Source organism: Callithrix jacchus, chromosome 12, assembly GCF_049354715.1.
Source record: "Callithrix jacchus isolate 240 chromosome 12, calJac240_pri, whole genome shotgun sequence".
NCBI lineage: Eukaryota > Metazoa > Chordata > Mammalia > Primates > Cebidae > Callithrix > Callithrix jacchus.
Window position 1 is genome coordinate 111,197,314 of NC_133513.1, and position 576,716 is coordinate 111,774,029.

Consider the following 576,716-nt stretch of genomic DNA (forward strand, 5'->3'; position numbering starts at 1 on the left):
TTATCTCCTCATGAAGCCCTGATCAGCTTTGCTTTTGGTTGACTGCTAAGTAATTTCCTGTCCCTTCCAGCCTCTGGGCCCCCCCAGCTTCCACTCTGCCAAGTAGCCGATAAAGAAAGGTTTCAGGTGATAACCTCCTCAAGCATGTTCTTTTCTCATAGAGTGATGAGAATACCTTCAAATCTCCATAAAGTGCATCTCTAAAGGTGGAATTTTAGTAGATGCTACTTATATGTTTTTATATACAAGTGTTAATTGTATACATTTATGACCCATTTTCTTTCCAAAGACTGAAAGAGGCTTACAATAGGACATATTCAATAGAACTTTAAAGGTTAAAGAGAAAATCTTGAGATTGTATTGTGATCGGGTGGGGAGCGGGGGGCAACACTTCATGGTTGGTGAAGCTAAGTATTCCATTGAACCCAGATCTGCCTGGTAAATGGGGCAAATTATCTGGGAAGGAGACCCATCCCCCAACTCCTGAGCACGTAGTCATTGCCACCTGGAAGAGATGGCTCTGAGAGTTTTAATTAGGCACGAGGTAGAGCAAGATCAACAGCTTGTATCTTCTCTTGGAGGATGATGCCAGGGAAACAAGACTCTGCAATAACTAGTGAGTTTCCAGAGAATTTCTCAGTGCCATGAGGACAGATGTGGAAGCACTGATGTGATATAGTTCTGCAGACATAGAGAGCGGCTTAGATGGATGAGGAGAGGCCTTACCTGAAAGAGACTGAGAGCAGTCAATTCCTTCATGGGGAGTGTGTGTGTGTGTGTGTGTGTGTGTGTGTGTGTGTGTGTGCTGACTCACATCCAAGGCGTTCTTTCTGCTATTAAAGCAAGAAGTGATTTCCATTCGAAAGGTGACCCTCGCCCTCACTTGGAGCCTGGCCCTGGCCCTGGGTGCAACGCACAGTCGCCACAGCCATGCTGTCCTCTCCCTTGCAGACATCCAAGACAAAGAAGACACACAGCTGAGGAAGGTGAGATGCCTTTTAAAAATTAGACAACATCTTAGAGGGTTTATTTCCTTTACCTCTAGACCTACATCCATTAACCCACGCTCGGAGACAATCGCTGCCACTGTTCAGGAAGCCAGCTCAAATGGGTCGAAACTGCCATTGTATATCCAGGAAAGATAGAAACACGACAGAGATTTTTTTTTTATGCCAGTTTCCAGGGAACCAGCTTCTGCTAAATGCAGCCTGATAGAAATTCAAGATAAAACTCTCATGGATTCTCCCCATCCATAAAGTGCCACTTAACAGACAATTTGCACCGTCTGTGAACGGCTCCCATCCACTAAGCTTCTTTTTTAGCTGTTGTAAACTCTATCTCATCAAACTCTTATCTTTTACCTATACAGAGCCACATTTTAAATGATAAATTTCAGGGGAAATGGAGGAGGGACGGTGTTTCAGGAATAACTGGGACCAGGGAGATGAGTGTCGTAGGAAGATGAAGGTCTGAATCCTGAGCCGTGACTCACCAGGGCCTGGCTGATCTTCACTCTCACAGGACTTCTCACTGCTATGACACATTTGCACGGTGACTCCTGGTTCTTTCCCAGGCATCCATGTGAATGTCTGTTTTCTTTCTGTAATGGCTGTCTCTTTAAACTGTTACAATACACATGGGTTTTCTTTTCAGGCTTTTCTTTAAGTTGCTGCCTATCAAAAAAGAGGGAGGAGAAGGAGGGGGTGGGTGGCGGGAGAGAAAGAGAGAGAATCTTCCAAAGGTTGTTTTCTTACCCTCTGTTGCTTAAACAATCATCTTCTGTGTTATTGAGGAAAACCCAAAGCTGTCAGCTTCCCTGGACTTCAGGTCTCCAGCAAACTCACCTCCCCGCTCCCTTGGTTTTACCCCCATCTGCTTATAATTTAATGTTCCGTGTGTTTTAATCATTTCATTAGGCATGTCCTTATTTTGAAATGCAACTAATTCTTCAGTTCAAACAAACAGCTAGTAATTCTAAAAATGAGACCATTCTGTTCTTTCAGTTAGAGATTGGCTTAGAAGAAATATCACACCTATTTTGAGACGGGTGAAAGAACTCAAATGCCACTATTTTTTTTTTAAACCGCTGACTTTTAAAAGTGGAAATGATCTTAGAGATTGCTTTATTTTCTCATGGATGTGGAGCTAACTTTTGGGGACATTTTTTCATGTCTTTCTGAACACTTTGTAACAAAGTCATTATTATTCAGGTGTATCTTAATATGGATTTGTAAAAATTATGTCATAAAATAACTCATTTCTATACTTGGTGACAATGGACACAAAAAAGAAATTGACACCACTGTAGGCCTTGTATGTTTTATTAATTTATTTTCTTTATAGGAATTTACATTTATTAAGGCAAGGAGAATCAGATTTTGCTATAAGGGGAAAGATCACTTGCAAGGTGCTTCATGTGATCTTTCCCCTTGACATTCAGATTTATTCTATATCAAGAAATGAAGCTACTGAAATTCCAGGAGCATACAACTGCCCCTCATCTGTGGGGGAATACATTCTTCCAAGAGCCCCACTGGATGCCTGAAGCTGCAGTAGTACCAAACCCTACATATACTAGGCATGAATTTCTTTTTTCCTTACCATTCATGGATAGGCTGGTCTGAGTGCAGTGGTGCTCACAGCTAATTGGCCACAATTCATGGGTAGAAGATTCATTCTTACTGTAGATCTTAGCAATGTCAGCATGCAATTTTTTTTCTTTCCTTAAGTTGATAACTTTCACCTTTTCACTTAAAGGAAGCATTTTATGGCTTCTTTTTGGCATATGCAAATTGCCAGCATCATCACTCTCATGCTTTGAGGCCATTATATAACAAAATAAGGGTTACTTCAACACAGGCACTGGGAAACGGTGGTGACAGTCTATGTGATAACTGAGATAACTACCGTGTGACTGACCGGAAGGTAGCTTAGACAGTGTGGATATTCTGGACAAAGAGAAGACTTACCTCCTAGGTGTGACAGAGCAGGTGGGACAGATGGCAAGAGATTTCAGCATGCAATTTAAAACTTATGAATTACTTCTGAAATTTTCCATTTAAATTTTTGGGGCCACAACTGACTGCAGGTAAGTGAAACCACAGAAAACAAAACCTTAGATAAGGAGGAGCTAATGTATTTAGCTTTAACATTATATCAATGACCAACGGTGCAACATAAAATGATGTCTTTATTTTCTGATATTTGTATTACTTTCTGGTAATAAAATGTCCTTCCAACATTTTAGAAGAATGAGTCCCATTTTGCACATGGTAGTAGACACTTAACAGATGTTTGACGAAACAATGGTAAGTAAGCGGGTAGATACACACTGACATTTAACCACGTGCCTTAATTCAGCTTTAAGTGCCAATGCTTATTAACGGTGATGCGTAAACACAACAGCACACATTCTGATACAGGCTCTTCCACTGAAAATTTCACCCTACTTCCAAAGCGTAAATCCAGACCATTTAAGTTTCCATGTGAAGACGGAAATGATAACATAATAGTGAAGTTGTCTTGGAGGAATTGCTGGAGGACGCGACTGGTACCTTCATGGAGAATGGGGAAGCCTTCGCGTGTGGCTGATACAAATGGTTGTCACACGCCATCTAGTGGCCATCTGTGAAACTGTGCTTATGCTGTGGGAAAGGCTTTTGGAACATGCTTGATTGCTTAGTGCCTATCGGGCAGCCAGTGAACATTTGTCCATCTTTAAGGCACTAAACTGAGAGGAACCACTGAAGAAAGCATGCCACAGTCTTTTCCAAAATTCCTGTGTCTTAAGGAACAACCAAGAAGTAACCGGTCAGGGAAAACATTTCTTTTGGGAAGCAGGTAAGTAACCAAGACGCCGTGGGAGTCATCCTTGCCTGCAACAGTAGAGGTATAAAGCAAGGTAAGTAGCACGATATTCACTGCTTTTTGTCCCGCAGAAACCATCGCTGTGTGTAGAAATCCATGACCTCACCGTGACTTCTACAACCCCGAGGACTTGCCTGCCATTACTGAAATGCACAGAGGAAAGATTCTGTGGCAGGTGCCGCATTTTATCCAGCTCACTCTGTGCTAGCTCCTAAGACATCTTAATTGTTACACATATGTATAATCGTAATATTTTGCCATGAATTACATATCATATTTCACAATTATCAACCATTTTGATTTTTAGCTTTCTAACCTGGGGCTACTATAATAAAAAGAATTAATACATCCAAAAGTAGTAGTGGAAAAAATAAATATCTCCAAGTTTATTCTTGTAAGTTTAGTTCTTAATAGAATGAGGACTCTAAGAGGTTTTTTTTTGCATTAAGTATCTTCCAGACAATTCAAAGAGAGATAATAAGTCACTTGGTTGTAAATTTCCAGAAATCATTAAATATACAATGTGGGACTACGCAGAACAGCAGGAAGAACATTCAGTATTTGAGAGTTAACAGCTCAAATTAAGATAAATTGTTTAGGAGTCTCACAGACAGGAGCATTTTCCCTTTCTGGTTTACCATGGTGGCATGTATACAGTACTTGAAAAATGTTGCTTTCAAGTCATGTTAACTGCTTCTTAAGACCATCAAATAAGAAATGATATTGCTTATTAGTTCCAAAATAGAAAATCCTATAAGATCATTTCCTCTTCGTGTTAAAGTTAATTTCCATTATAAATATATGCTTTCAGTATGAAATGCTCAACCTCAAAAGGCATCAGTTTTTGCCTTTTGAACTATAATCCTGATTCCTAAATTGTGATAGAGCTTCAGCTACATCTCAAACATTTATTTTCCACTCTCTTTATCAAAGAGTGATTTATTTTAAGAGAAGCATTTGTCAATGTTTCTGAAATGTTCATTCTTATAAAAGGCTATGAACAAGTCGCAGGATGAAGACTTCGGTTTTCTATGGGTTAAGTGACATATCAAACAATCCTAAAATTTCTCATCATTTGGTGCACTATTCTCAAATTTTAAAAACCCATTGTCTGAAAGCAAGATGGGCTTTTCTTTAATGCTCATATGTAAAAATAAACCAGACTTACGGGCTCAGGTCTCTGTCGTTGCCTACAGTTAATGTCTATACAAAAAGAATATTCCAAATCTTTCTGCTTTCCTTAATCTCAAATGTTCAAAATGACTACATTTTTTAGAATATTTACCTATTAGCTAACGTTATAGTTAAAAAGGAAATCAGACTAATTTTGGCAGCATTGTGCCTTACTACGAATCCTGTTTGTACTATGTGAGTGGAGAAAATAAAATTTGCAAAGTCCCAGTCTCTAGCCATCCGCATTGTCCTGGCTTTCTTGTTTTCTGCGTATAGAGTTCCCTGCGCATATGGGAAGCTCGGCTGAGGACCAGTGCAAACTATTTTCCCCACAAGCCAACATGCCGCCACTAAAAATAGACCTAAAAATAAAAATAAATAACATGTAAAGTGTTCTGTCCTCAACAAAGCCGGAGTGTGAGATTTTGATAAAGCCATCTGTGGTTGCCGTGACATTCTGACCAGTCCAGTAGAAATCGCATGATTCTTTAGACCATCTAACTCTCTCCTCTGTCCGCTTTGTAGCGATGTTGCTGGGATAACCTGAGACAATTTCAGAGAGGCTTGGGGCTCAGGAAGACATAAATATAAGGCATTGTTTCGCACGATCTGGCTAGAAGGGTGTAGTGCGGAACAGAATTAAGACCTCCTCCTGTATTGTGAGGCACAGTGGGCTGTTTGATCTCTAAGTCCTCGGGTAATTGGAGTCTACACAGCCTGTGGAACTGGGGCCTGAGCAGCTCACCGCATGCCCAAAGCCCACTGCCGACCTGCCTGGGGCACTATGTATCCTCCCCCTGCCCCCACCAAACACACACACTCACACACCAGATTCAGCTTGTAGTCAAGGTTCTGCCTTGCACTCAGCATTATTTCCAAGCGGAGAAAATGATGATGTGGAAATTCTAATGGAAGACATACTGTTTGTTATCAGGTACATGAAAGTAAACAGAAACTGTCCTGGGGTCTAAGCAGCCCCCTGCATTCAGGGGATTCCCCTCATCACATTCCACAACCCTACTTTCAATAAGGGCCGTTTTGTGATCCAATCTCACCATCACAGGCTTATTTTTTCATGCGGAATTTCCATGAAATCTACCCGTTCACCTTAGATCACTGTGCACTCATCCTCCTCTAAGCCCGTGAGGTACCAATGGTTGGTTTACACTCCATTCATTCAACAAATATTTACTGGGCACCTACCACATGCTAAGCACTCGACTAGCTGGGAGCCCTGTGGTGAGTAGCACTGACATGCTTCTCAACAAGGAAGGTGATAAACTGACCCAGCTTGCCCAGAACAGAAGAGATTTTCGAGACATGGTGCTTTCAGCTTTTAAACTAGTATAGTCCCAGACAAACGGGGATAAGTTGGTCACCCTATAATAAGTCTAGCAAATACTGTCTTCTACGGCTTCTCGTCTTCTTAGAAGTTTGTGCCCCCATTCACAAAGCAGAGTCCTTCACACGTGTTTTCAGATCTACTATCTACAAGTTCTGTGTGTTTGAGCTAGGCAGAGCTATAGCGATTTAGCCCAGCCACGTGCTTCCTTGCCTTAATCCCCATGGGGTAGGCCCAGGTTTGAGGAGCCTGAAGCTTATACAATCCTAGGGGTGGTGGGCGCAGGGGTGGGGGGACAGTGCTCTCTTTAAGAAAAAGAAGACAGGGCTGGGTGCAGTGGCTACACCTGTAATCCCAGCACTTTTGAAGGACAAGGCAGGTGGATCACAAGGTCAAGAGATGGAGACCATCCTGGCCAACTGGTGAAACCTCGTCTCTACTAAAAATTAAAAAATTAGCTGGAAATGGTGGCCTGCACCTGTAATCCCAGCTACTTGGGAGGCTGAGGCAGGAGAATCGTTTGAACCTGGGAGGTGGAGGTTGCAGTGAGCCGAGATCAGGCCACTGCACTCCAGCCTGATTACAGAGTGAGACTTTGTTCCAAAAAAAAAGACAAAATTATCGATACAGAATACAGAGTCTTGAGGGAGGGAACTTGCAAGACAGGGCCCTGAAGTTTAAGCTTCCTTAGCTTCCCAGACACTCCTCCTTTGTTTAAAATAATAATAATTAGCAGTTAACATTTATTAACTCGTTTAATCCTCACAGGTGGGGTCCATTTTACAGATGAGAAACTCAAGGTCCCAGGAGGTGGGTAACTTGTCTTCAGTCATCCAGCAGAGTTGGAAATGTTGACTGGATGGTGGAATTAAAAACTCCGCCTGCTGGAGGAAGCGTAACTTGCAAAACACAATCACCTGGCTAGCAATTCAACCAACTCTATTGGTTTAAAAACCAAATCCTTCAGGAACCAGTCGATGTGTGTGGGCCGGGAGAGGTTTTAGATGGAAGGAAGCTTAGAAGAAACGTGTGTGTGTGTGTGTGTGTGTGTGTGTGTGTGTGTGTGTGTGTGTCTCAGCACGTGGATTTACCCCGTCCATGTCATGCATTTCTCCAGAGAATCATGGGAGCTGTGATCCATACGTCTGTATGCAGAACCGTTGTACCTGGATCTCTGCCTGTCCCTGCTCCAGGAAGGTGTTGGATCCTCCCAAGTCCAAGGGTAAGCCTTGAGAGACTGCCTTCTGGCCTTGTTTTTAGCACAACCCTTTTTCTACCTCTTTACCTCCCTCCTTGTTGCTCAGCCTGTTCCAGCCACACTGTCAACATGCCTTGGTCCCCAGTTCTGGATGGCACCCACCAAGCAGGGGCAGTGAACAGAAGATGAGGGGGTACAATTTGACACCAAATTGCCTGGGTTGGAAACCTGGCTCTGTGACGTAAGACCAGTCACTTAACTTCAGTGCCTCGGTTTCCCCATCTGTTGACTGGGGATGATGACAGTATCTATCTCACTGGGTTGTTGTGAGGAATGAATGAGGAAGTACAAATGCCGCGTTTAAAGCAGGGCCTGGTGCACAGTGATGCGATGTGTGCTAACTATTACTATCATCATCAAATTACCATGATTTCTGGCAAGTGGGCACTTCAGAAATCTCAAGGAGAAGACAGGGCTGTCTACCGTACAAGAATGCAGGCTGAGCGTCTGAATGGCCATTTGTATTGAGAATCAACTCTGAGTTATTTTGCAAGTCCCCATCTCCTCAATTGTCTCACATCGAAGTGGGCTCATGGCTTGATCTGTCTGTCCGTGGGCCCCAGGCTTAGTCTAGAAATAGCACATAAAGTAGCACCTCTTAGGCTCACATAAATTGCTAATTAAAATGGCATTACCCATAATGGATTGCAAAGCAGGACTCTCATTTCCCCAGTGTGCATTTCCGCAGGCTGAACTCGGGCATCGACCCACCTGGGGTGACTGGGGCTCTCGGGAGAGGGAAGCTGGACGTAGGACAGTAAGTTAGGCAACTTCAGAATCTGCACATTGTTCCTGACAAATGACAATATACTAAAGCCAGAAACGTGCTTGTACCCATCAGTCACAGGTGCTGATAATAGTTCACCTAATTACTTCATTATTTTTTGCCACTCCATAGAGCAGTTTGTATTTACCATTCTGTATATGCTTCTACTACTGCCACTTATTGTGACGACTCCAGCAATTCCGGGGAGTCTCGGAGGGCCTGGACAAGTAGAATCTTGTTTTTCTTGATTTCCCCAGAGGGGTGGGAGGTGGGAGGAGGTAAAGAAAGGAGGGGTTTGGAGGAAAAGCATCCAGCCAGCATCGACCCACAATTGCTCATCTCAGATGAGTGATAAATGATGGGTGATTTTTGAAACGCTAGAATTTTCAAACAAAACAAACATATCCTATCCTATTAGTTACGAGGCCAGCCTATAACACGGTGAGAAAGGGAGAAAGGCAGGGTTGGGCTGCCCTGGGCCCGCACCCGTTCTGGAGAAGTGATCGGGTCCCTAGCTTGGCGTCATTACATTGGAAGCGGAGAGGGAAACCAACCCCAGGGGACTTGTCCTAATGAACATGGGCCACAAATTAACAAAGTTGGCTGGGAAAAACATTGTGAATTTTAGTCACTCGAGCATCAGTAAATCTGCTAGAAGTCAGGGCTGATTGCTTATAGCTTGTTAAGATGTTGATTGTTTACAAATTACATTTTCCCTTTAAAAAGCAGGCACCTCTCAGGGGCTCCCTGCCACCAGTCCCTTGCTGGGTGCTTCCCACCAGGGACAAAGGCTGCCTGCTGTTCGCTGATCTAACTGATCAGCTCTGCACTTTGCGGCCCCCTTGCCTCACACAGCTCCTTCTCTCCCTTCTCCTATATTTTGAAATCTTCCTTAAACCCACTCCTCCTAGGAGCAGGGTTGTCAGACAGGCACTGGACTGTGCACACACTTATACTTTCTCATGATTTGTAGCTACCTGGAGGAGTGAAGGCTGAGTGCACAATTGCCTCGTGAGAGCTACTTTCTGGTTTAAATCACTTCCAGTTTAAATTCATTCATTCCTTCATGCATTCGACCTGTAACTTGAATGAATGAATGAAATAGCACTTGTCTGATTGTCCCTGCCAGACAGCTGCTGGAGCTGCAGAGACAGATTTCAGAGTCAGAGGATCACAAGCGCAGGCTTGCTTGCAGGCACGTCACTCCAGTCTCTGCCTTCATGGTCACACGGTGCTGTGGGCTGACTGTGTCCTAGTCCCCAGTTCATGTGTTGAAGTCCTAAACCCTAATACCTCAGAATGTGACTGCATTTGGAGATAGGGCCTTTAAAGAGGTAATTAGGGTTGTTAGGGTGAACCCTAATGCAGTATGACTGGTGTCCTTGTAGGAAGTGATTAGGACACAGACAACAGACAGAAAGTGACCACAGGAGGACACAGTGAGAAGCCGGCCATCTGAAGCCAAGGAGAGAGGCCTCGGGAGAAAGCAAACCTGCCCACACCTTGATTTTAGACTTCTAGCCCTCAGAACGGTGAGGAAATATATCTCTGTTTCTCAAGACACCCAGTGTGTGGTGTTTTGTTGCAGTCACTCTAGCAGACTAATACACATGGTGTTGTCCCTGTGTGTCTGTGTAACTCTTCTTATAAGACCCACCCTTGGCCGGGCATGGTGGCTCACACCTGTAATCCCAGCACTTTGGGAGGCTCAGGTGGGCAGATCACTTGTGATCAGGAGTTCGAGACCAGCCTGGCCAACATTGTGAAACATCATCTCTACTAAAAATATAAAAATTAGCCAGATGTGGTGGCATGCACCTGTAATCTCGGCTACTTGGGAGGCTGAGGCAGGAGAATTGCTTGAACCTGGGAGGCAGAGGTGAGCCAAGATCATGCTACTATATTCCAGCCTGGGCAACAGAGCAAGACTCCATCTAAAAAAAAAAAAAAAAAAAAAAAAAAAAAAAAAAAAGACCCACCCAACTCCAGTATAAGTTGACTTTAACTAATTACCTCTGCAATGACCCTATTTCCAAATAAGATCACATTCTGGGATTTTGGGAAAGACATGAATTTGGGGGAGGACACTCTTCAAGCCACTGCTGTTTTCTAGAAGAGCTCCCCTTAATCCACTTTTCACACTGACCATTTTTTTATGGGTCTCAGTTTTCTCCCCTATCCCTATCCCCTGGAGAGAGCTCCAGGGCCAATGTACACTATGATAGTTGCTTTGCAGAGGGTACGTGGTTGATAGCACTGCTTGTTCCTCAGTGTAGGCTGGGAGCACCAAAGAAGCAATCAGCTCTAGGTGCTCCACAATGACCCATGCCTTACACACCAGCTTGAGAGGACCCCACGCAGCTTTCTCCAGGTCTGTCCACCAGCAAGCTGGGAGGGGTGGGGGCAGCTGCTGGTGGGGTGATGTCATCGTCTCTACTTGTTACCCATCACTGATTTAAATGTGTCCTGAGCTGTTTGCCAGGAAATGGAATGTGAGATTGAGCAACACCTTTGATCCCTTCCCATCTTCTCAAGGATGGCAGGGAAATGTGTAGGTGGCCCTGGTTCCTATTTATGAGGGAGAACAAGAGCTTGGTGATCCTCGATCTTGGCAATATTGGGATCACCCTCAGGGATCTTGACTGGATTGGTCCAGACACAACCTAGGCATTGGGGAATCTAAAAGGTCCCTAGGTGATTCTAATGTGCAGTCGTGGCTGTGAAGCAGCTGCTTAAGGTGTCTTCAGTGCTGAGTTGTCAAGTACTAAATGGAACTGTGGTAAATTTAGGTCATGCACTCCAACTCCCTCATGAAAGAGACAAGGAAATTGGCACCCAGAACACCCAAGATCACCCAAGGTCACCAAGCAGAGACCCCAGGGCTGGCGCTTCCATTGGCCACAGGCTTCTCCCAAAGTTTTAATTTCCTTCTGCAAATTAAAACATTTCATGGTGTTGGTCCATCCCGCTGATCTGCCTTTTAATGATGTCTGCAGGCTTTTATTGACCTAGTATTTCCTGACCTAGGTACCTATTTCATCTACACTTGAAAATGTGCTGCAACCTCCTTTTCATTTTGATGTCTAATCTAATTGGCCTCACATGGAGAAAAATTCTGTCCCACAACCACACAAACCAAGCCCCAGTCAGCCTTCAGCACGTGCCATCTCTCATCACCAGGAGGCCCAGGGGAGAACACGGACAAGTTCTCAGCAAGTTCTTCCACTCCATAAACCTGACTGTGAAAAGCAAAGCCTACGTTCTCCCCAGGACCTCCAGGGGCAATCTATTTACAAGTTAAGGACTCTGCTTGCTCACATTTACAGCCATAAGCTGTCTCATTTCCCCACCAGCCTTTTCCACTCATCTGCGTCACCTTTGCAGACTGAATAGTTCGGTTTGCAATCATAAAGATTACAGCCTGTGGCTTTATGTCCTTTGTGTTGGTTTCATCTTGGAAATGGAGGAAATGGGAAGAATAATTAGATGGGTCGATGTTCAGTTCACTGAGGATGAGAGAGTAAAGGGCCAGAGGTTTTGAAATTTAGAAATAAAAGCCGCCTTTGTGTCCCTTCAAAATATCAGCTCAAGAAATGTCTTTATAATGAGACAATTCCACAAAGTGTATTTTTTTCTTACATTTATTGTGACTTCTTTGTTTTTTGGGTCTTTCAGACCGTCCTCTTGTTGTTGTTGCTCCTTTTAAATCAGATCCCGTCTCCTTTCTGCTCACCCGTGACTCTGCGCAACCCTCTCTCTCTCCCCTCTCTCCAGGAAGCACATGTATTCCTTGAAGGATATTGACTCTTACAAGTTGTATTTTCCTATAAGGGAATTTTATGTAATTTATTGCTTGTCTTTAAGGGTGATTTTAAAAGTCGTGCTTTTGCTTTAATGGCCAAAGGAGCTTCATGGAGATGTTTTGCTGCAAATCACTCATGTAAAGTAATAAAGCACGATCTAGGGGTGCAACCGTCCTCTTCTTTAGAAGGCCCGGGGCACCCAGGGTCTGGGACCTGCCCATTGGGATAGGAGAGGTTAATTAAATTACCTTATATTTAGGGTTAATTTGGTCCTAGTCTTGCCGGGTAATAGACAACAAGCCCGGACTTGACCAGGAACACCAGCTTGGGCATGAGCAGCTTCTCCTGGGTATTTCTATTGTCAGATTAATTGAGTTGACATCTTGGTTGCAATTAGTTACAAACGTGGGTCCAATATTATTTCAACAGGTGTCAACTTAGGGGCTGTGGTTGGAATCACATGACCTGTTAAATGAAGATGGGAGGGCTCAATTCAGGTCAACCGCTCAGGTGCCGATGTGCCTGTGTCTTGTCAAGTTCTAGGAAGGGAATGGAGGTTTGGAGATGTTTCTAAAGAACCATCACTTGCAAGAGAATTCAAGACTCAACTATGTTTAGATGCCAATTTGGCATGCACTTTCACTGGGTCAAGCCTGGTGTAGAAAGTATTTTGTTGATATACAAGTAATGGGAAATTCTTCCTGTATTGGTAGCGACCACTTTTGATTATGGATTACAATTTGCAACACTAATGCAAATCTGAACCTTTCAGAAAGTAAATGGTGAGAAGTCCTAAACAGTGTGAAATTATATTTCCCAGAAATATTATAGCCCCAATCCATACAGATGTTTAGGATGGTAATTCCCTAGGTGAGGAAAGTGTTCAGATGGCCCAGGTGCTGTGATTGCATGGACTTGGACTCAATATTATTTCCCACCTTCATTCCCAAGCCCTGAAAAGCACTTCCACATCGTTACTCAGATGAGAAACACATTCAAGGCTTTTCTCCACTTGTTTTAGATAAGAGCTCTACAGAAGGCACTACCTAAGGAAAATCGTTTATCAAGCCACTTCCTTGTGGACCTGGTACTCTGTCTACACTCTTTTGCCCACAGAAAAGGATCTTTAGTGGATCTTTAACAGTTGCTAAGCTTCAGCCACTCCAGAGGATCACCCAGTGCTCTGGAAGAATGTCTGTCATTTAAAGATATCACTGAACCAAGCAGCACAACTTCTTGATCTGTCAGAAAACCAACAGGTAGGCTCTGCCCTTTGGAAATTCAATGTGATTTTATTATTATCACGTACTCTTTGGTATGGTTTCCCCATATTAATTGTCTAACGAGTAAGTGCCTGAACAAAGAACCTATTTCCTCCCAATCATCCAAAACTGGTGCTGATTTTCTGAATATGTACAAATAAAAACATGTTGTCTATTACCTAATAACACTAGGACAGACTAAGAATAAAGTACAATGAGGTTGTTTAACTCTTTCTATATCACAGGTCAAGCAAATCTATGATGCCAGTGGTTGAAAGCCTTAGTAGGAAAAAAAAAATCTTGAATAATCAACCAGAGGTCCAGGAGACAGCTGGGTATTTGAGAGCCTATGAGTCACACAAACAACCTCAGAGCCAAGTCGCATTCTCTGTTTGGCCTCAGAGCCAAAGGCTCGAGCACATGCAGCCAGCCTGCCGGCAGAAAAGACGTGAAACTGGCATTCTGTCTTAGGCCTGAGCAAGGTCTTGGAAGCCCCAGGTCCCTGAACATGGGCTGCACAGAGCCACGCTTCAGCCCTGGGTCTCAGCAGGCAGCCAGGGGACGCTGTGGTAAGTAAATTACTGTCCAGCACCCCCACCCCCACCCCCGGCTCCCCATGGATGTGTCAGTCATCAAATCCACCAATGAGCCAACAATTAAGGTGGAACACCTGGTTTCACTATAATGTTACATACCTGCCACAGGCACTTTGGACACATAAAATCACATATTGGGTGGAGGATGGAAAACCAGCTGATGTATCTATTCATCATAGCAAGATAGGGAGGAGTCAGGACACAGACCCTAACATTTGGAAGAGCTAAACTCAGGCCCAGGTTTTCAGAAACAAAATGCCATTAAACACCAAAGACTGAAGGGTGATGCAGGCCCCATTAGGGAAAATTCACAAAGCTTCATTTCTGACAATTACTTGGAGACTGAAATATAATGATCCCATTTATTCCATCAGCAAGAGTTGTCACGGTCTTGCTACGAGAAAAATGATGAGCCTCCAGACCCTTTGGAAATTCAACGTGAACTTACCATTTTCACATTCTGTTTGGTATAGTTTCCACATGTTAATTGTCCAATAAGTAACTTCCTGAACAAAGATTCTTTCCCTCCCAAGCATTGAAGTTGGCGTCAGGCCTCTGAATATGTGCAAATCAAACAAGACACAGGCTTGTTGTCTGTTACCTGATAAACCGAGGATGAAATTAATGTAAAAAATAGTGAGGCTCTTCTCTTTTATCTCCTAGATCAAATAACTCTATGATGGAAATAGGATCATCACAGAGTGCATTGGTAGTGAAAAATCTTGAAGTAATAATGTACGTCTTCCTATAGGGTAGTAGCGGCTAATATCTTTGGAATTAAGATCATCTCAGATGTAACATGCATATTATTTGTATATAATTAACACATTTATATTATCAAAATTGTATCTATGTGTATACTGCATACAGAGATAATGAAATATTAATATTGTGTTCTGAAATATTCTGAAGTCAGATCTTTATAACTAAATTTTTCTGGCTTTTTGTTATTTACCAAATGTATTTGTTTGGGTAAGATTTTAATTCCTTTTAATTTAATATTCCATTGTACACCACAGACTCCCTAGCCCGTTTGGAATTAACAAGAAAACAAATGAGTGAGTGGGTGAGTGAATGAATGAACTGTTGGTTTCTCTCCTTAGAGTGCCAAGTCTCAATCTTAAGGAGCCTTTTATAGCTCAGCCCACACCCCACGCAGGCCTCCTTCCACCTCCACTTTCTAAGTGGGTCTGTAGACATTTTCTAGGAGCAGAACATGGCTTAAAAAAAGCACTATTTGAAAAGTATTTAATGATATTCCCTGAAGTTACTTGGCCAAATACGACTGAATCTTTATAACACAGAGAAAACAAAATTATTTACTCATTCAGTATTTATTAGTTTGGAAATGGGGACACAGCACCTCGCACACAAAGAGCTGCTGTTTGCTTTACCCCGGTACCTGCCTTGCGTGCCTTCAGAAGACTTGAGGAAGAGACTTACAGTTCCCGAGCTAATGTTGACTCTTTGTAGCACAATTCTTTACATTTTAAGGAGCAATTAATTCTGATAATTGATGTTAGTACAACATGGACCTTAAATGATTTATGAAAGAGTTTTCTGCCTCAAGACAGGCGTCTCTGAAAGTAACCTCGCCCGTTTATGCCATGCCCTGAGCAATGCCAGGAATGAAGGAGACCAGAAGGCTGGTGAAGATGGGACAGCACATGCTAACCCCCAGCCAACCGGGCCTGGCTCATCATCTGGAGCTGGAAGCGCAGATGCTAGGCAGGCTCGAGATGGAGTTTCAGGTGCCAGGATGAGAGTGAGACCATGGAGCCTGAAAGGGGGGCTTCTGGCTGAGAGAGTCCGCAGTCATGTGGTTCTGTGGCTGCCCATGCCAAGAGGATGTCTGCATATGCCAAATACTGACCCCACTGGCCATCACCGCACTGCTCCTTGGGATTTTCAGTGCTTTAGGATTTGCCTTGAAAAGGCAAAAAGCCCTAGTACAGGTAAGCATTGAGGAGTTCCAAGTTCATTGAACACTCCTGAGGATTAAGAATGGCATGGTGGGGAGGGGAGGGGAGGCAGCAATGAAAGGGAAACTGGTAGGGAAGGACAAGGGGCCTAGAATTGATTGAACACCTACTATTTGATAGGCATTGTGCTAGTCCCTTTATATATTTGTGTTCCTAAGTTCCCATAAGAACATGGAAAGATGGATGTAATTATCCCCATCTATAGAAGAAGAAACTGAGGCTAAAGAGGTTGAGTAACTTGCTGTTGGTCACATTTCTAGGTAGTGGCAGTGCTAGCATTTCCACGTAGCATTGCCTGGCCCCATGTGCACCCCTTCCATGATACCACAAGGGCACTCCAAAGACAGACACACCTCGTGTCCCTGCCTGTGGTCTAGCCTCTCGCTTGGGGGAGCCAAGACTGGGATTGTGGGGACCATTGACTGGCTCCAGTGGAGTGTCCAGAGAGGGGCGGAGTGTTTCATTTGCTCTCTCAGGTCCCCATTCACCTCTCCAAAGCAACACCCTGTAGTTTCAACATCAGGAAGAATAGCTTAAGTTTGCCAAGCAAGCACAGCCTCCAAGCTCTAAACTCGCCTTCTAACTAGACTGCCAACTCTCAGACCCTCCTCAATGGAAAACTTGGAGCCTCCTTCAATTTACAGAGTTTTATGTTAATGTCTCTTAGAGTGAATGCTCCCTGAATGTAGGAATTGTGTCTGCTCAACTTTGAGCTACATCTGGTTGACTGCATATGGTATATGACCTATAATAAGTTCTCAATAAATATTAGTGAAATGAATGAATGAAGATAAATCTGTGTCTTCTTCAGTTTCCAATGGAAGAAGCCTGAATTAGTACTCGGGAGGCTTCTGGGGTCCTCCCCTCAAAAATCCCTTTCTCCTAAGAGAGAAATGTCTTTACATCCTCGGTAGCTTCTAGGGCATCTGTACATGCCTGAGCCAAGCAAGGCTTCTGAAATCTTCAGGACACCAGTGAACTGCCACTGCATGCCAAATTTAGTGCTTCGCCAGCACAGAGAGAGAGAGAGAGAGAGAGAAGGCCAAAGAGAGATAATGGCAAATGTATTTGTAAAAAACAGAATTGGTATGTTCTGGGAGCATGGTGAGAGAGTGTCTTTCATTTTCAAGAAAGGGCTGGGTAAAAGAACTCAGAGGATCCCCAAAGGCCTAGGACTGAAGGAGGGGCTGTCCATAATTTATCGCTTATCTGACTAAGAGCTGTCTTGGACAGATTGAAGTCATTAGCCGGGCAGGCTTAGGTGGGAGGAACCTCTAAGGTACCTGGCACAGCGAGCCCGGAAGGAGCAAGCACCAGCATGGCCAGATCCTAAATCTCTGAAATAAAATCACCAGGGCAGAAAAATTCAGCACATCCAGTGCCGTCTTTCCCTCCCACCTCCTTGGAGCAACATGTGCCCTTTTAAAAAAATGGCACTGATAAAAATCACATCCATTTACTGCAATGTCTTTTCCAGAGTCGCAAAAGAAAGGCCTTTATCATCCCCTGAATTAGATCTGTGATTTTTTTGAATGACATGTATAATAATTAGACTGTAAAGATGTGCAGTTAATCCATTTAAAGGTGTAAAGAAGTCCATTTAATGAACATTATAGTCACATTAGACTTGGAAACATCCAACTCTTTTGTTGAATAAAAAGAAGTTCAATGAGATTAACTTCTCTTAGTTGGTTTTAAAGAATAATCAAACATGTCTTCTTCTGATAGTGTACTGCGCCTTCTCGCATGGATTCTGCATACCAATGTCTTCCAGCCCAGAAGGGTAAGAATAAGGCCGCCGGACCTCACATTGCAGTTAAATAATTACAAATTAAAGAGGATCACTCCTACTTTCCATGCTCACCATAAAGTGATAAGAGGCTGAACTCCTTGAACTTGTAATTATATAACAGAAATGTTAATCTTCTGGTTGGGTGTTCTCTCCTGCGGCATTGAATGTATTCTTACAATTATCAAGTTTACTACTTGACACATAGATATCTCCACTGGGATTCCTATCAGATTTTGACCACAAATGGGGTCATGGAGTCTGTTTTGAAATCTCGCGCTCTTTCGTGTCTCCGTGTGAGGCTTCCCATCAAGGCTGCTGAATTAGAACAAGTGCGCAGGATAAACGCTATCTGCTCTGACTTAGGATGGGTTAGAATCCAGGTGTCCTGGCTAGCTCCTGGTGCTACTTAAAACAACCAGAGTTTAAGGCAGACATGGACAGATAGGGAGTAATCCCACATATGATGGAGAAGAAAATGCTAAATACAAGTTGCTGGACTGGCTGTACCTTGCCGCTGAGAATTCCCATCGTGTGTATGGAGTTGACCCAGGTCAGCCCCGGGAGATAGAAATGGTCAGATTCAATGCCCTAGCCAGATCTCTGACCTTATGAACATCATTTTAGCTCGGGAACACATATCTTTTCACGTTCCTATGCATTTACTCCCTCTCCTCTCTGTAGTTACAAAGAATTTAAGACCAAGCAAGCAAACAACTTACTGGCATCTATTTTCTTTTCCGAAAATAAGCAAGAGAAAGGAAGCATCCATAGTAAGCAAGGACAAGCCTAGGAAGAGCTGGCGTAAATGTGGAATTAGCGCGTTTGCCTGGGAAGAGAGTGTCAGCTCTGCGTCCTGTCTCTTAGCTTTGTGCCTAATGCCTCCCGCTAACTGGTGACAGTGATGGATGGCGATAGAGATTGTCTAAGCCAAACTGCTAACCAGTACTGTGTTAGATCTTTTTGTAATTTAGGAAACAAAGCTGATAAGATCAAGAGGCAACATAATCCCGGCTAATGTAGTGTGATCTGTCTTGTATAGCATAATTGGGCATTATGCAGACATCAAACCTTAAACCAGCCATGATAGTTGTAGGAGTGGAAAGGAAACCTTACTTCAGCTTAAAAGAAGTTTGATTTTTAAAATAATAACAATCATAACAATGTGATATGCCTTCTAGAGGGAAGAGGCTGAACGTGGTCTAACCCTGGTCAGTTTAGCCCAGGGACCCATTTCATGTTTTCCTTCTGTTTCTTTCTGGCTCATTAAAATCCTCAGAGATGAATGTCCGAGCAGGATGAAACAGGGAGAACTTGTTCCAAAATTTAACAATTAGATCACCGCCTTTTGAAACTCACAAACGCCAGCCCTCAAAAAGGACCAGGGGGACTAATGCCTTGGGCCTTCAGATGCCCTCGGAAAAGGGGTAGAGGAACATTATGTTTTGTTATTTGTGGTAACTTTTCTTTTTCCTGAGGTTATTTTCATTATGTGTTTATAGCACATAGACCCCTACTAGGTAAGACCAGGAAGCAATATGTTCAGTGTACAAATGAGCTAAAAGGGCCAAAGTGGAGAAAACCTTCCCTGCGATTCTGGAACCAGTGTTTGAGTGCAAAAGACAACATGTTCTTTCTGATACCTGTCTGGGTTTGTGTGTGTGTGTGTAGAAACTGATTTAGAGGTCAGGGTAGTTCCAGGCTATTCATCCTGGATAAAATTTGCTAATATCACCAAGCTTGAAGCTATTTGGTAACTGCTTTTAATCAACTTGAAATTTAAAATTACAGGTCAGTAAGGAATATCTGTAAGATCCTTTTAAAATGCATACACAGTAGAATCTATTCATATGCAGAAAATGTGTCAAATGGTTTTATCTCAGACAGCTACTAAGCAACAAGTCTTTTTCCTCCTTCACTGAAAGGATCATTTAAATGTGAATACATTTTTGGGTTACATTATTAAATTTTGTTCAGATTGCACAAATAATTACAATACTTGGTTCAGATTGGAAACCGCTCTAGATGTTCCTCTATGGGATAAAAATCTTATGAAAATTAAACAAACGCAGAGGAAAGTAAAAATAGTTTGTCAATATGCTGTCCCTAACTTGCCCAAAGATAATTATCATTGCCTATAAATACATGTTTGAGGTTTGCTTGAATACGTTTTTGTCAAAAAGAGAAAAGTTATTATCTTGAAAGGAAATAAGTAGCGCCTAGAAATCACTATCATGGTCTGGAGTGAACTAATCACTTTATCCTCATCCCTGAACACATTTATCCACCTCCTAATTCTTCACCTAATTAGAGGGAAATGCAGAGCTGTCCTGGTCAGGGAGGTAGGGATTAAGGTTAAGAAAACACTTGTATTTGGAACCCCCCCGCCTCCCCTGGTCAGTGTGAAAGATTCTCAAAGAATCTCCCAGCCTAGCTAATCCATGACCCTCAGCGGGGAGGAAGTGTTAACAATTTAGTTTAAAACTCACACTCTCAGACAAATGCATCAAAAACGGCTTTTCTCCTTTGATTTGTAGGTATTAGTTGTTTTTCCAGGCCCCATTAAGGACTCTTCATCCTGTACTGCAAGGGGCATTAAGCCCTAGCAAGTTAAAGTTGTTCCCAGCTCTGTGTTATTCAAAGGCAATTTACACTAATTATTCGAGTCCACAGCGTTACCCATATTAGTGGAATGAACCATCGCAGCAGGTAAAAGTACTTTTGAAATGTTAATTTATTACTAAGGTATTAAAATGTCCTTAAATTAAAATACAGTTTAAAAAATTAACAGCAATCTTAAAGGATGGGACTGAGACATTCCATACTCCTTTTTATTTGTACCAGTGCTTTCATAACTACAGTCAAATAGCGGTGCATTCTCCCTTCTCTGACACTGTGGTTAATACAAAGATCTCGCCTAGTTTGGTACATTCTTCTGCCCAGCTTGCCAATGGAATGCTCAGCTGCATTCAGGAGCAATGTGGTTTTATGTCCCTCGAAATCTGCTCATAGCTGCTTGTTGCAGTTTCTCAGCCACTGACATTTTCAAAAGCCTCTTTATATATTGTTGCTTATTCCAGAATAGCCTCTCTGGTCTGGAAGAAACAGCAAGGTAGCATCAGCAATTTCTCCAGCAGCATTTGTGAGTCCATCCAGCAACATGTTCATCCAGGGGGCTCTTGAGGTACCCCTGGCACACAAAGTCAGGGGCAACCCAAGGGCCTCTGACTTCATAAAGTCAGAGGCTCTGTCCTGCCTTCTAGGCTCAGCCTCTGTCCCCTTTTCAAGGGAGTGGATGGAGAAAGGGTGAGGGAAGAAGGCAACAAATTAGACTCTGCTATATTAGGAGAGAACCCACTGCGCAGAAAAGAGCCACCAGCCAGGCACTGGCCATTACAAGAAGTGCTAACAGCGACCCCTCCTGGTGACCCAAACAAGTCTCAGGATGCAAATCCTACAGCTAGTCCTCTATGAAGGCTAGATTTGTTAACTTCATTCTTTTGTTCATTCTACTAACATTTATACACAAATGTATAAGAACAAGCTCTATCCTTCAGCTGATCAAAAGATAAAAGGATGACAAACTTGTAAAACAATAACAGAGCTATGAGAAGAGGGTAATACGGCCGACAGAGAGAGATCCATATTGCCCAGCAAGTACAGGAAGCTGTTTACAAAAGTGAATAAAGGTTCACTAAGCAAAGGGAAGAGAATGCAAAGTTGAAAAATGGCAGGTGCAAAGGCCTCGGGGCACACAACAGCAGAGCACATTCAGAGACCTGGGGGCTGTTTGGAATATCCAGACTGTGCAGCAATACAGGAAAATGGGTGTGAAGGAGCCAAGGCAGTACTGGAGGGTGGACAAGGGCTACTCAGCTTTCCTAGAAAACACTGTGCATCTTCCCATAGACTAGAGGTTATCAAACTTTTTTGATCATGTATCCCCATCCCTAAATAAATTGATCATCCCTGGTATATGGATAGTTATGATTAAATTGTTATCACGTATTCAATTTCAAGCTATATATATTAAGTACTAGTCATGCTTCTTTTAATTTCTTACCTTTTGGACCAAAATATACTCTGAAAAGTTCTAGTATCTTCTTTTCTCATCCCAGTGGATTATTGACAGTGCAAATACCCCAAAGTTGATGGGCCCACAAAAGCCCAAGTTCTGCCACAAGGATTCTTCCTGTCTATCTCCGGAAGGCATCTGTGTTTGCACTCCCGCATGCAAGAAAAAGCTTGCTCACATTCCAAGAGTTCAGACCTAATTAGGTCAGAAACAAGTGAAGGGCAATTTCAGCAAAAGCCGAAGCAGTCCCAGCTGGTGGGTCAGCAGCCGTGCCCTCCACATGGGTCCTTCGTCCTCTAACATCTTCCCCTCCTGTATTGAAGTGACCCAAAAGTCAACACCCCGAGAGTACATACAATCGCTTCTAGAGCCTGGAACACGGCCATAAATGAAATAAAATACCAACACCCACAGGACACATTAACACAGTTTATAGATCAATTAATATAAAATGAGAAGAATGAAAACATACAGGTCACAATGGAACCAGAAGCTATTTGTACTTGCCAATTGTCTACTAAATGCAGTTTTCCATAGGTTCTTTATGAATGTTCCCAGTACACACACACCCTTAACTTTACTACCCAAGGTATACTAACAATTCTAGAGTGATAAGGAACCCATATTGGATGCCCACAAGATAAGTCTGCCCACAATACAAGTCTGGCTGCATCAGTGGGCAGAGGAAGAAAGACTAGAAATGACGGAAAATGAGGCGTTAGCACGAATGCCTATCACATTGTGAATATCTATTCATCTGCATAATATTAATGATAGCAAATATGCAAACAGATGTTTCGCTCATTAAACTGTATATGTAAATACTACTGGTAGGAGTGGTAATGTTGTCTCAGGGTTGAGAGATCGCTGAGGGTAATACAGGATAGATCCGCTACTGCTAGAAGCCATGGGTTATAGTGACACTTCTCTTTGCAAACTTTGCCCTTGAACTAGAATCTATACTTAGGTCATTGGCAACAGCGCATTTCTTGAGATTTTAGATTTTAGATTTTAGAAATGGCTAATAGAATCAGGATGCCTCACACTGCCACAATCCACCATCCATCCATCTGCCCGTCTATCCGCTCATCCATCCATCCAACAAATGGTTCTGTTATTGAATGAATGCCTCCTGTTTGTCAGGCATTCATATACAGTATTTGTAGCCACAGTGGGATGGGACACATTTTCATTTGGTATTAAAATGTGACTTGCATGTTGGTAGCAGGAGATGGAATTGAAAGTGATTGCACAAATTAAGTGGACTTCAGATAGGAGCCTAATCCTTGACCAGTGCTCTTTTTACAACGGGTGTTCAAAATGTCTTTTTGAATCAAATGTCATATTACATTCCTTTCTATTTGGATAAGATGGTTAAAATCTTACTTATTTGGAAATGATCATAACCTAGATGCTATGTGAGCTAGCTTCCTCCTTTTTTAAAAAAAAAAAGACATGCTTTTTATTTTATAGATCATGTAAATGAATAATGTATAAATTAGGTGATGTTGAAAATACTCAGAGAACAAATTGCTTCCAATAGTTTCATAAAACACCTTTGCCTACAAATAATGGATATGAAATCACAAACCAATTGATTTAATCATGTATCCTAAAGACTTTTAGAGTCATGGCCCAGCTTTAATTACAGAACATCCATGGACATAAGAATAGTACATTCCCATAAAAAATTTCTATGGTTCAAAGTATTCGCTAGTTAATCTGGCTGCCCCTTCACCACTACCACCATTTAGTTTGAATTAATGAGGATAAATTCACTAATGAAAGCCAAGAATTTTCTTCATTCTGATTAGACAATACAGTCATGGGGAGTAGCTCCATAAAATAATTTCCATGGCATATGCTGAGAAGCTGGAAGTGCTAAAAATGGTGATGCCTGGCTCAAGGCTTGTGATCAGAAGGGGGTGAAATTAAGTTAGAACTGAGATTTTTTTACTGTAAAAAGCACAAAGAAGCAGCCCTCTTTTTTCATATTGAAAGAAGTATTGAAAAATGTACCATGAAATTAAAGCCCTGAAAATCTCTAAGGAATCTGTCATTATCTTTGAACCAATGCAAACGTGAAAACTTGGCATATGCAGGAATCAAAACACACGTACAAAACATATAATGTTTGGTGATAAATATTGTATCTATAGTATGCATCTTGTATGTGCAATCCATATGTGTATACCTTTAAAATGGTGGCTTTAACTGGCAACCACATAGATTTCCTATGAAACTGTATAAAATCGGTTTACTTGCTGATGTAAATGTCATAGAGAGAAGCAGCACAGCTCGGTCAAAGGAGCACTAGTCTCGGAGTCCAGACGCTCAGACCCAGACCCAACTCCACCACTAACCACTAAGGCAAATGCAGGCAATTTGTTTAACCCAGTCAGGATTCAGTGAGGAAAATAAAGGGTCAGTTGGCTTGACTCTCAAGGGTTGTGACAGCTCCGAAATTGTCAAACTCTGTGTAGGAAGCATATGATGAAGCCATCAGGGGAAAGCTATGTGAAAGCAAGTGTTCCCAAAAATAGACATATGAAGGATTGTTTTAAAAATCTGAAGTGAAGAGTGGAAAACATAGTTTTCGTTAAAGAGTGCACAGGCACATAGGCACATGCCCGTGACCACATGCATGTGCACACACTGCACACAAGCCTATGCAGAGTACATTTTATAAGAACCAACAGTTGTACCTTCTCCCCATTTGAAAAAAAGTGGCTTTGCAGGCATGCAGGTCACATTGCATTGGTATATTCTGCACAAGGCTGTTGGTTCTAGACAGTCTTAATTCTAATTAATACAGGTCTGGCTGCATCAGTGGGCAGAGGAAGAAAGACTAGAAATGAAGGAAGAAAATGAGATGTTAGCACGAATGCCTATCACATTGTGAATATCTATTCATCTGCATAATATTAATGATAGCAAATATGCAAACAGATGTTTCTCTCATTAAACTGTATATGCAAATACTACTAGTAGGAGTGGTAATGTTGTCTCAGGGTTGAGAGATCGCTGAGGGTAATTAAAGGTTAATCCAGTTTTCAGTTCACAGCCTATGTGACAAGAGTGGTTGTAAAGAAAAATTGTCACTTAACCTTAATTCGTTATCAATGGCACATGGATTTTCTGCTACAATCACAAAAACATATATGTGCTAATCACTCCCCCAGCCCTACAGTAGCTGATCACTAGCAACCATCAACAAAGACTTACTGTAAGTTGAGCAAAGTTGAGTGTTGCTATGCAAAGCATTGATAAGAAAAAAATCTATTTCCTCAAAAAGTGTGTAGAACCCATCTAGAGTCATAATCTCTAAATTCTAATAGAAAAAAATCTGAAGTACCTACATCACTACTCCCTGAATACAATTAAAAGCATTGTGTTGTTAGATGATGAATGTGAGCTACTGGAGGCTGCAATGACTTGACCCAGATTGCATTGTTTTTCTTATTGGGTGAATTGAAAATAGTGAATGGTTTGGAATTTTTTTTTTACTAAAATGTTTAACTCACCAGCTGGGGTATTTCCCCTAGCCTTTTTTTTTTTTTTTTTTTTTTTTTTTTTTTTTTTTTTTTTTGGTGGGGATAGAATTAAACAATTAAGGTCATAAATGTTCAGAGTTAGCGGTTCTGTAAGAAGAAATGCAAGGTCAGTATAAGTTTGTATTTGTAGAAAGAGTTGGGAAATAGCAGAAGGAGAAAGGGTTTTCCAGCATCTGTGGAATAATAAAAGAGGATTTATTTCCTGATCAATAGTTACAAAGAGCTTACCTTTGGTTTAGTGGGAATCGGGGTTCTGAAAGGGTAATCTCCTCTCCCCTTCACTTCTTTAGTCCTTGATTCTACAACAAATGCACAGCTATTCACTCAGTGTAGAGACCCACGCAAAGCTAGCAAGCGGAATACCTGAAGCCTCCGTGCTCCTGTAAATGTAAAGCAAGCCTTCTGCTCCGACCATTCAGAGATGCTAAGCAGAACGAAATCAGAAGTTTCATGGGCAGACTGGTCCCTAACATTAATCCTCATTATACACTGAGTTTGTTTTTTAGTTCTTTTTTTACTTTTAGCTAAACCCAAATTTAATTTTAGTTCTCATGCTGCCAGAAAAACCAAAGCTTCTTTCAAAATTGCAATTCTACATTACATTTAATGAAATCTTGGAAACAAACCTAAAGGTCTCTTTTTGCTCCTACTTTCTCATAGGAAACACTGCTGGTTTAAGATGCTAAAAAATTGCCTTGGGAAAGAATGTATTTGTCAAGAAAATGGACTATGTTTAACTTGTTCCCAACATCTTTTTCATCTGATTTTAACAATACTGATTATGGGAAACTCCCACATAGAAGATAGACACTACAGTTCCATAGGGAGTAGGGAGACGGCTTACAAGCCAGGGTGATGGGTTTTGTCTGCACAATACCAAACCATATAACTTGTTTTATTCCCCACTACTTCAGTTACTGTGTTTTTTTTTTTCCCCTCGGTTTTTAAAAATCTCTTCCGAACTGCTACTTGATCTCCAGCCAAGAAGTGGGTCTGCAAAGTTTGAGAGGAAGACAGCCCATCTATCCCCACTGCTTGTAACAGAAGGGACCTGATTGAATCCTCTTCCTACTTGACTTGCTATCTCTTAGAAGGAAGAGAAGGAGCGGGGTGTTTTCCAGGTCTGTGCTTAAAGTGAGAGCTAAGGTGCTGCCTGAGTTATTAGTACCTAATAGATGCATTTTCCCCTGGGTAGATATTAAAAGATCTGATCACCTGCCCTCTCCTCGCTAATTCTGGTTAACATTTGGAGATCTCCAGCCCTACTCTCAGGAGGCTCTTTCAAAATAGCATGGCCCTGTGCTTCTCTATTTGTTCAGTAATTGAGAAGTAGTAGTGATTATTCCATATTAAGAAGCCACATTCCCCTAGCAGCAAGCAGCCCCCATTAGCGAGGTACTGCTCACACTAGCAGATAGGTGGTGTTAAAGCTGAATCCGGGGAGCTAGACATTGGTTAAAACTGCAGACAGGATCTACTCATTTTGCAAAATGCAACAGAAACACACATCCCGCAGAGTGGAAGCCCTTGATGTTGAGTGATTTCTGGCTCCTTTCCCCACTGTCCTAAAATACAAGGGCTGTTTGTGGTTGATTTAGGCCATGTCAGTGACCTGAACCTCCTTCTGACTCATTCTTGCTGGCCATCTCGGGTAAGCTTTGGTCCTGGCTTGCTAGGGTCTGATGAATCTGATACATCTGGGGCTCACCTGACTGTGCAAGATCATGAAGACAAGCAATAAAGCTTGAACGACCCAAAGGAGAGGCCCAGCTGAGACATCTCAGGCAAAGAGCCCCAGGAGACTGTGTGAGGAGCAGCAGCTCTGACTTCAGGAAAGCCACTCGACTGCACTGAGCTACCCTATCTTCTGCTGCAAGACAGGAAAATAAGAGTACTGTCCTCATATGACGGTTGAGATGATTCGATGTTTGAAATACACATTTAAAGTATTTTAATGAAATATTTGAATTGAAGTGCTAAGCATCCAACATTAAGTAAGCTGAAATGATGGTGATAATTAAGATTAGTAACATTTGCTTGAAACAAGTTTGCTAGGGCCCTGTGGACAGTTTCTCTTAGAGGATGGATCTCTGGATGTTCCCAACATGGCGGCTGCGTTATCCCTGCACAATTAAGTTGGGTTTCCATCCATTCAAAGACAGCAGCTGGGCACCTCATCAGATTTTAGGGGCAGCTCCAACACATCTCTCTTAACAACATCCTGGGATCCCTGAGTTGCATGAAGAGATTGTCTTTGCAGCTAAGTCAGAGCTCTATGTGGCACCATGGTAGATCACCTTCAAGCCAGTAGTGAGGTGGGCCCCAGGCAGTTTATATTAGAAATTCAGAAAGTATTGTGTATGCCCAAAACCAAGCCAAGTGCCATCTGCAAAACAGGTGTTCTCTAGGGTAATGTGGGGACTCTGGGGTTTCAAAACTCACATGCAATATCCCTTACTAGCTCTGAGTTGGCACACCACTTCATATCTCTAAGCTGCTGAGTGTCCTCATCTGTAAAATGGCAAAGGATTGACATATGAATCACACAGCAGTGCAGGGGAAACACTTTGCCAAGTGGCCAGTAGCATTAGAAATAGAGAGATTGGTGGTGTTGCATTCACTGTTGCATCCTGGTGTCCAGCATCAGTCATTGAAACACTGTATCTATGGTGACACCACTATTCTTAAGCCTAATGGTTTGTTAATTTAACTCATTAGGGGCTTTAACACTTGAAAGGGTGTTTAAAAACACAAACCAACAATTAGCCTTTGAGGACCAAAGAATAAATGCAAGCATAATGTATCACTTTTCCAGACCCAACAAGCACCATTTTGATGTGCTAATGGACCCTGATAAAGGCAGTAATTTTCATTTAACAAAGCAATCCACCAATCCAAATGCAAACTCCTCTACCCAGCCACAACCTCTCCTTCCCTGTGAGTTAGCTAGGAAGAAACATAACATAGAAATGGGGTAGAGACCGGGCACAATGGCTCACGCCTGTAACCCCAGCACTTTGGGAGGCTAAGGTGCACAGATCACGAGGTCAGGAGTTCAAGACTAGCCTGGCCAATATGGGGAACCCCCATCTCTACTAAAAATATAAAAAATTAGCCAAGCGCGGTGGTGCATGGCTGTTATCCCAGTTACTCTGAGGCAGAGTATTGCTTGAATCTGGAAAGCAGAGGTTGCTGTAAGCCAAGATCACACCACTGCACTCCAGTCTGGGTGACAGAGCAAGACTCCCATCTCAAAAAATAATAATAAAAGGAAAAGAAAGAAATAGGGTAATATATGTAATATAAAATGCACTGTAAAGAAATCTGTGTCATGTAAAATGAAGTTAAAAACATTGATCCAGGCTGGGTGCAATGGCTCACACCTGTAATCCCAGCACTTTGGGAGACCAAGATGAGTGCATTGCTTGAATCCAGGAGTTTGAGACCAGCCTGGCCAAGGTGGTGAAACCCCCGTCTCGACTGAAAATACAAAAATTAGCCAAGTGTGGTGACACGCACCTGTAAGCCCCCTACTCGGGAGGCTGAGGCAGGAGAATCACTTGAACCCAGGAGGCAGAGGTTGCAGTGAGCTGAGATAGCACCACTGCACTCCAGCCTGGGTGACAGACTCTGTCTCAAAAAAAAAGCATTTCTAACAACCAGAACTGATCCTATCTTCTCTACACCTGAAGGTTCTCGTCTACAAAATAGGCGCAATGTCACTTGCTACCCACCTCACAGGATGGTGAGGAATATGGTTTCATGTGGGTATAAAGGGAAAAGCCCTTTTCAAAATTCAAAATGTTTCTATTTTGATACATTAACTTTTGAGTAAGTGATACAGACATTTATCCTGCCTCTGTGAATTCAAGGAAAATATGTGATCTCAAAGAGAAGAGGGAACCAGAGAAATATACCTATGAAGTGGGTCTGCTTTGCACAAGTTTCGAAAATTGTGGCAAAATACACATAACGTAAAATTCACTTTATTCTATTTAACAGCATTTAATACATTCATAGTGTCGTGCAACCGTCACCTCTAGCTCATTTCAGAAATTTTCTTCACTCCCCAGAAGGAAATCCTATACAAATTAAGCAGTCATTCCTCATTCTCCCCTCCCCCAGCCCCTGGAGACCTTTAATCTGCTTTCTGTCTCTATGGATTTGCCTACACTGGACATTTCATAGTACTGGAAGCACATAATAGGCGGTCTTTTGTGTTTGACTTGTTTTACTTAATAGTCTAACGTTCCCAAGGTTTGCCGTGTTGTAGCATGTACATTTTACTCAATTTTAAACCTAATATTCTTTAAGCCACATATTCAAAATACACAGCTTGCAAAAATGATAACCTAGCATTTATTCAGCATTTATTCTGTGCCAGGCACTGAGTACTTTATATAGGTGATCTCACACAATCCTCATCAAATAAGTAGTCTTATCTCCATTTTATGGATGAGAATGGTAAAATTCAGAAACATTAAATGACTTGTCCAAGATCACATGGCAATTAAGTGGCTAAGAATCAAAGCTGGTTTCCCAGAATCCAGAGCTGTTGCTGTTAATCATCACATTTGGTATCTGCACAGCCCAAGAGGACCAAGCCGCAAAATGCTGGAGTGTGGCCAGGTAGCCAATTCTGGAGACCCCAGGAAGCTCTGAGAAGGTTTACAGTGGAGGGCATCATACAGAAACCTGGATCACCTCAAATCTTCCAAGTTGTATCCTGACTGGCAATCAACTGGGAGCTGGACTGGGGCGCAGATGCCCCAAGCATGGACGCTGGGACTGCCAGGTGATGCCTCACATTCCCACATGTCACTGTCCTCTGATTGAACAAGGCAGGATAGAGTGCAACCACTGGACAGCGTAAATGCTCTAGTCCCATTTCCAGTGATCCTCAGATGTCTAGGCTTGGCTGAGCATATAAAAACTTGGTCCTGGAAAAGTGTCCTGTCTTTGGCTAAGTACCCTGGCAGCTTCCTGTGTGTTGCACAAACACAGACACTAAAAAGTGGAAGACTAGAGCAATAGACCTAACAATGTGACATAAAGAAATGTATAAAGCCCTAATAGTTGTGAGAATTTTAGGGGCTTCAAGTGGGGACTCAGCCAGTGTTCAACAGGACTGTTGGGAACAACAAAGGGGATTGATGTTTTGATACATGAGAAATTGACACTAAATGTTCAGTGGTAAGTGAAGATCTGCAAACATCCCTTTTCTCTGCTGGTGCTGGATTCATAGGAGAGATAACCCATAATCTTGTTATTCTTTAATCCACCTGACTCTAATGAATTCAAATGATATTGACAGAAACACGGTACAGATTGAGGATCCCTTAACTGAAATGCTTGGGACCGAAAGTGTTTCAGATGTTGGACTTTTTTGAATTTTAGAACATTTGTATATACATAATGAGATATCTTGAGAATGGGACCCAAGGCTAAACACGAAATTCATTTATATTTCATTTTATCTTATACACATAGCTCAAAAGTAATCTTATAAATTATATTAAATAATTTTGTATATGAAACAAAGTTTTGACATGACCTGTCACATGAGGTCAGATGTGAAATTTTCCACTTGTGTCAGGGCTCAGAAACTTTTGAAGTTTGGAGCATTTTGGACTTTGGATTCTTAAATCAGAGGTGCTCAATCTGTATTATGTGTAAAGCACATGGAAAGAAAGAAAAGGGATCACTGTGTGAATTCTGCCTCCTCTTCTAAGTAAATGTCGAGAGATCTTGGGTATATCACTCACCTTTTTGCTGATTTCCACCCACAGAACAGGCGTGAGGAAGGGATTAGTGACTGCTCACAGTGCCTGTCTTCCAAGATTGTAGCAATCAAGCTTCTCTCGAGAACATGTTGTTCAAGCATCTCATTGCATGCACTTTTTGATTTGCTGGTAGGGCGGCTGTGTGGAAGGCTGCAAGGGCATGGCAGTCCTGCGTTCATTCACTCTGTGCCCTCAGCACATTCATTTCTTAACTTCCTGGAGACCAGATTTGTACATCCATGAAATAGAAATCACGATTCCTCCTACCCAGCACTGTTGGGAAAATTGAGCACCGTAACTCAATACACAGAGCCTGATGTGGAGGAGGCCTGAGAAATGTCACAAGAGAAAAACACATCTTGATGTGATTTGATGCAGTCTGGCCAAAGTATGATGTAAAGAACTGGTGCAAAAACAAAACAAATTATACACCATGGGCACCAGTTTCTGAACTAGTAGCAGAAAGGTTGGGGAGGAGAGGTTGGCACAATGTGAAGTGGGAAGAAAAACAGAAATATGTTGGTTTCAATGGCATTGCCCTGAGTAAGTTGCTTTCTTTAAGTGGGAAAAAAAGACTTCAGTGGCTAGCATGTTTAGCTCACCTGATTATGGCTTACCCCCAGCATTTATTTCTAAAAGCATAATTGATTGAAGGGCATTGATTTGTGAGAAACTAATGTCCTAATTCTGTGAGCATCAAGCAAAAATGAAGTATTTCACTTAAAGCATGACCTGTAATTATCTTCCATTTTGTATATTGATCTTTGAGTGGCAAAATCCAACTTTCATTCTCATTTCCATGACATCTGCTGAAGCCAGGAGAAAATGATGGAAAGAAGTTGGGATTTGGATTGAAACCATCTGGGTTTGAATTCAGGCTCCAGCATTTACTCTGTGTGACTTGAATAAACCACTTAAATGCCATAATGGCTTACTCTGAGCCACAGTTTCTTCATCTGTGAAATGGGGACAATAGTATGCCTCTCAGGGTTATTTTAGGGCTCAAATGAGGAAAGGGATGCTCAAGTTCAGTCTTTAAAGCAGCGTTCACCCTGAGGAGTCCCTGAGCCCATCACTCAATTTGAGGCCCAGCAGCCAGGGCAGCTAGGGGTGGTGGACAGGAGGGAGTAATGGGGGGCATGGCAAGAAGCAGAACTTGGTACAGTAGTTTTTCAGTTGTCCAAAAATATATTCTTTTCAGAATTGTTCCCCGGCACTGTGTGTGTGTATGTGTGTGCAAATGTGTGTGTATGTTCTGAAGTGGATGAAATTTGTCAACAAAATCTTTACTAAAAATGAAACTTCTGCACATCTAACTGCAGGATTTTGCAAAATAAAACCGAAGATATGTTGCCTGTCTCCAGGCATATCCTAGGGGATTAATTTGTCACTCTTCAAAAACAATTCTTTGGAGGAATATCTGCTTTGATTCTCTATTCTCACATTAATTAGTAGTAGAAGAAACATCGCACACACTTGGTAGAGGAGGAATTAGGAGAAACAAATTTGCCACCCCTCTCAAAGGGGAGAAGCAACAAGGAGAGGGCAGCCGGGCACAACCTTCAGCACCATCTGGAGGGGAGGGGAGCACAGCACTGGCTGAAGTCACCAGCACTCTCACTGGCTGCACAAGGATGATCAGGCGTCGTTATTAGCTAGAGAAGCTCTGTAGGCTGAGTTCAGCAAAAAATACGTTTTTTTTAAGCCTAAGTTCCAAGGGCAAATGCTTCTGAGAATAAAATGAAGACATAGTTGATTGATTTTTTTTTAGCAACTATGGGGGAAGTTGATATTGGAACCAAATTCCAAATCAGAATTGGAGATTATTGTTGAGGTCAAACATTGAATCCTACCTCTACTTTTGATAATTGTCTGATTGATTTTTTTCTGATCAAAATATTTATCTGAATATATTTTTGATTCAGATTTGTGTTTGCTGTGATGAATGTGTAATAGAATTTTTTTTGGAAAATTTAGAGTTGCCCCTATCATTTTGTGTTGGTCAAATGCAAATTATTTTCTTTTCAAACATTTAGACATTTCCTTTTTTTTTTTTTCTTTTCTTTTTGAGACAGGGCTTCACTCTTCCACCCAGCCTGAAGTGGCAAAATCATAGCTCACTGCAACTTAGAACTCCTGAGCTGGGACTCCAGGCATGGGCCACCATGCCTAGCTAATTTTTTAAATTTTGTAGAAATGAGGTTCTTGCTATATTGCCCAGGCTGGTCTGGAACTCCTGGCCTCAAGTGATCCTTCCTTCTCGGCTTCCCAAAGTGCTGGGATCTTATTTCATCTTTAAAAATAATCTAAGTAACACCCAATTAACAGGATGTGTTTTACCGGTTGGAGAAAGTGTTTCTGTCACTGAATTGGGCAAAGGCCACCTCTGCAAGGCAGTCCCTCCTTCATTGTCCACGTGAGCAGAGATACAGAAGGCGGGGTATGGACCCAACAGCCCGGTGTCCCCCACCTCCTCTGGGGCCCCCACCACGCAGTTCCAGAAGCCGTCTCCATGGCCTGCTTGTTTAAGGTAATTACAACATGTACTTCCTCCCTGCTGCTTCTGCTGAGGCAGAAAATACTTCATCATTTACTTCAGTCATGAGAATAAAGCCAAAATATCTGGAACATAAACACCATTTTTTCTTTGCATTCAAAGGCCAAGCTCAGGGTGCGTTTGTGAATAATAAACGCAAGTTGGCAATCAAGCTAATAAGTATGAAATTGCTGGGGAGAGAAGTCCTTCTCGAGCTGGGAGCTGAGGGGGTACCCAGGGCTTTTTGTTCCCCTGTTGGTAAATAACAGCCCTTTATTTACACACAGTTGTTTCGGCTTCAAAAGATATTCAAAGCCCGGCTAGTTTCTGCGGTTGCTTTACATGGAAAGGAATATATATGTGAATTTTTAAAGAGATTGAGCCCCAATTAAATCTATGCTGCCCGGAGAGAGTTGCCGGCCAGTCAGCCTGAGATCCAAGGGGGAAAAGAGGCGCATGTGATTAGCAGGCAAGCCAGGGCTGTAAACATAGGCGCTTTCTTTCTGAAATGGGAATTGACCGCAAGAAAGTATTCATCTGCAGCCTCGAGCTTAGAGAAATTCCAGGGCCAGGCGCCTTTTGGTTTAAGAACAGAGCTTTGAACTCTCCATTTCAAAAACTGAATTTCTCCTCCCCCTGGTTAGGAAAAGCATCCGATGCCGAGCGTCTCCATTCAAGCTCTCCAAACTTTCAGCGTTTTTTCATTTTAAGCTTGTAGCCATACAAACCTCTGGTAATGAGCTCCCTGCCCGAGACAAGTTCTGCATCCAATTTGTGTGCCGGCCCGGTGCAACGGTTTACAAGTCTGAGAGTCCGAGGGAGGGGAACCCAAAGGAAATCTCCAGAAAGGAATGAAGAGCTATCATGGAAATCTTTATTTATGTGAAGAGAAAGAGCTAAAACATTACCTCAGAATGCAAGATTACAGCATCAGTCGGATAGAAAGTAAATCTATTCCAGTGGAGAGACATCAGCAACCCATAATCCCTCCTCAAAGCCCTTTTGTTATTTTAATGTCTGACAAATTATGCTTTTTTTTTTAAAGAAGAAAAACACTTAGATTTGAGAGGTTTCCTTTGCTCCCGTAAAAGTAATTTCACTGCCTAAAAGTTTTAATTTTCTGTAACTCAGTCCTTACTGTGCTGGCCGAGCATACGCACAGGACCAAGGTAATTTTCAGCTTCAATAGAATTGGGCACAAAGTGACCACCAGGCTAGGCCTCAAGTTGCTATGGCAACAGTATTTCTAAAAAGTACTTAAGTTACATGGGGCATTTTTGTTTGCTAATTTAAAATTTTGCCTTTATAGTTTTTTTAAACAGATGCATATGGATGAGTACATTGCAATATTGTTTTCTTCCTCTTTATTTCAGGCATATCATAGGGATCCTGACGACGTATCTTATAAATGACTTTGTAGAGAATTCACTAAGAAATACAAAAAGAGTCAAAGAAATTTGAACAAATGACAAAAAAATGAAAACCAAATTCAACGTGTTTCTTTCTAGAAGCTTTTCAGTGGGAAATTCTCTCGGGAGATTCATGAACAGGGGCCAGGCCTGGAAGAGCTGGGGCTTCCGTGTGCCAGACCCTGGCTTGTGCAGAGATGTAAAGATGAGAGTTCACATCATGCTCAGGCCACGGGCTCTGTCAGGTAAAAAGCAAACAAACATCCTTGCCCTCATGGAGCAAAAATGTGAGGGAGTCACACGAAAGCCACAGTAAATTATCAGATAGATAGATCCATGGATGGATGAATGGCTAGATAGATGAATAAATAGACAGATAGATGAGAAAGAGAGAGAGATGATAGAGACAGATACATAGATAGACACATAGATGGGTGGATGGATGGCTAGATTGATTGATAGATGATAGATGGATGATAGATAGGCAGACAGACAGACAGATGGTAGAGAGATAGAGCTGGATTGATGAATGATGATGATAGATAGATACATAGATAGATAACAATAGTGTGTCAGAAGATGACAAGTGCTATGGGGGAAAAAAACAACCAGAGGAGGTGCTCCGAGAGCCAGGGTGGGGTGTACTATAGAACAGGGTGGTCAGAGGGGGCCTCAGAGATTGCAGTCACTTGAGTTCAGGCCCGAAGCAGGGACAAAGTCAGGCTAACAGAGAGAAAACCAAGTGCAAAGCCCTTGATTCAGGAGATCGTGATGAATATTCGTTGTTACCATAATCTGAAAAGCCACAAACCTCAGGGCCTATGAAGTTTGCAAGTTTCTGTGCAGGTTTTGTGGCCTTACACTAAATGGCCTGGACTTCAACGCACAAAGTCTCTGGACTTTGTTTACTTATCTTTCCTCCGAGTCAGCCATCCTCTTTAGTGGGGCAGTTTTCCTTGCCCCAGTAACAGCCCCTTCCTCCTCCTCATGTGTTAGCTGTGAAGTCATGTGATTTAGAAAAACAGATGACCAAAACCTGTTAGATCTGGGTCTGATGAGGGTCTACCATGCAGAAGCACGTCATGTTTATACGCTGCATTTGTGTTTTGCACGTTGTGAAACTCTCCAAGTGGGAGCTCACAGGGGATCCTAGTTGCATTCCTTACACCCAGCCAGCACCTGGCCCACAACGTGGCAGGATAAGACGGCCCACGAATGCATGGGTCAACTTGGAGTACTGGTTTGTCTGTCCAAACGCCTTTTCCCTTCCTTCATGGGTCTCATCACTTGTGGATGCCAGAGAAGTGAGTGTCAGGGTGAATACAGACTTACATTCTTAGGGAGTGTTTATTACCCGAGCATTTTCAAATCTATTACCCCATCTAGATTCTAATACCAACCCTCAGCAGTACACAGGACAAGTGCTATCAGCCTCAATTTATAGCTGGGTTGGCAGATTGGAAGAAGCTAATTGCCTCAGGCCACAGTGAGAGGCAGCCTCTGCAGAGTGGAGAGGTCCTCATTCCAAGTTTGGTGCCCCACTCTCATCACACGTGACCAGGAGCTATCTGCAGAATGGGTAGTGATTAATCAATACTATTAATTCATATTAATTCTAATAATCTGGAAACATGGGATCCCCAGGACAAGCTGAGGTGGCAGAGCCAGAGTCAAGATGTAAGTGACAAGAGTTAACCATACAAAGAGTTAATCTTGTAGGTGAGGCCTGTGTGAAAATGTCTAGAAATGGGTGTTGGGGGCAATACGACTTAGGAGTCGGGGCTCTGAGTGCTGTCTTGGCTTGGCCACCAGCATCCTCTTGGGCGTAGCAGTTCCCCTCTCTGAGCCTGTTTCTTGGTGATGAGAAGAGAGCACTGTCCTCACCTGGTGTCCTCACAGTGTCAGAGGCAAGCAAGGGAATTGCAAAGTCCCAGAGAAAACCCAGAACACAGTGGAATCGCGTCTGCAGTGCGACGCCCTTTCTGTTCTCTTTTATCCCTCATCCCAGGAGCCCAGAGCTTTGGGACATGGACGAGCAGCAGGATCTAGAAAAGTTTAATGGCATTATTCTCACTGAATTTGTTTTGACTTTTTCTTTCTATTTATGGCAAATGCTGATTTTTCATTTCTAGCAGGAATATCAAGACTCTTTTTGAAAATAAATGAATTCAAGTAAACATAGTGAATTACTAAAAGAAAAATTTAAGTGAATAACATTAGCGGTGGAAGTACAGATATTGCAGATTATGAAGGTGGTGTAGAAGTGAGTGGCCTTGGCAAAGCCCTGAGTGAGATGACCTTGAGGGTCCTGCCCCGCTTAGCGTTGGAGAGTGTGATTATGAGCATGAACTATAGAGCTACATTCCAGGCTCCTCCCCTTACATAGATGGATAACTGAATCTCTCTGTGCCTCCGTTTCCTTAACAGTAAAATGGAAATAATAGCACATTTTCCTTAAAAGATTGCTGTGTGTTGCCCTTAGAAGAGCACCTGGCTCAGAGAAAATGTATGAGAGTGTTATCTGTTACTATGACCTTTAAAGAATCCTTAATCAGACCAAGAGCTTTTGGAAGAGAGTGGCAGTTGGGAGCAGTAACCATGTCCACACTCATTGGCTTACCAGAACCCTCGTGCTCGTACACACAGTTTTCTGTCCCTGAACACATAATCCCAGCTTTTCCTGCTTCTTCCTGTTGGAAAATAAGTGAAGCTTTCCATAAATAATGGGGGTGGAGGAGAGAGGCCATCTGGCCCCAGCCTCTATCCACACAGAATGGTAAAAAGGTGCCCAGGTGTTACCTGTCTTCTCATCATTTTTCTGAGATGCTGCAAGAGTCAGCTGTGAGCCATATGTGCAATCATCTCCTAAGCCAAAAGGAGAGAAAGCAAAGCAGGGTTCGGAAGCCAGAGCAGTCCAAATGGCAGTTCGCCCACTCACTGTCCTCCCCAGGCCCTTCCCTCCACACTTGCTCCCTGCTCTGAGTCACACTTTATATTTCCTTTGTGACAAGCCCATTTGGTTTTCTTCTTAAAGGTTGGCAGTGCAGCATCTTCTGAGACACCAAAACCTGAGTAAGGCCCCAGGAAGAGGCGGCCTCACCTTGTAGGTGACCTCCTGCAAGACTTCAAGTGTGTGTGTGTGTGTGTGTGTGTGTGTGTGTGTGTGTGAATCTACAACTGGTCTACCCCAGCCCAGCTCTCTACTTGCCTGCACTCTCTGGGGCAGACAGCAGATAACCGTTTAATAAATTGGCTTGAAAAGTTTATTTAAAGGGAAAACTTAATTGTATTCTATTTCAGGGAGGTGTGAAGATGTTCCAGCGGCTTGGTTGTGGCATATGCACACTGTCAGAAGCCATCCTAAGGATGTTCCTGCACTTTGATGGGAGCCAGGGAGCCAGCTGTCATTGGAGGGATGTGTGGCAGGAGTCACTGTGTAGATCATAATCTTACTGGTAGAGCAGGAGCTTCTGGACTCTCACATGTGCCATTCTTAGCACAGTTGCAAACAAGACCTTGGCTTTCTTCTATCCTTGATATTTCCTTTCCCGCCTCCACAAAAAAATTGCAAACCAAGCCATGGTGGCCAAGTTAATATGGCTAAAAGGCAGGAAATACAGTGCCTACAAATGTGGCTTCCAAGGTCAGTATACCTGAGTTTCAATCCTGGGTTTTCTATATACTAAGCATATTATGTTAGGCAAATTACTTAAACTCTTGGTACCTCAGTTTCCTCATCTATAAAACGAGTATAATAGAACATACCTCATAGGGTTGTTGGAAAGATTGAATGGATTAGCACATGTGAGCACTTTCAACAGTGCCTATTGCATAGCAAATACAGAATACATGTTAGCAACTATTGTTTACTCAAAAAATTATTACCCTAGCCAAGTATCTCATACCCTAAGTGTATTAGGCCATTCTTGCATTGCTATAAAGAAAAACCTGAAACTGAATAATTTATAAAGCAAAAATGTTTATTTGGATTCACATTCTGCAGTCTGCACAGAAAGCATCGTGCTAACATCTGCTTGGCTTATGGGGAGGCCTCAGGAAGCTTACAATCATGGTGAAACGTGAAGGGGAGCAGACACATCACATAATGAAAGCAGAGCGAGAGAGAGAGAGAGAGAGAGAGAGAGAGAGAGAGCGAGAGAGAGAGAGCGAGAGAGAGAGAGCGAGAGAGAGAGAGCGAGAGAGAGAGCGAGAGAGAGAGAGCGAGAGAGAGAGAGCGAGAGAGAGAGAGCGAGAGAGAGAGAGCGAGAGAGAGAGAGAGAGAGAGAGAGCGAGAGAGAGAGAGAGAGGAGGTGCCACACCCTCTTAAACGACTAGATCTCATGAGAACTCACTATCGTAAAGACAGCACCAAGCCATGCATGTTCACCCCATGATCTAGACACCTCCCACCAGGCCCCACGTGCAGCACTGGGCATTACAATTCAACCTGAAATTTAACCAGGGACAGATATCCAAACCATATCACTAAGTATGGTAGCCAGCCTCCAGTATGTCCCCCAGTGTTTCTCATCTCCTGTCATTCATGCTCTTGACCCTCAAGAGCTTCTGGACTCTCACATGTGCTCTCTTGCTCATACAAGACCTTGACTCTCTTCTATCCTTGATGTTTCCATTCCCACCCCCACAAAACAATTGTAAAACAAGCCATGGTGGCAGAGCTTAATATAACCAAAAGGCAGGAAATAGTTCCTTCCACATTGAATAGTGCTACTACGCAACCAATAGCACACTGAAGAAATGGTGGAGTGTGACTTCTGAGGGTCGGTTGCAGAGTCACTGCAGCTTCCACCTTGTGCTCTCTGGGATCACTTACTTTGGTTCACTTGCCGGCTGCTATGGTGTGAGGAGACTCAAGCAGCACTGTGGAGTGGCTCATGTAGGGAGGAACTGAAACCACCTGCAAACAGTCAAATTAACTCTGGTAACGACCAGAATGACTTAGCCACCCTCCATGTGACTAAGCCACCTTGAAAGTGGATCCTCCAGCCCCAGTCCAGCCTTCAGATGACTCCAGCCTCAGCTAACACTTTGATTGCAACATGGTGAGAGACCCTGAGCCAGAACCATCAAGCTAATAGCAATAGATACATTGGGCTTTGCACATTTAGAGGTGGAGGGGCAGGGCCAGAATCAGCAGGGCTGACTTTATAAACCAGACACCCATGTGTTCACTTCCACCCACAGGTATGCAGAGAGTGGGCATTTCAGTGGGGTTCTGAGGTGCCCCAGTGGGCTGTGGGAGACAGAAAGAAATTCAAGGAAAATTCATGCCAGAGGCTTTCTGTGGTTTTGCACCTCGCCCTTCCCATACCTTTCCTCCTCATCTCCCAGGCATTCACTGTAAACAGACATTAGGAGGGTCAAGTGGGGAAGATGTGTATGGCATCAAAGCCAGCACTGTGTCCTAGTGGGCATGGCCTCGTCCAGGCTTAGATGAGTTCTTAGGGGGACCACAAGAGAGAGACCTGCTGAGGTTGCAAAGGCATCTTCTGGGTGATAGCATAATCAGGGATGAGGGTGGAGGGATGGGATTGATCATGGGAAAGGCGTCTTAGCCTGATCACATTCTCCAAAAGTGGCACCTTTTCAACAATTGTTCACCGTATGTTTACTTACTAGTGCTTACAGCCATGCAGGAGGATGTGAAAACAAGTGCCTCATTAATGTGCAATTGAAACATCAGCAGCCAGACCGGGAGACCCATTAAGAAGGTAAGCAAATGCTGGCTGCTTTTCTTGTGCCTCCCTCCTTCCCCTGTTCCTGATTTTGGAACATGGTTCTTTCTGCCGCTGGGACCCCCTGGCACATCCTCCTGCTGAATCCTACAGCCATTTTGCAGGCACTCTGAAAGCTTCATCTAAACACCTATGGGGAGAAACCAGCCATGGTGAGGACTCCCCAAGGCCACCCAGGGAAACTTCATTCAGAGAAAACAGGAGACATTCCGAGTGTTGGACTGGAACAATAAACTTCTCAACGTCAAAGAAGCCCTGCTTCTCTTTGTACTCACCATGGGCTTGGGAGAGCCCTCCATCCCTCACCCGGGAGGGGAGTGTGGCAGATTGTTGGGTAGGTGATGACGGATAGCACCAAGACAGGAATCACTGCCTTGCGCCTGTGGCCAGGTGCTCTTGTCTCTGGCTTACCAGCTCTCAACAACATCACTTACAACAGAGCAAAGACCAAAGCTGGGCTGCATCCCCATCTCCACTCTACATTTTCTCAATGCTAGTGACAGGAGCATCCTGTTTCTGGATGTCACTTTAGTACTAAAAGGGGGCTTTTAGTGTGTTTCTGCTGCACCCAGTCTCTCTTGTCATGGCAGAACAGAGGAGGAATTTCACTAGGTATAGGCCTTCTTCAAAGAGGTCATAACACCCCAGGAACTCACCCACCATAACAGAACACAGCAGGTACTACTTGACCGACTTGAGCAGGGGGAGCAAGGTGCTTTGGGGGTAGATGGACAGGAGTGATCGATTCTGCTTGGGGATAAGAGAGAAAGGGAAGTGTTTTCAAAACGTAATCTGGATCATACTGTGAATACTGTTGTTTTATCTTACACTGAACTTAATTTTGTAAGTCCATATTCTCTTAAGTTTTATTGAAAGTATCAAGCAGAAGCTATCCAAAAACTTTTGTTTCCTTAGATAAATGTTTTTCAAAATATTGATTTTTTTCCCCCTGCATCTTCAGTTATGTTCTTCTCTTAAGCTACAGGCCCATCTTTTCTTCTTTATACTCAATCAATTGCTCCATATTCTTTCTTGCCCTCTCTTTCACTTCCTTCCCCTCCTTTCCTCTTTTCTTCTCCCCTCCACCTCCTCCTCCTTCTTTATCTGTGAACAAAGAAGGACTCTATCTATGTCTAGTGTTTGCCTCTAAACACCACTGGTAGACTTTCCCTGGCCCCTTCATGTAATGGTTATCTTGCTTTGTGATAAACCATTTTTTCCAGAGCTTGTGGGAGATTGGTTATCAGCTAGCTTTGCTGTGTAACAAATCACCCAGATCCCGGTGGCTTAAGATATCCATGGTTAATTGTTGCTCATGTCTTGGGTCTACTGAGATTTGGCTGAGGTAGGCTGGGCTCAGCTGACGCTCTGCTTCAGGCATCGTGGCAGTTGTTTCCCATTGCAGCTCTGAGGGTTGGTTGGGGCAACCCTACATCACACAGGTTTCATTCTTTGACCAGCACACTGAACTGGGCATGCTTATCATAGTCTAGTGACAACAGAGGTATCAAATAACAAGTTAAAACATGAGTCTAGGGTGAGAGTGGCACACTGTCACTTTCACCTCTATATAATTATCCAAAACAAGTGACATGGCCAAGCCCAAATTCAAGAAGCATGAAACTCCATTCTGCCATTCTGCCCACGGAGATACTGGGAGAGCTATAGAGCCTCTAGGAAAGGATGCATACAGAATGGGGTAAGGAATTAAGGACAATAATGCAATCACCCACAGTGGTTCCAAGAGAAATAAGAGATCTAGTGACTTGGAGTCTGCCTTCAATGGGTCAAGAAAAAAGACTGAGAAGGGATTCTTCAAGAGAAGGAAATGTCCAAGACTGGAATGAAATGCAGTCCAGCCTAGCATTGCTTGTCTACTTGCTCCAGGCTTCACTGATTCTCCCAGGAGCTGCTCAGAGCCTGCTCCAATCAGAATCTCCTGGTGTAAGCCCATTGCCAATCTACTAATTCTTTCTTTCTTCTGGAGTCTTGCCGAGAAAACCCATACAGAATGGTTGATTTCCAAGCTAGCCACACAAGCCAAGTAGAACCCTCAGTTTGCATGTGGATCAGCTCTTATATGACTAAGTGCATTTGCAAACTGCAAGGATATGCTAACCAACCGGTTCTCATGAACAACTCCCTAATGAGTTCATCATGGCAATGAGCAGAACCTTTGTACAAAATAAAAAATAGTCTCCTCAAAGGACAGAGGCCAGCCTCCATTCTGTATTCAAGGGCTTGGTCTCAAGTCCCCATTGTCTCTGAAAATGGCATTCATTATTTGCTTGGGACTCAAAGACTTTCTTTAAAGAAAACCACATTTAATGCAAATAGTGTGTTCTACCTACTTAGGAAGTCATGGAGGTATTGTGATAAAAGGAAAAGTAGAGATTTGCTAGTCCAAAGGTTGGCAAACCTCTCTGGAAAGGGCCAGAGAGTAAGAATTTTAGGATTTATGTACCATGCGATCTTTGCTGCAGGGACTCAGCTCTTGCCATTATAGCATAAAAACTGCTGTAGACAACATTTAAACAAATGAGCGTGGCTATGCTCAATAAAACTTTGTTTACAAAAATAACTGGCAGGTCAAATTTGATCCACTGGCAGAGCTATCATTGACTAAACTCTGCTGTGATCTAACCTCCCATTTACAGATTCGTCAGCTGAGAACATTTAGGCACCTCGTCCTGCCATCACTGAATCTGGCACACACCTGCACGGTGGCAATGGTCTTTTGGTACTGTGCTTCTTTGCAAGGCTCTGCCAGCCTGTGAGGCCCCAGGATGAGTGTACTGAGGGGTTGGTTCCCAGGCTTTGATGGTTGTGAAACAATTAAAATACCACCCTTACTTGTTTATATTCAAGGCATCCTACAAGACAAATATTCTTGGCATTGGAGACCTTGAGTCATCCATCTTGTAACCCCAGTGACTTCCCAGCTTAGCCTCTGGTACATAGCAAGGGCACAGAATGAATGAATGAGGCCCAGAGAGCAAGAGTGACTTGACCAAGGTGCCAGTGTCTGATTAGCAGCAGCACAGGGACCAGAATCCAGGAGATGACATGACAGGGTAATCTGTCCTCATGCAGAGCAGTCTGCTATTGGTTGGATAAGGGGTTGAATAATTGCAAGAATATGAGTTAATTCATCAACACCTACCAAAAGCACCTGCAAGTTGGGAGTCCTAAGCTAAATGCTGCCAGCAGGGAAGGGCTAACCTGCAAGGAGGCTGCAGTACTGGAGGAGACACACATGCAAATAGCTCTAAGTCTAGTGCTCATTTCTAGCTATAGAATAGATTCTGGAAGAATACCATTTACTTTCTACTTCTCTCTGCCTTGTTCTCCACTATATGTACACAGTAAGTCCTTGCTTCACATTGTCAACAGGTTGTTGGAAACTGCAACTTTAAGCAAAACTATGCACAGTGGATCTTCAAATAACATTGTTTCTTCTTTTCGTTGTAATGTTGAGGAAAAAACTGGCTTTGTTGTTTCACTTGAAGTTTGCATTTTCAAGAATCTACTGATGATGTTAAATGAGTATTTACTGTAATTACATACACACTGCACACACACCACACACTGAACACACACCACACACACACCACACACACACCGCACATACCGCAAACACACACCACACACTGCACACACACCACACACACCACACACTGAACACACACCACACACACACCACACATACCGCAAACACACACCACACACTGCACACACACCACACACACCACACACTGAACACACACCACATGCATGCACTGTACACACACACCACACACTGCACACATACCACACACACACCACACATACCACAAACACACACCACACACTGCACACACACCACACACACCACACACTGAACACACACCACATGCATGCACTGTACACACACACCACACACTGCACACATACCACACACACACCACACATACCACAAACACACACCACACACTGCACACACACCACACACATGCACTGTACTCACACACCACACACCGCACATATACCACACATATCACAAACACACACCACACACACCATACACACACCACACACTGCACACATACCACACATACTGCAAACACACACCACACACACACCACACATACCACAAACACACACCACACACTGCAGACACACCACACACACGCACTGTACATACACACACCACACACTGCACACACACCACACACTGCACACACACCACACACATGCACTGTACTCACACACCACACACATGCACTGTACTCACACACCACACACTGCACATATACCACACATACCACAAACATACACCACACACACCATACACACACCACACACTGCACACATACCACACATACTGCAAACACACACCACACACTGCACACACACCACACATACCGCAAACACACACCAAACATTGCACACACACACCACATACCAAACACACACCATGCACTACACACACCACACACTGCAAACACACACCACACACACCATGCACCACACACACCATGCACCACACACACCACACAAACATTGCACACACACCACACACAAAACACACACTGCACACACACACCACACACACTGTGCACCACACACCCCACACACACGCCACACATCATATACACCACACACCACAACAGACTGTACACCACACACAATCACACCACCACACACCACACATGCACTGCACATCATACACAATCACACCACACACCACATACACACTGTACACCACACACAATCACACCACACACCACATACACTGTACACCACACATACAACCACACCACACACATGCTGTACACCACACATACACACCACGTACTACATACACCACACACACACCACATACACACTATACACCACACATACAACCACACCACACACACCACAAACCACATACACTGTACACACACCACACACCAAATACACCACGCACACACACACACACACACACACACAGACGAACTGCTGTACCCCACACACCTCATACCACACTGTACACCACACACACCACACACAAACACACCACACACACCACACCACACACACACACACACACACATGCACAGAGGAAGATTGTCATTGAAGAGTATAGTGTCCAGCTCAGGTTCTTGACCTAGAGTTTTGGGAATAACCCCTCCCCAAACTCCAAGGCTTTCTGGTCTTCCTTAACTTGTATGTAAGTTTCTGTGAATTTTTTTTTAAAGAAGAACCATACCTTTTTTTTTTCAGATTGTTAAAGGAATCCCTGATTCCCAAAAACCTGACCATATGTAGTGGGTGACTTGGGACCCACGTTCTTGATCTGTGGTATTCATAGCTAGGGGCTGTTTTAACCCCAATGTGACAGGCAACAAAACTCACATAAATCATACACAGCGGGCAGCAGGAGGAAAGCCCTTTCTTTGCAGTATTTTCTGACCACCAATCAAGCTTGCTTGTTTTACATCAAATCTTGGTTGTTCAAACTCAATTTGCAGACCTCTAGTCAGCTTCAGTCATCAGGGTTGAAAATTTCTGCAATGTGATGGAGAAAGCATGACCTTGGAATCTGAAGAGTCTGCGATCTAATCCTAGCACCTCATTCCCCAACCATGTGCTATTCTGTAATTTAACCTCTGTTGGTCCCCTTCTCCCTGACATCTCAGTATCTCAGCTCACCTATCTGTAAAACAGGATAAAAATATCTGCTTCACAGACTTATTGAGAACACTAAAGAAATGAGATATTTTAAATGTCTAGGCCAGGCACAGTGGCTCACACCTGTAATCCCAGCACTTTGGGGGGCTGAGACAGGTGGATCGCCTGAGTTGAGGAGTTTGAGACCAGTCTGGCCAAAATTGGTGAAACCTCATCTCTATTAAAAATACAAAATTAGCTGGGCATGGTAGCACACCTGTAGTCCCAGCTACTCTGGAGGCTGAGGCAGGAGAATCACCTCAACTAGGATGCAGAGGTTGCAGTGAGCCGAGATCGTGCCATTGCACTGCAGGCTGGGTGACACAGTGAGACTCTGTCTCAGAAAAAAAAAAAAAATCTAGAACAGCAAATGGTAGATGCTTAGACTGCCTTGCACACAGTAGGCATTCAGCAGACATTTGTTCAGGTTTCTCTATCCCTACCCAGACCCCTTTGTTTTTTCATATATGTGGCACCAGAATGAATACTTTGTAATTCATTCCCAAGGTTGTTTTCCTTCCCTTTCTTTTCTGAAAAAAATAAAAATAAAAACCTCAGGATTGATAAAAGCAAAGAGTTGCTCTACAGCAAATCTGTCACATACCTCTTTATCTCTCTGGCTTTTGGATAAAGCAAGAAGAGGCAACTACAGGAAAAAAATGCAGAATAAAACTGCAGGGAAGAAAACCACCCCAGTGTTTCATCAGTTGTTGTTGTGTGAGGGTTGATTAATTCAACAAGACCCCTTGTTTTTGTTTTAAAACTATTGTATTAAAGCGTATGTTTTCAAAGGAGCACAATCCCACTCAAAGACCAATTAGCTTGGGAGGTTTATTCAATTTGTTTCACAACCGCCTTACAAGTTTCTCTTTTAGAAATGGCTTTGAAGCCAGCCTGTGAGTTAGGGACCACCGTTCGCAGTCACACTTCAAACTCACCTGTGTGCAGACTTGGATGGTGTAATAATTCCTTCAGTTACACTTTGGACACACATTTACAGAGCACACTGCCTTGGCACCCTGCCTCCAACCAGGTGCTGGAGACATAGCCATGAACAAAACAGAGATGCAGTCCTGCCCTCATGGAGCTTGCAGCCCAGTGGAGGAGACACAGTGTAAGGACTCACAGCAGAATATGCTAAGGTTTGTCATAGAGGAGGTACAGGCCCACATGGTGCATGGCAGAGGGGCACCCCATCAGGATAGAGAGAGTCAGGGAAGGCTTCCTGGGGGAAGGGACACCTAATGTGAGGCCTAGAGCTTGTGTAGAAGTTAGCTAAATCTTGTGATTCCTGGATCTCTCGTTAAGAAGGAGGGCAAAGAGATGTTCAGCAGGTAATTGGATAACAGGGTCTGAGCTCAGAAGAGTGAAATCTGGGCTGAAGGCAGTGAGTTGGGCATTGTATTAGTCTGTTTTCACACTGCTATAAAGAACTTCCCAAGACTGAGTAATTTATAAAGGAAAGAGGTTTAATTGACTCACAGTTCCACATGGCTTGGGAGGCCTCAGGAAACTTACAATCATGGCAGAAGGCAAAGGGGAAGCAAGAACCTTCTTCATATGGCAGCAGGAGAGGGAATAGTGAGTGAAGGAGGAACTTGCCAAATACTTGTAAAGCCATCAGATCTCATAAGAACTCACTCATTATCATGAGAACAGCATGGGGGAAACCACCCCCATGATCCAATCACCTCTCACTAGCATTTTCTCTCAATACCTGGATATAACAATTTGAGATGAGATTTGGGTGGAGACACAAAGCCCAACCATATCAGACATCCAAGCATAGAATAGGTAAACTAGGAAAACCTCTCTGGGAAAGAATCCTTTTCCAAGGGAGACTCATGCCTTGGATCTCCCTAACCCACTACTGAGGCAGTCTGCCATTACCGAGGCAGTCCACCATTACCGAGGCAGTCCGCCATTACTGAGGCAGTCTGCCATTACAGAAGCAGTCCACCATTCCTGAGACAGACCGCCATTACTGAGACTGTTCTAGCTATACCTCTATAAACAAAACTGCAAGGAAGTTCACACAGCAGCTGGGCAGAGCCCACAGCAGCTCAGCAACACCTCTGCAAGCAGACTGTGACTAGGCTACCTCCTTACTGGGCAGGGCAGCTCTGATGTCAGGAACTTATAAATAAAGCCCCACCTTCTCAGGACAGAGCATCTGGGAAAAAATGTGGTTATGAGTTCCGCTGAAGCAGACTTAAACATACCTGCCTAGCAGCTCTGAACAGAACAACGAAGGTCACAGCTCAGCACTTGAGCTCCAATAAGGGACAGACTGTCTCCTCAAGCAGCTCCGTGACCTCTGTATATCCAAAGAGTCACCTCATAAAGGAGAGCTCAGGCTGACATCTGGCAGGTATTCTTCTGGGACAAAGATAACAGAAGAAGAAACTGGCAGCAGCCCTTACTGTTCTGCAGCCACTGCATGTGATCCCCAGGCAAGCAGGGTCTGGAGTGGCCCTCCAGCAGTCCTACAGCAGAGGGGCCTGACTGTTAGAAGGAAAACTAAAAAACAGAAAGAAATAACTTCATCATCAACAAAAAGGATGTCCACACAGAGACCCTATCCGAAAATCACCAACTACAAAGATCACAGGTAGATAAATCCACAAAGATGGGAAGACACCACTGCAAAAAGGACAAAAACACCCAAAACCAGAATGCCTCTCCTCCTCCAAGGGATCACAACTCATCACCAGCAAAGGAACAAAACTGATGGAGAAAGAGTCTAATGAACTGCCAGAAACAGGCTTCAGAAGGTGAATAATAACAAATTTCTCAGAGCTAAAAGAACATGTTCTAACCCAATGCAAAGAAACTAAGAACCTTGAAAAAGCTGTGACAAAATGCTAATGAGAATAAACAGCTTAGAGAAGAATATAAACGAATTGCTGGAGCTGAAAAACACAACACGAGAACTTTGTGAAGCATACACAAGTTTCAATAGCCCAATCAACCAAGCAGAAGAAAGGATATCAGAGATTGATGATCAACTCAATGAAATAAAATGAGAAGGCAAGATCAGAGGAGAAAGAACATAAATAAATGAACAAAGCCTCCAAGAAACATGAGATTATGTGAAAAGACCTAATCTAAGTTTGATAGGTGTACCTGAATGTGACAGAGAGAATGAATCCAAGCTGGAAAACACTCTTTAGGATATTATCCAGGAGAACATTCCCAACCTAGCAAGGGAGGCCAACATTCAAGTCCAGGAAATACAGAGAACACCACAAAGATATTCCTCAAGAAGAGCAACCCCAAGGCACACAGTCTTCAGATTCACTAGGGTTGAAATGAAGGAAAAATGCTAAGGTCAGTCAAAAAAGGTCGGGTTACCAAAAAGAGAAGCCCATCAGACTCACAACGGATCTCTCGGCAGAAACCCTACAAGCCAGAAGAGAGTGGGGGCCAATATTCAACATCCTTAAAGAAAAGAACTTTCAACCTAGAATTTCATATCCCGCCAAACTAAGCTTCAAAAGTGAAGGAGAAATAAATTCCTTTATGAACAAGCAATTGCTGAGAGATTTCATCACCACCACACCTGCCTTACAAGAGCTCCTGAAAGAAGCACTAAACATAGAAAGGAACAACCAGTACCAGTCACTCCAAAAATGTACCAAATGGTAACACAATGAAGAAACTGCATCAACTAATGGACAAAACAACCAGCTAGCATCAAAATGGCAGGATCAAATTCACACATAACAATATTAACCTTAAATGTAAATGGGCTAAATGCCCCAATCAAAAGACACAACCTGGCAAATTGGATAAAAAGTCAAAAACCAGCAGTGTGCTATATCCAGGAAACCCATCTCACATGCAAGGACACACATAGGCTCAAAATAAAGGGATGAAGAAAGATTTACCAAGCAAATGGAGAGCAAAAAAAAAAAAAAGGAGGAGTTGCAATTCTAGTTTCTGATAAAACAGACGTTAAACCAACAATGATCAAAAGAGACAAAGAAGGACATTACATAATGGTAAAAGGATCAATACAACAAGAAGAGCTAACGATCCTAAATGTATATGCACCCAATACAGGAGCTCCCAGACATATAAAGCAAGTTCTTAATGACCTACAAAGAGACTTAGAATCCCAGACAATAATAGCGGGAGACTTTAACACTCCACTGTCAATATTAGACAGATCAATGAGACAGAAAATTAACAAAGGATATCCAGGACCTGAGCTCAGATCTGGACCAAGCAAACCTAATAGACATTTACAGAACTCTCCACCCCAAATCCACAGAATATTCATTCTTCTCAGCACCTCATCACACCTACTCTAAAATTGACCACATAATTGGAAGTAAAGCACTGCTCAGCAAATGCAAAAGAATGGAAATAATAACAAACAGTCTCTCAGACCACAGTGCAATCAAATTAGAATTCAGGATTAAGAAACTAACTCAGAATTGCACAACTTCATGTAAACTGAACAACTGGCTCTTGAATGTTGATAGGATAAACAATGAAATGAAGGCAGAAATAAAGATGTTCTTTGAAACCAACGAGAATGAAGACACAACATACCAGAATCTCTGGGACACATTTAAAGCAGTGTCTAGAGGAAAATTTATAGCAATAAATGCCCACATGAGAAGCAAGGAAAAATCTAAAATTCTCACCCTATCATCAAAATTGAAAGAGCTAGAGGAGCAAGATCAAAAAAACTCAAAAGCTAGCAGAAGACAAGAAATAAGATTAGAGCAGAACTGAAGGAGATAGAGACACAAAAAACCCTTCAATAAATCCAGGAGATGATTATTCAAAAAGATCAACAAAATAGACAGACCACTAACCAGATTAATAAAAAGAAAAGAGAATCATCAAATAGATGCAATAATAAACAATAAATGGGATATCAGCACTGATTCCACAGAAATACAAACTACTATCAGAGATTACTACAAACAACTCTATGCACACAAACCAGTAAACCTGGAAGAAATGGATAAATTCCTGGACACTTGCACCCTCCCAAGCCTAAACCAGGAAGAAGTTGAAACCCCGACTAGACCAGTAACAAGGGCTGAGGTTGAGGCAGCAACTACTAGCCTATCAACCAAAAAAAGCCCAGGTCCAGTTGGGTTTACAGCTGAATTCTACCAGACATACAAAGAGGAGCTGGTACCATTCCTTCTGAAACTATTCCAAACAATACAAAAAGAGGGAAACCTTCCCAAATCATTTTATGAGACCAACATCATCCTGATACCAAAACCCGGCAGAGACTCAACAAGAAAAGAAAGCTTCAGGCCAATATCTATGATGAACATTGATGCAAAAATCTTCAATAAAATACTGGCAAACCAATTGCAAAAGCACATCAAAAAGCTTATCCATCACCATCAAGTAGGCTTCATCCCGGGGATGCAAGGCTGATTTAACATACGTAAGTCTATAAACATAATCCACCACATAAACAGAACCAAAGACTAAAAACCACATGATTATCTCAATACTTGTAGAGAAGGCCTTTGACAAAATTCAACAGTCCTTTATGTTAAACACTCTCAATAAACTAGGCATCAATGGAACATATCTCAAAATAATAAAAGCTATTTGCAACAAGTCCACAGCCAACATCATACTGAATGGGCATAAACTGGAAGTATTCCCTTTGAAATCTGGCACCAGACAAGGATGCCCTCTCTCACTACTCCTATTCAATACAGTATTAGAAGTTCTAACCAGAGCAATCAGGCAAGAAAAAGAAATAAAAGGTAATCAATTAGGAAAGGAGGAAGTCAAATTGTCTCTATTTGCAGATGACATGATTCTGTATTTAGAAGACCCCCTCATCTCAGCCCAAAATCTCCTGAAACTGATAAGCAACTTCAGCAAAGTCTCAGGATACAAAATCAATGTGCAGAAATTACAAGTGTACCTACACACCAATAACAGACTTAAAGAGAGCCAAATCAAGAATGAACTGCCATTCACAATTGCTACAAAGAGAATAAAATACCTAGGAATAAAACTAACAAAGGATGTAAAGGGTCTCTTCAAGGAGAACTACAAACCACTGCTCAAGGAAATAAGAGAGGACACAAATAGATGGAAAAACATTCCATACTCATGGTTAGGAAGAATCAATATTGTGAAATGGCCATACTGCCCAAAGTAATTTACAGATTCAGTGCTATTCCCGTCAAGCTACCAATGACCCTCTTCATATAACTGGAAAAAAAATCACCTTAAACTTCATATGGAACCAAAAGAGAGCCCACATAGCCAAGACAATTCTAAGCAAAAAGAACAGAACTGGAGGCATCATGCTACCTGACTTCAAACTATACTACAAGGCTACAGTAATCAAAACAGCATGGTACTGGTACCAAAACAGAGATATAGACCAATGGAGCAAACAGAGGCCTCAGAGGCTATGCCACACATTGCAACCATCTGATCTTTGACAAACCTGACAAAAACAAGCAATGGGGAAAGGATTTCCTGTTTAATAAATGGTGTTGGGAAAACTGGCTAGCAGTGTGCAGAAAGCAGAAACTGGACCCCTCTCTGACACCTTACACTAAAATTAACTCCAGATGGATTAAAGACTTAAACATAAGACCCAACACCATAAAAACCCTAGAAGAAAATCTAGGCAAAACCATTCAGGACTTAGGCATAGGCAAGGACTTCATGACTGAAACACCAAAAGCATGGGCAACAAAAGCCAAAATAGACAAATGAGATCTAATCAAACTCCAGAGCTTCTGTACAGCAAAATAAACAATCATTAGAGTGAACCAGCAACCAAATTTTTGCAATCTACCCATCTGACAAAGGGCTAATATCCAGAATCTACAAAGAACTAAAACACATTTACAAGAAAAAAAACAAACAAACCCATTCAAAAGTGGGCCTAGGACATGAACAGACACTTTTCAAAAGAAGATATATATGAGGCCAACAAACATGAAAAAATGCTCATCATCACTGGTCATTAGAGAAATGCAAATCAAAACTACATTGAGATACCATCTCACGCCAGTTAGAATGGCGATCATTAAAAAATCTGGAAACAGATGCTGGAGAAGATGTGGAGAAATAGGAACACTTTTATACTGTTGATGGGCGTGTAAATTAGTTCAACCATTTTGGGAGACAGTGTGGCAATTCTTCAAGGACCTAAAAATAGAAATTCCATTTGACCCAGCAATCCCATTACTGGGTATATATCCAAAGGATTATAAATCATTCTATTATAAAGACACATGCATGCATATGTTCATTGTGGCACTGTTTACAATAGCAAAGACCTTGAACCAAGCCAAATGCCCATCCATGATCAACTGGACAAGAAAAATGTGGCACATATACACCATGGAACACTATGCAGCCATAAAAAATGATGAGTTCATGTCCTTTGTAGGGACATGGATGAATCTGGAAACCATCATTCTCAGCAAACTGTCACAAGAACAGAAAAACAAATACCACATGTTCTTATTTATAGGCAGTGTTGAACAATGACAACACATGGACACAGGGAGGGGAGCATCACACACTGGGTTCTGTTGTGGGGGACTAGGAGAGGGATAGCATGGGGTAGGGAGGTTGGGGAGGGATAACAGAGGGATAAATGCCAGATATAGGTGACGGGGGCATGGAGGCAGCAAACCACACTGCCGTCTGTGTAACTATGCAACAATCCTGCATGTTCTGTACATCTACCCCAGAACCTAAAGTGCAATTAAAAAAGAGAGAAATAAAGCCAAGTGCTTCAGCTCCCCTTCTGTTCCTAGAGCTCTATGTTAACATTTCATCCCTCCACTCTTAAATATGAGACAACCAAGCATTATAATGCAAAACATAGAAAACAAAACAAATGATCATTAAAAAGCAATCTGGTGGAAACATATAATATGGTAATTAGAAATAAACCTCTAAGAGAGAAGATATTACAATCATGAAACAAGAACAGATTACTATAAAACAGGAATATTTTGATTAATATAAGAGCATGAAGAATTTAAAATACAGCAGAAATGCAACCCTCAATTGAAAACTTGGAACATGAATTAAGAATATTCCCAAAGAAATAGAGCAAAAACATTCAAGCAGTTCTAGAAAGAGAGGAGAATTTTTTTAAAGGGGGGATACAGCAATGAAATATTTAAAGAAAGCTTCCCATAATTGAAAGACATTAGATGATAAATTGAAAGGGCCCACTAAGTACCAAAGACAAGAAATGAAAAAGATCTTGTAAAAGTGCATCAACACAAGCTTTCAGAACACAGGAGGCAAAGAGAAGAAATTACAAGCTTCCAGAGGAAAAACAGAAAAAAAACAAGAACACGTCACACATAGAGAATCAGGAGTCACAACGTCTTCAGATTTCTCATAAGTAATATGGAAGCTAGAAAGTAGCAGAGTAACACTTTCAAAATTTAGAAGGAAAATTAATTTCAACCTAGAACTCTAAACTCAGACTGTCAAACAATTACAGGGTGGATTAAGGCATTTTCAGATGAGATTGGGCATGTTCAGGGTGATATGACCATAGATGAATAGGGCATTTTCAATCATATAAGTGCTCAGAAAAATTTCTCCTCTGTATTCTTTCTTGGGAAGCTCTGGAAGAAGGGTCTCACCCAAACAAGAGATTAAGAAAGTGGAAGGTGTGGGGCACAGGTGATAAGAGCTCAACATGAGAAGTGGGGAAAGGAAATTCCTAGAAGATGATATAGGGAGACCCCAGAATGGTAGTTTTGGTCTGCAATTAAGGGTTGTTTTTCCTTCTAGGAACTTGTGGCCACACAGCATCTCTTGTTCATTAAAAGACTTTTTTAAAAGTATAAAATCAACCTTAACCATCAAGATAGTTTTAAACATTATTTTGTGCAAAAGAATTACCCATAGGCTTACTAAAATTATAGATTCCGTTTCTTCCCATTCCAAGAGATTCTGTTTCAGGAGGTCTAGGTGGGGCCCCAGGAAAATGCATTTTGATCAGTTATTTGGGTGATCCAGTACAGGTGTGTCACACACCATGTCTGCAAAACATTAGTCTAAACAACTGTATCAATAGCTGAGTAAATGTAAGCTCAGCTATTTTTATGATCTGCCAATATTTACATTTTTAAATTGAGATACAATTCACATACCATAAAATTCATCACCTTAAGAGGATGCAGTTCAGGATTCTTAGTATATTCACGAGTTGTCCAACCATCACCATTGTCTCATTCCACAAGATTTCCATCCCCTCCACCAAAAAAAAAAAAAAAGCCCCGTACTCATTAGTGATTAACTCCCCATCCCTGCACCTCTTCCTCTGGACATTACTAATTTGCTTTCTGTCTCTATGCAATTGCTTACTCCGGATGTTTTGCATAAATGGAATTATTGCAACATGCGGCCTTTTGTATCAAGCTTTTAACTTAGCCTCATGTTTTCAAGGTTCATCAATGTTGTCACATACATAAGCACTTAGTTCATTTTTATATCTGAATAGTATTCCAGTCTATGAATATACTGCACTTTATCCATTTATCAGTTGACAGATCTTTAAGTTGTTTCCATCTTTTGCCTTTTGTAAATAATGCTACAATGCATATTGACGCACAAGCTTTTGTGTGAACACCTGTTTTCAGTTCTTTTGGTATCTACCCAGGAGTGGAATTACTGGGTCATATGGACCAAACTGTTTTCCACAGTGGCTGCACCATTTTATGGTCCCACTAGCAATGTACGAGGGTTCTAATATCTTCACATCTTTACCAACACCTGTTATTTTCCTTCATTATTCTTATTACTATCATTATTAATCATAGTCACCAAAGTGAGTGTGACCTGATATCTCATTGTGAAATAAATTTACATTTTCCTAATGACTTGCCAGGATTTATTCCTCATTTCCCCCCCCCCAACACCTACTTTTGGTCTGTGCCATATATATATATGTATGTATGTATGTATATGGTCAGATCATAAAGTTAGTACATATTATAAATGTCCTTTGCTCTTTTTTTTAAATTTTTTATTGCATTTTAGGTTTTGGGGTACATGTGCAGAACATGCAAGACAGGTGCATAGGTACACACATGGCACTGTGTTTTGCTTCCTTTCTCCCCTTCACCCACATTTGGCATTTCTCCCCAGGCTATCCCTCCCCACTGGCCCTCCCCTTTTCCCCCCAATAGACCCCAGTGTTTAGTACTCCCCTTTCTGTGTCCATGTGTTCTCATTTTTCATCACCTGCCTATGAGTGAGAATATGCGGTGTTTCATTTTCTGTTCTTGTGTCAGTTTGCTGAGAATGATGTTCTCCAGATTCATCCATGTCCCTACAAACGACACAAACTCATCATTTCTGATTGCTGCATAATATTCCATGGTGTATATGTGCCACACTTCGCTCTTTATTCTCAATTCCACACGTCTCCACGTATAGAATGCTCACTACCAGTCATGCCCATGTCTGATATGGTCTCCACGGAAATGGAGAGATCACATCAATGTCTCTCCAGTCTGAAGTTCATTCTTTGATCCCTTAGGAAGGTTCATGGAATCATTTTCCCGGAATATTTCCATGATAATCATAGTTCATAGATGACCTTTGTACCCCAAAGATCAGTTTTGATAAATTAAAATCCTTGGCTCACATTTTCATGAGTATCTTAAATATGCCACTCTGTTACTCTACCTTCTTATGACCCAAAGCATTGCCTTGAAAAGTCTGATGATAACTAATTTTCTTTCCCCTTTAAGTTACAGGCTCTTTTGCTAGAGATTCCTGTTTTCTTTACCAGCAATTTTACTAGTTTGTTACAGTTTGTCTTGGTGTTGGTCAAGACGCAGTAATTACAGTACGGTTTCGTGTTGCTTATTCTGGGGAACATCCTCAGGTACTTTCCTGCCTTTTCAACATGTGTTTTCAAATCATTTTCTTTCTAATTTTTGAAAACATTGAAGTAGAGTTTTTAATAGTCGTTCTATTTCCTTGCATTAGATTTTCTCTTCAGTACTTCTGTTATCTGTATTTTTTCTTCTTTGCCTAATTTCCAATTCTTGTCACATTTTCTTTCCCTCAAATATTTTTGATCCTTCTATATTTCCTTTTCATTTTTGAAACTTTTCTCCTTTTCCTTTCCTATTTCTCTTAAAATATTATTTGCCATTTATTTCCTCTCTGTGTCTTCTGTATTACTCTTCTTCTAAAATTATTTTTCTTTGATTTTGAATTTTTTCTTGCATTCTGTCAACTCATTCCTGAGTTTTTCTAATTCTGATGTATGTTGTTCTTTTACATCCCATGTCATTTTCTAATGTCTTTTAGCCTATTTTGAAATAGCGCATTACAATTTCTGTGAGCTTTAACTTTTTTTCACTGTCTGTAGGAATATCATTCTGCTCCTTATTCCCTTTGAATTTTATATGGTGTGTTTTTGTTATTGACTCGTGACTTTACTTTTCTTAAACTTTTAGAGGGAAGATTGGTTCAATGAGCTTTTCTAACTTTACAGAGTTCTGAATATCCTCTTTCTCTTCCTGTGTGTGTGTGCGTGTGAGTGAATAAACACTGGCTTGCTTTCTGAGAACGTCTGGCTCTGCTGTCCTCTGTAACCGAACCCTGGACCTTCCCTTTCCTTCTTCATCTCTGTTCTCCCTATTCTACTCATTTTGATTTCGTTGTCAGTTTTCCTCTGCTGTGCTCTGTCCTGAAGGGGAGCTCTGTGGACTCCATTTTGAGATTTCAGAGGGGCCAGGCTGCTCCAGCCCCTACAGGTTTTATTGCAGGTGTCTTGCGCCTACCCTTTCAGCTTTACCTGTTCTCTTCTCTAATTGTGTTGCTCTGCTTCCCCGTGCATACCTAGTGTCTATTCTGAAGTTATCCTGCTCTCCAGCACATAACTGGTGGCTATTTGGAAGTTTTCTGTGATCTCTCAGATGCCCTGTTGCTTACCTCTGCTTTCTCCTGCAGAGATGCCAATTATAGGCAGATCTCGAAGTTGTTAGAGGGTTTTTCCCAACCACTTGAATGCTGAATTTCATGGTTTGGGTGTCTAGTTGCTATGACTTTTTTTTTCTTTAATGTGGAGATTTGGAGAAATCTAAGAAATTTGTTGCCATCATCATCACAATCTTGTCAAGTTCACTAGTTTAACGGGTGAGCAAAGAGCCCAGGGGGAGAAGTTGACAAAGGGTGGAATAGGACAGGCACAATTACCAGATTTGTGGATTGTTTATATACACCAGCAAATTTAAAACAACAGTCCTCTTGCAAAAATTTTGAAGTTAGGAATTAGTGAGGTTTCATACAAATCTGTGTATTTGGTTTCTCCTTAATGGAGTCTTCAGGATGCCCTCAGCCTGCGTCATCATGACCCGTGGGCTCTGCCTGGGCAGTGGCAGCACTACTGCCCTGTAATGAGGACATGGAACATGTGTGAGCCTGTGGTGTGGGTGGCTGTGACTCTCATGGCAAATGGCACATAAGTTGGAGGCTCTCTGTGAAGCACTGACAGCTCTGGTCACTTCCCATCTAGCAGGAACCCCTAAATATTGATTTATTTGAAAATCACAACTATAATTATCCCAAAACTCTCCAGATCAAAATCACTTTGTCCTTTCCTAACAAAATAGAACCATTTGAATGAGATTATTACAACAACGCACCAATTTCAACATTCTTATAAGCCAAAAAATTAAGGGAATTTGTGTTTAGATGTTTTTCATAGCAATGAATTTTTAATTAAAAATTGAAAGTGGAGGAAAAGCTCAGCTCTAATGGAAGAACTCTATATCCATTCTCTGAGTAGTTTACTACAGGAACCAAATTGATGCAGTTTTTATATTTGCTAACTAGTATCACATTATTCAAAAATAATTTTGCTGATGGAACTTCAACTGAATCATGCTTATAAAATAGTTACTCAGGAATTTTCCAGCATACGTCCTTTTAGCTAGTTGATGATAATAAAAACATAATGATAATAATAGAAGTGATTTTTCACTACGCTGTATCCATGTCCTCCTAAAGTATCGCATGTCCGCATGGCACCAAAGGCCAATGAACCCTCACCCTTCTACAGAATGCAGCAGCAGGGGTGTGAGGCCAGGAGAGCCTGGTCATTCTGGGCATGAACAGGAAGCACCCTTGCATGGTCAGTGGTGGAACTGATGCATTCCTAGGGATGGTTTTCCTACCTGGTGAAGGCTTTTTCAGAACCATGGTCCCCTTTAGAGCAGCAGGGGATCAGAGCAGACATAAAAGCTCTAAGTAGAAGCTCTTCAACAATAGAAGGAAACGAAGGCTGTGACTCAATGCTGCTAAGAGTGGGTGACAGTGTGTAGACAGGCTGAGGGCACAGGCAATGCTCCCAAAGGAGCTGGTTGCTGTGGGGATCTGGGATGGGATCTGGGCCTACATTCCGGCCCTGCTCCCACTAGCAGCCCTGGGATCCCCAAGTCTGGACGCTGTGTGGACTTGACAAATTCTACTGATTGTGCAAGTGCTTTGGTCAAGCCTCTATGTGTATCCTGCCTCCTTCTTCTCCCTAGAGGACCTTTGCAGAAGCTGTTCCCTCTTCCACACTCTCTTGTTCAGTCACTCTTTCTCCCTTTCTAGAGCTGAACTTCATTCTCCTTTCCTCAAGGAAGTCCCCTGTCAGGTCACATTCTCCACCCTATGTCCCCCTGAAACAACAAACTCTGTGACAGCATTTATCCCAGGTAGACTTTTTATTTATCTGGGTGATTCTTTGATGATGTCTTTCTTTAGCACTAGACTGTAAGCTACAAGAGCGAAGTGACTGCACAAGAAAAGACTAATTCTTCTTCTTCTTTTTCTTTTTTTTTTTTTGGCTCACCATTCTAGCCCCATGACCATAGAACAGTGCCTGGCATATACTGGCATACAATACCAAGTGTGTCTTAAATGAATAAATAACTGAATACATTTCTTCTCATTTTGTTGAGTCTAGACAAGCAAATTCCTCTGGTTCAAACTTTCCTCCTTCTAATTCATTCATCGACCTATTCTCTATCCCTGCCAACCACAGAGCCCAAATGTACGTCTCATGTAAATGTCTCCCATCCCTGTTGGCTGCACCAGAAAGCCCATTGGTTGTGGGTGAGTTCATGTCCTAAGTATGATGCCACTGTCAGCTGCCATTCTTTGTGCTGGGTGAGCTCTCCATAATCCTACACCTCACTGACCTCTCAGAAGATGGGGACTTTAACTTCCTTGCAGATGTGTGGCTTGCCCAGGCCTTCTTTTCTCTCAATATCAGAAGACCCACTTGACATGCTGGGGGCCATTGTGTTAATAATGGATTAGCAGATCTTCAGGCCTTGGCTTTGCATTAACCATGGGGTTGGTCTTGGGAAAGTTGTATAACTTCTCTGCATGTATGCTTCCTTGTGTGCAGGATAAGGATATGAGTATATACTTCACAGAGTTGTAAAATTAAATAAGATAATGCATAAGAAGTACTTTACATGGTGCTGGGCACATAGGAGAAAATGGCGGTTCTATCTCAGTGTATGTGAGGATCTGCAGAGACTGAAGCTGACACCTGTCACACCGGGCCTCACACCCTGGTAGGCATCATGAGGTTGGTCCACCCTTGCCTGTAGGGTGTCAATTACTCCACGAGCCAGGTATCTGGTGGGTACAGCTGTGCCCAGAGTCCTTTCCTATTAAGGGGTCCTGAACAACCTATATCATACTCTTCTTATCCAGATAAAATTGCACTTAGAGCACCAAAGGCAGCTTGAAAGAACACAAATATGAAAGGGGCAACCGAAAGCAGTGTTTCTCTAGCTGTACAGGCACCGTATTAGAGGTGGAGGTGGTGGTAACAGCGACAGTAAAGTAATAATAACAGTAATTATTCTACTTAGCTGCAATTGACCATGTTTTATTGCTGAGCTGTCACAACAGCTCTGACCAAGTAGTTATTATGGCCCTCACTTTTAGAAAAACCCAAAAAAGTTACCCAAGATCAGACTAGTGAGTAGAACCAGTATAGAAACCTAGTTGTCTGCGTAGTCCATCCTCCAGGCTGCACACCACTGCCATCTCCTTTATCTTAAATATGTGTGGGAGTGAGAGGGCTAACGTTATGTGTGGCTTTAAGTTTTTGAGTCCCAGTCCATGGACCCAATGTATCTTTTCTTGAATTTTTTCCTAGACAGGCCCCCTGAGCCAGACAGAAAATCTACTGGTATTTAAAAAGATAGGCTATGTTCATGGTGCCATGGCAGGCTACCAGAAACTCTCTTCATCCTGATTTCCCACTCTCTCATTGGGTACCTCAATGTTCTTCTATTGTCAAAGTCACTAGGTATGTTTACAATTTGAATGCAGTGTATATCTGAAAAAGATGTTTATTCGCTCCTACCAGGTATTCTTCATTTTTATGTGTCAGAAAGTGTTCTTTGCATAAACAGGTGTTATTTCCATGTACTTACGCCCAGGTTCTTTGAATACCATGATTTTAGCTATCTGCAAAGCTGACCAGGGCTAGAACTCCATTTTACTACCTCTGACAACCATTCGTTGCCCGTGGAGAAACTTGCTTCAGGACAAATTCTAGCTTGGGGCAGGTCATAGCAGAGGACGGAGATTACCCAAACTGGATCACTGTGAAGATCCTGGACCCTACGTTTTAAAATGTTCAGAGATTATTCTTATGTCCACAGGGTGTTATTATTTTTGGCACTAGGAAACATGAGGACTAGTGATGAAATATTTGGGGAAGAGGTTTCAGTCAACTGTCACTATCTTCAGTATCTACCCAAGAGTGGTCTAACCTTTGTAAAGCCTTCACTGATCTGGGAACCTCAAATGCATTTTCATGGTTAGGTTGCATCGTTAATTCTCTGTTGCATTACCTTTCCTGTTTAAAAAATAAATTAAAACAATCTAAGAAGGCAGATAATGTTTAATGGAAAAGGGCAGCGATGGGCTAATGGTTGCCTAGCAACCACTAGACATTGTTTTGCTGCTTCATTCTAGAGAAGCCAAAATGGCGGCTGTAATCCTTCTCCAGCCCCGTGGACAGTGTACATGTGAGTGACAGTTCCCTCTGGGTCCACATCATTTTCTTGTCTTGGGCAGCTGATCATTCCTTTTTCAGCTTCCAAATGGGGAAAACTCTCGCCTGATTCTTGAGTATGCTAATGCCTACACTTTCATCTTCTCAGGAAATCTATGGCTGAAATTTTCAGGTTCTTCCTTTGGGCAGTACTACTTAAGTGTTTTCATACCATTCTCCATTTCCCACTTTGAGTTGTCCTTCCTGTCAATCAATTACCAATCCTGCTTCTGTATTTTTTTTAGATCAAGCTAGATACTTGATATGATTTGGTTTTGGAAAACCTCCTCCTTTCTGCTTTCAGAGGGTCTTTGAGACAGGGTCAGGCCGGACTGGAGTTGTGCGATCATAGCTCACTGCAACCTCTATCTCTCAGGCTTAAGTCATCCTCCCACCTTAGTCTCCTGAGTAGCTGGGGACTATAGGAGTGTACCACCACATCTGGCTAATTTTTTATTTTTTGTAGAGATGGAGTCCTGCTATGTTGCACAGGCTGGTTTTAAACTCCTAGCTCAACCAAACCTCCCTCCTCGGCCTCCCAAAGTGCTAGGATTACAGGAGTCAGCGACCACACTTGCCCCAGAACGGTCTTGAGTGCTCATTCCCTAAGGCCAAGGGAAGCTTGACAATTCTTGGACAACTGGGTTTTCTCACAACTAGAGAATGGAATAGAAGAGAAATACGGTTACAAAAAGTACATGTGGAATCTTCAGAATTACAAGCATGATCAATAAAACTGAATGAACCTACTTTTACTATCATTTTTTCCATTAACTTGTCTTGAAAACCACAAGTCTGCTATAAATAGGAATTTAAAATACTAGATTTGCTGTAATCGTTTGCTATCCCTAAATCACAAGTAGATTGAAAGTGGGTCTTGTGTGGACTTGACGAGAACAAAGTAGCAACTGTGTTGAGGATTGTCCATGGCGGCCTGCTGATTTGGGGAGTAAGTGGGATGTGATTGCTTGGCCATCTTACTGGGCTGCACACCCTAGAATGGAAGTATTTAAGCAGGGTCCTCTAGAGGGAAAAGTTCTGGCGGCCTCTGAACCACGGAAATTGTGTGCAAAATGCAGTGCTTATGTTCACATGTCCATCTTTCTAGAGAGAGGGTCTGTAGCCCCCAGAAGCAGAAAAAACAGTGGTAGAGAGGGAGCTGAGGAAATGGGGAGCTCTGGGAAAAATTTGGCTTTCAAAAAAGTATACTGAGGATGATTTAGTGCATAAATATCTTGAAAGAAAAGATGAAAGGATTTATTCTTTTGTTCATTCAAACCAATTAAATCAATAAATATTTACTGAACACCTACCATGTATGAGTCATTGAGAAATATCCTATGAATACAGTCATGAAAATCTAACGGCCTATTAAATCATGGTGTTGTAGCCTAGGGCAGTGATTAACATTGGCTGAACACATATTGTGTGCTAGGACTATTATGTACATTAATAAAATCATCAAAAACAGCCACATAAACTTCAAAGCATTACATTATCGTATTAAATCTCGACGTATATATGCACTGAAAGTTGTCTGACTCCGAAGCCAGTCCTTTAGCCACCCACCTATAGGAGCTTAGCCTTGGGGAATTCTTTGGGCAGAATCCAGGAACATACTGAGTTGGGGTTTGGTGGTTCCAAGGAAAGCAGCTTCCACCTGGAAGAAAGTACAGTACGGGGGCCTCACATCCCTAAAGACCCAGGGAGGGGAGAGAAAGTGCTCTGCTTGTTTCCTAAGCACAGAAGGAATACAGGAACACTAGTAATGGCAACTGAGTGCTTACTGCATGCCAGGCCTGTGCTAAACTCTGTGCAATAGCTTCATGTTCACAACCTCACAAAGTAAGCATTATTAGCAATAGCACTTTACAAATAGAAATTGAGGCTTAGAGAGTTGCCATAGCTAGCAAACATCCACAACCTACATTCAAACCCAAGTGTTATTCCAAAGCCTGCGCTTTCCTGCTACTGTATGTCTTTCGTGTCATCTTTGCATAGATATTTAACCTCCTTGGCTCACTTGGGAATTCTTTGAAGGCTGGGGCCATCAGTTACATTTTTGTTTATTCCAGAAAATTGGCATGTAGTGTGGAGTAATAATGACGGCAATACTAACAAACACTTACACACTTTCACAGAATTGTCGACAACTATGAAGGGTCTGAGATTTCACCCTGCTTGCAAGTTAGCAAGTCAGTCTGCCAGTTTTACGAATGTTAGAAGACACTAGACTCCCAGTTCAGACATTTACTCACAGCAATAGAAATAGCCATCAGCATTTTTGCATTGATTCCTATAATGTGACAGTAAGAGGGCCAAAAGATACCTGTACAGTACATGGCTTCCGTTCAGGAACAGACACTCTGAGCTTAGGAAACCGAGTATTTTGTAATGGGAATAAGCATGTCTGTTCTTTGCTCTAGAGTAAGACGTTATCTCAATCTTTTCGGGGATGTTATATACAAACATCCTTGCAAAGATAGTTTGGAACAAAAGGGTACTTCGTGCCTTGATTGTAAGATGTGCAGAAATGCAGGAATTGTCCAGAGAATTGTCTTCCAACAAGTATATTGTTTGCTATGTGTGAGAATCTATTCTAAGCACTTTCATATTCATTAGTTCCTTTAATCCTCACATCCCGATCAGATAGCTACTATTATTATCTCCATTTCTCAGAAAGAGAACCCAAGGTACAGAGAGATTAAGTAGCCTGCCTGAGGTTACACATCCTGTAAGTGGCAGAGCTGGGATTAAAATCTGGCTTGCTTCATAGTCCAGGGTATAATAGCTTCACTATTCTAACATCTGCTGGCATCAGCAACACACCTGCCTGGGCCCTCTCTTTTTCTCCATAGTTTATCACCATGTGAGAGCCCAGTGGTTCTCACATTTGAATGTCCGTCAGAAGACACAAGGTCTTGCTGCCACAGTTTAGCTCACGTCTGGCCTGGTGCCCCAGCACTTGCATTTCTACATTTCCCAGGTGATGCTGCTGACCAGGACCTCCCTTGAAAGGTCATGTGGTATTGCAGAGTCTGCTTATTATGTCTTTCCCTCTAGGATGTGAGCTTCATGAAGATCCAACTGCTTTTTTCAGCTTGTCATCCTCAGTGCCTGCTAGAGTGCCAGACACATCCCAAGCCTCGATCCCTATTGTTGAAATAATGAGAAAAGGAAATGTAGGAAGAGAGATCCATTTGTTCCAGATTCTGTTATCTGACCTTAACCTTGGAAAATCCTCTAGTGCCATCTTGGCAGTTGAAGGCCCTTGAGCCGCCCTCATTGCCACAGGCTACAGAGGTAAAGGAAGCAGGTCATCGAATCTTGAAAAAGGCAGCTTACTCCTAACAAAGCTGCATGAGTTACAAAGTTTTTAACTGCAGGAATTGTTGGAGCCAATTCTAGTAATTCATGAATTTCATAAAAATGCTTTCCAAGGTGCATAGAAACATCTGAGGACTTTAATTAAGCCCTCCACCATTGGGAATGGAACTTTTATGTACATGGATTTTGGATTTTCTTTTTCTTTTTGAGCACTGTTGGCAAGGAAGCAAGTACCAAGCAAGGATTCCAATTGAGTTCTTTGACACGGAATCTTGGCCTTTTCTTTTGGAAAATGGAGGTGGTGTACTAGTACAGGCAGCCTGTTTGGGAATATGAGCATTTATGTTAATGGCATTAGACTCAGTATTTATACCCATTGGCACACCTCCCTCCCTATGGTTTGTGATAAGACATGTGCAAGTTGTACTGGCTTGCTTTCCTCTTCCCCATCCCAGACTCCCCGTGTAAGAAGTGGGTGTTGCTCCAAGACAATGAGTCTTCTCTGTACGCACTAATCACAGAGGAGCATTTTAAAGTGTGGAATCCCAGGCTCTGGCCCCAGAGAGGAACCCTGGAGTTTACATTTTTAACAAGTGATTCTGCTTGCAGGTGGGCATGGATTACACTTCAAGAACCACTGGAATTGGGGGAAGAAGCCAAGGACTGGCCAGGGTTCTAATGTCAGCCCTTTTATGCTAGATGAATGGCTGGAGAGATCTCTTAAACTTCCCAGCACCTTGATTTCCTCATCTATAAAACAAGTATAATGTGTGTTTGGCTTTCTTAGAGGAAAGTGCAAGAGCACTGTATGGAAAGAGTAATGAAATAATTTTAGATTTTCAATCTGCTAGACATTTATATGTATGTAGAACCAAGATGTCCATTTAAGGCAAGGAGCATATATAACAGTGAATCCTCAAAGTGTTATAAAAAATTTACACAACTGTAACAGTAGTTCCAAGGCTTATGTTCTCAGTCATGACTATTTATTAAATAGTTTAACTGGAAGGACCAGGTATGTATCCTCCACCCCTTCCTTCCTTCCTTCCTTCCTTCCTTCCTTCCTTCCTTCCTTCCTTCCTTCCTTTCCTTCCTTCCTTCCTTCCTTCCTTCCATCCCATGTAAAATGCTGGTCTGCACTGACTGACTGACTAATACAGGGTTTAAAAGCCAGCTCTGGCCAGGCACGGTGGCTCATGCCTGTAATTCCAGCACTTTGGGAGGCCGAGGCAGGAGGATAACAAGGTCAAGAGATGGAGACCATCCTGGCCAACACGGTGAAACCCCGTCTCTACTAAACATACAAAAATTAGCTGGGTGTGGTGACATGCACCTGTAATCCCAGCTACTTGAGAGGCTGAGGCAGATGAATCACTTGAACCCGGGAGGTGGAGGTTGCAGTGAGCCGAGATCGCACCACTGCACTCCAGCCTGGTGACAGAGTGAGACTCCGTTTCCAAAAAAAGAAAAAAAAGACAACCAGCTCTTTTGCCAGAGTTCACAGCACAAGGCCCCCCAGCACAAGGCCAAGGCTTTACCCCATTCAGCTACTCCCCTTCCTCATCAGCTTTGCTCCCTCCCTTACCAATGCTTCCTGAAGTGCATACTTTTATAAATCACCTCCACAAGAGATCTGAGGCACCGTTTCTAAGAAATTTTACCTAAGATGCAATTGCATCATCTACTGCAATTCTGGTCTGCATGTCTGATTTGGCCAAGATCACCAGTGCCATCTGATGCTAATTCCAACAGCCGCTTTTCCACCATAATCTTCCCTGATAGCTCAGTGGCATTTATTCCTAATGACATGCTACCTTTAAGACCTCTTTCCTGACCTGTCTCTGCAACCTCCCTCTCTTCTGACCTTCAGATTGCTACATACAATTGCCCATTTGATATTTCCATGACATTCCACAGGTATTATGACACACAAGTATAAATGACTTACTTTACTAAATACTAAATGTATAACTCAATATTACCAAAATACTAAGATAATATTACTCTTTAAAACCTGCCAACTACCTTCCTCATCCCACATCACCATCCATAGACACCCAACTCTCCCCAGACAAGTCCAACCTCCCTGGCATCTCTCAAAGTTGTGAGTTGGTTCTGGACAGCTCTTTTCAGCGCCACCTCTTTCTGCTGCTCCACTTCCCTGCTCTCATTCTGTCCCCCAGCCCCTGCTAAGTCCTTGCTATGCCTCAAATGTGTCATGTTGTTCCTTCTACCTAGGATGCATTTGCTTCTATTTGCCTACCTGGTAAAGGCCCAACAGTGCTTTATGACATCCTTGCACTGCCTTTGCCTCACTGACTGAGCGTGCAATGCTCTTTCAGCAGGTATCACACTGTGACACCACACCCACTACATGGTAGTATGAGCGGCTCCTTTGACTCAGCTCTGTCAACACACCCAAGTAAAAATGACTCTATCAAACCACAAACAGTGGTTTGTGCTACTCAACATCAGCAAAATGTAAAGTTACTACTTTATCGTATGTGACTGAGGCAATGCGGCAGTTACTGTGAGCTATTTACTAAGATTTATTTTCTCTTCTCTCAGTTTACATTCTCCAGCCTCCCTTGTGGTTAGGTGTGATGAAGGAAGTCTGAGCCAGTGCAAAGTGAGAACTAATGTATTCCACTTCCAGGCCAGGCCCATAACTTCTCACCAGTGCTCTTCCATGCTCTTTTCCCTTCCAGCTGACTGGCATGGGGACACCCAGGATTACTAGGGAAAGAAGGTGGTGAGTCGCTGTCAGACTGGGTCTCTTAATGACAGCCCAGGGCAGGGCCCCTGTTGATAGCAAGCAGCACCCTCTTTGTCCCATGAACAAGAAACGTAATGTGCTTGAGTCACTGTATTTGGAGGGGCATATCTACAGTAGTAGCAAGCATTACCTTAACACGGGCAGGCACTGTGACCCCGCCAAGCTAAAATCAAGGACATGTTGATGCAGTCTAAGAAAACTCTAAGCTTAAAATCACTGAGTGCAGTGCGCAGAACAAGTAAGTGCACTCATTCCTGAGTCAAACCCCACCAATGCTCACCACCTCCAGGAGAGAGTCAGGGCGACAATCCCACCCAATCTGATGTGAGCATGTACGGAACAGTCACTAAGTGGTGAGCAACTGTAGCTGACTGCCTAGCTAGGAAACTCAGCAACCTGTACAATAAGTATATACTCAGATAACTAAAATTTTTAAGTCTAAGGTTACTTCTTATATGTAAATATTTCTTTGTATTTGGCAAAGAAAAACTCACTGATTTTCTAATAGCCCACCTGAAAATCGAGTTAAAACATGGTTTACATACATTTCCTATTAGATTGAGCTTATTCATCTTTGCATCTGCAAGAGTTAGTTTATCTGACATATAGTAGGCATTCAGCAAATGTTCCTCAGGCATTATGTAAAGAGAAATTCAAAGAAATGCAAAGCTTCATTGTTTCGCTATTCCTTGTGACATTCATAATTACTTCTAGTATCACCCATCTTACAAATGAAAACACTTTTTATTGTGGGCAGTCATAATTGTATGCTATCCATCAAACAATAAAACCTTTATGGCTGAGACACATTCAGCCTGAAGATGAAGTGATATATTAACTTCTTGATCAAATGCCAGAACTTACAGATGAATATGAAACAGACATCAATAATTACAGCTTGTACTGTAGCTGTTGGTTTCTAAGGCTTTAAGTTCAATGAACAAGTAAAAACTGGAAAGACACACCCTTCAGAAATTAGAGGTGGAAAAAGATGACCTCATTCCATTCCCGTCACATAGCAGGCCCCCTGCAGCTGTTCAGCAAGAGGCAGCCCAGGGCCCAGCAGGCGGTGTGGGCTGGAGCTGCCAGGACAGTGCCAGTGGGTAGGCACAGGGGAAACCTGGCAGGGGAGCACTTAGGATCCGAGGCGTCTCTTGGGTACTACCCTCCCTTCCCCTTTCATTCCCTTGTATTCTGTTTCCTTGAGAAACCTGGTCTGGATATAAAAGCACATACTTAAATTCAATTTCTTAAAAATGTCATCTCGCTTGGAAAACAAACTTCACTTGAATCTAAAAATAAGTTACTACTACTAATAATAAAAAGATAATTATTCCTCAGCTAATTCTTAATTTTACATGCATATCTAAAAACATAGCACACTGCATGGCATTTAATGACCTATCCCCCAGAAGCCTATAGCTGTGTTCCAGGGATTAAGATCAAGAAAACTGATGTGGCAGGAAGCTACTCTGAAGCATTGCTGTATTTGAAGAAATTCTGGCAAAGTGAACAGACACCTCCAGAATACTCACAATGGAGGAGGTGGAGATACTGAAGAGACAACATACTTCACTTTAACATGAGCACAAAGTGGTTCAACACCTTTCCAAGTTTCCTCATGGCAATCTCCATCGGCCACATGCTGCCATGTCCTTTACTGAAGGCAAGAATCACTTCCCAGGAAGTCTGTGCTCATTACAGCAATAACACTAGGAAATGTGTATAGGTTTTTTTTTTCTTTTAAGGCAAGCAGTGTGGAGGGAGGATGAAATAATAAAGAATGCAGTTCCGCACAGGTTATCAAAATCTACAGAGTACCCCAACCTCAAAAATGAAAATTATTGTCTCAGTATCCTCCTCCTACAAAGGCCAAGAACAAATATATATTGGTAAACTTATTATTGTAACACATATTCTACTTTCTAGCATAAAGTCACCCACTAATTTAAATTTGGAAACCCAGATCCCTGATTACCTCATAATAAAAATCACTTGAGATGTACTGCAGTGGGTTTACACAGCCTTTCACTTTTCAGATCCGTCACCATGCTAGAAGCCACTGATGTCACAAATACCAATCTACATTTGGTCCTGGAAAAAAGATTTTCATGTACATATTTTGTCCAAATATTACTATTTGTTTCATGAAAGTCAGAGCTAAGACTTTAGTAGAGTGTAAATTTTAAGCCAATGAATAAACAGTTGGCAGGAAAAAATATTAAATTGACATGCAAAGCATTTGTTGCTCTGCCAGATACTAAAAATAAAAGCAACTTCTGCCAAAATGGAAAACTTGGATTCAGTTGGTTCTGGATTAGACTAGGTTTCACTAACTTCAAAATGAGATCTGACATAACATCGGTTTGCCTCCTCAAACTCTGTCATCTCTTAAAAAACAATGTACAACTCTCACTTTGTTTAAACAACAACCTCATACAATATGTTTTATATTTACCAAGACATGCATTGCTTAAAAAGTAATGTCTTACCAAAAATTTGGACATTTTATAAATTGTACCTTCATTTTCTGAGAATTCAAACTTGCCTTATTTATTAATAAGCCAATAGTTAAAAGATACTACTTTAGACAAAAGGTATAAAGAGAATCAGAAGACTTTAATGTGAGTTCTAAGTTCAGATAACATTTTATTCCTATCGTTAGCCTGATGCTCCCTTATCTGTCAGCCTAAAAAAATAAGTGTGTTTAAAATATGGAGTTTGAGATTTATGATCAGTTGCAGAAACCTGTTTATGTACTGATTTACAGTCTTGGCTGCGGTATTTAATTCTGTCATCGGAACTAATTATAGCAAACCTAAGATTATATATTCAAACTCTCCTTTTGGTGAAAGACAGAGAATGCTCTGCTGAAAATCAGAAACATCCTGAGGGCACCCAAATAAGAATGCACTGCCAACTTCACTTCTCAGAACTGGGACTGTAAGCTCAAAATTACCATTCTTTAGTAAGTTGTTTTAGCCTAAAGTACTTAAACAGTAAATCATAGTTACATTAATGCCATACCAATGGCCTGAAACATGTTAATCTCAGATAACAATAACTGACGTTTACATTGCTGATCTAACTCAGGGATTCTGGTGGTAGAAAACACACATGCTGAAGCTTTAGGAACCAAAGTTATTACGGATGGATCCAAAAAGAATCCTTATTTTGCTGCGACTAGAATGGAGTGGACAAGTAACTACATCCTTTGAGCAGCATGTGTACTCTAGGAACAATGTTCCTATGAGTAAAATGCCTAATTCCTATTAGAAAGGATCAAATAAAACTGCTCTCAAATGACATGTCAGCAGGGCCAACCCATGACAACCTGTCCTCACACATCCTTCCCTCCAACCCCCTCTCCTGCTATACATCCTGTTTTAGAGCTTTCCACAACCCATGCCCCGAAGAGCGATGATTGATGAGAGATGTGGCTTCCCTTATTAAATGAGCCCCCACTACACTTAATTTTGCAGCAATACCTGCCTTCCACTGAGTTAAGATGTTCCCATCTACATGAGAAACCCGAGGGGGCGCTGAGGGGCCAACTGTGGGCACTGAAGCAAGCTGAAGAAGGGCTTCGGTGGCTGGAGACTTAGACCCTACAGGAGGCCATTCTGGCAAGGCCTCAGTATGGGAAGTGCAGTATGCCTGCAGGGGTCACTAAATGCTCTATGGCATAGAAAGAGAGAGAGGAAAAAAAGAGACAAGTGAAAGGGAAATGCCTGTATTGGGGCCCCATGTGTGGGAATATCTATACCACTCACCTGCTCAAAAATATTTTTAGGATTTCAGACAAAACCACTGGATTGCATAGTGAATATTTCCCCCATAATAGATTTTTAGAGGAAAGGTTTCTATACTAAAAGTCTGTATTTACCTATTAGCAGTTTGAAATGAATACTGTAGGTGAGTTTTACATGATCGTATCTGTAAAATGGAACAAGGGATATTAAATCATAAAATAAGAGTTTCCAACATTTGGTCTGGATACCGAATTAGTATGACACATAATCTTTTATAACGTTGCTTTCTCTATGCTGGCTTTTCTCAACTAAATGAAAATAAGATACGATTTATTGATGCTTAAATATGAGCTAGGTATTCTTTTATTCCAGAACATAGGAAAAAAAACTTCAAATGTGCCACCATAAATTAAAAAAATTGTGTTACTATTTTAAGTCTAAAAATAACAGTTTATAATTAAAATCATGATCCATTTTATATGTTTCTGAATTTATATTATCAACTGAGTGAAAGTTTATAGCAGACAGCCAGGAACCCTCTGACAAAGACCTAAGAGGAAAAAACCACATTGAGTGGTTCTTTACCTCTGCTGGGCACTGAGCAGGGAGGTGCCAATACACCCTATCCTGGTCTTATTCACCCACTTGTTTTATGATTTCCCTGAGCCCCTTTTCTCTTAGAATCAGGAAATGCACATCTAATGAAAACAACTTCCCATGTTACCAATCCTTTCTTTCTGCTCATTAATTCATTCAATCTTCTAAGGAGGAAATGGGGAATGGGTGGAAAACCAAACAAACCAGTTCTTAGAACATTCAAAGTTATATTATCTGGAGTTATAACTGTCTGTTTAATACACTTACACCATTATCTCTTCTAAGAACCATTTCATAATTTAAAGAAAGACATGGCTAAGAAAGATACTTAGGAAGACATTTTTAGGCATTGCTGAATTTAAATCATCTTCCAAATATTGCATTTGGCCCTTCCTTTATTGCAAGTTTATCTGAAAGTACACCAAAATTAATAAATTGCTTTTACTATACAATTCTGAAATATCAAGTCTGCCTCCAGTAAAAAATCAGTAACTACTTTTATAACATTAAGGTCAAGTCATTTGTAAAGATAGTATCAACTGAGACTTTTTGGCATTTAGACTAATCCATTATAAACAATTGTCAATCTTAAAAACACAGTTCCAGTAAACATATAGTTACACTGGGTACAGATAAGAAAATACAAGGCCGGCATGGTTGCTCATGCCTATAATCCCAGCACTTTGGGAGACTGAGGGAGGTGGATCATATGAGGTCAGCCAGGAGATGAAGACCAGCCTAACCAACATGGCAAAACACCATCTCTACTAAAAATAAAAAAAAAAATTAGTCGAGTGTGGTGGCGTTCACTCGTAATCCCAGCTACTCAGGAGGCTGAGGCATGAGAATCACTTGAACCCGGAGGCAGTGGTTGCAGTGAGCCAAGATCATGCTACTGCACTCCAGCCTAGGTGACAGAGCGTGTGAGACTCTGTCTCAAAATAAGAAGAAAGTACAAGAAGCACACTGACTATACTAAACCAAAAGCAGCAAAACTGATTTTATACTGTGGGTCCATACAAACAGATAAACAAAATCCTATCCTCTCCTTTCTAGATATTTTCTTACATTCTTATACAGAATGCTTCATTTTATTCACTGCAATAGGACAAAGTCCTTAGAGAAAGATTGAGAAGAGCTGATAATCAAAATCCTGAATTTTATGCTTATTTGTGTTCTAGCTCTATAAATTTTCAGACATATTTAACATAGGCAGGAAAACGTTCTCAGGAAATTGAGCATTTGAGTACAAATGTCTTGAAGCACTCTGGCAAGTTACATATATCCCATGTTGCTTTTGGTTTCCCATCTCTTCTTTGCTTCAAACCTAAAATGAAGAACATAAAAATCTCAATTTACTTCTTAAAAAAAAATACTTTGCTGAACATGTTTACTTAGAGACCAAAGCAAAACAAATAAAAATTTTTCACATACTCCAATGATTACAAAATAAACATTAAAGAGGATGAAGAAATGCCTCCATATTTATAATCTGATATTCAACAAAGACAAAAAAAGTAAAATGAGTAACAGTTATACACAAACTAGATCACAAAATATATTAGCAGAATTTCTACAATTTCTATGAAGTCAGAAGAACTACTACTAAAAATGTTAAGTAAACTCACCCCCATGCGAGTTTCTTCTTTTTTCGGGCAGCCTGTGAATTTTCAACCTCCTTTTTGGCTTTTACAAAGTTGTGGCAGGCAACTGCTTTGGCAATTTTGACACCAAGCTAAGAATTACAAAGGAGAAAAAAAAAGTGAAAATAAATATTCCAGCTAATACAATAATTTTATTTATACAAATAATTGAGAACTTGTGGATAAGAAAGCCATGTCTAGAAATCAGAAATTCTACATTCAGTCGCCTTCAAACAAAGTATAATGAATACATAGATATGACCCATATCTCCCTTGACTACCAACAGACCCTTTACCCTAGTTATACCAGTCTCCTGGATGGAAATCCTTCTCAAACTGAGGCCCCTCGAGGGTCCACAAAGGTAGTAATGAGGATCTTCAAGCTATTTCAGCATTGCAGCAGGCCGAACAGGAATTTACCCCTGATAAGGCTGCAGACACTGACAGAGACATCAAATTTCTTTGCTCAGGGCTAGAATTACAGCAACTCAGTATGGTCACACCAGTTATCTCATCCTGATCAGAAGCTCTGATTGGCAGTCACAGATGTGATTAATAAAACATGGGAAAGCTAATTACTACTTCATAAATGCATTGGTATGATGGGCAACAGCTTTCAATTCACTGATAGAAGAAAGAATATTAGGGGTGCTAAGGTGAAAAGGCTGGGCACCAGGACCACAGTACTTAAGTGTCCACTGTGCAGGGCCCTCTATGTGTGCCCCTTACAAACATCTGCCAGTCCTATAAGGTCCATTCACAGTGAAATCCCCTCATCCCAGATGTCTTCTTTCACTCAACCTAAAACAGTCCTTGTTTCTGTATTTCTCCAGCCATTCAGCATAGTTATAAACTCTGCTCTGCAAAGCTCTCTGACTGCAGAGCTGTTCCCCAGCAAGTATCTCTAGGATAAGCATGATGATATCTTCTACTTTTAGTGTGCTCTTATTTTTAAAATGTCCACCAATGCAGATGGCTCAAGAGTATCCATTAAGAACCCAGGTTACGGGGTCCAAAGTGGCTCCCGCCAGAGGTCGTGGCGCTTGCGAAGGCGAGGTCATGAGTTCAAGGCTAACCTGAGCAACCTTATAAGCTCAAACTGATTGGCAAAAAAAAAAGAACCCAGGTTAAACAACAAAAACTAAGTACCTCTTTTGGTGTTTCTTGCCTTTTTCATCCCTTGTACTCAATCTGATGTGAAAAAGAAGAAATGACCTAGAAGCCACTCTAAAGTCAACAGATTAAAGCCTAAGTCCTAGGGACCTGCTTGCCAATAGTAAGGCATGGCAGGGGGTTAAGCGCACGTGTAAAGAAAGAAGCAAACTTAGGAGAGCAAAGTGTGGCATGCTTGACATGTCTTCCAGCTTAATCTTGGAGAACAGTTTCCTTTAGGATGAAATCAACAAGTAGTAGTCAAGTACTGTCTGGAGTTTATAAAAGAAAGCAAAAATAGATTTGATTTTTCAGTAAAGAATATATATAAAGAACATAAACAAATGGACGAAAGCTAATAATTGAACTACGGTGCCAAATTGTTCAACATCAACAGGAAAGGTGATGAAGAAAGGATGATTCATTGTAAGGCAGACCAGTCTCAGTGTCTTCTCAAAACTCAAACGCATATCTAGCAGCACTACCATCATGCTCCTCTTTTTAAAAGGGTAATGTGCATTCAACAAATTTTATGAAGGCATACATGCATAATTTTCCAGGCACTGTTCTAGGTGCTGGAGATACAGCATTAAACAAAAAAGGCTGTTTTCAAACCATGGGGATGGGGAAAAGGAGTTGGCAGTTACATCTCACTGTTCAGTGCTAGCTTTGTTCTTTTGGTTCTTTTTTCATTTGCAGTTCTTTATTGTTGAAAAGTTCATGTAAGTCAACCAAATAAAAAAGGTTAAGAATCAAAAGGCTGTATCATCATCATCCCAGGAGAAAAGGAAACTCTGGAAGGAGGCTCTGGCATAATTTTTCATCAAGATGAAATTTCTATCCACTGAAAAACTATCCACTTGTCATACATGTAAAAAAAAATTCAAGTTAACACCTGTCAACTAGTAAGGCTAGTCAATCTTACAGTTTCCAACAAATCCCCAAATATCACTAACTAACTTTTATTTCTTGTTTCACCTTAAGTCCCTGTGGATGGGCAGGGCTTTCCTCTCACTTATGATGCCAGTATCTCAACATGTGGCTTTCAGGATTATTATGGTGGAACAAGAGCTGGAGGATCTCACAATGGCTCTTTGATGCTTTAGTTCAGTAGTGACACAAATCATTTCTGCTCACAGCCCACTGGTCAGAACTACTCACATGGCTCCAACTAAATACAAGGGGGCTGGGAAATGTGAGGAGGTACAGCAGGCTACAGAGGGAGCAGTAAATATATCTAATAAACTATCATCTGCTGGAAGTCATAGCTGACTACTTGTGTTTAAGATACATATAAGTCTCTCCACATTCAAGTGGACAATTTAGTCTCTTTCCTGTTCCCCACTGCCAAAAGGTAAAACAGAAAAATCCACATTTCTCCATTAACTCCATTCCTATGTGTTCTATCAAATGCAAATTCAGTTTTTCCAAAACCGCCCACCAAAAATGGCCCACTCAGCTAGGTTACCTTAATTTAAACTGAGACTATACTGTGAGTAAGAAACAAAAATGATCAGATCCATATTTGCCATGTACTAGTAACAATGTGAGAAAATTATTTTCTAAAACTGTTGTCAATTAAGACATAGCTTACATTTTTCTCACTGGAATTTCCCAACATGGCTGTCCTAACCAAGCCAAAGAGCAGCTCCCTATGACTGGGCATGCAGTCATCTGACTTCAATAGACTCTTCACCTTGACATGGTCATGTACTCTAAAGAATGTAAAAGCTTTTAGTGCTCTAGCAATGCTAAGGCCAAATCCAGCACAACCAGCATCACAGTAAAGATTTAGAGTACATGTTCCTTAATACAGTATATGCTTGTTAAAAACAATTCATTAGAACATATTAAACAGCTATTTACATGAGAGGGCTCCATCATTTTGTGAACTTAATAACTACTAGGTACATAGGCCAACAGTTTCAAACAGACCTGATCCTATAAAAGGTATATTTTCTAACTGTATTTTACCTTGGCTTAGGTTAAATAAAATGTTCTTCAGCTGATAAAACACTAAACAAACCTGGTCTGCGTATTTTCTACAGAAAGAAATCTTTTAGCTTGTAATGACGATGAAAACTCATAGTCTTTTTGTGTCCTTTGTATAATTAAAATGAATGTGTCTCACTTATTTCTGTGGAGAAAGAAAAAATACCTGAAAATATAAAAGGATAATAAGACCTTCTATGAAAGAGGCAGTTGAGAGGAAACGCAGTTTCCCAGTCAAGATGACTAACCTTGACTGGTTCCAGAATAAAAAAGAATATCGTGCTGAGTTGCAGTATTACAAACAAATAAAAAGGCCGACAAGAATCTCCCTTTCCCTTCTATAAAAAGAAAAATGCATCTTCATGCCCAACGTAAACATCACAGAAGCTTGGTCAATGTTTTATATTAAAAAAATTGTTTTGGGTCATCAGATAACTATAGCAACACAATGTGGAAATAAATATTTTTAAATGAATAAAAATTAATACAAAATTTCTTCTATGTGTAACCAAAGTATCAGCATTTTCCATATAGAACATCCAATATTTTGCTGCATTTTAATTAAGGTGTCTAAACATTATCACAAAGAACTGCAAATTGGTCAGAGCATGCAGTAAGGAAAATTAAGCTCTAAAGGCTTTTTATCACCATATTTCAGGAACCAAGGGTGTAAAATGTTCTAATTTGGGATATATTAAAAGCCATAAAAGGTCTTTCAAAAAGATTAATGGTACTTTGCTTGGATTTAAGATAAGGGCTTTAGCTGGTTGGAAAAGCAGGGCCCTGGCTGGACCCTTGAGGCATTCATCTTTACAGCCACTTGGAAGATTTGTAAAAGCGTCTGCATAACCTCAAGCAAATGCACGGCGACATTTTTTTAACTCCTTTCAATTTTACAGGTTTAGTGTGTGTAAATCATATTGGGTTGTAAAATAGATATAATGGCACATCTTTGTAACAGTACAGATTTTTAAAAGACAAAAACTTCAAAATAAAGTTGTTTTCTGGCAAAATCTTGTCATTGCAAAGTTTGCTGATAATCATTTGAAGCATCTGATTCAAACAGCTTACTCTAGCATAACTGTAAATTTCTTATCCATTTCAGAATATATTTTACTCTCTCAAAATTACTAGCTTGTTACAGATTTATAAAGTTTTCCTCCCTTTTGGACACTTTCAAGGCACTTATTTAAAAATACCAATTATCATACTTTAACATTTTATGGAATAATAGGTCTCTGAAAAATATTTATGCCATTCTCTTTTGTTCTTTAATTAAATGAAAACAGATGTTTTCTGAAGTAAAGCGGAACCATTACTGGAGTACTTAAAGTGTTAAGGTCTTTAATTTTTATATCAGTTTGGTCGACAATTCTTGATTGTCTTTACTCAAGCTCAACATTAATGTCAAGCAAGTTACCTAGGAGACGAAAGAGATCAAAGAGACAAAAACCCCTCCAATGTCTGATTAATCAAGCCTGCAAACAGCTTATTTCTTTTAGCCTGCATGCAAGTATGAAAATGAGATTCTGGGAGCCGAACATTGTGCAGATTTGTTCATTCTTATCAGAACAAAGCCAGCGGCAGCTTATTTCATGGATCATTGGCACTGTCATCAGTGCTACACAGAACGGGTGACAGCTCCTCATTTTGAGGCTTGAACAAAATTAGCAAAAAGTTGGCACAAATTAGCCTCTCATCTTTTTAGTAATATGACATTATTCATTTACTTTTTATCCAATTTTTAATTTTTTCCTTGTCAGCTATCCCTTTCTAGTGTCTCTTGCAAGGCATCATAAAATGCCTTCCAAAAAACAAGCAAAGAAATAGCCAAAGTTGAAATAACATACAAAGTTCAAGAAGCAAATAAGAAAAAGCACTTCCAATGACTGATAATACTGTGTTTTTAAAAAATAACTTTTGAAACTCTGTACTAATATTGATTTTAAAGAAACAGCTCAGAATGCCATGCAGTGAAGGAGTTTTAAGAAACTGGTGGTATATTTCAACAAAGAATATAATGTGACTAATGTGTTTCACTCAAACCACAATTTAATATGGTATATGCTATAGTAAATTCAAGATATCTACATCTGAACCGGTACCTTTCCCTCCAAGGTCACACCTGAGATGCCAAAGCTCTGGTGACAGCAAATAAGCTAGGCCACATCCAGTCACTGAACTCCTACTTGAAATCAAATCATTTTCTCTGTTCTAAGAAAAAACTTAATTTCACTGTCACCTTAAAATGTGCATGCACAGTTTGTATACGTTTGCACGTTTGTGTACTACATATAGCTATACGTATGTACAACTGTATACACACCCATCATTTACTTTTATACCTACAACTTCTTATCACTTTATTTCAAAGCATAACTCAATAAATTCTGTTTTTAAAACACAAATATATAAATATCTTTTATCATATATGCATGTATGCACATATATCATTCATATACCTGTGTATATGTGCACATATGATTCATATACTCAACTTTGATTTCACAGTGAAATTATTTACATAACACCTGTTTTAATAATGACTATTAAGGCTTCAAATTATATGCAGATTACATTATTCCAAAGGAGGGAGAAAAAGATGTTCTACTGTTGAAATTACTCCTGAATACAGACATGTATATTCAAGCAACTTATGCCATTCATAAAGGAAAAAAGCATTAAAAAAATTAACCATAAGCTGTTAGATGCTTTACACAGCCCCCATAAGAAAGACAGTTTTTTTTAAGAACTGTAGTACTGTTTTCAGCAATTTCTTTATCTCTGTTCTTCTAAGTAAGAAAGCCTATTAACAAGCTTTGAACTTAAAATCACATTTACAATAATGTGCCATCAACAGTTTTATAAGCTAATTAGAAAAAGATTAATTAATGACTGGCTGCTAATAAAATGGCAATCATGAAGAAAGAAACCAAGGGTGCTAAGCTTCAACTACCACCAATTAAGAGCTAATTACAAACAAATTATATATGTGTTTTGCTGTGGGCTTTAATTTACTAAAATGGTTTTAATTAAAAGAGAAAACATGCTGATTAATTGAACTGCAGAAAAAATCTACAGTATAAACTGTGCTTTGTCTGTCTCTTTAATTAGACTTGTAACATCTGAAATCTTTTTTAAGGTTAGTTAAAAGCACAGATAAACATAATTAAAAGAGAGCATAAGGAAAGGCATTTGAGGTGATCACCAATCATACCCCAAAGGTTAAAAGAAAACATCCTCAATGTAATGAGATCTGAATAAGCACACCTAAAAACCTGAGAGAAAAAAACAATCACTGAACACCCGACTTATTTTTCTGATGTTAAAATGATGCAACGTCATGGCTGTGCACAATTTTGTATGGGAACAAACATATCTTTAAACTAGGTGTGAAGAAATTCATCCAGGCCCTCCCTTACTTGGGAAGACACAGTTCATTTTCCATACATTGTGCTAACTGTTGATCCACATGTAATAACTGAATTACTTGTAAGAACTAAGGAGAAGAAGGCTTCAAAGAATTAAAATAGCCCTTTAAAAGCCCCCTCAGATAATGTGCATAATACAAAATGATACATGGAGGAACTTTTAAATTAAAAAGCACTGAAAGATGACCAAAGTTAATGAAACAGTCAGTTCAAGATGATCCTCAACAGACACACATACCTTTTCCAAACACAGAGTTCCCACCTTCCCTAGGTGGTGAATTAGCTGCTGACCAACACAAGCCTTTTTGGTGAGAGGCTTTTTCCCTCCCCAGTCTCCTATATTCTTTCTCATTGCTAATTAGTGAAATATGCCAAAATGAAAATGGTCTCTTAAACTCTACCATTTTACTGGAAAGAGTAATAATAAACAAACAAGCCAACAAGAAAAAGTAAGGGGCAGAAGGCACAGTAGTAAAATCTGAGAGACATAAAATATATTTTGAAAGTGTGCAGACATTAGATGACTCTATGAAACAAACATTTAAACAAAAAACAACCATTTGCTTTTACAGCAAAACCTAGATTATATTCGTCACACACATCTCTAATAGCAATGAAATAACCTCCTTTCCATAAAAATAATAGAGATACTAAATTTAAACCCTTAAAATACATATAAATAATACTTAATGCATTTTTTACTATGTTTACTCAGACTTCAGTGGCGAGAAATCACAATTAAGACAATAGAAAAGACCTGCAATCTTTCAGCAGGGTCACAGGTTCCAGTGATGCATTTTTATAACAGCTAATTGGAATATACTGTTCAGCTTTCTATCTGAGCAAACGGTTTTACCTTAGAAAGATGGCTGTCAAGACATTTCTACACAAAGAACAGTATTCAGAAAAATAGAAAACAATTTTGTTTTCTGGATTGCAGAATTAAGATCTGCTTCACTATATAATATTGTCTTTCAATTCAGTTTTTGATGCAAACATAATGGCGCTGACTAGAAGTAAATTTAAACTTCAGTTTGAGAGCATCTCTAGTTCAAAATTCAAACAAATGTTTTGAACTTCAGCTATGATAACACTCCAGGTACTCTGATCAGAACTGCATTATTTGGGAAAGGTTTTTTTTTTTTTTTTTTTTCCAGGGGGAGGGGACTTCAAGCTCCTTTTCCATCAAGACAATAGCACTTACATCTATATAAAACTAGTAACTGAAATGAAAAGGAAGAATTGTAGTGGAACCCTCTTAAGGAAACCAAAAGCTAACAATAAACTGGAAAAGTCCTGAATACTTGAGCAAGTGCTACAGCATCCACAGCGCTTTTGAGAAAGGACTACTTCGCAGATGTTAACATCAAAAGAAATATCTGTCTCCTCAAATGTACATACAGAGTCCTCTTCAAGGAGATGCCTTCGGACGTTCTAGGCAACTGCTCTACAGAGTTTAGGCTATAAATTACCCAAATTTGCAAAGTATTTAATTCACTTAGTTATAAAATACAATTCAATTCAAACTTTTTTTTAATAGCCATTCCTACTTCTTGAAGTATTGACAAACTACTACCTCAACATTATTAACTTTACCTGTATTTTGAAATCCAAAAATGTAAGCAGTCTACTTCATTTATAATAAAAATTAAATTTCTAGTACAATTCATTCTGCCAATATAACAATTATATCTCTATAAGAGGGTGCCATTAAAATGAGATTTCCATACATATATATGTGTGTGTGTATATATATATTTTTTAAACTGAGCTTTAAAATATGAAAAATTTTATCATATCATTAAATCAAAGGGTTTTGGATTCAGCAAAGATGGCAGTGCATTATAACCAAAGGATCTCAGATATAAATATTAAATATTAAATGCCTTGCAAATCATCAAAAACTAATATGATTATTCTTTGTAGCTTGTACAAAACTGTTATAATGTTACAACATGAAGTTCTGGTATTTTCAAGGAGTCAGGTTTACTCTGCTGTCAAAGACACTGTTTCAGCCACTTACAGAAAAAGCTTTATCTTTACGGGCATAAGAAAGCTCAAATGAAATTCATAGGCAACCTTTTTTTCCCCATTCATTGCTGCCATCACACTATACAGGTATAACCAAAATCAACCTGAGAAATAGGCATGATGCTTTGGATGGCAGAAATTCACTGTTCTGCTGCCAAACCAAGTTAGTTTTCATCTATAGCAGACTAACATAAAGATGCCTAGAAAGAAATCCCCTTTGCAAAATATGAGGTTCAATCTAAGTAATCAGTAGTAAGCAGTTACTACTTCAACATTATTAACTTTACCTGTATTTTAAAATCCAAATACTTAAGCACTCGATTTAATTTATAATAACTTTTATTAAAATAAAATTTAGTGAATTTTATTAGTAAAATTTTTGGTTAAATCTGCTTCCTTAGTTAAATCTAGGATTTAGCATTTAATATTAAAATGTTTGTCTCTACTGTTTTCTATAAATTGGTATGATTTAGATTTTAACAAACAATGTACAAAAAAAGAATGTACAAAAGTGTGGCATTTTCAAGGATCACTATCAATGAATGGAATGTACATCCAACCAAGTCTGAGTTTAACAAGTCACAAATATGCTTAAATACTTGAATATGTATTTTATTCGCACACGCGCGCACACACACACACTTCAAATTAGAACAATTTCATCAGTATGACACAAACCCAAGTATACGTTTCTACTTCAACTCTCCTCCAAGACTGTTAACAAAGTATTTAACCAACAGGAGGGACAGTCTCCAAACAACCACATTACATGGCAAACCAAAGATGACGGCAAAATCTAGGCTTCAAACGTGAACGTGACTGAGTCATTCCCCCTAAACCAGAATCTATACATCTTAATGTCATCATTAATTTAAGGGAACGTGATTCTGGAAAATTATGTTCTTGCTGTATCACAACGGGAACACACTAACAGTCTTATTTTGGCACACCTTTTTTTTTCTTTTTTCAAAAGAACTGTTTTCAAGGCCTATTCTCAGACATGGTTCTACTTTTGGCTGCATTTTTCTCAATACTGATGTTGCCCCATTGGTTTCATAGGCTTATAAATGTTAAACATCAAAAATTAGTTTCACTTATTATGGCTGAAAAAGGCTTTAAGAACTCTGGGATCTGTGCCTCTGAGCAAAGGCTTTATCAGCAGGTCCCAGTCACTGCCGCTTGAAAAAAGAAAACAGTACTGATGAAAAACCAATATACCTGATTTCCAAAAGGACACCTACCACGCACGTATACATTTAATTCATAAAGGGCTTCTGCCCCCAAACTCACACTTAGTTCTCAAAATCCCATCTCTCATATCCACAGTGATTGGTACCAAGGAGATAAATATGTAAAATTAAATCTTAAACTAAACTATTTATTCAAAAATTCCATCTTGATTATTCTTCACGGGTGCTTAATGAAAGTAACATCAGTATCTTTCCAATGCCTGTGCCTGAACAGCAAACATTTTCCAGATGTTCTCCCACTTATACAGGGCAAAGAACAGGGCCCAAATTATTTTTCTTTTAATCAGAATGCTATAATCCCACGTCAAATAAATTTATTTTACCAGAACAAAGCATTGTATTTGTATGAACATAAAAAGAACACTGAGAAAAACATTTACTATCCTCACAAGTGCTGAAAATCTCATGTATTTCTGAACCAATCTCATTTGTCATAAAGTGTGACAGGAAATAGCCCTTAAGAAATGGAAAACATCTAGTCAGTATCATACAATTCCCATTTCTGAAATTGCAGTATGACAAAGCAAAAGAAAAAAACTAGAATCTTAATATCCTCAAAGGAAACTCACATTTCTGAAACCTCTAAGGCATTAGTTCTGTATGTTTTGACAAACAGCTTCAAACTGCACATAGAAAGGAAAGCTTGTAGTGAATACTAGCAAAGTAGACAAGAACAGAGTCCATATGCAACCACTGGTGGGCACAATGTCACATGGTGACCCCACACCAGCCTAGTGCATCATTTAGGAAAACTTTATCCAAGTCAGATTGACTGAGAGATTTAACAAAGACACATAAAAGATTCTATAATCCAATAGCTCACGTAAGCCAAGTTTTAGATTTAGTTTGCCAGGTGAAGATTAAAAGTACAATGAGATCATATTTTAAAGATCAAAAGTCATTTGGCATAATAAAAATTGTCACAGGCAAAACAATCAGCAGTGGATGCTAAAACAAGTGGAAGAAAACATTATGAGAAAGAGAACATTTACACAGTCTCAGATATCTCCTAACTCCCCAAAAGGCACTTATTTATTTCAAAGGAAGAAACAATCATGTCACAGTGGAGAAATCTGGAGACACTACCTGAAGTAGTTAGTCGAAGTAACAACATCAGTAAAGGGACAAATAGACAGCATGAGTCTCTGGATAGCTTACACTGAGAAACACACAACATTACTCCTGTGATTTTCCTGTTAAAAATGCATAACCTAAAATTAATCATTAGGAAACAGCAGACAAATCAAAATTTTAAGGAACATGCTACAAGGCAACTGGCCTCTTATGAAATATTAAGGTCCTGAGAAACAAAGACTGAAGGACCATCTCAAATTAAAGAAAACTAAAGAAACATGATGACAAAATGCAAAGTCATTGACCAGGAGAAAGAAGTTTCTTTTGCTCTAAAGGGAATTAGTGAGACAACTGGCAAATTTAAATAAAGTATGCCAAATTAGAAAACATGAAGGCAAATGTTATAAAATATTAGCATTTCCGGTATCTCACTAAAACGTAAGTAGGAACTCTTTTAACAATTTCTCAACTTTTTGAAAGTCTGAAATAATTTCAAAATACAAAGGGTATTTTTTTTTTTGTTTTAAGTAAAATGTGTTCAACTCAAAACTTCAGTTAGTAAAAACTTTTACTAACTCTACTAAAAGTAACATAGAACCTGTAGTAAAATAAATGCTTCTCTGTGAATTCCTCTTGTTTCAGATGGGGGTACTAATAAGCAGAAAAAGACAAAAAGATGGACAGTTGTGCATGGATCACATGGAGTTCACATTTTAACCCTGAAGACTAGGCTTTGCCTTCCCTTTTATTCCTTTACAAGGCAAAATCTGAGGAAACTGACTGACCTGGGGATTCTGCTGGTCAGTCACTTGCTATTCGGAAGAGATCATATAATACACAACTCTGGGATGTTCCAAAAGGAAGACTGGACAAGCAACGGCAATAGGACACCAGCTTGTTGAGTCCTATGATCCTGAAGAGACCAGTGAAGCGACAAAAATCCATACCATTTCTAAGAATAGGGCAGCCATACTCTACAACCCTGCTGGTTTTTCTTGTGTGCCTGTCTTAAACTTTATTCAGAACTATCTCACAGACACCAGAGTGGTCAGCATCTGAAAGCAACTGGTAACACATTTCCAGAATTGTTAAAGGAATTCTAGAGAGACTTGTTCAACATGTGGCAGAACATGGACTACTTTGTCACTACCAGTAATGCCTAAATATCAGTTCTCTAGAAGGTTTTGATCCAAATGAAGTAGCTATTCACACCAGACTGCCACCAGCTTCTGCATCCCAAGGGACTGGTTACTGCTGCCTTGTGTGCCTTTCAGTTCCTGAAAGCTCCCTTAAATCTTGAGCCACTCCTCACTATACTCCATCCTTAGAGTCTTGAAAGGTATCTAAGCATTGGAGTCTCTTCCAACCCCATAGGCACCATCTGTCCCTCCCCACCATTCCCTGATGTCTTCACGGTCAACTCTCCAAAATTTGGAGATTAGATATACTACTGGTAGAATTTTGCTATGCTTTCAAGTATAATTACTTGAAAGTATACACTATACTTGAAAATAACTATACTTCAAAGCTGGCCAAGAAATGAAGCCACTATTTCTAAAAGCCTTCCTATGGAAATAAAAATTCCAAGTGCCAAAAGAGTCTACTTACTAACAAACAAAAGACATTATGTTTGTTGAATAAAATTTTAAAGATGATTTTCAGCACAGAGCTTATCACAGGGAGAAGGACTCCTACTTTATTCATATTGAAGAAGCCACTGTAATAACAATACTGAAACCCTACTGAGATTGTGGCACTATTCAACACACTTTATTAAAATGAGATATCTGAACATTTCTATTCTAAAATAGATTAATAAAATGCTGTGATACACAATGAAAGCTACACTCAATGAATCAAAATATGGCTACTTTAGAGACGAAACAGAGCAATGGTCCAACTCCAAGCACAAGAACTTACAAGATGGGAAGGGAGAATTGTATCTCATAAGAAAAAAATAAACATTAAAAATACTTTATTATCTAGCAATTTCACTTGTGGGTGCATACCCAAAAGAACCAAAAGCAGGCATTCAAACAGATATTTGTATACCAATATTTGTAACAGCATTACTCATAATGGTCAAAGGTAGAAGTAACCCAAGCGCCCACTGAAAGATGAATACATAAGCAAAATACAATACAAACCCAGAATGTAACAAGGACATACAAAAGAGTATTATTCAGCCTTATGAAGGAAAGCAATTCTGACATGCTGCAACGTGGAGTAAATTTTAGGACACTATAAGTGAAATATGCCAAACACAAATGCACAAATATTAAATAATTCCACTTATAGGAGATACCCCTAGCATTCAAATTCATGTAGACAGAAGAGTAGCTGTTAAAGGCTGGGTGGAGGGGAGAATGGGTATAGAGTTTAATGGGTACAGAGTTTCAGGTCTACAAGACAAAAAGTTTTGGAGAAGGAGGGTGGTGATGGTCGCACAATGTGAATGTACTTAAATGCAACTGAACTGCACAGTTAAAAATAATTAAGATGGTAAATTTTATGTTATGTAAATTTTACAATTAAAAAATACCTTATATAAAATGTCAGCTTATTTTTTTGAAAGGCCATATAACTTCCATTTATGTTAATTCTTGCCTATTTCCCTAACTGAAGTCCATGGCTGTATAATTTCCTTTATATTAGTCATTAATATATATTCTTTCTCTCTCTCTCTCTCTCTCTCTCTCTCTCTCTCACACACACACACACACACACACACACACACACACACACACTACACAGAAGTATTTAATGTGACAAATGTTTTAAAAGGTTTAAAGAAAAAGAGATAATTTCTGAATCCCCTTTCTGAACTTGTTTTTTCCCTAGGCCAAAATAAAAAACTCGCAACATACCTAAGGCCTGCAGCCAAAAAGAAAAAGACAAAATGAAAAATGCAAAAATCACAACATCCATCCACAGTAGATATTTTTACATGAGATCTAATATTAAAACAGTACAACAGTATTTCCATAGAATAATTTGCTGAAATCACAAATTCATCTCTGGTCTCAGTTTAGGATAAAAAGTCCACATACAAGTCAGAACAGTGAGTGTGGCCAGTAATTTACCTAGATAACCCATGATGCTCTCTATGTAACTAAACACTATGGAGTAAAGTCTGAGGTGAAGGAGGGAAGGATCAAGGCACTAAAAAAGGCTATGATAGAGATTTTTTCCTAGAAAAGAAAAAAAGGAATTACAAAACACCACCACCAACAAAACACATGCCAATTTAAACTCTTTAATCTATACTGACATTAATTCTCAGCTAGGAGAATTTGCCCGCACCCACCTCCAGGAGTGTAAGTCAGAATCTTCTTGTGGCCTTCTGTACTTGGAAAAAGAATATCCAATGTATCTATTAGTTTTATACTATAGAAAACAAAAAGACTCAAAATTCTTTAGCGCTGAGGGGAAAGTGCTGAACGAACAGTAAGAAAGCGTTTTACCAAGGGTTAAGAAAATGTTAAGGGGTGTGACCTTAGAATATACAGTCGCCCTCAGAGTTCAAATGAGTTAAAGATGCAAATGGAAAAGCAAGCTAGCCTTTTAATCATACCTGAAACAAACCTCTCTGATCTAGGTAAAATCTAAGGTTCAATATCACTCATGGATTATTTCTAGCAAGAGTTTTAGGTTAGAATAATTTTAAAACATTAAAGACAAAATAAAACCTAGCATTTCAAAATAAATGACAGAATGAGAGAGAAAAAAATGGACAAAAAGGAAAATCTTAGATGAAATAGTTTAATCCTCATTAATGATCATAAAAAGAATACACATTCATTTTAGACAATTTGAAAATACAGAAAATGTGTAACCAATTTCACTCACCTCTCGAGTAGCTAGGTGGTTGCTGAGTTCCTCAGCCTTCTCAATATTCCACTCATCCACAGCCTGGTCTATCCTCTTTTCAAGGCCTGACTAGAAAGAAACGAAACCTAAAAATTAAGGGCAGAAAGGAAAGGCAAACATTTGCTAGCCAAGATTATACCACAGAACTACACTGAATGTGTTACATATGTAGACTATTTAATTCTCACAATAACACCAGAAGGTAGCTGTTACCATTCCCATTGGTACCAGAAGGCTGAGACAATAAATGGCTTACCTGAGGTCATATAACTTCTTGAATTAATAAAAATAAGTGGCAAATCCAGATTTTTGTAAATCTAAAGCCTACATTTTCCCTTAATAACAACAATAATGTTAATAATAACAATAGCTAAAAATTACAGAGTGTTATGTGGCACTCTGGCACATGGCAGATTCTGGGCTTAGTACTGTAAGAAAGCTCATTTAGGCTGGGTGCAGTGGCTCATACTTGTAATCCCAGCACTTTGGGAGGCCAAGTCAGGCGGATCATGAGGTCAGAGATTGAGACCATCCTGGCCAACATGGTGAAACCCCATCTCTACTAAAAATACAAAAATTAGCTGGGTGTGGTGGCATGCAGCTGTAATCCCAGCTACTTGGGAGGCTGAGGCAGAAGAATTGTTTGAACCCATGAGGCAGAGATCAGTGGGGCAAGATCAGGCCACTGCACTGCAGCCTGGCAATAGAGCAAGACTCCATCTCAAAAAACAAAAAAGAAAAGAAAAGGCTTATTTAATTCCTGTAACATTTCCATGAATAATACTGCTATCCTGTTTTAAAGATGAGGAAATAAGAGCCTGAGACTCCTGAATTTGGCCAAAGCCAGAGTCTGTAAGTGGTAAAGCCATCACATGAATTCGGGTTTGCTCAGAGCCTACATTCTCAACCAAAAGTTTCTTCTGTCTCTTTCCTTATTGCCCATTCCTATAGCTCAAGACTTTCAATCAATAGCCCTCCATAGTCTTTGACTATGACCATTAGGCTGAATATTAAACAGCAGAGGAAAATTACACATAAGAATGATTTTATTTTCTTATGGATGTATTTTTATTTACTAAAGATACTTCAGGAAATCTTAATTTTCATAAGATTACCAAACAGACTAGGATAGAACGCATCACACATTTATAAAAAGATGCTTGGACTTAAATAACTGGAGCTCTGGCTTGTGAAAATAGTTACTATAGATAATAAAAAACTTAAAATATGGTCTAATATATGCTTCCTAGAAGCAAATTTTATCCCAACAATGGCTTATCTAGTATATCCTTTAACCTTCACATTCACAGTTAATACTCTACCTCTTACAGACTTCTCCCTCCTTATTTAATAACAGAATGTCTCCTCCATCAGCATATTGCTTGATTACGCCAGTCAACTGAGAGAAATTTTGTTCCTGTGTAGTCTTTGCTAAGATGTAAAAAATAACCACAACATAATTTGCCTAAAAAGATTACAGAAACAAAGACCAGTGAGGTTGTCACTGATGTCTATTGCTAAGAGAAGACTATTCCTTCTCACAGTCCCCTCTCACAGACTCCACCTAAGCAGTCCATACCTGCAAGGCCAATAGGCTTTTCTGCTTGCTTTCCTGTGTAGCTGGAGCCCATTCAACAGCACTCCATGGTCTTTGACCTGAAACCATATGGATTTAATGCCCACCTCCCATTCTTGTCTTGTGATCATCTACCAGTCTCCAGAAACATCCCTTTCTTCCATTTCTGCAGAACTCTTCTCCTGATGGTCCAAATAACACCCTGGGACTTCTAACTTCATGCACTTCACAAATCGATACTCTAGGCCGATGCTGCTTCAGCCACGGTCTGTGTACCAGGTCTGGTCTGTGCACAGTGCCAATCTATGAATTGTTTATTTTGGTCTATGTAAACATAAGCAGCTTGTGCCAGAATATAAATCAGCTTCATGACTAAATACAGTTTTGTACTGGCTGGGCATGCTGACACACACCTGTAGTCCCAGAGCTACTAGGGAGGCTGAGACAAGAGAATCATTTGAGCCTAGGAGTCTGAGGCTGCAGTAGGCTCAAATCAATCCAATGCAGTTTTACTTGGGTGACAGAGCAAGATCCCATCTCTTAAAAACAACAAGAAAAGAGTTCTGTCTAGATGAGTTTTGCTGGGGCTGGTGGGGAACAAGAATTTCTCCATGAGGAAAGTAGTACACTGAGTTACACTCAGGCACACACTCCTTATCTCTCTGAACATCAGTACACTTTGGTAAAGTTGCTATATATCATGTTACAGACATCACCTGCAAGTCCCACCAAAACTTTGTAATCTAGCATTCTACTCCCTGAATATAATCCTTCCACTCATCCTGTCTTTCTACCCAATCAATCTGCTTTGTCTTCACTGGAACCTCATTCTCTGGCACAGTGCTTCAGTCCCTTCCCGGATCCTCTTCTCCCTCCCTAACTTGCAACCCACAATTACCCTAAACTCTAAGCCAGTGGTTCTCAAAGTTTAAGTAGTAGACTAGCAGTATCAACATTTCCTGGAAACTTGTTAGAAATGCAAATTCTGTGAAAAATGCAGGGCTGGGGGCCCAGCAATCCATATGATTCTAATGTATGCTAAAATATATGTCAACTGTGTCCTCATTCTTAAAACTACCCACTATCTCCTCTAGTTGTCCCTTAATCACAGTGTTCCTGAAGTTTCTGATTAGCATATTTTTCTTCTTACTTTTCACCCTCCCCAGTAATCTACTCTGTCCTGGAGCTTCGATTACTTTTTATGAGCTGATTTCTCTCTCTACATAATTCAAAACATCTGACTTCTCCCCATACCAGTAACCACATCTCCGGCTACTTGCTAATCATCTTCATACTGAAAACCTGCAAAGGCAAGGTGTTCAATTTCATGATGTCTATAACAAGCTCTTGCTGCCCTGCTTCTCCTCCTCCTTAGTCACCCTTGACAGAATCCTCAGTTATCTTCAATGCTTCCAACCCTTTGCTCCTATCTGAATCTGTTTTGGCAAAAAGTCTCTCATTTCTTCCTTCTGTGTTTCTTCAGGGGCATGTGATCCCTTATTTGGAATATTATAACCATCTCCAAACTAGCCTCCTCTTTCTGAAACAGGTGTCATGTCATTACCCAGCTTAAAGCACTTACTTCATATCTCCCTTTAAATAACATCCCACTCCCTTCACAGTGGGGTCCGCAAATGCTTTCTCAGCCCCATCTTCAGCAATGCTATGCTTTTTCATCTGTGATCACGTTTACCATTTTCTTAATGTTCCCTGTGCCTCTGACATGCTTCTCTTTGAAAATTATTAATCATCCCTTTAGGCTCACATTGAAGTCACCTTCTTTATCTATGCAGAGTCCCTCAGCCCTACATACCTATGACCCCATCACCCTTCCCAAACCCCACACCAGGCTCTCCACTCTGCACTGTTGCTGTATCTGTGTCCTTTAAGCACTTACTTGTCTGACACACTACAGTGAGTTGTGTATTCTCCCCTCTTGGGTCCTATTCTCAGTGGGAGCAGACTGTGTGTCACTGGCTTGGTGTGTCCCAGGATCCAGCCCAGTTCCTTCTACATAGAAGACACTCATTCATTCTTTGCTACTGAGCTGATATTCACATTGCGGCCATCCATGTTTGCATTCACACTGAAAGGACCCCTCAAACTGGGGACATTTACTATATATCAACTACTCTGAGAAGCTTCCAAGAGAATTCACAACAGTAATATCGAAGTAATAATGTCCCTATGGTTAAAAAGGAGTTATATGTATTATATTCATTTATATAAAAATCTATCCTGGTACTAGAATATATATTCCTCAAGGGCATGGAGAGTATCTTCTCCATCTCAGGCTTCCAGAGCTTAAACTAGTACCTGCGCCTACAGCTTTATTATTTAATTTATATTGAAAATAGTTATTTTCTTTAAAAAATGTAAATACAATAGCCTGACTTTCCTGTGCAGAATATTAGGCATTGCCTCAAATGCCACTGACACATATTTGTATGTGACAAAATGTATTTGTATAAAACATTAATATCAAACTACAATTTTCCTTGCACTACAAATTCTTGCATAGCCTCATACCACAACTCAGACCTTATCCAATCTCATGCAAGGAAGAGGTCAACCTAGACCTGCTCCAACCTTTCATCTCAGCCACCTGGTCACTAACAGCATCCATTCTTAAGCCTGTCCATTCCCCCAGCCATTCAGAGCAGCATCTAAAGGTGACAGCATATTACAGTGGAAAGAGCACAGGACTAGAAGACAGGAAATGTGATCAAAGCTCTGGGTAAATGACATACTTGACTCATAAGCCTCATTTTCCTCAAAGCTAATGAGAAAAGTGGCTTCAATGAGTAACCCTCCTAGAAACAAAAATTCTAGGTTTCTATCACATTTTCAACTTTGTTTTTAGCCCTTTTCTCTCTCTCTCTTCCTGGCAATTGATTTAAATAAAATGTGATAGCTTCTTTTAGCTCTAAAATACTCCTGGTTCCATGTACACTCAAACTTTGTTTCCATAAAAACATATTAATATTCCAAATATACTCAAAACACTTAGTAAAACATTTCCATCTCCTTAAAGACTGTAAGTTCCCAGCAGCTAACAAAGAGCACAGCTGGCAGGGTCAGACCTAGGATCAAAGACTAGCTCCGCTACTTATGAACTAAGCAACCCTGAGTGAGTTTCTAAACCTCTGTGGGTTGCTGTTATCTCACATGTAATAAAATGAGAATAAAACCACATTCTCTGCAAGATTATGATGAGTCAAAGAAATGTATATAAAATACCTAGCCACGTTTTTAGAATATAGTAGTCATTCAATAAATAATAAGCTGCTCCTATTATTAAACCTAAATATCAGGATACCATTAGTGCAAAAGAGAAGGCTTATCTCTAGAAGGCTACAGACTTTATCATACTTCTTCAAGAGCTCAGATCCAAGCACAAGAGCCAAGCATTCAACTTTGTCAGTAGTCTCATGAAATAGAGTCTGAGTATTAAGGCTTTTTGAAAAGTTTTAAGCTGGACTCAAGAGTAGCCTTTATTTGACTTTATCTAGGATACCTTCCATACCATAGGAGTGGCAGGAGGCACAAAGGAGCTCTTGACAGCCTGCAGTGCCTTGGTATGCTTCTAAGTTGCCTTTTGACTAAAATCAAAACATAATTTAAGATATATCTCAACACAGACAAACCTAGGAATGACAATTTGGCCACAGGTAAAAAAAAAAATCATCTAAAGGAAGTATCTAACTCATAAGGCAGAAATTGCCAATTATTAAAGTTTTACTATAGAAGCCAAGATAGGACTACAAATATCTAAGAAATGTATGGGTACTCGGTTTAATGTTATGGGCTAACATCTACATGTGCATATGTAGAATAACTTTTATACGTGATTAAAGCTTTTAAAGTCAAACTATACCACAATATATTTCTATGAAAATTCTGCTAATAAATATTTATTCATTTTTTAAAGCTTAATACAAATGAATTATCCACTAACGTTTTCTTTACTGAACTTAAATATCTAGAAAAAAACGAGGCAATCTCTTCATAAAGAAGGGCAGTATGTGTGGGGGAGAAGAGGTACCTTCATATATAAATGTAAATCATGTATTTATTTATTTATGATTTTGTTAACTTTATATATATAAATCATACCCACTTAAAATCACTTGAGTCAGCTGGGTGTGGTTGCTCATGCCTGTAATCCGAGTACTTTGGTAGGCCAAGGTGGGAGGATCATGAGGTCAGGAGCTTGAGACCAGCCTAGCCAATACCGTAAAACCCCATCTCTACTAACAGTACAAAAATTAGCCGGGCCTGGTAGCGTGTACCTGTAGTCCCAGCTACTTGGGAGGCTGAGGCAGGAGAATCGTTTGAACTGGGGAGCCAGAGGCAGCAGAGCCAAGACTGTACCAGTGCACTCCAGCCTGGGCGACAGAGCAAGACTCTGTCTCAAAAAAAAAAAACCAAAACGAAATCAAATGAGTCAAGTAAAAAAAAAAAAAAAAAAACCAGGTTCAGAAAAATCTAGATTTGGGACCAAATGACTTGGGTTTAAAGTCTCACTTCACTTCTCACCTGGTCTCTTTTCTTAGGCAAATTGTGCTGAGCATCAGTTTCTTCATCTGTATTATGAGAATAACACTGGACCTATCAACCCACCCCACAGGAATCACATGGGAAGGAAGAGGGAATGCTTTATAACTGATACCAGGGGACAACACTCCCCATACCTCTCCCACCACACCCCTAAACCTCCCTCTCCTATACCTCCTCCCTCCACCCAATCAAGGAAGCCAGCCTTTTAACTGGTCTATGTAGTAAAGAACCATGGAAGAGTCTGTTTGGAAAAAGCACTCTGCTAAAAAAAAAAAAAAAAAAAAATTTCAAAAAAGCTACACTACACAAATACCAGTTTCCTCTCATAAACAACTTGAAAAATTCATCAAAGACACTGTACAATTACTCTAACATTTAATAAAGTACCTCTGGTTTTTCATGCCAAAAAGTATCCATTAGGCATACATAAAATTATTTCAATAATGAATGCTGACTAATCAAACTGATTCAACTAAAGAATACTTGAGACATTTATAGTGAAATTAACGAGTGAAATTTATTCTAAAGAAATTCCCACAGATTCAGAATAATTATGTTATGATTACAGAATTACTAGTAAGTCCCAGAACTGCTGCCAGAAACACAATTATAGCTGTATTTAATACAAAGAACACTTTAAAACAGCTTTGGATATTAGGAAGATTATGTTTAAAAAATACGAGCCTCTGCATTGTCTGAGAGGCAGGTGACAGCACTTGACAGCAGTGCTGTAAACAGACATTCTTGGTTGAGCAACAGTTTCAGCTTGGCAGTGTTCCAAAAAACAAAAAAGAAAAGAAAAAAAAAAAGACTGCATGATAGATGCAAGATTAATAAGTTTGTTTTACTATTTTAGAGGGCTGAGTGAATACAAAATAAGAAGGTTCTCTGAGATATTTTAATAGATCAGCTTCTGCTGCAGAAACAAAACAGTGGATGGAAATTCATGCTAGTTTTGTTCTAACTGCATCACAGATTTGCATGACCATCTCTAAATTTCATGAGCAGTTGTCACTATGTGCTGGACTTAAATTTAGTCTTAGTTTTTATCTCAGCATCTCCAGTGTGGACATTTTTTCAAGTTTATTTACTCTGTTGGATTCACAGTAGAAACTTCAGCAGACAGCCAAAGGAGTGCCGTGTAAACCAATGATCCCAAACCAAAGAATGAGAGGGAACCTGGGGACATGCAATGATACCAAACTACCAAGAGAACACAAAAGAATCTGGCTGCACTAAGTACTTCCTTTCCTCTTATGCTTGTGTTTATTTGTGAAATATTAAATGTGGGAAAATTCCTGGACAGATACAAGCCTAGCCAGCTCAGTCTCTCTGTTTAGAAAACTGCCATAACTTCCTTAGCCAGATGTCATTTATATGGATGAATAACCACCATTAGGAAAACCCACTTATAAAACAGATCAATGGGCAATTACAAAAGGACTTACAGCAGACTCCCTTAAACAGAGACCTCATTTTCAAAACAGTGTTTGGGTTATAATATTCTTCTAGAACACATTTAATGCATAATGTGAAATAGAACACTGGTTCCTAAAATTGAGTTGTTTAATTTTGTGCAAAGAATCCTAGTAACCCATATGAAAGTAACTTCATACAAATTCCAAATTTTAGACAATGAGTAAGAGTAAGCCTGGTGACTAGCAGGTATCAAGAAGGTACAATTTATATGTAGGATAATAAAATTTTAATAAAGATAGACTGTAAAAACAAATCTCTAAGTTTGTACTTTTTAGAGTTGCTAGGAAGTTCATTTCGTGGCTTTAACTTCACTAAGAAATAATTTAAACATTGTAATGCCAATATAGTTATGAGAAAGCATAACAAATACTGTAAACAGGTGAAAATAAAAGACCATCTAATTCACAAGTAAAATTTAAAAAATATTTCCTAATAGAACCAGTCTTTGACCATTCTTTCCCTCAAAAGAACAATCCATCCAGCAGCTGGAACTCTATGACAGGTCTGCCAGAGATAATACACAAACCCGAGCTGCCAGCATGGTCCTCCTCCATAATGCCTTAGAACACATTTGGTACAGTCAAAAGCATCCCCCACCACATAGCCACTGCTCTCAGCCCATCGGCATCACAAGAGAATGGCAATTACACTTGCAAACAGTTACCACCCCTTCTGCACTGAGCCTAGGAAACTGAGACTGGTGTCATGAAACCTGGTTTCTAGTTTCAACTGTACCAGTGATTTTTCTTTGCAAGAAATTTAGCATTTCTGCATCTGCTTGAACACTTGTAAAAAGGAGATTGCTCAGCAGCAATAATTAGTTGAGGCAGAAAGAGATTCTGGTTCCAATTCCCCAGTGTTCCAGGGACTGTTTTTGGATGATAAGGAACTCTGGCAAAGTTGGAATAAAAAAATTCTGTTTTGCCCGTTCCGAAATGTGTGTACCCTGAATGACACAGTACCATGCAATGATGGATTTAAAATCAGAGGTACTTTGGAAGAAATACTGATGGATCAGAAAATGACAAAGGTCTCTAGGTACACACAATAGTCTACAGCAATGATCCATGGAAGAGGCATCTGTCTACCACACACAGGACACAATATACTTGGGCTTCAACCAGCCCCCTGTGCCTCCAGCTCTACCACTGAGCACTTGATTTTCATGCTCCAACATTTCCTTGTGTGAATATGTGAGTTACTCATTCACACCAGCCTTTACTAAGTATTAGTATGTCTAGAGACTGACAACTCCAAATGTGCGTCTCAACGTCAGACTCTCCCCTGAACCCCTACCTCATTATACTAACCATCTACTTTGTTCCTGCTTTCCAGTAACACTCAAGTCCCAAACTGCACTTTGCTAGGACCCACTCTCAATCCTTTCCCCTCCCCAAATGTCTCTTTGTAACATCACTATTCACACCACTGCTTAAGCCAAAGCTTTGAATGGGTCTCTCTCCTTCCATACGCCCCAAACCCTCCCTAGCACCTCTCAAGCAATCCAGAGGCAAATATCATCAATTTTACTTCTACAATATGCCTCAAATCCAACCACTTTTTTCCTTCTTCAGCAGAATCATTCTGGTTCAGTCCATCATCTTATGCCTAGAAGTCTCTTAGCTGTTCTGTTCCAATCTATTTTTGCCATCTCACAATCAATTCACCAAGTAACAGCCACACAAACCTTTTTAACATAGATCATGTCATTCTCTTGACTTAAAAGCCTTTATGACTCTCAATTGCATTGTGAATAAAACCCATTTCCTTACCATGCCCTTTGAGGTCCTACACAATTTGATCACTGCCTGCCTGCCTCTCTAACAATATCATGGGCTGCCCTACTCCTTGCTGACCCCATTCCAGCCAAGCTGGCCTTCCAACAGTTACTGGAATGTCCCAGGATGACTCTTCCCTAGGATCTTTACTGATGCCTCTGTGCTAGCATTCTTTATATAGACAGTTTTTTCCATCCTTCAGGTCTCAGTGACATGGCACCTTCTGTGAAAGGCTTTCCTTGACCATCCATGCTAAAGCGAAGCCCCATTTTAATGTTTTCACAATGACCTGTTCTGTTAACAGTTTTTAACTATTTATAACTATATATTTACTTATTTAGCAGCTTTTTTGGTACATAGTAGGCATCTTAACTTTTTAACTGAATGAATTAATGAGGACAAGTACTCCAGGCAAGGCTAATCACAGATGTATCCTTCTAGCTGGTATAAATAAGATGCAATAACAAAAATCTTACCTTCTCAACTTTTTTCCTTTTAACAGGAGGGTCAAATCTATCATTGACTCCAAAATACTGAGTAAGCTCCTTCCACTGGGTTTCATTTGAGGACTCTTCACTAAAAGAAGATAGTAAGTTTTGTTTTATACAATATAAACTATCTTTTATTTTTATTGTTTTTAATTGGTTACTACAATTACTAGTTCATACGTTCAATTACTATCAGAGACAATTAGTTCAACAATTTCTACAATGGCCTAAAATAGATAACTATTTTAAATTCTACCTACCTATGAGATTCTTTCTCATTCTTCAATTTATCTGAAAAGAATTCACAGTGTAAATACCTAACTTCAGTAATTTCAAAATCATATTTTTAAAAAATTGTGGAACTCAGTCACAACTTAGCATTAGCATGACTAACAACCTGAATTAAAACAAAACACCTTTTCTGGAGCGTTTTCTTTTTTTCTCTCTGAATCTTGAGGTTGTGTTTTTCTGTTCAGAATGTTTTTTATGCAATTCTTGAAATTTCTATGTAAAAGAAAAATATTGAGAAGCAAATAAACTTTCTAGGAAAACATGCATTTAAAAAGTAACACACTAAGTAATGAAACAATTATATTCCGGCAAGACACCAATTTAATGATGGTAGTCAGTTCTTGAGATGCTCTGTTCTCTGAGATTCACAACCTGAGTTTTGATACTCACTTGTTTTGAAATAAGTCATTTGATAATTTGAGAGTGAAACTCACGTACATAACAAAAAAGATAAATAAAACATAAAGACAGAAACTCCTCATGTTCCATGCTAGGCAAACAGCTAATCCTACTTGGTGGTTTGAGTTTTTTTTTCCCCTTTGTCTTGCTATGAAAAACAAAATAAAAGAAAGTATCTAAGTGGCTAATACCTAAGAGAATAGTAAAAGCATTCTGAGTCCATCTCCCTCCCTATTAAGTCCCAAGAACACACACACATTCTGACCAGGGCAGAGATCCACACAGGGCTGTGTACACACACAGGCTTTAGCAAGAGCATTTCAGAGAAAACATACATTCCACATATCTATGGGAATTCCAGAAGGACACTCCTCATAGGCATTTACATTTGACTCCATTTCAGTTTTTGGTTCATCTGTTGAGAAATCTGTGATTTCTGTTTTACTGATGCTCCCATCCTCTTTATCTTCCTGTAAGTTCAGTCCAGAGTTCTCCAACGTAGCTTCATCTTCAGAGTTTGACTCAACATCACTTTCATTTAGGCCAGGAGGTAGCAGCCCACTCCACATCTTTTATTCTATGAGGAAAAAGATTAATTTACACATATAGAATAACCATGTTAATAATTTTAAGACCATTACAAGACATTCTAGGAGGCTAATAATTACAACAATGGCTTGGGAACAGTCCATCAAAACTTTTTTTTTAAATCTAAAATGTCATAGGATGGACCTGTTACATTAAAATGATTCAAATCTTCACTTGTGTAAGTAAAAAAAAAGTTTAGAAGTTTAAAAGCTGTTTAAACAAGTTTGTTACAACATACGCCTACAGGTAAAGAAAATAGAACCCTGATTCTCTAATATGAGTAGTTCCGTCTAAAAAAAACCATAAAATTCAGTAAAGCATTGCTCAATAATGTTAGAAGCCTAACACCATACTTTGCAAGTAATTTAAGATTAAAATACCATATTTCAAGCCATTCCAATTAGAGAATAAAGTTGCATGTTTGACCTATATTTAATGCACAAAGCTTCCAGAGGGCGTATTATGTAAGAAGCAGGAAAATAACTAAAGGAAAAATTTTAAGCTATGTAAGTAGTTTGAGGCAGGTATGGTAGTAAAAAGGATAACCTAACTTTCAGCTTAATACTGTTTGCTAAAATAATATTAAATGAAATATAATCCTAACATTTTAACAAAAATATATAGCTTTTTAAAACAACAATACTATATTTGGGAAGCTAATAGTAAAGTTCAAGGTAAAATTTAGCAATAGCTACACAGTCCATTGGTAGAGAGAACCATTACGTTTAATGACTTAAAATAGCAGAATTGTAATCATTTACTAAAATTATAATACTTGAGTACATATTCACTACTGATCTCTATGGCACAGTCCATTTTAGCACATACACTGAGCCTAAACCAGTTCCTTCAAAAGATGCCTAAAATAGAGAAGTTGGTTGTACTGCTCATGATTTACTATCAATCTGAAGGAACAAAATGGAAGGATAGAAATTTGTTTTGCAGTTTTCTGTCCCATATTGTGATTAACCTGGTTAAAAAAAAATTACCATTCTCTCTGAAACAAAAGCACTGGGGATTTTGCAATTACAGATTTCTGTTATCTTTTAAAGACCTCCTCCCAGGTCCAAAGAATCAGATCTTACTTTTTGTGGTTTTGCTCCAGCTCATCACTTGGGGGCTCTCTGAAATATCCTCACCAAATATTCTGTTGGCTTTTTATGAGGAAGGACTCTGGCATCTAACTGCTCCAGCTAGAATCTTGACTCTGCCACTACTAGTGGTATGAGGAAATCATTTAACATCTCTGAACCTCAATTTCTTTATCTGTAACACAAGGATAATTATACTGCTTATAGGGTTATTCTGAGGATTAAATGAGATAAGCCCTTCAACACAGTGTTTAGGAGGTCCTAGGGGCTCAATAAATGTTAAGTTTTCTTTGCTATTATTTCTGTGCCCATGTATTACATTTTTATCATTTCTATTATGGGTGACAGGGTTCATAAGATAGTTTTGAAGTTTCTAAAACTTGTGGTGCACTCACTTAGCAGCTGATGCAATCATTTGCTTCCTTGATATTCATAGTCTGATGTGAAGTATCTGTAACAAATGTTAGTGTTTTGTTTTCTGAATGGAGCAATAAAATGAGAGGCAAATTACCAGGAAGATAATGGTAACCTTAAGCTCCAAGGTTCTTCATTTGCACAGGTCCTTCCAAAGCACTGTACCTAGTTTTCTATTCAGAAATTGCATTTCTTTTTTAAAAGAAGAGACACGAAGTTACAAAGCTCCAGGCCCCATAAAACCCAGATCTAGCCCTAAACCTGTCTGTGGTTTAAAGTTGGGGCAGAAGTACTCTTGAGATATTCTGATACCACAAAAGACATCATGTAAAATATGCCAATATTGAAAAACAGATGTCATGCTATTAATAAAAAAAGATTTCTCCTGTTCTGAGAGCAAGGGGAAGAAAGCAGTAATAAGTTCCAGTATGACTTGGTCATGGGCATATAATATACCTTTAGGCTCATTATCATTTAAGAACTTAGTAAGCAATTTCAAGTTTGGATTTCTTAGCATCACTGGGGTCTATATTAGAAATAACTGTTTCCCTTCCTGTCCATAAAATCTTTTACATGCCCAACTGTGTGCCAGACACGCTTCAAGACCATGGGGAAAGAAGTATGTAAAACAGGCAAAAATCTCTAGCCTCATGAAATGACATCTGCATGCATGGCAACATTCTGTTGAATTTTTGAGTCAAGTATTCCTTGACCTGGACTTCAGATGTGACTGCTCATGAAAAGCATATGCCTCTCCAATGGGCAGTGCACAGGTCTCCCACTAAACCACTGTTTTAGCATCTCTGCAGGGTGACAGTCTATGCTCTGGACACCCAAACATGCTTCCCCCGGGGAGCAGTCTCAGTTGCCCTGAAGAAGCCATGCTTTTTGCTGTTGTTGTTGCTCATCAGTCTTCAAGTAGTTATGCATTTTTATAGCTTTTAAAATTTTCTCAAAATTATATATTTTTAGCTCCTGCTGATGTGGTATTAAAATCTGTCCTCAATGTGGCATCTGCCTGGTATGATAATTTCTTGAGTATACCCAAAGGAAACAAATTAAAATAACTTAAAAAAAATGGAATCCACCACTAAATCCAGGCAAAATTCAAAGCAGGTATGTTTCTGAACTCCACTCTTAAAAATCTTTAAAGTCACTTGCCATTTTCCCACAACTCTCAAAAAAAAAAAAAAAAACAAATACAAGGGAGACTGCAAAACAGAGTTGCCTGTGTAAACAGCAGCCCAATTACAGATCAGCCAATATGGAATGGCTGCTTAGTGACTTTTGCTTTGGACTCATGTTTGAAAACAGTCTTTCTATTCATAGCATATACTTGTCACTCACAAAGTTTCCAACTGGCACCATGTTAGGCCTCCTGTTATTCCTGTTTTGGCTGCTGTGGAGGATGATTCTCTATTTCTTTGAAGTGTCTCTTATTCATGCCTTTCAGATTACAGTTCTTTATTTTAAGGCAGATAATCCCAAATTACCCTTTAACTGTGAAAATTCACTCAGCCAGTCTCAGGAGACATGGAATACCAGAGAACCAGAAACTTAATTTTTTTAGTATAGATTATAGTCAAGTCCATATAACAGCCAATGTATTAATTCATAAGCTTTTTTCTTTTTACCCTGCAACCAAATAATTTTCAATGTAATTATTTTAGCCCTAAGGAAAATGTAAATGACTCAGGATCCTTTGTCTTTCTATGGTTCTGTATATCACCTTCTTCATTTTATACACCCTCCACCTCTAGAGTTAAGATTTATTCCATCCCACAAGTATTCTCAAAGACATTCTATGTGTACCATGCAGAACATATCTTAAGTCTTGGGCTGACACAATTTGACATGAACTGAAAATATTTATATACTGTCCTAGTGTGAAAAACTAGGGGGTTTTTTTTTCCCTTGAAAACCACCCATCGTCATTATTTAGCAGAGTTGGTCAGGTAACAATGAATCAAAAACAGGGTACAGTTCAGTAGGTCCTAATCTAAGTAAGAATATAGTAACAGCGGTCTCCAAGCTAATTTCAAAAAGCTCAAACTATTTTATTTTTTCCCTTAGTGACATAGTACCATTTGCCTTTATGGGAAAAGACAAATTCGGTGAAGCATTATTCTTCACCACATGTTAATCAGAGGTTCACTGGTAGTTACAGGCCAGATTTTTATCAGAAAAACCATTCATAAATATGGTTTAGTAGACACAATCTTTCAAAATACAGCATCCAGGGAGAAATCAAATTATAATAAAAACTGTTCTGGATTGTGCACTGGTTATAGGGGAAAACATTCTTCAATGTCGGAAGATGGTTTCCAGTCCTGAGCAACGTAATTAGGAGAAAGCCACTGCATTTGTCTGGGCCTCCATTCTTAAGCTATAAAATGAAGGTTTGCTCAAATGATCTCTCAGATGTCTTACAACTGTAAAAATGTCTCTCTATGATTTTGATGTTATAAGTGCCCTAAATACCCAGAGTCACCTCATTCCTGGATGTCACATTCCATTCTCTCCGGGAGTGCACTCCTGATTAGAGCCCAGTATCCCAGTAGGTAAGGTTTGTCTCCTTTACCTAGCAACTCAGGCAAGAGGATGTTTTCAGAGAGACACTACACTTCAGGACACTAAGAAGGTGAAGAAACCCTAGTTACAAATGGGAACACAAGAATCAGAAAGGAGAAACAAAGCAGGTCACTGTTACACATGGCATACAAACACTGTGGCAGGCCTTGGTTTACCATTAGTCTTCACAACAACCCTTCCACTGGGAATTCCTATCTATATCCACCCCTCCCCTATCTGCCCCGCCCCCATCTTACAGATGGAATAATTCACCTGCCTAATACATTCTGATCCACTTGTTTTACAAAAATAGAGCCCCAAGGCTTTAGATTATGAACTTTTACAGGGCAGAGTTGTGAGTGGGGGCAAGAATTTGAGACTGGGTCTGAGAATGGTTTTAGCCTACATTTAAAGACTTGTTAAATTTGGTTAAGAAGAATTTTTTTCTGTTTGAGTACAGAAAGCTATGTAAGATGCTATACTAAATTGCATACATCAAAGTCACAGTCAGAGGTTTGAGTAATAATGTCATATTTTCTGGACAACCAGGCAGTTGCTTTTAACCAAAATCCACAAGATATATTTGAGCAGATCAATGAGTAAATGTTTTCTGGCTCCTTTCCAGAATTTAAATTCCATTTTCATCATATAAGGCTGTCTTATTTACCATATTTTGTATTTGATTAGCAATAATCCCAGAAACCTGAACTTGGTCTGATCTAAAATTAATTTCACTTGTATACTAATCATAAGCCACCACAATTATTTAGAATGTTAAATAATTTACATCATAATCAAGTTTCTGTGACTTAAAAATAGTTACTATTTTCAAGTATGCTAACATCAACATTAATGTAAATATCCTATTTACTTTTATGAAATGAATGTTCTCCTTTTCTCAAAAAGGGTACAGAAAGGACAACTGAATCACAGGCCTGAGAGCGAATTTAAGTTGACAATCGGCCTATCCAGAAAAACTACTTATTTAGCAAGATTCTGCATGTATGCAACTGTTTTAATTAAAGAGAGTGGTCGTTTACTTGAGGCCTGGAAAACATTTCCCCAGACCCAAGATCCTGCATGGAAAGACAATAAACCAAGTTAACAGTTCAAAGCTCATTTTAAGTCGATTCCACCGTTAAAATACTTACAAGGTCCAAGAGTGCAAAAGGATGTGTCTAGAAGGTACAACTGTTCCTGCTTGGCTGCACAATCCGGAACTCTGCGGGCTTTCTGACGGCAATGCCACACTCCAATCCCAAAACAGGCAGAATCCCCTCCCGGGCACAGAACTAAGCACTGCAGATTCCGAAGGATGTCTAGCCTGCTGGCATTCTCATTAACTGGAGCTGTTTTCCGGGATACAGCAATTGTAAACACGAGCCAGTTTCCCCAATCGAAAGCCTCCTCACTCTTCTCTCACTTTGACCGGGGTGGGATGGAGAAACTCCCTCCCGTTAACAGGCCGGGGAGGACGCTGCGACTCCCCTTCCGAGGAAAGCGGAGGGCTGCCCCGCCGTCGCTTCCGCAGGCCCGGACCGGGGGCTTTTCTAGCCTGCTCCAGGAGGCTTGGCCAAGGAACTATGAGGCCGCCCATGCCTGCTCCCTCGGCTGCCCGCAAGACGCTCTCCCGAATTCATCACGCCTGAGCCCGAGCCGGCGGGTAACCAGCCTCCATAAGCCGTACTCACCTGTCAGGAAGCGGCAGCCCAGCAGCCATCTTAAGACCCCCGTCAACATCGCGCCTTCTCATTGGCTGCTGTGTCTCAGCCAATGGGCTGGGACCATTCTGGCCCTAAGGTCGCCAGGGCAACCGGCCTCGCGGGGTTTCCGTTTTTAGTACGCCCGAAGGAGGTAATTCCTTTCTTTCTTCTTTTTTCTCTTTTCCTTCTTCCGAACGTTATTTTAAAGACTTTGTTCTTTCTTGATTCCCTGCTGTATGCCACTGCGTCTGGGCGAGGAAAGGGCTGACACAGACATTGAACTGAGAGTTGATGTGACAGGGAGGGAGACTCTTGGAGAGTGCTTTCTTTCTCGGCCCTTCTGTAAACGTTTTCATTCATTCATCCTTTCCCCTCCCTCTCTTCCGTTTTATATATATTTTCTTTCTTTCTTCGCCTACTTATTGGGCGCCCACTTTGTGCCAGGCATCGTGCCAATCCGTGGTTAGCGGAAAACGGGCAGACTCCTGCTCTCGTGGCGCTTACCATCTGGTGATGGAGTCCAGGGTGCTTGACCGAACTTTCTTCTTTTTTGTGGCAGACACTGTGTTATGCCCTGAAGTGGGTGCTTGGGGAGAATAGAAAATAAGGAAGAAAAAAAAAAACGAGAAAAGTACTGTGAAGAAAATAAAATATCCCGTGTGATAGGGATGGGAATAGGGCTATTTTAGAAATATTTTCATTTTCCGAAATAGTGTTTTATAATAAGAATAAGATTAAGTGTGCCTATTTGCTAATTTTGTGATGATTATATAATAAGAGCCTGGGCAACAGAGCCAGGCCCTGTGTCAAAAGCAAAAAAAAAAAAAAAAAAAAAAAAGAAAGAAAGAAAGAAAATACTGTAGCCTTCCCTCATCTGTGGCTTCTCTTAGCATAATTTCAATTGCCTGGGGTCAACCCAGGTCCAAACACATTATGTGAAAAATTCCAGAAATAAACGATTCAAATGTTTAATTGCAAGCCCATTCTGGGTGTCCTGATGAAACTCTTGCAGTGTGAATCTTTGTCCCGCATGTGTATGTTGTTATGCTACCAGGTTCTTAGTCACTTAGTAGCCAACTTGGTTATCAGATTGAAAATTATATATGGTGTTCACCATTATTCCAGGATTCAGGCAGCTATTGGAAGGTATTTCCTGTGGGTAAGCAAGGCTACCGTACACATAAAGCCTTTAACATGTTACCTGGCCCACACTAATTTTCAATCTGTGTGTTTTTTGCTGTTGACATTACCAATAATGTCTTTCTTCAAAGCCAGCTAAACATGTATAAAATTTTGCATTGCACTCAGAAATAGATCTCAGTTTCGCATCAACAGATGGCTAATCCTATTACTTAACTATCCACTACACCATCTCACCTCCAACATCTTCCAGAAGTTGCACCAAGTTTAGACAGCAGTTTTCTGTAACCCCAGAATCATAGTAAAACCTAAATCAACAAGTTTGGATCGATGAGGTCCCTTTTCCTGTTCACAGTCTGTGAGTGTAAAGTAGAAGCAAGGCTGAATGAGTTAAGGATCTGCATAAAACTCTTGGCCAAATCTGTTCAGCTTCTCAATAGGATTTTCCTTGTATCCAAATCTTTAAAAAGTTAAACGGTTAACAGAAAGGTGTGCCTGGGAGTGAGTGCTGTTGTAACCGTGTTAGGCTTCTTAATTGCTCTTCGTCTACTCAGGCTGTTATAGCAAAATACTACAGACAGGGTAGCTTAAGCAACAGAAGTTTATTTCTCACAATTCTAGATGCTGGAAAGTCTAAGATCAAGATGGCAGCAAAGTCGGTTTCATTTTGAGGCCTCTTTTGCCTGGTAGGCAGCCACCCTCGCCTTACTGTGCTCCCATCACCTCTTTGTGTGTACAGTTGGGGGAGCTCTCCCTTGTCACTTCTCTGTATTTAAAAGGACACCAATCCTGTTGGATCAGGGTTCTACCGTTCTGACCTTATTTAACCTTAATTACAGCCTTAGAGGCCACATCTCCAAATACAGCCACTCTGTGGGTTATGGCGTCAAGTAGGAATTTTAGGGGTGTACAAACATTCAGTTCATAACAACTGCTGATGATGGAAATGTGACCAGAATGGGGAAAGAGATAGCAGAGGGGGAAGAACTGAGGCATGGGGTAGGAAGGAATTAAATTTTGCATGTTTATGATGATCTGGGGCCAGGCACAGTGGCTCACACATGTAATCCCAGCAGTTTGGGAGGCCGAGGCGGGTGGATCACTTGAGATCAAGAGTTCAAGACCAGCATGGCCAACATGGTGAAACACCATCTCTAGTAAAAATACAAAACTTACATTATGTATAAATATAAGTTTTTGGGCATGGTGGCACACGCCTGTAATCCCAGCTACCCAGTTGGCTGAGACACGAGAAAGCTTGAACCTGGGAGGCAGAGGTTGCAGTGAGCTGAGATCGTGCCACTGCATTCCAACCTAGACGGCAGGAGCAAAACTCCATCTCAAAAAAAAAAAATATCTGGATTATTTCTATATATAACCTATTAAAGGATGCTCACTATTTAGTGCATATATTAATAACTGTAAAGTATAGAAGTGGCATATAATTATAACTACTACAAAGATTTACAAACACCAGATTTCATAGCAAAGGTTTTTGGAAAATCCTACTTCAAAAATATCTAACATTTTAAAATTAAGTTTCTCAATGCTGATTTGAGAATTCTTAACTACCTAATCATTTATCACATTACTGGATGCCCATAATCTATAAATGTAAATAATAGCTCAGACTTTTCTTCTCTGGTTGTAAGACCTTCAGTTTCTGATTATTGTTTTGCCAGTTTTCTAGGGAAAATGTCAGTCCTTTGATTTATGTTAATCAATAAATTTACCTTCCTTCCAGCAAATTCCTGCCCTGGAAGTCTGCCAAGCCATGCATTTTGTGAATGAAATACTTGTATTTGTGAGATTTCTATGAAACATAGAATTGTTGGATACCTTTTACTAAATCATAGTGAAATATCTGATGCAGCTAGCAAATTGTGCTTGAATTGTGTTGCATCTGGCACTAATTTCAAGCATGTAGCTTTCATTTAAATTCTCAACCATATCTTTAAAAACACAAAGCAGTTTTTCTTTGCCAAGAAATATTATGGTCTATGAACAATTTTCCCTTACATTTAATAATTTTTTAGTGTAGAGATTATAAGTCACACCCATGTTATAAAAGATTAATTGTGGAGTTCTTTTTGGTGGCTGCTAAATCTCTGATTGATGAATAATTTCTCAAAATATGATGAAATCCCTTAAACGTTTTTCAGTTGGAAAAGTGAATACAACTTTGTTGAACGTATAATAAATGTACTTCTTGGTGAAACTGAGAAAGAGAATATTAATTTCCTTCTATACAAACACTTCTTTTTTGGCATTGAGGGGGAAAAGGTGATTTAGTGATTTAAGCAAAAGAACTGAAACCAGGGAGCTCTGAATTTCAGGACTTATGTTGATGTCCTTCATGATTAAGGAATGACAATTTCTCTCTCTGGATTTTTTTTTTAGGTATGCAAACAAGCATCTATAAACAATGTTAGTCCTCGAAGAATATGTCGAATAACTGACACTACAATATCAACAGGACTTGACATTTGAAAAAACAAAATTTTTGCAATATAGGATATTACCAAAGAAAAGCACTTCTTATTTATTGGTCATGTCTAGTACTTTCAAATTTTTCAGGTCCAATAGGTTGTACATAGGGAGAAAGAAGAATAAGGAAGGGAGGCTTATTGAGCATTTCTGTATGCTTGGCAATTTATATCTAATATCTTATGACGTAGCTAGTATTGTATCTATTTTATAGCTAAGGAAATTTAAAACTTCAAGAGCTTAAGAAACTTACCTAGGCCAGGCGCAGTGGCTCACGCCTATAATCCCAGCACTTTGGGAGGCCAAGGTGGGTGGATCACAAGGTCAGGAGATCCTGGCCAACATGGTGAAACCCCATCTCTACTAAAAATACAAAAATTAGTTGGGCTCAGTGGCAGGTAATCCTAGCTACTTGGGAGGCTGAGTCAGGAGAATAGCTTGAATCAGGGAGTCAGAGGTTGTGGTGAGCCAGGATCCTACCACTACACTCCAGCCTGGCGACAGAGTGTGACTCCATCTCAAAAAAAAAAAAAAAAACAGAAAAAAGAGAAAAGAAACTTGCCTAATATCACATGCTTAGTAACATACAGAATCAGGGTGGAGAAGTTTCACTGGACTCAAAAGATCCTACTCTCTCCACTGTCACTGCCTCTTTTAAGAAGAGTTTCCTTGTAAATGCCAACACAATGCAATCAATAAAGCATGGGCATCATTACTAGCCAGTGGCATGATGTACCCACTGGGTACTCATAAAAAGAGAGGTTTCAAGCGCGAAATGTCTTCTGTCTCTCCTTCCCCCTCACAACCTAGTGAGTGATCAGATTCCATCTGAGGCATCCTCTTCAATCTTTCCTGATTCATTATATTGAAGTCTATGTTAATCTCCTTTTCCTAATACCTTCATCTTCTAAAAACATCACACTGTCTGATAAATTTCTCTGAATGAAGAAATACATGTAAAGATTTAATGTAGAGCCTGTTATGTAGTCAGAGGCCAAGAAGTATTAGCTTCTTTCCTTCACGTGTAAAAACTAAGAAACCCATAAATGTTCATAGAGTATTAGATTCATCTGTCAGTATCTTCATGGTCCTCACTGTGTGCCCAGTGCTCAGCACTATGCTAGGGGTTGAAGATTTAAAAGAAGAACTGTATAGAGACTGGCCTTAAGAAGTTTATAGTCTGAGACATAATGTTTAAATCGTAAGTATTAAAATTGTGAGGTTCATAATGTAAGTATGAACTATGGAAGTCCTAAGAATGGAGAAGTAAGCTAAGTGGAGTTTAGTATATACTATTTCCTTTGCCTTAAATACCTTTCTCTTTTATACCTGTTAAGTATCTTTTCATCCTTCGAAACCCAGAGCAAATATTACCTCCCAGGTTAGGCCTTTCCTGGGTCTTACAGTTCACACGTTTCTTCTCCATGCTTTCATGACAGTCAGTATGTAGCACATGAGGGCCTTCTCAGATTGGTTGTCATGGGTTCATATCCTCTGAGGTTGTGAGCTCCTGCATGATGAAGCTTGTCATGTAGTAGGTGCTCAGTAGATGTTTGTGGAGAGGATGGATGGATGGCAGAAGTGAAGATGCCAATGCATGTGACAAAGAGGAATATAGGGAAGGTGGTTTAGGAGCATCATGTGAACAAATGAAGAGGGACAGGAATGTTGTGATTTAAGAAGATATAAGAAACTAGCTTGTGTCAGACTGTGGAGCCTGCACTAAGGGGAACAGACAAGTTCTAACTTGATACAGTAGAAGGGACAGCAGGATTCTATCAAGGGAGTGACATAGTGAAGCAGGTGCTCCAGGGAGATTAATGTTACAGTCTTATGAATATAAAAGATGAATTTGGAGGGAGTTTAGCCAACATGAAGGGCCTCTGGCTAGAAGGTCATTATGGAAATGATGATTAGCATGTGGGCAAAGACAATGGGAATAGAGGACAAGGGACAATTCTCCACATCAAATCTAATGTTTTCCCCATTCATTCATTCATTCCCTCTCATTCTTACTTTTATATCTTTGCTCTTCTTATTGTTGTTCATGCTTTCCATCCATTCATATTCGGTCTTTAGTTTTATGAATTCAATCCATCCCTTGTGGATACCTTCTTTACTAGAATTTTCATAATACATTAACCTTGCTTACTTGCATTTTGAGACAGAGTCTCTGTTGCCCAGGCTGGAGTACAGTGGTGGGTTATCAGTTCACTGCAGCCTCCACCTCCTGGGTTCAAGCAATTCTCCCGACTCAGCCTCCCAAGTAGCTAGGATTACAGGCATGTGCCACCACGCCTGACTAATTTTCGTATTTTTAGTAGAGATGGGGTTTAGCCATGTTGGCCAGGCTGGTCTCATACTCCTGACCTCAGGTGATCCACCTGTCTAGGCCTCTCAAAGTGCTAGGATTACAGGCATGAGCCACTGCGCCTGGCCTGATTAATCTTTCAAACATCCCCCACAACAAACTATTATACATCACTTCTCACCCTCTCTACCTTTACCACCACATTCTCAACTTATTCTAAACAACAAAGCCGTTCCAGGTGAGTCCTCTTGGGGGCTAACCCAATCCATTTCCCTCTCAGGACAGAGTGAATCTAAAAAGTGCTTTCTGCCTCCTTTGATTCCTACACATCAGGGTATGAAAATTCCAGGCCAGCTAATCTCCTCCACACAAATACAGGTAGAGGTACACCATCTGGAAACCTCTTTCCAATTTTAGCTCAGTAACTTTAGAATCTTATTCTCCATCTTTTTTTTTTTTTTTTTTTTTTGGCCCACAAAACACCACTACCTATCACACTAATCATAACTGCTAGCACTAGATCCTGACGTGCTTGTGAAGGAAAAGCTATAAGCTTAAAGTGAAAAAGAAAATGAATTAAAGACTTCACATCTCACTTTGAATGTGGCCAGAAGAGCCCTTCAGAATCTCCCAGGGTTTCCACCATCTGAAGTAAAGGGCAATCAATTCTTATTCAGTGTTATTATTTAACTATTTTGTGTGGTATGTGTTGCAATGTGGCATTATCCTCTGTGGCCAGGGAATCTAATCACCACTCAGAACACTCTCTAATGAGATAACTGTTCTGAATTTCAGATAACTATTTAAAATAAACACCTGAAACCATGCATTTACAATTTGAGGACATCCTGAATGATCTGCCTTACTTTCCTGTACTATGTTCTGTCTTTGAAATGTCTTCAAATTGCTTTCTACATTTTTTTTTTTTTTGAGATGTGGAGTCTTGCTCTGCTGCCCAGGTTGGAGTGTAGTGGCATAATCTTGGCTCACTGCAACCTCCACCTCCTGGATTCAAGCAATTCTCCTGTGTCAGCCTCCTGAATACCTGGCATTACAGGCACATGCTAGAATGCCCAGCTAATTTTTTTGTATTTTTAGTAGAGATGGGTTCCGCCATGTTGGCCGTGGCTGGTTTTGATCTCTTGACCTCAAGTGATCCACCCACCCCAGCCTCCCAAAGTGCTGGGATTACAGATATGAGCCACCATGCCCAGCAAATTGCTTTCTATCTTTTAAGGTTTGGATACATTTACATCATTTAATTTCAGTTAAGAAAAGCACACTCCATTCTATGGTCTTGAATTACAGACATGTTTTCAGCCTACCTAACCAAGTCAGATACTGAGCCATGGGGCCTTGCCATCATCTCCTCCCATCTCTGAGCCTTTGACCATCCCCAGGGCAAGGTCTTCCTTCTTCCCAAATTCACTTCTAGGTCCTTTTTAGAATTCCATTCTAATTCATACATTGGCTTTTTTGTAGTCTGAGATATAATATTTAAGCCATAAGTACTGAAATTGTGAGGTTCATGATGTAAGTATGAATAGAAAAGTAAGCTGAATGGAATTTAGTATATACTATTTCCTTTGCCTAAAATAACTTTCTCTTTTATACCTGTTACATATATTTTCATCCTTCAAAACCAGATCAAATATATACCTGGGCTTTTTATCTATATCTTATTGTCTTATTTTTTTAATGGTCACTCTGGGGGTTACAGTACTCATCCTTAACTCTTACAGGCTGTTTAAAGTTAATATTTTAATAGGCTGTGTGAAATGTAGAAACATCGGAACTGCACAGGTCCATTTAAAGCTCTTGGCCCACTCTTGATGTTCTCATATGTACTGCATTTACACACATTGTAAATCTCACATTAAGACATTTTTATTTCCTTGAAACTATGTTTGTATTTTAAAGGCATACAGAGGAAAAAATAGTCTTTTACAGTTACCCACATATTTACTATTTCTGATGCTCTTCATTCCGTCCTGTAAATCTGAATTTACATCTGCTTTCATTTACTTTCATTCTAAAGAATTTCTTTTAACATGGCTTGTACTATAGATTTACCAGCAATGGATTTTCTTGGTTTTCTATTATCTGAAGATATCTTTATTTTACCCTCAGTCTTTTTTAAAGTGAGGTTTACTAAGGTATAATTTATGTACAATACAATTTACATGCAATATAAATTCACACCTTATGTGTACCCTGTGAGATTTGTCAAATGCGTATAGTCATGTAAACACTACTATAATCAGTATACAGAATATACCCAAATTGCCATCATGACCATATGAAGTCAACTACTTCTCCCTCCCCAGCTCCTGTAAGCTGCTGAGATGTTCTCTGTCCTCATAATTTGGCCATTTCCAGAATGGAGTTATATAAATGAAATCAAATAGTCTGTAGCCTTTGAGTCTGGCCTAGTTCAAAGAGCTTAATACATATGAGGATCATACATGTTGTTGTGTTTATCAGCAGGTTGTTCCTTTTTATTGCTAAGTAGTATTCCATTGTGTAGCTATAACATAGTTTGCTGGCTGGGTGTGGTGGCTCACGCCTGTAATCCCATCATTTTGGGAGACTGAGTTGGGTTAATATATATTAACATAAAAAACACTATTATTTATTTTTTTTTATTGCATTTTAGGTTTTGGGGTACATGTGCAGAGCATGCAATACAGTTGCATAGGTACACACAGGGCAGTTTTGTTTGCTTTCTCCCCTTCACCCACATTTGGTATTTCTCCCCTGGCAATCCCTCCCCACCTCCCCCTCCCACTGGCCCTCCCCTTTTCCCCCCTGTAGACCCCAGTGTTTAGTACTCCCCTCTCTGTGTCCATGTGTTCTCATTTTTCATCACCCGCCTATGAGTGAGAATATGCGGTGTTTCATTTTCTGTTCTTGTGTCAGTTTGCTGAGAATGATGTTCTCCAGATTCATCCATGTCGCTATAAACGACACGAACTCATCATTTCTGATTGCTGCATGATATTCCATGGTGTATATGTGCCACATTTTCCCAATCCAGTCTATCATCGATGGGCATTTGGGTTGATTCCAGGTCTTTGCTATTGTAAACAGTGCTGCAATGAACATTCGTGTGCATGTGTCCTTGTAGTAGAATGATTTATAGTCCTTTGGATATATACCCAGTAATGGGATTGCTGGGTCAAATGGGATTTCTATTTCTAAGGCCTTGAGGAATCGCCACACCGTCTTCCACAATGGTTGGACTAATTTACACTCCCACCAACAGTGTAAAAGTGTTCCTTTTTCTCCACATCCTCTCCAGCATCTGTTGTCTCCAGATTTTTTAATGATCGCCATTCTAACTGGCGTGAGATGGTATCTCAATGTGGTTTTGATTTGCATCTCTCTGGTGACCAGTGACAATGAGCATTTTTTCATATGATTGTTGGCCTCATATATGTCTTCTTTCGTAAAGTGTCTGTTCATATCCTTTGCCCACTTTTGAATGGGCTTGTCTGTTTTTTTCCTGTAAATCTGTTTGAGTTCTTTGTAAATTCTGGATATCAGCCCTTTGTCAGATGGGTAAACTGCAAAAATGTTTTCCCATTCTGTTGGTTGCCGATTCACACTAGAGACTGTTTCTTTTGCTGTGCAGAAGCTGTGGAGTTTCATTAGGTCCCATTTGTCTATTTTGGCTTTTGTTGCCAATGCTTTTGGTGTTTTGTTCATGAAGTCCTTGCCTACTCCTATGTCCTGGATGGTTTTGCCTAGATTTCCTTCTAGGGTTTTTATGGTGCCGGGTCTTATGTTTAAGTCTTTAATCCATCTGGAGTTAATTTTGGTGTAAGGTGTCAGGAAGGGGTCCAGTTTTTGCTTTCTACACATGGCTAGCCAGTAAAAAACACTATTATTTTAACAGATAAAAGGGCAAGGTCACAGACAACTTTTAAAAATAATCAAAATATAGATTGGGTGTGGTAGCTCATGCATTTAATTCCAGCACTTTGAGAGGCCAAGATGGTTGGATTACTTGAGGTCAATAGTTTGAGACCAGCCTGGCCAACAAGGTGAAACCCCGTCTCTACTAAAAATATAAAAATTAGCAAAGACCTGGAGCCAGCTCAGATGCCCATCAATGATAGACTGGACAAGGAAAATGTGGCATATATACACCATGGAATACTATGCAGCCATGAAAAGCAGTGAGTTTGTGTCCTTTGTAGGGACATGGATGAATCTGGAAACCATTATTCTCAGCAAACTGACACAAGGACAGAAAATCAAACACCACATGTTCTCACTCACAGGTGGGTGTTGAACATTGAGAACACATGGACACAGGGAAGGGAGCATCACACACTGAAATCCATTGGGGGCGCTAGGGGAGGGACAGCAGCAGGTGGGGAGGTTGGGGAGAAATGCCACATATAGGTGATGGGAGGATGGAGGCAACAAACCACCTTGCCATGTATGTACCTATGCAACAATCCTGCATGATCTGCACATGTACCCCAGAACCTATAGTACAATAAAAAAAATACAAAAATTAACTGGGTGTGGTGGTGGGCACCTGTAATCTCAGCTACTTGGGGGGCTGAGGCAAGAGAATTTGCTGGAACCCAGGAGGCAGAGGTTACGGTGAGCCTAGATCCTGCCATGCACTCCAGCCCATGCCAACAACAGCAAGTCTCCATCTCAAAAACGAAAAAAAAAACATAGTTTGTCTATTTACCAGTTAAAGGATTTTTTAATTGTTTTCAGTTGTTAGCAATTATTAATTATACATAAAGATGCTAAAATGCTCACATAAAGGTTTTTGTGTAAAAAAAGTTTTCATTTCTCTTAGGTGAATACGAGGCATGGGATTGCTGGATTGTATGATAAGTGTATATTAAACTATGTAAGAAACTACCGAAGTGTTTTCAAAAGTGGCTGTACCATTATGCATTTTCATCAGTAATGTATGAAAATTCCTGTTGCTCCCCATTCTTCAGTATGGACATAAAAGATAAGTGGGTTTAAATATGTAGTGGTATCTCAATGTCTATCAATTATAATTTATCTAATAACTTATGATGTCTCTGTATTGTCTTGACTTTTTTAACTGTTTCAAAGAGCAAAAGTTTTCCATTTTGATAAAGTTTAACATCAATTTTTTTCTGTCATAGTTCATGCTTCATGTGTTATGTCTAGGAAATCCTAAGAAATCCTTGCCTTGTCCAAAGTCACAAAGACAGACTTTTTTCCTTTTTTTAGCACTTTTTTTGTTTTGTAAGAGACAGGATCTTATTTTGTCATCCAGGCTGGAGTGTAGTGACATAACCACAACTCAAGGCCACCACCGCTCACTGCAAACCTCAAACTCATGGGCTCACACTGTCCTCCTGCCTGAGCCTCCTGAGCCTTCATTAACCTTGTCTGGCTAATGGTCACAAAGATTATTTTCAGTTTTATTCTACACATTTTTATAGTTTTAGCTTTTTGGTTTATGATCCATTTTGCATCAACTATATATAAGATATAAAGTATGTGTCAAGGCTTATTTTTTAGTACGTGGATGTCCAGTTGTTCTAGCACGATTTATTGAAACTCCTTCTTCCAGTGAATTGCCTTTGCACCTATGCTGAAAATCAAATTGACCATGTATGTTCTAGACTCAATTCTGTTCCATTGGTCTATGCATGTATTCTGCCTCCAATACTATACTCTCCTAATTATTGTGGCTTTATGATGACTTTTGAAATCAAGTAATGTCTGCCTTGCAGCCACATTCTTTTTTTAAAATTGTTTTTTGTGATACTAGCTTGTCTCCTTATTCGTATAAATTTTAGAATTATTTTGTCAGTTTCTACAAAAATATACTGCTAATATTTTGATTGGGACTGCATTAAACCTACAGATCAATTTGGAGAGAACTGATACCTTAACATTATTGAATCTTCTAATCAATGAAAAGTTTACCTCTAGATTTATTTAGGTCTTCTTTAATTTCTCTGAGGAATATTTTGGGGTTTCAAGCACATAGATCATGTACATATTTTATATTTAAAACTATTTCATGACTTTTATGCTATAAATTGTTATTGTAAACTATATTGGAACTGTTTTTAACTTCAGTTTCTAACTTTTCCTTGCTATTAAATACAAATAATTTTAAAATTTTTATCACGAATTTTGTTGTTGTGTGGATTGTTCTGCAGACATCAGTTAGCTCAAGTTGCTGGTGCTGTTCAGGTTTTGTATTTCCTTATTGATTTTCTGCCAACTTGTTCAGTTGATTACTGAGACAGAAATATTGAATTCTCGAAGTGTTATTATGGATATGTCTATTTCTTCTCTCATTTGTATCAGGTTTGCTTCTGGTATTTGAAGCTATGTTTTTAGGTACACAGCTATATAAGGGTTTTATGACGTCTGTGTGAATTGACCTTTTAGTTATTATGTAATAGTCATCTTTATCCTTGGTAATATTCCTTATTCTGAAGTCTATTTTGTTTGGTATCTAGACAGCCACTCTAGGTTTTAAAAACTTTGTATTTGCATGGCATATCTTTATCCATTGTTTTATTCTTAACATATATATAATTTACATTTAAAGTATATTTCTTGGCCAGGCATGGTGGCTCATGCCTGTAATCCCAGCACTTTGGGAGGCTGAGACAGGTGTAATACTTGAGCTTAGCAGTTCAAGACCAGCCTGGGCAACATGGTAAGACCTGTTCATTTAAAAACAAAAAAAAGTGCAAAAATTAGCCAGGTGTGATGCACACCTGTAGGCCCAGCTACTTGGGAGACTGAGGTGGAAGAATCACTTGACCCTGGGAGGTTGAGGCTGCAGTGAGCCAAGACTCACACTCAAGTCTGGGCAACAGATCAACACCCTATTTGAAAAAAATTTGTATTTCTTGTGGATGATACATACTTGGGGCTTGCTTTTTTGTCCTGTCAATGTCTTTTAATTGTTGTAGCTGGAGCATTTATAGTTGATGTAATTATTTGTGTATTCATTTAAATCTACCACCTTTCTAGATATTTTCTGTTTATTCCATTTCTTCTTTGTTCCTTCTTCCTGTGCTTTTCCCAGATGAGTCAGTGCTCTCATATCATTGCTCCCTGAAGGAGCTTGTCATTTCTTGGATTTATGGTTATTTGTTTGCCCTGTGAACTTAGTGTTCTCGGTTGAAGGAAAGTTATACTTTTGTCATTTATAAGACACTTTCTTATTTTTAGAATAGGATTAATGCTCTTTGTAGCTTTCTATGCCCTAGGTAGAAGTGGAACTCATCTTCATTCTTGAAGGCTGTTTTTCTGGATATAGAATTCTTGGTAGATAGCTTTTTCTTTTATTATTTTAAAACTGTTGTTCCATTGTCTTTTAGCCTCTCTTATTTCTGATGTAATCTTTGAGGTCCTTCAAATTATTACTCCCCCATATGAATGTGTCATTCTTCTCTGGCTGCTTGGAAAACTGTCTCTTTATCTTTGATTTTTAACAGTTTGACTGTAGTGTTTCTAAATATGCTGTTTATTTTTGTATATTTTGCTTGAAGTTCACTGAACTTCTTGAAATAAAAATTTGTATCTTTAGCTAAAATTGCGGAATTTTCAGCCATTATTTCTTCAAATAACCTCTCTAGACCATTATCTCATTACTCCAATATTAGATATTTTAATATTTGTTTACATGACTCTGAGGCTATGATCATATTTTAAAATAGGCCTGGCATGGTAGCTCATACCTGTAATCTCAGCACTTTGAGAGGCCAAGGCAGGAGGATCACTTGAGCCCAGGAGTTCACAACCAGCCAGGGCAACATAATAAGACTCCATCTCTATTTAGAAAAAACTATATATTAAAAATATATAAAATAGGCCAGGCACCGGGCGTGGTGTCTCACACCTGTAATCCCAGAACTTTGGGAGGCTGAGGCAGGTGGATCATGAGGTCAAGAGATTGAGACCATCCTGGCCAACATGGGGAAATCCCATCTCTACTAAAAACACAAAAATTAGCTGGGCATGGTGGTGCACACCTGTAGTCCCAGCTACTTGGGAGTCTGAGGCAGGAGAATTGCTTGAACCCAGGAGGTGGAGGTGGCAGTAAGCCAAGATTGCGCCACTGCATTCCAGCCTGGTGCCTGGTGACAGAGTGAGACTCTGTCTCAAAAAAAAAAAAAAAAAAAAAATAGACCAGGCATGGTGGTTCACACCTGTAATCACAGCACTTTAGGAGGCCGATGCAGGTTAATCATGAGGTCAGGAGTTCAAGACCAGCCTGGCCAAGATGGTGAAACCCTGCCTCTACTAAAAATAAAAAATTAGCTGGGCATGGTGGTGGGTGCCTGTAAACTCAGCTACTTGGGAGGCTGAGGCAGAGAATTGCTTGAACTTGGGAGGCAGAGAGCCACCAAGATTCTGCCACTGTACTCCAGCCTGGGTGACAGAGTGAAACTCCGTCTCAAAAGAATAAAATGTTTTCCTCTATTCTTCAGAGCATATTATTTTTATTGGTCTGTCTTCAAGTTCTCTCATTCTTTCTTCTAGTATATTCATTCTTCATCTAAGCCATCCAGTAAATTTTTTATTTTACATATTTTTTTGTTTTAGAATTTCTATTAATTTCCTTTTTATAGTTTATATCTCCCAACTAAGACTTTCTATCTTTTCATTGTTACAATATATTTTCATTTCAGTCCTGAAGCATAATTATTTTTTAAATTCTTGTCTTTTGATTTCAACCTTGGTGTCATCTCAGAATTAGTCTCTATTGATTTTATTTTCTCTTAAAACTGTTTCATGTGGTTTTTTTTTGTATCTTTACATGACAAGTAATTCTGAACTTTATGCTAGAAATCGTGATGGATATGTTGTAGAAACTCTGGATTCTATAATGCTTTTCCAAAGGAATATACATTATATATAAATATACTATATATATATATACACACACACACACACATATGTATATATTTATCTTTAAGCAGACAGCTAACTAGGTTAAGCCCATAGTGCAAGCTCTGTCTCCCTTGTAATAGGTGGCCGCTCAAATCTAAGTTTAGTTATTTTAGCTTTAAGCAGACTCCTTAAAGTTTGCCCTTCACTTGCATAATTCAACAGTCATCCAGAGATTATATGCATAGATTATATGCATAGCTTATATGTAGAATTTGGGCTCACCCCCTCTGCCTCACTTCTTTTCAAGATTCCGCTTCACTTTCTAGCAGCTGTTATTGACCCAAAGTCTTTCCCAAAGTAAGATTTCTATTCAATTTCTAGCCTTCCTACCCTATCCTGAGACCTAGTCTCAGGATAAAAGCTTGAAATAATAAAAAAGGTAAACTAATCCCTTGCCTTCCTCTTCTTCTGAGTAACCTCTTCAGTATCTGCCTGCTCTTGTTTCTTCTCCAATGCCTTCAAACAGTTATTTTGCTTCTTTCCTGAGTCCACAGATATTATGTGTGGAAAGGCTGGTAAGATAGAAGCTTACTTGGGAATTATGTTTGTAATTCAGACAGGCACATAACTTTTTAAACATGCCTCGTGTTTTTCATGGAGTCTTTTCACTGTCATTATTGTTATTGTTAGAGTTTATTCATTTTAGTTTATATTATTTAAGATCAAAGACTGTTACTTTTTATGTTCAATACTACTTTGACAATTGTATTATGTATCTATAGTGCTAGATGTTGGGAACTTGGTAAATATTTAAATGACAAATAACAAATAAACTTGGCATACATTTTTCTTAGCTATACAGAATATATCCTTGTTGAGAAAAGTTATTCTATGTAAGAACACTTAATGAATAATTGCTACTTTTCCATTAAAAATTGCCATTAGAAAAGAAAAAACACAGATTTCTCAAAAAACAGAACACCACTTCTCTTTTAAAATAAAATTTTAATTCGATTTAACATTGACTTAAAATCTGTTAGTGTTAAAGTACTTTGGAGGACACTGTTTCTGTATGAAAGGGGAGGATAATTTAAATAAGACAGACAATTCTAAGAACGCTTGTCTGAAAACAGATTTTTTTAAAAAAAACAGATAACTCATGCTCCCTGCCATCCAAGAATCTAAAATCTAATTGGGGATACAGACCGATATAAATAACTTCAATATAAAGCAAACAATGTTAAGTGCTATACTGAAATTAGAACAAACTGTTATGTGAGAACACATGGACACAGAGAGGGGAACAACGCACACTGGGGCCTATCAGAGGGTGGAAGGTAGGAGGAGGGAGAGGTTCAGGAAAAATGACTAATAGATACTAGGCTTAATACCTGAGTGATGAAATAACGTGTATAACAAACACTCATGACTCAAGTTTTTTTGTGTAACAAACCTGCTCATGTACCCTGAACTTAAAATTAATATTAAAATAAAACTATCAAGATCACAGTAAATAGAAAGCAATGCAATCAGCTCAGGATTTCAAGAGAATTTTTTGGTAAAGGTAGGATATATACTGGCCTTAGAAGGAAGTAAAGAGCTTAATAGGTATATATGATAGGAAAATCATAGAAAAATTTGGAAAATTTTAGGCCATGTTTAGGAAAGAGTAGCATGGTTTAATGATAAGACCTAGAACTTTGAAAGCACAAAGATGTGTATGACAGTGTTTAACAAGCTAAACCTCCCTCAGCCTTCATTTCATAATCAGAAAAATGGGAAAGTTGAATAGAGTTCAAATTGTGGAGACTCTTAGGAGACAGGTTAATAGAGGCCTATAGATTGTAGTTAGGAAAGCCTGGTAGTTGGCTGTAGTAATACTAAAGTAAAAAGTGTTGGCAATAGGACTGAACCCAAAAGCAAAAGACTGTGTTTTCTGTTCCAAGCATAGACTGGAAAAAGATGAAAAAGAGGAAACAAATATAAAGGATTTGGCCACTGATTCTATGGAGGAAGGAAAAAATTAAATTCAGGAAGTTTAATGGAAACAGCTAGAACCAATTTAATGAAACAACTCTAAAACTATTGTAAAGTAGATTACATAGTATTATTTTATATGGTATATACACAGTATTTATTTTTCTGATATAAAGAGAATTATTTAAAATATATTTTAAAACAACCATAAACTAACTGGTAGTAGAACTTGAAAGATGCTACAAAAAGAATTTTCAAAGTTTGCTAATTTTTTCAGTTAAAGCTCAAAGACCTTTCTCTGTAATTTTGCTTAAAAGAATTTTTATATTTTCCTTTTATTGTTTATTACGGTCTTATTAACATATACTTCATGTTTTCCCATATATTACATCTTTTTTTATCTCACCAATCCACTCATTAACACCTCCTTAATACTTCATTAAAATGTTTTATCCAAATAATACTATTAAGTTTTCTAATCTGTTTGTTTGTTTTGGGTAGTGGGGAAATACAGAAAGGAAACAATACCTAGGGTTCATAAGCCTAGAAACTCTTACTAAATGCAAACAAGGTGACATTCATAGTTACACTTAACTATGTAACTATGACTACAAGAGCCAATAACTTAAAAATTGTGTTTTGAACTTAATATAATTATGCCTTTTGCATTTATTAGCATTAATAATAATAATTCACTAATGTGTGTTTGCTAGGTACAAAACACCTTGCTAAGCATTACATATACATTATCTCACTTAATTTTCATGCAACCATATGCGATACTCTATCCCTAGATTAAAGGAATTAAAGTTCAGAAAAGTTTATGTGCTTGTGATTGCATAACTAGTGAATGGCAGGGTCTAGATCTGAGCCTAGAATCACCTGACTCCCAAGCCCATGTGCTTTCTGCTATACCACATTGCCTCTCCTAGGAAAAAGAAGGGCAAGGAGGAAAGAATATCTAAAAATGAACCGAGTCCTTCCTAACTGCCAAACTATTCCAAGTGCTTTTACACACACTAACTAATTGAATTCTCCCAACAGTCATAGGAAGGAGGTTTCTTGTTATCCCCATCTAGTATATGAGTAAACCAGAAAAGGTACCCAAATCTTCCACATGGCATTCAACAATTCTACAACCCAAATGACGTGCATAGCAATTGAGAACTTTGAGCCAAATCACATAATTTGATGGTCACTGGGAACATCTTCCTGGTCCCTAAATTTCTTTGCTAAGGATTTCCCCTGTCAAAACAAAAAAAATCATTCTGGGGGTGAGAACACAATAAACTTCATTATCCAACCTCACTACAGTGAAACTGAATGACCATTTGGGTTCCGGGGGGTGGTTTTAATAAGAAGAGAACTAGTAAGCCAAAGGCATCCAAGAAGAAGGGGCCACAGCACACTGGGAGGAAGAAGAAAGGAGTTACTCCTGAGGATGGTTGAGGTGCAGAAAGCCACCCTTGCCTACTTCATGATTTTCTGGGCTTGGTCTTGCTGCAACCAAACTCACATTTTGCAGTTCACATATGGAGATAAGACAATTAGGTGAATACACCCTGTTCCAGAGAAGATGATGAATTAAAGTATATTTGTTTTTATTATTCTTTATGAAGAACATGAAGCACTTTGGTGAGATTAGATGTTAAGAGCTGTCCATCTGGCTCTGCCAAATATTAATTCAGGTTAATTGTAGATTGCTCAATCTATCATCCATGTGATGGCTTCACATTTTCAAACAATGTACTAAATGGTTCCTCTAAGTTGATGTTATTCCCATGCTATATATCACATGGGATTTGCCATCTTAACTGCGTGGGTGCGTAATGCTGTAAGTGACCCTGTGGCAAAAAGAGAAGCACAGAGTGGGAAGGGCTCAGGTTGGGTCCTGATGATACTGCAACCAGGTGTGATAAGGAATTAAGTTAATCTCTGGGCATTTTCTTAACCATAGACTGGAAAACTCTTATTCCCAAGAAGTTGTTTTGACTTTTAAGAGGGAATCCTATAAAAGGTAGACTATTATAAACTCTCCTAAAGCAAAATATTTGCTTTATGTAAATAGCCTTCTCAGGGTAATAAATAATTAAGGAACCTCAAAATAAAATAATGTATGAAGCTCTGAATCCCTAACCAAAAAGGTTTCCAAAGATTTACCTTAGAAAATAATCCATCTTTGACCGGGCACGGTGGCTCAAGCCTGTAATCCCAGCACTTTGGGAGGCCGAGGCGGGTGGATCACGAGGTCAAGAGATCGATACCATCCTGGTCAACATGGTGAAACCCCATCTCTACTAAAAATATTTTAAAAAATTAGCTGGGCATGGTGGCGTGTGCCTGTAATCCCAGCTACTCCGGAGGCAGAGGCAGAAGAATTGCCTGAACCCAGGAGGCGGAGGTTGTGGTGAGCCGAGATAGCGCCATTGCACTCCAGCCTAGGTAACAAGAGCGAAACTCCGTCTCAAAAAAAAAAAAAGGAAAGAAAGAAAATAATCCATCTCATCTCTGATGAGAGACAATAAGGAGAAATACTGAAAACATGCTAACCGCCCTAAGTTCCAAAATCATAAGCAACAATTAAGGGCAAGAATTAAAATGGAGAGTCCTGTGTTCAGGAGTTGCAAAGACCTGGATATCATTCTTTTCTCCCAGGCAAGTTGCTTAACCTCCCAGACATTTTTTTTTTTTTTTTTTGAGATGGAATTTTGCTGTTGTTACCCAGACTGGAGTGCAATGGCACGATCTCGGCTCACCGCAACCTCCGCCTTCTGGGTTCAAGCAATTCTCCTGCCTCAGCCTCCCGAGTAGCTGGGATTACAGGCGCGCACCACCATGCCCAGCTAATTTTTGTATTTTTAGTAGAGATGGGGTTTCACCATGTTGACCAGGATGGTCTCGATCTCTTGACCTCGTAATCCACCCGCCTCGGCCTCCCAAAGTGCTGGAACCTCCCAGGCTTTATATGTTCATCTGCAAAACAGGAATAACAGCACCTGCTCTGCCAGTTTGCACAGCAGTTGTGAGGATCAAATGCAGAGGGGGCAATGAAAGGGCAGCACTGCCTGTACCACTGAGACAATCCAGGTGTGCAAGGTACAATGAGGACTGGCCCAAGGGCTAACCTCAGACTGTGCCTTACACTCTGTGTCTTACTACCTCATTTCTGAAAGGTTATTTTAGAAGGTGTTAATTACAGAAAGTAAATTAGGGCTAAAGCAGGATGAGAACTTGCTTGAATGTTCTGTTGAAGAAAGAGAGACGGAAGGAACAAAGGGCTCAGCATCCAAAACTCTGGGAATCACTCAACTTTAGAGGAAGAATGCAGACAGCATTCTTAAAATGGGTTAAGTGGAAGATGTAGGGGCAAATGAGTTAGGCACCCTGATCTAGAACCTCTGGCTGGAGTGGGTTGAAGAAGTACTTGATAATTAGTGATTTTGTTGTCATCTTATGAGAGTATCTAAGTAGAAAACTGGTCTGTAAAAATAGATGCCAGAAACCAGTTGTGCCTATCACTGGGTAGTGGGAACATTGGTGGGAATGTGTGTGATTTTTATTCTTTTTGTTTAATCTATATTTTCTAAGTTTTCCATGATGAGAATGTATTATTTCCATAATGAAAATGCTAATTCTGCAAAAAGTTTAAATTTTAGATTATATAGTATATGTAAAAAGGAACTAGATTTTTTTTTTTAGTTACTGGGCACTTTATTTTACAGGTAATTTCAACAATGGAGGCTGCTTCTGGCTCCTCAGCATCGTTGATGGTAACCAGTCCTACAATTCTCATTAGGTGGTTCTGTTACCCCACTATTTCCCTTGGGGTCTGTTGTGCCAAGGACAGGATTGGTTGGGTAAAGGGGTGTGGCACAAATAACCCTCAGGAACACAGGCCACAGAGCTAATGAGGGGCCCCAAGGAAAGAAAGACCTGCCCACCAGCAATGAATTCTCTCCCCCCATGCCACAGACCTGAGGGCATGTGACCCAGGAATGTGCATCCAAAGATAATACTACCTTCAGAGAACTCTACTTATAGGTAAGTAACTCTCCTTTATAGGAGGTATCTTTGTGTGGCAGACTGTTTATGCGAGCAATTTGAATTGAACTTTAAATGAAAAAGGCATATCTCTGTAAGTGGTAATAATTTTAGTCATCTCACTGTGGCTAGGGGTTGTGGAATTCATTAGCACAGATTAACATATAAAGTGGGTGAGATATCTAATAGCAAACGGAGAGGTTTAGGGGCCTTAATTCATCACTGAATGAACAGCGTGTACAGTATTAGGGACTATGAAATTTTTAATTTACACAAAGTGTCCAAGAATATAGAGAATAAATTTAAACCCAAAACAGATAATGGAGCTATGCCCTACCTGGCTGGCAAGTTGAATTGTTTTTACACTGAGTGAAGAAAGCTAATTATCCCAAGCACAAGGAGACTGCTAAAAATAATAAGATTATAAGGAATAATTTGCTGATATAATTACAACAAAATTGGGTACACACAATCGTCAGATACATGTATTGCTTGACCTGGGTGAGAAAGTGAAATAAATCCTTCTTCTATAGCCTTCGTAAATTTGTTTTTATCATCTCCAAGTGGTGTTTGCACAGGCAGCACAATTTGCATGTGTAATGTGGCTGTACAAATTGACAACAAGTAAATTATTCAAGGAAATAGGCTGGTCGCGGGTCTGAACTATCTCGCAAAGCCTATTCATTTTGAAGAATCACTGAGACGTGAAGCTCATACATCAACCGTTTTCTGACAATCCTCAGACTTATTGTCTCCTAAAATGTCATTATGGCTATTATTTATGAAGCTAATTCATTTATTAATATATATTTAACTCTGACTTGTCATGCACCTTAGCAGACATTCTGTGCACTGCATATTTTTGAATAGATGAAAGGCTTTTGCATGCTTTAATGATTACTGTAAGCTGCTATAGATTTATAGAATTCAGCTTTATTATCTACTTGCATTAATACCTTTTTATAAGTTTTTTTCTTAAGGCCATCAAATATAAATGGCAAATGACATATTCAAAAGATTGTGTGGAATAAGATTTTCTGAGAGTTTGTTGAATTTTAGAACAAAGTGGGTTATCTGTCAGTTAAGGCCTAATTCACCTAAAAAGATGGGTATATACCAATTACGTTGAATTTTCGAGCAAAATACAGGCTGTGGTTTTTCAAGAAAAAGGAAAAGATTCATGATTCATTGGCTCTTTCCTTGTGAGAAGAAAGGCCACTCTTTTATGTGCTGAAGTTGGGCAACAGTTCCTGGGGAAGCTGAATTCTAGCTGTTTATTGTTTATTGTTATTGGGTCTTGCACGATGCCCTTTATATTGTCATTAATCAATAAATATGTGTGGAGCAAATGATTAACATGAATGATCTCCAGGTTTTTTGATAATACCATGAATAAAATAGGTAGAATCAAACATCTACCTAGAATACTATTTGATATAGTTTTGCTTTCTGCTTTAACGCTTCTAACCTCTAGAGAATGTTCTGTAACTCCCACTAATTTAAAAATAAGCCATATATATATGCAATCAAAATACACAACACATGTTATTTTTACAGTCTGCATAATAATATATCAATACTAGACATATATTGCTACTTCTTACTGTCCCTGGATAAATTCTGCTCAGTAAGTGTGACCTTGACTACTATGTGTATGTGTGTGTGTGTGTGCATGCACGCATGTGTGTGAATGTGAGTGTGTGTCTGTTTGTATGTTTATGTGTTGAGAGGGAAGGAGAAGAAACTGAAGAATAAAAAGGAAAGACAATACAGTGCCTCAGACATTCTGCTGTGAGTATGTTTCATGCTAACCATTCAAATATTCACCATATTTCTAACTTAAACATTTCTGCATTGGTGTAGGTGCAAATGTAAACCTCTTAACCAAGAAGAAGGGCAGCACAGGCAAACCTAACACTCCTGCCATTTAACTGTGGATTTGAAATTGTGACAAACCAAATGCTTCATTTTAAAGATAAAAATTGTAAAAGATGAAAAATGCCATTATATACCTGAATATTATATTGAATATATTAGTTTTAATAAGGTCATGAAATCATCAAAACTTTGAGGAAATTAAGATGTGTTGTTAAAATGCTGCTTTATGTATGAAGATAGAAAGTAGAATTAGCTGGGCATGGTGGTGTACACCTGTAGTCCCAGCTACTAGGGAGGCTGAGGCAGGAGGATAGCTTGAACCCAGGAGGCAGAGGTTGCAGTGTGCTGAGACCATTCCACCCTACTCCAGTCTGGGCAACAGAGAAAGACCCTGTGTCAAAAAATAAAAAAAGTAGATTAGTGGTTGCCTAGGGCTGATGGGAAGTGACTGCTAATGGGCCATGGGAGTTCTTTTGGGGGATGACAAAAATGTTTTAAAACTAGATGTTTGTGATGATTATACAACTCTGTGAATAGATTAAAAACCACTGAATTGTGCACATTAAATGTATGAACTGGCCGGGCGTGGTGGCTCAAGCCTATAATCCCAGCACTTTGGGAGGCCGAGGCAGGTGGATCACGAGGTCAAGAGATCCATACCATCCTGGTCAACATGGTGAAACCCCGTCTCTACTAAAAATACAAAAAATTAGCTGGGCATGGTGGCGCGTGCCTGTAATCCCAGCTACTCAGGAGGCTGAGGCAGGAGAATTGCCTGAACCCAGGAGGCGAAGATTGCAGTGAGCCGAGATCACGTGCCATTGCACTCCAGCCTGGGTAACAGGAGCAAAACTCCGTCTCAAAAAAAAAAAAAAAAAAAATGTATGAACTATAATGGTTTACCAATTATATCTCAATATGGCTATATTAAAAAAGTATTACTTGATCTAAGCCAAAATAAGTTTACTATATATAACCAATGCCATGTACTATGAATAGTAACATAAGAAATAATTTAAGAAACTAGCTTATGAATAAAACCAAGTTTAACTATAAGATAAATGATCTATCCACAAAAGCATAGAAATGAGGCCTGCTTCCCAGAAATTCAATCTTCAACAAGAATGGTATTCATGTTGCATGATCTGATGAGAGACAAAATTCTTATTTCTCAAACACTGATATAAACCACCCAATGGAGTCAAGCAAAATCTTAAGTAAATGTACAGGAAGATACAATTTTTCCTTTAGAATTACTGCATAAGAACAACAAAGCATCAAGAATCTATTTTTAAAAGTAATTTTCTTACATTAAGTTGTCTCTCAAAATGTCATATTAGATATGGAAAGCAAACTACACACGTACACACAAAATGTCTTTCTAACTGCATCACCGTGGCAGGGAAGGCTGATGACATTTTTATTAGTAATATTAATCACATGCTCAAAGGGGAAAATGTGGTACTTTTTCAGGAACCATAATATTTACCTATTTACACCTTTTAAAATTTCAATAAGTCCAACTTAGAACCCTTAACCCCCATAACCTTCAAAAAACAAGTAAAATGAAAATTAATAAATGTTCCCTAGTGTGCTATGAACCATTAATTGTACAGACTGAACAGCTTTACCCTAATAAGAAACATGCCTTCAGCAGAAATGTGAAAGTCACCTGATGCTTGTGATTTAATGATAAAAATGTGCAGTCAATTTTCAATGACGTTAAGACCTACAACCCTGGAATATTTTAACTACAAATTCTTGCAGATAACCTGAGGAACTTTGAAAGGTGAACAACCCGGAGTACTGAAACGTTCTCAGCATGAATAAAGTAATTCATCTCTAAAGTGGTCTGAAGATAGAGGCAGTAAACTTTCCAGTAATAGCAAATAATCAGAGATGGATTTGGCCTGACACTCCAAGAAAGCACACGCGTTGCATTAATCTGGCAACAAAATAATTATATCAGTAATTTTTTAGAGAAGAGGTATTAAAATATTAGAAGTAAAGATATGTTAATAGCATCATTAATCATAAACCTCACATAAATTTTTAAAATCAGCTCTAGGTTTAGCAATGAAAGCCCTAAGTATAATCCATTTATTCAAATAAATAAATACTTGCCTAATTCTCACTATGAACGAAGACTGGAGTAGACATTCTGGCAGTAAAGTGAGCAGATTCCAGGGGATATCAAGATGAATTAAACACAGTCTTGTCTTTGAGGAACTTAAAATGAGAGGAGTGTGATGTTTTTACCAAAATTTCACCATTATTGTTTGAGTCATTTACATTGATCAGCGTTTTACTTTTATAATCAGAACCAAGAGTGTTAAGATGATTTTTTTTAAAGGGATTTAAGTGCCACTGAGTGAAATGCCAAGTTTTATAAGTGTTCAGAAGAGAGATCCCTGTCAAGGAAAATTTTCGAGGAAGAATGAGTGTGTGAGCTGGGCATAGAAAGATGGCTGGCTTAATGACAGTCTGAGGCAATCCAGGTGGAAGATATCATGTCAACTAAAGCTGGAATGTGAAATTAATGGAAAGAAATGTGGTATGGCTGCAGGTTAGGAGGGTGCATATAGAGCAGAAAAAGCTAGCATGTAATGTTGGGGCTCAATCATAGGAGGCCTACACTGTCACACTCAGGAATTCAGATTTGGTTTGCCGGGTCATGTATGTAAGGTACTTAGCAAACAGTGCCGCATGCATCAGGATACACTAGCCATTATCATTAGTGTTCAATGTCTCAGAAGAGGATGGAGGAGAAGAAAGTCTATAGATCTCCTGGGCAGCCAGTTCAGTGCCGTTCCATCTATCCCATGGGAAGGCTCCAGATGAGTTCGCCCCAACAGTTAGATCTGTACTGCGGTGTGACTCACTTTTAGATTGTCCCTGACTCATCGTCTCCACCCAGCACTCATCATATCACTCAGCGGCATGCAGTGACACTCAAAGTTCCTTCAATGCAAAGACCATGTTCTCTTCTGTATCTTTGTTCCCAAGGCCTTAGCACATATTAGGTGTTCAAGAAATGCTTTTTGAACCAACTCCCCATTTGATATGAATATCCCCAGGCAAATAAATAAATTGGTACTCCGGCCTGTATGTCAGAACAGATGGCCTGTTCACTTGATAATCGAATTTGTCATCACTAATACTAATGATAGCTAGTTTCTGGATATGCCAGGTTCCAAAATGAGGCATTGTCCTGAGAGACCCTTACTTGCAATCCTCTGGATATTGACATCCTCTCAGTTCTCCTCCTTTATCCCTAAACTACCACACCTACCCCCATAGGGATATTGTGGGTAAAATTAAGGTTTTCACATGGCTAGCATGGGACCTATGCATACTAAAAATCACTAAGCATGCTCTTTTCCTTAAACAGAATTTCTGGCTTGTTCACCCATTGGCTATGACATGGTAGACCACTCAGTGTACTGTTTTGGAGACAAAGAAGTAAGAGAAGGGTCTTTCACAATTTTCATCTGAATGTTTCCTTTAGACAGACTGAGCCACCCTTATGGATATTGACATACTCTTTCCTTTCCTACAATGGCACACAACTCCTTGTGGCTGAGCTCAATTCTTGAACATCCAGAATTATAAAGTTCAGACCTGCAGTATAGGTCAAGTTCCTGTTCCCACCGAGACCTAAGGGATTGAAGTTCACAGTGAAGGACTAAAGGAGGGACCGAGGCCCTGAGTGGTCTTGCCTCTGCTGAGCACTGTTATGAAGTGAGAGAGAAGAGTGTTCAGTTTTAATCAGAATCTTTGCCATTATGGAGACAGTGAAGCCTAGTTGTTAAGAAGCAGGGGCAGTCAAATTGACACACGCACAAAATCCCAGCCCCCCCACCTATTTTTACAAATAAAGTTTTATCAGAACAGATTTACGCATCATCTATGGCTGCTTTCACACTACAGCAGCAGCAGAGATGTGTGGGTGCAACATAAGTCCTACGAGGCCTAAAATATTTACTTTCTGGCCTTTTGCAAAAAAAAATGCTGACCTTCCATTAAGAATAGTGGCTTTGTCAAGCAGAACTGAGTTTAAATCCTAGTTCCAGCTTCGGTGAGTTAACCTCTTTACACCTCAGTTTCTTCATCTGTAAAGTGAGAGTAATAAGAGCACTTACTTTGAGGGGTTTTCATGAGGATTAAATACCCCAAAGTACCTAGTACGATGCTTGGACTGTAGTAAATTTATTGAATGTGAGCAGTGATGCACATATATGTAAAATTGTCCTACTGAGAACACTATACCTCAAAAAAGCTTTAACAATATGTTTTTAGATGTACCTGGGATTTGCTTTCATCAAGTATGCTGGGATATGTGGACACAAGAATAACTGTCTTGAAGGAGGAATTTATATATTCATGGATCCCTAGAAGCAGGAGGCAGGGTATACCATACAGGGCCACATGGAAGAAGCACCAAGACTGGGCAGAAGGCAGAGGGAGTGAGGGGGAAATGTGGGCAGGAGCCTTTATTGAAGTTTCTGTGGGAAAGACAAGCAGGGTAGGCAGTTAGGATGGGCTAGTTTGGATAATTTGCACCAGCTCTGTGGCACAGGAACCATCTGATATCTCCTGATACCTGGCCCTAGTGTAAGTAGGGCAGGGAAATAGTGTCCCTGAGAGAATAAAGAAGGTGAGGAGGTGGTTGAGGCATGGTGTCTGGATTGGTTGGTTTGTATACAGAAGGTTCACTCCTGGGGAGGTGTTTACTATCTCTAGGTATTGGCTAACCCTGGAAGGGGCAGTCTCTCCATGATCAGCAAGATCTTAAAATGTTAAAGCATCAGAAAATAAGAAAATAATTAACACAGAATGACTTGTTGAAGGCCTATAGTATGATAGATACAACCATACATACATATACACATGTAATACATGAAAAAGATATATGTATTGATGTAAGTAAAATACATACACATACACATATATATTATACATATATGAAAAAATACAAGGATTAAGGCAAATAGAACACATACATACACACACACACACACAAATAATCTGTGCCAAAAAAAAAATAAGTTTCTCAGTTTCTGGAAACAGTACCACCAGAGTGATAAAATACTCTACCTGATTGTATTATCCATCCACTAAAAGTAGAATAGAGGTCACATGGCGAGTGGAGAGTAGATTGCATTTAGGAATACATGAACTGTAGTTTTTCATTTGTCCTTTGTCCCTTTAGGATTCCTCTTTAGCTCCTTCCACTTTTTTTCCCACCCAAAGGTGAAATTGAGTCACTGCAGCAACTGAGGCCAAGTGCTTTTCCTTCAGGATTCATGGCCTATTTCTTAGTTCTGGGAAAACAACTCTTACAAGTCAACAAAGTGAAGAGAGACAAGGTTGTTGGGAATGACTGATTGCAAACAATCAAAACTGCTTTGGGGATAAGGATGAAGGTGGTAGATTACCACCTTATATACTACATACTATAATATTTATTATGTCTATTGTTTATTATGTGTGTTCTTCTTTAGAATTTTAACTCCGAGGGGCAAAGACACCTGACTGTTTTGTTTATCAGTGTATCCAAAAGGCCTGAAACAGAGCCTTGTACATTATACACACTCTGCAAATATTTGCTGAATTGAATAAATGGCTGCTGATCTATAAACTATGCTGCTTTCAAAGAAAACAAAGACAAGGACATTGATGGCATATCCTCATCCCCTGGCTGGCCTCTTGGACTTGATTTGAGCCTCTGTGATTCGAATGATGAAGGCTGTTGGGACTGTTTTCAGGAGCGGCCATGAGACTCTGGGCACCAGAAGAGCTGCCCTGGGGCGCAGAGAGGAAAAAGTAATAAATAATGAAGAAGAAAGAAAAGAAGTCATGGGAAACCAACAAACTCGAACTAGAAACAAAATAAGCTATGGCTTCTGTAATCCTCCTGCACATAACAACTATGGGTTTTGGACAAAATATAAAAAGCAGCTATCCAGAGTCACTGAAGAACAGCCAAGCAGACAGACAATGGAGGACAATCTGCATTTGGAAAAAGAAAATTCCCATATTACAGCTCTGTGCTGGAAAGCCAATCCCAATTGTTACTAAATAAAGGTTACTAAAACATGAATAGAAAATCTGTAGTCTTACCAGCATGAAGAATCAGGAGATAGGGTTCATGGTGATTATAGTAACTAGAAAGTGAGGAGTAACCGGAAAGTGAGGGGGGTGGGGGAAATTTTGAAAAAATGAATACCAAAGAAGGGAAGTAACTTGTTCTGTGTGTAAACTCTGCATAAGTCATTGGATGACTCATGAACCATGTGTACAAATAGCCAAGTTAAGACTAGAACTGAACGAAGATTTCTGTTGCTTTGCACTGGAGATAGTTTAGAGTTTGAAGTAGTTAAGTTAGCTACATGCTTAAAACAAATCAGCACTGTTCAGAGGAATATAACAGAACCTAGAGGCTCTGCAACGTATCACTCAAGTTTTCTGGATATATCTAAAATGTAGGCATATGAAGAAAAAAAGAAAATGTAAGCCAGAAACAGTGCAAACTGACAGTCAGATAAATAATCAACAGACAAAAATTTTAAATCAACTATTATAACTATGCTCATGAATGTAGAGGTAAATAATTTTGTAAAGAATTAACAAATATGAAATCTCAGAGAACTAGAAACTATTAAAATGATCAAATAAAAATTCTAAAACCAAAAAATATAATACAATATTTTAAATAAATGTTGCTATAGGGGCCTCACAGTAAATGAAAGTGGCTGAAGAAAAATTCAGAGAATTTGAAGACAGATCAATATAAATAATTCTATCTAAAGAACATAAAGGAAAAAATACTGGGAAAAATTAGCAGAGCCTCAGGGCCTTATGGGACAATACTGAAAGATCTAGCATACATATAATTAAGTTTCAGAAAGAAAAGAGACAGATAATAGAATAGAAAAAAAGATTGAGGAAGATGTAATATGTATGATAAATGTATATTAGCAGAAGTGTGTCCATTTTAAAATGTAATTTTATATTTTGTATATATGTGGTAGATTTAAATTTCATAAATTGCTTATATATGTGGTAGATTTAGATTTCATATATTACTTATATACGTGGTAGAAATAAAAAATTCAAAAAAAGACAACTGATATAGAAGATAATAACAAGGATATCCAAATTGTGTGAAAAATGTTCTGGAGATGGAACAAATAGAAAAAGTACAGAAAGATCAATTCATACCAGGGTAACACTGAAAAAAAGTAATATCATAAACCAAGAAATATTCATAGTCATTTATAACTAGGACATGAGATTTTTCAACTTTCAAAGAGAAAAATGTTTAGATTCCTTTTTAAATTTTATATTTGAATCATTTTAAGTTTATTTCTAAATATTGCATATATCATGAACAATCTAAAAATAATATGTCAAACATTTGTGTATGCTTCACCTAGTTTAAGAAATAAAACAAGCTGGATATGGTGGCACACACCTGTAATCCCAGTGACTTGGGAGGCTGAGGCGGGAAGATTGCTTGAGCTCAGGAGTTTGAGGCTGCAGTGAGCTATGATTGAGGCTGAGAATAGCCACTAACCTCCAGCCTGGGCATCATAGTGAGACCATGCCAAGAAAGAAAGAAAAGAGGGAAGGGAGGTAAGTGGTAGGGAGGAGGAGGAGGAAGAGGAAGAGGAGGAGGAATAGGAGGAAGAAGGAAGGAAGGGAGGGAGGAAGGAAGGAAACATTACCAAATACTGTTGGACACTACACCATTTACACTCCTCTGATTTTTACCTTTCTTTACACATCTTCACAGTGTAAACACTATATTGAGTTTTATCATTATCTTAACTTTTTAACATAAGTGCATTTATTCTTAAACAATATGTAGTTTAAGTTTTGATGGTTTTGAACTTCAAATAAATAGTATTATACCCTATGTTTTCTTCCAAAACTTTTTGAGTTCAACATTTTATTTTCTGATATTCATCTAAGCTGATGCACAAAGCTGCTGTTCATTTATTTTCATTGCTCTATAATATTTTATGAACATATTGCAATTTATTTTTTTAATTCTCCCTTCCACAAATATTTGGGTTGTTACATTTTTTTGGTATTACCAAAAACGCTGCTACAAACTTTCTTGTAAATGAATTCAGAAATGTATGTTTAAGAGTTACTCTAAAATAGTGTCAAAGCATGGTCCTATACCAGCAGCCTGATTATCATTTGTGACCTTCCTGGCAATACAAATACTTTAACTGGACTCTACCACACACCTGCTGAGTCAGGAACTCTGAGAGTAGGGGCTGCAATCTGTGTTTTTATAAACCCTCCAGGAGATTCCGAGGCACCACCAAGTTTGAGAGCTTGCTACTCTAGAAGTGGAATTACAGAGTCGCAGGAGGGTACATGCATCTTGATTCTGTGATATTAATGGCTGTCCAAAGTGATTGTATCAACTTATACCCCCACCCATCATTATATGAGTGTCTACTGTTTTACATTCTTACCACCACTTCATATTCTCAGAACTTTTATTTTTTGGCCATTCCAGTCGGTACAGAATGGTATTTAAGTGATCTTATTTTAGTCTTCCTTGATTCTAATGATATTGATCATCTTTCTGTTTGTTAGTCATCCATATTTTTTCTGTGACATGCTGTTCCTATCTTTTGTCCATTTTTTTATTGGATTGTCTTTTTTGTGATTGAGTTCCTTATTCATCCTTGTCAGTTAGATGTTTTGGGAATACCTTCTCCTAGTCTGTGGCTTTTTTTTTTTAACTTTTAAATGGTGTTTTTTGACCAACGGAAGTCTTTAATTGTAATGTGTCATATCAATCGCTTTTTTGTGTGGTTTGTGATTTTTTGTCTTACTTAAGAAATCCTTTCCTACCATGAGGTAATAAAGATGTTCTACTTTATTTTCTTCTAAAGTCTTAACATTTGCCTCTCATATTTAGCTCTTGAATCTACACTGACTTTATTATGTACAGGGTGAGGTATGAATCTGCATTTTCCATATGGATAAGTGATTGGCCCAGTTGCAGTGAGCATATAGATTTTAGGAAGGAGAGTTGACATCTTTATAGTACCGAGTCTCCCTGTTCCTATCATGATTGTGCAATTTGTCCATTTATTTAGGTCATTTAAAATGTATTTCAGTAAGGTTTAATAATCTTTGGTAAATTTATTCCTAGTTATCTTATATTTTTAATTGCTTTATAAACAGTACCTTTAAAAATAAGTTTATATTTTCCAAGTATTTGTTTCTGGAGTTAAAAACAAAACAAAACAAAAAAACGGTTTTTGTATGATGGTCTTCTAGCCAGAAACCTTACTAACTTCAAAATGTTAAAAAACCAGACCACTTTTATCATATTCTGCTATAGCAATCATTCTAAGGTGCTGGACCAACATCTCTGAAACGCTTACGAAAGAGTGGGAGACCTTGGAATACCCCATTTAAGCAAGTTGCCATTCACACATAAATGCAAAACAAATGGTACAGATCCATAAAGTCTCAGATTATCTTTTTCATAGCTTACTCGAGTCCATATACCAAAATATTAGGAAATGAATTAGAATTTTAAAATAATGGAGATGTTACTGCTAAGATCAATCTGAGGTAACCCCTTGTCAAAACAGAAGTAAGTAAACGAGAGCTCAAACTAGAAGGCTGCTGCTGCTATCTGGTTTAAGTGACTTAAGTAATAGTAGTACACAAAACAGAAAAATATCCTGGGATCAAATGGGGTAGAGGAGGACTTTCAGAACTTTAGATTCAAGAAATGAAGGATGGAAAAAGTGGAATCAGCATGAAAAATCTCTTGTCTTTCACCCAGAAAAGCAACAAGCCTATAGTTTTTACCAGATACGTTTAAAATGTGAAATGCTGTTCTATTGGATGGTTTGAATGAAAAACACAGGTGTCTACAATCCAAATTGTTTTAAAACATCAAAGGAGACAATACTGCACATGTGCTAAAAGGTATGTGAAGGACAACAAAGTATTAAAATAGGAAAAATAACTATACATAACGATCATAATGAATATAGTTATATAAATTCCCCCATAGGCTCCTATTGAATAAAAAGCAACTTTAATAATATTTTGCTTAACAGAATTTTTTCAACAAAAGCTCTACAAACATGATTAAAAATAGAATGATGGTTATTCCTTATACAAAAAGCCTATTGAAGAGAAGAGAGTTGTATTTGGGAAAAAGCTTCTGAAGATTTTTGCTTTGTATGACAGGATACAGAAAGATATGTTTAATGTTGAATACAAAAAAAGTTTCTAAATCTCATTTATTTTGTTTGTTTAGCAAATACTTTTATAGTGCTTACCATGTGCCAGCTATTATTCTAAGTGCTTTACAAAGAGAAACTCATTCTGTTAGTCTGGATCCTGGCAGGAAACAGATGGCATGCTCAAATTGGATCAATTGAAGCGAATTGAATACAAGGAATATTTACAAAGGTGTGAGTGGGATTTAGAAAATGCAATAAGGGATTGTGCAACACCCTGGCTCACAGCAGCAGGGAGCCTATACCACCCCCAGACCTGCCTGAAGGGTCTCAGAGAGGGAGTGGTTAGAGGTACCAAGAGAGAGCTTCTTCCTAGAGGTTGGCAGACAACCCATGGCAACCTGACAGGCAGGGAACAAGGGGAATAATTACCCTGACCTCACTGTCCTCCTGCCCCTGGCTCTCCTGCCCATACTGTCATTAGCCAAATCCAACAGAAAGCTGAGAGCAGAGAGCTCACTGATGCCTCTTGTACAGGTCAGCCTCCTATTGTAGAGAAGCAGGCTGGAGAAGGATCGGAGGTAGAACTAAAGGGGCAAAGAGAAGATACTCCACATACTTATAATAACTCTATTTAGTAGGTACTACTGTTGCATGCATTTTATAGAAACTGACACACCGAGAGGCGTCAGTTGCCCAAGAACTTGACCAAGATCACACAGCTCAAGTGATGGATCCAGGATTTTAACCGAGGCATTTAGCTATCTCTTTTACAATATTATCATACAGAAAACCTATGTATCTTGTTAAAATCATGCTCTGTATTTAAAAATATTTCTTTTAGTGCTTCTGATATACTGGAATTTAATGGATAAAAAAAGACCATCATAAGAGTCATTTTTGATTTCTTTCTACTACCTGTTTAAGGGCTGTGAGGCATTTTTATGTTGTTGGAGGCACTTAACTACCAAGATTTCCATTATGATTCATAGATCATTTTGAAAATTGAGCAATTTTCATGATAGGCATACTTCCCAGCAGCTTCTTAGTAGAGTTGGGAGGATTGTAGCTAGGGGAAACACAGGGGGTGAAAATTTGGTCTCATTGGAAAGTGTTCAGTTGTGAATGTGGATGGTGGTTTTATTAAATTTGTACACTTGAAGTCTTTTAATTTTCCAATAGAATTGTAGGAATCTGGCACTTCTTAACAATCGGGGCACAAATCCTTTCTAGATTTTTTTTTTTAGTAAGAATTTTCCAGTATCAAAACTAAGCCATGAGTTCAGTATAAAATGAGTATGCTATAGCAAATAAACTGTAAAGCGTATTTCTAGAAAGAACGATGTATTTTCTTGCTGATTTCTATTATTAGGTTAGTATCCCTTGAATACACTACTTACTAGAAGCTTCGGAATTGGGAATAAGTATGAGGCTAGAATGATTGCCAAGTTCAATATTGTTTTCCTGGACACTTTTGCATTATAAGAGCTTTTTTTTTTTCTTCAGAACTTTTCCGCCTTACATCTACCCTTCTATGTTGTACCTCTGCCCTTGTTTTTACCTTACACTTGGTGCCCCAGGCATGTAACTGCCTTCCCTCTTCCCTGGAAAATGTGTTTCATACCTTTGCGACTTTTCATTTTCTCTTCCCTTGGCCTTCGATGCCCCTCACTTATACTTGGTAACTCCTATTCTTCATTTAGGAATCTAAAGACTGTCTTTTGTGAGAATGCGTCCCCATCTCCCCTAGAAAGAGCCTATCACTCCTTTCCATGAGTATCTAGGGTTTTGTTTACATATCTTGTTTGTAACCCTTTACCATATTGTGTTAAGCTTATTTGCTGGCATATCTTTATTACACTGAACTGTGACTTCTTGGAGGCCAAGATCCTAGCCTGCTGAAGAGTTTTACAAAAATTTGTTGAATGAACAACTATCCCTAAGCCAACGAATAATAATTAGTTTTATTTATTTATTTATTTTAGATGGAGTCTCACTCTGTTGCCCAGGCTGGAGTGCAGTGGCACGATCTTGGCTCACTGCAACATCCGCCTCCCGGCTTCAAGCAATTCCTCTCCCTCAGCCTCCTGAGTAGCTGGGATTACAGGCACACACACCACCATGCCCAGCTAATTTTTGTATTTTTAGTAGAGACGGGGTTTCACCATGTTGGTTAGGCTCGAGACCACCATGAGGTCTCGAACTACTAACCTCATGATCCACCCACCTTGGCCTCCCAAAGTGTTGGGATAACAGGCATGAGCCACCGCTCCTGGCCAATAATTAGTTTTATAATTCTTGGCCATCATACAGGAACCAGAAACCCCTTCAAAGTCTGTTTATAGTTTTCTGTGTCTGCCACCTGCAGGAAGAGATTCAGAGAACAGCCCAAGAGCATGAAACATCATATCCATCCTGATGTGCATTTTACTCCGATTAGGGTCAGTGAGGGTCAGTATTTATACACGTCTGTATTTATACATGTTAGGGTCAGTATTTATACACGTCTGTATTTATACATGTTAGGGTCAGTATTTATACGTTAGGGTCAGTATTTATACATTAGGGTCAGTATTTATACACCTCTGGTGTAATTCCTCAGTAGATAGATCTAAAATTTCAGCATTCTCAAATTATTCATAGCTTTCTCAGCTATTTTTATAATGATAAGATGATACAAGCTTTCAGTAAATTCACTTCATTTTAAGAATACTAAAAATTAGATATATGCTGAAAACATTAAATGATTATTTCCACTTGCATTCATCTGAACAAATTTTAAAACCAGAATATGAGTTAAGTTCATATGATCACAAATGGGGAAGAACTTTTGGTTCAAAAAAAAATACTCTTCAGTACCCTAAATGACATAATGAGCACAATGTCTTTGTGTTTAATTTGTGGATAAAAGTTGGTCTTTTAAAAGAGTGAGCGAGCCTCTCTCTGGATCTCCTTTTTGGCTCTCAGATGCCTCCCTCCGTAGGTTATTTCAAACTTCTTCCTTGTGAGTTTCCCACTTTGTATCCACATGATCTACCTGCCCACTCACCCATTTTTCCCAGGCACTCACTACCCACATGGCTTACTTTCAGTTCAGTTTATGGTGAACCACTAAATTTCTTGAATGCCTCTACCACTGGCTCCACCATCCCTTCCTCTGCTTGGGAGCAGGACAGAGTGACTCCAAGGCCACGCATCATTTAGTTTCTATGGGTGGCTCTGGGGCTGGGGAGGCAAGAGCAAAGTAGTAGCCATTTCCATGACCCATTCTTCCCAGGTGCCAATAGTAAACTCTCAGTGGTATTGTAAACCTTATTCTACTTCAGATTTAGTTTAGGGAAGATCATTCACTGAGATAGCCTCTTCAGTTCTCATTCTCCACGGCCAGACATCTCCCCAGCATCACTTATCGGGGAAGACACCATGTGCAGAAGTGTGTGATAAACCATGAAACAGTAGTAGAGAGAAAAACATTATCTTTACCTGGTGTGAAAGAACAAGGAAATTTGTAGATGTTTTTGAAACTGGAAATCTGTGTGGTATAAAAAAAAGTGTTCTGTCAAGAGACTTCACTATATGATGACTTAAAACTCAGTAATGTTGGCCGGGCGCAGTGGCTCAAGCCTGTAATCCCAGCACTTTGGGAGGCCGAGGCGGGTGGATCACGAGGTCAACATATCGAGACCATCCTGGTCAACATGGTGAAACCCCGTCTCTACTAAAAATACAAAAAATTAGCTGGGCATGGTGGCGCGTGCCTGTAATCCCAGCTACTCAGGAGGCTGAGGCAGGAGAATTGCCTGAACCCAGGAGGCGGAGGTTGCGGTGAGCCGAGATCACGCCATTGCACTCCAGCCTGGGTAACAAGGGTGAATCTCCATCTCAAAAAAAAAAAAAACCTCAGTAATGTTTTTCCTGATTTCCAGAACTACATTCCTGTTTTCTGAGAGTTTGTGGCTTAAAAAGTGTTATCTTAATCCTCAAGTTGCCTAATGATTTGGAATCTTTTTCTAAGTTGTTAGTTTGATCTTCCAGTATTTTTTCTCCCTGAATCTGCCATATGGCATATATTTATTCTTAACATTAATGTAAGTTAAAATTAATTTTGTTTTAGGAATTTGGAAGAATTCCATAAAATCTCTTGAGGTAGTTGGAAATGCCCTGCAGTTGAAACAAACTAGGGTTGGGAGACACTAATCTAGATTAATGTCAATAAGTAACATGTTGGGATTAATCATGTGTTTTTGCATTTTCTGTCTTGAGACAGAGGGCTACAAGTGGTGGAATTTGCAAATAATAGTTAATCCCAATATGCTGAAAATAATATTTCATTCTTTAATACATCCTGGAATGCAACCGTGACTCATTTTCTTCTTTTGGTTTATAGCTCTTATTTGGATGTTAATAGTAAAATGAATTAGAGCTCACTTGGTAGCTTTTTAAATTACAGCAAAAATCTACCTCATGGTTTACTCAAATGAACAGTCAAAAGATTTTAACCAAGTAGTTTATGACAAATAATTTATAACAAGATCAGTTTTACTGTTAAAGAAAAGCACAATAAATTGAAAAGTATAAGATGAATGAGAAGTGCTTGGTGCTTTGCTTTGTTCTTAGCACACTGGCAATTCCTGTCACTAATAACAGTTGGCTTTAATGTGGCAAATTTCATTTTGGATGTTTAAAGCACTTCAGAAACATTTGTTCGTTATTCTTCCCAGCATCCCAGGTCCGTGGGTGCCGTACCTCAGAAGAAGAACATTTGTTTTCATTAGGACTTAAAAGTAAAAAGTTTTCATTAGGGTTAGAACCAAATATAAGTCAACAAGCCTTTTAGAGGGGAAATGAGGATTATATCAAATTCCCAGTGGCTTCTTCTCCACTAACTCATGGGGAAATATTTTTCCTGCAGCCTCGAGATGAACGAAGCAAAGATGACCCCTTCCTTACAGCTTCAGAATGAGATGAATTATTTCACCCTAGGTGAACCCACAAAATGCTTCCATCCACAAGTCTAGGATAGGTCAGTAATGTGAACTGAGTTGGAAATTGTTGCTCCATGAGTCATATTCTCAGATTGCTCCATTCTTTCGATTCCTCCAATTCTTCCTCATAGTTTTTTTCCCACCTGCTGAATACTTATGTTCTCTAAGCAGTAATTTTCTGTTGAGAAAACTATGAGACATCCATCACTTCTGCTTGGGTAAGAGCTTCTTGAGTGCTGGGATTTTACTTGTTCATGTTTATATAATCAAGATTTAGCACAGATCCTGGGATGGGCAGTGCTCTCTCTCTCTCTCTCTCTCACACACACACACACACACACACGTTATTAACTGATTGACTAAATGGTAATATCATCAGCAAGTCATAAAGAACTTTAGCTCCTCGAGCTCTATAAATACCAGTTAGTGTGTACAATGCAGCAATGCATCATAAAATCAGGGCTAGACACTCCCGCTTAGTACAATGGTTAAGAATGTCATTCCTTATCTCCAACAGCCACCCCAGTTTTCTCATACCTCTCTTTGAACCTTTGCAGGTCAGTGGTTCTTGTAATTTAAGCCACAGTCACAATAAGCATGTCCTTTAGAGTCTTTAGTTTGGGTTCAGCAAACAAAGATTATTCATACTTTCTTAGTCTCCTTCAGTAGTCAACAGGTCTGGCAATTTTGTGCCTTTTCAACAGCCTAGGCAGACACTGACAAAATGCTTTAGGAGGACCTAGTCTTATTTTTCCTTTTGTGGCTAGAGATGATCTTTTTGTTGTTAATAACAGCTTTTGAAAATTTCAGGAATGTTGAAGACAGAGAATACAGGTGGGGTGAAGGGAAGGGTGGAGTTGATTCCACAATTTTGCAAGTGGATTAGATACTGAAGTTAGATGTTTTCAGATTGCATTGTACTTCATAGGCATCAAACTAGCCAAACAAAATGAAAAGAACCTGCCTCACTCTTGCCTGTGTAATATATTCCTGTTCAGTTAACACAAACGTTGCTCCTCCAAATTTCCAGGTTAATCTTCAACTTCGTAATTACATTAGAAATCAGTATAAATTGACATAATTGATTGAGAATTAATTAACACACCTAATTGAGAACTATCCAGGAGCTTTGAATAGTATGGTATTCTTTATAAATCAGCTTAAGATGCCAACTGGACCTGCAGTATTACAAATTTTAGAAACCGTTCACCTTAAATATATGAAAGCTTTGTTATTTCTTTTAGAAGAGTCAAAGAGAGATTATTTCCAAGCATTGTTTTGCCATTCTAAACCTATGTTAGTTTCCTAGATTGCAAGATGACTAGTAGTGATTACAATCACAGCTGAAAGTATTCACATTAAATATACTAGAAATAGGCAGGGTGAGGTCCACAGCTATAATTTTAGCACTTTGAAAGGCCGAGGTGGAAGGATCACTTGAGCTGAGGAGTTTGAGACTAACCTGAGCAACATAGGGAGATCCCATATCTACAAATACTTTAAAAATTAACCCAGCATGCACCAGCAGTCCCAGCTACTCTAGAGGCTGCAGCTGGTGAATCCCCTGAGCCCTGAAGATCAAGACCATGATGAGCTGCAGTCATACCATTGCACTCAAGCCTGGGTGACAGAATGAGACCCAGACTTACACAAACAAAAAAACATAAAAATAGGAAATACTGTCTTAATTATCTCAAAGAAATAAGGTTAAAGATGGCTCCTCTTTTCTTGGGCATAACTGTGTTGCAATTCCATGTCTGGCCATAACTTGTATGTTTAATTTAGGGTGGAAATAAGCATGCAGAATAAGAATCACATTAACGACAACCCAGTAACTATTTGATCTTACTTATTCAGGCTCTCCATGCCCCCAGTCAAATATAATTTACTTAGTCACTTTCTTCACTTCGGCTATGAAAACCATAGTTTATTAACATGATTCCTATGTAATATATCGGCATACTGTAGGATTGCATTTAGCGGACTCGAATCCTAAACTAAAAATTGATTCTCCTTATAGGTTTACTTAAAAAAATAGAAGGGGTATTGGAAGTGCTGAATACTCAGACTGACTTTTCTCTGGCTGGGAAAATGAGGAGATCTGTTATTGACTTATCCAAGAAAAGTATGTTATCATCCTGGAGAATAATGTTGGAAACAGAAACCATGCAGGGAGGAGTATAGAGAAACAAAAAAAAAGAAGACATAGCAGTGAAAGCCTTGCCATTCATCACAAAAGACCAGTCAGGTGGGCGAGGAGAGCAAGCATGTCTGGGAAGTGCCAGTTAGGTGCTCCTCCTCCCCTCACCTGCCTTTAAGTAGAATATACATTAGGATGCATTTAAAGCCAGGCAAGTTGAAGCAGGCAATGCCGGGATGCCCGGACCAGGCTCCTAGTTCTTTCAGATCCACACAAAGCCAGTCCAAAGAGCCAAAGGAAACCAGAGCTTTTGATCCAATTTTTTAGTATGTCTACAGGATGGAGTGGCGAGAGGAAGCATTAAGGGAAAGGTATGGTTACAGTTCTTTATAATGAGGCTAATAATGTGGGTTTGGGACATGGGTTTAGATTCCAGTTCTACCACACATTCACCATGCGATTTAACCTCCTTAAATTTGAGTTTCATCATCTGGAAATGAGGATAATAATCATATTTAACTCTTTTTTCTTTCTTTTTTTTTCTTTTTTTGGAGACAGTCTCACTCTGTTGCCCAGGCTGGAGTGCAGAGGCATGATCTTGGCTCACTGCAACCTGCAACCTCCACCTCTTGGATCAAACTGATTCTCCCACTTCAGCCTCCCGAGTAGTAGCTGGGATTATAGGCACGTGCTACCATGCCTGGCTAATTTTTGTATTTTTAGTAGAGATGAGGCTTCACCATGTTGGCCAGGCTGGTCTCGAACTCCTGGCCTCAAGTGATCTGCCTGCCTCAGCCTCCCAAAGTGCTGAGATTATAGAGGTGAGCCACCATGCCCAGCAAGTATTTAACTCTTGGAGTTATTCTCAGAGTAAAAATACAATAGCTGATATTTACAGAGCATGTATTGTGTCTGGCATTGTACTGATCATGCATTTGTTATCTGACTTGATACTATTTTTAGTCTCGTACAGATGAGGAAACCAAGATTTGGAAAGATTAAGTGCTTTGCCCCAAGTCACTCATCTAAGAGGTGGCAAGGCCTTGACTAAGTGAAAGAAATCCATATTGTATACAGTATGGTGCAAGCATCACTAAACACCGAAGAAATGACAGCTATTATAATTTCCCATATATCTGTCTAGACGTGTTGTGCCATCAGATAATATGGCAGGAGTGGAGAGAAGCACCAGCCTTCCATCAGCTCTTAGAGTTGACCAGCTGGCAACTTGCAGTGTATAAGTTGACATTAGCATTTTGCATAGTACTATAGAAAATCAGCCCATTGCCTTCTTAGCCTCCGTCTCAAGTTTCCATCTTCTGTTGTAATAAGCATTCAGCTGGGATTGAGGAAAATTGCATTCTAGCTCCAAAGTTGCATACACTTTGATTGTATTCCAGGCATATATCAGCCATGTGACATCTTAGGAGATCAGCAATCAAGGTCATGTTGCTACCTGATTAATTCTCTCTCTCTCTCAGGGGTTGGCATTGCTAGAAACTGGAGAACCTGTGCTCTGGGGCACTCAGATGGCTATAAGACATGACAGAAGTCGTCTGGCCATTCCCTCAGCTAAGACATTATTGAAACTGCTGCAGACACAAAGGGGAAAAACCAAAGATCTCGATCTTACTCTTAACTTCTCTTCATTTCTTCATTAGATTGAGATTTGATAGAAACACCTGGTGAAACTAAGAGAGAGTTCTTATATGTTAAACTTTAAAAAAAAAAGTCTATTTTTTCCTCATCATCTCATGGTGCCGATAAACTTGTTTTAAACAAATAAATTATAGAATGCTTTATTTCCCAGTATTATTTTTGCCATCATTTTTGCTTCAGTGGCTGACCCCAGAAATTAGAAAAAGTGTTCCCATTAAGCTGGCTCATCTCAGATGTTAAACAAAATTGCTGTAACCATTCTTTAGTTCAGAGGTAAGTCTTCCATCAATGACAAAGGAAATTCAAGATACCGAGATGATATTTTCTTAGAGAATCAAGCAAGATGATGTGTAAAGATTTTAGATGTGTAACTCCTATCAAAGTTAACATGAGTTGTGCTGTTAAAATCCCCTCCTGACACTTTGCATTCTATCCTGGGAAGTCTGAAGAAGGTGCGGAAGGGTCATCAAAACATCAGCATCACTTTGATAAACTTGTCACCAGGTAAAATAAAATACATATATGTTTGCTTCTTTTCCTCTGAAATCTAAAGTAATTATGACTATATAAAAACCTTTTACCATAACTAATTAACTAGAAGCTCCTCGTAAACTATGTGTCGACAACACCGTATGTAATTATCTTTTTTCACTTCGGAATTGTGATGTTGAATAATGAAGAAGACATTACCTGATGAAGTCTTTGATTTTATGATGATATCTCAGGAGACAAAGGAGACATGAAGGCTTAAATGCCATCTTCACTTACATCTTGGCCTTGGCAATCTTTTAGCTGGTTTTGATTTGCATGGAAATCACATTATATTTTTTAAAGCATATAGAAAGATGGATGGAAGAAAGGAAGAAGGGAAGGGAGTTGTTATAAGATGTTTACAGCTGTTTAATTGCACTGTTAATTCTAGACACGAGGAACACTTTTCATATGAAGAGAGCCATGGCATAGTTCTTTAGCCTATTCTTCTAGCCTATTCTGCTGGACATTGAGGCTTGGGTTTTGCCAATTCCATTAAAATGTCTATTCCCTCCCTGCCACATAATGAACTACTTTATTTCCAATCAGGCAAGCATGAACTCATATGAAAGAAACAGGAAGGTGAGTGGCTTTTTTTTTTTTTTGGCATGTGTATAGTGTTTTTTTTTAACTTTTGAAAGTACTGACTCAAATCCATACCTGCAGACACTTATGTGTAGACCCAGGCCTGCTAGAGAGGGCATTTTCAATCATTGCCTACTCCCAAGCCTGTGCCCACCTTCTAAATATTTCTATGTTTCTGTCAAAACTCAGGAATATATTTCAACATGGTTGGCCATTAAGTGGCACTTTCCTTTCTTTCGCAGCCACCCCTGTTCTTGGATGCTCTATGCAAGGTCCATTAACGTACAGGAAGTCTGCCAGAGGGAGAGACTTGGGAAGTATACAGCTACAATTGAGGCACCTATGGGTCTGAGTTTGTTTTCCTCAGAGTTTCTGTTTGATACTTTCTATCTTGCACAGGTGAGCTGGGATCTTCTGCCATAGTGCTTCCTAGACTAACATGTACATGAGCCACTTAGAGTTTTGTTAAAATGCAGATACTTTTATTTCCTTCCTTCCTTCCTTCCTTCCTTCCTTCCTTCCTTCCTTCCTTCCTTCCTTCCTTCCTTCCTTCCTTCCTTCCTTCCTCTCTCCCTCCCTTTCTTCCTTCCTTTCTTTCTTTTTTCTCTTTTCTTTCTTTCTTTCTTTCTTTTTCTCTCTCTGTCTCTCTTCTTCTCCTTCTTTCTCTCTCTCTCTCTCTTTCTTTTGAGACAGGGTCTTTTTCTGTCACCTAGGATGGAGCGCAATGGCATGATCATGGCTCACTGCAATCTCAAACTCCTGGGCTCAAGCAGTCCTTCCACCTCAGTCTCCCAGTAACAAGACTATAGACACATGCCACTGTGCCTGGCTAATTTTTATTTTGTAAAGACATGGTGTCACTGTATTGCCCAGGCTGGTCTTGAACTCCTGGGCTCAAGTGATCCTCCTCCACCAGCCTTCCAAGTTTCTGGGATTATATAAGTGAGCCATTGTGCCTGGCCAAAATGCAGATTCTAATTGAGTTGGTCTGAGATGGGGCCTGGGGTTCTGCATTTTTTAATCAAGCTTTCAAGGGATGCTGGCATTGCTGGTCCAAGGACCACCCTTTGAGTGTGATCCCACTCCACTGAGCCAATTCAGGACTTTCTCTCCCCATATTCTTTACTTTTGTCCTCAGTCTCTGCTCTGAACTCCGGGAGCACCAATGGACGATACTTGGTACTGATCTTGGTACTTCTCAGCCTCTGTCTCACCTGATGGATAAAATGTTTCCTGGGTATGAGGCTTATCTTCGCAAGTACATTCTAAGATCTGCCACCTCCCTATACCTCCAGACGGCAGTAACAATGATGACACAGCACAGAAGGCCGTGGTAATTATTGTGGAATTGAATTGAATTGGATTGGATTGAATTGACCAGGCTTTCTTACACTATGTTGAGAATACGTTTCTTCTCAAACCAGGTTCAAGGACTCATATAGGAGATCTTTAATGCAGATTTGATGTGTTTAGATGTTTGCAGCAGCGATGCTCAAATAAGCAACTGAGTTCCAGGGTTGGATCTCATGCCTTGTCTCCCTGATCCCACTAACCTGACCTCAAACACACAAGCCCAAACAGAACAGGAAACACAACCAGCAACTGAGTCTGTTTCTACTTTCTACTTCCCTAAAGAACTTTCCTCATGCCCCCATCCTTCCTACCCCAACACTCTGACCCCAACCAAGTGTCTTGTGACTTTCAGAAAAATGAAAGTATCTCTGGCACGTGCCTGTAATCCCAGCTGCTCAGGAGGCTGAGGCAGGAGAATTGCCTGAACCCAGGTGGCGGAGGTTGCGGTGAGCCGAGATCACACCATTGCACTCCAGCCTGGGTAACAAGAGTGAAACTCTGTCTCAATAAAAAAAAAAAATTAAAAAAAAAAGGAACTTCTTAATTTGGTAACATTATACATTTATACATTAAATGTATAATGAAGCCCTACTTACTATCTTTTTCTCTGAATCATCTTCCAGCCAAGGGGGTTTAATGTATTTGCTCCTCCTCCAACTCAAATAAAATCGTGGTGATCTGTTGTTTCCTGCCGTTATTTCGTTGTCTTGTAATACCCCACCTCTTCTTTGCCTGTCCCACTGCTACACATACAAGTGGCTCCAGCGCAAATCCAACCTCTCACAACGAGTTTTTCCCCCGTGCTGCCCCAGCCTGAGGGAACTCCGCTCTCCTTGGAAATTACAGAGCTGTAATTTAGAGTATATTCAGCCATTAATTGTGCGGTATCCAGTGCCATGTTTTTCTGTGTTGTCTCAGCCTGCTTTTTAAAGATTTTATTGTTAGCTAACTGTAGAATTATTTATGCCTTATTAAAAGAGGCTACATTAAAATTTGCTTAAGAAATCCATGACCTATACCTGTGTTCCCCTTTGGGTCTCGAGTCCATTCACCATTCAACAATTAATATTTGAGCACCCTACCAGTGGAGTGATTGATGAATAACCACAATAAATTGAAGCTATGTACATAATTCAATTTAAAACCTGATATTTCACAATCCAAGTACTTTCACATATAACGTCTCATTGTCCTGTGACATTCTTCTGAAGCAGATGGCAAAAGGTAGTATGTCATGCAAAGCATTTAATTAATAACTTTGACAGTGTTTCAAGCTGGCATATGGGGGAAAAAGTTATTAAGTGGAATAATATAAAAGTTAATTGTGACATGTCAAACAAACTCTTAGAGCAGATTCATGAAAATACCAAAGAAGAACAGTGCTTCAAAATCTAAACAACAGTGGATCGATTTATGGATTATTTAACCAAATCAGCAATCTGGAAAAGGTACCTCTTAAATTTGGACTGAAAGCTTGACAGAGAGTAAGACAGCCTGACCTCCATGGTTAATAAATTCCATAAGTAGAAAGCAAACATTGAAAATGCCCTGTAGCTCAATGTCTTCAGCCAAAAAGAACTAATCCAATTGAGTGAGACCAAAGAAAACGACTGGGGATGTATGGTTCCAGAATGTCTCTGAGGTATTCAAACCCAAGTCAATTTAAGGACTTGTAAGTTAATAACTAGGACTTTACACATAATCCTGTACTTTACAGGTAGCCAGTGAAGGTTTTATACAACCAGGGTAATGTGATTTTCATGCTTGGTGTCAGTCAAAATGTCAGTAACTGAGTTCCAGACCAAGAGAAGTTCCTCAATCCGTCCATTACAGAGTCCCCCAGAACAGCAACAGGCGGGGGCAGCACGGGTCCCAGGAAGACAGGAGCCACAAATACACATAGAGAGGAAAGAGCAGTGGACAGCAGCCATGGAGAGGGCTGGTTCACAGGGCTTTTAGCAGTGGGTCTGGTAAATAATTAAATAGGAAGCCTAAAAGATATGTCAGGATCAAAGATTAAGTGTAAATTCATAATAGAAATCTTAGGAGCTAACAGCCTTCAAAGCTGTAGATCTGGGCAATTTACGGATTTGCAGCAATGGTGAGAACCCAGAAGCAATGAGACTTTCTTCTTAGTGTGATTCATCATCAGCTTTTAACAGTCAGGCTGAGAACATCCGGAGGTTAGGTGGCTAGAGAGTAAATTTAAGTTTCAAAGGGGTGAGATGACTACTTTTAAACATACTATGTAATGTTAGATGAATATTTTAAATATGTTGATTGGATTCCTTTTTTATAAAAATTATTTAAGAGCTCTCTGAGTGTATACGTGTGTTTTAATTTCCCAGTGGAAAATTATAATATCAGGTGATAAAATCTTTCTAGATTTGATATTGACTTAAAATGTTTAAAAAAATAAAATGGGAAAAGCATTTCGATGATTAACTGAGCACCGAATATGTTCCAATTACAGGACTAGGTACTTTATACGCATTCTTTTATTCTTATTTTAATACTGTGGGGTAGGTGGGATTAGCTCCAAATATAAACTAGGAAATGCAGGCTCAGAGGAGTGTGTTGCTCTGGCTCCTGACCACCCAAAATTTGCAGACCAGCAACATTAGCATCCCTTGGGATGGGGTTAAAACGCAGAATTTCAGACCCTACCCAGACTGACTGACCAGAATCTGCCTTAATCAGTAGCTTTAGCATTCTGAAAGGTCCCTTCTGTGTGTCACTTGAGTAAGTTCTCATAGAAAACCTGGGGTAGAAGGCAGACCAGTGACCAGTGAGCAGATTAGACCAGTGATCAAGCAACCAGTCACCACACTCAGGGCTTGCCAGCCACCTCTGCCATGCAAATGAGCTTCAGCCCCTGGAGCTCCTCACCCGGCAAATGCATACACAGAGGGTCCCTGGGAAAGGACCTGTGGTGAAAAAGGATGAAATAAGACATCTTTGGGCTGGCTCTGGCAGAGAGTGCAGGAGCTCCTGGACTCTCAGGAAGAGTCATTCCACACAAATTTACTGAGCAACAACCATGTATTACCAAAATAGAGGTTAAGGCAGTAGGTTCTGGAGCCAGACTATATTTCAGATCTGCTGAATGCTGGCTTTGGGGCCTTGGGCAATTTACTTAATCTCTTTATCCCTCCATTTCCTTATTTGAAAAATGCAGATACTGATGGAGTTGTGGTAAAGAGCTCATTGGATGCTTGCTTTCATTATTTCCCATGTTGTGCTTTGGGGACTATGTCCAGTGTGGAACAAGACTGCTGTGGCCCCTGCCTTAGGTTTTAGAGGAGGAGAAAGGCATTACTAGGTACAGTTGTGACAGGTGCTATGCCAGAAGAACAGGGAACTATGGAAACATGTAAGAGAGGAGCTAGATTTAGGAAGCAATTAAGGAATATTTCTTATGTAATTGACCTTTGCTTGTGATCTGAAGCTTGAGTAGAGAATTCCCAGGGGAAAGACCAGCATTAAAAAAATTGTATGAGGACTTGAACCCTGGAGGAGATGCAAGATAGCCTATGGGATGAGGACAGAGCAAGGGAGTTCCAGAAAGGCAGAGGATTAGGCAGCCGGCAAACAGCCCTGCCCAAACACCTGGAAATGTTGGATGGAGAATGACAAATATCCTCTTTGCTATGTAGTAGAATCCTAAAAATGGGAAACTCTTAGTTGCTAGAATTGATGAAAGAACTGAGTAAAGAAGTAAGCTATGCCCTGGCTGCCTTGTAGGAGTTACTGATCTCAGTAACCCCAAGCCTTATCTAGGAGATGATGAGGCTCTGGGGTGTAACTGGTGAGAAGTCACAGCTGAACCCCCTTTGTGAAGCTAAGACATTCAAAGGGTGGATTAGGAAAACTCACTCAGCAACACAGGGACAGAATGAGGAAATAATCTGCCTTCTTGGGTGGAGAGAAAGAGAGAGCTCATTAGATTCATATTTCAGAAATACCATACTAGCTACAGGTTGGAAGAGGGCAAAAGTGGTATGGGCATGTGAGTTAGGAGGTGCACCACTCAGGGGAGACTTTCTCATGGCTCTGACTAGGATGGGACACTGCAGCCAGTTCTTACAACTGATAGCATGATTGATTCCCGGCCCAAAATTGTCACCACAAGTGAATAATGGAGCCTAACAAGGAGCTTATGAAAATGATGCAGAAACATGAAATGGATCAATGTCAAGGATCAGGCTTCCAGAGACGGGAAATGTAGAGGCCCATAGGATCCAAGCTGTGGGAGATTTTGGCATAGTCAGTGCAAGACAGTCCAGCACAGAAGAACAATCACAATTCACTAGGGTTAGGCAGGAGGGAACCTTCACAACCAGGAGGATAATGGAAAATAACCACCTGCCACAGAGCTGCAGAGTAGCCCCAGCAAGGTGGGGGACAGTCTTTGGGCCCACAGCAGGAGCTGAGACTTGAAAGAAAATTCTGGAGGTGGGGAAGGAGCAGTGTCACTGACTCAAAACTATTTCGGTCTAGGAGATTGAGTATTCTAGCATTTCATGCGCCCTGTACAGCTGAAATAAACGAGACATGTAAAACCCAGTCTGCTACTCAATGTGTGTGGCATGTAGACCAGCAATACCAGCTTCACCACGGGGCAGGTTGGGAATGTGGAAATTTGGCCCCACCCTTGGGTCTCCTGAGCAAGAATCTGTATTTTAACGTGGTCCCTGGGGATTCCTACATGCATGACAATTTACCATGTGTGGCTATGAAAGATCTTGTCACCTCCACCATCTGTGACTGCGGGCATGGGATGCATGACCCAGGATAAAAGATACTCCTTAATGGAGTATGTGAAGATAGTTTTGAAATATTTGACTCATGTCAGGCAAACCAAAAATTAAAGAGATTTGGCCACATCTAGGCAAAGATAAATAGAAATATTGGAACCCAGTTCTACAAGTCAGACTGGGTCAGCACAATGACAGGACAAAACCAATTCGAAAAAAGTGAGGTGGAATGAGATAAAAAGAGAGCTGCAGCCTTGAGAAGTAGGTAAGATTGTAATTTCTAGTGTCTTTCCACTCCCTTCAAATTAAATGAGTAGCCAGTTCACATCAGCCTCAAACTTAACCATGCCGCTCTAAAATGCTTACAGGTATAATTATTTTAGATTTAAATTCACAGCTATAGCAACTCTGCACTGAAGCTACATTTTTAAAATAATACACTAAAATCCTTCTATATTACTCCAATGTGAAGTATCTTTTGCCCAAATGCACTTAGAATGATTCTATAACTTTGCTAACATCAACTTTGGTGGTATTACTATTCATTCATTCAGCAAATTCAACTGAGCACCTACCATGAGTCTGTCTGTGCTAGACACTGGCAATCTAGAGCTGCAACAGTGAATATGACTCTTCACTTAATGTGGTCACTGTTCTCAAGATGCTTCGAGTCTATGAGATTAAATAAAATCATTACAGTTCTAGCTACTTTCCTAAGTGTTATTGACATTTAACCTGATTTCATTATTCTAATGCTATGTAGTATCCCAAGAAACCTTTATATATTTGCATGTGTTGTTTTACTATGTACCTACATGACATATGCATCAGAAACCTCTTCTGTGCTATATTTTCAGAAATATCTTCTTTCGGCTTCAATATACTGCTTTCCTATAGTGAAAAAGCCCTGAGCTTCCTAAGGGATGGCAATTAAACACATAAGGATGTAAAATTCTCATTGAATTAATAGACCTGCTGTGTGTGTGTGTGTGTGTGTGTGTGTGTGTGTGTGCACGCGCGCACACACGCGCGCGCTTCTTTTTTCTTTTTTTTTCTTTTTGGCTTGTTAGAATATATAAATCTGGCGACTTCTCTAAAACTCTCTCATTTAGGTCTCTTGGGAGAAAATGTGAGAACCAAGGAGTATAGTATAAGTGTCAGTAGTCTTTGTGTCTCTAGATAGTTCTGCTGGTTTTCCATGGGGTGTGGAAGATAATTTGTCAGCTTAACTTCAGCTGCAGCCATTATGGAAGAAGACTATGGCTTCTCTTCCAGCAATAGATGTGCAGAAATAGCATCTGAAGCCAGAGAATGTAGGCAGGTGGGAATTTAATCCTCCCGCCTGTATCCCTACCCTATCCCGACCTTACATTCTTTCCTTCATTATTAGTAATCACATGTCCTGATAGGTGCCTGTATCTTTAGCAATATCTATGTTGTAGTCTGTATGTAAAGAGACCAACAAAACTGGGTCCCTTGGCAAAAGGCAGGTAGCACTTTGAACTTTGTGCTTAGAGATAAGACAATAAAATTAGGTGAGAATATCAGTTATCATTGGTTTAATTTGGGTAAAATATAGAAAATATGTCCTTTGTATCTTACCTTTGTCTTTTTCCCTTCCTGTGTCCCCACTGATTATGCATTAACTTAATAATTGTCTCCATAGAAGAAAGACAGTCTGTAGAGGGGCTTGTATTCTCAGGCATCTAGTGCCCAAGAGCCAATTATAATGAGCTTGGTTTTGTTGATGACACTAATATTCATCTGGTTGGGAGATGAGAACACATTCCTGGGTACGTTAGGATAATGAGAAGCCTTCTTCAAATACCTCATTACTGCCAGCAACACCACAGCGCTCCTGTTTTTCCAGGGTAGACTTTTTCTGTCCCTCACTGTCTTTTTCCAGCTATTGCTAAGCACTGTCACTACTTCCCTTGAACTATATTTGTATTCACCCTCTTCTTCTCTGTGCACACAACTACTTCCCTAGTCTAGACTCTAGTTTTCTCTTCCTTGCATTAATGTGCTAGCTGATCCTTGGGGTCCACTCTGTCTCCACACCTATCTATCCCACGAGGATGATCTTAGATAAAGGTTACTTTTGTTCTATTACTTCTTGGCTTTTACATTCTAAATGGAAGATAGTCCTGTACCGTTTAACTTAGGTCTTAGTGTCTAAGATATATAGACCACAGAATCAAAAGGACCTGGATTTGAATCTCCTTTCTACCAGTTACTTATTTTCAAGTTGTTTCATCTCCCTAATCTTTACGTTTTTTATTTTTTCTGTTTTGTTGCTGCAAAATATAGATAACATAAAAAATTTGCTGTTTTAATCATTTAAAGTGTATAATTCAGGGGCTTTATTTACATTCACAATGTGCAACCATCACCATCGTGTGTGTGTGTGTGTGTAACAGAGAGAGAAAGAATATAATCGATCATGCAATTTAGCAATGGGTTGGCCCCAAAATCAGTTGAATAACTGATTACATTTCCTCAAGTGATGCACAAGGAAGGGTTCCAATTTCGCTACATCTGGAACCCTTATCATTTTTTTGTTTTGTTTTGATCAGTGATTCTAGTTGAGGTGTATTGCTATCTCATGGTTTTGATTTGCATTTCCCTAATGACTAATGATGTTAAACATATTTTCATGTGTTTATTGGTCATTTGTGTAACTTTTTTGGAGAAATGCCCATTTTTTCATTGGGTATTTGTGATGCTGTTGCATGTTAGGAGTTATTCCTGCATTCTGGATATTAAATCTTTGTCACTTACATGTTTTGCAAATACTTCCCATTCTGTATGTTGTTTCACTTTCTTGATGGTGTCCTTTGATGAACAGAAGTTTTAAATTTAAGTATAACATGTTATTTTTCTTTTTTTGTTTGTGTTTTTAGGTCATATCTAAGAATACATTCTGAAATTTAAGGTTAAGAAAAATTACCCCTATGTTTTCTGATAAGACTCTTATGGCTTTGGTTTTGATATTTAGGTCACTGATCCATTTTGAATTAGCTTTTGTGTATGGTGTGAAGTTGGGGCCCACCTTCACACTTTTTATTTATGGATATGTTATTATTAATTGAAGTCCATACTTTATTTTAATGTCCTTTCTCTCTTCCAGGATCTCATCCAGGATACCTTATTACAATTAGTGGTCTTATCTCCTCAGGGTCCTCTTGGCTGTTTCTCAGATTCTTCTTGTTTTCAATGACCTTAATAGTTTAGAGAAACACTGGTCAGGTATTTTGTGGCATTTTCCTCAATTAAGATTTATCTGATATTTTACCACATAATTAGACTGGGAATACAGAGTTTTGAAAGAAAAACCCACAGAGGTATTAAGGGCACACACTATCAATGGAACTTACTACTGTACACTGTTAACTTGGGTCACCTGGCTGAGGTTGTGGTTTTCAGGTTTCACCCCTATAAAGTTCATCTTTTTTCCCATTTTCATATTGTACTTGTTGACAGGGAGTCACTATGCACAACCCATACTTAAGGAATGAGGAGTTATCCTCCACCGTCTTGGGGGAGAGTATGCACAGCAACTATTTGGAATTCTATTGCAGGTGAGGTTTCTCCCCCACTTATTTATTTACGTAGTTATTTATATCAGTATAGATATTTATTTATTCTGTGGGTTATAATTCAATACTAATTTATTTGTTTTATTGCTTAAATTATTTCAGCTTTGTGAAGTTTTTTTCAGTGTATTCCTGTTTCTCTTTGACATATAACTCTTACTGTGAGGTTTTTTTTTTTATTATTACTTTCTTACTTGTATGGACTGAATGTCTGTGTCCCCCACAAACTCACACGTTGAGACTCTAATCTCCAATGTGATAGTATTTGGAGATAAGACCTTTAGGAAGTAATTAGGTCGCAAAGATGGAGCCCTTATGATTAAATCTGTGCCCTAATAAAAAGAGATAAGAGAGAGCTTGCTTCCTGCCTCTCTCTGCCATATTAAGACATAATGAGAAGACATCTCTATAAGCCAGGAAGAAGGCCTTCACCAGAACCCTACCATGTCAATATTCTGATCTTGGACTTCCCAGATTCTAGAACTGTGAAAAAAAAATTCTCGGTTGTTTAAGCCACAAAGCTTATGATGTTTTTGTTAAAGCAGCCTGAACTCATAAGACACTTACTTTTAGGCACTAGAAGATGTTCCAGAGTCACCTTGTCTATTGCTTGCCCTAGTTCCAAAACTTGTGCCATTTCTCTAAGGAGACCCAGTTCCTTTTATTAGAGAATGGTTTTGGAAACAGAGATCTGGGCACTTGGGGAACTCATTGCTACTGGGGTGTCATTGCTTCTAGAACTTCTCAGTTGCTGAAAAAAATGAAATATGTGTGTATACTAACACACATGTGTACGTGTTCTGTGTGTATAAATATTTCTATGCTGTTATTTATCTCACAATGGCCTGCAGATATCAAGTTAGCCTGACTGCTGGTTTTGGTAGCATGTTGGAGGTGGAAGCTAGGTTGTAGAGTGCTGAAGTGGGACTTGGCAGATGCAAAAGAGATAGATTATTTCTCTCCTGGAAGTTTAGTGCTGAAGGAGAAGTTGCAAGTGGGAATAATAGTGTGAAGAGGCAGTAGAGCCAAGAAAATGGTTTTGTTTTTTTTCTTTTGAGACGGAGTTTCGCTCTTGTTACCCAGGCTGGAGTGCAATGGCGTGATCTCAGCTCACCTCAACCTCCACCTCCTGGGTTCAGGCAATTCTCCCGCCTCAGCCTCCCGAGCAGCTGGGACTACAGGCATGCGCCACCATGCCCAGCTAATTTTTTGTATTTTTAGTAGAGACGGGGTTTCACCATGTTGACCAGGATGGTCTCGATCTCTTGACCTCGTGATGCACCCGCCTTGGCCTCCCAAAGTGCTGGGATTACAGGCGTGAGCCACCGCGCCCAGCCCAGAAAATGGTTTTTAAGATCAGTAAAACCAGTTTAATTTGTGGGTAAAAGAACAAGAACAAGCTGAAAAGGATAATGAAAAAATATCAGCCAGTAGTTGGGTTGGTTTAGGAAGGGTAAGGGTTCACCCCATTAGGGAAAAGAGCCCTGAAGGGGGCAATTGGCTCATTTTTAATAGCCACTTTTCTCCCTAAAGCTCATGAGGAAGTGAATTGTGTCCCCATTTTACAGATGAGAACATTGAAGCTCAAAAGTGAGTTAAACTTGTGTAATCCCTTGCTGCTGGTAAGCATCAGAGTTAGGATTCAGCTGGTGCCCACCCTCTGCTGCTCCTTATCCCTTCAAGGCCTGTTAGCCTTTGCAATGTCCAAATGCAAATACATCCGAAAGGTCAAATGACTCCTCTACATCCCTGTATATCGAGAGTCAGTGGTTTCCTCTAGGAAAAAGCCAGAGGGAATGCTTATTCTGCAGACCCCAGAGAAAGAACCAGACCCCATACCCAAGCCATAAATCCAAGGGGCCTTTCTTGCTTTTGGCGCTGACTCTTTGGCAAGTTACTTCTCTCCCTGCAGTGTGACCTAACTTTGTACCCTTCCCTGGCTCCACTTAGGAACTCTCCCTAATACATCTGTTGAGGACAGCCGCCTGAATGAGTTTTGGATTTGGTGTTAAGCACTTGGATGTCCTGCTCTCATTCCCGACTCTGTCCACAAGGGAGGTGAGCAGCAGGCCTCTCCGTTTTAAAATGTGAGAGGAAAATAATAGTCCGTTGAGCAGAGCCTGTGAGAGGCTGTAGAAATACCCCTCTCCCCTCAATAATAAACAAGCAAATATCCACTGGCATTTTGTACATTGAAAGCACGTCCATATGCAGAAAATATGTATGAAGGAAAGAAGATTTCAATTCTGAGGCCCAGAGCCCATTGTAAAATGCACACATACAAATTTTATTCCAACCATTTTTCTCTCTACTTGCTGGGAACTACTTACAACTGTGAAATTTGAGAGTAGTTAGGTATGAATTTTAAAATTCTTCATTTCACACATGAGGAAACTAACGTAGACAATTGTCTTGCTATATTGTGTATATATTATGTAAAGATTTAATAAACATTCTATTTATGTAAGATAGAAAACTTTACTGTGGCTTAGAAGAATTACTTAGTCTTTTAAAAAAAACACTAGCTTTTAATAAAACTTTAGTTAATTTTTAGTTAACTTTTTGAGTTAACTTTTAATTAAACTCTAAAGGTTTAATAAAACAAAACCTTTGGATTAAATGGGATCTGGAGCAATCCGCAGATATTTCTAGGATGTTAGGCAAGGAAACAGGATATTTTTATCCTTTCCCTTTATCTATGGTTAATTGTTGATTTTTAAATCACAAGGAATGGAAAAATGGAAGCTTCATAACACACTCAGGTCATTCTAAGAAAAGACTACACATAGAAGTCCAAACTTTCAAAGCAGATACATAAAGGAATTATTCTGTACAGAATGAGTAAATTATCTGCCTTATAAAATTAATCATTTTATCTAGCATATGTAAAAATTATTAATATCAAAAAATCTATGCAGGCTATATGACTAAATGTAGAAGGGAGGTATGCTAGCACCTGCTTACAAATGTAAACATTAAGAAATTCATTAGGGCCGGGCGCGGTGGCTCACGCCTGTAATCCCAGCACTCTGGGAGGCCGAGGCGGGTGGATCACGAGGTAAAGAGGTCGAGACCATCCTGGTCAACATGGTGAAACCCCGTCTCTACTAAAAATACAAAAAACTTAGCTGGGCATGGTGGCGTGTACCTGTAGTCCCAGCTACTCGGGAGGCTGAGGCAGGAGAATTGCCTGAACCCAGGAGGTGGAGGTTGCGGTGAGCCGAGACGCGCCATTGCACTCCAGCCTGGGTAACAAGAGCGAAACTCCGTCTCAAAAAAAAAAAAAAAAGAAATTCATTAATCCTAATATGATACAGTCTTATCTTGTAATTTATTTGTTTTCTTAAAGTTCAATTATTATTTTTTTAAATCCTTGAAGTTTTTGTTCAGTAAATTATACCTGTAATCCTGTTTGGTCTTAGAAAAGAAAGACATAAAACTACTGTTTCAACAAAGAGTGTTCCTAAGCTGAAATCCATATTTTACTGTCAGCGGAGTTAAGGAGATGCATGATCTTTACAGCATAGAAACTCTTTCCTTAAATACTTGTCATCAAACTGTCATGAAAACTATTTCATGCCACTGTGGGTCAAGATAATTATTATATGTTTTTTCTGAACTTGGAAGAACTAATCATATTATAGACCTATCAAATTGCACATATATTATGAGGAGCATTTCTCAAATGCTTCCTACTTAGAGGAAACTTCTAGAAATCCAGAAGTTGTTTGCAGAAGCTCAGTCCTCCGCTAGACCTCTCATTTCCCTATCCTCCCTCATTAGAGCCTGAAAAGGGAGCCCTTCTCTGCTAAGATTATGAGTAAACAAAGTGATGGGTAACAGACTGATCCCAGATGAGAGCATTTCCTTCAGGCTCTCGTGTTAAGATGATAAATGGGTGGACCATTTGGCCTTAAACAAATGACAGAGATATATTACAACTGATTATGGGGTATTTTCAGTTTTGTTATATGTGTTCACTCTTGACCCTCTAGATACATGAATAAAAGAAAATTTATATTATCTCTGACATTTCAAGACAAAAGCTCTGAGGAAGCTTCCTGTTTTGGACTTCCTGCTTTCAGCAGTAGTAAAACAGGGTGTGGTTTTATTAAAATAAGAAAAGCCTGCATGGCACAACTTTCTGCCCTCCTTTTATATTATCAACAATAGATAAAACCAGCCACTTGTCTTTGCCAGTGATTATTTCCCATGACTTCTTAGCAAACTCCAGGTATTAATATTTTTGTTTTTGTCCTTACTCAATTGCATGGACATGTTTGGAGCAAGAAAGAGAATCTTTTAAACACATTTAACCAGGTCTTGAGTTTGGGGTCAGAAATGTGCTGCAGCTCCCACACCAGTCTGCAAACATCTGGCATCCCAGATGGGAGCAATAACAACTCCGTTCTTATTTTCATAACTGCATTGCAGAATATGTTCACTGGTTTCCTCCTCGGTGAGTTTAATTCACACCAATATTTTAAGGAAGATTAGAAAAAGAGAAAAAAAAAGGAACGACAGCGCAGAGAGTCGGGTTTTCATGCTCCCATTGTACAAAAGATTCTAAGATCATTATAACCTATAACAGATCTCTTAGGCTTATTTTGTGAATCAGATCAGCTATATATTATTTTCTATGCCAAAGTTTTATATGCACCAGAAAAATGCTATATTTTTAGCCCAGATCTAGGTATTATGTTTTTCTTCTAAAATGATTTTTACCAGTGAAATGGCTTTGTTGTTGCTGTTGTTTTGTAAAACCAGCTGAAAATCAGGCCACCCAGTAGAGTTGCCTTCATTCAGCCTCACTGGAAATATTGACATTAAAAGGTGCCCTGTCTATTGCATCACCAACACTTTTCAACAGCTGCACTAAGGTGGAATAGTGTTATTTCTTGCTTCTTCCCTGAGATAATTTTCAACAGTATTGTCCAGATTTGCTGTAGTCGTTTTGCTGCCAAGAAGTTGTAAACAAATCAAGGACCCACAGGGAGACTGGCAGCTCCTGGCTGAAAAGAGTCCTCAAGGGGAAGACCACAGGATCACACATCCAAAGCTGGAGAGGGCCTGGAGTCACCAGTACAGTAATCTCCATTTGCAGAAGATAAACGAGGGGCAGAGCCATGTCTGAACTCAGGACTAGCAGCCTAGCATTACTGAAGAGTAGACCACCACTAAGTGCAAGGGCCCTGGGAACTAGGGTTTTTGCCCCTTTGGTTGACCAATGCATCCTAAGCAGTGCTTAGGAAGAGTGCTTGGCACATCGTGGGCACTCAATACATATTTTTTGAATGGATGAATGTAACACCCAGCTTCTCAATCAAGATCACAAGCCGCTGGGTGTCAGACTTGACTTTCTCGTGTAACCCTGCATGACTGGCATGGGCAGCATGAGTGAGTGAAAGGAGTACCCAGATCCAATTCATCACTCAGCCACTCACTTACGTGACCTCAGAAAAGTAATTTGGGAGTGTATTTCAAAGGGCAAATGACTCACAGCCTTAGCTTTCTCATATGTAAGCTGAAATAATGTCGGACCTACCAGTTTCATAGGATTGGATGCATAGCAATTAGATAGCACACGACAAACTCTACAGCCCTCTAAGAATACTGTTACTATTGGCAAATGGGCTCTGAGATGTAGTCATTTTACTAACAGAGGTGTTGGCTGCAGTTAAGCTTGCGCAGGAACTCTCCAATGTGATGAAAGCCTTGACCAAGGGACGTGCTAGGAGCCATGACGCGGACTGCTGCAGGAGAAGCCAGGGAATGAACGTATCCCATGAGGAGGTGCAAGGTGGGGTGGGAGGCCTGAGGGGAGCAGTCACAGAGGGTGTAGGACTAGGCAGAGGTTCAAGTTAATTATCCCAAATGTAAAATGTAGATGATACAATGACAATAAGAAGTCTTGGTAGTAGACTAAAATGCAGTGTTGAGAATTCTGGGTGGGTATACTTGTCAATATTCAGAGATGTTTAGATCATTGGTAGACAAATCTATTCTCAGTACTAGGTAAAGGCATCTGGAAACCAGGGCTAACTCTAAGGGAAGGGAGCTGGCAGATTCTAGGAGAAAGGGATGGAATTTGGGTTCTCTTGGGTGCCTGGGGTATACCGGGTAGCAAAGGCTAAGACAGAAGGGCCAGAGGGGCAGGCTTGTCTTGCACTGGAGTAGAGAAAGGAGCTCAGGACCCATGGGATGTCAGGGATTTGTCCACTCCAGTGCCTAGGCATCAGAGGTTGGGTTTCCAACCTTATTGCCTCCTGGGGAGGGTTTCCTAATGTACCAGCAGACCTAGGCAGGGCTAAGCACAGAGAGGTTCAGGTGGAAAGGTCTAGGTTCTCTGATGCTTAGAACTGGTGCTGACAGCAATAAAGCAATTAAAAAAAAAACTTAAAAGTGTGTTGTCATTTCTGTGGGGTGATGGGAAACAACAGTTATGGACAAACTGCAGATGCTACTTTGTGACATCTTAAAATATAGTATTATAAAGCAAAATCCTGAATGCATACTCACCATTTTTCAGGTGTATATTCTAAAGGAAATACATCAGGAAGTCAGCACCATCACTGATGCAGCAGACCAAAGAGCAGTGCTTGTTTGCACACATTGTTTACTGAGCCCTGTAGCTGGAAGTTATTCCACCTTGTTCATTGGCCATCCAGTTGTCAGCTATAAAGGGAGGCCAGGGTTCATGGCTGTTACCCAAAACCTCCTTCTCATCTTGATTCTCACCCATTCCAGGTCTATCAAGTTCTGAGAGATTCCCTCCAAGAACTATGGGCTTCTTGGCCTCTGGCTCTATCTACTCCTGGACATCTTGTGGGGTAGTGCTTTGCATAAGCTCTGATGCTGTAGTTACACGCAGCCCCCATCTGCCTAACACCACCCAGATGGGATTGCTCCAGCCACCCCAAAGGTGCAACATTGCAAACAGCCTGCCTAAACCTCTCTACTGTGGTTCCTCCAGCCACTTCCATGAGAGACCTTGGATAGAAACCCAAAGGTTTTTACAGGCACTGCCTATCAGATGTGGAAGAAAACAGCAAAGTTAGAGAAGGCACAGGAACAGCTCACCAGGTCCAGAAGGTGTCTACTCCTTAGTAGATAGCAATACCGAGATTGCTCATTTCTTTTAAGGACCATTCCTTTGAACTATGCAAATAATTCTTTGAAAGTTGGGAAATTTTAAATTTCTAGTAGAAATACAGATGCACAACTATCTAGGATAGTTGTGTGTGGTCCTTTTTTGAGTTTTTTAAAGTTAGCTCTGGTTAAGAGCTATTTTTAAGTTTCTTGAAGTCTGGGGTGCTGGATTTCACAAAATGGGGGCAAGGCCTGGAAGGTGGAGAGAGAAAGAGTATAAATAAGTACAGGACACCCACACCCAATTAAATTTGAACCATGTCATGCTCATTATTTTTTACTCCACAATGCTTAACAAACAGATTTGCATGTGGTACTTTTCCCCAAAGTTATTTGTTAAACTTAATTGGACATTATTTCAACATATTTGCCTATTTATTAATGTAGCCCTTACATAGCACTAACCAGGTGCTTTACAAATTTATTACAACTTATTTAATAGGCAACTGAATCATGAATATAGAAAATCACAGATAATAGTTTCTCTCTACTTAGAATTTTAGATCTCTGTGGTATCTTTCTTCATAGGATGAGCACAATTTGAATTTTCTTGCTATCAGAGTAAAGTTTTATATATATAATTTTTCTTTGATTATGGAAGTGATCATGTGGCTGGGCATGGTGGCTCAAGCCTGTAATCCCAGCACTTTGAGAGGCCGAGGTGTGCAGATCACAAAGTCAGGAGATCGAGACCATCCTGGCTAACACAGTGAAACCCCATCTCTACCAATAATACAAAAAAATTAGCCATGTGTGGTGGCACGTGCCTGTAGTCCCAGCTACTCAGGAGGCTGAAGCAGGAGAATTGCTTGAACCCAGGAAGCAGAGGTTGCAGTGAGCCAACCTGCACTCCAGCCTGCACTCTGCACTCCAGCCACTGCACTCCAGCCTGGCAACAGAGCAAAACTGCATCTCAAATAAGAAAGAGAGAGAGAGAAAAGAGAAAGAAGGAAGGAAGGAAAGAAAGAGGAGGGAGGGAAGGAAGGAAGGGAGGGAGGAAAGGAGGGAGGGAATGAGGGAAGAAGGAAGGAAAGAAAGAACAGAAAGAAGTACATGTTCAAGTAAAAAAACAGGAAAATACAGAAAAGTACAAAGGAGATAATAAAATCATTCTTCACAGAGATAATCTATGTTAGAATTTTTCATTAAGCATACATTTTGAATAGCTGTGAAATAACTAGCTGCAATGTCTGCTCATCTGTCCAAATAACATCCCAGTCCCAGTCATTCTCTAGCCTGTCATCTTATTTTATTGCAGTCATTACAATTATCACTATCTGAAATTACCTCATTTCAGAGAGTGAAAACTAAATAGTTTTCCTGTCTTCTGCTACTAGAACCAAACCCCACTTTATGTCCCCAGGACCAAGTACATAGTCGATGCTCAATAAATTTTTTTTCTTTTCTTTTCTTTTTTTTTTTTCGGAGACACAGTCTCGCTCTGTCACCCAGCTGGAGTGTAGTGGTGCGATCTTGGCTCACTGCAGCCTCCGCCTCCTGGATTCAAGCAATTCTTCTACCTCAGCCTCCTGAGTAGCTGGGACTCCAGGCACGTGCCATTACGCCTGGATAATTTTTTGTGTTTTTAGTAAAGGTGGGGTTTCACTGTGCTAGCCAGGATAGTCTCAACCTCCTGACCTCGTGATCCACCTGCCTCAGCCTCCCAAAGTGCTGGGATTACAGGCGTAAGCCGCTGTGCCTGGCTAATAAATGTTCCTTAAATGAATTACTTCTTGTAATTAAATGAATATGCTCCCTCTGTTGTGCATCAGGTCATTGTGATCAACTCAGTGTGATAACATCACATAGTGCCTCTGGTGTAGGCACATCTGAAATTATTTTCCTCAATTTTGCCTAGGCTCATTGTTGAGGAAAGTTAGAATTTGGGCTAAAATTTAGAGTCCACCGCATCTGAAAAAATTCTATACATACTAAAGTAGTCATAATAATGTTGCAAAAATGCTTTCAAAATGCCAGTGAGGTCTTGTTCATTTTAGATTTATATGGATTAATTCTTTTCTCCTGGGACTGTCATGGGCAGAAACTTGACAATACAAATTTTAAGTGAAAACATACTTAACAAGGTCAAGACAAAATGTCATCTTCCTGTGTTCTACGAAGCCAAAGTTTTGCTATTTCCCTAAAAGCTTATTTGACAGAACAGCATTATTAGGTAAGAAAAATTTAATACACTAAAGGAATTCAGAACACTAGGGAAAATCTAAATAGGGGCATTCGTTTAACAATAATTGATGTCTGAAAAGATGTCTTATCATGTCCCTAGGACACACTGGGATGCAAAGAAGACAGCTTGATTGACTTACGGATCTTTCCATCATTAAAGGAAATTAAATTCCATTGCATGTATTATCACAACATTTCCATGAAGAAGATAATAAATATGCTATCATTGTTCTCATACTGCAGGGCTGGAAACCAACAAGTCTTTATTAAGCATTCATTGCTTGTCCAGTTCTGTGTTAAGTAAATGTGCCTAAGAAAAAGTTTGGCTTAAAGCAGTATTAGATATAAAGCAACTGGGAAAAAAAAAGCAAAATTGAATGGCACTCATTTATTATACAGGTTTCAGGACAGGGGAAGTAGGTCTGGGCAATATGGAGATGTGGCATTTCCAGAGATGAGAGGGAAGCAGGGAGTGGAGCGATTGCAATGGCATGGCAACTACAATAGCGCCTCATGTGGATCCAGCGCTCACCATCTGCCACGTACTATCCTAAGTGCTTTACATAAACTCACGCATCTGTGGGGGATGAGAAAAGAATCAACTTCAATGAGTTGACTCATTGAAGCGAGACTGTGTCTCCGAAAAAAAATGAGTCAACTTCAATGACTCATTGAAGTTGAATCTTTTCTCATCCCCCACAGATGAGGAAACAGCAGAATAACAACAACAAAAAAAGTTGAGTTGATCACGCCTATAATCCCAGCACTTTGGGAGGCCGAGGTAGACGGATCCCTTGAGCGCAGGAGCTCGAGACCAGCCTAGACAACATGGCAAAAACCCATACCTACAAAAAGTACAAAAAAATGAGCCCACACCTTCCCAACACTTAGTAGTGCCAGTTTTTATACTTTACCTTTTCTGGTGGGTGTGTAGTGGTTCCTCATTGTAGTTTTAATCTGCATTTCTTTTATGACTAATAGTGTTGAACATGTTTTCATATGCTTATTGGCTATCTTCTTTTGTGAAATTTCCATTCAATTGCCTATTTTTAAATTGAGTTGTTTGTCTCATTATTAACTTGTAAGAGTTTTTTAGGCATTCTGGGTACAGGTCATATTTTGGATTTATGTTTTGCAAAATTTTCCCCGTCTGTGACTCTCCTTTTTGTTACCTTAATTACATCATTTAAAGAACAGATTTTTTTTGGTTTTTCTTTTTAGTTTTTTATTGCATTTTAGGTTTTGAGGTACATGTGCAGAACATGCAAGACAGTTGCATAGGTACACACATGGCAGTGTGTTTTGCTTCCTTTCTCCCCTTCACCCACATTTGGCATTTCTCCCTAGGCTATCCCTCCCCAGCTCCCCCTCCCGCTGGCCCTCCCCTTTTCCCCCAATAGACCCCAGTGTTTAGTACTCCCCTCCCTGTGTCCATGTGTTCTCATTTTTCATCACCCGCCTGTGAGTGAGAATATGCTAAAGAACAGTTTTTAATCTTAATGAAATTCATTTTATCAATTTTTTTCTTTTTGAAAACGTTTTTATTTGAGTTAATTTTTATGTATTATGTGAGGTAACAGTTAAGGTTCTTTTTATGTAAATACAGATATCCTACTGTTCTAGCACCATTTGTTGCAAAAACTATATTTCCCCCATTAAATTACCTTGGCATCTTTGATCAAAATCAAATAACCATATAATTGTGCATCTGTTTCTAGAGTCTCTATTTTGTTCCTTGATCTATTTTTATACTAGTGCATCATTGTCTTGATATATGTAACTTCCTATGAATCCTCTAATTCTGCTCTTTTTCTAAATTGTTTTAGCTATTCTAAGTCCTTTGTTTTGACGTATACATTTTCAAATTAACTTTTAGTTTTCTTCAAAAATGCTTGTTAGGATTTTGGTTGGTATTGCACTGAATCCATGGATCAATTTGGGGGGAGGATCACCATCTTACTGCCATCTTAACAATATTGACTCTTCTGATCCAGGGATCAATAAACTACAGTCTCCAGGCCAAATCTAGCCTATTTCTAGACATCTGTGAGCTAAGAATAACTTTTATGTTTCGAAAGAGTGGTAAAAACAAAGCAAAGAAGCATATTCCACAGAGACTAGGTGGCCCAAAAAGCCAACAACATTTACTATGTGGCCCTTTATAGAAAAAATTTGCCAATCTCTCTGCTACCATTTGACAATGGTACATCTCTCCATTACGTAGCTCTTTGCAATGTTTTATAGTTTTCCATGTACAGGTCTTAAACTTTTCCATTAAAGGTATGCCTAAGCACTATTGTGGCCCATACTTCAGGATTCATTGCAGAAAGCACTGGGGGCAGGGAACATGAATAGATTTTTTTAAGTCAAATTGCATAGCAGAAATACCAAAATATTGTTTTAAAAGTACTATAGAAAGACCCACAGACGCTAGAAGCAGGGCAAATGGGAAATGTACAATATTTCAATTGAGAGGTGCCAGAGACATGGGTTAGGGTAGTCAGAGAAAAAAAGGAGTAAATGTTAAAAACTTTTCAAAGGGAGGAAAAGCAAGATTGGTAATGGATCGGGTAAAGGGGATGAAAGAGAGGGAAGAGTCGGAGACGACTTTAAGGTTTCTAACCTGTGATGTTAAATGGGTCGTCCACGGTGATTTTTATTTGGTTTCCTTTTATCATTTGGAGGCACAAACAGGATTTTCCCACATCTAGCTATTGTAGTTCCCTATATTCAGATTAACCACTGAAATTGCCTTCTATCTCTTCACACCCTGTTAGTGAACAGGTAGTATTTTGATGGATGTTATATGATCAGAGAAATCCCAGGTCTTGGTGGCATAAGGAACGTAGCTTTCTTTAAATCCTTGTCTTAATTAATCATTTTTTAATATTTTGAAAGCTTTTTAGTGAAGTAGCCTAATAGAACATTGTTTTTACAACCTTGTTTGTTCAGAAATCATTAGCCCTTTAAGACATTTATATTATTGATGACATTTAAATTTATTATTTTTTCTTTTTCCATCCTTTGGCTTCCTTTTGAAGTCACACTATTAAACCTCCTTAAAAATATTTATGTGTGTTTAGTTAACAAAAGCTCCTGTAAGTTGAATCCATGCTGGGAAAAGGTTCAGGTAAGCTCTCTATATAAGCTTACAGACAATTGTGTAAATCTTCAGCCATTAAAGAGAAAGGAGAAAAAAGCCACCCTCATTACACTGCTGTCATTTACTCTTCATCTCCTGTCCTCTTTAGCAGCATTAAGATGGGATGTAAATTTGCCAGTTAATGCTGTTAGAAAATGGATGGTTCAAGAAGGGCAGGAATTAGAGATCAGTATTAGGTGCAGATAAGCTCCTTTGCCTCCGCAGTGGCGGCTGTTTAACATTCATGGGAAAATCATCATCAAACAGCGTTATCACAGCTCTGTTGATGGCTGAGGAACTTCATCACTATGATAATTTTTTTTATAGCTGTGAGCCAAAAAGCTCCCTTTTATTTCTGCTGTCTAGAGCTGTGATAGAGGCTTGTTTGTATGGGTAGGAGACAGCAAACCCTGGGCTCCTCAGCCGGGTTTGATTTCGCCCCCACCCCTCCCTGTCTCTGTTCTTCCCTTGTGCATGTTGCACTAAACAGTCCTACTGATAAAAAAAAAAAAATACATATATATATATATATATATATATATATATATATAAATGGAAGTCCTCCAACAATCCTTCAAAGCATAACAGATATTTTTATGATCAGTAATTCAAAGTTTGACAAGTGATGCCATTCTGTAATGAAACTGTCATCCATTTTATTGTGAGCAAAATGCTAATTTGATAAATGGAAGGCGGAGGGGTGGGAGCCAGCCCAAAGCAGGGGAAATAAATGCCTGAGTCTGAATACCTGGAAAGCAAACTATTCAAAACAGTCCAAGTATCCCTCAATGACATATTTCTCATCAATAGGCTAAGTCGTCAAAGCTCCTCTCCTGTAATTATTCCTTTCTGAGTCAAGCAGAGTAAACCTGAGCCCGGCTCCTCTGTAGTCCCTTCTTGGTTCTATTCTATTTTTAGAGTGTTTGGGGACAACATTGGTTATGTTATTCTAAACCAACCGAATTTGCTTTAGAACACACAATCTTTGCACATGATATTTCCCTGACATGTTTAGACATCTTCAAGTATATTAGAGATAAAAGTCACAGTCGTTGCTTGAAGCACATCTGAGGCAAAGGCGTCCCTTATTCTTCAGAGATAGATAAGGAAACTATTCAAAGAAAATTTAAATTTATTAAGGTGCTCATGCTTGTGCTTCTTTGCAGCTTTGACCTCATTTTTGGAGGCTTAACTGCTCTAAATTACTTTCCCCACTTTTTGGAATGCAGCTAAAAAGCATAGTGCTGAAAAGCAGTTTTTGTAGTCTGGACAGAAAGGTACTATCATTTAAATAGTTGGGATTTGAATTCAGGATTGATTTAACTACTTCAAATAATTTACTTTCAACCCCAGCTCATTCCCTTCCTTTCCCTGAGAGCAGACTTCCAGTGCTGCCATGATGGGCTGAATTATGCTTGGAGTTTGGAGATAAGGACTTTTGTCTACAAGGCTCAGCTTAGACGACCAAACTCATTTCCCAGAAGACCAGAGTTTGAATCCAGTTAGGATCCTGGAGGTGAAAGGCTAGCGCCTTATCATTTAAGTATAGCTATTTAAACATAAGTTTAAAAGAGATACTGCAGGACGGAGGGACAGCGTTGTTCCTTGAAGGATAATCTTGGGGACAAGCTGGCTGGCTGTTCCCTAAAGATCAGATAGCCCTCTCCATCCCCAAATAGCTTTGGCCACCTCTGACTTCTCAAGATCAAGAGCCAAGAATGCGTCCTCATTCCAAGATGTTCTGTTCCATGTTGGTTTAAAAAAAAAAATCTAAGGAGGTGTTTAATTTTTGTGCACACACTCCATCATAAACTGACGATGGATTTAAGTCTTCACTCCATGCCTGAAAGGAATTCCCAATCTTTCCTCTCTCAGCTGAGGAAACACCACGGTGCTTACCATCATCCTTTGCTACTTGCTGCCTAGCTCTCTCCATTGTAAAGTGAGCTCAATGAGGAAAGACTTCTTTCTCTTTCTTTTTTCTGCAGTATTTCCAGTGCCTAGAACAGAGAGCCTGATGTACAGCAAATGTTCAAGAGATATTGAGGGAAATATGTGTTCTTGTCTGGAGCTGAAGCCTGGGAAAACTTCATGGTATTGTAGCAAGAGGTTCCAGGGGCAAAACCTGGCTGATAGCCAGAGACATCTCAAGGGCAGCAGGGACATTCCATGACGCCAGAAGTGAGAAGCAGGAAAGCCCTTTTGGCTTCCCAGGTCTATGAAGGAAGTAGGGCAGTTGGCTCAGTTCTGAAGCTGAATCCAAAGGAAGCAGATTCCAAGGAAGGTGTGTTTCACTGTCTACTGCAGTGAAAAGGAAACTGGAGTGGGGGAACTAGTGGGACTCCATTTTGCCAACAGTGTCAAAAACAATGTTTATTGCCAGTGGCCCCCCCTCCCCCTTTCTTTCTGTGGAAATACAGATCAAGGATTCCCCCTCCTTAATGATAAAGACTGTGTGTAATGATAAGTCTTGCATCATAAAGTGGCCTTTTTCTGGAGTAGATGAAGAAAGGGGCCCCAGGGAGCAAACAGGAGGGAGCGGTGGCATTAGAGAGCCCACCAGCACGTCCCAGCCCCAGGAGGGGTCAAGGCCATCATTGCATCAGCCTACAGAGGCTTACGAGCAGCACTGTGACCCACACGAAGTAGGCCAGGCTGCATTCATCCACCACCGAAATCACACATTCTCTAATTTAGTTCGTTTTACACTAACAACTACAAGAAACAGCTTTCAGTTCACAAGAACAAAAGACAACGATGATAATTTCCTCTGGCTCTTTTGCCAAGCCATCAGCAATTTTCCAGCTTTCTTTCCCTCACTTAAATCCACCCATCTATCTCATTGTCTTGAATTTGCCTTATTTTTTCTTGGAAATAAAAAAAATTAATTAACCTTTTAGTAACTAGAACCCATTACATAGATATCTTGTATTCACAGTATGTAGGCTATGACTCAGTTATTAATTAATGCATCTTTTACCTAATTTTGACTTTGGACCTAAGCATAATCTCATAAAAATTGTATTTTAACTTTACTAGACATATCTGTCCAGTAAAATGCATATACACACATGTATTTGACAGATTTATAGTATGGGTCAGTTTTGCTGCAAACCGAAGTTTATATAAATCTTTGTATTTTCAGATTTTCTGTGGATATCAGACTTCCTCTGGAAAATGTAAAGATAATCTTACAACATCTGAGTTTATGTCAGTTAACAAATGAGGATAACAAGGTTATTTTCATTGATACTATCTGATGTGGCATTGGGGATTCTTATCTAAATCTGTTTATCAACACTTTCACTCAAATCAAAAGCAAGAGATACTTTGTAATGCAGAAACCATTCTTTTGTCTCAGGGGCATGGGGAAACAGTTCATTCTGATAGAAGTGGCTATTGGTGAGGAATGGTTGGTAGCATTTTGGGTGGAAGCCTGATTTCCAGAATGCAATTCTAAGTGACCTATTTCTTCACCTGCTTCCCTACTGTGCGTTCTTTAGGAAGAACATTAGCGTTAAGAAATCACAGAAATTCCACTGGGCGCGGTGGCTCACGCCTGTAATCCCAGCACTTTGGGAGGCTGAGGTGGGTGGATCACGAGGTCAAGAGATCCATACCATCCTGGTCAACATGGTGAAACCCCGTCTCTACTAAAAATACAAAAAATTAGCTGGGCATGGTGGCGCATGCCTATAATCCCAGCTACTCAGGAGGCTGAGGCAGGAGAATTGCCTGAACCCAGGAGGCGGAGGTTGCGGTGAGCTGAGATCGCGCCATTGCACTGCATCCTGGGTAACAAGAGTGAAACTCCGTCTCAAAAAAAAAAAAAAGAAATCACAGAAATTCATGCTTGAGTTTTCAACCATAGGATCTTGAACCAACCTTTTGTTAGCCAAAATAATGTCTGTAAACAAAATGGGGTCTGCAGTTCCCCTGACCTTACACAAAACTGAATATCTGCCCTTCCCCATAGACGCATAACAGAGATACTGCTGAATACCTCATCAAAGTCAGTTTCCTTCATAGAATGGATGGATTTGTTCTGGTCCATTTATATCCTCTTGCCCCTCTGGACCGAACACACACCTCTGAGTCAGCCGACTGACTGACAGAGACACCAGAGATCGTGGCACAGTGATAAGCTGATTGGCCCATTTAGGGTCAATCCCTGCATATTGGAGCTAAGTCAACTAGCCACAAACTCCAGGGGCCACACGGCTACATCTGAAAGCACACAGGTTCATCTGCATTGCAGCACTGCCCATTGCCACACCTGCGACCAGCTACAGCCAGTGAGAGGTGCTCTTTGAAGTTCTGCCCTTCACACAGTGCCTCATTAGTCATAGACCAACGAGGCCATGAGAAAACATCGGAATACATCTGTCACCTCTAACAATTCATGGAGCAGATTCTCCATTCCTTTGTTATGCTATGAATAATTCTGCAGCTTCTCCGATTTTATTAAGAAGGCTTTTCCTTGGTTTCTCTTTGTTCTTCTCATCTAATCTCTTAATGGAAGTTGCTAATTAAATTCCTATAGCCATTTATTTAACAGTGTTTTGAATAGCAAAGTCTGTCAACTGCAGAAAGTGTATATTCTTATCAACACGCCTGTTGCCTGGAGGAGCAAAGGCCTCGCTGACAGATGGCTGCCAAGGAAGGCCCAGCAGGCCTCACATCTGCAGCACCTGGCAGTGGGGGCATGGGAGCAAGCGCAGGGCCAGAGACGAGGGACCGTTTGGGCTCAATAATTAGAATCCAGGTTGCTGGAGAGATTCTGTGAATCTCAAGTGGAACTTGGCAAATTTCAGCCAAGCATTCTGGGCATGTACTTTGCTTTTAAGCATCCTTTGATGCTGGACCATTAACAGTCTCGTATCCCTTTAAATCTAAGTGGTAGCACCTCTCTAAAGGAAAATTTTAAAAGCTGAGTGCCTGACCTGTATACCAACACGTCCTTTTTTGGGACGCAAGTCATCAGATTAAGTTCCATTAAATGTACTTGTTGCTGTCTGGTAGGAGGTTTCAAGGCCCTCATGAGCAACAAGGAATCATCCTTTAGCCTGAATTTATATGGAAATTAAGAATGCAAATGTTTTCCTTTAAAGCCACTCCATTTTTACCCCCCACATAGGTAGTCAACCACACAGTATCTTGTAGTTGTGAGTGGTTAATTGAGGGATAATCCAGTAACACAGGAATCACTACCAAATCAGTCCCTTTAAGGGATCATTGGTCCTTGAGCAAATGTTGGTACCTGCCTAAAACAAAATTCATTTGTTCTCTCAACAGATACTTTCTCCTTGCCTAACAGTTGTCACGTAATGTTGCTGAGTGCTAGACATAGAGAGGTTGTGACAACCTAGCTCAAGAGAGCAGGCAAAACCCACAGGTCTGCTGGCTCCTACATTCCACATTTCACAAATTATCAGAACAGAGATGTGAGTGTGTGTGTGTGAGTGTGTGTGTGTGTGTGTGCACGTGTCCCCGTAACAGTGCTGGAAACTACAAGAGACTGACCAGGGCTTTGGGAAATTTCTGAACAATAGAAGGGATCAAATCTATGGAAAAGTACACCAAGAGTCCGGCAGAAAACTGCAGCTCCAAAAAGAGGGGGAAATGCCCCTGAGAGAGAAGCCATTTGGGGACAGCTCCAAGTGCAGAGGCAAAGGATGGAGGGGGCAGGCAGGCTCCCTGTGGAAACTGTCACAGTGGTTAAAAAGTTAACTCAGCAATTATAGCTATCCAAAAGAAATAGTTACATTTATGCAGTCTATGTATGAAAGAGGCTGAGCCTTGCTGCATTGCTCGTAATAGCGAAAACAGCCTGATCATCTGTCTCTCAGGGAGTGAGTTACTATGAAATTATCTAGATCACCATGTGTCAAAATGAAAAGATCTCCAAGTCCTGGTGTTAAAGGAAAAAAGCAATTTGCAGAAAACACACAGTAAAGTGAAAGAGAGAGATAGATAGATTAATATAAATGATAGATGGATGGATGGAAGGAAGGATGGTTAGAGTATATGTGCACATGTTTGTGAATGCAAAACTACAGATATGGAAGGAGACTTGCCAAATAGTTATCAAAGACTTTACCTTTTAGACACTGAATGAGGGTGTAGTAGGGTGAGGGGGACATTCACTTCTTATTACCATGTTTATGTAATGCTTGAAACTTGTATGAAGCCATATTAATGTCATATATATAAAGTGCAGCAAAAAAAGGAAACAGATATAGTGCCCCTTTCTAAGGAGCTTACATAGGAGATAAAGTCAGGTAGGAAAGATTATTGGCAATTTAGTGAAACAGGTGCACTCATCAAGTAATGTCAAGGTGGCTTAGCTCCTCAAAAAGGTGCATGACCCAATCTGGATCACAAAGCTCTCCCCTAGAGCAGAGATGGCTAAGCTGAACTCTGAAGTTCCCACAGGGAAGTGGGGACAAGAAGCAGGGGCCAGTTAGCCAAACTGAGGTGCTCAGTTCTAAGTGCGCATCAAAGATGAGCCTGGACAGGGATCAGGAGGGACCTGATGGGTGGTGAAGGTCTTTGTAAGCTGTCTTGAGCCATCTCATCTCCCTCCTCGGCCTCTCACTGGGGGACGTGGTATGTTGGAGCCCCAGATGTGAGAGCTCCACATGAAGGTGAGAGCTATGCCAGGAAAGCAGTGCCTTCATCTCCAGTGAGCTCATCTCACTGTCCCCCTTCTCCAGCAAAACACTAGCAGCTCAGAGACACACAGAATTGCATGGAAGTGACTGGGACAGCCTCTCTAGAGGTTAACTTATCAGTCGGAATTCTTCCCTCCCAGTTGGGCCTGTGGGCCACCCCCATGACATCTTCATTCTTTCTTTCCCACTGGCACAAGCTGCTCTCTGCTGGTGGTCAAGAAGATTCAGGTAAGGATGACAGAGCAGGCACCTCTATCTTCATCCCTTTTCTCTGCCTTCTACTAAGATCAGCCAACGACTAATAAATAAACTCCTGCCCCCCCCCCCAAATTTTACCTCCTGAAACCTTTCAGAAAACTTATAAGTGGACCAGTCACTCCCTTAAGGAAGTGTACTTGAGATCAAGTGCATGGACTTTCCATGCTACCAAGAGGGTCTAGGGAGTTACACAGTAAAGGCAGGAGAAGAGGGCTGCTTTTTCATGAAATGGCAGTTCATGTATACCCCACAGCACTGTAGGTTTCCAGAAGGTCTCATGGTTAGTCTTTCCTGAGCCCAACCTGGCATCAGAGAAGAACAGGAATGGCTCTCTGTGCCTGGCATAGCCCAGTGCAACCTCCAGTGAGTGTGTGCCTGCAGTCCCTGAGGAAAATGAAGGACAGCCGCCACACCAGCACTGGATCAGCTTCCTAGAGCTGCACCAACAAAATGCCACAAACCAGATGGCTTAAAATGACAGAAAGTTGTTCTCTCACAGTTCTGGAGTCCAGAAGTCTGAAATCAAGGGGCCAGCAGGGCCCTGCTTCCTCTGAAGGCTCCAGGGGAGAATTCTCGCTTGGTCTTCCGGCTTCCGGTTGGCTCCAGGCCTTCCTTGGCTTGTGGCTGCATCACTCCAATCTCTGCCTCCGTCTTCACTTTGCTTTCCTTCTGTGTCTGTCTTCTCTTTTTCTGTCTCCTGCAAGGACACTTGTCATGAGATTTAGGGTCCACCCAGGTAATCCAAGATGATCTCATCTTAATGTTTTTACCTTAACTATACCTGCAAAGGCCCTTTTTCCAAATAAGGCCACATTCATAGGTTTCAGGGGTCTGGATGTGGACCTACCTTTTGGAGGGGCGTAATTCGACCCTCCATAGATGCCTAGTAACCATGTTGTTATTCTTGAGGCCTTTGCTCTCAATCTTCCTCACCAGGTTCAGAGTCGGTTTAGACCCACTTGGCTTAACATCTAGCTACGATGCTATTTTGCATAGGAAAACAGCAGATAAAATGGTGTGGCTTTTGAGATGAGATTCAGTACCCTCATTAATTACATGTAAAAATCGGCCAGAAGAATCTACTTGCTTGCCCAAGGTTACAGTTGAGACACAGAGTGAAGACTCAGATTCAGGATATCTTTCTACCACCCCATGCTCTGGAGGTATAAGGTTCTAAGTACTTATGTTTGACCTCAGTTTCAGGTTGGGTATTAGGTAGATGACAGTGACTTCGAGGACAAACTATTAAAAATAAATAGCACTTTGATCTTGCAACTTCTTATCCTAGAGTAGGGCCTCAAAACTTCCACTTTCGTTGGGCAGAACAGAAGTAGGATCACTCAGACTGCGGAATACTTTCTTGCTTATTTCTCACCTTGTCCCTGTAAAGGAATCTGTCTCCTTATTTCCGAAGGTTTTGGTGTACTAGACTGTGCTTTGTTCCAATTAGAGAAAAAACTACCCCAAATGCTATGAAAACAAAACATTTTAGTTCATGGACTTGAAGAATATTATCAAGGCCTTTAGTTCAGTCTGGTAAACCAAGGAGTAGGATAGCACACTTCAAAGACTAGGCAGTATTTTTCTTGGGACTGAATTAGGAAAGAATGGGGCTGGGGTGGAGTGGTAGGTGGGAGTGGGTGTCCTTTGGACTGGTTTACAAGGCTTGGCTTGATAGGAGCACTGGGTGCCTGTGAATATCTGTTATGTAATGCATACCCCAAGCAGTTGTAAAGTCATTCAGGCAGTGGTCAAACTTGGGAAGTTTCCAACTCATGAATACTGCAGATAGCCCATTTTCTTCACCTCCAGTTGAATCTGATACTTTTGAATAGGCTGTGAGGTGTTCGGGACTTTATCTGAGCCAGAGCCGCTAAGCTGAAAGGAGACGTGAATGGATGAGGGAGTCATTCAAAAAACGCTTTCATTTGGTTTCAGAAACACTTTCTTTGTTTTGATGTACTCAGAACATCATCTATTTGAAGTCTGGCTCCACTAGAGTTTTTATCTCCAAAGCAAGACAAATATGGTAATTTCAAATAAATAAGCCACCACAACAAAATGTATTTGGGAAAGAAAAAAAAACTGTTTCCAGGAGATTTGTGCATTTTGAACATGGGTAATGCCTGTATAAAAGTCTAAGTGAGTGACTCTAAGCTAGAGTCTGTCTTTCTCTTTGTTCTTTAAGAAAATATTCACATCTTTCCAACTAAATTAACATATATTATCACAAATGTGTCATTCTCAAATTTCCTGAGCTCGGCTTATCACTCACCATTCTTTTTTTTTGCTCATGACTGTCTTTCTGAAAACAAAACAACATTATTCACACCAATAAGTGTAACAGGCACAATGGGAGAAAGCGCTGGAAGCGACTTCTTTGTACTTATCAGGGTGACCTCTAGCTCTTCGCTTTTCCTTTCTTTGCGTCTCTGAGAAGAAACTGTGGAACCCTATGTTCCATTAGTTTTCCCTCACCCATTTGTCCTCTGCACACCCTTTGTGCTCTGGGAGAATTCAGCATCCAGGCAAAATCTAACTCCTGACTTTATCCTGCAGTTGACAACAGTATATCTTGTTTAAAGAGAAATACTCAATTCTTCTCATTATCTTAATTCATAGGTGGTTTAAATGGCTAGAGAAAAAGCCTAAGTCTCCTGATGCTTGAATAAAAAATGAAATGAACCATTTACTTAACACCCCATTTGAAGCCAGAGGCCCTTTAGAGAGTTTGGCCAGACTGTTTGTAAGACTGGAGATTGTATTTGCATACATTCCCACACCTGGGAGTGAATCTATGTAATAGACACTTAATATATACCAGTGAGAAGTACAAGCTGGGAGTGTCTACAAGGGAGAAGATCTCATTCCACTCTAAATTCTAATTTAGGTCAGAAAAAGAGAGTTTCCTAGAAAGATTCCTCTTATATCCCGATTCAAGATTCAGAACCAACGCAGTAGAGAAAGAGAATTCAGAATTTTCTGTCTAATGCCAGTGGGATAATAAGAGTATTTCTTTCAGATTCACCATTTAAAGCAACTTACCATTAAAAACACCTTCTGATTAAATGGAAACTGAACCCCCTACCAGGTTGTTAGAAATGATACAAAAACAGGTTCTAGTTTTCTGACTTATTAAGACAGATTTTTTGTATGTGACTTGAGAGGCAAATAACATTGACGTGGGTGCTAAATGCGTGTGGATTAGGATGGTGACATGAAATAGCTTGATTTCTGCTATGTTTGTAATACACAAATTTAGGCATAAAGCATCTTACTCATCTTGGCTTGCTGTTTATATTTCTCATAAACTTTTCAGTCTAATTTTTTAAATCAAAATATGACCAAAGCCCTAGACGTTGCTGAGGTTAAAAATACATTTTAACCATGACCGTCACAGAAACACTAGTGACCAAAAATCTATTTTACCAATGACTCCCAGAAATGTAAGCTTTCAGAATGTTCAAAACCACCAGAATACAAATGGGCTTCGGTGGACACCAGATGTTTTTGTTTTGATAAACCCCACCTCTTTCTCCAGTATCTTATCAATACATACAGGCCATTTATGATTTTTCCTATATAATCATTCCTTTTCTTGGAGAAATTGAAGACTTTATTACCAATTTTGGTGGATCTTCTGTCTGACTTTTATGTTGAACAGGACTCAGGAAACCCTGAGCCCAATGGGGCTCCTGTTTTTGTTGCTTCCAGACAGTGAAAGACCTGAAGGCTGAACTGGGTGTGTGTGTGTGTGTGTGTGTGTGTGTGTGTGTGTGTGTGGTCAGGGGTGGGGGTAGTTGGTCTATCTTTTCCTTAAATTGTCTTATAATTCACCTCTAATGAGCAGAAGTTGTATGCAAACTCCCTAAAGAAAGGGCAGGTATATTATCTCTTAATTCTGCTCAGCCACCATGGATCAACATTTATTCCTCTTGCTCAAAAATTACGAAGTTGGTTCATGCCTGGATGCTTAAACCTGTGGGGACTCGAGAACTCTAAACCCTACTGGGCCTTGACAGGCAGAATGTCTGTAAAATTACTCTGAAAACATTAAATCTTCATGGCTGGGAGATTAAGACTCTCTTCCTCAGTGTAGGTATTTTTTTAGTACAGAGTGTTAAAATCGACTCGCCTTTGTTAAAGCTTCCATGTTCCTACGGTTTCCACGTAAGCCACTAAGGAGACATAGGTATGTATTTTTGGTGCTAGGACACTGTGAAGACGGTGCCTGTATCAGGGGCACACACAGAGCCTTTTTTGAAATTGACTTTTGATGTAAGCCTTTTTCTGAAATAAGGCTTCGGGGAAAACAAAAAGAAAGAAAAAAAGCCACCTACTCCGATTAGGCTCACAAAGAGACTACAGTACTCCACATTATCTTAAGAAAAACAAAAGCCCAAAAGCACAGCCCACAGCCTTTCCATCAAGTAGCAGGCATTAAAGTACATTAGCTCTATCATTTGTATGTCTATAAATATCAATAAAGTATGTGATTTGGCTTCACTTTCACACAAAGAAGGAGGACTATCCTTTTCAGGAAATTTCACAGAGACCCTCACCAACAAAAGTTTAGTAACTTAATCTTTGGAAAGCTCAATCATGCTGAGTTCAAAATTGCAGGTTTTAAACTAATGTACCTGATAAGTGCTGATGGCAGAACTAAAGCAAGCCATTATTAGGTAATCCAATATTCCCAATACCAGTTATCTGTAATGGAGAAGAGTCTCCCTAAAACAGCAGTAATGTGCTCACATCTACATTCATCTCAGAAGTCAAAAAGAGGCATTCTTCATGGGCTTTATCTGTTTCCAAATGTCTGCTTCCACCAGGAGTGCTTTTGCACTGGTGAGGGAGCTGTGCAGATGACGCCTATGTATTTGTCCGATGGGTGCTATTTCTTGTGGATCCCTAGGACACTATCCTACAGGCTGGACTATCACAGCTGTCTGACTTTTACTTTGAAAAGGTCTTGGAGACCCTGAGCCAAATGGGGCCTCTGCTTCTGCTGCTTCTAAGGGGTGGGGGCAGTTGGTTAGGGCCTTTTTTTTCCTCTCTTCTGTGTGTCATACTGCTTCCAACTTTTCTCCAGCACAAGCTTCCTCTTACAAGGTGTCATGATGCCTATGGAGAGGGTTTGTAGTTTGTCCCTCATGCAAATTTATTCGCACAGGGCCACTTATCACTGCTATTGGTTTGAAACATCTATCTTGTTTCTCCTGAGTGGCAGACTCTATTTCCAGAGCTGAAATAAACATGGTCCTCAAACTGTTCATTATTCAGTAACACATTCAGAGATAACGTGATGAAAGGTAAAACTTATTCAAGGTGACGCATTTGTCCTGACTCCCTCCTATGGCAACCTGAACAGCGACTCTGTTATTACATTTGTATGTTGCACAGTTTTACATGTTCTAATATGGACTTAAATAAATTCATTTTTTAAAGATATTTTTAAGCTGTAATCTAAGCCTAAATGAAGATCATCCCAATAATATCCAGAGGGGAGGATGGCAGGTGGATAACTTAGAATGGGGCTTCCACTTCTTTTCTCCACTGTCTTGACTGGTTCCTGCCTGGAAACACACATTTCCATAAATGAGTGTATTGACATATGTGAATTTGCTTGTTGCATCTTACAAGTCCAACAGAATTAAGTTAATAAGTACAATCTTTGGGAAGTGCATGCAAGGGCAGCAGGAGTGAGAGGAGCCTGCGGAGTAGAACATTAGTGTTCTTTCACTAACCCCTCCCACCCTGGACTAGTTCACAGGGGACATCTTAGGATGGAAGAGAAGGATCAAAACAAGGACTCTCCCTCAAAAATATGCACTCTGATAATTTTATTATGAGTCACTTATGATCCTACAATCTCTTTTCAGAAGTTGTGTGTGTATGAAGCAGGAATTCTCTAAGAATCAGTAAGTTTTTCTATTTTATAATGACCATCTAAAGAAGGCACATTGTTTTCTATTAAAAGTTTGGCAAGCTCCAGAGTAAAAAGAATTAGACAGCAATCTCCCGTTTACTCAGAATGAAGAACATTCAACTATTTCATATTATTAAGAGTTATCATCCATATCAAATACAGATTACCAATTTTAAATAATCTTATCAAGTTAAACTACATCAAATTCTAAGACTACATTGAATAAACTTCACCTAAAGTCAGGAATCTGCGCCACTGCCAAGTCAACACTGAGGCCATCAGTTAACATCCTATAATCCTATAGCTGTAGAAAATGCAGGAGATTGAGCTGAGCACATGTTGAATTCATTAGGATACACCTGGGGGAGCTGGCCTTTTAAACAAGCCTGAGACTTCAGCTTATTATTGTTAACTGTTTCTTGCTAATAAATGTAGAGCACAGAATGTGAAAAAAATTCAATTAAGGTACTGGAGATGTAGTAGTGTGAATGTTATGAGCTCAAATGGACACCATAAGTAACATAAGTTATATCTAGAGCAGAGATCCTCAAATATGCATGTATAACAGAATAATGGAGCCTTTGTTGAAACAGGGTGTTGGCTTCACCCTCAGGGATTCCGATTTAGTAGATTTGGAATGAGTTCTGAAAATTTACATTTCTAACAATTTTCCCAGGTGACGCTGATGTTCTTGGTTTGGGGACCGTATTCTGAGAACTGCTGCTCTAGGGTCAAATGAAAGTTTCTTTATTCATTTGATTGTTTATTTCCCAGTTAACTTGCTTACGTCAATGCAAACTCAAATAAGTCTGTCCATAAAATTCCCTTTTCTGCCCTCAGAAATATAGGTTGTCCAGACCAGTAAAATAGCCTAACAGATTTTTATTTTTCTTTTGTATCAGCTTGATAAGGAGTCATAAAAATGTCAGCCTATAACCACAAAGAGCATTTAAGCATTTCAATATATCCATGCAGTAGTTAAGCTAGATAGACTTGGATTCATAGATAGCTACGTCCTTTCCAGCTATATGACCTTGGGCAAGCCATTTAGTAGCTCGAAACTTCAGCCTTTATGAAATAGGACTAATAATTTAAACCCCCACGGATTGTTATCAAGAGTATAAATACAAAGTCCCTATGTGATGCACCAAGCATAGTTGGAGCATAATATTATCTACTTGTTTCAAAAGATTCAATCCAGTTACATTCTAATAACTGTAGAGAGCTATAATAACTCAGATAACTACAGGTAACTCAGAGAATCATAGATAACTCAGAGAAAGCCATGGAGTGTTCTATAAACACACAATGCCTCAATATATAATATTACAACATTCCATAAAATATCAGTCGTTAGAATATGGGAATTGAGTTAATTTTCTGATTAGGAGAAGTTTTAAGAAACTTCTTCGTGTTTCAACCTTGGCTGAAATTCCTTTTATCTCCCCTGCCTTGTGATATAAGATGTATATCCAGGTAGTCTTTCATTATTGAATTAGGGTCACTCATTGCTTCAGAGTCATCATTGTAGGCCAAATTGTCATTGTAGTCATAGAAAGTAATGGAAAGTATATTGAATAAGTTGTGATTCTAAAATATAATTTGATTTTTAAAATATATGTATAATTCCCATTATAAATTAGATTTTTTTTGTCGTGCTTTTCTCATCACAGACAATCTGGAGCACAGAAAAATTTCTAGTAAATAAGTGATTTGGTTAGTTAGGGCTTAGCAAATTGATAGTGCAGCGGGATTTCATAGGTCACTGGAGGACTGCAAAAGATACACTTCAGCTGGGACATGTGAGTGTTCAAACAACGTGGCTTTGCTGATTGTTCTGGTAATGGTGTTTTGGTGACTTCTTCCTCAGATTCATCAACGCAGTATGCTTCATTGGCTGACACTTTCCAATGCACTTCCCCATGCTATACTTCAGATTCCATGGATCCCTCCAGAGTTGGAATTATTTGGTCCCATTATGTACGATCCAAATGTCAACATAGGAAGCTCCAACTCACTCCCATCTGTACTCCAGAGGCTCCCCAAGAAGGACGTTTGCCTTAAAAAAAGAATTTCTCCACAAGGGCTCTACTGGCATTTTGGGCCAGACCATTCTTTATTGTATGGACGGTCCTGTGCATCAAAGGAGGTTTAGCCACAACCCTGGCTTTTACCCACAAGATACCAGTAATACTCCCCTTCCCAAGTAAAGATAATAAAAAATGTCTCCAGACATTGCCAAATGTCCCATGGGGGTCAGAACTGACCACACTCCCCCCAGTTAGGAGCCACTGCCTTAAAGACTAAAGACCAGTCCTCGATTAGAAGACTGGAGGGACATTTTCTCCCTGCTGGTCCCTCTGATGTTAATCAGTGTGGAAATGACTGATGACTACTCTGGGAATCTGCCCATTTCTCTCCTCCTCCTAATTCTTTTGATTAGACCAGCAGAGCAATTTCTTCATTCCAACAGAGTCTTATGGAACAGACAGTTTATGTCAGATAAAAGCACACTCATGGTATAGATTTCTGAGCTTGTCACTCAGGATACATGTATATTTTTGACAACAGATTTCTGAAGGGTTTGCATTTCTACCACGTACAATCTAGGCAAGCCCAACCTTACTCGTTCTTTGAATCCCTTGATGAACTGAAGTCAGCAATAATGCCTTACCAAAAACCTAGATGTGAAACATCTTCATAAAATACTTCTTATGATGATAATAATGAAAAAAATTCTTTATAGGTGGCACAGTGAAAGTGACTTAAGGTCCCTATTCTGATTATGAATTTTCATTGTAATTAAGTGGCATAAGAAGTTAAGCTGGTTATGACTACCTTGAAAAGTCTTCCTTCCTATGTGTGGGTATGTGTGTTTTAAAATTAAATTCTCAATATGGTCTTTTAAAGATGATTTTCATCTTATTCCTCTAAGTATATTTTATGTTTCAGGTACTGTGTGGTATATCAAAGAAGTAGGAGAGGGTTTGTTACTCAGGCTTATTCCCCATCCATATGGGCAGATAACACGGACACCCATGAAAGAAGGAGAGTAGGGTGCTGCTCTGGAACAGAACAGTGCACGTTCTGTATGACGCAGACCACGAGGTATTCCGAGAACAGGACTCTGTGAAGGTTGGGGTCCTCAGGAAAGGTTTCACAAAGGATGTCAACCTGAACCAACATACATGACCACATGGTGCTGCTTTCCCCTGCAGAAAACCCAGACTTGGAGGTTGAGAAGTGGCAGAGCAGCTGGACAGAATTCAACTCATTTATGATTGTGACCAAGAGGGTATTTATAAATAGCCCAAATGACAGAATAGATAAGAAAGGAATCCAGGGACTGAAATATTGACATAAGTCAGAAATAACCTAAGTTTGAGTTGTTTCGGTGCTACCATTGCTATAAGGTCAGTAAGAAGTGCTAAATGAACAAGGAGCATCTTCTATTCCTTTGGTAGGTCACATGTCTTATTTATTCAGTTTGGAGGTAGAAACTAGTTTCACTCTGTACTAACAGAACATCAACCAAGTAACTACCATCTAATGCACCAGGCATGGGACCGTGGCACCTATTATTATTTCAGGAGCCAGAGACACACAGGCACACTGAACAGACAAGGCCTCTGTTCTCAGAGATATTCCTGTTCTAGTGGGGGAAGACTGACAATTAACCAGTAAACAATCAGAAGGCGACTGTGTCCACTGGAGAAAACTAAGCAGTGTCAAGTGACAGAACATGGGTCTGCAAACTCCAGCCTGCAGACAAAGCCACCCACTGCCTGTTTTTATATGGCCCATAGCCAAGAATGGTTTTACATTTGAACCCCAGCAAGTGGAATGTGTCTTCTCATTCATAGACCTACATTACGAAAAATTATGCTTAATTGTCCTAATTTGAGTTTTTAAAATTGTGCTATTTGTTTTCTCTGTTGTCATTTAAGTACTTACATAATATCATCGATTTTGCCTCTTGGTCTACTGTGTGTTCCTTTACATAAAAATGTTGCCAACTGCTGTGTTGGAGACCCACAACTCTGATAGAAAAGGACCCAAGGCTAGAGCTATGAAGGAAGACCTTTCTGAGCAGGTGACATCAAGGTGGAGACAGGGCATCCTGGGTTCTCGCCTACTGCTGCCAGGGCTCTATAACCTTTGGGTCTCTCTTTCCTTATTTGTAAAATATCTCGGTTGAACTATTTCATCTGCCTTTCCTAAACCACTATAGTTCCATTTCTCTATTGACTGAACACGGCGCATCCTTCATCATGATTCGTCTTTCATCACTCATCTATGCCCACTTCATGAGTATGAAGAAGAAACAGATCAGCAGAAGAGACGTTTCCAATTCTCCACTTTTGCACACATCATATGGGTTGTCAAGATTCACAGAAGTTCCATAAATGAGAGTTCTATAATTAACCTCCAATACCTTGACGAAGTATGCGGAAGTTTGTCGGAGCACAAGGTCAGATGCCTCACAATTTTCCAAACATTACTAAAAAAACAGCCCACGCTCACTCTGAATTACTGTGGTCTTTCAAAGTCTATACAAAGTAATATGCAAGGAGACAAAGCTATTTTACCAGGCAGACAGATATTCCAAATTACTGGTTCTTAACAAGCATGGTAATACATCAGTCAAAAGCAATAAATTTAAACTTAATGAAATCTCAATTTGCCTACAGTGCATTTCACTTTGACATTTTCTATATTGCCACGGTGCTTTGATAAAGTTTTTTAAAATGCAAAGAAAGTGTCTGTAAGGCTAAAGACCAGACTTGGTACCATTGTGGCCCAGGCAACATTACAGTACTTAAGTTTCATCACTCTATGCCCCGTGGCAGGCAGAGCCCTGGCGCTAACACAGGTTCAGTTTTCATTATCATCATATGATTATGCATTTTACTGCATTTAACTGATAATACAACTACCAGCTCACCTTAAAAGAATTAGCTTGGAGGTTTCATTGCTTTCCAAATGGAATTCATTTGACAAACAAATGACAATTAGCCTAGTCTCCCTGTTCTGCGTCAGGATGCTTTTTGATTGAACCTAGACCAATTTACAATTTTTAAATGAGTTTAGACATTTACATTTAAAATGTCTAGAGGAAATTAGCCCTGGGACATCCAACAGCCAAAATGCTTTTTGAAGTTGATTATTATTTGATCTAGTACCCTCTACCTGTACATTTTGTTCTGACTTCAAAGTTTGGGAATGTAAATGCCACCTCACCTCAAAGCACAGGGAGAAACTTAAAAGCGGTTTTGCTCATTATGTTATGCAAAGGAGCCCATATTTTAATATTCGTTTAATATGGTTAGTTAGCTTTAATGACACCAGTGTGACAGTGTCATAGTTTTGGAATCTGAAAGCGCTGATTGAAGTTTCCGGCTGCTGCCTCTATTTTTCTGCAGAGAGAGGAATTGTGCCCTTTGAAGGACAGATCAGCTCCTGGCTGCGTCCATTCTGGTGAGGGCTAAGCGTGATAACTTTCAGATGAAGAGTTCACCTGCCTGGGTGAAGAAAGCACAAATCATGATATCAGGAGCTACAGAGACACTTGACTGTCAGATTCCAATTCTGTGTGTTTTCTAAGTGCAAGCCCTTTGCCCACTGCTGCTGAGGAAGCTGCTGGTAATTCCATTATAAACATGCAGTGCTGATAACCCAGCCACAGAAACTGGTATTGCCCTGAAATTAAGCCCACTGATTTCTAGCCGAGAACATATTTTATTTATTTATTATTATTATTGCTACATTATTGTCAAAATGAGAAAACAGCCTTTTGCTCATTCCATGTGGTACAACTGCAAAAATTAAATATTGTGAGGGGAAAGCTTGCAAAATGTGCTATTGCATCATCTCCCTGTTCTGAAGGCCTGGTAATCAGTGTTATGCACAATATATTCAAAGGAATGTTCTAGAAGAAAGGGCAAGTGATGCAGCGCTGAGGAGTCGGCCAGTCCCTATCTGCAGCGAGTTATCATGGCTTTCACAGGTCATCCTTGAAAGCTCACCAGAATATTTTGAATTTCTAGTTTTGTCTCACACTATAGGACACACACTACATGTTTTCAAAATAATTTTGAGTTCAAAAGAGTTCCCTAATGATAACACTGTATAACCCCAGCGCAGAATTAATGGTTTGAACACTTTTCTGTGAAGGTAGCAGAAGCTGACTTCAGTAATCCTGGCCCTCCTGAGTGCTCACGACAGTGTCATGAGGCAAGAATGCCTGGAGAGAGCGAGGTCACAGATGTAAGAATGGCAGTGGGGGGGCGCCATGTTTGGTCTCCTTGGGACAATTGGTCTGAATCCCCTGATCACTATGTATTGTGAAAATAGTGATAAAATAAAACAACAACAACAAAATTCTTTTTCATCCATTTTATTGCTGAACAGATTAGACGTCCGCTAGGTCGCTTCACATCTAAACGCTGTAATTTCACGTGAGCCTACTTTCACCCTGCCGCACTCCCACCCTCATTTTCCTTAATGAAATTGGAATTGAGGTCCCCGCCAAAGTGTCCTTGGAGTCAACTCTGTTTTGATTCTAAATGTAACACACAAAGCACCACATTTTCTCACGCAAACACTGTCCCAAGTAGAGACACTCCAAAGTCTTTCTATCATGGGCTTTTCATTGTCTATTTTCCTTCCAGCAGAAACAGGACTCCTTCTTCCTGTGCTAACAGCCTCGCGGCAACCATCTTACACGACATTCTCAGCCCCTGACTTTGAAGTCTCCAGAGTTGCCTAAGAGCCCAGGCAGCACAGCTGGAAACCTGGAGGTTTCTGCTACCTCGACCGCCCTCTGCTGGATGGACCGACAGCTGTTGAGGAGGTGGTCCAAAACAGCCGAAAGGCTTCCCCTTAAGGTACTGGTGGGTTTTTCACTAAGCCACGGGGAAGAATTTTGGGGTTTTACAAAATAAATTTTTCTTTTCTTTCAGAGATTTTTAGAAATACACTTTCTTCTCTACATGTATGCAGGCATACCAGTTTATTCTGCCTACGTGTTTGGGAAAAAAAAGAAACAACAGAATTTGTCAGAGTGAAAACCATGAATGATTCTAACATCTCTCTCTGACAATCAAATACTATATGTGCCCCTGCCCTGGCACTAAGGCCTGGCAACAAGGAAATAAAATAACGCTAAGTCAGAATAATTCTCCTAATATTCTCACAACACAAAGAAGCAGAATATGATGAGGGTTAAGATCGTGAAAACAGACTGCCTAGGTATGAATACTTCTCTGACTGTCATTAACTATGTGACCTTACACAGGTTAAATAACCTCTCCAAGCCTGAGTTTCCTCTTCTGTAATACGAGGTTATAATACTATTTGTCTCCTGTGGTTGTTATAGTTTATATATACACACACATACGTACACACACAAGTTATATATATATACATAGTTAACATATATATAAAAACTGTGTATAGATTAACTATAACTGTATGTTAACTATATATGTGTGTTATACGTATTTATACATATACATTGTGTTATAAATATGTATAACACACATATATAGTTATATATATTACAGGGGTTGTTATGGTTAACCCTATGTATATGTTATACATATACTATATATAATATTATTTGTCTCCTGAGGTTGTTATAGTTAACCCATATAAGACAAATAGTATTATACTCTTTATATTATGATTCTTGAAAAAAGGGGCTCGCTTTGTAGGAATTATTGATATCTTCTTTGTAGGACCTCATAAAAGAAGGCTAATAGTTGAAACCATTTTTATGTATTAGACACACATTAAGATGGAGACTATTCATTCACTTACTCAGCAAATATTTAAATGACCATCATATGACCATCTAAAATGACTCATCTGGGGTTCCCACTTTATGATTTTATGAAAGATTCCTTTGTATGGAGAGATCTCTGTGCTGGAAATGTCATAATCTAAAAGATGATAGAAGAGCTATAAAGTTCTCATTATCCAGGGTCGGGGAGACTTTGTATTTAGGAAAATCCACAAATAGAAAGGACATATTTGCCCACAAAAAATAACATAGGAGTTGCAGCGCCAATTCAGTAATACACAGAGCAAAACATTACATCCTTATGCTCAAAGTTTCATCTGTATGAAATAGAAATGCATTTTCTATTTCATACAGTGATGCTTGATAAAACTCCACACAACGATGGTGCAGAATATTCTTGAAGGATTCTCAGAATTAAAGTGGGTTGGTAGGCTTGCACAGGTACTAACTCACACACTCTTAAGGGTTGCTGAAGAGCAGCTGGGATATTGTAGATCTTCAGAAGATATTTTTTCTCTGCTAAGAAGTGGAGCATCTGTAGGTATAAGATACAGATATACACAGTGTATACTGTATAGAATGAATTTCCTCACTTATCCAATTTCCCAAATAGGTGAAGTGATTTAAGAGGGAAATAATTGCATCAGTTCATCAGGCCAAGGTCAATCATATCTTTATGAAACTTCAAGTTAAATTATTATTAGAATATACTGTGTACTGGATTGCATCTTTCTTTAATGAATTTCCATGGTAGAAAACAACCTGAGGTTAACATTCACGGATCACAGAACAAGCTCATGATGATGGCCTGCTCTTCATCACTGTGTGTGAAACTATTCTTAGTAACCTGCTTTCTACTCCTTTTTATTGTAAATTGACAACTTATAATTGTATAAATTTATGGGTTACAAAGTGGTGCTGTGGTTTATGAATACAGTGTGGAATTAAATGGAGCTACTTCACATACCCATCACCTCAAATACCTGACACTTTTTGTGGTGAGAACATTTGAAATATACTCTTATAAAAAATTTAAAATGGACAATGCTCTATTATTAACTATATTCACCACACTGTGCAATAGAACTAAAAAAAAAACTATATTCCTCCTGTCTGAGATTTTGTAGGCTTCAACAATTATCTTCCCATTCTTCTCACTCCCCAGCCTCTGTAACCAGCATTCTACTCTCTTCTTCTATGAATTCAATTGTTTTCCATTTTACCTATAAACGAGAACACGAAGCATTTGTCTTTCAGTGCCTGGCTTATTTCACGTAACATAAGGCTCTCCAATTGCTGTTGCAAGTGACAGAATTCCCTTCTTTAATTTTAAATATATTTTATTGCATTTTAGGTTGGGGGTACACGTGAAGAACATGCAAGATTGTTGCATAGGTACATACATGGCAGTGTGGTTTGCTGCCTTCTCCCTATCACCTATATCTGGCATTTCTCCCCATGTTATCCTTCCCCAACTCCTCACCACCCGCTGTCCCTCCCCTAGTTCCCCCTCACAGACCCCAGTGTGTGATGCTCCCCTTCCTGTGTCCATGTGTTCTCATTGTTCAACACCCGCCTATGAGTGAGAACATGCAGTGTTTGATTTTCCATTCTTCTGTCATTTGCTGAGAATGATAGTTTCCAGATTCATCCATGTCCCTACAAAGAACATGAACTCATTGTTTTTTATGGTTGCATAGTATTCCCTGGTGTACATGTGCCACATTTTCCCTGTCCAGTCGATCATCGATGGGTGTTTGGGTTGGTTCCAAGTCTTTGCTATTGTAAACAGTGCTGCAATGAACATTCGTGTGCATGTGTCCTTATAATATAATGATTTATAATCCTCTGGATATATGCCCAGTAATGGGATTGCTGGGTCAAATGGAATTTCTCTTTCTAGGTCCTTGAGGAATTGCCACACTGTCTTCCATAATGGTTGAACTAATTTACACTCCCACCAACAGTGTAAAAGTGTTCCTATTTCTCCACATCCTCTCCAGCATCTGCTGTCTCGAGATTTTTTAATGATCCCCATTCTAACTGGCATGAGATTGTATCTCAATATAGTTTTGATTTGCATTTCTCTAATGACCAGTGATGATGAGCATTTTTTTTGTATGTTTGTTGGCCTCATGTATGTCTTCTTTTGTAAAGTGTCTGTTCATATCCTTCGCCCAGTTCTGAATGGGCTTGTTTGTTTTTTTCTTGTAAATCTGTTTTAGTTCTTTGTGGATTCTGAATATTAGCCCTGTGTCAGATGGGTAGATTGCAAAAAATTTTTTCCCATTCTGTTGGTTGCCGATTCACTCCAATGTCTGTTTCTTTTGCTGTGCTTTGGAGTTTGATTAGGTCCCATTTGTCTATTATGGCTTTTGTTGCCAATGCTTTTGGTGTTTTAGTCATGAAGTCCTTGCCTATGCCTATGTCCTGAATGGTTTTGCCTAGACTTTCTTCTAGGGTTTTTATGACGTTTGGTCTTATGTTTAAATATTTAATCCATCTGGAGTTAATTTTAGTGTAAGGTGTCAGGAGGGGTCTAGTTTCTGCTTTCTGCATGTGGCTAGCCAGTTTTCCCAACACCATTTATTAAACAGGGAATCCTTTCTCCCTTGCTTGTTTTTGTCAGGTTTGTCAAAGATCAGATGGTTGTAGATGTATGGCATTGCCTCTGAGGCCTCTGTTCTGTTCCATTGGTCTATATCTCTGTTTTGGTACCAGTACCCTGCTGTTTTGAATACTGTAGCCTTGTAGTATAGTTTGAAGTCAGGTAGTGTGATGCCTCCAGCTTTGTTCTTTTTGCTTAGAATTGACTTGGCTATGCGGGCTCTCTTTTGGTTCCATATGAAGTTTAAGGTGGTTTTTTCCAGTTCTGTGAAGAAGGTGATTGGTAGCTTGATGGGGATAGCATTGAATCTGTAAATTACTTTAAGCAGTATGGCCATTTTCACGATATTGATTCTTCCTAACCATGAGCATGGACTGTTTCTCCATCTATTTGTGTCCTCTCTTATTTCATTGAACAGTGGTTTGTAGTTCTCCTTGAAGAGGTCCAGAATTCCCTTCTTTTTTAAGGCTGAATAGTATTCCATTGTGTATACCACATGCTCTTTATTTACCTGCTGTGAACACTTAGGTTGATTCCATAACTTGGCTATTGTGACTAATGCTGCAATGACCATGGGAGTGCAGACACTTCTTTGACAAGCTGACTTCAGATCTTTTGGGTAAATACCCAGAACTGGGATTACTGGATAACATAGTAATTCTATTTTTAGGGTTTTTTTTAGGAAACTTTATACAGTTTTTCAAAATTGCTGTACTAAAACTCTTGTTGCTTTTTTTCACTCCCTTAATCTTTTTTCTCAGTAATTAATCATGCTCAGGTCAAAGTTATAAATATACAATCAAGTAGAGATGAGATAGGTGAGAATATTATTGCTCAAATATTTAAATCATTGGATTAAATGATCCAGATAATTTCCACTATACACACACACACACACACGTATATATATATATATGTAGATATACGTGTGTGTGTGTGTGTGTGTGTGTGTGTGTGTGTGTGTATATATATGGCCTCAGACAAGCAGCTACATGAAAAAATGGTTGACCTGATTATAGGGGTGCAGAGACAGCAGAGAGAAAGTTGATTCAAACTCAAAGAAAATTTATTTCACAGACATAGTCTTCCAGAAAAATTTCACAAACTGAAAAACTTGCAGTTATGAAATCTGTTACCCAGTTAATACTGACCAAGAACCTAGGAAATATGGATTGAGGGCTTTAATCTGATAAGGAGAAAATATAAGTTCTCATTAAGTTAATACATCACCCATTGTGGTATATGTTCTGTTAGTTTTCCCCAGACCAAGTTTTAATTAGAATCAGAAGAATACATTTATTTTTATACAAAAGTGACATATACATGTATATTCACATTTTATATATATATATGTAAACACACATACAACATATCCCTAGATGCACATTAATGAGCACACATACTTATCCCATAGAAAGCAAACTACCCATGTACCAGGTGAACCCATGAAAATTGGCTCAAGATTATTATCTTTATTGTAAACATGGTAAAATAACCGAACACCATTTAAGAAACAAACTGCCATTCTTCACATTTACAAGTCACAGTCTGAAGGATCTTAGAGTCTAAAGATCTCACAATTAAGGGGTGCTGATCCCCAAGGTAACTTGATATTTGCAGAAAAATATTGAACCTTTTTGCAAATGTATTAATATTACATTAATATCAATGTAGTATTTTGATTACATTGAATAGTCTCTAATGATTCCTTGTAGTTAGATAGTTTGCTGGTTGGTACCCTTCCCTGAAAACCAGTAGGTTTCTTCATCCACATGCATAAATTACATTTGGTGATGTTGTAGCAGAGATTAGTAGAGCTTTGGTTTGGTAAAACTAATTCTTAAGTGTAGATAAAGAGCCATTCCATTCACTTGGGAAAGGTCTGCAATGAAAGTCACCATTCATGGGTCTGGAGCCATCTCCTCTCAGTGTGGCCACAGGTTCCCATTCTCAAGGCAGAGTGAAAGTGAGACCGAGGATCTCTCACTTGACAAATGCTTTTTCATGTGAAATACATGAACTCCTTTTCCCCCTAGACAGAGTTGTGTCAGATCATTGTCTCTTCCGCAGTACAGGAAGAGAAGCTAATCTATAAAACAATGAGACCTCACTCTGGATGCCAAAATCTGCAATTACATTGTACAGAGGGGCTTCATGAATAATTCCTGGGGTATGATCTGACATTAATCTGGAAGTTAATACAGAGCTGGGGCATTGCCCGCATAAAGCTGACTGATTTCTTTATAACAGAGCACTTTCAAGGTGAGGATACAGCCTTTTCTCTAAGTTATACTCTCGATCCAAGCTGAACACTAAGCTATCATCTTTACGTCTTCTGTTTCCTCCTCTGAGTTGGATGTCTGGGTATTGGCAACACCGTACCATCTTAGAAAAAAAGGCACTTCAATTAGGCAAGACAGCTCCAAGATTTTAGCTATTTCTCACATAGTAGTTAGTTTTAAATGGCCTTGTAAGAAAATCTCCTAGTGTGGCATAACTGTGCATGCGACACTGTTCCTGGCCAAGCCTTCCATCAAGGCCCCGGTTTGCTCTCATAACTGGTCTCTTACTAAGGCCTAGGGAAAATAATCCCATAAAGTCTCCTTTACGTGTTATTGCTGGGTCAATGTTGATACTTGCTCTTGAAGTAAATCAGATTTAGATGAATCTTTTCTAATGATCTTTTCTTAGTTAACATGTTTCATTAGTTCAAATGCATATTTATAGGGTATGTATGTTCAGTACTGTAACAGAAATTTTGATAAATTATTAAGAGAAAAAAACCTATCCAGTCAACAACAGCATGTTTTTTACCCTAGGGATCTTCCTATCCAGCTAAAAAAAATAATAAGTAGAACAGATAATAATGCTTAGAGAAAGAAGTGGTGAGTGGGCTAGAACCCTGGGAGAAAGCATCTTGCAGAGGAGGGATGAGTTAGGGTTGAGCTTTGGTGGCTAGTAAGAGTTTGGGTTGATGAAGGGAACTTCTGTGATTTTTTAAGATAATAATAACCAAGCAAAAGAGGGAGCATGACACTGATTTTCCTGTGTAATATTTAAAATCTCTGACAACGGATATGGCACAGATACTAACCAATCAGAGTGACTGCAACCTGCTGTTAACAACCAGCAGTACACGGTAACAGCGCAGAACACTGAAATAGCAGCCTAGCTCGGGACGGTTCAGCATTTTCTTATTCTGTTTGTTCGCATGTCTATTGTCTGTCTCCCTCTCCGAGAATATAAATGTAGCAGCACACGAAGAACTGCCCGAGTATGATCATCTTCCTATTCGTTCGGCGGCTGAACATTTACAAAACTGTACATAAAAATCTCAGATTGGCCTGACGAGAGAAGAAAACTCATCTTAGGGGGTTGAAAATGAAAGTAAATAGATAGAATGGGCAAAACAAAGGCGATCTTTAAATGTCAAGATTAGAAATTTGAACAATTTTCTGTGAATAGTGGAGAATCAATGAAAATATACAAAAATACAGGAACAGCAATCGGATCGTCAGCATCACACCTAAAGTCATTGCTGTGTTCCTACCCCTGATGAACGGTTGCTCAGTGCCAGCTTTCTGGCATTGGTACTTTGTGTTTTATGTGCATCACTTCATTATGTCCTTGTAACAACTCTATGAAGTGGATCCTATTATTATCTTCTTTTTACAAATGGACAAACTGAAGCTTAAAGATCTCCTGTAACCTGCTCAAGGTCACATAATTACTAACCACCACACTATATGCGTGCGCACGCGCCACACACACACACACACACACACACACACTGATTGAAATGGTTTTCCTCGCAAAACTACATGACACTTCGAAATTACCCATAATTTCAACATGATACCACTCTTAAAATTTCTTCATACTTTCTTTCGGGCTATTACTCATGTTTTATATATTTGTACTACAACGATGATACAACTTTGTGATGTGCTTTTTTTTAGTTAATGTTATCATATAAAACTTCTCTTGTTGCATAACATTTACAATTATATTTTGTAATGATTATTGCTTAGTTCTTTTTCTAGTTAAAAATTTTTTTTGCTATTATAAATGATGCTTCAGTAAGCATGTTCTTCTACATATCATATTTACTTTGTAATGATTTCTTTCTAATTAATTCCCAATAGTGATTGGACTGTGTCAGAGAGTAGGAACATTTCATGGGTCCTGAACTGTGTTACCAAATTGTTTTCCAAGAGAGTTATACTAACTTCTACTACTTCCAATAATTACTGTTTGCCAATTTTACTAAAAATCTCATGATCATCAACTATTAGGTGGCTTAATTTTTACATAATAAAAATAAATACTACTCTTGACACATGTATATGAATGTTCATTACAGCACTATTCACAAGGGCAAAGGCATGGAATCAACCTAAATGCCCATCAATGACAGATTGGATGAAGAAAATGTGGTACATATGCACTATGGAATACTATGCAGCCATATAAACAAACAAGATCAAATCTTTTGCAGGAACATGGATGGAGCTGGAATCTATTATCCTTAGCAAATTAACACAGGAAGAGAAAACCAGACACTGCATGTTCTCTCTTACAAGTGGGAGCTAAATGATATGAACTTATGAATACGAAGAGGAAAACAACAGACACTAGGGTCTACTTAAGAGTAGAGGATGGGAGGAGGGAGAGGAGCAGAAAAGGTAACTACTGGGCCCTGGGCTTAAAACCTGGGTGATGAAATACTCTGTACAACAAAACCCCATGGCACATGTTTACCTGTGTAACAAAACTTCACATATACCCCCATACCTAAAATAAAAGAATAAATAAATAAAATAAATGGTACTTTTCTTTACATTTTTGTTACTAGCTAATTTAAACATTTTTAAAACAAATGTGTCTCTTCAAACTTAAATTGTCTGGGCAAATCTTTGGTCCATTTATTCACTGGAGTCTTAATATTATTCTTACAAAGTCGATTAAGATCTTTATGCCCTATAAATATACAGCACTGTATAAATAGCACTACAAAAAGTACTACAGTTTGTCATTTTTGATACAAATATATTTTCTAACTTTATTTTTATTTTCTATATTTTTACTGCAGGAGCATTTTAAAATTTGTTTGCAACTTATTACTTTGCAATTCCTTCAGTTGCTTCAATCTTTAAAAGTTCTCATCCTTCCATCTACCTGATATTCTATTTTATTTTAGGCTGATTTTCATTGATTTGATCTTTTTCAGCTTAATTTTTTTTCCATATGGAGATTGGTTTGGGTATATAGAAAACAAGAAACAAAGCAATTTTCCTCACTCTCGACATTTATAAAATAATTCTTCATTTCTTTATTGCTTATAATACTTCATTGCATATTAAATTTTTCTGTTTATGAGCTTCTATCCTGTTCTACTGACCTATTTTATTTGTTAGTATTTTAGCCTTGTACTTTTTACTGCTGTTTTTTTATAGTGTGGTTTATATTTAATAGGACTGGCTTTTTTCTTTTCAACAACATTGTTGAGAGCCACACCATTTACTTTTCCAAATGAAGTCATAAATGACTTTTGTTTTATCCAAAATAAACTTCCAAAATTTCAAGTGAGATTACTTTACCCTATATGTAATCTTAGGAAAAATTAGTAGCATTTGCTTTCTTTATTCTAACCTTTCTAGACCATTTATTCTAACCTTTAGTTTTTAATAGTCATTGTGAATGTTAAATTACTAATCCTTTAAAAATTAGCTAAAATTATCATGGTCATGGCCTTTGGGACCTACATCACTTATTTATCTCTATATTAGAGCCAATTCAAAATTATTTCTTAGGAATTTTATCACTTAGGGTAAGATTCAGGTGCAAGTAATAGAAACTCATGAAGCCATGGCTAAAACAAGTGAGTCTCACAGATTCACAGTCATCAAGGCCCAGGCTTGTTCAAGCTGAGTCTCTGATGAAGCAGCTTTCTGCTTCAACCTACTAGAGCCTTCATCTGCATGCTCCAAAATGGCTGTTGGAGTAGTAGCCATCATATTCTCATTCCAAGCAGTAGAATGAAGGAAGAAGGAAGAAAGAAAGGTATACCGCTCCCATTTTAATGAGACTTCCCAGAAGCTTCACAGCCCATTGCCTGTACCTTTGATACGTGATCAAATCTAGCTCCTGTCATGGAGCCTGGAGGATGGTTTTTTTGTTGTTGTAGTTTGTTTGTTTGTTTCTTTGTTTTACCCAGCAGCAACAATGCCCAGCTTAAAATTGTTTTTTCCAATTTGAGAGACAAGGATGAAAATAACTCTTTGTTAGGTAACTGTCTGGGCCATAGAATCTTGACACTGACCAAATATAATTCTTTAACCTGAGGCAAGTGGATGGCCTTCTATTCAAACACATATACTTTCAAAGCTTATCAATCTTTATGTCAGTCCTTCCCTGTCTTAGTTCTTGTTGTATTGCTACAAAGGAATACCTGAGGCTGGGTAATTTTTAGAGAAAGGAGGTTTATTTTGAGCTTACGGTTCTGCAAGCTGTACAAGAGGCATGGTGCTGGCATCTGCCTCTGGTGAGGGCCTCAGGAAGCTCACAATCATGGTGGAAGGCAAAGGGAGAACAGGTGGTGTCACATGGGGAGAAAGGGAACCAGAAAGAGAGCTGGGGGAGGAAGTGCCAGGTACTTTTAAACAACTAGCTCTGGTGTGAACCAAGAGAATGAAAACTCATCATCACCAAGAGAATGACACCGAGCCATTCATGAGCAATCTGCCCCCATGACCCAAACACCTCCCACCCAGCCCCAGCCGTAATGCTGGGAATCAGATTTCAACATGATATTCTAAGGGGACAAATATTCAAACTATAGCATTCCCCCAGCAGAGCTGATTGTTAAGAGTATTTAACCAACACCATACACTACCTGACCCTGGGTACTTTTCAGAGCTTATAATTTTAAACTCACTCCTGCACAATGTCTGTCAGTGTTGTTATTTGTATCTTAAATTGGTTCTCTTTAGTAAATTAAAAAATATCCTATTCCAATTAAATTTTTAAGTTAGAAATAGAAAAAAGTTTGTCAAATATTTCTTTTGCTATACTTAAGATGAATTATACATTTTTAAAAATTTCACCTACAACTGTGAATTATTTCATCAAGCTTTTTTTTAACAATTATACTCAGTTCTTAGAACTTTCCTTGCATTCCAGGAATAAATTTATTGAACTATTATTTGTTTAAAGTATTACCGAATTATTCTTATTATATTTTATTTGAAAATTTTACATATATATTCATGTCTTTCCACCCCTATTTTCTGTTATCTTCATTTTGTTTTTGATGAGAACTATATTGTGATTAGAGTAAGCTATATTTTCATGGAGACTACATTAGGTAATTGACTCTATTTTTCTATGTTGAAAATAGTTTTATATATTAGTAACTTTCTATTTCTTATATTAATCTATTGGTTCTCTTTGTCTTTTGGTATTCATAGGAAAGCATTAATCTTATGAATAGTTTTTCAATTCTTTCTTTATGTATTGATCTATGCAAGGCTTGTGCTCATTTTTGTTTTAAATGATCAGAACTTCATTTATTTTTTTGGGATTCAAAATTGACCATACTGAGTCATAATATCACTATTTTAATATTACATTTATTTTTATTATTATATTTTTCTTATTTAGAATTCTGTTTCTCAGTTTTTCTTCCCAGTTACATTTTCTGGAGTTTTTCTAATATATTAATCTTTTACAACATTTAATGCTCAAATATATCAACTCTTCCAGTTTATATTCATAATTTACTTGTTCTTGCTTGTATCCTTATTATTTTCTTCTACTTATTTGCTTCAGTTTATTATTTTCTCTCTTGTCTACAATCTTAAAATTAGATTATTATGCCTCTTTTAAAATTAGGACATCTATTTTAAAAGTCTAAATTCAGTTATTAGAATTTATACACGTTTATGTCTGTATAGGTTTTTAAATTATCGTTATTTTCTTGTCTGCTCTTAAACCAGTTGTAGTATATTTAATGTATATGTAAATTCTGAGATATTTAGTGAAGTTGTAACAAATTGCAGTTTAGTGATTTAAGCTTATTGAGATTTTTCTTTGTGGAATTATTTTGCATTCAGTTTTTAAATAGTCTGAGGATACACAAACAAGGACTATTCCATGGTTATAAAACAAAAATCTAGCACATATTTATTAATCCCACCATTGTTTATCTTTTCCACCTCCTCGATGTCTTTTTGTCTACTTACTTAATATGTAGGGAGATAGTATGAAGTTTAAACCTCCTACTCTAGTGGTACTCTGTCCTTCCCACTTGTAATTTTAGAAGGGTTTTTTTTAAAAGTATTTTGCACCTTTGTTAGTTGTCTTTTGTCTTTGGCTTATTCTTGTCTTAATTCATACTTTGTTATATGAAAGTCCCTGTTACTGCTATTAATCATCTGGATCCTGCTTTCTTTGTCTTCCATTGTAATATCTCTTTTCTTGTGCTTTTGTTTTACTCTATTTGTGTGTATATATATGCTCCTTTTAAGGTGTCTCTTCTCTCAAATTACATAATTGATTTTGATAGTTTGCCTCTTAATGCAAGTGACTGAGCATTTACACTTGTTGTTTTAATAATTAGTTAATTAATCCAGTTATTTGAAACCTACTTATTTCAAGACCTCCTATGTGCGAGACAGTACTCTAAGTGCTTTTGAATGGTCATTATTGCAGTGGAATAATTACTACTACGTGATTTGTCTTTTGTTACTGATATGGTTGGCTCTGTGTCCTCACCCAAATCTCATCTTATAGCTCCCATAATTCCCACGTGTTGTGGGAGGGACCCACTGGGAGATAATTGAATCATGAGGTTGTTTTTCCCATGCTCCTCTCATGATAGTGAATAAGAGATCTGATAGCTTTAAAAATGGGAATTTGCCTGCACAAGCTCTCTCATTGCCTGCTGCTATTCATATAAGATGTGACTTTCTCCTCCTTGCCTTCTGCCATGATTGTGAGGCCTCCCCAACCACACAAGAAACTGAGTCCAATTAAACCTCTTTCTTTTTGTAAATTGTTCAGTCTGGGGTATGTCTTTATCATCAGCATGAAAACAGACTAATACAGTTATCATATTATGTGGTTTTCATGAAATACATAGTAAAAAAGTCATCGGATTTAAAATCAAGAATGTAATTCAATCTCAGTCCCACTGAGCTCTAGTTTCCTATTTGTAAAATGGAACTATCACAACAAAACATGCCACCACCTCTAGTTTGTGTATATCCAATGTACATTGGGGTTACTCTGATTGGAGATTTCATTTTCCCTTTTTGGCCTATAAGTTAAGTCACATCCCTGTGGATGGGTACAGATATTACTGAAAACACTTGATGATCATTCTTAATGCTATATATCACTGTATTTATTGTTAATATCTTTGGACTGATTTTTATGGTAGACAAAGACTGTTGGCATTTTGAAATTCCCTCCTTTTTCTTCATTCATTCACTTTTTCGTTCACTTAACCTAAAATCCTGAAATATCTCTATTTTGCTTCAGTTTTCTTAAAGAATTTTTCTTTAGTTCAATGTTAAATTTATCAGTAACAACCCTTTTCTTAATATGTGCTGCTTATTTACTTTTCGCCATCTATTAGCCCATGTTTATTGCATCCACCAGCATTCTTTAAGGAAAAGGGTTTGTGGGTTGTAAATGTTCTAAGGCAGCTATTCTGAAAATGCCTTTTAGTTTCAGTTTGCTCTCTGTACTTACCCTAGTCAACTGAAGCTACTTCTATGACATCATCATCCTCTTCATACTGAAGTCACTCGAATCTATACCTCCAGTCCAAACTTATTGATTTTACCATCTGCCCACAGTATGTTTCCCTGGCATGTGCCCCAGATTTCCCCAGCACTGCTCCTTCTTCTGAATTCCCTAGTCCCGTTGTTCCAGCAGAAACATCAGTATCAACTGTAACTTCACTATCTTCCATTCCTTGCCTTCTACCTGTGTCTTAAACATCTCTCAAGTACATCTGCATCTTTCTAACTCTATTGCCACCGCCCTGGTCCAAGTTACCATCGTTTCTTGTCTGAACAACGGCAACAAGGTCCCTACTCATCCCTCTCCCACCAAGCTTTATTCATATTTGATTTATTCTCCTCTGTATATCCAGAGGATTTCTTAAATGCAAAACTGTTTCTCATCCTCTTGGTTGAAAACACACAGATAGCTCTCCAGTGTCCTCAGGATACAGTCAAGAGTCCTTAACATGGTTTGTCCACCGGGTGCCCATCCAGCCTTGCCTCTCACCATTCCTCTGCACTCTCCTACTCTACCCCTTTCCCTGATCAACCCTTCCCATCCTTCCAGCCTCCATGTTGCTACCCACCCCCACCTCCACCCTTGGCCCTAATATCCCACCCAAAACCCTCCATGTTTCCTGAGGGCTCTACGTTAAATGAATAATGAACTACTGACTCAGTTGTCTTTGTAAACGAAACACATTCTTTAACCACATCCTTTCTCCTTGAAATGTGATTCCACCATGTCTAACTGATCATTTAAATGGAAAGGATAAAAACCCTCTCCAGTTTATTCTCCCTTGTAAGTAACCTCAATATTTCACTTGTAAACAAGGAATATCCCTTTCCTTTTTATGAAGCTATATTTCAGTGTTAGTCTCTGTCTATAGCACATCAGCTCTATAGCCTTCTCAATTTCCAGTCTCCTGTGCACACATTTTCCTCTCCTCAGGAACTTCTATCACCCACCGTGGATCCATTCTCTATCCTCCAGTTCTGTATACTTTTTGCTATGTAGTCAGCTTCTATAACTTCAGTTTATCTTCTACTTTACTGATCTAATTTTCTTATTTTAATTATAATTTTTTATTACTTCCAATGATGAGCTCATGCTGTTTCCTTTTTTTAATTCCGTTTTCTGTCTTCTCTCTCTGTCTCTCTCTTTCTCCCTCCCTTCCTCTCTTTAGTCCCATATCAGGATGAACAGGATGAAGATGTCTAATAACCATACATCTTTGGTTATATCTTTGAATATAAATTCCAACCATTCTCAGAAATATTTTGATTTTTTTTATAAACATATATTTCAGATGTTGTCTTTTTTTTTTTTTAAGTTTTCTCTTTTTTTTTTTTTTGAAACAGGATCATGCTCTGTCACCCTGGCTGGAGTGCAACAGCATTGCAGCCTGAAACTTCAGGCTCAAGCAACCCTCCCACCTCAGCCTCCTGAGTAGCTGGGGCTATAGGTGCCAGTTGCAAGCCACTGTGCCCTGCTAAATTTTTTATAATTTTGTAAAAGTGAAGTGTCACTATGTTGTCCAGGCTGATCAAGCAATCCTCCAACCTCAACCTCCCAAAGTGCGGTGGATTACACAACATGCCCAGCCTCAAACCTCTTTTTCAAAGCTTCTTTTATTTCTGATTATTCATGTATTCCTAAATCTCCCCTCCCAATCATTGCTGAAATTTCTGAAATGGCCCATGTTTCAGGTAACGTTGACAATTTTTTTGTGGAGTTTTAAAGGAGGGGTTTGCCACCATTCCTATGTGATTGTCATTTTAAATGTCTCCCTCTAAAGGAGATACTTTTAAAGGACTTGTTTGGAGTTGATATACAGAATGGATAAGGAGGCAATTGAACAGCCAGGAGGTTTGCAATGAACAGTGTCTGTAGCAATACAAGCTTAGATTAGGATAACAACAGGAAACAAACACATATGTAAAGGCTGACCATGAGATATATTCTAACTGACTTTATCCAAATCCAGTGTGCTGCAGCATGAACTAAATCAATGAATCACTCTGTCATTTAACCCATTTGACATGGGACAACTTTTAATATGCCAACAGCTATCAATTTTCTTGGGCAGTAATGACAATTAGTATTGTTTTTGAGCTTTCTTGAAGTAAGTAAAGCACAATTATCCAAAGAAAATCTGTAAGAGCTGCCTTTTCATCAGCTTTCTGTGTGCAAGCACCCCTGTCATCTAAGCCACACAACTCACCAGGACAATCCGATTAGGGCCTTGAACTGCAGGAGGGGAGAGAGCCATACTTTGCAGCCCTGCCTGGTCTACTGTGAGCCCACCATTAGCCCCTTCTCCCTACATGACTGTTAAAAGCAAACTACAGTAATAGAGTTAATTCTCCCTTTCACATTGCCCCAATATTACCAGCATCATTATTGGAGGAGTTGAGTCTCTTGAGATATGTTCTGGAAAGATCTTGCAAATAGGAGTTAAATGCCTGCCTGCATTGAAGAGTAACAAAAATGTAAATTTCAGTCATCTTACTAGTAAAGTGGATGTATTTTACAAAGGCCAGATAAATTTTACAGCTGCATTTCCATTGCTGTGTGCTGTTAAGTAAAAACAGACCTACAGAATAGTCAAACAGGCAGAAGTACTTCTCTAAATACATAGAGTGTGCAAAGACCCTGGCCAGTGGAAAGGATTCCAGCAGGTACCCCTAAAGAGATGTGATGACACATTGCAGAAGAGAAGAGGGCTTTCCATTTAGCAAGTACTTAAATAAATATTGTGTAGCTTAGGAATGCTTCAAAGCAACACATTAGGTCTGTTTCTAGGTAACTAGCAGGAAATGGCCCAAGATGTTCTGCTTTAGATGAAGTTGGAAATTATGTGTATTCACTTCTTGCCCGATTCTACCAAGTGACCATAAATTTCAAAGCAGTGACCCCTAATTGTTGTTCAGCAACTTACTTGTGCCACAGCCCTTAAAAAGCCACATAATCCTCTCACTTCTTCCATATTTAAAAAAGCCCTGCATTAAAAAGCACATCAATGTCTCATTCTTGAAATATTTTTGAGGACCTTCATTGTGTGGAGACAGGCAGACATGAAGGGCTCCATGCTGCCCTCTGGGAATTCCCAGAGTAGGTGCCAGAGTGGCACCATGAATTAATAAGGCGGGTGATGGGTCAGCAGGAAATTGTATGAAAATCCAGCTGATGGAAAAGACTGCGTCTGGATAGGGGACCAGAGAAGAGCAGCCATGCTAAGGAGCAGCTTGTGCATCCCTAGTGAATGCAGAAGGCCCTTTCTTCTCTGGTCATCTGAGGCATTGTCTGTTAGCATTGGCGGCATTGCAGCGTCACCATTTGTTTTTAGTTCATCTCCGCAAATCATCATGGGATCTTCAAAATCAGGCTGACTTACTCTTTGTTTTCCCCATAGTACCTGGCATTTAGCATGTGCTCAGGCACTGTGTGTTCAACAAATAAATGCATGAACACTAACGTTTCATCATCAAAGTGAGAATAAAGCTGCCATGTCCATTAATATAGGAGAGATTGGCTTCCCATCTTCATGTGGGCAGAAGCTGTCCTCAAGAGCCATGCCTGCTGGCGAAGGGCTTCCTAGGATTCATATGCATGTGAAGAAGGAGTTCCTGGTAGAACCTCCCACAGCAAAGGGCTAAAGGTTGAGAGATAGAAATCACCTGCCAGGCATCAGAATTGGAGGGGCTGAGCAGAAGTAGAAATTTTTTTTTCTTAAATCAGTAAGAGAGGGGTTGAGGGAGGGAGAACATCAGAAGAATAGTTAATGGATGCTGGGCTTAATAACTAGGTAATGGGATGATCTGTGCAGCAAAACACTATGGCACACGTTTACCTATGTGACAAACCTGCACATCCTACACATGTGCCCCTGAACTTAAACCAAACATTGAAAAAAAAGGATAAATAGAAATGGTGTATTGCTATTTAAATTTTTGTTTCTTTAATTCTTTCTTGCTGTATTATTATTTGCACTTTTGTTCTCCTTATGTTCATTGATCACTTGTACACCTCCCTTCTTATTGCTTAGTAAATTGTCATTCATGCTCCTTGCCAAGTTTTCCAACTTTCTCTTCATTTTTTTCCTAATATTTTCCTTTCATATTCATGGAAATTCATTGTGTACCAATAATTTTGACACTGTGTTACATTTTCAGCAGTTGGATACTTATGTTTTTGATTTTTACACACAAACACTTGTTGGTAAAATAGAGTCATTAAGGCCATCTTCTAGGATGTAGAAGTTTCAATATGCAAAGCATTTTCTACCAACTTGTTCTGCTAATAAAGAAAATAATTATTGGTTTCCTTGGAAGAGAAGTTTTACTTATAAAGATCACTTTAATAGGAAAAAAAAGATAAAATTTAGTAACAGTTGGTAAATATGGGAAAGTAAAATAAAGCAAACAAATGATGTGGAGTGATTGAGTACAGGAGATGACAAAACACTTTGAGGTGTGACCTGGTGCAAATTCTTTATGCTGAGGACGGAGTCCTCAAGGAGAGTTGCCAGATAAAATATGTCTCAAATATGCCATGGGATATACTTACACTAAATACTCAATGGCATATACTTGTACTAAAAAAATTAATCATTGCTGATCTGAAATTCAAATGTGTCTTGAAGTTTTATTTGCTAAACCTGGCAACCCTGTCTTCATGATGCAATCAGGATGGAAATCAGGATGTACAAGACTGATGGAATGAGATTATGAAAAGTTAAATTCCATGAGGCTTCACATGGAATGAAAGCTTGGCAACTTTATTCAAACGCATTATTATTTAGTGATCAAGGACCCTCTCAAAAGATAAGAACAGATTTAAGGAGTGAGATGGTGGGGTTATTCTCCCACTGTAGAAGCTCGAAAGTCTTTTATGTGACATAATGAAATGTCTGTGGAGGTGGGTAGGGTTCAAGAAGTCATTTGTTTCCCTAAGGAAGGAAGACTAGGATCGGGAGCAGCTGAACGGCCCTACTTCTTTGCCTTCTTTTTGCCTTGAACAAGATTGTGAAATCCTCCTGAGGTTTTCACACCTGTGCCTAGGGTCACTTGAACGTTTAAACCTCCCCCATGTGACTTCTGCCTCGTTGCCAGTCACACAGGTTTCCTCACTAGATCCTACTGTGTAGATGCTCAGGGGGAAGAAAACCCTTCCTCAGTCTCCCCTGTGAAAAACAAGGAACTGAATGAATTTTCCATATCGTGGGTGGTGGGTATACTTAAGGGACATCTGGCTACAAGATTCCTACTTAAAACATCTTAGACAGGAGTTTTTTTTTTTCCTGCATAATAAGATGTGGAGGTGGGAGGCTGCAGGCACTGTTTTCTTTGCTCAGTGATGCCAAGTCCGCATGCCTGAAATGCTCTCAGTTTCTACCTCATGGTTGCAAGCTGGCTGCTGCTGCATCAGCTACTGCAATCTTGTTCAAGCGAAAAAGAAGGCAAAGAAGTAGGGCCGTTCAGCTGCTCCCGATCCTAGTCTTCCTTCCTTAGGGAAACAAATGACTTCTTGAACCCTACCCACCTCCACAGACATTTCATTATGTCACATAAAAGACTTTCGAGCTTCTACAGTGGGAAATCATTAGGAAGGAAGAGTTGGATGTGGCTTTTGGATATTCAAAAATTGGTTGAAAGGACTGGCCAGCCTTCAGAAAGGGGCAGCTGCAAGAAACACTGAAGAGACCCCGGCCTCTGGGAGCCATCTTGGATCAAATGTAGGCTCTACCCTGCACTACTCATATGTCCCTGAGCAAGGTGCTTCATCTTTCTCAATGCTCATCTCTCCATTTGCCAAATGAGGGTCAAAATGATGACCTCAAAGTAGAGGGAGATGAGGTCATCAGAGATAACATACATTAGGCCCCTGGAGTGGTGTGTGACCGTAGATACAAAATGAAGAGTGGCTGCTATTATTTGGAGACACCAGCCAATTAAACATGAGTTTTTTCCTATTCGGGTTGAAGACCCCTTCTTTTAGGTACACCGTATCAAAAAATTAAGTTCCAAATTATGTAGATGTTAACTCTACAGTGTATTTGCAATTCAACTGAACCATTTTAGAATGATTATAACAGTGACTTTTGATTGCCGGGTTAACCATGGTCATAAATCAAAAAGTATTACAGACACTTTGGGAAGCCATGGTGGGTAGATGGCTTCAATTCAGGAGTTTGAGAGCCTGGGCAACATGGCAAGACCCTGTCTCTACTGAAAATTCAAAAGAATAGCCAGGTGTGATGGTGTGTGCCTGTGGTCTCAGCTACTCGGGAGGCTGAGGTTGGAGAATCACTTGAGCCAGGGAGGTGGAGGTTACAGTGAGCCAAGATCATCCCACTGAACTTTAGCCTGGGTGACAGAACAAGACCCTGTCTCTCTCTCTCTCTCTCTCTCTCTCTCTCTCTCTCTCTCTCTCTCTCACACACACACACACACATACACACACACACACACACACACACACACACACAATAAGAAAAGATGCTTCTGGAGACATACATGTTTGGGGCACTGCTCTGAATTTGTAAGATGTCATTTCTTCCTTGAAAAACATCAAAAGAATTTGGGGTTTGAGGAATGTTTAGTTCTAGAAGAAACAAGTGCCACCTTGAAAGGACTTAATTTAAAAACACATTTTATATTCAGATTCCTATTGGAAGGAGACTATAGAATTCAAGGTAACCAACATGGCTTCAAGGGCCAAACAGCAGAAGGGCTTACAGATTCTCTGTGATCATCATCTGTGAAATGGTCTTTGAAGGCTCTTAGCATTTGTTCAACTTGACGATTGAAGCTTCACAAACTATTCACTGAGATGAAAGCGAATTATATATGTTATTGCAATATTTAGCTATTAAGAGTCTAAATATGGGCTAGAGAAATTAGAATAAGCTATTACACATGCACATATGTTTAAAATTTACCAAAATAAACACAAATGCCAGAACTTGAGAAAATGAAAGAAGAAATGGCATTAGAATTCTTTATTATTTGTAAAAACATCTTATATACAAGCCAATTCAATATGTACAATGCAAATAACAATGACTTGTCCAAGGAAATATTGAAATCTATTAGGGTTGCACGTGCATAATCTGATTCAACAAGTCAGTATATTTTTCTCAAAAGCATAATATCTTTTCTGCATTGTGTGAGATGAAGGATAGATTACATTTCTTGCCTGTGCAATAATTCCCACATCATAAATTCTGATGAAATCATATCAATATATAAAGCGAATGGATGTCTGACCCACCATCGTTTTCTAGTTCTCAGAGAGAGGCTGACCTACAAGCAAATCCCCAGCTGCTTGGAGTGATGCTATTACAGCCTGCCTTTGCCTGGGAACTGTTATTAACTATCTTGACCAGGAGCGGCTGTTAGAGTTTGTGGTTTCTGCTCTGAATATTAAACTTGGGCATACAAGAGTCCTTATTGTGGGGAGTACTTGGAAATGGTAATACAAAATTGCTTTATATTTGCGGGATTTGATTGCTTTAGATGATACAGCCCTAGCTGGTGGGCCTCTCTTGCTGCTTGTATTTCCAGATTATAAATCATTCCTTTGACAGAGTATCTGCCACAACCAGGTCTCAGTTTCTGTGGTATCATTTTTTATATTACAACTGGCAACTGCTCTTCTGGGCTGTTCATATAAATGACACATTTTGCATAACTTATGAGAATAGGGTCAAAATCAAAGCTAATAAAACTCCTACCCACCCCACCCCCCACCCCAAACGCTTCTTGTATATGTTAAGGCATCTCTGGCTTTAAGTTTTGAGGGGACTGGGTCATGGATAGAAGATGCCTGATTTTTCTATGGCATTGGTAGGCACTGTGAATTTCAATACTGAAATTCAGTATTACAAAAGTCAACACAAAGCAAGGCTCCACTTACAACTGGCCAACTAATTGCTGATATTTCAATCTTCAAGAGCAAAATAATATTTCCTTAAAGGCATTTGGTGCATGCACACATAGAAAAGGTGGCTAGAAATGGGTGCCTCGTTTTCTGCTGCTGAAAATAAGGGTGTTGAATGAAGTTGTTGGCAGGCTTCCTTCCCATTTTGACATTTTAGTGGCTACAAAATTCACTGGTAAGATTAAGTGACATTTTGGTGGCTACAAAATTCACTGGTAAGATTAAGTGAAAGGACCTTGAATGCAGATGATACTAATGAACGTATCTGCTATATTGTTGCAAACCTCAAGTTTAGATTTAGACCTAAGGTTTAAGAATCTGAGCCCACTCTCATTCCTGGTACACACACACCAGCTATGTAACAGAACCCATTCCTAAAGATCTACATTTTAAACCCCCAAACACAGCTGACTTCTCCCAGCTGTGCCTGAAATAGCTTGGTTTTTCTCTATGTGAATTCAGGGATATGTTGATTTGGAAGACGATACCCAACAAGCATCACGAGATATAAGTAATAGTGTCAGATGCCTTCCAAATTATGCTCTTAGGCTCTTTTGAATTTATAAACGAAGGAATCAGTAGTTTTAAAGATTGTTTTGAAAGATCCTTGGCCTAGAAATAAGAAGCTTTCAATCACTCTCCACCCAGAGGCCTGGCTTACTCTTGGTCTCCTTAGTTGCTCTTATTAGATCAATGCTTTTTTTTTTTTTTTGACATTCTATTAGTCATAATACAAAGCAAGAACTGTGAGTGGCCCAAGGCTCAACATCAGCTGGGGGTGGTTTCCAAATTAACCAAGTTCAGCATTTCCTGAGCAATTACTTGCCCTTCTCCATCCACCCTCCCCCACATCATACCAAAGAGGATTTGTGTGTATTTTCAAATATAACCAGAATATAATTGTAGCGTAACCAGAGAAATCTGGTACAAAACTTCTGTTGGAAGCCCCAAGAGATTGTCCCTGATCCGAGTTGGTTTAAAGAAGTGGCTGCCCCTCCTTGGGCTTCATTCATGGGGATGGTCTGCACACTTCAGAGCTTCCTGGGAAGCAAGTCTTTCCAAAGCCTGAAAGACAGAGGTTGACAATGCCAAGCAATTTCTTTTTTTGTGACTGATAATTATTGAATGTTGAAATTGATTTCTTGGGGAATTTTATTTAGTCATTGGATTTTAGAACTGAAGAAATGTCGTAGACAATTGCTTCATTTTATAGATCAGAGACTGAGACCCATAAGAGTCTTGCCCAAGGTCACAAAAGCAGTGGCAGAATTGGGACTAGAACCCAAGTTGCTATGCACAATTACTTTTGAGTGGTCTTGATTATGAGCTGCTATAAGCAGTGTACTTTCCACTACGATCCAGTCACACTTATATACAAGCAACCGGAACAAAATTTCAAGAAGCAAATCTGACCTTCTTTGTATGTGATGTGAGCTGATCTGTGTGCTCTCCTTGATTCTAGTTCACGGATTTTTTTTTTTTATGCTGGTCCTGAACTGCTCATGGTTAGCAGCTGCGATTTTAAAACACTATTTTGCAATCCATTTGCTCAAGAATTGCTGATTGAATTTCCTTTAATAAAAACCTTCTAAGGCCAACCACAGTGGCTCATACCTGTAGTCCCCGCACTTGAGAGGCATAGGCTGGAAGATTGCTTGAGCCCAGGAATTCCCCATCTGAGCAAGAAGGCAAGACCCTGTCTCTACAACAAGTGACAAAATCAGCTAGGCATGATGGCATGCACCTATAGTCCTAGCTCATGGGAGGCCAAGATGGGAGGAAACTGGGAATTGCTTGAGCCCAGGAATTTAAGGTGGCAGTGAGCTATCATCATGCCACTGACACTTTAGTGTGGGCAACAAAGCCAGACCCCATCTCTAAAAAATAAAATAAAATGCCTTCTAATAATAAGCTCCCACTTTCCTTCCCTGTCAGAGAGGCAGGGTGCCATCGAACAAGAAGACTTCATCCAAGCCTAGGATTCTGCAGATCTGCTACCTTCAATAAAAACATAATTGATTCCTGCAAGAAGCTATCAGTCTTTTATTTTATTTACTTATTTATTTATTTTTGAGATAGAGTCTTGCTCTGTCACCCAGGCTGGAGTGCAGTGGTGCAATCTCAGCTCACTGTAACCTCCACCTCCCAGGTTCAAGCGATTCCCCTGCCTCCGCTTCCTGAGTAGCTAGGATTATAGGCATGTGCCACCACGCCCAGCTAATTTTTGTATTTTTAGTAGAGATAGGGTTTTACCTTGTTGGTCAGGCTGGTCTCGTACTCCTGACCTCTTGATCTGCCCACCTCAGCCTCTCAAAGTGCTGGGATTACAGGCATGAGTCACTGTGCCCAGCATTTTAAAAAACTAAATGACCAGAAAAAGAAAACCCAAAAAATACAAGATCTTATCAGAAGTTACAACTCTACGAAAAGGGGAGTTGTTCATACAGTAGGAGTGTACCACTCTTGGCCTAGTTTTAGGGCTCTTTGCTTTGGAATAAGTGGCTTTTGTTAATAACTGCTGCATGGAGCTCAGTGCAGTGTTTTGGCTTATTTGGCTGGCTTTGGTGAACACCCAACTTTATTAGTCCAGTTTCACTAGCCGCGGGGAACAGTGGTTTTTTGCTAAGAAGCTAAGCCAGGCTTGACAGCCCATCAAAGAATAAGGAGAAGGAATCTCTTGCAGAGTGGTTTTGGGATATTTGCTTGAGGGTTTTCAAATGGTATCTTCAGGTGATCCATTCCTCCAATCTTCTGTCTAGCAAAGGACTGGATATCCTAGTTTCAATATATCCATCTTTTAACATGTGGTGAGTATTCTTTTCTCACCAGAGTGAAGAACAGAGCCAACAAATCTGAGCAGGGGTAGAAAACTGCAAGTCCCCCAGATGCCAGGAGCAGGAAGCATGGAAACAGTTCACAGAAGACAGACACCCGACATGGCCAACTCCTGGCTCACCAGGACAGGCACACCCCCATCCGAAGTAGCTGCCTGCCAGGAACGTGACCACAACAAGCAGGAACTCCCTTTGTCCACTTCCTCCACGGGACAAGGGATGGCCCTGCATCCCATCAGTTCACAGTATGCTTGATTCCAACCCTGGGGTTCGTCCTTGCAGACGGGGATGGAACAGCTTAGCTTCTTTCGCTGTAAATTCCCATGGCCCTGTCCTCTGGTTATCCTGAGCCAGCCAGACCTTGTTTTACATTCAGGGCTGATTTCTGGCAAAATTCCCGTTCCAGGACTCTAGCACTGACAGAGGTTAATGGGTACCATTTAGCCACTCTCGGCAGCAGTGGTTTGATCTTCTTGGCTCTGATATTCTTCCTCCTCTTGGCACAAGAAAATTCAGCTTTTGCCCTTTATCTTGTTATCCAAGAGCCTGAATGCCCATGACAGCCGTGGATGCAGATGCTGCGCCTTCAAAGTCCTTGGCAGAGCGGTAGAATTCAGGCCCACACAGGCAATGTGCATTGAGCTCTTTATTTTTTTTCCTAAACAGCCAGCTGGCCTGTTGCTGAAACCAAGACCAATCAGAACAGACACACATGTATATGCGACGGGAACTGCTTTTTTTCTCCTCCATAAAGAAAGCAGGGAGACAGATACAGGCTGGAGGAGGCAGCTTCTCACTCTCAGGAAGGAAAGATGATTAAATCTGCCCCGAATCCAAAGGAAAATCCTTGCCTACCCTGCTGTCCTAAGTCCCTAGACGTGCATCAACCCACATAGTTACCCGTGACCATAACTTTGGAAGAAAAATGCCAAGGTAAACCTGACTGCTTCATGACAAGCAAGTGGGCATCAGTTCCAATGACACACAAAGGGCCACCCACGGCTTCTTAGATCCACTTTGGAAGGGTCCTGACCGTCGGCTGAATACCCCACAGCAGAGAAGTAGGAATGAGAGGGTCACACAGTACAAACTCATATTATTCTTGAGAATGCCTCACATTGCCCACAGAGTGCAAAATTGTACCAAGGCTCTACTGGGAAACACGGACTTCCCAGACCATTTAGCATAGGCAGCTTTTCCTCTAGCATAGGAACGAATCACTGTTTCTTTGACTGGACACCAGATGAAACAGTTGGCTTAGACTTGGGGACCCAAAATGCATATCTTTTAATTCAAGTCTCATGCTAAGAGAAGCAAGAAGCTCAAAATTGGGACTGGGACTCACTAAGGACACAGTGTCACTGCCAATGTCCGCAGTGGATGGAACACAGAACCGCCAAGCCAGGCAAACACGTGCATGTCTCACCTCCGTGGGAAGGGCCCCTGCCAGCCACTCTCTTCTGCCTTTTCTCTCCCAACATAGAGCTGAAGCTTGCCCATGTTAAATATGCATGAGAAATAGCTACACTGGATGGGGTTTCTAGAATCTTCATTCCTGAATATGGCTGGGAAGGGAGCTCAACTTTCTGCTTGGAATTCCTACTCCATTCCCCACCATGAATATTCCAGATTAAATCATTCCCATCGCTACCTACGTGTAAGTTCCAGAAGTTTAAAAGCGTTTGGATGAGGATATTCTGAAATAAAAATTTTGCTCATGAAGTGCAGAGGAAAGAACTGGGGGCAATAGGGACTTCACAGAGCAGCAGTGGGCCTCAGTTTACCAGCTCTGAAATGGGAGTGGTAGCACCTTCCTCTGTGGAGAGACTGGAATCAAGTTAATTAATTGGCCTCTGCAGAGCAGAAAATGTGTCATCCTCTTCAAAACCTTAAGATGAAAGGTGTGAAATGGTGTCGCTTCATAAATTGCTACATCAAACATGGGACTGGACGCCTATAAACCTGCAGCAGGTAATTATCATAAAAATCGCACACTGTTAAAACTCCCAGGAAGACCCTGGCAAACTTGACTACAGGAGAGGAAGAGGAACGCACATGGTCCTGAGCACAGAACCCCACCTCCACCCAACCTCCACTCCACCTCCCAGGACCAGGACCAGCCACCACCACCTTTTTCTGGAATACCTACAGCAGCCTCCCAGCGGGTCTCCTGACTCCTGTCCCACCTCCTTCAGTCTGTTCTCTACCCAGCAGCTGGAGTGATCATGGCCCTCCTGGGCTCAGAACTCTCCCTTCACCTCCCACCACACTCATAGTAAAAGCCCAAGTGCCTGCAGTGGCCTAGGAGAACCGTTCCCTGAGTCTTATTGACCATCACCTGACTGGCCCTACTACCTGTCTCACCTGGTCCTCGAATACTTTCCCCTTTTCTGCTCATCTTGTTTAAAAGCTCAACCCTCACCCCACACATAATCAACCCCATCTCCCCTTTCCTGATTTATTGTTCTTCATCATTCATGTCCATCTGACTGATTTGTTTATTTATCTTCTGTCTTCTGCCGTGGGCAGTGTCAGCTCTATGATGGCCAGGATTTTGATCTGTTCTTCTCATGCCACCATCTGGGAGTCTAGAACAGTGCCTGGCACATGAAGGGGTTCCATAAATATTTATTGGTAGAATGAATGAATTACAAGTTCTTTCAAACTAAGGGCTCCTTGAAATTTCTATGAGACTCTCCTGGTCAGCCTCTCTTACCATTTCTGCAGCTACCCTTTTAGACTATTTTTCGATGTTCACATATGCCTTAGAGGCAAGTGTCTAGTGGAGGTGGAGGAAGCAATGAGAAATTCATTCGTGAGTGATTTAAATCATGAATGAGAAAGCTGGCATCAGCAATATTTACTCTCTGCCTCCAGTCCTATGGCTTCTTTTCACAGTTGACCTTTTTAGATCTGTTTTGTGCACCTCTCCGTGTCTTCAGTTAACATTTTCTGTCTCTCTGCACACATGAGCTATAGACACTGTCTCCCCAGGTGTTCTGGGGTCCCTTCAGTTCAAGTATTTGTCTATATACCAGCACCAGCAGTAGTTCAGAGCTCCTGTCTTACTGGCTTGGGATTGATGTCCATCCTGATATAATTTTTAATGGCAATAGGGATGAAGTCTTTTACAGGTCTGCAATTCCTTATCTGAAATGTTTGGGTACAAATGTGTTTTGATTTTTACAGTTTTTCATACTTCACAACGTCAACATGGTTCATACACTGTATATTCTATAACATCATCACTGAGTCTGAGATCACATTCTCAAAATAAAGACATGAGTATTTCTGCAGGAAAATGTATGAATATTCATAATAAATCAGACAAATAAAAATCATAAACATCTTCAGGTCAGGCTAGCACAGGTTTTGCTGTCAAATAAATTCAGATCGGGTTGGAATTTGCCCCAAATGAGTTAGAAAACCTTTTAGTTTTCAAGAGTCGTTTGGATTCCTGATTGAGAATGTGGAGAGTAACCATGAAATGTGTCATTGAAACTTCACTTCTGGAAGTAAAGGGGCACCATTAAGAGTTACACTGGGAGGAAACGCTGACAATATGCAGTAGTGGCAGTGTCATTTTTAATCTCCCCAACCTTCCCAAACTCACGCCTAGAGAAACAAGGATAGCAAAATCAAAACCTATGAGCAATATCTACCAAAAAAATAAAAAGAAAGGAAAAGCTAAGTGACAGGAATCCCCATAAACTTAAAAAGCAATTCAGTCTTTAAGAGAGCTACAAGATCTGCATGGCATCGTGGAGGTGGAAGCGAAAGAAAGCTATGGGGCAGCAAAGGACCTGAGAACAGGAGAATCCACAGATCTCCCATAGACACATACTGAAAATGTGGCAGGCCCACTTGAAAATAGCAATTGAAAGTGAGAGGGATTTTTGCACACTCCAGTTCTCAGTCGAGTGTGAAGATTTGGGGAAGATGTCCAGAGGGCTGCTGTGGTCTGAGTCCTATGAACTCTCAAACAAACAAAGCAACATCTCCTTCCAGGACAAAGCTCCTCACCTAGGAGAAACACTGGGAGTTGATCCAGAATAGGACAGGGACAAAGAAAAACAAAGACCCAGATAAAAACTATGGGTAGGCAACATCAGGGGTAGTTCTCTGAAGTGTGAAGCCATAGTTTTTAAATCACTCCATGGGAAAAAGGCAGAAGAGAGAGCTCTAGAGCTTTGAAATGAGGATATTGAGGATATGCTCCAACTTCCCCACCCCCTCCTAAAAGTGAAATAAAATTAATTTTACACAACAATGACCAACAAAATACAATTGTGGTTGAATCCCATACAAAGAGAATAAAGAAGAGAATAGGTAGCATGTCAGAAAACATATCCTCAAAATTGATAAGAAATGCAGCTACTATTTCAAAATGAGCTAAAAGAAATAAAGAAATGATATAAAATTATAGAAAATATTTTTTAAATCACAGGATCAGATTTTTTAAATCTAGAAATGAAGTTACAGAACTCAGGAAAGATAGGGCCGGGTGCAGTGGCTCAAGTCTGTAATCCCAGCACTTTGGGAGGCCGAGGCGGGTAGATCACGAGGTCAAGAGATTGAGACCACCCTGGTCAACATGGTGAAACCCCATCTCTACTAAAAATACAAAAAAATTAGCTGGGCATGGTGGTGCGTGCCTGTAATCCCAGCTACTCAGGAGGCTGAGGCAGGAGAATTGCCTGAACCCAGGAGGCGGAGGTTGCAGTGAGCCAAGATCACGCCATTGCACTCCAGCCTGGGTAACAAGAGTGAAACTCTGTCTCAAAAAAAAAAAAAAAACTCAGGAAAGATTAGAAATAAAGTGATGAATTATTTCATAAATGAAGAATAAATGGTACAAAATACATAAGTGAATAAATGCAATATATAATGCCTTATGAAATGTAAAGGCAAAAGTTTTTTTAATTAAAAAGAAATAAAGAGATAAAAAGAACTCAAAAAAAAAAAAAAGAAGAATGGATGTAGGAGGTGGGACAAAGAAAAAGCAACATAGGTATAATAGGAGTCCCCCCACCTCAAAGAAGAAAACCAAAGCAGCAGAGTAAATCAAATACTGAAATTGAGAATAGAAGAAAACTTTCCTAAAATAAAAAGTCACTTGAAATTGCACTTCAAAAGGGCATAACATGGACTTAGGAAGGAAAGAAGGCAGGAAGGAAGGAAAGAAGGAAGGAAGGAAGAAAGGGAGGGAGGGAAAGAAGGAGGGAGGGAGGGAGGGAAGGAGGGAAGAAGGAAGGAAGGAAAGGAGGGAGGGAGGAAAGCTCAGAAAAACCAACACTGAAATGTAGTTTTGAAAATCTGCTAGACTTTAAGAAGAGAATCTTTCAGGTATTCAGACTAAAAAGACAAGTCACTTAGAAAGAAAATATGATTATCATCAGACTTTTGAATAACAATGCTTTATGTCAAAAGAAAATGACATGATACCTTTAATATAACCAAGGGAAGAAAATGTGATTTTATATTTCATATCCAGCCAAATTTATATTAAAGTATAGATAGTGAGTGTAAAAGGTTAAGATAAAACTCCAAATATTTTTTTCTCGTGTGCTCTTCCTGGGGAATATATTAAATAATCAGCTTCATGTTATTGAAATGTCAGGAAAGCCAGTGACATAAGGACTGGTGATTCAAGATTCTTGGCATGAGAAAATGGAGATACAAATGTAAGATCAAAATTTTAAAGCAAAAAAGCCTGTAATCCTGAACTTGAGGTGGAAGTATCAGCAAAAACTCATGATATGTTTTATCTTTAAAATTTTCTTAGCTATAGCCATTGAAAAGGCATAGAAACCATGACCAATGAATGAACAGCCCAAGTGCCTAGACTGTGGTCTCTAAACTGCCTTGCTAAAAGCAAACAGGACTTGTTGGAGGAATAGTTGATTCCAGGACTGCAGCAGGAAATGCCCAAGAGAAGCCTGGGCCATCTTGTTCTACTAGAAGCAAGGAAGCTTTCAAAGATTCCTAGGATCTTGTCAAAGAACTCAAGAGCCAACATGAAGATGAGCCCACTGGCCAAACGTGGAACAATTTGAGTACCAATAACGCTAATAGCTGTAATAAATTAAAACACATAAAATATACTTGAATTCATGAACCAATTATGATGCAAAAATAATAAATTGAGATAAAAAAGTACAATGAAACCTGAAGATGAAAAAGGCTTAATAGACATATCACTGCATGCCCTTGTTTGAATCCTAATTCAACCCCCCCCAATAAAACTTTAAAAAGATCACATTTATAGCATTTATGAGAAAAGTGATATTTTTAACACTTGATATTTCATTATATTATAAAATTGTAGTTCATACCTTCAGGTCTGATGATAGTATTATGTTTGTGCTATCTCTTATGTTCTTATCTTTATAAATGATGCCTGGGCTTTGTTTAAAAATGATACAGGAAGCCCAGGCGTGGTAGCACATCCCAGTATTTTGAGAAGCCGAGGCAGGAGGATCACTTGAGCCCGGGAGATCAAGGCTGTAGTGAGCTGTGATTGTGCCACTGCACTCCAGACTGGGTGACAGAGTGAGACACTGTCTCAAAAAAAAAAAAAAAAAATCTAAGAAAAATAGTACAGGAGAAGAAATGAGGATACATGGAGTCTTATTATTCTATTGTGTATATTTTTATACATTTTGGAAGTTTTCCATAATAAATGTTTTTTAATTTACATCAGGATAAAAGACATAATTTAGGAATGTTCCCAAGCTAACCAGGCTGCATTTGGCCTTATGGAAAGGAGGTTATAGATTTATGGGGCAGATAGTTACGGAGACTCAATGAAGTAATAGGATAATTGGATCACATTCCAAAAGGCGTCCAGTATGATTACGTTCTGATTATTTGGTATTTTTGATGTTATTAGCTCATCTATTTTTCTTTTTCTTTTTACCTGCCTCAATCTGTGTTTAATTCATATAATAACAATTTCTTATTTGAGAAGTTCTGCTGTGTGCTTTTTTTTTTTTTTTTTTTTTTAATCTAGCTCAGTTTCTCCAAAAAAGCCTCTAGCAAACGGGCCACTAAGATTTGGCAGCTTCATTGTTGAATGCATTCAATTATCATTTTTAAAGTCTAGCACCACATTCCTTTAATGATTTAGGACCTTGCATGGTTTTAAATGTCTCCCAAAGCTTTCATTGTAAATTGTGTTCAACATCAAAGGAGGTAAGTGATGCCCAGATGCTGTTTACCGCCTGTGAAGTTCTCAGCACTAAATGGGATGAGTAGCCCTTGACAGATTCAGAACTAGAGCTGGATAGAAAGAAATAACCTTCATTTTTTGGTTGCTAATCCCAAACCTAGCACCAGGTTGGAAAAACCACCCTCAAAAATCTTTTTTAAAGCAGACCTTCTGCAATGACTCCTCTGCTTTTATTTCGAGTTCCATCAAGAAGCACAGTGACAGTTCTGAAGTCCACAGGGGCAAAGAGGTCCCCTGAGGCTACAGCTGAGTTAGGGTTTCTATTACTGGGTTTCAATGGCATTTGTTTAAACTGGGCCCCTACGCCAGAACCTTAGAAAAGTCCTCCTTATCGTTTATAAGCTATTTTAAAACAAAGTCAAAACTAAAGTATCTGGACATCTCTGTTGTTTTCTCTGCAATGTCCTGCTGGGATATGTTGTTCCTATGCCGGGTACCACCCCTGATGCTTTACCCACATCCTTTGATGTTGGGATATTCGTGTAATTCATAGGGGGCTTATTCTAAAGAAATATGCTTTATGCTTTCAGCATTTTTTTTTTTTGAGACGGAGTCTTGCTCTGCCACCAGACTGGAGTGCAATGGTACAATCTTCACTCACTGCAACCTCTGCCTCCTGGGTTCAAGCGATTCCCCTGCCTCAGCCTCCCAAGTAGCTGGGACTACAGGTGCGTGCCACCATGCCTAGCTAATTTTTTTTAAAGATATATATTTTAGTAGAGACAGGGCTTTACCACGTTGGCCAGAATGATCTCCATCTCCTAACCTCATGATACACCTGCCTCAGCCTCCCAAAGTTCTGGGATTACAGGTGTGAGCCAACGTGCCCAGCCTCAGGACATATTTTAAAGGAAAAACAAAAAAACAACTTCCAGTTACCCCAAACCACCCTGAATCATTCAATAGCTTCGTGTCTTTCTGGCTGGTTGGTTACTTTTCAACACAAAACCCTGCTCTTGGACTGTCTAGTATAGTTGGGTTTCATATTGAAAATTCTACCATTTTTAAATAGGCCAATAGTAGGGTTTCATGTTAAAAATTCTCCATTGCATGGTGGCAGAAAGATCCCTACCTTTCTCCTCTCATGCTAAAATTCATTCCTTTCCCACTAGACACCCTCGTCTGTCCCCAGATGTTTACCAAGGACTGACCAGGTTTCAGCACAGTTTCAGCCTCGGGGGAATAGTTTCGTAGCCACAGGCCTCCTTTCTTTTCTTCTAAAGGACTTCTTGTGGTGCAGGCTAATCTGTGGTGTTGAAGTCGTCCCTGTGTTTCTTTCTTGGTGACCAGGGGGCTAGATAACACTGCGGGTGAGAACGGGGGCCCAGGGGCCAGGCTGTCTGCTTCTGGGTTCTGGCTCTGTGACCTCAGGCAAGTCACTTAGATCTGCTCCGCCTTAGTGGACTCATCTGTAGGGTGGGGATACTAAAATTCCTACCTCCTGGGGTTGGTGTGAGAATAAATTAATTTGCATAAATAAATTCGTTGTGAAAATAAATCAGTCCACGTAAAAGAGCCAAGAAAGTGATAAATGTCCTGGACAAGTCGGCAATTTGTTGTGGATGCAGAAGACACAGTCATTGGCTTTCAGGCCTACCCATAACAGCCCTCTCCTCTCTCCTCCCCGTTTGCATCCCCACCTTCTTCCCTGGTCTACTATTTTCTTATACTTTCCAATCATTCACTTCTCTTCGACAACCCAGAAAAGAGCATACGCTCTAATCACATAACTTACTTTTGAAAATAATGTCTGTTGAACATAACCTGAGAGTGTTTCCTGGACAGCACCACATATCAGGGCAGGAGACTTTGGGCCTTTCCCCTCTCTTCTCCTAAAGAGGAAGGTTTCCTCTTGCTCAGCCCCTGGCCTTGCTTTTTCTGAGATGAGGCCAGAGATGGAGTTGCAGGGCTGAGAGCAGTAGATTCTCCCTGTGCCAGAGAGGGCAGAGCTTTGGCTGGAGGACAGAAAGCACCCGGGGGACTGGGAGAAGGGAGCTGAAGGGATCAGAGGGCCATGAGGAACTGGTGTGGGGCTAAGATTTGAAAATAAAGAGGGAGAAAAATAATTTGGGGCACTTTGGAGAGAAAAGGGAATAGAGGAGATTTCAGAAGTTTGGCTGCCAGTATGTGTGTGCAGTTTCCCCTCTGCTGCCTTTCAAGAAAGAATGCTGCAGGGATGTACAAATTACCACCAGGGATTTCGAAATCTGATTTGTGCTTCTTTTGGATTCTGTGAGCAGGAAGGCCCAAATGCATTCGGGTTACAATTGCAATAGTAGTTAGCACTCACTGAACACCTATATTCCAGGCACTAGGCTGGGGGCCTCATTAGGCAAAGTCTCTCATCCTCAGAGAAACTGTGCAAAGAAAGTGAGCTATTCCTTTTTGTTTTTTTTTTCATATGGAGTCTTGCTCTGTCACCAGGCTAGAGTGTAGTGGCCCAATATCAGCTCACTGCAACCTCCGCCCCCCAGGTTCAAGTGATTCTCCTGCCTCAGCCTCCTGATTAGCTGGGACTACAGGCATGCACCACAACTAGCTAATTTTTCTATTTTTTGTAGAGATGGGGTTTCACCATGTTGGCCACGACAGTCTCAATCTCTTGACCTCATGATCCACCCGCCTTGGCCTCCCAAAGTGTTGGGATTACAGGTGTAAGTCACCGTGCCTGGCCAGTGTATTCCTTTTTTACTGGAATTTAGTTCCAGTGAAGTTAGACAATTTGCCTTGCACCACACAGCAAATAAGAGACAGAGCTGGGATTTGAACCCAAGTCTATCTGATTCCAATGCCTGGAGTCTTTCCACCACTTTACTGGATCTGAGCTTAAGCCTTTGGAGTACGTGTTTAAAATGTTGTTTATTACTACTTTTTAAAATTTCAGTGGAATGCATAACATAATACCATGTGCATGCTAGAATGTGTTGTCCTCAGCCCCTTCGAAGTCAGATGCCATCTCACAGTTAGTGGATGCTGCTGGCCATATGGTTATTTGAGTTTCATATACAAACTTCCCATCCAGGTGTCAGAATGAGACTCAAGGAAATGGATAATTTTTCAAATATTTTATTGCATGTGTACATACTGCCAGAGAAAGAAGGGCTCTAAGGACACTGTTTAAGATTTTAGTGCAGCTACTTAAAAATAAGTACATAATGTTGTTTGATTTCTGAGAGGCCTAAAAGAATAGTAAACAAATCTTGCAGCCAGCATTTTAGAGCGTACTACCTGGGAAAGCATTGTTTGTTCATAGCAAATATGTAACCACAAAACACATTAAAATGCAGAAAAATCATCTGACCAAACAAAATAACGATAAATCAGCTTGAAACTTGTTGCCATCACAGGATATTAAATACGCTCATCTAGGAAAGAAGATGCGTTAGTCACCTACGGAATTGTGCACATAATTAAAGGGGCGGCCCCACTATGATTTATAGGTTGGATCTTCTAATTACTTAGCTGTAGCAATTAGAATTTTCTTTGTGTTACACTTCTTTAGGCCAAAGATGCCTTCTATCACTCGGGCCAGATTTAGGAGGGCAAATTCTGGCTTCCATCCCATCCCCCAGAGCCACCTCCCAGCTGAAGTTGTTCTCAGCTGGAGATCTTAAAGGCAAGTCCAATGCCATGAGGAGCAGATGAGAGGAAAGTCATGTGATGACTGAACTTGATGTCTCCTGGAAAGACCACTTCACCTCTCAGTTTCCGGAGACCTATACCCTTGGAGATGTGGAGTTCTGTTTTCATCCAATACAGTAGCTTCCAGACATTTCCTTACTGAGAAAGATCAGAAGGGGCATGAGTTAAATAGAAAGGCATATCACATTTTTTAGACCGGCAGTATTCCATAAAAGTATTATTTTGTACAAAGGCTTCAGGAGGCCATGCAGCAGGACCAGGAAGGGGAGCACATCTATTATTTATCTAATGCATTTCATGTGCAGTGACTCTACTGGAGTGAAAATGGCAGGGTTCAAATCATGGCTCAGACACTTACTAGCTGTGTGGCATCAGGAGACTTACTTAACCTCTCTGAACTTCAGTTTTCCTATCTGTAAAATGGGGCTAATTAGATTATCCACCTCAAAGAATTTTAAAGATTAAACATGATAAAACTTTAAAGCAAGCACTTAGCATAGCTGTCAGTCACTTAGCAAAGGGCTCAATGCATGCATTATGTGTAGTTTATTTAATATCATCAACTCTGTGAATCATTCATTCATCATACAGCAAATATTTGAGTACCTATTGACTGACCCAGAAGACCACGTTCTTCTTATTACCCTTTCTCTCCCTCCCAGGACGTAAACCACAAACTCCTAGGCAGAAGAGAGCCATTTATTACGTTGAATAAGAAAAATTCAACTTTTTGAAGTGTCAAAAGCCTTAGATTTAAGCTAGTGTAAATCAGTTTTCAGATATTACAGAGCTCTGAAGAACACACACACATGAATATCAGCAGAGCAGAGTCATGTAGCTGAAGTTGCTTGTATGAAGGCAGCCCACTGGGTTACACTGAGATCGTTAAGTGAAAGCTTGGTGGTGTTTTCCAAGGATTCTGTTCAGGGACTGGGGATTGACCCTGACTTGAATTCTGCAAACATTGGTGAGTTATGCCATGTGCCCAACTCTGTGCTGGTGTCTGGGACCCATGGTGTCTGTTGTCAGTAGCCTTGGCATGAACATTCAGATGCCCATTGGCCATGCCAGTGACAAGGGCAAGAGCCACTGATGGAAAGAGTAGCTGATGTTGCTTGGTGACATTTAGGGAGGCATCCCAGAGGAGGGGACGTCTGAGCTACTGTTTACCATGAAGACAAAGCTGGAAGAACTTCATGGGGAACCAAAGAAAACCTCTAATAAGTAGTTATGAACTAAACAACAGTAGTGATAATCACAGCTACTGTGGATGTAGTCATACTCAAAATCCATCTTAAACTCTTTTTTTTATGTGAAGGATCTTATCTTTAGCGTTCCAAACGACTTCCCCAATGCGAAGAAACCTCTTTCATTGAGGTTCAGTTAAATCAAGAGAGGACAGTGGCCTCCAAGGCATCTCAAATTATGGAGATGGCCTAATAGGCATTCCACAAAACATGCTGGACGGAGGTGTGCACCCACAGAAGGTTCAGCTCCTCCTTTGTTCTACCCAGCCTGAAAGGAACTGTGTTTTACCTTGGCTTGTTTCCCGTGGCAAAAATTATTACAAAATATGTTTTCCTTTCTATTTGTGAAAAATCAGTACTCCAGAAGACCGTGCTGTTTGAGTTGGCAATACAAGCAAAGGTGGACGAGTTGCCACCAAATAACTTCCCTGGCCACGAAATACCCAGCCATCAACTGGCACTTCAATAAATAGGATTTTTTTTTTTATCAGTAGAAACAAAGTAGTGTTGTCAGCTAGAAAATAGTCCAGTTGGAAATATTACCCTGTATCCCAGAGGAGGGGACGTCTGAGCTACTGTTTACCATGAAGACAAAGATGGAAGAACTTCATGGGGAACCAAAGAAAACCTCTAATAAGTAGTTATGAACTAAGCAACAGTAGTGATAATCATGGTGAGTCACCTGGCTTCGCACTGAAGTGTTTGAGATCCTGATATGTGGTTGGAGTGTTTGCTTTTTTATTTTTCCTTTTTTGATTTCATTAAATAGCATCTACTTGTGACAAAAGTCAAAGGTTTTATTGCAACAGTTAGGAAGTGAGCTCCTCTTTCAGTGTACTGGGGGAAAATATTTCAGCTGAGATAAGACCAGCAGCAAACATCATCCTGAGAAGGAGCTGAAAAACTTCTCTCCGAAAAAACGTTTGTCCCAGTTCAATACATTGAACCCGCGGTAGTTGAAACTCATGAGGGCTGGGTCTTCCTCTGCCCAGGGAAGCCAGTGAGAGACTCTCGGGCTCATTCTGCCCTCTGGTGGCTTCTTTCGTAAAATGCATCGGGAAGGCTACATTCTAAGCAGAGATAACTTTCTACTTCATAGGATTCATATGATTCCATGTGATTCTTATCTACAATTACAATGCTCCACTATCTTCTGACCCATAGACCTCACATTCAGTTTACTAATCAAATTGACTAAAATCCTGGCATGTATTTAATTAAACACTCAATGAGGGTTAAAAATGTGGTCAATGGTCTGCTTTAAGTCAGCTGGGGTGAACTGCAGATGAATTGTATCTATGAATGAATTCACCTGGTGAGGGAAACCCACTACATTTTTTTGCTCAAACCTTAAACACTGAAAGATCAGTGAATTTAATTAACCAGACAACAAATTCATTTTTCAGTAGAATTTAACTCATCAGACAACATGCTGAGGCTAAAATCTATGACTGAGAGTAGCAAATTTCATTTGAAGGAGAATTAAGAAGCATAACTTACTTATTATAAAGATACATTAATTAAGTCAGTATTGACGCAAGAATAGACAAAGTTCAGAAACAAACCCACACATGCATAGAAACTTGATATAGGAGAGATGGATATTTTAAATCAGAGCAGACGGCACTCACTCATGATAAGTGGTACTGGGGGAACTGACTATTCTTCTGTGCAAAAATAAATTTAGATCATATATCAAAGAATAGAAAAGTAATATATCTCAAATGTAATATAGGCCTCAGTTTGAAAACCCAAACTTAGAAGTTTACAACAGAAAAGGACACTATCTATAAATAGGATGCAAAAAATATCTAGAAAAAAGCAACAATGGATGTATACAATTCTTCTGTATAAAACTTCTGTAAAGGTCACCTTAAATTGTGTCAATGGAAAAGAAGATATTTGCAGCACAAATGTCTAATGAAATCTTAGTATCCATGCTATATAAAGATTTCCTAGAAATGTATTTTTTAAAGACAAATAACCCAATAGAAAACAAGAGTAAAAAGCACAAGCAGGCAATTCATAGAAGAGGGAGCACAAATGGCCAGTATATTGCATAATTTATCAGGAATGAAGGTAATACAGATCAAAACCTCAATGAGACTATTCAGCTCCTAACTTATCACTCATTTAAAAAAAATGTGGCAATAACAGATCCAGATGAAGACAAGATGTAGAGAAACGAAATTTTTTTTAACTGGCACAATCACTATTTAATATTTAATAAACAACTAATTAATAATGAATACCTAATTAATTAAAATTTAATAATAATAAATAGTGTATATTAAATGAATATATAATACATAATGAACATCTAGGTGGTGTCTCTGAAGCTGATAACACACATTCTGTACAGCCAAGCTCTTCTGGGTCTAGAGTATTTTTTGCACATGTGCACCAGGAGACATGCTGGCAACAATGGGATTGGTGGGCCATTGTGGAATAATCAGCCTCAGGCATCCCAGAGCACCTGTCATGCTTCTGGCAGAGCTCAGTATGGTGGTTACAAGCTTGGGCTTTGGGGGTCACGCAGACCTGGGAGCTTTTACACTTTGTAGCTATGTAACCTCCGGCAATTGCACCATTTCTCTGGGTCCTAGTTTGCTCATTTGTCAGTAAGGATAGTGAGGTCTGTGTCCCAGAATTATTGGGAAATTTCAATGGCAGAGCTGTTTGTATGGCCACAAAATATGTTTGCACAGTGCCCAGCACAGATAAATGGTCGCTATTATTTTCATTATTGTTATTATAATTACCCTCACTGGGCATTCATAACAATTTATGACTCAGGAGAAATAATCTTTTCTGAGTAGGAAGACAGTTACCAAGAAAGAATGTCCAATGGTATATTCTTAGGATAGCAAGACTGGCAGTCAGAGTGTTCCAATGGTGGAATAACCAGAGGTGTGGAAACAGTTGCACCATTCGCTGGTTTACAAACGAAAGTCTCACCAACCCCAAGTCATCATTCTCCCAGAGCAATTATGGTTGGCCCCCTCCCATTGGCAGTAGAGACTGGTGAGACATGGTAACCCATCAGACTCTCTCACTCAACTTGACACCCTTGGTTCTGGTCGTCAGTAACGTACCTGCAGTAAGTTTGTGAGGTATCCCATTTTTCTCTAAAGACCCTACCTTGCCTTGATGCCCAACCCCTAACCCAGCCATGGGGAAGACCAAAAAGTCAGATTTATCTAATGAAGTAGGCTGCCTTGGCTTGTGCCTACACGACTGACACCTGAAGAATAAAAGCCAGATTTAAAAAAATAGTAATAACTCAAAGGCCTCGTAGGATGTGAAAGCCACACAGAAACAGCGTAACAAACTACTTCACACTCTAAAGAATTTTCCCTCCAGAACTCACAAATGTATTCACATAAGAAATGGCAAATTAAAGGGCCTTTTCACCTGTGTTCACCAGAAAGTCTCATAGGGCATAAACTGAACCTAATCAGATTTTACGTGAGATACTTTCTCCAGGTCTCCAAAATGTTCACTATCTCCTCTAAATTATGGTTAAGGCAAATTCAAAATGGAAACATCAAATAAAATCGCTGAGTTTAGCTTTCATTAGGAATTAACCATTAGCTTGGGTAATGATTAATGGGCACTAAGACCTATAAATTTCGTAACTTTGTCCTCGATATAGTTATGTTTCTTCCTCAAAACCTAAATATACATCTTCCCTTCCAGCAAGATAGAGACACAAGATGTCCCTGTGGATGAAAGGTGCTCGAGACAGCTATCACTGTTCCTGCAATTCATTTGCGGGACAGTTGGTGGAGTAGGTTGTAAGAGCAGCTTGATGAAAAGAATGTAGAATTTGACATGGCATGCCAAATGTAAGAGGAAAATGCCTGACAAGCAAAGAAATCAGTACCAAGTCAAATAACTTTACATATATGCAAATGGGCTGGAATTGTGCCTGTCAGCCAACACTTTGTGGCCTGAATGCTGAAAGGTATTCAGAACCATAGACAAGACTGGGTGAACCAGAACACATTTAATTCTTCAACAGCCCTGGATAATGCTCACAGCAACCAGTATCACATTCCCCCAGGGCCCGGGCTGTGCCAACCTCCACTGCACTCTGGGTCGGGCAGCGAGCGCTCTTCAACACTTACCTGTTCATGCATTTATGCTGCAGTTTCTAATAAAGCATCTTCTACGTGCAAACAATAGGTGGGGTACCTGCCATACGATACTTTGGCTTAAGAAAGAAGGGAATTTTCAGGACGACTTCCGGGTGTACTTTGAGTTCTTTGATTGTCCCTCTTTCTAGCCAGGTGAATTTATCTATCTGCTCTCCCACGTGCTGGTGCCAAGTTGCCAGACACTAACATGACATCTTAGTGTTCATGACCCCACAATTCACATGCTGAAATCCTCACCCTCAAGGGGATGGCATTAGGAGGTGAGGTCTTTGGGAGATGGCATTAGGAGATTAGCGGATGGCATCTCCTCAAGGATCACCCTCAAGGGGATGGCATTAGGAGATTAGGTCATGAGGGTGGGGCTTTCATGAACGAGATTCATGTCCTTATCAAAGAGGCTTGAGAGACCCCCTCACTCCTTCTACCGAGTGAGCATGCACCAAAAAGGTGCAGGCTATGAACCAGGAAGTCGACCCTCACAAGACACCAGACACAAAATCTGCTGGCACCTTGATCTTGAATTTCCCATGTCCAGAGCTGTGAGAAATAAATGACTGTTTATAAGCCACCCAGTCTATAGCACTTCGTTGTAGCAGCCTGAACATGTTGCCCTAACAGGGAGCACACTGGGATAACCCTGGCACTTCCACAAAGTCTCATTACTCCTCTCCCAGTGACCCACAGCTTTCCCTGACCTCCAGGCTCCATCCAGAGTCCTGCCTGCTTTACTGCCCAGCAGATGCCAGTAGATTTCTTAATTCTGCTGCTGCCAAACTGCAACCTGTTGTCTGGAAACCCTTCTCAATACCAGTCTGGATGTAATTTTCAGGGTCCTTTCCTGACAGTATAGGTGGAGTTTTCTGGAAGCTTCTGCCTTGATGGAATTTGGGCTGCAAGATGTTTATCAAGGATCCACACCTGTGGAAGGAAGGAGGAATTTGGGATTGGGCAGAGGGAGAAGTCTGCCAATATGGCACAGATCGCTGGATGAATGTGGTCTGTTGGAGTTGTCCCCTGCTGAGGCAAAATGGCCAGGGTTTCATCCTTCAGCCTTACTCAATCATGGGATGTGGGTTCCTCTAAGGGAGGGTGTGATCCTGGGCAAGGCAGCTGTCTATAGCTGAGGAGGTTGGCTGCTGATCACACCCTCTGGGGTTCTAGGGGGTACGTCTTCCAGTCTCACACCTATTATCTTCAGTACAGACTCCTGCTGGCTTTGACCTCACAAATATGCCTAGGGTTCCAACCTGCTTCTGTCATTGTTCATAGACTCTCTCTTGACTTCGGACATAGAAGACAACTCAGCTTCCTAGAACTTATGATTGTCACATTAACGCCTGGGAGACACAAATACTGGAAAGCTCTGCTGTCAACTCCACTGCCCCAGATGTGGTCCAGTTACACCCCCGCCCTCACACACTCCCCTAACCCCTAACTCTCCATCCTCTGAACAGTCCTGCCTGCACTATGGGTCCGTTTCTCACTGATCTTCCTGAACAACTCCCAGTGGAAGAAAGGGAAATGGAAAGAGAGAGAGATTGCTTCCGAGGCAGGAAGCCACGTTGGACTCATCTAAATGCATGGTTACAACCACAGGGCAGACCTATTGTGGGTTGTGTTAGTCCATTCTCATACTGCTGTACAGAACTGCCCTGAGACTGGGTGATTTATAAAGGAAAGAGACCTAATTGACTCACAGTTCTGCATGGCTTGGGAAGCCTCAGGAACTTACACTGGTGGCAGGAGGGGAAATAGAGAAAGCAAAGGGGAAGAGCCCCTTATAAAACTATCAGATCAGCTGGGCTCAGTGGCTAATGCCTGTAATTCCAGCACTTTGGGAGGCTGAGACAGGCAGATCGCCTGAGGTCAGGAGTGAGACCAGTCTGACCAACATGGAGAAATCCTGTCTACTAAAAATACAAAAATTAGCCAGGCATGATGGCAGGTGCCTGTAATCCCAGCTACTAGGGAGGCTGCCGCAGGAAAATCACTTGAACCTGGGAGGCAGATGTTACAGTGAGCTGAGATGGCACACTGCACTCCAGCCTGGGTAACAAAGTGAGACTCTGTCTTAAAAAAAAAAAAAAATCAGATCTTGTGAGCACTCACTCACTCACTCACTATCACGAGAACAGTATGGGGGGAACCACCCCCATGATCCAATCAACTCCCTCCCTTGACACTGGGGATTACAGGTCCCTCCCTTGGTGCACGGGAATGACAAATCAAAATGATATTTGGGTGAGGACACAGAGCCAAACCATATCAGGAGTAAACAGTGAGAGAAAGAGAATTGGATTTATCTGCCAATATCTGCAAGATGGTTTTAACTCCTTGTGAGTGATGCCAAAAGGACCCGTTTTAGCTAGGAAATTCAGGGGGCCTGGGGTCTATCTGAAGCTCTAGAGCCCATGGAAGATCATTCGAGGGCTCGTTTCCTGAGTGTTCAGTAAATCCTTACTGGAGTAAGAACTGCTGTTCCTCAAATATCATTCGTTATTTCTCAGCTAAGAACTCCTAGGGTTGAGGTCCTTTAACTCTGCCAGCTTTTCTCTTTCCCCTATCACATTGCTCCCCTCTGGTTCCACCACGACTTGCATTATTTTTGCCTTTGTGCATAGAATATTTTTCCAGCCTCAATTTTCCTCCCTGCCTCCAAAGAGGGAAGAGGAGGGAAGGGAAGGGAAAGGGAGGAGAGAGGAGGGGAGGGGAGGAAAGCAGAGGGGAGGGCAGGGGAGGGGAGGGCAGAAAAGGGAAGGGAAGGGAGAGGAAGGAAGGGGAGAGGAAAGGGAAGGGGGAGGAAAGGACGGGAAGGGAAGGGAGAGGAAGGAAGGGGAGAGGAAAGGGAAGGGGGAGGAAAGGACGGGAAGGGAAGGGAGAGGAAGGAAGGGGAGAGGAAAGGGAAGGGGGAGGAAAGGACGGGAAGGGAAGGGAGAGGAAGGAAGGGGAGAGGAAAGGGAAGGGGGAGGAAAGGACGGGAAGGGAAGGGAGAGGAAGGGAAGGGAAGGGAGAGGAAGGGAAAGGAGAAGAAGGGAAGGGAAGGGAGAGGAGAGGAAGGGAGAGGAAAAGAAGGGAGAGGAAGGGAAGAGAAGAGAGGGGAAGGGAAGGGAGAGGAAGGGAGAAGAAGGGAAGGAAAGGGAGAGGAAGGGAAGAGAAGGGAAAGGTAGGAAGGAAGGAAGGAAGGAAGGAAAGAAGAGAGGGAGGGAGGGAGGAAAAAAATCACCTCCACCGAGAGCCTTCTTTGATTAGCATCTCCTAACCCTGATTATAAGTTGACTCTGCATGTTTCCAGAATTAGGTCTATTAAAACCAAATGGCATTGTATAAGATTTCAAAGGATTCCCTAAACTATTATTTTTATTGCCTCACTTTCTTTTTTAAATAAATTAGGCAGCAAATAAGACTGGAGGATGTTTTAGTGCCATAGGGATAGTTTAGGTTGCTGCTTTTTGCATTTTATAAACCGGATTTGTTGTAATGAGATCTGGCCTGGTGGTTATTTGCATGTGGGTAGTTGCTGAACATTTGGAATTGTTTCTAGCAGGGAATCTATATGAAATTGGTCTGTTTCAGTCACAATCAAAACACCCCGTCATGATATAACAAGATTTCCTGTGGGCCTATGTAGGTTGTATTAAGATGCTGTCCCTCACTAGGGACCTCTAGTATAAAAAGGTGCCAGTGTGTTTCAAACCCTCGTTCCTCATCTGAGTACAGTCTTCTCAACCACATGGTAGATACTCAGACTGATGACCAAGCTCTCAATAAACAGACCATCGGCAAACACATGTTGGACCTCCACTCCATGCCGGCCACCCAGGGGCTTATGTGGACTAATGTAATCCCTCTAGTGGCCCCAGGAGAAAACTGAGCTAAGAGGGTTTCAAAACTTTGTCCAAGGTCAAACAGGTGATGGGATCGGTTAGAAATCTGGATCCAGATTTTCTTTCCAAGTCCTAATCCTTTTTCTCCAAGTACTTTGTTACTAGCCAACAACAGGATCAGTACAGGTCTCTGAAACCCAACATATGGTTAGCTATGGCTAACCACAGCTCCCATCCCCCAGGAAATCAGGAGGTAAAAACGTTTTCCTAAAGAACCAAAAATTAAGGGGATGCCATCCTCCCTGATCCGAGAAGGCTGTGTTGAGCAAGGGTACCTGCCATGCATTTTAGCTTTTCTCTGCATTGTACATCACATGTTCCTGGTCTCCTCCTGCCCATACTTGTCAGGTCACAGGTCACACTGGATAGAATAAAGAGCAGTATCAGGAACGCCAGGCAATCTGCTTGGGTCTTGGATCAGAGCTTTCAGGAAACCCATGGGGACCTGTCTCTAGGTGAGCCCTGGCAAGTCATCAGCACATTGCCTCTTGAAACCCGTTCAATTAGCAGATGGGCCTTTGCCTAAAGTGACTATTAGTAAGAAGGACAGGCGTTGTTGCATCAAATTGTCTCCCTGGGATCTGTTGTATTTAGTGCCATGCAATCACCCAGATTGTCTCTTACTACAAAAAAAAAAAAAAAAAAAACTCCTAAGCAAAATAAGGGCGAAGTACACCTCCTCCCCACCCACCCAATGTATGATGGAATGAAAATGCAGGTCGTGAATAAAAATCCAGCCCCTGCCTAATATATTTCCCTGTAGGGGAGCTGTGGCTTAACAGCTCTGCCACCGCATAGGCAAAAATGCAGAGTTTGTCTCTTTTGTCAGTCTGGAGATAAAATCCTATTCTTTGTAATCCCTGAAGAAACAAATCAAATAAACTCGGGCTGAGCTAACCATTTTCAATCCATCAAAGCAATCAAATTCTGTTTACCTGAATCACAATGATTTCTAAAATGTTATTAAAAAGTAAAATGGAGTTTAACTATTCCAAAAAACTGAAAATGATGTGCAAACACAAAAGGGATAAGATTTCTGTAATTATGTAGACATAAAGTCGGTGCCATCATTGGCGCCACAATACATTGTAGCTATGGCATGTAAAGATAAAAAGCCCTTTGTCTAACACGGCTGCTGCAAGTGATACAAAAACATAATTAACGTAAGAAGTCTTCAAAGGGGTGACTATTCATTTCGTTAGTTTTATTGCTCTTTCGGGCAAACAATGGTTTTATGATTTAATAAACCAATTAACTGATTATGTCTCACCCAAAATATTTGTATATCACCCATTCTATCATCTCAAAAGTCCTCATCCCATTTCTTACCCTGACAGTGTTGTTGTAAATGCATCTAATTAGGATATTTGGCAAATGGGTGGCTGGCAGGTTATTTTGAAGCAAATTCTTGGGGATTTTGTCTCGAGGTGCTTTTGCAAATATTTTCAATGATGACAGAGAGCTTTCTCTTTCGGTGTCATTAAAAGTTCAGATACCACATTATCATGACTGTTTAGAGCCACTTGGAAAGAATGACTGTGGACCTGTCTCTTTATTGTAATTCCTTAACTATTCTGCCGGGGGGACTATGCAGTCCCTAAGCGTGGCATGCCTTATCACCCCTCAAAATTGCTTCTTCTGTTCAGTCAAGAGTCATTCTGTGGACTGACTGCAGGTGCCTATCCCTGGCTGTATTATAACAGTGATGTTCACCACATCGCAGCCGATGAATCCCACAGCATTTCCATTACAACCCTCCATTATCGAGGAGAGAAAAGCCAGCTGGGAAAAAAAAATGCACCCAGAAAACTTGACATCCTGGCAAACGAAAGACAGTTTCAACCTAGGCACATTCTTTCAGCACTTTGAAATGTGAAATTGTCATGACAGGTTTTCAGCAGCAAGAATACATGTCAATAAAAGCATAGAAATGGAGTCATTTAAGAGGATTTGCTGGAACTCTTGGTCAAAGATGCTTTTATTACAGGTACAAATGCATTCCCTGCTCTAGTCCCCAAAAGCGACTGATAATCTCAAGCTGGGACTTTACTTACTAGTGTTGCATAGTGAATGTTATTCTAACCTGCAAGCTGTTGGTTTCATCTTTTCAGCAAAGCACTCATTCACTTGTTCATGGAACCAAAAATCAAGAACCTCCCACCGACCCATCATGAACTAGAAGGGGTTCCTACCCTCACGGAGGACATAGTCTAGGGAGAATAAGCACAGCCACAATATAGATGCAATGGGTGTGATAAGAGGGGCAGTCCATGATCCTATAAGACACACAGGAGAGCTCTTAGATCAAGAGGATCAGGGAAGCCATTTTCTGCAGGAGGTGACACGTAAGCTCTGGGCATTTGTGAGTGGAGTTAGCCAAGTAACTGAGGAGGGGACAGAGTCTGGTTGTTGCTCAAAGGTGCAGTAGTGAGAGGAAATGCCCATTCAAGACCCCAGGAATGCTTTATCATGGCAGGAGCCTGGACTGCGAGGCAGAGAGCTAGAAGAGGGAATCACAGCGTAGACAAGCCCATGCTGCACAGGGTTGGGGACATAACGAGGAATTTGAACTTCATCCTGAGAGGAATGTGGGGCTACTGTAGGTTTTCAGCAGGGGAGTCACGTGATCAGATTTGCATTCTAGAAATAGACACCTACATTTTCAAAGAATTCATCTTTCCTATACTCTGCCTCCCAAAAAAGTCCTAATGGTTTATGGTTAGTATGTGACATATGGTTTATTTTCCCTGTGAAAAATAACACTGAGCTATTAGTATCATTCTTTTCAAGGATGCAGTGGGGCGCCAGCCTCCCAGGTTACCATGTATGCATTTAGTGCCCAGACTTCACTGGAGTCTATGCAAAGGATTCTTCCCTCAAGCTGGGGAGAGAAAACATAAAACCCAATAGCACCCAGATAAAAACTACAGCCCTGAGGTCCCACACAATGAAAGGACAGACAAGATGTTCTGAACATTTGTGGGATGGCTTTCTGTGGATTGGGGTGTCCAGAGAAGGTTCATGGAAGTGGCATGTTCTGAAATGGGCAGGAGAAAGGACCTGAGCAGAGGGAATGATCACGACCGCACAGAAAAACAGTCAAGCTGTCTCATCCTGCAGGTGATAACAGCAAGAGGAGGACGTTGAAAGGAGGGTGCAGGCACATGGAATGCAAGGCTAGACATTTCGATTTCCACCTCGTGGGTGACTAAGTAGGGTGATGACAAGATCATTGGCACCATCGACGCCACAGGGTATGGTGTGTATGGGGTACTTATCTTCACTGCTTTGAGCTGGAACTCAATCCTAGGTCTTCCGAGTCTGTGCTCTGTTTCTTTCTACTGCATCTTACTGCCTTTCCAAGTACCAAGACCACCAAAAGAGAGGCATGAGTGATAGGTGACACAGACAATGTGGATGCTCCTGTGGAGGATACGCTTAACCAGGATGCCAAAGACCAGAAAGAACTTAGCTGTTGTACAATGTTGTACAAGACCTTTCGTGACCTGCTGCTAACAATGTCTCCAGCTGCTTCTCTCCCTCATGCTCCCTGAATGCAAAACATCCTGAAACACTTGCAGTCCTCGCTCTTGGCTCCATGCCTCTTTATTCACCACCCCTGCCTCCCCAGAAAACCCTTCCTCGTCCTCTGAAACCCAAGCAGCACCTTCTCTGGGAAGCCCTGCACAGCTACTCCACCACCCACCCCAGGAGTTGCTCATACAGAACTTTGTATTATTGACCATTTGTTCACCTGTCCTTGACAATCTCTGATCTAGAAACCTTTTGGCTAAACACAGAGGTTACAAGCTTGGCCTCTGGTTTCAATTCACGAGCCCCTCTCGGATAGGGCCAGAATGCAGCAGCAGCTCCATCAGCATTGGAGGAATGTAAGGCTGGATGAATGAACTCAGGGAGAAGAGGCTCTCTCATAGAACCCGCCAAACCCAGTCATCCTTCTAAGTGCACGTCGGAAAAGACTGCTGAGGAAATTCTATTTTCTAAGCTCCAGAAAATGACAGTGGCTATCAGAGTTTACTTCGAGGCTGCTGATGCTGCTTAAAACAGACCTCTCGGCTGTGTCTACACTGCCTCTAAACAACCATTCAATGCAGACACTGAAAAAGAAAAAAACAGTCAATTCCGAGAGGGGAAAAGTCAACTCAAGAGGTTGTTTGATTTCTTTGGTCTTCCAACTCAATCAGAAAGGTCACTCTTACAGCCCCATGTAAATATAGCCTGGGTCTGAGTGTCTTGAATCATGTGACAATGTTATCTCATTAATTCCTTCAAAGCGAGTAACAAGTATGACTAACATAGCAAGCATTACCCAGGGGCCTAGGCCAGTGATTCTCAAATTTCAGGGCACATCAGAATCACCTGGAAGGTTTATTACAACACTGGCTGCTGGGCCCCGCCCCAGGAGTTTCTAATTCAGTAGGTCTAGGATGGGGTTCTTGAAGATGCCTTTCTTCTGTGACTTTTTTTTTTTTAGTGAATACACAAGTTCATATGCGATGTTGACGCTGCTGGTCTGGGGAATACTCTTTGAAAATCACTGCCTTGGACTATTGATGATAACCTTGCATTTAGGACTCTTTTATTCAGTTTTTTTTTTTTTTTAATAGAGATAGGGTGGGCGGGGGCAGGGTGGGAAGAGGTCTCAATTCGTTGCCCAGGCTAGTCTCAAACTCCTGACTTCCAGTGATCCTCCCACCTTGGCCTCCAAAGTGCTGGGATTACAGGCGTGAGCCACTGAGCCCACCCTCATTTATCAGTTCTCAGACACTTGGTGTCAGATTGATTTGCTTCAGCTGAACAAATACCGAGGTAGCAAAATGAAGTGAAATCAACATGCTCACCTGGCCTGAATTGTTTCTCCTGTAGTTCAAAAAGGGAGTGGCCACTTACCGGCTCCAATCAGACCACAGGGCCAGAAAAGGCCAGGTCTGGGGATATTTTTTTTTAAACAAGAATCCCTGTTATCAACTGCATGCAAATTACTCCAGCTCTCCCTTTGAGACGCCGAGGTAGGGGTTTGAAAGGGAGGTCAAAATAAAATTGAGTTCTGACTCAGATTTCACCAAAATGGGTTTTCAAATCAAATCAGATGAAGCCTCTAGGTGCATGGGACTCATTTACCCCTACCCAAATGTGACCTCTCATATTAAGAAGGGGGGGAAATGCTGGAAAAACCTCTTCAACATCAAATAGCAACTTAAGAGCATGTTCTGGTGATTTAAACTTAAATGAATCAGAAACATCTGGATTAGATTTTACCCAAATGTTACACAATCTAAATAATTAAGGTGGGAGAGGAAGCACTTGGCAAACTGCCCTTTGGGTTTAATCAGGTCTGAAGCACCTGAAAATGGGTCTGAGGTGTTGATGAGCTCTTGATAAGGTCCTCAGACAGAGCTTTCTCTACTTTAAAAGCTCAAAAGTCACACAAATCACCTTCCCTTCTCTCAGGACTCCTGGAGGGCCCCATTGGGACAGCTCATTCACAATCTGATGCTCCAGACGAACGAAGGTGGATGCCTGATGACTAAAGGCGAGTGGGCATTGTGAAGTACACATATCAGCCTGAGCACAGCGGCCAAGAGTCCGTGCTTGTCAGGATAATGCAGCCAGCTGTGGCCACACACTACTCCTGACATCTCAGTGGCTTTATACAGCTAAGTCCATTTCTCACCCATGCCATCTGGTTTGGATGACTCTGCAGGACCTCTCTCCTCCAGACAGTCACTCAGGAATCCAGGCTGCTTCCAGCTCAAGATTCTGTAATGCATCGTACTATGCATATCTCCATGGTTACTGCTGAGGGGAAAAAGAGGGAGGGAAGGATGAAATGCCCAGTTTTCCATCTCAAATCTGTCATTAAAGAGCTGTAAAGCATTCTGAAGACACTTAACCTCTTTAAGCGTCCATTCATTTCTTCCCCTATAAAAATGAGATTCATAATGGTACCCCCTCATGGGGTACATGTGAGAATCTAATGAGATTTATCACTGGACCCCTGTTACTTCAAGTGTGGTCTGCTGACCCATAGCATTGGCACCACCTGGAACTCTACAAGAACCATGGACCCTCAGGCCCCACCCCAGACCTACTGAATCAGAATCTGCATTTTAATCACCTCCCCAGAGATTGATGTGCACATCATAGTTTGAGAATACCACAAGGAAGCCTCCAGCACACAGTACATGCTCAGTGAGCATTAGCTGTGTTATTATCATCTAAACTCCAGCTGCCTTTCCAGACCTGAAAATCACTGAGTCAATTAGCAACTCACAATCAGCAGGGGCAGTGGGGGGAGGTTAGCAGGTTTAGGGTCTGGCTTCTCATCATGGGAAGCAGTGACACTTCCTACTGATGTCTTTCCTGAAAGCGCAGAGAAGGGGTTGTTATTTTAACTGACAAATCAAAGCAAGTCAGGACTAAAACTGCAATCATTTCATCCTTATTATCCCAAGGAATTTCAGCCCATATGGCATGCTGCCCTCATCATTACACGCTGATCACAGACCCTGTACATTACCTGGGACCAGCCCAGAAACATAAAAGGTAGGGAACGGACCCAGATTTCTAGACAGACTGTCACAGAAAATTTCCCTCCTTCTGGGGCTGGAGAGGGGAGGATTAGGACCAGTGTCAAGTAAACCATTAGCCCTCATGGTAAAACACATTTCCATGGTCAGCCCAGCTGTCTAGCTCACTTAGTTTATGGCACTTGTGTCCCAGGATAGGGAGGGATTCTTTTGGCTGGCTGCCTGCATGCCTAATTTCCATGCTTACACCAAATCATCATCCAGAAAGTGCCCTCTGCGAAATGACTAAACTCATATCAGGTGTCTCTCCCCGGCCCCTTCCCTTGCCTCCACCTCCCTCCACAAAGCCTCTGTCTGTGACACATGACACTTGAGTGCTTTCTCTTGGTAATGGATCATACAACTTCTGAAGCTCAATTTCCTTTCCTCCTCAACAAGGTGTCACCTCAACCACATTGATCAATGTGAAGGAGAGGAATGCTCATAGCAGCTTGCAGCCTGCCTCCTCTCTCCCTCCCTCCTCCCCTCTGCTCTCTCTCCTTCATCCCTCTCTTACACACACACACACACACACACACACGCGCGCACACACACGCAAAATGCTCAAAACATTAAAGAAAGCTGTTAAGCTAATCTGGTGCATCTAAATGGGCAATATATATTGAATCCATGCTCCATTGATCATAATTATTGCAGGGCTCTTTATCAAGTAGCCATCTTAAACCATTATTTAGAGATCATTTTGCTTTCCATTACTGTCACTATATTGCAAAATTCGCTGGGAATTGGATGCCTGGTGATAGAGGGGTGTGCACAGTATTAGCTGGGAATCTGCCCATGTCATCCAGGAGTGTTTCCACACAGAAAGACTTAGCACCACAGTCAGTGAACTTTTGAAGAGTCCCCCCTGCCCATCAGCTTTATGGCAGAAAAATGAATCCTCCACCCGGGTCTGATTTTCCACCTTGGCTCTGCAAACAATATCACCATTATTCTTGCCTTACGATAATCCCCAGTAAGACCCTCAACATACAAAGCCCCCGACTCACACTGGGCATTCGCAGATGAAGTGCAGTCACTGCAAAGTGCCTGGATAAAGGCATCTGGCCTGTGGGAAAGAAAACAAGGGCACCTTATCTGGAATGCCCCAGTCCCCTACAAGGGAACTTTTATGCCAAAACAATGGCTCCCTTTCTTCCCCGTCTTAAGGATGCCCTGTTCTACCTGAGCACCATCTCTTCTCCATCCATCCACTATTTGCAGAGAAGGAGATGTTGGTACTTCTCAACAACGATGAGACGAATGCTACTGAGTGTGGTGGTTAAAGCCATTGACTCAGTCATCAGAGCTGGGCTCTGACCCAGACTTGGCCACCTGCTCTCGGCAGAGCCTCAGGCAATCCATTTACTCCCTGTCAGGCTCCAATATTGCTTCTGTGGAAATAGGAGTTAAGATCATTACAACCCCCCAACTCGTAGGGCATTTGGATGGCTCTGATCCAGTGCACAGTGAGTACTCAGTACAAGTTAGCACCCCCAGCAGTGCTTCTCAGATATTAACATGCACCGGAATCATCCCAACTGCCATCCCCACCCCTGGAGTTTCTGATCCTAGTAGGTCTTGGGTGGGGCCTGAGATTTTACATTTCTGCCAAGTTCCCAGGTGATGCTGATGGTCTGCAGCCATATTTTGAGAGTTTCTGCTCTATGCAACTGAGAAGTAAACAGACTTTACTTCCCAGCTTGAGTCAATGGCCAAAAAAATAGTGAATGAAACAGACTGAAGCCTGTTCTGTTGTCAAAGAAAAATCTTAAGATTTAGAGTCAGACTAACGTGAATCTGACTCCTGGCTCTACCACTGACTAGCCTGGTGATTTTAAACAACTTTCCTAACTTCTCTGGGCTTGCTTTCTCATCTGAAGATTTTCTGTACTTCATGGAGTTGTTACTAGAAATTAGATTAGATGGCTTGTAGGAAATACCAATACAGTTGCTGGTATATGATAGATAAAAAATTATAATCATTAATAATATTACTTTGCATCATATAAAATTTTTGATATTTGGCCATATTTTACCTATCAAAAATGACAGTTTTATACAGATTGACCATCTAATGATCATAACAATAATAGCAATATCACTGAGCAGACTTTAGCCACCCCAGTTTTGCCAAATAACTAGCTGGCAGCATCTACTAAAGCAAAGTTGAGGACATCATTTAGTTCAATTGCAGCATTATTTTAGCTACCCTGTTTGTCAACTTGGATGCCTGAACCCCATTTCCCCAACACACACTCACACTGTTCTAATTCACTTGGATATAGGACCTTGCTTTTGTTTTTTAAGAGCTCCTCCAAATGACCCCAGTGAGCAGCGAAGGTGTGAACTTTGGAGACCCGTCTTCTGTGTGGTTTCTTTGTGCTTGCTGGACACAGCTGAATGACAGCACCTGCCTCTGACCAGCATCCTTCTTTCTCTTTGGTGGTTTCTTATTTTCTAAGAACTGGGAAACCAAATAACTTAACTTTCCTAGCTGACCGTTGTGTCTCCACCTTTTCAGTAAAATTAGTAGTAACATAATGGATGGTCAACAATGTTGAATTGAAAAAAATTGTTAAGCAGGGCAATAGAAAAACACATTATCATCTCGATAGGTTCAGAAAGGACATTTGATAAACATTCATGTTAATAAAGAACTCTTGATAAATGAAGAATGTAAGCTACTAACAGACATGATAGATGTGTGGATATGTGTATATTTGTGGTTATACATAAGTACACATACATACAGACATATTTTTTAAACCAATAGCCAGCGTCATGCTTAACCATAAACATGGAAAACACTTCCATTAAAATCCAAGGATGAAACAAGGATGTCTACTTATTATGACTGTTTAACATTGTTCTAGATGTACCAATTTATACAATAGTAAAGAAAATGAAATAACAGGAATTAATATTGGAAAATTCAGAGAAAATCATAATCTTTTTTTTTTTTTTTGAGAAGGAGTCTTTCTCTGTCACCCAAGCTGAAGTACAGTGGCATAATCATGGCTCCTTGTAGCCTCGAACTCCTGGTCTCAAGCGATCCTCCTAATCCAGCCTGGCCTCCCATGGTTCTGGGATTACAGGTGTGAGCCACTGCACCCAGCCTCATCATCATTTTTAGATTATTTAGCTGTCTGCTTGCAAAATGCATGAGGAAATATTAGAAATTAATAAGAAGCTTCAATGAGGTAGATGGTTACAAAATCAGCACACAAAAATAATAATGCATCTATAACCATTTAGAAAATACGTGCTTCACAATAGCCGTAAAAAGTTAATGCCTAGAAACGAACTTCTCAGTAAATGACTAAAACCTACATAAGAGCTACAGAACTACTCAGGAATACAAAGAGATATTTGAATGATCGTTTAAAAAGTATCATGCTCTACGATGAAACAATCTGGTATTTAAAGATGTTAATACTGACAAATCATGCTGTGAATTGAATGTAATCTCAATTAAGATTCCAATATATTTTTTTCAAACTTGACTAGATTTTATTTGGAGATGATATGTGTGAGAATAACCAGAGAAAATGGGAGAAAAAGGAAGACTAACAAGAAGGCATTTGCCTTTTCAACTCTTAAAATATATTAAAACAACTCTAATAATTAAAACTGACAGATTAATTAAATAACTTGGAAATTCAGAAGCAGACCCAAGCATATAAGAAATTTTGATATAGCTACTATCCCTACCTGAGATTTCAAATCAAGCAGGAAAGTTAAAACTATTCAATAAAGAATCTAGGGCCAGGCGTGGTGGCTCACACCTGTAATCCCAGCACTTTGGGAGGCCAAGGCAGGCAGATTACAAGGTCAAGAGATCGAGACCATCCTGGCCAACATGGTGAAACACTGTAGCTACTAAAAATACAAAAATTAGCTGGGTGTGGTGGCTTGCGCCTGGAATCTCACCTACTTGGGAAGCTGAGGCAGGAGAATCACTTGAACCAGGAAGTTGGAGATTGCAGTGAGCTGGGATCTCGCCACTGCACTCCAGCCTGGTGAGAGAGTCTCAAAAACAGTGGGGGAAGCTCAGACAAATTAAGCTCAGACAACATAACTTGTGCGTTAAAAATTTCAATATAAAAGTGCTAACAAAAGATAGATAATTATGTAATATTGTATAGGAATTGCTTTTTAAGAATGCACCAAAGCAAAATTTATAAAATTTAAAATGTAAACTTCTAAGCAAAAAAAGAAATCACAAGGTTAAAAGGCAAATAGTCCAGAAAACATATTTTTAATATACATGATATTCAAGGAGTTGGTGTCCTTACAACTTAAAGATACATTAAATTCTACAAGAAATATATATATGGAAAATCCAGTAAAAATTTGAATAAAGGACATGAACAAAATACTCATAAATGAAGAAACATAGTCAATAACCACATACAAATGTTCAAGATCACAAGTACAAAGAAATAAAAGCTAAACATAATTGTCTCTCCTACTTCTTTTTTTATTAGATATTTTTAAAAATCATGACCAGAATTGTCAAAAATGTGGAGCAATATACAGGCATCCTCATATATGGTAAGTCGGAATGTAAGTTAAGATGGTCTTTTGGAGGGGAGTTTGGAAGTATCTAAAGCCTGAGACTTGGACCCAGTAAATACCCTCTGGGATATATCTGAGGAAATAAGCAAATGCACAAGGATAGTATAAGGATGATCCTTGCAGCATTATTTATAGTAGCAAAAAGCTGGAATATTAGTTAAAAATTGGGGCAAAAGCCTACATGTATTTAAATGCAAACACAGATATAGGAGAGCCTTGGTTCTCAAACTTTAGTGTACATCAGTGATAACATGGAGAGCATCTTAAAACAAAATCACTGGCCTCACCCCAAGAGTTTCTGATTTAGCAAGCCTGAGATGGGCCTCTAGAATGTGCCTTTCTAAGAGATGTCCAGGTGATGGTGATGCTGATGGTTCATGCATCACACCTTGAGAACCCCTGTGATAGAGCGCTGCTTAGTGAGAAAACCAAATTACAGCAGACACAGTAAGATCCAGTTTCTCTATATGTGTAACTTACATATGCATAGACTAAAATTCTCAAGGATATGCCCTAAAGTATTAACAATCGTTATTTTGAAGCATCAAGATCTTTAAATTTTTTTAAGCGTGCTTTAAATATTTTATGCTCAACATGAATTATTTACATAAATTTAATTAATCGGCCATTTCTTCCTCTAATAAGATGATTTTATGAATCCCACGTGTGCCTGAGATCACTCAAGCTGCCTCTCTCTTGCCCTTAATTATCTGGGCCCAGACTTGAAACTTCAGGGGTTTATTATTAATATATCATAACAGTATTAAGATATAACTCACATACCATACAATTTGCCCATTTAAAGGGTATACTTCAGTGGCTTTTAGAATATTCATGGAGTTGAACAACCATCACAAAAATCAATTCGAGAACATGTTTATAACCCCAAAAAGAAACTTTATCCCCCAGCAGTCACTCCCATTTTCCCCCAACGCCCTCCCCCGGCCCCTGACAACTATTAATCAGCTTCCTGTTTCTCTGGATTTTTAGAGTCTGAGCATTTCATATAAATGGAATCAGACAGTATGTGGTCTTTTGTGACTGACTCCTTTAACTTAGCACATAGTTTATATACAACATGCCTGTCCTTAAGAGATTCGGTCTGCTTTGTGTACCTCCCCTCACCCTAGGTAGTTTCAGCCTTCAATTGGGTTCTCTTGGACTAGTTGAATTTTGAGACACAACTCACTTCCTGATTGACATGGTAATGATGCACTATAACTCTGGTAAGAGGGCAACCGAGGGCCTTACCACTAACTCACTCTAGAACCCCAAGCCAGCTGCTTGCTCGGTCTAGATCCTTGTTTCAGGCAACACAAGTACCACAGAGTTGCTGGAACACTCAATGGAAGAATGTGCATCCTGCTCAGAGTAGCGCTTGCTACCAACAAACCCTCAGCACACATCAGCTGTTGGCATTATTAGCAGAGTTCATTGAATGTCAATACCTGGCAAAGTTTCTTTATCACAAAGCCCTAATATGGCTACAGGAGCTATAATCTGCCTGAAGTAGATGTGGTGACATCTTCTCTTATGAAAATATCCTGCCTCCTTCTTGAAGGAATGAGAAGACTTCAGACTGATTCTCACCCACAGTTGCCTCCTGCTGAGACGAGCTCTCAGGGAGGGCGCTGGGAGGTTATTAGATGAGACACAAGAATAAACCACAATAATGGCAGTCACAGTACCAACAAAATATATGTTAGAATCAACTCCGTATACATACACTTCTTTCCAAGAACTGGGTCTGCAGATGTTACTCAATGCAACACACTTTTCCAGGCACCAGCAATGACCGTGAGCTCCTGAATTGGCAAGTTCAGTTCCAAGGCCTGGGAAAAGCCAGGGACAATCATATGAGACAAAAAGAAACACGTGGCCAAGCATCCCAGCACAACAATCAGGCCTTAATGATCAGGTTGGTGCTGCTAATTAAATGCTGTCAACTGGGCACAGCAAGGTTAGTTGCTCAGAATTTTTCTTATAATGTTTAGGGCCCTTTGCCCTTTATCCATTCTTTTTGTTTCTTTTCTAATCCGAAGGCATTGCTGTTCTTATCTTTCAAGATTCAGCCTGACCAATAAATAGTTTTTGTGAGCAATTATAGTATAAATATTGGCAGAATTTGACTTTTCTGGAAAAAACTATTCTTTTTGGTGAAAACATCTGAAATGTTTCAAATAGCTTGGACTCCCCTCATGATGGAGGTACAAGGTAACTTTATGTTCCTAATATGTGTGGTGTCATCCAAGAGGGTTCTCCATGTGAGCAATCCCCAGCAGCCAGAATAGTCCCAAGAACTGAGACTATGCTGTGGTGTCCCTCTGGCTCCACTCTCTCCAGAAACTTCACACTGGATCCATTAGACCCACTGATAGAGTTTGGCTGTGTCCCCGCCCAAATCTCATTTTGAATTGTAGATCCCATAATTCCCATGTGTTGTGGGAGGGACCTAGGGGGAGATAATTGAATCATGAGAGCAGTTTCCCCCATACTGTTCTCGTGGTAATGAATAAGTAACGTGAGAACTGATGGTTTTATAAGGGGAAACCCCTTTTGCTTCTCAGTCTCTCTTGCCTGCCACCATGTGAGATGTGCCTTTTGCCTTCTGCCATGATTGTGAGGTCTTACCAGCCACATGGAACCTCTTTTTCTTTATTAATTACCCAGTCTTGAGTATGTCTTTATCAGCAGCATGAAAATGGGCTAATATGCCCTCACAGCTCTTGCACAAGCTCAACCTCCACTGTATACCAATGTCAGATGCAAAAAAAAACTCCTGGATGCCCTTGCCTCTCCTCCTTTTCCTTTCTTCTTTCTTCTTCCTTCTTTCCCATCCTTTAAGCACCAAAAACAATTACTTGTGTTGTTGAGTAGATGATTATAGGTATATAGTGATATAGAACCTGCTTGATCTACTCTTTTTTTCCTTAGCCTCAGAAACTAGTTCTAACTGTTTTCAGTAGCTGGTGAAGTGAAGCCCAGCAGTCCTACAGTGCTCTATGAACTAACAAACATATAAAACTCTGACATAATATTTAATGTCATCAACAGTGGGGCCATTCAGGATGGGAGGCACAGAGTCCTTGAATGCCTTAAGATCTCTGAACACATTACTATAATACTCTGTAGTGAAGCAAATGTTGGCCTTTGCTTTACATACAGAAAAGCTAACATGTTCAGCATTTTTTGTATTCTCAAGTATGGTGTTAAGCAAACTATATTTAATAAGATAGTTTTATATCCCCATCATTTAAAAAAAAGCTTAAGATGTTCAAAGATTTTGTGATTAAAGGACCAAGATTTAGTTGTTTGAAAAAACTACATACAACAAATGGTCATTTCTAGTGACAGATACTGAAGTGTTGCTATACACTGTTGGTAGGAGTGTAAATTAGTTCAGCCACTGTGGAAGACAGTGTGGTGATTCCTCAAGGATCTAGAACCAGAAATACCATTTGACCTAGCAATCCCATTACTGGGTATATGCCCAAAGGATTACAGATCATCCTACTATAAAGACACATGCAAATGTATGTTTATTGCAGCACTATTTCCAATAGCAAAGACTTTAAATCAATCCCAAATGCCCATCAATGATAGACTGGATAAAGAAAATGTGGCATATATACACCATGGAATACTATGCAGCCATAAAAAAGAATGAAATAATGTCCTTTGCAGGGACATGGATGAAGCTGGAAGCCATCATTCTCAGCAAACTAACACAGGAACAGAAAACAAAACACTGCATGTTCTCACTTATGAGTGAGAGTTGAATAGTGAGAACACATGGACACAAGGTTGGAAACTACACACACTGGGGCCTGTTGGGGGTGGAAGGCAAGAGGAGGGAAAGCATTAGGACGAGTAATGTATGTGGGGCTTAAAACCTAGATGACAGGTTGATAGGTGCAGCAAACCACCGTGGCACATGTATACCTACGTAACAAACCTGCACATTCTGCATATGTATCCCAGAACTTAAAGTAAAAAAAAAGAATAAAAAATGCAAGTGTGTCATTGTTTCCCTTGAGTCATTACAGGTTCTTGTTACTAGCGCCTTTCGGAAAATTTTAGAATGTATGAAATTCAGTATATACAATTAATAAGACATTTTCCCATTCGGTTAAGCTTCTCCTTTGCCAAATGTGAAACTGACTTAGTCATGTTACAAAAAAATATGGCATGTATTTTTTTAATCTTAGTATTGAGGAAATGCATCTTGGAGCCTCAAGCATGGGTATAATTATATTTATTTACTCAAAACAAGTAATGTTGAGACTGCTAGGCTGTATAAAATAATTTTCACCAAGGGTAAGAGAAGATTGCTTGGTAATATCCATTGTTGGTAAATCAAAGGATAAAAAACAAATGAATCAGCTGGTTTTTAGCTATTTTTGGTAGGCTTTTTGAAAGGCCCTACCACAAAGCATTGTTGTGAGAATTAGATTTATTTTACCTTTTATTTCTTCAACAAGTACTTATGTAGTGCTTACTACATGCCAGTCGCTCATCTAAGGCTACATGTTACATATACTAACCAAATTAATCCTTTTGACCACATTTTGATGTTGGTTCAGTATCCTCATGGATGTGGAAATGCAGACACAGAAAGGTTCTATAGTCACTGCCTCATAAATAGGAGAGGTACACGGTGCATGACCCATATTCAGAACCTAACAAACATGAGGGACCATTACCTCACAGGTCACACTGACTGTTCAAGTTGAAAAGTGGGTGAATGCAATTTCAACATTCATAAGCCTAGAAAAAGATGAGATTTTTTTATTTACCATGATTTTAGAACTCAGGTAGAATACAATGTATATATACTTCAGCCTTTCCACTATTTCTTATTCCAAGGAAATTGAGACATTAGAAAAGAATAATTGAAAGAACACACAGATGGCTGATTTCATGATGTCCTTACAGGGTATAATAACATAGGCATCAGTTCTCAAATCTCAGTGATTCTCTGAAAATGCTCAATTGGAGAAATCTAGACCAGAAAATTTACATTTAAAATGCTTAAACTTGTCACATGGTTTTTATCAACCATTTGGAGATATTTTAAGAGAAACAGTTGCTACAAATGGATGTTTGTCCAAGCAGGATCCTATATTTGGTGATTGAATCCATGGTAATTTACCATCTGCCCCCCAAAAGTGCTATACATGCAAAATTTCCGATCAAAGTCCAAGTTGCTGAGAAATTTTAATGTGCATTTGAAATTAATCAGCCAACGAATACATGGGTATATCTGAGTGTATAGACGTATCGTGGACCTGCTGTATATAAGTAATTTTGCTGAAGGCACAGAAGAAAGGTACAAAGACCAGTAGGACACAAGGGCCTTCAAGAAGCTTTCATCTGACAGAGAAGATAAAGCAAAGGCATATTCAAACATAACCAATGAAATAAATAGGAAGGTATAATAGCAAGGAGAGAATATCATCAGTGGTGGCTTAGAGAGCGCAGAGAGGGAGAAGACCACAGTGGACTAAGCTAAACTGTACAGGACTGAGCAGGACTGGGCGGGAGAAGTGGGACCATGCCTGGCTCCTGGGACGTCTGCTGAATCACACAAGAGGCAAAGGATTTGGCTCATGAGGAAGAGAGAGGGCAGTCAGGGCTGTCTGTTCATTATCACTCCAAGGCACATTGCTCCGAGTCCCTTGGTGTGATTTATGTTCCTTCTATTTAAGTAGAATAATCCCGATGTCATTTTTCTGCCTATGATGCTCTGCTCTTTTGCTGCATTTTGTGGCTGAGTTTCTCTTTGTGTGCTCCATCCATCGCGTAAGTGGCCGTGTTTACTTTGCTCTCTCATTCCCTGTATGTCTCATGAATAACAAAATTATAGAAACAGATCGAACATGTCTGAAAAAATTCACATCGTGGTGAATGTTTTTGGGTTCCCTGTCTCACAGCCATTATCCCTTTATCTTTTCTCCTTTTTCCTTTTCCCACTGTGCCTCAAAACATTAATGGTTAATGGGCAGTTGCAAAACAGCATTTCCTCTCCAAAGAAATGCCACATGAAAGAGCTCAAAAGAGCATGTTAATATATGTTTCATTGTACACTGAGGTTTGATGGTGTTTCCTGACAGATCTGTGGTTTTCTTTTTTTAATATTCTGTCTGATAGGGGCATATCAGAAATGCAGCAGCTGCTGGGGGTTCATTGTCCCCATCTGGGTTGGTAGGAGGGATAATGTGTTTCATGACTGGGGCTGGCCAACATGACCCAGTGGGGAGGAAGAGGAAGCTGGAGCCAGTCAGTAGGTGAACTAACCCACCTGTAGGGCCACTTCTCTGGAATCCAGAAGTCCAATACATGGTCCCAGAGAGACCTGTCAATAGTTAGTGGGGAAAGGGGTGTAGACCACCCAAGCGAGTGGCTCCCATAATGGGGATTCTCATAGGCAGGTCACACCAGCACCGTTCTGGAAGATCAGTCCATCCTAGTCTCCACTGACTGGAGGTATGACAATGGGATTCAACCACCTGGGGATAAAGATGCTGGCAGAAGAAAGGCATGGCATCAACATCCCCAGAAGTGGGCCAGGATTGAGGCAAAGCTACAAACCCACTGGAAACCTGCTCACAACAAAATAGGACATGAGGTTCACCCCAGACACTGCATCTCTAGCAGTGCAATGAATTCCATGCATTTCCGATGCATCAGGGTCACCCACTGGGTCAGAGCAAACTTCAGAACAATCTTAGAGGAGTTTCTGCAAGGGGCAACCACAGAGATCCTGAGTCAACTGGCAGGGGCCAACATCAGTTCCCAACAACTACACGTTCTCAAATGCTATTTTTTTCTTTTCTTTCTTTTATTGAATTATATCCTACATATAGTAAAGTACACAAATATTAAGTGGCAGATTTTTACAATATACATATACTTATGTAACCACCACCCAGATAGAGATAGAGAACATTCACAGCACCCAGAAATCTCCCTGATAGCCCTTCCCAGTCAATAACCACCATTTTGGCTTATCCATTAGCTTGACCTGTTTTTGACCTACACACAAGTAGAGTCATGCAGTATGGTACCTTTAGCGTCTGTCTTCTGCTTGATACTAACCCTATGAGACACGTCTGTTTCCGCATGTTGCTTTAATGTGCTTATTTTCACTGCTGTCTCGTATTCTGTTGTATAACTCTACACAAGTTCTTATGCCAATGACATTTGAGCCGTTTCAAGACTTGCGCTCTTAAGAAAGCCCTTGTGAACATCCTTGCGTTTGTCTTTTCATGGACATAAGCACTTATTTCTAGTGTCATACACACAGGTGTCTATTGCTGAGTCATAGGACGTAAGTCATTTACCTTTAGTCCCTTGGACACTTTTAAGAGCAATTTCCCCACTGGTCAGTTTAGAAAAGAGATGAAAAGACTAGTAAGGTTAATCTGAAAAGTATGTTTTGAGGGCACTGCAACATGAGATACTAGCCTAAAGACTAAAGCAATCCATCATTGCTACTGCATCCTGTTGTACAAGACAGTAAGAACTTCATGAAGGCAATTCCCATGCTCCGTATAGCACCAGTCACAACAGGAAAATGGGGGAGGAGCCGACTAAATAAATGCAATGAGGAAACGTCACATGGGGCTTGGAGTTCACTATTTTGCCCTGTGAAGTACTAAAGAGGTTAGGAGTCAGACTTATGAGTGAGGCAGAACCGGTGGCTGAACCAGTGACCATCCCTGTGCTACCCATCTCAGTGGCTGATCACAGTGTAGCCGCTTCATGTTTCCAAGCTCCATAGCGAAACGACGGTAGTGGTCCTACCTCATTTGGATGTTGTGAAGATCCAATCAGACAATGGTTGCTAAAAACCTCCCACAGTGCTTAGCACATTATAAGCAATTAAACAGTATCATTTTTATAGCAATATAATCAGTGATAATTTTGTGATTTTTGAATAATGATGATAATTGTAGCAAATAAAAAGTTGGCTTAGGCTTGTTGTATTGGTGACCTAAGGGGTACCCTAGAGATCATCTTGTCACCTTACATGCTTCACAGATGAGAGGATCAGGGCACAAAGTGGTTAGGTAACATTTCCTAGGCCACACAGTGTGTAATCACAGGGTCAGAGGAGGGCCTTCTGCAAAGCCCACAGCATCCCAGACACACACAGAGTCTCTCTCACACACACACACAACTCATACTCTTACACACCACACACACTCACACACACACTTGTACTTTCACACACACATACCACACACACACCACAGAAACAGGCTCACACGACACACATGCACACATTCACACCACACACTCTCACACACATGCACTTATACTCACACACCACACACCACAGACACACACACCACACACTCTCACACATGCTCACACGCTCGTTCTCATACAACTAACACAGACACACAATCACATACACACATGCACTCACATCACATACACATATGCACACACACCACACACTCACATGCACATTCACACATTCACACACTCATTATCACACACTCTCACTCACCCACCCCCCCACACACATATTATTTACCTATTATTTGGCTCCATGATCTCTCTATGCCATAAACCCATCCTGCAAAAGAGAAGCTGTATCTTACTGAGATGAAATAATTGACCCAAGGTCACCCAGCCTAGAAAGGCAGAGCCAGGAATTGACTCCAGATCATTCTATACATCACTGTCCTTAGTAGAAGGAAAGATAGTGCCAGAAAGACAATACAATCCAGCAACCTTTCTAAGTAAGTCCTTGGAGCCCACCATGCCAGGAGATGGGAACAGACCAGGACAAAACTCAAATCTGTCATTTCAATCACTCGTGCTGGCCCTGGCTAAAAGATTTAAAAGGAAGAGAAGATTAAAACTTTCCTTCATCAGGTGTTTCTGAATTATCTGTGGATTTCAGTCCTCTGACTCCATTGTGACAAATAAACCAAAAGTAGGGATTCTATGTGGATACAAAGAAAGGCCCATCATCTTGGGCTGATACAAACATTGAAAAGCTTGATGAAAACCTTGGAAGGAAGTATTTGAGGAGGGGAAGACCAGGGAATTTAGGGGAACAGTCCAGTCAGTTCCATACCCCAGCCCAGTCTTGTTTCCCACACAAACAGCCCCATTCAACCCCTGCTCATTACTGATCTTACCACAGGGAACACACGTGGGTGATGCTTGAGCCCCATCCGGAATTCAGGATGGGGAAAGAGCCTATTTAACTGAAACTGAAGGAAAATAGCTTCAAAGGGGCTTTTCAAATTATCTTGAGTGTCCAACTGCTCCTGTGTCTAATTTCCTGTAAATGAATTGCAGATACAAGAATTAACCTTTCCTCCAGGAGAAAAACAAATTACAGATTTTATATAGGTTTTTCTGTTAAGGTGAAAAGCAAAGGGAAGACAAAGACAAGTCGAAGGAAAGAAACAATGTCAGCAGGACCAGTGTCAGCTGAGACAGGACCCTTCGTGTGAATCAGAAAATGGCCCCTGTGAAACGGGAGAGTTCCTTGATTCCCCTGGCAAGATGTGCAACAAGGGTTTGGCTCACCCGCTTGGTCAGCCTACAACTCAAACCTCGCGGGGGAGCATGCAGATAAGCAGGTGCAGAGGCTGGCACTAGGGCTTTTGGGCTCCCACCCCTCGGCAGCATCTAGGGGTGGGTGTCTGTGACTCCCAAAACCTAAGTGGGCATGTGCTACCAACCTCTTTCAGATTTGCAGACAGCGTGTGTTAATCAGCTCAGTGGACCCTCTGCCTTATCACAAGGGCAAAGGGCCAGTGTGGCAGCCTTCTGTATGCCAAACTATTGACCAGTGTCCCAAAAGAATTGGATGAAATGTGGGCTCAGAGGATAAGTGCAAGGTTTTACTGAGTGGTGGAGGTGGCTCTCAGTAAGATGAATGGGAAGCCTGAAGAGGGGTTGGAGTTGGAAGGTGGTCTTTCCTTGCCACCCAGTGGCCAGGCTCTTCTCCAGCCACCCCCAGCCTAACTTCCCTCAGCATCCAGACATCTCCCCTCTCCTCTCTTTCTCCGCCACATTGTTCCACTGTCTCTGGTCCACTGGTCTGTTGGTCACAACATTCAGCTGCTTGTGTGGGTGCCCACTAAGGTCTTGGGTTTATATGGAGGCAACATGGGGGTGTGGCAGGCCAAAAGGCAACTTTCTGGGCATGAAAGCAGAAATGCCTGTCCTCATTTAGGGCAGCAGGTCTTCAGGCTTAAGGGTGGGGCCTTTGCCAAGGACCCTGATCTTCTCTACCCAGCACTTCCCTGACCACCTCCCATATCACCTGTCCTCCACCAGGCCACAGACCACATTTGTGCAAGTGGTCTGGATTTCAGCCAACCTCCCCTTCTTTGCTGCATGCCTTATAAAGTGCACAGTCTCTACAGATGTTCCTGACAGCCTTTAAGTGTTGACTTTCTTCTTTCCTCATTTTGTAAGCTCAACTATTTTTTTTTAATTACCTGGCAAAATCAAGACAGTATTTGTCTTGGTCATTTCTTGAAGGAAATGGGGAAAAAAGAAAGACGCAAAGGGCATCCTTCCTGTAGCTGGCCATGAAAGATTAAACATACTTCCCCAGATAGGGCACTTGGTTGGTTCTTTACTAATTCATGACTTAGAGTAGATCAAGGGAAGTGATTTAGCTGGAGAAGCACAGGGCAAAGGGAGGGACTGGGTCTGAATGAAACTTAATAGAGAAAACAGCAGCTCACCCTGCAAATGCCACATGCAGTTTGAGTTCTTTCAAGAAAGTGAATGTCAGTAAACTCCAGCAGGGCCAAGTGGCCACATCTTCATTTTTTTTTAATCAGAGGCATTCAGATGACAATGTATTTATCTTTCAGAAAAATGATTATGCCATTTGGACATAATCTAGCAATCCCAAGTAACCTGTACTATAAGTTGGCCCACTTAGAAAAATTATTATGGATCCATTTTATGTGGGTTACCCTGTGTCATAAAATTTTACCTATAATAAAAATGCAATAATAAGAAACTGAGACTATTTCCCTGGAAGACAAAAAGTCTAGCCACAAAATAATAAGGCAGGGTTTTACAAAAAGTGCCTTAAATCATATTTTTTGTCACATCTGATAGTATCACTTCCCTTGAAAAGCTAGTGGACATTTCTTGTGGGAAGCCTAAAAGGAACTTATTCTTTGTTAACCATGCTATTTCCAAGATGGCTCACTCCCATAGTTCTTGGCAGGATGACTCAAGTCCTCACCACATGGCCCTCTCCATCAGGCTGCTTGAGTGTCTTCCTGTCATGGCTGCCATCTTCCCCCAGCATGAGTCAGCAAAGGGAGAGCACAGTAGAAGCCACAATGTCTTCCATGACCTTGCTTCAAAAGGCACACTCTATCATTTCCTCAATGTTACTCGGCTGATATGGATTGGCTGTGTCCCAACCCAAATCTCATTTTGAATTCCCATATGTTGTGGGAGGGGCCCAGTGGAAGGTAATTGAATCATGGGGGCAGGTCTTTCCCTTGCTGTTCTCATGATAATGAATAAGATTCACAAGCTCTTACAGTTTCATAAGGAGAAGATTCCCTGTATAAACTCTCTTCTCTTGTTTACTGCCATATGAGGCATGCCTTTCACTTTCTGCCGTGATTATGAGGCCTCCCCAGCCACATGAAACTGTAAGTCCATTAAGTCTCTTAATTTTGTGAATTTCCCAGTCTCAGGTGTATCTTTATCAGCAGTGTGAAAGTGACAAGCACAGTAAATTAGTACCAGAAATGGGGTGCTACTGAAAAGATACCTGAAAATGTGGAATTGACTTTGGAAATGGGTAACAGGCAGAGGTTGGAACAGTTTGGAGGACTCAGATGAAGACAGGAAAATGTGGGAAAGTTCCTAGAGACTTGTCCAGTGTCTTTGCCCAAAATGCTGATAATGTTATGGACAATAAAGTCAAGGCTGAGGTGGAAATGGAAATGAAGAACTAGTTGGGAACTGAAACAAAGGTGACTCTTGTTATGTTTTAGCAATAGACTGGCATTGTTTTGCCTCTGCCCTGGACCTTTGTGAAACTTTGAACTTGAGAGTGATGATTTAGGGTATCTGGTGGAAGAAATTTCTAATCAGTCTCAAGAGGTTACTTGGGTGCTGTTAAAGGCATTCAGTTTTATGAGGGATGCAGATTATAAAAGTTGGGAAATTTTGCAGCCTGACAATGCTGTAGAAAAGAAAATCCCATTTTCTGAGGAGAAATTCAAGCTGGCTGCAGGAATTTGCATAAGTATTGAGGAGCTGAATGCTAATCTCCAAGACAATGGGGAAGATGTCTCCAGGGCATGTCAGAGGTCTTCACAGTAGCCCCTCCTATCACAGGCCTGGAGACTTAGGAGGAAAACGTAGTTTCACACATGGACCGGGCCCAGGGTCCCTGTGCTATGTGCCTAGGGATTTGGTGCCCTGCATCCCAGCTGCTCCAGCCATGACTGAAAGGGGCCAACATAAAGCTCAGGCCATGGCTCATGTCTTCAGAGGGTGCAAGTCTCAAACCTTGGCACTTCCATGTGATGTTGAGCTTGTGAGTGCACAGAAGTCAAGAACTGAGGTTTGGGAACCTCGGCTTAGATTTTAGAGGATGTATGAAAATGCCTGGATGCCCAGGCAGAAGTTCACTGCAGGAGTGGGGCCTTCATGGAAAAACCTCTGCTAGGGCAGCACAGAAGGGAAATGTGGGGTTGAAGCCCCCACACAGAGTCCCTACTAGGGGACTACCTAGTGGAGCTGTAAGAAGAGGGCCACCATCCTCCACCCAAGAATGGTAGATCCACTGACAGCTTGCATCATGCACCTGGAAAAGCCACCGACACTCAAGCCAGCCCATGAAAGCAGCCAGGAGGGAGTCTGTCCCCTGCAAAGCCACAGGGACAGAGCTGCATGACCATAGGAACCCACCTCTTGCATCACTGTGACTTGGACGTGAGACATGGAGTCAAAGATCATTTTGGAGCTTTAAGATTTCACTGCTCTGCTGGATTTCAGACTTGCATGGGGTCTGTAGCCCCTTTGTTTTGGCCAATTTCTCCCATTTGGAATAGCTGTATTTACCCAAACCTGTACCCCCATTATATCTAGGAAGTAACTAACTTACTTTTGATTTTACAGGCTCATAGGTGGAAGGGACTGGCCCTGTCTCAATGAGACTTTGAACTGTGGACTTTAAAGTTAATGCTGAAATGAGTTAAGACTTTGGGGGACTGTTGGGAAGACATAACTGGTTTTGAAATGTGAGGACCTAAGATTCGGGAGGGGCCAGGGTGGAATGATATGATTTGGCTGTGTCCCCACCCAAAGTTCATCTTGAATTCCCACATGTTGTGGGAGGGACCCACAGTCTGGGAGACTGGCTGCCATACCTTCTTTTTTTTTTTTTTTTTTTTTGCCAATCAGTTTGAGCTTATGAGGTTGCTCAGGTTAGCCTTGAACTGATGACCTCGCCTTCGCGAGCGCCATGACCTCCGGCGGGAGCGACTTTGGACCCCCTGCCATACCTTCTATTGCCAGATGTCTGTCAGTCCTTCTCTCACTCCAGAGGACATTATACTCTCCTAGTTCTCCTCCTGCTCCCTGTAGACTCTTTCTTATTCTGCTTCCATAACCACCGCTCTTCTGCCCATGGTTTCCATAGTGGTATTGTGCAAGGTGAGGCTTTCCCATAAATATATACATATATAGGATATGCAGGGACAACTCCTAACCTCTGTATTTGTCCTAGATTCCTCTCAGAATCTCCAGGCCTGTGTTACCAACTCCTTCTGGACTAAGAGGGCCAGTGGAATGCATTGCACCTAGTATTGGGAGAAAGGGCCAAGCTCATGACTGTTGTCATCTCCAGATGATGCTAGCTTTGGCTGCAAGGAGGACAGATAACAAAGATCATAGCTATACCTTATGCTTTGGGTGCCATCTCTTCTGTTTAACCAGGAACAGTCTGGGTTTATGTCCCTTGAACCTGTGTAATTATTAATATTGTTCCCTTTGACTCTCAAAAGTGTCTTATTTTGGATGATAAATTATATGATTGTCTCATAGCCCTTTTACAACTCTGGACCATTTATCATTGCTTTATAACATGCAAATGTTATAAAAGCTATCTACAGACTCGATCTAGACTGACATGGTGTCAGCTGCACAGGTGAAACTGACCATTAGAAACAATTAGATGATATGCTAAAGATTGTTATTCTCTGAACATTTCTGTGGCATTTAACATTCTTTGGCATTTCAGTGACCTTTTATGAGGCATAACACAAATGGAAAGATTCATTTATGTCATGATCATTACATTGTATCTGAGAGAAAATGAGAGACCCAAAGCAGGTGTCCTGGGCCAAGTTGAATATTGCATTTCAGAACCCATTGACTGGATGCTAATTTCGGTCATTTGCATGGGGGCCCCCATACTATCATCCCTATCACAGTATCCATGTCAGCTCAACTTTCAGAGCAGCTGTAGCTGAAACACTGACCTGCCACCGATTACAGTGGTGTAATGAAGTGCAGTGGGCCAGTAATTATTCTACATTATACCGATCAAGTAACATACGGCCCATAGTGATCACAATGAGATCCCAGTGCTTGGTCAGGATGGGGGGAAAAGGCCATAAATGTTATTTAAAGGGTGTCATCAAAAATGAGTTTGCAAGGCTAGAAATGTAAGAGGCTCCAGTCCCAAGATGTTATCTTAGGCTCCTGTCTCATAATTGCCTCACAGTTGGTATACAGAGGTCTCCTCTCATAAATTTGTCTTGAGTAACTTAATGAAAAGTTTTATTAGAAATCTACCTGTAAATTGAGAAGGATCTTTTGGTAGAGAAGAGATCTGGGGGCAGGATGGAGGGAGAACAGAAAAGCCAATAATGAAATTTCAAGCAACTCAACATTCAAAACATTCTGATTCAATTGCTTCAGGAAACATAATAAGTGACCTGATTGGTGCCCCCAGAACTGAGGGTGCTGGTGGGATGGACCCCTAGAATTCCCGGAGAGTGACTTTCATATAGAACACAGCTTAGGTTAAAACTTGATTTTAAATGGGTGTGAAAACCTGCAAAGAATAAAGCAACTCCTGTAATTTACTAAACATTCACCTTAGGAAAACTGCCTGAGTTCACTATTTAACAATCTCTACCTCATTATTTTAAAACATTCCACAATTCAGTTTGCCCTAAATATAGGATTGGTTCTGGAGATGGCTACAGTTTGGGTTTGAAACCTCTTGAAGAATATGGATCCATAAAACTGTAATGTTACAAAAAGGTAAGGGCATCATACCAACCTGTATGTTTCTACCACAAGCACAGCCATTGCACAATACACCTATATGTCAATACACACACGTACACACACAGAGAGCATACACCCTCACAAGAATGTTAGATTAGGAACTCAGATATTAGACCACACAGGGTCAACTTCATGATCCATGGAGTCCACTGTACTATGACTGAGCCCCCCCCCACTTCCCCTACACCCTTCCTCCTCCCCTGCCTGCATCTCCTCTCACTTCCTCTTTCTTGCTTGCTTTCTTACCACTGTCCCGAAGGGCTGTGCCCTACTGAGGAATAACATCCTCTCTTCACAGGAAAGAGATAGAACAGATAGCAGCTGAAATTGATGAGTTCTGGATAGGGCTATTTGAAGACTTACATAGTCTTTAGGCATCAAATATTGCACCCACTTTGTAGACATTTATGCAACAAAAATATTTGGAATGATTTTTCTTGTGTTACTGGTGAGATTATTTGCCTAAAACAAATCCATTTGGCTTATACTTGGCCATGATTTAGCAAAAACAGGCAATCAGGAATTCTCGCAAAATGGGAAATTTTAATTGTTGCTAATCCTAAACTTGACAATGCAGTTAATGTAATGTCACATTCTATGGGCATCTCATCTCATCCTACACTTATCAAGGTTGACTTTGAACTGAATGCATTGTGAGGGTTTTTGTTTGTTTTTTTAGGTTTCCAATTTTCCACAAGTCGTTGTGGGGCTTGCAGACCCCATGTATTTTGCCTATAGTGCCTAAAATTGACTGAAACAACTCTAGAGTAAGAGCCAGACATCTCTCTATCTAGTTGAACAAGTTATTTGAACTCTTAGAGCCTCAGTTTCCTCATCTACAAATTAAAGATAATAGGCAGGACTACCCTGGTGAAAACATAGAAAGCATTTATCACAGGGTCAGCTATGCAGCAAGCCACTCAAATAATCTTAGCTTTTATTTTTAGTCTTTTGTTTTTACTTTTTATGTTTTTTGCATAATCAGCTTTATAATAATAATAAAGAACTTTCAATGAAAATATTACTCCTACTCTCCTAATCAAATATTTTCCATGTTCCATTCCATGCCTATATAATTTTACAAAGTTGTAATCTTTTCATATTTAAGTGTTTGTATTTTGAGGATTTTTTTTTCTTACAGCTTTGGATCAAAATTACTTTTTCATTGTTTTGGTTTTCAAGTAATCATTCTTAAGAGCTGTAGAACATTCAATTATGTTAATTTATCATAATTTGTTTAACTGTTCCCATATTGCTAATCATTTGGGTTATTTTCGTAGACATAATATATGACTGTGTCATTTATATTTTTTAATCCATTTATGTTCCTTTCTTTACTTTTGGAATGAAGCATTCAGTAAGGTTACTTTCTATTCTGTGAAGTAACATTTCCTTTAATTTATCTAAAATGTAACTGGATCCTGTTTCAAAGGGCTCCTCCTTCTGGCTCTCCTCTTCTCTGGGGGCCTCCAATAAAGATTGTGAGCAAAGGAAGAAGAATAAAGAAAATTTATTTGCCTCTTCCAAGAGTTGGGAGTAGAATTCCCTATGCCTTCTGTGTGTGCAGGACAGGACCTGACCACAGACCAACATTGCCGGACCTGGGCCCATTTGCCTCTGTGTGCAAGGGAGCCAGTCACTGCCTGACCCAGCCATGCTGCACCATGTGACCCCATCCCTGGCTGAGGCTGATCAACCCAGAGAGGTGGCTCACATGACCCAAGGTCGGGATGTATGAAGTAGCCAGGTGCAAAGGAGTAGCTGGGTCAATTTTTCTTTCTGGAATTTGAACAGAGAAATGAACCGATCCAAGATGGCTGATCGCTAACAGCTCAGGATTGTAGCTCCCAGTGAAAGTGCAGAGAACGAGAAGATGCCACACTTTCAGATGAATTTTCGTCGCTCATGGACCAGAAGATTCCCAGTGGAGGAGCCCCAGAGGTCACCAGCACGACTCTTGTGGCCGGCGCAGCAGTTTTGCCAGTGCCTCGGTGCAGCAGCTATTCGTGCAGAGTAAACGGGACTGGTTCCCCTTCTGACCGATGTTTGGAGCTCCGGGAAGGCAGAGCCGCTTATTACAGACTCAAGAAGAAAGCCAGACTGGAGATTCCCAGGCAGAAGAGCACCATCAGTCTTAACACTGCTGTTTTGGCTGGCACAGTGGATTGCTCGGATTCCAGCGCTGGGAATCAATAAACTGGGTGTCCACTCAGAAACCTAATTAGAAAGGCGGTAATTGTAAAGATGACAGATGGATGAATTTATAATAAAGGGAAAAGACCAGCCTAAGAAGGCCGAGCATATCCAAAATCAGAACCCCTCTCCCTCTACAGTGGATTGCAGTTCCTCTTCAGCAACGGAACAAGCCCTGATGGAAGAGGACTGTGTTCCATTAACAGAAGTAGGCTTCAGAAGGTGGATGATAAGAAACTTCTGGGAGTTAAAAGAACTTGTTCTAACCCAATGTAAGGAAACGAAGAACTTTGAAAAAAGGTTTGACAAAATGCTAACAAGAATAGACAATATAGAGAGGAAGATAAATGAAATAATGGAGTTGAAAACACAACACGAGAACTTAGCGAGATATGCACAAGTTTGAATAGCCGAATTGATCTAGCAGAAGAAAGGATATCAGAGGTCAAAGACCAACTTAATGAAATAAAATGAGAAGACAAGAATAGAGAAAAAAGGATAAAAAGAAATGAGCAAAGTCTCCAAGAAATATGGGACTATGTGAAAAGACCTAATTTACATTTGATAGGTGTACCTGAATGTGACAGAGAGAATGAATCCAAGCTGGAAAATACTCTTCAGGATATTATTCAGGAAAACTGTCCCAATCTAGCAAAGCAGGACAATATTCAACCCCTGGTAATACAGGGAACACCACAAAGATATTCCTCAAGAAGAGCAACCCCAAGGCACATAATCATCAGATTCACCAGGGTTGAAATGAAGGAGAAAATACTAAGGGCAGCCAGAGAGAAGGTCAGGTTACCCACAAAGGGAACCCTATTAGACTTACAGCAGATCTCTCAGCAGAAACCCTACAAGCCAGAAGAGAGTGGGGGCCAATATTCAACATCCTTAAATAAAAGAACTTTCAGCCCAGAATTTCGTATCCTGCCAAACTAAGCTTCACAATTGAAGGAAAAATAAAATCTTTTATGAACAAGCAAGTACTCAGAGATTTTATTACCACCAGGCCTGCTTTGCAAAAGCTTCTGAAAGAAGCATTATAATAGAAAGGAACAACCAGTATTAGCCTTTCTAAAAATATACCAAAAAGTAAAGAGCATCAACATAAAGAAGAATTTATATAAACGAATGGATGAAATAGCCAGTTAACATCAAATGGCAGTAACCCTAAATTTAAATTGACTAAATCCCCCAATCAAAAGATACAGCCAAAACCTAATGGTATGCTGCATCCAGACCCATTTCACATCCAAAGATACACAAAGACTCAAAGCAAAGGGATGGAGAAAGACTTACCAATCAAATGGAGAGCAAAAAATAAATAAATAAATAAAAAGCAAGAGTAGCAATTCTCGCATCTGATAAAATAGATTTCAAAGCAACAAAGATATAGTGGTAAAAGGATCAATGCAACAATAAGAGCTAACGATCCAGATACATAAGACCCATAAAGAGATTTAGACTCAACGAGACAGAAAATTGATGAGGACAATCAGGACTTGAACTCAGATCCGGAACAAGTAAACTTAATAAATATTTATAGAGCTCTCCATTTTAAATACACAAAATATACATTCTTCACTTTAAATACACAAAATATTGATTGGCCATTATTAATACCCATTTTCAGAATAAAGCAATATTCCTGTTCTCTCTCCCTCTTTTTCTTCCTCTTTCTTCCTCTCCTTCACTCCTTTTTTTCTCATTCTTTTAAAAAAGAAAAACAAGTGAAGGACATAAACAATGAAGACATACTGGGGACCACCAGGTTAATAGATCACTAAAAATTCATTTGGAAAAGAAATTTCATAAGTATTAAGACGATTAGCACTGGAAGAGATTTTAAAGATCACCTAGTTAAGTGTATGAGTTGTAAAGTCAGGCCAAAGTGGGTTTCAATTCCCAGCTCCTGCTCGTACTGGATGTGTGGCCTTTATTTCACTAGTAGTCATTTCTGTGAGAAGTTTCTACATGTTACAGATGGAGACACCCCCATTTCACACACAAAAAAAAGAATGAATGAATGAACACAGAAATACCTGAAAGTTGGTATTCTCAATGTCAACGGTGGTGTGAGCCTATAGGCTGGAGACGATGGTGTGGAGGACCAACTTCAGGAACCCTCACATACTCCACCTCCTGGTATCCATGCCTCTGTGTAGTCCTCTCCCCTTGAGCATGGGCAGGAGGGGTGACTTGCTGCTGATCAAAAGTGATGGGGTCTGCAAGATTACATGTATGTGGGTACAGAGTTGTGATTATACTGTGTAAGCCTGCACTGCCCATCTTGGGAGAAGACTTTTTTGCTGACTTTGAAGAAGTAAGCATCCTGTTGGGAAGGTCCATGGGACAAGTAGCTGAGGGCAGCCAACAGCCAGCAAGAACTGAGGTTCTCTGCCCAGCAGCCTGCAAGGAACCAGATCCTTCTAACAAGGACGCAAGCTGGGAAGGAGACCCTTCCCCAGCCAAACCTCAGACGAGACCAGTCACAGCTGACACTTTGCAGCTTTGTGAGACCCTATAGCACATGGCATGGTTAAGCCTGGCCCACAAAACTCCTGACTCATAGAAGTTGTGAGATAACAAACATGTGTTATTTTTAGCTACTAAGTTTCTGGTAATATTGTCATGCAGCAATAGAAAATAAATGCTGGTAGCCCACATAAGTCAGAATCAGGAAGGTACAGAAAGTAGGAGGGAGCAGGAACTTAAGGTGGAAAAAGAGAACCACAGAGTAGAAGGGGAAGACAGCAGTTGACAGACAGAAAGAAAGACACCTGTAAGGAGCCAAGCTCTGTCTGTGGTGGAGGCTTGAGACAGCATCAAGGACTTCATCTCAGGTTCCCAGGATGCAGAGATGTGCTGCCAGTATAGTAAATATTGGCCACATGCAGCTATTACATTTAAAGGTAAATTAATTAAAATTAAATAAAGCTAAAAACTCAGTTCCTCAGACCTACAATCTACATTCCAACTGCTTGGTGACCACTATAGCTAGTGGCTACCAAATTGGTGTAAAAGAGAAAATGTCCATCATTCCAGAAAATTCTATCAGCCAGGGCTGCTCTAGATGCTTCTGAGACCACTTAGGTCAGTTCTGGTTCCTGAGGGACTTAGCTCTGCCACCATTACTCCCTTCCCAGGCCCGCCACCCCATCTCTTTCTGGTTAGCTGAGCATATGGACTTAAGGTTATTCCAGTATTTTGATGCCTATTCTTCTACCCAGATGACCCCCACAACACTTCCTCAATGACAACAATTGTCATTCCGTCTCGTTCCACACACCAGCATCCACGAGCCTTCCTTTCTTGTCACCTGGGCTACTCACATCTTCCCACCTGCCTTCCATTCCTTGGGGTAAGTCAGGAGACATCCTTAATGGCAACTGATTTTTTCTTTCTTTCTAGCCTTGTGGGAATGTACTTGGGGTGAAACTATTGCACTGTCCTACCAGCAACATTTCCTCATTCATGTGAGACCCAGCGCTCTGGCTGAGTTCAGGACTTGCTTTCCCTGTTGACCTTTGCCCTACCAGGCATGGTTACCTCATTAACCATTTTGCTATTACTGTACCTTTAAATCAGTCACCAGAAAACTTATTCCCTTGCCATTGTAGGTGTCTGGTATAAAACTTTATCTCTCCCTCAGCTCAGGTAACAGGATATTAAAATATTTGTATCAAGCATGCTGAAAAGTTCAACTGTCAAAAACAGTAATTCTGCATCAAGTTCAAAATGAAATAGACAGTCCCAGAAGGATAATTTTGAAGAATCTGCTTTTGTCAAACCTGGGGGCAGAGGGGAGGATAGCAAGGAATATGAGCAAGGCAGCAATGGGGGTGAGCAGGAAAAGGTCTGCATTTGATCGGGCTGGATTTTCACATCCAGCACTTATGTAATTCACACATAGTAACTCACAGAAAGCAAAATCACAGGTGAAGGATCAGATGGCACATAAGCCAAGGGGATTTACTGTCTAATTGTGCACCACGACAGGTTCCATTTCCAACTTAGCTCCAGTCAGGAAAGAAATAAGATGTAAGAAATGAGAAATAAGGGGTGATGAAGAGGAGAAGAAAGTGGAGGGGAAGACTGCATATGGAGCAATGGGAAATTAAACTTCTGTTCAGCCTGGGCTGCACGTGTGTTCAATTGTTTGTGTTATCTCCAGATGTGAGGGCTGAGGACCTGTAGGGAGAGCTTGCACCAGGAGTTGATAAATGCTTTGTGTCAACAGATGTATACTAAGACATTAAAGAATAGCGTTGACGTAAGCCCCAGGACACTCCCAGATTTCCCCTTTGGTTTCTTCTATGGAAAATTTTTGGATTGTAACTCCTATCTGAAACATGACTCCCCTCTTTGCTGGCAACACACCCTAAAAATTAAAGAGCATGGGTTTTGGAGCCGGTCTTTGGTTCAAGCCTGGCTATGCAGTTTACCAGCTATAGCCCTTAGGCAAGGGACTTCATGGTTCTTGAACTCATTTTCTCATCAGTAAAACAGAGATGTAATAATTTTGACCTCTTCGGTTTTATATGGAAATTAAATGAGATAATTTAAAATAGCACATAATACACACTGAATCAATAAATATTAGCTATTTCAGTTGTTGTTATTGTCAAGATCATTGTCACTATTTCTGCTCCTGTTACTCAAAATCCAACATAAGTGACATCAGCTTTGATATGGTTTGGCCATGTCCCCACCCAAATCTCAACTCAAATTGTATCTCCCAGAACTTCTGCATTTGTGGGAGAGACCCAGGAAGAGGTAATTTAATCATGGTGCCCAGTCTTTTCCATGCTATTCTTGTGATAGTGAATAAGTCTCATGAGATCTGATGAGTTTATCAGGGGTTTCAACTTTTGCTTCTTTCTCTTTTTTCTCTTGCCGCCACCATATAAGTGCCTTTCGCCTCCCACCATGATTCAGAGGCCTTCCCAGCCATGCGGAACTGTAAGTCCAATTAAAACCTCTTTTTGTTCCCGTTTTGGGTCTTCATCAGCAGCATGAAAACGAACTAATAACATGCTCTAATAAATAAGTCCCATCCCTCCTGGACCACACTTAAAGTTCCCTCTTTTGACCATAGCATTTTTGTCTTAATCAAACCTTTTGTCCCTGGGTTTACCTTTATAACACATATTAAGCTTGGAAATTTGATACATATATATATATATATATTCATTTACTGGTTTATTATCTGTCTTGTCTCTATTCAGTAGAAGAGTCCTATCTATCTTGTTCCTTTTTGGAGTAATTCAAACTGTATTAAATTTTAGAAAAGAGCCTATAATGCCTCAGGTGACTGGGAAGTCCAAAATGATGGCTGGATTTAGAGTTCAGATGAAACTGCCAAGACTCTTGTACTCTTTACCTCTCAGCTCTGTCTGCTTTTTCTTTGCTCCAGTGTCAGATACTGTTTCCCCCTATGGAGACAATGTGATCCCCTACAGTTCCAGAGAAAGAAGTAAATGATGTCGCTCAAATCTCTGGTGAAAATTTCAAGGATTGACTCTGATTGGACCATTTGAAGTCACATGCTCATGCCTGAAACAATCTCAAGAATCTTTGCATATATGGAGAATTCTAATTGGCTATTCGAGGACACAGTCCTTCTTTATTGCAGGAAGGTGGAGTCAGCCTTGACCAAATCAAGTAGAAGGAACAGGAATATTAATGGAATAATGAGTGAGTGATAGTTTCTCAAATACTGAGCAGACAAAATAATAATAATAAACAGCACCCCACTGTATGCACGATGCCTAGCATGGAGCAATCACAGCATAAGTGCTCAATGAATACTTTTTAAATGAATAAGTAATTTATGTGTTTATTTCTTGCCTCCCTGATGCCTAAAGAAACAAGGGCATGAAAATCCAGGCAGGATCCACCCCAGGATTCCAGGCTTGCTCCAGCCCCCAAAAGCAGGGTGATTTGGGGTGAATTACATTCTCCTTTCTGAACATGTGTACTTCCCTATAAACCGAGATAGAAAATACTTTCTCTATCAACCTCTCTTAGGATTTTTATGAGGATTAAATCAGATAGCATATATAAAAGACCTATTAAAACAGTACGCAAATGGGTGTTGCAAATAATAATGAGACTGGCAGGCAGCTGAGGTTTACAGTCACAATATCCCTATGTCGAGGAAGTGCCTTCAGTACTGAGCACATCACATGGAATGTGGTGGCTGTCGGACCAGTTCATGCCTCTTATTTCTTTTAATGTGCTACAAGAATGGTTTGGCTAAAGAAAGAGCGAGTAATAAGATACGAGTTCATTTGTGTGGTTGTGTGTGTGTGTGTGTGTGTGTGTGTGTGTGTGTGTGTGTGTGTGTGTGTGTGTTTTAAACCAAGAGTCAACTAACCCTCAGGAGTTTTCCATCTGTTTTCCTAATAAAGTTTACTCTGAAACATTGGATCGGCAGTGACTGTCGAGAGACCCCAGGGCTCTTTGTGTAAATTGAAAAGACTCCTGAGTTCACTCCTGTTTTTATTATGGGAATCACACTAAATGTGATAATTTTTGTGAAGCGTGTTTGCTGTCAACTTCTAATTGTGCTTGTTCATAAGCAGCTGAATAGGAACACACCATCTCAATCCATCTGTGATTAGTCACCAAACATAGAATCTTCCCATCAGACCTGGAAAAGAAAACCTCGCCTTTGATAACTTTGTGTCGCACAAATGCTGGGCTCAGACTCTCAGAGGGGATGTGGCATCGAACGTTCTCTCCCCCACAGTTAACTCTTATACTTCAAAGTTGTGTGTGATTTATGGTTTGATTTGGGGCTGCATTCTCTGCAGCCCAAATATGAAATGCTTTCCCCATGCTAGATACTTAGAGGTGTACTACAAGGCTTACTGACCTCTGCTTAGTGGCTGTTATTGTTATTATGAACTCGGAATTAAGCTGATTATATTTTGAGATAATACTATTTCTCTTACATTATGAGAAATACTATAAACAAAATATACTTGGTTATATTTTGTTTATAATATTTCTCATAGTGTAAGTATCCTCTCAGCACACTTCTAAGCTCCTTAAGGACATTCTCTTAGTTTAGAACTAGAAAAAAATAGAAGCTCTTTAGTCCAAGCGTGATCTAAAAGAAGCATGGATTGGTCAGGCACAGTGGCTCACACCTGTAATCCCAGCACTTTGGGAGGCTGAAACAGGAGGATCACTTGAGGTCAGGAGTTCAAGACCAGCCTGTCCAACATGGTGAAACCCCATCTCTACTAAAAATATAAAAAGTAGCCAGGCATGGTGGCAGGTGCCTGTAATCCCAGCTACTCAGGAGGCTGAGGCACGAGAATCACTTGAACCCAGGAGGTGGAGGTTGCAGTGAGTGGAGATCGTGCCACAGTACTCCAGTCTCGGAGCTGGATTGAGATCCTGTCTCAAGAAAATAAATAACAATAAAAGAAGCACAGGTAAATTAAGTCTACCCATTGCAGTCTAAGGCACAGTGCTAATCACATAGTAGATGCTTAACCAACCCTTGCTGGTGTGACCTGAGTGGATTTATAGCCTGTGATCACCTTTTAGCATCATTGGCAGTTTGCCGTCAAAAATGCAGTATCTGTTCACATCTCATATTGTGACATAAAAACGGATGACAGCCCTGCACAAAATGCACAAGGCCCAAATGACCCATTATCCAGTCTAGACCAGGCTATCTCAACATTCCAACTGGGCCTGGATTTAACCAGGACTTGTGCGGAGGCTAGATAATACAGGGAGGCTTCTAAATCTAATCCCTGAGATCTAGAAAAGTCCTTGAAAAGTATCTTCTACAAGGAGTTCTTCCAGTCCCTTGCACCCAACATCTTGTATTTATCCATGCTTTGCTTTGCTGTTCCCTCTCTCAGAAATGCCCTGTTCCTCTTTTCCTCTCACCTTCACCTGGCTTTCCTGCCTCTTCTGCTCTGCACGTCCAGACCTTGGGACACGGGCCTCCTGGAAGTGTAGTCACAGTCACAGCATCTGTCTGTGCCTGCAAGCATCCCAGCTCCTGGCAGCTGGACCGAGCAAGGCACTTTTGACTCACCATCTCCTATGATTATTCATAAAACCCCACAAATAACATGATTTTACTCCTTTACAGATGAGAAAACTAAGGCAGAAATTAGTTAAGTAAACTACTCAAAGCCACACGGCTAGTAAGCAGCCAAACAAATTCAGCCTCACTTGGTCTGACACCAAAGCCTGTGATCATAATCTCTCTCACCACGCAACTCTGCTTGGGTCGACCACCTTAAAAGACTGTCATTTCATGGTGTCTTAGTTTACCTGAGTTTGGGAATTAAGGTTCATGTACAACTTCATAGGGTATTTGCCCTGTGCTGACGACCCTATAGTTGGTCCTTCTGGGATCCCATTGCTTTAGGGGAGGAAGGCCCAAACCTAAATTCAAGCCCACAGAAATGAGTCTGTTGGTTGGGAGCATGCAGCGATGTGTTAAGAGCTTGAGTCACTGAGATTTCACAACCTTTGTGCTCTGCAGATTCCCTTGTCATGACAAGCTATTATTTTGGGAGTGTTTAGGGCCACTGTGTAGCAGGAGTCCCATTTTGTAGCCTGAGCTGGACTCTGTAGAATTCAGGCTTGTCCAGTCATTAGGGAAAGAATGTGTCAATAATCTATTTGCACAAGGGACCAGGAGCCTGTTGGGAAAAGCCTCACCCCAAAGCAGAGAGAGTCCAGGCACATGAGCTTGGGTTGGAGGGAAGAAGAAAACTTCAGTGCAGCCCTTTGTGACAAGTGTCTTGTGCTTTCTCCCCACTCTCAGCCACTAGACACTCCTGCTGAGTTCAAAGAAGAGGGCGCTTCAGTCAGAGAGCAAATGAAAGCAAAATGAGCTCATTCACTGAAATGTCCTTGAGCAGTTGAGGGCCCACGATGACGCCCTGCTGTTCCACTCCCCTTGCCCTGGGTGGCACTGCTACCTCACTGTCACAGGACAGGACAGCCCGCTTGCTGAGCACAGAACCATGAGTCTCTGATTCAGTCCCAAGCAGAATGTGCCAGCAGAAGATGCCTATATCCGCAAATGTCCCCTGACTGAAGAGCAAATCAAACCTCCACCATCCGTTCTCATACATCTTTGTGTTAAACGTGTCAAATCAGATTTTTGCAAAATCCTTGCTGCTTTTCATACGTGGATCTTGTCCATCACCGTCCCTTTTGGAGAGCAGTCAGCCCCGCGTGAAGGGCACTTGTCATTCAACAACGAGCTAGGAGATGCCTGGTGTTGGAAGGATCACTTGGTCTGTGGCTCCCTGAGGCCAACCCCAAGCCCAGTGCTCCTCCAAACCCTGTCCTTCAAGTGACTGTAACAGTTGCCCATTTCCAAGAGGCCCTTCCCCTTGTGAAAGGATCCAGCAACCTCACCCAGATTAAATACAATTCCTATTGGTTGTGTTTCCTAAACAAATTGTTGCTAAATTACATCATCAAATCCAAGTGGCTCCAATGTCATCTTAAAACTTTAAAGATTTTGTCATGTCATTGACTTTCCATCTTTTCTGGGCCTTTCTGGTTTCATAATGATATGCAGTTGCTAGAGGTTTAAGCCTCGAAAAACAAATGCAGAAATGCCACGATGTTCCATGGCTCTGGACCTTTGCTCCTGTCTTGCCCTCTGCCTGGAATGCTATTAAGAGCCGGCATTTGCTGAATACACACTATATGCCAAACACTGTGCTACATGTGTCCCAACATCCTTATGAAATAGATATGGTTATTGGCCTGATTTGGTAGTTTGGGGAAACTGAGGCACAAAGTAATAAATGACTGGCCCAAGTTTACGTAACTAGTAAGCAGTTAGAATTAAAACTCAAAGTCCATCTGCCTTGCACCAAAACTGAGCTCTTGACCATTCTGGCAATCAGCTGCCCAACAGAATGTTCTTCAAGCCCACCTTTTTATGTAAACATTAAACATCTATTCAGCCTTCAAGATGCTGACCCAATATCTGCTCCTTTATGAAGCCCTTCTTGACTCCCATAACAGAGGTAACCTCTCCCTCTGGGCCACCTTGGCACCATGTACAGCCTGTCCTGTTTTGCTTTGTCATCAGAATTATTTATCTTGTCAGGCGTTCACATGGGTCTATCAATTTCTCGAGGATAGGGAGCATGTCCCACACCTCTTTGTATCCTTCCGATGTCTGGCACATAATAAAATATTCAGTACATGCTGATTGACCACCTATTCGTAAACAGACTTAAGCCAGGCGAAGTGGCTCCACCTGTAATTCCAGACCTTTGAGGGGCCAAGGGTGGAGGATCACTTGAGCCCAAGAATTTGAGACCAGCCTGGTCAACATGGCAAGACCCCATCTCTACAGACAATACAAAAATTAGTTGGTGTGTGGTGACATGCACCTGTAGTCCCAGCTACTTGGGAGGCTGAGGTGGGAAGATTGTTTGAACCCAGGAAGCTGAGGCTGTAATGAGCTGTGACTGCCCAGAGAGTCCAGAAGGAAGGAAAGAAGAAAGAAGGAAGGGAGGGAGGGAGGGAGGGAGGAAGGGAGGGGAGAGAGGGAGGGAGGAAGGGAGGGAAGGGAGGAAAGGGAGGGAAAGGAGGAAGAGAGGGAGGGAGGGAGGGAAAATAGAGAGGAGGGAAGGAAGGAAGGAAGGAAGGAAGGAAGGAAGGAAGGAAGGAAGGAAGGAAGGAAGGAAGGAAGGAAGGAAGGAAGGAAGGAAAAGGAAATACAGACTGTTATTTGGCAGAACATGGGACTCCTGTACTTCCTCACCCATTTGAGACTGTCTGCAACATTGACACATGCAAAAAAAGCCTTTGAAGAATGATCCTCAGGGCTTTAACTCACCTCTAAGAGCAGGCTTTCCTGAGCTCTTCTCTTTAGAGCTACCATTTAGAAAGGGAGACTGACTCCTCAGTTCGGTGACCATGCCATACCCATTGTCTGCCTCACAGCCTCTTGTTTCACCATCGCCCATTGTTCTGTTTCTTTCTCCGTGCTCACCAAAAGCAGCTTACATCAAAAAATCTGATCGTGCCACAAGAACAACAGACTCTAATTGCTGTTTTCCACTGAAGCTTAATGATTCTCTCCTTACAACGAACCCGTAATTACTGTTCAGAGTTCAGTGAAATTCATTCAATAATAATGAAGGATGCGTTCTTTCCCTAGCATATCTAATTTAAATGGTCTTATCTAAATGGTAGCTATGACATGGTGACAAGATAGTACATAAGCTCAGATTTCTGTTGTTGTTAAGTACAAATATTTTGATAAGTGCAGCTAATATGAGATATTTCCTTGTAGCTGGATATGATACACATTGAAATATGACATTGGTACCATCTGTTCTTCATCATAAATATAAATGAAGTGATAATGAGCAAAATGTGTTAAGGACTATCAGGATGATTGCACTCCAATGGTTTAATTTGGATCTTCATTAATCTAAAAATAAAACAATCTATAAATGACAAGTGAACGCATTTTTGCCGATGCTGTGCAGGTACCTTTTAGGCTGTAAACTACATTCATGCCACTTAAGATGAGAAGTGAATAATGCAAAGAAGATTTGTTTTTTAAGCTCCCATTGAGTTCTCTGTTCAAATCATTTACACACTCTTCCCGCAGGTCTGTTTCAAATCCCAGTATGGAAACCTAGCCTGATGTAGGCAGTGAAAGAGAGGCAAAAAGTCTCTTTCACCACCTACAACACCAGGTACTTTTTCACTGTGTGACCTTGGCGAAGTTACTTCACCCCTCTGAGACTCCACCTCATCTCTCAAGGCCGCAAAGAGAACTTTGAGCCAGCCCAAGTCTCACACCCACACAATGCTAGGCATTGGCATAGTGCTCAGTAAACAGACCATGAACTAACATTTAGTGGACACTTACTGAGATGGCTTAATATTTAAACAAATATATAAATATATATTATTTATATGTATAGATATGCATAATAATATATCTATATATTATTTAAATTATATATAGATTAAATATATAGATTAGATGCAGTTACATGTTAGATATAGCTAGAGTATATATTAAATATATAATCTAACATATAAATAAATTAAATATATATCATTTATATATAAATAATATAAATATATATTTAATATATGATAAATATATATGATCCATCTAATAAGATATATTTATATATAAATGTATATTAAATAACATATATTTAATTTATATATTGTAAATATATAAGTAAATAATATATATTTAATTTATTTATATATTATAAATATCTAATAAGTAAGATGGCACTTATTAGATGATTGTATATCTTTATATATTGATATATGTTAATCCAATTAAGATATTAATATGGATATAATTATGTATACTTATATGGATCATATAATTCATTTATTACCACTTCTCTCCGTTTTACACATGAAGACCTGAGGTGTACAGAGACAAGCAACCCGCCAGGTTTCAAGTGTCAGAACTGCAGTCCAACTCAGGCAATCTCATTCCTCAACTTTATACTGGTTACAACTATTGATACTGTTTTGTATTCTCAATTGCTAAGGGGAAAAAAGACCCTAACTGAAGTCTCTGCAGCTAAAACGAAGTGAAGCGTTGTTGTGGTTAAGCAGTGCCTGACTATAGTAAGATCTTTTCTGTATTACACAGATTTCACCCAGATCACCAGCGTTTGTCAGTAAATTCTCTTTTCCCAAGCTTACCAGCTCGCCTCTAGGGCATGCTTTATTTCCCTCTAGTTGAGCCCTGCTTTCTAGTCCACTCTTGGAGGGAAGAGACAGAAGTGTTTATGGGACCACTCATGGTTTGCTGGACCATGTGCCTCAAAGCCCAAGTAGCTCTGACAGCAACTTTCTCCAGCATCGCACTCATCCCCACGGCCCTGGCCTCGCTGGCAACAGTCCAGGTGCCACTCCTCCATGTTTCTGCTACTCTCTGCAGTATTTGAGCCCCAAGACTGTCAAAAAGGCCTCACGCCTATTTGCATAACCCTTCTCTGCCCTGGTAATCAGGGCTTCCATTTGTGGAGGGCCTACTGAGTGCCAGATGCCATTTCAGGCAATTAACACATATTATGTCATTTAATTCTCATGGCAACCCCTGAAATCATCCTCTCCACTTTACAAAGGGGAAACTAAACCTCAGGGAGTTGAAATAACCTCCTCATTTTGCATCTCATGCCCATCTTCTCCCTCTGACCTAAGCAATGCTTAAGTATAGCTACTCCAGGGGGTTTTCATGACATCCCATTTCTTTCCCCAACCCACAGTCTGTTTCTGGGTTTGTAGTGCAGAGGCTGCTCAATGCTCCTATCGCCCTGTGTTAGAATCACAGATACCATTTCCTGGCTTTCCCACTGGACTTGAAGCTCCAATGTACATGCAGAAGCTAACAGGGCATCCATGAATGAATAAACAAGTGAACAAATGCGTCTCACGGTCACATAGAGGTCATACATGTGGTGATAAAACACACCCTTGCAAGCAGGCAGCCTCGTGCCTATCTGGCTCTCTGTGCCAACAGCATGTCTCTAGACAAGTAGCTTAACCACTCTGGGCCTCATTTTTCATCACCTATAACATGGATAGAATAGCAACTGCCCCATCATGTTGTAAACAGCATTAAACAAGTTAACATATATAAACGCTTTAAAACAGTGTCTGGTCTGTAGCAAGACATCAATAAAGAGTAATGATTCTTACTAGACCTTGTCATTATCTTCATCATCAGCGCTTTACCAGGCAAAGCCTACCTCGAAGTTCACGTACTTGCCTTGCCTGAGGGAAAAAATTATCAAAATTGTAATTGTAGGGAAAATATTAAATAATTAAAGCATTGTGAAAATACAAGTTTACAAAATCGAACTTGAAAAAAATGTAGACCTGCCATTGATGGCGCTGAGGAAAAGAAATGGAAGAGCTCACCACTGCTTCCTAGGTGACCTACCTAGCATGGTTCTTGGGGTGACCAAGGAGTGACAAGCCACAGGGATACAGAAAGGGCACAACTCTGTCTTTTTCACCACGAAATCTTTCTTCTTGTCTGAGGCTGGAGAGTCCAGTGGGTGATGAGGAGAGAGCCTGGGCAGGGGCCTCAAGGAGCCCCCAGACATCATTAGCCATTCTGTAAGGAGACCATTAGTCATAGCAGATAGACCAAACCCACCACTACTGTTGGAAACCCACCCCAACGACATGCCTTCAAGAGTCTTCAGCAATATCGTTCTCACACCTAAGAAACAGGGGCTCCTCTCTAGTCAAGCCAGTAGGCTGCTCCCAGGCACTCATTGTGGATCTCTCCTCTGGGCCCAGCCCCTGCCTCAGAGGTCCTTTCTGCCGCATTCCACCTCTAAAGGCCTTTTCCATTCTCCACAGCTCAGGTCCAGTCACTGGTGTTTCTCCTACCCTCTGGCTTCTCTGAAATGCCCAGCAAGCACCTGGCCAGCACAGTTCTGGAACTCCTCACACCTGTTACCTGTATCCCCATATAGAGTATGAGTGATGAAATAACCCAGTGACACTCAAAGATTTGGGGCTAAAATCAAGTTCATGCGATATTGAGTGTTCAAAAAATCATTTTTTGTGTTTCTAGTGGAAATAGCTTATGGCATGCTTTTATCACTTAACTTTGTTGAGTTGTTTTTTTCCCCCCACATGGTACTTTACCTCTGCTCACCATGTGTGAAGGAATAACTATAACTCTGTTGTCTGTGGGAGAGCTAGCTCCAAGCTGCAGTCCAAAATGATGAAGTCGAGCACAAGGAGATATTTTGAGCTCTAAGGAATTTTGGGGTCGAAGCATGTGTAATTCACCAGTGTTCCACGTGGCTGTTTTTTTTTACTCAGAGTCCTTCTTACTTAGATGAAAAATACAGATAATACACTGATACGTGCCACAATTGACTATTCAAAGATGGTATCCTATTTCATAATGGAAAAAAAATCAACAGAGTGTAATGGATGACCAAGTTTTAACCATTGTTTTTTAAAGTTTCTTTCTTGAGGGTGGGTGGGATTCTGCATAAGGTTTTATATTCATTAAAAAGTGATCTGAAAATACTGTGATAAAATTATTTAGAAAGAGAGTATTGGTTTGATGATCTCTTTAAAGTTTAGTTATTCAGCTGTACCTTGACTTTTAGGTGCACTTAACTCATTATCACTCTTGTTAGGGTAACACTTCTTTATAAATGATCAGAACACTTAGATCTTGAAAAGGGTGGCTTAATGAGGGTGGAGTGTGGTAACTATAGTCAAATCTATCTATTTAGTGTAATCAATTGATTTACATTTTGGTAATCAATTGATTTACATTTTGGTAATCAATGGAATTAAGTGATCTTGAAAGAATAATGATTTTGCTTAGTTGTCTCTATAATTTCAGATATAATTTGATTCTTACCTTCCTCCCTTGTCTAGAGTTTTAAATACTTTTATGTGTAGCTATCAGACATTGTTAAAGATAAACAAATAAAATGCTTGTTACTCTAACTTCATGTTGTAATTATTCCTCCTGCCTTATGAATAAGTATAAAGAGAATAGCAAAAGTCAGAGGAGACTCTATGCTCACAAACACCACCAATTTCCTGTTAACACAAGTCAGAAAGTGAGTAACTCTTCTGATTCGAAGCTGATTATTTGAAAAAGGTAGCATTCCTATTTTCTGCATATTTTATTGAAGAGCAACAAGCATAGAAGAATCACACATTTATGGTGATTTTTTTTCAAAGAAAACAATTAGTACCCATATCAAAAAAGCTAATGCAGATTAATTAAAGAACACCCACATCAGTTAAATGTAATACCTCCTCTTTCACTTAACTGGCTGTATACAATGTGTTGCTAAAAAGTATTGGGCTTCAAGATAATAAAAAATGACAGTTCAAGGGTCTGGAACTTGGAAAAAAACTTTAGGGTCTGTAACCATTTTAATTGCTCATAATTATGGATAAGGAAGTGGAACAATTTAATTTCTGGGACTTCATGCTATTAGAAGGCTAATAGAATAGTATCAAAATTAGTTATTTAAGTAAAATTGCAAGAAGCTGTTTTTCATTTCGAGGTATAAATGGAAACTAAATGAAATGATTGCTAACTTTTGTTCCATCTTTTCATTTATGACACAATGGTGATTCAAGATCTGGTGGGAATTATTTATGGAGATTTGAAACAAGTAAAGTAATACATTTTTAAATATTTGCTTTATTTTTTATTTTAGAAAATATGAAAAATTACAATGGAGAAAATAAAAATCCGTCCTAATGTGTACAGAATGTCTCTAGAAGGAAACACAAGATGCTTGTAATGGTTGCATCAGGGGATCTGGTTGTGTGGAAGGTATGCATTGGAAGGAGTATTCGCTTTCACTAAACACTTTTTATTATGTTAGACTGTTTTTTTAATTAAATTAAGTCTTTAGGAAATTAGCCATAATCTTACCAATCAAAGATTAGACTGTTAATGTTGGGGTATTCTTCCAACACTTTTCAATGGACTAACATTCTATTTCTCTCTTGTAAAATTGGCCTCATTACATATTTTATAGCCTATTACATGCTGAGCTTTTGCTGTGTTATTAAACATTCTTCTTAAGCTTGACTATTAATAGGCTAATAGTATTCACTTGTGAATGAATCAATTATTTAATTAAATCCTCTGTTGTTGGGCATTTAGATTATCTTTCATTTTCCAGTGACGTAAATAGCTCTGCAGTGAACATCCTTGTTCTTCACTCTTTCTATGCACTCCAGAGTATAGTTGACCCTTAAACAATGCAGGAGCTGGGGCTGCTGACCCTTACACAGTTGAAAATCTATGTATAACTTTCAACTTCCCCAAAACTTAACTACCAATAGCCTACTGTTGACTGGAAGATTTACCAGTAACATAAAGAGTCAATTAGCACGTATTTAATATGTTACATATATTATACACAGTATTCTTACAATAAAGTAAGCTAGAGAAAAAGAAAATATTATTAAGAAAATTGTAAGGAAGAGAAATGTATTTTTACTGTGTATTAAGTGGAAGTGGATCATTATCAAGGTCTTCATTCTCATTTTCCTCATGTTGAGTTGGCTGAGGAGGAGGAAAGGGATGGGTTGGTCTTACTGTCTCAGGAGTGGTAGGGGCAAAAGAAAATCCACATATAACTAGACCTGCACAGTTCAAACCCATGTTGTTCAAGGACCAACTGCATTTTTGTAAGATACATTTTTATAGAAGTTGGATTACCAAATCCAACAGATAAACACTCTAGAGCTTTGGATACATATTGCCAAAATGTCCTCTAGGAAGAGATTATCAGTTTCCACTCTTATAGCAATATATGGGCACCCTTTTCAGGGCATCCTTCCCACACCAGGAGAGACATTAAGGAAATGCATGTGTGCAAATTGGGTCTCATGAAATTTTCAAATAAAAATAGGGATTTCTGCAAATATTTGGGTGTTGTAGAGATGCTGTCATAGTTAATTCTACAGAATACATTTCTCCCTTTGAGGCTTCCAATGAAGTGGAATGGTTTCTAAACTTCCCTGTGAGAAGACCAGGACTTCTCAAAAGCCAAGAATTGGTTCTGTGCCTTGAAAGCTGACAATATTTTGTGAACCACGAAGTGTTCCAAAGCAGGAAAGCTTGTCAATCCATCACCCAAATCTGTCTTTGACACAGATTTGGGGGATGAGTTTGTGATTTTATGGGAAAGTTTATGATTGAAGGTCATATGCAACCTCCAGTGATTCAGCTTCTACAGGGTCATCATGTTCAGTATGAGGCCTCACTTCCCTGAACTGGTGTCACCATCTCCGACCTCCCCTTTTGGAAGGTGCAGCAAACCAGCATAGGACATCGGATGTAGTCCCCTTGGGACAGTTATCAGAAATAATTCTAATCTCCTTTTTAGCTTAAGACTAAAACATATGCCTTTATATACACAGGCACTTACACAGAATTTAGAAATTATAGACAAGCGCAAAAAAAATAGTTACCGCCTTTAATTCCAACATACAGAGATAATCTCTGTTAATATTTCAGTATGTTTTTGGTAATCAATATCCAATCTTTTGTGCATTTGCAGATTCTTATTTTGTAAACATGAGATACTATTATGCTTTCTGTGTTGTAACCTTTTTCACTTAATATATTATGAACTATTTTCCAGATTACTAAATATGTGATAAAAATGTCTTTGATTCCTTTATAATATTCTATCACATATTATAAAGTCTCTCTGTGACTTTGGAATAAATTAACTTGTTTTGTCAGATGTCACTTTTTAAAAAAAAATGTGGGGGGTTATCAAGTGGTGGGAAGTGTGGGGAGGGATAACATAGGGAGAAATACTGGAGATAGTATATATCTAAAGTAAAATTTTAAGAAAGTGAACTGTTAATATTTATTTTTAAATTTGTTTATGAAGGTAGAAACACTCTTACCCACATGTATAACATACAGTGGATGCCCTAGGCATGTTCAGTGGCTCATGAGCTAAACCTAGAGTCCTTTGAAAAGACTAGATAAGAGTCTTTAAAAAAATGTTCAATCAATTGTGGGAGAGAAAACTAAAATGCATGGAAAAATTAAATTTAGAATAAAGTTTTACTTAAATTACTTCACAAACACATTCAAATTCATGCTCCAGTTTAAAGAAATTAACTCTGGAAATGATAGGTAATGTCTTAAGGATTTGTCAAATGCAAGGAAAACAATACAGAATCTAATCAACAAGCCCACACTCACAGAAAAGGCCTTGGCCTCACATCAAAATATTGGTAAATTAAGCACGAATATATTTTTTAAGTTAAAATAAGATATTTTGAGTATAGTTCTTATATGTCATATTTTAGAATTCCCTGCTTTAACAAATTTTTTCAGTGAACTGATAACTATTTTTCACTGTATTGGATAAGAAGATTTACAATCAACGGATAACCTCGTGGAAAACATTTTTATGAACAGAATGGATCATGTTATTAATTGGTTGCTGGAACAGTGGAAAGCCATATTGGCTCAAACGTATCATGAAAACTAATTGAATGATAAAAATTTAACTCATTCATGGGATATATGGTCATTTTCTACTTATCTTTCTATACATGGTATGAATGGTCATTTTCTACTTATCTTTCTATACATGCTATAAATTGTCATTTTCCTCAACATTCAAAATCCCTTTCCTCAGAAAGCCCTGTTTTACAAGGCATGTTGGTTGCATTATCTATAGTTAGGAGAGCTATTTCTCATTTAGAGACATATCTTCTGTGTCAGTGCCCCAGGACATCATCTCTCTGCGCAGATAATGGCTGACTGAAAGATATTCAATATAATAAGCAGGACTAAGGAAATGTCACACAAGGGAGGGTGGGATACTTTCTCATGTTAGAGTCAATCCATCATGAAAATAAAAAGTAAGACTATTTCCCGTCTGACTCTCTAAATGATATGGCAGCTCCAGCTCATTAAAGATGCCATGTTTTGCCAGTAGAAGCTTACATGGAACTTGCTACATATAAATGGAACCAACATTGATTTGGAATATTACCAAGTGATTCTATGATATGAGAGACATTGTCATTATTATGTAACAACAGAGTAGGCGTCTTTGGAAGTTGTTTAACAATATTGGTCATTGCTCCATCTTGAGCCTTAAAAACAAATCACAGTACCAACTGTTAAAAGTATTAGGATAAAAATTGTCCTATTATTCTCAAGTTTGCTTTTTCTCCTTGGATTCTGTTTTTCCTGGTGGGTCATTTAATTATTTCCTATCCCCACAGTCGAACATCTGTTCTGATTCCCATTCCTCCAGCATCTTTCGTTCTTCTTCTTTCAGCTTCAATTAGAAGTTTGCTAATGCTAGGATCTCTGCTCAGATCCTGGACCTTTGCAATTAATTTTAATCAGGCTTGTTAACACTTTTTTAATATGTAAGAAATAAGCAAATATGTAACTAAAAAGCCATTTATGTCTTTTATGAAGGTAACAAATATGCAATTAAAAACGCCTTCTCTCTGTGACTTTGCAATAAATTAACTTGTTTTGTCAGTATTGTGCCTGTATAATGTCATTTACTCTGGAGTTTTGACAGTCAGATTTTTTTATCCTTGGCAAAATTAGCAAGTAATATTAAGATCTAAGAAATGACAATTAGTTTGTGAATTAGGTGGGATATACAATGTGTTAATTATTGAGGGACCAGGCTGCATGCAATTAAAATTTAGCATCCAGATAATGATAATGTAGTAGGCTTCTGAGTATCTAATGAAGTTGAAAATGTTCATTACTGATAAATTAATTCTCAGTTGCTTAACCAGTCTACACAGATGTCTGTGTCTATACGGAAGAATAGATCATAATAATCATTATTGTTCACAAGCAGAATAATAACATGAAATCTTGAAATTCTATCAGGCCTATGATTTCATTTTAGAGTCCCTTGCACACTGACAGGGAACCTTCCCAAAGACCCAGGAATATGATAGCCATAGAGATTTTTGCTTCTCTTAAAACATTCTTCCAAGTCCTCAAAAGATCAAATAATAAGGTGAAAAGAATAGAGGGCATTGAGAGGGAAGATGGCTTGGGCTATCCTACATTAGCTCTAATGAACCCTTAATATTTTAATGGTGATTTAGAAAATGTCATCTTAACTTCAACTAAATGTGTTCTTTGTAATTTGGAAATTCAGTTCCATGTGAATTTCCTACTGTAATAGGTGCCCTTACTGTTATGGCTGCTGGAGAATCAGTGATAAGTTGCAACTCAAGGAGACCCCAGTCTTGTAGGGGGTCAAACACAAAACCAGATCATTACATTACAGCATGATAACTGCTATGGTATAGAAAAAAAAAAGGTGACTTACATCCTACAAAGTTATTTCCACTGATGAGCACAGAGTAGATTGTAGGAGGCAAGAGTGGGAATGAGGCTATGGTCCCTGTGAACAATGATCATGTTCTACATGGTGGTGGTAATGCTGGAGAGACAAAAATTGTAAGATTGTAAATATGTTTGCAGATAAAATTGTGGCCAGGATTTGGCTTGAGGAAATCAAGAGAGTATTGTTGCCTGATTTGGGGAAGGTTTGAGGAAGAAGTGGTTTGGAAGGCAACCTCACGAGTCCTATTAGGGGCTCATTAAGATCGCAACATCCAAAGGACATGTGTGTGTAGGTCTGTGAAGGCACTGGAATTCAGAGGTGAGGCCTGGTTGAGATCTAAGTTGGGCAGTCATCAGCATATAGATGGTTCTAAGGCCCTGGAATGGATGAGCATACTTAGGGAGAAAGTGTGGAGAGAGAAGAGAAATCCCAGTAACTTCAACATTCAGGGAACAAGGTGAAAGAAAAAAGGCTGGCAGATGAGACTAAGAAAGGGCAACCAAAGAAGGTCACAAGACAACCAGGAAAGCATAGCATCATGGATCTGATAGGAGGTGGAGCTCATGCGGTCCTGTGAGCAATGAGAAGCAGCTATAAATACACAAGAAGCTTCACTCACTCACCTGCCACTCACCTTTTGCTGTGTGGCCTGGTTCCTTACAGGCCACAAACAGGTACCTTCATATGGATGGTCCTTAAGTCAAGGGTCCCCAACCCCTGGTACTCATCAGTTGCCTGGGGGTTAGGAACCTCTGACTTAAGGCCCACCCACACAAAAGAATACTCTGAAGTTGTAGAAAAGGAAAGGGTAGAATAATTTTCAAAATAGGAACATCACAAATTTCACTCTTATATGAAAAAAAGTTCTTTAGTATGTTATTTGTGCAAAAAAAGAGAAATATATATACGGAATTGCTGGTATTAGTGTTGAATATTTCCCAAGATACAAACTAAGATGGTTGCCTGTGGAGAAGGCAACTGAATGGCTCAGGAACAGAGGTAGGAGGCATAAGAGTGCTTTTTAATCTTAGTGGTGCAATCTTTAGGACTTTAAAATGTATATTTTATGCTATGTACCTTGACTAATCAACATCAAGAAATAATATTGTATTCTGAGCATGATGGGGAGACTTTGAAGATTCTGTAGAACAATAAATAATATTTCTTGATGTTAATGATATTGTTTTTGATATGTAGATATGCTATGATATGTTTATGATATGTAGAAATACATTTCTTGATGTTTATGATATTATTTTTCATTGTCTTTTATTTCCAAGAGTTACAATATTTACATTGCTCTAAAATCACATTTACCATAATAATTTGGGTAACTCTATGTTTTAATTGGTTTCTATGCTCACTGCTGGTCCTTTTTAAATTTTCACCCCTAATTTTCTAATTCATGAAATATTTGCTTTGTTTACTTCTAATTTGGCTGCTGTATATACTCAGATGATTTTGTCACAAAGAGTACCCATATACATATTTTCTGGGTCCTCAAATATGTGAAAATTTCTTTCTTTGCTTTCATACAAAAATAACACTTTGGTATGTATCTTAGTTTAGGTTGTGCCCAAAATGGAGCCTAAGACAAGTACTTGAGCATGGGTAGTTTAGGTTGGAGCTGCTCCTGGGAAACAGCAGTGAGGGAACAGAGAGAGAGGGAAGATGGAAAAATCAATAATAAGTATATGATTGAGCTGATTACCACTGTGGGCAACTGGAGCTCACTGCTACTGGGGACTTCTGAGGACCCTATAGAAAGTTCCTCAAAATTATTCCACAAAAGGTGGGAGGCCAGGGCATTCATCTGCCAACTTTCCCTGCCTGTTGGTCAAGAGTTGACCTAGGAATATTATTAGCTCCTTTGATTTCTGGCTTCTACAGCTTTGGAGGTTTGAAGTGAGAAGCTAACAGCATATCTGGAAACTGCTACCATGGGCAGCTAAAATGACAAGTGGCCTAAGAGATGTGGTGCAGTACACAAAAAGCATCTGCTGCAGCTGTCCATAGAATTTTTGCACTGCAGCCCTTTTTATTCTCAAGTCTTTGTGAATGTTTCACATCTTATGGAATCTAACATTGCATAAAAGTTTAGAGCCAGCTTTATATACCTTTCTATTCTTGGTATCCAGGATGCTTTTAAGATACTAGATATAAATATGACTCTAGATCTTGGCAATTTTTCTTAATTTTACCTATACATGGTGCACCTTGTAATCCATGAATTCAGATCTTTTTTTGGTTCAGGAAAGTTTTCTTCTATCATATCTTTGAATATTTTTCTCTTCTTCAGTAAATCCACTTTGATGCCTATAGCTATGGAACCTCACCACTGCATCAATTACTAACTGATTTCCCCTCTTTGAGCTTTTCCTCTGCATCTGGGAGATCTTTCTCAAGCCTGTTTCCCACATTTTATAAAAAGTTTCAACAGTGTCAGCTCTGCTCCTAAATGATTATATTATTTTAATTTCTATATTGGTATTATCTGTTTCCATAAAGTTTTTCTTACCTATGCCAACATCTCTTTTATTTAGGCCTAATAATACTATTATCACCTCTTATTTCATGTAAATACTTTTCATATTTTTATGAAGATGTGGAGTACATTATTTCCTCAAACATGTGTTCTCCATTATTTGGCTTCCGAATAGATCATCATGTATGGCATGGAAGCTTTTCATGATTCCCTTGTGTTTGTTTCCTGTTTTAAGAACAGATCTCCCCTGGAGTTCATCCAAATAAGTAAGGATGGGAACAAAATAGATTTCTTGGATCCCTTCCCTTGTTCCCTGAGCATTGTTAGACTTGTCTTTGTATTTAAGGTAGAAAGCTGGATGATGTCGGTTGCTAGTACCATTTCAGCATTCATCAGCCTGTGGGGGAGGTGAGGGGATAAAGGAGCAGACAGGGGCTAAGGACTGGAGACATCTCAGTGGGGAAATTTGTCCTTTAGCAGCTGTTCTCTTTGTCTCTGAGCAGTCCCTTGTAACTGTTCACAGGAGCCAGCCTTCTCTATCAATTTTCTCTAGGAGCCGACTTTGAGTGTCTCTAGAGAAATGCACTTCCTGGAACATCTCCCCACTAAGTCAGGCGCAGATCCCTTCCCACTTAGAGGAAGGTGACCTCCCTCATCCTAATCCCATGTTCACTACTTCTGAGGCAAGGCCAATTACAAGGGTGCACACCCTGTGCCATCACTCAGAAGGGCTTTGGCTTGGTCCTGCTGCTGCCATCTTGATTTTTGATTTAGGACCCTGCATTTTTATTTTTCACTGGACCCCGCAAATGATGTAACAAGTCATGGTCAGAAGTTATTCCCTGAGGTTTGAGGCATAACAGTCACCAAACAGTGCCACACCTAGCCTCAGGCCCTCCAATCATGGTCATGTTCTACCAAGTCCATTAAATGGACAAGAGCAAAGAAAAAGGGTGAGCAAAACAAATGCTGCCAAAAAGGGTGAGAAGCTGGGTGCTGTGGCTGTATAAAACACAAAGAGACAGCCGGGCGTGGTGGCTCACGCCTGCCTGTAATCCCAGCACTTTGAGTGGCTGAGGCAGGCAGATCACAAAGTCAAGAGATCGAGACCATCCTGGCCAACAGGGTGAAACCCCGTCTCTACTAAAAACATACAAAAATTAACTGGGCATGGTGGTGCATGCCTGTAGTCCCAACTACTCGGGAGGCTGAGGCAAGAGAATTGCTTGAACCCGGGAGGTGGAGGTTGCAGTGAGCCGAGATCACCCCACTGCACTCCAGCCTGGCACCTGGTGACAGAGCGAGACTCTGTCTCAAAAAAAAAAAAAAAAAAAAAAACCAAAGAGACAGCCTAGCAGAAGCACAGCCACTGACAGCAGAACCAGAATGCCACTTGGTGACTGAACATTTCAGACCAAACACTGGTCTATTCTTACATTCACCTAACCAAACGGCCTCCAAAAATCTACCACTGAACTGTCAACAAGCTGTCTGGGGGAGGCTCATTACAGTCTTGACCTGGATTTGAGTTTATCACTGTAAAGTGCTCTATTCCATTTTTCTATTACCTTCCTTGGGTATCATCCTGCCCCAGACTCTACAATAAAGCTGAAGGAGAGAGATGGCAAACTTTGCCTATCATATCTACAAAGCGATGGCCTTACTGTGTTCTCATTGGCCATCCCTGAGCCAGCTCACCTCTGCTCTGAAAAATGAGAATCCACCTTTTTAATAACAGCTTGGTAAACAGAGGCCATGTTAGCCTGCTGACCTAATAAGCTGATTTATATTTATTTGCTAACACAAATCATTTGGTTTAATAAAAATAACTTCTGACAAACTAGATGCTGAGATGGGAAGATGGCCTCCCTCTTTGAAAATAAATGTCAAGTCTTTACGTATCATTTATTTTTGGTAAATGCCAGGTCTCTGTCTTGGCATTTAAATAGCAGAGGGAGACTTTAATCAGACCAGTGAAGGGCTCCAGGACTTGCTGGAGAGAACAATTGACTTTCTGTTGACTAAAAAGAAGTTCAAAGTGTAATGCTGACTACTGTATATTCCCTGTGGAGGTGCCTGGGGGAAGAGGAGGGAGAAATGATTATCCAGCCTTTTGGATTTGTTTGTGCATTTGAGCCGAAAGAAACGACCTTCTTGCATACCTCCTTTTGTAGAAAAAGGAGCACTTCGAGGTCATCTAACTCACTCCCTTTGTGTACTCAGAGCCCCCATCTTCAAACATCACCAGCAAGCACCAAGGCCAAATACACCAGCATAAACCGAAATGCCGGAAAAGGGAATCAGAGACACAGAGGTATTGTCTGCCCAGATTGATTCATTTCTAATTCATTTCTAAGGCTTCTTCACACTATGCCATTAAAAAACAATACAAAAAACCCAGCACCCTCTAATTATTTTTTACCATGCTACCTAATCAACGCTTTTCTTTTTTTTTTTTCTTAAGCATTCTCTGTTTCAAAAGACAGAAGTTGTGCTCACGTTGCCAAGTTCAAAATTCAGCACATGATTAAATGGTTTGCATGCTGATATCCAGCAGCCAACACCACTGACTGTGGAATATGCTGTGTGCTGCCCCTCTACCTGGAGCTTGGAAGCCTGGCAGCCTCCCAATGCTGTTTAACAACAATGGGAAGAACATGTCCCTTCACTAAGATGGAAAGTCGCCATTGCCATTAAAAAAGAACAAAGCAAAACACTCTAAGTGTCCCCTCTCCCCATTCCTGGCTCCAGGATGGAGCTCACTGAGAGACAGGCCAAATGCCTCTGTCACCCCTGCCCTCCCGTGCAGTGGATCCCCCAGACCAGGACTCACCTCCACAGCTTCCTTCCAGAGGGTAGGGGTGGCTTCCTAGCCAAGTAAGTATCACTTGCTGACCTGCACTCTCCAAATTACCACCTGCCAGATGCACATTATGCAAATCCCACACCAGGTGCTCTTGAAAGCTCTAGAAGCACCTGCCATCTTTAGGGGGGCATGGAGCTCTTTGCTTCCACCTGCAGCAGGACCAACGGACCCCACTCTGACCTGGATCAGAAAACAGTTATTCCATAATGCTAACACCAAATGGAAACTAGATAAGGGCCATTTGGGGAGAAGGGAGGATGAATTTTTATTTTCAACTTGGCATTTTTAGAAACTCAAAAGGGATAGGGAAGCAGGGAGTTTGGCAAGGAGAAAGGTACTGTTTTCTCCCTTCTGTTAGCATCTTTCTTCACTGGAGAAAGGATATGGGCATCAACGTGGCCCCGTGGAAGTAACCACACATTGAGACTCAAATTCTCAATAATTCTGGCCATATCCTATAGGCTCTTATATTCCATTGGGTTCCAGATAGACACAAGATGTAAAGCCCATACATTAACCAAGAAAGAATAAATACATCAAAGGAAAGAACTAGGCTACAAAGTGCCACACACTGGCCTTAACATGATTTCACTTGGTCCTTCTTAATTTACAGAGGACACTAAACCCTAAAGCATGTAATTCATTCTCCCAGATACCTTGCAAGCAGCAATATCAAGACTAGAACCCAAACCTCACCACTCCAGGGTTCACACTCCCTTTGCTTTACCAACATCTGCCCTGAGGATGGTAAGGACCCATCTGGTGACTTGATGTCAGGCACTTCATGGCCCTGTGACCTGAACAGTCACATAGGACTCCACACTTAGAAGGGCCCTGACATTAGCTAATGCTGCTGTCACTGCCTTGAAACTTCCAAAAAAATTTTATTAAGGGTCCCTGCATTTTCATTTTTCACTGGGCCAGCAAATGACATAGCTGGTTTTCCTTGCAGATGTGGTCTGGACTCACCTCCCACACTTTCCTGATGCACCATGCCTCTGGCACATTAGCTGCCTCTCCAAGACCCACATTTGTGTCTTGCCTTACATCATCATTTACACTCTACTGGGAAAAAGGTAGAGAGTAAGTGATTATCACCTACTATTCATCTGTGGGTGTCATATTTTTTGCATTTGATTATTAAGAAAACCTATTTCACAGTTAAGGAAACAGACTCTGAGAAGTTAACTTGCCCACAGCTTGTGAGGACTGAACTGACATTTAGACCCAGATTTCCTGTTTTTTCTTTTCTTTTTTTTTTTTTTTTTCGTTGTTGTTGTTGTTGTTAAGACAGAGTCTCACTTTGTTGCCAAGGTGGAGTGCAGTAGCCTGATTTTGGGTCACTGCAACCTCCCTCTCCCAGGTTCAAGAGATTCTCCTGCCTTAGTCTCCTGAGTAGCTGGAGCTACAGATGTGTGCCACCATGCCTGGCTAATTTTTGTATTTTTTTTAGTAGAGACTGGCTTTCACTATGTTGACCAGGGTAGTATGAAACTCCTGACCTCAAGTGATCTACCTGCCTTGGCTTCCCAAAGTGCTGGGAATATGGGCATGAGCCACCATGGCTGGTCTTCAACTCAGATTTCTCCCTCTTTTTCCATTATATTACACTTCGTATTTCATTCCTTCTGTTAATCCCACTTCTATACCAGGGACTGGCAAACTTCTTGTAAAGGGCAGATAGTAAATATTTTTAAACTCTGTGGGCTTTACAGTCTCTGTTGGCAGCACTCAACTTTGCCACCATCCGTGAAAGTAGCAGTAGACAATACATGAAAAAGCAGGTGAGGCTGTGTTCCAATGAAACTTCACTTACAAAATAGGTGGTGGACCAGATCTGGCCTGGGCTGTAGTTTGCCAAACCCTGTTCTATACCAACTGCTGCTTGAAAGCCCTTCATGATGACTCCAGCTCAACATGGTCATTTCTTTATCTGAGTTCCACACTTTATGGGTCATAAATCAGGCAGGAAACAGAATTGCACTCAGGTGCTTCAACTAAAGAAACATTAATGAAGACACTATTATACAGAGGTGTAGGCAGGTTAAGGGAACCAGCAAGGATGCTGAAACACCTAGAGACAAGCAAAAGTGAGACACTGTTACCACTGCTCAGTTCCAGTGGCAAGAAGAGGAAGTCGTGTTAGTGAAGCTTGGTGTGTGCTGGTGCCCAGAGAAGAGGACCCCCAGAGGAGCTGTACTTGGGTGCAGTGCTGCCACTTTGAGAGACATAACACCAAAGCAGAAGGGGTAGAGGAGAAGCACTCCAGCCCCTCTCTCTTCCCTCTGATTACTGGCCAGAATATCCCATTGGCCAAACCTTAACAGAAGCCAGCCAAGAGGGATGCCTTGGTGATGCCAAATGGAAAGATCAACCCCTCAGGGCATGGAGAAAGCAGTGAGGGGTGGAGAATGAATCTGGGTGGAGACAAGTGGAGAATGAACCACGCTCTTATCTTTTGTTCCTCACGTTCCAATGCTCAGCTGATCCCTGCATTAGATTCCACGTGTAGTTTTCACATGTAGCTCCTGACTCCAGTTGCCATGTAAGACCTGGCCACAGTTGTTAACAGAGTCCTGGGCAGACAGTAGGGGTTTTTTTTAACACAAGAGCCTGCTGCTCATGGACCTGAGACACATGAATGCCTAGAACCATTCTCAGCATAACCATGGGGTCAATCCATGCCCCTCAAATCTCTCTCGTTTAATTTGAGCACCTTCTGAGTGACCCCAACCTTCCTGTCCTGGAGCTGATCCTATTAGATCCCAGCAGAGGATTTCTTTGAGAAAGAATCACCCAGAGCAGGCTTGCTGTGACTCACGTGGCCTCATACGTTAACAAGTTCTGAAATAACTTAACCCTCCATTCCTGTGTTCATGATACCTCAGAAAATTCCTAGTGAGCTTAGGTCATCACTGAAACATCTATAAGTCCTTTCTCTACTTTTCAAGAAAAATATTGCTCTCAAGAAACATCCTGAGATGATTATTCTCTACAACTATTTACTGTTAGAAATAGTGAATAAGGCTGGGCATGGTGGCTCATGCTTGTAATCCCAGCACTTTGGGAGGCCGAGGCAGGTGGATTGCCTGAGTTCAGGAGTTCAAGACCATCCTGGGCAACACTGTGAAACCCTGTCTCTACTAAAATACAAAAAATTAGCTAGGTGTGGGGGCATGCACTTGTAATTCGAGCTACTCGGGAGACTGAGACAGGCAAACTGCTTGAACCCAGGAGGTGGAGGTTGCAGTGAGCCAAGATTGTTCTATTGCACTCCAGCCTGGGTGACAGAGCAAGATTCCATCTTAAAAAAAAACAAAAAAAAAACAAAAGAAATAATGAATAAAAGGGACATTGACTGTATTCAATAAATTTAATAATGTTACTCCTATAACTAATGTTTTTATCAGAGAATGCATTTGGTGGAAACAGAAATGCAATCAATATAGCTAACGGCCCCACGATCTCCTCTTCCTTTTAATAATAAAACTGCTATTAATACACACACACACACACACACACACACACAGTCATGCAGCTAGAAGCTACATTTACCAGCTTCCCTTGCAGCTACGCAAGATGCTGTGACTAAGATCTGGCCAATGGCCTGGGAGCAGTAGTGACTTCAGCAATCCCTGAGTCATGCCCTTTACAAAGGACACTACTCAGCCTCCAGTTCTTCTTTCCCCCTTCCTAGGGGCTGGAATGTAAACATGGTTCTTTTTGAGCCACCCCTGAACAGGTCATGGAGAGCAACCATCCTAGAAATGGTAGATCACCAACCAAAAGAACTCTGGGGCTCTGGGTGACATCATGGAGCAGAGCAGCCTGTATCCTCTGTACCTCTCACCTCTGAACTGTTACATAAAAGAGAGAATGATCTGGTTTGAGCTACTGAATTTTAGGGTGACTTTGTTACAGAAGCTAGCCTATATCCTAACTAATACATGAATTAAGCTCTTACAAGGTAGTTCTTTTTTTTTTTTTAGACAGAGTTTCACTCGTTACCCAGGGTGGAGTGCAATGGCGCTATCTCAGCTCACCACAACCTCCACCTCCTGGGTTCAGGCAATTCTCCTGCCTCAGTCTCCCAAGTAGCTGAGATTACAGGCACACACCACCATGCCCAGCTAATTTTTTATATTTTTAGTAGAGACAGGGTTTCACCATGTTGAGCAGGATGGTCTCGATCTCTTGACCTCGTGATCCACCCGCCTTGGTCTCCCAAAGTGCTGGGATTACAGGCTTGAGCCATCTAACTCTAGGTAGCTCCTAGAGTTGGCCCTGTGGAATCAACATATACAAAAAGTCAGTACTTCTTATATGCAAGTTTTACATCCTGAGAATTACTGTGTATTTTTTAGCCACGTTTGGTTGAAAAAGAAATCCATGTATAAGTGGACCTATGCAGTTCAAACTCATGTTGTTCAAGGGTCAACTGTATTTCCTTCTCTTTTTTTCTCATTTAGCAAGAAGTCTAGTAGACATCTGCTGGTGTTGGTTCAACAGGTTCCAGAATTTCAGGACTGAAGTCTCTTTGACTCTCCTGAACTTTCCATCATGACCCAAAAATGGCTACTGTAGCTCCAGCTATCATGTCTGATATGATGTGGATCTGTGTCTACACCCAAATTTCATGTGAAGTTGTAATCCCCAAAGTTGAAGGTGGTCCCTGGTGGGAGGTGATTGGATCATGTGGGTGGATTTTCCCCTTGGTGCTGTTCTCATGATAATGAGTGGGTTCTTATGAGATCTGGCTTTTTAAAAGTGTATAGCACCTCCTCCCTCTCTCTTCCTTCTGCTCCAACCATGTGAAGTGCTGCCCTTGCCTTTGTCTTCCACCATGGTTGTAAGTTTCCTGAGACCTGCCTAGAACCAAGCTGATGCCGGCATCATGCTTTCTATCATGCCCACAGAACCATGACCCAGTTAAACCTCTTTTTCTTTATAAATTACCCAGTCTAGGGTATTTCTTTATAGCAGGGTGAGAATTGACTAATACAATGCCTGTATTTCGGAAGGGAAGAAGAAGGAAAGGGAAAGAAGGATGGGAATAAAATTCTTCCCAGAAATCCCCAGTGCAGTCCACTTCCATCTGATTGGCCAGACCATGTGCTGTGGTTTGAATATGTCTCCCAAAAGTTAATGTATTGGAAATGTAATCCCTAATGCAACAATGTTGGGGGTGGGGCTTAATAAGAGGGGTCTGCCCTCATGAATGGATTAATATTCTCAGTAACAGAGCAGGCAAGTTAAAGTGAGAGGGAGTTGTTATAAAAGCAAATTCTGCCACCTCGTATATGCTCATTCTCTCTCCTCCGTGCGCTCGCTCTCTCTCTCTCTCTCTCTCTCTCTCTCTCTCACTCGCTCTCTCTCTCTCTCTCTCTCTCCCCCAACCCCCGGCTTTTGTACTTGCTTCTGTCTTCCACCATTCCACCATGGGATGGCTCTTGCCAGACGCTGGTGCCATGCTCTTGGGCTTTCCAGCCTGTAGAAACATTAGCAAATAAACTATTCTTTATAAATTAGCCAGTCTGTGGTATTCTGTTGCAATAGCACAACAACAACAACAAAAAAAAAACAGATTAAGACACCATGTCAAATGGCCATTCCTAGCAGAGAGCTAGGGAAGTGAATTTTTCATTCCTCTGCCTTTCTAGTAGAAGAAAGTGAGGAGAAAGGGGAGGAAATGGGTGTTGAGTGAGCCACAATCATTAATATGATGATTATGGTAGTTCTGAAAACTTCCTGGGATGTTCCATGGGAATTTATGACTTTTCTCAACCATGCTGCCCCTTTCATTGAAAGCTTTGGATCTTAGGCATTGTCCTAAGTATTCTGAATGGAAAGTGGCAATCAGAGGTCCCCCTGAGCCTGCCCCTCCCTAACTTGTTGTCTAAAAACAGCTTTCCTCTGGGCTCTGATATAAGTCGTACTTGTCAATGAAAAAGGCTATGTCATTAACTAAGCAAGATTCATTCTAAGGCCCAAGGGAGCCTTATGGGATATGAGAGGTGCCACAGGACTGGATAGATGGAGGCCTAATATAAGCTAAGGACTGTGCTGAACACTTTACAGGTATTATTATAGTCGGTGTTTTCTAAAACCCTGCCAAATGGACAAAAGTATCGTTCAGATGTTTCATGTTAGAAAACTGAGTCTTAGAGAGGCTCATAAGAATGGAAAGATATTTGGGGAATTTTGCTATTAACTGTGCAAGATATCTCTATTTTGCTGAGAATGACCTTGGTAAAGATTTGGATGTGTTTTCAATGCTTTGTGGGTGCCAAGCCAGCGTATTTTCTGGATGTGATCCAGTGCTGAGCATGGCCACCAGGCAGTTCCTTCCACAGGCTACATGCATTATCTCATTTCAGGAGGAGGCACAGAGGATGACCAGTGAAGCACGCTGGGGTCAGTGCCAGGGCTGCCTGAAATCTAACTTCTGAGTATAAGGGACGATGGCTTCCTTTGGAGTGGAGCAAGAAGCCCCCCTTCCCAGCTAAATTTTTACAAGATGCTCTGTGTACACTGTCTTATTGCTTACTCAAAAGCATTATCACAGGTGTATTCAGTTTCAATAAGACACAAATTTGCCTAGCAAAATATTTACTCAGCCTTTGACCTTGTGAGTGTAAACTTTGGTAGTGATGAAAAAATTCTGGAACTGAAAATCAGAGGCACAGAAGGAAAATGCAGGGCTCTGAGTGAGCTGCTGCATCAGTGAAGCATCCTAGTCAACCAGGATGGCGGCTCTGTCCCTCCATGCGATGAGGCCCTGCCTGCCACTACAGCACCCTCTAAGGCACAGACAGATCGATGTGCCTCATGTCCTGTAAGGTTGGCAGTCACCCTCCTGAGTGCCCAAGTCCTTTCTCCCACCCAAAAAACAATCTGACCCTCTCTCACACCCCCATGCAAAAAATGAATGCAATGAGCCAAGTGTAAAGAAAGCCAGGAAGTTCCTACCCGCCTGGAGTCTGCACTGCAGCCCTGGCATCCCCTCTCAGTGGGCCTACCAAGGATGGACAACAACAGATGACTGACCTTTCTAGAACTCTGACTGCAGGAGCTCTAGGGAATGGGGATTACATCACTTCCCTGGGTCTTGAATGGTGTTTTCTTCTCCTCCTCATTCCTAGTCTTCCTTGTGGTTTACTGCTAAATAAAAATTTTCCTCAAATTTCCAACTTTTATGTCCAGCCACCACCCAATAAACATGTGGCTCCTACATTCATCCCAGTCCTACCAGATTGCTGCCAGAGCACATTACAGTAGCAGATGCAATGCATCATGGTCCTTTGCAGTGGGAGTGGGCACCTATTTTGTGTTTGGTTAGTTGGTTTTCAGAGACAGTCTTGCTCTGTTTTCCAGGCTGGAGTACAGTGATGTGATCATCGCTGACTAGACCCTCAAACTCCTGGGCTAAAACAACCCTCCTGCCTCCACCAACCAAGAATCTGGGACTACAGGCATGTCCCAACATGCCCAGCTAAGTTTTTAAAATTTGTTAATATGTAATACGGAAGTGTCATTTTTATTTTGTAGAGCCAGGGTCTCCCTATGTTGCCCGAATGGTCTCACACTCCTGGCCTCAAGCTATTCTCTCACCTTGGCCTTCCAAAGTGTTGGCCACCACCCCAGCCAGACACCTATCTTAATAGCCTACTAGGCATCCTGTCTTCTAGTAATAACTCACTGATTATCCTCGAATTTCCAGCACTCCCTCATGTCAGTGCACATGATCTAGTTGTGATCTTTCTCTACTCTAGGAATCTGGCTGATGAGAGCGCTGTTCCCCTGGCTATGGAGACAGACTTAGGAACGAGCGTATAATCCAAGCCAGGCCAAGAATACTGACTCAATTCCAAGATGTCTGGCCCACATAGAAAAGAGGCATGTAGCCCATGCCTTATCAGTTTCATTCTAAAGGCCAAAGGAAAAAGGGAAAATCCTAGAGCATTGAAACGAAAAAGAGACATGATTTGACTGAGGCTGTGAAGAGATCTATCTGTCTGCTGCATGAAGAAGGAAGAAGCTAGCTGATGGTGGTTTGGGCCAGTGAAATGGAGAGAAGTGGATGGTTTCAAGGTATATTTCATAGTTCAAACCAATAGTCTTTCTGCTTTCTCCAACCCAGATTCATATGGGAAAATGTTCTACCAATACTGTGGAAAACTTCTTTCTTGATGAAAACTACAGGAGCTTCCTCATCCAGGAAGTAGCAGCAAGTGCAAGTGCATTGAACCAAACAGGATTTTGCAAGAAAGATCACAGTTCAGGCACTGGCATCTGCCCCCGCATAGCAAAGAGCCCTGTTTGCAGTCTTCATTCCCGAGATCTTTCTTCTTGGGTTTCATTCAGAAGATGGGAAGGGCATGGCTGGTGAGAGTGCTTTTAAAGATGCCCCAAAATTTGATTATTGCACAGACCTGGACAAGCAGGGGGATAGCCACAAGGAAACACCTTGGTTTCTCTTGCTTTAGCCAGCTATCGTGAAATAATAAAAAGTTAAGCAATTCTAATGAATCCTGGGAGAAAAACTGAGTCTCAACTAGGTGTTGTGAGTCAAATTGTGTCCCTTACCAAAAAATATATTCATGTCCTAACAACTGGTAGCTGTGAATGTAACCTTATTTGGAAATGGAATCTTTGCAGATGTAATTAAGATGAGGTCATACTGGAGCAGAGGAGACCGTTCTTCCAATATGACTTGTATGGTGTCCTGACAAGAAGAGACAAGGGAATAACACCAACACGTGATGGCGGAGGCAAAGATTGGAGTGATACATCTGCAGGATTTCCAGCACCCACAGAGGCTGAGGGATTCAGGGTTCTACCAACATCTTGATTTCTGACTTCCAGCCTCCAGAACGGTGAGAGAGTAAATTTCTACCATCTTGAGCCACCTGGCTTGTGCTTTGTTACGGTAGCCCTGGGAAATTAGTATACATTAAAGTTTTAAAAATTGAAACAACTTCTGAGTTTTTGCCACAACTCCAAATTTGGGTTTCAGGATGTATATTTAAGGTTTAAAAGCACTCCTTTCAGTACTCTCCAATCATGTGCATATGTAACTTTTATTGCTTGGAAACGTCTTCACGGTTATCTGGGTAGTTACATTATGAGCCTTTTGGGGCTCTGATGCATTAAAAAAAAACTAGTGCATGTTGTTAAAAAATTAAAAAGCACATTCATGAACACATATACACACACACATGTATAGTTTCATGCTATATTGCAGAATGGTATCATACAGCTCTTTATTCAAATATTCGTTATTTGTGAGTGACTCCTTTTTTCGTGCCTCTCTGGGTCTTTAGCCAAGTAGATACTCAAATATTAGTTGAACAAATGAAAGTCAGTATTAACAGTATATTAACAGAGGCAAATGATTTTTGCGGAAAAGGGGCATTTATCCAAGGATACCTTAATTAAAGACTCAAATCATAAATCAGAGAGCCAGGAAGGGAAACTAGGCTCTATGTTTAGTTATTCATCTCCCATTCTCTAGGTCATTTGAGGAGAGTGTTCTCCATTCTAGTCTCAAGAAGTATTGGTCTCTCTCTCTCTCTCTCTCTCTCTCTCTCTCTCTCTCCACCTCTAATTTTTTTTTACCAAAAAGTAAATGAATTTGCAGCTTTATATCTCACTTTATTTTTTCATTTTAGAACTAATTATTCCCTTTTTCTATCTCCATTCTGTTCTTTAATTTTTTTCCTGAGAAAAAAATTCACGACTGTTCTTACCAAGCTCAGTGAAGCTTGCATAGCAGTGTCTTTAACACAATAAAACTGGGAAGGGGAGCCATACATTGGGCCATAAAATAAACTCAACCAATCTCATTTCCAACTGTGAGTAGAGACTTGGTTTTGGTGTTACAGAAGCCCACCTTCCATGTTCCCCCGGTTTTCCAATGCGTTTGCAGCAACTTAAATAAATTCCTTCTTGCTTTTTTGATGCGAGTTTCCACCCCATGCTCCAGGCAGCCTCTTGTTTGAAAAGTCCACAGAGAAGGTGGGGATCGGGGCTAGGTCAACCCTCATTTCTCCTTGCTCCCCTCCTCTTCCCCTTTCAGTGGCTCTGTGAAGCCCTTGCTGCAGGGCGTGGTCTGAGTGAGGCAATAGGAACAGGGAAGAAGCCATTCCCACCCGTCTGGATGCCAGGGCCGTCGCAGAGACAAGTTCACATGTGTAAGCTCAGCCGTTCATCTCCTGCATAGTGATTATTTTTAACAGGCACCGTGTGCAATTCCTTGATTTTTGTTTAACGTTTTTCTTTTCCTTCCTGGTTGTTCGCAAACTATTCTCACTGCGGCAGGCAATCAAGCACAGCTGGGGAGCACACCCCACTATGAGAATCTGGTTTCTCTGAAGCCTCTCCTTTTAGATAGGGGAAGAAGAGGCCAGGTCAGGGAGGCAGGGGAAGTGGCTTGTGCGCTGGCATGGGATGGAGGGAGTGACATCACCCTAACTTATCAAAGGGAGCCATGGCTATGATCCATTTATGGGAAACCGCTATCTCTTCCAACTGAGTACATGATTAGTGTCATTTCATCGTTGGGAAGACCAAGCTTTTTCCTGTTCAGTGGCATAAAGCTAATATAAAAGCAAGCATGTGATTCCTGGAAATATTCACACAATTTTTTTTTCAATTGACATAGTTCAGGAGTTGGGCAATAAATTTCCTTCCTAATGAGACACCAAAAAGAAAGCAAACATTTAATGTTATGCCCAGAGAGAGTCTGTTGTTGCAGATTTATGGGCAAATACTATCCTTTCCTTTCAATGAGTTTTTTTTTTGAAAGAAAGAAAGAGAAAGGAGGAGAGAGAACAAGAGTCTTGCTCTATTGCCCAGGCTGGAATGCAATGTAAAAATAGGCATTAAAAACCTCTTTTATGCCGATAATTGTGCTTAACAGTGGAGACAGGAAGGAATAAGGGAAGAAAATAACAAACAGCCAACCAATATTTCATTTAAGTCTGTGAAATGCTATACGAATGCTGAAGAGTGATTTACTTCCAATTATGTGGTCACTTTCAAAATAGGTGCAATGTGATACTGAGAAAATATATGTTCTGTGGACCTGGGGTGAAGAATTACATAAATATTCACTGAGTTTACTTGTTCCAGGTCTGAGTTCAAATCATAGATGTCCCTGTTAATTTTCTATCTCATTGATTCGTCGAATATTAACAATGTGGTATCAAAGTCTTGCGCTGTTATTGTGCGGGAGTCCAAGTCTCTTTATAAGTCATTAAGAACTTGTCTTATGTATCTGGGTGTTCCTATATTGGATGCATATATATTTATGATCATTGACTCCTGTTGTTACATTGGTCTCTTTACCATATGTAGTGTCCTTCTTTGTTTCTTTTAGTCTTTGTTACTATTAAAGTCTATTTTGTCAGAGACGAAAGTTACAACTCCTATTTTTTTTTTCACTCTCCATTTGATTGGTAAGTCTTCCACCAACCCTTTGTTTTGAGTCTTTGTGTGTCCTTGCTTATTAGATGGATCTGAATACAGCGAACCAATGGGTTTTGACATTTTATTGAATTTGCCTGTTTGTGTCTATGATTGGGGCATTTAATCCATTTAAGTTTAGGATTTATATTGATATTTGTGAGTTTAATACTGTCATTTAATGCTAGCTGGCTATTTTGCCCATTAGTTGATATAGATTCTTCATTATGGAGATACTCTTTTCCTTTTGGTAAATTTTTGGGATGACTGATACTGGTTTTTCCTTTCTGTGTATAGTGCTTCTTTCAGAAGCTCTTGTAAAACAGGCCTGGTGGTGACGAAATCTCTGAGTGCTTGCTTGTTTGTGAAAATTTTTATTTTTTCTTCATTTATGAAGCTTAATTTGGCTGGATATGAAATTCTGGATTGAAAATTATTTTCTTTGAGGATATTGAATATTGACCCCCACTCTCTTCTATTTGTAGGGTTTCAGCTGAGAGATCTGCTGTGAGTCTAATAGGCTTCCCTTTATGGGTAACCTGACCTTTCTCTTTAGCTGCCCTTAGAATTTTCTCCTTTATTTCAACCCTGGTGAATCTAACGACTATGTGTCTTGGGGTTGCTCTACTTGAGGAATATCTTTGTGGTGTTCTCTGTATTACCTGAAGTTGAGTATTGTCCTGCCTTACTAGGTTAGGAAAGTTTTCCTGAAAAATATTCTGAAGAATATTTTCCAGCTTGGATTCATTCTCTTCATGACGTTCAGGTACACCTGTCAAACATAAATTAGGTCTTTTCACATAGTCCCATATTTCTTGGAGACTGCTCATTCCTTTTTACTCTTTCTTCTCTAATCTTGTCTTCTTGTTTCATTTCATTAAGTTGGTCTTCGACCTCTGATATCCTTTCTTCTGCTTAATCAATTCGACTGCTAAAACCTGTGCATACTTCATGCAGTTCTTGTATTGTATTCTTCAGTTCCATTAATTCACTTATATTCCTCTCTAGATTGTCTATTCTCGTTAGGATTTCGTCAAACCTTTTTTCAAGATTCTTAGTTTATTTACAATGGGCTAGAACATGTTCTTTTAACTCACAGAAGTTTCTTATTATCCACCTTCTGAAGCCTAATTCTGTTCCTGGAACACACTCGTTCTCCATCGGGCCTTGTTCCCTTGTTGATGAGGAACTGTGATCCCCTGTAGAGGGAGAAGCATTCTGATTTTGGGTATTCTCATCCTTTTTATGCTGGTTTCTTCCCATCATTGTAAGTTTATCCATCTGTCATCTTTGTAATTACTGACTTTCAAATTAGGTCTCTGAGTGGACATCCAACTTGTTGATTTCCAGCACTGGAATCTGAGCAACCCACTGCGCTGGCTAAAACAGCGGCGTTAAGATTCCTGGTGCTTTTCTGCCTGGGAATCTCCGGTCTGGCTTCCTTCTTGAGTCCCTTTTTCAGTCAGCTTAATTGGTGACTCTGCCTTCCCAGAGCTCCAAACGTCAACCCAAAGGGGACCCAGTCCTGTTTACTCTGCACCAAGAACCACCGTGCTGGGGTGCTGACCAAACCGCCGCACCGGCCGCAAGAGTTGCGCTGGTGACCTGTGGGGCTCCTCCACTGGGAATCTTCTGGTCCGTGAGCAACAAAAATTTGTCTGAAGTGTGGCATCCTCTCATTCTCTGCGCTTTCACTGGGAGCTACAATCCTGAGCTGCTAGTAATCAGCCATCTTGGATCTCTCTCCTCAATGAGTTTTTAATTTTGGCTTGATAGTCTCCAGGTGTCTATATTTGCCCATGATATTAAATGCACATAACTGTAGTAATAGACATGTATTTTTTTTTCCTTCTGGAAATTTTCCTGGCCTCTGGGCATTCACAGCAGAGTCTCACACAGTCCTCATTCATATGTCAGCTGTGCTTACATATCCATACATGTATGACACCAAATAAAGACAGTCTTCTGTCCACCCACACCAGCAGATGGTATGAGAAAAAAAAAAATCTCCTTTCTACAAGTTTTCCTCAAAGAAAGATGGCTTTCCAAACAAGTAGTGCAGAGGCTCTCTGTGGAGTCTGAGACATTCCCCATTGTAACGTTCAGAGGCGTGAGGGCAGGAATGGCTGGTAAGTGGTACATCTTGGGTCTTTCAGCAATGAGGCACCTGGCACTCATTTTCTACTAATGTTCAGATAAAACCTTCCTTGCTTGAGATCCTTCTGGAAGCCTGGCTCCACCAGGCTTGTTATATCCAGGCCTGAACTATGTTGAGATACTATAGAGACCCCTTCAGTGTCCTTTGCCATCATCATGAGCATTTCAGTGGGTTTGTGGTTGGCATCTTTATGGAGCCACATCATCATGTCCTAAATCAAATGGGGGACCAAAGAGGAAACATCAGAGGTCTTGCTAATGGTCAGCCAGGTACACAGTGCCTTGGAGGAACAAAAGTATCCATTCTTTAAGCTCCTGGCCCATACTGAGATACATATGGTGAGAAGGCAGCTATGGTCTCTCTGCCCTGGTTAGCTGCTCTTTCCTGCCCTGGTACACAGCAGGCCTCTTCTTCTCACATTGGAGGACCCACAGTCATTCCTCTTCTGATCTACTGGTATCTCCCAAAGCAATCAGAGAAGATGGGAAATGGGACAAACATGCAGTGCAGACCGAAACCATAGTCACCCAGCTCTCCTACCTGCCATCTCTCCCAGCTCCCTGGGTGTTGTCAAATTGTATGAAGCACCTCCAGTAAAGATCAAGTGATAGGAAGTATACAACACATGTAAGCTAACAAATGCAAGGCATTCTTCAGTCTGCAGAGTTCTTAACACATAGTAGGGGTGGTGGGGTGGTGGTGTGGTGGTGGCGATTATGGTGATGATGGTGCTGGGATGGTGGTTAGAGTGGTGGCTGCAATGATAGTATTTTTATATATTACTATTTCTTAACTTCAGTCTCATATTCCTCTGATGCAGCATCCTGTTGCCTAATAGAGAGTTTGGCTATTCCTTCTCTTAGGAAAATATGAATCAAAGCAAGCTGAACGGCACAGGTACTTGGCCCAGATATTGGCAATGACTTCTCTCAAGGAGGAGTGACAGGCAGCAGAATGTCTCTAAAAGAACACAGTCGACCTGGTGTTTACTATCACTGCTTCTCCTGGACTAACTGTTTTTAATTGGCTCAAATTTTTAGGAAAGTGAGCTGCCTATATACAGAACAGTCGAGACGCTCTTTTGGTTCCCGAATGCCATTCTTTTCAGGAAAAACTTGTCCTCTGTAACTACAATCCTTGGTACAATTCCCATCTACCCCCCACTTACTGGCTGGGTAATCTCAGGCAAGCAGCTGAATTTCTCTAGGTCTCAGCATCCCCCTCTGTAAAAATGAGGGCACTGATACCCGCTTTGGGGTTGAGGATGATATGAAGATTAGGCACAATGGATACAGAGCACCTGGCATGGCAATTGGCACCCAGTAGGTGCTCAAGGACCATAGACAATTTTATTATTACATAAAATATAAGCAGCCATAAAAAAGAATGAGTTCATATCCTTTGCAGGAACATGGATGAAGCTGGAAGCCATCATTCTCAGCAAACTAACACAGGAACAGAAAACCAGACACCGCATGTTCTCACTCACAAGTGGGAGTTGAACAATGAGAACACATGGATACAGAGAGGGGAACAACACATACTGGGGCCTCTTGGGGGTGGGGGACAAGGGGAGGGAGAGCATTAGGACAAATACCTAATGCATGCGGGGCTTAAAACATAGATGACTGGTTGATAGGTGCAGCAAACTACCTATGTAACAAACCTGTATGTTCTGCACATGTATCCTAGAACTAGAACTTTAAGTAAAATTTTAAAAACTTTTAAAAGATTAAACATATACATGTATAGTATGTATGTGTGTGTATATTTTTATCTTTCTGTGTATCTATCTGCTATCTATCTATCTATGCCACATCATGTTGATAACCATCCTTAAAACCCTCCAGTGGATGCATATGGCTCTTAAAATAAAACCCAGACTCCATTCTCCAGGCACAAGGCCCACATGACCTGGCCTCTATCTCCTGCTTCACCCCATTTGGTATCTTGTGATGTCTCCTCACCAAGCTGCCATTCCTCTTGACTTCCTTCACAGCTTCAAATGCATGAAACTTTTCTGTGCTTCAAAGTCTTGGTACCTGGTCTTTCCTGACTGGAACTTGACTTCACTTACTCTATTTTCTCGTTTGTTTGTTTTTTTGCTTGTTTGATTGATTGTTTGTTTGCTTTGAGATAGTCTCAGTCTATTGCCCAGGCTGAAGTACAGTGGTGCAATCTCGGCTCACTGCAACCTCCGCCTCCTGGGCTCAAATGATTCTTGTGCCTCCGCCTCCCAAATAGCCATGATTACAGGTATGCACCACCACTCCGGGCTAATGTTTTGTATTTTTAGTAGAGATGGAGTTTCACCATGTTACCCAGGCTGGTCTGGAACCCCTGAGCTCAAGTGAGCCACCACCTTGGCCTCCCAAAGTGCTTGAAATTATAGGTGTGAGCCACTGCGCCCAGCTAATTGTATTGTTAGTAGAGATGGGGATTCACCATGCTGCCCAAGCTGAACTCCTGAGCTCAGATGACCCACCCACCTTGGCCCCTCAAAATGCTGGGATTATAGGCATGAGCCACCACACCAGGCCCACTCGCTCTATTTAAACACACATGTGTAAGCACACACACAACTTTTTATTATGGAAAAGTTTAAACATACAAAAAAGGAGAAAGGAGTAGCATGCACTCTAGGTACCCATTATCCGGATTCAATTTATGAGCAATAAACCAGGACCATCTCTACCCTCCCTTCTCCTCCCTCCACCCAGACTTATTTTGAAGTAAATCTTAGCATAACAATAAATTTGTAAATGTTTCTGTATGTACTTCTAAAAGATACAGATCTTTTTAAAAATTATATTGTGCCCTAATTCTAAAATTATAAAAAAGATAAAATGATACCATCATACATCTAAAATATTAATAATTTATTACTTAATTTATTAAGTTTCCAATCAATATTTTCATTTCCCCCAATTGTCTCATAAATCCTATTTTTTAACAGTTTATTTGCTTAAACCTAAATCAAAATAAGATTGCAATTAATTGATATTTCTTCTATGTTTCTTTTTAATCTATGGGTTCCCACTCTTTCCATTTTTATATTCTTGCAAGTTATTTGTTGAAGAAACCAAGTCATTGATCCTGTAGAGTTTTCCAGTCTGCATTTTTCAGATTACATCCCCTTGGTGTCATTTAACATGTCCTTCTGTCTCCTGCGTATTCTGTAAATTAATCATTAGATAGGAAGTTTAATCAAATAAAGGTGGGAGTGTGTTCTCTCGGGAGACATAGAATGTCTTCTCTTTCTGCTGTGCTAATAGCAACTAATGAGCTTGCCTACATCCATTTTGTCATCAGAATTTACAAAATGATGGTATTCTAATTTTATTATTCTTTTCAATTTATAATAAAATAATGAATAAAGAGGAACTATAAAGAAAAGGCTTATCTTTGTCAACGATTTGGTTACCCTAAGTATAGGATAAGAAGGGCAGGAAAAAATGTTTGGTTATCTTCCATTATTTAATGATGCAGCATTAAATTACCAAGCACCCTTTCAAGGTGGTGCTAGGTGATTTAATGTTGCATCACTAAAAAAAGAACGTAATTAAATTACCTAGCACCCTTCAAAGGTAATGAGTGCTGGTTTTTTTAATTATAAGCCACTTGTAGATTTAAACATATATGTTACATTTTGAACACATGTAGTTATTATTCTTAAATTAATACTCAAATTGCCTCATCTTTGATCAGAAAAGAGGCTTCTAAATTTTTTTGGCACAACTTCAGTTAGCTTTGATGTGTCCTTGCTATCTAGCACAACAAAAAGCTTCAGATTTTTCTCTTCGTTTCCTGGTACAGACTTGGAATCAACTATTTCTCCAAAGAACCCTGTGGTATTGGTTTTTTCTAAGATTTCAGTTTATTCTCCATTGTTCTTTAAATATATGTATAATATATGTGTATGTAGAAATATTTTTATTTCCTTTATGTGCTTGCATAAGTACTCCACTATTTAAATGTTTCACAGTTCGTTCGACCAGTCCTACTGATGGATGCTTCCTGCTCTTTTAATATTATAAATATAGCTGCAATGAAGTACTTTAGACATGCAACTTTCATATTTTTACCACCAAATAATGCCACTGTAAACATTCTAGTCTTTGATAGAACCTGTGTTTTTATTTCTCTTAACTAAATACCTAGAAATGGAATTGCTGAATTATATGGTATGTTACTTGGTAGGATATAGTGTTCTGTTAATTTCAATTATGTCAGAAAGACTGATTGTGTTGTTCATATTTTCTCTGCTTTTACTGATTTTTTCACTATTCTTCTATCAATTGCTGTTAAAGGGGGGTTAAAATCTTCGGCTATGATTGTGGAGTCGTCTATTCATCTCTCTAATTCTCCTTTTCTCTTCATGCATTTTAAACATCTGTTATTGGATACTTACATGTTTGCCATTGTTTTGTCTTCCAACGAGTTGACTCGTTTTTACTATGAAAGTTGATTTATCACTGATAATTCTCCTTTTGCGTGGAAATCTATTTCATCTGATATCAATAGATTCACTTCAGTCTTATGTTTACTGTCTGCATGCTATATCTTTTCCATTTATTTACATTCAAATTATCTGTGTCATAAAGTGCATCTTTGTAGACATTATATAGTTGAATCTTGCTTTTTTATTCATTCTGATAAACTTTGTCTTTTAACTGGTATTCCATTAATATGTAATGTGATTAATGTGATTAGGTTTGTGCTATTGTATTATTTATTTTGTAAATGTTCACCTTTTCTAGCTCCTCTGTTTCTTCTTTCTGTGTTTGTTAACGAAGATTATTTGAAGATTTTATAGAATTCCATTTACATTTTTATTGGCTTTTTAGGCATATTATTTCATATTTTTATATTGGTGATTTCTCTCAAGATTACAACCTAGATTCTTAATGTTTTATAGCCTAATTACAGTTAATGTGACTCCACTTCACATTAAATTACAGAAAACTGGTTATACAGTTAACTTACCCTGACTTTTATGCTGTAGCTAATATATAATACACTCATGTATGTGTAAATATAAACACACATATATATATTATCTACATGTTATAGACAGTGTTACCATTTTCACTTTCAACAATCATATGTATTATAAAGAAATTAAAGCCTTGGGGAAGGAAAATAGTAGGTTTTAATATTTACTGAAATATTCATCATTCCCAATGCTTTTTACACCTTTCTGAAGATCTGAGGTAGCATTTATTGTAGTTGAAGTTTTCTAGTGATGAAGTAAGTTAGTTTTCTTATATATGAAAATGTCTTTATTTCACCTCTACTCCACAAATACATTTGTATTGGATGTAGAATAAAATGACTTATAAAAAATTAAAAAATTTTTAATTTGACTTTTAAAAAATTCATTCCTTTGAAGATGCTCCATTTTATTCTTGCCTCCATCATGTACGGTGAGAAGCTTGCTGTAATTGAATCACCTTTCTACATAGTGTGTCATTTTTCTCATTTTCTGCTTTCTAGGTTAGCTGTTTGGCTTTCAACAGTTTGACTGTAATGTGTACATAGGCATGGCCTCATTTGTACTTATCCAGCTTTGGATTCATTAAGCAAGTTGAATCTACAAATCTATGTCTTTCATCAAGTTTAGGAAATTTTTTCAAATATATATTTTACCCTATTCTCTTTTCTTCTTGAACTCCTATTACACATATGTCATTCTGTTAGTTATTGTCTAACAAGTCTCTGAAGTTCTGTTCTTTTTTTAAAAATCTCTTTTTCTTTATTTTTTTAGCCCATACAATTTTTATTGATTTATTTTCAAGTTTACTGACTCTTTTCTCTGTTCTTTTTGCTGTTAAATCTGTAGAGTGAGCTTTCTTTGACATACTGTATTCTTTCCAGTTCTATAATTTTTGGTAATTTCTGTTTCTTTACTGAGATTTCCAACATTTTATTCACTGAGAGCATATATACTTTTATGTCATTGATATATTTATAATAGCTGCATTAATATGTTTGTCTACTAATTCCAACACATAGATCATCTTAGGTTGGTCTCACTTGATTACCTTTTCTCTTGAGAATGAGCCCTATTTTCCCCCATTTTTCTCATTCATTGTATGTCAGGTAATTTTGAATCATACTGTAGACCTTTTAAGTGTTTATATCTTAGCCATTAGTGTGATTGTGGAGAGTATGGATTCCTTTACACTTGATCAATGAGTAATGTTTCTTTTGTTTTAGCAGTTAATTGACTTGGTTGGATACAAACTTTAACTTTATTTACTGGGCTGCAGCTCCAATCACATCACATATTTTTTTGTCCTCAGCTGGGAAGCTTTGAGTCTGCTCTGTGCTTGCATGTTTCAGGGGATAGTCAGAGCTGCAGAAAGACAGAGCTTGAGGATACTCTCTTTAGCGCTTTCTTGCAAGATTCCCCTCCTCTCTCTCCAATGGCTAGACACCCTGCTCAGTGTTCTCCAGACCAGAAAAACTACAGTTTTTCCACCAAAACCCCCACTATTCCATGTGTACACAACGCTGTACATGCCTCCAGGAACCGAGCGAAAAAAACAGGAAACTCACACCAATATAATTCCCTTCCTCTAAGCATGAACTCCACAATAGACTCTGCAGAATCATCCAGCAGCTGCTTTGGGTAATACTGTCCACATTTTATTGTTGTTATCTACAGAGGGTTCAATCCAGCAGTAGCTTACAAATCAGCCATTACTGGGAGAGGGCTATTTCAGCGAAGCTTTAATTTGCATTTCTCTAATGAGTGGAGTTAAGCTTCTTTTTATATGGTGGTGTGAATTTTTTCCCTGTTAATTCTCTGTTTATATCTCTTGCCCAGTTTTCTATTCTATGATGTTGGTCTTTCTCTTCTCTGTTTTCAGGTTGTGTTTCTATATTAGTAATACTAATTCTTTTTTCTGAGCATCTCTGGGTGTGCAAGTGTGGACATTTCTTCTTAGGGTTTGCTTTAGCATTGAATATTTTTTCTTTTCTTTTTTTACTTTAAATGGATTTTATTACTTATTTTTTTTTATTTGCTGCTAGTAGGATTGTTTTTATTTTTTTATCTTCAACTTTTATTTTAAGTTCAGGGGTACACGTACAGGATGTGCAGGTTTATTACATAAATAAACATGTGCCATGGTGGTTTGCTGCACAGATCAACCCATCACCTAGGTATGAAGCCTAGTATCCATTAGCTGTTCTTCCTGATGCTCTCCCTTCACACCCTTCCCCACCCCTGATGGGCCCCAGTGTGTTTCCCCCATGTGTTCATGTGTTTTCATCATTCAACTCCCACTTCTAAGTGAGAACATGCAGTGTTTGGTTTTCTGTTCCTGTGTTAGTTTACTAAGGAAAACAGCTTCCAGCTCCATCCATGTCCCTGCAAAGGTCATGGTCTTGTTCCTTTTCATGTCTGCATAGGAAGGAATAGTAATTCTTTGTGATATAAACAGCAAAAGAAAAATTTCCATGTTGACATTTATCAATATTTTCTTATTACATTAGGATTTTATATTATAGTTAGGAAAGTTTTTCCTAATCCTAGATTATAGAATAATCCACCCAGGTTTTCTTCCAACCCTCACATGTAGTGAATTCTGAAATGGCTACAGATTTTTTTCCCTTTCACACTGACTCTTAACTGGCCATGTGTCTATCTCCATACCACCCTACACATACCCAGTCTCGTCTGAATTGGCATGTGACTCGCTTGAACAAGAGGACATTTGTAAACATGACACAGAGACTAAAAGTGCCTGCACACTGGGGCTTGTTCTCTAAGTGCTTATGAAAGCCAGCTGCTACATGAGGAAGTCCGGGCTAACCTGCTAGAAGAAGATGAAAGACCACAACAGTGATGCCCCACTCCAGCCATCCCAGCTGAGCTCCTGCACATGTGAAAGACTCAGCCGACAGTCCTCCCACAGAAACAGACAGGCAACTGACCGCAGATTTACACATGAGTAAATCCGGCCCAGATAAGAACAGCTCAGGCAACCTACACATTCATGAACTAAGTAAATGCTTTCTGTTTAAATCACCGAGATTTAGAGTTTGTCTTTTCATTTTAGTTTTTTGTTCTGGTTTTACACTAATGGCTAACTAATATATTTAATACAGCCGCTAAATAATATATTTCACACCATTGGCTTAGACCATCTCTAATGGCCTTATCAGGTGATGTTCCTAAACAGCTGACTGCTATTTTTCTAAGGTAATACAGCTGCAGTTTCCAGCAGTGTGGTCAGATCAATGCATGGAGCATCTTCCCACCCACTTGTCATTTCCTAGGGCATCCCTCCTAGGTCAGGCCCTAGCTGTGTGGACTCACAGCTAGGCAAGACAAGGTCCCTGCCTCACAGACCACCTGGAACATCAGACACGTACCAAAAGAAGTGTGACTAGTGATTGCCACAGGCACGTGCTTTCTGGGTCATGAGGATGGCCCTAACGCTGACTCGGGATATAGGACATAGGAGCTCAAGGGTGATCTCTTGGATTCTTTTTTCACATTTCCATCTCTTGTCTCTGCCTTTCTCTTTATATTGTTTTCCTTTTCTCTGACAGCAAGGTGCTTCACCAGGGGCCAGAGAAGGTGGCCATCAGCAAGCCTGACACAGGAAGAGAAAGGCAGAGTCAAGAGATGGAAATGAGAAAAAAGAATCCCAGTGATCACCCTGGAGTTCCTATGTCCAGCTATACCTGAAACCGACTCCATTTCTCAATTTCAAAGGACATAAAAGCCCATGAAGTTTCTACTTTGCTTAGCTTATTGGAACTGCACTTCTATCATGGGGAAGTGAAAGCTTCCTGACCAACCACTGTGATCAGGAGCCTGACGTGGTAGGAGGAGCTTGGGACCTCTTGGGCCTGCTCTTCCTCAGTCTCCCAAGGGCTGGGCCACGTCTCACTTTCTCCAAGCCCCTTTCCCTCCTCTGTACAGTGCCCTGCACAGAAGAGGGGACCAGCAAATGCTTGTTGGACTCCATAATGGTGCATCGGCAGGGGTCTGACCCAAGTTCTCAGTGCCTCATCTTATAGATGAGGATAATAACACATGCCTTGCTTAGTTCACAAGAGCAACATAAAGGCCCATTGGTGTAAAGGTAAATAAAAGCCCTTCATAGCATATAAAGTGCTGAACAAACGCAAAGTCTTAGTTAAGAAAGGTATTTGTTGTATGCTTTATAATACATAATCTCTGTGAGCTCTTTCAGGTTGACCATTAAAAATATTTTTAAATTCAACTGTGCAATTAAATTATAAATGTTGCATGCCCCTGCTTGTAATCTATTCATGTCGTCTACAGGTATTTGTTAACCACAGATTCCATTGTTGATGCTTTATCTATAGTGGAAATAGAGGGCTGCATGTAGATGTCTCTCAGCTATACCAAAAACATAAGATGTTACCAATAGCAGCTGCCCTGTTCAGTGTGCAGGATGGGAAAGGGGACTGGCTGGCACAAGGCACGTGCTAGGCGTGTTCCTGTAATATCTTATTTCACACCCTCAACCCCATTTTGCAGACAGAAACATTAAGATTGCCCAAAGTTCAACACCAGAAAGTGGCTGACCCCCTCACACTACCACTAGCTTTTGGAATCAGGATTCAGCCTCCAGTCTGACTCCAAAGCCCTCTCTCTTCCAACCTCATCAGGCAGCCTCCTTTGGGGGAAAAGCCAAACTGTGCCCACCAGGCATTCTGCTGCCAAAACTGGGCCATGTCTGGATTGAAGTGGGGGACCGGGGTCACTCGGTTGCTAAAACTTAGCTTATGCAGCTCCTTCTCGGGAGGGAACAGCATGAAACTCGCTCAGGCAAGGAGGCCAGGGCTCACATGGGCATGATTTCTCCACTGCCTTTTCTTCCCTGGCGCCTCTCTGAGATGGACAGGGAATCCTGGGATTCTTCTAGAAACTTGAATCAACCTGGATTTGCCCCCCTGACCAAACAGGTAACAATCACAGAGGGACACCTCTGCCCGACTCAAGAAAAGGGACTGTCACAGACGGGAGCAAAACGTGTAAGGCTTCTCTCCTTCAACCCAGAGCCAAACACGCAAACATGCCAGGTGGCGCTGACAGAAGCCTTGGTGCCATCTTCTGGCCATGTTGAGGATGGCGCTCTGGGAGGTCGAGCTGCTCTAGAAGAGGAGGTGGCTGGAGGCACACACGCGCCAGGTGGTCACCTGCTCTGTGCAGGGAGCTGTGTGGACTTGGGATCAGCAGAGGACAAGACAAGGTCCCTGCCTCACAGACTACCTGGAACATCAGGCACGTACCAAAAGAAGATGTATGACTGGTGACTGCCACAGGCACGTGCTTTCTGGGTCACGAGGATGGAAGCAGGCAGCATGTCCCAGAGGAGCCTGGAAAGCCAGCCACACCGGGTTAGAGGGATATGGCATTACAGGGACTAGGAAACAGCAAGAACCAAGCAGGGAAGCTGGACTGCGCCTTCCTTGGTCCTAGAGCAAGGAACAGACCTTCACCACAGCATCGTAGAGCATGGTAGGGAAATAGTGGCGAAAGCCTTGGAAATGTGGGTTGAAACCACTTGAGAAGAGCCTTGAATGATGAGTCAGCAATATGGGGCATCGGCCTTCCAGTGTACTCCAGAGAGTGCCCAGCAGTGACCCAGGGGTATGAACAGAAGGAGAAACATGGCACACTAATTCAAAGATTTAGAAGGAAAAGCAACAATTTTAAAGACATTTAAATTAAAACAAATACATATGTATTATCCAGCAGGATGCAAAAATCACCACAATTATTATTTTTTTTATTATTATTTGAGATGGAGTCTTGCTCTGTCACCCAGGCTGGAGTGCAGTGGTGCAATCTTGGCTCACTGCAACATCCGCCTCCCGGGTTCAAGCAATTCCTCTGCCTCAGCCTTCTGAGTAGCTGGAACTACAGGCATGCACCACCATACCCAGCTAATTTTTTGTATTTTAGTAGAGATGGCGTTTCACCATGTTGGCCAGGATGGTCTCGATCTCCTGATCTTGTGATCTGGCCACCCTGGCCTCCCAAAGTGCTGGGATTACAGGCATGAGCCACTGCACTTGGCCAAATCACTACCATTTTTAAGGACCAAACAGTAGGCTTCAAAGACATTTTCCACTTGCAGCAACCCTCTTTGGGGTACCCAGGCACCACACACTGTCTATAGCTGGGGTCACTACTGACAACTACCTCATGGGCTTGCAGAGGCTGAAATGAGATAGTCCACGAAAAGCTTCATGCTTAGCACAACACTTGGAACATAGTGGCAGTCAGTGTCACATGTCAGTATACTCTGGTCCTGTCCAGTACAGCTCTTTGGCCTCTGTGGTTCCTGATTGGCTTCTGATTCCAATTCAGCCTTTGGCTTCAGGGTCTTCCCTGCATCTCTACTCTCCACCGCATCTTCCAGGGCCCCTTCACCCCAACCCCACTCTCAGCATCCTCCCTGACTTCTTTCTCTTGACCTCCCACCTTGTGTCCTGAATCCTCCAAATCCAAGCCCAATAGGACACGTTTTCCCAGAAAATCATTGCCCCTTCTGCCAAGTGATGTTCCCATGGGGCTGGTCTTCATCACCAATTGCCTGAGTGGGCCCAGGAGTGCTCCCCAGCACCTTTCCCCACACTGATGGCTTAGAGACTGCCTCACACCTCTGCACCCTAGACATTGGGTTTAGTAGTCTCTTCACAGCAGCCCACATGTCTACAGCCCCTGTGGACTGCAGCCACTATGTCCAGTTCATCCCTTCCCGGTCCTGGGTGGAGCTCAAGCTCACTTTCTGGCATAAGCAACCTCACAGGGCTTCTCCAAAGACCTAGATCCCCAAACAAAGCCAAGTTGGGTCAGGGAGTTACCTACCATGCGCCTGGAAGGTGACATTTGTTTACTGTGAAACATCACAGCAAATGAAACCAGAGAGGTCCACCTGGGAAAGGCTGGGTACCTGCTCAGGCCAGAGGAAGGAAGATACCACTCCTCCTTCAGAGCATTAGGGACAGTGTATCAATGAGCTACTCAACAGATCCCCCTGCCCCACAAGCACTTCAGAGCTGTTGCGTTTTCTGTGTACATTTCATACAAACCATACATGGGCAGTTCATTCCCATTGCTCCAGCCCTGATTTTATGCTGGAAATAACATTTCTTAGCACCCTAAAAGACCTGGTTTGTCCCAAATTCCCAGGATGGCACAGAGCCGCAGAAAGGACAGTGGCCTTAGAAAGGTGTTACAGGTTGGTGCAGAAGTATTTGCTATAAAATTGCAAACGCCACAATTACTTTTGCACCGACCTAATACTTCAAGCATGAAGCGAACGTGGAAAACAGCCAGGTTTGGCTCTATAGTTTGTAAATTTTTACTTATATTTTCCCCCTGCTGGCAAAAGAAATATTTGCATATTGTAAGATGTTCAATATATTACAGAATATTTGCTTTAAGAAGCAAAAGTCCTCTATAGTGTCACCTCTCAGAGTTACATATCAATAGTGGTTCAGTGCATACTCCTCCAGGCAGTTTTTGTTCATGTGCATGTTTTAATTATTTTTTAAAAATAGAATCATACTATATGTGAAATCTTTTTATCAAACAACATATCTTGCACCTGTCAAAACAAAGAGATCTGCCTGTCTTGGTCTAAGAGTCATGCAGTATTTCACTCTATACCCTGTAATTTATGTACTCCGTCCTCTATCAGCTGACATTTGATTTATCATCTTATTTATCTTACTTTCTCTTCTTTCTGAGACGGGGTCTTGCTCCACCACCCAGACTGGAGCGCAGGGGTATGATCTCAGCTCACTGAAGACCCCATCTCCTGGACTCAAGTTATCCTCCCACCTCAGTCTCCCGAGTAGCTGGGACTGCAGGCACGCATCATGACACCCAGCCAATTTTGTTCATTTTTTCTAGAGATAAGGTCTTACTATGTTGCCCAGGCTGGTCTGAAACCCCTCAGCTCAAGGGATCCTCCCACTTCGGCCTCCCAAAGTGCAGGGACTGCAGATATGAGCCACCGTGGCCAGCTTTATCCAACTTTATAAATGAGAAAATTGAATCCAGGGAGGTTAACTGCTTTGTGCAAACCTCCTCCCACCCAGCCAGTCTTTCTCCTCTCTGTGCTGTCCCTTGCATTTCAATTTCTCATTCCAGTTCCCATGAGCAGGAGCAGGGATTTTCTATCCTAGAAAAAAACTCTTTGTCCCAGGGATTCCAGAGAAGATGGAATGACTGAGGATGACTGGCAGGCCCAGCAAATGGAATGCCAGCCAGGTCCTTTCATTAAAGAATGAGTTAGACACATGCCTACTGAATTTGTAAGAAAGACAAAGAACATAAAAGAATCTAGAAGGGAAAAAACAACTGATGTCTGGTCCTTAAATCAATTTTTGATAATGAGTGTCATATATTCAAATGTTTGCACATAATCATCACATTAGCATTAACTATACCATCAAAGACAGTCTGATTACATAATATGCTGCTTCATGTATCACCGCCATGAACTTGTTAATACATGTAATTATAAATGGAGAAGTAGATTGGGCGTGTATCCAGTAGAGGCCTCTGGAAGTCTGAGCATGTTTTCCTGCTGCTTCCCATCAACTTCAGTGAAGCAAAGCTGAAAGGTTGTCCTGGCATCATGGAGCCAGGACGCACTGCTTGGCTGTTCTGCCCAGTCTTGCTTTCACTCAGGGTCTCTGTGTATTATCTACAGCTTCTTGGGCTACAAGAAGCTGATGCCCAACTCCAGCTGGGTTCAGCAGGAAAGGGATCTGGGAGGATGTTAGAAAGTCACTGGGGTGGTGCTTAGAGTCCAAGGGGCCCCAGACATGCCAGAATCAAGCAAGGAACAACAACAAAAAAATAACAGCCTGGGCGATTTTCACAGTCTTGAGGATGGCAATGTGGGTGGATGGGAAAATGGATCATTTAGCTTAGCTGGGTTGTGAGTCTTATCTGATAAGTAGGAATATTATATTGAATTGAGCTCCTTTTCACTCTAACATTTGTATATTACTACAGAATAAATGGCACTCCATTTTACTCCAAAATGATAGTAGCACAATCCCTATCTGGCTTACAACTGGACATTCACTCCCCACTAACTGTCCCACATATCTTTCTGGGAGTCCCTAAGAGGATCTTCACAGTCACACAGTGGCAGTCACTGTGTGGTGTTTGTCCCCACTTCCCTTCCTGCCACAGCTCCACTTACTCACCTCTGCATCCTTATAGCCTCATGACAGGCCTGTTGTGACCACTCCCATCATCAGAACCCCAGAGGCCACTCAGTGCTCTCCAAGTCTTCTGGTCTAAAGGTGGCAGACCCCTTCCAGATATTATTGTCTCCTTCCTTTGTCATCTGAGCCCCAAATCAGCTATGACTTTGCCCGGAGTCTAACAAGTTCCCTTATAGAACCAAATCTGTCCATTCCAATTCTCGTTCCTTCAAACACAGTAGCTCCTACTATATCCAAGGTATCAGCTAAGAGGCAAATCCTATCAACACTCTTCCTCCCCCATTTATCCCATGGTCTGCTCCACCTACCAACAATCCTTCTTCTTACCCCAGAAAAAAAAAAAAAAAAAAACCACTCCTAGACAAATCCATGGATACCAGCAAATCCCAAGGTGAGAGAAGGATGCTGCCCTTATTAGTTGCATTTGAACTCCTGACAAAAATGCCTATGACGTGCAGTTCTTTGGATAAGACAGACACTGAAAATAATAAAAGCGTAAAGAGAAGTAGGCAGAGTTTCCCAATTTAAAAATAATAATTTGCATAAGGCTGGATCCTGAAGACATCTATCTTCATAAGTACCAACTGCTATAGACTGAATGTTTATGTACCCCCAAAATTGAAACCCAATATTAAAACCCAATCTCCCATGTGATGGTATTTGGAGGTGGGGCCTTTGGGAGGTGATTAGATCATGAGGGCAGAGCACTCACAAACAGGATTATTGCCCTAATAAAAGAGACCACAAAGAGCTCATTCCCCCTTTTGCCATGTGAGAACACAATGAGAAAGACCTCCATGGACCCAGAAGCAGGCTCTTACCAGATGCTACTAATAAATCTGCCAGTGCCTTGATCTTGGACTTCCCAGCCTCTAGAACTGTGGAAAATAAATTTCTGTCATATATAAGCCACCTGATCTATGGTGTTTTGTTACAGTAGCCGAAACTAAGACACCTGCTTTCAGAACCAGCTGATGTCTTCAAAGGAGATAACCAGTAAATAAAAAACAAGAGATTTCTGACATTTAGTCTTGGAGATAACCACATGCCTATGGCGAGAGCACTGTGACATTACAGGAATACTTGAACCCTAGAGTAGAAAAACCTGAATGTAAATCCCCTTCCTACTATCTCCAACCTGAAAGACCTTGAGCAAGCCCCCTTCACATCCTGGGTCTCAATTTCTTTATTGGGTTTGTTTGATAATATATAAGTGTCAAGTATCTGGTATGTGGGACATATTAATAAATAGTAGCAACTATTATTATTATTGCTGACTAATAGTGGGATGCACAAGCTATTCTACTTTCTTTATCTACCCATGTCTCCTCTAGTTAAAAAGAAGTTTGAAAAAAATTGTCTTGGCCAGGCACAGTGGCTCATGCCTGTAATCCCAACAGTTTGGGAGGCCAAGGTGGGTGAATCACCTGAGGTTGGGAGTTCAAGATGAGCCTGACCAACATAGAGGAAGCCCATCTCTACTAAAAATAAAAAAAATTTAGCTGGACATGGTGTTGCATACCTGTAATCCCAGATACTCAGGTGGCTGAGGCAGAAGAATCACTTGAACCCGAAAGGCGGAGGTTGCAGTGAGCCGAGATCCACCATTGCACTCCAGCCTGGGCAACAAGAGTGAAACTCCATCTCAAAAAAAAAATTGTCTGGAACATGTTCAATATTTATTGTCAAATTTCCCTTTAAAGATCTATCCAAACTGTTATATTATTTTAGCAAGAGATGACAGAAATTCCATCTATCAGATTTAAGACTGTTTCCTGTCTGTTTGGAATTTCCATTGAGCCATATATTGAAGGTCTCTCTCCTCCACCCACTGACTGGGCCTACACAGGCAGCCAGCGGCCCTGGACAGCCTATGACACAGCTGTAACGTAGCAGCAGGCCCCTCCTGCTGTAGATTCAGCACTGAGAAGCCCCTCTGGCAGTTTGTTGGCCAGATGTCCTTTGGTGGAAATGTGGCACTTCACTTTATCCTTTCAAATGGGAAACTGAAATGCAGTCATGCAAGTTTTTAGATTATTTTTTGACCGTGAAAAAAAAGCAGGGAAATTCCTCAAGTAGGCATTGCCAACCAATCCATCATCAGATATGGACCTCTTCCTGAAATGACCTTCAAGTTCACTGCTTGATCTTTGACCTTGGCGTGACCTTCATAACTGGAAAAGCCACTGGTTTAGTTTCTACATGGTAGCCATGCATACAGGAGCTGGGCTTGGGTGCTGCTACTATGATAAGAGGAGTGGGAGAAATGAGCCAGGAATTGGTAGGGAGAAGTTTTTAGACCAAGAATTTGCTTCCCCCACCCATTCTTTGCTGGTCCCCCTGAGTATACCAGCTGTCTTTGTTTCTCTGCTGGGCTCTATAGAGCTTCTGGTGTTTTCATCCATAGTGGTAGGAGGCAGAGCTCCCTGTGGACATTGTGCTCCATTTCTGATGAGCAGGTTGGAAGATGGAGTTGAACATATGTTAAATCACCACTGGACAGTGGGCTAGGCAACTGGGCAGAGGCAGACAGGAAGGAATCGTGACTCTGAGTACTCTTTGTTCTTCCCTCTTTCTCTATCCTTACTCCTCTCAGAAACTCAAACTGCTACAGTAAATTGAAGCTGAAATTAACCCAGATCTTCAGTAAACTGAATTTTTAGAAACATCTTAGAAGAAAGGTGCAAATCTGGGGAGTCAGAGACAGGGGTAGACGTTTATTTAAAGGATATATTTCAAGAACTGCACTCTGAAGTATGGGCCGGGAACAGTGAACACTATTCCATGCCCTTTCCTCTCTGGTTCTGAGTGAAGACAAATTATCACTGTGGCATGATAAGCATGATGGCTGAGACCCCAACATCCTGGATCTTGGAGAAATTTAGTTATGATAGGTCTATTTTACCTAATAAGATGGATAAGGATGGGGGAGAGAACACATGGATAGCTTTTAGAAATGTTTGAAATACTAAGCATTGGCCACAAGAAAAACTACTGTTGCCTGTACTGCCTCATCCAGGAAATTCATACAATCCCAACATCCTTTGCAAAGATCTTTGTGTTAAGTGAAGTTTTCCTGTCAAGTGCAGCTCCAAGAGTATAACATTCAGTTCCCACAAACTCACAACTGGATCTTTTGTAACAGGCTTCTCATGACTTTTTACAGTCTTCTTTGAGAGAGAGAGAGAGAGAGAGAGTATAATTTATCTAATGAAAGTCTTCATTTTTTATTACAGTGAATAAGTGTATAGAAGTGTAAAAACTCCATATAACTTTGAGTGTCCCTGAGAGGGTATCTCGGGGCATTAAACAGCTAGCATTGTTACAGGACAGCCAGAAACAGTCTCTTGAAGCCTCTGAGGTCCATAAGATTGGACTTATGGGTGGGTAGCACATCCTGCCATATACAGTCCCTTTTCCTCTGCCCCTGACCCCTGGTAGGAGGAAAAGGGAAGAAGAATATCTCACTCTCCAGCCTGTTCCCATAGGACTTCCCACCCTATGGATACGTGCCCAGAGACAAACTCCATCGCAGCTGACTGTACTCCAAGGTGATCATGTGGCCGTGTGATTCAGGGTCAGCACTCGTCCTCCCCTTGGAAGCACTGATTTTGCTCCCGCTTGATGAACAAATGTAATCCACTCTGTCGTCCCCTCCTCACTATTTCCTCTTTGTGTTTCTTCCTCTTTTTCCTTCCTCTTCTTTTCTCTGCTTTGTGGTTTAATTTGAGAAGGAAGGAGAGTACTGTGGTCAGGATTGGGAGGAGGAGTCGGGGGTCACTGGCCAGGTTTGTGATGCAAATGATTTCAAATGTCTACATGAATTGGATGTCACGATTCATCCAAGAGAATCTACCTGGCCTGGATTGCCGTGACAGATTCCTAGCTGGAGCAAATTTAGAAGAAACAAAATGCATGGGATAATGTGCCCAAATCTTAAATAAACCTCAAAGGTGTAGTCCGATGAAATGTTACGCTTTTATATACATGTGTGGCCACCCCCAGATCAAGACACAGGACACATTCAGCCCCTAGAAGGCCCGCTGCCACCTTCCCAGTCAATACACCCATTGAATATGAAACTAACAGTCTAGTTTCTAACACCATAATAAATTTCGCCTTTTCTTGAACTTTAAATGCATGGAATCAACCAGTATGTACTCTCATGTGTTGGCTTCTTTCACTCAATGTAATGTCTATAAGATTTAGCCATGTTATTGCATGCAACAGTTTTTTTTTATGGTTATATGATATGGTGGTGTATGAATATATTTAACTTCTCACAAGCTAGGGTCCTGGTCTGCAAAATGGAGACAGTCATGCTTCTTTGTGAGAAGTTATTATAATAATTATTACAAAGTACATGAAAAGCAGCTCGCATGTTCCTAAGGGTATAATGGACAGAATTATGTGCTTCTCAGAGGCAAAGGATGTTTTCTCCATTTTTCTAACACACTCACCTACCATCCCAGCATTGAACACTTGGTTGCTGAATAAATACTTGTTGTTTTACTTGCCTTTTCTCCATTAAAAAGGTTTTCATGTAAAACTAGGACTCCACGACGCTAAATCCTGAGCTGTTATTATGCTGAAATAGTACAGTAGGACACAAGCTCATATTGAGAAGAATTAGGCTAAACAGAGTTTTTAATTGCAAATGGAAGATAAATGAAGGTGGGCTCCCATATATGCACACACATGAAAATTGACAGTTCAGATAGTGATGTAAAATTTAAACTGTTACCTATAATGCTTAATATGAGTTATAAACTGATCTTCTGTAATACCCCAAATATCTCTAAAGACATTTAATGTAACTATTTATAGCATACTCTTTTTAAAAAAGAAATTTCCTTTACTGAATGTGTAAATGGATTAATTGAAAGACGATCATGGAAGGCTTTGCCACTATATGATGATAATCTTGTTAATAAAACATCATAAAATTTTTCTAGAAAAAAGATGAGTTTTTTTATTTCAACAAAAGGGAAAAATGTTCCTTGCAACATAGCAAATTTAAGAAAAGCAGGAGAATAAATACTAAAAAGAGACGTTAATCAGAAAACAAAAAAGAACAAAGTAAAATAAATAAATTTCCAGAAAGTTTTACTTTAAAAAAAAGGAAAACAGATATTGAGAATTAAAAATAAGTAAAGAGATATAAACAAATATATAAAATACAGTTTAAGTCATGGGAAAATAACATGTATAATTCTGTATTAATAAATTTGAAGAGCTTGATAAAATAAATGGTTTTCTAACAAAATATAGATTTTTTAAATTATCAAAAGATAAATGATAAATCTGAGCAAACTACTAGTGCTGTGAGAAATTTAAAAAGTAGGCTAATAAATGAAAAAAAGCATAGTTTAGAAAGATCCTGGGCCTGCATGGTTTACAGGCTATATCTTTTCTTTGAACTTTCAATGAACAATCACTTCCATTTTATATAGTTTCATAAGTCTGTTAAAAAAGTAAGTTTCCTAATTCAATTCATTAAGCCTAGAATACCCTAGATACAGTACCAAGAGAATTAAAAAAAAATGCACGAATATAGATAGAAAGTGAATACAAATCAAATCAAGTAGTGCTTTGAAATAATAATAACACCATAACCAACCATTACTTGGAATGCAAGCATGGTTCAATACCAGAAAAGCTATTAACGTGATTTATCACATCAGTAGATCAAAGAAGGCATAACACAGTAAGAAGAGAATAGTTAGAGGCCAACAGTCAGATGTGAAAGCCAAGGCCCCTGGGTTAGAAACTGGCTTTTCCACTTCCGCTGTGGCTTTTTTCAAGCAATCTAAGCTCTGTGCCCAATTCTGTTGCTGTAACATGGGATGGATTGCATTTTTATATTGAACAATGTGTATGTTTTAAAACGCATTAGTTCCCACTGATACCCCCAATTTCAGTCATGTCCTCCAGAGCATATTCTCTCCTTCCTTCTCCTGTTTTTGTAACTCCTTTCTCCACCAGTGGGAAGCCCGGTTCCCATGTTCCTCAGTATATTATTTTTTTATTCAGCCCTGCTTTCAGAATTGCTAACCCATGGCTCTGTGGAGGGAAATACCTTATTAACTAGGGTTCAGTATTTATTCAGAGTTTTCTTTTTTTAAAAAAATCTCAGTGAGAGGACGTATTGTCTAAATACTATCATCAAAAGTTACTTGGATCACACTATTCTTATTCAATAAAAGGGAACCCAGGTCAGAAAGGAAAAGTGACTGAGAACAAGTCATGAATTCTCTCCCAGTGTCAAATTCTTTAACTGGAGTCTGCATCCCCTGTGAAGCTCTCAATGTCTCACCATGGAGTATGCATTACTGTTGGCAGCATCCTTGGGACACTTTACCACTTTGCTTCTCACTTTGTGCATTTTGTACCAGGCTTGGTGTGAGAAGAAATGATTGAGTAATTTAAATTATTTTAGTCCTAACCTAGGATCAAGAAAATGAGGAAGAAAATCTGATTGCAAATAAAATAAAATTGCACCGCTGGAGAGCCGTTTCTTTCTCCCTGTGCTAGGTTGCCTCGGGGACTTGTCTGATGGAGGCCAAGGGGTTGACAGTGGCTGTTGGGATTCTGCTCCTGGCTTTAGTGGGCGTCCCTTTATTGTCTCAGAGGAGTAATGTTAGTCGTTAGTCTGGGATAGACAATTTTTATGGTGTTGAACCCTTCCTGGTTTTCAAGAGTTTCTAACAGAGAAGGGTGATAAACTTTATCACTGGCATTTATAGAGATGATGATTAAGGCTTTACTTTATCTAGGAAGTACTTATTTTATGGATTTACTATATACCAGGCATTGATGTAAACATCACCACACCCGGCTAATTTTTGTATTTTATATTTTTAGTAGAGACAAGGTTTCACCATGTTGCTCAGGCTGGTCTTGAACTCCTAACCTCAAGTGATCTGACCACCTCAGCCTCCCAAAGTGCTGGGATTACAGACATGAGCCTCCGCCTGGTCCTGCAATCCCTTTTAGAGCAGAATTCCTGGGTTCTGGCAGCCTCTCTTCTTACTCTCCCAGTTAAGAATCCAGACATGCCACCAACCCCTTGGGCTGGGCTGGTCTCTGCCCCAGTGGGTACAGGACAGATGAACTCATGAGGCTATTTCTCCAGAAGTCCCCCAAAAAGGGAAATGGGACTATATTAAACATGGCATTATCCCCTATAATTCAATCAATAGGAAAAGACAGGTTTCAAATAAATCCTAATGCCTCCCACTACCAAAAAACATTTTTAAAAAAGATCTGGTAGAGCCTGAGAACATGTTTGTCCCTGCTGGTCGTGTGTTCTGCTCTCTCCCAGCCAGAAGAGGGGCCCCAGCACTTCACCATGCACCTCCCTCTCTGACTTCAGAAGAGTGGGCTCAGCCCAGAGCTGCAAGAATCCAGCCCTGGTGTGGATGCCAGGACCCCTGAACATCCTCTTCCTACCCCCCCACCCCCTCCCCAACTCTCCCAACAGGGCACCTGTGGGAGGTTAGCGGTCCAGGCTGTGGCTGCTGCCGCCTGGCAGTCCAGGCATCATCTCCATTCCACAGCTTTGGCCTGACATCTGGTGGACGGACAGGAAGTGGTGCATTTAGTCAAATGACAAGGAGTATGGCTGCAGCCCTGGGTGGGCAGAGTCTTCCTCCTATGGAGAGTGAGGTGTCCAGAGTCACCTGGAAGCTTCCAGGAGTCAGGGGCTTTCCCTTCAACCAGTAAGGGCTGCCATGTCCTTCCCCTACAGGAGCCCACCAAAGCCTCAGAATATGGTCATTTGGTAGCTAAGACCTTCCTCAAGGGGGGAATGCGATACCCAAGAAAGGTTCCCCAACTCCTCCCGGTCGGCATCTGGGAGTGAAGGCAGCTGAGGCAACCCTGGGTTATCTGACTTCAAAACTGTGGTCTTACGGACTCTACCTTGGCCCTCAGTGAGTCATCTGAGGAGTGTGGGGGAAGGAGTCTTCATGGGGACACTCAGGGCCGTGTCTGTTCAATACCCTCGGCTCACAGCATCTGCTGAGCATGGGACCCAACCTGCCTGATGACACACAACAGGGCCCCAATTGCAGCCTCTGCATTTTAAACCATCCTAGGTGGTCACTGCCTTCAGGTGAACATGGGAGATGTGGCTCTGCTGTTTCCTGCCCAGGTGTAGTGGCCTAGCCTCATGAAAGGTGTGGGAGGTGGGGGGAAGTTACCGATCCCTATTTACCAGGGGTTACTCTCCTCACACCAAAGAGCACAGTCCAAGAAGGGGGTGGGGGTGCTCCCCCCACGCCAGGGCCTGAGACGGGAAGGCTAGAGGCTTCCTCCCTTGCTGGTCATTCTGCAGGTGCTACGCGATGCCTTAAACCTCCTGTGGGTGGTTTCTCTACTCCAGCATGGCCAAACCAGAACCCTTGATTTTCATGCTGAACCTGCCATTCTTCCAGCTTTTCCAGCTAAGTCACTATACCATCATCAACCAGCTGCCCAGACCAAAACCACCCAGGGCATCATGCTTGTGTCCCCTTTCCCTCCCCATGCCCCACATCCAATCCACCAGCCAGTCCTGGCAGCGCTCCTGTAAAACACATCCCAAGTTTGCCCCCTCCAGTGGCTCCTCCTACCCTAGTCCCAGCCTTCACCTTTGTCCAGTGGGACTTAGCAGAAGCCCCCTAACTCTTCCCCTCCCCTCCCACTTCCTCTCTTACCCCCCATGTCAGTTGTCCAAGTGATCCTTTTATTATTATTATTTAATTTTTGAGACAAGGTCTCTCTCTGTTGCTCAGGCTGGAGTGCAGTGGTGTCACCGTTGCTCACTTTAGCCTCAACCTCCAAGGCTCAAGCAATCCTCCCACCCTAGCCACCCAAGTAGCTGGGACCACACCATACCTGGTGAATTTGTGTGGCGGGGGCGGGGAGGGAGTAGAGATTGGATCTTGCCATGTTGCCCAGGCAAGTCTTGCACTCTTGAGCTCAAGTCCTAGTGCCTTGGCCTCCCAAAGTGCTGGGATTATAGGAGTAAGCCACTTCCCCTGGATCCAAAAGATTCTTTTTTTTTTCTTTTTAGACAGTCTCACTTTATCGCCCAGGCTGGAGTGCAATGGTGCCATCTCAGCTCACTATAACCTCCTATTCCCAGGTTCAGTTCACTGCTCTATCCCCAGGGCCTACAACAGCGTCTGGCACTGGCTCCCAAATATGGAGTTGTTTACATAATTAATGACTCCTCTACTATGACCCAGGCTGTTCCTGTTGTATTTTGTACAAATGAAACATCTGACAAAGGGAGATACAGAGACACTGACGCCCAAATGGGAGTGGCCCAAGGCAATCGTGGGTGAGAGCACGCGTGTTTCCACACACTCCGGGGAGAAGGCCAGGGCCTGGGGTCCCCTTAATTTGATCAGGTCTTCCCCAGCTGGGGGAGAGCGAGATGCCGGCAGAGATGACACGGTCGCAGCCAAGCCTGGGCCCTGGGCATACCCGAATCCTGCCCCTGTGGTGGGGTGGCTGGTTGAGAAGCTGCAAAGCCACCTGCAGCTCGGGTATTTGTGGGTTTTGCAGGGCTTCGGGGAACCTGGCTCTGCCCGGCCAATTTGCTCTCCTGGCTTGTGTGTGTAAGATGATGTGGTGAAAATGATTTCAGTTCCACGAACACAGGCTCAGGGTGGAGAGGTCCTTGTTTAAGCTGTGTATTCTGAGTTTGCAGTGTGCAATCGTGCACTGTGTAGACAATGAGCTCTTCGCTGATGGGACAAGCGCTGGTGTCAACAAAAAACCTGAGCTGGACATCAGTTAAGGGGTAAAAACCGATTTGGCTCAGGTCTATTGCAATAGGGAGAATAGAGAAGCAGGCTCAACTCCCAACACAGCAAGTGGAGACCTGAAGCCAAGGAGCAGCGTGGGGGTCTCTGGTGGAAAGGGCTAAGAGGAAATATTAGGAGCCAAGGGGATTCTTGCTGAAGACAGGCCAGGGACATCAGACCTCCCCAGGGCAGTGGTGAAAGATAAGGAACCCGGCCAGATATTGAGGGTGATCAGAAGTGGAGAATGGCGGCTGGTTGTGGAGGGATCTGGCTAACCTGATTTAGCACGACTCTTGCTAAAGCTGGATTTGACGAGGAAGTGCAGAGGTGGGCCTGGCTGAGGTTTGGCCAAGCAAAGAATCTCGGTTCTTGGCTAGGGGAGTATTGGTCCTAAAATCCTGGCTGGGAAGACAAACTGTAGGCCCACAGTGAGAGAAGAAATGTCTGTCAGGAAAGTTGGAAATGTGTCAGAGAATAATTTTAGCCCTGGGAATCCATCTATAGGAGGAACCCCAACGGAGAATGGGGAATCTGGGAGAAACCAATGATAGTTCCTTCCTCCAGCATTTATGACATGCCTGCTCTGAGCTGGCCTGCAGGGTCTGTGGAAAGAGACAGTGTCTCCCTCTCCAGAGAGCCCATGGGATACTTCCCGTGTTCTAAAACAGTGCTTGCCAGGTCACATTGCATTATCTGGGCTCTCCACCCCCACCAGGACTGGAGCTGGTCCTAACCTCGGTGGAAGCTGAGCTTGCCTCTGCAACCCAGCGGGTTCTCCCCATGGTGAAGAAGGTGTGACTTCTGTGTCCCTGGCATGGAGTTCTGCAAGGCCCAGTGCTATTCTATTAGTTAATTCATGAGCTCTTTTGGTTATATTCTTGACACAATCGAGGAGACTGTGTGGTTCTCCATAGGACAGGCAGGGCAGTGGCATCTAATGAGTCGACCCTCCCTTCTCTCCTTCCTTCCCATGGCTGAAGCATTTTTCCGGGAAAAAGTCAAGGCCAGGCACTGTGGCTCACACCTCGCACTTTGGGAGGCAGAGACAGGTGGATCACCTGAAGTCAGGATGGTGAAATCCCATCTCCAATAAAAATACAAAAATTAACCGGACGTGGTGGCAGGCACCCAGCTAATCGGAAGGCTGAGGCAGAAGAATCGCTTCAACCCAGGAGGTGGAGGTTGCAGTGAGCCGAGATCGCGCCACTTCACTCCATCCTGGGTGAAAGAGCAAAAGAAACTCCGTCTCAAAAAAAAAAAAAAAAAGTCTATTCTAGAAAAATTCCACTCTTTGCCACAAGGTGGTGATCAAGGCTCACATAGTTTTGGAACTAGACCTTGCGAGCTGAAAGTGATCTTCTCACCCCAGGAGGATTTGGGGCTTTGTTTTGGTTTTAACATCTGGGGAGGAAGCAAGTGTTGCTAGGCAGCTTCCCTCTACCCACCACAATCTAATTGTTCCTCAAACCAGACTCTGGTCTGTGTAAACAGGCCGTAAGAGGACTTCTGGAGTTGCCCAGCTGTGAAAAGTGGAGTGATTTGATTTGCTGCTTCTCTGTTCTCAGTCAACACATGGGCCAGGCTAGATGCTGCTGCCTCGCTGGCCTGGAACACATGGGTCTGATCTGAGGCCACTGCCTGACTTTGTTGGAATTATTGAGGTCAAGAAATTCCTTCACAGCGGGGCTTGCTGGTTATAAAGCTGTACGCCTGAGCTATCTGTGGGTGAGGATAGCACAGAGGAAAGGAAAACAGCGCTAAAGATGCGGAGATGAAAGCCTGGGGACCTCGTGTGAGTCTGGTCCCTGAAGCCAGCCCAACTTCTCAGCTGCGTCAGCCAGCAGCAGTCCATAATTCTTTCAGCTTAAAGCCAGTTTGAGTTGAGTTTCTCTCTCCACACTAAAAAATCTCCTGCTAATAAATGTGAAGAAAGGTTCTTGTTCACATGAAGCAGTTTTTATAAACCAAAGGTAGAAGTAGGGGCTTGTCCTTTGGAGACAGCTGCTTGCTGAATGAGGGGGTCCAGGCAGCAGCTTGAGGAAGCCCAGAGACAGCCTCGGAGCTGTCCAGCACCTGGAATCCAGATGTCGTGCAAGGCACTGGGAGTCTCTGGGCCTTAGGAGGCTAGAGGAGTAGGGCAGCCTCTAGGTTCTAGCTCTGCGGTAATAAAGCTGACAAGTGTAACTAACCTTCCGAAAGTAGTGTGTGCTAGCCCCTATTTTAAGTGCTTTATGTGTGGTACTTCAGTAACCCTCATGACATTCCTATACAGGAGGGCATTTGTTATCCCCCTCAACAGGTGGGGAAACTGGATCTGAAAGAAGCTAAGACACTCGGCCAAGGTCACTTGCTGGTAAAAAGGAGGCTGGATCTGAATCCAGGAGGCTGAGAGGAAGCATCCACATGAGGCTTCTCAGAGCTGGCACCCAGGGTCCAAGCTGATGAAATATAACTGACCAGGCTGTCATCTGATCCACCAGCCCGGGCCCTCCACCGCAACAGGACTAGAGCCAGTCCTAACCACGGGTGGAAGCTGAGCTTGCGGCCCAGCTGGTTCTCCATAAGGACAGAAGTCACCAGCATAAGTAGTTGAACTTTGGAGTTGGAATGTGTGTCCAGATCCTGGATGTGCCGCTTACCAGCCGGCGGGGCACTTAGCCTCTCCACGCCTTGGTTTCCTTGTCTGTAAGATTGGGATAATTTTTAAATGCCTGCTTCACAAGATTATTGGATTCCAAAAGATCACACCCTGGCTCTAGGCTCTCATTAAAAACTTATTATCATACTTACAATTTTCTATGCAATGGGGAGAAAGTGATAAGAAAATGACCAAAAGACTAATAATGCTGAGAGGCTCTGGCTCATTTGAAAATGAGATGCAGCAGTGGAAAGGGAGTGATTCTGTCAATCAGTGCTTCTCAGCCTGAGCAGCCCCTTAGAATCACTTTATAAAAATCACTTTATAGAAAGCTTTATAAAAATCATGCCTGGACCCCATTTCCAGAGCAATTCAATCAGAATCCTTGGGGTTGGGGCCCAGACATTGGTCTATTTTTTTGTTTGGAAGGAAAATTTGTATCGTTTTAATTATTTTTATGTGCAGAAAACTCAACAGCACACATTTAAGCCAGTTTAGTGGCAAGTTCTTTAGCCTTTGCCTTTTCGAGCTTGGCAATGCAAGTCACAGGCTTGGGACCCAGGACACTGCCTCCCCAGTGACAGCGGATCTCATCGTATCTGTCATTGTAATTGGCCCTGATAATTTCCGTCAGCTTAGCGAAAGCGCCTTTGTCTTCCAAGTTAACTGTGTGAAGGCGACAGTGGTGCAGGTCTTCCGGTGGACTAGACGGCCCAGTTTTGCAGTAAGGGACTCCCATTTTATGACACAGGGCAGGTAAGAAGACAACCAGCTGGAAGAAAGCATTAGCTGAAGAGTATATTTTGATCAAAAGCAGTAAATTTCAAAGCTAGCTTGGTAGCAACTGACACTGGTCTTTTTAAAAAGCGCACCAGCTGACTGACATTCAGCAGGGATTCAGAGCCACTTTTGGGGCACACAAGAGGTCGCTCTGGCAGAACAGAGTGGTGGGCCCCTCGGCAGATTTCTTCCCGAAATAGAAGGGGATGGTCCCTCCAGCAGTGAAATCAATGCTCGGGACCTCACTCTGACAGCCGAAATTTATATAGGGTTTGGACAGGTCTGTCCTCAGCCTTGGCATTCAAGTAGCAGCTCTTCCTGGCTTCAGTGGCATGGCGGCAGATGGATGAAATGAATCCACTACGAGATTAAATAATGAGGAGATGTTATGCCAACAAAATTAACTTGTCCAGCCCTGATCCTTAGCAACTGCAGTTATTTCAGGGTTTCCTCAGAAACCTCTGGTTCCTGCCACTCCTTTTCATTAAAATGTGAGGCGCAGTTGTTTATTACTTTAATGAAAAGGGTAGAAGAGCAAGGAATGAGGCAAAAGAAACTTCTAACCACCCCTCAAATGCATCAACCTGCCCTAGACAAATAGGATCAAATTGGTGAATTGTAAACTGTGGTGCTGATTTCATTCTCCTGCAGGTGTAGCTCTGCGAGCCCTCCGAAGGCTTCACCATGCAGTCCTGCCTTTTAGGAAGACGCGGCGCATTTGCCAAACCAATCTGAGGCTGTCCGGAGTCAGGCCCTGAACGTTGGAATTCAGAACACAGTGTCCTTGGAAGAAAATCACTTTTGTTCGGCAGGAACAGGCACAGAGTGAGTAATTGGCTGGTTTTGGAAGGGGTGGGAGTGCCTTCTTGTTTCTAAGCTCTGCCCAGTTGAACCGACAAAGACCCGCCCTCTTCTCAGATGCATCTTTCCTGGGTGATCAGCAGAGGCCAGGGCTTCACGGGGTTTGTCCACTTGACTGACTCAGTGTCCGTGGTTCTGGGTAGCAGGATTCCCGTGTTTGGCTCAGAAACTTGGCTTCCTGTCATCCGCTAATCAGATCCAGCTGTGCTCTTGGCTGCCATTGCCTGATCATCTTATTTATTGATCACTGTGGGCTTTTGTCTCAACTGATTTTTTTTTAAGTCTGCCAGGAATCTCTGCTCTACAGATTTCTGCTGTTGTTCTGGGCCTGAGGTTAAGAATATGTCCAATTTTATCCTTAAAAGCAGGGGCTGTGAGGCTGGGTTAAGAATTCAGTGGATCTGTGAACTGGGATTAGAAAACAACTGACTTGTATTTTTCACTCATCTATAACTAAAATCTGTCATTTCCTTCTATTATAAATGTAGACAGAAAGGCAGAGTTGTATGAGAGAAACCAGTGACTCTGTCACCAGTAGGAATCACAGATCATTTGACATTACACTGCAACTGTAGCAAATTCTCAGAATACCATTTACACACATTATTATTTCAATATCACAGTGACCATTAAACCTGCCACTAGACACTGTATTTACTATAGTAATAAAGAAACACATGTGTTAATTTATCCCAAGTGTGGACTTTTTAATATTCTAACTGTTTTAGTATAATTTATTTCCTTTGTAAACCCATGGATAGTATTTCATGCATTTAAAAACATTATCTTGAAACTCCTGCTTCCAGGAAGAAAATAGGTTAACTTTTCCCTATTTCTCCTGCCAAGTACAACTAAAAATCCTGGATTTTACACAAAGGAAAACATAAGACTCTGAAAGGTGGAAAGAAGACAGACCAAACAGTGACTGCAGAATCTGGGGTACTACACGGTGGGGAGCTCCCCGGGTTGTCTTTTTTGCCTCCTATATCCCAGACTTGGAGCTGAAAAGGCTGGCAGGACAAAAATACCATTAGACATGAGCCCAAAAGCCCCCCAAAAAAAGCCCACTGTCTCTAGCCAAGCCCAGGAAAGAAGCTTAGAAAGATAGATAACTTTCAGACAGTAACTGCTCCACTCCGGCCAAAGACCCCACACTGTGGCCAACACCCACATGAGCCAAGCCAGGTGGGAGACCCAGACTTCCACCCTCACAAGTAGGCCAAGTAGGGAGCCAGGATTTTCATTCCAGCCAGACCTTAATAAGCCCCAACTCATTCTCCATGTCCCCAACCTGCCAGTATCCATGGAGCTGGGACATCCACCCCACCCAGCAGTAATAAGAGATTCCTCCCCCTCCCCACTGGGGTGGTATCAGAGAGGGACTAGTAGAGGGTCAAGACTTTCACTATTGTACAGCTCTATCATGCCCCCCTTCATTATAGTTGGGGGCATATGGGGCCAGGTAATAAAAGAACTCTCAGCCAGATTTGACTCACAGTAAGCCTACCGGGTCTGTGGATTCACCTGGTGTTCATTTTTATGGTTCCCAAATAGTTAGAATAAACTCACTTTATAGTATAACGTCTACATTGGTTTCAGGCACTCAAGATACATTTGTAGCTTTGCTCCTGGTCTGTGTTAACTCTTCTGCTCTCTAGCATAATAGTCCAAAGAGATTAACCTGGTTTTGTTCCCTTGGCCACATAGAGCAGGGAACCTGACTGCAGTCCCATCTATCTGAAACTAAGGAGAAAGAGCCAATTCCACCGAAGTAAGTGGAAGTTCAATCAGGGAGGGGCAATGGAGGCTCAGCAGCCCCAAGCACAAATGTCCCTAGAATCATCTGACTGCAGGGAGAAGAGTGTCTTGTCTCTTTCAGTTGCTTCACTCACACATTCATTCACACACTCACCTGCTCATTCACATTTTTCACACGAAGCTATCTTATTTGGGAGGTACAAGAGATGAAACATGGTCTCTGTCTCTGGGTACTTACCATTGTTCTGGGGTCAGAAAACAGGAATGAAAACCATGATTAAACCACAGGGCATGGAGTACAGGCCAAAGAAGGGAGCAGCTGTCATCCAGTTACTAACAGAAGTCAGCGTCCCTGGAGCTTTAAATAAAGTGGGCCAGGGGAACAAAGTCAAGTCCCTCATGTATCCCCTCCCTGTGATTTTAAGCTTGATCTGAGGGATACAGAGTGGAAGAAGGTGGCATTCACGCATCCCCTCCATGCTCCTCACCGGACCAGCTCAGCTTCTTATTGAACAAGCTTATGAAGTTTATTGCTGTCATTTGCAGGCAAGGTAAACTCATCACTTGGCATCTAAATTTATTTGATATTAAACGCATACGCTAATATCTATCTCTTAAAAGTTACTGTAAAGATACATGTTTAAAAAAAAATGAACACCCAACAAGAATTCTTGCATGGTGCAAACTTGACCTAAGTGAGTCCCGCTATTCCCTCTCCTTTCTCTAGTCCCAGAATCCAGCAGTCCATGCTTTATGACGGAAATGTGAGGTATAAATTGACATCTTTGCTTTAAATAAGCTTCACTGGGAACTGAATCCACTGACCTGCTGTCATTGTAAAAGCTGAGAGTGTGTGTTCAATAAATTGTTTTGAAAGAAAATCCATCAATCAATGGCTATTTGCTATTCGGTTATCTGCCAGTTGTTCTATTCTCCTTGGCTACTTTATTCTTTTTTTTTTAAATAGAGGTGAGGTCTTGCAATGTTACCTAGGCTGGTCTCAAACTTCTGGGCTCAAGCAATCCTCCCACTTGACCTCCCATAGTGCTGGGATTACAGACATGGGCCACCACACCTAGCCCAGCTACTTTATTCTTAACAGTGTCTGAAATAAGACTGATTCTGCATAAACTCACAGTGATATTCTTGTAGAGCTTAAACCACTTGCAAACCATTTGCATTTTTTCTTATACTTTTATATATTGCTTAGCTTAACAATAAGATGATTTATAAAATCAGAAAAATAATGAAAACTAAGAATTGAAACAAAATCACCGATGTGTGTTCCTGCTGTGTCACAGGCTATGTGCCCTGGGATAAGCCCCATACCCTCTCTGGGCCTCAGCCATCTCATCTGTTGAATGAAGGGATTGAATCAGAGTTCCCTCACTGTCCTTCTAAGGATCTTGGCCTCTACGTTTATGTCAGAGTCTCTCCCCACCCACAATAGGATGTTTTATTTTGCGGCATTACCAGCCAGTAGGAAACTCTCAATCTTCTCCAAGTCCCAGCAGGCACAGCAGCAAACAGAATTCTGTAAGGTGGGCAGTGCCTGGCATGTCCCAGAGTAACAGTCAACAGTCAAATGCAGAAATCAGCCTTATTACTATGAAGTGCGAGGCTAGGTCTGCTCCTCTTAGGTTCTGTTCCATCAGCTGCAAGCATCCAGGAGTTGGCTTGTTCACTGTGAATCTGGTTTGCAGTCAAAAAAGAACACAATGAACTACTGCTCTCTGAGCAGGTGCGCTGACCACAGGGAAGGGTTGCTGAGTGTTCTTCACTGAGTGTTAAATAAACCCCAAACCAAATCACCCTTAATGAACAGATTTATTAAGACACACTCCCTAACACCTTGACAATAAGCACGAGAAATGCCACATAAATACAGTCATACCACGATCTTTCTTTTCTTAGTCCAAGCAGGCTAATTTCTACTCAGGCTTTAGCTGCAACCCCAGAGTGTTAACACTGGCTGATTATCATAATGGGCACCTGAGCAGGAATGGCTTGATAAATTGCTCATGCACTGGTGTATGTAGTAGGGCATTTATTCAAGCAGCCAGAGCATTCTTCATCCTCCCGTTGGAGTGGAAAATAACCAGTAGCAACAGCAGAAGAAAGATATGGGTAATAAATGTTAGGAGAGAGGGAGGGGAATGAGGCAAGCGAGGGAAAGAAGGAGGCAGAGGGTGGGATGGAGGTGAGGGAAGTCCATTTAATGATAGAATTTCAGACCTCACTTGGTCAGCATCCACAGAAGGCATGGGTTTGCTCGGGAGACCCACTGTGGGTTTAGCTTTGTCTCAAGGCCAGCCTTTGCACAACATGTGCCGGGAGACCAGCAGTCTGGACATCGAAGGATACTGGCAAACATGAAGCAATGGGGACAGAGAGAGCGAGTTCGCAGTTCAGGACAACCCATCACCATGTTAGGAAACAGTATACGCTTCTCAGGAAGCAGCACAGAGTAGTGGGGAAGGAATATGGACTTTGGAGAAGCCTGCCTGAGCTTAATTCTCAACTTTGCTGCTGACTTACAAGCTGTATGCTTTGGGGCAAGCTACTCAATTTGTCTGTTACGTAGTTTCCTAACCTACAAAGTACAGTATAAGTAGATTGCCAGTGACTACAAAATATTTTGTAGCTCTTTCCTTTGAGAGGTGGAGCCTATTTTCCCACCCCTTGAGTCTGGGCTTCTTCGTGGCTGATTTTGCCCAATAGAATACAGCAGGGATACTGTTGTATGAATCCCAAGCCTAAGCTGTCAGAGATTTAGAAGCTTCCACTCCCTCTGTTGGAATTCTGCCACCATGTGAACAGTCCAGGTTGGCCTACAAGGATGAGAGGCTATGCGGGGAAGAGACGAGTGGTTCCAGCTGAGGGACCCTCATGGCCTGTCAACTGCTAGACTTGTAAAGACACTATAGGTTGACTTGTGAGGTTAACCAGCCCCAGCCAGCTCACCAGCAGACGGAAATCAGCTGAGCCAGCCAGAGGATCAGAAGGCCTGCACAGCTGACCTACAGAACTGTGAGTAAAAGCTTTTTTTTATTGATTTAAGCTGAATGGTAAACACACCTGATAGCAGTAGTGTAAGCATGCCCTTTGAATTGCCCTATGGCAGACACACCTGAGTGTGTGTTCCCAGTTAGGGAGTCCAGGCGTGGCCATCCCAGGGATTTTATTCCTTATCTATGAGAAGCATCTGAGCCCCTGGCCAGTCTCATTAAATACAGGCTGTACAGAGGACTTGAGGCCCTGAGTTTGGGGTTAAATGAAGGTTGCCAAGTGGTGGTTAACAGGAGGGTGTTAAGTCAAAATGTTATAGAAACTGCAGGCTGCTAGCAAGTGGTTATGGTTATCTTGCCTATCTCACTACCACAGGGCTGTGTGGTTATGTTGCCCAGCACCACTAGGCTGTTTCTGTATAAAAGGCAGGTCTCCTGCCCAGCCCACCGCCTAGGCCGTTTCTGTATAAAAGGCAGGTCTCCTGCCCAGCCCACCACCACTGGACTCTCTCCCCTGTATGTAAGCTCCTAATAAAACCCCATGTCTCATTTGCTGGCTCTGGGTCTCTTCTTCAGTCTCTTGAACATGGTGTCTTCCTTACTGGAATGGGTAGGGGTTTGACACAACATAAGCTACTATGTTTTGGGGAGGTTTGTTATGCAGCCAAAGCTAACAGATACATGGGATATCCATAGTTCCCACCTCATAGACTTTCTATCTATCTTACCTTGAGTTTCTATCTATCTAACTATATCTATCTGTAAATAAAATACTTAACTACCTAGCATGTAGTAAACTTTAAACAAGATGTCTGATCAGGGGCTCAGATGCTCCTAATAGTTAAGGAATAAATCTCTGGGGTGGCCACTCCCGGACTTCCTAACTCAGAACACATATTCACGTGCGTCTGTCACATGGTCTTTCTAAGGGTGTGCTTAAGCTACTGCTATCAGGTGTGTTTTAATACTTATTATTACTATTATAGTTTGTCATTAGTGTTAATATGCCCACTGTGTGATGCAGGACAATGTAACAGAAAGGGACCAGACAGTCTGGATTCAGATCCCAGTGCCACTGCCCTGACTTTGGCTAAATGACTTCTCTGAGTTTCAGTCTGTGGATCTGTAAAACTGGGATACCAGTATCAACCCTGCAGGGCTGTTGCTGGTGTGGAAGATGTGTGAGCATGGCTCAGAGTAGGAATCTCAGGAAGAAACATGACCCCCTTTGCATAACAAGGGCAGCAGGACCCTGAGCACCCACTGTGTGCACCATCCCAGGCCCACCAGACTGCCCCCGGGTCCTGGAGACAGCATGGAGCCCTCAGGTACCTGCAGGGCTCACTTCACCCCGGAGTTCTCATCCCTTGCTTAAAGCTGGACTGAGAAAATGCTCCAAAGAAGATTGCACCTTACACATTGGAGGCAGCTGAGAAACACCCGTCCCCTGACCTAGGCCAATTTGCTACTGGAATTCTGGTTCAATAACACAGGGATGTGTCTCCTAACAAGCTTGATTGTTTGGTTTGGTTTGGTTTGGTTTGGTTTGGTTTGGTTTGGTTTGGTTTGGTTTGGTTTGGTTTGGTTTGGTTTTGTGACAGGGTCTCAGTCTATCACAGGCTGGAGTTCAGTGGTGTGATCTTGGCTCACTGCAACCTCCGCCTCCCAGGTTCAAGTGATCCTCCTGCCTCAGCCTCCTCAGTAGCTGGGATTACAGGTGGACACCACCATGTCAGGTTAATTTTTGTATTTTTAGCAGAGATGAGGTTTCACCATGTCAGCCAGGCTGGTCTTGAACTCCTGACCTCAAGTGATCCATCCAACTTGTCCTCGCAAAGTGCTGGGATTACAGGCATGAGCCACTGTGCCCAGCCAAGCTTGTTATTTTTTAACATTTTCACTACATCAACATTTTTTAATTGATTCCCAAACATTACATTTTAAAAATATACAGTTTCACATCGAGTTTATTATCTAGCAGGTCTTGGGTAGGGACTAGGAACCTCTATTTTTAAAAAGCTGTAACAATAATTCCAATGCACAGCCAGGTCTGGGAACCTTTCGATTTGTTAAAATCAGTAATGGTACCTGCATTCTGAAGCAAGTCACTTAACTTGTTTGTTTTTGCTATTTGAAGTTTCATAATTTCCAGCCTTATAGTTGTGTGATTAAGGGAGTCTCTAAATGAGAAAAGCAAGAAGGTAAATCTAGTACCTTCCTGAACAAGTCATTCCTTTATGGGTACTTTCAAAGACAATACTAGAAACATAATAGAAATCCCCCTGGCAAAAGCCTATGCCCAGTCCATGGATGGAGGCAGTAACCTTGCAGTCATAGCCCTCTTGGGTGCAGCCTGGCTCACTGCAGGGAAGTGCGCTGGACCCTGCGGATACACATGGGTGAAGAAAGCAGACATGGCCTCTACCCCCATGAAGCTCACATCTCATAGAGAAGGACAGACCAGTGTGTTGTGGCAAATCATGATTAGTGTCATGAAGAGAGAAAGTAAGGGGATAAACTAAAGAATTAGAAGTCAGAGCACTGTATACGAGGCAGTCAGAGAGGGCTTCTCTGAGGATGTGGCATTTAAGCTGAGACCTGAAGGAAAAGATCTTTTCCTCCAGGAGGAGGGCAAGGTAGAAGGCGCTGGAGCAGGAAATGCGGAGTTATGCTAAACAGCTTTCCAGAAGCATCAGGCCAACTTTAGGACTGATTGAGCTACCCATGGTTTCCAAGAGGAGGAGGTCATGTATCACCTAAGGGCTATCTCTTAAGGAACAGCCATGCCCTCCTATGGCCTTCTCCACAGAATCCTGGGCCCGATGAGATTCAATGTGACTGTCTCAGAACAATGGAGGTTGACTTTGGCAACTTATCAGAAAACTCCAGGTTCTGAACTCTGAGCTACAAAGAGTATACAGCAGGCACACACTAATGCCTGGCCCTCAGGGAAGGTTGACCAAACGTGCTGTAACAAATGTCAGTATCTGTGCAGGTACTCACATGTTGGGGCAGAGCAGGAATCCCACACTTGCAACATTGCCTTAAAATGACCAGTGTTCTGCATTTGGGAGTTTGGCAACAGAGCAGATCACTGACCCTCTCTCTTATCATTATCTGGAAGCATAAAAGCAGGAATCATAGCATAATAACATAAAAAGGGGGGAAAAACTGAGCAGTGAGCACAGTTATGCTTTAGCATCAAGTATCTTTATGTTATTTTTCATCCATTTTCATGGCATCGAGTCTCCAGACTTTATGATTACCTTATGACATTTTTTTTAAAAGAAATTAACTTCAACTTTCTAGCAGCTATCTGCTAAGATACAGCTGATGGCTCATGAAATGTTAATCACAACACTGGCAGGCCTGGGTGGAAGCAGTAGTCACTCAGGCCCATGTTCCTGAGTTACAATTTGCTGCTTTTCAGAACCCAGCACGTGTTTGTTCCCTCTCATTTCCCCTTTGAATATGGAACAAGGCCTGGAGAAGATGCTGTCCCTGGACCTGTTAGTCATGTGGGTCAGATGACCTACGTGATGGCCATGATGAACCTCCCATTTTAGAAGCATAAAAGGGTTCCTTTCCCAGCCTCCCTTGTAGTTGGGGGGTATGTCACCCAATTCTGGCCAGTGACACATAACAAGAGCAACTGAGAAGGCCTCTACCTTCCTGCATCGAAGGAGAGCTGTTGGTGTTTCCCTTTCCCCTTCCTTCTTGCCTCGGATGTAGATGAGTAAGTATCTGGAGTTTCAGCAGCCATTTTGAAGACCTGAGGTAACAGCATGAGGATGCAAATGAAGCAGTTAAGGATGAATAGAGGCAAAAGACAGAAAAAGATCCTAAGTCTTCAAAGATATCATTGGGCTACTGGACCTACCTGAAAACCACCCACCTCCAGACTTCTTTGTAAATCAGATGATAAAGAACCTGAGGACTCTGCTTTGTGGTTAGTCTGGTAATCTATTACTTCCTGCAGAAAGCATTCTTGATTCACACGGGTATTGAGCACCTAGAGCCTAGATCCCATGTGCTGCCTTTTCTTCCTGGGGCAAACCATGAAAAGTTGAACCAGGTAAGACATTCAGATATCTGATGCTAATTGTTTTCTAAGGCCCTTTTCCACCTGTCTCTTCTTTATCCTCACTTAAACTGTCTCACTTCTGGTCCTGATTCTCTCTCTTGGGCCATGCATAATTCTTTAATGTATTTACCCACTTCCTGCCTTCCCATTCCACAGTTTGCCTTTTGCCAGCATTAGGTCCCAGAGTACATTCCTAAACAAGTCATTCCTTTATCTCCCACTCATCCTAAACCTTCTCTGGCTCCCCACTGCATCCCAAGAAGAGACAAACTCCTTAGGATGAAACTCAAGGTAGACAATACAGTGGTTAGGAAGGCAGGCTTTGGACCAAATCCCAGCCTCAGCACCTGTCATACATCATACCTTGGCAAATTGCTTGACTTTTCTAAATGTCTGTTTCCTTATCTGTAAAATAAAAATAACAATGAGAATGTCTGCTCCCTAATGTGCTGAGAAATAAGTGATACAGTGTAAGGTATAGCACCATACCTAACACACAGTAAGAATTCAGCAAATCTAACTGGTATTATTAATCTTCCTGAATCTCATTTTAGCCAACCTTTCACCACTCTCTCTCGTGAGCACAGCCTGCCCTCTTTGAAATGGGCATCGCCCTTTCCCTCCTTTGCTAACTACCTTGCCCTGCCCATAGCATGCTCTCCTGCCATTACTCTCTTCACTACATAAAATCCCAGGCATTGGCAAGGCTCAGTGGTTCATGCCTATATTTTCAGCACTTTGGGAGGCCAAGGTGGATGGATCATTTGAGGTCAGGAGTTTGAGACCAGCCTGGCCAATATAGTGAAACCCATCTCTATTAAAAATACAAAAATTAGCTAGGCATGGTACTGTGCACCTGTAATCCCAGCCATTCTAGAGGCTGAGGCAGAAGAATCACTTGAACCTAAGAGGCATAGGTTGCAGTGAGTCGAGATCATGCCACTGCACTCCAGCCTAGGCAACAGAGCGAGATTCCATCTCAAAAGAAAAAAAATCCCAGTCATCCTTCAATCTAGCTCAAATATCACCTCCTGCATGAAGGCTTTTCTGACTGCCTGGGCCATATGTGAATAACCCCACCATTGAGTTCACATGGCATTTGTTTAAGTATCACTTTTCTGACTGTACAGAAATCAACTGGCTCCATCCTTTTACCCCAGGCTGACCTCATCCTTCCATCCCAGGCTGGCCCCATCCCTCCATCCTAGGCAGGCCTCATTCCTTCATCCTAGGTTTACCTCATCCCTCTATCCTTGGCTGGTCCCATCCCACCACCCAGGCTGACCTCATCCCTCCAATCCTTGGCTGGCCCCATCCCTCCACCCCAGGCTGGCCCCATCTTTCTGTCCCAGGCTTACCTCATCCCTTCACCCTAGGCTGGCCTCATCCCTCCACCCAGGCTGACCTCATCCCTCCATCCCTGGTTGGTTCCATCCCTCTACCCCAGGCTAGCCCCATCCCTCCATCCTAGACTGGTCCCATCCCTCCACTCCAGGCTCGCCCCATCCTTCCACCCCAGGCTGACCTCATCCCTCCATCCTAGGCTGTCCCCATCCTTCCACCCCAGGCTGACCTCATCCCTCCATCCTAGGCTGTCCCCATCCTTCCACCCCAGGTTGGCCCATCCCTCCATCCTAAGCTGGCCCATCCCTCCACCCCAGGCTGACCTCATCCCTCCATCTTAGGCTGTCCCCATCCCTCCACCCCAGGCTGACCTCATCCCTCCATCCTAGGCTGGCCCCATCCCTCCACCCCAGGCTGGCCCCCTCCCTCCACCCCAGGCTGGCCCCATCCCTATACCTAAGGCTGCTGTTCCTCTGGAGAGAGTCCTCTTTAAATGACTCCACCCTTGGGAGTTTGAGCAACTCCTTTCTGCCGTCTGTCCTCTGGATTGAAAGATAACAGCTCCTCTACTTATAGAAGCTACTGGTTCCTGCACCATACTTCATATTTCCCTACCCTTCACCCTCACCTTTGTTGGCAAAACCTCAACAGTGTTAGGACTCTGCTGAAACACTTGCCTGTGTGGATTCATGGCTATAAGAGGGACCCCCAACATGCTCCCAACTCCTGGGAAAATCCTAACCTGGGTTGGCAGAGTCTCCTAGACACCAGTTGCTGTCTGCCAGAGGATAGCTGGTGGGCCTGCACCAGCCCTGATAGGGTGCCATGCAGGATTGGAAGCAGCTAAGGGGAAGGAGCCCCACCCCACCTAGATGGATGTGGTCTCTGGGGGGCTTCAAGAAGGACCTCGCCCTCCGGGAACAGAGAGACAGCTTTTCAGTGGCTGTGATTAGACTCTCATTCCTCTGTATTTCCTGCTGGGCTTAGGGGACCTTCTAAGTTCAGATTTGTCTCTTCCAAGCTAAACCACTCACTGGCTGAAAAATGATCAGATAGTGGTCCACAGAGGCATGGATTCCTCTTCAGCCAGAATGAGTGTGACCCAACATAGAAGTCTTCCTTGATGTGATTTTAAGAGGAGGGATATGGAAATCAGTCACACAACAGTAATGTAGTTTAATCTCCTTTTGGTAAAATATAAACTGAATATGTTTGTGAATTCTCCTGGAATGGCCTAGAAAGAAAAGCACAAACTGTTAACTCTCCCAGGGAAGACAGGTGGAAAATATTCACTTATTACTTTAAAAAAAAAAAAAAAAAAGGATTTGTTGATTTTGTAATTGAAAAAAAAAATCTACAGCCATCTTTGCTATTCAGCTGGTTTCCTAGCTTTAGATCAATGAATTGCCTGGAGCAATGGGCCAACAGATGGGTTTGGCTTTTCTTCTGGGCTGCTGTGGTTCCACCAGCTGACCCCACCTCTTCCAAAAAATGTAAAGTGTGAATTCGCCAGGTTGCAGGAATCTCGGTTTACAGTGTGTGTGGACCTAGCTGGGGACTGTTGGCTGCACACCTGGAAAAGCAAAGGCAACTGCTGCTCTAGCAGTGCCACGGGGAGAGCCCTGTGGGGTGACTACCTGTTGACCCGCAAATCGGTTTCCTTCCCTCCTTGCCCCCAGTCCGGATCCTTTCCACTAGCAGGGAGTTCGAAGGATGTAGACTCCTTGAGTCCCCATCACGCGACATAGGTGGTTTGTGCTGCTTCGAACTCAGAGGTGATGCACAGGAAACAATGACCGAGGTGACGCATTCATGCCAGAGCTGGACCGGCAGCCCCGTGCCCAGCCATCCACCCTCCAGGATGCTGGATCCCCCCGCTCTGCGCCGCCCAGCGCTCCACCATTCGGGGGCTCCCTATTTCCTTCTTGGAAGTGGAGACGTCGTTTCCACATTGATCAAGGGACGTCTGAAGGAAATGAGTGCGGATCGCTTAACAAAGACAACATAACCCGCCAGGGAGAAAGGCCCCAGAGACCGTCCTCCGTGCTCCCGGGGAGCTCCCCGTGCCAAGGCTGGACACACAGCTTGCCCAGGGCAGGAGAGGGTCCCCGCAGACTGCCCGAGGACCCGACTTGTGAACGAACATCTGCTCTCACCCTGCCACCCCTGCCTGGGCCGCTAGAAGAACGGCGGGTCCTCCTTGTCAGGTCGGTGGGTGCAGGGATCCGGGCACAGCAGTGCTAGCACACGCCACTCCCCGCCACTCCTGGCCCAGCAGCCTCAGTACCCAGAGCTGGGACTCGGGAAAGAGCGAGTAGGGGGAGGAGAGGCAGGGGCGGGGGCTAGGGTCCGAGACACCGGGCATGACCCTTGGCCCCCATTTGGGTTTGGGGAGTGGAAGAGTGAGGGCGACCGGCAGAGGACGGAGACCAGCGGCAAGCCCGGGAGTTCGGCAAGAACTGAGAGCATCCAGGGTGGTGCTGGTGTCCGCGGCGCCAGGGCGGAGAAGTTCGAGACACTGAAATAGCGTTGGGGATGAGGCTCATGTCCAGCCCCTGGAGCAGATGAAAGACGCGCAAGGGGTGGGAGCAGATGTCGCACGTCGCCCTGGAGAGCAGCAGAAGGCACCGCAACCCTGAGGCCCTACTCCTTCTGGGGGTGCGCGGTGGCGGGAGCTGGCAGCTCTCAGAAGGCTAGGAGGATGGAGAGCCTTCCTAAGGGGCCGCAGGGAGGCAAACAGGGCGTCAACTGTGGCGCGCCCTTGGCAGAGATCTGGCGCTCTCCACCACAACAAGGTTAGCAAAAGAGGTGGGCAGCCTCCTGGGGACCTCCAGCGTGGGGCTCAGCCGCCAGATAGCCATGAACTCATGAAGCGACCCATGGCGAGGACGGCAAGCGCGGCTACACGAGGACCACAAGGTAGCAGTGCATCCAGCACCGCGATTCAACTGCGGAGGCCGAGGTCAGCGGCAGGCTCATGGGCACAGGAACACGTGGGTCACGCTGTGCGGGGGCTGGGTCCTGCTTCTGATGCGAATAAATAGGGAGTTATCCAGGACCCCCTCCGAGGTGCCAAGAGCACAGCCCAGGATGAGCAGCGGCTTGCAGCACCCCAGGAACGACCGCCCAGCAGGAGAACTTTGCCCTTCGACCGGATGGATGATCTCTGCGGCCAGCCTGGGACGCACAGACGGCCCGGGAGCAAGCTCACCCTAGCAGGGAGGGAGGCTCTCGTGGTGGCGCCCTGTGTGCTGGCGCTGCGCACAGGCCCAGCAGGGCTCCAGGGTTTCCCTGCAGCTCTCCTCTGGGCTTGTGAGCCTCCTCACCTCCGAATGAGAACGCCCTCTTTGCCACCAGACGACTGGCCCCTGGGAGCCCGGGTGAAGCCTGATTCCTGGCGGGCAGGTGGAGGCTGAGGGGTTCTGGCCAGGTCATTTTGCTTTGGCGCAGCTGCACAGCAAGACTGCTCCTTGTTAGTTTTGCTCTAGGCTTTCAGAAGACATCCCCTCCTCTCCCAGAAGCTAACGTTGATGTGTCAATGTTGCAAGCTCTGTAGTTATGTCATAAAAACGAGGGTTTGCTGGAGGAGTCTGGGATAAGAAGAAACCAGGGTAGAAGGAAACAGGAATTGAAGTCTGTCCTTAAGAGGCAGCTATTGGCCAGTTACGGTGGCTCATGACTGTAATCCCAACACTTTAGGATGCCGAGGGGGGTGGATCACAAAGTCAGGAGTTCAAGACCAGCCTGGCCAAGATGGTGAAACCCCATCTCCACTAAAAATACAAAAATTAGCCGGGCCCCGTGGTAACCCCAGCTACTCAGGAGGCTGAGACAAGAGAATCATTTGAACTTGGGCAGCAGAGGTTGCAGTGAGCTGAGATCACACCGCTACACTCCAGCCTGGGTGACAGAGTGAGACACCTTCAAGAAGAAGAGAGGAGGCGAAGGAGGAGGTAGTTGTTACCATTAAAGGTGTTTACAAGTGCTCCACTTTTCCACCTGTAGCTGCTCCTGGGTCTTGTTTCTAATATTAAGGTCGGTGTGCCCATAGCATTTGCCCTTAGGCAATGGCTTCAAAAGGAAAGTTTCCTCACAGGAACCTGCTTATGGGAACCTACAGGCAGTGGCCAGGCTACCATATCAGACTGCCAAGGCATATTATGCTGCAGCACTGTGCCCCCTCCCCTGGTGGCTGGGCCAACCTTCCAGGGAGAAGACCCAAGGGTGATTGTGGTGATCTAGGCTAGGGAGGGAAGCCCAATGTCTGACTGCTAACCTAGAGCTCAAACATGGAGTCTGCTTCATTTTTCCAGGTCAAAAGAGTGTTTTCATTGCTTGGCAGTAACTGTGGAGGCAAGGGGGGCGGGGTTGCACTGTATAGCTTTCCATTGTCCATTGGATGTCATTCCAGAAGGAGGAGATGGGGCCTGGAACCAGGGGATTTAGTCATCAGCAAGTTAAGACGAGGATTTTGTGAAAGCTGAGGGAGGGAGAGAGGCAGAGAGAGAATGCTTAAAAGCACAGATTGTTTCTCCTTTGCTTTTTTGACTCCAGTTTCTTTACTCCAGCACCAAACATAAAAACGAAACACATTTGACCTTTCATTGTTAGGCTCCTCTTGAGAGCTCTCTGTGAGATTTATCAGGTTGAGGGCCCTGTGGAGAGTCTGTGCAAACTCCTGTTATCCACCTGAGCCTGGAGTTTGACCATAAAACGACCAATTATGTGAACTCCAAGACCCCATAGTGGGTGGGAAATACAACAAACTGCAGCCTTTTGGGAGCTTGGCGCAGACTGCCTTCTGCAGTGGAATTAGCCAGGGGTTCTCTCCAGCATCATCCACTTTGTAATGATTGAGCAGGGGATGGATGCTTGAATCCCACCAGTTCACCATCACTGAAGAAGAAGGAGCTTCGGAGAGGAGATATAGATAACATGAAAAATTAGCAGAAGAAATTATAAAGGCATGAGAAATAAAGAGCGGAAAAGGAGAGGAACCGTATTGAAAAGCAAAGAAAATCCAATAACCTGTGAAAAGTGCGCATGTCAGTTTTCAAAATAAGCCTTTCTGCTTGCAAAGACTGATTGGAAAGTGTGCAGTGTTTTACCAATCAAGATTGCAACTCTCATCAATCCAAATATTTTACATTTCCCACATCTGTCTACTATTTCATTTTGCAGGATAAGTGGGTCGCTGAAAATGTATACATGGATTCATTTTTAGGTGATATTTTAGGTGTACCAAAACATCTTTTTTATGACTCCATCATGAGCATTTTAGGAACCTCATTATTTTGCTTATAGACCCACATGTGTGATGTTGTTAGGCCTTCCCAAATTATATGTGAGAAATGGGTGATAAAATGCTAATATTTAAATAACTCTTCAGATATATGATGGCATACAAATTAAGCATGAAGTTCTGTACTCTTGTTTCGATGGACCTGTGGATTTAGGCACATGCAATCTTGGGGAGTAGAGAGCTTGGTGCCATATATTTAAATGATGGCATTACTGAGGTTGGAGGAAGTGGGTCACAGAAGATCCAAAATGAACAGTTCATCTCTGGATAAGGTGCAACTGACAAATCTAGATTGAGTAGCATGTTTTCCTTGACATGATTTATCTTTGGTTTGACTCTGGCTATCCTAAGGTTACGTAGTTACCCCATGTTTGTAACCGACTTGGTTTATTAATCCCATGGCTGAAGACTGTGCAACTGATTTAGTATTTATTGAGCTCCCACAACATGTCAAACACAGTGTAAACTCCAGTCTGAAGAGCTTCACATGTGATTCAGCAGCACATGCATTTTACACACATAGCAAAGACATCAATGAATGAAGGTAAATCAATCAACTACCTGCCTTGGGAAACAAAGGTGCTCCTGACCTCTCATCTGTGAGGGAAAGGCCCTGTATTCACTCCCAGATCTAGCCACACTCTTGAGGTTAGTTTTGTGTCTTACATTTGAAAGACTACTAGATGTTCAGGAATGCAAACCACAGAACAGAGGTGGTGGGTAAGCCTACCTGAGAAAATAAACCTGGAACTTAGCTATCCCAGTAAAAGAGCAGATTGAAAATTCACAAGAACAAAAAATCAAGACAGTTACAGGAATTGGAATATCATTACCTTAGCATCCCTCACAGTTGCTATTTCCAGGTAGCTGTTGCCAGGAAGAAACACTCTTCTGCCAGTTTAGTGAGATAAAGCTATTGATTGGCTGCCAAAAGTGAGACCTGGTGACAATGCTTGCAAAGAGGATTACAGAACCTCCCATCAGCCTTGAGAAGGGCTGCTGCCAAGTACCAAGTTGGCTCAGTTCCCAGCTTGACTGCCTGTATTACTCCTTGCAGGAAGAGGCCTATGTATACATCTTAGGTGCTTGATATTAACCAAAATGAATTATTAGATAAAATTTTCTACCTACAATCCTATGCAGATCTCTGTGGGACTCACATCTGAGAGATTTTTTTTTGAAATTCTGTTTGATTTATAAACTAGTCCCAAACAGATATCAGATGTTGTAAAAATTGATTAATTGCTATTCAGTTACCGATTTTCATAATATGGAAAGATGTTATAAGCACAAGCTAATTCTCCAACCTCTTTAGGTTCTTTATAAAGTCCATTTAGTGTTTAAAACTTAAGTTGTAGGCATGACAGAATCCAGTGGCAACTTTTATAGTAATTAATGGAGATGCTTGTTTTCATAGCTGATATAAACTTAAGCTAGTCAGGGATGACTTTTTCTAACACCCCGACAACCAAGATTTAAAATAATTCATGGTATGTAACTTTTTTTTTGAGACTAGGTCCCGCGCTGTCACTGAGACTGGAGTGCAGTGGAGTAATGACAGCTCACTGCAGCCCAGTGATCCACCTGGGCCTCCCGAGTAGCTGGGACCACAGGCATATACCACCACATCTGGCTATTTTTTGTAGAGATTGGGGTTTTGCCATATTTCCCAGTCTGGTCTTGAACTCTTGGGCTCAAGCAATCCTCCCCACTTGGCCTCCCAATGTGTTAGAATTATAGGTGTGAGCCACGGTACCGGGCCATGGTGTGTGACTTTATAGTACAATTGACCTAAAGTTGAATGATGATATTTTTTCTGAATTATTGGATGGATACATATGAAATATGTAAGTACTGTGGAACAAACCCCTACATATTCTGATTTCAATAATTTGCCTCTTTGTGATTGAGCGGGTATTGTCTGAAGATGAAAAGAGTATTCTCTAACGTGTAACACTGTCAAATTCAACTCCAAATTCTTAACACCTTTGGTGGGTGCAAATAAAGCTTCATTCAGATGTTTCCAAAATTCATTAGAAAGAGGATAATTCTTTTTTTTTTTTTTTTTTTTTGAGATGGAGTCTTGCTCTGTCACCCACGCTGGAGTACAGTGGTGTGATCTCAGCTCTCTGCATCCTCTGCCTCCCCAGGTTCAAGCAATTATCCTGCCTCAGCCTCCTGAGAAGCTGGGATTATGGGTGCCCACCAGCACACCTTGCGAATTTTTGTATTTTTAATAGAGATGGAGTTTCACCATGTTGGCCAGGCTGGTCTCGAACTCCTGACTTCATGGTATGACCACCTCAGCCTCCCAAAATGCTGGGATTACAACTGTAAGCCACTGCATCCTGCCCTAGCAAGGATAATTCTTAAGGTGCTTAATCTTGGTTGCACATTAAAATCCCCTGAAGTGCTTTGGAAAATGCTAGTGTCCAGGCACCATCTCAAATCAATTAGACTCTTGGGAGAAGGGCCCAGACATCAATTTAAAAAGAAGAAGAAAAAAAAAGCTCCCAGGTGATTCTAGGAGCAGCCAGGGCTGAGAACCAGTGATTTAAACCTTCCAAAAAAGAGGCCACAATGAATCAGATCCTCAGATCCCTCCCCAAATAATCCCTCTCTCTCTCCTTCCCCCTACCACTTACACTCTCTACACACAACCATCAAAGGAACTCTCTGAGGGAACGGGAATGTCTGGTCCTGAGCCTCCCAAATAATAGAGCAGCTAGAAGCATAGGAGCCAGTCCCCAGGAAGCCTGGGAGATGAGCTCATCTGGGGCAGGGGTGGGCTGCACCATTAGCACACAGGTTCTTTGTTCTCCAATCCATGGATAAAGCTCAAAGTTCATTTAGCACCATTGCCAGAGGTAACCTCCATCCGCATCTTTGCCTCCTTTTTCCTTTTTCCGAAGCCAGCCTGTCCCACTCTTCACCATGTGCAAAAATTCTAGCTCTGTAACTACTAAAGATTCCTATGCTAACCAGCCCAACTGTGAGTACTTCCACTCCCACCGTGGTTGTTGACATAAATGTAATAGGATTAAACCCTTGTCATTCCCATATCATCCCTCTTTCCTTTCCTTTTAGGGCACATTTTAATGAGTGAGCTTATTTCTGAGAATAAGAGAAGCAGGAGGAGGTGAAACAGTGATTCTTGTGTTCAGTGAGCTGGGAAAGTAGTTGAACCTTACAGATGGTGACTGAGTTACTAGGAACACAGAGGCTGATCTGACAGCTGGATACTGTGCATCATTTCCCAAGACTCCTGCCCTCACTGCCCCAGTTGCTATTCCAACAGTGTGGAGAACCTAGTCTCAAGGCACTTGTCCTCATTTACAGAACTCTCAGGAGGTTAAAGTGATGCTTATCAGCCTGGTATCATGCCCCACAGTCTTCACCTGTTCCCTTAACCCTGGAAGTAATTAGCGTTTGATCTACACATCATGTGGTTGGTAGCTTATTCTTCTGTTCTGTCCTTAAGTAAACTTCTGCCAGTCCTTGTATTCTGGGTTGATTATGTTCCAAGTATCACCACAGAGCAGGTGCTGAGCAGTCAGATGACAGCTGTTGATCTGTTGCAAGTGAGCAATTAGAGACTGCAAGAGAATGCCACACCACACAGTTTACATTGAGTATTCTGAAAACCAAATATTTGAGTGCCCACTTTGTGGCAAACACTGGACACACACACACACACACACACACACACACACAATGTCTGTCCTTATGTACAATTAAATGCCCTCTTAAATGAATTGAACCTTTTCCTCTTTATCTGTATTTATCTCTTCATTGACTAATTCATCTCATCATTTTTAAATAGTAGTTGGGGAGGAAAGGAGGGAAACAAAAGCAAGACCTTTCTAAAGAGAGCTTGTAGGTGTTTTTGCACTATAAATTCAAGTGGATGTAAAACTAAATGCTTTTGGCATATAAAGGTCTTATTCAGGAAATACTGAAATCCTAGATGTAGATTTTTAATACGTATTTACCTGAAATCCTAGAAATGCAAAGGTTCAAATGGGCTAAGCAATATGAGGGTCCTCTCAGCTGGGTTCTTTTTCTAAAGGCAAACTGAAAAGCTTTACCAAGCCCACCGCATTCCTTTTAAATCCTATTCACACTGTTCATTTCACCAAAGAGCAGGAGGAGACGCCAGGAAGGCAATCATGGTTCTGAAATACTTTTCTGAATGTGGAGAAAAAGTTTTGTTTGTCCTTCAAGGGCATAAAGAAGAAATAATAAATCCCCCTCCCTCGCTCTGGCCTCCCCCAAGCAAAGAGCAAGACTCTACATTTCCAGCCCACTTAATATTTTACAAAGACACAAGGAGAAGACAGACAGCCGGACAAGAGGGCTGGGCTGGAAATGTAGCCGTGTGTTGGCTTAGCTCTGGTGCTGAGAATAAGCTCTCCGGGCTGACCTCGCGTGGTGCCCTCCGGGGCCAGTGGAAGTGGAGCTCCTTGACTAATGCCTGGCTCAGTGGCATCAGATGACCACGCTAACGGTCATGTTCTGGCCATGGGGCGCTATCTTTCGGGGCAAAGCTAGCAACAGTTTGCGCAGCTCCTCGCGGAAGCTGTCGTGCAGCCAGGCGTAGATGAAGGGGTTGTAGCAGGCCGAGCTCATGGCGAGCCAGTGGCAGAGCAGCTGCACCAGCCCGAAGGCGTAGGGGTCGATGGCGCGCGGGTCGAGGTCCCGCAGCAGGTTGAAGACGTGTAGCGGCAGCCAGCAGACGGCGAACACCACAACCACCACCACCAGCAAGCAGAAGGTGCGCCGGCGCCGCGCGCCGTCCCAGTCGGCCTGGCTCTGGGTCACGCAGCCGGGCACCACCCGGTTGCGGAGCTTCACGGACACCCGGACGTAAGACAGGAGGATGACCAGCAGGGGGAGCAGGTAGGTGCCAAGCAGCAGTCCCCAGGCGTAGAGCTGGCGCTGGCGCTCCTGGGAGCCCCAAAACTCCTCGCAGAGGCGCACATCGTGCGGCTTGAGCTCCACGTGATAGGTGTGCATGGCGGCGGGCAGCGCCAGCACCGCGGACAGCGCCCAGGTGGCCAGCACCGCGTAGGCGCTGAGGCGCAGCGAGATGCGCCGCCGCAGCGGGTGCACCAGCACGACGTAACGGTCCACAGCGATGGTGGTGAGCGTGAACACCGACACATAGACGGTGACCGGCTGCAGGAAGAAGACCAGGTGGCACAGGCCGCCGCCGAACACCCAGCCTCGCGGTTCGAAGGCGTAGGCCAGCGTGAGCGGAACGCAGGCGGCGCACATGAGCACGTCGGACAAGGCCAGGTTGCCGATGAGGAAGTTGGTCACTTTGTGCAGCCGGCGCACCCACGCGATCACCAGCACCAGCAGGCAGTTGCCCACCAGCCCCACGACCACCACGACGCTGTAGAGCAGCACGATCAGCCCTTTCAGCTGATGCACCAGCTGCAGGCTCTGGAAGGGCGTGACGGCCGCAGCGTCCTCGCCAGCCGCGGACCCGTTGCCCGCGGAGACCTCTGTGCTCTGGTTGGCGGGAGTTGTGATCGCCGGCGGCAGCCCAGAGAATAAGTCAGAAACGCTGGGGTTCCGAGTGGGCGGTGAGGCCATGGCCACCTGTGCAAAGATAATCAAAGTCCGTCACTCCCCATTCTCCCTCCGACCTCCTGCACCAGCTGCGCGCCTCCCCCATCACCCGAGTCCTCCCTTGGGAATAACCGGCCACAGAAACAACAGCAAACGCAAAAAAAAAAAAAAAAAAAGGGCTGTCCTTCCACCTTTGTAAGATAAACCTAAGCACGGTTAGATATACACTGCTTATTAAACGCTTCCGCCTCTATTTACGGTCCCCGCAGTCCACGCAGGGAGACCCAGGAGCGCAATCCTACCTAAGAATAGGGTTTGGAGGGCGGGAAAGCGCTCGCGGGAGGAAGGGGCAGAATTTCTGCTGGCCCCCGGAGGTCTCTGCCCACGTCGGCGATCTGGTCTCGCTTCTCCGCGGGAGGTGAACGAATCCAAACGTTCCCAGTGGCCCAGCAGCTTCTGAGAGGGACTGGGAGCGCCTCCCCTCAGCTCCGCCCCCCACTCCAGTTCCCATGTATGGGAAAAGGGGGTGGAGCGCGCTCTGCCCTGCTAAGTGCCTAAAGAACTAGTGAGGAGGACGGTATGGGGAGGATGGAGCCCGAAACCGAAGGAGGGGCCGACAAACCTGGCCAGAGCAACGAGGGGGATGAAACTCGACTGCGGCAGCTCGCATGGCCCCTGGAGGGCACGCTCCGGGGGAGCGCTCAGTGGAGGAGGGCGGAGGAGAGGCGCGAAGCGTCAGGCTGTCGGGAGGACCCGGTGCAGTCTCCGGAGGGAAGCAGCGGGGTCAGGAAGTAGGGGTGGGAGATTGCAATGCAGCTAGGGGCTTGAGAGAGGCACGACTGATCCGTTCTTAAGCGCTGGGTCCTGCCTAACGGCCCGGTTGCGGAAGGCAGAGACGTTAGAGGGCTCGGGCGGGGATTTAGCAGCAGAGCCTAGCGCTGGGGGCGAACCCAAAGACCCTCACCCTCCCGCGGCCCAGGCAGACTAGCCCTGGCTAGGCTGCGGCGCGCTCCGCGGGGGGCGGGTCCGGCGAAGCCGAAGGCGGGAGTCAGCACCACGGACAGCTCCCGTCCGTCCCGACACGCCTTGGGGGAAGGGCAGGAGACAACGATTAGGGAATTCCTGCCCCTGTCTGGATCAGAGGTGTTAAGGGAAGGAACCTGGTCCGTTCAAAGAGCTGCCTCGCGGCCTGCTTTCTGGGCTGGGGCTGAGAAAAGTAGGATGGCGTGGAGGCAGCTGAGCCTGGGGCTCGGGGGTTGGAGGGTCATGACTTTTGCTCCTTTTGCGGATCACCGCACTTAGTGCCAAGGATGGTGTTGTCTTTTACCTCCCGGGGTCAGAAAATGCAGCCCTCCTGCCAGTTATTCTACACAGAACCACGTCAGTGTCTGGCCCAGCGCCCCCCTCAACCCCCGACCCCCATCCTTTCTCTCGCTCTTTCTCGGCTACCGCGACCTGTGCCACTTCTGCCAGTTTCTCCCAGCACAGAATCTTATTTCCTGGACTGGGATTCGACCCCCTCCCTTCTTAAATGACCACCCACAGGCCTCTTCACTTCATTTTAGGATTTTTTAAAAACACTGGTAATTGCAGATTTCAGCTAGGGTAACAAAAGTAACAAACATTTGAGAAGCTTATGCGTTTCATAAAATCTTCAGTGGTATTAAGTTCTCATTGAAATGCAAATCAGCCTGGACCAAGGGGCAGGAACCAGGGGAGGAGGGGCCTTTGTAAGCTCCCTCCTTAGAAGCTATCTCATTCCCTCAGCCTCTTGTTTCCTTTTTCCAGAGCGTGGAGCATCATTGTCTGCTCTCTGATAAGTCCTTGTACTTTGTCCTCTGGGGCTGCAGATATCCCAGTTAGACTGGAAAGAAATAGCAATTTATTCTGCCCTCCAAATTTAAATGAATCACTCACATAGAAAAAAATCAACACTGAAACATAAGCAATCAATGTCTTGCACCTGTATGCATCCTAAACTCACACTCCCTGAGTTATAATCAATTTAGCTAAAATCAGTGTGTATGTGTGTGTGTGTGTATTATACATATATGTTTGGAATATATATATATTATACATATATGTTTGGAATATATATATATATACAAGGTCTCACACCATCATCCATGCAGTGGCACAATCATGGCTCACCCAGGCCCAAGTGATCCTCCCACCTCTCAGCCTCACGAGTAGCTGGAACTGCTGGTGCACACCACCATACCTGGCTAATTTTTGTATTTTTTGTAATGGTGAGATCTTTCCATGTTGCCCAGGCTGATTGAACTCCTAGGCTCAAGCAATCCTCCTGCTTCAGAGTCCCAACGTTCTGGGATTGCAAGCATGAGCCATGGCACCCAGTCTCAGTATTATATTTTTTACATTGCAGAGTTCTAAATTCTCATTTAGAATTTTTCTCATTATTTTCATCTGCAGGGTTTTATGCACTCAAAAGCAGGGGCACTCTTTTGTTTCAACATCTCTTTTGTTTCAACAGCAGAGGAAATTGTGGTAAAGTCAGTGAAAAAGGTTTTAGGATGTTGTTAGGCCTCCTAACTAGAGCCATCATTCTGGTCAATATCATTATGTTGGTCAATTATCATATATAACAGTAAAAGTAATAATATGAAGACAATCTTGTCATAATTAAAGGTCATGCAAACATGGATATTTGAAGTTTCAATACTGGGGCACCCTTTAGAGGAGAGTTGATCATTTGTCAAATTCCAAATAAAGTCAGGCAAGTGTTTTAGTATTATCAATATTTGCAAGGTGGAAAAGGAGTGAACAGCTGTCCTTTGAAGAGGGAATGAAGATCTAATAGCCCACATTAAATCTTCATTCCCTCTTCTCTTCCCTGAAGTTAAGGCTAGTCCCTCTTCCAGCCAATACATCATGATTAAATCATACTAATGTTCAGACTGTCCAGTACTAAGAATGCTCCAAAAACCTGAGAGAGCATAAATAAACAAAAAACTTAGGACAAATGAAGGAAAGACAGTACTTCATACAGTAGACAGCAAACTAAGGGATCTTACTTCCTCCCATTCTCCAAAAGCCTTCAATGCCCCATCAAACCAAGGCCAGATGCTTTAGCATGGCATTTCCAACTAGTGTGCACTCCCTTTTAGATACACCCTCATTTTTTTGGTCTAGCTTCTCACCTCTGTTCATTTTATTCCCTATGCAGAAGCCAAATTTTACTGGGTGCTGAAATATCCTCACTATTCCAGTCTAATTCCTCTCTTTTTTTTTTTTTTGGACATGGAGTCTCGCTCTGCCACCCAGCCTGGAGTACAGGGGTGCAATCTCGGCTCACTGCAACCTCCACCTCCCAGGTTCAAGCAATTCTCCTGCATCAGCCTCCTGAGTAGCTGGGACTACAGCCATATGCCACCATGCCCAGCTAATTTTTGTATTTTTAGCAGAGACGGGTTTCACCATGTTGGCCAGGATGGTCTCAATCTCTTGACCTTGTGATCTACCCACCTGGGCTTCCCAAAGTGCTGGCGATTACAGATGTAAGCCACCGCACCTGGCCTAATTCCTCTCCTAGGCTTTATTTCTTTACTCCAGAATGTCAGTTGCTTAATCCCCACTCAACTCTACCTGTCCACATTCTTCACACCCTACAAGACCCAACTCAAAGATGACTATTCTCAAAGACTTCTCCCTTCCATAATCATTCTGTCCTTTATTACTTTTTACCTTGAAATTATGAAAGTATTTAGCTTTCCTGCCTCCACCAACCCAGACTGTAAATTCTTTATTGCAGGGCCAATGTCTTGATTCATTTTGTACCTACAACATACCATAAGTCCAGTAGATATCCAACACATGTGTTTTTCTTTTTTTTTTTTTTTAATGAATAAAAATAGCACCATTTATTTGGGGCTTTAGGCACCCCAGGCATTGCTAGGTACTTCATATAAATTGTTTTATTTGATCCCCTTCAAAATTATCGTTATACCCATTTTATAGATGAGAAAACTGGCTCTCGAGGCTAAGAAACTAACCATAGTTGGATATCTAATATGTAGTAAGGTTGGAATTTCATTTTAGATCTGCCTGATTCTGGCACCATACCATTCAACTACGATAGTTACTGCCTATGAATGAATGGCAGATGTACCTGCAGAGACTAAAAATACAAGCAGGTTCAAATGAGATTAAAGAAACATAGGGACCCCCCCCCCGCCCATGGTTTATTAAAGAAAGCTCTAGAAAATTTAGTTACCACTCACACCTTATCATGTTTAAGCTAAGCAGATCTTTATGACTTATTGCCCTTGTTTCTTGCTTCCATCACATATGGGAGACAAAACCTGAGGCCATAGGAACTTCAGGAGATGGTCTTTGCTGATGATAATAGGTGACACTATGTGGAAATCAGAAGACAGATGACAGAAGTAAGGACTGCTGTTAGAGTTTTAGGAAGCTTGGTTAAAGTGAAGATTTGATATCAGCTAAGTTCATGCTGATATGTTGTCGTTAGCCCAAATTTATGGGAAACCACTAGATATCGGTTTTGACTACTAGCACAAAGAGCCAATTGCTAGTACAATTGTTTGATACTTGTCTAAGGCCAGATAATAACAGGGCAGAAGCCCTCCCAAAGTGAGTTTTGTCTTCTACACCTTCCCTGTGTGCTTTCCAACACCCACATGCCACCATGGCTGCTGAGGCTGAGCCAGACACCAGTTCTTAAAGCTTTTCCAAATCACTGCCTGGCCACACTAGGGCTGGTCACCTAAGGCAGAGCAGCCTGTGGCAGGTAGTGTAAGAATGGATATGACAATTCATGCAAATATGAAAACACCCTGTGTGTTTCCATCAGATGACTCTGAGGCAAGTGTATTTTGTCGCAGACTCCAGACATACTCATAATTAGATTTTGAAAACATTTCATTTCAATTAGATTTTGAAAACATTTCATCCAGGCTGTCCTCTTACTCTTGAAATAGCAACAGGTCAAGTGAAGAAAAATGATGTTTTAAAAAAGAATAAAACCAGGACATAAGCCAAAGCCAATTACCAAAGGGTGGAGATAACACGTCACAAAGCTCCAAGTCAAAATAAGGAATAATACACAGCTGCTGAGCCTGAATGACAGCCCTCCCGCTATGAATGTAAGTCATTGGACAAATTCTTTACCCTGGAGATTTGGGAAAATCTAATAATGCCTACCTCTGAGGGATGTTGAGAAAACCCAGTGATATAACATGTGGGTAAATATGGGCAAGGTGGCTCACATCTGTAATCCCAGCACTTTGGGAAGCTGAGGCAGGTGGATCACCTGAAGTCAGGAGTTTGAGACCAGCCTGGCCAACATGGCAAAATCTCATCTCTACTAGAAATAAAATTAGTTGGTTATAGTGGCATGCACCTATAGTCCCAGCAAGTCGGGGAAGATGAGGCAGGAGAATCACTTGAAACTCTAGTGGCAGAGGTTGCAGGGAGCCAAGATTGTGCCACTTCACTCCACTCTGGGCAAAAGAGCGAGTCTCCATCTCAAATAAATAAACAAATAAATGACATGTGGGAAGGACCACAGCTGGTACATAGTGATGGTGGCTACTCTTGGAGAACGCTTTTGTCCTGCCCTGTGATGCAACCTCCTGTCAAGGAAGTTTTTGGGGTGCAGTTCCCAACTCTTTCACTTGAATGTGACAACTTTTGTGATTAGAAAAATTTGCTTGTTTTTTTAGTCTACATGATTCAATCATTGTTTACCAAGCATACAAAGCCCAGGACCAGATATTGCAGGAAAGAATCAGAGACCAAACCAAAAAAAAAAAAGTCATAATTGTCTAAATACTTGCAGTCTAGTGAGTGAGAGAGAAGCCTACAAAAATCACTGTGATGCATGAACCATGATAAATGCTACTACCACGTTGCTATGAAAGAGATATAAGAATACTCACTGGGAAGTTTACTAATTGCTTTAGTAAATTAGAATTGCGTTCCTTCTTATAGATCATATTTATTTAAATTCACGAAGGTCTTTAAAGTGTTCATAACAGTTTTTTAACTCGGCCACATAAACACTGCACATTTTGCTTAAATGTGTCTCTCTCTTTCTATGTTTGTATGCAACATACACAACAGTTTGGGCCCATTATGAATCTCCATGAATTTGTTTTCTCAGATGGCACAGAATGAACCATTTGTCCCTCTTTCTCCAGCCACCTGCGTAGCATCCTTTCTTCCCAGGGGAAGGGCTCCCTGTGATTCCCTGAATCCCTAACAGGTGTGGGTTAGAGCATCAGGGTAAATTGTTACAGGGTGCCATCCCTTACTCCTGTTTTCTGATCATTCTATTTATTTTTGAAATGTATGTCTTTAAAAATATCCCAAGTGGCCTATGAGAGATGCTGATAATAGGGCCTATTTTTGCTACAATTATCCAGGGCTGGATAATTATCCAGGGCTGTGGGGAGGCTCAGGCAGGCTGAGTTACTGGGCTCTGTAAAGAATTATACCATGGCTCCATTCCCTGCTATTGGTTCTCTAGTCATAAGCATCCCTCTGCAGCCATCCCTGGACCTTCCTGGATTCCTGAAGATTCATGCCTCAGCTAGGGCACCTTCTCTGTTGGCATTCTGTGAAAAGATACCACCCTTAAAATACATAATTGACCAACCTGCCCAATTCAGGATCTTAGCAGGCCTTCATTTTTTAACTTTCAATTGGTCTCTTATCAATACTCAAATATTAGCAGCATGAATGATGTATCTCAGCTGAGTCTATTATTGGAGTAGGTGATATACACAAATATGTAATTAAATAAACACAGAGACCAAAGCAAAACACTTGAAAACCATTTTCATTACATTCTTTCCCAAAGACAGGGATAAGGCAATTTGCATTCCCATTTTGCTTCTAACCCTCCTTCATCATCAACTAGAAATGGTTTTTATGGATGGAAAAAAAAAGAAATGGTTTTTATGGATGTTATTTATAAAAAAAAATCTGGCATCTGCACTCTGGTATCTAGCAGTGAAGGGCTCTTTGCAGTTACATTCAGATGGAGACCTTGATCTTGCAGAAGTTCCTCATTTGGGTTTCCATTAATATGTGTCTCCTGCCAGAGCACAGTGATGAACCCAAGCCATGTCTCCTTATGCCTACCTCTGAATTATTATCTAAACACATCTAAGTTCATGCTGGTGGCCTTATGTAGCACGAGACATTTTCCCGACTTTTTTTTAGACAAAATGCAGAATGAGAATAGCCCTCAGGTGTTTACCATTATGTCATACATGTGCATCCAGGCACACACCCGTGACAGCCATGGCTGCCCTGGTAAGACAGTGGATCCTCCCTGTGCCCCATCTTGGCTAGTGGACCTTTGTCACAAGGGGAACAACCCTAATTTTCATCTTCAAGGATACCATGAGGCAATGTCTCAGGAAAAGGTAAATAATAGGAATGTATCATTTTTCTCTTAGTGTGGTCCAAAGGCCACCTTTATCAGAATCAGCTCTGGTGCTGATTAAAAATGCAGAGTGCTGGACCACAAGACAGGCTCATTAAATCAGAACCACTGAAGGAAAAGCCTGGGAAACCAAATTTCTAAAAAACACTATGAGTTATTCTGACACACTTAGGGTAAGAACCATTATCCTAAGGTCTGTTATTAGCAGATGGATCCATGAGCTGGGCTTCCTCCTCCTCAAATAATTTCAATGTCAGCCAGGGGCACAGAGCAGCTACAAACCCAACCTGCCCTCCTGCCTAGAGAGCCCAGCAGCTGATCTCAGCCCTCCCTCCCTTCCTTTTTGCATTATAGATGCTGGAAATAACTGTATTGTACCAGCTCAGCGCATCCTCTAGATTCTACCTTTTTTTTTCTAATGATTTTTGATGCCATAAGCAGCACGTGAATGCATTCTTCTGTTTAACAAAAAGCCAATAAGCTTGAAGTCCCCTTTGACTTTCACCCTCAATCTCCATCTCTCCCTCAGTGGTTCTACCTGCCTTTCTAGACCTTTCCCTATGTATTTACATACATGTATCTGACCCAACAGAAGAGAAATCCTGTTGATGGGCATTTAGATTGTTTGCGGCCGTTTGTTATTACAACCCTCACTGTGACAGACATGTTCCTATATGCCTCCTTGGGGAGGTTTCTCCAGGGAGACACTCAGTGAAGGGAAATCTATGAGTCACAAGACATGATCCAATTTACGCTCACTGGTATTGCAGGGGACTCTCTTTTGCTTAATGAATTGTAAGAGCTCATTAAATATTGCACGAGTTCTTATAACAGGCAAGTGTGAAAGGAATACTGCTACTGAACTATACAGCATTCTTTATGGATGCCAGGATAGGCCCTCATGTCCCCCAAACTTGGTCTTCCCTGCATGTTCCCGTTTTTCCTGATGAGCATCCACACTCATCCAGAGCTCCCACAGGTACAGCAAGCTATCCTTGTCCTTACACAATCCACTGCCAACCAGGGCTTCACGAAGGCCACTGAAAAGGATGAATTCTCCTGGGAGAGATGTTGGGTCACCAAGTAGAACCCAAGGTCCTCCCTTAAAATACATAATTAACCAACCTGCCTGATTCAGGATCTAAGCAGGCCTTCATTTTGTAACTTTTGATTGGTCTCTTAACAATACTCAGATATTAAAATGTTAGCAGCATCAATGATGTATCTCAGCTTAGTCTATTAGGAGTAGATGATATACACAAAAGCATAATTGAATAAACACAGAGACCAAAGCAAAACACTTGAAAACCATTTGTATTACATTCTTTCCCAAAGACAGGGACAAGGCAATTTGCTTTCCCATTTTGCTTCCAACCCTCCTTCATTATCAACCAGAAATGGTTTTTATGGGTGGTAAAAACTATCTGGCATCTGCATTGACCATTGCACTGCTATCCACCTGGTTCTGAGCTCAGCAGAAGCACCTCTATTTTAATCTCCTTTTAAATTTAGAAGCCCACAAGAGACTTCACTTAAGCTCAGAATTCCATGGCCAATAGAGTATCTGAGGCCATAGTTGAAGTCACTGGCCCCCTGGATCTGCTGGGCTTACTAAGACTCCAACCAGGTTCCTGTAGGAGTGAACTAGAGAATGAATTGGAAAACAGACAGCCTGGAGAGACATAAAGGGAGACAGTAGTGTTCTCAGGCCTGCAAGCCAGGACACCTGGGTGCAAATCCCCACACTGAAACTATCCAAGTCACCCAGAGCAAGCCCTGCCCGACTCAGCATCTGTTCCCTTAGCTCTAAAATCAGATTAGGGAAAGAGAACTAGACAGTCCCTAAGGTCTCTATAAGCTCTGACAGCCCAGGAGTCAGAGACTGTGGTCCTGAGATATTCCTGTCTACTATTGACACACCTAGATAACACCACTTCTCTGCACACATCTGAATGTCACCTTGCCCCACTTTCAACTTTTAAAAAGCTGTATATCTATCTGATATCCTCAGATATCCTCCTTATACTCACTTCAGCTTTTTCCCCACAGGTCTGGCCTTCCTACATATCTAAGAAAGAACCTTATGCCCTTGGATTCACAATTCACTGGGGGAAGAATCCCAGAGGGAAATCATTTCATTCATGCATACTCCCAGCAACATTTCCACTTTCAAGCTGTAAGCACCGTGAAGCAAGTCAGCCTGAGCAATCATTGGCAGTCTTCCGAGTTTAGTAAGTGGTGTTTGTTCGATTCCTATGATTCACCAGATCCAATCAAAACAATTACTAACTCACTCACACTCTTCAAGCGTTTCCCAGCCACGCGAAGGCTCTACTCACTGGTTATGATGATGCTTTTTCATGTGAGATTTTCTTTTTTAATTTATAACAGTCTTTCTACAGCTTCCCTAGATACTTTCCTCTCATATGGCAAATTTCATTAACATAATTAACGGATGTGGTGGGGTTTCTTTCTTACATCAAATCCACAAAACTAAACAGCCAGAGAGTTCCCTGAGACATTTCTGATGCAATTATCTTCATTAACAAAAAAAGAAAACACAGAGGATACAAAGCAATCAAATGTTTTCTGGGACTGTCTAGCCATAAATCAAGGATTTCAGCAGCTGACAATCCTAGAAAAATACTGGGACTCAAGACCTTCTTGATTCCATTTCTTCCTCTTATTTTTTTAAAATTATATTTACTGGCCTACCAAAAAATGGGTTTAGGTATTTCAGGGGCTCGCTACCAGAGGTGTAATTCATAGGATGGCAGCAGCAGCAGCTTCTGGGATTTGGTGAAAAATGAGAAGCTCAGCTCCAGCCCAGACCTCCTGAATCAGGATCTGCATTTTAGCAAGGTCCCAGGTGACTGATGCCCACATTTCCATTTCAGAAGTGTTGTGCTAGAAGCTTCTTCATCTTGCCTCCAGTTAGGCGCCCAGAATTGCCGCTCTCACTTGGCATCTGAGTCAGTGCATCTGAGCAGACACTCCAGTATCATCTAAGAAAACTTCTCTATGAAGCTCAGGCCAAAATCAGGCCCTGAAAGGACCTGTCTAGGATGTGCCCAACCTCATCTTGGTTTGTCTAATGGAAATGTCTCGCCCTCGCATGGGCTCCAGACAGACTTTTGGTCACCTAAATCCCCTCAGTTCCTGTTTTTCGGTGTGGGTGTGTATGTATTCGAGGTGGGAGGGGGGGGTGCATAGTGTGTGTGTGTGTGTGTGTGTGTGTGTGTGTGTGTGAACTTCAACTTCAGGTGGAGAGTTAGTCCTGCTCCTCAGTTTATATCCATTATCATCATATGAGCAGAGCTCTTCTCTTGTAAATGCCTATTTTTTCTTCCTTTATCGCTCTCCTTGGGCACATACTCTAACAATTTCATATGTATCCTTGAATAAATGTGTATATCCTCACAATGAAATGGTGTGGGTTTGGAGAGAGGCTTAATATACACAGATGTTAGTGCCATAAATCTTATTGTGGGTAATCATTTTTTCATTCAGTACTACGCTTTTAAGGTCTATCTGTTTAGGAACATACATTTCTAGTTCATTGCTTCTAACTGATGCTTTGCATTTCACAGAAAACAGCATAGCCTGTGATAAAGGTGACACTTCAAATCAGTGTGGAAAGGATGAATTAAAGAGATAGCATCTCACTCTCTTAGTACAAGAATGTAGTTGCTGCATTTATATTCAAGCTAAGCTGCTTTTCTAAGAGGCCCCAAATACAGAGTAGCTTCAATGAGAAACATTTCTTTTTTGTTTTGTTTCTTTTTTAACATTTATTTCAGGTTCAGAAGTGCATGCACAGGTTTGTCGTATAGGTAAGTTGAGTGTCGTGGGGGTTTGATGAAACAGATTATTTCGTCGCCCAGGTAATTAACGTAATACCCAATAGTTTTTCAGTCCTCTCTATTCTCTCACCCTCCACCCTAATGTAGGCCCAAAGAGAAACATTTATTTTCCTTCTTGAAACAACCCAGCAATAGGCACCCAGGACTGGTGGGAGCTGCTATGTGTGGTTTTCCTCAATGTGTGGTTTTCATTTCTGGGTCTAGTTCTCATCACTCGCTCATCAGAAGGAAGGATGTAGAGCTCCAGGGAAACACATGCCCAATTCTTACCATAGAAAGACCCAGGAGTAACACACCCCCTTTGCCACAAACCTCCATAGCCATCCCTTGTTGCAAAGGAGGCTTGGGAACACAGCTAAGCAGTATAATTATATCACTTATAAAGAAGGAGGGAGTGACTACTGGAGACAGCTAGTCATCTGCTACATTGTGTCACAGGATCCTTCAAGTGTCATTTTGCCAGCTAGAAACCTCTGTGGCTGGTGGCATCTCTGCTTGAGTTTTGCTCATGCCAAATGGACTTGTTCCACCCACTTGGCCCAGAAGGCTGCACTTGGCTTGTACTGCTGGCCCAGCTCCCACACCTGCCAAGGGTGAGCAAGGCACAGAGCAGTGAGGGGGTGTGTGAGCAAGTGAGCATGGCGTCAGGCCACTGCACATGGCCAGGCACCCTGGCTGCTGCAGTAGAGTGGGTAGCTCCGGGCACCAACTCTGTGCAAGGCTGCAGCTGGACCAGATGTACCACAGCGGCTTCTGCTATGGGCACCAGCCTCTGGGTGAGGGGAACACAGTGGTGCTTAAAAGCCTGGAGCTGCCAGGAACTGCAGATCCCCAAAGACAGTGTTACAGCATCACAGCCATGGCTTGGGGAGCCCCAAGGTCTGGGCTTCCAAAATGACCACAGCTCGTCACTTTTTTATCACCTGCAGTGTGGTGACCAGGGGCATGTTTCAAGGCGCATGTTTCAGCCCATTTGTGCCATAGCTCTTTCTATCCTTCCGCCCCACTCCAGCCTATGGCTGTGGAGCTCACCCAGCCCCACTGCTGCTTCTCTTCACATGGGGCAGTCCCCCAGCACCAGCAGAAGGTGGGAGAGTTATAGTGTTATAGCTCTGACTCAGGGAATCCCAAGGTGTGGGCCCAAAGAAGGGTGGCCAATCTTCACTCCCACAGTCTGGGAAAATGTCACTGCCTGCAGCTCAGCCAGGAATATGTTACAGCCCTTTAGCTCCAACCCACAGCTCAGCATGCCAGCCAGGAAAGTGTTACAGCTCCTTTCACTCCTGCCATTCAGTGGGTCCTAAGTTCTTGTCCCATGTCCAGGAAGAATGAGGTTATGTGGACAACTGGAGGGTAAGCAAGGTGGAAAAGAGCTTTTTTGGTCAGCCCAACAGCTGTCAGTGGACAGGAGACCTGAAGTGAGTAGCTCCTATCTGCAGGCTGGTAGTCAGACAAGTGCCTGGGTCTGGCTGAGTCTTGGGCTTTTATGGGCTCAGAATGGGGAAAGTGTGTGCTGATTGGTTCAAGGACAGGCAAGGAAAAAGCACCACTTGATTGGCTGAAAGGCATCAGGGAGGTTCTCATTCCAGGTCATGGACTTTACCCAGAATTGGCAGCCCAGTCTCCAGGCTTCCTGCCATTCCTGGCTTGAAGGTGGGGTTTCACCAGGGACCCACCCATTCCCACCTAGGAACCTGTCTGCCTCCCACCACCATCAATTACACTTCCCCTAAGAGAGTACACAGGCTGGGAATCGTGCAACTGACTGCACCTGCCTGTTAGTGCTGAAGGCTCTCAAAGCTCCATCTGTGGCCGTTTCATGTAAGCAGAGGGTTTCAAGGCACATATTTGGATACAAGATGCTCTCTTGTCTTCCCATTGTTTCTCTAGTCCTGCTTCATCTCTGCTCTGTTTTTCTTACCTAATGTATGTATAATGGGGGAAATGATTTATTATTTATAATCGGTCTGCATTTTTAGGAGAGAGGCTCCCCTAAAAAGAATTATTTGCTTGCTCAAGAAAGAAAAGGAGAGAGAGAAAATAAAAGAGGGAGGGAGGGAGAGGGAGAGAAAAGTTACCCTAGATAGGAAATGGGAGTAGATGAATAGATAGACAGATGGACAGATGGATGAAGTCTCATGGGGCAAGAACAGAGATGTTGTGAGGGAAGTTTGTCTCCTCCATCTCCTGCATAACCTTTGGTAAGCTTGTACCTTTCATTAATGCCTTTGCCATTTGCTACTGGGTTGAGTGAGGCCTGGATGCAACAAATGCTGAGTCTGGCACCCAGGTGGGCCCTGACAAGAGCAGATGCTGTTCTGGGGACCAAGTAATTTCAGACTGAAGCTCCAGTGTTGTGAACAACCCAAGTCCTTCTGGTTGGAGGAGGTGGTGAAGAGCTAACACAATGCCATCACATCACTGGCTCCATTTCATCACTCCTGGATGCCACAGGGCACTGGCTGCTGAGGAACTCATTCCTGGCAACCAGGGGCTTCCCAAGGAGCTCAGGGAGAAAGATAACCAAACTGGAAGGCAAAAGAAATTTTTACAGAGGAGGAGGCTGAGGCCAGGCTGAAGGACAGGCCAAGGTCATTCAGCTATTCAGTAGCAAAGAGAGGCCAAAGCCCCATCTCTCCAGAACTACACTCAGGGACCTTTTCAGCTGTGCTTAAGGTGTTCTTGTGAAACTAACAGCCACCTGAAAGAGTAACAGATTCCTAATGGTGTCCCTGACCTTTATGACACATCTCTTTTATTCATTCAAGCTAGAAAAACATGCCCGCTGCAGACACGTAAATATAGAGAGGAAAGAGCTCCATGCCAGAGGTCAGCTTTGTTCATTCCAAGTTCAATGCTTTTCCCTAGGCTGTGCTCACTCCCCATAAGCCAAGGGCATCCTCAATCATTTTTATCTTTTGACATCCTGTATCTTTTATAAAACCAAGGGAGAAAATGGACCATTTCACGCCCACACTGACCTCTTCCTCTTCCCAACTTCTCCAAAGTCTGATGCCTTTCCTGCCTTTTGGTCTGGCTCTCATTTATTGTTTGTCTTTCTCTTGGGTTTTATCTATTTGTCTTAATTGCCCCCATGAGACCAGCCAGGGATGGCAATTTAGCCGTCTCCTGTTCCCCACAGCACTCTGTGGCTTCTGGTTAAATTAAATCTAGATGGAGACTTGACAACTTCCAGAATTGGTTGAAGCCAGCTGTGAGCAACAGTATTCCTTTAAGACATGATGTTTGTTCCAGTCAGTTGGGAGGAGATGAGAAAAACAGTTTTCCCTGGAGGTAGAATGAGACAATATCATGTCTGCTTCATAAATTCAGCCTTTGCTTTCTTCCTTCAATTCCTTGAAAGGAGAGCATTGATTTTATAGGAGAAAGGATTGATTTGTACAATGTCTGTTCACCTTCTTCCTTTCCACTTAAAATGGCCCTTGAGCCCAAGTAGATACCACTGCAGAGGTGTTTGACTTAGAGCAAAGAGCAGGTGGGTTTTGCTTTCCCTGCCACACTAAGAGTGAGACGAGATGGGCCCTATGAGCAGTGAATGAGTCCGTGGCTGGCAGGTCATCTCGCAGCATTGGGCCCCACTTACTCTCTGCCATCTATCCCCAGTCTTGAGATGTGGGCTAGCAGCATTAATGCAGCCAGATCCTCTGAATTAATTCCCTGAGTGTAATGCACATTTTCTGCTGCATAGTCCTGCAGTCTGTCCTGTTCATTATTCTTTGTGCCAAGAGAGGTCTGGTGTCCTAAGCTCCCCCTAAGCTCAGTTGCTCAGGATCACACACCCCAAACATCCAACCCCATACAGAGTTTCAGGACCAAATCCAGAGGCAGAGATAGTGAAAAGGGAAAGGATATGAAAAGTATTGTCACTGCCACCCCCTCAAAAGCAACTGCTCTGAAAGTTGACATCTAAGGGAAGACATGGGACAGTCCCGGGAGAGGGATGACTAAGGAGACCCCATGCACTTGGAAGCAAGTTTGTCATGTCCAAATACATAGTCAAGGAAACATTGGGGGAATTGGATGGACACCAAATGGTAGCCACGGAGAAGCTTCCATGGGCAGGGAGCAGAGACACTCGGAAACCACTTCTTCTGGAGGTCTGTAGTGGGAGCAGCATGCCAGGGGTCAAGGACATGGACTGTAACATCCTAACCCTTCCTAGGTGATGCTGGGTGAATCTCTGAGCCTAATGAGCTTCATGACCATGTGGTGTCCCTGACATACCTCATTAAAGGCCTTCCTGCAATTCCTTGCACATAGTTAGTGCTCAATAAATGTCAGCAACTATTACTGGCTCTCTACACTTTTCCTCGGTGGTCCCAGCATTCATTGCCGTTTATGGACTTAGAAACTGAGCCTCAGAGAGATGGAATGATTCCTCAAAGATCCTGTGCTAGAGGGGCAAATCTGAGCACACCTGGAGGCTGAGGGTCCATCAGCCTCTTCACTCAGCCCTCTGGTGAGGGCACCAGACCTCAGGGCGTTGGGTGTTTCTAAAAGTACGATGAAGCTTCTGAGCTTGCAAAACCTTTCATTCAGCACAAAAAGAGACACACATTTCCTTCACAAGACAGAGAGGGCAGCAATTCATACAGTGTGGAATTAAGAGTGTGGGTTATGGAACCAGACTACAGAGTTCAAATCGAGGATCCACCACTTCCCAGATGGTGGCTTTGGGCTGTTACATAACCTTTCAGTGGCCTTAGTTTTCCCATCTCTGAAATGGGTACAGTAATTTTTATGCCTGACTCAAAGATCCTAAATGACTAAAGTGCTTAGAACAGCAGCTGCCCACAGTACTCTCAACAAATATTAGCTGTCATTACTTGCCTTTCACAGATAAAGATCCTTGGCGTTGGAGGGGCAGAGATTCAAAGATTGGCTTCCAATATTCTTCCTACCCTCCCTTCGGAGCCCAGCAGATGTGCTTATAACCAGATCTGCAGAGTTGGGGAGATTGAAGCTTCTTTGGTGGCTCAGTTGTGTGTCAGCCACTTGCCCAAATGATCAGCTACCTCTGTGTAACTCAACCCATGCATAATTCCTCCTATCACTAGACTTCTTTTAGAAAATTAAATACATATTTTTTTAATTCCTGAAGCTTTGTCGCTTTTTACCATACTCTCAAGAATTAAAAGCCTCAGGGGTGCAGAGCAATGTAATTATGCCAGAGATTAAATCAGTATTTAAAAGCTGATTTTGACATGTGCCTTCAGCAATGAAAGTTGGAATGCATTAAGCAGATCGAAAGCGTTAGTGAAAGCACATGCCAATCCTAGACTCTGTTGGGAAATGCTTTCAAGTCCAGGTGAACACATTGTCTAGAAATGTAATATGCTTTCCTTTTCTGTGGTTAAATTACAATCTAATTAAGTCACAGAATTTGCCATAGAGGACTTTACTGAATCCATGATGTAACTGAACAAACAGCAGAATTGCAGAAATATAGTGAATAATCACACATGCACACAGATTCATGCCATCAAGACATGGTGTTCCTGGAATTTACATAAAATTGGTATCAAGCACATGCTATCAACTTTAAGACTATGGCCAAACTGTATAAAAGTACCTGATAGGCTGGGCACGGTGGCTCATGCCTATAACCCAAGCACTTTGGGAGGCCCAGGCTGGTGGATCACTTGAGGCCAGGAGTTCGAGACCAGCTGGTCTACATGGTGAATCCCTGTCTTTACTCAAAATACAAAAATTAGCTGGGTGTGGTAGCACATGCCTGTAATCCCAGCTACTCAGGAGGCTAGGCATGAGAATCGCTTCAACCCAGGAGGCAGAGGTTGCAGTAAGCAGAGATCACACCACTGCACTCCAGCCTGGGCAACAGAGTAGAACCTGTCTCAAAACAGTAACTGATAATTCCAAAACAATCTTAAAACATCAGTAGTACAAATTCTCATTTTCTTTTCCTTTTTTTTTTTTTTTTTTGTCTTTGAGACAGAGTTTCTCTCTGTCACCCATCCTGGAATGCAGCAGCACAATCTCGGCTCACTGCAACTTCAACCTCTCCAGTTCAAGCAATTCTCCCACCTCAGCCTCCTGAGTAGCTGGGATTACAGGCGTGCACCACCATGCCGGGCTAATTTGTTGTGTTTTTAGTAGAGTCTGGTTTTACCATGTTGGCCAGGCTGATCTCAAACTGCTGACCTCAAGTGATCTGCCCACTTCAGCCTCCCAAAGTGCTAGGATTACAGGCATGAGCCACTGTGCCCAGCCTCAAATTCCCATTTTCAAATGATGGTAGATCTTAGGTCCTTGTTTCCCATTCAAAAATGAGGGCTTAGAATACAAAGATGGGGTCTCGTTTTTACTTTTCAAAAATCTTTCCTCCAGGCTAGGGAAAAGTTACATAGACAAGGTGTGAGGGGTTTTATCTGGCTAGAGGCTCAGCAGGAATGCACTGTGAGGGGTCCTCATTCAGAAGACTAGCATGCATTTAGACAACATTAATAATAATGATGATGATGATGAATAGAAGTGCAGGTTATGAGTTCAAGGAGATGGCTGTCCCATTATCCCATTTATTTGCATAGGGCACAGCTGGGCCCCTGGAGCCAGTCTGGAAGAAAGATGTGGTCAAACAAATATATATATTTATGACAAGAAGATGTGCGAGCTGAGAAAAGACCTAGAAGCCACATCTAGGAGGAAAACATGAAGGTACTGAGACTGTTTAGGTAAAAAGAAACAAAATAATAGCAGTTAACAAGTCTTGGGTGCAGAGAGAGGAAACACTCAGGGGCCCAAGAAAAATATATTAATATTATCTTGAATATGAAGATTTCTGCAAACATATTGTTTATTCGTATAAAGAATATAGCCAAAAGAATTGTTTCTATTCAGGAATATCCTTTATGAATATATTTTCTTGAATCTAATTTCAGATGAATTAATTATATTCAATGAATAGATCACCTTAGGGCTCTAGTCTTATGACTATATCCTCATAAACATGTTCACGGTTCCCAGTTTTCCCTTCTGCTCCTCTGGGACTCTCCTCTCTCTGCCCCCACCATCATTTGCTGTTTTAGCCTCTGGTTTTGGAAACAGGAAGCCAGGGAAAGATACTAAATATTCTTTAAAATACTGTCATTAAGACAAAGGGAAATTAAATTAAAACTACCCAGGTTTATTTTATTTTATTATTAGTAAATGTGGTGAGTCGATAGTTGAGTATTCTGCTAATTTTTATTTTTTTATTTTATTTTATTTTTAATTTTTTTATTTTTTATTATACTTTCAGTTCTGGGGTACATGTGCAGACTGTGCAGGATTGTTACATAGGTATATGCATGCCATAGTGGTTTGCTGCATCCATCCCCCTGCCACCTACATTAGATATTTTTCCTAATGGTATCCCTCCCCAATCCCCCTACCCCCTCAACATGCCACAGGGTGTGATGTTCCCCTCCCTGTGTCCATGTGTTCTCATTGTTCAGCACCCACTTATGAGTGAGAACATGCAATGTTTGGTTTTCTGTTTTTGTGTCAGTTTGCTGATAATGATGGTTTCCGGATTCATCCATGTCCCTGCAAAGACATTAACTCATCCTTTTTTATTGCTGCATAGTATTCCATGGTGTGTATGTGACACATTTTCTTTATCCAGTCTATCATCGATAGGCATTTGGGTTGGTTCCAAGTCTTTGCTATTGTAAATAGTGCCACAATGAGCATATGTGTACATGTGTCTTTATAATAGAATGATTTATAATCCTTTGGGCATATACCCAGTCATGGGATTGCTGGGTCAAATGGTATTTCTATTTCTAAATCCTTGGAGAATTGCCACACTGTCTTCCACAATGGTTGAACTAATTTACACTCCCACGAACAGTGTAAAAGTGTTCCTATTTCTCCACATCCTCTCCAGCATCTGTTGTCTCCTGATTTTTTAATGACCGCCATTCTAACTGGCATGAGATGGTATCTAAATGTGGTTTTGATTTGCATTTCTCTAATGACCAGTGATGATGAGCATTTTTTCATATGTTTGTTGGCCGCATAAATGTCTTCTTTTGAGAAGTGTCTGTTCATAGTCTTTGCCCACTTTTTGATGGTGTTGTTTGGTTTATTCTTGTAAATTTGTTTAAGTTCTTTGTAGATTCTGGATATTAGCCCTTTGTCAGCTGAGTAGATTGCAAAAATGTTTTCCTATTCTGTTGGTTGCCAGTTCACTCTAATGATTGCTTCTTTTGCTCTGCAGAAGTTCTTAAGTTTAATTAGATCCCATTTGTCTATTTTGGCTTTTGTTGCCAATGCTTTTGATGTTTTAGTCATGAAGTCCTTGCCTATGTATGTCCTGAATGGTATTGCCTAGGTTTTCTTCCAGGGTTTTTATGGTGTTAGGTCTTTTGTTAAAATCTTTAATCCACCTGGAGTTACTTTTTGTATAAGGTATAAGTTACTTTGTTTCAGCCTTCTGCACGTGGCTAGCCAGTTTTCCCGGCACAATTTATTACACAGGGAATTCTTTCCTCATTGCTTGTTTTTGTCAGATTTGTCAAAGATTAGATTGTTGTACATGTGTGGTGTTACTTCCAAGGCCTCTGTTCTGTTCCATTGGTCTATATCTGTTTTGGTACCAATACTATGCTGTTTTGATTACTGTGGCCTTGTAGTACAGTTTGAAGTCAAGTATCATGATGCCTCCAGCTTTATTTATTTATTTATTTATTTAGCTTAGGATTGACTTGGCTATGCAGGCTCTTTTTTGGTTCCATATGAAGTTTAAGGTGGTTTTTTTCAAGTTCTGTGAAGAAGGTCAATAGTAGCGTGATGCGGATAGCATTGAATCTATAAATTACTTTGGGCAGTATGGCCATTTTCACAGTATTGATTCGTCCTAACCAAGAGCATGGAATGTTTTTCCATCTGTTTTTGTCCTCTTTTATTTCCCTGAGCAGTTGTTTGTAGTTCTCTTTGAAGAGGTCCTTCACGTCCCTTGTCAGTTGTGTTCCTACGTATTTTATTCTCTTTGTAGCAATTGTGAATGGGAGTTCTCATGATTTGAATCTCTGTTTGTCTGTTATTGGTGTATAGGAATGCTTGTGATTTTTGCACATTGATTTTGTATCCTGAGACTTTGCTGAAGTTGCTAATCATCTTAAGGAGATTTTGGGCTGAGATGATAGGGTCTTCTAAATATACAATCATGTCATCTGCAAATAGAGACAATTTGACTTCCTCTTTTCCTAACTGACTACCCTTTATTTCTTTTTCTTGCCTGATTGCTCTGGCTAGAACTTCCAATATTATATTGAACAGGAGTGGTAGGAGAGGGTACCATTGTCTAGTGCCAGTTTTCAAAGGGAATGCTTCCAATTTTTGCCCATTCAGTATGATATTGGCTGTGGGTTTGTCATAAATAGCTTTTATTATTTTGAGATACGTTCCATCAATACCTGGTTTATTGAGAGTTTTTAGCGTAAAGTGCGTTGAATTTTGTCAAAGGCTTTCTCTGCATCTATTGAGATAATCATGTGGTTTCTGTCTTTGGTTCAGTTTATGTGATGGATTATGTTTATAGACTTGCGTATGTTGAACCAGCCTTGCAGGATGAAGCCAGCTTGATTGTGATGGATAAGCTGTTTGATGTGCTGTTGGATTCAGTTTGCCAGTATTTTACTGAAGATTTTTGCATCAATGTTCATCATGGATACTGGCCTGAAATTTTCTTTTTTAGTTGTGTCTCTGCCAGGTTTTGGAATCAGAATGATGTTGGTCTCATAGAATGAGTTAAGGAAGATTCCCTCTTTTTGTATTGTTTAGAATAGTTTTTTTTTTTTTATTGTACTTTAGGTTCTGTGGTACATGTGCAGATCATGCAGGATTGTTGCATGGGTACATACATGGCAAAGGTGGTTTGCTGCCTTCATCCCCCTATCACCTATATCTGATATTTCTCCCCTTGTTATCCCTCCTCACCCTCCTCACCCCCTCACCCCCCACTGTCCCTCTCCTAGCCATCCCCCAACTGACCACACTGTGTGATGCTCCCCTCCCTGTGTCCACATGTTCTAATTGTTCAACACCTGCCTATGAGTGATAACATGCAGTGTTTGGTTTTCTGTTCTTGTGTCAGTTTGCTGAGAATGATGGTTTCCAGATTCATCCATGTCCCTATGAAGGACACAAACACATTGTTTTTTATGGCTGCATAGTATTCTATGGTGTATATGTGCCACATATTCTTTATCGAGTCTTGTTGGTAGACATTTGGGTTGCTTCCAGGTCTTTGCTATTGTAAACAGTGCCACAATGAACATATGTGTGCATATGTCTTTATAATAGAACAATTTATAATTCTTCAGGTATATACCCAGTAATGGGATTGCTGGGTCAAATGGTATTTCTATTTCTAGGTCCTTGAGGAATCACCACCCTGTCTTCCAAAATGGTTGCACTAATTTGCATTCCCACCAGCAGTGTAAAAGTGTTCCTATTTCTCCACATTCTCTCCAGCATCTGTTGTCTCCAGATTTTTTAATGATCACCATTCTAACTGGTGTGAGATGGTATCTTAATGTGGTTTTGATTTGCATTTCTCTAATGACCAGTGATGATGAATAGTTTCAGAATGAATGGTACCAATTCCTCTTTGTACGTTTGGTAGAATTCGGCTGTGAACCCGTCTGGTCCTGGACTTGTTTTGGTTGGTAGGCTATTAATTGCTGCCTCAACTTCAGACATTGTTATTGGTCTGTTCAGGGATTCAACTTCCTCCTGGTTTAGACTTGGGAGGGTGTAAGTGTCCAGGAATTTATCCATGTCTTCTAGATTTACTGGTTTATGTGCATAGAGGTGTTTGTAGTAATCTCTGATGGTAGTTTGTATTTCTGTGGAATCAGTGGTGATATCCCTTTTATCATTTTTTATTGCATCTATTCAATTCTTCTCTCTTTTTTTTCTTATTAGTCTGGCTAGAGGTCTATTTGTTTTGTTGATCTTTTCAAAAAACCAGCTCCAGGATTCATTGATTTTTTTGAAGAGTTTTTTGTGTCTCTATCTCCTTCAGTTCTGCTCTGATCTTAGTTATTTCCTGTCTTCTGCTAGCTTTTGAATTTGTTTGATCTTGCTCCTCTAGTTCTTTCAATTGTGGTGATAAAGTGTCAATTTTAGATCTTTCCTCACTTCTATGTGGGCATTTAGTGCTATAAATTTCCCTCTAGACGCTGCTTTAAATGTGTCCCAGAGATTCTGGTACGTTATATCTTTGTTCTCATTGGTTTTGAAGAACATCTTTATTTCTGCCTTCATTTCATTATTTATCCCATAGTCATTCAGGAGCAAGTTGTTCAGTTTCCATGTATTTGTATAGTTTTTAGTGAGTCTCTTAATCCTGAGTTCTAATTTAATTGCACTGAGGTCTGAGAGACTGATTGTTATGATTTCCATTCTTTTGCATTTGCTGAGGAGTGATTTACTTCCAATTATGTGGTCAATTTTAGAGTAAGTACAATGTGGTGCTGAGAAGAATGTCTGTGGATTTGGGGTGGAGAGTTCTGTAGATGTCTATTAGGTCCGCTTGGTCCAGATCTGAGTTCAAGTCCTAGATATCCTTGTTAATTTTCTGTCTCATTGATCTGTTTAATATTGACAGTGGGGTGTTAAAGTCTCCCACTATTATTGTGTGGGAGTCTAAGTCTCTTTGTAGATCATTAAGAACTTGCTTTGTATATCTGGGTGCTCCTGTATTGGGTGCATATATATTTAGGAGAGTTAGCTCTTCTTGTTTCATTGATCCCTTTACCATTATGTAATGCCCTTCTTTGTCTCATTTGATCTTTGTTGGTTTAAAGTCTGTTTTATCAGAGACCAGGATTGCAAACCCTGATTTTTTATGCTCTCCATTTGCTTGGTAGATCTCTCTCTATCTCTTTATTTTGAGCCTATGTGTGTCTTTGCACATGAGATGGGTCTCCTGAATACAGCATACCAATGGGTCTTGATTTTTAATTCAATTTGCCAGTCTGTGTCTTTTGATTGTGGCATTTAGCCCATTTACATTTAAGGTTAATATTGTTATGTGTCATTACCATTTGGCATGTTTTTGCAGTGACTGGTACTGGTTGTTCCTTTCCATGTTTAGTGCTTCCTTTAGGAACTCTTGTAAGGCAGGCCTGGTGGTGACAAAAACTCTCAGCAATTGCTTTTCCATAAAGTATGTTATTTCTCCTTCAATTATGAAGCTTAGTTTGGCTGATATGAAATTCTGGGTTGAAAGTTCTTTTCTTTAAGGATGTTGAATATTGGCTATCACTCTCTTCTGGCTTGTAGGGTTTCTGCTGAGAGATCTGCTGTGAGTCTGATGGGCTTCCCTTTGTGGATAACTCAACCTTTCTCTCTGGCTGCCATGAGCATTTTTCCCTTCATTTCAAACCTGGTGAATCTGACTTGTGTTCTGGGGTTGCTCTTCTTGAGGAATATCTTTGTGATGTTCTCTGTATTTCCTGAATTTGCATGTTGGCCTGCCTTGCTAGATTGGGAAAATTCTCCTGGATAATATCCTGAAGAGTATTTTCCAAGTTGGTTTCATTCTCCCCATCACATTCAGGTGACATAGACTGATCAAATGTAGATTAGGTCTTTTCACATAATCCCATATTTCTTAGAGGCTTTGTTCAGTTCTTTTCACTCTTTTCTCTCTAATTTTGCCTTCTCAATTTATTTCATTGAGTTGGTCTTCAATCTCTGATATCCTTTCTTCTGCTTGATTGATTTGGCTGTTGAAACTTATGTATGCTTTGCGAAGTTCTCATGCTGTGTTTTTCAGCTCCATCAAGTCATTTATGTTCTTCTCTTAGCTGGTTATTCTAGTTAGCATTTCATCTACTCTTTTTTCAAGGTTCTTAGTTTCTTTGCATTGGGTTAGAACATGCTCCTTTAGCTCAGAAAAGTTTGTTATTATCCACCTTCTGAAGCCTGCTTCTGTCAATTCATTGAACTCATTCTCCATCAAGTTTTGTTCCCTTGCTGGTGAGGAGTTGTGATCCCTTGGAGAAGAGGCATTCTGGTTTTTGGTAATTTCAGCCTTTTTGCACTGGTTTCTTTCCATCTTTGTGGATTTATCTACCTTTGGTCTTCTAAGTTGGTGACTTTCAGATGAGGTCTCTGGGTGGACATCCACCCTCTCTATTGATGTTGAAAGTATTTCTTTCTTTTTTTTAGTTTTCCTTCTAACAGTCAGACTTTTCTGCTGCAGGACTGTTGGAGGTCCACTCCAGACCCTGCTTGACTGGGAATCACCCGCGGGAGCTGCAGAACAGGAAAAATTGCTGCCTGTTCCGTCCTCTGGTAACTTCCTCTCAGAAGGGTACCTGCCAGACGTCAGCCAGAGCTCTTCTGAATAAGGCGTCTCTCAGGATATAGAGAGGTCAGAAAGCCACTTGAGGAGGCAGTCTGTCCCTTATCAGAGCTCAAGTGCTGTGCTAGGAGCTCTGTTGTTCCCTTCAGAGCTGCTGGGCAGGGACATTTAAGTGTGTCGAAGTGAAACTCATAACCAACCCTTTTCCCAGGTGCTCTGATCTAGGAAGTTGGGTCTTTATTTATAAGTCCCTAAAGGGCTGCTGCCTTTTTTTCAGAGATGCCATGCCCAGCAAGGAGGAAGTCCAGTCACAGTCTGCCTGCAGTGGCCTTGCTGAGCTGACGAGGGCACCATCCAGCTGCTGTGTAAATTTCCTTGTGGTTTTGTTTACACAGGCAAGGTTAGAACTGCCTTGGTAAGGGCACCCCTCCCCGCACTGAGTTCAACCATCTCAGGTCAAGCTCAAACTGCTGTGCTGGATCTGAAAATAACAAGCTAGTGGGTCTCAGTTTGCTGGTCTTTGTGGGGGTGGGACCTGCCGAGCCAGATTATTTGGCTCCCTGCCTTCAGCCCCCTTTTTTTCAGGGGAATGGGCAGTTCTGTCTCACAGGCATTCCAGGCCCTGGCTAAAATGACTGCCCAACGTTGTACTAGAAACACACAGGTCTGGTATTGTTGGCACCAGCAGGAATCTCCTGGTCTCTGGACTGTAAAGACCATGGGAAAAGTGCAGTGTCTGAGCCAGAGTGCCAGAGTGTCAGGAAAAGTCCTCAATGGTCTCCCTTGGGCAGGAGAGGGAGTTCTCTGGTCCCTTGCACTTCCTGGATGAGGCAACAACCCATCCTGCCTTGGTTTGCACTCCTTGGGGTACACCCACTGTCCAACCAGTCCCATTGAGATGAACGTGGTACCTCGGTTGGAGAGATCACTTGCCTTCTGCATCCCTCTTGCTGAGAACTGCACTCTGGTGCTGTTACTATTCTGCCATCCTGGCGAAAGTCCCTATTTTTATTTTTATTTTTATTTTTGAGATGGAGTTTCACTCTTGTTGCCCAGGCTGGAGTGCAATAGTGGCATCTAGGCTAACTGCAACCTCTGCCTCCCAGGTTCAAGCAATTCTCCTGCCTCAGCCTCCTAAGTAGCTGGGATTACAGGCACGCACCACCACACCCAGCTAATTCCGTAGTTTAGTAGAGACAGAGTTTCTTTGTGTTGGTCAGGCTGGTCTTGAACTCCTAACCTCAGATAATCCACCCACCTCAGCCTCCCAAAGTTCTGGGATTACAGGCATGAGCCACCATGCCAAACCCCATTCAGCTAATTTGATTTTCTATGAATTAACCTGGTAGCAGGTTACGTGGAAAGGTATCATGGCATGAGGGTTTGGGTTGGCTACCAGTCTGGCAAGAAGATAAGAAAGAAAATGAGGAGTAGTTAGTAAGAAAACTAACTCATATTTAGAAAGCATCATTAATGTTTTTTATTTTTATGTATGTATATATGTATGTATTTTAGAGATACGGTCTTACACTGTTGCCAGGCTGGTTTGCAGAGACATGATCCTAGCTCAATGTAGCCTCAAACTGGGATCAAGCAATCCTCCCACCTCAGCCTCCTGAGTAGCTAAGACTAAAGGTACATGCCACCATGTCTGCCTAATTTTTTTTATTTTTAGTAGAGATGACAGTATCTCATTATTTTGCCCAGATTGACCTCAAACTCCTGGGCTCAAGCAGTTCTCCTGCCTCAGCCTCTCAAAGCACTGGGATTACAGACATGAGCCACTGTGCCCAGCCAGACAACATTATTAATAATAGTAACGGCCCTTGCCCTTGACCACAGTTGATTGAGTCAGATGTGGACAGCTGACCCAAACAAGGCCAATCAGAATTCTTCTCTAAGACTTTTCAAATTGAGATTGAGAAAGAGAGTGAGCCTTTCCCAAGTTATCATCCTTGAGAAGGAGTAAGACAGGGAAGCATAGGCAGGCTTGTTTCTCAGCAGGTGAAATAAGCCACCACCTGCACAGTGAGAAAGGAGCTGACTGGCAGAGAGGAGCAAAGAGCACAGAGCAAGAGAGTCCTGGCATCTGGATCCTGCTCTTCCTAAAGCCCACCTGCATCTTTGTTCTACCTGAAGTAAGGGGTGGCCAATTCCAACCTGAGGGGATGGGTCAGGTTATGCTTGGAGTGAGTCTCAGAAGATAAGAAAGACAATGCAAAGATCTGGAAGATGAGAGCAGCTCAGGCCAGATGTGCCAGAGGCACAGGCTGATGAGCCAAGTTGGCAGTGGGGAGACTTAGATGCCCAGAGATGGCAGGCTAGGGAGGCAGGGTCTGGAAGGAACCTGTAACCACACTAAGAAGTTTGCACTTTAATCTCTAAGAACCAGGACCCATTGGTGGGTTTTTGTTTTTGTTTTTGTTTTTGTTTTGAGACAGAGTTTTGCTCCCTTGCCAGGCGCCAGGCCAGACTGAAATGGCACAATCTCGGCTCACTGCAACCTCTGCCTCCTGGGTTTAAGCAATTCTCCTGCCTCAGCCTCCCAAGTAGCTGGGACTACAGGCGTGCACCACCACACCCAGCTAATTTTTGTATTTTTAGTAGAGACAAGGTTTCACCATGTTGGCCAGGATGGTCTCGATCTCTTGACCTCATGATCTGCCCGCCTCGGCCTCCCAAAGTGCTGTGATTACAGGCATGAGCCACCACACCTGGCCTGGTGGGTCTTATACAGGGAGCAGAGTTCCTTTAGATGGGAGTCTAGAGAGTGAGTTGCAGCGAAGAAAGGCATGAACTGGGGTGCTCTTTGGGAGGCTGCTGCAGAGGTCCAGGTGAGATGGACAGAGAGCCCAAACAGGGTGGGGAGAAGTGACACAGAGGAGCATTGCTAACTCCCTGGATCACCCTCAATTCCCACCTCTGAGTGGGCCAAACTTCTGGGCAATGGGAGGGAGCAGTCTTCTGGATGGTTCCAAAGGCTACCCTAGAGAGCATGCACCCACCCTGTGCCCAGCCTGGGTTCCTCAAATGCTGGATTTCTTTCCAAACACACATGAGGTAGGAGACATGGCCAGACAACCTGGATATTTATTCCAAGGCCTCTATCAGAGCCGACAGGAGAACCCCAGGCCAGCCGCTCCCAGGAGGGGCTGTCTGTCTTCTGGACACACAGATGTCATGACACACTCTTTTTATATAGCACATCCCAAATTCCTGTGCCAGGTAGTCCTCACAAAGTGGAGCCACTGACCCCACATGGGACCTGCCTCTGATTACAGCTCACCTACCTCCCTGGCCTTGGTTCATCTTTGTTTTAATGCCAGAGTGGTAAAATGGGGCCCTGTCACCAAGACAATGGAGAGTGGCATGTGCCTTGACAGGGCCATGTGACTCTGAGACCTCACCCGCCTCCTCTCACTTCCCCCACCTCCTCCAGGTTGCCACATTCCTTCCCCTCAGGGTCTGCTGGGCCAGCACTTTCCTCCTGAATCTGCCCCTTTAGCTCCTGTCTACTGGCAAACTTGATGCATTTCCCCTCCTCCTAAATCTGAAATCTATGTCTCTTCTGACATCAATCACTCTGCCCAACCCCCTTGCACGTTTGACAAGTGGCATTCTAAACTATCTGTCTCAAAAAGGAGTCAGATGTGATTATTTCTCCCATCCATCCTTTTAGCTGCACTTTTCCCTCAAATTGCTCTGCCCTAATATAATACCAATAAAATAGTAATGAGAACCCTGCTAACGTAATTTCTCTTATGATGCTATATAATCAATCCCCAAACCTCTTCCAGCCCAATTGCTATATCCAGAAGCTTTTCTTTCCAGCACTGCAGATAGAGGGCTTTGACCTGCTTCTCTGTCCCTTGCTCTGTGTAGCTCATGCCCCTGCCATCTTTCACCATGGTTTTTAAAGTGCTGTGTTGTCCATTGTGTAAGTAGGCTTCTTTACAGATGAAGGCAAATTTCCTTTTTTATTTTCACTGCATTTCAGAGCCTTCTGGATGTCATCTGTTCCTGCCTAAGGAACAGATGACAATGCATTTCAGGAACATTTTGTGACTCATTGGCTCCTCCACATAGAACTTTCTCCATCCTTGCAACTGGCCACAGCACAAGGGGAGGCTTCTCAGATGCCCCATCCCTCATGTTCTTCCTCTGGGGCTACCCTAGTGCCCCGCAGGTGGGAGTGCAGGTGTGGGCATACGCATTTCAACAGACTCAGTTGCAAACGGGCATTGAAACCAAACGGCTTACACAGCAGCTATGAACATGGCCATCGTGCCTTCTGGAAGGGCTCTGACATCTGTCTCCAGAGCTAGTGTTCACTCCCAGGTGAACAGCAAGATGGGCTTCTGTTTCCCACTTGAGACACGATCTTCCTTCCCTTACAGCCATGTCCAGAACTAGATGAGATCCAGCCCACACCCACTCCTGGCCCAGTTGTCACATAACAGTTCCCACATGGCTGGGGCCCTGAAGACATCCTGCAGCCCCGTCAGCCTCCAGTTGCCGGCCCTGGCCGCCAGCGAGCTCACAGCATGCACCAGACACATCACTCACAACCCTCCTCCTTTCACGTGAATCTGCATACACTGGTGACACCCTGGTAAAAATAACCCACCTTCCCCCTAAGAACGGTTCCTTCCTCTCCCAGCTAAACACATGGAGCTTGTGCTTCAATAACTGTTTCCTCAAGGTTTGCAAGTTCCCATTTCCTTGTCTGTTTTTGACTTTTGGCTCAGCTTCCTGGAATTGACTTTGAATTGTGTCGATATAGATGTGACTTGCCTGAGGGCATCATTTGAGAACTATTTGAAAAGAGAAACCCAAATCTTTCCCTGGGGAATCATCAAAGAGCCCTCAACCCAGAGCACCCAGCGTCATTGGAAAAAAGTCTCATACACCTGACAAAAGACAAAAATGAAAGGGAGAGCACCACGGAAGATACTAGCTCTTGAAGTTTTGCTGAAAAGCCTTCTCCAATTTTCTCCACTTGAGCTCTTATTTGAATTTGGTCTTTTTTGTTGTTTTGTTTGTTTGTTTTTGAGACACAGTCTCGCTCTGTCACCCAGGCTGGAGTGCAATGGCATGATCTCGGCTCACCGCAACCTTTGCCTTCCAGGTTCAAGTGATTCTCCTGCCTCAGCCTCCTGAGCAGCTGGCATTACAGGCAGGTGCCACCACGCCCGGCTAATTTTTGTATTTTTAGTAGAGATGGGGTTTCACCATGTTAGCCAGGTTGGTCTCGAATTCCTGACCTCATGTGATCCGCCCGCCTCAGCCTCCCAAAGTGCTGGGATTACAGGCATGAGCCACTATGCCTGGCCTGAATTTGTTTTCTATTCTTGAAATTGTGTCTTCATTTTTGTCAGTATTCATTTCCCTCTCCCAGGCGTCTTTAGGGCTGAGCTCTAGTTTCTCAGAGGAACATGGATACACACGTATTACCTTAGTGTTGTATTACCTTAGTGTTGTTGCCCCACAAATCCTTATACTCACTGAGACCGTCAAAAAAGGAGAATCAAATTAATATTCAGTCACCTAAGAAATGTGCTGTAGCAGAGACTCTTCTGTCTTCACCAAACTCTGTTTCCTTTTTCTCCTGAACATGAGCTGGGCTGTATTTCTCAGCCTTCTGTGCAGTTAGCGGGGCCATGTGACTAAGCGCTGGCCAAGGGAATGCGGGTAAGATTGTTAGACACCACTTCATGATCTTCTCCCCTAAAAAACCTCCTTCATGATCTTTTCATTTCTGCTTGCTGAATGCAGAGGACAAGGCCTTAGAAGAGCAAAGACTCACATCTTGGAAGAAACCTGGGTCCCTAAGTGACAGTACAGAGCAGACTAAACCTTGTCCCCACTTCCCAGTGACCACTACTTAAGCCACACTGACCTGTGACATGAGCAAGAAATACAATATGACTGTATTAAGGTATTGAGATTTGAGAAGTGTTGTCATATCAATTAGTCCACCCCAAATTACACGTGTGCCAGGTAAGATAATTCCAAAACTTCTACCCAAAAAGTTTACATAGAACAACCACCATTGCTCATGTATCTTCCACCATATTGACTGTGCTGTGTCCCTCAAGAATCAATTCACAAAAGGCAAATACACAACCCGATTATGACATTTCAGTTCCAATTCTGTGATCAGCTCACATTTAGATATTTCCGAGTGCATTACAAATAATTACTATTGTTTTTATCTCATCCCTAAGAGTTGTGATAGCCACACTAAAACATGAAATAAAACAAAGTTGAACATCACAGCTACAGGAGGTTTAGGTGGAAATATCTCCAGGTGTGCATGAATGAATACAGTATCTCCATGCCCACACCCTTAATGCTCCTCTACTGAGAACCCTCCTTATCAAGGGGCCTCAGCTGAGATCATTTCTCCACTCTGACACAACACTTTTTCTCTCTAAGCCCCCTAGGTCCATAGAGGCAGGAGATATGGTTTGACCCTGTGTCCCTGCCTAAATCTCTTGTTGAATTTTAATCCCCAGTGTTGGAGGAGTGGCCTGGCAGGAGGTGATTGGATCATGGGGGCAGATTTCCCACTTGCTGTTCTCGTGATAGTGAGTGAATTCTCACGAGATCTGGTAGTTTTATAAATGGCAGCTTTCCCCGCCTTCTCACTGTCTCTCCTGCCACCGTGGGAAGGTGTCTGCTTTCTCCTTTGCCTTCTGCCATGATTGAAAGTTTTCTGAGGCCTCCCCAGCCCTGCAGAACTGTGAGTTAATTAAGCGTCTTTTCTTTATATTAGGTTGGTACAAAATAATTGAGATTTTTGCCGTTGAAAGTAACTGCAAAAGTAACAAATTACCCAGTCTCAGGTGTGTCTTCATAGCAGTGTTAAAAACGAACTAATACAAGGAGGCTTTTTGTTTGGGGCTTCTCAGCTGTAAGGCAATTTCCCCTGTCTGCACCACATCTGATCAGATGCCAGTCCATCGTTGCCCAGTGCCATTCTAGGGGGAGAAATGAAACCATGAGGAGCTGGTGCCTTCCTCTTTTTGGCTCCTGACTTGCTTGGTCTATCACAATATATGAGGAAGGGCCTGTTTGTTCTGTGTCCTAATTACCACCTCAACAGAGAGCAGCTCAACAGTTTGTTCTTAACTGCTGGAGTTTGTCTCTATGGCTCCCACCCAAACAATTCCAGAGACACAGGTGCGTCCAATTCAAATGCATCTTGGCGTTCAGACCCGGTTCTCCCTTTTCCTTGTCTCGCCTTTGTCGTGTGTGTTCCTCTCCTCCAATTCTTTCTCTCCTCAAAGTCTGGCTGGATCACCGCATTTCTCTTGAGTTTATCAACTGAGCTCCTAGGAGTTTGTATTTAATATTAGCTAACAGTGATGCATTTCCTATCATCCTGTATCATGGATATCCTCCTGATCAACAGTTGCACTCACTCAGGCTGAGGAAATAAGCTATGGCCTGGAGGAAGGGAAAAGTCTAAGAGGTGGATTCCAGGGGCTCTGGCTTGTGTGATGAAAGAAGAAATTCGCTTAGGAGAAGGTGATTGTTTCACTTTGGGACAGGCCACGTTTGAGTTGCTGTTATCCAACCAGCTGGAGATGCCCAGTGTGGATTAATGATTTGGCTTGGTGGGTACTTCCCAGTACAGATGGACAATAAAGCCACAGGCATGGACTGCCTGCCAAGCACATGTCCCAGGGACTTCTGCACCCTGGGAATAGTTGGGACGCATGGGGCCTGGGGATAGAGCCCATTCCACAAGAAATAAAAAGAGGTCCTAATGTCGGAGACATTCGAACCAGAGTGACTCCATCTTGAGTGAAGGCTAAGAAAAATGAGGCTGGGACTTGCTGGGCTGCATTCCCAGAAAGTGAGGTATTATTCCTAGCCTCTAGATGTTTACAGTTAAGTGAAGAGATGGGTCACATTTACTAAACAGATCCAGACTTAGAAGAGTTCTGATATCCCAATATCTTAAGAACAGAAGAATTCCTAATTTTCCTTTAAAGATAATATCAATTCTTGCAAATATATAGTCATTAAGAAAACCTTTATCACAAACCCTGGTAGCAGAGCACATCTCCCCATGATCTTTTTTTACCCTATGTATATGTATAAACAAGTATTGTACCTTGGTTGGACACATTCCTCCTCTTTATTTTGGTAACACCCTACTCCATCTATGGAGTAGCTGTTCTTTCACCACTTCACTTTCTTAATAAACTTGCTTTTGATTTGCACTGTGGACTCGCCCTGCATTCATTCTTGTGCAAGATCCAAGAACCCTCTCTTAGGGTCTGGATCTGGTCCCCTTTCCTGTAACACTAATGAAGCCTCTTGTCACCCAGCAAAGTGTGAGGAGGACAATCACCACATTTCTACCAGAGAAACAAGCCCTGTATCTTGCACTGTGCCCTTTCAATGAGAAAATAAAGCAGAAAAGCAGAGCTCTGCTTCCAGGGAGATGCCGCCTCTGCAGGGTCAGAGTGACCTGAACTCACGTGAACTGTTTTTTCCCCACCATAATAGGGACTCTCTAGAAACACAATTATCTTCACATGGCCAGCACTGGGCTTTGACCAAGAGAGCTGAATAAAGACCCTGTCATTGAAACAACCTGGGGTCCACATGCCAGGTGGAATAAGGATAGAACACCCACACGGAGGTTTGCAGCAAAAGACAGGAAGGCATTTATTTGCCAGGCAGCGCTGCCTGATTTTCCTTACTTGGTGCCTGGCAAAAATGTCTTCCTCTCTTCCTTCCTTGGTGCACAGCAAATAATCCTAACCTCACTGATGGCTTGCAGGTAATAATTTTTAAATGCAGGGGTTGACTTCAGGAAAGCAGAAATTACAGACAAAATTGTAAATCAGTACATGAAGATTACACACTGGTTTTGGCCTAAAAGAGTAAAATACCTTGACATGGGGGGTTACATGTTAATAGGTAGACTCAAAGATTTTCTGATTTGCAATTGGTTAAGGAAGAGAAGCTTTGTTTAAAAACTTGGGGATCACACTGGGCATGGTGGCTTATGCCTGTAATCCCAGCACTTTGGGAGGCCAAGGTGGGCAGATCACTTGAGGTCAGGAATTTGAGACCAGCCTGACCAACATGGTGAAACCCCATCTCTACTAAAAATGCAAAAATTAGCCGGGCTTGGTGGCACACGGCTGTAGTCCAACTACTTGGAAGGCTGAGGCATGAGAACTGCTTGAACCTGGGAGGCGGATATTGTGCCACTGCACTCTACCCTGGGTGACGGAGCAATCCATCTCAAAAATAATAATAATTCTGGCATGTGCTGTACGTCCTGTGCTGCACAAGTGTTCAAAGACCTAAGAGGGAACAGTGGGGGATAAAGGCATACAGACAGACAGACATATGTAAAGCTGGGCCAGGCGGTCTGAAAAGCTGATGTCAGTCTCTTCGGCCCTATCCTGCCTCAGAGTGCTTTTATATGTTCACAAAGCACATAGCAGAGGGAGGGTGCAGTTACCCAGAACAGCCTGTGGTTATAATTCTCACATACTTCAGCTAACAACTATCTTGCGGCAAGGTCAGCGAGAGCTGGTTATCTTTTGCTAGGTCCGACTGCTCTTCTCCGAGACATACAAATTCCCAGTTTCACTTCTCTGGAGTTCACCCAAAGTTCACAGCAGCCTTGCTGCTGACTCCCCCAGAGGGGGTGGGCTACTCTGGCTCTCTACAAATAATAACAAAATAAAAACGGGGGGTCAGCAGAAAATGTTAGCTCCAGCTCCTGGGTGTGGCTTCTTCTAGGTACCTCAGGAAGAAATACAGAAGAAAGAACAGTGGTCTGAGGTCAGTCCTCAGTTCCCCTTTATCTGAGGTCTACAAGTCAGTCCAGTGGGGGTCCAGGTTTCTGAGAAACAATTTGGGGACATATATTAGGATGTTGCCTTTGGTTTCTATAGGGAACCAAACAGCCTGTGATTCCAGCTTCCTCGGCTATTGTTCTACACCTTCTTACCTATCAAGTTTCATTTACTTCTCAGAGCAATTGAAGTGCCTGGAATTTCCCTAGAAGGTGCTCAAGATGTTCCTTTATTTCCACACTTGGGGGCTCGAAGGTTTCTCAGTGGGTTGGGGGGGGGGTGCCTGCTCCATCTCAGCCCCATGCAAAATCTCAGATGGGAGGGAGAAAGGAGGTCACAAATCCAGCTGGAGGTCAATGGGGCCCTGCGCCCTTCCCCTGGCTGTTGCAAGAAGGAAGCTCTGTGCCACAGGGCCATTGAGAGAGGAGCAGGCGCAGAGCTTATGAGTCAGCTGCACGGGATGATCAGGAAAAGCCCACCTGCTGGTGTCAGCAGCCCTGTGACCAGTGTAGCCTCCACCCCAATCCCACTCCTGGGCCTCCCTAGGGTTTGGCGTTGGGGCAGCCTGGTCCCCTGTCCAAACATGCAGCAGGGAAAACTTGGAGAGGCAGGAGCTGCTGGGACCTGCCCAACCCCCTTAGTTCTCTGCTTTCTGATGCCCCTCCAAAACTAGGAGACCCTCGCCCCCACCCAGCAAATACTGTGGAAAGATCCTTGAACTGAAGAGGCCTGGAAGCTGATGCCAAATCTACTTCTGACTTGCTGTGTGACTATGGGGAAATCACCTTGACAGGTAGAAAATATTAGCCCCTCTTTGGAAGGTGGCAGAGCTGGGGTCCAGATAGATGAAGTAACTTGCCCAAGGTCACATCGTTAATGAATGGGCAAAGCTTGGATTGGAGCCCACATCTTTTCATTATGCCACAGACGCTGACCCCATAAAAAAAAGTCCTATACCACACAACTTAGAATCCAAACCAAAACATTTTATAGAGTGACCAACCATTGTGGTTTGCCTAGAACCGAGAAGTTTCTCGGACTTTCAGTAACAAAACTGGCCATAGCCCTGGGCAGATAGGGACAGTTGGTCATGCTACTTCTGAAGGTGGAGGGGACACTATTATTCAGTTTGGGATGCTTTTTGATTTCCCTTGTGATTTCTTCTTTGACCAATAGATTGTTTAAAATGGTGTTGCTTCATTCCCAAACATTTGGGGATTTTCTAGATAGTTTTTTTTTTTTAATTTAAAGTGTAATTCCATTTTGGTTTGGAACATATTTTATATGATTTTAACCTTTGTAAATTTGTTGAGATCTATTTTGTGGTCCAGTAATGGTCTATCTTGATGAATGTTCCATTTGCATGGGAAAAGGATGTGTCCTGCTGTCACTGAGTGGAGGGTTCTGTAAGTGTCAACTGGGTCAAGTGGGTGGATAGCGCTGTTCAGATATTCCAGATCCTTGGTGTACCAGAGAGCCTTTGCACTACCAATTACTGAGAGCAAGGTAATAAGATGTCTCATGATAGATCTGTCTGCTTCTGCCTTTAGTGTGGTCAATCTTTGCTGCTTATATTTTGAAGCTCTGTTACTAGGTGCCTGTGCACTTAGGAATGTGACATCTTCTGATGAATTAGCCCTTTTTATTGTTATAAAAGGTCCCTCTTTATCTCTGGCAATATTCCTTCTCTCAAAGTCTATATAAAATAATTCATATACTCCTCACCAACTCTAAAAAAGGAAAAGCATGTATGCCCCTGCAGCTGCCCTGACTCATTTGAAGTAAAAGACATTCATGGGTGGCTGTTTTTCCACTCTCTCAGTGCATGACAGATCTCAATGTTTCATACAAAAACAAATCCTTTCATACAAAAAGTAATCATCTGTTTGGTCAAAACCATCCCAGATGTGATTCCAGTTTGGCTGCTGCAGAAGCAGCTGTTTCTGTCAGCCGAGTTGATGAGGCACTTTGTCTTGGGAAGAAGTGGCAATTTATCAGTTCTCATAAACCCACATATCTAGGCTTCCAAATAGACTGCACTGGCGAGGATAATGCTGCCCTTTGGAAACCTCAAAAACACAGGTGACCTTCTCAGTAACAACCTCCTTCCTTTCAGTCTGTCTGTCATCTTGTCTATAGAGAGATATGCTTGAATATAGTGGAGCCTCAGGGCTCACAATGAAGACAGAACTTAGAGCTGCCAGGCAGATGGGTGGCAGGCAGGTAAAAAGAGGTATATGTGTGGTTGTGTGGTTTCTAGTTTAGAAGACAGGGAGAATGGCGTTTCCAAATACTGGAATAGGGTCGCTGGTTGGTACCATCTTATTCATCATCATTTCTCCACCCCCCTGCCACTCACCCATTCAGCCCAGTGATAAGCATCTAGTAGAGGCTTAATACATATTTGTGGATGATTCAATAAATGAGTAAATAAAATAGAAGTCAGAATATGTTCTTAGGGGAAGGAAGGGAATAAATCAGGAGTTAAACACTCTACCCCTTCAGGGACTCTATTAGTCAGGTTTGAATTGCAGCTAGTAGTAACCACTCTAGCTAGTTTAAGGAAAAGTGAATTTAAGTCAGGTAATTGGGTACTTACATAGGCATTGGAAGGGATAGAGAAATAAATAGTCTCTAGGCTGAGAGGAGATTCCCAAAAACCATCACAGAACTGCTCTGCCAAGGGAAGGGAATTGTCACTTTTGCTATAATCAAAAAGCTGAGGATGTAGCAAATAGCTACTGGCTGGAGGTCTACACCACTAGTGGCCAGGGTTCAGAAAGCTTCTCCTAGAGCTGTTAGCTCCAGAGCTGTGTTGTGCCTGCTGAAATCCAGCACAGAAAATAGGTGCTGCAAATCTCCCCACTTAGTTCTGAATTCAAGTCCCAAGCAAGTACATTTGATTGATAAATTTGAATCCCATCGGGAGCCATTCCTGCAGGGAGCTTGGGACAGGCAGATCTTAGCTTTCCAGTCTCTGCCAGAGAGGAGGGTATTCTAGAAGGAGGTTGGAATGGCTGCTGAGTGAACCCACCTGCCATCTCTACCACGATTGCCAATGTGCTTGGTATAAGACAATGGGCGTGGTACCTGGGGAGGTTCAAAATGATTCAAGAACATCGTGCTGGCCAGATGAGACACATCTAAGTTACACCTGCCTCACTCTGGGACCATGAGGCTACTGGCATGAACAAAAACTGGAGAAGCTGGAGGAGAGTTCTAGGTGAGTGCCCCAGGTGGGGAGGAGGGGAGGAAGAAAAGCCAGCAAAGCAGCATGAGAGGAAAAGGAGCAAGGAAGGGAAGAAACCAGGAAGATGGCACTGGTCACCTGTATTAGGGTTCTTTTAGAGGGACAGACTAATAGGATAGATAGATATGTATATATAAAGGGGAGTTTATTAAGTATTAGCTTAGATGATCACAAGTTCCCACAATAGGCTGTCTGCAAGCTGAGCAGCAAGGGGAGCCAGTCCAAGTCTCAAAACTGAAGAACTTGGAGTCAGGTGTTCAAGGACAGGAGGCATTCAGCACGAGAGAATTGTAGGCTGGGAGGCTAGGCTTGTCTCTCCTTTCCACGGTTTTTTTCTGCCTGCTTTATATTTGCTGGAAGTTGATTAGATTGTGCCCACCAGATTAAAGGTGGATCTGTCTTCCTGAGCCCACTGACTCCAATGTTAATCTCTTTTGGCAACACCCACACAGACACACCCAGGGTTAATGCTTTGTATCCCTCGATCCAATCAAGTTGACACTCAGTATTAAACCATCACACCACCCATCATCAGAGAAGAGGAGGCCCCTGTAAGATGTGCAGGGGAGAGCCATGCTGGAGGGAGTGAAATGGGTCCTTTGTCAGGACCCAGTAAAGCTGAAAATGCTTACCTAGTCTCCTTTGGAGAGACTCACACACAGCATCAGGGAGGCAGGCCCAGGCACAGCCACAGGGAGTTAGGGGGAAATTCCCACCTAAATGTCCAACAGCCATTGCAAAGTGGTGGGTTCACAGCGTGTAATACTTTACAGTTACAAGGAAGTATGTATGTGTGTCCAGAGCATACATGTCAACACAGATTTCAAAAACAATGTTGGATGGGAAAAGCAAGATGACAAATCGTGTCTAGAACAATGCCTTTTGTGTCCATTTTTAAAGCACATACACGCACATATGAATCCTGCTCTAGGACGTGGAAGTGTGTGGGTGGCTGGAGGCAGTGAAGTGGGATTGATCAACATAGCTTAACAGGACTTTACCTCCACTGCTAACACTTATTTATTTTTAAATACGGAAGAAAATAGGATAAGATGTTAACAGCTATTACTTTAAGTGGTGTCAATATGTCTTGGTTATATCCTTTTTGTACTTTGGTTGTTTGTTTGGATTTTTGCTCCCCCAAAAACTCATGATGAAATTTGATCCCCAGTGTTGAAAGTGGGGCCTAATGGGAGGTGTTTGGCTCCGTATTAAACCATCACACCACCCATCAACAGAGAAGAGGAGGATCCCTCATGAATGGCTCGGTGCTGCCCTTGAGATAATGAGTGAGTTCTCACTCACTCATTTCCACAAGAGCTGGTTGTTGCAAAGAGCATGGCCCCTCCCCTCTAGCTCTCTTGCTTCTTCTCTTGCCACATGAGCTCTGCACAGGCTTGCTTCCCTTTACCTTTCGCCGTGAGTGGAAGCAGCCTGAGGCCCTTGTCAGAAGCCGAACAGATGCCAGTGCCATGCTTTGTGTATGGCCTGTAGAACCATGAGCCAAATAAACCCCTTTTCTTGATAAATGACCCAGCCTCAGATATTCCATTATGACAACACTAAATGGACTAAGACAAGTACTTTTCCATGCAATTTAATTTCTCATAAAATGGATTTTTTTTTTTTTTTTTGAGAAAAGAGGGTGGGTGATTCTGAAGTGGTTTTGCACATTTAATGCAGCTCAAACATTTTTTCTCACTGAATGTTTGGATGCTGTGATTGCTGTCTAGTGGGAGACGCAGGATTTGCCAGGGCCAAGGCTTAGGTGAATTGATGGGGCTTCAGGCAGCTCATCTTTGCATTTGGAGATGCAATCTAAAAACATCCCAGCTCTGTGGCTGCTCTGGAGGGCAGGTAGACAGGCTCAGCAGACTGGCAGGGAGGTGGACAGGTAGCCCCCACCAGAGCCTGACTACCCCCACTCTCAGGACTAGTGATCCCCTCCAATCCCTCCTCTGAACTTCCCCCCCCCGCCCCCGCACCCTAAGGAGTCAGATGACAGTGAGGAAAGGATCCCAGAGAATGAAGCAGTTGTTCTCTCCATGGAGGACAAAACCAAAGCAGGGAAGTAGAGAGTCCTCACCACTGACAGAGCCTCACCTTGCCCTAGCTGCTTGTTTCAGGGTATCTTTTCTACTTTCATAAACCCTGATCTCCTGGGCAGAGATTGGGAGAAAATCCCATTGGGTGAGTGCCTATGTATGCCAGGCTCTGAGGCAGGCACACACTCACACCACAGATTTACCCTCTGCCATCTCCCAATAAGCCTGTGGATTACTTAGAGCTGCTTGATTGCAAGCAAGAGAAACTAATCCTGGAAGAATGTAAACAAAAAGGAGTCTATCAGAAGGATATTAGTTAGGCTCATGAAGTGACAAGAAGACTGGAGAAATGGATCAGAAGAGGACCTGGAAGCTGGGAAAATCCCAAGGTCTAAGGAATAGCATTTCTCAGGAGTCTTGCCAGGGCCTGCCTGTCAGAATGAGAAGCACAGGTCATTCTGGGGATGTCCCTGGATCCACCCTGTTTGGCCCACCCTGTACAAGTCCCTGTGGGATTATACACTGTGAAGAAGATAATTTCCCAAAAGGAAATCATGGAACTGTTTGTTACTAAAAGAGGGAGAAGAGGCGCTGAACAGCCAATAAACAGCAACTGTCCACCACACTTTTAGGTTGATTCTCCCACCATGAGGTTACAATCCCACATTAAGAAAACTGAGTCCCAGAGAGGTTAAATGGTTTTCTCAGGGCCACATACTTAGTGCAGAACTGGGATTCTGGCTTCATTCCTTGTGCCCCAAAGCCCATGCTAATCCCACTCACCATTACCAAATCTCCAAAGACCCGAGAAGGGTGAACAGGACAAACGTCACCCCCAGAGTCAAGGGCTCCTTCCTGAGTTTCAGCTCTATACACAGGTCATCTGAAAACTGCAGCTTTTCAAAATGTGCGTGCTTTCTCACCTCAGATGGAAATTAAGGCCATGACCAAGCTCAGGACTTGGTGCTCTGCTGAGGGATGCTGCTTGAGTAATTGCCTTATTATAGCAAGCCTAGAGACGTAATTTCTCAAACCGTCTGGCTGTAGTATGTGCCTGGGAACGAAGAATTAAGATGCCCTTGGAGAGATGAATCAAATAATAAATGACAGACACGCTCCTGAGAGCCCTGGTTCATGGAGAAGTAGCCCTGGAAGCTGTTAAGGACAGACAGGCCTGTGTGCATCTGCCCTTCTGCTCTCCCTTTGCAGAGAGAGAGAGAGTGAGCTCCCTCTGTCCATCCTGGTGGTGAGTGGGGAGGGAACGGGGGACGGGAAACTGAGTTCCAGATGGGGAGCATTCAGCACAGATGACATGAGCTTGCTTCTCTTCTGAAGAGCCCAGTGGGCTAAAATATGGGCTAAAACATTTCAGCTACAATCCCCTGCTAATCTTGTCACCATGATAACAGTCACTATTTCAGCTGCACTTTTCCCTCAGGAAGACTAGAAACAAACAGCAGGGGTAACAGAAAGGGTGCAAGACTTGTACCCAGACTCTTCCATCCAAGAGTTGCCTTCTAAAGCAAGAGCAGGCAGTTTGGAACTGGCCTCAATGTGTTTCAGATGAAGAGGTGGCACCAGGCTAGATATTAAGAGACAGTAGTCTATTGACCAGCTCGGAGTTAAGAGAATATGTGTGTTTGTGTGTGGGTGGGGGTGGGGTGCACCCTGCAATACACAGGGCAATTAGAACAAGCAAGAATCATCCAGCCCAACATACATCAGGGTTTCCTACCCTCAGCACTATTGGTATTTGGAGCTGGTTAATTCTTTGTTGTGGGGTGTCCTGTGCATTGTATGTTTAGCAGCATTTGGGGCCTCACTTGCTAGATGCCAGGAGCACCCTACCAGATTGACCGCACCCTGTCTCTCTCCAGATCCTTCATCCTTCCCAAGCTCATTCCCCACCCATCCCACCAACAATGCCAACCGCCTAGGTCAGAAACTGCTGGGCTGTGGGTGAAATTGGGTCTGCTTTGGTCTGCTAATGTTTTAAGTTCTTTAATTGGCTGCTAGAAGAACAAGTTTAGTTTTCAACTTGTCCTGATAATTTTAAAACTTGGAGCCTCACAACTCCAGGGTCCCTTGTCCCCATACGACCTCTAATCCTATTCTCACCCACTCCTCTGACTGGTGTGACCAGCCCAGCCTTCCAGGCATTTGTGTTTGTGACCCTGGTCTATGCAGATGCTGCACATGAAACCTTGAGCCCTAGGCCCCTCTGTAAATACCCTCTCCTGACCCAAGGTGACCCTGAGGCCAAGGATTCCATAGTATTATTTCCAATCCTTCTTTCTTATAATGAGGCCTCTCCCTGTGGGGCACCTGACAGCCCACAAGGCTCTCCCACAGTTTCATGGTCATCCTCTTCATGTTTGCAGCAGCCCTGGAAGACGGGGTAATAGGTACAATCTCCCCCAGACTATAGGAGAGAAATCTGATTCACTTTACCTGAATGACCCAACTTATGGGTGGAGGAGCTGGTTGGAGCCCAAGGCTATGATCTAGGGTTTGCTCCTATTATAGGAGATTTTAGAATCCTTCCCATTCATATATTAAAGCCCTAACCCCCAGCATGGTCATATTTGGAGATGGCACTGCTAAGGGAGTAATTAAAATAAAGGCATAAGGGAAGGGCCCTGATGTGATAGGATTTGTTTCCTTGTAAGAAAAGACACCAAGAACTCCAAATTTTCATCTCACTCAGCACACCCACACCATGAGGAGCCCAGTAGGAAGGCAGCCATCTGCAAGCCAGAAAATGCACCCTCATCAGATACCTTGATCTTTGGACCTCCAGACTTCAGAACTTTGAGAAAATAAATATCTGTTGTTCAAGCTCTCCAGCCTGTGGTGTCGACAACACTAACACCTCTCATCAGGGGCCACCTTTGGCCCCTGAGGGACCCCCTGAGGGCTGTGACCACCAGGGCTGACAAGCTGGTTGGTAAGTAAGCAGCAACACCAGCCTCAGGTGCCCACTCTGCTTCTTCTCACTCTGCTGCTTCAGCTGTACAAGGGCCCTGCTGCTCCCCAGTCTGCTACCCCAATCTCAGGACTTTGCCTGGCTCTTCCCTCCACCTGGAACTCCCAGGTCTCTATTCTGCTTCTGCTTGCTGGCCCCACTCGGCTCCTTGGCTTTCTTTCCCTTAGAGTACTAGTCTCTACATTGCATTATATCATGGAGTCACTTGCCTGCTGTCTCCCTCTCCCATTAAAATCTAAGCTCAGCCTGGTTTATCTCTGTCTGCAACAGAACCTAGCACATAGTGGACACTTCATAGCTGTTAGAAACAAGATGCTTGTTCCTTAGTGCCATGAGGAAAAATTAACATTTAAAGAAAAAGTTTTCTCAGCAAGGCAATTTTGCTTACAGCAGAAAGGGGCTGCCCATCAGTAATCTTGTTATGAGAGCACAATGAACAAGAATGGCAGGAATATTTATCCTTTACGCATTGGGTCCTTACTCCATTGGTTGGAGTTGAACCTCACAGTCTAAGCTAAACTTGATTGACTAACAACTTAAAACCTTCTTAAATAGGTGAAGGCAATGGAGAACAAAAGGAAAAGAGGAAGCTGCTTGGAAAGGACTTAGAAATGTAACAACATTTCTACATAAGGAAGGGGCATAGGCTGCGAGTTGGGACATGCTTGAGTATGTCCAGAAAAAATATCTTGATTAAAGTACAAGGACATAGGATGTACTTATTTTTTTACATCTAACAGCTACGTAAGATAGGGCTTAACAAAGAGTTGTTAGCAAAAAAAAAAAAAAAGGCTTTGAACAAAGTTTATTTTTAAAGGAAACTATTTCTAACCTTTATTATTTATTCTTTAACAAGAAGGGAAAATTTGAAGAGAACTTTTTACTTTCCACAATTTCTTCCTCTTGACTTCATAGTTCTTCTTAATGTGTCTTGGCTTAGTTCTGCCTGAGTCTAAAAGAAAGAGCTTCTCTGAATAATGTGGAGGAAAGTGAAGGGAGGCTTGAGTAAGAGCTGTTTTATTAACTTTTGCACTAACTTTCGGACACACAGTTTAGCGCAACACTTAAGAAGGATTATACTTCTTACAGTTGCTAAAGAGGTAAGAATTGAGGCTACAGTCTTTGTCTATCAGCTGAACTACATTTTGAAACTGGGCTATTCTAGAATTTTTAGCTAGTTCTTTAGATAAAGGGGTAAGGCTTTGTAGGGCTTTCATTATGCTTCCATTAGGAGCAGTGTTTGAGATGAAGGTACAACACTGGGCTTTAATCAGAACACAAACACCAGTTTTTTCAGCTGTTACCACATCTAACATTATTCTGCTTTCTTAGCCATTTGGCTAGTGGACTTTAACTGTTTGCTATTCCTTTGACAGTATCTTTAGTGTAATTAATAAGTCACGGATTGTAATAAACACAGTTTATTCTACATTTTTATTAACTGCTATTTATGGGAGGATAGATTCAAATCTTGCAGCTATCTGGTCTTTAGCTTGAAATTCATCTGGTACACTTCACGGAATGCTGAGTGTATCTAAGTGGATATGGGGATGGAAAGACCTGGGAGGAGCTTCTCTTGTTTTATGACATTGTGTTTTTTTCTTTTTCCAGTTGATGAAATGCCAGGGTAAAAGGGATAGCCAATTAAACTATCATTTACCAAGTACCATTCTAATTATTTGGTAGTTTGTCTAGTAAAGGTCCTCCACAATACTACTATACATCTGCTCTGGGACAAATAAGGGCGGACTGATGGGTCTTCTCTTGGAAGTGCCTGACCTCACTGCATCTTATTAAGTCTCTAAGAAATGACAGACATATTTTCCTCTTGTCGTTGGAGACATAAGGCAAAATTGGTCTTGGGAGATGGAGGCTGGATGGCCTTCAGGGGCTGACTGCCGGGTGCTGCACTTCAGGAAATAGCAGAAAGAGAGTCTGGCACAATTAACTATCCTAGGCTGCAGAATGAAAAAGAGCTACTATGCAGTCTGTCTCGTCTATTAGAAAACTATCCTAGTGGAAAGGGGACAACCTGGGCCTCTGGCCTACTGTCCTCACAAGCATAACAATCACTTTTATTCAGGGTATGGATGGAGTATTGATTCTAGCCAGGCATTTACATCCTGATACTTTGTCTGAATTGCTATGGTTTGCCTTGGGTTTTTTAATTCTACTAGAGACTTTGGTTTTGCCATTGTGACTAGGAGAAGTGATTGACAGGTTGAAGGAGCAATAAAGCATATTTCAAAAATTCCTTTAGGATCTCTTCCTGAAAGGTCAGCTCTTATACTATAAATATGACTTAATGAAGGGGAAGAGTTTTCAGATGTTGCGATAGCAACAGTAAGCTGTATAGGATGACATTGGTTATATTGACAGCTAGAAGGAGTAATTCCATGGTGAAATGGATATATGGTTTTAAGGACTGACAAAAACCTGTGAAAGCAGGTTCATCTTAAACCTTTAGTGTTCTATAGGACATTAGACTAAGCAGAACTAAGAGATTCTGTTTTAGAGGGACAAGAGTCTGATTCTTACTAATCCATACAGCTACTATTCTCTGGATTACTAGTATTCTTACAGGAACTCATTATGTCTTCCTAATCTGAGGGAAGTGTAAGAGGGACAGATATTTTTCTGAAGTAGTAAGCTGTCTGTGGTTATGTTAATCTCTACAAGGTATAACTAAACAGGCATCAAAAGTAGAGGTGAGTTAGATCTAATTATTATAAATAAGATGGGCAGTAGTTAAAAGGAAGAAAAGAAAGACTAAGCTTTTCTTAACTTTAATTTGGTAGGGCTTGATTTTGGAAAAATGGCCTATGATTCTGACGGTGATGATGCTTTCTTTACTCGGGTGTAATGTGTCCTTCCTTTTTCTGCCGTGCAAACAGCAGTCTCGGTGGTTAGCAGCACGAGGTGGGGTCTTTCCTAGGCTGGCTCAGTTTTTCTTCTATCTTTTGATGAGGACATGGTCCCCAGCTGGTGTTGGTGTACTGGAAATTCTAGGGGTGATGCCTGTGATAAAAGACCTCTGGTTTTAAGAGAAGAAAAGGTACAGGAGAGACTAAGCATATAATTTCTGAGAAACTGATCTGTTTCAAACATGGGGACATCAGCAGTGGAATGTAAATAAGGCAACCTATATAACATTTCATAAGGGGACAGGTCAACATCCTTCCGAGGAGCAGTTCTAATCCTCAGTAAAGCAATAGGATGGCATTTAGTCTATGGCAACTGGGTCTCTAGGATTAATTTAGTTAGGTGGCTTTTAAAGGTTTGATTTATCTTTTCTACTCTCCTTGAGGAGGATGGGTGCCAAGGAATGTGATATTCTCACTTTATGTCTAGTACTTGAGCCAACTTTTTAATGATAAGTGCAGTCAGTGGGTTCCATTGTCTGAATCAATGTTTTTTATTAGCCCTAACTTGGGTATAATATGTTCAACTAATGCCTTAACTACATTACTAGCAGTTGCATTTGAAAATGGCATAGCTTCTACTTAATGGGTGAAATGATCTATTACTAATAAATACTTTAGCTGACTAAAGTATTTGGGACTAATTGGGAGCAATTAGTGTAATCACTTTGAAATGATCTTAGTCCTGGATTTCTTCCTCCAAGGGGTAATTTTCTTAGGGCTTGTTTATTTGTTTTCTTACAAATTAGACAACTGTCTGTAACTTGTTTTGCTAAAGTATAAATCTTAATACACCTATAAACTTTGAGAACTGCTTCACACATAGCTAGCGGGCCTCAATGAGTTCCTTGATGTAGTTGAGATGAAACCACCTCCATAAGGGGCTTAAATAACATTCCACTTTGGTTTGGGAGTATCATTTCCTTTTTGAATTCTTTTGAGCTCCCATTTTTACTAATTTTTCTTTCTCAGTATGAGAGAAAATAGGAACTACAGTGGGAGAAGGAAGACAAGGAGTTAAGTGAAAGTTGGGTGTCTCCGAGGAAACAGCAGCTTGCTTGGCTATTTGATCTGCAAGATTATTTTCTCAGCTTTCAAAAGAAAAGTCACATGGGTGTGCTGGAACATGGACAATGGCTATTTCCTCTGGTAACTGAAGATTATTCAGGACATGGATAATGAATGTTTCATGAGCAAGATCTTGACCTTTACTATTAATAAGGCCCCATACAGCCTAAATTTTTCCAAATGTATGAGACACCTTAAAGGCATACTTAGAGTCAGTGTAGACGGTTCCTACCTGGTTCTGGAAGTATTTTAGGGCCTGGCTAAGCACAAATAGCTCACAGGCCTAGGCAGACTAACTGTTGGGTAATCTTCCTGATTCTGCCTCTTTGAGAGTTTTCTTACCGATTACTGCATACCTATTATGTTGTTTGCCTTCAATTATCCAGGAGAAGCCATCTATAAACAAACACCACCCTGTCTTAAAGGGGGTTTCCACTAACTCTGGCCTTTTATATGGTAGTCAATTAAGTCCAGACATAGGTGTTCCTTTTTTAGCAGTGGGTCCCTGCTCAAGAAACCTGCTGGGTTAAGTGAATTGTTTGGAGTGGTTAAATCATCTTTTTCTAATAGAATAGCTTCATATTTTAAATTTTTGGAGTCAGCGAGCCAACTTCCTGCCTTTTGGTTTACGGTAGGTCTGACTTGGTGAGGTGTACTTACTATCAGACAACCTCCAAAAGTTAATTTTTTACTTTCTTTAATATCACCATGGCCACAATGGATTGAATGACTGTGGCCATCCACAGGCGACTGGATCCAGAACTTTTGAAAGGAAGGCCACTGGCTGTCAGCAGCCTCCATGTTCTTGGCTAAGCACTCCTAGAGCCATTCTATTATCTACATTAACAAAAAGATGAAATGGTTTTCCTAGAAGAGGGTAGGACCAGGACAGGATCAGTTATGAGTTTAACTCCTCAACCTGATCAGCCTCTTTAGAAGTCTGTATGAGGGGATCAGGTTTTCATTTAGTTAGCTTCTCATATAGAAGTTTACTTTTTAATGCATATGAGTCAATCCATAAATGGCAGTATCCAGTTATTCTTAGAAATTTTCTGAGTTCTTGCTTGGTTTGAGGCAAGGGCAAAGACACATTCTCTCAACCCATTCAGGTCCTATTCTTCTTTGGCCAACATTTATTAAATAGCATTTAACTTCAGGTTCTACATGTTGAAGCTTTCCCTTTGAGACCTATAACCCTTCAAATTGTAAGTGGCTAAGAACATATGTAGAAAACTCAGCTAACTTTTCCGTATCTTCTCCAGATATAAGAATATCATCTATATATTGGCACAAACATAGCTGCTTTGGGACAACAACTGTTTCTAATACTTGCTCTAAGATTTGACTCAAAAGATCGGGTGAATCTGTAAATCCTTGAGGTAAAACTGTTTATAATGTTACTTCCATCTTGAATAGGGACCTTCCTATTCAAAAGCAAATACATCCTGGCTGTCTTCAGCCAAGGGACATGCCTAGAATGCATCTTTTAAGTCTATTACTGTGAATCGCTGATGACTGTATGGAATTTTACTAAGAATGGTGTAAGGGTACAACAAGATGAGTGGTCTGGACTATTTGACTGATAGCTCTAAGGTCCTGCACTAGTTGATATGACCTATCTGATTTTTTGACTGGTAAAATTGGAGTGTTGTTATATGGTGACATACAAGATTGAAGTAGTCCATCTACAATAAGACTTTCAGTTACAGGCTTTAACCCTATCCTTCCTTCAAAAGGATAGGCTTTCTTCTTACTACCTCCCCTGGAGTCATTAACCCGATATGTGTTGGAAGAATTCATAGCTTTCCTCCATTTCCTTCCTTTGACCAGACATCAGGATGAATATGCTTCTCACCTGCTGTGGTAACAAATTTAAGGAAGTTAGAAAACCTTCTGGGCCAACTTGCAGACCTGTACATAGTTTTAACATTAAACTTCTTCCCAACAGATTGGTTCCTGCTTCAGGAATTAATAAAATGTGAATACAAGTTGACCGATCCTGGTATTTCACTTCTGTATTTTCTAAAACTTTCACCTTAAATCCTTCTCCTTTTACCCTGGAAACTAGCAATTCCTCTGGAGAACAAGTTAAAGCAGCTGGAAGAAAACAAACAGATGAGCCAGCATCCCCCGAGTCCATTAAAAAGATGATTAATTCGTGTTTGGGTCCCACTTCTAAATTTATCAATGGCTCCTGGTGGGACTCAAAATAGAAAAGACAGAGCCGCTGACCCCCACATCCCTCTTCAAAGGTAGTCATGAGTGGAAGAGCTTCTGCTTTCTCTAATTCAGGGCATTCCCTCTTAAAATGGGCTGGTCTTCCACATTTGTAACATCTGTCTTGTCCTCCCTCTCCCCTGAACTCAGGGCCTCTTTGCCTCTCCTCCTTCCCTTCATACCCACAGCCCTTAACAGCACTTACTTTGGCTTTCTCCCTTAAAGTACTGACCCTGCCTTCTGTCTCTCTCATTCCTGAGTTCCCTTTCTTCTTTCACCTCCTCTAGAAAACTTTGCAGATGTGGGTCTAAACTTAGCCCCTGATATCATTTGTCCTGGTGAACTCTGCCAAAAGATTTTTGCTTTCTGTCTCGGCCTTTCTCTCTTCTTCCATGTACTTTTTGGGCTTCTACTAAAAGCTCTTCAATTGACTGATTCTTCCAATTTTCCAGTTTTTGCAATTTTCCTGCAATATCTGGCCAACTGTTAGTAACAAAGTGCAACTTCAACATCCCTTGCCTAAGGGGGCTCTCGGGGTCTAAATCAGCATATTTTCTCATGTGTTCCCTCAGTCTGTGTAGAATCTTCACAGGCCTTTCATCTTTATGGCTGTATATTAAAAGCCTTAGAGAGATTTTGAGGTCAGGGTGCTGATCCCCAAATTCCTCTAATTATCATTTCCCTTAATCTCTCCTGTTACCCCTGTGGACTGCAACATTGTTATCTTAGTGCAGGTCTTAGGCTGGAAATTTTTGGTCTGCTGCTGGGACATTTTGGCCCAGAGGATGGTCACACTCCCAGGCCCCCGTAGCAGCTCTGTAGATCGTGTTCTGCTCTTCCTTTGAAAAGAGAAAGACATAGGATGAACATTAATTCAGCCCAGGTATGTAACTGGGGGCCTAAAAATGGATCAATTTGATGTGCCACTCTATAAGGATCATCTAATAATGGCTCAAGTTCTTTCTTTAGACTTTGGACTTCAGAACCACTTAAGGGAGCTTTTACAAAGCCAATTGCCTCCGGCCCTTGTGGTACCTCCCTTAAAGGAAAGAACTTTGAAGCTGACTCCTTAGAATTTGGGGAGAAAGGAAGACTCTGAATATCCTTTCTACACTGTTCTATTTCCTGTTGAAGTCCTTTCTTTAAAGAAGGATATTCAGACTGACAACGCTTAGCTCCCTGGGGCAATAACTCTCATGAGTCTGGGTTGCATGGGGGAGAAGTAACCTGAGTAGGAGGATCCAGAGTGGAATCTGAGGCAGCAGCAATTGCTTGAGGAGGAGAATGTGGGTTATTGAGAAATGGGGCAAGGTGGTCTAGAGGATCTCACTCGTGGATGCCTTAGAAGTAGAAACTTTGGGGAGGCCAAGGCGGGTGGATCACGAGGTCAACAGATCGAGACCATCTTGGTCAACATGGTGAAACCCCGTCTCTACTAAAATTACAAAAAATTAGCTGGGCACGGTGGTGCGTGCCCATAATCCCAGCTGCTCGGGAGGCTGAGGCAGGAGAATTGCCTGAACCCAGGAGGCGGAGGTTGCGGTGAGCCGAGATCGCGCCATTGCACTCCAGCCTGGGTAACAAGAGCGAAACTCCGTCTCAAAAAAAAAAGAAGTAGAAACTTTGTTCTCAAATAAGACAGCCTCTGATTTCTTTTTACCTCCTAGTTCCTTCCCATCTATTCTTAGGGGGTACAGAAGAACAGACCCGTGCCACATTTCTTCTTGTGAGACAGGACTCTTGTCATTAACATACATTATTAGGAGTTGGAAAATCTAATCCTCATTCAATCCAAACTTTGGCCAGAAAACTGTGGGCTTGAAGATTGACTCTTTAGTCCAAATAAAGCAGTAGTACTTTATCATTTGCTGCTTTTTCTTGAGTTTAGTCCTCTCATTGTCTAATACTTTAACATAAGCCCTAAAGGACTTTGGGGGGGCGGGGGGGATTTGACCATCTGCATTTCTTCCCATCCCTGTTTTACTAGAAACATTCCCCACCTGGGTACCGGTTAAACTCAACCTCTTGACCCAGTGGTTTCTTGCCTATCTAATTTTCCAGAGGCTTGCTTAAAACTTAACCTCACATTGCAGTGAGCTGAGATTGCGCCACTGCACTCCAGCCTAGGTGACAGAGAGAGACACCGTCTCAGAAAAAAAAAAAAAACTTCACATGCTTGAGGTTCCTTTCCCTGGAGAAGATTCTACCTATCTCCTCCCCGCACCACCTCTCCCTGCTTCTGGAGGTCTCTTTTACTCCTTTCCTTTCATTTCGCCTTCTCTGGCCTCTAAACTTACAGAAAGGACCCACTCACACTACTCACACATGCACACCCACACTCAACCTCCAGAATTTGGTCAGCAAGAAAGTACTTTGTCGCCCCATTGTGACTTTTCCTACCATGGTCTATGCACAGAGTGGTCACTGCAGCATTACAAGCCTTTTCTCCCCATATTGCTGAGAGCCCAGGTTTATTCTTCACACCAGGTGCATCCTGATTCCTTACCATTGAGGCTGCCACAACATGGCAGCAGGGCATGCCTCCTCATAAGAGAGGACTGAAAACCACCCACCAAGGGGAATGGCTCCCCATACCTCATTAAGGGGACTGAAGACCACCCCGCAAGGGGAATGGCCCCCCATACAGGCCACCAGAATTGTTAGAATCAAGATGCTTGTTTCTTGGTGCTGCAAGGAAAAATTAGCATTCAGACAAAAAGTTTTCTCAACAAGGCAATTTTACTTTCTGAAGAAAGGGTGTTGCCCATCAGCAGTCTCACCATGAGAGCACACTGAACAAAGAACAGCAGTAATATTTGTCCTTTATGTATTGGGTCCTTACTGCTGTGTCCTATCTCCATTGGTTGGCGTTGGATCTCACAGTCTAAGCTAAACCTGATTGGCTAACAACTTAAAACTTTCCTAAATAGGTAAAGGCAATGGAGAATGAAAGAAAAAGAGTAAGTTGCTTGCAAAAGGACTTGGAAAAGTAATATTTCCAAATAAGGAAGGGGTATAAGCTGCAAGCCGGGACATGCCTGAGCATGTCCAGAGCAAATATCTTGGTTAAAGTACAAGGACATAGAATGTACTTATTTAAAATATCTAACAGCTACATAGGATAGGACTTTAAAAAGGCAGCTTTGAAGGAAGTTAGTCTTTAAACTATTATTTCTAACATTTATCATTTATTCTTTAACAAGAAGGGAAACTTTGAAGAAACTTTTTACTTTCCACAAAAGCTGTCTTGGTTCTTTTCAGACTTCTATAATAAAACACCAGAAACTGGGCAGCTTATAAATCACAAGTTTATTTCTCACAGTTATGGAGAATAGGAAGCCCAAGATCAAGCTGCCCACAGATTCAGTGTTTGAGGAGGGCCTGCTTTCTGGGTGATAGATGGCACCTTTTCTCTGTGTCCTCATATGGTAGAAGGGGAAAGCTCTTTGATCTGGGTGTTAATCCCATTCATGAGGGCTCCACCCTCATGACCTAATCATCTCCCAAAGGCCCCACCTGTACATACATCACCTTGGGGGTTAGGCTTTCAACATGTGAATTTTAGGCCTATAGAAACATTCAGATAATAGCAATAGCTAATTGCTGAATTCAGCTTATGTACTTTATGTATTTATTAAAGGAAAATTGAGCCATTATTTTTTTTGTTTTTTGAGACAGCTTCACTCTGTCCCCCAGGCTGGAGTGCAGTGGCATGATCTCAGCTCACTTGCAACCTCTGCCCTCCTGAGTCCAAACTAGTCTCATAACTCAGCCTCCTGAGTAGCTGGGACTACAGGCATGTGCCACCATGCCCAGTTAATTTTTGTATTTTTAGTAGAGACAATGTTGTGTTATGTTGACTAGCCTGGTCTCAAACTCCTGGCCCCACCTCAGACTCCCAAAGTGCTGGGATTACAGGCATGAGCCACTGTACCCAGCCATTGTATTTATGATATAAGAAATACGTGCTCCTAAAAAAATCAGATAACGCATCAACTTACAAAGAAGAAAATAATTCTGACTCCAATCTCTTCCACCTTCTCTACCACCTCACCAACATCAAAGCATTTGTTAAAATATTTATGTACTTCCTTCTCTTAGATCTTTTTCTAATACCAAAATACTTAATATATGCTGCAGCCTCTTGTCCCTCAGAGACCCAGATGTGCTTCATAAGACTGCCAATTCATAGCCCACCACAGTACCCAGTTCCTGCTAGTTCCTAGGGGCCTCCTCTGCTCCCTGATCCCTTCAGCTGTGGACCTTGTATCTCATGTGCTATGTCTGCTTCTCTCCCCACTTCCCCACACATAGAACTCAGCTGCCTTGCCAATCTCCATAAGAAATCCTCTCAGGCAATCTGGCTTTCCTGAATACATGGGGGTCCCACTGCCCATGTTGCAGTCACCCCTCCCATGACTCCCAGACTGCTCTGGCAGTTCCAAGCCAGCCCACTCCCCATCAGGCAAGGAGAGCTGATGCTTCCAGCTCCACCCTTAACCTGGAACTCCCTCCAGGGATCAGCAGAACAAAGCAGGCTCCATCTGACCAGAGCCACCCTGCTGAAAACACAGTTGTTATAAAAAGCAACAGTGACAACAAATCTGTTACATACATACACACCTTTTTACCCAAACAAGATCATACCCTGTTATGGACCAAACTATCTTTTTCCCCTTCTCTTTCAAATTCATATGTTGAAACCGTAACCCCTAATGTAACTGTATCACCCCACAGTGTGGATGGGGACTCCTCCCTGCCATGACCATTGACCAAACCAAAACATCAGATGTGGGTAGTACCAGAGCAGTGTCCAGCTGAAGATGCCGCACATTCCCACTCCAGTGGGATGCCCCCACCTTTGCCCTTTGGGACCTTTGACATTCTACCCATCTGTTGAGGCACTAGCATGGTAATGATAGGACTTTTACACTTGATCTTAGCCAAAAGGCCAAGAAGTGATGTGATTGGACCTTTAAGGAGGTAATTAGGAAGACAATTCAGGTTAAATGAGGTCATAAGGTCATTGAGTAGAGCCCTAATCCTGTAATAAGAGTGTCTATAAGAAAAGAGACACCAACAGTCTCACTTTGCACACACGGAAAAGGCCATGTGAACACACAGCAAGAAGGTGGCTGTTTGCAAGCCAGAAAGAGAGCCCTCACTAGAAACAACACTTTGGTACTTTGATCTTGGACTTCCCAGCCTCCAGAATTATGAGAAAATAAATCTGTTTAAGCCATCCAGCCTTGGGTATTCTGCTATAGCAGCTGGAACTGATAAACACATACTCTACACACTCTTATAAACTGCTTTTTCACCTAGTAGTGTACAGTAGATATCTTTTGGGGGATATCTACTTCCTATTAAGTGCTACCTTGTTATTTTTAAGAACTAGGTTCAGCTTATACTAAATGTTTCTGAAATTTAGGCATTTTAATGTGTGTCCAAATCAATGTGTTCTGCCTTAGAACAGAAACTTCCTGAGGGCTGGGCCACAGAGGTTCATGCCTGTAATCCCAGCACTTTAGGAGGCTGAGGCAGATGGATCACCTGAGCCAAGGAATTCCAGACCAGCCTGGTCAACATGCAAAACCTTGTCTCTACAAAGATTACCAAAAAATTACCCAGGCATAATGGCATGCACCTGTAGTCCCAGCTACTTGGGAGGCTGAGGTAGGAGGATTACTTGAGCCTTAGAAGTTGAAGCTGCAGTGAGCCAAAATCACACCACTGCACCCAAGCCTGATAGGCATCCTATCAGAAAAAAAAAAAAAAAGTAAAGAAGGAAAAGAAAAGAAACTTCATAAGAGCAGCATCCTAACAACAAGGAATAAGAAGGCCCAGTCTCCAAAAATCCTACAAGGCAGAACCCACATCCCTGACAGCTCTGCAGGGATAGAGGCCCTGACATGTTCCCCCACCCCTACTCTGGAACAAGACCCCTGTCTCACAGCACCTCCTTGCTGTGGTCAGGGGCTTCCTTCCCCTAGGCCCATACCCCCTCCCAAAAAACTGCAGCCGCTGAGACACAAGCAGGTCTACAGCAAGACCACTTCCCTCCCTCCCTCAATGTGCAGCTCATTCTCGAGTTGCTGCCATAGGAACTTTTCTAGGCAGTGATAATGGCACTGAGTCAGCCAGGAGGTCTGTTTTTCAGCCGGGTTTTCAAATTAGAACAGGAAAACATTTTCACGGCCACCCAGGCTGATTGGGTTCCTGTCCACACTGCCACCCTCCTCCCTGGCTCAGTCCTCTCAGAAAAATCCCATTTCCAATTAGAGGACAAGAGAAGCACAGCTCTAATCACTAGAGCTGTTGACAAAAAGCAGCCGAATGCTGAGACAGGTCTGCTGAGCTGTTCAGACCATGCACTTTCATGGTCCTGGTGCCGGTACCTGGCCCTAGCTGGGTCCAGGAACCCTAGAGGGGTCCCTACAAAATGAGGAGGGGGTTTTGAAGACAGGCAGGCAGGACTGGTTGGAAAACCTTGAAACAGGTCACCTGTCACCCTGCTGGGCAACTCTCCTTTGACCCCAGAAGAGTCCCTCATCCCTTGCAGCTGGCCCCAACCACTACCCAAACGGAGATTGATGACCTGCCTCTGTTTCTTCCTCCCTGCAGTTCTTGTGGGAAAGGGGGCGCCTGGACCTCCTCTCCTCAGCCATCACCACCCCTTCTTCCCTCCCCAAGGAATGCTGTCTCTAAGAGCTCCCATTCCTCCCCATCTCAAAGACAATGACAATGACAAAGAATCACTTACTGAACAGCAGGTCTTCATCAGCCTGCATCCTTTCTGTGGACCATCTCACTGAACACTCGGTTTATCTCTCAGTGGTAGGTCCTAATGCTATGCCCACTCCACACATGAGAAAAGCAACATGCCCCAGGGTAGGGATGGGGGAACGTGACTGTGCCTCCATTTCTTTGCCTGCAGAACTGTCAGGAATGTGAGTTCTGCCTCTCAGGACCTTTGGAGACTGGACCTGGCCATTCATGGTTCTTGAGATGCTGCTCTCAGTGAATTGCCCAGCTAAGAAGTGGTGGAGGTGGACTTGGACCCCAGTGTAGCTACTCCTGAGCCCCATGCTAGTGCCTCGACAGAGGGGTAGAGTGTCAAAGGTCCCAACGGTCAAAGGCAGGGGCATCCCACTGGAGTGGGAATGTGCGGGGCCTCCAGCTGGACCCTGCTCTAGTACTACCCACATCTGACATTTTGATTGGGTCAATGGTCATGGCACAGAGGAGTCCCCACCCCCAGTGTAAACCCTCAGAAGGCACAGCAGCATCAGCTAGGCTTGTCTGGTGTGGGTCTTTCTGCATCCCTTGAGGCCTCATGCCAAAACAGAGTGCCTACCAGAAAGGTTTCCAGCCTCCCCCAGCTGGGCTGGGATCATGCCTGCCCCTGCCTACCCTCCAGGCTACTGGGGGCACTCAGCTGAATCTACTCAGTAGGTGCGCTCTAATCCTGGAGACCTGGCTTCAGCCTTATACCCTAGCAGTTCCTCCATCCTCAAAATCCCTACAGAAGTTTCCTTGTCATTTCCACTCCAATTTCCCTGATTTTGTTTAGCTCTTGTCACCTGCCCTGTCCAGCCTGTTCCCCAGTGGAGACCAGGGAAAGGGAGGCAAGGTCATATGGGAAAGACACATGGGGACACAGGCCATCCCTGAATCAGAAAGCAGGAAACCAGGTTCAGGGCTTTCTTCCTCCAGTGACTTACCTCTTGGGGTTCAGTTGACTCATCTGTGCAATGAACATGAAAGTCACCAGCCCGCCTAAAGGCAGAAGTGTGGGTCGATGAATTTCTGAAGGCATGTCCTACCCTCAGGCTCTATAATAGATAGATCTAATCGGTCACAAGTAGCACTGGGTATCTGCAGGTGCTCGGGAAGGCTGCAGAGTTAATTCTCCTCCTGGTTTCTGAGGCAGGGCTCAAGTCTTACCAGTCAGTTACTGCAAATGGGCTCTAGGATAGGGGTTTCATACCCATATCCTTTCCCTTCTCTTTCCCTCTCTTTCCCTCCCCACTGCAGGATGCTTTCTGCCCCTGCTAAGGTGGCTTCCCCAGGACAAGGTAGGGACAGGCCAGCCCTACAGGAGTGCGCGCTTGTCATCCAGGTGAGGGCTGAGTTGCTCACGCCTGATGTTCTCAGCTGCTGCCTTCATTGCAGCTTTAACGTTGTTGCTACTACCTTGGTTCTAACAATAGTCATTCATGGCTGCAGGAGGATTGCCCCTTTCCAAAACAAGGTGGCAGGTGACTGGCAGGCACAGGCATCTGTTCTCTGGCCTCTAAAGCCCTCAGTGAGCTACTTAATAAGTAGCCTTTGTTGCCACTGCCAAAAAGGAGGAAGATGGGACCAGGGAAGCCTCAAAGGGAGATAGTCCATGGTACCAGGGTTGTGAGGGAATTGAGGGTGCTGACTCTAAACTCCTCCAGGCTATGCCTTCAGTATGGACATCTGGGCTGTCAACTGGGCAATCCCACACCAGGAAGGTGAGCCTGGGGCATGGGGAGCTGCTGAACCACGGGCCTGGGTATGCCTGAGTTGGCACCTCAGGGTCTACAGCATCTCTCTGGGCTGATGGCCTGGGCTGTGTGACCTCAGACAACATGCTTAACTTCTCTGAGCCTCAGGTTTCCCAAATGTCAAATGCACCATTTGGATACAAAGATCTAGTTTTCAAACACTTTTAGCAGCAGATCCCCAAAATGTAAAAGAGGTGATGGCAGAGCCTGATGACTTGGGGAAGGTTCTGGAACAGTTGGGGCCTTACCCAAATACCTACCTATATGGTCATACTCCCCCCCAGGCTGGCCAGCTGAATTGAAATATCTTACTTGTAAACTTTCATGTAAACATCTTAAATGAAAAGTTAGCATAAACTCAAATTCCCAAATGAATTGCTGACAATTGGCTTTCTGCTAGTAAAATGTCTTAAGCAAGCGTGAATTCTCCTTTAATAATCTACTAAATATTGTGCTTACCAAATCAAACAGGAAATTTGGTTACATAGACAAAATGGTCATTTGGCAAAGTAATTGGTGAGTTTTGTTAGAATGCAGAAATGTGGTCTCCACCCCAGACCCACTGAATCAGGCCCTGTGTTTTAACAAGATCCTCAGAGAACCCTACTGTCTTTCAAGTTTGAGAAGTGCCAAGTGTAAGGGTTATTGTCTGGTGAGGTTTATTGCCGAGTTTAAAATGAGGAAACTGAGGCCAGCACAAGAAAATTAAATGCCAATTTATTTAACTCCCAGATGAGGTTCCATGGTCCCAGGTAAAGGGGCCAGGGAAGTCGTGCCTGACTCCTCTCAGGCGTGGGGTTTTATAGGGAGGGAAGATGTTCTGATTAGCTATGGAGAAACAGGACACGGACGGGGCGAGCTGCCATTGGTAGGTAGGTGGGATTTCCGGTGAGTGGGCTGTGCTATTGGGCAGGTTTTGGCAGGGCTTCTTTTAAATTTTGGCAGGTTTTCCAATGGCTGGCTAGGTGCCGAGTGCAGAGTTTAGTGTTGAGTGCAGATTCTGGTGCGGAGTGCAGAAGCGGGCATTGGTGCTGAGTGCAGAGTTTAATGCAGAGTGCAGAGGTGGGCGTGGCAGAGCTAGATGCTGAGTGCAGATTCTGGTGATGTAATTTTCAGGCGTGGAGAGGGATGGGTATGTCCAAGCTCCTGGCGAGGCAACTGGCCTTACATTCTGACCCTTTTGATGATATAGGATGCCGCTTCTTTCTGGCTACTTCCTGCTGAATAGGGGCAGAGTCAGGGAAGGGGTCAGTTGGCTGGTGCTTCGGTTGGGAGTCAGACATACAGGTGACGTAGCATCTGGTTTATGGCCACCCTGGAAATTTCCCTCATGCATGCCTGTAAAAATCTGAGGAAAAAAGGTGCTAGCATTAGTAGGAGGCACACAACAATAATAGGGGTGATAATGGGAGCTAGCCAGGTAAGCATGGGGGATTGCCACCAGTTAAGAGATGAGGCTAGTGCACTCCGCTTCTTCCAGAGGTTCTCTTGGAGGTAATAGAGAGTGTTGACATTTTCTTCTACAAGATCTGTTTCATTGATGTAATAGCAGCACTGCTCCTGGAGAAACAAACAGATACCTCCTTTTTCTGCCATTAGTAGGTCTAGGGCCCTTCGGTTCTGGAGAGTTACCTGAGACAGCGACGTGATTTGTCGCTGGAGTGGGGGTAAAGAGGCAGCTGATGCTTCAGTAGCTACACGGAGCTTGTCTTCCAGTTGAGCAGCTGAAGTGACGCTGTAGCCCATGGCGCCGCTCCCTATTCCAGCTGCTGCTAGAGAGGATGCTAAAGAGAGGCTAACTACTATCAGAAGGAAGACTGCTCATTTGCTCCAGTAATTAGGGGACGGTGTGATGAGGGATAGGAACTCAGCTTGTCCGTACACTTCTAACTGCGGGACTAGTGTGACGGGCACAGAGGGGAATGGGAGGGAGGCATCAATAACTTTGGTTAGGATTCCATTACCCCAAAAGTATCCTCCTGGAGGCACATAAAGGGAGGGTTTTACTTCTACCATGGTGTTGCACCTGAGGCTGGGGCTGCTGGCTGTCCCATAGCAGAGAGAGAGATTTTGAGAAGGTACTTTAAACAGCAGGATACCCATTAAGGTGGTGTCAGGCCCCGTGGGTGATTGTGACAGGTTGAACCCGGTCCAGAGGGAAACTGCGGCTAAGGGTGGTTTCTTAAGGGCGGTACATACAAAGCAATTAGTGAAGTTCTTGGCTTCAGTTAAGTTCAACATGTTAACACCTTGCCGTACTAGCGTTAACCAAGAGAAAGGTTGGGGAGTGTTGCTCGAGGGCTTGAGTTGGTTAGTTAAGGTGGCCTCATTCTGCAGGATGGTGTTGCTTAACTAGTTAAGTCGGTCTATTTCCACCGGCACAATGCGGGTATAGGACCGAAATATTAGCTATGTACCGCTGGGGTGGCTGGCTGTAAACCTGGTGTATATTCTACCTGCAGTACACTTTTCCCAGCAGCATCCCAGGGATAGTGGATGATAAGAGACACTTTGCCTTGGTTGTTGAGGAAAATCATTTTACTTGTTGGGGCGGTGTCTGTTCTGAATGTTGTGTGTATAATACAAGAAGCGTATGGGCAGCCACCATAGGTATCATTCCACAAATGACAGGAGTCTGGTTTGGTCATATAGAAAGCAGAGGCCAAAGTTATTCCAGAAGTTTTTGATAACATTGGCCTTGGATTTGGGAATTCAAATTTTATGGCTTATTGGCAGCCTGCAGGCTGGCAATCTGCTTGGGCAAAGTATTGGGTTTTAGTGGTGGGCCTTCCTTCCAGGACTCTTGAAGGTAGAACCACCAGACCTAGTAGGGGTTGGCCTTAAGAGGGGAAACTAAAAAGACTGTTAGGAGAAGAATTTGAAGGTTAGGGAACGATGGGTAGGGGCCACAGGTGAGGCGGAGGGAGTGGGGCCCAAGGGTTCGGACTTCCACTGATCATTTTGGGGGGCCAGCTTGAGGCGGGACACATGATACCACAGAATGTGACCCAGGAGCTTGGTGGCCGTGGGGGTGGTTAGGATAACAATGTGGGGTCCCGACCACCTGGGTTGCAAGGATCCCGGTTTAAGTTCTTGGAGAACGCTGTCGCCTGGTAGGAGAGGCGTCGCTGGGTGGGAGTCCTCTGGTCCTGGAACAGCTGGTAGAGTGTGGTCTGCATGCTCCCTGAGTAAGTGGCGGAGGAGAGAGAAATAGGGGAGGTAGGAGGCTAGGGGAGGTGGCTGTACCAGAAGATTATGGGAGACCAGGAAGGGCCAGCCGTACAGCAATTCAAAGGGGCTGAGGCCCATAGGCCCCCGTGGGGTGGCCCAAACTCAGGCTAGAGCAAGAGGCAGGAGTGTTTTACCTTTAAAATGCCATTTTATATCACCCAACTTTACCTCGATGGTAAGTTTGGCCAAATGGTCCTTGAGGATTCTGTGAGCTCATTCGACTTTACCCAACGACTGAAGGTGGTAGGGGACATATAGTTTCCAGGAGATGTTGAGAGACTTGGCGACCAGTTGGACCACCTGAGCTGTAACCGCTGGACCGTTATCTGACTGGATGGTTGCAGGTAAGCCAAAATGAGGGATGATTTCTTGAATTAAGAGGGAGGCCACCATGTCTGCGGTTTCCCTGGAGGCGGGAAAGGCTTCTATCCATCCAGAAAAGGTATCTACAAAGGTTAGAAGGTAACAGAGTTTTTTGTGAGTGGGCATATGGGTAAAATCAATCTGCCAGTCTTGGGCTGGTGGGTGGCCATGCATTTGGTGGGTAGGAAACTGTGGCCTTAAGCCTCCCTGAGGTGAGACCTTAGAGCAAGTAACGCATGCCTTGTGTACCTGCTCAATTGTTTGTTGCAGACCTGGCAGAAAAAAGAGGGGCTGCATGAAGCGGTGCAATGCTTTGGGCCCTATATGTAAGGATCAGTGGATTTCAGTAATAATTTTTGGGGCCCGTTCCCAGGGAAGGGCAATTTTGTTGTCTAGGAAGATCCAGCCCTGATCAGACTCGGTCCCCCCTTTTAATATGAGGGCCTGTTTCTCTGATGGCGAGTAAATCGGCGGCATGGCTGTGTTGAGAAACAGGACTGTAGTGGCAGCTGACCTGGTACTGGTCGGGATTTTGCTGCTGCATCTGCCCTTGCATTGCCCCAGGAAACAGCATCCTGCTGGGCTTGGTGCCCTTGGCAGTGAATGACAGCAACTTTTTTGGGCAGTGATAAGGCCTGTAGGAGATTAGAGGTTTGGGTAGCATTGATTATGGGGGACCCTTTCGTGGTAAGAAATCCCTGCTCTTTCCAGAGGGCAGAGTGGCAGTGGGTAATAAGGAAAGCATACTTTGAGTCAGTATAGATATTTGCTCACTTTCCCTGTGCTAGTGTGAGAGCTTGGGTTAAGGCAATGAGCTCTCCATTTTGTGATGTGGTTCCATCAGGGAGGCAGTGTGCCTCAAGGGCGGCTGAATCTGTAACTACTGCATAGGCTGCTTTTCGCTGCCCCTCAGTTGTCACTATTGAACTCCCATCTACATGAAAGGTAAGGTCTGGGTTAGATAGGGGAAGGTTGGACAAGCCCAAGGTTTTGCAAATGTATCTATTAGCTCAGGGCAGGAGTGGGCTGGGGAGGGGGAAGGGATGGAAGGGGAAGTAAGGTAGCAGGGTTGAGCAGAGAAGTGGGGTGCAGGCTTACTAAAGGATTTTCAATAAGGAGTAGATGAAACTCCTGTAGGTGAGAGAGTCCTAGGTGAGCAAGAGATTTGTGAGAGAGATGGTCAGTTGATGAGGAGAAAACACTGAAATGGGCTGGCCTAGGGTAAGTTTTAAGGATTCCTTGGTAAGTTCTGTTGCTGCTCCCAGGGCCCATAGGCAAGGCTGCCATCCCCTGACTGTGGGATCAAGTTGTTTTGATATGTATGCTACAGGATGATATAAAGGACCTAGGGGTTGGGTTAGGACTCCAACTGCAACACCCTGTTTTTTGTCAGTAAATAAGTGGAAAGGATGGTTAAGGTCTGGCAGTTGAAGTGGAGATGCCATGGACAGAGCAGTTTGTAGGGTCTTGAAAGCTTGTTTTACAACTCTGGGATGAGAGAGGGGTCCCGTGGGTGTGTCCTTAGCTGCCACATACAGAGGTTTAGCTAAAGTGGCAAAGTTAGGTACCCAGTGACGGAAGAATCCTACAAATCCTAAGAAGGAGAGAATCTGGTTGGCAGTCTCTGGGGGCTGCAGTGAAAGAAGTGTCTGTTGTCAGGCTTTTAGTTTTGGGGTTGAGGCAAATGCCTAAGTAGACTATTGAGGTGACTGATAACTGTGCTTTAGAGGGAGATACCCAGTACCCCTGGGGTCCAAGAAAGTTAAGGAGAGTGGCAGTATGCTGTTGAGACAGGGAGAGGGAGGGTCTACAAAGTAATAGGTCATCCACGTACTGGAGAAGGAGGCTAGGATGGAGGGGCTACAAAGTAATAGGTCATCCACGTACTGGAGAAGGAGGCTAGGATGGAGGGGACAGGAGCTAAGGTTAGTTGCTAAGGCTTGTCCAAAAATGTGGGGGCTGTCTCTAAACCCCTGGGGCAGGACCATCCAGGTGAGCTACTGTGACAGGTTGGTGTCAGGATCAGTCCAGGTGAAGGCAAAGAGAAAGTAAGACTCTGGGTGAAGGGGAATAGTAAAGAAGGTGTCCTTGAGATCAAGAACTGTAAAATTAAAGGTAGTGGAGGGAATGTTGGATAATAGGGTGTATGGGTTGGGGACCACCAGGTGGAGGGGGACCACCAGGTGGAGAGGTACCACTGCCTTGTTGATGAGGCACAGGTCCTGAACTAGGCGGTAGTTGCCAGTCAACTTTTGGACTGGTCAGATAGGAGTATTACAAGGGGAATTTGTGGGGATAAGGAGTCCCTGGGCCAGAAGTCGGGTAATGATAGGCTTTAGACCTTGGTGGTGGGTTTTGGAAATAGGAAACTGGGGATGTGAGGGAAAGTGGGTAGGATTTTTGAGAAGTATTTTAACTGGCATATGATGTCTGGCCACCACAGGCTTGGAGGTATCCCATACTGAGGGATTAACTTCATTAGGAAGGATAGGGGGTTGAGGCAAGGGGTCAAAACAGGGTGTGGTACCGGTTAGGAGTAGCAATAGGAGGTGGGTGGAGGATGGGCTTGAATGTGGGGGGCCAGTGAGTTGGAAGGTGGCCCCTACAGTCTGGAGAATATCTTGTCCTAAAAGGGGGACTGGGCATGAGGGTATGATTAAGAAGGAGTGGGAGAAGGGGTGTCCATTGATGACACAGGCTAGGGGATGGGTTCGATTAGGACAGGAAGTCTTCCCGTCAATTACCACGACTGAAACTTGGGAAGGTATACTTGGCCCTGAGTAGGAAGGCAGTACAGAACAGGTAGCCCCCGTATCCATTAAAAAGGAAATGGACTTACCTGCTACCTGCAGCATTACCCTGGGCTCAGTAAGCGTGATGGGGGTCCATGAGTCTAGCTGCATCAGTCATCCAGAAGGCCAAGAAGTTCAAGCAAAGGGACTGCTTCCTGTGGACTGGCCTGCCCTCCACATAGAGGTGTCCAGTGGACAGTCAACCCTCCAGTGTCCAGTCTGTTTGCAGCTTGGGCAGGGTCCAGGAGGTGGATGAGGACAGGGGCACTGCTATGCCCAGTGTCCCTCCTGGCCACATTTGAAACAGGGCCCAGGCAGGGCCTTTGAGGGTTTCAATGGACCCCCTCCACCGGATTTTCAGTGGGCTGCCGGTCTCAGGGCTGCTACAAGAGCTTAGGTTTGGAGGCCTGCCTTTTGCTGTAAATGAGCCTGGTGGGTGGCCTCAGCCTTTTCCTCTTGGCCATTGAAAACTTTAAATGCCATGTTCACCAGGTCCTGTATGGGAGTCTGGGGGCCCTCCTCAGCTTTTTTAAGTTTCCTCCTCATATCAGCTGCTGACTGGGAGATGAAGTGGGTGGCTAGGACTGTAGCCCCTGCTAAGGAGGCTGGATCTAGCCAGTTATGGAGGATCATAGCATTAGTTAGTTGGTGTAGGAAGGCAGCTGGGTTTTCATCAGTACCCTGAGTTATTTACCTTAACTTGTCATAATTAACTACCTTTTGAGCTGCACTTTGCATGCCTGCTAGGAGGCACTGTAGCATTTGGTCTCGGCAGCAGTGGCCATCTTGACCAGTTTGATAGTCCCAATTAGGGTCAGCCTCGGGGACTGCCGCTGCGCCTACTGGCATTTGATTGTTTGTGAGATGTACTTCATCAGTGTGTGCTTGGGCTGCTGTAAGAATGTGGTCATGCTCATCTGGAGTAAGAGTGAAGGACAGGATCACATAGGTGTCATGCCAGGTTAGGTCATATGCCTGGGTGAGGTAATGAAATTCTTTGGTATAAGCAGTAGGATTGGTAGAGAATGACCCTAGGCATTTTTCAATGACTGATAGATCAGAGAGAGAGAAGGGTACATGTACTTGGACAATGCCTTCTGCTCCAGCTACCTCACACCAAGGGCAGAGGAGTGAGAATGGGTGCAAGCACTGACAGGGGAAGTTATATTAGGGCTTTGGGGAGGAGAAGGAGAAGGAGGAGGAGGGAGTTGAGGCCTCGCATAAGGAGGGGGGTTGGTAAAGCCGGCGGGGCAGAACAGGTCTTCCAGGTTTTCGGAGAGTGCAGAGCCAGGCGAGGCTGAGGGCAAAGGGGGGGTCTTGGCTAACAGGACTTGGGCAGTGGTGCAGGAGGAGCAAAGGGCATGGCGGGAGTGAAGGTACCAGAAAGCCTGTACATAGGGGACCTCTGACCATTTACTGTTCTTTTGGCAAAAGTTGTCTAAGTCTGTCAGGACATTAGAGTCAAGTGTTCCCTCTGGAGGCCACTTAGACTGGTTGTCTAGGGGATACTGTGGCCAGGCCAGGTAGAGAGAAAAAGCAGCCTTTTCTTTTTAATGGAAAGACGCAGTTTGGGTAGATTTTGGACTAGGCATCCTAATGGTGATTTAGGGTCTGGGCAGGACTCGTGATTGCCCATGGTTCACTTACTTGTGGGGTAGTTTGGGGTAAGAAAGAAATATGGAAAGGTATTATGCCCAACATGGGCAGAAGTACTCCTTTCCCGGAGAGGGTGGCTGAGAGAACTTACAGGCTGCAATGATTATAATGAGAAAGAAAATAAAAAGAGCCAGGGCTAGAGCTAGCTGCCACATGGCAGGATTGACAGACAAAGGGTGGGTGCCCCCTAGATGGGAGACCAGTGTGATGCCTTCCTGGCCACATCCCTAGAGGGATGTTTCAGGGCGTCTTGGCTAAGGTGTAACCATATAACCCCCAGGCCTGGTCACCTCAGAACTTTCAGTCCTGAGGTGAATCACTGTTATACCTTATGATGTCCCCATGGAACCGCAGGTTGAGGCCCACACAAGCCCCATAGCCATCAGGCCGTGGGACTACACATAAACTCACTCACTCACTCAGGATTAGGAAGAGAAACTGAAAGTACAGTTACTTAATTAACGGGAGTTTATATGCCAAAAGGCTGATTTGAGATAGACGTTTTAGTACTGTAAGCCAGGGATTTGGTCCTGCTGTTAGGCAGGGCCTGGGTCTGCAAACGGGGCTTCTGAATACCTAAACCTCAACCACTGCTGTGGAGATGTTTGGAAGGCATCCCAGACTGCACTACCGAACACTGGGGAGGGTTCAGGAAGATGCGGATGTCTCCCTCAAATTCCTGACCCCCCGGAAACCCCTCTTGGGGAGAGGATAAGAGTGTAGGGATGTCTCCTCTATGCTCAGGTCTTCGAGACGAGGCTGGGGCCCCGGGCCCAAGGCAAGAAAGGAGGAGTCCCTGATGCAGCTGCAATTATGAGCAGGGAGTCCATGAGAATATGAGAGGGTTCAGGAAGGTGGGGACGTCTCCCTCAGAATATTGACCCTGAGAAACCCCTCACTGGGAGAAGACAAGAGTGTAGGGACATCTCCTCTATGCTCAGGTCCTTGAGACAAGGCTGGGGCCCCAGGCCCATGGTGAGAAACGAGAAGGAGTCCCTGATGCAGCCGCAGTTATGAGCAGGGAGTCCACGAGGCAGGCAGTGGGAGAGGCTCTGGGTAATAGAAGTCTTACCTTGTGATGGAACAGTTCCCTGGTCTGGCTTCAGGTGGAGGAGTCAGTTTCCCCCAGGAGGGGTCTTACAACTCCTCCCAGGTTTTGGCACCACTTGTAAGGGTTATTGCCTGGTGAGGTTTATTGCTGAGTTTAAAATGAGGAAACTGAGGCCAGCACAAGAAAATTAAATGCCAATTTATTTAACTCCTGGACTAGGTTCTGTGGTCCCAGGGAAAGGAGCCAAGGAAGTCGCGCCTGACTCCTCGCAGGCCTGGGGTTTTATAGGGAGGGAAGGCGTTCTGATTGGCTGTGGAGAAACAGGGTGTGAACGGGCAAGCTGCTGTTGGTAGGTAGGCGGGATTTCCGGTGAGTGGGCTGTGCTATTGAGCAGGTTTTGGTGGGGCGTCTTTCAAATTTTGGCAGGTTTTCCAATGGCTGGCTAGGTGCCGAGTGCAGAGTTTAGTGTTGCGTGCAGATTCTGGTGCGTAGTGTAGAAGTGGGCATTGGTGCCGAGTGCAGAGTTTAGTGCGGAGTGCAGAGGTGGGCGTGGCAGAGCTAGATGCTGAGTGCAGATTCTGGTGATGTAATTTTCAGGTGTGGAGAAAGATGGGCGTGTCTGAGCTCCCAGCGAGGCAACCGACCTTACACTAAGTTAAAGCAATACATATTTGCATCACCCCAGGAGCTCTTGGAAAATGGTCAGCATTCAGGCCACCCACCTCCAGGTGTTCTCTTTTGGTCTGGGGTGAGGTCCATCCAGGTTCCCAGGTGTTGTGAAGCTCCCCAGGTGATGTCGGTGTGCAGGCGGGGCCTAACTGCTAGGAGGGCCAGCAGCCACACTTGTCTAAATGTCTTCATCTTCTCCCTCTTCTTTCATTCCCTTGTGGACCTTGAAGCTCCAAGCTCTGGCAGATGTTCTTACTAGATTCTGATTTCTGTCACCTAAAGCTGACAGTCAGTCACAAGCTGACAGCCAGGGAGATGCATCCCTTTCAAAGCAACTGAGTGGAGTGTCAGTTCACACTTTGCATGGGGCTAACTGCTGGGAGGATAACAGTCACAGAAATTACTCCAGGGGACAGCCAGGGCCAGCCTTCACTGACCACTTACTTCTTGGACTACTTACTTTGTTGAACCATCTCAGAACAATTGGTCTTGGCAGGTGAGCCCTATTCAAGCATAGATCATGGGCAGCCAAGGCAAGAGGGAGGCTGCTGGGGCTAGAAGAAGGGGCTGTGAGGAGGACCAGGGGAAAGACTACAAGGTTAAAGCCTCCACCCTACCTGCTAGAACTCAAAGCCAAGATTCTGAAAGCCCTTCAAGCTCCAGCCTACATCAGAATTACCTGGGGGCTTATGAAATACAGACTGTTGGCCCCACACCCAGAGCTTCTCATTCAGCTGTTCTGAGGAGGGGCCCCAACATCTGTATTTCTAATTGTTCTGAGGTGATGTTGATGCTGCTGCTCTGGGGACCGCACTTGAAGAATCATTGCCTTGGAGACTACAGCCCCTCAACCAGAAACCGATATATTGGTTAATGGAGTTGGCTCAGGAATCAACCAGATCTGGGTTTGAAGCCTAATACTTTACTCCTTAGCTGTTTGACCTAGGGCAAGTTACTTATCCTCTCTGTGTGCTTATGTCTCTAATCTGCCAAGTGATGCTAAAGACAGCAGCTATGCCTTAGAGTTGTTTTATGGAGTAAGTGAGGGAATGTCTACAAGGGTCCTGGAGCATTGGGAAAACCCTGTGTGCTCATTAACTGAGCTATGGTCAGTACTAACCTGGAATGTGCCTATGGGCGTGGCCCCTTCCAGGGTTCAAGTGCACTTTACCAAATTATCCTTTTTAGTGAAAAACACACATACACACACACACAAAAAGAAACACTTTAAGAGCAGATACTAGTAATACCTCCACTTTACAGATGACAAAACATAGAATGGCTGAATAGCTTGCCCAAGATCACACAGCTAGGAAGTGGTAGGGCCTGAATTTGAACCCTAGCTACTGGGTCAATTACCATCCTACCACTTTGTTCATAGCCACTAAACTAATATGACTTCAGCCTTACTGGGCACAAACAGGTTATGTCCAGCAGGGCCTTAAAATAAGAATGTGGAAGTTGTTCAAATCAAAATGAAGTCACTTTTGAAAAAATAAAAAATATATCAAAACAGAAAACCCTGACAGACAGAGCTGGGGACAGCTATAATGAGAAGGATTCTCATGCATAAATACCAATAATAAGACACCACAAAAGATAGCAAAAACTGCAACCTTGCACAAAGGCCATCACCACCTTTCACAAAAAATACTTCCGCCAGGACATCTGTCCAGCAATGCCTGTCCATCCTCAGACTGGTGTCACTCTTGTTATGGATCCTTGTAGCCAAGAATAATCTCAAAACAATTATGTAATCCTTCTCATTTTATTAGTAATAGCAAAAAACACAATTACTATTGCCCCGGCCTAATACCTTTAAAATCCCTTGCCTTCCTTGGCCTCCCTGAATATGTACAATTTACTACAGCATGTGTATTCCCACTGCAATGCCCTATTTCTAAATAAATATCATTTACTTTTGGAAAGCCTGTTATTTCCATTTGACAAATAGTTCAGAGTCTCCTGGAGTGTTGCATAATGTGGTTAATGCAACTGAGGAAATGAATTCCCAGTTGCATTAAGCACATATCAAGACCTCAATAGCCATGTGTGGCCAGTATTGGATGGTACAGATCTAGAACATTCCCATCTCCACATCAATTTCTATTAGACAGTACAGGTCTAGAAACTTGATCCAATTCTCTCTACTTTTCTGAATTTTTAACTTTTTTCATTATCAAGAAGAAGGCAGAGCTGATTAAATGCAGCAAACATCATATCTCCTAAACATGGAAAAGGTGCTCAGCCTCAATATCAGAGAAATGCAAATTAATTGTACTGAGATACTATAGTTTACCTATATAGATTAGGAATAACCTGAAAAGTTTTTTTGTTATTTAAAAAGAAAGAATAAATAAAACTATTTATTATTCTTTAGCACAGCAAGGGTACCACCTTATCCTTGTTTTATTTCAATATGATAAGTTCTTTAGTGGTGATTTCTGAGATTTTGGTGCACCCATCACCCAAGCAGTGTACACTGTACCCAATGTGTAGTCTTTTATCCCTAACCCCCTCTCACTCTTTCCTGAGTTGCCAAAGTCCACTGTGTCATTCTTATGCCTTTGCATTCTCATAACTTAGCTCCCATTTATGAGTGAGAACATACAATATTTGGCTTTCCATTCCTGAGTTACTTCACTTAGAACAGTGGTCTCCAATTCCAATCAGTTTGCTGCAAATGTCATTATTTCATTCCTTTTTATGGCTGAGTAGTATTTCATTATGGGTATTACATATACCACATTTATCCACTCATTGATTGATGGGCATTTGGGCTGGTTCCATAATTTTGCAAGTGTCAATTGTGCTGCTATAAACATGTATGTGTAAGTATCTTTTCCATATAATGACTTCTTTTCCTCTGTAGATACTCAGGAGTAGGATTACTGGATCAAATGGTAGATCTACTTTTAGTTCTTTAAGGCATCTCCACACTGTTTTTCATAGTGGTTACACTAGTTTACATTCCCACTAGCAGTGTAAAAGTGTTCCTTTTCACCACATCCATGTCAACACCTATTTATTTTTGACATTTTTAAATTATGGCCATCTTGCAGGAGTAAGGTGGTATCACATTGTGGTTTTGATTTGCACTTCCCTGATCATTAGTGATGTTGAGTATTTTTTCACATTTGTTGTGCATGTTTTGAGAATTGTCTATTCATGTCCTTAGCCCACTTTTTGATGGGATTGTTTTTGTTTCTTGCTGATTTGTTTGAGTTCCCTGTAGATTCTGGGTATTAGTCTTTGTTGGAAGTATACATTGTGAAGATTTTCTCCCACTCTGTGGATTGTCTGTTTACTCTGTTGATTGTTTCTTTTGCTCTGTTGATTGTTTCTTTGTGCAGAAGCATTTTAGTTTAACTAAGTCCCATCTATTTATCTTTGATTTTGTTGTATTTGCTTGTGGGTTCTTGATCATGAAGTCTTTCCATAAGCCAGTGTCTAGAAGGGTTTTTCTGATGTTCTAGAATTTTTATGGTTTCAGGTCTTATGTTTAAGTCTTTGATCAATCTTGAGTTGCTTTTTGCATAAGGTGAGTGATGAGGATTCTGTTTCATTCTTCTACATGTGCCATGGCAATTATCCCAAGACCATTTGTGGCATAAGGTGTTCTTTCCCCCACTTCGTTTTTGTTTGCTTGGATGAAGATCAGTTGACTGTAAGTATTTAGCTTTATTTTTGGGTTCTCTATTCGTTCCATTGACCTGTATGCCTGTTTTTATACCAGTACTGTGCAGTTTTGGTGATTATGGCTATATAGTATAGTTTGAAGTGGGGTACTGTGTTGCCTCTGGATGTGTTCTTTTTGCTTAGTGTTGTTTTGACTGTGTGGACTCTTTTTTTATTCCGTATGCATTTTAGGAATTTTTTTTTTAGTTCTGTGAAGATGATGGTACTATTTTGATTAGAATTCACATAAAATTTGTAGAATACTTTTGGCAGTATGGTCATTTTCACAATATTCTACCCATTCGTGAGCATAGCATGTGTTCCCATTTGTTTGTGTCAATGGAACAACAACATGCGTCAATAATTTCTTTCAGCAATGTTTTGTAGTCTTCCTTATAAAGGTCTTTCACTTCCTTGGTTAAGTATATTTCTAGATATTTTATTGTCTTGCAGTTCTTATAAAAGGGGTTGAATTCTTGATTCTTGGCTTGGTCACTGTCGGGTGTAAAGCACAGCTACTGATTTGTGTATATAAATTTTGTATTCTAAAACTTTGTGGAATTCATTTACCAGTTTTAGGAGCTTTTTGGATGAGTCTTTAGGGTTTTCTAGGTAAACAATCATGTCCCTAGGAAACTGACGCTATGACTTTGTCTTTACCGACTTGGATGCCTTTTCATTCTCTTGTCTGTTCTGGCTAGGACTTCCAGTTACTACATTGAATAAAAGTGGTGAGAGTGGGCATCCTTGTCTTCTTCCAGTTCTCAGTGAAAATGCTTTCAACTTTTCTTTATTCAGTATGTTAGCTATGTGTTTGTCATAGATGGCTTTTATTACCTTGAGGTGTGTCCCTTTTATGTCAGTTTTGCTGAGGGTTTTAATCATAAAGGGGTGCTGGATTTTGTCAAACGCTTTTTCTGTATCTATTGAGATGATCATGTGATTTCTCTTTTTAATTCTGTTTATATGGTGTATCACATTTATTGACTTGTGGATGTTAAATCATCGTTGTATCCCTGGTATGAAACCCACTTAATAATGGTGGATTATCTTTTTGATATGTTGGATTTGGTTAGCTAATATTTTGTTGAGGATTTTTGCATCTGTGATACAGATACTAGTCTGTAGTTTCCTTTTTCTGTTATATCCTTTCCTGGCTTTGGTATTAGGGTGATATCGGCTTCATAGAATGATTTAGGGAGGATTCCCACTTTGTCTATCTCATGGAATAGTGTCAGTAGGATTGGTACCAATTCATCTTTGAATGTCTGATAGAATTCAGCTGTGAATCCATCTGGTCCTGGACTATTTTTGTTGGTAACATTTTAGTTACCATTTCAGTCTCACTGCTTGTTATTGGTCTGTTCAGAGTTTCTATTTCTTCCTGTTTAATCTAGCAAGGTTGTATATTTCCAGGAAGTTCTCCATCTCCACTAGGTTTTCTAGTTAATCAGTGTAAAGGTGTTCATAGTAGCCTTGAATGATCTTTTGCATTTCTGTGGCATTGACTGTAATATCTCCCATTTTGTTTCTAATTGAGCTTACTTGGATCCTCTCTCTTCTTTCCTTGGTTAATCTTGCTAATGGTCTATCAGTTGCATGAATCTTTTCCTTTTTTTTAAATTGCATTTTAGGTTTTGGGGTACATGTGAAGAACATGCAAGATAGTTGCATAGGTACACACGTGACAGTGTGATTTGCTGCCTTTCACCTATAACTGGCATTTCTCCCCATGCTATCTCTCCCCAACTCCCCACCCCCCACTCTCCCTCCCCTATTCCCCCCAACAGACCCCAGTGTGTAGTGCTCCCCTCCCTGTGTCCATGTGTTCTTATCTCATTTTTCCACACCCGCCTATGAGTGAGAACATGTATTTCATTTTCTGTTCTTGTGTCAGTTTGCTGAGAATGATGTTCTCCAGGTTCATCCATGTCCCTACAAAGCACATGAATTCATCGTTTTTTATTGCTGCATAATATTCCATGGTGTATATGTGCCACATTTTCCCTGTCCAGTCTATCAACAATGGGCATTTGGGTTGGTTCCAGGTCTTTGCTATTGTAAATAGTGCTGCAATGAACATTTGTGTGCATATGTCCTTATAGTAGAACGATTTACAGTCCTTTGGATATATACCCAGTAATGGGATTGCTGGGTCAAATGGAATTTCTATTTCTAGGTCCTTGAGGAATCACCACACTGTCTTCCACAATGGTTGAACTAATTTACACTCCCACCAGCAGTGCAAAAGTGTTCCTATTTCTCCACATCCTCTCCAGCATCTGCTGTCTCCAGATTTTTTAATGATTGCCATTCTAACTGGTGTGAGATGGTATCTCAATGTAGTTTTGATTTGCATTTATCTAATGACCAGTGCTAATGAGCAATTTTTCATATGGTTGTTGGCCTTATGTATGTCTTCTTTTGTAAAGCATCTGTTCATATCTTTTGCCCACTTTTGAATGGGCTTGTTTGTTTTGTTCTTGTAAATCTGTTTTAGTTCTTTGTAAATTCTGGATATCAGCCCTTTGTCAGATGGGTAAACTGCAAACATTTTTTCCCATTCTGTTGGTTGCTGATTCACTCTAATGACTCTTTCTTTTGCTGTGCAGAAGCTGTGGAGTTTGATTAGGTCCCATTTGTCTATTTTGGCTTTTGTTGCCAATGCTTTTGGTGTTTTGGTCATGAAGTCCTTGCCTATGCCTATGTCCTGAATGGTTTTGCCTAGATTTCCTTCTAGGGTTTTTATGGTGTTATGTCTTATGTTTAAGTCTTGAATCCATCTGGAGTTAATTTTAGTGTAAGGTGTCAGGAAGGGGTCCAGTTTCTGCTTTCTGCACATAGCTAGCCAGTTTTGCCAATACCATTTATTAAACAGGCAATCCTTTCCCCATTGCTTGTTTTTGTCAGGTTTGTCAAAGATCAGATGGTTGTAGATATGTTGTGTTGCCTCTGAGGCCTCTGTTCTGTTCCATTGGTCTATATCTCTGTTATGGTACCAGTACCATGCTGTTTTGATTACTGTAGCCTTGTAGTATAGTGTGAAGCCCAGTAGTGTGGTGCCTCCTGCTGTGTTCTTTTTGCTTAGAATTGACTTGGCTATGTGGGCTCTCTTTTGGTTCCATATGAAGTTTAAGATGGTTTTTTCAAGTTCTGTGAAGAAGGTCATTGGTAGCTTGATGGGGATAGCATTGAATCTATAAAGTACTTTGGGCAGTATGGCCATTTTCATGATATTGATTCTTCCTAACCATGAACATGGAATGTTTCTCCATCTGTTTGTGTTCTCTCTAATTTCGTTTAGCAGTGGTTTGTAATTTTCCTTTAAGAGGTCTTTTACGTTCCTTTTTAGTTGTATTCCTAGGTATTTTATTCTCTTTGTAGCAATTGTGAATGGGAGTTCATTCTTGATTTGGCTCTCTTTCAGTCTGTTATTGGTGTACAGGAATGCTTGTGACTTTTGCACATTGATTTTGTATCCTGAGACTTTGCTGAAGTTACTTATCAGTTTCAGGAGATTTTGGGCTGAGATGATGGGATCTTCTAGATATACAATCCTGTCGTCTGCAAATAGAGATAATTTGGCTTCCTCCTTTCCTATTTGAATACCCTTTATTTCTCTTTCTTGCCTGATTGCTCTGGCTAGAACTTCCAGTACTATATTGAACAGGAGTGGTGACAGAGGGCATCCTTGTCTAGTGCCGGATTTCAAAGGGGATGCTTCCAGTTTTTTCCCATTCAGTATGATGTTGGCTGTTGGTTTGTCATAAACAGCTTTTATTATTTTGTGATACGTTCCATCAATACCAAGTTTATTGAGGGTTTTTAGCATAAAGCACTGTTGAATTTTGTCAAAGGTCTTCTCTGCATCAATTGAGATAATCATGAGGTTTTTGGTTTTGGTTCTGTTTATGTGGTGAATTACGTTTATAGACTTGTGTATGTTGAACCAGCCTTGCATCCCCAGGATGAATCCTACTTGATCATGGTGGATAAGCTTTTTGATGTGCTGTTGCAATTGGCTTGCCAGTATTTGATTGAAGATTTTTGCATCTATGTTCATCATGGACATTGGCCTGAAGTTTTCTTTTCTTGTTGAGTCTCTGCCGGGTTTTGGTATCAGGGTGATGTTGGTCTCATAAAATGATTTGGGAAGGATTCCCTCTTTTTGGATTATTTGGAATCATTTCAGAAGGAATGGTACCAGCTCCTCTTTGTGTGTCTGGTAGAATTTGGCTGTGAACCCATCTGGACCTGGGTTTTTTTGTGTGGTAGGCTCTTAATTGCTTCCTCAACTTCAGATCTTGTTATTGGTCTATTCATGGTTTCGACTTCTTCCTGGTTTAGGCTTGGGAGGAGGCAAGTGTCCAGGAATTTATCCATTTCTTCCAGGTTTACTAGTTATGTGCATAGAGTTGTTTGTAATAATCTGTGATGATATCCCTTCTGTTGTTCTTTATTGCATCTATTTGGTTATTCTATCTTCTTTTTTATTAATCTGGCTAGTGGTCTGTCTTTTTTGTTGATCTTTTCGAAAAACCTCCTCCTGGATTTATTAACTTATTTGAAGGGTTTTTTGTGTCTCTATCTCCTTCAGTTCTACTCTGATCTTAGTTATTTCTTGTCTTCTGCTAGGTTTTGAGTTTTTTTTTTATCTTGCTCCTCTAGCTCTTTCAATTTTGACGATAGGGTGTCAATTTTGGATTGCTCCACTCTTCTCATGTGGGCACTTATTGCTATATATTTTCCTCTAGAGACTGCTTTAAATGTGTCCCAGAGATTGTGGTATGTTGTGTCTTCATTCTCGTTGGTTTCAAAAAACATCTTTATTTCTGCCTTCATTTCATTGTTTATCCAGTCAACATTCAAGAGCCAGTTGTTCAGTTTCCATGAAGCTGTGTGGTTCTGAGTTAGTTTCTGAATTCTGAGTTCTAACTTGATTGCAGTGTGGTCTGAGAGACTAATTGTTATGATTTCCGTTCTTTTGCATTTGCTGAGGAATGATTTACTTCCAATTATGTGGTCAATTTTAGAGTAGATGTGATTTGGTGCTGAGAAGAATGTATATTCTGTGGATTTGGGATGGAGAGTTCTGTAAATGTCGATTAGGTTTGCTTGTTCCGGGTGTGAGTTCAAGTCCTGGATATCCTTGTTAATTTTCTGTCTGGTTGATCTGTTTAATATTGACAATGGGGTGTTAAAGACTCCCATTATCATTGTGTGGGAATCTAAGTCTCTTTGTAAGTCATTAAGAACTTGCCTTATGTATCTGGGTGCTCCTGTATTGGGTCCATATATATTTAGGATCATTAGCTCTTCTTGTTGCAGCAATCCTTTTACCATTATGTAATGTCCTTCTTTGTTTCTTTTGATCTTTGTTGCTTTAAAGTCTATTTTATCAGACATGAGAATTGCAACTCCTGTTTTTTTGTTTTGTTTTGTTTTGTTTTTTGTTTTTCCTCTCCATTTGCTTGGTAAATCTTCCTCCATCCCTTTATTTTGAGGCTTTGTGTATCCTTGCATGTGAGATGGGTTTTCTGGATACAGCACACTGATGGGTTTTGGCTTTTTATCCAATTTGCCAGTCTGTGTCTTTTGATTGGGGCATTTAGTCCATTTACATTTATGGTTAATATTGTTATGTGTGAATTTGATACTGCCATTTTGATGCTAGCTGGCTGTTTTGCCCATTAGTTGATGCAGATTCTTCATTTTGTTTATGCTCTTTACCATTTGGTATGTTTTTGGAGTGGCTGGTACTGGTTGTTCCTTTCTATGTGTAGTGCCTCTTTCAGGAGCTCTTGTAAAGCAGGCCTGGTGGTGACAAAATCTCTGAGTACTTGCTTGTTCACGAAGGATTTTATTTTTCCTTCACATATGAAGCTTAGTTTGGCTGGATATGAAATTCTGGGTTGAAAGTTCTTTTCTTTTAGGATGTTGAATATTGGCCCCACACTCTCTTCTGGCTTGTAGGGTTTCTGCTGAGAGATCTGCTGTGAGTCTGATGGGCTTCCCTTTGTGGGTAACCCGACCTTTCTCTCTGGCTGCCCTTAGCATTTTCTCCTTCATTTCAACCCTGGTGAATCTGAGGATTATGTGCCTTGGGGTTGCTTTTTTGAGGAATATTTTTGTGGTGTTCTCTGTATTTCCTGGACTTGAATATTGGCCTGCCTTGCCAGGTTTGGGAAGTTTTTCTGGATAACATCCTGAAAAGTATTTTTCAGCTTGGATTCATTCTCTTCATCACATTCAGGTACACCTATCAAACGTAGATTAGGTCTTTTCACATAGTCCCATATTTGTTGGAGACTTTGTTCATTCCTTTTTATGCTTTTTTCTCTAATCTTGCCTTCTCGTTTTATTTCATTGAGTTGATCCTCGACCTCTGATATCCTTTCTTCTGCTTGGTCAATTCAGCTGTTGAAACTTGTGCATGCTTCACGAAGTTCTTGTGTTGTGTTTTTCAGCTCCATCAATTCATTTATATTTCTCTCTAAGTTGTCCATTCTCGTTAGCATTTCCTCAAATATTTTTTCAAGGTTCTTAGTTTCTTTGCATTAGAACATGTTCTTTAAACTCACAGAAGTTTCTCATTACCCACCTTCTGAAGTCTGATTCTGTCATTTCATCACACTCATTCTCCATCCAGCCTTGTTCCCTTGCTGGTGAGGAGTTGTGATCCCTTGCAGGAGGAGAGGTGTTCTGGTTTCGGATGTTTTCCTCCTTTTTGTGCTGGTTTCTTTCCATCTTTGTGGATTTATCCAGCTGTCATCTTTGTTGTTGCTGATTTTCAAATTGGGTCTCTGAATGGATGTCCAGTTGATGGTGAAGTTATTTCTGTTTCTTATTTTTCCTTCTAACAGTCTGGCCCCTCTGCTGTAGGACTGCTGAGGTCCACTCTAGGCTCTGCTTGCCCTGGGATCACCTGCAGCAGCTGCAGAACAGTAAGGGTTGCTACCAGTTTCTTCTTCTGCTATCATTGTCCCAGAATGATGCCTGCCAAATGTCAGTCTGATTAGTCCTTTGTGAGGTGACTCTTTGGATATACAGGGGTCAGGGAGCTGCTTGAGGAGACAGTCTGTCCTTTTAGGAGCTAAAGTGCTGAGCCATGAGCTCCGTTGTTCAGAGCTGCTGGGCAGGAACATTTAAGTCTGCTGCAGCAGAACTCATAAACCACCTTTTTTTCCCCAGGTGCTCTGTCCCAAGGAGTTAGGGCTTTATTTATGAGTTTCCATTGTGCTGCTGCCTTTTTTTTTTTTCAGGGCTTCCCTGCCCAGCAAGGAGGCAGCTTAGTCACTGTCTGCCTGCAGAGGCTTTGCTGAGCTGTTGTGGGCTCCACCCTGCTGCCATGTGAACTTCCCTGCAGTCCTGTTTATACGGGTGTGGTTAGAACTGCCTCAGCAATGGTGGCCCACCTCTGTAATGGCAGACTCTCTCTGTAGTGGCGGGTTGCCTCAGCAACGGTGGCTGCCTTGGCAATGGCGAACTACCTCCATAGGGATGGAGTGCCTCAGTAATGGTGGACGCCCCTCCCCCACAGAGCTGGACCATCCCAGGTTCACCCATGAAACTCTCAACCCAGGGCATTTCCAATTGCTGGTTTTTTGTGTTTTTTTTTGGGGGGGGGTGGGCAGGTGGGACCTGCCGAGCCTGATCACCTGGCTCCCTGCCTGAGAGCCTTTTTTTTTTTTAAGTTGAATGGTTGACTCTCTCCCAGGTGTTCCAGTTGCCTGCTGAAAAGGCACCAGGATCTGTGTGATTTCCCATGCAGCAACCCACTGTGCCAGCTGAAACAATGGCGCTGCATGGGAATCTTCTGGCCTGGCTCCCTGTTTCTGTCCCCTGTTTAATCAGATGAATGGGCGACTCTGCCTTCCCAGAGCTCCAATCACCAGCTTAAAAGGGCAACCAGACCAGTGTATTTTGTACAGAGAACAAAATCACCCATCACCTGAGCAGTATACTTTGCACCATATTTGTAGTCTTTTATCCCTCGTCCCCCTCCCATTCTTCCCCCAAGCTCCCAAAATTCACTGTATCATTCTTATGCCTTTGTGTCCTCATGGCTTAACTCCCACATTATCAGTGAGAACATACAATGTTTGATTTTCCATTCCTGAGTTACTTCATTCAGAATAATAGTCTCCAGTCTCATCCAGATCACTGCAAATGCTGTTAATTCATTCTGTTTTATGGCTGAGTAGTATTCCTTCATGTGTGTATACACACACACACACACACACACACATCCCACACAGTTTCTTTATTCACTCATTGACTGATGAGCATTTGGGTTGGTTCCACAGTTTTGCAGTTGTGAATTGTGCTGCTATAAACGTATGTGCAAGTATCTGTTTTGAATAATAACTTCTTTTTCTCTGGGTAAATACCCAGTAGTGGCATTGCTGGATCAAATGGTAGTTCTACTTTTAGTTCTTCAAGGAATCTCCATACTGTTTTCAACAGCAGCTGTACTAGTTTACATTCACACCAGCAGTATAGAAGAGTTCCCTGATCACTGCAGGGAACACTTCTACACTGCTAGTGGGAGTGCCAACATCTATTGATTATTATAACCATTTTTTGATTATGGCATTCTTGCTGGAGTAAGGTAGTATTGTATTGTAGTTTTGATTTGCATTTCCCTGATCATTAGTGATGTTGAGAATTTTTTCATGTTTGTTGGCCATTATATATCTTGTTGCTTGGGGACCCAACAAGCTTCCAGAACCTTTCTGCTACTTCCTCTACCCCTGTATTTCACTCAGCTCGGCTCTCTATCTTGACTCAGCTCCAGGTAAAGTCGAAAATTCTCCTGCCAACAGACCTTTAGCTTCTCCAGTGGGGAGGGGTTATGTTTGGGAGAGGAGGGTCTCCCTTTCCCACTTCCGCAGTTGGGGCACTGACAGTACTTGATGTGTCTCCACAGTCCTGCATGAGCAGTCCACTTCCTTCAGAGGGTCTGTGGGTCTTCTCAGGACTGCTGATTTTTTCTTGTCAATCTGGAACTAAAATTCACAATGCAACCCTCCACATGCTGCTCTGTCTGGAGCTACAATCTAGTCCTGCCTCCCATTTGCCATGATCCCAAAATCTGTTTGTTTCAGTTTCATTTAGTTCTGCTCTGATCTTAGTTATTTCTTTCTTTCTGCTGGGTTTGGGTTTGTTTGGTTTTGTTTCTCTAGTTCCCTGAGGTATGACCTGAGATTGTCTATTTGTGCTCTTTCAAACTGTTAGATGGCTGCATTTAATGCTACAAACTTTCCTCTTAGCACTGCTTTTGCTGTATCTCAGAGTTCTGATTGGTTGTGTCACTATTGTTCAATGCAAAGAATTTTTAAATTTCCATCTTCATTTCATTGTTGATACAGTGATCATTCAGGAGCAGGTTATTTAATTTCCCTGTATTTGCATGGTTTTGAGGGTGCCTTCTGGAATTGATTCCCAATTCCACTGTGGTGTGAGAGAGCACTTGATATAATTCCAATTTTCTTAAATTTGTTGAGACTTGTTTTGTGGCCTACCATATATATGGTCTATCTTGGAGAATATTCCATTTGCTGAAGAAAAGTATGTATATACTGCAGTTGTTGGGTAGAATGTTCTGTAAATATCTGTTAATTCCATTTATTCTACGATATAGTTCAAGTCCATTGTTTCTTTGTTGACTTTGTCTTAATGACCTGGCTAGTACTGTTAGTCGGGTATTGAAGTCCCCCACTATTATTGTGTTGCTGTTTATCTCATTTCTTAGGTCTAGAAGTACTTGTTTTAAAAATGTTGGGAGCTCCTGTGTTAGGTGCATATATGCTTAGGACCAATCCTTTTGTCATCATGTCCCTCTTTGTCTTTTTTAACTGCTGTTGCTTTAAAGTTTGTTTAGTCTGACATAAGAATAGCTACTCCCACTTGCTTTTGTGTTCATTTGCATGGAATGTCTTTTTCCACCCTTTTACCTTAAGTTTATGTGAGTCCTTATGTATCAGGTGAGTCTCTTGAAGACAGCAGATACTTAATGAATGCTCATCCATTCTGCCATTCTGTATCTTTTAAGTGGAGCATTTAGGCCATTTACATTCAATGTTAGTATTGAGATGTGAGGTACTATTCTACTCATCATGCTATTTGTTGCCTGAATACTTTGGGATTTTTTTTTCCATTGTGTTATTATTTTATGGGCCCTGTAAGATTTATGCTTTAAAGAGATTCTATTTTGGTGCATTTTCAGGATTTGTTTCCAGATTTAGAGCCCCTTTTAGCAGTTCTGGTAGTGCTGGGTTGGTAGTGGCAAATTCTGTCAGCACTTGTTCATCACAGAAACACTGTATCTTTCCTTTACAAAGCTTAGCTTTACTGGATACAAGATTCTGGGCAGATGAAAGACAGAGGTAGAATGAGAACTTTCCTTCCCTATGTACTTTTTTATACTTTAAAAATTTGAAACTATGTGAATTATTTCTATATAAAAGATTAAATGTAAAATAATGTAACAAATCACCCCAGAGATGTATTCAACTACCCACAGATTTGCAGGCAGTGGTCTCATCTCCGGACAGTTGATAAGATCTCTCTCACCCTTTGATTGCTGAGCAGTAGAAAGTGATTGCTATTGATCAATTTCCTCCACTTTCTCCTATGTCAAGGTTCCGCAGACTTCTCAACAGACCTCTAATTCACTGGTTCAGATAGGAACTCAAACTCCAGAACATCTCTACCTTGAGTTCCAGAGAATCATTCTAGACAAGGAATCAGGAAGCCTGATTCTCTCACTGGGCTGCTATGTGATCCCATACTAGTCACTTTTCTGCTCTGAGCTTCAGCTTCTCCATTTGTATGTGAAAAGGCCTCACTTTGAGATCCTGTTCTCTGGACTACAGGTACCTTGGAAAAGAGATGGGGAAATGGAAATGACCAGATGCTGCCTGTGCTTATCTGTCCCGAGCATGGGATGGGGGCTCATCAAGTCAAAACGTAATTTTAATTAAATACTTCCATGTGCCTGGTGGCCACTGGCTTCATGATTGTCTGTGTTCTGAACGGCAGCTAAGAATCCTTTGGGGGAGGGGCAGGAGGAGCCTGAGTTTGCTGGAAAAGCCTGTTCTGGGGACGCCTGTCTCCTGGCACAGCAGTGAGGGTGTTATGCATCTCCATTTGAGCTCGGCAAGAGGGAGCAGATTCTGGGGCCCTGAGGGGAGGATGGAAGCATTAGATTAGGCCCCTGTGACTCTTAGGTGGCCCCACTAGCAAGAGCTGGAATCATGACAGGGAGACCTAGAATCCTCACCAGGCATGGCTGAGAAGCCCATGCCCTCTTCTCTGCAGGAGCCAGACCCACCTTGCTGGTTTTCCTGACTCTGACAGCCTTGCTCAGAGGGCAGCTGCAGGTCGGGGCTGGGCTCTTCCCTTGCAATTTCACCTGCCTGGCCTGACTGGAGGTTTTGGAAGATAGTGCATTCATCCCTTGTGTTCCACAAGCTGAAGTGGGGGTATTCACCTCTGCCAGCACTGTCAGTCTCCCACGGGACTGGCACCAGAAGTGGGGGGGTTGGGACTGATGCTGGAGCCTGGATCTCCACCTGGAAGCTTTAGAGACACCCACTGATTGCAAGGATGGCACCTGACACAAAATAGACTCTGAAGAAATAATTGTTGCATGAACAACTAGCTCAATGGCTGTGAGCTCTGGAGTGGGAGCACATGGGTTGGCACCTATGCTTGCTGGCTGTGTGACACTGGACCAGGGCCTAACCTTCCTGAGCCTCACAGAGCCACTGGGAGGGTGAAATGAGATCATGCCTGCAAAGAGAGAGCTTCATAACATGCTCAAGAGAGGGTGGCTGCTGTCATGAAGATAAGGAGGAGGAGGATTCCACTTGACTCGGGAAGACTGGTTCCCACCGACTGCTTTGGCATCGGTCTCCCTCATTGTCCCTGCTAGGTCAGTGGTGTGTCTGCGGAGAGAGCTCGGGGCAGCCGGTGATGTGGGCTACCCACAGTTTCTCCAACCGAGTGTGCATCCAACTTTGTGTATTCCCAACCATACAGGCTAACTGTGGCTTCTTGGGATGATGAATTTGCATTTCTCTAATACTGATGGAGGCTGAGCACCTTTTCACATTTTTAGGAGATGTGTTGGCTGCATTTGTCCTGCCTTCTGCCTGATAATGAATCAAAGCTCTCTCTTTTATTCTTCTAATTTGGAAAAACTTAATACAGAAAAATAGAATCATTGGATCAAGGTTCTAGAGCTGTGCCCATAGAAATTGATGTGGAAATGTGAATGCTCTAGAGCTGTACCATCCTGTATGGTAGCCACAGGCCATACGTGGCTACTATCTTGAAATGTGGTTAGCGCAACTGAGGAAGTGAATTTTAATTAATTTTCACGAATTGTCAGCAGCTGCATGTGGCTACTGTAATTTCATAGCACAGCTCTAGAGGCAAAGCTGACATCTGAAGGGTCCCACACTCCAGGAGATTCCAACCATTTGTCAAAGATGAATGAGAGAGAGGCTGTCAAGCCCAACAGCACTCTTGCTCAAGAGCAGGTTGTGTGGAAGGTAGCACATGGGGCACTCAACCAGAAAGGCCCCGAGCCCAGCCCAAAGTCTCCTGACTCCCAGCCAGGGCCCTCCATTCGAGTCCCTCACCAACTTAGCAGGTCACTTCCTGGGCAGTGGTCCGCAGGCAATCCTCATGTTGTCCTCAAATGACTGACAGTCACTGCTGCTGGCATTCAAGGTCCCTGGTGATGAGCCCTGCCCTCCTGTTCAGTCCACTGCCCTGGAACTTAGGGCCCTGCGTTGCCCATTCATACCCCAGCTCTGCCTTGCTTCTCGCTCAGGGCCTGGCCTCATACAAGGGGCCAGCGGAGCCCTGTAAATGACACCCCTCCTCATGCCACACCCTGTTCTCACAAACTATAAAATATCAGGGCAAGCCCCTGATCCCACCAAGCTGAAGCTCCTTCCCTGATGATGAATGGGGCCAGGCCTGGTTACCAGAGGAACCATTCAAAATCCACTTATTTGAGGAAATCAAGAATCTCATTTAAGTCAATTAATCTGAGATCTGACTGCAGAGGGTTCTAGGGCCTCCATTCCAAAGCCCCCTATCACATGGCCAGCTAGCTAGCTAATCTCTCCACCCTGACTGGGCTAGCAGATGGCAGGTTCCCCAAGACTAATCAGCCACCGAGATGTGACCTCTCTGTCTGAGCTTCGGCCGAGAGAGGAGGGAGCCCTGGACAGGATCCCTGTGTTGGAGACTGAGAGCACTCATGGGGAAAGACAGCGTGAATTTCAGAAAAAAAAATGAAAAGACCTGTGTCCCTGACCTCTGGACCTACATCGAGGGCTCTATGTAAACCTCCAGGAGGACAGGGACCACTGTGTGTCCAGCAGCTCCCACCCCGGGTCCCGTGCCATCATGGGAGCTCAGGGAATAGTGGCAGAATTAAATAGAAGGACCTACTAAGTTTTAATTTTAATGTTAACCCTAAGATGAGAAAAGTTGAAAGATGACTTTAGAATTATCCTCAATTAGACAACTGTCAACCTAAATAAAAGAGAGAGGCCCTCCGAAAGAAAATGGTTATTTGGGAATAGAGCACTGCAATGGGAATACACACGCCATAGTCTACGGTGTGTGTATTCAGAGAGGCAAAGGGACAGAGGCTTTGTAAAGGTAAAATGAGAAGGATTATACCGTTGTTTTTGAAACAATTATCTTTGGCTACTAAGATCAATCAAGGACACCACCATTCTGAGGCTGGACACAGTTGCTGGGCAGATGTCCATGCAGAAGTTATTTGTGGTGTGAGGTTGCAATGGCCTTTGTGCAAGGTTGTGGGTTTGCAGGCTTTTGTGATACGTTTTGTATCCAAGACATCCAAGTGTGAGAACCCTCTCTTCATGAATTTCGCCGGCTCTACTTGTCATGGTTTCTGTTTTTAACACAAGAGATTCCATTTTGATTGACAACTTTCATACAATATAGAAATTAGAACTTGAGACCTAATGTAGCCCACCTGTCCCCATGTGTGGTGGGCCCACAGTGCACAGCCGAGTCACCTGGAGCATGAGGCGGAAATGCAGGTTTCTGGGCCCTGCTCTAGACCTGCAGACTCAGAATCTCAGGTGGGTAGGGGGTGGGGAAGGCAAAAGCTGCTTTACTGACTAGTTCCCTTAGTGACAGTTAAGCACGCTGATGTTCAGGGATGCCCTCTTCTTGCCAATGAGAAAACAGAAGGGCAGTCTGTTGGCCAAGGGCCCCCCAGCCAGGGAACGTCAGGATCCAGGGACACAGCTCTAGGAAACGCTGCTGTTGCTGTTGAGGCCAGACCTGGATTTGTGGGAAGCAGCTGACACGAGGCTCTGGACTTCTGCAGCAAGACAGAGCTCAGCTGCCTGTCAGGGAACCTGGGCTTCTGGCAGGCAGCTCCCTCAGCACAGTAGATGGACACCAGGTGGTGGGGTCTCAGCCCAGTGGGGTCTTCAGGAGGAAACAAGCCTCCTGGGCTGGAGTCTGGTTTCAGGTGGGGCTGTGACTGGGGTCTGCCCATCTTGGTTCTGCCGCCTACTGGCTGTGTAACCCCGGGTACCTCTCTGAGCCTCAGCTTCTCGTCTGAAAACTGAATAATCAGGATGCCTACTTCTTGGGGTAGATGTGGGGTGATGCAGGAGATGGCACAGGCTGTTCAGTGTTTGCCTCCCAGGTCTCTCTTGACTCCCTGGGGCTAAATTTATGTTCTCCATCGTCACTGTTTCTGAGCAGATGAGGAGGACCCTGACCTAAGCATCCCAACCCCTCCCAGGTTGGGGACAGAGCCCCCATCACGTAGCTCCCAGTTCCCACTGGACTCTGCTTAGGAAGAGGGTGGCTGCCCCCATTGTGTTTAGGTGCTGACTGTTCTCTGCTTTATCTGTCCCATCTTTAACTGCCCATCAGAGCCCATTAGATCAGAATGGGACTCCCAGGGTTGCTGCAGAGCAACAGCATTTCAGCGCATCAGAGGAAGCTGCCAAATGAGCCAGTCTGAGCAGCATTTGGAGGTAAATGTTCGATTCCTGTTAACAGGCTAGAATGCAGAGGTGGCTGAGAAAATCGTTCTGACTGTGCCACTCCCCGGGGTCTGCAGTGTGGCCTGGGAGAAAAAGGCACAGACTTAGGGTCAGACCCAAGTTGGACCCAGCTCTGTCCCCTGGTACCTGAGGGACTTCAGATAAATTATTGGATTTCTCTGAACCCCACTTATCCCATCTGTAAAACAGGATTGCAAATGTTAGTAGCCCTGCCATGGGACTGTTGTGGTCATTAAATGCCAATTTGTATATAAAGTGCTTAGAGCAAGCCCGACGACAGAAACGCTGGGTAATTGAAAGCTACTGTTTTTACACAAGGACTTCCTTTCAGGAACCGCAGCCTTGGACGGAGGCCTGGGCGCAGATTTAATCAGATGCAGGCGCTCCAGATTACCATGGAGATCATCTAATCTAATATGTGGAGGCTGCTCTATGACTGTTTATTGAGTTTTTTAAAAACCCACAAATCTAATTTTGGCCCAAAGAAGAGAAAGTTACAAGGGAACTTGAACAGGCTTTGACTAGACAGTATAATTGCTGCTGTTTTTTTCAATACCTACTAAGTGATAACTGCTTTCCTTTAAAAGGTCATCTAAATAATTGTAGCTACTATCATTTTCCATAATGTTAGTGCTAACACATTTCTAGTAGAGGGCATCCCCAGCTTACCGTAGGTGGGGGTTAGAGACTTCTGTAGGCAAGAGGAAGAGTTTTAGAGGCCAGTGCTCCTAACCAGCACCCACACTGAACCCTGGGAAGATGATGTGAGAGCTTCCAGCTCTCACTCCTCTCTGTCTCACTCGGAAAGCTGCCACCTCTGTTCCCTTCCTCTAAGAAGGCAGATCACATGGTGCTGCCCTAACAGCTGCTGGCTAGGCCCGGGCTGGCAGAGCAGCAGTGTCAGAGGAAACAGCCCTGAGGACATTAGGGAGACTGGCCTGGCCAGTACCACCAGTGTACCTGATGCCCCTCTGGAGCCAGACAGCCCTGGTAGGACAGAGCAACAAACCTGGCAGAGAGAATGGAGGGAGCAGCAGCACCACCCCCAGGGACATGAGAAATAAGACGCCAGAAACAAAGCAGCGGGGGGCCCATTTAGAGAACAAAAACAGGCCTGGGACTCCATGTCCTGCTCAGGACCCAGTGAGGGCACAGTGGGAGTAGACGGTTCCTTCCAGCAAATACTGTGACTAGTAATCCAAGGACCACCCACGCCGCTGATCACTCTAGCCATTAGAACCTGCTGTGTGTGGGCAAGGGTCCCCAAACAGGGCCTGTCACCTGCCCACCCCCTCCCAGGATACCAATCCTCTCACAGGCTGAGGGCCAGGGCCAAGGCTGCCAGGCTGGCCCTGTCAGCTCCTGCTGTGGTGGTGGCAGAAATCCACCTGCTGTAGCCTGGAGATGGAAAATCGTTTTTCACCCCATCAGGCATCAGGGCAAAAACAATTTACAAATGGTCATCCAGGGGAGAGACGTTGCCAGCCGTGTTTTGCAGTCCATTAAAAGGTTTGGACCAGGGCTTTGAGAGATGTGCCAGCAAGAGGCATTCATTCACCAGGGCCTGGTCATGCAGCTCACCTTGGAGCTGGGCAAGGACCCCTGCAAATGCCAGTCAGTGTAAGAAGACACCTGGGTTTCTGTGCTGGTGGGTCACCAGGGATCAAAGGCTCTGCATTAGTTAGGGTTCTCTAGAGGGGCAGGACTAATAGGAGAGGTGTATATATGTAGGGGAGTTTATTAAGGAGTATTGACTGACACCACACAAGGTGAAATCCCACAACAGGCCGTCTGCAAGCTGAGGAAGCCAGTATGAGTCCCAAAACCTCACAAGTAGGGAAGCCAACAATGCAGCCTTCAGTCTGTGGCTGAAGGCGTGAGAGCTCCTGGCAAACCACTGGGGTAAGTCCAAGAGTCCAAAAGCTGAAGAACTTGGAGCCCAATGTTCCAGGGCAGGAAGCTTCCAGCACGGGAGAGAGATGAAGGCTGGAAGACTAAGCCAAGTCTAGTCCTCCCACGTTCTTCTGTCTACTTTTATTCTAGCCTCACTGAGAGCTGATTAGATAGTTCCCACCCAGATTGAGAGTGGATCTGCCCCTCCCATCCACTGACTCCAATGTTAATCTCCTTTGGCAACACCCCCACAGACACATCCAGGAGCAATACTTTGCCTCCTTCAATCCAGTCAAGTTGACACTCAATATTAACCATCGCAGGGACTGTGTCCCTGGGCACTCCACCCCAGGAACTCTAGATTGGGGATCAGCCTAGTCTCCCCCTTCTTCTCCAGAGAGAAAATGCAGAGGGAAGAAACGAGCAAGACACCATCTCTTAAATGTATTCATTTGTTTTACCACTTTATTTTAGAAATGCTCAAAGCAGGTAACAAAGACCTCACTTATGGGGAAAGGACTACATGGAAAGCAAGAACACCCAGGGGATCCTCTGGGGGTCCGAGGGCACGTGGGCAGCAAGTAGCAAACACTGACCCTCACCCCTTACAGTGAAAAGGAAAGCCATTGAAGTGCTGCAGCCTTTGGGAGGCCAAGGATCAGACAGCCCCAGCACTGGCTCCAGGTGTCTCTGCTCTTGGGAAGGGCTGGCTCCTGCCTTTTGTAGACTTTAAACTGCCCCATACATAATCCAGCTCCAGGAGAGGGGCCTGATTGGCTCAGGTTACATTCCCATCTGCTGGCTGAGGAAGGCAGGACTCCTTCACCAGCAGTCCCCACCACCCCCCACCCACACACCCACAGGACTATGTTGAATGGAGAGAAGCAGTTTCCCCAAGAATATTATATAAAGAAGAGCAAATGACAGCTAAGCAGGCAAAATCAACAGTGTTCACTACCATGGGCCAGTTTCTTTGTTTTATAGATGAGGAGACTGGCAGTCAGAGTGGCTCAGCGAGTTAATAATGGTGGAACCAAAATGCTGTTTGATCTTGATTCCAGAATGAGCTCTCCTTGAAGTAACATTCAGCCTCCTTGAGTATATTTAATCTTGGCCTGAATTTCCTTCTCTCTGAATAGCAAATGATAATTAGTCACTTGATATGGTCTAGCTGTGTCCCCACCCAAATCTAAAACTGAATTCCCCCGTGTTGGAGGGACCTGGTGGGAGGTGACTGAATTATGGGAGCAGGTCTTTCCGGAAATGTTCTTGCGATAGTCAATGAGAGATCTGATGGTTTTAAAAATGGGAGTTTCCCTGCACAAACTTTCTCTTCGCCTGCTGCCATCCATTTAAGATGTTGACTTGGTCCTCCTTACCTTCTTCCATGATTGTGAGGCTTCCCCAGCCACGAGGAACTTTAAGTCCAATTAAACCTCTTTCTTTTGTAAATTCCCTAGTTTTGGGCAGCAGTGTGAAAATGGACTAATACACAACTCAACTGTGTTATCTGGATCGTTATTTGAGCTTAAGGATTCAATGGTCCTGCTGAGATCTTGCTCTTGACAGCCCTGTTGGGTACCTCTCCCAACAATGTGTCCCAAAAGTCCGGCCTTGTACTTCCCACATGCTGGGGCAATAGACTGGGCTCTGTCTGCAGAGGCCACCCGGAGCTTAGGGAGCACTGCCCAACAGAGAATGCTGCTAAGAGCCCATACACACCCTCAGAAGAGACCCTCAGACAGCCCTCAGGCTCTGCTGAGGATGACACTGTTTGGGCACAAAGAGTCCAAGTTATGCCTCTTGGACTCTTCTGCCATCCAGGCAGCTGGGCCATGTTGCAGCACACTGATCTGCTGCCATAAGGAGGAATTTGGCACTTACTGGGCACCTGCTCTGTGCCAGGCCATGTGTTGTGGTTACAACTCGAAGGCCTTACATCAACCACTGACAGTGAGCAGTTGTTCAGGACCAGTGATTGTTCATGTCTGCCAGTTCCAGCTTTCTCAATGGAAAATGAGGCTGTCATGAGTTGAGACCATAGGCATAGAGTGCTTTGTACAGTGCCAGGCGCATAGTAAGCACTCAGGAACTAGTCAGTGGGAGCAGTTACAGTGTGGTAGTTGCTGTTATTCCGCAATCTGAAGGCCTAAGAAACGTCAAGCTAGGAAAAAACTGAAAGCACGAGTACTACAGTTTTACAGCAGAGTAAACTGAAGCTCGGAGAGCTGAGTCACCTGCCCAGGGAGACACAACTCAACAGGGCCTAGAGCCAGCTGGCCCCAAAGGTTCAGGTCTGAGGTGTCCATTCTTTCAATTGTACCATGCTTCCTCTCCGAAGTCCTCATCAGTATCCCAGCTCTGCCTCTTGCTCATTCCCTTCACCTCTGAGTCTCCAGGTCCTTTGTGTGTCCTGCCCATGCGGGCTCTGCTCTCCTGGGCCCTGGCCTGAGGTGGCCTGCCCAGCTGGACAGCCCTGGTACCCTAAGGCATGCATTATATACATAACTTTGCTCATGTGCATCTAGAAGAGTGTGTGTGTGTGTGTGTGTGTGTGTGTGTGTGTGTGTGTGTGTGTAAACTTTCGTCACTTTGGAAAAAAAATTATTTAAACACCCTTTTCTACAGAGCTCTATTCGTGGAGCCCGGCTAGAAAGGATCTCTGCCCTCTGGGGAGAGGTCCTTTCTAGTCATGGATGGCTTCACCACTGCTGGGGGAGGTATGATTAGCGGGGTCTTAATAACAGCGTCTAACAGAGGCCCACAGCCCAGTGTTCACTTGCACTGGAGGCTGCCAGGAGGGAGGACTGGGCAGTAAAACAAATCACCTTGTAGATCGGGGTTCGAATCTTCCATTGTGTGATTTGGGGCAGGTTATTAAAATCTGACATCTGGAAAACCTCATAACAGTTGTATTGCTGTGTAACAACCCCCCAAATTTAGTAGCTTAAAACACCACACAATTTCAGAGTTTCCCCGGGTCAGGAATCTGGGCACAGCTTAGCTATGTTCTCTGTTTCAAGGTTTGCTGCAAGGCTGCGATCAACGTGTCGGCCAGGGTCACAGTCATCTCAGCATTCAACAGGACCAACGTCCATTTCAAGTTCAATCAGGCTGTAATGAAAAGAACGTGGCCGAAGCAGGCTAAGCAACAGTGTTCACTACCATGGGCCAGTTTGTTTTATAGATGAGAAGACTGGCAGTCAGAGTGGCTCAGTGACTTAATAATGGTGGAGTCAAAATGCTGTCTGATCCAGATTCCAGGATGAGTTCTCCTTGCAGTAGCATTCAGCCGCCCTGAGTCTATTTGACCTTGGCTTGAATCTCTTCTCTCTGAACAGCAAATGATTAGTCACTTGATATGGTCTGGCTATGTCCCCCCCAAATCTAATCTTGAATTCCCCGCCGTGTTGTGGGAGGGACCTGGTGGGAGGTGACTGAATAATGGAAGCTCATTCTGGAATCTGGATCAGACAGAATTAGTATCACTGAGCCACTCTGACCTCCAGTCTCATCTACAAAACAAAGAAACTGGCCCATGCTTTGGCCTGCTCCAGCCATACTCGACACCCAGAGCCAGCAGGATTTAGATCCTCTTGGGCTGTTAGATTGAAGGCCTGAGTTCCTTGGTGGCTGTTGGCTGAATGCCACCCTCAGTTCCTTGGCCAGTGGCCCTCTCTGTCATATCAGGTGGGAGCCCAGGAGCGAACACCGACAATGACGCGAGTCTTCTGTCACCTATAACCACAGAAGTGACAGCCCATCACTTTGGCCACATCCTTTTTTTTGAGAAGCAAGTTGCTGGGTCCACCCACACTCAAGGTGAGCGGACTACATAAGGGTTTGAATGAGGGGGTGGCAGTCACTGCGGTCGCATCAGAACTGCTCACCACATATCTGTAGAGTGGTGCTACTCAGTGCCTCACTGGATTTTTCCTAAGTGGTACATGAAGCACCTGCCACATGGGTAGGTATCCCGTGAAGAGCAGTTGTCACTGTCACATGGGCTCAGAAGACCTCTATATCCTTTCTTCAGTGCTCTCTGATCTGTCTTCTTTTAGAAACAAGATTGTTCACCAAACACTGTCTCAACTGGCATGGCCCTATTTTTGCTTCCCAACATCTTATTACATACCACCATCCTGCTTGGCTTTGTTATGGGTGAAACTGGACATAAGACAAAATTTTCCTTTTCAGCCAAGGATTTTTTTTTAGCCTATGTCTTCTTTAATCATAGCTCCCTGGCTAGTCTAGTCAGGAGGGTGACTGTATTCTGTGCTGTTTATAGATTATAGAAGAAATGGTCTATCATGACCATCAAATCAAAGCACACTGGTTCATCCTGAAGAGCAGATGGAAAGACTGGTGTGTAAAAACCAAGTTGATGTGAGTCAAAGTTTGGTTTTCCCATCTCCCAGAGGCTTCCGATGAACAGCTGTCACAGACCCCTGTAGCAGCCTCATGCAACCACGAGTCATCAGCAGCCATCCTTCCATTTCACCGTCCTGAGACCAGGCTTTATTCAGACAGCCCTACCTCCTTAAGCCAATGTGAGCCTGAGCCAAGTCCCAGCCCCAGGAGGGAGATCTGTTTAGTCTAAGTCTACCCTGGTAGTCCCACTCTCTTTCCCAGTTATCGCCTCTCCTCCTCAGTGAAAACTGAAGGGAAAAGGGCTGGTGTGCTTCAGTGAAGTGTCACTGCTCTTAAAAGATGCTGGGGAAGAGGCCCTCTGCTTCAAGTGGTTGTTGTCATTCTGACAACTGCAGCAGCCAAGTAACGACCTTGAGGGAAGCGACACTGAGGAAAAAGTGAACATACTCAGGCTGGCAGGGCAGAAAGTGGGAAGAAAGCCAGGTCCTGACATCAATTAGCTATTGTATTTATTAGCCTTGGAACTGCCCAACTTTGGGACTTCTGTGAGGTGATAAGTACCCCAACTGTTTTTGAGTTGGAGCCTCACTCTGTCACCAGGCTGGAGTGCAATGGCAAGATCTCAGCTCACTGCAACCTCCGCCTCCTGGGTTCAAGCCATTCTCCTGTCTCAGCTTCTCAAGTAGCTGGGACTACAGGCGCACGCCACCATGCCCAGCTATTTGCATTTTTAGTAGCGATGTGGTTTCACCATGTTGGCCAAGATGGTCTCGATCTCTTGACCTTGTGATCAGACCACCTTGGCCTCCCAAAGTGCTGGAATTACAGGTGTGAGCCACCGTGCTCAGCCCCTAATTGTTTAAGCCAGTGATCTCCAAAGTGAACAAGATGATCCACTGGGGTACAGGAAGAAAACCTAAGTTACGTTTTTAAGAGTAAAGAAGTCTTACCAATACATGACAGACACAGAGCCCGCATGTCAAGTGGTCAGGCAGCACATACAAGTCAGTGAGGAATACTCAAAGGAGTACCAAGAACTCTGCAAGTCAGTGAGGAATACTCAAAGGAGTACCAAGAACTCGGCATCACAGCGGGAGCGACAGCAGCACCATTCTCTTCCACAATATCATCATCTTTGTGCCCCATAAGTCAAGTGGACTTAGATTTTCATTATCTTATACAGAGAGCATCTTGACCAGTTTATAATGAGATGAGGAAATTAACCCTCAAATGTCTGGTTATCTCACAGCAAAATTCTTAAAAACATAAAGATGGTCATTTTTTTTAATTGATGAAAAGGGCTTGAATGTGCCAGTCTTTCTTGTGGTGACAAGTGTCTGTAAGCAATATGCAATCTAGAAGGTATTTTTTTTAAGGGACAGATTTAACCTGACATTTCAAGGTAAAAATAACATATAGTACTAACGATGACCAAGAATTCACAAAAACATGTTGCCAAAAATTGTCAAAAATTGTTTTTGAGTTGGAGCCTCACTCTGTCACCAGGCTGGAGTGCAGTGGCAAGATATCAGCTCACTGCAACTTTGCTCTTCAAAGTGTACAAACTTGGGAAATGAAATTCAAAAATAAGTTGCAGCAGGTTTTGAACCCATCTGTTAGCAAAATAAAAATGCAACACTATTCAGCAAAAACAAGTTACTGACATTGGAAAAGATGAAAATTTATTATAAAAATTTCAACACTTTTGCAAAATTGGTGGATGGAACTCAAAATGTTTTCAGTAAGCACAGCCATATTTGGATCCACAGATCTTAATGAAGTGACGTTTTCAGCTACAATAGTCATTAAAACTAAGCATTAAAATAAACTTACCTTAAGACAAGAACATTGTTTTTATAAAGTATTAAAACTAGGATTTTCAAAAATGACAAGCATTTTTAATCATGACTCTCTGAAAGAAAAATTTTTTAGAAAGAGCAAAGGTTTTTTAACCACAAATAACACAAACAGTATTTTTAAATTTTTACCTTTTTGATTTTCTATTTTTGTTTTATATTATTAGTAACGTATGTTCAGATTTAAACATTTTAAAATAGGTATGTCTATGTATACACACACACACACACGGTGGTACACACTACGGCATTAAAGGCAGGTGAGTTTACATAGGGTTTTCTGCTTCATTGCTTGTGTTCTTAGAACGCACTTCTCCAACCCCAAGAAAAAATATTATTTTCTAGTTTGTGTGACATTCTTTTAGTCCATCTGGAATTTCTCTTGGTGAATATGACAGGAATCAGTTTCATATTCTCTACTTACACCAGTACCTTTCATTAAATAACTCACCATGAGACAGCATGACTTCAACAAACTGCCTTCAGTGTACTCTAAATTCTAGATCTGAGTTCTATTTTCTAAACCTTTCCATTAACTGTCTGTTTACACCAGCATAACTGCTTTAACTGCATTTAAAAAGTGACATATTTTTTGGTAGAGCAAGTTCCTTCCATTTCTTTCACTTTCAATGGAGCGTTTCCTATTTTCATCTGTTTATGCTTCCATAAGTTTTTAGATTATATAAACAAATACTGTTGGTTATCTGAATTGGCTTTGCACCGAATATACATTAACTCAGAGAACTGGCATGTTTAGAATGGCCCAAAGGTTTGTGTTATCAAGTGCTGACAAGCCCCGTTCTCCCCTCTGTTCTCATGCCCCTCCACTACCTTCCCTTGAAGAAACTATGTTCCTGAACATTAATAACTGTCTTTCCTTTACAGCTTTACTACTTGTGTATGATTCTCTAAACAATATACTTTGTTTTTCCTGGTTTTGAACTTTATACAAGGTACCCATGCTGGCTCTATTCTTCTGACTTGCTTCTTTCACTTGATACGACAGTTCTGAGATGCATCCATGTTGAAGCCCACAGTGCTATGATCCCTTGACCACTCTAAAGAATTCCACTGCATAAATACACTTTATTTATTCACTATACAGTAGATGGGCATTTGGATCTCTCCTTCATTCCTTACAATTTTCACACATAATGCTGTTACAAACATTCCTGTACATGTTTCCTGGTGCATATGCACATGAATTTTTCTAAGTGTAAATAGCAGGCTATAAGAGAGATGCCTGTCTGCAATTTCATTAGATAATACTGTTTTCCAAAGTAGTACAGATTCACATGCCAACAACAGCAGGTGAAGGTTTGTTGTCATAATCTCTCAGATTGTTATTCTCGGACTTCCCATAATTTCTGCCAAGTTGTTAGCGAGGAAATGGTATCTATGGTTTTAATGTGCATTTCCTGATAACTAATGAGACTGAACATCTTTTTACACTGATGGGCCATTTCTGTTTCTTCTGTGAAATGACTGTTTGTGTTTGGGGTCCATCTCTCCTGATTTGTTTCCATTGCTGATTTGCATTCAGGTGCTCTTTGGCAGTTATGTATATATTGTGAATACTGGTATCTTATTCCAGATGTGGCTTCTCTTTTCACTCTATGGCATGCTTGGTAAATAAAAGTACTTGGGATCAATGTAGCCAAATTACTTATATTTTAATTAATAGTCTGCATTTTCTATCTTATTTATAAAGTTCCCCTACTCCAAAGTCGTTGTTTTAATCACTATCTTTGGCAGTTAAGTGTTAGAATTCTGGTAGTGCTAGTTCCCCTCACAGTCCATTCAGAAGGGTCTTGGATAGCCTTGGCCCTTTGTTCTTCCGTTTATATTGAAGAATCAACTTCTCAGGTTCCACAGTGAAAATCACTGGAAATTTTATTGAAGTTGCAATTTGGAGAAAAAGTTGAGATTTAGGTAATAGAGTGTTATCCATTACATCCTCTACATTTATTTAGGTCCATTAAGCTTTTAAAATCATTTCCTCCTTTTATTAAAATTTATTCTTAGAATATATTTTTTTGTTCCCATTATAAATTGCATTTCTTAATTACATTAAAAAACCAATCTTGTCTTCCTGAGATCAATCCATTTTTGTCATTTGTTATACTTTGAATACACTGTCAGATTTGGTTTGCAAAAAACGCTTGTTTTCCTACAGAAGGGTACATGTTTTATGTATATGTGTCTGTGTATACATCCATCAGATCAAACTGATTAGTTGTACTACTTAAATCTTCTATGTCCTTAATCTTCATAATTTGGTCTCTGCAAGATCTATTAATTACTGAGAGGTATGTTGAAAATGCCTATTACGTTGGTAGATTTCTCCTTGTAGTTGTGTTTCTTTTCCCCTTTCGCAGTTTTTTTCTTTTAAATTATTTTCTAGACAGGGTCTCTGTTGTGTTAGCTGACATTAAGTGGTATCATCATAGCTCAGTGCAGCCTCAAACTCCTGAGCGCAAGCGATTCTCCTGGCTTATGCCTCAGCCTCCCAAGTAGCTGGAATTATGAGCAAGTATCACTATGCCCAACTTTTTTTTGAGACCGACTTTCACTCTGTCGCCCAGGCTGGAGTGCAGTGGTGTGATATCAGCCCACTGCAACCTCCGCTTCCTGGGTTCAACTGATTCTTGTGCCTCAGCCACCTGAGCAGCTGGGATTACAGGTGTGTGCCACGATGCCAGGCTAATTTTTTTTATATATTTTTAGTAGAGACAGGGTTTCACTATGTTAGCCAGGCTGGTCTCAAGCTCCTGGCCTCAAGTGATCCACATACCTCAGCCTCCCAAAGTATTGAGATTACAGGCAAGAGCCATTGTGGTCTGGTCCTTTTTTTTTTTTCCCCGCCTGAAATAGTGTTTCATTCTTGTCGTCCAGGCTGGAGTGCAATGGTGCGATCTCAGCTCACTGCAACCTCCATCTCCCAGGTGCAGGTAATTCTCCTGCCTCAGCTTCCCAAGTAGCTGGGATTACAGGCATACACCACCATGCCCAGCTAATTTTTGTATTTTTAGTGGAGACAGGGTTTTACCACATTGGCCAGGCTGATCTTGAACTCCTGACTTCAAATGTTCTGCCCATCTTAGCCTCCCAAAGTGCTGGGAATACAGGTGTGAGCCATCATGTCCACCCAAATTTAAAAAAAAAAATTTCATAGAGATGGGGTCTATGTTGCCCAAGCTGTTTTCAAATCCTGGCTCCAAGCAATTGTCCCACCTCCGCCTCTCAAAGTGCTGGGATTATAGGTGTGAGCCATTTTTTTCTTTATATATTTTGAGGTATACTGTTAGACATGTAGGTACATTACTAGATAGTTTTGAATTGTTATGCCCTCTGGCTTAACAATTTAGGGAGGGGAAGGGCTTAATAAAGGGAAACATATTTAAAAAAAAAAACCAACCCAAGAATACAACTAGTTAAGCTAGCTGCTCTCAGATTCTATTAATATGTGTGATATTCATTCTATAATGCTTTTTGATATTCAAGGTATTTTAGCATTTTGGATTACTGAGAAACAGGCCAATAGAAGAAATAAAATTCACACACACATGCAGCTGGTTCTAGTAGAAAAGTTTTGTATGTAGTAAAAAGCAAACTGGCTAAAGGGAAGAAAGTTTAAATGGCGCTGTGGGAAAGGGGAGTGAAAAAGGAAATTGCCAGGTGATTTAAATGCAAAGGAAAACAGAAAGTCACTGAATTCTTCCATATGTGGTAACCAAAAAGTAGATACATCACAACAGAGCTGAGGTCAAAAAAATGGGAGGGATAAGAACCGGCGTTCTGAGAACACTGTAGGAAAGGACACTTCTGGAGAGACAGCAAGAGAAACTAAAACCATAAAGGAAGGTCACAAATATCCCAGGGGATGATACTAATTTCACAGCAAGAAAACACAATGGGTTATAAAAAAGCACAGTATCAATAAATGCAAACAAAAAAATACCCTACGTCCAAAAGTTGATTAAAGGCCCACAGAAGAAACTGTAACAGTGTTAAAAACTACAACTACACTGTTACCCATATCCTCCATACTATAATAATGGAATAGATATGACCATATGTATATTGTTACACAGTTGTTTTTTTAGCATTGGTATGGACCAAGATCAACACTCACCCTGCAGGAAACTGTGGTAACAGACGTGTTCGGTGTGGCTATCATTTATGAGGCATTATTAATATGCTATAAGCAAAATCAAATGTTCTATATAATAACAAATTTCCAGTGAACCAGGTATTAAGGCCAAGGACATCTGTACAGGCTTTATAACATAACAAGGCCAAGAACAACTGTACAAGATTTATTTCATTTACCACAATGTTTTAGAGTGATAGTATACACCCTAATACAGAAGGAGTAATTCAAAATCCACCAAAAGATCAAGAGCCAAAGTCAGTGGCTATGTATCCCAGGTCAATAGGAGTTTCATCCACCATTTTTCCTTGGATTAATGAGGTGATACACAGAACACCCTGTGTGGAGCTCACTATGACTTCTGACAAACAAGCGCCACCAGGCACAAGACTTCGTTGCTTCATCCTTGCTCCAGCTGTGCCAGTGAGTGGCAAAAGCCTCCTGCCTGTGCTTGCCCTCCAAATTTTTCATAAGCATTCCTGTTAGTAGCCATAGTTCTCCCTGACTTCACATTTGAATAATTTATCTGAAGTGCATGGCTGTAATATTGACAAACAGGACTAATGAGAGTAAATTGCCGTCTGTTTAACAAAACACACTCTGAGAATACCCACAGTCTTACTGCATTTGGTACATAGTCACAACATTGAAATGACATGTGAGAATACAAAATATTTATTTTTTTTCAAACCACAGAATTCTTAACCCCAGAGCCACCCTATAAATTGCTCAGAATTGTAAGCCATTAACATTTTTCTAAACGATGCAGTCTAACCAGAGATGAAGATAATTTCCAATCAGCAGGGATGGAATATATACTAGATTCCCCTAAGAATGAAGCTCAAATTAGCATTTCCTTTAATTCTCCCATAGCCATTCCATCAACAGAAGCAGAAACAGTACAGTATTTATGCCACTCAGCTCTGAAAAGAGGTTCAAGGTGGGTCTTGGCCAGTAGAGGAGGGAAGGTGGCTGGGACTTTAATCAACAGTGAGGACAGAGAGGAATACTGTCTTGGAAAAGAACAGAGTTCCTTTCAATATATTCTTGTGGCCAGAAACTGGGGTGAATAATTTCAATGGGGTAATGAAAGAAATAGGAGAGCTATTTCTCCATTTTAACTTTTGACAAAAGTTAAACTTTCTCCATTTTAACTTCTGACAAAAGTTAACTTCATTTATACAATCGTATTGAAAACGGTAATCACAACCAAAAAGGTCCTATAAACCTGTAACAGATGTCAAAGGGATTCACATTCTGACCTTGAATTTTAAGGACCCCTTAAAAGGCCTAGACTCAGATTAAAGTAAACATAATATTCCAAGCTAAAAGAGGCACCATAAAAAAAACAACTCAAAACATCCAAACAATGGCCAGATGACTAACGTAGGGTTTTTGTTTTGCTTTTTAGTTGCAAAGCTTTTCAGTGTCTCAGAGTAGTGTATGTTCATAAAACAATACTCAGTTATTTTAACAGCTGCTTATGAAACAATGGAATTTTAACTCAAGGGCGATGCCTCTTGCATAATAATCACAGGAATAATTAACTGCTATAAAACGGGGGAAAGTAGAAGGAAATACAACCAGACTCAATAATAAAAAGACAAAATCTGGAAGGGTTACTCTGCTTAAAGAGAGATTAACCAGGATTATTTAAATACTATAATACAAGTGCTCCTGCTCAATTACAGCTGCAGAAACCAATTTAGTTTGCCAGATCACCATTGCCTTTGCTAGTACACGTACAGACCACTACTCGGAAGTCATCCTTTTGTGCTGAAAAACATTCAAATCCCTTGTTCGGTCGGTACAGATTAATGCGAGGTGATGCACATGCAAACTCTTCCTGAGGAATTTATGTGTGCAAATCCGCAACCCGACAGCATGTCATGCAGCAGGGGAGTTGTAGCTGCACAGGTCTGAGCACTGGTGACGGATGTGCAGTATTCACCCCATGGAGTCCTTTCTTCTGCAATCTCATCTACCCACAAATTAGCTTTCACCCTGAACCCCAAAGAAAGGGAGGGTAATTGCTGCAAATTTGTTAAAGGGACAGAAGAAAGGTAACTTGTCTACAAAATAATGCACAATCCATGCATCGGGGTTTGTGTCTGTTCTTACTAACCTTGCCTAAGAACTATCAGGCTCAGAGTCACAACACCAGGTTTTGTTTTCTGCCCCACAAAAAAACAAAGTAGTAATTCCTGTTAGGTTAGGGTACAGCTGTGACAACAAAGGTCACGAAATGACAATGTTACTGAAGCTTAAGGCCAACCTTTAAAATACGTACCATCTCTACTTTTAGTTATTTATTTATTTTTTGAGATGGAGTTTCGCTCTATTGTCAGGTTGGAGTGCAGTGGCACGATCTTGGCTCGCTGTAACCTCTGCCTCCTGGGTTCAAGTGATTCTCTTGCTTCAGCCTCCCGAGTAGCTGGGACTATACGTGCATGCCACCACGCCCAGCTAATTTTTGTATTTTTAGTAGAGACAGAGTTTCACCATGTTGGCCAGGCTGGTCTTGATCTCCCGACCTTGTGATCCACTCACCTCAGTCTCCCAAAGTGCTGGGATTACAGGTGTGAGCTACCATGCCCAGCCACATGTCATTCGTTCAAGATAACTAACCTGTCTTTCCTTTTAAGGATTTAGTTGGAGGCTGCACATACATACTGTCAGTTTAAGCAAATCAGCCATGTGTTGGCTAACCAGACAATCAGCCTAAATGTACAAGTTTCCATCTTCAAATGGTTTGAGCCTTTAGTGATGTAGTACAAAAGCCCGTATGTAGTTAGGGTAGAAAAACCATATACTAGCAAGAATACAAGAAAACAAGCCAGGTGCAGTGGCTCATGCCTGTAATTCCAGTACTTTGGGAGGCCGAGGCGGATCACCTGAGGTCAGGAGTTTGAAACAAGACTTTTATGAACTGGCCAGCATGGTGAAACAGTCTCAACTAAAAATGCAAAAATTAGCCGGACGTGGTGGTGTGTGCCTACAGTCCCAGCTACTTGGGAGGCTGAGGCTGGAGAACTGCTTGAACCCAGAAGGCAGAGGCTGCAGTGAGCCGAGATCGCACCATTGCACTCCAGCCTGGGAGACAGAACAAGACTCCATTTCAAAAAAAAAAAGGAAAAAAGAAAAAAAAATACAAGAAAACAGAAGAAAATACTGTCTGGCAAACTGTCAATATAAAATGAGGAAAAGGGGGAGGAAATCTTATTTCTTCTCATAATACAAACTAACAATTTTATTAAGAATCCCAATAAATCAGTGAAGTCTATTTCAACTCAAACAGGTCCTTCATACTGCGATTTACCTCAAGAGGCCAAGATGATGGGCAGCCAGCACTGGGAGACTATGTACACCCTTTCTACAGTGCCTTCCAGTCAAGGTTTTGTTACACCAAGCCCTGACCCATAGCCAGTTGCAGTCACTGTGCAAAAATTTAGAGAAACTAAATTTTGCAAACTTTACTTTGCCCACTTCTTAATAAATATGTAGTAAAAAGAATATAAAATATCCCTCCATGAACTTAAAAGCATCCAAAGATTTTAATGCCAATTCATATTATACTGTAATGCTTTAATAGGGAATTTATTTTCTAAGAATGATCTCCCCCAGAAAAAGCATTTGGGCATATTATTAGGATACTGAATACCTTGTCCACATTCAAAGAAACACTCCAGTTTTATTCCTTTTAGAAAAATTATTCAAACCACTCAGACTTGAGTTCTAGGTGTTACTTATAAGCCTGCAGCAAGCATTCCATTGAGAAAAGTAAAATGTGAATGTCATGATGAATGAAATTCTCCTTGATACTAGAATGTTACTGGTGTGGCAACTCAAACTGTACAGGTCGTAGTGAAAGCCTGTGTATGTTCCTAAGTAATTCAGTGTTCATCGATGCAATCTGGGATGCTCAGAGTGAACTGAATCCAATTAAAGTCCACAAAATCCACCAACTCTGGTTGATAAGTACTTTAAAAAATAAATCTGACAACCTTTACCTTCTCTGCGTAACAGTTTTGCAAAACAATGACTTCTATTATTGGGTGACTTACTTGCTCCCAGTATCCCACTTCTAACTCTCCCACCCCATACCGCTCCCCGAAAAAAATGACAAACTGAACTGGCAGTCAGCTGTAGGAAAAGCTGCAGACCAGACATGCAACAGCATCCCTGGGAGGTTTCTTTTCCCCCGCAAGTTCTCTGAAGAGGTAAATACTATTAGTCTGATGTAGCCTAGTAGAGTGAAGCCTATGCTCAATTAATATTCAAGCAACATTGAGAAGAAAAGGATTTTTCTCTTGCCACATCTATTTTTCTTGGCCTTTCAACAACAGCTGTAATAAGCTTCAGAGACTTTTATGAAGAACTAAAAAGCACTGTGGATGTGGAGAAACAGAAACTACAGCTTTGCCACAGCTGGAAGGGAGCCTCAGGACAGCAGTGCTTCTTCTTCCCTATCGCACTCAAATACAATATTCAAATGACACGATCTCACTCATTTACCATGAAGCAATCAGAAACCCCACACCACTGAGTATATTTGGATTTAATAACTGTATCTGCTTCCTGGAGCATCACAAGAAGTAGCTCTCAATAACATTAAGGGGAGCTTCAGTGCTAAAGTACTACCCATCCCTAAACTAGAGTGCTGCCAATACTACAGCAGCTGGTGACATCATGTTAAGTGACAGAGGGAATGGAAATGCTCTATGAGAGTTGGTCCCCAACATTTACATGAATATGCTCTGGTTTACCAGGGGAAAATCTGACCAATGTGCAAGAGGTTTCTGTTTCCCACTTAATTAGCATCCTGCTACAGAGTCACACCTGCCATCTTAGTGGGTGAGTTTAGATACCATACACTTCTCCAGGAGGCATTTTTTCTCCAGGAGGAGTTTGACAACATGGTCACACAGTTGCAAAGTGCACAAAGCTCAAGGCACAGAGTAGAAAACAGTTGTGAACTGATGGGGGAAAGTTCTAGCAAAAGCAAGTTAGCATTTTCCTTTAACAAGAGTTTCTAATGCTAAACAAAGACCAACTCTTTTAAAAGGGGTTGTTTTGGTTATGGGTGAAAAATACTGCATTGTAATGATCTGCTTGGTTTTAAAGCAAAAGAGATCCTGACGTGTGAAACCAATACACCGAAATGCCAAGTCCACAAATGAACAAAACAAGTGCTTAAAAAAAAAAAAAGATTCTTCTGCTCTTGTATTTTTGGAGGAAGCTGCTGATTTTGGCTGCCAGGTTTCACTTAGAAATGGTCACTTTCTGAGATGTTTTTTCCTCACAGAATCTGTAGATAAATGCATTAAAAGATTGTCCCATTTCAAAATCACCCCCAAGTCTAGCAGCAACATTTTTTTTTTTGTTTTTTGTTTTTGTTTTAAAATTACAAACCAAGTAAGAAGTCCAATATCCTCTTCCACGGACAGCTTTGTGACAGAGCTCCTGAGTGTGTGCAGCCCCACTGTGCTCTGAATAAGTCTCTGAAGCTCCAGTGTGTCCTCTTTTCGGGAAGGAAAGCATATTCAATACATTCACTATCTGTACCCCCTGGAACTTGCACATGCTGATGAGCTGTCTGAAAAAAATACCAGAACAGGGAAAAGTATGAAGACCAGACAGCATTGGATAATGGCAGCAATGTGTTTAAACTCCCCAAATAAAGGCTTAAAAAAAAAAATCCTCAAAACCAGTGGTGTGGAGGTAAGTAAAAGGGAACTGAGTTTCTTAAGAAACTGAGACTGGACTACAGTCTCATCCCAGTGGAAACCAAAGAACCTAGCTAGTGGCCTCTTGCCAACTCCCTGGGAACCGTCACTCTCAGCTGGAGCTGCCACAGCTTGCAGAGCAGCGTGACCTTGATTACAAGCAGTGCCTTATGAGAACATCATCAAGAACAACATGGGTATCATCAGATTCTATGCACCGTTATCACCACTGGCTGCTTCACATCACAAAACCATCAAGACGCGAAGGAACATCATTACTTACTATAAGCCAGCTCATCCCCAGCTCTCTTCCGGGACTGGTCACCTCTGGGAATAAGAGAAGAAGGGGCAGTTAACAAAACTAACTGACTTCACATCAAAACAGGAGGAATGCATAAATATATGTGATAATAAAATTATGGCAGACATTTCTGTTCTAACCAAACAACCTATTTAAAAATACACATTAGACATCTTAGAATCTTGATGTACCTCACTATGCTTTTGCAGATGGAAGAACATGAGCACCTATATTGACCAGCTCATCCTTAAACACCTATGAAAGTTCTAGTTCCACTTTAGAGTTAAGAAAAAAGAGGTTCTGACTAGGCCCTACGCTACCTACAAATCCTATTTTTGTCTCTCTGGCTTCTCAGACAGTGAGAAATGACTCAATGCTTAAGTAATGAGTAGTAATAACTACTCACTAGCTTTTCTTCCTCAGCATTTATAAGTTGATTTCTTCCTGAAACATGATTTTTTTCTCTTTAGGCTTCAGTGATGCCACAGCACATGTTCCTGACCTTACTTCACCCTGTCTGCCATCCTTTTCCAATCTCCTTTGCTGGCTCTGCCCAGAGCTCTGTTGCTGGCCATCTTTTCTTCTCCATTTGCATTCTTCTTAGTCTAGGATGGTGATCATACATTCTCTCCACAAGCCAGAGGCTCCCAGATCTACAGCTCTAGGTCTGCCTTCCTTTCTACACTTCATATCTGCAGGGCCAACTGCCTCATTACTATGTCCATTTGGATGATTTATATATACTGGCAAGTTTACCATGACCAGAATATAATGCTGACTCCACTCCATCCCCAATTCTTTCCTCAATCTTCCAGCTCAATTACTCAAGCCCAAAATCCTTGGTCATCCTCTCTTTTCCTCACTCTGGAGCATTCTGTCCCAAAACCAATCACTCCTCATCAACTCCACTGCTACGATCCCAAGCCAGTCTTCTCTTCCCTGCACAACTGCACGAGCCTTATTTATCAGCCCAGACAAGAGCCAGAGTGGTCTCATATAGAAGATAGATTACTTCAAGCCTCTCATGAAAGCCCTTCAGTGGCTTCCCACTACAGTTAAAAACTAATTCCAACTCATCCTCCAGCCCTGCAACACAGCTCCTGCCTGCTCTCACATCACTTTGCTCCACTCTCAGCCTCTGTTCACTATACATCAGTCACCCTGGCTCACTGGCTGTCCCCTGCACATCAGCACTTTACTACTAACTACTGTCTCTGACTATGACGCTGTCCTCCCCAGAAGGTGTTACATCACCAAGTTAGCTGGAAAAAAACCCCCACACATGCCCTGGTGACTCACTATCCTAACCTCTGTTTCATTTTCTTCATAGGACTTATTATTCAATATTATTTTTTTACAAGTTTATTATTTACCTCAACAACAAAACATAAGTTCCATGAAAACAGGAACTCGGCCTGTCTTGTTCACCCTACTGCCTAGTAGAGTGTAGACAATAAACATTTGTTGACTTGACAAAGTAGTAATTTATAAATAGTCTCATAAATTATTAAAATGCTAACCAAGGTGATTATTTCCCGCTTTTGATTAATCTTCCAGATACTTTCCCATTTTCTTTCTCTGGTTATGTTTAGGACCAGGGCAGAAACCTTTTGCTAAGCTGAGTAAGGAGCCTCAATGACTGCCAGAAAGAGAACACACCACAGGACCTCTGAAGGGTTTTTCTCTAGGCACCACATTCAGCACAAACTAGCCTTCCATGGCCAAAAGAGCTCTAACACTTCTGTTAACACTACACCTAGTCAAAGCCTTCTTCCATTGTGATTTACATTAGTATCACAGTTGCATTTGCCAAATATTCTGAAACAAGTTAATGATTCAAAAGGAAGAGAACCTCGACTTTTAGACACAACCTTCATTTCCATTCCTCAAAGGTCAAATAAAAACTGAATATGCAATTATGACAGGAGAAAAATACAGATGTGAAAACGAGAGGCAGGAAAAGGAATATCAGTGTGGTATATGCAAGAGGCTGCTGAAGAGATTAAGTCCAGAACTCTCTCTCAAAACCAGACCTCACTACAAAACAAAAAAAGCCCAAATTTTGGTGTCACCCTTTTTTAGCTAAAATACCTCTGTTCTTACCTTGGTTACTTAAAGCTAGTGGTTCTCTTCTGTAGTATGATCTTTGACAACAGATACCAAACTTCCACCCCCAACCAGTCAATTCAATTATGTAGGTAAGAGATAAAAAGAAACTATTGCTTTTAGCTTATATGTTAATTCTAGCCTACCCTATATTTTCATGCACCTAAGGATTACATTTCACAAAAATTCCAGCTCAAATGAGAATCTGTCCACTACGAAAAAGGACATGTTTGACAACATTCACATTAGTTTAAAACAATTCAAAGACTTACTCTGTGCCATCCACATGAAAGCTGTGTGTTGCCTACTGAGGATCACTGCGTCAGTTAAGTTCATCATCTTACATGAAAAAGCAGCCCGCAACACTGAACAGGAATTGTGTGGTTGTTCAGGCATAAACCATAAAATGACTGCTCAGAACAGGCAGAAACAGATTTCTTAAGACAGCCTATACTATATTCTCTTTTTTTTGGCATCAGTAGACACCACTGTTTCCAAAATTATTATTCCTAATCAAGTAACAATCAAGGCATTAAGTTGGATAGGACAGAATGTGGACGGTCCCTGCACGAGAGCAGAGGCAGGCTTTCCATAAGAGCTGCCAAAGATGACGTGCGCACATCCTTCCTGGCCAGTATGAGTAAGCTCGGAATTAGATACGAGAATGTCTGCTTTGGCAGGCTTACTCTGTGCAAGGTACCTGTCAGAATAATGAGACAAGTTTGATCAAGTGTTAATTATAAAAATGGTCCAATTAAGTTGGTAAAATAACATTTTATCACCCCTTGGAATACTGCCTAATATTTAAATCTCAGCTAGAAGTTTTATATAAAATAATTCCATTGAGAAACAAAAATTCCTATTTATACCAAGACATTTCCCTGAATATAAGCAACCTGGACATGGGCTGAATAGTGTCATGTTAGTCCTTCATGTACAGAAGCATGCTACTTGAGGTTATTTACGGAGGCAGTTCCTCATCTCATCCCAAGCAAATGTGACATAAGGGCTACTGTAAACCAACCAGCCCTGCACCCTGTTCTCTTATTCTAGTACCAAAACTAGGATTAGAAAAATGATTCTAGGCATGTTTAAACAATTGTACACATTGCTCTGGGAGGCAAACTCAAAATGCTCAAAATTCACAAGAGCTATATTCCTATACTGCTTCACAAAAATAAGTTTTCAGAAGGCTCTCTCTCTCTTAAAAGGTATAAACTCATCCTAAATTAAGAGCAAATATTTAAATAAAACATGAATATATGAAAGTATAAAGACTTCAAAATTAGAGTAAGCCTAGGAAAAAACCTAAATATCACACTCAGATTACTTTGCATTTATTTAGGAACAGTGGGCCAGGTGCAGTGGCTCACACCTGTAATCCCAGCACTTTGGAAGGTCGAGGCGGGTGGATTACTTGAGGTCACAAGCTTGAGAGCAGTCTTGCTAACATGGTGAAACCCCATCTCTAGTAAAAATACAAAAATCAGCTGGGCGTGGTGGCACATGCCAGTAATTCCAGCTACTTGGGAGGCTGAGGCAGGAGAATCGCTTGAACCTGAGAAGCAGAGATTGTAGCCACTGCACTCCAGCCTGGGCAAGAGTGAGACTCCTTGTCATGAAATATGTATACATTGACTGCAGAGGGTGGCTCATGCCTCCAATCCCAGTGCTTTGGGAGGCTGAAGCAAGAGAACCCCTTGAGCCCAGGAGCGAAGACCCTGTCTCTACAAAAAATTAAAACAATTAGCGGGGGCGCTGTAGTCCTAGCAACTCAAAAAAATTTAAGGAAAAACTGTTAGCTATAATTCAAATACATAAACCACAAAAAAACTTGTGAAAATCAGGTACTTCTACATAGCAAAACAACAGAAAACACTACCATAAGCAAAAGCTAACTGAGAAAAATGTCTTATCTTGGACAAAGAATCAACGTCTTGACTATAGAGATTTCCTAGAAATCAAGAAGACTAAAAGAAAAGCGAGCAAAGGACTTTAAACAGGCAGTTTGCAGAAAAAGAAATGCAAACATAAGAAAATATGCTCAACCTCACTCCTAGTAAGAAATGCAAATTAAATCCATTCTGAGTAGTTACTCTTCACCTACTGGGTTGGCAAAAATACAAATGTGTAACAACATACTATATGCAAGGCCACAAAGAAAAGGAACTTTCCACCTTTGCTGGTGGACAGGCAAAGTGGCATAATCCCCTGTGGAGGTCAATTTGGCAAAATTAATCAAAATTACAACTGCATTTTCTCTTAACCTAGACATCCCACTTCTGAGAATTCACCCTCCTAAAACACCTGCAACAAGTACAAAATAATACAAGGTGATTTACTGCAGCACCGCCTACAATAACAAAAGACTAGAAGCAACTCACGTGGCCATCTACTGGGGACTGGTTTTGTCTATACACACAATGGAATGTGTAAAAAATACAAATATGGACATATATTGTGTTTGCTTGTATCTATATTAAAACGCGAAGGAATCACAAACATAAAAATGGTTACTTGATGGGGTGGGGTACACAGGGAGACAGGTGGGAGCAAAATTTCTCAATGTATACTTTTTATATCATTTTGATTTTTGAACCACATGTTAGTCTTGAAAAATAAAAATATGGCATTAAGTGGCCTCATTCTGTGTATGAAAATAATACCACTCTCTTTCTGCTAGAACTTACTACAATTCATGTGAGGAAATATATGATCCCTTGACACCAAAGAGAAAAACTATTTGCATTCCAGCATTTCCCACTAGCCCTTCTTCCTCCTAGCCACAGAAAGCCAGGTCTCCCAGGCCCATCTCCACAGCTTCACTGATCCCTTCCAGTGTAAGCTGTCAAAGATGGGGTAAATGACCAGTGAATTACTCACTGCCTCCCCATCACACCAGTACAGATGTTGCCAGGACAGAAAAAGGAAATACCAGTCCAGGGACCAACAAATTACCTGCTTTTTGTCCCTAATCTTAGACTTAATAACAGTGACCCCAGCCAAGGCTTGTTTTTCTGAAACTCAGTTTGGCCTCAGACCCTTTGAAAAAAAATCCCCATCCCCAGCTCTAGCCAGACAAGTGAGTCAACACTCAACCTTCTGTTTTTTTTTTTTCTCTCAGTTGTGGCATATACCTTTGCAAATATCAACCTACTATTTATAGACACAACTATGCCTAAGATACCTCAAGTGTATTCCTTTCCACAACTTTCTTCCTTACTGTCAGGAAGCCAAATGAGAGAAGATACACAGAAGTATCTAGACGTGCTAAGAGTAAGGATTATAAAAATGCAAGATAGCCTTTTGGCCGGAACCGCCATCTTCCAGTAATTCGCCAAAATGACGAACACAAAGGGAAAGAGGAGAGGCACTCGATACCTGTTCTCTAGGCCTTTTAGAAAACATGGAGTTGTTCCTTTGGCCACATATATGCGAATCTATAAGAAAGGTGATATTGTAGACATCAAGGGAATGGGTACTGTTCAAAAAGGAATGCCCCACAAATGTTATCATGGCAAAATTGGAAAAGTCTACAATGTTACCCAGCATGCTGTTGGCACTGTTGTAAACAAACAAGTTAAGGGCAAGATTCTTGCCAAGAGAATTAATGTGCGTATTGAGCACATCAAGCACTGAAAGAGCCGAGATAGCTTCCTAAAACGTGTGAAGGAAAATGATCAGAAAAAGAAGGAAGCCAAAGAGAAAGGTACCTGGGTCCAACTGAAGCGACAGTCTGCTCCACACAGAGAAGCACACTTTGTGAGAACCAATGGGAAGGAGCCTGAGCTGCTGGAACCTATTCCATATGAATTCATGGCATAATAGGTGTTAAAAAAATAAATAAATAAAAGACATCTGGACTGTTAAAAAAAAAAAAAATGCAAGATATTACTGTGCCCTTAAATGATTTGGTGATATAGGCTATTTTTCTCATAGGGAATCCCCAAAATTTTATAATAATGCGTTTTAGTTGAAAAATGCACTCTACAAGCCTTTCTGTGATATGACGATGATAAAGAAGTATAAAAAATTTAGAAAAATTATCAAAACCAAAACAGGCAAATTTTCTGGGCATACAAAGAGATGCCCTACTTTTTAAAAAGAAACCACTAGACTTTAGGGCAAAAGGGGAAGTATGAAGTGCAGTATTTAAAGCCTCTTTGCTAGGTCAGTCACAAAGTACATTACACCAGATCATAAAAGTTCTCTAATGTTTCTCCATATGCACAGGACTAATACAAGAGATCAGAGTTAAAAGAGCTCTTGGAGCTTGCCCACCTAACTGCTCGCCCAGTGACAAATCTCTTCTTCAAAATGTATGTAAATGAAGAGCAGCTTCCACAATCAAAGTCAAGCTTCAACATTTCTACAGACAGGGAGCTAATGTCTTCCTGCAAGCAGCAGGACTCTTGGCCAGTCACCTCCCATTCTGAGAGCCTTAACATTTCTCCCCTCTCAGGCCAAACTGGCCTAAGGAAATGGACATATTTGACCACTAAAGGAAAAAAACAACTTGCCTTGTAAAACCATTCTGTATAAGTTCTCTTTGAAGTTTCTGATCTTGAGCAGCATATTCAGACAGTTCAGATTCCACGGCCGGAGGGAGAATATTTGGAATAAATTTAGAAAATAGAGTTGGAGCCATCTGAACCCACTCTGTGAGGAAAGGAAAAGATTCATTAAGGAAATCAGATAAACACATTAAATTAAATAGAAAAGGGAAAGTTTTCTTTTGTTTAACGAATAAAAATAAGCCAAATTTAAAGCAGGAAAAAAAATTAGTGCAATCCCATTCTGGTAAAGAACATACTAAGCAGTTAAATGTCCCTTCTAAAAAGAATTTTAGTATAAAGAAAGACATTTTAATATTTTAAAATTTAAAAGCATTCAGTGAAAATCCTTAGAAAATTTTTGAACAAATCTTATAGAAAATTATGGAGGAAAACATGAATGAGATTATCAAACAATTCTGAGTGGAAGGGACTTCCACTGAGAAGTGGAAGGGAGGCTGGTGGGTGGAAATATCAGCCTTATTAGCCATTAATTAAAACAACATATAGCCCAAGAATAAGACAGTACAAATAATACATATTAAAAAAGGGCAACACCAAAGGTAGCAGGGACTGAACATTTAATAAGTGGGCTAAAGGTAACTGGTCAGTACTTTGAAAATATTTTTTGACCCATGTTAAATTACAGCAAATATACATAAACAACAGTTAAAAAAAATGGTTATTAAATTATTTTTTAAAAGATCAAGACACTATAGAAAATAAGGCAAAGAAGTCACAGGAAAACAATTGTACCATGCATGACAAAGACGAATTAGTATCTTTATTATAACAAATATGTACAAATCAGACCAGATAAATGAGTGAAAGAACCTGTAAGCATAATATAAACAATAGCCCTGTTAATACTTTAAAAAAAAAATCAAGCTAACATAAACATATTCTCTCCCTTTTATTCAGTGAAAATTAAAGAGAATAGACACCCACTTGTATCAAGGGCATGGGGAAACCAGTATTTCCCTTTCTTGGTGGTGGTGGTGGTGGTCCTCAAATAACACTATTATTCATTCTGAATTGTTTTTTTTTTCCTCTTGGAAAACATTTCGGCTGTACATGTCAAAAACTGTAAAAATATCAATGCTCTTGAATCCAGTAAACCCACTTTAAAAATAATAATCTGAGTAAATGACTATAAATCAGGAAAAGTCACATTTGGTCTGTGGTAAGTAAAAAAGTGACAGTTAAAAGGAAGTCACCAATCCATTCAGTCACCCCCTGGAGAAACTCATGGCAAAATGTTTTCCATAGGTCCCTCCTTCCAGCCCAACTCAAATATGGATTCAGTAAGAATCTCAATATAGTGTGACGGGGAACTACTTAACAATCAGGCAGAGCAGGCAAAGTCAAACCCATGTGCCACAAAATAAAGATGAAGAAACAAAGTGTGTGTATTAAATAAAAAAAGGGCAAGATAGGATTGCTGGAACTATTTCTAAAGACTGGATGCCAAAATTGGTAAGTCATCAGAAGCTCCAAGGACGATAGCCCAGGAATCTAGAGTTTAAAAAGCTTTCTTAAGTGATTCAGATGCAGTCATACAAAGACCAGCACTTGAGAACTACTGCAGTGGAACAAACTTTCCTTCCAAAATTCAACTTTTAAAATATTCTAACCTTAATCTGTCAGGTAGATAAAACTGCTTTAATAAAGCAGGAACATAATGGGTACTGGCAAGACATATAAATGTCAAAATATGTTTTAAAGTATCTCAGAAAATGCGCAAGGCAGCAAAAGGTTAGCATGTGATAAAATTCACCTTTTCAAAAGGACAATTCTCAAATACAGAATTCTCCTTACAAGTAGTATAAATCCTGTTACAAGAGCTTGAACCTGGATAAAACAGCATTTAGATAAACATGTACTTACAATATTTTCCTGCCTTTAGTGTTTAACTTTATTTTGCAATTTTGTTACTTATGATAAAAGCCAGAGCTTATAAAGCTGCCTACTTGGGAGGCAGAATTTGTCATACTGCACTTAGATGCTTTCAAAGGAAAAAAAATCATTCACAACCTAGTACACACACACAATTTCAGGAGCCATCTGCATCTCACAGCTGTAAAATTCTAAGAAACTAGATATAGAAAAGTATCAGTTTATTGGACATATGCAATAAAATATCTTTACTACTTTATACAAATAATTTCTGTTAAAAAACAGGGTAGAGCTCAAAACCTAGATCCAAATTTAAGTAACAATAAAAAAAAAAAATTCTGAATACTCTAAAAGTCATTCGCTATTTAAAGTAGCCTAAGAAGGGATTTTTAAAATCAGTCTACCCCAGTTCCAGTTTTCACTTGATTTCCATTTTAGCTCGCTAAATTCTGACATGTCATTTAAATTAATTAAGCAAACAATTAAGCCATCAATTAATTAAAATAGCCATTAAACTCAAATGGATAGTAATAACAGCAGTTAATGTTTGCATGCTTATTATGTTATCAGGTACTGTGCATTAATCTCTTTATATCATATTTTATTTCGTTTAATCCTCAAACAAAAGAATTTCACAAAAAGGTAATTACTGTCTAAAAAGCATCCCTTGTGTTTACAGATTGTAGAACAATGTTCTACCCTGATAACTTCTGTAATTTCTCTCATATGGACATTTTAAAATTTGCTAGACAACTCTATAACAAGTTTGAGGTTCTGGCTTATAGAAAGATATATACAAAAGCTCCTTGGGATTCCTTTCAATTTATAAGGTTTTATTCTGCTTTTGACCGTGATGATGTCTGGTATTTGCTTTGGTTCTTGTGATTCTCTTTTCCCAGAACATCCTTACAAAATGACTGATACTTTACCAACCCTTGTCGCTTCTTTGCAAGTTACTTAACAGGCCTAAGACGATCGAGTTGTGAATGTGGATGTCTGTGAGTATGTGCAGTGTGCGGTGGGACAAATAGGAAATATTTTTGTTATTTCCCTCAGTTTGTGCAAAAACAACAGCTCCAATCCCAACAAAGTGTTTACCTGGTCTTAGGGTATACAGGCCTTTCACAATATTTGCCATAGTGGAAGGTGTGACCTGAAATGGTGTTGACTGGGCTTCTAAAAGTAAAGCTGAAATAAGAGAAAAACAGGTTAAAAAGAAATAACGCATATTGACTGTCGAGATTTCTCCCTGTTTCTCTCAAAGCCTCCCAAAACATAAACACTTGTAAGAAAGAAGCAGCCCAATAAACCAATCAAACGTTTATATACTAAGGATTTTATTTCCTAAATCCAGTGCAGTAGCTCCAGCTAACAGGTAAATACAGAAAGGTCTGCCGGCACACTAAAGGAAATCAATCAATTCACGGAGGTTCTAAAAACTAAAACTTTCTAAAAGCACTAGTATTCAGGATACATAATAAGTGAGTTGAAAGTGCTTCCATTATATTTGGGGAATAACGTGTCATACAATTACCTCCCTCAATCATTTCTCCTTCCCCTAAATCACCATTAGCAATTATTTGGTAACTGTGGTTAGAGACAGAAATTCATTTCCCCAAACGCTATAGCTACATCTACCATTTTCTTACAAGAGCTAAGGGCAAGAGATTATAATGGCTCATCTTAATTTCATGTCTTTGGTGACTCTGAATCTGAAGAGGACAAGAGAGTCGGTTTTCTTTTAGGTTATCTATTGCCACACAAACATTTTTTAAGTTTTTAATGAGGAGGAATAATTCTCTAGATTAGATCACTAACAATTACAACTGAATTCCATTGATTAGTGAACAGGTACTACTGACCTAAAATTATTCATTTTTAGTTTATCTCAAAGACCTGCATTTGCTAGTAACAACAACAAAATATGTGGTACAAGCCTCTAAGCCAGGCTTGTAACACCATATACAAACTGCTTTTGTTCCATCCATGCCTTTCCAAAAAGAGAAATGCCATCTTACTAGGCCAATGAAGCTTTTATAGTCTCAAACATACAATATGAGTTATGTTTGAATATACTGATGAAGGCCATCAGAGGTGTACTGTTCAAGTTTATCCTTCCAATTTTATCATCAGTAGATAGTTACAATTTTGAACAGCATAGACCACCAGGGATGTCCAATCTTTTGGCTTCCCTGGGCCACACATAAAATACACTAACGACAGCTGATGAGCTTTAAAAAAATTGCAAAAAAACTTGTTTTAAGAAAGTTTACAAATTTGTGTTGGGCAGCATTCAAAGCCGTACTGGGCTGCATGGGACTCACAGGCCACAGGTTAGAAAAGTTTGGCAAAAACAAATGCTAAGCATTTCATAAAATCATGTTGCTTTATGCAATGTTTGAAAATCGAAATTCTAGCTGGGCGCAGTGGCTTGCACCTGTAATCCCAGCACTTTGGGAGGCCAAGGACAGTAGATCAGGAGGTCAAGAGATTGAGACCAGCCTGGCCAACATGGTGAAACCCCATCTCTACTAAAAATAGAAAAATTAGCCAGGTGCAGTGGTCTGCACCCATAGTCCCAGCTACTTGGGAGACTGAGGCAGAAGAATTGCATGAACCCAGGAGGCGGAGGTTGCAGTGAGCTGAGATGGCACCATTACACTCCAGCCTGGTGACAGAGCGAGACTTCGTCTCAAAAAAAAAAATCTAAATTCTAAGTGTTAGGTTTTCAGAGTTTCTTATACTCATAAGGTTCTCTCTAATTTCAACATGTATCCATCATCCAAGCTATCTATTAATCCATCTTCCTAACTTTTTCATCAATCATTTTGGCCTCCAAATTAGCCTTGCTCCCACCAACTCTTCATATTCAACCACATATTCATTATGTGGTCAAGTATATACATTTGCAAACAACTCCTACCATAATTGTAATGACCTATGTCAAATTCAAGAGCTATGAAGAAATGATAAATACAAAGATATACACATAAAATGTACACAAATTAAATAGAAATAAATTTTAAATGATTACATTAAATAAGAGAAGATAATTAGAATTGAGAAGGTGTAACATTTCACTCAAATCTCTACTTTAACTCTTTTTAGAAAAACAGTGTTTAAAACTTAAAAGAATTTCTAGTTAATCTCTCCTTTTAAGGAAAAAGAAATGGCAGTTTGGGGGTGGTAACTTGAGAGAGGAAAGAGTACTGTATATTTAGCAAGTGCTAGGTACTTCATATATGTTTAATTCTCACGAGCTTTATCATCTACCTTTATATTTTTAACAGGTAAGGAATCTAAGGCTAAAACAAAACAAAAATCCCTTATTGATTAATTCATCTCAAGTCACAGAGCTAAACTAGAAGCAAAAGAGGTTCAAAAACTTGTGTTTCACTCTAAATTCTGTGCTCTACTTCATACCAATACCAAAATGCTTATTTATATGCAACATTCATCCCACAGACATCAATAAACCATATAGTTTAAACACTAGATCACTTCTAATCCTAATCTCTTTCTTTCCAGATTGTAACATTAAAGTCTAGACAGGTTAAGTGTCTTGCTGAAAGTCACACACCTTTTTGATACCTGAATCTCTGAGACCAGAAACAAGCTCACAGTGCTACACACTTGCTCAGAGGATTCTCTCCTCCATTAATTTGAAAAGCAGTTCTTTTTTGCTCTTTTTTTTTTTAAGACGGAGTCTCACTCTGTCACCCAAGCTGGAGTGCAGTGGCATGATCTCAGCTCACTGCAACCTCTGACCCCTGCGTTCAAGCAATTCTCCTGCCTCAGCCTCCTGAGTAGTTGGGACTACAGGCACATGACACCAAGCCCAGCTAATTTTTTATTTTTAGTAGAGATGGGATTTCACCATCTCGGCCAGAATGGTCTCGATCTCATGACCTCATGATCCACCTACCTCAGCCTCCCAAAGTGCTGGAATTACAGGCATGAGCCACCGCACCCGGCTGAAAAGCAATTCTTAAAATCAAAACTGAAAATACTCTTGGTTTCAAAAAATTTCAAACTATAATGCTTTGAACTAAAAGGCAGAATTGCCTAAGAAAATTAACTAAAATGTAATTATTTAAAACATTATGCAAACTGAACTATAAATCTTCCACTGCAAAAGTCAACATACTATCTTTTACCACGAAACTTTTACCATTAATTAACCCTATACTACACATTTACTGTTACATTTGATCAGAATCACCAACACACTATGTAAATACCTCAACAACAGATCCCAGTAGTTCTGTAGCTTTCAGAGTTTAATTCAAATAATTTCAAAGGAAAATAATTTTACTACCAGCCAAAAAACAGAAGCTATTTCATAAGAAAATAAGTATAAAAATGATTATACCATGGAGCCAAAAGAAAACTAGCTTTATCTCCAGTAAGAAGTCACTGTCTTCATTCATGAAACATACTAATAATAAATAACATGGGACACTCAAGAACAGATTCTTTATTAACAGAGACAGTATTCATTTTATATTTTTATACTGGTTTTAAGACATGGCTCCCAAATTCTTCTGACATGCCTCCTATCAAGAGGTGGGATACAGTCCTTTCTCCCGGAATTTGGGATCTGTAATCGCTCACCCAGCAGAATATAGCAAAAGTTGTACTGTGCCAGTTTCTGAGCCCAGGACCTAAGAAACCAGCAGTTTCCATTTCCTGTATCTTGAGATACTCATGAAGGAAACACAGAGGAACCAAAAGCTAGCACCAACTTGCCAGCCATGTGAATGAGTCACACTGAAAGCCCCAGCCCCCAGTGGAGGCACATCAGCCAATGCTGAGCAGAGCAGTGATAAACTACCCCACCAAGCCCTCCCAAACTGCAGAGCAAAATAAAAGACTGTTACTGTTTTAAGCCACTATGTTTTTGAATAATTTGTTATATACCAATAATGGAACACCAGCTTTCCAGATCTATCTGAAGCCACGGGAAGGAAATTACTGATCAGATTGTAGAAAATTACAGAAATTGAACATAATTATTTGTTTTACTGCAGTAAAGGGGTGATATAAAACTGTGTAAGCAGAAACAAGATATACCACAATAGCACAGCTATTAATAAATTTTAATCTCTCTTTGTCTCTGTTTCTCCATCTGTAAAACTTATTTAACCCTATCCTATATTTGTAAAGCATAGGTTCTACCACATATAAGCAGTGCGTGTTTAAAAACCTTTTGATGATGATCCACATAATACTGTTAAACATTGTCCCTTGTTGTTCTGAAGCTCCAACCAATGAGGCCAGTCATCACTTTTTGTATCCCAGTGCCTGATAATTGCTCAATAAATATCTGATAAACTCAGTTTTGTCCAGTTTACAAAAGCTTACGGGCCTTTTCTGTTCACTTGGAAATAAAAAGGTATATCCATCTTTAAGTGTAATTTTTATCGAAAACCAGACAATATTGTTTTCTCTCACCAGCTCTGGACTACTATATTCTCCTTGCATATGTCTAATAAAATTAGTTTCCAAATTACTGGCAAATATAAAAACATACTTACAAAGTAGACAGGCTTTTTCTACCAAATAGTAGCACTTCTCTATAGAACTTTAACAAGAGTTCAAAATGCCCCATTTCGTCATGAAAGCAAAAAGATAATGTCAGTATCAGGAAATACTTAAGTAGTTATAATACCTGGAACACCTCATGAGACAATGTTTAAAGATGTCTACAAACATCTACCAGCCTTAAAAAAAAAAAAAGCATGTTGTATTCCCAAGATTCTAGGCCTCTTTTCTGATTCTGGAATCTCTGGGAAACATAATAATGAAATGTATATTATCTTCAACTACACTATTCTTTGGAAAAAAAAAACGTGCCTTTCTAAACTAGCCCCATGCTCAATAATTCCTTCACTTAATTTAACATCAAAAATTTTTTTAAAAAGTTTATGGTCAAGCTTAGAACGATTCTTCTGTAAATTCTGGTAAAAGTTCATTGGCGTAGACACTAATTACAACAAATAGGAAAGCAAAAATACACACTGCCAACCCAAATATATGCCACATTCAAAAAAAATAATATGCTGCATAAGATATGAGCTAAAAGGCTGCTGAGACATTAGGTTACAGGGGCTTCCTAACTCCACCTGGAGAAGTATATTCTTTCAGGAAAGGTAGGATGAGATGCCACCTACTGTGAAGAGGTCTCAAGAATGGAGAGAGAAGAAACTAACTGAGCTTAATGTTCTTAACAATCTATACAGCCACATTAAATATTTTACAAATCCTAATTCACAGGAGAGAAAACTCAGGGTCACAAGAGGCGAAGTTTGCCTAAAATGGAGAATACATGACAGAACCAGCCTAGAGAAGGATTTGTGTACTAAAGAGTAAAAATCGGAGAGGATTCTGTACTACCATTTCAAAGAAATCACACAGTACTCCTAGAGTTATTGGTAGTAAAGTTAGAAGTGAACTTCCTAATAATACTTTCCCCAGTGTCAGGAAAAAAAAAAGGAGGTGGTGGTGGCAATAAGTTATCAGGGCAGACACAAGGGCACTGTCCAATGACCTGGTAGAACTGTTTACCGGGTGACCTTCAAGTCCCATTTTTAATTCTGCAGTGTCTCAGGTGGGCTTCAACACTTCCTGCTATCTGGTTCAGAAGATGTTAACATTGGGGTTCATATGACAATACTCTCAGACCAAAAAAAAGAAAAAGGAAAGATCATTGCTAGTCTTATCTCACCCCTGTAAGTTGAATTACTTACGCATTAGGCTGTAAATGTGCTTTTCTGCAACATGTTCCGTAAACAGCTTTATAAGGTCATCTTTTAAGTCTCTGTTAAGCTTGGTTTCGATGTAAAACTTATTCTGAAAAACAAAATAAAATCTTTTTTGTGTATTAATTGGGGAAATGATTAGTCTAACAAACTGGAGAACTAAATATTATTTTAGAAAACAATGTATAAAGGCAGCAATTAAAACAGAAAAACTCAACATCCAACAATGAAAGCCCTGCAGCTATTAGTTACTTGTCTTTCTGGCATGGGGCTGAAAACAACAAAAAAATTGTTTTGAACCATACATCTCCAAAAGAACACTAGGAGATACCCAACATTAACTAGACAGGGAAGTACAAACACTGTAGAACCACACTGTGTGCAACACCCTTTAAAAATACATCATCTAAAGACAACATGGAGAAACACTAACGAAAAGTACCCCATCCCAATAATCTGGATTGAAAGGCTGTGGACATGCACTGGTTGACTCCCCAGCACACACTCAATTTCACTGATTAGTTTAAGTCTTTCAGTTTCTGGCACTCCGTGGGGACCACCTTTGGTTCAGAGGTAGACACTCAAGACAGACCAAGCAGACTTAGAGAAACCTTGGCATGAGGAAAAAATCTCTTGCAGTCATCTTATAACCATAAGAGGAACAGGATGCAACAGATGTTATGGAGAGCAAAGAGATCAAAAACCAAGTCCTTAGTAACGCTGTTGAACTACAGATTCAACCAACCCTGGACACTGCCTTATTTCTGGAGTTTTCTTACAAGAGACAATACTTTTCCTTATTTACTTCAATCACTTTGAATCATGTTTTCTGTTTCTTGCAGCTAAAATCCTGACGAGAATTACTGGCAAGTCAAAAGAGAATTTTTTCATATTTAAGTGTTAACTCAATGCAGAAGAGTAGAAAACACATAGAGGAATGCTAACAAGTTGCTGATTCTCTCTGAATTTGATTTTTAAAAAATTTTTTTAGAGATAGGGTCTCACTATATTACCTAGGCAAGTCTCAAACGCCTAGCCTCCCACTTCAGCTTCCTGAGTAGCTGGGATCACAGATGTGAGCCACTATGCCCAGCCATTTAATTCTTAACACAAGTTTTTTTCTGTCTCTTTAAAAAATATACAAAAACAAGATGCACATGGTTAAAAAATAGAAAGCATGCAAAAGAGTATGTAATAAAAAGTTTCTCAATACAGACCTTCTAACCCATTCCCAAAAGGTCCCATTCTACACTGGGAAAACTCCGGTATATTCTAAGATGTTTCTTGCATATACATGGGTATGTTTTTTTCCTCCTAAAACTAGTGAGAAAATATTAAACACTGCATTACCTTGCTTTTTCATCTAATAATGTATCCTGGAAAATTCTTCTCTAAAAAAACCGAGTTGTGTTACTTTTAATTGCATATTTTTCTGTCTTCCATAAATTATTTAAATAGTCCCCTATTGATGAGAATATAAACGTTCCTCAATGTTCTGCTACTTTTAAACCTGCATAATTCTTTTATATAAATATGTATGTATTTGAGTTTATTTGTATAATAAATTCCTAGAGGTACAATTCTTGAGTCAGATTTTTGCATTTTAAACCCTTAACAATAATGCCAAAGAGGCTTTACAATTTACATTTCTACCAAAAAGTGAGGAGCTTCTTTCTCTACAGTTCACGAGAACTGAATATTGATCAAACCTTTCCAGTTTCACTAAAATAAGTTATTTTATTTTTATTTCTTAAATTATGATATTGGATATATTTTCATGTTTATAATTTTTTCCTGGGAACTGTTCATATGGTTTGTCCACTTTTCAACAGAAAAATAAGGTTATCTTTTTCCAATTAATGAAAGCTGATTATCAAGGAAAACAAACTTTTGTCTTTTTTCCCACTTACTTTTGGCTTATGATATCTTACTACACAAAGGTTTCCAAAATTTTTATACTGTCATAGTCTAATATTTTCTTTCATAACTTCTAGATTTGGGTCTCATTGAGAAAGGCCTTTTCTCACTCTAAGACTATGCATGATTTGTCCTATAATAGTTAGCTAGCATTTCATTTTTTAAAACTTAGTCCATTTAGAATATTTTATAAAGAATAAGGTAGTGGCTAGGTGCTCATGCCTATTTAGGCATATGCCTATAATTCTAGCACTTTGGGAAGCTAAGGTGCACGGATGTTACAGACCAGCCTGCATAACATAGCAAGATCCCATCTCTACACACACACATACACACACACGTGCACACAAATTTTTTAGAGGAGAAGGCAGTAATCAGACTCCCCCACACTCAACTCCCAAATAACTACCGGTTGTCCTAATATTAGGTGTGGAATAATTACTCCTTCCTTATTGATCTGAAATGTCACCTTTCTTATTAAACTTCTACATTTACTTCGGCTTATTTCTGGGCTCTATTACTTTGATCCCTGACACCAATGACAAACATTATTAATTATCGTAGCCTTCTCATTCATTTTAGTATCAAGTAGTGATAGCAACAGGAGGCAGCCAAAAGCCTAGGGGTGGGTCTTTGGTGAAACCCAATCTCCAAGCTGAAGACCTTTTAAAGCCTGAAAGCCAAGCTAAAAGTTAAATCCTTGGATGGGACTGACAACTTGTCTTCCTTTTTGGCACACTACCCTCTGACTGATCCCCACCCTTCACCTGTTTTACATATACCTACCCTTTCCTAATTGGTTTTCTACACTGTTGAGCCCACCTTTGAGTGGTGTCTTCGATTTAACCTTTCTTACATATTCACAAACCAATCAGCATGCATCCCACATCTTGAGGTCACAAAAGGTCCCAGACCTACCCAGCCACACCACCCCTGCAACCTCTCTCCACTGAAAGCTGTTTCATTGCTCAATAAAATTCTTCTCTACCCTCCTCACGCTCCAAGGTTCAGCACATTCTCATTCTTCTTGGGCACAGTACAAGATCACGGCTCCAAACTATAACACAGGTTAGCTGAGATACACCAGAGTAGCTGAGCAAGGCCGAGGTGGGGCATTGCTGGCCAGGGGTCCCTGGCTTGAAAAGTGACCAAGAAGAAAACTCCTGCATCTAAAAAGGCCTCATATGTGAATTCTGCTAGCTGAAATTCAGAGTAAGTTTGAAGTTCACTCTTATTTTTTTTCTACATAAATTTTATCAGAAGAGATTACGTTAGCTGTCTTGTACATTTCATTTCTAAATATTTTCCCCTTTGGAAATAAATATCTAGTGAAAATTTAATAAAAATTTCAAGCTATTTTCACAATTCAAATTTTTAAATCAAAATTTAAAGCAAAAGTTGATCTGGCAGTATACCTTAAAGTCTCTGAAATAAATTAGCCATCTCTTTGAGACTCTGTCGTTTATATTCAAGAACAAAAAATAATATAACTGTTTAACTCCCCCAAAAAATTTTCTGCATTTATAGTGCTTTTCTCTCCTGGTACATTGTCCTACTGACATTTAAAACCTGAATGCACAACATTTTAATATACTCTTTCTATATAAGTAACTAGAAACATTAAAAAGAAACAGTATGAAAACTTCAGAAGTACTTAGAAACTCAAATTATTCTACCTCTTTTCAACTTTGTCTCAGATACATAATGTTAAATTCCAAACTTGTAAGCAAAAAAGTCTGTATTTGACCTCTATGTCTTTCAACAAGACCTTAGATACAATTTATTTTCTAGTTTAATGACAATTTCTTGATATTCATATAGACAGACTTCTAACAAGACATTAATTTTGACAATAAATGTTTTTAAAAATTTGTTTCTGTGTTGTCAAAGGAAACTTGGCTTATTATGGCACTAGCAGGTTAATACTTCAAACTATTTTCTTTAAATAATATACTTTTCCAACAAAGCAGTACCAAAGTTCAAAGAATTTCTATCTTCTGGACAATAAAAACATTTTCACAAGTAACTACAAAGCAAATTCAAGCTCTTAATTTATAAGAGAAAAGCTATAGTTAAGCTTTGCAATCTAAGATCCTTTCTTTGAATTCTGCTAGCTGAAAAAGTCAATTTGAGGTTCATTTATTCTTTTTTTTTTTTTGAGATAGAGTTTCACTCTTGTTACCCAGGCTGGAGTGCAATGGCACGATCTCGGCTCACCGCAACCTCCGCCTCCCGGGTTCAGGCGATTCTCCTGCCTCAGCCTCCTGAGTAGCTGGGATTACAGGCACGCACCACCATGCCCAGCTAATTTTTTGTGTTTTTAGTAGAGACGGGGTTTCACCATGTTGACCAGGATGGTCTCGATCTCTTGACCTCGTGATCCACCCGCCTCGGCCTCCCAAAGTGCTGGGATTACAGGCGTGAACCACCACGCCCGGCTACTTACGGAATTTCAAAGGAGAAAAAGAGAAAATAACTAAAGTTCTTCTATGTCAACAACTATCAAACATGACTGAAATAATTTAATTTCCATTTCTAACACAAACATAGTAAAAGAAAAACAACATGCTTAACTTTGCCTCTATTTGTGCTCTGACTAATACACTTAGGTATTTGGGGAGGAAGGGGCTCTAACTTACCATATATATGAAAAGAGGCACAATGCTCTGCAATGCTCCCATATATTGTCCAAGAGCTATATTAAATCTTTCAATATAGAGATCTGGAGGGCTGGCCTGTGAGAAAGAACAGAAGTGTGATCATTCTGGGAAACCAGGGAAAGACCTTCTACCACAATCTGAAATACAAATAGACTTAGAAGGAATTCAAAACTCATACTGTGATTCATAACAACAGCAGCAACAACAAAAAAAAAGACTTCTCCCTTTGTTCCAAAATCAAAACTGAGGTTTAGCCATCTTCAAAAGCTGTGTAACTTTAACATGTTAATTAAAAGGTTTGCTCTCTTACTGAATAAAAAGATGCACTCAGGCTGGGCACGGTGGCTCACACCTGTAATCCTTTTGGGAGGCTGAGATGGGCAGATCACTTGAGGTCAGGAGTTCAAGACGAGCATGGCCAACATGGTGAAACCCCATCTCTACTAAAAATATAAAAGTTAGCCAGGTGTGGTGGTGGGCACCTGTAATCCCAGCCACTTGGGAGGCTCAGGCAAGAGAATCGCTTGAACCTGGAGGCAGAGGGTTCAGTGAGCCGAGATCATGCCACTGCACTACAGCCTAGGCAAAAGAGTGAGACTTTGTCTCAAAGAAAAAGATTCACTCAAAGATAAATCACATGATTTTAAAAAACTATTACTGAATTACATAGATATTCCATATAGAAACCAAACTATATTTGAACCTGGAATCAGTTGAGAGGTTATTCAAGTAAGTGGTATAGGCTTAATGTTCTATTAGAATGGCTACAGAAATTTATAACTACCTTAGGCACAGTCATATTCTGATTTCTATACTAACTTGGTCGTAAACCACTTCTGTAGCTAATCAATTATAAATATAGGTTAGAAAGCATTGACACAAATAACCCATGTACACCTGCAGCTCTGTAGAGTAGTAAAATACATGCCTCTATTAACTCACTTTTACAAAATACCAAATCATAAAACCATCAAAAGAGAATACTTCCAACTTTTTTATACGTTATAGACTGAATATAGACTGTGTTCCTCCAAAATTCCTATGTTGAAACCCTAAACCCCTAGTAATGCCATATTAGGAGTAAGGAAGTAAATAAGGCTACATGAAGTCATAAGGGTAGAGCCCTGATGCTACAGGATTAGAGTCCTTAAAAGAAGAAACATCAGAATGCTCAGGCTCTTGTTCCTCCCACATGGCTCAGAAAAAAAGGCCATGTGAGAACTGCAGTAAGAAGGCAGCCATTTACAAACCCGGAAAAGGGCCCTCACCCAGAACCGAACAGGAAGCACCTTTGTCTTGGACTTCATGGCCTCCAGAACCGTGATAAACAAATTTCTTTATTTAAGCCGAGCAGTCTATATTACAGTTGACCCTTGAAAAACCAGAGGGTTAGGGGAGCCAACACCCAAAACAGTCAAAAAAATCTGTGTATAACTTTTCACTTCCCCCCAAATGTAACAACCAATAGCCTACTGTTGACCAGAAGTCTCACTGATAACATAAACAGTCTATTAACACATATTCTATATATTACATGTATAATTTATACTGTATTCTTACAGTAAAGTAAGCTGGAGCAAAGCAAATATTAAGATCATCGAGATGAAAAAATATATTTACTATTCATTAAGTGGAAGCATATCGTCATAAAGATTTTCATCCTCATCTCCACGGTAGGAAAAGGGTTGGTCTTGCTGTGTCAGGGGTGGGAGAAAATCCGTAGGTAAGTGGACCTACGCAGTTCAAACCCATGTTGCTCAAGGGTCAACTGTATTTTGTTGTGGCAGCCGAACCGAAGACGCTGTGTTTTACAAAAGTGCATCTTTCATTCTATTCTATTCTATTCTATTCTATTCTATTCTATTCTATTCTATTCTATTCTATACCTAAAGCTAAATTAGTTAGGTCCCATTTTAACACTAAAAAAAGATCTAAATAGCCAGTAATTTGTCTAAGATTAGACTGTTAGCAAATGACACATCCAGGTCTTCCAACTAAGAATTCATTGGGTCAGTGTTGGGGGATGAGTGTGGTACAAAACAATGCAGACAAAACTGATTGTACACAAGAACCTGTGGCAGCCCCACAGTCTATCAACCACATCTTACACATAAAGTCTTGCTTTCAAATATGGATATTAAGAAATGCCACACAGAAGGATTCCTGAATTTTAAATTTTAAAACATGAAATTATAAGACCACTTCAACTAAGCTGTTTCAGAAATGTTTAAATATTTTGATACTATTTTCAAATAAGATTCATATTTCAGTTCCACTTAGAATCTTATACATGCGTAAAGAATTGTCTTTACTTCTAATTCATCTTCCATTACTGAGCAGTTACAGGTTTGGTGCATGCTAAGCGCTTTTATTTACATTTCTTTAATTTTTTTTTTTTTTAAACATTTTTTGAGATAGGTCTTGCCGTCATCTAGGCTGGAGGGCAGTACCATGATTACAGCTCATTGCAGCCTCGACTTCTCAGGCTCAACTGATCCTCCTACCTCAGCCACCACCCAAGTAGCTGGGACTACAGGTATGCAGCACTAAGCCTGGCTAATTTGTTTTTCATTTTTGTTTTTGGTAGAGATGGGGTCCTGCTATATTGCCCAGGCTGATCTTAAATTCCTGGGCTCAAGCAATCCTTCTGCCTCAGCCTCAAAAAGGACTGGGAATACAGGTGTGAGCCACCACACCCAGCCCATTTCTTTTTCTTAGTCCTCCTAACTGCCTATAACTTGAATGTCATTTCCATTTTACAGATGAGGTGATGGGGACTCAGAAAGAGTCACCTGTCTACAATTCCACAGTGAATAAACCCAAGAACTCCAACTCCAACCACGACCAATCCAAGGCCTTCTACATATACTTAAATTCCACTTTGGCGCCGGAAACCTTTTTACAAACTTCTCAGTGTAGGGCACAAGTGTCTACCTCTGGCTGCACAGTCTGCTCGTTGTCATAGGCAGCACACAACAGAACTGACAATGGAAATACTAGCACTTCCCAAAAGACATAAGACCTCCCTGACTTTCTTTCGACCTGACCATCTCTCTTCGCACCCACTATGCTGGCTAACTTCTCCTAGCCATTCCTTTAAAACTATCTGAATTACATGACCCTTCAGTAGGGCACCACTGCACTACTTCCCTCACTGAGTAGTCTCTGCCACTACCTTCAAGTCTCTGAGGGCAAGATTTGTGTCTTATCTGTGCACCTCCAGTGCTGACCACAGGGCCTGGAACATACAGTTAGATACAGAATGCATTGTTTTGCAAGAAGTCTCGTTAATTCTAAACTTTGACTCTAAATAAGCATTGTTTAAATCTAAATTCTTACTTAACAAGGCTGTATGACATTAAGAAATTCATTTTGCCCTCTAAATTTCAATGTCCATACATCCAAAATAGGAAAAATACTAGCTGTGCTACTTCCAAGATGTGATGAAAATGTATTTTGGGAAAATGTTAAGTATTATACATGCATATATATGCAACTAATAAGTAAACTCCTTTCTGAATTAACTACTCATTTGTCTAATGCTTCAAAAAAAAATCCAACAACATTTTTGTTTCTTTGTTTTTGAGATGGAGTCTCACTTTGTCACCCATGCTGGAGAGCAATGGTGTCATCTGGGTTCACTGCAACCTCCGCCTTCCCAGTTCAAGTGATTCCCTTGTCTCAGCCTCCCAGTAACTGGGATTACAGATGTGTGCAACCACACCCAACTAATTTTTGTATTTTTAATAGAGACAGGGTTTCACCATGTTGGGCAGGCTGGTCTTGAACTCCTGACCTCAAGTGATCCACCCAGTTCGGCCTCCCAAAGTGTTGGGATTATAGCCATGAGCCACCACTCCCAGCCTAGTAACATTTTTAAAAGCATTCTTTGTTAACTAAAGAACTTGGAAAAAATGGTTCCACGTTATAGGCAAATTTTTAACTCTAACTAATGAACAGAATCGTACGTAATATCTCTCTCTAAACTGCTTCAAATAATTCTAAAAGTGGTATTTCGGCATTCAAAGAAATAAATGTAGAAGTATTATGTGCAAAAAAATCTTAAAAGCTGTTGCATTAAAATAATGCTCAGCTGAGTACAGTGGCTCACACCTGTAATCCCAGCACTTTGGGAGGCTGAGGCGGGCAGATCACAAGGTCAAGAGATTCAGACCATCCTAGCCAACGTGGTAAAACCCCGTCTCTACTAAAAATACAAAAATTAGCTGGCATGGTGGCATGCGCTTGTAGTCCTTGCTACTCGGTAAGCTGAGGCAGGAGACTTGCTTGGACCCAGGAGGTAGAGGTTGCAGTGAGCCAAGATCGCACCACTGCACTCCAGCATGGCAACAGAGCTAGACTCCATCGTAAAAAAAAAAAAAAAAGTTCTCTTTTCACAAATGATCACTTTATCCAAAAGTTAAAACTATGAACATTGATGAAAAAGTACATTTAATAGCAGAGAGAATAAATAAAATTGAATTTTTGTTCAAGAACTCCTGAAGTCTTAAAGGTTATGAGTATTAAAAAGTACTTTCTGTACTGAATCAAATGTCAAACACTTGGCTTTTTCTACTGAGTAAAAAAGTACATTTCATGTAACGCTCATTCAAAACCTTTAAATGACAGGACTATAAATTTTAACAGTCTTCTAAAATAAACCCAATCTGCTTACTAGGAAGTTAGAAATACGTGCCATTTTTTTAAAAAAAACCCTTTAAATGGTTTCTCCTTAAAAGTTAAGTTCCACTGGCTCTGGGCCCCACTGGGGAAATTGCTACCTATTTGATTTACATTATTTCAACATGACAGTATTTGGCTCGGGCATTACAGTTTTTACCCCTAAACAAGCAAGCTCTGCTTTTTCCCCAAACAAAACAAGAAAAAAACTGCCAGAAAAATAATAACCATGGTTACAGGATCTTGGGGGTGTCATTTTCTAGCCAGAAACCTCTGTGGCTGGTGGCACCTTTGCCCAAGTTTTGCTCAGCCCACTGGGCTCATTTCACCCACTTGGCCTGGCTGGCTGCACTGGACTCACACTACCAGCCTGGGTCCCACACCTGCCAAGGCAAGTCAGGTATAGAATGGCAAGGGGTTTGTGAGTGAGCATGGAGTTTGGCCACTGAGCACAGACATGCTGGCTGCTATAACAGGCAGGCAGCTCCAGGTGCTGGCACAGGTGCCAGCTCTCTGCAAGGCTGTGGCCAAACCAAGGATACCACAAGCAGCTCCCACAGCTGGCAACGGGAAACATGGTGGCGCCCAGAAGCTTGAAAACTCCAGGAACCACAGGGCCCCAAAGAGGGAGTCACAGCCCTAGCTCAGGGAGCTCCTAGGTCTGGCCTTCCCAAAGGGCCACAGATCTTCTTTCCTTTTCTTTACCTGCAATGTGACAAACAAGTGGCATGTCTCCGCCCTGTTTGTGTTACAACTCTTTTAGCCTTGACATTCAGTGGGTCCTGAGTTCTTGTCCTGCAACCAGGAAGAATGAGCTAGACAAAGAGGAGCTTTATTGAGCAACAGAACAGCTCAGAGGAAACTGCAAGGAGCTGCTCCTTTCCACAGCCAGGGTGTCCACAAGTGTTCAGCTCCTAGCAGAGAGGGTAGCTCTTCTCTGCAGCTGGTCATCCCATTGTCTGTGCAGCTCTCAGCAGAGAGCAGGCCCTAAAGTGAGTGGCTCCACTGCAGCTGGCCATCTCAACCTCTGTTCAGCTCTGGGTAAAAGCCCAGGGCTTTTATGGGCCCAGAGGGAAGAAAGTACGTGCCAACTGGTCCATGGGCAGGCCTGAAAATGCACCACAAGTTCCCACTCCAGTCTGTGGGACTGGCAGCCTGGTCCCCAACCTCATTGGCTTGAAGGTGGGGCCTCACTAGGAACCCACCCTCTTCCACTCAGGAATCTGTCTGCCTCTTGCAGCCATTCATGGCACCCAGGATATAGGTGCCAAGGGGCACCTGCAGGCCAGCGCCAGGCTGCCCTCAGCACACCTCGGCTTTCTTTCTATGCTCATCAGTGCCCAAAGTCCAGAGGGGCCAAGGCAGCAGGGGGTTGGTGCTTCAGCACTGCCCTGAGTGTGCACATACCTGGCCAGGCTGTGACAGCACCTAGACTCAGCCCCAACATTGCTCCAAGATCACAGTGGACATAACAGGACGGAGAAGCTAGGCAGTGGGAGCAGGTACTTCTGAGCCTGTGAGGGCAGGGGGTCCTTATCGAGCCCCCAAGAATGCAGGGATGCCTGAGTCCACAGCCATGGACTGGGTGGCTGCAGCAGCAGCACCCAGTGAGCTCCCACCCCAGCTCAGAAGAGGCAAGGCCCCTGCCTGTCCCTGACTCCTGCCGGCTTCATGGAGCATGCAGCCCCACCCATGCCTCCCTGCTACAGTGGCGTCATGGCAGCAGCCACTCCAGATGGACCACCACTGCCATCACCATTACTCCAGACTTGATCCAATTTTTCATAACAGACCTAGATTCCCTGGGTTTTGTAATATAGCTGTGTGAGAATATTTTTAAAATAATGAGTAATACATTCACCTGGTTTTAAATTCAAATGAGTTCGAATGGGTTTGGAGTAAACGTTTTCCTTTCATTCCTTCCTCCCTGAACCAACCAATACCTAGTTTTTATATCCTTCCAGAAGAACTTGATGCCTATACTAGAAAATAAATGTCCCATTTATAGCTCTTTATACACAAATGCTAAGGTATAATCACACACATCTGCACTTTCCCTAACAACATATCTTATAGTCAGTTTTATTCCTGTGATTCTCGCCAACATTTTGGTCTCTGGAAACATTTACACTCCTAAAAATAACTGAAGATTCCAAAAAGCTTTTTATTTATATGCAGGTTGTATCTGTATTTACCATAATAGAAATTAAAACTAGGTTCTAAAAATATGTATTAATTCATTTTAAAATGACAGTAACAAACTCATCGCATCTTAACATATTTTAATGAAAAATATCTATTTACCAAAACGAAATTTAGTAAGAGGAGTGTCACTGTTTTTAACATTTTTACAAGTCTCTTTAGAACCTTGCTTAATAGAAGACAGATGGATTCTCATATCTGCTTCTGCAATGAAATCAGTTGTGAAGTGTTATTTTCTGAAACGATCAATGAATTTTTTGTACTCTATTCCAATAAAACCCACTGGTCTATCTTCTACTTTGAATGGATCTTTTCCATATACATTGTATAACATCACACATTGGTCATTTGGAAAATACTGATTCTCTGAGTTATGTAGATCTTCCCAATGTTGATTCCATTATACAGTATTTTAAAAAATACATCTCTGATGAGATAGTATCACCACCTATCTCATCAGAAGTCTTTTTAAGTAGTGGGAAGCTATCATCAAGGTCATGGTGGCAGATACCAATTTTCCAAAATTTTAATTTTCACTTCAAAGCTCAAATGTCATTATTGGTAACAAATACTGTCAGTCATTTTCCTTGAAGTGACAATCTTCACTCATTTCTGAGAAAATGTCTGTCAAATACCAAAGTCTAACCATAGTTTGTCAGTCATTTTTTTCAAGTGAAAATAGTATTCTATGGGGAAAAGTAAGAATTAGCTCAAAATTCAGACAATCACACAAGCACCTTTTCTCAGAACAACCACTGTACTCTGGTAGGCAGTCTCCCATTTCTTTACATAAAATATTTAAAGTATAGTCGAAGTCACAACTTAATAAAATTAATAATTTTCTCTGTTTCATCTAGGACATTCTTAATGAAACTGGCTTCCTCCCATTGCAAGCATTTAGAAATGAAGATTCATACTAAGGCACCGGCGTCTATCCATCATCATTTATAGACCCCTCTGAAAGGCTTTTGGGGACCCTCTGAGGTCCTCAAAACACACACTTTAAGAATATCTATTTTTGTAAGATGCTTGAATGTACTATTTAATCAGATGTCATACATCTTTTGTTACCAGGTTGTTGCACTAACTTCATACAGATATAGACAGTAATTTCAAAGCAACTTTTAAGTTAAAAAAGGTAGAACTAGATGATAATCTTATGTATAATTATATTAAAAAATTCAGTGTCTAGTTTAAATAGTCAAATCTGTGAAATACCACTAAAATATATATACACGGTCCTAAAAAGTGTCAGAAATGCCTCAGAGTAACAAAGGAAAAGACAGATTTGATATACATACCATACCTTCACAGAAGGGAAGGAAAAAGAAAGCTTGTCATCTTTAATTTTCTAAGCTAAACAAGGAAGACTGGTTGGTTAGTCAGTCACCCTAATCTGATGTATCTTAATAATTTTAGAAGAGGATGATTTGTTTAAAGAAATTTACCAGCCAAGAGACTTAAATATACTATGATCTGGGTCAGTACCGCCCAAAGGAACTTTCTGTGATGATGGGAATGTTCTATATCTGCACCATCCAATATGGTAACCACTGGCCTATGTGGCTATTGAGCACTTGGTTTAATTCAACTAAGGAACGGAATATTTACTTCATTTTAATTGTAATCGTTACACATGACTAACTGGACAATGCAGATGTAAAATACAAACAAGTTCTATAACTTCATACTTATATTCCTCCTCCTCTACCTACCCCCATCCCCATCCCACCAAACTGAAACATGAAAAAAACTAAGAGTATGTGCTTTTATCTTCACAAAAGCATTCTGGTTGCCTTCAAATAAGTAAGTGACTTTTGTATGCTAGAATGTCCAACATTCAATAAAAAACTAAGACCAAAAAAGCAGGAACACAGTCCACTGTCGAGAATTATGTCAAGAATTCAATCAGCATGCACAGACACCAAGATGGCCCACACGAAGGAGCTATCATGCAGAGACTTTAAAATAACTATGATTAATATATGCAATGACCAAGTGGAAACAGCAGACCACAAGCACAAAAAGATGGGAGAATTTCAGCAGGGAAATGGAAACTATTTTTAAAAGAGTCAAATAGAAATGTCAAAAATTCTCAAAGTTTATTCAAAGTCCTTTAACATTCATTCCTATAATACCGAGCACAACTTTGGCATTTTGTATCCCATGCAATGCACCTGGATGCCATCTCAAGGATCCTTAATACTATTTTCTCAATCAAATTGGGAATTTTTCTAAAAATCTGCCTTTAGATGACTAACTTGAGCAAAAACTACTAATTGGTAATATGTTTTTAGTCTAGCTTATTCCATGACTTTGCAGAGCAATACCATACTGCCATGGACAGATGTGTCAGGGCTCTAGAAGCAACACCCATTACGCACTGGAAACTGACAAAGACAATTCATAAAAATGGAATTTCTTGACCGGCGCAATGGCTCATGCCTGTAATCCCAGCACTTTGGGAGGCCGAGGCAGGCAGATCACCTGAGGTCAGGAGTTCAAGACCAGACTGACCAATATGGAGAAACCCCATCTCTACTAAAAATATAAAATTAGCTAGGTGTGGTGGCATATGCCTGTAATCCCAGCTACTCAGGAGGCTGAGGCAAGAGAATCACTTGAACCTGGGAGGCAGAGGTTGTGGTGAGCCGAGATCACACCACTGTGCTCCAGCCTGGGCAACAAGAGCAAAACTCTGTTTCAAAAAAAAAAAAAAGAATTTATTCCCAAACAGACAAATACATCTGACATTTCATTCTCATTCCTGCTGTGCAGATATTATTTCCATATCAGAATATCCAAAAAGTAGTGATGTAGAAGGTAACTGATCTTCAGGAGCTAGTAAGAGCTGTAACATGTGTATTAGACACCTCATAGAAACTGTAAGCACAGTTTTCAACTGAAAGCTACAATAAAGTCGGTTGAGTCTAACATTAGATGTTTCTCTTTTCACTTAGATTTCTTACTTTTCAAAGTTAACTGCTACTATTATTATATAAAAATTTTTTCTTGAATCATTTCTAAAATAAGACTTCCTTCATTTTCCAAATACTATTTGGACTTAAATAGTAAACAGAATTAAATCTGGGCTTCTGTGATCCTGGGTTCATTTAACTCATCTACATGAGATAATCTGCATTCTAATCCTAGCTTTGAAAGTAACTAGCTAGGTGACACTGAGCAGCTATAAAAGGTTCAAGGATTACTAAATGGAGAAATATCCAAAGAAGCCAGATCGGCTAAGTGCCTTCTCACTCCCTACATACTTCATCTCATACACAGCACTTAGCAAACACTAACTTACACTACTTACATCTATTTGCTTATTATTTTGGAAAGGAAATCTTTTTCCTTTTCTAACTGAAGTTACATAGTTTAATCTCAAAGTATATTTTAAAAAGAATACAATTCATAATTGTACTCTGTACACTGTGATGCAAATGCAAACAGCTACTATTTATGTGATTTTACTCTCCTGCTCATTTTCCAAGTTCTGAATGTTTTACCTGAAACAAATATATGCCTCTGGTAATGTCAGTGGTAAAGCCAGCATATGTTTTTATTATCAACTTAGTACCTTTTTACTGGATCTCTCTTTTGGTCCTGGTATTATGTGAAGCCCTATGAAGGCACATGAAAAAGCAAACAAAATCCTTCCTTCAAAGGAAGATAGTAAACTTATTAGAATCATGCTCTGAATGATAGCCTACTGAATGACTGAGGGCTAGGGTGTCTCCCTGGCAAATTTTTGGGTTAAGAACAAATTTGCCATGACAACTGCTTTAAGTTCTAGTAGGAATGAAAAAAAATAGATCTCCACATAACTCAGAGACATTTTCAGTAAAATACACACGTAAAGGGCTATTTAACAGTTGCAATGATGTTTATTTTACTTCAAATCTATAAAGAAAGGATATCAAGTGATTTTCTTATCTAAAAATCTTATTCACTTTAGCTCCAAATAGAGTATCTGGAGGAGGAAAGAATATTTTCTTAGAATACACTTTGTATTACAAGCGATTTAGAAATTGAAACCTTTAAAACGCATTAAAAATTTCAAAAACAAAAAACAAACCAACAACAAAAAAAAACATATACAAGGTAACTAGTTGAGTTATGCTGCCACCCACTGGACAAAAAATAAATAGCAAAGCAATCCTTGCTCTGACTTTAAACACCAAAGGACTGGCTGGGTTTACTGGCAATCTGGCAGTAAAGATTTTATATGCAAATTGGAATCTATAAATAGTGAATCAAAGTTAAGTACCGATTGTTGACTGATTGTTTCATTTCTATTAATTTCCATTATTAATTTATTTTAGAGTCATTTATTTTGCTTAAAACCAAGATACAGCTGGACATCAATATTACTCTAATTTTATTTAGATGGTTTAAATGTAATCAGTTAACTTCCTTCTAATTAAAAGTTAAATATTTAAACTACTGTAAATTCAGCGCTATTTGAGATAAAAACTGCAACATTTCCCAGCACCTTTGTCTCTGTGGTCTCTCCTCAGCAGGACCCTGAATGTACCTTAGTAATATTGGCGCTATTCCTCCCACTGGAGTGTTTGTTACTGTCCTGGCCTGGGAACCGAATCTCTGTGTAAACACAGTTTACTGGGGCTAACTACAGTGTGAATTCCAAAGCACTGACAAAAGAACTGTTAATGGGTTCCTGACTATCAAACTATTACATCAAAATGTCAGAATATTTTTATTTGGTGAAAATATACTCTCATTTAGATAACACATTAGCATATATAATAAATGTATCAACATTACTTGGGGAGAAGATGCCTCACAATTGTTTCACTGGATTCTGGATTCAGAAATACATATAGAAAAAATGAAATGTGGAAATGTCTTTAAGACAGTTTTAGAAGATTTTATTTCCATCTATCCATCATAGTAGTCCCCCACCTTATCTGGTTTCCCTTTCTGAGATTTAAGTTACCCAGGCAACCACAATCTGAAAATATTAAACAGAAAACTCCAGAAACAATTCTTAAGTTTTAAACTTCTCAGTAACATGATGAAATCTCACGCCATCCAGCTCCATCCTGCCTGAGATATGTATCAGCCCTTTGTCCAGCATATCCACACCGTTGACACTATCCATCTATCAGTCACTTAGCCATCTCGGTTATTAGTTCAACTGTCACAATTATCACAACACATGTTTAAACAACACTTACTTAACAATGGTTCCAAAGAACAAAAGAAATGATGCTGGCAATTCAGATATGCCAAAGAGAAGCGATAAGTGCTTCCTTTAAATGAAAAGGTGAAAGTTCTCAACTTAAATAATGAGGTAGGAGACAGAACTCCACTCCAGAGGTGGGACTTGGACATCAGGACCAAATAGAGGACTAGCTAAAAACAGGTCCGAGCAGAAGCACCTCGCCGTAAGACATGCCCACCAGTGTGCCATGTCAGTTTACCACTGCCATGGCAACACCCAGAAGTTACCACCCCTTTCCATGGCAACAACCCAACAACCCAGAAGTTACCACCCTCCCCCTCATTCTAGAAATTACTTCAGACTGCCCTTAATTTGCATATAATTAAAAGTGAGTTTGAGTGCAGAACTGCCTCTGAGCTGCCACTCTAGACATACTGCCCACGGGGACCCCGCTCCACAAGGAGCAGTACCAGTCTGAAATTGTTTACCTTTTGTTAATGCAGCACTTGGTCTTTAACATTTCCTATAATAGATAGGTTAAAGTTTATTAGTCTATTTTTCTACTTATCTCATCTGTTCTCTGTACTTTTTAAAAGTCCTTTCTTGATTTCTTTAAAATTACTCCATTTTCTCCCTCTACGTCTTGTTAATTATGTTCTTTTACTACACACTGGATTCCTGTCTTATCATAGTCTAAAATAGAGTGGTGCTTTGCCATTTCCTGACAATGCAAGGGCCTCAGAACATTTTTAAACCTTTATTCCCTTCAACCTTACACACTATTGTCATGAGTTTTGATTATACTTATACCCTCAAAGACATTATCATTATTATTGATCTACACTTGCATATTTATCTTTTCTCTTCTTCATTCCTACCTGAATCTTCAAGTTTTCATCTGGGAGCATTTTCTTTCTGTCTGAAAAACTCTTTTTATTATTTCTTTGAAATAAAAAACTACTGGTGATGAATTCTCCCAATTCTCACCTAAAAAATGTACTTCAAAATTTCGCCTGGTTTGACGATTGCCTCGTATCCTACTATAAGTAGTTATTTCTGATTAAGTGCCAGACACTGCTTATGAAATACTATGGAAACAATTTGATGCCTAGGATAACAGTATCTCTCCAGAATTTACTGTTGCTGCTAGTAAGCTTAATCAAGGCTTTAGCAAATCAAGACCATCTTAATCCAATCAAGGATCAAGCTTTAGCAACTAAGAAAGCTAGTCTGTATTTTTTTATTCTTGCTATTCCTGGGATGTGGTATGTCAGGTTTAATAGGCCTTATACTCCAAGTTATTACCCCACCCCCACAAGTGTGTCAAAGCTCTATTAAATTTCTCAGCTCATTAGCCTCCTTTTCCAGAATAAATGGGTGACCCCAGTAGACAAACAGCTCAAACGTTAGGTTCCTCTCTGAGACTCTTTCTTCTCTTAGATCCTGGCCCTAAATTCCCTTTTTTAGTTAGTTCTTTGGTCTAACTTTTGCAATTGCTCTCAGCAGGCAGGGTGGTCCACACCATCTAGTCTTATCCATTTTATGTTCACCACCAGACCCAACAGAGTACCTTGCATACTTGGATAAGATACATCAGGTTTCCCACTACAAACCCCTGCAACCAATAAAACCACTCAGTTTTGTGGTGATTCCTCAAGGCCTTAGAAATAGAAATTCCATTTGACCCAGCAATCCCATTACTGGGTATATATCCAAAAGACTATAAATCGTTCTACTATAAGGACACATGTACACGAATGTTCACTGCAGCACTGTTTACAATAGCAAAGACCTGGAATCAACCCAAATGCCCATTGATAATAGACTGGATTGGAAAAATGTGGCACATATACACCATGGAATATTATGCAGCAATCAGAAATGATGAGTTTGTGTCGTTTGTAGGGACATGGATGAATCTGGAGAACATCATCCTCAGCAAACTGACACAAGAACAGAAAATGAAACACCGCATATTCTCACTCATAGGCCGGTGATGAAAAATGAGAATACATGGACACAGGGAGGGGAGTACTAAACACTGTGGTCTACTGGGGGGAAAAGGGGAGGGCCAGTGGGAGGGGGAGGTGGGGAGGGATAACCGGGGGAGAAATGCCAAATGTGGGTGAAGGGGAGAAAGGAAGCAAAACACACTGCCATGTGTGTACCTACACAACTGTCTTGCATGCTCTGCTCATGTACCCCAAAACCTAAAATGCAATAGAAATTTAAAAAAATATATATAGTATATATAATATATACATTAAAAAAAAAAACCACTCAGTTTTTTTTACACTGACCAAAAAATCAGCTGTGATTAATTAAGAAAAAGAGTAAACAGTATTTAGATTTTTGGACAAGAAAGTGTACCCATCAAATTAGGGTTTTAGATTATTTAGCCAAAAGAAGAGACTGCAGGAAGGCAAACCAATTAAAAGAATACTACACCAGTACAGGCAAGAGCCAATGGTGACATGGAAAAGGAAGATAGCAATGGGAATGAAAAACGACAGAAGCAAGAGATATTATAGTATTCCACCAACTTAACTAGCACCCAGAAATAAGAGAGAAAAAGCAAAGATGAATATGAAGTATCAAGCCTCAGAAAGAAACTAATTTGAATGAAGAGGAATTTAGATTTACACCTCTGTATGAGGTAACTACAAGATGAAATCCAAATCCAACAGGGAATTGTAGGTCCTAGTCTGAGGGTCCTGGTTTCAGTCTCTAACCAAAAGTATGGTGATTTCTAAACATTTCCATAGAATTGTCTAAAACTATTCAGAAAATGATTTACTGAACTGGTAAACCAACTTACTCTCTAAAGTGATCTATTTCCATTCACCAGCAGAGGAAAGTGCCAGAATTGAAAATTTATATTTTGAGGTTCTGGAGATACAGAAAAAGAAAAATAAATAGAATTTCGTTATCACATTTAAAGAAGGAACAGCTGGGAATGATGGCCCATACCTGTAATCCCAGCACTTTGGGAGGCCAAGGCAGGAAGTTCACTTGAGTCCAGAAGTTCAAGACCAGCCTGGGCAACATGGTAAAACCCCACCTCTACAAGAAATACAAAAATTAGCCAGGCATGGTGGTGCATACCTGTAGTCCCAGTACTCAGCGGGCTGAGGCCAGAGATTAGCCCAGGAGGTCAAGGCTGCAGTAAGCCAGAATCACACCACTGCACTCCAGTCTGGGTAACAGACTGAGACACTGTCTCATTCATTCATAAATAAATAAGTAAATGAGGGGAGTTAATAAGGACAAGAAAAGGCATGGTTTTAAAAAATTAAGACAAAATATAGTGTCACAATTTCAAACAATCCAGCAGTAAGTTAAAATGTATAGATATACATGCAGTGAAATACAATAGTAAGGAAAATACGAAGGGGATTTAGCTACTTGTTTTATTAATTTAACAACAACAACAAAAATAACTTTTCAAAGTTCCTGAAGTAGAAAAGTCATTATTTCCAAAGTGAAAGAAACATGTTAAAAAAAAAAAAAAAGAGGCAGCAAGTTAGATTATGCTGTCACATAAAAAATATTTACATTCAACAAATTAATCTAAAATTTCTGAAAACCACATTCTCTAGTTTTTAAGTCAGCACGAAAAATAACTGGAGAATATGGGAACATTATTTTATATACTCTTCAATCTCCCCAACAGGATATGCCTTCAGATAAAAATAAGTAAGTCCCTCTGACATAGAAACTATACAAACCCACAGCTAATTTAAGATGCCCTTGACTAAGGCTAACGCCCTGTAGGTCCAAATCATTGATTTAACAACTCCAGCACTAAATTTCTGATTATCTGCCAAATGCAACTCCTCCCACACTCTTGTTTTGGCTTATAACAACAATATTTCATTATGAAAACCAGAGCTGCAAACAGAATGCCCATCCAAATAAAATGTTTCTGGCTCATAAAGCCTGGCATAGACTCTTGATCTGTCCCCCTATGAAAACTGCCAGGAGGTCTCTATAAAATAAGGATTAAACTAGGCCACACACATCACGCTGAACAAATAAATAAAATGTCTACGAATCTAAAGACCATAGGAGTAATGGTCATACAAAGCTAATTATCCTCCTCTTTCCATTCATATACGTCATATTTAGTTACTCGGCATTCAGTCAACACATATTCGCTGAGTTGTAACTGTGGCAGACACTAAGGATAAAAGGACAAACAAGACAGAGTTCCTACCCCTCAAGGGAGGGCCTGTGAAGTAGTAAGACAGGGAAGCAGAAACAGTAACACAATCACTACCCTAATAGAGTTCTTACTGCTGAGATGCTATGGATCCACAGAAGAAATGCCAATAGTCTGTTCTGTTTTGAGGAGTGCAGGAGTTCCAGGAAGTCTTTAAACAGACTGACACAAAGGAATGTAAGCCTAAGAAAAGAATGAAGAAGCATTTGCCAGGCCGGAAGCAGAAGAAAAAACGCCTTAGTGTAAATAACTACAGATATTTTAGTAAATCTACTTTATTTTAATGTTGAGAAAATACCTTCCACCTTAGTGTGAAGGGACTAGATATTTTAGTAAATTTACTTCATTTTAATGTCAAGAAAATGTATAAGATGATATAGACTAGCATGTTTCATAAAGAGGCAAACACACAACTGCTGAGTGGCAGAGCTGAAAACAGAGACTCAAATCCCCATATTTTAAACCACTCCCCTATTTAATAATGGTTACTAACTTTATAACCTTATAAAAGGAATCATTTTGAAGCTAGACTTTTCATAAATCCATACTGCTGAACTCAAAGTGGAACATGTATTGATTCTAAAAACAAACTAAATTCCCTGGTTTTACATCACATATTACCCCTTTTAAAAATACTAACATCAGGCTGGGCACAGTGACTCACATCTGTAATCCTAACACTTTGGGAGGCCAAGGCTGGCAGATCGCGTGAGTCCAGGAGTTTGAGGCCAGCCTTAGCAACATGGCAAACCCCATCTCTAAGGCAAAAAACACAAAAAATTTGCCAGGCATGGTGGCACACACCTGTAGTGCCAGGTACTGGGGAGGCTGAGGTGGGAGGATTACCTGAGCCCGGGGGGGATCAAAGCTGCAGTAAGCCACAATTGTGCCACGGCAGTCCAGCCCAGGAGACAAGAGTGAGACCCCATCTCAAAAAATAAAATAAAAACAACACTAACATCAAAAGAAATATCACCCTGACTTACATTTTAATCATTAATAAGAATCATTCCTATATTAATATAAAACTAAAAATTATTTGGTTTCATAATAGGCTATATTAGTAGGGTGAAGGAAAACAAGACACCGTGATATATACAGAACTGATGGGAGTGCAACTTGATACAACTTAAACAACATTACTTACAAGACTGACTATTATTTCAGCACTGTTAGTAACAGCCAAAGACTGGAAGGAACCTAAATATTCATCAATCAAAAACTGGTTAAATAAATTAAGATACATCAATAAAGTAAGGCAGTTGAGATAAGCATTTCAGTAAGACACTTGAGAAATGATGATGACCCGACTAGGGTACTGGCATGTGAACAGCAGAAGTGGACAGATTCCACAGTGAGACCAGCAGTCCATAAACTGGATTCAGGTAAAAATTCAGGTAGATGGTGGAGTGAAGAATTAGAAAGCAAATCACTCAGAAGCTATAAAGCATAGATCTAGGGTTTCAACAACAATTTTTACACAATGCCTAGGCACTGAATATATGAGTTAAATGAATAAAGATTTTATAGTGAGCTGCAAAAAGATGGAAGAAAAAAATTTATACTAACAAGAAAAGAATATATTTGACTATGACAGAATACAGCTCTATCATTTGAAAAAGAAAAAAAAAAAAGCTACTTAGTACAAATGTTTGGGGAAAAAAAGACAAAAGAGACGAAGCTATCTCAGACCACAACTGTGAAAAAAGCAATATCCAAGCCCAAACCACACCCCAGCATGTGCTATAAACTGTGTTTATTTCAAAACTGCTGGGGTACTTCCTAACTGTGGTAAGCTATTGCTGAGTGACTTCTAGACATCATTCTACTTCTACACCGTAAGCAAAGTGTGATCAAGCCCTGATATAAAGACTATTTGGTTGGTGCAAAAGTAATCGGTTTCTGTCATTATTTTCAATGGCAAAAACTGCAATTACTTTTGCACCAACCTAACAATACTTGATCTTCAAGCACTGAAGGTTTACTCAAGTGGGGGGAGGGAGATCAAGCAAAGCCTTAAACAGAAGATTTTCTGCAACCAGCCCCAGACTTTAGAGCTGGGATGATGCCTATGTACAGGTTTATCAATGAAGTGTTTACTTCAGTTGTTTATATTGGAAGGTATTATGAATCAGTAGGCAAACTACTCTTCAAAGATGATGAGTTCCAAAAAAAAGTTAAAACACACACATATTTTTGTATCATAAAAGTCACCAAATATTGACATTGACAGAAAAAAATAAGGTTTTAAATAAAAGAAATGTTGACATGGTAATCAATGGAATCAGTTAAGGTCTGAAATACATTTAATCCAAAAATTTCCACAATTTATACCAAAGTTTCAAATAATCTATTCTAAAAATTACATGACTTAATCAATCAACATTCAACTAGAAAACATTTATAAACTTATATCATAATCAAATTAACAAGCTCCCAAAATGTATATTAGACAAACTAACTGCAACCAGTCAGGAAAACCCAATGAAGCAAAAATCAATATAATCAGTTCCTTACCTGCAGCTCCTTCGAGACTCTCTCTAAGTGATTAGTTATCTTTTTAATCAGATCACTATACATCTGTTCTGAGTGCTGCTGGCATACACATTTATACACACAACTGTAAAACAAACAAAACCCCCCACAAACCAAGTTAATCACAAAGCACTTAACTCAGTCCAAGGTTAAAGCACACTTTTGATACACAGCCACTGATCCAACAATTAATTCACACCTTCAAAAAGTAACCAATAACAACTTTTAAATAAAAAATTCATCCTCCCCCATCAGTGTTCGGATGGAAAAGATAGTACCATCCACTGTAAATATGCTCTTCCAAGTAGTGTATTACACGTTTAATCAGTACTAGATAATCTAATATTAGATGAGAATCTAAGGTCTGAATATGAAAATATTTATAAACCAGGCTCTCTCTCTCTCTTTTTAAATCAACGTCAAAATAAGGAAAAGAGAGTGATTGGTAATCAGTAGAAAGTTTCTAACTCATGGAAGTGTTTGCAATACAACCTCTTTGTACATCAGCTACGTGAACAACATAGTTGTCACTTCCTCATTCCACTGTGCTGATCTCATATCCCAACCCCGTTCCTAATTTGCTGTTTCCATTTACCAGGAGCTGGGAAACAAAATAACCGAAGAGTATTAGAACTGTGTGTCAATAAACATCAACAGATTAAACTAAGGTCTCCCTTTGAGATGAAAAATACGGTTTTTACACCAGATACTTCAGTCATTTTTGCTTTTATTGTTGACTTGTGCATTATGTATGGTGGAGATGGCAGGCTTACTCTGTCATGACTTGAAAACCACTTTTGAATAAAAAAGTATAAACCAAACCCTCCAATCCATAAGTGTGGAATATATAAGACACTTACAGAGCCTCATCTTATGTATCATATATTACACATTTGTGTGTGCATAATTCAAGTGCCCTGAACCTCAGTAAACCCTTTCAAACCCAAGCAAATTAAATCTTGACTTACCTGTATATCTGTTCATAGGATATGGGGATATAGTCACCAGGACTCTGAGTTAAAAGCTGATCTATGGCACCATCCAATTTTGGCCAGTATGTGCTCTTATAATCTTCAATAGTTATAACATTCATTACTAAAAGTAAAAAGTAAAATAAATATTACTATGTGCCACATGTGGAACAAACACAAATCACAGCCATTTTGCGCTCTCAGATTCCCTTCACTTACTCTTCTGATCTTACACTGACACTCTATCACCTAACTATCCTATTTAAATTAAAAACGAAAAAAGCAAACAGGTCAAGGATGCTAAACAGCCACTAATTGTGACTTTAAGAGGAAGTAGTATGAACCCGTCCATCTTTAAAAATAACAACTGAACAAGCAATCATCACTGGTTTCCTTCTGGGTCTCCTGTAAGCTTCCATCATCAGTGGAGCTGTCTCAAACATGCTCTGACCCTCAAATAGGCACTGGCAATTATGTAACAAAATGGCAATGAACCAGAGGAAAATTCGGAGAAACTGTGAACACCAACAATCAATCTTTGTAGACATCCTTGAGAAAATGTACCTAAGGACAAGGACTATGAGGATTAAGGTCCAAATGCTGCAGTCACAAAGAGGTTGCTGGAAAACTTGTTAAGGTTTACAATACCACCAAGCACCTCTCCAACATCACCACAGCTCCAACTCAGGCTGCTACTATCTTAAACTGAGCAAGCCCAACAGAAAAGCAGTCAATGAACTGGCGCCCTGCACTGAGGCTGACTTCATCCCTACTACAGGCTCTTTGTCCCACACTACAGGTTTCACAAAGCATTTGTACAGCGGATCCTTATAGCTCTGAAATCCACAGTTGCTTCACAGCACTGAAATTCTAATATTAAAACAAGAGCTAACAGAAGAACCTACTTATGTTCTGTGCCATGAACCACAGTTACCTCAGGACTAACAACAACTAGACCAGGTATTTTACAGTTTATTTTACCAGACTAGGAAGCAGAGTGGTTAACTGATTTCCCCACGAACACAAGGCTCATAACTGGCAGAGGTACCAGGTAAAGCAAAGCCTTCCAAGCATCTTTCCATCACATTATCCATCTCTACACCTTAATCATCCAGGTTCAAGATTTTGTTCTATGTACAACCTACATCATTTTTGTTCAATACTTTCTTTAAATCGATTCACTTCTGCTATTTAATTCTATTTTAAAGGACGTTGGAGGAATGAACTACTGAGGAATGTTCACAAAACAACAAGGCATAATCTTAAATGCATTTTGCTAAGTGAAAGAAGCCAGACCCAAAGGGCTACACATTCTAAGAGTCCCCCTTACACGACACGAAGAAAGGCAAAAGTATAGGGAGGAAAACAGATCAATGGTCACCAAGGGCTGGAAGGTAGGGAGAGGGATTATCTATATAGCAGTAGCATGGGGGAATTTTCAGGGCAATTAACTGTTTTCCATGGAACTGTGGTGAGGGATACACTACTTCATGTATTTGTCAAAACCAACAGAACTGTATATCAAATTACTATGTAAATTTTTATTTTAAAAAGTCATCAAGGCTGTAGTGGTAAAGATGGAATGTAAAACTCAGCAAATAAACCTAATTATAAATGAATCACATAAACTACACTGAAGGGAATGGGGAGTAAAGGAGTGTTTTGACTAATGTAAAGCTAAAAAAAAAAAAAAGTTTTACATGCATGTGCACAAACACACAGCAGGAAGAGGCCAGATCACGTAGGTCCTCATGGGCCATTGTAAAGACTCTGACTTTGACTCTAAGATGCAGGCCTCTCTGGAGGGTTCTGAGCACAGGAGTGACATGATCTGGCTTAGATTTTGTATCGATCATTCCAGCAGTTGCACTGAGAGTAAACCAAGTTCAGAGGCTGTGAGATGATAGTGGGTTGGGCCAGATGATGGCACTGAAAACAATAAGGAAAGGTCAGATTTTGAAGATATTTTAAAAGTAAAGTTAACAAGATTTGCTGACAGATTAGATGTGAGATGTGAAAGAAAGGTCAAGAGTGGCTCCAAAGTTTTTGGCTTGAGCACCAAAGGATGGAGCTGTCATTTACTAAAATGAGGACTGCATGAAAAGCTTAGCTGTCCGGGGGGCATAGCAAATACTGTTGGTGCCCCACCCATTTACCCCATCCACACCCTAAGACTACTTGCCTCAGTGTTCTGTCCAGCTGCCAGAGCTTGCTCTGCTTGTAGGAGCAGCAGGTAAGAAATTGTGGGAGAATTCACACAACCCCAGAGCAGCCTTCAACCAATCACTACTGAAGATTCAGTATCATTACCCCATTTGCTCCTTCTCCTTTTGGGTGAGATGACTCTAAGGCACATGTGCTACACTGCCTCCCAGAGCTCCCCACTGGTACTAAGCTCCAGCTGCCTACAGTGGTGACTTTACCTTACTGGCTTCCTTACCTTCCCTGTCTCCTTTCCCCAGTCTCCCTAGAGAGCTGCTTCCCAGGGTCACCTTCTTGCACTTGATACTCAAAAGTGTTACACACTAGCTCCAGAATATGACCTTTATACTTATGAAATCCTTAGTATTCAAAGAAAACTGAAAAAGAAGTAACATCCTCACTATGTGATTCTGAGTTATGGAATCCCTTATCAGTGTACCACCTAAACCACATCAAATACCTCTCTACCCCAAAAGCTGAGAGTTTACTTGCTTATCTCAACCCAATCCTTGGTTTAAAAAACAAAAACTACTAGCTGTTTGTTCAGTTTAACATTTGACACATACAGCCTCAGACTGTGTGTGTAATCCTGAACTTAAAAACTAGATTCTCCTGCTAGAGATATGTAATCACTTTCAACTTTGCCCACAGAAAAGATTTCACTGACCAACAGAAAGAGTAGGCCAGGCACAGTGGCTCACGCCTGTAATGCCAGCACTTTGGGAGGCCGAGGCGAGAGCATCGCCTGAGCCCAGAAGTTCGAAGCTATACTGGGCAACATGGTGAGACCTCATCTCTACAATATTTAATTTTAAAAAATTAAAAATTAGCAAAGAGTGGTGACACAAGCCTGTGGTCTCAGCTACTAGGGAGGCTGAGGCAGAAGGCTCTTTCAAGCCCAAAGGTCAAGGTCACAGTGAGCCATGTTCACACCCCTGTACTCCAGTGTGGGCATCAACGCAAGACTGTCTCAAAAACGAAACAAAACACAAAAGAAAGAGTAGCCAAAATTCATGCTACATGTAGAAGATAGCTGTCTTACTACTTTAAAATGAGAACCTGGCATGCTAATATCAGAGCAGCATGACAGGATCTTAGGAGATCTGGCAGAGCTGCCTATTTAGACAATACTTTTCAACTTATTTCTTGATTTCTGTAGTTCACTATTAAGCCTGTATTACAACATACATAAGTAAAAGGAGAAAATGAAAATCACTCATAATTCCACCATCAGTATATTGTGGCTGTGCCAGTGTACTGTGCCGTCTTTTCAATGTATATTATATGTGGCTAAAGAGTATATACAGACTTCCAATGAGCTACAGAAATCCTTGAATTTTACTTTTTAGATAATTAACTAAATCCGTTTTCTGTATATAAGGTGCAGTATCAGCAAGTAAGAGCCAAAATTAAAGTACGAATCGTAAACAAAATTAATTACCATTAAATTACTAATTTTCACCTCGGTTAGATTTTTCAGCTTGAAAATAATGAACTACTTTTTAAGCTACTTAAAGAAGTCACTACAGGCACAAATACCTACAAAAGCCATGTTAATAACATAAATAAGTAAAGCAGGCCTGGTGCGACAATAAGAAAAGTGGTGGGGGCTTTACTAAACAGAAGAATGTGTGTGCCCTCTAGAGACAGTGAAGTTCAAAAACACTTATTAAAAAAAATGTAAAAACATCATGCCACAAGACTTAAAACCTAGAAACACATATTTATAAGATAACAAGCTCACACAGTCTAAATCCCACTGAGAAAGTAGTTTGACCTTTACTAAGATAAAATGAAACAATCTAAAACACATGGAATAGTTGGAATCTTCATTCAGGAAATATTCTCGGGTTGCTGATAAACAGGAAACCATTAGAGGTGTATAATTCATAGCAGGCAGGAATAAATATGTTCAACTCTTACACTTTTTTAATCCAAATAACTTGACCTATTATTTATTTGTTTATTGTCAATTTCCCTCAAACTAGAGGTAAGCCCCTTGGAAAAGGAATTCACTGCTACAGCCCCGACTCTAAACAGTACATAACACATGGTAAGGACTCAGTAACACCTGTAAGTGAATTAACTTAGTGAGTCAACCTAAATGCTGAACAGAAAAACAGTGCAAGACATACTACTTATTAGCTGTTTTGGAATTAAAGCTTAAATCACATTTGATTTCACACAGGCTAAAGCAAACCAGGTTAGCCCTACCATATAATCCTTTTAAGGTTTTCTGTTGGTTTGTTTTATAAGGGAAGAATAAATTCAGAAGTTATAGTAAACATTATTAATTCAAACTTGGTCTACTGCAGAGACTGATCATCACTTTCCATCAGTGCTTAAAAGTGTGAGATCCAGAGCAGCATCAGCATCACCTGGAAACTCGCTGCAAATGCAAACTGTCAGGCCCCAATACAGATCTGCAGAATCAGAAATTCTAGGGGTAGGTGGAACCGAGGAAGCTGTTTAACAAGCCCTTCTTATGCCTTTTAAAGTATGAAAACCACTCTAACGCTTCAGCAGCTCAGGAGAGCCAGGTATCACTTAAGTGTTCCTCTTTTCTCAATTGCTAATATATGGTTTGTCTGTTCTCATCAACTTGGAGAGTCAAAGGTGTGAATCCACCAAAATGTTAAAAGGGTAACTAGGAACTGTCTTCCTACCCAAGATTCACTAAAATTCTACTCTTCCATATCCCGTCTCCCCACCAAAAAAAGCCACCTTCATTTAGAATAGATTCTTTAAGAATATAGTAATGGCAATTATAAAACAATTAAACCAAGTTTAAAAGGCTAAATTATGTCTAAAATATAATGACTTTTTAGATTAACTATAACTAATTGTAACTAGATAATTAGAATGGACAAGGGAAAAGAGCCCTTTGTTACCTATTTAACCCGAGCTAGTTAATCTATGCTATCTAAAATAAAAATTACAACTTTTGGTCACCAGAGTGTGCTCATCTGTCAATACCAATCTAGTAAATCTGGTTGAATGTTTCAGCAAAATGTTCTGCTCCCTCCAGCACAAGGGACAACTGAACTCTTTCAAGTGTTGGACTACAGCAGCTGAAGGCCAAGAACACAACCTGAGGAATGGGAGGGAAGCCCTTGTGGATAAAAAAGAGGAATGGTCAAAACAAGTATAAGAAGTAAAAACCATACAGAAATTTTTTTAAACAGAAAAAAGCTTTCTTTATCCAAATAAGAAAATACCTTTGTATAGTTGTACAATGTGTTTATGTTTTAAGCTAAGTGTTATTACAGGGGAGCCAAAAAGTTTTTTAAAACTTAGAAAGTTTATAAAGTAAAAAACTTACAGGAAGCTAAGATTGACTTATTATTTCAGAATTTTCTTTGAGATAGGATCTCTCACTCTGTCGCCCAGGCTGGAGTATAGTGGTGCAGTCTCAACTCACTGCAACCTCTGTCTCTGGGGCTCAAATGATCCTCCCAAGTCAACCTCCAGAGTAGCTGGAACTACAGATATGTGCCATCATACCCAGCTAATTTGTTGTTGCTGTTGTTGTTTGTTTTTTTGGTAGAGATGGGGTTTTGCCAGGTTGCCCAGGTTGGTCTCAAACTCCTGAGCTGAAGTGATCTGCCTGCCTTGGCCTCTCAAAGTACTGGGATTACAGACATGAGCCACAGCATCTGCCTGGAAGAAATTTTTAAATAAATTTAGTGTAGCCTAGGTGTACAGTGTTTATAATGTCTAGAGCAGTATACAGAAAGGCCTTCACATTCACTCATGCCCCTCACCCATAGAGCTTCCAGTCCTGCAAGCTCCAATCATGAGAGGTGCCCTATACGAATGTACCGTTTTTTAAAATCTTTTATATAGTATTTTTACTGTACCTTTTCTATGTTTAATCATATAAATACCATTACATTACAGTTGCATACAGTATTCAGTACAGTAGCATGCTGTACATGTTATATAGGTTTGTAGCCTAAAAGCAATAGGCTATACCCTATATAGCCTAATTGTGTAGTGGGCTATACCATCTAGGTTTGTGTAAGCACATCCTATAATGTTCCCACAGTATACAAAATCGCCTAACAAAACAATTCTCAGAATGTATCCACGTTTTTAAGCAAAGCATAACTGTACTTTAAATAGCCTTTTCCTTATTAGGAGGAAAAACAAACCTGTACCATCTACTCAGGTATATTCTGATTTGCCAGTACAAGAGGTCAACAACTGTTTCTAAAGTAGGTTAAAGTCTTTTAAAAGTTGCGTGCTTTAGGTATTTGCTGGGGCACTTTCTAAGTTTTAGGGTTTATGGTTTGCATAATTCAATTCAAACACTATGCACAATTTAAATGTCTACTGTGATCATGAGTTACCCATTCCTCAGCATACGTTAAATTCATGTAAACAACCAGATGACACTGATGTCTTATTTTTATTTTATATAAGTTCTCATTAACACACTCTTTAAGGGTTCTGTGTTCCCCACCCTATAACAAGAGCACATTTTGTTTGGTCCAGATAAGCCCTGTAACACACCAACTATATAAAACCTGCTTTGCCTTGCTGCAAATGAAGAGCCTCTTCCCTCAAAACACTGTAAAACTTGTAGAGCAAACACATGGTTACTGTTTTACTGCTTAGAAATCTACACATTTTTCAATTAGAGAAAATGTAATAAAATAGAAACTTCCTTCATCACTACTATCTTTAAAAAGTAAATAAATAAGTAACTGAGCTGCAGTGGCCTAACCGCAGATTGAAAGCTGTGTTCCTTTAGAATAGTTACTGTACAACACTGCCCTACCATTACAACATCACACAGGAACCTGTGACACAGTTCCTCAAATGGACATGTTATGACTTACATACATATAGTGAGAAGTTCAAGAGCTATCAAGACATCCATTTTGTCTCCAACTCCACTAAACCCAAAATCTCATAAAATTCAAAGTACTCAAAATTTAAAACAGAAAGTATTTGCTCAGCTGAGATTACATAGGTATAAACTATGCTAATTGCAGGTCTACCACACTTTTAAAATTCCGTGGTGGGTGTCTTCCGAGATTTAAACAAGTCAATCTCTCCTTGGCATTAAGCCCAGTAAAGTCTGAACCTTGAAGCAGTAGCATGAGGCAGGTGCCGAGGTGGATATCAACGGTAAGTAAACAAATCTTGCCCAGTAGGCCCCTGAGAAGTTCAGGACTTGAGGACAGAATACTATGAACAGTCATATCTGGAAACGGGTGGGAGATGGAGTAGTGAAGTCTGCAGACTAAACAGTAAAAAGAAAAGAGAAAGATTATTTGTGGAAAAACAGAGACCAAGGCTTAGGACTCTGAGACCTAGAAACACACGGGGCAGGACTGTGGAGTATGAAGCACAGAACTGGCAGATCAAGCAGGAGTCAGCATAAGAAACGCTCTAACATCTAGCCCCACTCCTTTAATTCCAGAATGCTATCAGCCAGGAATAATATGCTTTACTTCCCCCTCTACCTATCCATTCTGCCATTCTCTCAGAATGGCAGATCCTTCTCTAGAGAAACTGAATAGTCCCAGAGAAAAGACATTCACATACTAGTATCTGGCAGTTCCTCAACAAAATAGCTCTACATTCAATCAGCCTAACATGAAGCCCAATACTTAAACCTGACAAGGCCCATTATAAACACCGAACTAGCAATTATCTTTTTTCAGTTTTAAATAGGGATAGAAAACTAAGAATCACCAAAGATCTGTAAGAAGTCACAGACAACAGAGATCAAAACAAAACTTGAAAAGCTAAAAACAAAGATAATCCAGAGAATATAACTTGTTTAAAACTATAATTACTATCTTCAAAGAGGTAAGATAAAAATTAAAAACACTCATAAAAAGAAGCACTCCAAGTGCTCTTAAAATTTAAAAAAAGTGTTAAAAATACATCAAGGAATTCTCCCAGAGATTTACGAGAAAGGGGATGTAGTACAATGTGGTTAACCAACTTAGATCAAAATGGAAAATTCAACATGTGACTACCAATAATTCCAGAGAAAACAGAATAGAGAAAATGTAAAGGGAGAGAAATATTAACACATTAATATAAAAAAATTCCCAGAAATTTTCTCAAGGGGAAAAAAACGTCGCATACAGAAAAACACGAATTAAAATGACACGACTTCTCCATTGGAATTTGTACGCTTATAGTTAATGAAGCGATACTTTAAAAAAGTCAAGGAAAAGTTATTTTCCATTAAGAATTCTATAACCAAACTATCAATCAAGTGTGAAAGTAGTATTTTTAGATATGACAAGACCTGAAACTTTATCCACACACTCTCTCAGGGAAGGACTAGGAGATAAGCTCTATACAGATACTCGGAAATTCATCAACAGAAAGGAAGACAAAGCAGCAATCATTTCAAGGATCTGGGAAGTCCCTGAGTGGCAACTATGCCTGGCCCTAAGCAATAAACAGAAACTAGAGAAACAGCTTCACCAACAGACAAAAACAAAGGCTGATTTGTTTGAGCATTTCAAAAACACCAGTGACAGGTACATGGTGAATCTAATGAAGCTGTTGAAAAGTTTAAGAGTAAGTTTGTCCAGGCATGGTGGCTCACGCCTGTGAACCCAGCACTTTGGGAGGCAGAGGTGGGTGGATCACCTGAGGTCAGGAGTTCAAGACCAGCCGGGCAAACATAGTGAAATCCGGTCTCTACTAAAAATACAAAAAAAATTAGCCAGTGTGGTGCCATGCACCTATAATCCCAGCTACTCTGGAGGCTGAGGTGGGAGGACTGCTTGAACCTGTGAGGCAGAGGTTGCAGTGAGCCAAGATGCGCCACTGCATTCCAGCCCGGGCAACAGAGTGAGACACTGTCTCAAATAAATAAATAAATAAATTTTTTATAATTATGATAGTAAAAGAACTGGAAAGGTAAGTTTATGTTAGAGGTATAAGAGAATTAAATCCTGTAAGTCAATAGATAATATAAAAATAATTAAGCAGTAACAATATCAGCACATTGAAATTTATGGCTAATACAAGAAGAAACAGCTAAATGAATCATAATCAAACAACTGACTTTGGAGAACGGGTCCAGGAATGGAAAGGGGTAGGGAATGGAACCACTGATTTTCATTATGTGTCTTTTCACATAATGTGAGTTTTTAAATTATAAACCTGTACTATTTTAATAAGAGCAAAGTACTGTTTTTGTTTTCTACAAAGAGTTTGGTGTATCTCAAATCCTCAGAAATGGAAAAACAAAATCTACTGGAATGAAATTTCTGTTTCAGGGTCTCCAATATCTAAGGCATAGGAAATGTGCAAACTCAGAATTTACCAACTGCCTCTGGATCTACCTGACTGTTCCAAAGATACCTTAAAAGAGATACACAGACACCACACATACACACACACACACACACCCTCACTTCATACTTTTACTCCTTCCACGTCTGGGTCAAAGGCCCTGACAGCTACCCATCATCCAAACCAGCAATCTTGACTCTTCATGTTCCTTTCTTCACCCCCCAAATTTTACAGATTCTAGGCCCTAAATATCTCCAAAATTGAAACCTACTGTCTTCCAAAGTTTTATTTGTTCAAGTCTTCATCTCTTGTCTAGACTACAGAAATTCCAACACCCTAACTAGCCTCTAGGCCCCCATTCTCGAATTAACACACTAAGACAGATTTTACCAAGTTGGCTCCCTTAAAACCTTTCTCCCATTCCTACAGAATAAAATCCTTCCTCTAACATGGTGAGTCCTTCACTTCCTAGCTTTTTCAATCTGTCCATGTTTAATTTATAAATGTGTGCCACTCTCTCCTCACACTCTGTATTCCAAAAATAATTTCAATTCCTGGGTCTTTGGCACAGGCTGCCCTCTTCAAGGAAATCTCTTCCAGTCCAGCTTCCCCCTCCCAATCCCCTATCCTCCTGGCAAACTTCTATTCATTTTTATAAAGACTCTTTCCTCAATGCTACCAAATATATAACTTTACTATAGCATTTAATCATAATGTATCATAGTTATCTGTCTTTCTATCATCTCCCACATTAAACTGTGTCTCTTCATTATCAGAGGCTAAAATATTACTTCGGCATACAATAAACACTTGAATAAAATACCATTCAGATGATGAATCAGCATACCTGCAACTACATATTACAGATCTATTCAACTTTATCTATAAAGGTTAATAACCAAATGTCCACAAAAGCAGGAAGAAAAATGGAAAGCCAGTTTGTCCTGTCCAGACATACCATAAAAGGATATCAACAACCAACCTTCATATAGTGCTTAACAGTTTATAATGTGAATACATATGGTCTACAGTTTATACAGTTATAGTTTACAGTAAGTAAACAGTATTTTCTTTAGAGATTTGGGACTGGGCCTTATGTAAACATTAATAGCTTTTTCTTACAGTTTCATCAACATCATTTTATATGATACATGTCAAAATATAGCAAGATAAGATCCCCAATAGGATCCTGAAGTTCGGCCGGACACAGTGGCTGTCCCCTCTGTAATCCCAGCACAATGGGGACAGTTTTCAGACAGTTTCACTCTGAAAACCCTGACCTCATGAAACCCTGCCTACACACCCCTCCTCCCAAACATGAGACTAACTTTACTTGATTGAAGACCCTGCCATGATATTACCTGAAACCTCACAAAGAAAGAGATTCTCTCTAAGCAGACCTCACTGCCTCTAGATCTCTCACTAGCATCAGATTTCCCAGGGGAACAAGTACCAAATCTAAACAAATAGGAGACAGCTTACATTCCAAAAGAACTGTAAGACTTTAATACATTATACTGGCAAAAACCTGGGAATACATGTGGGAATGGATTCTGAGGGTGCTGACTAATGAAGAAAGAACTTTAGATGAGACAAGTCATTAAAAGGAACGCACTTACTAAAGATTCTTTATTCACTATACTACCTCAAGAAGCTGGGTACAGTTCTAACAGTTTGGTTGTTAATTGAAACCTGGACTCAATGTCAGCCTGCATTAAAAACAGTTGGAACTATCACTGATTAAGAACAGGATTAACAGTGGATTAGATACTGAAAAAGAAAAGATTAGTGCATGTGAAGACATAGCATTAAAATTTATCCAAACTAAAGCAGAGATGGAAAAAAAAAAACGTGTTAAGAAAATGAACAGAGCCTCAGTAACTCATGGTGCAATAACAAGTGATATAACATAAGTGTAACTAGTGGCAGGAGGGTTCTGACAAAAAATATGAATAATTTTCCAAATTTAACAAATTCTAAAACCCCACAAATCCAAGAAAGTCAATAAACACCAAAAAAGAACATGAAAAACTGATGAAAACTTAAGTAAAAATTTTAAAAGTACCCAGAAAAAAAAGGGACATATTATATAAAGAGAAACAAAGATAAGAGTATACAGACACTTATTAAAGAAACAGTAAGTGGCCGGGCGCAGTGGCTCATGCCTGTAATCCCAGCACTTTGGGAGGCCGAGGCGGGTGGATCACGAGGTCAAGAGATCGAGTCCATCCTGGTCATCCTGGTCAACATGGTGAAACCCCGTCTCTACTAAAAATACAAAAACTTAGCTGGGCATGGTGGTGCGTGCCTGTAATCCCAGCTACTTGGGAGGCTGAGGCAGGAGAATTGCCTGATCCCAGGAGGCGGAGGTTGCAGTGAGCCGAGATCACGCCATTGCACTCCAGCCTGGGTAACAAGAGAGAAACTCCGTCTCAAAAAAAAAAAACAATAAGGCCAGGCACAGTGGCTCATGCCCAAGTGTAATCCCAGCACTCTGGGAGGTTGAGGCAGGTGGATCACCTGAGGTCAGGAGTTTGAGACCAGCCTGGCCAAAATAGTGAAACCCCATCTCTACTAAAAAAATTAGCTAGCCATGGTGGCATGTCCCTGTAGTCCCAGCTACTCAGGAGGCTGAGGCAGGAGAATCGCTTAAATCTGGGAGGTGGAGGTTTTAGTGAACCAAGATGATGCCATTGCTCTCCAGTATGGGAAACAAGAGAAAAACTCCGTCTCCAAAAAAAAAGAAACAATGCAGGTCAGAAGACAACGGAAAGATATCTTTAAAGTGTTTATAGAAGAAAAAAAAAGGATGTGTATCTAGAATTATATATCCAGCAAATATCTTTAGAAAATGAAGATAAAATAGACTTCTGTGGACAAACAAAAGCTGAATAAATTGAAGATCAACAGAACCACATTATAAGAAATTTTTTTTTTTTGAGACGGAGTTTCACTCTTGTTACCCAGGCTGGAATGCAATGGCGAGATCTCGGTTCACCGCAACCTCTGCCTCCTAAGTTCAATCAATTCTCCCACCTCAGCCTCCTGAGTAGCTGGGATTACAGGCACTTGCCACCATGCCCAGCTAATTTTTTTTTTTTTTGTATTTTTAGTAGAGACGGGGTTTCACCATGTCGACCAGAATGGTCTCGATCTCTTGACCTCGTGATCCGCCCGCCTCGGCCTCCCAAAGTGCTGGGATTACAGGCTTGAGCCACCGCGCCCAGCCTTATAAGAAATATTAAGGGAAGTTCTAAAAATGGAAGAAAAATAAGAGATGGAAACTTCCATCTACACAAAGGAAAGAAGAGGGACAGAAATGGTAACTATCTGAGTAAATACAAAATACTTTATTCCAGTTTATTATTATTTCAAAGAAATCTCAGCATGATTCCACTCACATGAACGATCTGGAATAGGTATACCCATAAAGACAGAAAGAAAATTGGTAGATGCCAGTGAGGAATCGGAACTAGTTGCTTAATGAGTCTGGAATATTATTTTGGGTTGACGAAAATGATTTGGAACGAGACAGGTAGTTGCACAACACTGGGCATGTACTAAATGCCACTGAATTATTCACTTTACAACAGTTAATTGTGTGTAACAGAAATTTCATTCCAACTTTTTTTGAGGGGTGGGACAGATTCTCGCCATGTTGCCCAGGCTGAATTGCAATGTTGTGATCTCAACTCACTGCAACCTCCACCTCCCACATTCAAGCAATTCTCCTGCCTCAGCCTCCTCAGTAGCTGGGATTACAGGCATGCACCACTGCACCCGGCTAATTTTTCTATTTTTAGTACAGATGGGGTTTCACCACGTTGGCCAGGCTGGTCTCAAACTCCTGACCTCGTGATTCACCCACCTTGGCCTCCAAAAGTGCTGGGATTACAGGCGTGACCCACCACACAGCTCATCCCAACTTTTAAAAATAGATAAATGACTGTTTTGAGCAAAATTAATGAGTGTATTTGGGGGATTATGATATATATTAAAGTAAAATGTACAACAATAGCATAAAGCACAGGAAGGGATAAATGGAAGTATACTGCTATTAGATTTTTATATTATAAGTGGTCTAATACTATTTGAAGGTAGACTGTTATAAGCTAAACTTTCAGAAACATAAATCCTAGAGTAACCCAAACAAGCAAAATAACCACGCTAATAAGCCAAACTGGAGACAAAACTGAATCATAACAATAACCAAAAAGGGCCAGGTGTGGTGGGTCACACCTGTAATCCCAGCACTTTGGGAGGCCAAGGCAGCTGGATTACCTGAGGTCAGGAGTTCAAGACCAGACTAGGCAACATGGTGAAACCCCTTCTCTACTAAAAATATAAAAATTAGCTGGGCACAGTGGCGCGTGCCTGTTATACCAGCTACTCAGGAGGCTGAGGCAGGAGAATCACTTGAGCCTGGGAAACCGAGGTTGCACAGCACTCCAGCCTGGGAAACAGAGCAAGACTCCGTCTCAAAAAAAAAAAAAAAAAACCATGAAAAGAGGAACATTTTTTAAACAACAGATGGACAAAGAGTAAACAAAGTACAAGACAACATGATTTAAACCCTACCATACTGCTAACTACATTAAACACAATGGTAGCATAGGTTGTCAGAACGGATTTTAAAAAGGCAAGATCCAACCATATGCTGTCTACAAGAAATGTACTTCACACAAATAAATTAAAATGATGGTAAAATATATATTATGCAAACAATGCTCCTTAAAAAACCTGGAACGCCTACCAGTAAAAGTACTCTTTAGAGTAAGGAATATTACTAAGGATAAAAACAGACATTCCATCATAATAAACAGTCAATTCATCAAAAAGATACACAACAATCCTAAATACGATGGGCTAAATAAGGTTAATGAAACAGAACTGATGCCCATACATACATGGTCAGTTATTTTTGACAAAGTTGCCAAAGTAACTCAGTAAGAAGAGGATAGTCTTTTCAACAAATAGTGCCAACACAGTTAAATATCCATATGGAAAAAAAGGAGCCTTGATCCTTATCTCACACTATACAGACATCAACTCATAATTCAAGATCATAGATCTAAACATAAAAGCTAACCCATAAAACTGCTAGGACTTTGGGGTAGGCAAATATTTCTCAGGATACAAAAAGCAAAAGCCAGAGAAGAAAAATTTGACAGTTTAGTCATCATTATAATTGAAAAATATCTACTCTTAAGAAGACACTGTTAAGGAAAAAAAGACAAGCCAGAGAGTGAAAACAGTAATAATACTTAATGCCTGACAAAACTTTATCCAAAATTCACAGTGACTTCTTTAAATACATTAAGAAGACAAACAATACAAGAAATGAGCAAAAGATGTGAGCAGGTTCTCACAAAATAAATTATGAGGTAGGACAATGATCACACAAAAAAGCCAATAGCACAGGCACTGGTCCGTGGCCTGTTATGAACCGGGCCACACAGTAGGAGGTGAGCTGTGGGTAAGGGAGCATTACCACCTGAGTTCCGCCTCCTGTCAGATCTGCCGGGGCATTAGATTCTCATAGGAGCACCAACCCTATAATGTGAGGGATCTAGGTTGCACACTCCTTATGAGACTCTAAGCCCTGATGATCAGAGGTAGAACAGTTTCATCCCAAAACTACTCCCAGTCCATAGAGAATTTATCTCTTCCAGGAAACTGGTCCCTAGGTAGGGATGGCTGCTGTAAAAAAGCCAAACTTTAAAAGACTGACAATACCAAGAATGCAGAGCCTAATTAGTACAAGCGCCAATTAAGTAAGTAGAGAAACTGGAGCTGTCTTATACAGTTGATGGGAGTGTAAAATGGTTCAACCACCTTAAAGAATTGTTTGGCAGTTTCTCATAAAGTTAAACATATCAATAATATATAAACAAGGAATTCCACTTGTATGAAACCTTTGCCCACATCAAACCTTGTAAATGGTTGTTTATAGCAGCTGTGTTCCTAATAGCTAAAACTGGAGACAACCTAATGACCAACAGATTAATAAACAATGTGTGATATATCCCAAAAAAACAAAAACAAAAACAAAAACTACTCCTCAGCCAGAAAAAGGAACTGACATATGCAAGAACATGGAAGAATCTCAAGAACAGAAGAAGAAGAAACAAGCCAAGCACAAAACAATACACATTGTATAATTTCATTTATATGAAATCTTACAGTAACAGCAAGCAGATGAGTAGGAATGCTTGGGGCTGGGGAAAGCAGGCAGGGTTAACTGTCTGCAAAGAGACACAGGGAAGGCCAAGCATGGTAGCACATAACTGTAAACGCAGCACTTTGGGAGTCCGACGCAGGTGGATTACGTGAGGCCAAGAGTTCGAGACTAGCCTGGCCACCATGGCGAAACCCCATACCTACTAAAAACACAAAAATTAGCTAGGTGTGGTGGTGTCTGCCTGTAATCCCAGCTACTCGGGAGGCTGAGTGGGAGAATCACTTTAACCCAGGAGCCAAAGTTTGCGGTGAGCCATGATTGTGCCACTGCACAGAACGAGACCCTGTCTCCAAAAAAAAAAGAAATAGAGAGAGACACAGGGAAGTATTTCAGAGCAACGGAAATGTTCCTTTGGTTGTTGTGGTAGTTACCACTGGATAGACAGTCCTCCTTGGGCCTCACACACTCCTACGTCTTACTGAGTATGCCAAGAATGCAAGGCCATGACCAATCACTCTTGAACCTAGGCCATTCTGTACCTGATAACCTTGAAAGATGAGGTAACATCTCCCCCTAGACAAACAGCAGGCTTGCTCTCTGCTTTCTACAAAAGCAGTGGATTCCCCAAGTTTGATGTTTTTCAGCTGCAACACAAAACCACTGAAAACATCCATCTTGGCCATAGTATGTCATCCTCTCGAGACTTGGGGGAATGGGAAATTATGCAAATACAGCAATTGTCATGCTGTGTGCTATGATGTGAACAATAAATTCTTCATTCTGACCCAGGAGTCCCCCAGCTTACATCAGCATCCAGTAATACAAGTTGAGAGTCCCAAATCCCAAAATCTGAAACTTTTTGAGCACCAACATGACACATAAAGGAAATGTTCACTGGAAAATTTCGGATTTTGAATTTTTTGATTTGGGAGGCTCAATCATTTGGTATAATGCAAATATTCCCAAATCCGAAAAAAGAAACTGAAATCCGAAACGCTTGTGGTCCCAAGCATTTCAGATAAGGAATATCAACCTGTAGCACTAATAGGCTAACTTTTAGCCATTATAGGGTAAAATCAAATCCCAGACCAGACAGTTACATGGGTTAAAATGCATCTAACTGCACACCTAAAATGGGTAAACTTTATTGAATGGAGGAGGAGGAGAAGAGGTGTAGAGGAAGAAAATGGACATGGAGGAAAAAGAGGAGAGGAAAAGCACGAAGAGGAGGCAGGAGGCAATCAGAACAGAAATTCCTCAGTATGTGGAGAAATGAGTCCAGACATATGAAGAAAGGAATGTAAATTTGTCATGTTCTAACGAACTCTTACACACTCTCTAAACTGTGCTCTAAGAAGGTCCTTCACCAACTGAGAAATATACAAATAATTAAATACAACTATTGAAAAAAAAAATGCTGTGGTTGATAGTCCCTTGTAATTCAGGGTTAAAGATGGGTAATACTGCCATTCAAAGGGGTTCCCTGATTTCAGTGGAATAGTTCTATTTCCAGAGTGACAAAGGATATGGGGAATAACTTCCAGATATAAAATGGGCATGTTTATTTTAATAGGCTGCAGGGCCAGAGTGATTAGCAGAATGGCTTGGACTTCTGGTGGCTTGGATCTATCTCATGGTGGCTAACCATGATGTCCTTAGGGAAAAAAGGCAGTATACTGGGGTATTACTTGATCTGTTATAATGGACAGAAAAGAAAAACTCTAGGTATATTCAACAGAGGTCTCACTTAAGTGTCCATAATGGAGAGCCATATAACATCACTTAAGACCCACAATGAGCCTGGTCACAGACACGGAACCGCTGGAATAAAGAAGATGAGTTCCACTGAGCAAGAAACCCACAAAATTGCTTCAAGAGCGTAATTAAAGTCTTCCACCTAGCCTTTTCCAATACAATATGCAGGTATTCATTAGGGAGACAGTCTATTTGGGAAATGAAAATCGCTGAGACTTTTCAGGAATTAATAAATACTGGCTTTAAGCCAGTACAAACCCTAAGAGACAGGAATTCACTATGGTAAACCAGGCAGATCAGGGGCTTATGGATGTCATGTAAATGGTGTTTTGGCCTCAATCCATCTCACAGTAGGGCTGGTGGACCCGTAGTAACACTGCGACTCCCCAGTTCTGAAAACAAGTTCATGACTCCCTGATCTATGAAGTCAGGAATATGAACATAGGAAGGGCCAAGTTGAATCCCCTAGACGAACCCTTTCCTACCAAAATAATAAAATCAAACCAATAAACAGCACATCTTTGTGGGAACTACAGAAAATACTATCAATGTCAGAGACTTAAAAGATAGGAATGGTGATGACATTCTGATTTCATGAGCCTGTCTGGCCAGCACAAGAGACAGGTCTTGGAGCATGACTGTGGATTATCATCAATCAAATCCAAGGTGACACCAATTTTAATTGCTGTTCCAGACGTGGTGTGTTCACTGTGACAACTCAACATCATCCCTGGTACATACCAAATATCCATCAAGGTAACAAATCCCTTTTTGCTCTGTCCCAAAACCAGAAACCAACAGAAGCTGTTTTCACCTTACAGTATAAAGTATACCTTCACTTCCATAGCCCAGGGATACATCAACATGGCAGCTATCTTTCATTATCTGGTCCACAGTGACTTCGGGCATCTCAGCATCTCACAAGTCTACTACACTTATTTCCACAAGCAAGTATAGGTTTTCCTATATTACCATATCTCCACTGCACTTGGTACAATTCAGCTTTCTAATTTTTACCAACCTAACAGGTGGAAAAAGACATTCTATTACTATTTTTATTCTTTAATTTTGGTGGGTATATAGCAAGCATATATTTTTATGAGGTATATGGATATTCTGATACAGGCATACAATATGTAATAATACTTCAGGGTAAATGGGGTATCCATCACCTCAAGCACTTATCCTTTGTTTTACAAACAATCCAATTATACTCTTTTTCCATTACTATTTTAATACGCATGTCTCTGAATATTAATAATTTTATCTCTTCTTATGCTTGTTAAGAGTTTTCTACTCTACAAACTACTTATTAATATCTTTTGCCTATTTTTCTACAGAGGTCGATGCCCTCTTATTACAGATGTATAGCAGTCCCTTGTTTAGTCAGATGATAATCCCTTGTCAATTTTGGGCACTGTAAATAAATTCTTTCTTTCGTCTTTTGCTGAATGAAAATCCTTAATTTTCATAAATCAAAATCATTATTTTTTTCACCTTTATAAGCTTCTGAAGCTTTAAAAAGAACTTCCATGTCCCTAGGGAAAGAACTTCTTTAACATTTTCTATAATATTTAGTTTTTCTTTTCACATTTAGGTGTTTAATTCAGAATCTATCCATTTATGATATTAAATTTATTTTTTCTCTATATAGTGAGTCACTCTCCCTAACAGCATATGACTCCTTTCTCCAGTGGTTCATGATACCACTTAGAAAGTTCCCAAATATTTATCTATCTAGGTAAGTCTCCGCCCTCCAATTTGTGCCCTTGGTCTATTTTTCTGTTCTTGAACTTATACCACTTTACAACAGCCTTGACATCTTAAGTTCTAATAAGGCAAGCCTCCCATCCCCAAACAAATCTCTAAGACTAATTTAGTTATTTACAAACTTTATTCCACCCACCATATAAATTTTAGACTTAGGTTTCTGAGTTTGTCAAACCAAATGTAATTTTGATGGCATTTAAACTGAATTTATAAAATGGAGAAAATTAGTATTCTTATAATTTGATCCAAGAGCAAGGAAAATTGTACCATTTATTTAGATTATCTTCCCGTTTCTTTATAAAGTTTTATTCTTAAAGGTCTTGTGTATTCATGGGTTAGTTAATTCCTAGAGACTTCATGATTTTGTTACTATTACTGCCTACAGTATTTACTTTTGATTAGCTTTACTAGTTACCACTAGTGTAGTAAATGCTATCAATTTTTTAAGTTCTCTGAAGTCCAGCAATCCTGCTAAATTCTTACTAGTTCTAAGTTTTCTCTCGATTTTAAGACTTCATCTAGGCAGGTGATCATATTATCTGCAAATAATAAGCTTTTATCACTTACCTTACAATCTTTATACCTTATTTATTTGTTCCTCATAATTTAGCCAGGACCTTCTTACAATGCTTAACAGTAGTGATGACAGGCGCATCCTTATCTGGTTATTGATGTTAAAAAGCATATGTAACTAAAATTTCTCCATTAAGTATTATTATTTACTGTAGGATTTTGGTAATGACCTTACCTAGTTATTTTGTATTCCTAGGTTGCTAGGAGTTTTTACCATAAAATGAAGTTGGTATTTTTCTCGCTATTTTCCAGGACAACTTGCAAAGGGAATTAAGCATTAAAATGTGATGGAACTCACAAGAGTATCTGGATCCAGAGCTTCTAAAAGGGAAGATCTTTACCATTTCAGTTTATTAGTTCAAGGTATTTCTTATGATACCAATTTTCACATTTAATAGTTTTCTAAGAATTATACTTTTCATTAGGCTTTCAAATTTATCAACCTAAGTTCATAACATTCATTTTTTAATCTAATATTTGTAATTTCCATTTTTCATTTATTTGCATCTTTTCTTGTCGATTTTATCAGAAGTCTGCCTAGCTTATTAATCTTTTCAAAAAATAATATTGTGGTGTGACAGATCCTTCTGTTCTCAATTTTACTGATTTCTGTTCCTAACTTTATGCTGTTTTTTGAAAGAACTTTACTAAAGCAAGCTTCCTTCATCACTCAGGTAAGTCATTCTTCCACTCTATAGAAGGTGTGGTTCCACAACACAGACTTCAACACACAAAATATACAATATAAACATTATTATCGTGAATAAGGAGGAAAAGCATATATAAATCTTACCAATCAAACCTACATATTAATGTCTTTGACTAAGGCAGTATCTTGAGGCAAATAATTAAAATTATGTGCTGTTCCCACAATGTGTGTAAGATTCCGACTCTATCGGCATCAAGGCAAATATTTTCTCTGCACAGCTGATTGGACAAGACAGTTGGTAAAATTGGTAACTAGAAATGAACTCTCCAGTTGCTTTACCAGATGCCATTCAAAACTTGCAGTTAATAATAGGAGAGAAAACCCTGGCTGTGATGGTCACATTCATTTTACAAAACAGATTTTGGTCTTAAATTCTGCGTACAATTGAGCGTTAGGACAGATCACTAACATAAAGTTCAATAAGCAACCCAATCTTGGGTTTGGACACAAGACTTAACCCATCCTGAAAGGCTTATTCTTAGGAGTGTAAGCTCTGAAAGTGATTTTATGCATTATTAGCTTCAAAACGATGTCGGAGCTGCCACTGGATCGGAAAGCAACTCATACATTTCCCTAGCAGGATGCAAAGGTGTAACACAGAAGAGGAAGAACAAGCTGCAGATATAGGTCAACTCCCAAATTCCCGATTTCTTTAACACAGCCTGGACAAAAGCACAAGAACACAAGTGGCCAAATTTTTCTCTCTCCGGCTGCAAAAGACTGAAGGCCTTTCCCTAACGAGACTCAGGCAGCCTCATTTTCCTCTCACTTTGAGGGTGAAACTTCAAGAGAAGACCGGTGCGAAAAGAGCTTCGCAATGTTGAGCCAGCCAGTTGTGCTAAGGATCGTGTTGGTAGAACTTGGGGCTGCGTGTGTACCAGGCTGCCTCTCTAGGCCAGGTAATACAAGAAGCCAGGGCCGCTCAGGCGCTGGCCGCAGACACCAAATGAGGGGGAGGGGACGGAGAGAGGGAGGAAGGGGGACCGGGAGAAGAGGAAAGACCGAGGCCTGAAACAAAGGAAGCGGGGCTTGCTCCAAAAGGGGGTGAATTCGGCGTCCGAGTGGGGTGGAGAAAAGCCAAGGCTGCTGGGAAAGGCTGGACTCACAGAACTTGGAGGTGGAGGTGTTGATGTTGATGGTGGAGCTGGCAGTGGGGGCGGGGGCCGCCTTGGCCACGGCGGCGGCCGCGTCGCAGCTCTTCAACATCATGATCACCCCATTGGCCTCCGGCGGTGGCGGCGGACCCATCGGGAGCCCCTCCTTGGGGCCTTTCCTGTCCACGGAGACCGCGGGCACCGCCAGCAGCTGCCCCCCCGGAGGCTCTCGGGCAGGGGCCGGGATAGACGAGGAAGGTGGTGGGGGTGGCGGGGGTTGCCGGAAGCCGTCCAAGGCGGCCTCCCAGTTGTTGTGGTTCTGGTCGTCCATCATCGCCTCGTAGCTGCCCCCCTCCTCCTCTTCCATGCTTTCCTCCATCCTGCTGGCCCCCGGCACCCGCCCGCCTCACAGGCACCTGCCGCCCGTCTCAACCCCGAGCCAGCGGGCACCGCTGCCTCCCCGAGCTCACATCGCCGGGGGCAGGAACGGGCGCAGCGGGGAGGGCTGCGACGCGCAGGGTTTCTCGCTCACCGCGGGGCCAACTCACTAGGAAACGCGGCTGACGGCGGTGGGCGCTCCGGGTCTCTAGTCTGGGAGAGGCAGCCGTAAAGCAGCGGCTCCCCTCACGACATTTTACAGCGGCTTCCAACAGGCAGTTGGAAAGGGCAGCTGGGGGCGCGGCCAGAAGGGCACGTGGTGGCGAGAAAGCTGAGCGAAAAGGGGAGGGAGCTGTGAATCACTCCCACGCCACAGGGCAGAGGTTCGCCCCGCCTCGGCTGGCCGGGAGCCGATAAGGGAGGAGCGACGGGTCCGGACGGGCATTCGCCGGCCCCGCCCCCGGCCCGGCCTCACGTGACAAAGGTGTTTGTCCTGCGCACGCGCCTTCGCATTCTGGTTACCAAGACAACGGGGAGTCTGCCGGCTCCTGAGGACGCGCGCACGGCGGTCAGTGAAGTCGCTGTGGACTGGCCAGCCTTATTGGAGGTGTTCTCGCGCTCTCCAGGTCTATCAGGCCATTGCACCTCTGAATGCCTGGGAGCCTCGGCTTTTGCTTGGAACGAAGATACCGGGCCACAAGAGGCCCCGGGGTCGCAGGTTATACACGGATGGGACCGTCCTGGGCGACCCGTCGTCGGACTGCTCTTTGGTCGGTCCCCAGCCGTCGCGACCCAAACGCACAAAACCGAGTATAAAAACCGAATCACACAAAGCAGGATGGCGCAAAAAAGAAATGTGTTTGAGTTATTCCTGCGTGTTTTTAAAATTCCTTTACGCCTGTATGCACTGAGGCCAGTAATCCAACTTTTAAAAATGCCAGCTGGGCGCGGTGGCTCAGGCCTGTAATCCCTCCATTTTTGGAAGCCGAAACGGGAGGACCGCTTGATCCCAGGAATTCGAGACCAGCCTGACCAACATAGCAAGAACCCATCTCCACAAAAAGTTAGCCGGGCATGGTGGCACGTGCTTGTGGTCCCAACTTCTCCAGAGGATGAGGTGGGAGAATCACTTGAGCCCTGGAGGTCGAGGCTGCAGTGAGCCGAGATCACACCACTGCATTCTAACCTGGGTGACAATGTGAGACTCTGTTTCCAAAAAAAAAAAAAAAGAAAGAAAGAAAGAAAAGAGAATGAAGTGTTACGTTGAAGGGGAAAACAAAACCGTAGAATTCCATGTGTGGCAAAAAGAAAAGCAGAAGAAGGAAGGCAAATTCTGTTTGAGAAAAAAAACTGACGGTTTATCATCAGCAGACATTTTCTAGGTAGATTGGTGAGTGAGTGTGATGAGATAAAGAAGTCTTTACATGAACAAAATCCAGTATACAGGGAAGATAGAGTCAAAAAAGGTGTCTCTAATTGCATATACTGTGTCATAAAGCGAGCCTCTACATATCTAAGGATTTATATCATAGCAACCATATAGCCACAAAATATATAAAGCAAAAATGGACCGAAGTATAAGAAGACAGAGAAATCTACCATTGGAGTAGGTGATTTTTCACCTACATTTTTGGTTTGTGCATACAAACATAAAGGAATTTTAAAAACACGCATGAATAACTCAAATTCACTCCCTCTCTAACTGCTGTGCGTTGAATACGGCCTCCCACAAGGTATGTCCATGTCCTAATCCCTAGAACTTGTGAGTATGACCTTTTTTGGGAAAAGGGTGTTTGTGGATGTAAAGTACTTGAGATAAGAAGATTATCCTGGATTATCCAGATGGGCCATCAATCCAATGACAGGTGTCCTCATAAAAGAGAAGTAGAAGAGAAGACACAGAGAAGAGGAGGAGATAATGGAACCACAAAAGCAGAGATTGGACCGATGGCATTCACAAGACAAGGAAAGCTCTCAGCCACCCAAAGCTGAAAGAGAAAAATTCTCCTCTTGAACCTCCAGAGGGAGCGTGACCCTGCCAACAATTCATTTCAGACTTCTAGATTCCAGAACTGAGAATTCATGTTGGTTTTTCTAAGCCACCTGTTGTGATAATTTGTTAAGCAGCTGATTACAGGAAACAATACCTAGATCGAGGGGACCAAAAAATCTTTAAAGGATTGGAATAGATCAAAAGCACAATTACCAAGCTTAATCTAACATATACATGTGGAATATTGCCTTAATGACCATAGAATACATACTCCATTCAAGAATATGCTAAACATTTCTAAAAATTGAACATACTGTGCCATAAAGCAAATCGTTACATATCTAAGGATTTATATCATAGCAACTATATTTTCTGCTCACTAAATAGGTAAGTTAAAAATCAATAACCAGGCCAGGTGCAGTGACTTCCCCCTGTAATCCCAGCACTTCGGGAGGCCGAGGTGGGCGGATGGCCTGAGGTCAGGTGTTCAAGACCAGTCTGGCCGACATAGTGAAGCCCCATCTCTACTAAAAATACAAAAGAAATTGGCCGGGCATGGTGGCATGTGCCTGTAATCCCAGCTACTCGGGTGGCTGAGGCAGGGGACAGGGGAATTGCTTGAACCTGGGAAGTGGAGGTTGCAGTGAGCCGAGATCGCGCTACTGCACTACGACCTGGGTGACAGAGAGAGACTCAGTCTCAAAAAAAAAAAAAAAAGAATAACCAAAGATAACTGGTAAGCCCCATATTTCTGCTATTCCAATTAATTCATGGGTCATAAAATAATAATAGAAATTAGAAAACATTTAGAACTGATGAGCTTGGTACTATCATAGCAATATAACTTCCATCCTCTTGAAGGCCCTGCTCTGAGGGTTTTTACCCAGCACACTGATGAATTCTGAACCTTTCATGTGTGTTTCATCAAAATAATATAAGACACTTGTTTTTGCTGTAACTAAACTATTGTGACAAGACCTAATGACAGTTGAGCAAAACCAGTCACTGACGGGACAACTTAATATAAAAAAATACTACCTACTGAAGGGAAACCAAATGGGCATATTGGTAACTGGTTGATTTTGTGGCATTATGAGACACTGTTATATTTTAATAGTTATTAACATAAACTCTTTGATGATTTCTTCTGGGTTGTGGAGATGGGGTATAACATGATTAGCAACATTGACCCAAAAACAGTGAACACAGGTTAATAGTTATTATAACCTTCCATAATCAAAGTATTCATCTCTTTGTCTGGTTTTTTTGGTTTGTTTCTATTTCCCACTAGGCTGTGAATTTCATTAAAGCAGGATAAGTATATATGTAAAATTTCTGTGTAAGTTTGGATAAAGAGGAAACTAACTCAAAACTCAATAGCAGTTATCTAGGGATAATGAGATTACGGATGGTTTTAATCTTCTTTGTATCTTTCAAGGTTTTCTTGGTTCTCTACAATGAGCATGTATTATTTTTATAATCAGAAAAGAATTCTGAAACTTTTAAAGATTAGCAAACAAAAACATTGAGGAAGTATAAATTGGGATTACATAGGTTAAAATGTTTGTTTTGGGTTCCAGAAACAGAAACTCAATTAAAAAGTGCTTTAAAATCAAGCCCGTTAATTGGCTAAGAGACTGAGAAGGTCTAGAAATGGTAGAGGTAAGGCAGGGCCCAGGCATTACTGAGCTCTGGTTCTTTGTGGTGGCCTTTGCCTCTCTTGAGCAGGCTTCACCCTTAAGCTTCCTACAAAATGGCTGCCACAGTCACCAGCCTCATGTCCATGGACAAGAAAGTCAAAATGAAAAGAGTCTGTGAATTCTGATAGCTTTCTATTATGGGCAAATTCCTAGAAGCCCTCAGCAAACTTCCTCACGGTGTCTCATTGGCCCATTCCTAGACCAACCACATGGCACTTACACCTGGACCCCAGAGCCCCTTACTGGAAAGGATGTGGATTCATTCCTGGAAAATAAGGTGCATTCCTAGAACTCAGCATGGGATTAGTTTCTCCCTAAGTACATTGGCTGCAGAGTACATTAGCTTAGAGGGGAGGGAGTGGCTAGAAGAACAAATATTGGAGTCAAGTTGGAAGGTTTATATAAGTGCTTAGTAGGCTACAATGTTCATTATAGGCCGAAGTATGGAATCCTATAGAACTCCTATTACCTAACATCCCAGCCTCTCCACTACCTGCCCTTCAAAAATGCCTCCCTAATCAATATATCTATGCAAAATTATGTATGTACTGATTAGAATCAAGAAAGACATAACTAGCCAGGTATGGTGGCTCATGCTTGTAATCCCAGCACATTGGGAGGCCAAGGTGGGTGAATCACCTGAGGTCAGGAGTTCAAGACCAGCCCGGCCAACATGGTGAAACCCCATCTCTACTAAAAATACCAAAATGAGCTGGATGTGGTGGCAGGCACCTGTAATCCCAGCTACTTAGGAGGCTGAGGCAGGAGAATCGCTTGAACCTGGGAGTCGGAGGTTGTAGTGAGCCAAGATTGTGCCACTGCACTCCAGCCTGGAGTGAGACTCCATCTTAAAGAAAAAAATAAATAAGTAAAAATAAATAAATAAAGATATAACCCATGTTTGTTTCATCACGAAATGCATATGTGGCCAATTGTCTAAAACAGTTAAAACATGAGGGGGGGTGCTACAGAAACTTGATCATTAAGAATTAGGAGTCACTTTCCCACACAACATTTATTTGTAATTGTTCAGTACTTTTTCATGAATAAATGCATGACTAGCTTAAATCTACTTGAAATCATATTTTATATGAAAAGACTTTTTTCTTTTTGAGATAAGGTCTTGCTCTGTTGCTCAGGCTGGAGTGCAGTGGCATGATCATGGCTCAGTACAATTTTGACCCCCAGACTTAAGCTATCATCCCACCTCAGCCTCCCAAGTAGCTGGGATCACAGGTGTACACCAGCATGCCCAGCTAATTTTTGTAATTTTTGTAGAGATAAAGTTTCACCATGTTGCCTAGACTGGTCTCAAACTCCTGGGCTCACCTCAGCTTCCCAAAGTGCTAGGATTACAAGTGTGGCCCATGGCAGCTGATTGAAAATACTTTTCTTCTTTAGTCAACTCTGACAACATAGCATGTACTATGTGATACATTTATCCCTAAGAGAAAATATTCTTGCAATTTTTACGTTTTTCATCTATGCTACCATTGTTAGTAAAAGATGAAATTGCTCAGAAGTGAATAAGAGGAAAGAAGAGGAGAAAAAAATATATGAGAAAATCCAAAAATTGTACATGCCTCTTCTAAGTAATCAAGAACTCATTGAATCAGAAATGATTGTATTAGACAATGTCCAGACATACAGGTGATTTCTCTTCTTGCTATTCATTTTAAATTGATGATTAATTACATGAAGGAATTAGCATGGAAAACTTAAAAACACAACTTTGATGGAGATAAACTATATTAGGATAAAGAAGAATGAATATTTGTGTTTAATCCCTAGGAGATTAGAATTGTACCAATACAGCATTGACAAAGAAATAATTTGTGAATGCCTAATGTAGTTGGACATCTAAATGCAGAGCTATTGGAATGATCTTGATTGGAATGTAAGAGGATTAGAGCCATGTAAATAACTCAAGCCTCAACAGTTGCACACTGAGATTACTGATGACAGTGAAGATGTGCAGCCACTCGGGGGAGTATTCTGTATTCAGTATTTCTTTCCATGTTCAATTTTGCTCCTTCCTTTTACATCTTAGCATCTGAATTCTAAATTCCATCCTAGCAGGGGAACAGAGATAAGATTCTCTCATAACCTGATGAATTTAGAAGCTGAAGGAAATGACTTGAGGCAGAAGGAGGTTGGGGGAAAACGAGCAGGCAGGGGGTGGGAAGTTATGCCAACACCTTGTTGCAGGCCTGTCTGTTTCACTTCATTCACCAATATTTCTGTGTTCAGGTACTGTGCGGGGGATTATAAGAGTAAACAGATAGCCAGGTGCAGTGGCTCATGCCTGTAATCTCAACACTTTGGGAGGTCAAGGCAGGAAGATCACTTGAGCCCAGGAGTTCAAGACCAGCTTGGGCAACATGGTGAAACCCTGTCTCTATGAAAAATACAAAAATTAGCTGCACGTGGTAGAGTGCTCCTATAGTCCCAGCTACTCAGGAGGCTGAGGTGGGAGGATCACTTGAGCTCAGAGGTAGAGGCTGCAGTGAACCGAGATCACACCACTGTACCCCAGCCTGGGTGACAGAGTGAGACCTGTCTCAAAAAAAAAAAGCAAACGACAAAAAGCACTTCTGCTCCTCATGGAGTTCCATTCCATGGAGGTATCAAGCACTAAACAACCACATGAGCCAAAACATGACAAGCACTGGGAAAGAATACCATGACTGGGCATTACAGAAAGAATTCTTTTACTTTGGGGGATCAAGAAGAACCTCTCTGAAAAAGAATATTTCTGCTAAGATGAAAGGGTGAGTAGAAGAGAGCCAGACAATGAGTTAGGAAGAGAACATTTCAGGCAGAAGAGACAACCCAACAAAGATGTTTGGCATCACCTCTGAACTGAAAGAAAGGCAAGGAGACTGCAGTAGAGTGGAGGAGAGTGGATGGGATCAGCATACGCAGAAAATGAAGGGGAGTGGATGGGAACAGCATACGCAGAAAGTGAAGGGGAGTGGATGGGAACAGCATACACAGAAAGTGAAGGGGACATGGCCAGGTTATGCAGGTCCTTGTAAGTCCTGTTGAGGATTTAGTGTTTCTGTTTGAGTAGAGAAGTGGTAAATGATGTGACTTACACTTTTTTTTTTTTTTTTAAAGAGTTTCACTCTTGCTGCCCAGGCTGAAGTGCAATGGCACCATCTCAGCTCACTGCAACCTCCGCCTCCTGGGTTCAAGTGATTCCCTGCCTCAGCCTCCTGAGTAGCTGGGATTACAGGCATGCGCCACCACACCCAGCTAATTTTGTATTTTTAGTAAACACAGGGTTTCACTATGTTGGTCAAGCTGGACTTGAACTCCTGACCTCATGTGATCTGCCCATTTTGGCCTCCCAAAGTGCTGGGATTACAGGCGTGATCCACTGTGCCCAGCCAATGTGACTTACATTTGATAAGGACATGTAACTGCCCTGAGGGGAGTGGCCTATAGGAAATGAAAGAGCGAAAACAGAGACTAACTGGGGAATTGTGGCAATACTTCAGGCAAGAGACAATGGTGGCTTGGACTAGAAGGATGGCAATGGACATAGAAAGAACAGGTAGGCTACATATTTTGACATTAGAATGGACATTACTTGATGGTGAATTAGACATTGAGGGCCAGGGAAAGAAAGGTTTTAAGGATGGCTCACTCTGCTATACACCTGGGAAAGAGCATCACATTCTATTCAAAGCTGGGAATTTATCAGATGCATGCAATGGAAGGAAAGTTCAGTGAGCAATGGAAATGATGAATCGGCCATGGACTCCAAGCTGAATAAGAAAGTAAAGACAGATGGAGCAGATGGCTAGAGAGAAGGTAGAGTTTTTCATGGATGAGAGGTGTCCATGAGGTGGAAGAGCTGTTGCAAGGGACATCTGTCCTTAGGCAAGAAACTAGCAGGATGGGTCATAACCCAAAGGTAGACTGAGTTCATTATTTCAAAGGTATTGCCGTTGCTGCTGGTGACAAGACCTACAGTGGGAATAGCAAACATTGGTCTTTGTTCTTGTTTGGCTGTCAAGTGCCTGATTTCCTTCCTATCTGTACACATTCACATGTGTGCTTTGGTGAGAGGCAAGTCCTTACCTACTGCTGCACAGGAAGCCAAAGGGTGCCAGACATTGCCTCTCCCCATACGCCACCATCGAGACAAGGGCAAACTTGCTGTGCTCAGCCATCCAGATCCTTCTGCCAAGGTATTTGAGTCTGAAGAGAGTAACACAAAACCATGGGAATCACTGGAAATGATTCATGACATCTGCAGAGTTAAGTTTCACAGGAAGGGCAGGACTAGAGGCAATGTGTTAACCAAGCTGCCCCTCTGGCGTGACCTCAGCTGCATTCTCAACTGCCCAGCTTTCCTTGCTTTCTGTCTGTGTTCTAGGCCAGGTTCCTCAAACTTCATGTTGATTCTGTGAGCTATTCAATGTCCTTCCAACAAATTCCTCGTCTACTTTAGTTAACTGGCATTGGTTTCTGTTGCTTGCAACCACATGTTAAAGGGCTGCGCATGTGCCCTTTGTGTGCTACACACAGTAATTTACCAAGGGCATACAGCCGTTGCTATTCAATGCTCAGAGCTGGCGCAGTGTAAACACACCCTACACATTCACTCTCATGCCTCACACCACACAGCTCCCATTAAGTGCTTCTCTGCACTTCTGGTCCTCAAATTAGAAAGCAAACATTTGGATGCCATGAAGGTTTCTGGGTGGTGTCATACGAATGAGAGAAACTGCTTCAGAGTGCAACGAGGATCTGAACAACAGAAGCACTTAACTAAGAGAGAAAACTAATTAACTTCTCAAATCCATTCCAGTTGGCATTGATGCAATAGATTTTTGCATAGCAAAATATCATTTCCCAGTTGTGCCAAGTGTCCATTTTTGTGTTCTAATGCAGAGTCCTGGAGCTACTCGCTGTGTTAAAGCAATTTGATTTCATTTAGACAAGGTAGGTGAGATGCTCTGGAAGAGTTAAGTGAAACAACAGATGATCTTCAAATATAAGTGAATTGCGCTCTTTAGTGGAAAATGAAATTATTTTTGTGTTTGCACTATCCACAATTACTTGGTGTGAACTGTTGCTTGCAAAAGAAAGCTAGAGTTAAGTTTGTGTATTTTACTTTTTGGATGATTTTATTTTTAAAGAAAATTTGAAAGGAAACAAACATGTTTGTGTGACCATGAAGAATATTCATGTATGATTTTCCAAAAATTTCCTTTAATTTCTTTGGAGACAATTTTTGGCCATCTTAGATCAGGATACAATCTGGAAAAAAATTTAATAAATTGAATAACACGCTGCTGTTGTCAATTTACTCATTATATCCCAGCATTAAAGGATTTGAAAGGAGCTGGGCACAATCACTCGTGCCTGTAATCCCAGCACTTTGGGAGGCTGAGGCAGGTGGATCATGAGATCAGGAGTTTGAGACCAGTCTGGCCAATATGATAAAACCCCGTCACTATTAAAAATACAAAACTTAGCTAGATGCCTGTAGTCCCAGCTACTCAGGAGGCAGAGGCAGTACAAACGCTTGAACCCCAAGAGGTGGACGTTGCAGTGAGCCGAGATCACACCACTGCACTCCAGCCTGGGCAATACTTAAAAGTACTGCATTGATTTTGATATTGCTTGGAGACAGGAAAACTTATGATACTAGTGATAGAAATTTATATAATGAAATTAAAATATTTTATACTGTTTTCTGTGACAGTGATTGATTATATACAGCCTAACCTCATCAAAATGTTTGAGCATGATATATTAAATTTATAGTTCATTTCCCATCTAACTATGGCTTTAAGAACTTAATTGACAATTCCAGTTGCTCTGACCTCAGCAGAACATAGTTTCTGCATTTTCAAATTAATGAGAAACACCCTAAGAACCATAATGTCCCCAGAAAGGTTGTCTAATTTGTCATTACTCTCAATAGAACATAAATTACATAAAAGTCTTGATTATAACAACATAATTGGTAATTTACTTAAACGAAGGCAAGAAAATTAACTTTCGTAAACTATAATTTATAAATTATGTATGATTTTTTTATTACTCATCCACATGTTGCCAGTCCATCAAAAGAACACCCAGATATACACAATAATAGTTCATCCTTGTTATTTTATCATAACTTTACATGCATTTTTTATTTTGTTATCATCTGAAGGTATGGTTGTCAAGAAAGGAGGATAGGAAGTGTGTTATTTAGCAGTTTGTTAGCTGTTTGTATAACATTTAAATATTTAGACATACAAATGAGTCAATTTGCACTCCTGCTGCAAATGTTAGACTTCGGCCTGGTGAGGAGACCAAGGAGGTAAGAAGTCAGAGGACTGGAAGGGCCATCCATGGGGATGATGTTTCCCTCAAGAGAATCAATGATGGCAGGAGTTGGCATGGAGATTAAGTCCATCCAGGAACAAAAGAGAGGAGGTTGGCTGGGCGCAGTGGCTCATGCCTGTAATCCTAACACTTTGGGAAGCAGAGGTGAGCAGATCACTTGAGGTCAGGAGTTCGAGGCCACCCTGGCCAACATGGCGAAACCCTGTGTCTACAAAAAAATGCAAAAACTAGCCAGGTGCAGTGGCATGCGTCTGTAATCCCAGCTACTCATGAGGCTGAGGCAGGAGAATCATTTGAATCCTGGAGGCAGAGGTTGAAGTGAGCTGAGATTGCACCACTGCACTCTATCCCAGGAGAAGGAGTGAGACTCTATCTCAAAAAAAAAAAAAAAAAGAGTGGGGGGTTGATAATGACCAGGAAATTGTTTCTATGAGGAGGTGAGGTGGAAAACTTCAATGATGGGAGCCTCAGCAGAGCTCACAAGAGGGGGAATGATTGAAATGGAAGCAGTTGTGGGAACAAGGAGGACACCAACACCACCTCCCTATCAAAGGAATATAAGACATGAGAAAAAAGTGTGCCCTTCAGAGGTCACAAAGGAGGCAATGCTCAGAGAATAGTTCAGGTTAAGTCAAGAACCTGGTGGGAAGATTTCAAGCAAAAAATACATCAAAGAATTTGCTGCCGGGTGCAGTGGCTCACGCCTGTAATCCCAGCACTTTGGAAGGCTGAGGCGGGCAGATCACCTGAGGTCAGGAGTTCGAGACCAGACTGACCAACATGGTGAAACCCTGTCTCTACCAAAAATACAAAACTTAGCCAGATGTGGTGGCACATGCCTGTAATCCCAGCTACTCAGGAGGCTGCAACAGGAGAATCGTTCGAACCCCAGAGGTGGAGGTTGCAGTGAGCCGAGATCACACCATTGCACTCCAGCCTGGACAAGAGCAAAACTTGGTCTCACAAAAAAAAAGAATGTGCTGTGATATGATTTGGCTGTGTCCCCACCAAAATCTCATCTTGAATTGTAGCTCCATAATCCCCACATGTTGTGAGAGGGACCTGGTGGGAGATAATCAAATCATGGAGCAGGTTTTTCCCATGCTGTTGTCATGATAGTGAATAAGTCTCACAAGATCTGATGGTTTTTATAAAGAGCAGTTCCCCTGCACAGACTCTCTTGCTTGCTGCCTTGTAAGACATGTCTTTGCTCCTCCTTTGCCTTCTGCCATGACTGTGAGGCCTTCCCAGCCGTGTGGAACTGTTGAGTTCATTAAACCTCTTTTTCTTTTTAAATTACCCAATCTCTGGTATTTCTTCACAGCAGTATGAAATGGACTAATGCATGCTGATTATAGAGCAACAGTTCTAGAAGTCACAGTGAGGGAGGTAATACAGGAGGAAAGTAATGAAGGATTATATCAGAGGATTACAGAGAAGTTTGGAGATGAGAACTCAGAAGTTTATGGCCAGTACTGTGGCTCATGCCTGTAATCCTAGCACTTTGGGAGGCTGAGGCAGGTGGATCACCTGAGGTCAGAAGTTTGAGACCAGCCTAACCAGTATGGCAAAACCCCTTCTCTACTAAAAATAAAAAATTAGCTGGGTATAGTGGTATATGCCTGTAATCCCAGATACTTGCAAGGCTGAGGCAGGACAGTCACTTGAACTCAAGAGGTGGAGGTTGCAGTGAGCCAAGATTGCACCATTGCACTCTAGCTTGGACGACAAGAGGAAAACTCCATCCAAAAAAATAAAAAACAACAACTCAGAAGTTTATTGAAAGTCATTGTACTTTGGGTGATGAAACAACATTGAGTGTTCCAGGGTGTCCAATCCCAATGGAGTCTTAGAGGAAGAGGGTACCTGGGCCTAACACAGTTCAGCTGTGGCCTGCAAAGGGGCCCTTCCTGGCATTGAAATGCAGGACTGGATCTCCACTGTCAGCCATCACTGCCAGGTACCCTAGGCAGATCTGAAGTTGGCAGCTGTGAGCAATAAGACATCTTGGTTCTTCGATCTTGGCACCAGTACTCTCAATGGATTAACACTGAGTAGAGGCCAGGGTGCCTTTTGAAGGCCACACTAATCATCCAGGAGGAGGTAGTATCTATCTTGTCATATTTAAGAGACAGCGGATACAAATGAGTCTCTACTTCACTTGCTTCACACACAATCAGCTCTTCACACATTATACCTCAAATTGCCTTTCATACTCTAATCCCAAACATCAGCTTTGGCACCAGGGTGCTCCTGCTAGCCCACAGGTCAGTTTTGGCAGCAACCCTCTAAGTATCTGGTCAATAGTATATGTTTATAAAAATTGCATGCTTTGCCTCATTGCTTGATAAAATGAGTAGAAAATGGAAAACTGAATGATCTGATACCAGTGATTAAGAAAGAAGCTATAAAGTTAATCCAGTTTAGACACAGATAGAAACATTAGGGGAGGCAAGTGGGCATTCTAATCTATCTCCGTCATTCTCGGGACTTCAGTCATTCATTCATGTGTTTCATTGCAAAGTAAAGAACAAAATTAAGTTCAAAGGGCAACAAAGTACTGTCAAGGACTGTTGGAAGGGACAACTGTAATTGAGGATTTTATAATATTTTTAGCTTTATGAGAACAATTCAGTTGTCCCAACATTTTGAGAGGCATGTTTTGTAAGGAAACAGGCCTTCCTATGCAGTCATCAGAGACTCAAAATGGAAAATTCTTTCTAGGGCACAGTTATCTCTGAGGTGAGAGTTTAAGCATCATTCTTAAGGTTTGAAAATGGGAAGGTCATTGATGTGGTTGTATAATTCCAAGTCAGGGAAGGCGTCTGGTAGCTATTGTGAAGCTACTGTGTGCCAGGCCCATACCAGGGGCTCTTTCATCCAGCCTGGGCTGCCTTTCCTCTAGACTAGAACTCCCCTTAAAACCAATGCTGAGGCTGGGTGTGGTGGCTCATGCCTGTAATCCCAGCACTTTGAGAGGCTGAGGTGGGCAGATCACGAGGTCAGGAGATTGAGGCCACCCTGGCCAACATGGTGAAACCCTGTCTTTACCAAAAATACAAAAAATTAGCTGGGCATGGTGGTACACATTTGCAATCCCAACTACTTTGGAGGCCGAGGCAGGACAATCGCTTGAACCCAGGAGGTAGAGGTTGCAGTGAGCAGAGATCTCACTACTGCACTCCAGCCTGGCGGGAGTCTGAGGCTGAGGATGGCCACAGCATTATACAGCTTCTCCGTGTAGCCCAGAGCACCATGCCTAATAATACAGTCATGTGTTGCTTAATGAGGGTGATGCGTTCTGAGAAAGGGGTTGTTGGGCAATTTGGTTGTTGTGGGAACATTATACAGAGTACTTATACAAACCTCAGTGGCACAGCTTACTGCACACCTAGGCTATACGGCATCGCCTATTGCTCCCAGGCTACAAACCTGTACAGCACGTCACTGTGCTGAGTACTGCAATTGGAACATATTGTGTATCTAAACATACCTAAACATTGAAAAGGTACAGCAAAAATATATGATATAAAAGATAAAAATGGCATACTTGCATAAGGCTCTTAAGATGAATGGAGTTTATAGGACTGGAAGTTGAGTCGGTGAGTGAATGGTGAGTGAATGTGAAGGCCTAGGCTATTACTGTGCACTATGGTAGACTTTAGAAACACAGTACCCTTAGGCTACACTAAATTTACTTTTGAACATTTCCTCCTTCAATAAGTTAACCTTAGCTTACTTTAACTTTTCTACTTTCTAAACGTTTTAATTTTCTTTGAGCCACCGTGCCCAGCCTAAACCTTTTTATTTGACGTTTGCCACTCTTTTATAGTAACACTGAGCTTAAAACGCACATTGTCCAGCTATACAAAAATACTTTCTTTCCTTATATCCTGTAAGAACGCTTTTCTATTTAAAAAATTATTTATTTTTTACTTTTTAAACACTTTTGTTAAAAACCAAGATGCAAACACATTAGCTAGGCCTATACAGGGTCAGGATCATTAAGACATCCCTAGGTGATGGGAACTTTTCAGCTCCATTGTCATATTTTGGGACCCTCATCGTGCCTGAGGTCCATTGTGGACCAAAACCTCCTTTATGTGGTGCATGGCTGTATTAGTCCTATTAAGGCTACTACTAACAGGGATAATAACGGCAAACATTCACTGCATGTTTTGCAGTTAACTTCTCTCTTCTTCCCATCAGCTAACCTCCTTCTTCATCTTTAGAAAGTCCTCTCTTTCTCCTCTTTTTACCATCCGTTTCTCTACTTAGACCGACAACGTTACCTAAAAGCAATGCTAAAGCTTAAAATAAAATTCTAAGTCTCAGCCAAGGGTGTGTCAAAGAAACCCAAAAAACTAGTTCAGGCCATGATGGGAAGAGGGAGTTGAACATGCCTCATTATATGCTCCTTCCTTTGGTGTATCTGGCACAACTGGCCAGCATTAATGTTAAAACAGAGATCTTAAGATTGTCAGAACAGACTCCTTCTAGCAATAAGATACCAAATCCCAACCTGACTCTAGCATAGATAGCTGGCTCATGACAGATAGAAGGCCCTGAAAAAACTTCAAAGTATTTTGCCCCAAAATATATTTATTTGACATAATCTGACATGGCCCTGTAAATATCTCTCTTGTGGGAAAAATTTCCTTTCTGTAGAGAATCCCCTTCCCTTCCCAGGTCTTTTTCTTATCCTGAAGAGATTGGCTGAGAGTTCAGCACCTTTTAAGGGTCTGAATAGAAAACGCTTGCCATCTATTGCCTCTAAGGGCTGCCACCTGTGAGACTTTAGCTACATAATAAAAAGAACCTTCATCTCCACAACCCTTTATCTTAACCCAGACACTCCTTTCTATTGATTCCAAGCCTTTAGGTAATAACAGCTCTCTCAAGCCAATCAGAAAAATCTTTGAATCCACCTGTGACCTGTAAGGCCCCAACTTTGAGTTGTCCCTCCTCTCTCGGCAGAACCAATGTATAACTTACGTGCATTGATTGATATCTTACGTCTCCCTAAAAGGTACAAATCCAAGCCATAATGAAACTGCTTGGACACATGTTTTCAGGACCTCTTAGTCTGTGTTATATGAATCATGGTCCTTTCACCTGGCTCAGAATAAATCTCTTCAAATATTTTACAGAGTTTGGCTTTTTTGCCAACATTCCTATGAAACATAGAGATGGCAGATATCTGATGGAGAGTCAAGAAGCAATTATTTGCAGCTGGATTTCTCTGGTTGTCTTGCAGACGTGGGCGGGGCTCATCTAGACCTGCTGAGGAGGTGGCCACACTAGTTCCTGGTGTGGACAGTTGGCAGTCTAGCCAACAGCCACTCCCTGTACCTTTGGCCTCTACAGATTTGCTGGCAGACATCAGGCAACGATGGTCTCCAGGAAAGACTCTACAAGATGAATCTTGATTTGCCCAAGCCAACCATGGTGATTCCTTAGGCAGAGTGATTGACTTAAGAACAGGTGTGTGCTGCAGTCATGGCCAGAGACTCATGAGAAGTCTATCAGTGGCCGAAGGGATACAAGAAGGAATATTCTTTTCTGGGGGGATGGGAAAGCTTGGGACTGCAGGAACCATCATACAACCAGTCAGGGACCAGCCTGAAGATAGGAGTCAACATGCTGAAGTTGGCAGAGCAGGAAGATGGAATGAGTCTAGGTCCTTCAGAATATTTTGAAAGCACATTAACCAAGCCCAGAACTCCCTGACCTCCATGCTTCTATTGTGTGAGATGTTAAGTCCTCTTAAGGACTGAGCCATTTTCAGTTGGATCCTCCATTACAGGCAGCTGAAAACACCTGACCAAACAGCCCAGCAGCATCTGGGGGCCCTTGCCTCCAAGATACATACCATGTATAAATCTGTATGAGACTGGGGGTGCCCTGAGAATTTTAGTCCAGTTATTACCACCCCAGACCTGGCCAAAATCAAAGTGAATAAGTGGGAAATTATGAACTTTCCCTGAAGCCGGGAAAAGTGTCAAAGTACTTTACAATCAAGCCTAATTGAAAACAACAGCTCTTTAATCTAAATTTACAACATAATCAGCCTTCTGGTTACCTAATTATAATTAAATTAGATTGGCAGTGTATTTCATATGTGCTAATTAAAAGCACCAAAAGAAAAAGCTGCGTTTGGTAACTGCTGTGTCTGTTCACTCCCTGCTGCAGCCCTCCGTGGGCTGCAAATATGGAGACGTGGGTTCCAGTTCCGCCTGCTCAAACTGGCTACGTGGCTTTAGGCAAGTCACTCAGTACCTCTGAATCTCTTTCTCTCTTCTTATCTATAAGATTCCAATCAAAGGGGTTCTTTCTGGGAAAGTGCTTGGCATCGTACAAAATGTCACCATTGATTAATTTTCCTCATTCTTGAACATAACTAAAATAATACAATATGTACTTTTTGTGTCTGGTAAGAAGCCTACTACATTTTTGAGGGCATTTCATTTCCAAAGAAAAGACAAGCCAAAACGAGGAAAGATTTTGACCGTTCAAGCATTAAACAACCCTTGGGCCCCATGGATTGCACAGGCAGGAAGCTGGCTTTCGCACACTGTGCACTCTCTAAGTGGGGCAAACTCCCCAGCACTCACTGTAGACGTGGCCCAAGAAATAATGATCAAGGAGGAATCTCCCAAAGGGTAGAGTCAGGGCAGGGCCACCAAGAACAATGGATCGGGGTGCTCCTCCTAGGAATTGCCATACATAGCCAGTGGCTGCTGTCTGTCTGCTGTTCTTCCCCTTTCTGAATTCAAGTATGTAGTCATGCTGTTTCTTTTTTTCTTTTTCTTTTTTCTTTTTTTTTTTTTTTGAGATAGCATCTCACTCTGTTGCCCAGGCTGGGCTGCAGTGCAGTGACGTGATCTTGGCTCACTGCAACCTCCGTCTCCCAAGTTCAAGCGATTCTGGTGCCTCAGCCTCCCAAGTAGCTGGGACTACAGGTGTGCACCACCATGCCTGGTGTAAGCCACCACGCCTGGCCAGTAGCCATGTTGTTTCTTTTCTTTTTTTTTTTGAGACTGAGTTTCACTGTTGTCGTTCAGGCTAGAGTAGTGCAGTGGCGCGATCTTGGCTCGCTGCAACCTCTGCCTCCCAGGTTCAAGCGATTCTCCTGCCTCAGCCTCCCAAGTAAGCTGGGACTACAGGCCTGGGCCACCATGCCCAGCTAATTTTTGTATTTTTGGTAGAGATGGCTTTTTACTATGTTGGCCAGGCTGGTCTCGAACTCCTGATCTCAGGTGATCCACCCACCTCGGCCTCCCAAAGTGCTGGGGTTACAGGCATGAGCTACAATGCCTCGCATTTTTTTTTTATGGAGTTTTGCTTTCGTTGCCCAGGCTGAAGTGCAGTGGTGCAACATTGGCTCATTGCAACCTCCGCCTCCCAGATTCAAGCAATTCTCCTGCCTCGGCTTCCCAAGTAGTTGTGATTACAGATGCCCACCACCATGCCCAGATAATTTTTTGTATTTTTAGTAGAGATGGGGTTTCATCATGTAGGCCAGGCTTATCTTGAACTCCTGACCTCAAGTGATCCACCCACCTTGGCCTCTGAAAGTGCTGGGATTACAGGCATGAGCCATCGTGCCCGACCTGATACTTTTCTTGAAAGGCCTGAAGTTCTTTTCCTCAGAAAGGAACTCAGATAAAATAAATGTAAGTTTCAAGCTTTAAGACCAGAAGAGTTCATTTCTACATATATATTTAAAAAAAAAAGATCTGTGGGACATTGGGTCAGTTTCACTATCTCCCACATGATCTCTGGTCTCTGCTTCTCTCCTGCAACTGTTCCACACTCTGGATCTAGACTGTCATCTTCTGCCTGGTTCTCCCCTGCTGCACCCTGCTTCCCACTGGAGATGGTCCAGCCCTTACATCTGAACATCCAGACCTCACCAACTTATTTCTGTCCTCTGAAATCTTAAGTTGTGCATGCTCTGCTTCTATTTGCCGCCTGGAATTTATTGCCTTATATGGCTGGTTCCTTCCTTAGTGCATGTCTGTGTCATTTCAGGGCACAGGGCAGGGCCACAGTTTCATGTGTCAGGTCAGAACCTGGCTCCACCATATGTCACCTTGTGATCTCAAACAAGTTAATATCTCTGAACATTGGTTTCCTCAGCTATAAAATGCATAGAATAATCAATGTACTAACTGTGTTTTTAAAAAATAAAAATAAAATGGGTAAAATAATAGTACTCAGTGTTCTCACAAGGATTATTAAAAAAAAAAAAAAAAAAAAGGTAGAGTGCTTAATAGAGTACCTGATACACAGTAAGAGCTCCCAGCACCAATGGTTTCAGCTCTCTCCTCTATCTAGCAGGGGCTTAGCGAGCAGCAGATGTGATCATTAAGTCAGTCAGTGGTTCTTAGACTTTCAGATGATCAGACTCAGATGAGGAGTTTTAGGAAAGATTCCTGCCTCCTCCCTCTATGCGACTGGGTCAGAATCCCAGAGTTGGATTTGGGAATCTGAGATTCTAATTATCAGCCAGCTTTGACACACTCAAGGAGACTCTACCAGGCTAAGTGGGCCACCTCCAGTGGGAAATAGGGAGAAAGTGCTGATGTCTACCTCAGTTGGGTCTTTCTGCCAGCAGTCACAGGAATTCCCCTCTCACTCAAGTCCTTGTTCAGTATCCCTTCCTGGGAAGATGGCTGTCTCCTCCATGCCCTTCCTAGTCCCTCGTTGACCCTGACTTTCACTCCCTGACCCTGAAGTGTGTGTTTATTTTTCATTGTCTGTCTCTCCCACTGCTCAATGAGGGCAGAGACCTGTGCCCCTGGCAGTGCCTAACTCATAGTATGTGGCAAGTACATTTGGCAAATAAAAGAATGAACCAGCCTCTGTTAACTCTCCCTTTCCCATCACTTCACAAGATCTTGGGCAGATTTCAGAGCTTCTGGATCCCTTTCTTTATTGAAATTCAGGCCTATCTGGTTTAGAACTCTAATCTCTTATCTAACTCCAAGGTGATTCACCCCCCCACTACAGTTGGGGTTGCAGCTACAAGGTTTTGCTCGAGGTCAAACAATTTGCCTTCCCCGTCTTCTTCCTCCTCTCTGACCTGGGGTGGAGGGAAGCTTGGTCTGTCTCTGGGACAACCCTCCCCTTCTCTTCTCCAGCTTCTTAGGAGTAGGAGCTAGGAGTCAGAAATTCAGGATAAAGGACAGCAGTCTCCTAGTATAGCTGTCACATTGCAGTCTTCTCGGAGCTGGTGGGTGCTGCTTGCAGGGCTAACTCTTACTGAGGGCAGCTTCCAGAGGCTGGTGCCTTGCGAGATGCAGACATGAGTTCACCTAGATCCCAGGGTGGCCTTCCATTGCCCAGTTCCCTAACATGAGCAATCTGGTTCTACTCGGTCACCCGCCTGCACTAGCTCCACTGGCAGTCACACCCACAACCTCTTGCTGCTGGGGTGTCCTTCTGCCTGGAGGCAGCCACGATCCACCACGTACCTTGGACTCCTGGGAAACTCACACACATGGGCGTTCAGGGCCACACATGGGTGGACAGGTGCCTGCCCCAGCCTGCTCTTTGCCCTCTTCTCCCCTGCTCAATGAGGCCCATTCAGAGATCAGCACATCCAGGACCTGAGCATTATCTAACTGGGATGGAGTACCAGGCTCCACCTCCTGCAGGCACCCTTGAGCCCTATAGGGATTCTTTTGCAATCTTCCCCCTTTGTTGGGCTTAGAGGTATAATAAAGGGAACAACCTCTCCTCCCACATATACACCCTGGGGAGAAAAGAAAATTGCCCCTCCCCAACAAGGCCCAGTACAAAGTGACCCTCTCCTCATCAGTCTTGGACCGAAAACCACAGGGCAAGACCCAATGTACAGGTCATCCAGCAACCAAGCACTTCTTGATCTTCTGATCAAAGCTTCCAGCTTAGAGACTCTGCCAAAAGCAACCAGCCAATGGGCCTTGTGAAAGCCAGGTTCCCAATACAGCGATAGGAACATAATTAGTGTTTCCTCCTCCCTCCATTCCTTCCCTTTTTCAATTCTCCTAGTGGCAAAGGACTGTAACTGAATTGTTGCATATGACTTGCAGGAAGTGGTTCTAAAAGAACAAGGCAAGAATTTCCCCTTATTCCTGGTGGGTAGGAGGCAGACATGATGGCAAGAGCTGCAGCAACTATCTTGGGCTATAAAGTAGACTCTGATAAGGGTGCCAGAACAATGGAGTAGGAGTTTCTGACAATCATAACACTGCTTAGGCTGCCTGCCTCTGGTTCATTTACACAAGAAAGAAACATACTTTATCTTGTTTTACCGCTCTTTTCAAGCTTTCTGTCTCTCACAGCCAAATCTCATCCTGCTAGTCTGGCTCTGAGCTTGAGACCTGCTCCTTTTTGGAAAAATTATTTTCTTGAAATAATCAGAACTGAAAGATAAATGGAAAGGAAATGACTTTCGCATCATAATTTAATATTTTTTAAACGTGCTTGTGCCTGACTTAAATTATCTCTCCTACCACAGATGGTACCTACCTCATGCTTTAGAAAAACCTCACAAGTTTCAAAGTCCGTTGAACCCAAGTTAGAATTTAGTTTCCAAGATTTACTAGCTGTGTAACCATGAGTAAGTTACCCAATATTCCTAAACTTTGGTTTTGCTTTATTGAATGAAAATTAAAATGTCTTTCTTCAAGAATTTATCAAACAAGGCCAGGTGCGGTGGCTCAAGTCTATAACGCCAGCACTTTGGGAAGCCAAGGTGGGCAAATCACTTGAGGTTAAGAGCTCGAGACCAGCATGGCCAACATGGTGAAACCCCTTCTCTACTAAAAATACAAAAATTAGCAGGGCATGGTGGTGTGAACCTGTAATCCCAGCTACTCTGTAAGCTGAGGCGGGAGAATCACTTGAACCTAGGAGGCAGAGTTTGCAGTGAGCCAAGATCGCACCACTGCACTCCAGCCTGGGTGACAGAATAAGACTCCCTCAAAAAAAAAGAAAAGAAAAAAATAATAATTTACCAAACAAATTTGTATCATACATCTGCTATTTGCATTATATTATACTGAAGATATGGAGAAAAAGACAGGTAAGACATTGACCTTCATGGAGCTTGAAGCCCAGTGGGGAAGAGATGATAAAGAAAGCAAATAAATACACAAAATCATCACAGTCAATAGTATACTGTAATGGAGAATAACAGCATGGGAACACTTGGAACTGGGAACTCATTCCCTTCAAGGACTGAAAGAATAACCTCATGGAAAGCTCTGAGCACACAAGCCAGTTACATGAGAGTCCTCTCCTAGAAGCTGCCAGACTTCCTCCCTTCAGACTGGAGCTTGCTATGAACAAAGCCCAAATGGCCAGCAGGCAGCCTGTGCACAGACCCTACCAGGCCAATCCAATCTGGGCTGTTTCTGCCCATCTGAAGATGGATGCAAATCAGGACAGACAGACAGAAGGCCGCACGTAGACGGCTACAAGGGAAAGCTATTGGCTGCAGCGGCCCTGCCTAGCACAGACTCTCTACTGAACTGGCTTTGTTCCTTTGCATAATGGGCACCACCTGGGTCCCAGGGAATGCAACTGGCATCAATTAGTTCTCATTGAGCCCAAGCTGGAGCACAGCCTGGCTCTCCTCCCGGGTTCTGGCGCTGGAGGCAGCCAGCTCCTGTTCTGCGTCTTTTACTGCTAACCACCTCCATTGGTGACCTCTTCCCAATCAAGCAGGGCCCACCAGGCCCACAGCTGCCACCATGATGAGAAATCTGATTCTCAGAGCTAAGTGATCAAACCCCAACCACCACTGTATAAATGGAGGGACCCGATGAACTAAGGACAACTTAAGCAATTTGAAAATTCTGTTTCTGGCTTTTATTCTCAGAATTTCATTCCATATAGAGGGACAGGCAGTCTAGAATTGGTGGCACTGCACAGCACCTAAGCGGCTACTATGCAGGCAGACAGGCAGGATGGGAGAGACCCAGTCCCCACCCAGCTTTTGCCAACAGTCTAATCTCGGGCAAGGGACTTAACTTCTCTAAGCTTTGGTTGCCCCATCTTAAAATGGGCATGAAAATCATAATAGCTACTTCATATTTAGACAAAGAATTAAGTTCAAGAATCCACGTAAACATGCTTTTCCAACCTTAGGCTGCCTGCCTCTGGTTCATTTACACAAGAAAGAAACATAATACTAATAGTACAAGTACTAATATTTAGGAACTGTTCAGTGTGTGTTTACTATGATTTATCTTCATTTACTCACTCAATAAACGTTTTTGAGCGTCTACTATGTACTAGGCCCTATTCTGGGCTGTGGAAATGTCACTCATCTGATGAACATCCATTTGTTAGGCTCCAAGGCATTTAAACTTGGCAACAGAGCTTGTGATATACCTGCCCCACTGTGTGACTTAGCTTTTTCTCCATAACCACCCCAAAACTCAGTGGCTCCAAGCAACAGATGTTTCTGCTTTCTCATAACTCTATGGGTGATCTGAGCAACTCTTGTGTTCTGGACCAGGTTAGCCTGACATGGGTGGTCCAGGACAGCCGGATACACGGGTCCTGGGCCTCAGCTGGGATGTTTGCGGCCACCTTCCCCATGGTTTCTTAACCTACAAGGAGAGTACAATGAGCTTGTTCAGTAGGTGCCAGAAAGTCCCACAGTAAGAAAGAAGGCAAACTCCAACTCACAAGCACTTTCCTCTGCTTATGACACATTAGCAATTTTTCCATTGTCCAAAGCAAGTCACAAGGCCAGAGTCCATGGGAGGGGACCACCCAAGGGCATGGAACCAAGGAAGCAGGAAGAAGTGAGAACTGTTACTGCCACAACCAACCACACTGACCCATTCCTCAGTGGTCTCCAAATGTTTTTGATTGTACATCCCTGTATTAGTCTGCTCAGGCTGCCATCACAAAACACAGACTGAATGGCTTAAACGACAGAAATTTATTTTCTCATAGTTTTGGAAACCCAAGATCAGGGTGCCGGCATGGGTGGGTTGTGGTGAGGTCTCTCTTCCTGGCCTGCAGATAGCCGCCTTCTTGCTATGTTCTTATATGGCCTTTCCTGGGTGCATGCACATAGAAAAAGAGCTCAATATCTCTCTCATCCTCCTCTTATAAGGTCACCAATTCCATTGATTAGGACCCCACCCTTATGACCTCATTTAACTTATTACCTCCTAAAAGCCCTATGTCCAAATACAGTCACACTGGGGATGAGGGCTTCAACATGAATTTATTGGAGCACAGTTCAGTCCACAGAAATCTCTATTTTTAAAAACCAATTGCAGCTCCATATATGCATATTTATGTATACATTACATATACATTTCATTAGGTATAAATTTTTAACATATGAGTTAAAGATATAGTGTGTTAGCATTAATTTTGATGGCATTTTTACTATTAATAAATAATATTCCAAGGCACAATACACACTAAGGGTGAGCTCATTATGAATGACAGTGAATGTAAATCAATCTTTTAAGGGACCCTCTTGATCGTTTTAATTTGGGGAGGCAAAGAGGCTGACTTCTTGACAGTTTTTATCTCATAATGTGCTATTATAGAGTTCATACCAGCCACATAAGCTCTGCTAATTTCTTATGGTCTTCTGGACCTTGCACTATTAGTATTATCTTTAATCTTCAATCTATAAAAATCTATTGAAACCATGTTTTCATTTTGTAAAGTTCCATTTAGGTAAAACTAGATCATGGGCTGGGTGCGGTGCCTCACATCTGTAAATCCTAGCACTTTGGGAGGCTGAAGCAGGAGAATCTCTTGAGGCCAGGAGTTTGAGATCAGCCTGGGCAACATAGAGAGACCTCATCTCTGTGAAAAAAAAAAACTGGATGTGGTGGCATGCATCTGTAGTCCCAGCTACTAAGGAGACTGAGACAGGAGGACTGCTTAAGCCCAGGAGTTCAAGGCTGCAGTCAGCTAAGATCACACCACTGCACTCCAGCATGGGTGACAGAGCCAGATCCTGTCTCTCTAAAAACAAAAACAAAAGAAGACCTAGGATGTGTAGTTTGTAAATCCATCTACGCACTTTCAAAGGACCAAACTGTCTTAGATTCCCCTGGTGCTGATATGCAGGTGGTGAGGTTACCACCATTGGCCCCCACATCGTTGGGTCTTCAAGGGTGCACCTGTGCCATGGGTGACAAAGGAGCCTCTGAGGAAAGCTATGAGTGTCAAAGTGAGTCCCTTTTGTGCTTTTTTTGTTTGTTTGTTTAATACTTTTTGGTGTTCTACAGGTTCAGAGAAACTTTTCTAGTAAGAAATTATCCTTGAAAGTATCATCTTCTGAACATTAAAAGATTAGGAAAATATAATTGCTTTCTTATTTTTTTAGCCCCAAAGTTTCAATATTTTCCACACAACCCAGAAGATTGCGCTGAGTGTCCCACTTGGAAACCACTGATTTGCTTTATCAAAAAAAATTGTGGTTTTTGTACATGATATTAAAATGTAAAACAATGCCTTTTGCTCAATGTTAGTAGCAACTGAATAGTTAATTTAAAAGTATCTGGTAAGTAGGGCTTGGTCTTATATAAAATTGGAAATCTGGCTGGGCATGGTGGCTCATGCCTATAATCCCAAAACTTTGAGGAAGTTGAGGCAGGCAAATCACTTGAGGCCAGGAGTTCAAGACCAGCCCGGCTAACATGGTGAAACCCTGTCTCTATTAAAAATACAAAAATTAGCCAGGCCTGGTGGCATATTCCTGTAGTCCCAGCTCCTTAGGAGGCTGAGGCATGAGAATCACTTGAACCAAAATTGCTTGAACCTAGGGGGCAGAAGTTGCAGAGAGCCAAGATGAGGTCACTACACACCAGCCTGCAACAGAGCAAGACTCTGTCTCAGACAAAAAAAAAAAGGGAGGAGGATCTAAGGGATTGTGAGTGATTTACTCATAAGAAACCAAAAAAGGCTTGATATTCACATGAGCTTGTGGCCCTTGGGGGGACATCCTCAGCTCCCTCTCTACCTCCCTGACAATGGACTGGGCTTTAGGACTCTAGTCCTATCTCCCATTTAGTTTTCTACAACTGTCATAACAAATTACTACAAATTCAATAACTTAAAACAACAGGAATTTATTTTCTTGCAGTTCTGGAGGCCAGAAGTTGAGATCAAGGTGTCGGCAGGGCCACGCTCCCTCTGAAAGCCCCAGGAGAGTCTCCTTTCTTGCTTCTTCTAGTGCAATCAGCATTCCTTAACTTGGGTGGGTTAGCTCTGTCTTTACTTTGCCTTTTCCTCCATGTGTCTGTCTTTTCCTCTGTGTGTCCTATATCAGGACATTGGATTTCAGGCCTACTTGGGTGATCAGGATGACCACTTCATCTCAAAATCTTTTTTTTTTTTTTTTTTCATTTTTACTCTTGTTTTAATATTTTTTTTGTTTTTTTTTTTTAATTTTTTATTGGATTATAGGTTTTGGGGTACATGAGCAGAGCATGCAAGACAGTTGCGTAGGTACACACATGGCAGTGTGCTTTGCTTTTCTTCTCCCCTTCACCCACATTTGGCATTTCTCCCCAGGCTATCCCTCCCCACCTCCCCCTCCCACTGGCCCTCCCCTTTTCCCCCCACTAGACCCCACTGTTTAGTACTCCCCTTTCTGTGTCCATGTGTTCTCATTTTTCATCACCCACCTATGAGTGAGAATATGCGGTGTTTCATTTTCTGTTCTTGTGTCAGTTTGCTGAGGATGATGTTTTCCAGATTCATCCATGTCCCTACAAACGACACAAACTCATCATTTCTGATTGCTGCATAATATTCCATGGTGTATATGTGCCACATTTTTCCAATCCAGTCTATTATCAATGGGCATTTGGGTTGATTCCAGGTCTTTGCTATTGTAAACAGTGCTGCAATGAACATTCGTGTACATGTGTCCTTATAGTAGAACGATTTATAGTCTTTTGGATATATACCCAGTAATGGGATTGCTGGGTCAAATGGAATTTCTATTTCTAAGGCCTTGAGGAATCGCCTCACTGTCTTCCACAATGGTTGAACTAATTTACACTCCCACCAACAGTGTAAAAGTGTTCCTTTTTCTCCACATCCTCTCCAGCATCTGTTGTCTCCAGATTTTTTAATGATCGCCATTCTAACCGGCGTGAGATGGTATCTCAATGTGGTTTTGATTTGCATCTCTCTGATGACCAGTGACGATGAGCATTTTTTCATATGATTGTTGGCCTCATATATGTCTTCTTTCGTAAAGTATCTGTTCATATCCTTTGCCCACTTTTGAATGGGCTTGTTTGTTTTTTTCCTGTAAATCTGTTTGAGTTCTTTGTAAATTCTGGATATCAGCCCTTTGTCAGATGGGTAGACTGCAAAAATTTTTTCCCATTCTGTTGGTTGCCGATCCACTCTAGTGACTGTTTCTTTTGCCGTGCAGAAGCTGTGGAGTTTCATTAGGTCCCATTTGTCTATTTTGGCTTTTGTTGCCAATGCTTTTGGTGTTTTGTTCATGAAGTCCTTGCCTACTCCTATGTCCTGGATGGTTTTGCCTAGATTTCCTTCTAGGGTTTTTATGGTGCCAGGTCTTATGTTTAAGTCTTTAATCCATCTGGAGTTAATTTTAGTGTAAGGTGTCAGGAAGGGGTCCAGTTTCTGCTTTCTGCACATGGCTAGCCAGTTTTCCCAACACCATTTGTTAAACATGGAATCCTTTCCCCATTGCTTGTTTTTGTCGGGTTTATCAAAGATTGTATAGTTGTATGTATGTTGTGTTGCCTCCGGTGCCTCTGTTTTGTTCCATTGGTCTATATCTCTGTTTTGGTACCAGTACCATGCTGTTTTGATTACTGTAGCCTTGTAGTATAGTTTGAAATCCAGTAGTGTGATGCCCCCCACTGTGTTCTTTTTGCTTAGAATTGACTTGGCTATGCGGGCTCTCTTTTGGTTCCATATGAAGTTCATGGTGGTTTTTTCCAGTTCTGTGAAGAAAGTCAATGGTAGCTTGATGGGGATAGCGTTGATTCTGTAAATTACTTTGGGCAGTATAGCTGTTTTCACGATGTTAATTCTTCCTAACCATGAACATGGAATGTTTCTCCATCTGTTTGTGTCCTCTCTGATTTCGTTGAGCAGTGGTTTGTAGTTCTCCTTGAAGAGGTCCCTTATGTTCCTTGTGAGTTGTATTCCAAGGTATTTTATTCTTTTTGTAGCAATTGCAAATGGCAGTTCGCTCTTGATTTGGCTTTCTTTAAGTCTGTTATTGGTGTAGACGAATGCTTGTGATTTTTGCACATTGATTTTATATCCTGAGACTTTGCTGAAGTTGCTTATCAGTTTCAGGAGTTTTTGGGCTGAGGCGATGGGGTCTTCTAGGTATACTATCATGTCGTCTGCAAATAGAGAAAATTTGGCTTCCACCTTTCCTATTTGAATACCCTTTATTTCTTTTTCTTGCCTGATTGCTGTGGCTAGAACTTCCAGTACTATATTGAATAGGAGTGGTGAAAGAGGGCATGCTTGTCTAGTGCCAGATTTCAAAGGAAATGCTTCCAGTTTTTGCCCATTCAGTATGATATTGGCTGTTGGTTTGTCATAAATAGCTTTTATTACTTTGAGATACGTTCCATCGATACCGAGTTTATTGAGGGTTTTTAGCATAAAGGGCTGTTGAATTTTGTCAAATGCCTTCTCTGCGTCAATTGAGATAATCATGTGGTTTTTGTTTTTGGTTCTGTTTATGTGGTGAATTACGTTTATAGACTTGCGTATGTTGAACCAGCCTTGCATCCCTGGGATGAATCCTACTTGATCATGATGAATAAGTTTTTTGATTTGCTGTTGCAATCAGCTTGCCAATATTTTATTGAAGATTTTTGCATCTATGTTCATCATGGATATTGGCCTGAAGTTTTCTTTTCTCGTTGGGGCTCTGCCGGGTTTTGGTATCAGGATGATGTTGGTCTCAAAATGATTTGGGAAGGATTCCCTCTTTTTGGATTGTTTGAAATAGTTTTAGAAGGAATGGTACCAGCTCCTCTTTGTGTGTCTGGTAGAATTCAGCTGTGAACCCGTCTGGACCTGGGCTTTTTTTGTGTGGTAGGCTCTTAATTGCTGCCTCGACTTCTGACCTTGTTATTGGTCTATTCATAGTTTCAGCTTCCTTCTGGTTTAGGCTTGGGAGGACACAGGAGTCCAGGAATTTATCCATTTCTTCCAGGTTTACTAGTTTATGCGCATAGAGTTGTTTGTAATATTCTCTGTTGATGGTTTGAATTTCTATGGAATCTGTGGTGATTTCCCCTTTATCATTTTTTATTGCATCTATTTGGTTGTTCTCTCTTTTATTTTTAATCAATCTGGCTAGTGGTCTGTCTATTTTGTTGATCTTTTCAAAAAACCAGCTCTTGGATTTATTGATTTTTTGAAGGGTTTTTCGTGTCTCAATCTCCTTCAGCTCAGCTCTGATCTTAGTTATTTCTTGTCTTCTGCTGGGTTTTGAGTTTTGTTGATCTTGCTCCTCTAGCTCTTTCAATTTTGACGATAGGGTGTCAATTTTGGATCTCTCCATTCTCCTCATATGGGCACTTATTGCTATATACTTTCCTCTAGAGACTGCTTTAAATGTGTCCCAGAGATTCTGGCATGTTGTGTCTTCGTTCTCATTGGTTTCGAAGAACTTCTTTATTTCTGCCTTCATTTCGTTGTTTACCCAGTCAACATTCAAGAGCCAGTTGTTCAGTTTCCATGAAGCTGTGCGGTTCTGGGTCGGTTTCTGAATTCTGAGTTCTAACTTGATTGCACTATGGTCTGAGAGGCTGTTTGTTATGATTTCAGTTGTTTTGCATTTGTTGAGCAGTGCTTTACTTCCAATTATGTGGTCAATTTTAGAGTAGGTGTGATGTGGTGCTGAGAAGAATGTGTATTCTGTGGATTTGGGGTGGAGAGTTCTGTAAATGTCTATCAGGTTTGCTTGCTCCAGGTCTGAGTTCAAGCCCTGGATATCCTTGTTGATTTTCTGTCTGGTTGATCTGTCTAGTATTGACAGTGGAGTGTTAAAGTCTCGCACTATTATTGTGTGGGAGTCTAAGTCCTTTTGTAAGTCATTAAGAACTTGCCTTATGTATCTGGGTGCTCCTGCATTGGGTCCATATATGTTTAGGATCATTAGCTCTTCTTGTTGTATTGATCCTTTTACCATTATGTAATGGCCTTCTTTGTCTCTTTTGATCTTTGTTGCTTTAAAGTCTATTTTATCAGAGATGAGAATTGCAACTCCTGCTTTTTTTTTGCTTTCCATTAGCTTGGTAAATCTTCCTCCATCCCTTTATTTTGAGCCTTTGTGTATCCTTGCATGTGAGATGGGTTTCCTGGATACAGCACACTGATGGGTTTTGGATTTTTATCCAATTTGCCAGTCTGTGTCTTTTGATTGGTGCATTTAGTCCATTTACATTTAGGGTTAATATTGTTATGTGTGAATTTGATACTGCCATTTTGATGCTAAGTGGCTGTTTTGCCTGTTAGTTGTTGTAGATTCTTCATTATGTTGAAGCTCTTTAGCGTTCAGTGTGATTTTGGAATGGCTGGTACTGGTTGATCCTTTCTATGTGTAGTGCCTCTTTTAGGAGCTCTTGTAAAGCAGGCCTGGTGGTGACAAAATCTCTGAGTACTTGCTTGTTCGCAAAGGATTTTATTTTTCCTTCACTTCTGAAGCTCAGTTTGGCTGGATATGAAATTCTGGGTTGAAAGTTCTTTTCTTTAAGGATGTTGAATATTGGCCCCCACTCTCTTCTGGCTTTTAGTGTTTCTGCCGAGAGATCTGCTGCGAGTCTGATGGGCTTCCCTTTGTGGGTGACCTGACCTTTCTCTCTGGCTGCCCTTAGTATTCTCTCCTTTATTTCAACCCTATTGAATCTGACGATTATGTGCCTTGGGGTTGCTCTTCTTGCGGAATATCTTTGTGGTGTTCTCTGTATTTCCTGCAATTGAGTGTTGGCCTGTCTTGCTAGGTGGGGGAAATTTTCCTGGATGATGTCCTGAAGAGTATTTTCCAGCTTGGATTCATTCTCTTCGTCCCCTTCTGGTACACCTATCAAACGTAGGTTAGGTCTTTTCACATAGTCCCACATTTCTTGGAGACTTTGTTCATTCCTTTTCGCGCTTTTTTCTCTGATCTTGGTTTCTCGTTTTATTTCATTGAGTTGGTCTTCGACTTCAGATATTCTTTCTTCTGCTTGGTCAATTCGGCTATTGAAACTTGTGTTTGCTTCGCGAAGTTCTCGTATTGTGTTTTTCAGCTCCTTTAATTCATTCATAATCCTCTCTAAGTTATCCATTCTTGTTATCATTTCCTCGAATCTTTTTTCAAATCTTTTTTCAAGGTTCTTAGTTTCTTTGCATTGATTTAATACATGATCTTTTAGCTCACAAAAGTTTCTCATTATCCATCTTCTGAAGTCTAATTCCGTCATTTCATCACAGTCATTCTCCGTCCAGCTTTGTTCCCTTGCTGGTGAGGAGTTTTGGTCCTTTCCAGGAGGCGACGTGTTCTGGTTTCGGGTGTTTTCCTCCTTTTTGCGCTGGTTTCTTCCCATCTTTGTGGATTTGTCCGCTGGTCGTTTGCGTAGTTGCTGACTTTTCGATTGGGTCTCTGAGTAGATACCCAGAATGTTGATGATGAAGTATTTCTGTTGCTTGGTTTTCCTTCTACCAGTCTAGCCCCTTTGCTGTACGACTGCTGAGGTCCGCTCCAGACCCTGCTTGTCTGGGGTTCACCTCTAGCAGCTGTGGCACAGCGAGGGATGCTACCAGTTTCTTTTTCTGCTATCTTTGTCCCAGGATGATGCCTGCCTAATGTCAGTCTTTTGGATATAGAGGGGTCAGGGAGCTGCTTGAGGAGACAGTTTGTACTTTATATGGGCTTAATTGCTGAGCTGTGTGCTCTGTTGTTCATTCAGGGCTGTTAGGCTGCTATGTTTGATTCTGCTGCAACGGAGCTCATTAAAAACCCCCTTTTTTTTTTTTTTCTCAAATGCTCTGTGTTGAGGGGTTTGGGCTTTATTTTTGGATGTTCGATGAGGTGTCCTGCCCAGCTAGAAGGCAGACTAGCCACTGTTTGGCTGCCGAGGCTCCGCCCTGCTGTTGTGTGATTCGCCCTGTTCCTGCAGGCTCTGCTGTGGTCTCCGCCACGCCCTGCGGAGGAGTCTCTTCGTTGTAGCGTGTTGCCTCAGCAACGGCAGGCTGCGTCAGCAGTGGGCGTGTATCTCAGTAGGGACGTGTTGCCTCGGCAACGGCTGGCTGCGTCAGCAGTGGGCGTGTATCTCAGTTGGGGCGGGTTGCCTCGGCAACGGCTGGCTGCGTCAGCAGTGGGCGTGTATCTCAGTTGGGGCGGGTTGCCTCGGTAGTGGTGGACGCCCCTCCCCCACAGAGCGTCTCGGACAGTCTGCTCGGGATAGTTTGAAATCGCAGTTTTGTTCATCCCACTGGGTATCCCAAACAATCTGTCCCTGCAATCCCCTGGGCTGGGCTACTGTCCAAGTCTCGTTCAGTCTCAAGTCCAGCCCTCTCAAGTCTCAGGTTGCCGGTTCAACAGGGCACCCGGACATGCGCACCCTGTGGGGATTGCTGGGTAGGGCCGGCCGCCGCCGCCCCGGCTCCCGGCTTCGCCAGGCAGACCTACTGCCTGGCATCCCGTGTCTTTTTATACTTGGGAGTTTCCCCGTTCTGTGGGCAACAAAGATCAGTCTGTAAATGCAGCTCTGACTCACCATTTGCGGATTCAACGCGAGCTCCAATCCTGGGTTGTTCTCACAGCGCCATCTTGAGTCCTCTCTCCTCAAAATCTTTAATTACATCTGCGAAGACCCCATTTCCAAATAAGGCCACATTCACAGGTTTTTAGGGTCATCATTCAACCTACTGCTCACGTTCTCCCTGCAATGTCAATGGATGAATTGGGGTCCACCTTGTGGAGCAGGCTTTGTCTCTTCCTCCTGCCTGACTCTGAAGGGCTCCTCTGAACACCATGCTTTATCATGGAAGGCTTCCTCCTTGTATTCCACAGTTAACTCACAACTTCAATTAGAAGGAAATGCCTGAGACTTAGAAAAGGGCCCTTGGTCCCTTCTCCCTGTCTTCCCACAACCATTCCATGCATTTCCTCTCCTCCAGGATGCTTCAAAGTACTCTCCAGGCAACCACCAGCACAGTTTCTGATCTCCAAACAAAAAGCCACTCTTTTGGGGGGTTTATCATGTCAGCCAAATGGCAGTAAAGCCTGGCCAGCCCCAAGGCAGAGTTCTTGCAAATGGGAAAGGGAAAAGTGGACCAGAGAGACTTTCTCTGGGCCTCTGAGTCAGACTGCTTTCAAGTCTAATCAGGGGCCATGTGTGGTGGCTCATCTCTGTAATTCAAGCACTTTGAGAGGCTAAGGTGGGAGGATTGCTTGAGTCCAAGAGTTTGAGACCAGCCTGGGCAACATGGCAAAACTCTATGTCTGCAAAAAACACAAAAACTAGCCAGGCGTTGTGGTATGCACCTGTAGTCCCAGCTACTTGGGAGGCTGAAGCAGGAGGATCGCTTGAGAAGGCAGAGATTACAGTGAGCCAAGATCACACCACTGTACTCCAGCCTGGGCAACAGAGTGAGACCCGGTCTCAAAAAAATAATAATTAAAAAATAATAATAGACAGTGCTCCTGGAATCTGAGGATCCCCTGGCAGCTGGCAGGGCAGTGGTGCTGGCTTGGGGTGAGAAAACATCAGACAAGGAGACAGAAAAAGAGCTGGGTGTGGCGGCAGAGCTAACCCCCAGCCTTGAGGTCACACTTCAAGGAAGTAGAGAAACAAGAACAAACCAAACCCAAACCCAGTAGAAGAAAAGAAACAACCAAGATCAGAGCAGAACTAAATGAAACTGAAACAACCAAACAAACAAAACCGATACAAAGATAAATGAAACAAAAAGATAGTTCTTTGAAAAGATAAACAAAATTGATAGATCATTAGCAAGATTAACCAAGAAAAGACAAGAGAAGATCCAAATAAGCTCAATTAAAAATGAAATGGGAGATAATACAATCAATACCACTGAAATACAAAAGACCATTCAAGGTTACTATGGACACCTTTTTTTTTTTAAGACGGAGTTTCGCTCTTGTTACCCAGGCTGGAGTGCAATGGCGCGATCTCAGCTCACTGCAACCTCCGCCTCCTGGGCTCAGGCAATTCTCCTGCCTCAGCCTCCTGAGTAGCTGGGACTACAGGCACACACCACCATTCCCAGCTAATTTTTTTGTATTTTTAGTAGAGACAGAGTTTCACCACATTGACCAGGATGGTCTCGATTTCTTGACCTCGTGATCCACCCACCTCAGCCTCCCAAAGTGCTGGGATTACAGGTGTGAGCCATTGCGCCAGGCCTACTATGGACACCTTTATGCACACAAAGTAGAAAACCTAGAGATGGATAAATTCCTGGAAATATACAACCCTCCCGGATTAAATCAGGAAGAAACAGAAACTCTAAGTGGACCAATAACAAGATTAAAACAGGAAAAAAAAAAAAGCCAACAAAATAAAGTGCAAGACCAGAGGATTCACAGTTGAATTCTATCAGGCATTCAAAGAAGAATTGGTACCAATCTTATTGAAACTATTCCAAATGATAAAGAGGGAATCCTCCCTAAATCATTCTATGGAGCCAGTATCATCCTAATTTTAAAATCAGGGAAAGGTGTAACAAAAGAAAAGAAAAGAAAACTACAGACCAATATCCTTGATGAACATAGAAGCAAAAGTTTTCAACAAAATACTAGCTATCTGAATCCAACAGCATATCAAAAAGATAATACACCATAATCAAGTGGGTTTCACAGCAAGGATGCAGGGATGGTTTAACATATGCAAGTCAATAAATGTGATACATCATGTAAACAGAATTAAAAACAAAAATTATATGATTATCTCAATAGATGCAGAAAAGGCATTTGGCAAAATCTAGCATCCCTTTATGATTAAAACCATCAGCCAAATTGGCATAGAAGGGACATCACTCAAGGTAATAAAAGCCATCTATGACAAACCCATGGCCAACACTATACTGAATGAGGAAAAGTTGAAATCATTGCCCCTGAGAACTGGAACAAGGCAAGAATACTCACTTTTACCACTTCTAATCGACATGGACTGGAAGTCCTAGCCAGAGCAATCAGACAAGAGAAAGAAATAAAGGCATCCAAATCCATAAACAGGAAGTCACACTGTCACTGTTTGCCAATGATATAATCATATACCTATAAAACCCTAAGGACTCATCCAAAAAGCTCCCAGATCTGATAAATGAATTCAGTAAAGTTTCTAAATCAATTCAGGAGGCAAAATCAAGGTACACAAATCAGAAGCACTGCTACACACCAGTAGCAGCCAAGCTGAGAAATAAATCAAGAACTCAATCCCTTTTACAACAGCTGCAAAAAATAAAATAAAATGCTTAGAAATATGCCCAACCAAGGAGGTGAAAGAATTCTGCAAGGAAAACTACAAAACACTGTTGAAAGAAATCATAGACAACACAAACAAATGGAAATACATTCCATGCTTATGGATGGGTAGAATCAATATCGTGAAAATGACCATACTGCCAAAAGAAATCTACAATTCAATGCAATTCCCATCAAAATACCACCATCATTTTTCAAAGAACTAGAAAAAACAATCCTAAAATTCATATCGAACCAAAAAGAGACCACATAGCCAAAGAAAGACTCAGCCAAATGAGCAAATCTGGAGGCATCACATTACTTGACTTATAAGGCCATAGTCCTATACTAGAAACAAATAAAGCATAATGTTTTTCTTCAGGGTATTCACAGCATAGGGGAGGGGGAAAAGCAGTAGCAAATGCCTTTAGCACAATGCAGTACCCCTACTCCAATAAATGTACGTATAAGTAATTCAGGGACCACAGAGAAAGAAGTAATTATTTCTGTTTGGGGTAGAACTGGATAAGGTGGAGGAAAAGAGATTGAGAAAAGGTACAAGGTGCAGGCTCTTGGTCCATGCTTGATAAACAGGTGTAAAGTAGTAGAGAGATAGGCCAAAGACAAGTTCAGGCAAAGCTATGACATGACAAAGACATGCTCTGTACGGGGGACATGGAAGATCTGCCATGGCTGGTTTTGGTGAGGTGGGATCTGGATGCGTCTGTGGATAGGAGTAGCTCTGATGTCAGGAGAGTAGATCAGGCACCCCACCTCACCTGGAGTCAAGTGTGAAGGGTTCTTTATTCCATGATGAGGAGTTGGAGCTTTCTCCAAAGTGTCTTGAGAGACTGAATATATAAATGGACAGTGGCCAGACCTTAGAATACTGTAGACCTCTGATCCACAAACTTAGCAGTAACTTGCTTGGAAGCCAAACCACAGCCTCTGCAGCAATCAGCCAGAAAAGGCAGGCCTTAGGCAACAACTGCTGGCTTCCCTATTTTTTGCCCCTGCTTCCAACCAACTCAGGACCAATCACATAAAATGCCCTGTTTCTAATGAGTCTGCCTCCAGCTTCCCTAGGCCAACAACCTCCAATCAAAGTACAGGCAAAATTTTCCTTTTTCTTCACCGTAAAGCTTCCCCATTTCCCTGCCTGCCTTTGAGTTTCTATTCCAAATAAATAGCCTTGTTTGTCCTCATTTGAGTGGTTTTTGTTTATTTCCTCCATATAGACTGTACAGATTGCTTTTGAAGAGGGGGAGAGGGAGCAATGGGAGTAGTTAGCTCTGTGAAACTGATACCCTAATATATAGTGCTAATATAACAATAGGTAGTGGTCAAATTCAAAGCCAGAAAAATCTGCTTTTGACACCTTTTGATATCTATACATACATACCCACACACAATTTTTAATGTTTATTTACACCTGAACATCCTCTAATTCTTCTATATGCTAAAGAAAGTTTTTAAATCTTTAAAGTGCCATTTTAAAAAGTAAATATTTTTAGAGTTACCCTTAGTTTTCTTTTTTTCTTTCTTTCTTTTTTTTTTTTTTTTGAGACAGAGTAATTTGCTCTTGTTGCCCAGGCAGGAGTGCAGTGGCACAATCTCAGCTCACTGCAACCTCCACCTCCTGGGTTCAGGTGATTCTCCTGGCTCAGCCTTCTAAGTAGCTGGGATTAGAGGCACTTGCCATGATGCCCAGCTAACTTTCTGTATTTTTAGTAGAGACAGGGTTTCACCATGTTGGCCAGGCTGGTCTTAAACTCCTGACCTCAGGTGATCCACCTGCCTCCCAAAGTGCTGGGATTACAGGCATGAGCCACTGTGCCTGGCCCAATTTTATTTTCAATGTAACCTTTTCTTTCTTTTCTCTTGTGTGGTAGATTGTATCATTGACTCCAGTTTGTCACCCTTGCCTATATTTACAACCTCAGTCATTTGACTCTGATACCATCCATGAAGGGGGCAGCACATAGCTTTCTGCCCCCTTGATGCTGTGACTGGCCACGAGACCTGCTTTGGCCAATGGGATGTTGGCAGACTTAATGCAAGAAGAGTCTTGGAACAGACCTACACCCTGGGCCTCGGCTCTTGGACCTCGACCATCTTGGTAAGAAGAACATGCCCAAGCCAACCTGTGGTTGCAGGAGAAGGATAAGAGTCAGGTGGAGCTGAGCCATGTCCAGCCAGGCCTAGTCTACTTGGACTACCTCCAGCTGACCCACAGAGAGATGAGCTTAATCAATGGCTGTTACTGTTTTATGCCTCTGAAATTGTTGTGGCTGTTTCTTATACAGCACTTCTGGATAATAGTTGAATATTACATCCCTTGATTTTAGCAGTTGAAGAAATGTTTTGTTATTTTTAATATGATTGGTTTTTTGTTTGTTTGGTTGGTTGGTTTTGTTTTTGAGACAGTCTCACTCTGTTGCCTAGGCTGGAGTGCAGTGGTGCAGCCTTGGCTCACTGCAACCTCCACCTCCCAGGTTCAAGTGATTTTGCCTCAGCCTCCAGAGTCACTGGGACTACAGGCATGCCACCATGCCCAGCTAATTTTTCGTATTTTTAGTAGAGACAGGGTTTCACCACGTTGCCCAGGCTGGTCTTGAACTCTTGAGCTCAAGCAATCTGCCTGCCTCAGCCTCCCAAAGTGTTAGGATTACAGGCCTGAGCCACCGTGCCTGGCCTTAATAAGTGATTGTTAATAGCAGCTCTTATTGATTGTCTACCCAAATCCATTCTTTGCTGATGGCAGATCCTTGATTTTCTTCAGGAGTTTACCCTCTGCCTAGCGTGGACAAGCACTCAGGAAAGGTGCCCTCTTCAACTCTAGGAAAAAAAATCTTAATTAATCCAAGCCAATTCTAGTTTTCTGGCAGTTGGTTGAAGAGAGAGCATGTAACAGTTACAGCCAATGAGATGTGAGGGGTCGGCTGAGGAGCTTTCTGGAAAGGCTTCCCTCCTCTTTGAAAGAGATCCATGAGATGATTCTTTCTTTTTTCCATGCCAGTAGACTTTTGGAACTGTTTCCACCATCCTGGGACCATGAGGGGGTCCAGGAAGAAGAAAAGCCAATATGCTGAAGAAGACAGATTAGGAAGAGGCCAAGTTCTAAATGCCATTGAGAATCCATCCAATTGGCGAGCCTTGAAACTGCCCTAATTCAGGGCTACTTGATACCTGTCCTCATGGTTGAGGCTACCTTACCTTACAGGTTTTGTTCCTTATAGTTCTATTCTTCCCAGATGATTCAGATACCTCCTAAGAAGAGGAAAACCCAAGTTACAGAGAAGGATGTCTTGGTTTTCTTTTCTTTCTCATATTTTTATCCAAGTGATTCACCCCTGAGTGAGGACCTCTAACAAACTCTTTCAAGATGGGCTTAAAGAATGTTCACTCCAGAACTCCCATTCACAATTGATACAAAGAGAATAAAATACCTAAGACTATAACTTAGAAGGGATATGAAGGACCTCTTCGAGGAGAACTACAAAGTGCTTCTCAAGGAAATAAGAGAGGACATACAAATGGAAAAACATTCCATGCTCATGAATAGGAAGAATCAATATCGTGAAAATGGCCATGCTACAAAAAGTAATTTGTAGATTCAATGCTATCCGCATCAAGTACCATTGACTTTCTTCACAGAATTAGAAAAAAACTACTTTAAATTTCATATGGAACCAAAAAAGAGCCCACATAGCCAAGACAATCCTAAGCAAGAAGAACAAAGCTGGAGGCATCATACTACCTGACTTCAAACTATACTACAAGGCTACAGTAACCAAAACAGCATGGTACTGGTACCAAAACAGAGACATAGACCAATGGAACAGAACAGAGGCCTGAGAAATAATGCCACACATCTATAACTATCTGATCTTTGACAAACCTGAGAAAAACAAGCAATGGGGAAAGGAGTCCCTATTTAATAAATGGTGTTGGGAAAACTGGCTAGCCATAGGCAGAAAACTGAAACTGGACCCCTTTCTTAAATATTATATAAAAATAAACTCAAGATGAATTAAAGACTTAAATGTAAGACCTAAAACCATTAAAATACTAGAAGAAAATGTGGGCAATACCATTCAGGACATAGGCATGGGGAAAGACTTCATGACTAAAACACTGAAAGCAATGGCAACAAAAGCCAAAATAGACAAATGGGATCTAATTAAACTAAAGAGCTTCTGCACAGCAAAAGAAACAATCATAAGCGTGAACTGGCAACCTACAGAATGGGAGAACATTTTTTCAATCTATCCATCTGGCAAAGGGCTAATATCCAGAATCTGCAAAGAACTTAAACAAATGTACAAGAAAAAAACAACCCCCTCAAAAAGTGAGCAAAGGAGGCTGGGTGCCGTGGCTCACGCCTATAATCCCAGCACTTTGGGAGGCTGAGGCGGGTGGATCATGAGGTCAAGAGATCGAGACCATCCTGGTCAACATGGTGAAACCCCATCTCTACCAAAAATACAAAAATTAGCTGGGCGTGGTGTGCACACCTGTAGTCCCAGCTACTCAGGAGGCTGAGGCAGGAGAATTGCTTGAACCCAGGAGGCGGAGGTTGCGATGAGCTGAGATCGTGCCATTGCACTCCAGTCTGGGTAACAACAGCGAAATTCCATCTCAAAAAAAAAAAAAAAGTGAGCAAAGGATATAAACAGACACTTCTCAAAAGAAGACATTTATGTGATCATCAAACATATGAAAAAAATGCTCATCATCACTAGCCATTAGAGAAATGCAAGTCAAAACCACAATGAGATACCATCTCACCCCAGTTAGAATGACAATCATTAAAAAGTCAGGAAACTTCAGATGCTGGGGAGGATGTGGAGAAATAGGAACGCTTTTACACTGTTGGTGGGAGTGTAAATTAATTCAACCATTGTGGAAGACAGTGTGGCGATTCCTCAGGGATCTAGAACCAGAAATACCATTTGACCCAAGAATCCCATTACTGGTGTATACCCCAAAGGATTATAAATCATTCTACTATAAAGATACATGCACACATATGTTTATTGCAGCACTGTTCACAATAGCAAAGACTTGGAACCAACCCAAATGCCCATCACACATAGACTGGATAAAGAAAATGTGATGCATATACACCATAGAACACTCTGCAGTCATAAGAAAGATGAGTTCATGTCCTTTGCAGGGACATGGATGAAGCTGGAAGCCATCATTCTCAGCAAACTAACACAGGAACAGAAAAACCAACACCACGTGTTCTCACTCACAACTGTGAGCTGAACAGTGAGAACACATGGACACAGGGCGGGAAACATCACACACTGGGGCCCGTCGTGGGTGGGAGGTTAGGGGATGAATAGCATTAGGAAAAACACCTAATGTAGACAACGAGTTGATGGGGGTGGCAAACTACCATGGCACACATATACCTATGTAACAAACTGGCATGCTCTGCACAGGTACCCCAGAATTTAAAGCATTTTTAAAAAGCCATCAATGATAGGCTGAACAGGGGAAATGTGGTACATACATATACACCATGGAATACTATGCAGCCATAAAAAATGATGAGTTCATGTCCTTTGTAGGGACATGGATGAACCTGGAAATGATGATTCTCAACAAACGACACAAGAACAGAAAATCAAACACCACATGTTCTCACTCATAGGTGGGTGTTGAACAATGAGAACACGTGGACACAGGGAGGGGAGCATCATACACTGGAGTCTGTTGGGGGGAAATAGGGGAGGGACAACAGGAGGTGGGGAGTTGGGGAAAGAGAGCATGGGGAGAAATGCTAGATATAGGTGATGGGGAGGAAGGCAGCACATCACATTGCCATGTGTGTACCTATGCGACAATCTTGCATGTTCTTCACATGTACCCCAAAACCTAAAATGCAATAATAAATAAATAGCCAAATGTGGGTGAAGGGGAGAAGAAAAGCAAAGCACACTGCCATGTGTGTACCTACGCAACTGTCTTGCATGCTCTGCTCATGTACCCCAAAACCTATAATCCAATAAAAAATTTAAAAAAAAAAAAAAAAATCGAAAATTAAAAAAAAAATAAATAAATAAATAAAAATAAAAAGCCGGGTGCAGTGGCTCACACTTGTAATCCCAGCACTTTGGGAGGCCAAGGTGGGCAGATCATGAGGTTGGGAGGTCAAGACCAGCCTGTCCAATATGATAAAACCCCATTTCTACTAAAAAATAAGCCGGGTATGGTGGCACACACCTGTAGTCCCAGCTACTCAGAGGGCTGAGGCAGGAGAATCACTTGAACCTGGGAGGCGGAGGCTGCAGTGAGCTGAGATCGTGCCACTACACTCCAGCCTGGGTGGCAGAGTGAGATTTTGTCTCAAAAGAAAGAGGAATGTTCACTCCAATGGATGGCCCTGAGATTTGACCTTGAGGGTTTCACCGTGGCTCTACTTTGTTAGGAAATTACTTCTGGCCTCTATTTGACTCTCTGATGCTTTATCCAATGAAGTGCGGACCCCTTAAGGACAACTTCAGAACCTGGCAAATGCAGGAAGAATTTCAAGTAAGATTCCTTGGTAACACCCATTCTTCCAAAGAGAGACTCCCAGGCTCTATTGACTTGGAGGTGCTTTAAGTAGCAAGAGAGAAGTTGACCTTTTTCACATATTGGCAGCAAAATTACAAAAAGCAAATCAATCCACAAGAATGATCTTTCTCCAGTACAATGAGCATACTTCACTGTTGTGATACATTTTACTTCAATAGACAGCACCTTCAGAAAACACATTAAAAAGTCATTAGATTTCAAATAAACTCTCTGATAATTTAGGTAACCTGACCATCTCTCCCTCCTCCCACGCTGTGTTCAACAGAAACAAGCTCACATTAAATTAACATTCATTTTGTTAAAACTAAAACTCAGGCCATCTTCTGGACTTGCCCAACTTTCCCCGCCCCTGGGCCACTCGTCTGGTTCTTTTATCCCCTGGAATGGCTCTCTTCTCCCACTCATGATCTGGCAAACTCATCATCTGACAATGCAAAACTCAAAGGTCCATTGCTTTCTAAAACCTTGCCTTAGATCCCTGAGGCAACACTGCATAGAGGGGTTGGATCTGACCTGAGGGTGGATCGAGCTCTGTCCCCAGTTAGCTGGGTGACCTCTGACAAGGAAGCCAGCTTCTCTGAGCCAAGTGTCAGCATTCTCGCCTGCAAATATAAATCATGATTACCCCTGCCTTGGGCTTGTGCTGAGGATGAGATGAGCTCATGTAAGAATCCCTGGCACAGAGTTAAGGACTCACTGTGTTCTGGCTGTTGCTACAGGATACCTTTGCACAGAATCATAAAGCTTTATAACCATAAGGGACTTCAGAGTAGCTCTTCTCAACCTTCCATGTCCAAGCCAATCACCTGGGGACATTGATTCCAAAGTTCTGATGCAACGCCTGAATTTTTTTTTTTTTTTTTTTTTCATTCCTTGCAAGTTTCAGGGTGTTGCAGATTCCTCTTGTTCCAGGACCACACTCTGAAATGGCAAGACTTTAGGAGACGTTGACTTCCTACTTGTTTTACAGGAAATAAGCATGAAGACTGAGAGGAGCTGTTCCTAGCCCAAGGGGATCTACTGCTGAGAAAGGCAACACAGAACACAGTCTGCTGGTGGAGTTTGAGGAGAGATTCACTTTCAAAGCAATTGCTTGTCAGAAACAACCTTGTGAGGTTTATCTGTAAATTGCAAATAAATTTTCTCCACCCAAGGGCGAGTACTCCATTTGCTGAACAAGGTAAGCTTTATTCCTGACTCAGATGGGAGGAAGATTGGGTGAGATGGACATTTTCAAGAACAAAGGCATTAAGCTAAAATGAGTGGTATTCTATCTGTGGAGAAGCAAAAACACATTACCCAAGGGCCTGTGGTATAAAATATAACTTAGAAGGAGCAACTGTGGGGTTTTTTGTTTTTTGGGGTTTTTTTAGACAGTTTAGTGCTTGTCACCCTGGTTGGAGTGCAGTGGCACAATCTTGGCTCACTACAACGTCCACCTCCCAAGTTCAAGCGATTCTCCTGCCTCAGCCTCCCAAGTAGCTGGGATTACAGGTGCCCGCCACCATGCCCAACTAATTTTTGTATTTTTAGTAGAAATGGGGTTTCACCACATTGGCCGGGCTGGTCTTGAACTCCTGACCTTAGGTGATTCACATGCCTTGGCCTCCCAAAGTGCTGGGATTACAGGTATGAGCCAACGTGCCTGGCCACAGCTGTGGGTTTTTACCCTTCTCAGAATATCCTTTAAAAAATCAAAGTTTTCAGGAAATTGGGGGAGAGTGCAGGAACAATCATTGCTTTTCCAACATAATTTGCAGATTTGCAACATTAGGGAAATGAGCACAACTCACTCCTCTTTGAGGCAGCACCCAGCTGATGCAGCTCCACTGTGTGGCAACCTGAGACGGTCCTGCAGCTCTCCTACAGGCATCCCAGAGTTATTCCTTCATCTAGAGGACCTAAGCCCTTCCATTCCACTGACTGTGGTGCTGCCCAAAAGCCCATCACATTTACGACCACTGTGGGTGCTTCCTTCTTCCCACACCTGACCCTTTATCCCATTTGGCTTATTCCAAAGCTCAGCCCATGCTCCCAGGCATGGATAGGAAGGAACCAACTAAAAAAAAAAAATTCACTATCCATGAAAAGTGCTAGAACCCACCAGGCTCTGAATGCAGTTCTTTTGCGAAGGCATGTCTCAGTCCCAAGTGACATCTGATACTTAACAAGCACCCATGAGCCATAAGCCCTACTGGTGTCAGCAGTGGTTTTCCCATCAACCTCTAAAATAAAAGCAAATCAGTTAGCCAGGTGTTACATATGCCCAGAAGGTTACAGGAGCCCAGAGGTGTAAGCACCTGGAGAAAATATGTCAACGCTTCTGCACTGTAGCAACAATTATTGCAGAAATTCTTGTCATTATCTATGAAAGTGAAATCAACAAACCCCTCAGGTTTCTGCACAGTTTGCTAGAAGTAAAGAGACAAATGAGACAAACCTCAGAGAGTTGATAATCTAGTAAAAGCAGAAGCCATATGAATAACTAGGAAGCAAGGTGAAGAGCAGCTCCTGCCCTAAAAAGGCAGGACGATTGCTGAAGGAAGGGAATGTGAACCCTGCTCTTGCCCTTCAGGCCATTTTTCATAATTAATGATCCTGCATTCTTAAATTACATAGAGATGTCTCAAATATGAGACAAGCCTTCTAATTTAACAAGTAAGTGATCAGAAAAACTGTACACAGGCAGTCCTCTGCTTTTATAAATATGAGAATACGTATCAAATTAACTGTATAGAAGTGCAATAAGAGACTTATACATTGTAAGTGGTTGTTCCATCCCAGGAGGCACTGTACAGTTGGGGAGGCTGTACACTATACAAGGGCATCTGGCCAAGGGTTAGACTGAAATCCAGATGTGTATCTTGATGTAGAGTTGTACTTATCCAGAAAAAAAAAGGAGTTCCTTTTCCTAATTTGCTCAAGATACCATTTAGCTTGCAGTGGCCCTGATTCTGAGAGGTCCAAAACTAGTTTTAAATTCCAGTTACATATTTATAGCATTTTCTTTGATGTTGTTCTTTTCTTTTGCCATTAAGTCTATAGTGGACCCACTTAAGTCCAGTGAGCCTTCAACAGAAGCCAAAGATTGGCCACCGATCTCCATTTGGAAAGCAAGTGTATTAAGCATAGAAAACTTATGTTGCTTATCTTCGAGAGTACTCTTTATTTCTACTTTCCACTAACATGGACAAAGTACTGTAAAATTTTCAAATAGTTGCACATATTCTGTTGAACGAAGAGAGCGACTGCCCGCAGTGAATGGTTGGCTGGCAGGCAGCACCACCTCGGGGCAGCTCAAATTCTTTTTCTCAGTAGCTAGTATATGACGGTCCATACCCGTTATGTCCTGTAACAGAGCGATTAGGGGTGTCAGTGTTTAAAATGCTTATCTGGGCCGGGTGCAGTGGCTCACGCCTGTAATCCCTGCACTTTGGGAGGCCAAGGCAGGCAGGTCACGAGGACAGGAGTTCAAGACCAGCCTGGGCAACATGGTGAAACCCCATCTCTACTAAAATACAGAAATTAGCCAGGCATGGTGGCATGCGCCTGTATCCCAGCTACTAGGGAGGTTGAGGCAGGATAACTGCTTGAACCTGGGACGTGGAGGTTGCAGTGAGCCAAGATTGCACCATTGCACTTCATCCTGGGAGACAGAGCAAGACCCTGCCTTGGAAAATAAAAATGCTTATCTGATTGTCCCATTGAGGACAGCCTCTAACGCTGAAGCAAACATTAAGTGGGCAGCCTCCTGCTAGATGCTGAGAATTCCTAGCAATTTCTCCCCAATGCCTTTTCCCCTAATGCTTTATTCTCATGTTGGTCAGAGAGGCCTTGAACTCCCATAAACTCCTGTGTCACTCTTGTGTACTTACCAAATCTCTCTGCCTCTTTGGCATAGTTTGGGAGCGGCCAGGAATCACCTCTTAGCTCCACCTCCATAGCAACTGCCCTCTCGCAGGTTCCACCTCCTCAGAAGGACTAGGAGCTCCTAGATCAGGAAGTGTCAGTGGCTGATGAGCCTGATCACCACCAGAGGTAGACACTTCCCTTTATTGCTACCTGGTGAAGCGGGGACTGACTTACTTTCACTGAAGTTCCCCTCTAGTTTTTTCTTTCCTCCTTCACTTTTCCTAATTTGGTCTTTCATTCACAGAGGCATGCCTTTATTTCACACCTACCAAGGGACTCCTTGCATGAGGCTCTGGGCTAGGCACTGGGTAATCCACTGACAGGCAGAGCATGGGGCTGACACCCTATGGTGGGGAACATAGACAGCAAACAAAACAAACAAACAGATATGATCGTCTTGTTTTGTTTTGAGATGGTATCTCGCCCTGTTGCCCAGGCTGCAGTGCAGTGGCGTGATCTCGGCTCGCTGCAACCTCCACCTCCCGGGTTCAAGCATTTCCCTGCCTCAGTCTCCCAGGTAGCTGAGATTACAGGCGTCCGCCACCACACCTGGCTAATTTTTGTATTTTTAGTATGGGGATTCAGCATCTTGGCCAGGCTGGTCTTGAACTCCTGACCTTGTGACCCACCCTCCTCGGCCTCCCAAAGTGCTGGGATTACAGACGCGAGCCACCGCGCTCAGACCACAAGCAGATGTTAATGAGGATGAACCAATGCTGTGAAAGACTTGGCCAAGTGTCCTTTGGAAGAGTGGGGAGGAGGGTACAAGGAGGAAAGGACTCTCTGAGGAAATGGCTCTTAGGCCAAGACCTGAAGGTGAGAAGGAGCTGGTCAGGGGGAGGGTAGAAAAGAGGGGTCCAGGAAGAGGCACAGCATGGGTGACGGTCATGAGCCCTAAGACTCGTCTGGAGCATGGTGGGGGAAGGGAAGAAGGCATGGTGGATGGCTGATGGGGCCACTCACGCAGGCACAGCCTGTGTCCTAGAGGCCCCTAATCCTTGTGGGGCCTGCAGGAGCCTCTGAGTAGCTGGACCGGCTCACCTTACATCACGTGGTCTGGTCTTGCCACTCTCAGATATACCCTTTCCACCAAAATTGTATATGTTGCTTCAAATAAACATCTATTCCTCTTTGCTTTTTTTGTAAATTTTATTTTATTATTTTGTTTGGAGATGGAGGGTCTCCTTATATTGCTCAGACTGGGAGATGGGGGGGGCCCACTATATTGCTCAGAATGGGAGATGGGGTGGGGGTCTCATGATATTGCTCAGACTGGGAGATGAGAGGAACTCACTATATTGCTCAGACTGGTCTCAAACTCCTAGGTTCAAGTAATCCTCCCACCTTGGCCTCCCAAAGTACTAGGATTCCAGGCCTAAGCCATTGTGCTGTGCCTTGCTCATCTTTTCTACACAGAGATTAAGAGGGCACGAAAATGTGAATATATTCCACCAGATCAACTTGATTGGACCACCTTAAAATGACACTTGAACTCAGGCTACTTTTGAATTGATTTACTGTTGAGCATCTTGCGTGCCAAACAATAAGCTTGCCGGATGCCTCAACTTTCACTTGGGAGCTTGGCAGCCCAAAGACATGATGAGAGACAGAGCCTGAGGCAGGACAGGGGAAAGGAGAGGGAGCCAAGGAGAACAGTCCCCAAATGCCCTGCACGATGGGCAAAGGTATCTCAGGTATAGGTGCCTGCTGGGAAATCAGCTGTGCCCTTCTACCCAGCCGGTGGGAGAGTAGCAGGTGCAGTCTTTCCAGCAGTTCTGCTCACTTGTGTGTGTGTGTGTGTGTGTGTGTGAGACGGAGTCTTGCTCCGGAGTGCAGCAGCATGGCCTTGACTCACTGCAACCTCCGCCTCCTAGGTTGAAGCGATTCTCCTGCCTCAGCTTCCCGAGTAGCTGGAACTACAGGTACCTGCAACCATTCCCAGCTAATTTTTGTATTTTCAGTAGAGATGGAGTTTTTGCCATCTTGGCCAGGCTGGTCTTGAACTCCTGACCTCAAGTGATGCGCCTACCTTGGCCTCCCAGAGTGCTGGGACTACAGGTGTGAGCCACCACACCTGGCCAAGGCTGACATTTTTAAGGCAGGTTCCCCTTAATTCCACGGTTCTACCACTAGGGGCCCCTGATGGATACGTGCCAAAAAACATCAAGGTATGCACACGTCATGGTCACCCCAAAAGTTGGAGGCCACCCCAATGACTCTCAGTTGGTAAAAGCGGGCCAAATCAATTTCAGTCCATCCATACAACAGCATAATCTGCAGTGATTAAACACAAGGAGGCAAAACTCTAGACTGAGAGTAAAAGATCCTGAAGATATATCATTAACTAAATGGGGGAAAGGCCAGATATGGGGTAGTGTGTGTATACCTTGCTCCCCTGTGTAACTGTTTAAAATGATATATATGTATATGCAGATAAATGCATACTTTTTTCTGCTGAGATACACAGGAAACTTTGGGAACGAGGATTGGGGTTAGAGAAGAGGAGGGAGATTTTAATCATTTTTCTAGATCTTTCTGTACTGTTCAAGTTTTTATATCATGCACAGCTATTACTTTTATTTAAAGAGTAGTAGGAAGAAAGGAAGAAAAGACAGGACACCAGCCTCTATATTGGTGGAAACCAGTCTGGTCCTCCCTTAAACCCTGCCTGTCAGTGGCCGATGCCACGATGGAGAAGGTCAGTGGGGAGCCTTCCTTCCTCTCAACTCACTGCTCACTTGCTGGGGGAGTTGTGGGACTGGGGAGTTTCTCCATGGGAGAAAGCATCTTTGTGCCAGAATTAGGCACAAAGGGCATTAGGACACTTGGCTGCCTGCGGCTACGTGACTCAGGACACATGAGTTATAAACTCTTTTCACTGCAAGTTTTCAGCTCAATTCGGCAAGCCACTACTGAACACCTACTATGTGTCCACATTCTGCCTGGCCTATGGAAAGAGCAGTCACAAAGGCAATTTAGCCCCTGTCCTCAGGAACAAGATAAACAAATAACACTGACACTGCAGATGAGGGAGAAGTGCTACAAGAGGTGGGGGCCAAGTGGAAGAAGGGAGACATACCCTATGGCCAGAGGGACTAGGAAGACTTCCTGGAGGAGGTGAGAGTTGATCTGGAGCAGTCCCAGGCCAAGAGAACAGCTTGAACAAAGATTGGGAAGCAAAAGAGAAACTTGTGCCGGGAAGAAGGAGGAGAGGCTGGAACCCAGAATGCTGGGCTGGGGAGGGAGAGGTGGGCAGGGGAGGCAAAAGATCAGATCCGCCGAAATCAAGAGCCTGAGGAAGACAGGAGCCGGACCAGAGAGTGCTGAGTGCCCCACAAGAGGTTTGTGTGTGATTCTGTGAACTCTAAAATGTTTTAATTTGGGAGTAAAAGGGTCAGAGCTGTGTCTGAGGCTCACGTTGATGACTGTCTGGTTTGTAAAAGTTAGTGTTGCCTCCTGAAAACATGGAAGTGTCTGTGGAGTAGCTGCTGGTATGAAGGGCAGGGAAGAGCACCGGGAGCAAAGTCTTTGAGGCTGCCCTTGCAGACAGCAGGGACAGTGGGCTGGGCTCTGGGGAATGGGTCTGCTCGGGTTCTGCTGGGGCTTTAACCTTAAGCATCAGTTCCCGACTTACCTGGAGCCGGGATGAGGGTTTCTGCCGCCCGGGCCTTGAGCCTCAGCACTTGCCACTCTAGGTGTGGCTCTATGATGACTCGGCTCAGCTGCCCGCAGAACCCCAGCCCATGATCAGCCATTCTGGTCTTCATGTGACAGGTAATGTGGAAAAGGTAGTCTACGACCTCAGGCGGAGAGGCCACCAGGCTTACAAATGAGCTTCAATGTCACTCATCTTTTAAAAAGTAGATTTCCCATTTGCCTCTCTGAAAAGGAAGTTTTCTGTAACTATTCAAATCTTTCAGGCCCCAGTGCTGGCTCTTCCCTCCCTCGGGAACCTGCAGCCTCACCCCTAGCTGAAAGTGTCTCTATCTGCAGCTGACATCAGGCACATCTCAGTTTTGAATAGCTGCTTCCAGCTGACCTTCTCCTCTCCGTGTTTCCAGCCCCAAGAGTATTGTGAAGATTAATTAGAGAGAAGCTGTCTGCAAGGAGGCAGCCACAGCACCAGTCTCTGGAGAGCAGGGCTCCTGCCTAACTTGGGCTCTCATTCCATAAATGCCTGCTGAATGCGCCAGGCCATCTGCCTTCCAGGTGATGGAGCACAGTGGCTGCGGGCCCCACTCTGGAGCACAACTGATTGGGCTTCTCTCTCAGCTCACACCACCGGGTGCAGTGGCTCACGCCTGTAATCCCAGCACTTTGGGAGGCAGAGGCGGGTGGATCACCTGAGTTCAAGAGTTCGAGACCAACCTGGCCAACATGGTGAAACCCTATCTCTACTAAAAATACAAAAATTAGCTAGGCATGGTGGTGCACACCTGTAGCCTCAGCTACTCATGAGTTTGAGGCATGAGAATCGCTTAAACCTGGGATGTGGAGGTTGCAGTTAGCCAAGATCATGCCACTGCACTCCAGCCTGGGTGACAGAGCAAGACTCTGTCTCACAAAAAATAAAAACCAAGTTATGTAAACTTGGCCAAGCTAATGACCCTCTCTGAGCCTTAGGCATGATGATATTACCTACTTCTTAAAGCTTCTGAGAACAAGAAATGAGAACATATGTCCACGCAAAAATCTTGTACACAAATGTTCATAACAACCAAAACATCCCAAATGTCCATCCACTGAAGAACGGATAAATAAAAAGTGGGCTATCTCTAGAATTGAGTATTATTTGTCAATAAAAAGTAACGAAGCAATGACACACGCTACAACAAGGATGAACTTTGAAAACATGATGCTAAGTGACAAAGGCCAGCCATAAAGGTCCACGTATTGCACGATTCCATTTGCAGGAAACGTCCAGAACAGGGAGCTCTACAGAGACAGAAAGTAGATTAGTGACTGCATGCGCTGGATGAGGGGAACTGGGCCTGCTAATGGATACAGGGTTTTGTTTAGGGGTAACGAAATGGACTAAGATTTATTGTAGTAATGGTGGCATAACTCTGTAAATATACTTAAAGCCATTGAACTGCACACTTTATGTTTTATAGACAGAGCCCACTCTGTTACCCAGCCTAGCATGCAGTGGCACAATCATAGCTCACTGCAGCCTTGAACTCCTGGGCTTAGGTGATCCTCCTGCCTCAGCCTCCCAAGTAGCTGGGACTACAGGTGTGCACCTCTACACTCTGCTCACTTTTACATACACATTTTTTTGTAGAGATGGGGCTTTGCCATGTTGCCTAGGCTGGTCTCAAACTCCTGGACTCAAGCAAGCCACCAGTTCTGGTCTCCCAAAGTACTGGGATTACAGGCGTGAGCCACTGCACCCAGCCAAACTGTACATTTTATATCAGCGAGTTGTAGAGCATAAATTAGATCTCAATAAAACTGTTGTAAATTTTTCTTAGAGGCCGGGCCTGTGGCTCACGCCTATAATCCCAGCACTTTGGGAGGCCAAGGTGGGTGAATCACAAGGTCAAGAGATCAAGACCATCCTGGCCAACATGGAGAAACCCAGTCTCTACTAAAAATACACAAATTAGCTGGGTGTGGTGGCATGCCTGTAATCCCAGGTACTCAGGAGGCCGAGGCAGGAGATGGCTTGAACCTGGGAGGCAAAGGTTGCAGTGAGCCAAGATCATGCCACTGTACTCCAGCCTGGCGACAGAGCGAGACTCTGTCTCCAAAAGAAAAGAAAAAGAAAGTATTTCTTAGAACAATGTCTGGCACATGTTAAGCACTAAATAAGTGTTAGCTACTATTATTTGTTGCCAGAGAAATAAGTGACAAAGACGGGTAGATGTGATGGCCTAAATGTTTATTCCCCAGCCCCAAATTCCTAGGCTGAAATCATCCCCAACAAGGTGATGGTATTAGGAGGTGGGAGCTTTGGAGGCTGATGAGGGTCATGAGGGTGGAGCCGTCATGAGTAAGATGTGCTTCCTTATATAAGAGAGAGACCCCTTGCCTGTCCCACATGAGGACAGAGTGAGATGCCATCCAGGAACCGGAAGTGGCCCTCACCAGACATGGAATCTCCTGGTGCCTTGATCTTAGACTTCCCAGCCTCCAAAACTGAGAAATGAACGTGGTCGTTTCTATAGTCCCAGTGTGTGGTATTCTGTGATAGCAGTCCACACAGACAGCCAGCAGATTTCCTGCTTCAGGGAGCGTGCATTCACAGGCTTCTCCTCTGCATCCTGTGCTGGGCCTGGCACAGAGTGGGCACATGGTGGACCCCAGCAGCCTCTGCCAGACCATGTGTGTTCTCTAAAGCCCAGCCATGTCACTCCATGAGAAGATGAGACTTGTCACTGCTGCTCAAGGCTGCCTGCCTGGCCCTGCCTGGCCCTTAGCAAGGCTCTGGCTCTCACTCACAGTGCGATCGCCATCTCACAGAGCCTTGTTGCAGGCTACTGAGTCCTTGTTTGCACCAGTTCTGTTTCTGGATTTCTTTCAGCTCCTGACCTTCTAGCTTGGTCTCATGTTCTGAGAGGTCCTTGACCCCGTCACCTCCCACCTCACCCTTGGACTTGATGATGCATCACTTGTCCGGGTCGGTCCTTCGGTTCTACTGGCAGGCTCTGTTCCCCCACCCCACCCATGGGATAGCATAGTGCCAGTGAAACGGACATTCTCATTCTCCAGGCTCTGCCAAGATTCCAAGTGCACCAGTTCTAGGAACGTGGAATTCACAGGGGGACTCTGAGTGGGGAAACAAATGCAGAGCAGACCTCCTCCCCCCAGGAGCCACGCCCAGGCTCACCCCAAGTTGCTTGGTGACCACAGAGCCACTTTCCTGGAGAGGCTTCAGGGAGCAGGAAGGAAACAAGGTACTACTTCTAGCCCACCTCCCAGTGACTCCCTCTTCAGTCCTGGGCCACTCTAATTTCACAGCCTGGTGGGAGGGGAGCTCTGTGACCAGAGGGTCCCATGGGAGGGGATGTCCCCTGAGCCTGCCCCTCTGCTGCTCCTCCTTCTCCGACGCTGGTAACAGATAGGGCTGAAATGGTAATGACAGCAACAGGCCAAAGGCAGAAGGCCAGAGTCAGGCAGCCAACACCTGGGGTCATTGTAAGACTGGGCAGCCTCACCTTGCATCCACAATGGGCAGAGGGTGAGGGATCAGAGGAGCTGCCCATATTGCCCCTCCGCTGCCAGCCAGGTGGTCCTGATGCAGGAGAGCGGGCTGCATTCCAGAATGAGGCAGAGAGGAAAGGCGAGGAGGCTGAGTTGCTACTGCATTCCGTGAGATGACCTGAACCGGGGTATCTGTCCTCCCCAGAGACAGAACCAGCTCCCAGCCTGTCTGCAACAGCTGCATTTGCCCTTGTCGTCCTCAGTTTGTGTCTCTGTGTCACACACCTGCCTGGGTGACAGCAATCATCTATCTTCCTGTGCAGGTGGCCAATGGTCATTAGGTGGAATGAAGCTGGCGGGATGGAGTGAGGCGGCCACAGCTGCAGGCAGAGCCGTGGGATCAGGAATAATGAACACCGCGCACAGAGCCAGGCAGCAGAGCACCCTGGCCAGCGCAAATGACTGGCCTCCCTCCCTTGCCAGTGGCTTTTCACTGGCCAGCCCCTCCATCCAAAACAAATGAGTCACAGTGTGTGAATTCACAGCAGGCCTGAGCTGACAGAGACAGGCGCCCAGGGAGGCCATCAGGACTCTAAGTGCCCCCTGGAGAGCAGGGCAGCAGCCTCTGGCTTATTTTGTGCCATGCAGTGGGGTCTTTGCCTCTCCCGCAGAAGGAGGGGTCAGGCAGGAGGAAGAGGAGACTTCCTGGTTCCCCAAAGGCTATGCATACTCTCCTCTCCTGTCTCTCCTTCCCTGCATGGCCCAGTGAGGGAGGCTGGGCAGATTAGATGCAGCTGGTTGGCACCATGGGCCCAAGATGAACAAGCCTGTCTCCCTGGTGCTCCCCACATGGGGTTGGAAGCAAACGCCAGAGGTCATGCCCAGGCTGGGTGCCAAAGTCAAGATGGGCAGTCAGTTTCCACTGTCATCAGGTAAGAGAGGGAAGAATGAAAAGGTGGGGTCAAACCAAGGGTGAGGCTGGAGAGCCAAGGACCCAGGAGGGCTGAGAGGAAGCACAGAAGGGGGCTGCTAGGGACCAGGGGTGGGTTTCAGAGCAGGAGAGCCAGGTTCATTTGGGAGCAGAACTGGTCAGACGTGAGGTCATTCATGACACCATCCTGCAGCAGGATGCTTTCTGACACGTGACCATTGCCAGCCCCACGGGGACACAACCAGGTACAGAGCACAGCCCTGGGAGCCTCATCAGACGGCAGGGCTGGAGCCAGGCTCTGCTGCCCACTTGGTCTGTAATTGGGCAAACTACTTCTCTCTCTAAGATTTTTCACCTGAAAAATTGGGACATGGGGGCCAGGTGGGGTGGTTCACACCTGTAGTCACACCTGGTGAATCCCCTGAGGTTGGGATTTCAAGATCAGCCTGACCAGCATGGAGAAACCACGTCTCCACTAAATTAGTTGGGCTACACGGGAGGCTGAGGCAAAAGATTTGCTTGAACCCAGGAGGCAGAGGATGTGGTGAGCCGAGATGGCACCATTGAACTCTGTCTCCAAGAAAAAAAAAACCGGACCTGACGCACACAAGGTGGTTTATTGGCTGACAGAGCACACACAAAGTGCTGGCACGTACTAGGTATTCAGAAGCAGGTTGTAAATAATACTGTTGAAAACCTCCTGGTGGAAACTGCAGCCCTGACCTCTGATTTTGGGTGTGAAGGGAGGCAAGAAGCTTCCAATTAGGCTACGGGTATGTGTGGCATCCCCTGGCTGAGGCACCCCACCAGCCCTGACATCACACCAAGGAGGGGATGCTTTGAGGTCCTCAACCTTTTTTAAAAAAACAAGTAGTCATTGACACTTTAGTATATCATGCTGCAATCAGGCTATCGGGTCCTTCTCTCCTAAACCCTAAGCAACATGCACCCTGAGATGTCCTTGGAGAGCAGGACTTGGGGTACCTCTCTGCAGCCAGGAACCTGGGGTGGGAGAGATAGGGTGCCAAGAGGTACCCTCTTCACCTCTTCTCACCTGAATTTTCTTCTCTGCTCCCCAGGGTAGAATACCCATGCCCACCTGCAGACCCTGCCCTACCTACGTCTGAGACCATCCTCACGAGCAGCAAGTATCTTGACAACCTCCGTAATGCCAGCCCTTGGGGCTAGGATGACTTCCTACCACCCACAGGCCTAAGCCTAATATGGCCAGGTCACCCTTAGGGTCATGTGCCCGCAAGTTGATCCCTAGATTGGCTCAGAAAAAAGGACAAGATTCCTACCTCCGTTTCCCTGCCCAGCACTCCATTGCCCCACACACCTTGAGCCCTGCTCTGACCCCACTGTCTGCTTAGTGGGGACCCTGGCATCCTGCCAGTGTTTCCCAGTCCCTTCCCTCGAAGCTGGAGCTTGCATCCCAGACTACGCAGAGCTTGCCACATCTGTTGGACCCTGGACAGAGGGTTTGGTTGGTCTTGCCAGGGCCACACCTGCCTTGTTCCTCCGGTCCCAGGACCTTCACCCTTCCAGGGAGCCTGTCAGCTGCGATCACTGCGGCACCAGTAGGTGTCACACCCGAATTGTCTCCTTTCTTCCCGCCTCTTTTCATATTTATTCAGTGGACTGGACAGTGTAGGTCAGTGGCTGGATGATGCGCTCGTTGCCTTGGTAAAAGCAGAGAAAAGCTAAAAAGGGAGCAGAGGCAGGAAGAGGCCAGGTGTCCCTTGGAAGAGCCCGACATGGCTGCTCCAGGAGCCAGAGCAGGAAAGGGAGGAGGTGTGAAGGGGCGCTGGTAGAAGGCCCAGTGCAAATACAGACACCAGCATCACCAAGCATGTGTTGCATGTGGGTTCAATGTCCACGCCCCACAGTCAGACCACCCAGTTCCAATAACTTTGGGTGATCTTAGATAAATAACTTAATGGAGTTCTCTGAGTCTCACCTGAATTTCTTTATCTAAAAAATAGAAATAACGAAACCTTGGGGGGTTACAAGAAGAATTACATGAGACAGTATACAGACTTTGCCTGTCATATAGGAGACAGGAGCCACTCTAGATGATAGGAGCCATTGTTTTATTGGAAAATAGATATTAATACATCCTACTTTGGGTATAGGAACACCACCTCCAGGAAGCCTTCTAGGCTGGCTTTCTTTCAAGCTTCTAGAGCACTTTTTCAGGAAAGAGAGAGCAAAGGAATGGGGTGGGTGCAGATAAAGCTAAGAAACAGAAACAAGCATGCTTTTTGCACCTACCTGAGGCCAGGCCCTGCGCTAGACACTTGGTATACTACACCTCATTCTATCTACCCAGCAGCCGCAAAGACAAACGTTCTAGTTGGCCCCACAAAACAGTGACTCAGCCTCAGTCACTGGCCTGTGAGTTGCTTCTGCATGTTTGATGTGGTGACCTGCAAGGCCCGGCAGGGACACTTCTAGGCAAATGGCTCAGGACTGTCATTTGGTGATCTCATGGAGAAGAACCACCCTTTTCCAAGGCCGAGGGGTTGTAAGTGGCAGAACGTTGCACTTTTTTCCTGCAGAGCAGCAGGGTGAGGGAGAAGCAGGAACGTGGACTCTGCCAATCAAAGGCAAGGCCAGACATCGTGCTCAGATTAGGGATGGAGACTCAGCTTCTTCACAGTGCTGGGTCACAGGGTAACCGGTGGGGCGGGAGTGCTGGAATCATCTGTTTGGCGCTCTGTGAATGGCTGTTTGCCATGGCAACGAGCACTGGAGACTCTGAGCTTGCTCAGTTGGGAACCTGCTCTCCAGGGACATTTCAAAGCTCTTCTCCTCATTGTGGGGGAGCGGCTGCTCACAGAATGCATCCCCACAACCTGGGAGAAGCTGGCGCTCCCCACACTCTGGTTGCATTTGGGTTCATAGTGGCAGCCAGTGCCCTCTGCTTTCCTTTCTCCAGCAGTCTCAGATCAACTGACAACGGATGTGCAGAGGAGAGAAAATGCGGCACGGGCTCTGGTCAGGACCAGCCTCTCTGGGAATTCACTTGCCACAAAGGCTCCCCCCATCCCACTCCCGCCAGCAGAATTCAGCAAGCCTAAAAACACTGTCCAGTCACCCTCACTGAACCAAGTGTTCCTTTCTACCCCAAGATTTTCTTGCATTTCTTCACCCAGTGCCCGTTCCACAAGCAGTTATTGAGAAGATAAAAATAAATACAGCACCAGGCATGGTGGCTCACACCTGTAATTCCAGCACTTTGGGAGGCCGAGGCGGGCAGATCATATGAGGCCAGGAGTTCAAGACCAGCCTGGCCAACATGGCGAAACCCTAAAAATACAAAAATTAGCCAGGCATGGTGGCATGTGCCTGTAATCCCAGCTACTCAGGAGGCAGAGGCACAAGAATCTCTTGAACCTGGGAGGTGGAGGTTGCAGTGAGCTGACAGCTGCACCACTGCACTCCAGCCTGGAAAACAGAGTGAGACTCCATCTCAAAAAAATAAATAAATCAGTAGTCTGGCGCAGTGACTCGTGCCTGTAATCTCAGCACTTTGGGAGGCTGAGGAGGGCAGATGACGAGGTCAGGAGTTTGAGACCAGGCCCATCTCTTTAGTAGACTGGGTTAGCTGGGTGTGATGGTGCGTGCCTGTAATCCCAGCTACTCAGGAGGCTGAGGCAGGAGAATCGTGTGAACCCAGGAGGCAGAGGTTGCAGTGAGCTGAGATAGCACCATTGCACTCCAGCCCAGGTGACAGGGCGAGATTCTGTCTCAAATAAATAAATACATACATACATACATACATACATACATACATACATACATACAGCTCCCCTCCAGGGACAATGGAATGAAGGGACCCAGGCTGTACCAGCTTGACTAAGTATGGTTCCAAATCATGCTAACACGGAAAATGGGGTCCTGGGAAGTTAAGGAGGTGGAATTTTCTGAAGATGCCACTCCCACTCCTAAACTGGCTTCTCCTACGGTTCTCCCCATCCCATAATTGCCAAGTCCATTCTTCCAATTATTCATGCCAAACCTGAACTCACACCCCTAATCTTTCTTTCATGTCCATATCCAGCTTGTCAGAAAAGCCTTTGGAATTTAACCTTCAAAAAATACTCCACGTGCCCCTCCTTTCCCCACCTCTACTGCC

General features: G+C 41.7%; 3 protein-coding genes, 4 long non-coding RNA genes and 1 pseudogene across 32 annotated transcripts; 4 read left to right on the forward strand and 4 right to left on the reverse strand.

The window, feature by feature from the left end:
* Positions 1 to 33,708: 33,708 nt before the first annotated feature.
* On the forward strand, positions 33,709 to 41,746 carry LOC118146136 (uncharacterized). Of its 2 annotated transcripts, none has more exons than XR_004731590.3 (4): positions 33,709 to 33,780; positions 38,496 to 38,838; positions 40,836 to 40,927; positions 41,045 to 41,746. It is a non-coding gene; the product is annotated as an uncharacterized LOC118146136 (long non-coding RNA). The 2 variants fall into 2 exon arrangements; XR_004731592.3 differs by having other exon boundaries at positions 41,056 to 41,746.
* A 31,164-nt stretch (positions 41,747 to 72,910) lies between these two features.
* FAM204A (family with sequence similarity 204 member A) lies at positions 72,911 to 106,599 on the reverse strand. 6 transcript variants are annotated; one of them, XM_035269235.3, is made up of 10 exons: positions 106,548 to 106,599; positions 106,008 to 106,205; positions 101,866 to 102,046; positions 100,579 to 100,769; positions 99,919 to 100,006; positions 99,763 to 99,793; positions 99,491 to 99,590; positions 89,601 to 89,690; positions 74,807 to 74,913; positions 72,911 to 74,505 (listed from the first exon to the last, which is right to left on the reverse strand). In XM_035269235.3, exons 4-10 carry the CDS (start codon positions 100,759 to 100,761, stop codon positions 74,454 to 74,456), a joined length of 651 nt encoding a protein of 216 aa, XP_035125126.2. In that variant the 5' UTR covers positions 100,762 to 100,769; positions 101,866 to 102,046; positions 106,008 to 106,205; positions 106,548 to 106,599; the 3' UTR covers positions 72,911 to 74,453. The 6 variants fall into 6 exon arrangements, with proteins under 6 accessions (XP_035125126.2, XP_009008598.2, XP_078200204.1 ...); XM_009010350.5 differs by having other exon boundaries at positions 100,528 to 100,769; XM_078344078.1 differs by lacking the exon at positions 101,866 to 102,046.
* Positions 106,600 to 106,654: 55 nt separating this feature from the next.
* LOC144578513 (uncharacterized) lies at positions 106,655 to 313,385 on the forward strand. 13 transcript variants are annotated; one of them, XR_013524435.1, is made up of 11 exons: positions 106,655 to 106,710; positions 127,071 to 127,118; positions 127,321 to 127,389; positions 149,367 to 149,399; positions 149,645 to 150,735; positions 191,116 to 191,331; positions 246,671 to 248,679; positions 280,505 to 280,623; positions 297,892 to 298,608; positions 299,176 to 299,393; positions 312,707 to 313,385. It is a non-coding gene; the product is annotated as an uncharacterized LOC144578513 (long non-coding RNA). The 13 variants fall into 13 exon arrangements; XR_013524426.1 differs by lacking the exon at positions 149,367 to 149,399 and having other exon boundaries at positions 246,671 to 246,737; positions 248,544 to 248,679; XR_013524428.1 differs by lacking the exon at positions 149,367 to 149,399 and having other exon boundaries at positions 149,645 to 149,801; positions 150,541 to 150,735.
* Positions 263,275 to 271,549, forward strand: LOC144578514 (uncharacterized). The gene is made up of 2 exons (XR_013524439.1): positions 263,275 to 269,243; positions 269,698 to 271,549. It is a non-coding gene; the product is annotated as an uncharacterized LOC144578514 (long non-coding RNA).
* Positions 313,386 to 335,500: 22,115 nt separating the features above from the next.
* LOC144578475 (uncharacterized) lies at positions 335,501 to 341,264 on the reverse strand. The gene is made up of 4 exons (XR_013524316.1): positions 341,111 to 341,264; positions 340,899 to 341,002; positions 340,234 to 340,347; positions 335,501 to 335,914 (listed from the first exon to the last, which is right to left on the reverse strand). It is a non-coding gene; the product is annotated as an uncharacterized LOC144578475 (long non-coding RNA).
* Positions 341,265 to 351,722: 10,458 nt separating this feature from the next.
* On the reverse strand, positions 351,723 to 353,967 carry PRLHR (prolactin releasing hormone receptor). The gene is made up of 2 exons (XM_035269237.3): positions 353,840 to 353,967; positions 351,723 to 353,567 (listed from the first exon to the last, which is right to left on the reverse strand). The coding sequence occupies exon 2, from the start codon at positions 353,559 to 353,561 to the stop codon at positions 352,449 to 352,451; it is 1,113 nt and encodes a 370-aa protein (XP_035125128.1). The 5' UTR covers positions 353,562 to 353,567; positions 353,840 to 353,967; the 3' UTR covers positions 351,723 to 352,448.
* Positions 353,968 to 452,486: 98,519 nt separating this feature from the next.
* CACUL1 (CDK2 associated cullin domain 1) lies at positions 452,487 to 519,692 on the reverse strand. Of its 7 annotated transcripts, XM_054243357.2 has the most exons (13): positions 519,653 to 519,692; positions 503,252 to 503,407; positions 497,543 to 497,669; positions 496,557 to 496,659; positions 494,886 to 494,968; positions 494,114 to 494,222; positions 492,788 to 492,880; positions 477,727 to 477,822; positions 473,159 to 473,261; positions 467,508 to 467,597; positions 464,481 to 464,619; positions 457,837 to 457,880; positions 452,487 to 457,423 (listed from the first exon to the last, which is right to left on the reverse strand). In XM_054243357.2, exons 3-13 carry the CDS (start codon positions 497,665 to 497,667, stop codon positions 457,383 to 457,385), a joined length of 1,026 nt encoding a protein of 341 aa, XP_054099332.1. In that variant the 5' UTR covers positions 497,668 to 497,669; positions 503,252 to 503,407; positions 519,653 to 519,692; the 3' UTR covers positions 452,487 to 457,382. The 7 variants fall into 7 exon arrangements, with proteins under 7 accessions (XP_054099332.1, XP_054099331.1, XP_054099329.1 ...); XM_054243356.2 differs by lacking the exon at positions 503,252 to 503,407; XM_054243354.2 differs by lacking the exon at positions 503,252 to 503,407 and having other exon boundaries at positions 519,117 to 519,692.
* Positions 463,273 to 463,798, forward strand: LOC108587770 (large ribosomal subunit protein eL21 pseudogene; annotated as a pseudogene). Its single transcript, XR_013525139.1, has one exon. The product of XR_013525139.1 is annotated as a large ribosomal subunit protein eL21 pseudogene (transcript).
* Positions 519,693 to 576,716: the final 57,024 nt, after the last annotated feature.

Bases quoted from the DNA above. Each gene is read 5' to 3' on its own strand.
- FAM204A (XM_002756632.7), bottom strand. From the start codon at position 100,761: ATGTGGAGTGGGCTGCTACCTCCTGGCCTAAATGAAAGTGATGTTGAG. The intron at 74,914-89,600 runs GTGAGTGAAATT...TGTAATTCTTAG, and splicing joins ACCACCTAGCTACTCGAGAG to CTTGGTGTCAAAATTGCCAA. The intron at 74,506-74,806 runs GTGAGTTTACTT...TCTTCATTTTAG, and splicing joins AAGAAGAAACTCGCATGGGG to GTTTGAAGCAAAGAAGAGAT.
- PRLHR (XM_035269237.3), bottom strand. From the start codon at position 353,561: ATGGCCTCACCGCCCACTCGGAACCCCAGCGTTTCTGACTTATTCTCT.
- CACUL1 (XM_054243354.2), bottom strand. From the start codon at position 519,483: ATGGAGGAAAGCATGGAAGAGGAGGAGGGGGGCAGCTACGAGGCGATG. The intron at 494,969-496,556 runs GTAAGGAACTGA...TTATTTTTTGAG, and splicing joins GAGTCTCGAAGGAGCTGCAG to ATGGGGTCTCACTCTTGTCT. The intron at 492,881-494,113 runs GTAAGAACTCTA...TATTTCTTGTAG, and splicing joins GGATCCATAGCATCTCAGCA to AGGTGGGGTTTTACCATGTT.